This window comes from Heloderma suspectum, chromosome 3, assembly GCF_057233095.1.
Source record: "Heloderma suspectum isolate Gila_16-S chromosome 3, 16-S_ref, whole genome shotgun sequence".
NCBI lineage: Eukaryota > Metazoa > Chordata > Lepidosauria > Squamata > Helodermatidae > Heloderma > Heloderma suspectum.
In genome coordinates this window covers 112,202,157-112,704,055 of record NC_139460.1, presented here as the reverse complement: position 1 = coordinate 112,704,055, position 501,899 = coordinate 112,202,157, and the positions used below count along the sequence as shown (strand labels likewise).

Sequence of the window (501,899 nt, the reverse complement as noted above, 5' to 3'; positions counted from 1 at the left end):
AATTCCTAAGGAGACTGTAGGATGACTAATGGGGGGGGGGGGCTGCTGAGTCCACCTCCTTCTCGTGGAGCTGAAGTGGCAGCGGCGGCAAGGATTAGGAAAGGAAAGGTTAATCCAACCAGCACAGTGCATGCCCAGAAATGGCATTGTTTAGATACAGACTGTGCAATCAATTCCAAAGTTACTATCAAATTCATAAACTGCCAGTCCAGGCTCATTAAAAAGGGGAGAATTACGAACAGGTGAGGTTTGAGAAGCAAGACAACCAATTATGAAATCTGGCAGCATCACTAAGGCAAAGCAGGAGCTAGGAAATTCGTGCCTTCATTCCAACCCCATAAACACTCTTCACTGGGCTTTGTGGAATTTAACATCCTTGTGCCCCACTCCAACATTTCACCCTCTATTTTGTTTCCTTCCCTACCACCTTGTAATTTTTAAACTAAAGGCCAGAGGCCAGGAGTACAAGCTATCATGTGCAGGTCTCTATAACTGCAGTACACTGTTAGCTGTTAGTGTGCAGCATGCCACTGCAAAGATTGGATGGATGTCTGCAAATGGCCAACAAATGTAAAATTGGTGTCTACCATGGTGCATAGAAAATTGTCCAGTCCATATAGTTGCTGCACCTAAATATCTCACCACATGGTGACCGTTGAAACATGAAACAATGTAAAGTGTCTTCCATGTGATGTCTGTAGTATGTGTACCACTCCTAGAATTTTCTTCCATCTACTTTATTTAGGGTACAATCCTATACATGTTTAAACAGAAAAAGTTCTACAACTCCCAGCATTCCTGAGCCAGCATGGCTGGCTCGGGAATGCTGGGAGTTATAGGACTTTTTCCTGTCTAAACATACATAGAATTGTGCCCTTATTCATTTTTCTGAAGGAAGTAGTATGAGTTGGGGCGGATATATTGCTGGCTAGGATTTGAGAGAGATTGGTTCAAATCCTACCCTTACTATTCTGAGGCCTTAGGTAAGTTGTCATCCCTGGGCTTCAGTTATTCCTCTCTTCTGTATGAGAGAACAACAGTGGTCCTTGGTCAAAGAAACAAAATAGTGGTCGAAACCTAGGCAATGGGAAAGAACAGATGGAAGTGGTATGATGAAGGGAACTTTGGGGGGAGGGTGTTGAGGGGGCCCAGAGGTCAACCTTTCATTTTACTGCAGCATTAGCCCTTGAGTCAGGAGTTGCAAAATTCAATTCTGAACCAGTGACAGAGATATATTCTGACATGCAGTGACCTAAAAGATGCGTATGCATAGAGATGCGTATGAATCCAAGATTTCTCTCTTATGGCATTTGTTCCTCTCCCAAGTAGGCAGCAAGACATCAAATCTTGAGATTACCACATTATTACATACTGCACAGAAACATTATCTTTAGTACATTTTCATGGATGCTATAGTTAGTTATAACTTCCTCTTCCCCTTGGAGATATTAATATTTGGCTTTAATGGTGCAGAAGGAGCCAAGGTTGAGCTTCTGGAAAAAAAATACAAAAATCAATTTTTTGGCCAGCAAAAATACTGAACCAAGGAAACAATAGAAACGGAAGTTGATGCTTGACCAGGGAATGTATTATCTGCACAAACACATTACTCTGCATTAAAGAAGAGTCAGCTTAGATTAGATACAGAAAAGCTTCCTAATCAGAACAACTAGGCAGTGATGGAATACCATGCCAAAAGAAGCCACAGAGAGAGAGAGAGAGAGAGAGAGAGGAAGTGCTTAAAGATTAGATAGTATATTAAAAAACAAAACAAAACAGGACACTAGATAAACCTTTGTTTGGCTTCATGCATGCACACACCATCTTCCCAGTGTTTGTTCCACATTTTTAATTAAAAGAAGGACCCAGTCCCAAAACCACATACTTCACTCTGTCAGAAGTCTTTAGTCAGAAGATGCACTGAATTAACTTCTTCCTAACATCTATCACATATAATAAACACGTTCTCCAAAATGTGCTGGAATGCTTCTCAGATAATGTCATATTCAGATATTTTATTTCTGCCACATCTACCATCAAACCAGAATGTGGAAAGCCTTAACAAATTAGGTTGTGGACTTATTTGTTTATAGAAGAAAAATCCCAGTTCTTTCTATGAACTGGAGCAGAAAGAAGTCTGATTTCAGACATCCACAACGTGCATTTTTAACTATAGATATATAAATGGACTGCTCATTTGATTAAACAGTGGAACTAAAAAGAGTATTTTTGCAGACTGTACACATCCTCTTCATAATGAGTCCTTATAAAATAGGATGAATTATGAATAGGATGTCTATGGTATGGATTTCAGACATCCAGTAGATTCTCCAAATTCATCAATTTTTAAGGAAGCCCGTTCTAAAATATAGGCTTCTAGGCCCAGTTGTGCTCCTGATGATGTTAACAAAACCTGATCTAGAAGCCTTCCTAGACCCAGTGCCATTCCCAGCATGGTTGGTGACCTCTCTGACACACACTCAGTCTGGATGGAGAACTCAAAAACCTGCACATTTTTGCAGCATTTTGGTTGTTCCTAATAAAAGCATTGTACAACTGTGGATTTTCATCTTTGTACTAGCTACTGTACTGGAGATGTGGTGGGTATTGCAATATTTACATGGACAGCAAAATTCACCGTCACGGTCTTACTCCCCCCCACACACACAGACACACATATTTAGGGTGCAATCCTATGCAGATAGGCAGCCGCCTCCGAACTTGGAGGCGACCGCTTATCCAATGCAGGGCAGGAGAAGCACAGAAGGGATCGTTCCCTCCGCGCTCCTCCTGCCCTGCATTTTTGGCAGCTGCTTTTGGCTCCCTAGCCATGAGAGGGCAGAGTGAGGGAGGAGGCTGCTGGGGCGAACATAGGATGTGTCGTACAGGCATTTCTGTCCCCCCGCCCCAGAATGCCCCCCCCTGAACACCCTGTTTTGGACGCTCCACACTCCTCTTGCGAGCGTGAAGCATGCGGCTCCTCTGCGCTGCCTGTGAGGTTAGTTCCCGGAAAACAAGATATCCTAAGGCCATCTAGCCGCTGACTAGTAGCCATAGGATTGCTCCCTCCGTCTATGTGTTCAGAAGCACCTAGGTAAAGGGGTTAAAACATTAGAACAGTAACTGAATTGACAACCAAAATATTTTTTGTAGATGTTACAAAGCATGATGTGACTGTGTTTTATGAGTATGAAATAATTTATAAGAGTAAGGTGTTTTCACTTTGTCTTTAAGAAAGCCAGAAACATTGAATTTATGAGGAAAACCCATTATTGGCTGATTGGACAAGTCACCATCTGTCAGGCTAAGCCTGTGAGGATAAAACAGGGTGGCCATATATATTGCCAGTCAAAGGTTGCATGGACTGGGTCAAAATTGCTTGAAACAACAGCGCACAGTAAGGTAAAACTACATTACATACTGTGTGAAGAGCTGATGACAGTTAGGTGGGATATCTAGCCAAAGAACCAACTTGTTCATGGATAGACATAATTCCCATCAAAAGGCAATTACTAATGAAAGGTAACCAACTTTAAAATAACAGAGGTCTGGGTAAAATAAATCTGTATCTCAGGGAAGTTATTGTACCATTTTCAGGCTGTACGTTCTAATGATGCTCTGTGGTGTAGCTTGGGTTTCAGAGTTCTGCTAGTGATCAGATCTTGGGCAGGGCCAGTGGTCAGGTTTCTCAGGAACCAAGGTAGAAGAGATTAGCACCGTGGAAAGCATTGAGTGAGGCTGAAAGCTAGCAGGACAGCCTGTATGCTGCTCCAACAAGAAGCAGAGCAAAACTGAGACTTAAATGGAAATGTAGCAGGATTTAGGCTGGTTGGCCCCACCTCCATACTGACTGACACTTGATCTCTTAAAAGGGTCTGGCCCATTTTAGCAATCTCAGGCTGCAATAATGTTGGAGTGGTTGGAATATGCTAGTGCCCTCATGACCCAAGTCCTCAGAGTCTGAGGATGGTAATGTGATCTCTTCTGGACACAAGGGAGCTAACTCCCGGGGTCTTTCTGGTGAACTTGGTCCTGGAGAGGTGGAATCCTTGTGATGCCTTTCCATGGCTGAGTCATCTCCCTGAACCATTAACTCTGGAGCTTCTTCAGAGGACAAGTGGTCAGGACCCTCTCAGGATGAGGGTTTGGGGTCCTGATCCATGATCATTGTACATCAAAAGATTTATCTCTAGTAAAAGCCTGAGAATGAAAAGTGTGTTGACTGATATTTGATTCCCCACCCCTTTCATTATACTTTCACTTGAATTTTATCAACAGGATACAAAAGTAAAACCAATAGAGAAGAAAACAATAATCAACATAAATGAGCAAAGATCATGTCCAGTTTTGAGACAACTTTGGTCATATTGCATGTCCAAAGAAAACAAAGGTTATCATGTAAGCCTGACATTGTAAGGCAAAAAAGCACATAGAATATATTTAACTAAACATGTATTTCCAGAAATATTGCACTTTTTACTCTGTTCAAGACACTGCTACTAAAGAAAGGAAAGATCTGTGGATGGCAAAATAATCATAAGCTCTTAAGGCTTAGTCCATGCATCTCTGTTATGTGTGTATAAATAGTTTTAGATGATGCCAAAAGAGCAAAATGTCCTAAAATGATTCTTATTGTGATTTCATTAACATATATTTTATTGATTCTATTACATGCACAATATATTACACATATACATATGCACATAAAGGCTTTATAAATTTGTAGAACTAATTGTGAGACTGGATGTGCTTCCTTCATTTTATTTTTGAGAGTGACAATTTGAAATTCTTTGTGCTGTGCTGATAGGGTAGCTATAAGAAGGGAAAAAACAGGGTAGTCTAACTATAGACTTTAAAATTCCCATTTGCAAAAGAACTCTTCTATTCATGACACCAGCATTAGATCCCACATTTACTGTACTTTATAAATTCTGCTTATTGTGGTAAAGTTCATGAAATCAGACTGTGGTAAATAGTTACTAGTTGCAGGAGGGGCATCAGGCACCCAGAGGCAGTCTGGGAAGAACTGTGTTGTTAGATGTATATTGTTGCAAGATGGCTGACTGTAGTTAGAGACACTAGGCCTCAGTTGTGTTTTATTATTCAAAGAAATAGTTCCACTCATTCCTTAGAGCAGGAGTTCTCAATCTTTTTGGACCTGTGGGCACATTTGAGAATTTGAGAAACTGCTTTGGGCACCGCCACAAAATGGCTCCAACTGAGGATGTGGCTAGTCACATAAGGGCAGCCATTGGGGCCTGGCTTATCAAAAGTGAGCTAAAGAGGTGGTAGGGAGGACAAAAATAGTGAGGCTAGAAGCTGTAGTTTCTGCTAGAAGCAGGAGGGGAAAATAGCAAGGCAAAGGGGTAGATGGTAGAGAAAGAGCAAGACTAGAGGCTGGGAGGTGGGAGAAACAGCAAGGTAAAGAGGTGGGGGCCTGGCTAGTCAAGAGGTGGTGGAGGAGAAAAAAATAGCAAGGTTAGAAGTCGGGGGGGGGGTGGAAAGAGTTGCTCCTGGCCCACCCAATCGTCTTCTGTCCACAGAGACCTTTCCCCTTTGCTCTTTGCTCCCACTCCATTCCATTCCACTCCACTCCCAGCTTCTAGCCTCACTATTTCTGTTGCCCAGCCCCTTTCCTCACTATTTCTTGTCCTTCCCCATCCTTACCTTTCTTCTTTCTCTCCATTCCCAGCCTCTAGCCTCGCTCTTTTTGTCCCCTCTCCCCCTTTGCCTTGCTTTCTCTTCCTGCCTGCTGAACAGCTGATCAGCAGCAGGTTCAGGAACAGGAAGGAGAACCTGGCACCCTCACATTTTTCAATTTTTTATTCACTTTTTTAAGGGGGTAGGGAGTGAGGATTCCTGCCTTAGAGACTGTGTCTGTTATTGGAAGAGTCTCTATTACAACACTTATCTAAAATTAAAGTATCAGAAATATCAAAGCTGTCTAAGCAACCTCATTTTGGAAAAGCATTTAACTTTAGGGATGGAGGGAGCAATCCTGTAGCCACTAGACACTAGTGGAGGGCCATAGGAGTTTTTGGTTTCTGGGAACTGAGGTCAGAACCAGGGTTCTGAATGTGGTTCCCAGAAAGCATGCTCCCCTCCCCCTCCTCTCCCCCACTCCCTCATAGCTGACATGGTTCTGTCCATACCAGCTACGTCTTTGAACTCGGAAACAGAGCGCAAAGATGGGGAGGAGGGGGTGGTTCTGGGGATGGGGAGGGGAGGAGTCCGTGGAAGCCATGTTATGCAGCTTCCTGCACACCCTGCAGCCTCCTTCCCTCCCCCTCCCTGAAGCCGCAAGCTAGACCGCCAAAATCATCCATCTAGCCAAAAATGCAGGGCGGCCGGAGCACAGAGGCGAGGATCGCCTCCGTGCTATGGCCACCCTACACTGGATACTCAGCAGCCTCCAACTTCAGAGGCTGCTGACTATCTCACTAGGGTTGCGCCCTAAGGGCACAATCCTATGCATGTTTAGGTAGAAAAAAGTCCTACACCTCGCAGCATGGCTGGCTGGGGAATGCTGGGAGATACAGAAAAGTCCTACATCTAAACATGCATAGGATTGTGCCCTAAAGTATCTAGGATTGGTTTGTACCTGGTTTGTAAATCATACTTCACAATTTGTGTTGCGTGCTGGCCACCAGATGTGGATATTTTTAAGAGACATTTTCACTTGTGTTTTTAGCTGCTTGAATTCTTAGTGGTTGATTGAAGCAAATGACTATAATTGAGCTCACCAGTAAAAATAAATGCAGCACTACCAAGGGAAACTCAGTCCAAATTGTAGGCAATACTTCAGGCAGTCCTACCCATTCCTACATAAAAGCTTCCTTTCTAATCCTATTATAGTTAACACAACCTTATTTCATGCACGAAAAGTGAAGGATTAAATAAAATTACTTCCTTAAAAACAGGACTAGATTAAGCTTTGTGCCCTGAACAAGTTTATACTTGTATGCAAACATTTTAATAGCATCATATGCCCCAGGCTCTGAGAACAGACAAAGTTGATGGAAAGCTTGGTAAGACATCCTAAGACACTCTGAAGCAGGAATGAGAAGGCCGGGCCAGTGTGCTGCCTGAGTCAGAGCAGCAAATGGTCCCCCCCCCCCATTGAAGGTGCATAGTAACCAAGACTGTTCAAGAGAATCCCCACAACCATCTCTCCCTGGCTGTAGAACGACAGCAATCGTGCATTAAACAACGACCAATTTGCTGCCCGTTCATGACACCCCAGATCAGCTGCTTAAGTCGGCTGTCTCACTCTGGTTAATGGTAGGGCTATTCCTGTGCGGAGAGGAATGTTGGGTGGCATAATTGGCCTTAACAAGACCCATCCGTCTAGTAGGGTGGTCCCTTAGGCATTGCCCCAAAAGAGAGGACTTGCATAATTAAAAAAGAGTACACAGATAAATGCATAACTTTTTTACATGCTAGTTTTTATTTATACATGCAGATTTAGAAATAATTACTATAAGTTAAATAGAAAGACAATACTTCTGTCCATAGTGGAGAAGGCTGTGACCAGGTGACCTGTGTGCCTGCCTGTTCAATCTGATGTCCAGATCCTAACTGTTGATTGGCAACTTCAAGTCTCCTGTGCTGCCTCCCTTTTTATGGTTCTATATCTTGAAACAGGCTTCAGATAGAAGACTGCCTTTGGTAAAAGAGGACACATGGCCACCCTACCATCTAGAAGTGCACTCCTCTCTCTCTCTCTTTTCCACCTCTTCTGCTTGAACAGTAAATGACAATATTGTAACTGGGGAACCTTGATAGCAAGCGTATCTGTTTATAGTTAAACATTCTAAGGTCTGCAACAACTACTTATATGGGATTGGATTTGAGGAGGCCATGGAGGTCAGCCCTTCCATTCACCAAAGTGGATGGTCAGTAAGTCCCATAGTCACTTTCACTACTCTCTCTCTGCACACTTCTTTTCCTCCTGGGCTGGCAACTGGAAGGCCAGCTGGAGGTCTTAATTTTGCTCCTGGAGAGTTCCAGCTATTGGTTCCTATACTGCTCAGTATAAGGAGCCTTCACTGAAATTAGGTTATACCAAGAGTCATGACCTACAGGAATCTAACCCAAACTTATGTAAAGTGTGTTCATTCTTCAGAGCTTGAGCAACAGGTAAAGATTTCATATATTTTCAGCAGATTGTCCTGTATAAATAAAAGTGCGAGGAGGAGAAGAAATGCTGAAAGAATCAGCTATGGTTATATGTTTTTCAAATAGTTTATGGTTTGGCCCATTTGAGCTGAAAGAATTTTTTTTGGTTTTTGTGGAAAGTCCCTCCAATTCTGAAGAATCCTAGTCAAGATACATGTCAACTTGAGGCTTCTGTTTATTTCCAGAAAAGGAGAAGGTAATTACAACCTTTCAAGCACTGCATTCATATTTTCCATCAGAAGGGATGTTGGACAGATCTGTTAATATAGCAATAAAAGGAAAATAAGGAATAGTAGCCAATTATTAGCAAAAAGAAAAGAAAATGAATCTAACAATCTAGCATATTGAATGTGGTGAGTTTTACATTATGATAGGGCATGATCATGGATTGTGCTTGCAAACTTCAGCCTGATTATATACTTAGGTTTAGAAGGAATTTCCATCCTCATTTTAAATGCATATATGCGCATAAACACCTTGAACCACCCAGGTATATTTGGCCAAACTTATTATTTGTCTTCTGGCATAGTAAAGATGTGTCTCTCCTATCTTTGTTTTGTGGCTAGGCAGGCCAAACTGAACCTGAAACAATTATCACACCAAATGTTTATGGCCCAAAGCAGAATGAACCATGAACACATCAAACACATATTTTGGATCATTTTAAAAATCCATTTTGGGTTTACCCTGGCTTCACTATTCTGTCCACCTCAAGGGTGAGGAAGCAGCACAGATGGTTATAACAGGTAAAGAACCCCCATATGTTTCTGGTATAAAAGGCCAATTTTCCTTGGGGCAATGTGGATGATCCCCAAGCTTTGTTCCACTTTCCACATACTCCAGGCCTGCTGCAGTCTCTGTCTGTGGTCCAGATTAAAGACAAAACAAGTGAACCTGAATCCAGACAAAGTTGGAGCCAATAATGGTTGGCACGTAGACAAAATTTACTACCTTTTAAATTTACTATCTTTGATTTTTAAAAATAAAATATTTGAAACTCATCGTGCTTGCAAATGTGAATGTTTTCTGGAGTAGTTGCTTAAAGTAGGACAAAAAGTCACAACCGCTTGATCAAGGATCCCTCAAGACCAAGTATGCTTCAAAAAATCTGTCAGTAAAAGAAAGCTGATTTTCAGTGATGGACCAGACTGTCTATTTCTGTATCCCACAATTATAAAGCCAGAGTTCCACCCACCATATCCCTCTGTAGACACAGAATTGGTCTGTCTTCTCTAAAAGAATAAATGGACTGATTTCAAAAACCACTACTGGGTGGAGTAGATGTTATTGTCTACCCTTTGCCCAGGGACAGATTGCAGCTTCTTGGCCTGGAGTTTTCCCCAATATTCCATCTCAGTTTTCTGTGTGAAAGTCTCCTGATCCCCACTTGGCCCAGCTTTGTGCTTGCTTTGCCTTCTGTCAGTGTGTTAGTGCAGCACAGGTCAACAGAGCAATGGTTATGAATTAAACACTTTCCTGCCCCACAAGGCCCTCCCTCGCAGCTACGTTAATTCTGTATTGTCCTTAAAAATGGCTTCAGTGACTTTCTGTCTCTTATCAACTTCACTTGCCTGCCATCTCCTCCTGAACCACAATCCTAATTTGTACTGGCCCATTGGCCCTTAGTAAATAAGCTTGTCCTACCAGTTCAGCCTTTAAATAACCGAAAGAAAATATCTTGATGTTGGACTCTTTTGCTCTGTTTATTATTTCTGATGGATGCCATACCCTTCAATTCCCTTTATTGTCTGACTAGTGCCTACCACCAGTGAGCTATAGATAGTGTCCATAGCAGTCACAGGAGGAGCAACCTCTGGAATAAATAAGCTTAAGTAAAAGATAAGTAGCCATCAACACCCATTGCACAGAAGGGAAACTGATAAGACCCAGAGAGCTTCTCTACATAAGCGATTTATTGTACACTAGTGATTGGTCACTCATGGAAGTTTGGGGGTCCTTTACACAATGTCGTCTCCCACACTTCCCCCTTTTATCCTTCCTGTATCCCATTTTCAACAAGATTGGAAATAAGGTGTAATACAAGGAAGTGGCACAATAGCAGCAGTGTGTAAAGGTGGTGTAGCACTATAATTCAGCCACTAGATGGCGGTGTTTCATTGAACATATGGAGCATTGCCATTCACGTTTTCAATTCCAAAATCATGTGTTGCCATCTAAAGGAGCCCATTGTAAATCCAGAAAAGCTTCCAGAAGAAGAAAGCCCCGGTAAGGATGTGGGATTTTTGCTTAATGTAGAGAAGCCCAGAGATGAGTAACTTCATCAGGAAACTGAGTAAAGGCAGAGGAACAGTCCCAGCCCCAAATGCTGAATCACATATTTGCCCCCACAAAACACAATGAGATACCCATTTCACAAAAGGCAAAATGGTGATTTTCAGGGAAACGTACACAGGCAAAACACCCCCATCCCAAAACGCAAATCACATACACACATACCACATGCACAGCCCAGGCAAAACCCACACGCACACGGTACAAGTTCACTCACTGCTCCCTCTGCCACCCAGGAAACTCCCTACAACCCCAGCTGATCTGTTTTATTCTGGGTAGCTGTACATGCTGGGCTGCAGCCAACCACCATTTTTACTTTCTAAGAATGCCTGTAGGGCACAGAGGCATTCTTGGAAAGAAAGATGGGCCAGCACTTCATCTTGCAACATGCCTGCTCCTATTTTTTTAAAAAGACAATTTTAAAATGTTAAAAGCCAGTTTAAAACATTTTAAAATTAAAATATCTAAAAAATAAAACAACTGGAGGGGCAGGGAGGCTGGTGGGCACCAAAAGAGATGTCCATGGGTACCACGTTGCAGACCCCAGGGCTGTATGATCTTTTATGTTAGGACTCCATACATTGAGCATCTGGTGGAGAGCTCTTATTTTTGTACTGACCTTATTAATACCTTGAGATCATTAATTGCCTTGAAACAATGATACCTCAGGGCCATACTAAACAAGATAGCAAGAAATCCATGCTCACATCTACCACATTGGGTTTTTTGTTTTTTAACTTAAAAGCAGCCACAGACCCTCCCTTCTGTCCCATACCATTACCACCCGCCCTTGTCTACGCACGGCTAACCATGCACGAGTTTATATCTGAACAGACATGTGGTAGGGTCTTTAGTTAAAAGTCATGGTGTGCAGTGGCAGGAATTGGGGTATCTAGTCAGGGAAAAGCAATAGACCATCGGCCAAAGTTTGATCAAATTACAGTTATAAAAAGTAAGTACATGTGCAGCATTTAAATGAGGCCGAAACTCATTTGTTGAATTCTATACCGCAGTTTGGGGACAGAGAGCAAGGGCTGAGACAGACAGAGCAACATATGGGTGCTTTCAGATGAACAGAGCAGGGTTAATACCTAAGAAGTAGACGGGAGGGCTGTAGGAGCTAGACAGACATGTAGGAGCCTAAGTGAGCTTGAGAAAGAGATCAGAATGTAAATAGCTTGGCCATTGTCCTCTGGTTAGTTGGTTAAATATGCTAATAAGCTGAGAAACACACACACACACACACACACACACACAGAGTAAGATAATCTTTTTATTTCTACACTCTAACATTTATTGAGAGTAGAACATTAAATGATCTGGTCTGGGCAGGGCTGCCTTTGAATACTGCCCGGAAATCTCAGTTGCTCAGAACGTGTTGGCCAGCCTGTTGGTGTGTGAGAGAGAGCACATAACATTTGTGTTGAAAGATCTGTGTTGGCTCCTGATAAGTTTGTGGGCAGAAGTCAACGTGCTACCTGCATTTATTCTTTAAAAACCTAAAAAGCTTGGGTTTGGGGTATCCCTGCTGCTTTTGTATGAATCTCCCATGCACTGAGGTCATTGGACAGGTCTCTGATCTGAGCACCAGCATTGCCTAATGCTAGGTTGGCTGGAAGAGGTGGAACATTCATTATGGACTTCTGCTCCAACCTTGAAAGGGGGAGTCGGAGATGCAACCACCCTTCCCTGCCCACTTGCAGCCGGTATGGAAAGAACTGTGCTGGCTTCCCTCTAAGGCCAAAAAAGAGACCCCAGAGGAGGAGAAAACAGAGTGTTCCAGTGGGTGGGGAAGGGGCAGAGACTGGAGAGGCTAGGATATGAGATACCCTGAGCCTCCTCTAGCCTCCTTCCTGCCCCCTCATTAGATGGGCTGAAAAACCTGTCTAATGAAAATACATAAGAACATAAGAGCTATGCTGGATCAGACCAAGGGTCCATCTAGTCCAGCATTCTCTTCACACAAAACAGATGGCAGAACAGAACAGAACAAACAGAGATGGAGAAAGGGAGGCAAAGTTTGCCTTTGCTGCTCCCCTCCGCCACCGCCCTGCCGGCTTCAGCCTGGCAGAGCATAGGAATCTTGGAAGTCTCCAAATTCAGAGGCTTCTGAGCAGCAAAGGCTAAATTGATAGGATCGCACCCTAAGGCCATGTTGTTCCAGACTTCATTAGAATCTGCAGCTATGGACTTCCAGTTGTTATTTCCAATTTTCCCCCCCATTGTTAATCCATTGCATTGAACTGTATTCATTCATTCATTCATTCATTCATTCATTTGTGTCAGAAGCATCACAATTAAAAACATACTATAATGCATAACATTTAAAGTATAAAATGTAGAAGCTAAAATATGTAAAAATTAGATAACTCTTGCCCAGAAACTAGCAACATTCATTCCGTCGCGCTGTCATAAGGTCCTCGTGTGTGCATTGGTCAGGGCACAAAGGGCAAGTATACATATGTGTTGTTGTCTGCAAGTCTCCGCAGTCGCATAGGGCAGAGATCTCTGGATAGTCCCATTTATTCAGAGTATCTCTAGATCTTGTTGCGCCCGTGCACGGTCTATTCAATGATTTCCAAACTTCCCAGCTTTCATCGGAACCGGGTGCCGGCTCCTCTGCTGGTTCCCTCCTGTGTTGATTCTCTGTAGCTTTCCATAAATCCATTCTACTTTGGAATTCATCAAAGTCTTCCATCTGAGGAAGCTTTTCCTGGATTTTAATCTCTGAGGAGCTGGTTGTAGGCCGTAAAGAGGGTGTTGTTTGGATATGAAGATTTAAGCCTCTCTTTGTATGCTTCTGCTTCTCTACGAACAGCAGGCGGGGCAATGCCAGCTATATGATAGATCTTATCTAGAGAAGTAGGTTTTAGGCATCCGGTAATGATTCTGCTTGTTTCATTCAAAGCAACATCAGCTTGCCCAGCATGTGCTGATTTATACCAAACCGGGCAGGCATATTCGCCGACCGAGTGGCAGAGGGCTAATGCTGTAGTCTAAAGAACCCTTGGTTTAGCGCCCCAAGTAATGCTCATTAATTTCCTAATGATGTTATTTCTTCTACTGACCTTCAGTTTAGTGTTGATGTAATGCTGTTTATATGTTAAGGCCCTATCCAAAGTAACCCCTAAATATTTAGGGTTAGCACAATGCTCCAATAACACTCCTTTCCTTGTAATTTGCCGCTTGCTAGCAGCCTGCTTATTGCGTAGATAGAAGGCACATGCTTGAGTTTTTGCTAGATTTGGCCTTAGCTGGTTTTCACAGTAATATCAGTCTTCCAGAGCTTCGGTTAATCGTTGTTCTACCTCCTTGGATATTTTTCCTTGTGTGGCCATTGCCAGCTCATCAGCATATATATAATTATTAGTGCCTGCGGGAAGCGGTTCATCATTAGTATAGATGTTGAAGAGGGTTGGAGCTAATACACTTCCCTGTGGAAGACCATTCCTCTGGTTCCTCCACCTACTTCGTCTTCCCTGGAATTCCACAAAAAACCTACGGTTCTGAAGGAGATTCCTAATAATGTTTGTAAGTTTAAAGTCTTTAGTTATGTCATATACTTTCTGCTTCAGTCTCCTAAGGTTAATGGTATCATATGCAGCCGTTAGATCTATAAATACGGTTCCCGTTACGCTACCCTTTTGGAATCCATCTTTGATGTATTGAGTTAAATTAAGGATTTGTGTGGTACAGCTTCTTTCGGGGCGGAATCCACCCTGCTGCGGTATAAGCAGGGGTTCTACAGCTACAGTAAGGCGATTTTGTATCAGTCTTTCAAAGATTTTATAGGTATGGCACAGAAGAGAGATTGGTCGGTAGCTCTTAGGGTTATTAGCCTCTTTACCTGGTTTTAGAACTGCTATAACCTTAGCCTTTCGCCAAACACCAGGGTTCTCACATTGTTCCAAACAGGCATTAAACATTGCCTGTTTGGAACAATGATCCAATTGGCTCTAGAGAATTTGCCAATGTAACAGCAGACCAAATAGCTAGCCAGCTCCTTAAGAATGGTAATTTAGAACAAATGCCCTTAAACCGTAATACTAAAATTAATAGAAAAAAGGAGGATGAAACAACTAACCTATTGTCCCCTTTTACTATGGAAGAGTTGAGAGATGCTATAAGGAAATTATACTGTATTGATGAGACGTTATAGGTTTTATTTTTTGCAAGCTATTCTGAGGCTCATTTGAAGCATGTAGTGGGAGATTCATTGCTAAAATAAAATAAAACCTGAAACTTTTCTATTAAATAAAGAGCATTGACAAACAAACAAACAAATGGATATTTGGTGGATATACATAGGGATGGATGGACTCGCCCACACCTGGCTTTGTCCGGTGCTCAGCAAGCTGCTGCCACCTGCCCCTGCTCACAGCACTGCGTGAGCTTCTAGACAGCCTGATGAGTGTCTGTCGAAGCAGCAGGGCCACCCGCCCTTGTAGCGCGCCGCCATTGTGTGTAACAATGGTGGCTCCAGGACTTCCGTATATGTAATGTTGTGTAATTGGCGGCTGTAATAGGGCCATTTACGTAATGTTAAAAATACAGAAGTTCCTCAGCCTTGTCCCCTACCAACCCCTTGTTCTCCCCTTCTTAGGAGTGGAGAACATGCGCTTGGTGGGTGGGGACCAGAGCTCCTGCCCCTGCCGCCATCAAGCCTTGAGAGGTGGCAGAAGCAGGAGTCACCCACGTGCACTTGGCAGGTGGTGACAGGGACTCCTGTGGCCACCATTTTACACAAAATGGCAGCTCACTAAGGACCAGGTGGCTGCCAGACCCACTCACGGGGCATGGGGCTGCTCAGCAAGCAGGTCTGGGTGAGCACAAAGGCTTGGTGAGCAGGTCCAAGGTGCATGACCGGGGGGTGGGGGGTGGAATCTGCCAGCCTCCACCCCCTTCCTGGACTCTCATGACATCCCTAGATACACATTTTAAAATAACTGAATGATATTCTGTGAAAGAATGTAGTGAAACAACTCTTAAGCTGTGGTTCTTAATATATACATTTGCTCCTGAAGCATCTGAAAAGTGATTAGGAAATAATTAAAATAGGCCCTAGCATCTAACTTCATATAGATTGCTTCTGAATCTGCAGGCAGTCAAGACTAAGTATACTAATGCTCAATGTAGAACAATGTTCTTTGGATGCACCCTATGATGGAGCTGGAGGCTGATGGCAGATCAGCAAGAGAGGGCTTCAACCTTCTATATGCACCAACTCTCAGTTCCTTAAAAGTGTTCATTTTTGCAGATATTGTCCACACTGTTACTGTCACACTGAAAGCACCATTCAGTAGTTTCAATGCCTTTTTCTGATGGAACATCTGATTTCCTGAAGCCTCCTAGTCACCCTGCACTCCACCACCACCACCCTGCTCACCCCAGCCCTCCCAAGGTTGCCCCACAGACACCCAGCTTCCCTGCAGCCCTCTCTCAAGCTTACTGGGCAGTATACTCAGTATACTCAGGGACCCTTTGGGAGTGGAGGTGGTTTAGTTGCCAGCTGGGTGTGCTGCAAAGCCCAGCATATCTCCATTTCCTAAGAATGGCTTTGGGGCCCATGTCAGGCCCAGAGAGATTTGGGGAAAGGAAAGAAAGATGGTGGGCCATTCAGGCCAGATGCTTTGAATGTGCAGCATGTCCAGTTGCCCAAGGTCTACAATAAAAACCATTGGGAGGGGCAAGGGATATTGGCAGGCACAAAGGGAGTTGGCCATGGGTACCATGGTGCCTGCAGGCACCACACTGGGGATCTCAGGTTTAAACCAATAGTAGGATGGAGATCCATTGTTCTAAAATAGACAGCCAGTCTATTTGCCAGTACCAGAGGCAGTGAGCCTATGTACACCAGTTGCTGGGGAACATGGGTGGGAGGGTGCTGATGCGCTCGTATCCTGCTTGTGGGTTACTGATTGAAAGCTGGTTGGCCACTGTGTGAACAGAATGCTGGACTAGATGGACCCTTGGTCTGATCCAGCAGGGCTCTTCTTGTGTTCTTATGTTCATTGGTATATCCTGAGCCCATGCCATAAATTAGAGGTCATGGCTCTGTTCTACCACATGCAATAGTTACACTTCAGAATAGTTGAAAACCAACCAGCATGGACAGTAGAGTCTGCACATCTATAGTCCATAATCAGGACAACTAGAATTTGGGCTAGATCGCTTTGGTCTGAACCCTGGATCATCACATGGTGTCATCTCATAGTCTGAGCTTATGTGTTTTTGATTGGCTGAGAGAACTGTTCAGGCTGGTTCACAGAACTTGGAATGATCTTCCAATATCGGAGAAATGAATGCTGTCTATTTTAGAACAAAATATCCTTCCTTCCATCTGTCTACCAAACTAATGACAAAGGTCTGTGTAATGTTTATTCCTTTTTCTTTGCTAAAGTTTAAATAGCTTAAATTAGCAAGTGTTATCATTTTCAAAAAGGAATTTAGGGAAAGCATGTACCGTATCTTGTTTTAGCATCTGCCCTTCCCCCAACTCCATAGTTATTGTTGTTAATATTATGCATTCAATATGCATACATTTGAAATGATTATATATAATCTGATAAGCCAGGAAAATTACAGCCCATGCAACATTCCACATATAAGTTTATAAAAATCTGGCTAAATGGGGGGGAAATAAATAAAAGAATGCTGGCAGAGGATAATGGAATACATTTTAATTTCTGTGGTGTCTGTACCAGTGGATATAGACCTGTGTGAACTTTAGTTCTGCATAGTACATTTTTTAGTATTGAAAAATGTATATTCTGATTTCCTTCCTTGTTTTCCTCTTAAAAATAAACAGAGCACTTTTCCTTCCTCCATCTCTATTAAATTCCAGTTACTTACCTCAACTCAGAACAATGAATGTAGAATTAAACAAAAGCCTAAGTGAGAAGGGAAGCAGTAACAAAAGAAAGGCAGCCTTATAATACCAGGCAAGAGAAAGTCTCTGGTTTCTGCATTTGTTTTGAATGCGAGATTAATCACCTAAGGAATGAATGAATGTGTTTGATTAGGGAAATCACATTGCTGACAACCGCCACAGAAAGCCCAAATACTCCAACCCAGATTCTTTACAATGAACACCAGCATGGGGTGCTGACCTTAGTGGAGGTATGCAGATTTAGAGTTGGGGGTGTGGGGAGGGGGCAAACATCAGCAGTGTTTTAAGTCTTAGCAGTTATCGTTTATTGCAGAGTTGCAAAACTAAACAGCTAATCTGCTCTCTAATGGGACACGCCCCTATGGATTTAGGCACACAATGTATTCCTGACTTTTATAAGCACAGCCATGGCATTAGAGACAACTGCATTACATTCCTTACCCCACAATCCCTGATAGAAGAAAATGCATGTAGTGTTCCTAGCTAGTTATGCTTTCTGTGTCTTTGGGCATCTCTACATCAGCCTAAAATCCTGCATTTAAAACAGGGCTTTCTCCTTCTGTTTTAAATGCAGGATCACAACGACTCCCTTTTTCATGTGCTTCCTTCCCCTCCCCCTCCTTCTCCCCGTATCTGAGTCTTCCATTATCTTCCATTGATCTCGCTCCTCTTCTTGCTGCTTTAATTCTTTTCATGGAGGAAACTCAAGCAGAACATGACCAGGGTTATTTCATAGCTCATTATCTGTGATCTGTTTAAAAACGGAACAAAGGGCATTTAGTGCAGGAGATGCCTTGAATGATCACGGGGTCATGTAAAGAGCCCACAAACTTCCATGCAGGAGCCATCTCAATCGCAGGATAAAAGCTCCGGGTGAAGGAGCCCTTTATAATGGTTGTGTGGCAGTGGGAAGAACAGGAGTAGCTGTCATCACAGTGCTGGAGCTGCAGGAAAAACTGTGCTAGTTGTCTCTTTCTTACAGTGCAACTGTTAAAGGCACAGCAAAGGCAAAGAAACACTCCTCAGGCTGGTTCACACACACAAAAGTACTGCTTGTTATCTTTGCACGATCACATTCACATGAGCCCGTGACCATATGCTGGATCAAACTTTTATTTATTTATTTTTAAAAAAATTCAAGGAGAGGTTACCAAAAAAGAAAAAGAAAAAGCAAACAGCCAGCAGATAAAAGTGCAATTGAAAATCAGAGGGTCGGATACACCCCTAAATAAATAATTTGGCATTGGGGTGGCATCAGTGGCAGCCAATGATGAGTCCTAGGCTTGAAAGACTCTGCAGCATATCCTGCTGAAACCATTTTAATCTCTGTGGCAGGGTTGCAAAGCCAGTGCATACCTGGCTCCAGGAAGGTAGCACAACTTTATGCCTATTCAAGCATTTTTCAAACCAATTAAAAAGGCAGCGATATCAAATAGAGTTAGCTCTGCCCCTTTATGCTACCATGCCCCTGGCCAACATGTGATCAGTGTCAGTCTGAAGCGTGTCAGTCAGGGTTCCCATCCCTATGGAGGAAGCCCAACACGCATAGCCACAGCCCTCTTCAGACTGATGCTGATTATGAGTCAGGCAAGGGGCTTGGCCAGTGCACATCTCATTGTTGAGGGCGTGTGGCTAATGTGCATTCATGCTCCTCCGTGTGTTTGGTACCAAACAGCTGAATAGGGCTCTTGTGGACAATGCAAGCAATAGGGATTAAGGAGGCTGGAAATGACTACAGGTTTGAACTAGAATTACTTTTACTTCTAGTTCCTTGTGCTTCGCTTTGAAAAACACTTAGACCAAGCTGATGGGGGTATTCCATTCATGTTTGCCACAGGAGAAGTCTTGGCTTCCTGGCTGGAGACTTAATTTATGGCAAAGTTATTCCATACTTTGACAAATGATTTCAGGGCAAATTGTAAGTTCTTCTCATGCATTAGGAATTCTGTTGACAAAGCTACAACAAGGTTTACTATCCTAGATATATTCCATGAATGTAGCTTATTCCTAAAATTCATCCATCAACTGCAACACTAACTGAAAGGGTTGGGAGAAGAGTCATTGGCTCCTGTTTGTAGGTGGTAAATGTATCTCTTGTCCTCAGGTAACACTTGTCTCCACAGTTTCCACATACCACCGAACAGGATGAGAGTGGAAACAATGCGCAAATTCAAGAATGAATGCTGTGATGAATATCGAAATTAAAATCTGCATCCTCCGAGAACTTTCACTTTGCTCATTTTGTTAGACATCCTTGACGTTGTTTAATTAATTTCAACCGTGTAATCTGAAATATAAGCAGATAGTTCCTACCAACCCTATAATCCACTGTCATCCAAATACAACATAACAGCAAGTTCAAAGCTTGTAGGAGAACATGGCTATGAACACAGAACTGTAGAGGATTGGGGGAAGGTGGGAAATCTAATATTGACTATGCTCCAAGAAGTAAGTTTAGTCCATACAGGTTTTTTATTTTAAAATTTTATAAACTGCACCTTCATCCCAAAAAGGATTTCAGGGTGGTGTAAATAAAATTACCTAAAAATAATAATAAAAACGAAAATCTAAACAGCAAACAATGAAACGGAGAGGCGTAGAAGTATTTTAACCAGCTAAAAAGACGCTGTTTTGAACGGAAACATGTAAAATTTTCAAAATTTGTTTTACAATGCCTGTGCAATAAAATGTTTTTTTAACCTGGTACCATAAAGAGTACACTACTGGCACCAGGTAGACCTCCCATGGGAGAGCATTCCAAAGTCAGGGTGCCACCACAGAGAAGACAGTCTCTTTTGTAAATGAAAAATGTACTTCTTTTGTTGAAGGAGTACAGAGAAGGGCAATCTCAATGCATGAGCCGGTTGATATGGGCGAAGATGCTCCTTCAGATATCTGGGCCCAACTGTTTAGGGCTTTAACAGTTAAGTGGCAGCACCTTGAATTGAGCCCAGTAGCAAATAGGCAGCCAACAGAGCTCCTTCACAACTGAAGTAATACAGTTTCAGCAAGGCAAACTAACCAGCATTCTAGCAGCTGAATTCTGTACTAGTTGAAGCTTCTAGACTGTTTCCAAGGGCAGCCCCACATACAACAAATTACAATAATCCAACCCGGAGGTTACCAGAAAGTTATGCCTACTTTCTGGCAGTGAGGCTGGCAAGGATAAAGCTCATTTTGGTTACCAAATATAGGCGGCATTCCACTACTGGAAGCTATTTGTTTGGCAGGAGGTGTTAATTGGATGCAACCCCAATATCTGTAATCCAAATGAAGAATCTAATTGATTAATAATGGCTCTTTTCCCAGTTTTAATTCAAGAATACCCAGATTGGATAACCAGATAATATTGAGGTTCTTTTTATAAGACGATTTCAGGCAGCCTGAAACACCAGTCTACCGAGGTTTTCAAACCTCAGGTTTTCAAAGGTTTGGGTCAGATAATAGCACAGAGGAGAAAGTTCTGAAAAACTGCAAGCCCACTCCCATCCTCTCACCATAATAGCTGCCAAAGGTAGCTCCCTGGATTATGGGCCCTGTTTGTGAACAAGGAATGCTAGGGGTCACTTCATTGGATTGTTCTGATGATAAAATCACTTCTGCTTAGGGGAAGAAAGTACTCTGGGAGCGGGCGAGTGTGAAGAGAAACACTGATGCAAGTTTTCTTTTCAGACTCTTTAGGATTTGAGCCACATGTATCCGGTATGCCCGGAACAATATTTTGACTCTTCCCAATTAACCGAAACATATTCTCACATGGCAAGCTGACAAAGCAGGGGAGAAAGACAAATAACTCTTGAAAGGCTTAGGGAAAGCCTGGCATGAGCAGAAATGTCAATGGCTGGGGAGACTGTGTGTGTCACTCTGGAGATGTCCTTTGCCAAGGTGAAAACAACCCATTAAAAAGATATCACAGCTTTAAAACTGCCTCCAAGGAGAAATGCTGTATGCAATGACAGGAAATAGTGGGGAGGGGTGGGGAGCAAGGAGAATCATTTTCATACAGACTGGAAGGAAACAGTCTGTTTCTCGGTGACCTTGATATCAATCTCTTGCATTCACCAAAATCCTGTTGAAGCAGATGAAGGTACCGTTTGGTCCCTACTCAGATAAGGGTTCCCAGGAGGCTGATACTGCTAGGACAAAATAATGCTTAGCAATAAAACATCGTAGGAAGGATGACTTGTCATCTGTGTGGTCTGTTCAATAACAACAAAAATGTAGGGCATTCAAAGCCCCGGCTTTTAGAAACAAACTGTTAATAAAGTCTGAGTAGAGTCCAGAAAAGCCACATGTAAAAAATAAAAAATAAAGTGGAATAAAATTGGGGAAAGCATGAGAATACATCAAATGTGCCAAAATAGTGCTCACAGTAACCCAGCAGTGTCTCTTCAAAATTAATGTCCCTTCTGCATGATTTATTATATTGTCAAAGCTGCCAATTTACAAAAAAAAAGTGGGGGGGGGAGAAACAGCCAGGATTTCAATCCAAAGTGGATTATAAATGCTATTTTAATCCATGAAAAGACTGGACCTATCAATCTCATGCATATAAAGAACAAATTAAATTTTTCAGAGACCAGAGGATACTGCCTCGCAGTTTTGAAAACCGGGGAAATGTTGTAGCAAGAGCTACAATGCTTAACTATTAAATGCCTACAGATATTCTGTGAAATCACTCAAAATGTCTAAAGTTAAAGTAAAAATGCATACAAATAAATACCTGAAGGCAACCCACCCCCCAAAATAGCATTTATAAGCATACAATTGGAAGTTGATTTTAATATATGACTCTGGGCATGATCTTGATCAGGGCCTCTGACAGGGCCGATCTACATTGCGCCTGTCATCACAATGAATTTGGTGTCCCGTCGGGTTAAATGATCTTGCATTAAGACGTGATTATTCACACTCACCCATTTTCCCCGTTGCAGTGTGTCATCGAATGCGCAAGCTCGGTTCACTTCACACTCGAGCGCTGTGCTGTTTTCCTGCTGTTTTCCTGCGCGCGCTTGTCTGATCTCGGATGCTAAGCGGGGTCGGCCCCGGTCAGTAGTTGGATGGGCGACTGCCTGGGAATCAGGCTTCCTGCACTGAGCAGGGGGTTGTTGTATCCCCTCAAATGAGATTAAGTTTTACCCCCTCCTATCCCCCGCTCACAATGTTTTTTTAAAATTCAGGCATTATCCTTGCAGAATCGTGGCTTCTCCGCAATGTTTTTTTTTTCTAATTGAGGCATGATCTTCAAGCTTCGAAGTTGTGGAGCTTCACAACTTCGAAGCTTCGAAGATCATGCCTCAATTAGAAAAAAAAATCATGGAGAAGCCACGATTCTGCGAGGATAACGCCTGAATTAAAAAACAACAACATCCAGAGCGGAGGATAGGGGGTAAAACTTAATCTCATTTGAAGGGATACAACAACCCCCTGCTCAGTGCAGGAAGCCTGATTCCCAGGTGGTCTCCCATCCAAGCACTGACTGGGACTGTCCCTGCTTAGCTTCCGAGATCAGACAAGCATGTGCACATCCAGCCCTTTGCTTGTTGCTGAAGAAATGGGGGCTGCTGAAGAACCTATGTGATCGGTAGCCGGAAGAAGAGAAGAAGATATGCTGTGTAACTTCAAAGCTTCGAAGATTGTGCCTCAATTAGAAAAAAAAACATTGTGGAGAAGCCCCAATTCTGTGAGGATAACACCTGATTTTTTTTTTAAAAAAACATCCAGAGTGGGGGATAGGAGGAGGTAAAACTTAGTCTCTTTTGAGGGGATAAAACAACCCCCTGCTCAATGCAGGAAAAGCCTGATTCCCAGGTGGTCTCCCATCCAAGCACTGACCAGGACCAACCCTGGTTAGCTTCTGAGATCAGACAAGCATGTGCACATCCAGCCCTTTGCTTGTTGCTGAGGAAATGCGGGCTGCTGAGGAAGCTATGCGATTGGTAGCCGGAAGAAGACATGGGGCCATTGAGAGCTGTGACTGGACAGTAGGGAAATACAAACACCACCGCATATGGACAGGCGGTAGAGGGGACTATGACTGGATATGGTAGCAAAGGTGGAAAATCAGAGCACATTAAGGGGAAATACCGGGATATTAGGGTATTGAAAGCGGGAGTACGGAAGTGGGAAATTCCGGTTCTAATTCAAGGCGGCTACTGCGTAGTGTGAAAGGCGGGTGGTGAAACCTCATGGGAAGCGAAAAAAGGCAGTAAGTGTAGATCCAACCTGACTCTATGGGGAAATGCATGAAGGGTGTGATCCACAATGGAAGCTGCACAGTAGGTGGAGTGAATGCATAGTCATCAGGTGTCCAAAGGGGCCTCGTTCAATTCAAAGTCAGTTGTGGAGGGAGGGAAGCAATAATGTTTTAGAGGTCTAGCTGACATATTAATTCATCAGAAGGAAGGAAGGAAGGAAGGAAGGAAGGAAGGAAGGAGCCAGAGAAAGAACAAAGTAAACATGGGGTGGGGGAGAGAGAGAAGACAGAGGGAGGGATGGACGGACAGACAGACAGACAGACAGACAGACAGAAAAAAAGAAAGAAAAGGGTGGGGAAAGAGATGAGCCAGAGAGAAAGAAGGAAGGAAGGAGCCAGAGAAAGAAAGAAGTAAAAAGGAGGAACAGATGTGAGGGGGGGGGCAGGGAGAGAGAGAGAGAAGCCAGAGAGATGAAAGAAAGAAAGAAAGAAAGAAAGAAAGAGAGAGAGAAAGAGAGAGAGAGAGAAAGAAAGAAAGAAAGAAAGAAAGAAAGAAAGAAAGCCAGAGAGAGAGAGAGAGAACTAAAGAGGAGCAAGGGGGGAAGAGAGAACAGGAGAGAAGCCAGAGAAACAGAAGTGGGGGGGGGAGAAGAGACATAAAGAGAGAAGCCAGAGTGAGTAGCACACACTCAAGATGTGCATTTATGGAGACAAACACAGATAACAGGGGCGCTCCTAACATTTTTGTGATTGACCTTCCACCCCCATTCATCAGCTAATTTGTGATGGTGCCCAGTGCACTTTTTCAAAATGCCAAACGCGCCCACAGGCCCAAAACGGTTGGAGATGAGACCCCTGCTCTACATGCAGTGGAACTGGAACTGATCTTTCAGCTCACTTGATAAACATCCCTGGACAGAGCAACTGCAAGCTGGGGATGCCTGAGCGACAAATAGCTGCTGATCTTGACTGACAACTCAGTCTCCTGTTTTCTCATTACGGGACATGAACGTGCTTGAGAAAAAGTTAGGGTGCCCAGGGAAGCCACAATCTGGCAAAGGTCTTGACAGGCATTTCACAGCAGAATGAACAGAATAGTACAGCTGGCTATGTCTTCCTGTTACTTTTATTCAAGCTGTTCAAGTTTTTCGAAGCAGACAAAAATTATCAGTATCTTGTAAATCCACAAAATATGTAGGAGAAGGATATACTCAAATATGTCTTCTTCCAAGCATACAGTCAATATGTGGAGGGAAGCAGAGCCCAAATGACATCTATGGCAAACAACCTCTTTCAGCAGGTGAGCCCCTCCTGAACAGAGGTAGTCTCACCACAGTTACCTATGCTCTGGTAATCTATGGATTACATACTGTAATGTGTTGTACAGGGTGTTGCTTTGAAACATGGCTTGGAAACTTCAGATGTGTGTGTGTACTTTAATACACACACACATAGCAGCATCAAATTCTGATATTCTAATACAAATAAAAATAGAAATAAGCAATGCTTAAAACTATACAATGTGAAACATAGAATATAAAATGGCATCAATTAAAAACTTACCTCCCACGCAAAGACATTCCATAAGGATGGGGCCACCACAGACAAGGCTCTGTCTCTTGTTCCCACCAACGGGATAGATTTTACCAGCAGGCACATGAGCAGGGCTTCCATGGCTGCTCCTAGGGCCCCAGGCAGGTTCATACAGGTGTGGACAGTAATTTACCTGGTCCCAAGCCATTTCAAGTCAGAATATAGTTGCTGTGTTACTAACTGGGACTTGCCTCAACAGCTTCACTTTGGTCCATTTCTGAACATAGTTCAAAGTGCTGGTGCATAGAGTTTATGGTTTGGGAGCTGGTGACCTGAAAGGATGCCTACTCCCACGTAAGCCTGCCTTTGCAGGTGATCCTCCTTGAATTGCTCCCACTACGTGAGGTGAAGCAGGAGGGGACCTGCAGTGCCCTGCTCTGTGCTATGCTCTCCTACTCTTATGACTTTGCAGTGACAAGCAAGAGCCATTTATTTCCCCTGGCCTCTGAAACGTCTCTGATGGTTTTATGCTGCTCAGATATTTGCTGTTCTGCTTGGTAACAATTTTTGAAGGTATCAATTTATTATGATGTTGCTGTGTAAATAAATATTATGAAGGGCTGGTTCTAAATAAATAAAATAATAAGGTAAATTGTAACCCTGTAGAGTCTTAAAGATGTGCATATATTGGTGGAGCAGCCAGCCTGCTGCCCATGGACATTCTGCCCACATACTGCCCATGAACATCCTACTGCCCATGGACATTCATTTAATATATGTGGCCTGTCTTAAAGGGGTTTTGGTGAGTAGACCTCAGACAGTATGAATGTCCTGTTTGTAATGTGGCCACTTCTATGTGCAACGTGAAACTACAGAGCACCTAGTAAAGCCTAATGTAATCAACAGAGCGATCTTACCTGTGACAGGTGGGGAGCTCCATCATCGAAGGCGCCACAGAATCCCAAACCCTGCTGGTCTCATCCTGGCAGGGCAGAAGCGAGGAAGGAGAGCACGAGTGTGTGTGTGCATGCGTGCACACACACACAGAGTTGTTGTTGTTGTTTTTAATGAATTCCCTCCCATTGGTTCCCTTCAGGGCTGGTGCAGATCTGCAGCTGGTTTAGGGGCATGTCTGGGGGCTGGAGGCCCATAACCCACTCCTCTCTCTCTCTCTCTCTCTCTCACACACACACACACACAGAATGAGAGAGAGAGAGAGAGAGAGAGAGAGAGCATTCTCACTCTCTCCGATGTCAGAGTTCTGATGTTGGAGAAGAACTGGCCTTGGAAGTTTTTGTAGGGGGCTTCTGAGGTTGGATCTCTTGCTCTGAAGCCAGATTTCTCTTTCTGCCCTTGGAACAAGAGCCCCAGCAACTTACCCTATAGTCCCTGAGATGCCCTCCCACAGACCACTGGATTGCAGTGTAAGTTTGCCATCTCCTCCCACACTCCTCCTTAAGACTGTGCATAAATGCAGACTCTCTGGCTTCAGCATCTATCCACACCCCACGCCCTTGCTGCTTTACTTATCATCTAGCTTGATGAACAGTTCTGCAGAACTCAAAAGCTTGTTCCTTATTTTGTGACATTTTGATTGGTCTCAGTAAAGAGACCATGGATTTTGGATGTTCTATTTATTTGTTTGTTTATTGAGGAGCAACTTCCTTTGCTTTTTGCATAACTTTGATGGTTCAGTTCAGAAATGCAAGTCACCATTTGAAGCTACTGTAATCAAATCTGCTTGTGCAAACAAGTTATAGAACACTCAGGCAGTTTCATTCACATTAAACCTCCACCTGTCTCTCCTCTGGCTTTGTCTTCTTGGTTTATCTTCTGCCTAAAGCATGGATAGACAACCTCAGGAGGTCTAGAGGCCATTTTTGCACCTCAGATCCCCCACCAGCACCACGGGCTGTACCTACCCCCCTGCAGGTGCCAAGAATAATAATAATAAATAGCATCCAAAGCCCACAGAGCACCAAAAGGGTCAAAATTATCTTCCAAGCTAATTGTTTGCAAGCTAACCTGTGGGTGCTCAGTAGCCACTATGGTTGCTATTTTCCCTCCCCACGAAAATGTGTTTTTTTTACTGTCTTGGAGGGGTGCAGGGGCACCATGGGGAGTGGTGGGGGATGGATGCAGCCTGTGAGCTGCATATTTCCCACTACGGGTCTATTTTTGTTGTTCAGTCGTTTAGTCGTGTCTGACTGTTCGTGACCCCATGGACCGTAGCATGCCAGGCCTTCCTGTCCTGCGCTCTCTCCCGGACCATGCTCAAGTCCATATTCATTGCATCGGTGATGCTATCTAGCCATCTCATCCTCTGCCGTCCCCTTCTCCGTTTGCCTTCAGTCTTTCCCAGCATCAGGGTCTTTTCCAGGGAGTTTTCTCAACACCATGATAGAGCCTGGGTGGAACTCATTACTACCTCAGCCTTGACTGAGATAGAACCTTGAAGCTGTGGAAGCAGCTTTTCAAGATGCAAACGTTATATAAACAATTTACAGGTACATGTAAAACACAGAGCCATTCAACAGTACTGGAAGTCTGTAATTTTCTATAAACGCTTGAGTGCAGGTTTCTGATGTAAAGTTATTAGACCACAGTTTATTTTTTAGGACAGCTTCACTCTTCCATATTTAAATTTCATTTATTAAGGCCAGAGACTATGTTTGGTTTGCTGTTAACTAATTCATATACAGATACAAACATAGCAGGCTGAGGAAGCACGAATAAAAAAACTAACCATTCAAACAGCTTCAAAGAGAAAACCATGTAAGCACTGTACACATTTTAACATCATAGAAGCAGAATTGTATTGTACAGTATGATTCTCATTTTAGAAAAATTGCAGTCAGCCACTTCTTTGGAAAAAATGACACTCAATTGTAGCCATTAGGGGTTCACATCCCGCCTTTCAACCATGAAAATTAAAAAGCTACTTCCCAAAAAAGCGGGGGTCAAAGAAAGAAAACTAACATTTCAACATTCAAACCAGAACCTGAAAATTATAATTAAAAGGTCTTGGAGTGGGAACAGCCATGAACCATATAGTTTCCACTCTGAGCTATAGTGACTGATTAACATTTACCTTAAACATAATTCCCTCTAATACCAACTGTGGATGATCCCATCAGTTTGGAAGTGAAATGAGGTCACCCAAATCCAAAGTAGTGATTTTGCTGTACTCAGGGAACTATCTAGGCATGTAGAAGTATATTCATTTACAATTTAAAATAACAGTTTTAAAAACAGCTCCTCAAAACAGCCTGAAAAGGAGCTGTGAGTTTTCAAGACTATGGAATGGAACACAGAAGGCTGTCAAGCCACTGAATATTAAGAGTGTCAGTTGTTTAAAAAGGAAAATGGAGTGTGTCTGGGGGAGAAGGAATTTGCCTGCATAAGCCTCTAACAGCTTATAATAAGTAACCTGGAGATAGGGATGAGCAGCATAAGGTTTGAGGGGATGCACACTAAACTGAGGTTTAAACTCCCCTCCGTACATGATACAGGAAGGCTTTAGGATGGAAAAAGGATGCCTTTGATCTTCTCTACACAGGGCTTATATCATCTAATCAAGATTGGTTGCTCACAGAAGTTTGCAGGTCCTTCACATGACGTTGTCCACCTCCAGGGCCCCTCCCGTGGTTTATGACCTTTATCCTGCTTTTTAAATGATTGGAGATAATGCAATAAGGGACTTAATCCAATCTATTGGCTGTGTGTAATGATGGGGTTCTGCTATACTCACAGCACCATCTAGTGGCTATAAAATGAAACATATAGAAACATATAGAACTTCCCCAGAAAGGAAGTCCTCAATTCAAAGCACATGTCCACACGTGTAAAGGAGCCGATCTTAATCCCACAAAGAATCCAGGAGCAGGAAGCCCCAGTAAGGATGCAGGATTTCAGCCTCATGTGATGAACCCCTTTTCCTCTTCCCACCTTCCAGAATCCTCCCTGCAACATATAGCAGTGAAGTGCACAGGATCAGAACTGGTAGGCAGCCCCAAACCTGAGTCTTTAGCAATATATAGCATAGCTGGTAGGGGAAGGCCTGAGAAGGGTGTCCTTTTTTATCCTCCCTCCAGCTACAAACAATCCCAGGAGGCTCCTGTTAGGGACTGTGGATATGCAGCAACACTTTGTATCAAGTCTCTACTCCTATTGGTTATAACAAAAACCACTTTGTCCTTTCTTGTATCTTGTGTGCTCGAATGGCAACAAAGTATGTCTATCTAATGGTTTTCAACTTCTTATATTTTTCCTTCCTGAGGGCGCAATTTTATGCATGTTTAGACTGAAAAGAGTCCTACAACTCCTAGCTTTCCCCAGCCAGCCATGCTGGGAGTTGTAAGACTATTTTCTGTCCAAACATGCATAGGATTGTGCCCTAAATCTATTTACTGTTTTGTTCTACAGTTAGGAATGGCTCATTCAAACATTTCATTCAAATATTATTAGGTTGAATGTCTGTCTGTCAAGTGCAATCTCTTCCTTCCTCCTCCCAACTCCTGCCATTTATTGACATACTGTGAAGTCACGAAACATTCAGAGCTAATGACCTAATTACAGAGTGTTATATTACCAAGGAGTTCATCCTCAGCACCATTGGCATACTTCTAACATATTGACTCTGAAATATCTAATGTACTTGGGTAATGCATATCAGATAGAGGTTTGGATGCATGGGACACAAAAGCAGAAACCAATGGAAAGTCTTCTCTTGGTATCCACAGCAGATGGAGTTACTGCTCATCTGCAATAGTTATGAAAGCTCGAGAAATATGTAATGCATTTCTCTGTACCAGTGGTTCCCAAGCTTGGGTCCCCAGTTTTTGTTGGAGTACAACTCCCATCATCCTTGTCCATTGGCCATGCTGGCTGGGGATGGTGAGAGTTGTAGGCCCAAGGCTGGGAACCACTGCTCTATACCAAGTCCTTTTGCACACAGCCACCCAAGATTCACCCATCTGAATTGGTCAGACAGAGCGCTGGAGAATTAATGCACCATGCCAGAAAACATCATCTCAATCCCCATCCCCTAACAGTCATTAATATTAGCAAAGTGTAAGGGAACTTCACCCATGGTTTGCAGACAGAACAGTGTATCTCTAAAGTCAACCGGCAAAATCTTTAGCTATAGTTCTGTAGTATATGCATGTTTTTTATATACTCTGTTGTACACAACCACCATAAGTACGGTAAATGTTGTGCATTTTCTCAATGTCGCCTTAAGTGTTAGGAGGCCACCTAAATGAACATTTAAAGCCTGTTCCATATGTAGTAGAAGACCCCTTTGTTAAGAAACTTGTTTGGGGTCATTCCCTTGAGAATCTCTTCAATCTGGTTTCAATATAATATGTAAAGCACAGTGGAAGCTTTCCAAACCAAGGTGCTATATTAATATAGAGCTATTAATATTATTTTCTCTCTACACTCATAAAACTTGCATCTGTAGTTTCAATTTTGCAGGTGTCTAATATTGCCTATCAAAGCCTTTAAAACTGAAACAGCAATATAAATTAATTTTTCTGACCTTTCTTTTTCAAGTGAAAGTTGGAGAGGTGACATATGCAAAATAATTGCTATTGTTCATCAGAATACCAGGCAGTTTTGTTTTACTATTTGGATCTTCTGTTTTCAAGGGGTGAGAAAATGAGCTATATTGCTGAACATAAAACAATCAATCAATCAGTGGAACTGTATATAGCATAAGAGCCTGAATAGCCAAAATGCTTTGCAGATAGCATTGTCTGTGCTTTTCACTAGCTTCACATGAAAATAATTTGGTAAGGATAAGCAATATCTCCCAATCCACTCTTTACTGTTCTATTGTTTTATTCTGCTCTGTATCCCACACCCCCTGGATGCCAGCTTAACTAGGAAAAGGTCTAACATTTGGTCTGGAACAGCACGGCCATGTGTCATACTTTGCAGATGACAAAAACGCTCTGTTTGAAAGCCTCCTCCATTTGAAGGGCCCTCCAATCCAAAGTCTGGTTTAAAGATAAGAACCATAAGAAGGGAGAGCAGGCAATGACATTGAAGTGGACCATCAACAGTTAGCCCCGGGGAACAGACTGAGCAGGCAGGCACACAGATCACCTGGTTATAGGGCTTTTCTACATGAGGCTTTTAATCTGCACCTTTACTGGGGCTTCTGCTTCCAAATTCTTTGTGGAATTAAAATTGGCTCCTTTACACATTTTTTTTTTTGGCGGGGCGGTGGGAGGTGTCTTTCCCTGCTTTTCTAGATGTTCCATTACACAACTTCCAGTTGTCACTAGGGTATAGCAGAATTGCGCCATTACATGAGTGTTCTATATCGCAATTGAGAAAAATACTAGAGTTTCCCCTTTAGGAAAAAGCCTGCAATAATGGTTACAAAGCACAGGAGAGATTCTGGAGGATGGCGATGTCATGTACAGGACCCATAAGCTTGAGTGCACGATAAAAGCCTCATGCAGAAAGGCTCAAAGTCTTCCCCACTATGGCAAAATGTATTATATTTCTATTTAAGTTATAGTAATTATGTCCAAATTAGCATCTGCATACAGAATTTGTGTTCTCGTTTGTTTTCCTTTTGGTGATGTGTAAGGGGCCACCCTAATTGTGCATGTTCCAATTTCCTATGCACATTTAAGTTTCTTGATATTTACCCCATCCATCTGCATTACTGATGTGTGCAGTCATAGTTATTTAAAAAACTGTTCAAGAAGCATTAAGCAATTGTGTCGCAATCATAGATGTGATTGTATCAAGATTCTTTTTGTGTCGCCTTTGACAGATGCACACATATGCTCCTCCTGCACACTGGTAAAACAGCACACAAAAAGATGTGTGATACAGTCGAATGAATGATCACATTAAGATCGCTTTGGGGGAGGTCGTGTTGATCAATGCAACTGTGTGTATCAGTCATGTCAAAGGGAGAAGAGGCAAAGGAACTGAAAACTGTGGAAAACTGCATGTGCATAGTCCCCTGCATAACATTTGGAAAATAGAAAAAAAAAAAGGAACAATGGAGGATCCCCAATAGGGTGACTCTGCTTCAGAAATAGGGACAGGTAATTTGGAAATCCAAAATTCAAGGCAATTCAGAGAGGGGCAAGATCAGAAGCATCTTTGGAGGCAGCCATACAAGACCACTTCAGTTAGAAGCACATCAAAACTCAAGGTAACAGTTACTTTAACAAAGTCAAAGTCATTTCCCATGTCTAAAAATAATATTCCCGTATGGATGTGGATTTGTATTGATTCATTGCATCCTGACCAGAAGACAGAATAAAACAGCATTTAGGGGATGCCACACTGAATTTCCAGTGTGATATCTGTGAAGTCCACGAGAACCATCAAAGTGTTTCTGATGGCTGATCCTATTTCACACCATTTCTACACATTTGCTGACATCAAGGGCAGTTCAGCAAAACATCTTATCATGCTTGGCTACCTTTCTGTGAGGGAAGACTCAGACTGGTGATGTGTAATATCATGGCCGGCACACAAATTTTCAAACAATCTTTCACATGTATAAATAGCTCTTTCATATATTACAGCTAAATCCCAATTCAGTTTCTCTAATTTGTTTCTATGCTGCTTCTCTATGCTGCATTACATGAGGACAGGTTTAAATTAAGTCAAGGACTGATATTCCCATTCATCAGCAACATTCTACTCTCTCAACTCATTAAGGTAACATCAATGTTAAATTAAATATGAAGATAAGAGGCGTTGTATTGGATGCAGACTTAGTCATACTTAAGAGTAGACCCACTGAAACAATGGGACTTAAAGTTAGTCCCCTTGATTTCAGTGGGTCTACTCTAATTATGGCTAAGTCTGCATTCCACTTAATATTCCTAAATCTCTAAAATATAACTGTTTTCCTCTGAATGCTAAATGGTTTAGAAGTTCCTAGAGATTTTTCAAATACATCTTTGTTTCAGTTACCTATTAACCCCATCTTGCCATCAACCAAGAAGCCTCCCCTCTGAACATGAACAACACATTTCTACTACCAAAATAGGAGGGTTTATATCACAGACTTTGGCTTATTATTACTGAAAAATATTTGGTCAGTCATTTTTATAATATTTTACTTACAGAGTGGTGCTAGCAAATAACTACCTCATATGCCTGTTGCAATTAATGTAAAGCAGCTTCTGAATTTTGTTAAGTTCCAGAGGATGATTGGTTTCATTATAGATAAGAGTAAAACAAGAGGCAAATCTATTTATCCACAAACACACGCACACACACGCACACACACTTTTCTCTTACAAAATATAGAAAGGAAATCATGAGTCTTCTAGCAGACATTATTGGTAGTGATAGAAGGGTTGCTACAGTGCCTTTATCAACATGCTTACATTGAAGTGCAATTAAGCTACTTTTTAAATTTAAAAACAGAGAGTTTGTTTAAAAACATAGACACTGTGGGCTGTATCCTACAGGGTGCTTACACCCCATCCATTCGTTTCCACCCTGCTGATTCTGTTGCACAAGCGGTAGGTCCCACCAGCTGTGTTGCACTAGTGGGTCCCACCAGTTATACAAGGGAGAGTTAGCATTTCCTAGGGGAAGTGCCCAAACTAGCAGAGATGCTCATTTCTGGAAGGAGGGAGGTCAGCGGAACTCCCCAACCTGCCTCCTTCCAGAAATGACCATTTCCATTCATTTCAGGTTGCCCTAGAAGCAGTAAAGTGCTTCTAGGTGGCCACTTGTGCAACGCAATCATCACAGAAGAAGAGAATCGGCCGGGGTAGAAGTGCCCCATTGGATTCTGCCCCAAGGAACATTCCTAAAATTCTGCCCCAAGGAACATTCCTGGATTATCTTTAAAAACTGGTAGCAACACTTTCAGTATAAGAGGGGAGGAAGGACAATTATTTGCAACAGATTTTTTTTACCACTCTTGCCCATAGCCTCAGTAGCCTTGTGAAACAACCCATAAACCACCCATGGTTTGGGGTTTGCACATAACGACAACCCATAGTTAAAACAACCCAGAGTTCACAACCAAAGAACAAACCATGGGTTCTCTTCCAGGGTTGTTCACGGTTAACAACGCATAGTTAACCTATCATTCCGGATTTGCATGTAACAACTCAGGATTCAACAATCCATACTCAACCTATATTCTGGGTTGTCATTACATGCAAACCAGTTTTTCGGAACTACATGCAAATGAGGGGGGGGAGGAATGAACAAAACATAATGGATAATCAGTAGAGTCAGAGGCAAGGTTATTTGGTTCATTGTAGTAACTACTACAAAGTTAGCCGTAATCTTTGGCAATAGATGTCTTCTGTCTTTGGACCAGATGCTAGATATACAGTAATCACTTTTGGGGGGTATTTTAACTGCATGGTGGGTAAGTCATTTGGTAACCTTCTTTTGTCTGGAGAGCAGCTGCCACAGGGCAAACAGACAGAGGTATTTATTTTAATAGACAATGAACTGGTCATAGTAAAATGTGAATTATAGATATCCGTTTTCTAGATTATAAGGCACAACAGTTGCACCACAGAAAGAGGCTGTTTAAAACTTATCTCTTAAATTTTGGCTTAATTCATTAGCTCTTGGCAATAGGTCCAGGAAGAGTAATCCTTTTCGACAATTGGACCTAAAGAGGCCAACACACCCATCCATACTGTGTTGATGACAGTGAGTGCTTGGCATGAAACTATTCTGGTAAAGGCCAGAAATGGGCAACTCTGCACTATTTGCCAGGCGTACAATGCATTTTTTAGTTGAGATGGCACAAGATAGCATTTGCTTTAGAGGATCAGGCTACCTGCTGTGTTTATATAAAATCCAATCCTTTGAATATTGGCCAAAATATAATAAAAAATAACCCTTGAACAATAGAATGCACTAAAGAGATTTATTAAGAGTTTTGCCAACTTTTTCAGTTCATTGAGGGCATAACAACAGATGTGCTGAAGGACTGGCAGGGATCCATGGAATTAGAATAATAAACAGTAAACTAATTGCATACGCTACCATTGTCATCTCAGTCAATACAAAGAGCCTAAACAAAAAGAAATCTAGATATAAAACATAAGGGAGAGGAAGAAAGGGTTTTATCCAACATGGTACCATTCACAGAAGAACTTTTGAACTAGCAGAGGCCCCTGCTAATAGAAGAGGGAGGATGTGATTTTCACCAATTTTCCCTCCCTTGAAGCCCCTGCTCCACTTCTCACACTGGGGCGCATGGGAAAATGAGCAAAACCCGCCTGCTCCATTCCATTAATGGAGGTCTCTACTAGATCAAAAGCCCTTCTGCAAACAGAAAGATTCCTTCCATTCATGGAAAGGCAACACAGTACCCAACTGGGCAACCCAATACCTAATTTATGGCTTTTACTTTAAGGCAGACAAAGTTTTCAGACATCCTTAATTGTAATATTTCTTAAGGGAGCAATCCTATGGCCGCTAGTCAGTGGCTAGACGGCCAAAGGATCTGTGGTTTTCTGGGAACTGACCTCCGAACCCGCACTCCGCTCCCAGAGAACCGACCTTCCCCCCCTTCCACGCTGCCTTGCAGGCAGCGCAGAACAGCCCCATGCTCTGTGCTCACAAGAGGAGTGTGGAGCAGCCAAAACGGGGCATTCCAGGGGGCGTTCTGGGGCAGGGAAGGTGGAAACAGTGGTATGACACATCCTATGTGTCATCCGGCAGCCTCCTCCCTGGTTCCGCCTTCCACGGCTAGACTGTCAAAATTGGCTGTCCTGCTGCTAATGCAGGGCGGGATAAGCGCAGAGGGGATGATCCCCTCCGTGCTTCTCCTGCCCTGTATTGGATAGGTGGTCGCCTCCGGGTTTGGAGGCGGCCATCTATCTCCATAGGATTGCACCCTAAGTCACCAACATGCCTTTCTTCAGTTTTACACATGGCAGCATGACGTTTCCATTTTGAAACACAAGCCCCAATCCAGCAAGGGAAATCCACATGTAGAAGGAGGTTGTGCATATGCATCTTGTTGCCAGAGAGCTTCCATTTTATCTTCATATCTCCATCTTGCCTGTTTCTTGCTGCCAAACTGGCAAAAGCTAGCAGCTACTGGTGAGAGGGCTTGGCTGTCAAAGCCCTCCCCCCACACTGAGCACCTAAATACTCTGGACCATCAGACTCTAAGCCAGTCTTTCCTGCATCCAAATGCAGTCAAGACAACACCCAGGCACTCCTTAGTTGACCGCACCAAACCTACCCATGAAGTAGAATCATAGAATAGTAGGGTTGGAAGGGGTCTACAAGGCCATCGAGTCCAACCCCCTGATCAATGCAGGAATCCAAGTCAGAGCATCCCTGACAGATGGCTGTCCAGCCTCGTCTTGAACGCCTCCAGTGTGGGAGAGCCCACCACCTCCCCAGGTAATTGGTTCCATTGTCGTATTGCTCTAACAGTCAGGAAGTTTTTCCTGATGTTCAGCCGGAATCTGGCTTCCTGTAACTTGAGCCCATTATTCCGTGTCCTGCACTCTGGCCTGGGATGATTAAGAAGACATCCTGGCCTTCTTCTCTGTGACAACCTTTCAAGTACTTAAAGAGTGCTATCATATCTCCCCTCAGTCTTCTCTTCTCAAGGCTAAACATGCCCAGTTCTTTCAGTCTCTCTTCATAGGGCTTTGTTTCCAGTCCTCTGATCATCTTTGTTGCCCTCCTCTGAACCCTCTCCAGCTTGTCTGCATCCTTCTTAAAGTGTGGTGCCCAGAACTGGACACAGTACTCCATATGAGGCCTAACCAGTGCTGAGTAGAGGGGAACGAGTACTTCCCGGGATTTGGAAGCTATGCTTCTGTTAATGCAGCCCAAAATAGCATTTGCCTTTTTTGCAGCCACATCACATTTTTGGCTCATACTCAGCTTGTGATTCACAACAATTACAAGATCTTTCTCGCTTGTAGTGTTGTTGAGCCACGTATCCCCCATCTTGTAACTGTGCATTTGGTTTCTTTTTCCTAGGTGCAGAACTTGGCATTTATCCCTATTAAATGTCATTCTGTTGTTTTCTGCCCAGCGCTCCAGTCTATCCAGATCACTTTGAATTTTGTTTCTGTCTTCCAAAGTATTAGCTATCCCGCCCAATTTTGTGTCATCTGCAAATCTGATCAGCATTCCCTGCACCTCCTCCTCCAAGTCATTAATAAAAATGTTGAAGAGCACTGGGCCCAGGACTGAGCCCTGCAGTACCCCACTCATTACCTCTCCCCAGTTTGAGAAGGTCCCATTGATAAGCACTCTTTGAGTCCGATTCTATTGCCAACTGTGGATCCACCAGATCGTTGTTTCATCTAGCCCACTTTGAGCTAGTTTGCTCATCAGGATATCATGGGGCACTTTGTCGAAAGCTTTGCTGAAGTCGAGGTATATGATTTCTACAGCATTCCCACGGTCTACAAGGGAGGTTACTTGATCAAAAAATGAGATCAGATTTGTCTGGCAGGACTTGTTTTTGACAAATCCATGTTGGCTTCGAGTAATCATGGCATTGTTTTCAAGGTGCTTCCAGATGGATTGCTTTATCATCTGCTCCAGAATTTTCGCAGGGATTGATGTCAGACTGACTGGTCTGCAGTTCCCAGGTTCCTCCTTTTTACCCTTTTTGAAGATAGGGACAACATTAGCCCTCTTCCAGTCATCTGGCACTTCCCCCGTCCTCCATGATTTCTCAAAGAGAATAGACAGCGGTTCTGAGAGTTCTTCTGCCAGTTCCTTTATGACTCTAGGATGCAGTTCATCTGGCCTTGGAAATTTGAACTCATTCAAAGTAATTAGGTGTTCCTTGACCATATGCCTATCGATCTCAAGCTGCAAGCCTGCCCCTTCAGCCTGTACTTCGCCTTTGCCAGGGGGTCATAGACCCTCTTTTGGGAGAAGACTGAGCCAAAGTAGGAACTGAGCACCTCTGCCTTTTCTTTGTCATCTGCTATTGTTTTGCCATCCTTCTTTAATAGCTGAACAACCATTTCTTTCCTCTGCCTTTTACTATGCACATTGCTGAAGAAAGCCTTTTGTTGTTTTTAGCATCCCTCGCTAGCCTCAGCTCATTCTCAGCTTTAGCCTTCCTGACACCATCCCTGCAATTCTGTGCTACCTGCCTGTACTCTTCTTTTGTTACTTGGCCTTCTTTCCACTTCCTATACGTGTCCTTTTTTGTTTTCAGGTCATCCCTAAGCTTTTTGTGAAGCCACATTGGCTTCTTCTGTTGTCTTCCTCCTTTTCTTCTTGTTGGAATTGTTTGTGATTGTGCCTTGAGAATTTCCTTTTTTAAAAGCTCCCACCCATCTTGGACTCCTTTTCTTGTTAGAGTCATTTGCCATGGGACCTTACTGATCATTGTTCTGAGTTTATGAGAATCAGCTTTCCTAAAATCCAGGGTACACGTTTGACTACACTCGGCTTTTGCTTCCCTTAGAACCAAGAACTCAAATGCAACGTGGTCGCTTTCCCCCAGAGTTCCTGTAACTGCTACTTTATCCACTAAGTCATCTCTGTTGGTTCGGATCAAGTCAAGGATAGCCGATCCTTCCTCTAAAGTGTCATCCTTTGAAGTGAAAACCTACCCTTTTCAGAACATAGCCCTGGTGTATCCAACCCCTTTTCAGTAGACATCTTTGTTTTTGTTTTCTAAACAAATATAATTCTTTTGGAGTTCAGGACAGAGCAGTCCCACTGGCAGGCACCCTGTCTGACTGATCTTTGGAACTCCCAGTTGGGTTCCCATCCTTGTGCCCATCACTCCATGTTCCTGTCCATATTACAGCCTGTGAATGCCTCATCTCACTGCTTTTGGAGCTAATCCAGGGGTAAGCAACATGGTGCCCATGGGCAGCCATGCACTCCCAGACACCTTTCTCAGCACCTGGCAAGTTCCCTTACCCCTCCCACTTTTCTTCTTCTTCTTCTTCTTCTTCTTCTTCTTCTTCTTCTTCTTCTTCTTCTTCTTCTTCAAGTTGACACCTTTTCTTACCGGCAACTGGGATTGCTGTGAAATAGGTTTCTGTTGGTGCTGGAGGTTGACGACATCATGTAAAGGACCCGCAAACGTCCGTGAGTAACCAATCTCAAAAGCAGGATAAACGTTACCCTTGTGCTCTGTAGCTAACAGCGCTTGCAGACACGGGGCTCCTAGTATTAGCAGTCAAACAACATGGCATAGCTATTCTGCCATAGTCCCCTGAATGGATTTTCTGGAGTAAGAAAAAAATATGAGTCTATTCTAAGCAAGACTAAATCTGGATCCCACCCAATGTGTCCAATTGTCATAATACATGTACCAAGATATTTTGTAGCTCCTGAACTGATCCAGCAACAAGATAGAAATCCTAATTTGCCACAAGTCTATTACTTTCTAGCAAGTCAGCTGTGCGCCTGAGGAAGTGGCGTGGCAGAACCAGTACCCCTCAATCTGGTTTCCCTTAGCAGTTCACAAAGCAATGTAATCATCATTTGGAGTTTCAAATCTTACAATACCTACCTTATTAAAGTTCAGTTTCTTGTTACTCTCACATTTAAAGAAATAGAACTCTTTTAAACACTAAATCCTCTGTGGGTCTGTCACTACTCCGAAGTCTCCCTCTGCACAAATTCTGAAGCACACAATGGACTTTAAACCAGCTACATGAATTAGTTCCTTGTGATGCTGTTCTGCGGTGGGTGTTTTACAGGTCTAGTAAAACCACAATGAAACACACACACACACATGTATTAAAGCTCTATTATTGATTTTTAGGGCTTGTTTTCCAAGTGAAAAGCTGCAGCGGCTTGGATATCCCTGCAATCAGATCCCTCTCTGGCAGAAAACCAGTCAACTGCAAGGACATACACATCACCACATTTTCCCACACTCTTAAGAGACCCAGACCATGATGTGTACACATATAGTTGCCAGTCAATCATATTCCACCTCTCTAATTATTTCTTCAGTGAAATGAGGGCTGGGGGGTGTTTATAAAAAAAATGCAGACTTGACCAGATTGAAATCAGGAGGCTGTCAGACCCAGCTCCTGTTGAGTCAGTGGGGGTCAAATGGCCCTGGCAAGGGAAAGCAAGTCTGAAAGAGACAAAGCAAAGCCCCTGGCAAAGACAAGGTGAAGTGAATCTGTGTCACGGCGCAGAACACCCCGTTTTCTTTGTTCGTGAAGAAAAGAAACAGGTGTCTGGCCTGGATACTCTTCGGGAGAGCAAGGGGTAATCGGGCTTCATTCACATGGCCTGCATGGGCCTCTTAGGTGCTGTAGATAGCTTTTGTAGGTCTGACTAATCTCCTCCCCGCAGTTCTCGTCTTTGATCTGTGTTCAGTGCTGGTTCCTAGGCTGAGGCCCTGCTGTGGGCTTGACAGAGGTTGGCATCGGAGTACTGATATCTTTTAATTGAGCACATTGCCAGCAAGAAAATGTTTGAAACGCTGCAAAGACTAATTTAGATTCAGAGTTAAAACAAAACTAATTTGAAAAAGTGTGTGTGTTTATAAACATACACTATACACATCCTGTATTTATTTACCACTTACCATACCTAAAAATAGCTCTCAACAGTTCACTATAATATTATAGTAAAATATCATATTGTTATCTGCATCTGTGCCCCTCACGGTCATTTTTTATATTTTTTAAAATTTATTCACAAAATATTTATATCCCACCTTTCTGTTGCATACAGCAGCACCCAAGATGGCTTACAATACAAGATGGTTACAATTCATAGTATACTAAAACAATATGCGAGTGTGTGTGTGTATATATATGTATATACATATATATATATATATATATATATATATATATATATATACACACATACATACATACATATATATCCCAGCAGAAACTGTTTGGGAAATCACAATTCAAACATCAACCAAGCCAATGAGATCCTAGAAAGATAATAGCTTTAACCTGATAATGGAACACCATCAGGGAGGGGAGGGGTAGATGGATCTCCATGGGCAGGAAGTTCCAGAGCTGGACATCACTGTAAAGAAGACCCTCTCCTGCACAGTGTGTACCCACGAACAAAACTTCAGATGTTGGTGGAACACAGAAAAGACTGTCCTCCAATGACCTACTGGGAAAGCAAGATAATATGACAGGGATGGTTCTTCAGTATCCGGGTCATAAATCATTTAGCTTAGTTTTGACATGATCCCATCACACCATGGCTTTGCCTCAATAGAGTCCTAGTCTCATCTAGACTTACTTCCTTCCTTCCTTCCTTCCTTCCTTCCTTCCTTCCTTCCTTCATTCCCAGAAGGTCAGAGACAGAAAAACAGCTATTCCTGATCTCCTTCACACAAGTTCAGGTGGAGAAAAAAGAAAAGTTTTCAGATCTTCTCAACCCCATCTACTAGCTTCAATTTTTTCTTAAAAAAAAAATAAAATCCCCAGGCAGTGTGTGTGCGCTGGAATTTCAGGAAGCAGGAGGCTGAGGGAGAAAGGTTTAAACCTCTCCTGGCATGTGGTGGTCCCAATCTGGATCAGGCCACACACATTTACTTTAGAACAGAGGTAGTCAACCTGATGCCCTCCAGATGTTTTGGCCTACAACTCCCATAATCCTTGACCATTCTTGATGCTTGATGGGACTGATGAGAGCTGTAGTCCAAAGTATCTGGAAGGCACCAGGTTGCCTATTCTGCTCTAGAGTATGAAACATTGACAGGGGTCAGCTACATGCTATGTAATTCATGTGGCATGTAGTTTGACCCTCAGCAAGCCCAGTTAACACCAAGTGGAGACAGAAGATGGGCACATGTATGTAAAGGAAAATTTGAAATGTTAACAAACTTTTCCTTTGTTTGTTTGAAATGGAAACTGTCAAGCGTATTTAGAGAGAGGAAATTTACATATTTCTCAAGCAGGCACTTTCATAAGTCACCCAGTCCTGAGATCAGTGGAAGCCACCCAAGCACAGGATGAGGTCACCAATACATAAAGTTCTTAAATTGCTTTGGGGTTTTGTTACCTGGTAAGAAAGAGAAGAGAAAGATAGGGGTGGGGGAGTTTGATGTTGCTGTGATTGCAGTAGTCCTCTGATGAAATACAAGTGAAGATGATGAAATACAAGTGAAGAATTGTGTGACATCAGGCAGGGGGTGTGATTTGGTTTACATAGTTATTAAATGAAGAAAGTGAAAGAATGGATCTTGCCTCAGGTACTTAGGAAGGGGAGGGGAAGTCTTATAAAAATGTTCAAAATGCTTCAGACCAAACAATTGGTTCTATATCTAGTACGTTTGCTTGTGTACGCATTGCAATGTCTCTTTAAAGCACTGATAATATTGCATGCAATCTAAAGGCTCTTTAGTCTCTGTGATTTTTATCTCTCTCTGAGGGAGAGATATTTTCAGTTCAGTTTAACATTCTAGGGCACCCTGTCCATTGGATATACTTCATATTTTTAGACAAGCATCCATTTTAGGGTGCTTTTATCTCCTTGAAGCCTATACACATATCTTGGCAAGATTTCATTACTAGATTTTTTTGCAGACCTTCACTTTGCTAGTTTTTAAGAAATTGTATCCAATCACCAGTTTCTTGGAATGGCAAAATTCAAAATTATATATCACTTACACTTTGAGAACTTTTGTATTAAACCAGTTCATAGACAACCTTCAATGGATAATTTGTAGCTCTATGGCAAACTCACCAGACTTAGTGATATTATCTGTGAAAAGCTTCATTTTACCGTTGGCCATCCAATAAGTGGGCCTGTTTTCATTTGTTCTTAGATGCCCTTTTACTTAATGGTAATGGGATGATTCATTTCTGCTTCCACAGCCAAGTTGTCTTATTAATAAATATAAGCACATGTTAATTAAAATGAGGTCAAGAGTCTAATCTGAAGTGACAAATTCATGGAAATTTGAAGCTGTCTCATTCTTAGTTATTGAACAGGTGCTGGTGCAGAGTGTGCCAGAACCACTTAGCCTCTTGGTGTCTGTCCTGTTACTCATAGCTCTATGTGTGTGTGTGTGTGTGTGTGTGTGCGCGCGTGTGAGAGAGAGATCAGAAGAATATTGCCAGCATTAATTGAAATTATGTCTGTATAAATGTAAGGGCTGTAGTTATATCACTTTCAGGAAGAAAGAAAAAATATTGAAATATAATCCCTTACTCCAACATACCATGCTGTTTGGATGACAGGCCTTCTGATTTGGCAATAAGATCAAATCAGCCAGATATATCAGATTTTCCAAATCATAATCTTCATCTGATTACCCTTGTTGACAGTTGAAAGCTTCCAATGTGGGCTGACATGCTGCTTAGCAACATGTAATACTTCATGCTACAATTCACATATTTTAGCTGTACAACAGGGATTTACTGTCACCTTCTTTGCAATCTAAGTTCATAAGAATTGACACAACACATTTGTTGGCCTATATGCACATAGCTTACTCAGCAAGTAACTGCACATTCCCCCTGAGGATGGGTTCTGATAATTACTTCTTCTATCACATCACATTCTTTTTCCCTCCTTTTTTTAAAGCATCGCCTAGCCATGAGATTTCTCAGGAAATTAGATGACGTGAACAAGTTAAGACATGGTAATTTACCTGGTCTTCAAAATCTGGCAAATTTAAAGAAATCTTCCCTGGAAAAAAACACTCTGATGACCACAAAGTCAATTATGTGTTTAGTTAATTCACAGAAGCTAATTGAATTCAACAACGATTGTAAAAGAAGCAGATGGAAAAAGATGAACACATCACTTCTTCCCTCAAGTTGAATAAGTTGATGCTAACATGTAAATCCAGACTATGATCTATCTTTTCTCTAATTTGTTAAGGGTGCAATCCTATGCAGATATGCGGCCGCCTCCGAGCTCAGAGGCGACTGCCTATCCAATGCAGGGCAGGAGAAACACGGAAGGGATTGTTCCCTCCACACTTCTCCTGCCCTGCATTTTCAGCTAGACAGCCAACTGCAGCTGTCTAGCCACAGGAAGGCTGAGTGGGGGAGGAGGCTGCCGTACAACACATTGGATGTGTCGTACAGGCATTTCCACCCTCCCCGCCCTGGAACGCCCCCCAGGACCACCCCATTTTGGCCACTCCGCACTCCTCTTGTGAGCATGCAGCATGGGGCTTTTCCACACTGCCTGCAAGGCAGCGCAGAAGCGGGGGAAGGTTTTTTCTCCAGGAACCTACCTTGGAGCACGGGCTCCAAGGTCGGTTCCCAGAAAAATTATGGCCATCTAGCCGCTGACTAGTGGCCATAGGATTGCTCCCTAAAGAAATAAGGTTGGATCCAAAGGCGTCCTTCAAGATGTGGAAGTACTCTCCACTGACAAATGCACTGGGTTAAACGTCATGCTGCAGTATTGTGTGAAAAAAGCAAAGCCAAATCCGTTTATGTTTTTCTGTTTGCACAAGAGCTTATTAAATATTTTTCACCTCTTTGTTAAGGAGAAATATGACAGCTGCTGTAGCACTCTGAGAACTCTTCTGCAAGCTCTTGTATAGTGTTACAATATATTTTCCATCTGCTCAGAGTTATTTGCATCCACCTAACATTTACAGATGCTGAAAACTAGAGGACTTTCAAATTACTGTACTTCAGAGAAATGTTCTTTATATGTTTGCAGATAACACACACTAAGTAGCCCAGCTGTCTATAGCCTTGGCAAATCATTTGCCAGTACCTGACATCTTCCCTTAAAACAAAAACTCATGCAAAATATAAAAGTGCTCTCTGTGCTTGACATGTAAATGCATGAGGACGTGCAATTTACCCAATGTCTTGCTGAGTTCTGTGTGCACAGAGGGTGGGGACAACTCACTTCACAGTTTACCCAACGAGAGAGTTTAATTTTTACTAGGGCTGGATAGATCTCTCAGTCTTGGCCTTGCTGATATTGTCAGTATTTTGAGGTATAGAATGATCTGTTCCCACATGAACTTGCTGTTGTTGTTTTTAAAGGTAATCCATACTGAAATTCCTCTGCATTTTTTGAAAAATATACACATTTCTTGATTGATTTGTTTATTTGTTTTATTTAATACATTTGTATCCCGCCCTATATCATTAAGATCTCAGGGCAGTGTGCAGATAAAATAAATTCAGACAGTATAAAATAATGAATAATTTAAACAGCTAAAAGCATATTAAACAATTAAACAAGCTAATACCAATTAGAAAATCTAAAACAATAAAACAGTTAAAACAGTGTGCAACTTTAGGGAATTCAATTAGCCCTCAAAGGCTTTGCTGAAAAGCCATGTTTTAACTTGATGCTGAAATGAAATCAACTTCTGTGCCAGTTGGGCCTCCAAGGGGAGGGGATTCCACAGCTGGGGTGCCACAGCAGAGAAGGCCCTCTCCCATGTCCCACCATGTCTCGCACTGGTAGGATGCAGAGGAGAGCCCCACCATCAGATCTCAATCCTCAGGCAGGCATATATAGGGAGAGGTGCTCCCTCAAATATCGAGGTCCCACACTGCTTAGGGTTTTAAATGTCATCACCAGTACCTGGAATTCCAGCTGGAAGAATGTTGGAAGCTAGTACAATTCTTTTAAAACTGGTGCTATATGATCTTTATGTGATGTTCTGGTCAACAGTCTAGCTGCTGCATTTTGCAGTAGCTGCAACTTCCAAGTTGTCTTCAAGGGCAGCCCCACGTGAAGTGCATTACAGTAGTCTAATGGGGAAGTTACCAGTACATGCACTACTGTGGCTAGGTTACCCCTGTCCAGAAAAGGCCGTAGCTGGCAAATTAGCCAAAGCTGGCCCTAAGTATTCCAGGCCAAAGAGCGCACCTGGGCACCGGTGACAGGGATGGATCTAGGAATATTCCCAAGCTACATACCTGCTCCTTCAGAGGGAGTGCAATCTGAAACCTGACTGAAATAGATCCAGATAATCAGAACGACTGAAGGTGTCCAGCCACCACATGCTCAGCACCTTGCCCCCAAAGGGGATATTAGCAAGGGGGATTAGTTCTCACTATTGCTGTGCCGAAAATTTCTCCCATATTTTTTTCAACCATTCTCATTCAATTTGATAGAAAAGAAATTGATTTTGAAAAGAAATCCAAAGTAGAAGACATTTTGGAGAAATCCTCATGGGTTGGGTTCAGGGTTCTTTTGCTCACCTTACTTAGGAGGTGGCCAAGGAATGTGCACAAGTGTCCTGTCTTTCATTGTACAATCATCTCTGTGGCAGCCTGTAGCCTCCTCGGCTTCCCACACTTCAATTAAAGCCCAGGGGAAGACGTAATAAAATCATTCCTCCCGTAGAGCTTTTGCATATCAGGAAGCACAGGCAGCTTAGGAGGCTACGGAGCAACTGGGAGATGTGTAATACAAAGAAAACACATACATGCAGCACCCTTTACCACATCACAGTGATTAGGTAAGCTTAAAAACACCACCAAAAATAAATTATAAAATGCCCTGAGAATGATGCAGAAAAGTGGGAGTTTCAACACTTACAGTGGCAGCAGAAAAAAACAAAGACCCTTAGGGGAAAAAAAGAATGAACCTGTGCTATAACCCCTGCCAATTGTGAGTCCTATCTATGAGAAACTGTTGGAGAATTTCTCCTACCCTTGGAGAAATTCGGTGAAATTGTCCCCCCAATTTCTCTGCCCACAAATAGTCTGGAGAATTTTGAGAGGCCATTTGCGCACAGCTCTAGTTCTCACATACCGGGGTCACGGGCAGGGGGAGGTATGGCATTGGGGGATTAACAGGCCAGCTGAGGAGAAGAGGGGCTAGAAACCTTACAGCTGTCCCCTCTTCTGGTTCTTCCCCCAACCTGATGGTTCCTGGCAGCCTTACCAGTCTGCCCTCGGGTCTGGTTGTGCTGCTGCTGAATGCCAGGTCGGCCCAAACTAAAATCTCCCTCATCCATGATTTGATTGTGGATGAGGGGGCTGACCTGGCATGTATTACTGAGACCTGGGTGGGGGAACTGGGAGGGGTCACTCTCAGCTGTGCCCTCCTGGGTACTCGGTGCAGCACCAACACTGACTTGAGGGTCGGGGAGGGGGGGTTGCCGTGGTCTGTAGGAATTCAATCTCCCTCTCCAGGCTTCCTGCTCATTCGAGTGCAGAACTTGAGTGTTTGTACCTTGTCTTGGGTACTCAGGACAGATTAGGGATTCTGTTGGTGTGCCGCCCACCCCACTGCCCATCAGACTCCCTGCCTGAGCTGACGGAGGTGGTCTCGGACTTGGTGTTGAGGACCCCTAGGATGATGGTCCTGGGGGATCTCAACTTCCATGCCGAGGCTGCTGTATCCGGGGCGGCTCAGGACTTCACGGCTTCCATGCCATGGGGCTGTCCCAACATGTCATTGGCCCAATGCATATAAAAGGACACACGCTTGATCTGGTTTTCTCAACTGGGCAGGAGGATGGTGATCTGAAAGTGGAGGAATTAACATCTGTCCCTTTGTCATGGTCAGATCACTTCCTGCTGAGGTTTAGACTCCTGGCAGCCTTCCCCCTCTGCAAGGGTGGAGGACCTATTAAAATGGTCTGCCCCTGGAGATTAATGGATTCCGATGGATTCCAGAGGGCTCTGGGGGATTTTCCTGCTGGTATGGCTGGTGCTCCTGTCAAAGCCCAGGTCGTTCTGTGGAATGCAGAGATGACTCGGGCGGTTGACACAATCGCACCCAAGCGCCCGCTCCCTCTGAGCAGAGCCCAGCCAGCTCCTTGGTATACACCTGAGCTGAGGGCAATGAAGCAAGAGGGGAGATGGCTAGAATGCAGGTAGAGGAAAACTCGTGCTGAGTCTGACCGAACACAGGTAAGAGCCCACTATCGAGCCTACTCTGTGGCGGTGAGGGTGGCAAAGAGACAGTTCTTTTCCACCAGCATTGCATCTTCTCAGTGTCGTCCAGCGGAGCTTTTCCGAGTGGTTCACGGCCTGTTATATTCTGGGCCAGGGAGAGATGGTGGAACCCTCGGTGGCACTCTGTGATAAATTTGCAAGGCACTTTGAAGATAAAGTTGCTCAGATTTGTCATGAATTGGACACCACAATTAATGCAGCTCCATTGGTAGAGGCGTTCAGAGCACTGTCTGGTCCAGTTTTAATGGATGAGTTTCAGTTACTGAGGCCTGAGGATGCGGACAAGGTGCTTGGCCAAGTCCAATCGACCACTTCTGTGCTTGACCCTTGCCCTTCATGGCTTATTAAATCAAACAAGGAGGGGATGTCTGGCTGGGTCCAGGAGGTTGTAAATTCCTCCTTGAGGGAGTGGTGCCTGCTGCTTTAAAAGAGGCAGTAATGAGACCACTCCTGAAAAAGCCTAACCTGGACCCAGAGGATGTTAACAATAGGCCAGTGGCCAACATCCCCTTCCTGGGCAAGGTGCTTGAGCGGGTGGTTGTAGGACAGCTCTAGGCACTGTTGAATGAAACGGATTATCTAGATCCATTTCAATCGGGCTTCAGGCCTGGTTTTGGAACAGAAACTGCCTTAGTCACCCTGTGGGATGACCTCTGCCGGGAGAGGGACAGGGGGAGTGCGACCCTGTTGATTCTTCTGGACCTCTCAGTGGCTTTCGATACCATCGACCATGGTATCCTTCTGGATAGGTTGTCTGGGTTGGAAGTTGGAGGCACTGCACTGCAGTGGTTCTGCTCCTACTTGGATGGCCGATTCCAGAAGGTGGTGCTGGGGGATTATTGCTCTGTGCCATGGCAACTGTGCCATGGGGTTCCACAGGGCTCTATTTTATCCCCTATGCTGTTTAACATCTACATGAAACTGCTGGGGGAGGTTATCCGGAGGTGTGGGCTGAGGTGCCATCAATATGCGGATGACACCCAGCTCTACCTGTCTTTCTCATCAAAACCTGGTGAGGCAGTGGCTGTTCTGAATCAGTGCCTGGGCAAGGTAATGGACTGGATGAGGGCCAATAAACTGAAACTCAATCCAGAGAAGATGGAGGTACTGTTAGTGGGTGGTTCGTCTGCCCGGCTAGGTGATATTCAACCTGCTCTGGAGGGGGTTGCACTCCTCCTAAAGGATCAGGTTCGTAGTTTGGGGGTGCTCTTGGATACAGAACTGTCACTTGAGGCACAGGTGAACTCAGTGGCACGGAGCACTTTTTATCAGCTTAGGCTGGTATACCAACTACGCCCTTATCTGGACAGAGATAGCCTAGGTACAGTGATCCATGCTCTGATAACTTCTCGTCTGGATTACCGCAGTGCATTATACGTGGGGCTGCCTTTGAAAATGGTCCGGAAACTTCAGCTGGTCCAAAACAGGGCAGCAAGATTGTTAACAGGGACTGGCCTGCGAGCTCATATTACGCCAGTACTTTTCCAGCTGCACTGGCTGCCAGTCCATTTCCGGGCCCGATTCAAAGTGCTGGTATTAACATTTAAAGCCCTTAACGGCTTGGGGCCAGGTTACCTGAAGGATCGCCTCCTTCCATATGTGCCTGCCCGGACCTTAAGATCATTGTCAGCGGCCTTTCTCCGTGAGCCCCTGCCAAAGGAAGTGAGGCGGGCGGCTATTAGGAGGAGGGCTTTTTCTACTGTGGCACCCGGCTCTGGAATGAGATCCCTAGTGAAGTTCGCCTGGCACCTACATTGTATTCCTTTCGGCGCCAGGTGAAGACCTTTTTATTTTCCCAGGCATTTTAGCATTTTAGCTTTCTAGACTTTTAGCTTTGCTGTTTTAAATCTGCATTTTAAATTCCTGCACTGCTGCTAGGTTTTATTGTGGTTGTATTGTTATATTGTGGTTTTAATGTTCTATATATTTTAAATTGTTTTATTGTGTGCTGTTTGGTTTTAATTTTTGTGAACCGCCCAGAGAGCTTCGGCTATTGGGCGGTATAGAAATTAAATGAAACAAACAAACAAACAAATACCTCTGAATCCAGGGAGGGCCTCTTCAGGAGAGGGTGCACTACAGTCTCTTTCAGGGCAGCAGGCACCACCCCCTGACAGAGTGAGGCATTTACCACCCCCTGGACCCAACCAATCAATCCACCCCTGCTTGATCGTATTAGCCAAGATGGGCAAGGGTCAAGCTTACATGTGGTGGGGCGGATGGATTCAAGCATCTTGTCCCCATCATCAGGCTGTTATAAATGAAAGTTATCCCAGGAAACACAACCAGATGGAGCACTGGACACCTCCCCAGACTCTGCGGTAACTGTGGCGTCAAGTTCTGAGTGAGTATGAGGAACTTTTTCCTCGAAGTGCCTAGCAAATTCATTACAGCGAATGACTGAGGTTTCCAGTCCCAATTGTTCTGAGCCCAAACCAGATCCCAACAGGCTCTTCACCACTCAGAATAATTCTTCTGGGCAACATTTCAAGGATGAGATAACAGAGGTGTAATAAGATTTTTATTTTGGCCATCCTCACTGCCGCACAATAGGCACAATGAAGAGTCTTTGCTTATCTTCGATCGTACTTGCTCCGAGACCTATGCCACCTGGACTCTAGCTGTCATCCGGCCTATTTCATTGCTTGTAGATCTTCTGTTAACCAAGGTGAATTATGGGTTCCACAGCACCAGAGTGGGTGCTTGGGAGCGATTGTATTGATGGCCTTTCCCATCTCACCATTCCATAGTGAGACCAAGGCCTCGAGCGAATCACCAGTTCTATCAGCCGAAAAATCTCCCAGACCATTCAGGAATCCATCCGATTCCATAAGTCTCCGAAGGCAGACCATCTTAATTGGTCCCCCATTCCTGCAGGGAGAACCTGCTACTGCCAAATCAAACTTCACAAGGAAATGATCTGACCATGACAATGCGGTTGTTGACCCCCGCCCCCAGATCATCCCTCGTCTGCCCAACAGCAAAAAAACAGATCCAGGGTAGGTCCTGCCACATGTGTTGGGCCAGTGATGTACTGAGCAGCCCCCGCGGTTGTCATGAAGTCTCAAGAGGGCCCTGTCAGGATAGCCTCAGCATGGATGTTAAAAGTCCCCTAGAACCACAGTCCTAGGGTTCTCCAGCACCACCTCCAAGACCACCTCAGCCAGCTCAGGCAGGGAGACTGCTGGGCAGCAGGGTGGGCAGTACACCAGCAGCATACCTGTTCTGTCTCTTTGGCCCAACACAAGGTACAGACCCTCAAAAATTGGTGCTAGGCTGGATGGGTTTCCTTGTGAAGGAGATGGAATGCTTATGGATGATGGCAACTCCCCCCCCCCACTTCCAACCTTAGTTGGTGCTGCACTGAGTACCCAGGTGGACAAAGCTGAGACAGAACCACTCCGCCCAGCTCATCCCCCCAAGTCTCACTAATACACACCAGGTAAGCCCCTTCATCCACAATCAAGTCATGGATAGTAATTTATTTATTTTATTTATTTATTTACAATATTTATATACTGCTCCACATCAAAGATTTCAGAGCGGTGAACAACAAGATAAAAGAATGAAAGCCCATAATTAAAACAATTAAAACATTTTAAAAGAACAGATTCTGAACATAATAAACCGCGGCTGGTCACTCAGGGAATCCTCTCGAAATAACAATTTCTTCAGGAGGCACCGAAAGCAGTACATTGGTGCCTGCCTGACCTCCAAAGTCAGGGAATTCCACAGGAAGGGGGCCACTACACTGAAGGCTCTCTTCCTGGTGGACTCCAACCAGGCCATAGGCCCAGGTGGAACCACAAGGAGCAAGCCCTCTGATGACCTCAGTGACCAGGCTGGTTGGTAAAGAAGAAGGCACTCTCTCAGGTATCCTGGTCCGAAGTTGTTTAGGGCTTTGTACAGTAGTACTAATATCTTAAACCTGGCCCCGTAGTGAATCTATACACTCCCATAAGGCTGTCATCCAGGCTATGCCTAGCCTCTAACCCTAGCCAATTGCCCCCACCACTCACCTCTCACCTAAGGGATGGTTGGACTTTAGCCTCCCCAGCTATCCCACACTCTCACCCTACAATACATTTAGGCGTTAATGTACACATTTTGTGCGCATTTTTAAATCTACACACAACCATTGACTAAAGTGCACATTTTGGAAATGTTCAGAATTTTCCAAACATGTGTTCTTTGTTTTGCAGAACACATTGCAAGCTTGAAAATGTACAGGTCCTGGAGGTGTAAATTGTGTAAATCCATTTAAAAAAAAATGGATGGAGATGATTTCTCACAAATCTCTAATTTTTACAAATAACATTCAAAGACAGGAACACATATATGCAAGGGATGTATACAGATCTGGTTTTTTTCATTCATTTTTATCACCACAGCACACTCAGACTGTCAAATTACTTTTTCAATGGTTTGCAATTCAGGACACTGCTGTGAAGAAAACATTTCTAGCTATATATGTAGATCCTCTAGCAGTAATATTATAATCCACTACAATTGATTATTTAACAAGTTATAACAATTCCGTAAAAAAACAAACAGAAAAGATTTTGCTACACCAAATATCATGTTAGTATCAGCATTAAAAAAATACTACAGTTATTAAAATGACATCCATTCTTTCCACAAGGGATAGATGGTAACCTAAATAATCCGGAATAATATATAGTACAAAACATTTATTTGCACAACCCTTTCCTTCCCATGTTATGGAAATTTAGTAACTGATGGTAATGTATTATCTAGATCACATGGAAGGAATATACCTCGAGTCCAAGACAATATTCCATCCTATGCATTGGATTTAATGGTAGTCTAACTTAAGTCACATTCATTTCAATGGGTCTACTTGAAGAAGGGCTAATATTGGATACAACCCTATATTATCACATATTTTACAATAATGATCTAAGCTTCCACATCATGTATTCCACATACATATACAAAGTCATGAGGCTAGAATAATCTTTTTATATTGCTCCTCAAAATACCTGGATGGCACGATTTGCAGGCGAAGAGTCAAGGAGTCCTGGGAGAGAGTGGGAGAAAGAGAGATGGGGGTGGGGTGAGGGAGAAAGATAGAGAGGTAAGTTGTGCAAGTAACACTCAAAAATATCAGTAATTTTTATGGAGATAAAATGGGAAAGTACCTGAGGACTGGATCACCAACAGGTCCTTCTGCATTTAATGTTCATACAGCTTTTTCTGATATGTCTTCAAATTGAGAAACAATCTAAAATGTGTGGATCTGTGCAGAATTCCCATATCTAATTCCCACTGTGTTCTTACCTGCTCTAAAAGACATTTTTAGGAAACGTATTTCTTTCATAATGCTTCAGCAAGTTGTACATTGTGAATTCGATAACAATCCTCATTTCAAGAAGCAGACATCTTACTTCTGCTCCAGCATATTCTGTGGGAGTTCTTGGGGGGGAGTACTCCTGGCAAAGGCCTAAGATATTGAGCTTGGGGAGCTTCTGGGGGTATCATCAAGTACTTCAGTGCCAGCTCCAGGTTTTTGAGGACCCTTGAGCAAGACACCCTCAATAGGCCCTGTCCCTCAGTGAATCTACCTTCTCATGGCTATTGTCACTACCTGCTATTGCTTCTCATCCCCTTTCTCATCTTTGCTAGCACTTGCTTGCTTGAGAGGTAGAGATCCTGTGGGTGAGAAAGCAGTGGCATCTCCTGCTCTTTCTTCTCACCGTCACTGTTGTCTGAGCCAGAGCGAGAGGCAAGTGAACAAGCAGGCTGCAGTGGTGAAGAGGAGGAGCAACTCTGGGGACTCTTGTCAGTGGGCCCCTGCAGGTGCCCAACAGTGCCTACCTGTGATGCCAGTCTTGAGGTACTTTACCAGCCCTGAGGTACTTTACCAGCCCCTTTACTTGATGCCAGCCCTGAGGTACTTTGCCACGATCAGCAGTTGGTGAGGTGACTATCTAAGAAATCTTTAAGTGATGCCAAAATAGGTTTCTTCTTCTAGCAAATGAAACACTCAGAACACTCTAGCAAATGAAACACTCAGAACTTGGGCTGATCTAGTAGCTTTCAGGTTAGCTGCACCAAGATGGAACTTTCACTAGCATTTTTCTGAGAATAATCCTCTAGTATGTGTATCTCGGAATCGTGACCCACTGGATTTGAGGCTGTACATATAATTCCCCCTTCTGAAATAAAAACAAACAAACTTTGAGGACTTCAAAATGTGAATATGATCAGAAATTCTGTCCAACAAGCACATCAGAAGACTGCATATTTTTTAAAGGGTGGGGGGTGGGGAAGGGGAGACAGTCAGGATTTTTCAGTTAAGGTCATGACCTGTAATACTTTCTTTAAAACTGGAACAGGAAAAAAGTGGTCAGCTCAGTAGCAGTTTCATTAGATGGCTGAAACTGAGCCAGTGGAGCAAACAAACAAACAAACAAACACAAAACAAATACAGATCTAACTTAGTAACAGGATAAGGGATAACCCATCTAACACTAGTTTAGTTAGGTTCCCTCAGTTCCAGCCTCAAATCTCTGTGGGGAATTCAGAGTTAATTTTATGTAGAGTAACCTGGAATGATTTTAACAGGCCCCTGTGGAATGTTGTGAAGTAGGGCATCCAGTTGCCCCAAGGGTCCTGTATCCCGGGTACAGAGTTCATTTTTAATTTGATGCTCCATAATTAAGCCACTGTGATGAACACCCGTCTGAAACACAGGGTGCCTTTGTGTTTTCACATATTTGCAAACATAAAAAGTTTATTTTTAAGGCCAATGTTGTATAGAAGGCTCTTTATTTTCCTCTATCACACAAAATGCCAAAGCAATATGGTCACCCAAAACAAGCCAGGAGTTTGGGCTAGATCAGCAACAAAGAAAGTGAGCCATACCATGAAGTCTTTTAGGCCACCCATTAAATAAAGCTCCAAACTGCTCAAAATAATCTAGTAGCCAAAATAATCTAGTAGAACTCCTCTGAAATGAACAGAATTTGATCGCTAGGTATCCTAGAATTTTTAACTAAAATGTTGCCCAGTGCAAAGATACTCGGGGTGCTTCTAAATGAAGCTATTGTGATGCCAGTGCCCTGCCTCATTTGCAGAATTTTAGGAGTTTCCATCCATCCAGCTCTACCTCTCTTTCTCATCAAAACCAGGTGAGGCAGTGGCTGTTCTGAACCAGTGCCTGGGCACGGTAATGGACTGGATGAGTGCTAATAAACTGAAACTCAATCCAGACAAGACAGAGGTACTGTTAGTGGGTGGTTCGTCTGCCCGGCTAGGTGATATTCAACCTGTTCTGGAGGGGGTTGCACTCCCCCTAAAGGATCAGGTTCGTAGTTTGGCGGTGCTCTTGGATCCAGAACTGTCACTTGAGGCACAGTTGAACTCAGTGGCACGGAGCACTTTTTATCAGCTTAGGCTGGTATACCAACTACGCCCTTATCTGGACAGAGATAGCCTAGCTACAGTTATCCATGCTCTGATAATTTCTCATCTGGATTACTGCAATGCGTTATACGTGGGGCTGCCTTTGAAAACGGTCCGGAAACTTCAGCTGGTCCAAAATAGGGCAGCAAGATTGTTAACAGGGACTGGCCTGCAAGCTCATATTATGCCAGTACTTTTCCAGCTGCACTGGCTGCCAGTCCATTTCCGGGCCCGATTCAAAGTGCTGGTGTTAACATTCAAAGCCCTTAATGGCTTGGGGCCAGGTTACCTGAAGGATTGCCTCCTCCCATATGTGCCTGCCCGGACCTTAAGATCATCATCAGCGGCCCTTCTCCGTGAGCCCCTGCCAAAGGAAGTGAGGCGGGTGGCTACTAGGAGGAGGGCTTTTTCTGTTGTGGCACCCCGGCTCTGGAATGAGCTCCCTAGTGAGGTTCGCCTGGCACCTACATTGTACTCCTTTCGGCGCCAGGTGAAGACCTTTTTATTTTCCCAGGCATTTTAGCTTTCTAAATTTTTATCTTTGCTGTTTTAAATCTGTATTTTAAACTCCTGTACTGCTGCTAGGTTTTATTGTGGTTGTATTGTTATATTGTGGTTTTAATGTTCTATATATTTTAAATTGTTTTATTGTGTGTTGTTTGGTTTTAGTTTTTGTGAACCGCCCAGAGAGCTTCGGCTATTGGGCGGTATAGAAATGAAATAAATAAATAAATAAATAAATAAATCAATCCAGACAACTTCATCTTCACCTCATAACCCTCCTGTGTTTTCCCACCACTTACATAGAAAATCCATTAAAAAAGAAAAGACAGAATAGTTGTACAATGCCTGCTGATGATTAGCACTAGAAGACTTCCATATGGAAGCACCTCCATCTCCTCCTGAAGCCATCTGATGTGTTGTATTTTGTGTAATATGCTCTTATTAACTTCCAAGGGTGTTCTCATTCTTTAAAGCAAAAGTAGGGAACCTTTTTCCCACTGAGGACCATATTTCCTTTGGGGAAATTGGTGATGAGGCCTACCTACCAGTGATGGACAGGGTCAAAGCCAAAAGTGGGCAGGGCTACTCCATCGCTGTCTCATGCCACACCCTTCAATCTCTCACTTTTTCTTTCACACATGCACAACCCATTCACACACAGGATCCCTGGTGCTTCCCTGCTCTAAAGTATTCCTATCAGGCTTATAGACACCACCATTGATACATTGGATCCAGACATAATTAAAGAATCACTGAGGTAAATAAGTACACCATATGAATAGCTAACCACAACCTTGAATAAAAATTTATATTCAATTGTAACACTTGCCCTGCTCCAAATGTTTTTTATTTATTCATACTTGTCTCTCTTCTATATACCACATGATCACATATCAAGTTTTAGGTTCAATAATTTCACTTTGGATATATTCAGGAAATGTATTTTGCTAGTTATGGATATGAATATCAAATGAACTATGCGAAAAGAAAACAAACGCTGTGCCTTGAGTGCATAATTAACCCATCACCTGTTTATAAAATAAACCTGCTTGCGGCAGAATCAGGATGTATTTCTGTACTCTCTCACGTAGCACTATTACTACAATTTCTAGCAAACGTTATATTTTAAACTCTATCTCCCCTGGAGGCTTATTCCTTTTCTGAGGCTTCAGAGACAGGAAGGATTGACTCAAGCCAAATCCAACTGTATATTAATTTTTTCCCCAGTTACATCTGTTACAAACTTTTTCTTTTTAAAGATTTTTCCCCCAGTTCGGGCATTTTAAGAATACAGCCTCACTGAAGTTCTTAGAAAATATCTATTTTTTAAAAATCTGTATTTGTATTTAGAAGATGATTCTGAATGTACTCTTTACATTTATAGAGGGATGTATTCCTTACCTATGAAAAATCTATTAGTAAAATAAACTTTTTTCAAAAGATTTTGGAAGGGAGACTTTAAAGATACAATGTGGTGCAGCTAGAAAATGGTGATTATTCCCAACTAAGGGTGCAATCCTATGCATGTTTGGACAGAAAAAAAGCTACAATTCCCAGCATGCTGCAGCCAGCATGGCTAGCTGAAGGGATGCTGGGAATTGTAGGACATTTTCTGTCTAAACATGCATAGGACTGTGCCCTAAATGACCCATAGTTAGTTGGGGTCATGCTGGAGCAAGCCTGCTGCCTCCCACACGCTTGTTGCTTCTGCTTTGCATCCTGTTAGGAAAGCCCTGTTCCGGGCTGTTTGATGTCACAGCCAAACCCAGAACTCTGGATAGTTGAGGACAAACAACTCAAGAGTTTGAACCCATGATTCATTGTTGGATTAAAACTTTGGGTTGTTTCTCCCTCAACAACCCAGAGTTCCGGGTTTGTATATCATGACAAGCAACTGGAAAGTGGATGTAAAGCAAAAGTGGCAAGTGTGCGAGAGGCGACACGTTTGCTCAGGTGTGACCTCCAACTAACTATGGGTGCTTTAACATTCATTACATTTGAACCAGGACAATGTGTTTAGCATCAGGGTAGCAGAAGCAAATGCAATTTAATGTCTGTACTCATTATGGTGTTATGATTTAAGTGAGTTTAAAATGAAAAGCTGCACTTGGTCAGATATTACTTGGGCGGGGGGAATAGCTTTTTTTTGTCCTAATATATCAGAAATATAGAAGAAGTGTAAAGCAGAGAATGGTGGGCGGCGGTGGGGGAAAAAAGAAATGATTGATGAAATGAAATACAAATGAAATAATACTAGGGATGTACAAAACGACTTACCTGTTTCGTTTCGTGACATCCGCGGTGGGGGGGAGGCGCTCCATCCCTCCCCCCGAAATCCTTGCTGGCCAGCTCCGCTCCACGGCGACTCCATGGAGCCGCCGGCTGGGGCCGCACGGAGTGACATCCGGTCACTGCTGGGCTGCGCAGGGATGCAAATGGTGGCAGCCGTAGCCGCCGCCATTTGCGTTCCCTTTTTTTCCCCGTGATAGGCTACATAAATATTTACGTAGCCTATCACGTCCTCCGCAAGGACACAAATGGTGTCCCTGCATTAGCTGTGATAGGCTACGTATTTACATAGCCTATCACGGTGAAAAATTGTGAAGCGAATGGCGGCCGCAGATGTGGCCGCCATTCACAAAGCAGCGCGAACGGCACCAGGTTGGTGCTTTGCTTCGTGCACCTTTCGCGGGGTGGGGGGGTGGGGGGCTTCATTCTGCCACGGATTTCGGGGGAATCTCACTGAGATCCATGGCAGAATTCTCCGCCATCCCTAAATAATACACATGGCCATCTAAAGGTGGGCCCATTTCCCTGGAAAACCCATTTCACCGGCAAGCGCTATTATTAATGTTGTGCTAGAGGATGTTTACGCTAGCGCAATGTACTTCACGTTAGTGGAGGTGTCACATTGGATATTGTCCCCCTTGAAAAGTTATATGGCCAATGTGATTGTACTGATGTGGCCAAGTAAGAATACATATATCTCATGTAATTTGTCCGCTAGAAACCCCAACCAAAAACACCTAGGTATAAGCTCAAATATTTTCTATATTCACTTTTCTTTCTTTTAAGAAACTACTTTATTTGAATATTTCTCTATTACAAAAGAGCACTATTTAACCAAAATTTATTAACTACTCCTTTCAAACTGGGAGAATTGGCATATAAATGGCAAATGTGGTTCAATGTAAGTTGGTGTAAGGTGATGCACATTGGGGCAAAAAATCCCAACTTCCCAAGTATAACCTGATGGGATCTGAGCTACTGGTGACTGCCCAAGAAAGAGATCTGGGGGCTGTAGTGGACAGCTTGATGAAAATGTCAACCCAGTATGCAGCTGCTATAAAAAATGTAAAGTCCATATCATGCATAATTAGGAAAGGGATTGAGAATAAAACTGCCAATATCATACTGCCCTTACACAAATCTATGGTGCGACCACACTAAGAATATTGTGCACAGTATTGGTTATTACATCTAAAAAAAGATACTGTAGAGCTAGAAAAAATGCAGAAAAGGGCAACTGAAATGATGAAAGGGGTGGAGCAACTCCTCTATGAGGCAAGGTTACAACAGCTGGGATTGTTTAGCTTGGAAAAAAGGCAAGTAAGGGGAGATATGATAGAGATATACAAAATTCTGCATGGTGTGGAGAATGTGGATAGGGAGACATTTTTCTCCTCTCATAATACCAGAACCCAGGGTTGTCCCATGAAGATGATTGGTGGGAGATTCAGGAGTCAGGACAGATAAAAGGAAGTACTTTTTTTTACACAGCACATAGTTAAACTATGGAATTCACTAGCACAAGATGTGGTGATAGCCACCAGGTTGGATGGCTTCAAAAGGGAGGACAAATTCCTGGAGGAAAAGGCTATCAGTGGCTACTAGTCTTGATGGCTATGTGCTACCTCCACTTTCAAAGGCAGTATGCCTATGTACTCCAGTTACTAGAGTAAATGGATGGGAGGGTTCTGTTGCATTCCTGTACTGCTTGTGGGTTGACAGCTGGTTGGCCACTGTGTGAACAGAATGCTGGACCAGATGGACCCTTAGTCTGATGCAGCATGGCTCTTCTTATGTTCTTATGTAACTACTGTATTTCCTTTTCAGAGTTACTAGAGACAGAAATCAATGGAAGTATAATACACAATATATTACAAATTTGCATAACCTTCCCTATCTTTTAATATCAGTTCATAAAAAATAAATTGATAGCAATAATAGAGAATGCAATACCATTATTGATATTCTTGAATCATGAAGCATCAGCTATCTGTTTTTAAATACTGAGTCTGCTTTTTGACCTAAGTTGGGCAACTCCGAGGATGATCACTTATCAACCACTAGCTGTGACTTTGGGTTAACAATAAACTAATTTATTTGGAGCTTTATATGCATTTAACTGTGTTACAGAACATTTTGCCTGAGCAACTGAGCCATTTAAACCCATAGTTAGAATGGGGAAAATGCACTACACATTGCTTAGTTTATTCAAAACTATTCTGCGGCTTGCCTGCTAAGTATAGCTTAGGTGTAGGAAACATTTGCACATGAGCAAAAGCAACCTCAGCCTTGTGGCCATTTTTTGTTGCTTCTGTGATTGCCCATATCTTATAGATTGCCTTTTCTTGTTTAGTACTGGTACCTAGGGTGGCCATGTGGACATGCTGGTTGGGGCTGATGGGAGCCGAAATCCAAAATGTCTGAATTCACCAGGTTGGGGAGCATTGGTCTATGACAAATGCAAAGCAGTAGCAGGAGATGTTTATCATAACCTGTCCCGTGCCTTTTATTGGCAACAATGATTTATGTACAATACAGTGTTGACATAAACACAGGCATTATATTAATTCCTTTATGAAGCCTCTTCAAGGCTAAATCACCACAGCTGTAATTAAAAGGCCTCTGTCATGACCAAGTCTATAGTAAATATTTCTATTATCAAGAGAACCTTGTTACAGCTAGAGTTTAGCCCTTGCTACTCTGTAGGGCTAATAACACTAGTTCTTTCACCCTCTGTTGCTAATTGGCTGTGGACATGTTACTGCAAGGAGAAAAGCCAGATTCATTTTTTGTCTCTTATTTTTTAACGACCTCTGCAGCTTTTAAACAGAAAATTCTCTCTAACTATGCTTTGGTATTATCGGAAGCATTTACATCCCCATACAAGATCTATGGGGATGTAAAACAAAACAACCACAATGATAAAACCTATGAGCATTCCTCAACCTGTAGCCCTACAGATGGACTACAACTTCCATCATCTTCAATCATTAGCAATGCTGCCTTGGTTCAGATGGGAGCTGTAGTCCACAATACCTGGAAGACACTATGCTGGGGATTGCACCAATATGAAAAAACTGTTGGATGTGCTTCCTGGGAGGAGCCAGGAAGTAGTTGAGTGCAACACCCACTGAGGAGAGAGAGGTCACAGCCTGAGAGAGCTCTGTGGAAAAGTCTTTGCTTAAATAAAAACTTAGGTTTGTTTGGAAGGCAGAGTCTGTTTGAGCCTGTGGGTTGCAGTCCCCCAACCTTGAAACAGGGATGGCTGCTATAAACGCTCACACTCACCTCGACAGAAGGAACATTAAGAGCACTGAATCTATCATATCATGCAATACACTGGGAAGAGACAGGTTTTTATTTTATTTTTACTTTAAGTAATTAATTCCTCATAAGAAGTATAAGTAACTTGGCACAGCTGAATGTGTAGACTCAATATTGGTTTCCATTTTCATAAAAAAATCATTACATGTTTATGTAATATAGGAAAAACTTAAAATTTGATTATTTTCATGATATCGGTTACATGTGGCAAGCACTGCATAAGCCTGTGATTATGGGTATTAAATCATAGTTTAGTTACTTTAGTAGTCTGCTGCCAATGCAGCATATTATCCTAAAAGAAGAAAGACTATAAAAGAAAAAATTTAAAGCAGCGTGAAAGGGAGTTCTACATTTTTCACACTATGGCAGCGTTCCACAACTTGCTGTCATCAGAGTGCCCACACTTTAGAAGTTTTAACCCCTTTGATTTCAAGAAGGCTAACACTCTGGTTGAAAACAGTTGTATCTGCTGATTCTCCTTGCAACACCAATCTCATTCTGATCCCTGTAACTTCGGCCGAAACAAACATGGCTTTAAATCTGTGTCTCACAGATAGATAGATGATATAGATAGATAGATAGATAGATAGATAGATAGATAGATAGATAGATAGCTCTAAAGTAGGTACAGGGACTCTAGTTTGTGGGGAGGAAGTAGACAGGCTTTTAAGATCTGGATCAGGCCACCTGAATCTACTCTAGAGTAAAAATTAACAAAAGATGTAGCTGATAGAGCGAGATTTAAAGTAACTTCTGTTTTAGTCATTTAAACTGATCTGTTCCATCTTGACCCTTAAGACTTGGCCAGTCTAGGGAATGCTGGGAGTTAGGACTTAGTTCTGTCTAAACATGCATAAGATTATGCCCTAAGTGGTCTTGTTGTTGTTACAAGTACCAGGTGGGGGAAAAAAAATATCCCTGTGCATTTTCAGATTCATTCTGTACCCACTATTTCGAAATCACTAATGTGGTACGATAAAGCATAGGATCTATACACACATGCTATGCCTATGGGGCAAAAATGACAAGCATCATTGATCTACTTCAAAGGATATCTAATTACACTTTCCAAATGGGAACTTTACAGCAGAAGGAAAAATAGGTGTCATCTAAATCTGGAAGAAATGCCAAGAAATCCAATTTTGTTTTTAGATGGTTATGGTATTTTTGTTTCTGGGTTTAACCGTACTCCCACAGGAGTTAATGAGATTGAACTGCAATTGAATGACTATGTCTAGTTAAGGCACAAATCTGTTTTTGCTTTAACTAAGCAAATAAATAAAATGTGAACTTCTGTACTGCTTTTGCTGTTCCTTGGTTTACAAAAGCTACATGCAGTCTGAATGGAAGAACAGAAACCCATGTGAGGGCCTCCTCATACATTTGCGGGAGGTTGTGTACCTAAAAATGTAAAATGTGAATGCAGGGCCGGGGTCAAGGATAGGCATGGCCGGGCTCCTGCCCATACCCCAGTGGGGACACACTGAAAAAAGCCCTCTGGAATTGCTCCTCCTTGCCATTGTAACTGGCTTGATCGCCTGCCTCTCGCTCTGGCACAGACAACAGTGGTGGCGGTGAGGAGGAGGAGCAAGAGATACCACTGTCTGCTTGCATGTCAAGCAAGGAAGTGGTTCAGTGATGGGAAAGAGCATGAGTGTCAGGAGCAACAGGTGACCATGGTGGTGAGAAGGTAGACCCACTGAGGGAGGGGCCCATTAAGAGTGTCTTCCTCAAGGGACCCTAAAAACCTGCAGCTGGCACTGTGTGAACCTAACAAACATGTGAACACACATCTATCATGCAGGTGCACCAGTCAATGGGTTGGAATTGGCCATTAAATAAAAAAACAGTAAGTGTACGCTTATTGCGCAATGTGTGAAATGGCCACACAACTTGTATTTGTCATGCAACTGTGTTTGAGAAATGACATAAGATCTGTTTGCTAGATTCGACAAATTGCAAGGGAACTGAAATATCTGAAGGAGACTTCATCTGTTACATTAAGGGCTTTTCTACATGAGGCTTTTAACCTGCCACTTTACTGAGGCTTCTGCTTCCAGATTCTTTGTGGGATTAAGATCACCTCCTTTACACATTTTTTTTTCTGGGCGGGTTTTTTTTCTGCCTTTCTATATATTCCATTACACAACCACTAGGTAGTGCTGTGGTATAGAGGAATTGTGCAGATATACCAGGGTTGCATGCCACCATTCACAGAAATACCAGAATTTCCTCATTAGAAAAGAAACTTGCTATAATGTTTGCAAACAACAGGAGAGGCGCTGGAGGAGGATGACGTCATATAAAGCACCCACAAACTACTGTGAGTGAAGAATCACAAGCACACTAAATGCTTCATGTAGAAAGGGTCTAAATGCATAAAGAGAAGGGAGCAGGATTGTGCCTGCTGCCCCTGCCCAATAGTTCAGCAAAACCAGTGAAAAAGCCTTCATAGGTACAAAGTGTGTATGCATAGGTTCTATTTGCAAGACTGGGGACCCTTGAAAAGGCAGGATATCAGACCACACATCTCTTTCACAGATTATGCAGAATGTATGTAAGGGTTAGGAGTTGAGCCAGCACAGCAGACATGATTCTGCTGCCACTTCTACATTCATTCAAAATAAAATGTCCTTTAGTCTTCCATAATAAATGATCAGCACAAGATAAGATGTTTAGTTTTCCTTTACAATGGCTGTCATCATTTGTTTCCACCAGTGCTTTTCTTTGGCATTTGGAAAGTTACTTGCAAGTAACACCTGAACCCACCTGTCACTTACCGATCAGAAAGATGCCTTTGGCACTGCCTTTCATTTTCTGTACAGTACTACCCATCCCAAGATGCTTCAGTGTCACACACGTGGCAGCCCTGAAAGAAACAGATATGTCTGAATTAGGGATGTACGAAACTCACTTACCTTTTCGAAGGGTGACATTCATGGTGGGGGGGAGGCGCTCTGTCCCTCCCCCCGAAATTCTCTCTGGTCGGCTCCGCGGAAATTCCACAGAGCCACCGGCCAGGGCTGCCCACAGCCGGACATCCAGCCGCTCGACAGCCTGCAGGGACGCAAATGGTGGCTGCCATAGCTGCTGCCATTTGCGTCCCTGTATTTTGCCATGATAGGCTATGTAAATATTTACGTAGCCTATCACGGTAACACCCCCCCCAAAAAAAAACAGCAAACGCAAATGGCGGTGGCTATGGTGGCCACCATTTGCGTTCCCTTTTTTTCTGCTGTGGTAAGTTACGTAAATATTTACGTAGGCTATCACAGCAAAAAAAAAAAAGGGAACGCAAATGGCGGCCGCTGTAGCTGCCGCCATTTGCGTTCCCTTTTTTTTGCCGTGATAGCCTACGTAAATACTTATGCAGCCTATCACGGCTTCCGCAGGGATGAAAATGGCATCCCTGCATTAGCCATGATAGGCTACGTAAGTATTTACGTAGCCTATCACGGCTATATGGAAGAAGCGAATGGCGGCCGGAGACGCGGCCGCCATTTGCTTTGCAGCACGGACGGCAGCAGGTAGGTGCTCTGTTCCGGGCCCATTTCGCGGGGTGGGGGGGCGGAGGGCTTACTTTGTCAGTAAGGTTATATTGTTGCCATTTATAGAGATTTGGGGAAAATAAATATTGATATTTGCATCAGACTTGATTGGAAGTATAATACTGGCTAACTCAGTATCTGGAGTTGTAATTACTAATATCTGTTTTTCCCCGGATGTGCGAACTTTATATATTTCTGATCATCTGCTGCCTTGCTTTTCTTTTCATTTTCTATTTTTTGTTCAAATCTGAAAAATCTCAATAAAGCAATTTAAAAAAACAGGACCTCAGTTTGGAAAATGTCTATGGGGTTGTGTCAATGCTTTCAGACTATTTCTGAGTAAATGAGTATGCTACCAAACATTCTGTGAGCCTAAATCCACACAATTATAGCGAAATATGTATACCGATGGAAATTCAATAAAACCTCTGAAAACGTATGCAAAAATATGGTTATTTTACTAGTCTGTGGCATTACTCCATAGACTTAAGTGTTTAATTTTATGATCTGTGTATGTATATAAGCTATATATAACCATTCAGCCATGCTGAGTAGTCCTACTTCACAGTAAAAGAATATGCTAACTATAATTATATAAAGAGTTTAAGATGTCTAGCTGACACAGAGCAGACTGGGGCTAGTACTATTTGTATGAAGCATATATCCTTGCATTCTTTATTCAATATTCCAGTTGTAATCATAAAAAGTTACATGGAGGTGCCTTTCTCCTCAACCCTATACATTCTGAAATACACAAAGACAGCACAGAGGTTTTATAAGACACAGTAACTGTAAATGAAATGAGCAAAACTCAGCATCACCACCAGCACATGTTAATTTAATAAACTGACTTTAAAAGGGGCGGGGGGGGGGGATTCAGGACTGGACGTTGGCTGTATTTTTGTCACTACCCATAATCCAACACAGAGTGAAATGCTCTGAAGCCCATTACAGCAATAGATTTGAGCACACCTCATTTTTTGCTGAATTGTGGCCATCGGGTTGCGCTGCACCTTTCAGACAGCTGGATATAGATTGACCCAGGCTGCAGTGGCAGAAGGACACTGAGCAAATATTGTATTATATTAATCTCTCGTGTGAAATATCACTGCATCAGCAGTCAGAATACACACACAAAATTGGTAATAACATTCTATTTGCCTTATCTGCTCTAAGACCATGTCCTAATTAAATATAACCACAAGCTCTAACAAAAAAGTTTACCTTAAAAAAAACCATAGAGAAGTCATTTCTAATTTAGAGTAGTTCCCCTGCTAGCATTCTTCAGATGGATCAGCAGAAGCAAATACACAGACATACCTTACAGCGGAATGCAATAACTGCAGGTTTGGAACACCAATGAAGTAGCCAGGAGCAATCCAACAAAAGAAAGCACAAATCAAATTTCAAAGAATGATGAACCCAGTAGGCTAGTTTCTAGCACCGGAAGAAACGTATTGGTTTGGTTGCTATATTTGGCATTGGGGAACAACGTTAGGGTTTGCAAGGCTAATGACTCGGACTGGGACTGTAGCAGCCTTTCCCAGCTTGGTGCCCTCCAGGTGTTTTTGACTACAACACCCCTCATCCCCAGTCAGCCTGTGGTTTACTTACTCATATCTCACTTCCCCAGCATTTATGTTAGTGATCAGACTAGAGAAGAAACTGCTATCTGAGAAGCAAGTGCCCTCCCACTCTGAGTGGCCTCCATTATAGGCAAGCACAGCATGGCCTTTGAGAGAGCTTGCCTCACCCTGGGCCTACTATTGGGCCTAAACCCCACCTCTGACATCCCCTGACCTCTGTGCCAGCTCCACCTTCCCCCCAAAGAAAGCATTAGATAAGGGAAGGGGAAAAGGGGAGCAGATTGCAGATTCCTGGCTCCATCCCCTTTCCCCCAACCACCTATAGTCCAGTGGTTTCCAGGCTTTTGTGCAGTTTTTCCCCATTCTAAAAGGTTGAGATGCCTCTGCTAAGGCTTAGTTACTGGCGGTAGAAGCTTTAAGTTAAAATACTCTGGTATTTTTGACCCTACCCAGTTTCCCTTTGGCCCCAGCCGCCACTGGAACGCAAGCCCTGAAAGACATTCCAAAGTGGAATTCAGCCCTCAGGCTGAAAGAGCTTCTGCACCCTTATTCAGGGCTTCTCACAATTCCACAGTGGAGATGTGGATGATCAGACTTTAGTCAGGCTTCATGATTGCCAGTGGGAAGATGCCAGCTGCTGGAAAACGTGAATGGGAAAGTGCTATTGCTCTCACATCCTGCTTCCATAGGTATCTGGCAGGAGAAGGCTGGAACAGACAGGACTTCGGTCTGATCCAGCAGGGCTCTTCTATATTCTCAAAAACGTTCTACATGTCAGCATAAATGGGAATCCTCCAGTACTTATCTTTTGCCTTTTAAAGGCTGGGGGAGAGGGAGCTGGCCTGGGGAAGGGGAGCAATGACAAAAGTTAAACTTTGAGGGTATTGTTAGCAAACCAAGAGATCAATATGACCCCTTTAACATCCACTTTGTGATCAGGAGCTAGCTTGAACTATACAGAACCCCTGGACAGCACGCAGCAGGAGTCCTGTACGTTTCCCCATGAACAGCTCCCTAAGTACGTTCCCCCTTTCGTTAGGTTAACTAGTCTGGTTTGGCACTGGTTGAGATGAGGAATGCCTACATGCCCCAGACAGGGATGCCTACATGCCCCAAACAGGAATTGCTCCCCAATTTATTTGGTGCCAGAGAAATAAGGAAAGAGGAGGAGTAGGGGAGAATCTTGAGAAAAAGATGGGGACTTGAGGCATCAGTCTGCAGAGGCTGAAGCTTGCTGGGCCCACAGGTGGCAGAGCAGAGGCAGCTCTTCACAGAAATAAGAGAGCAGCAACAATAGAAAGAGATGAAGCTAAGGAACGCCATTGCCGAGTTGAGCCCACCTTGCAGGGGCACTTCTGTTTTGAACTCTGTACCTGGAACCGGAGAATATGGGCTCCTTCGCATGGAGCTTTTATCCTGCTATTGAGATTGCTCACTCATGGAAGTTAGCAGGCCCTTTTCATGATGTCGTTAACCTCCGGGGCACATCCAGAGGTATTTCCTGGTTATTTTGTCTCAAAAAGATCCAGAACTAATGAACCATCTTTTAAACTCAGAATGTTATGTGAAACATGAACTGTTTCATTGAGTTCCATGGAACCTTGAAAATTAAAAGCTTCCCTTCTCAGCAATCATGTGGTCGCTGTCTGGGAGCCTGTGATAAATGCAGAAAGGCTCCAGAACAGGAGGACTGCAGGGGTTTTCTTAAGTGTAAAGGCAGCCTATATATCTGCTCTGGGGCAATGTTAATTCACTAGAGACTGAAACTGAGCTTCTCTGCATCGGCAGTTTATTGCATGCTCATGAGTGGATACTCACAGAAGATTGCGGATCCATTATATAATGCTGTCGACATCCAGGGCCCCTCCCATGCCTTTTCAGGTATATCCTGTGGTGAAAAACACCAGACTAAATCAGGTATTTTTTTTAATGCACAGAATCAGTAGCATGTACTGCTGCCATAGAGCTATATTTCAGCCACTAGATGGAGCTGTCTATAGGAAAATGCCGAAATGGAAGGCTTCCATTCAACCCACACGGTTGCCCATGTCCGCCAGTGTAGTTTAGCCTATCGTAATCCTGCAAATAATCTGGAAGCAAAAAGCCCTGGTAAGGCAGCGGGATTTTCCGTTAATGTGGAGAAGCCCTGTATCTGTGGGTGAATAAACTTTACTTTGTTGCTTAGAATGTAAGTTAATTGTGGCATTGGTTTGGTCTACCTCAAGGAGCCATGGGAACTTACAGTGTAGAGCTACATCCTTGAAGCTCTGATGTGACAGTACCATCATAAGCTACTTATTTGGACTCAGTGCTCTGAACTTGCAGGCTAAAAAATGCTCGCCCCATGCATGTACACATTAGTAAATTCAGGGAAGCTTTTTAAGCACCTAAAATGGATGCCTCTTAGCTGAAAAAGGAAGAAATGATGTCATTCCAGGCTATAGGAGTCAAATGTGTCTAGAATCAGCAAGCTCCTGAGATAAGGTGAGCTTGGTTCTTTACTCAGGAATCACACCAATCACAGGTGAGAACAGAAGAAGAGCCCTGCTGGATCAGACTGAAGGCCTATCTAGTCCAGCATTCTGTCCTACAGTGGCCAACTAGATGCATTGGGGAAGCCCTAAATCTCTGTGTCAATATTTTTTAAATCATAATTTGGAGAGAGAAGTAGTACTGAGGAAAATATGGAGAACAAATATTATCTCTTGGTTTAAAAACAAAACTAATCATGTCCTGAATCTTTTCCAAAATCAATGCAAGTCACGTCATTTTCATGCCCTTCTCTCTGAATGTGCCTTAGAGAAGGCAAGTCTTAGGACAGTAAACTAAAATATGAAAGAAAAACAGAACTTTCCAAAGTAGCTAAGTTCAATCCAACAAGATTTGGTGGTTCTGCTAACCGGATGAAGGGCGTTCAACCTGTTCTGGATGGGTTGCACTCCCCCTGAAGGAGCAGATCCGTAGCTTGGGGGTCTCCTGGAACCATCTTTGACACTTTAGGTTCAGGTGGCCTCTGTGGCATGGAGTGCCTTCTACCAACTTCAGTTGGTGGCCCAGCTACGCCCCTATCTGGACAGGGATAACCTGGCTTCGGTTGTCTATGCTCTGGTAATCTCCAGGGTAGATTACTGCAATGCACTGTATGTGGGGCTGCCTTTTAAGATGGTCCAGAAGCTGCAGCTCATGCAAAATGCAGTGGCCAGATTGCTAACAGGGATCAGAAGGTCTGAACATATAAGACAGACTCTGGCCCGCTTGCACTGGCTGCCTATATGCTTCTGAGCTCAATTCAAGGTGCTGGTTTTAACCTATAAAGCCCTATACGGCTTGGGACCACAATACCTGATGGCACGCCTCTCCCAAAATGAACCTACCCATATACCACTTCAGCATCTAAGGCCCTCCTCCGAGTTGCTCCTCCAAGGGAAGCTCGGAAGGCACCAACGAGGGAGAGGGCCTTCTCAGTGGTTGCCCCCCATCTGTGGAACAAGTTCCTTGATGAGGCCTGCCAGGTTAAGACCTATCTCTTTTGCCAGGCATTTGGCAGCACATGATGAGTTCTAATCGGTCCTGGATGTGTCTTTAGTTATGACTGATAGTTCAATGTTGTTTTTAGTTATATGTTGTTTGTGTATATTGTCTGTGTGCTTTTATGTGCTTTTTTTGTAAAAGGCTTTAAAACTTTTTATACTGTATTTAATGTTTTAACTTCTGTAAACAGCCCAGAGAGCTTCGGCTATGGGGCGGTATAGAAATGCAATTAATTAATTAATTAATTAATTGTTTTTTAAACAATCCCACAACTTTAAATCCGAAAGAACTCTGATTCAATCACACAGCCATTTCAGCTTCCAGATCATATTGTTTCATTATGTTGAAATGTATAAGATGTTGTCTCCTTCATTACTTTGGCACTTCAGCAAGAACTGGGGGTTGGGTGGGGATTTCTGAACAGACAGCCACCCTATTAGGTAAATTGTATCTTTTCAAACTATTGGTGTGTGTGTGTGAGAGTTCAGCGACTGGGCAGGAAGGGGGAAAGAGGCTTCTCTAGTTGAGATTAAAATCCAGTCCAAAGCAGATTTATGAGGTAACTAGCTTGGTATCTGAGGTGAAAATTACACCCAAGCCTTACCTGGGGCTTGAATTTTGGAGTGAGGAAATAAGAGTCTCAGTGACATTTCTAGCTGCCACTGCTGGGTATGTGGAAATGCTCAGTATAATGTCTTCAGGACTCAAGGTAAGCTGAACCACACATTATGTGAGGGAAACGCATCAATTTGGCAGCAGTTCCGTGTTTTTAATAACATGTAGTTCTGCCCTGAGAGACATTATATATTGTTTCTGTTTATCATTCTGCACATACAGAAGCTTTGCATACTGGCTTAATGCATTCATAGGTACTTCCATGTAAACAAGGCTGGTAGGTTGGCCCGGTGTCCTACTTTACATAGGACAACCCTCTATTTTGGAGAGCTGGCAGAGGACAGTCCTCCATTTCAAGGTGTTCTCTATTTGACAGGCTGTCTGGTTTAAAGTTAAAGAACCATAAGGAGGGAGCGTAGGGGCCTTGAAGTTGCCCAGCCACAGTTTGCAGCTGGGCAGCAGACTGAGCAGGCACACAGGTCACCTGGACACAGTCTTCTCCATTATGGCGAGATGTATTTCTATTTAAATTATAGTTATTATTCCTTGGTTTGCACCTAACTGAACAGATGCAAATGTTATGCAAACCAGTGTCCTCTTTTGGCCTTTTTTTTTTTTTGTGATGCATTTCCTCTTTGATGGTAATGCTAAGATAATTTCTTTCTTTAAAAACACTTATAAGTAAAACCTTAAAAATCAAGCAAAAAAGCATGGGGAAAGAGTGGAATTCAGTGGCGGAGCCCCTGCTTTGCATGCACAAGGTCCCAGGTTCAATTCCAGGTGGGACTTGGAAAGATTCCCGTCTAAAACCCTGGAGAATCACTGCCAGTCAGTGTAGATAGTTCTGAGCTAGATCAATGGACCAACGGAGCGACTCATTATAAGGCAGCTTACTATGTTCCTATCAAGATAAATGATGTCAATTTGAACGCAGCATATTATTTCTATATTTTTTCAGTCAGAGAGAAGGATTATTCTGCCCCTGCAGATAATCTTTTTAGAGCTCTGTTAAACAACAGTAAGATCCAATGATAGTGCATCACTTTAACAAAATGTTTTACTTAAGGAATATAGTGACAAACAGCATGGACATCCAGAAACAAAATTGCCATGGCTTCATGTGACAATAGCATTCTCTTCATCTTAAGCAGGTCCACAACTAAACTAGAAAAAACATGTAAACTTATGTGCCAAAACATACTTTACTTCTAATTTTCAGAGATCCAATTATTTTGAGTTTATTATAAATCTGTCATTTATCCACTGTCGTTTAATAAGGAAAATCATAGTGTTATTAGCATTTCCTTGAGAATTTTAAGGAGTTTCTACCCTTTATCATGTGGGGGCAAATAGACTTGAATGTAACCTACATTTGGTACATATTAAGATGTACCAAAGACATTTTTAAAGAATATTTTTTGAGGACTTTGGCCTGCTCTTGGTCTACCAAACCTATTCAAAGCGGAGCAGACTATGAGCATATAGGGCCAACCAGTCTTGCCTCCATTTTTCCATAAATGCAGCCAAAACCAACAGAGGCTCCAGCCAGCCAGCCAGCCCACAGACTCCACAGCAGCAGACATATCTGGCCCATCTTCAAGCAAGGCCCTGCCTGAAGGAGGAACGGGTCATAGCTATATGTATTGTCAAGGATCAGACAGCATGTGGAGAAGGAAAATTTCCAACTTCCAAGTGCTTCAGTGTGGATTCCTGGCTAAAGACACCCCACCCCAAATCTTCATGTGTGAAGCTTATATTCTTTCTCCACTCTAAATCTAAAGCATTTACTGCTTGGCTGCTGTACCAAGATCAATTTCTTTGGTCCATCTAGCTCAGTATTGTCTATCCTGACCAGCAGTGGCTCCCCAGAGTTTCAGGCAGGGCTCTTTTCCAGCCCTACCTGGAAATGCCAGAAATTGAACCTGGTACCTTCTGCATGCAAAGCAGGTGCTCTACCACTGAGCTAGGCTCTTCTAACTCTTGATAGCTGCAAGCCTACCTCTATGTTATAGCTAAATGCCCATTACAGATCAGTAAGGACTACTAGGAGACCATCACACACTGTACCCATGATAAAGATATTGATCCAAATTAATGTCAGTTATGACTATGCATGTTCACTTGGGAGCAGGTCCTACAGAAATAAGCCCCACTCTGTTCAAAACAAACATGCATAGGATTTCTCAGCACAACGTATTTTAGTCAAAGAAGGCTATAGGTGGCTTGTTATTGCTGAGGAAGGTGCATCAACAAATAACAGTTTCTCAGGACACTAGGCTTACATCAAGGCTGCAAAAATAAATAAATCCTGAACATAAACAAAAAGGGAGGTTCTCTGGTTGCTGCTTGCTACTGTGGCAGAGAGAATGGTGGACTGAATGGATCTTTGGGGAAATCAAGGAACGTGATTCTTATGTTCTCAGATTAAGTATGTATAGGATTGTGGCCTAAGGTTCACATTTAGGTGGCATGGAAGCTCAGAAAGAAGTTTCAGATAAACAGAATTCAAAAGATAATGTCACTTTAAACAAGACGGAAGATATTGCAACATCAATATCCTCCTTTCTTAATGCTAAATGACTTGTTTCCCCTGCATTAGTGACGCATCAAAAACCCTTTCAATTATATTTAATTACTTTATGCATATCTAGCTTTTTATCATTTATACCCTTTTTGTTAAGTTTTGTATAGTTATTCCATGCAATTGTCCCTCTTGCTGAATATGGAACACTGTACAACTGTTGTATGGAAAAAGATGCTTAAAATAAAAAGAACAATAAAACACAGATATGCAACATACATGGTTTTACTTTTTTCACTGCTTACTGTATTCCACTCAGATTAAATGCAATTTTCCTGTTTGATTTCCTGCATCAATTACTGGTGAATAATTTACCGGGTCTGTTGATTGGCATACTGGCCTAGCATTTTACGGACTCTGCAGTCAGACATGTGAGCTGCTCTTTAAACACTGACAGCACCGACAAGAGATTTTACTGTGAAGTTAAACATAAAATGAAAACACCCAAGTCCTTTCAATCATCTCATTAAAAGGGTCAGAGAGCAAATGCCTTGGAAAATCCAAACCATGTCTAGCAGAAATTCCTTACATTTATGGCATTCCATTCACAATTACACAGTGCAGCCAAAGTAATGACAGGGGAAGAAAGGATGGTGCAGATTATAGGCAGCAGTTACCTGCACATCATTGTTGAGCACACATGTCCCTTAGATTCACATTTCTATTGGTGACACAGAGGACAAGTGAGGTCCTGCCAAATTAAAAAACAACAATACCCCACCGCCACACGGTCTGAAGCAAACTAGTCATTTTATGTAGCACTTTCTTTTAGTAGAATGTTGAGTTTGAAGGAATTTCATTCATCTGGTGTCATCTGAAACTTAGGGGGAGACGATTTAGCATTGGGGTTAGCACCCTTATTCTCACGTATTATTCAGAACTGTTAGATCCTTCAAACAAATATAGAAGCAGAAAAATCCATCCATCTTATCAAGAAAAATGCATAGAATGATGTGTGTGTGCGCGCGCGCACACATGCTTTCATTTTATCTTTAAAAATGCATTCCTAAATGACATTAGAAGGGATTTGGAAGTTGTTAGAGTGTGAGCACATGTAGGGCACTGCAACAAAATGCTGCAGTATATCCCTGGTGTGTGTGCATGAGCCTATGACTGAGGGGGGTTGAAAAAACAAAAGTTAGCATCAAAGGCAGGAGTTCCTGCTCTAACTTGGATGCAATATTCATTCATTAATTTCTGAACACGTAAAAGGGCAACCAGTCTGCACGCAACTCAATGAAGCATGAGGCTTCTGATTGTAACTGGATAGTCATAAGATGTCTGAGGGAAGCAATTTAAGTAAATTGACCTTTGCTGCAACCTGAGAAGGATTTGTGAATAGGAATCCAGACTAGTCTGAGCCCCACCTCTAATCTGCAATATTAACAGTGGACTATTTTGTAGGGCTGCCATAATCTATTCTTCTCTCCCAGCAGAGCCTCCCAGCCACCAACAAGGGTATAACTGCAATGTGGGGATAAAAGCAGGGTTGTCATAAGCATCTCAGGTTAAGCCACAGGGCACCATCCTGTCCCCAATGTTGTTTAACATCTATATGAAGCCGCTGGGAGTGGTCATTAGGGGATTTGGAGCTAGATGCCATCAGTATGCTGATGGCACGCAGCTCTATCTCCCTGTGACATCTGAATCAGGAGAGGCTGTGCAAGTCCTGAATCGGTGCCTAGACTCAGTAATGGGCTGGATGAGGGCCAATAAACTGAAGCAGAATCCTGGCAAGATGGAAGCCCTGTGGGTGAGTGGTTCCCGGGTTCGGGAGATAGGTTCATTGCCTGTTCTGGATGGGGTTGCACTCCCTCTGAAAGATCAGGTCCGTAGTCTGGGGGTACTCCTAGATCCATCATTGTTGCTGGAGGCCCAAGTGTCTGCTGCGGCTTGGAGTGCCTTTTACCAGCTTTGGCTGGTTCGCCACCTATGGCCTCTCCTGGACAGGGATAGCTTGGCCATGAGTATAGGCATTAGTAACCTCAAGACTGGATTCTGCAATGTGCTCTATATGGGGTTGCCCTTAAGGCTGGTCCAGAAGCTGGAGCTAGTGCAGAATGCAGCAGCTCGGCTGTTGTTGGGAGTGCCCCTTTTCAGTGTGTAACTCCTCTGCTGAGGGAACTGCACTGGCTGCCTATTCGCTACCAGGCCAGGTTTAAGGTATTAGTACTAGTGTAGAAAGCCCTAAACAACTTGGGACCAGGATACCTGAGAGAGCACCTCCTTCTTTTCCAACCTGCCCGGTCACTGACACTGAGGTCATCAGAGGGCATGTTCCTGGTGGTTCCACATGGACCTATGGCCCGGTTGGAGTCCACCAGGAAAAGAGCCTTCAGTGTGGTGGCCCCCTTCCTGTGGAATTCCCTGCCTTTAGAGGTCAGGCAGGCACCAACATTGTGTTCCTTCCAGCGCCTCCTGAAGACATTGTTATTTCAAGAGGCCTTCCTTGCATGACTAGCTGTGGTTTGTTAAATTCCACTTTATTGGGGTTTGTCTTTTAAAAAATGTTTTAACTCTTTTAACCTGCTGCTTTATTCTTTTACTGTGTTGTTCACCGCTCTAAAATATTCTGATGTGGAGCAGTATATAAATATTGTAAATAAATAAATAATAAATAAATCTCTTTCAGCTTCAGCTGAACCTTCAGTCTGCAACTGGGGCCTAATATCTCCAGCTAATATTTCAGGGTTGTTGTAAACAGAACCTGACTGGCTTATTCAGTGTGAAGTACACCAAACTGCAGGGCTGTAATATGCCCCTCTTGCCCAACCATCGCCCCTTCCAACTTGCAATGTGGAGACAATAAACCACATTTGCTTTGGAATTTGCATTAGCAGGTGTATTTTTCCATGTTTCACAGTAAATAAGAACTACATTAGAAAAAGCAGGAATTCTTCCCTTTCTTGCTACCATACCAGGGCAGGGCAGTAGGCTGAAGTGGATACACTGATAGTTCCCAAACCTGGCTACAAGAAAATCTTAGTTTCTCCATTGATTTCTATGGACAGCTCTCACTTCTGTCACTGAGGACATTTAAAAATAGCCTCTTGGCATAAGCCAGGACATTACCTTTCCAGAGAATGAGGTGGTTCTCCATACCCTTTTTATATCTATGTGTCCCTTTCTCTGTCCTCTTTTGCTTGTTTCTCTAGGAGGAAGAAAAAGGGAGAGCAAATGATAATGAAAGGAGACAGAAATATAACTGGCCACTTTCCACTCTTCTTCTTGCCTTCTCTCTCGGCTAGGCTCTCCTTCCTGGGCTGCCATGGCCACACCCTTCTCTTCACCAGTCACTGCCAGCCAGCCAAGCCAATTCCATTCCCACCTCTCATCACTTTCTATTCCAACTAACTCAATGCTCCATGGGTCCTGACTGTAGTCAGTCCTCATGGTTTTTGCTTAAAGATTGTTTATACTTCTTGGGTTCCCCCAAGCCTGCTGATACTTCCCTCCTGTGCATGGATGGTGCCATTTTGAATAATAATGATCAGCACTCACCCCTGAACATCACAAATAAAGTGAAAGATGCAAGACAACAGAAGAACAACATCCAATAAAATTCAGTAGAGGTTCAAGTGTGCAGTCTCAACTGAGCTATATTAAACTTGTTAATGCCACATTCAAACAAAACTACAAGACCTTATGGCAGCTCCTCCCTTTATAATAGGTGGAGCTGATCTTTTTATTCTTTTAACAACATATTGAAGTCACCACAGTCTGGTGAGTTTCCTTCTCAAAAGACGAAATAGATCAAGAGTAGGTAGTAATGGGCACTTTCAACTGTCACAAAACTTGACCAAGGAAGACTGAACAGTTATAATTTTGAGCATAGCAATTGCAATATCAGCATAATGCAAACTTTGTAACGAACAGCCTAATCATAACTCATGTATAAAGCAGCAAGAAATCACTGTCTAGTGCAGTCTTCCCCACCTTGGTGCCCTAATGGCAATGCTGGCTAGGGCTGATGGGAGTTGCAGTTCAACACATCTGTGGGGCACCAAGTTGGGTAAGGATGGTCTAGGGGATTCCATATGTCTGTAGAAAAAGACTAGAAAAAAGGAGGATAACAACAGATGAAAGAAAACAATACATAAAAGGCGGGGCTGCCAGAGGCTGCTAGGGAAGGAGCCTGGGGAAGGAGGACCAGCCAGCAGCTGCACCGGGTGATCCTGAGCCTGAGCCTGCTTCTGCCCCCGCCCACAGGTACTTAAGGCGGGGCTGCCAGAGGCTGCTTGGGAAGGAGCACTTAGCGTCGCACTTGGAGTCGCGTAGAACAGGACCTGAAGACCTACCCACCTGCCTCTCCAGAGACACCAGCAGCCACAATACCAGCAGCAAATAGCAGCAGCAGAGGGCAGAAGCTTTAAAGACAAGGGGAAAGGGGCAAACGTGGACTTTATCTGCTCCTTCTTAGCTGCTGTTCTCTTTTATCTCTTATATTCTTTTAAACTGTTGTGCTATTTATATCTTAACATTTTAATATGTGCCTGGGAGGACTTTTGGGCAACTCAGGGAGTCAGAGAGGTGCCACCATAACTGTGGTCACAGGCAGGGGGAGGTATGGCGTTGGGGGATTAACAGGCCAGATGAGGAGAAGAGGGGCTAGACACCTTACAGCTGTCCCCTCTTCTGGTTCTTCCCCCAACCTGATGGTTCCTGGCAGCCTTACCAGTCTGCCCTCGGGTCTGGTGCTGCTGCTGCTGAATGCCAGGTCAGTCCAAAATAAAATCTCCCTCATCCATGATTTGATTGTGGATGAGGGGGCTGACCTGGCATGTATTACTGAGACCTGGGTGGGGGAACTGGGAGGGGTCACTCTCTCCCAGCTGTGCCCTCCTGGGTACTCGGTGCAGTACCAACACCGACTTGAGGGTCGGGGAGGGGGGGTTGCCGTGGTCTATAGGAATTCAATCTCCCTCTCCAGGCTTCCTGCTCATTCGAGTGCAGATGTTGAGTGTTTGTACCTTGTGTTGGGTACCCGGGACAGATTGGAGATTCTGTTGGTGTACCGCCCACCCTGCTGCCCATCAGACTCCCTGCCTGAGCTGATGGAGGTGGTCTCGGACTTGGTGTTGAGGACCCCTAGGATGATGGTCCTGGGGGATCTCAACTTCCATGCCGAGGCTGCTGTATCCGGGGCGGCTCAGGACTTCACAGCTGCCATGACAACCATGGGGCTGTCCCAACATGTCATTGGCCCAACGCATACAAAAGGACACACGCTTGATCTGGTTTTCTTGACTGGGCAGGAGGATGGTGATCTGAAAGTGGAGGAAATAACATCTGTCCCTTTGTCATGGTCAGATCACTTCCTGCTGAGGTTTAGAATCCTGGCGGCCTTTCCCCTCTGCAAGGGTGGGGGACCTATTAAAATGGTCCGCCCCTGGAGATTAATGGATTCCGATGGATTCCAGAGGGCTCTGGGGGATTTTCCTGCTGGTATGGCTGGTGCTCCTGTCGAAGCCCAGGTCACTCTGTGGAATGCAGAGATGACTCGGGCGGTTGACACGATCGCGCCCAAGCGCCCTCTCCCTCTGAGCAGAGCCCGGCCAGCTCCTTGGTATACACCTGAGCTGAGGGCAATGAAGCAAGAGGGGAGACGGCTAGAACGCAGGTGGAGGAAAACTCATGCTGAGTCTGACCGAACACAGGTAAGAGCCGCCTACTCTGTGGCGGTGAGGGTGGCAAAGAGACAGTTCTTTTCCACCAGCATTGCATCTTCTCAGTGTCGTCCAGCGGAGCTTTTCTGAGTGGTTCGCGGCCTGTTACATTCTGGGCCAGGGAGAGAGACGGTGGAACCCTCGGTAGCACGCTGTGACGAGTTTGCATGGCACTTTGAGGATAAAGTCGCTCAGATTTGTCATGAATTGGACACCACCATTAATGCAGTTCCATTGGTAGAGGCGTTCAGAGCACTGTCTTATTTATTTATTTATTGCATTTATACCCCGCCTTTCTCCCTCTCGCAAGGAACTCAAGGTGGCTTACATTATCCTCCTCCTCACCATTGTATCCTCACAACAACAAGCCTGTGAGGTAGGTTGGGCTGAGAGTCTGTGACTGGCCCAAAGTCACCCAGTGAGCTTCCATGGCCAAGTGGGGACTAGAACCCAGATCTCCCGGCTCCCAGTCCGTCACTCTCACCACTACACTACACTGGCTCTCTGTCTGGTCCAGTTTTATTGGATGAGTTTCAGTTACTGAGGCCTGAGGATGCGGACAAGGTGCTTGGCCAAGTCCGATCGACCACTTGTGTGCTTGACCCTTGCCCTTCATGGCTTATTAAATCAAACAAGGAGGGGTTGTCCGGCTGGGTCCAGGAGGTTGTAAATTCCTCCTTGAGAGAGGAGTGGTGCCTGCCGCTTTAAAAGAGGCAGTAATTAGACCACTCCTGAAAAAGCCTAACCTGGACCCAGAGGATGTTAACAATAGGCCAGTGGCCAACATCCCCTTCCTGGGCAAGGTGCTTGAGCGGGTGGTTGTAGGACAGCTCCAGGCACTGTTGAATGAAATGGATTATCTAGATCCATTTCAATCGGGCTTCAGGCCTGGTTTTGGAATGGAAACTGCCTTGGTCGCCCTGTGGGATGACCTTTGTGAGGAGAGGGACAGGGGCAGTGCGACCTTGTCGATTCTCCTGGACCTCCCAGTGGCTTTCGATACCATCGACCATGGTATCCTTCTGGATAGGTTGTCTGGGTTGGGAGTAGGAGGCACTGCACTACAGTGGTTCCGCTCCTACTTGGATGGCCGATTCCAGAAGGTGGTGCTGGGGTATTACTGCTCTGTGCCAAGGCAATTTTGTCATGGGGTTCCACAGGTCTCTATTTTATCCGCCATGCTGTTTAACATCTACATGAAACCGCTGGGGGATTTTATCCAGAGGTGTGGGCTGAGGTGCCATCAATATGCAGATGACACCCAGCTCGGCCTCTCTTTTACATCAAAACCAGGTGAGGCAGTGACTGTTCTGAATCAGTGCCTGGGCACGATAATGGACTGGATGAGGGCTAATAAACTGAAACTCAATCCAGACAAGATGGAGGTACTGTTAGTGGGTGGTTCGTCTGCCCGGCTAGGTGATATTCAACCTGCTCTGGAGGGGGTTGCACTCCCCCTAAAGGATCAGGTTTGTAGTTTGGGGGTGCTCTTGGATACAGAACTGTCACTTGAGGCACAGGTGAACTCAGTGGCACGGAGCACTTTTTATCAGCTTAGGCTGGTATACCAACTACGCCCTTATCTGGACAGAGATAGCCTAGCTACAGTTATCCATGCTCTGATAACTTCTCGTCTGGATTACTGCAATGCGTTATACGTGGGGCTGCCTTTGAAAACAGTCCGGAAACTTCAGCTGGTCCAAAATAGGGCAGCAAGATTGTTAACAGGGACTGGCCTGCAAGCTCATATTACGCCAGTACTTTTCCAGCTGCACTGGCTGCCAGTCCATTTCTGGGCCCGATTCAAAGTGCTGGTGTTAACATTCAAAGCCCTTAATGGCTTGGGGCCAGGTTACCTGAAGGATCGCCTCCTCCCATATGTGCCTGCCCGGACCTTAAGATCATCATCAGCGGCCCTTCTCCGTGAGCCCCTGCCAAAGGAAGTGAGGCGGGTGGCTACTAGGAGGAGGGCTTTTTCTGCTGTGGCACCCCGGCTCTGGAATGAGCTCCCTAGTGACGTTCGCCTGGCGCCTACATTGTATTCCTTTCGGCGCACGGTGAAGACCTTTTTATTTTCCCAGGCATTTTAGCATTTTAGCTTTCTAAATTTTTATCTTTGCTGTTTTAAATCTGTATTTTAAACTTCTGCACTGCTGCTAAGTTTTATTGTGGTTGTATTGTTATATTGTGGTTTTAATGTTCTGTATATTTTAAATTGTTTTATTGTGTGTTGTTTGGATTTAATTTTTGTGAACCGCCCAGAGAGCTTCGGCTATTGGGCGGTATAGAAATAAATAAATAAATAAATAAAAATAAATAAATAAAAAGAGATTTGCTTCTGTCCCATGGGTTAAATGCTCTTACAGCATAGAAATAGTAGAAAGTCAAATACTATTAGTTGCTCTTGAAACTGCAGATATAATTCCCTGATAGTTTCTACTGTAGACGTAATTATAGAAATAATTAACATCTACTTCATTTTGCAATGACAAAACCATAATGTTTTACCAGCTGTTTATATTTTAACAGATATTAAAACAAGCAAAATAGGACAGAAGAGGGTAACAAGAGGCCAGCACTGATCTTGTTCTGTTGCTAGGGATGTACGAAAGTCACTTACCTGTTCCCAAAAGCTGATTCGCGGTGGGGAGGAGGCGCCCCGTCCCTCCCCCCCCAAATTCTGGCCAGGGGGGGAGGCGCCCCATCCCTCCCCCCCCGAAATTCTGGCCGGGCGGGAGGCGCCCTGTCCCTCCTGCTGCGAATCCCGGCCGGCCGGGAATGCAAATGGCGGCGGCCGTAGCCACTGCCGTTTGCGTCCCTGCAGTCAGCCGTGATAGGCTACGTAAATGTTTACGTAGCCTATCATGGCTGAGTTAAAAAAAAAAACCGCGCATACGCAAATGGCGGCGCCCATGGGCGCTGCCGTTTGCGTTCCTTATTTTGGCACGTGTAGTCTACGTTAACATTTACGTAGACTACGGCGAAAATAAGGGGAACTCAAATAGCGTAGCGTCTACGCTGTTTGTGTTCCCCTTATTTTTGCCGTAGTCTATGTAAATGTTTACGTAGTCTACACGTGCCAAAATAAGGAACGCAAATGGCGGCGCCCACGGGCGCTGCCATTTGCGTATGCGCGGTTTTTGTTTTTGTTTTTTACTCAGCCGTGATAGGCTACGTAAACATTTATGTAGCCTATCATGGTATTTTTAAAAAACCTAGCCTTGATAGGCTACGTAAATCTTTACGTAGCCTATCACGTTTTTTTGGTTGTTGTTGTTTTTTTACTGGAAATGGTGGCGGTGGCAGCCGGTCGGAAGACTGGCCGCCACCGCCGGAGCCGCCGCCGCCAGGGAGATTTGCCCGAGGTAAGTCCCATCCCAGGGGGGGCGGGGGGGTGGCAGACCATTTCGCCACCGATTTTGGGGGGCCGAATGCGCTGGCATTCGGCCTCCCCGAGATTCGTGGAGAAATTCTCTGACATCCCTATCTGTTGCCCAAGACAAATGTGATTCATCTCATTCACCTAAAACTTTTCAGTAAACAAATCCATAGATCCATTTTGATGATATCATCAGGTTCAGTGGGTGAATTTTGTGCAGTTGCTAGCACTAGGCTGTACAGCAAACAGGGGAATGCAAAGGAATAACTCTACACTTTGGGGAAAAAATTCAGCGTGCAAGAGAAAGCCATTGCTGCTACCTCCCCCCTCCCCCAAGCATAGCTTCTTGTGTGTGTGCAACTTTAGTCTCCATGTCACAATCCATTTCAACTAGATGGATTACATTGACTCGAATGGGAATAGCCCAGCATAAGTGCCAGTCTTGACTTGGTTTGTAAATGAAACCTATTTATAGCAGGAAAGAGATACTGTTGGGTTTTCTAATTATCCCTCTGTTTTTTTCTCATCTCTTTGAATTGAGAGACAAATTGCACAAGAAACTGGTTTCCTGCCAATGAATATGCCAGTTATATATCTAGATATTAGATAAAGCTACACCAACAAGCCACCTGCCTCAAAATGGGCCATATTTTGTACAGTGTAGTGTAGGCACCAAAAAGCTTTTCATTTCTGCACAGTTCAGTAACAAGAGCATTTGACCCCATACTGTAATGTATTAATAGTAGGGATTTAATTCAATTTTGTTTAAAGTTAAAGTAGCTATAGAATATTCTTAGCAAAAACTCAAGGTGGCCAAGGCAAGAAAATATAGGGCAGTATTCAACAGTGTCCTTCTGCAAACACAAACAGTGCTGGTGGAGCATCACTGAATCCATTGCGCAACTGGTTGCCCATTATGCTTGAGTAACTGGTCGTGCAACAACTAAAGTTACATTTGCATGAGCACACTTGTGCAAGCAGTTGTGCAACCCATCACACATCAGGTTGTACTTCGGGTTGTACAAGAGTTAGGCACAACGGGTTGCACAACCGCTTGCACAACCATGCTTGTGCAAATGTAACTTTAGTTGAATTTTTCTCTTGCCTGTAGTTCAGAACCTAGTTTCCGCTAGTGCAGCATCATTTGCACTAACAGAATTACACAGTTGGATACTGTCAGGATTCCTTTTGCCCCCACTGAACTTCAAACGCTGAATCAAACACAGACAGGAGGCTTCAGTCTACAGCTTTAATCTATTACTTCAAAGGGTCATAGAGGTGCAAATTCTCAGTGACTCTCAGTCTACAAAGGAAATGCCTTTCGGGGGTTCAAAAGATAGCTGCGAAAGTTGCCAACAGTTTGAAAGAAAGGCAGTGTCACTACCCTAACTTAACGGGTGGGGGGAGGTCTCTCTCTCCCTCGTGTGGCTTCTAAGAGCAGCTCTTCATGCCGGGCCAATCGGGTTGACCATCTATGTTCCACCCCAGCCATCTCTCTCTTGGCTCTGTGTCTGCGCCTGGCATCTATTAATTCAGACTCTCTAAACCCTGCCTATCCCTGTTTGCTGTCTCTCATGGGGGGGGGGGGGTTGAAGAGGGGCCCTCTCTGTCCAGCTGGACCTTTGAAACCTGAGGAGCCTGCCTAGCCATGTCTGGACAAGCCTGGGAAACTACCTCCCCCATGTCTGGCGGTTCTTGTTTAGAATCTGAACTACTCTCCCACTCTCTGCGCTCAGGGACACCCCTGACAGATACTGCCTGAAAGATAACTAGCAAATCCATTCAAGATCCCATTCATCTTCATTACACAAAACCTCATGCAAACTCATGTTCCATTGGTTAACATCTTGTTTGTTCTGCATTTCATTCATTAGCATTTCACCTGTCTTAGTACTCACATTCATCTTCAGGAGCAGTGGAGAAGACTGGAGGCCTCTCCTGACAGCGTCACCTGCCATTTTGTTTCCCCACAGAATGTATCAGAGCACAGGCATCAGGTTTCAGAGGGCTATAGGGAAAGCCTCAGTGGGGCCTCAGTAGCAGACCCCTCACATTGGTGAAACCAGACAGGACAGCTCAGCAATGGCACTGATAGAAGCACTAGGCCCATGTGGCTGGACTTGCTAGTCAATGTGCCATTTTAACTTCCTCAGAATGCACTGCTTGTAATTGCATTGCATTGTGGGCATTGCACTGTGGAGAAATGAAAACAGGAGCCATAAAATAAAAATAAAGTGGGGGCAGAGCCTAATGTAAGCAGTGCTGGGCCTACCCAGAGCACTGGCGTGTGCTCTAGGATGCTGTGTGCTTGCACCATGCCTGCTAGGGAAAGCTGGAAGTCACCCCTTCTCTCTCCCTCCCAGAATGCCCCAGAACTATGCAATGTCTCTAGGCATTCTGGGGAAAACAAAAGGACAGGCACCAGGAGCAGCTATGGCAACAGTCGGAGGAAATGAGCTCTCGCCACTGCCAAAGAATATACGCTTCATGTTCAAGCCAAATGGGTCCCCGCTGGATTACACTTTCTCTTTGAAATGAATGCCTACCCCTAGCAAGTATTCTTGACCTCAGACACCTAGTGGACATCTGTTCATATATTCCTGGCTGGATGAGAAATTGTGGGTGCAAATGGGTGATGAGAATATGGTTTGTGACTGATCCCGCTGCGAGAGCTCTGCAAATGTCTCCCATATGAGAAAAGTGGCTCAAGTGCCACACAGGTGTTCCGGAGGGGAACTGGATTTAGTCCCCACCACCTTCCCCCAAATATTTTATTCCTCTCCTCAAGGTGATTGGCTTGTGTGTTTGTCATCTCACTGAGTACTGTGAGTGATTGTAGCTGGATTGGTGCTTATAACGATGCCTCTATTTCCCACCCCACAATCTTACTCTGTTTTCCTGTGTCTTTTTCAGATTTAAGCCCATTGGTAAGAGCCTGTTATACACATTCTCTGTACAGTGCCATTTACATAGACTGCACTATATATTATCATAGCGGTGGTGGTGGTATATTAGTGTCATCATCGTACTTTCTTTGTTAGAGAGCTATATCCCAGCTGCAACAGTACATCCTAATTTTCCATATATATATATATATATATATATATGAATATGAAAGATAGAAAGACTAACAACAGAGTATTGAAAAAAATATTTACATGCATATATATATATACACTGGATGGCCAAATGAATCACACAGTTTGTAGTCCCCCAAGTATGGGCATTCGCCTGTCAATTCAGCATAATGAAATTGGGTTTAGCTAGGCATCATACAATCATGCATACTCAGAATTCTCAACAACAGCAAAATTCTCAAAAAAAGGAAAACAAATTCTCGGCTGTGGTCAACTTGTTTAAGCCTTAGGTGTCATCTTAAATAGGTTTTATTGGTTTTGCCTAGAGCAGCTGGATGCGTGCAAGCATTTATTTTGCCATCATCACAACAGAATAAAAGATGTCTTCAGGGACAAGCACTGACAGCTTCATTAGTTGCTTGCGATGAAGCAGCATGTCCCACACGAGGGAATATGGGTATTATATGGGGAATATGATTTTGACCAAAAGTGGTTGGGAAGTGAATGATTAATGCGTTCTACAACATAAAGGCCTCAGCTGTATTATATTTTCGAAGTATAAACAGTCACAGATAAAACAAAATATAATGTCAAGGTATCAAATGACTAATCTAGATGGATCTACTCTATATGTTCCTGGTTCTTCTCTTAACAATGTGTTCATAAAGGCTGCAGTCCTATGCACACTTACCTGGAAGTCCCATTGAACTCAGCAGGACTTTCTTCTCAGCAGCTGTGTGAGATTGCACTGCAAATCTTTTTCAGATAGACACTCGTGGCTGAACAGCAGATCCACATCATGGGGCTCCACATCATGAGGCACATCAAATTGTTCGTGAATTCTTAGAAGAATTTTAGAGTTGTGCCCATTTCAAGGCCAAGACACTCCGTCAGAAAACCAGAAGCAAGCTGTGAAAATGAAATAAATGGTTACTTAACCACAAAAAGTGGCACTGCCTAGGATTTAGAAAACAGGTTGAAAGGTCTTAAATTTTTAGACAGAAGGTATGTCCTACACATTTACGTATACATATAGCTTACCTCCCCTTCATGGACCACTGCCTTGTTGTGGCGAAGGGGCTTGCGTAACTCAGTGAAGCCATAAGATATGCCATGCAGGGCCACCCAAGATGGACAGGTCATGGCGGAGAGTTCTGACAAAATGTGGTCCACTGGAGAAGGAAATGGCAACCCACTCCAGTATTCTTGCCAAGAAAACCCCTTGGAACATATCACAAGGCTAAAAGAGATGACGCCGGAAGATGAGCCCCACAGGTCGGAAGGTGTCCAATATACTACTGGGGAAGAGCAGAGGGTATTTCCAAGTAGCGCCAGAAAGAGTGAAGCGGCTGGGCCAAAGCCGAAAGGACACTCAGCTGTGGATGTGTCTGGTCTGGTGGTGAAAAGAAAATCCAATGCTGTAAAGAACAATATTGTTTAGGAACCTGGAATGTAAGATCAATGAATCAAGGTAAGCTGGAGGTGGACAAACATGAGATGGCAAGATTGAACATTGACATCTTGGGAATCAGCGAACTAAAATGGACAAGCATGGGCAAATTTAATTCAGGTGACCATCATATCTACTACTGTGGGCAAGAATCCCTTAGAAGAAATGGAGTAGCACTCATAGTCAACAAAAGGGTGGGAAAAGCAGTACTGGGGTACAATCTCAAAAACAATAGAATGATTTCAGTATGAATCCAAGGCAAACCATTCAACATCACAGTAATTCAAGTCTATGCCCCAACCACTGAGGCGGAAGAAGCTGAGGTTGATCGGTTCTATGAAGACCTACAACACCTTCTAGAACTAACACCAAACAAAGATATCCTCTTCATCATCGGGGATTGGAATGCTAAAGTAGGAAGTCAAGAAATCACTGGGATAACAGGCAAGCATGGCCTTGTTGTACAAAATGAAGCAGGACAAAGGCTAATAGAGTTTTGCCAAGAGAACACGCTGATCATAGCAAACCATCTTTTCCAACAGCACAAGAGACGACTCTACACATGGACATCACCAGATGGTCAATATCGAAATCAGATTGATTATGTCCTTTGCAGCCAAAGATGGAGAAGCTCCATACAGTCACTAAAAACAAGACCTGGAGCTGACTGTGGTTCAGATCATGAGCTTCTTGTTGCAAAATTTCGGCTTAAATTGAAGAACGTAGGGAAAACCGCTAAACCATTCAGGTATGACCTAAATCATATCCCTTATGAATATACAGTGGAGGTGAGGAATAGATTTCAGGGATTAGACCTGATAGACAGAGTGCTTGAGGAACTATGGACGGAGGTCCGTAACACTGTTCAGGAGGCAGCAACGAAATCCATCCCAAAGAAAAAGAAATGCAAGAAAGCAAAGTGGCTGTCTGAAGAGGCTTTACAAGTAGCTGAAGAAAGAAGGGAAGTGAAAAGCAAGGGAGAAAGGGGAATATATCCAACTGAATGCAGAGTTCCAGAGAATAGCAAGGAGAGACAAGAAGGCCTTCTTAAATAAACAATGCAAAGAAATCGAGGAAAGCAACAGAATGGGAAAGACTAGAGATCTCTTCAAGAAAATCGGAGATCTCAAGGGAATATTTTGTGCAAAGACGGGCATGATAAAGGACAAAGAAGGCAGGGACCTAACAGGAGCAGATGAGATTAAGAAGAGGTGGAAAGAATACACAGAAGAACTATACAGGAAAGATCTTAATGCCCCTGATAGCCATGATAGTGCGCTCACTGAACTTGAGCTAGACATCCTAGAGAGTGAAGTCAAGTGGGCCTTAGGAAGCATTAGTAACAACAAAGCTAGCAGAGATGACAGTATTCCAGCTGAGCTATTTAAGATCCTAAAAGATGATGCTGTTAAAGTGCTGCACTCAATATGCCAACGCATTTGGAACACTCAACAGTGGCCACAAGACTGGAAAAGGTCAGTTTACATTCCAATTCCAAAGAAGGGCAATGCCAAAGAGTGTTCAAACTACCGTACAATTGTGCTCATTTCACATGCCAGCAAGGTGAAGCTCAAAATCCTACAAGCTAGGCTTCAGCAGTATGCAAACGAAGAACTACCAGAAGTACAAGCTGGGTTTCGAAGAGGCAGAGGAACTAGAGATCAAATCGCCAACATTCGCTGGATCATGGAGAAAGCAAGAAAATTCCAGAAAAACATCTATTTCTGCTTCATTGACTACGCTAAAGCCTTTGATTGTGTGGATCACAACAAACTCTGGCAAATTCTTAAAGTGATGGGAGTACCAGACCACCTTCCCTGTCTCCTGAGAAACCTGTATGAGGGTCAAGAAGCAACAGTAAGAACTGGACATGGAACAACCGATTGGTTCAAAATTGGGAAAGGAGTATGACAAGGCTGAATATTGTTGCCCTGCTTATTTAACTTATATGCAGAGTACTTCATGAGAAATGCTGGGTTGGATGAATCACAGGTCAGAATTAAGATTGCCGGGAGAATTATCAACAACCTCAGATACGCAGACGATACCACCCTAATGGCAGAAAGCGAAGAGGCTCTAAAGAGCCTCTTGTTGAGGGTGAAAGAGGAGAGTGCAAACGCTGGTTTGAAACTCAACATTAAAAAAACTCAGATCATGGCATCTGGCCCCATCACTTCCTGGCATATAGAAGGGGAAGAAATGGAAGCAGTGACAGATTTTACTTTCTTGGGCTCCAAGATCACCGCAGATGGTGACTGTAGCCATGAAATTAAAAGACGCTTGCTCCTTGGGAGGAAAGCTATGGCAAACCTAGACAGCATAGTAAGAAGCAGAGACATCACCTTGCCGATAAAGGTCCGTCTAATCAAAGCTATGGTTTTCCCAGTAGTAACGTATGGCTGTGAGAGGTGGACTATAAGGAAGGCTGAGCGCTGAAGAATTGATGCTTTCGAACTGTGGTGCTGGAGAAGACTCTTACGAGTCCCCTGGACTGCAAGGAGGTCAAATCAGTCAATCCTAAAGGAAATCAACCCTGACTGCTCAATAGAAGGACAGATACTGAAGCTGAAGCTCAAATATTTTGGCCAACTAATGCGAAGAGAAAACCCTCTGGAAAAGACCCTGATGCTGGGAAAGACTGAAGGCAAAGGAGAAGGGGATGGCAGAGGATGAGATGGCTAGATAGCATCACTGATGCAATGAATATGGACTTGAGCATGCTCCGGGAGAGAGCGCAGGACAGGAAGGCCTGGCGTGCTATGGTCCATGGGGTCACGAAGAGTCGGACACGACTGAACGACTGAACAACAACAACATAGCTTACCTGTTGTACAACACCTGTTGACGTATTGGGCTACAACTCCCACCCCAGCCAAGATGGCCAGTGGTGGGAGTGATGTCAGCTGGGATAATGGGAATTGTAATCCAATATAACTGGAGGGCATCAGATGGGGAAATCTGGTATACACAGTTAGAAGCAATTGTTTCAGTAAGGCTGAAGCCAAAGGCAAGTCTCTCTCTCTCACCCCTTCATGCCAGCTGCTTCTCTGCTTTAAATTGCTACCGCCTATGTAATCAGCACAACCACAATGTCACAAGATGGGTTGTGCCACTGTCACATCTTAGGAACCTATTGAGAGGACCTGATGACAAATTACGTGAAGGTGAGTTTGTTCGTTCTTTCTCCCCTTCACCAGAACAGCAGGAAATGCTTTAAATTACATGCATGCTTATTTATGTTATAGCATGAATGGTTTCAAAACCACCAAAAGCACCACCACCCCTCCATCTCCTACTGCTCTGCCCCTTCAGCTTCGCCTCCTGCTGCTCTGAATGGGTGAGCCCTTCTCTCATTTCAAAATCAAATACGGAAACTATTTTCTAGCAATCATTCAGAATGCCCTTGCTTTCAACTACTTTTTGTTTAGGGTTAGTGACTCCAGCCAAGTTTGAGAGAAGGTACACAAGCTGAAGAAAAATGTGTCTAGCTGTTTTCTTTTTTGCCAAAGAAAAATATTCCATCTACTAATGACACCTCTCTGGAAACGTGAAGGCCTTAGAGCTTTGTGTTCAGAATATGTAATGTTTACTTTAAAAAGATCATTCTAAAGAAGTTTTTGTATGCAAACATTATTTTCCTCGGCAACATCTGTGCTTCCACTCCCCCAAATTTGTGTCCTACTCCCAAATGCAGGCACGGCTCACTTTCCATGTCACAGCAATATATATATATATATATATATATATATATATATATATATATACACACACACACACACATTATACACACACACACACACACACACACGCACACACTGTATATGCATGCACATTATCAGGGCTGGCCCTCTCATGAGGCAGAGCGAATCCCACACCTCAGGTGGTGGATCAGGAAGGGATGTGGATTGGGAAGAGCTGCAGATCCCGTAGTCCCAATGCCAACACCCTCGCTGCTCTGTACTTCCCAAAGTGAGGCACAGGGCAGGCGGGTGCTGCGACAAACACCACAACAGGAAAGCAGCCACTGTAGCTGTGGAGCAGCGGCAGCAGCCCACCCACCAGCCGTATGCCTAACCCTGGGTAAGGCACCACTCTGCAGAGCCGTGCCACAGGCCACAGCAAGGAACTGGCCAGCACAGCTCTCCACAGACCCCACCCAGATCAAATGCCTCCCCCTGAGGGGTCCTTTTTCAGAGCGAGACCTTGGTGGGGAGGTGCCCCTAGAGATAGTATGTGTTGCTGTAGCACAGGCAGTCTGCAGGGCCACCTCCCCACCAATGCCTCGCTCTGAAAAAGGACCCCTCAGGGGGAGGTATTGAGGATGCAGGTGGCGGTCGCAGCTGGTAGGACAGCTTGTGTTTCCCCCCAGACAACAGTGTGCAGCAGTTCATGCTTCCCCACAGCTGCAGTGGCTCATGCTCCCCTTCTGGCAGCAATGCACAGCAGCAGCTCATGCGCTCCCACTCCTGGCACACAGTGGTTCATACTCCGTCAGTGGCACACAGCAGTGCTATGCGGCAGGAGCTCATGCTTCCCCTTCTCTGACAGCAGCAGCCGGGTGTCCTCCAACCTCAGGCTGCAGGAAATCTTGTGCTGGCCCTGCACATTTTGGTTTTGGTTGGTTGGTTTTGTACCTCTTTTTCTGGTACAAAGTAAGCCTGAAGAAAACAGCCTAGCTTTGGGCAGCTGGGCACCTGGTTCCTGTGGGCACCATGCCCATGCTGAGGGTTCCTCTTGGTGCCCACCAGGCTCCTTGATTTTTATTTTTTTTCTTAAGATTTTTTAAAATGTGAAACTATTTGAACTGGGAAGCCACTATGTTGCAAAGTGAAGTGCTGCCCTCCAGCACCATCGTTATTTGGATTCAAAAGCAGTGTTTCGGGGTCTCAGACCCCACCTCTGCTTTGTATTTATTTATTTATTTCCATTTGTTTTTATTTATAACATATGTATACTGCTCCACATCCAGACAAATTCCGGAGCGGTGAACAATACAGATAGGAGAAAAGAATAAAAACACCATGTTAAAAAAATTACTTCTTTTTTAAAAAAGAAAGCAGAGGTTCTTGTACAAGTTACTTTTCTTTTTGTCTCACCAGTTTACCTTCTGGGAAATGAGGATTTTGTGACCAGCCATGCCCATTGTAGCAGCCATCTTATGACTGGGCAATCCGCATGCCCATTTCAGCTCTTTTGTGCGGGCAGTCACAACATTCTGTCAAGGTTCCCAATGTGCCTGCCTGCCTGCCTACTGACCCAAAACGGTTGGAGACTCCTGGCTCTAGCTTGAAATATGTGCACATGGGATTTCTTTAAGCTTCGGATTGTTTTCTGTACCTATGGAACCACTTCTCTCCCTCACTGTGTGGGTGGTGTGCTTAACCTCCTGAAAACATCCCTTCCAACCAGGCTCTGAAACTGAAGTAAGTGTGGTTTGAGGATATGCAATTGGGGGGGGGGGGGGTTGAACACAGAGTCAAATGAGAACAACAACTTTGTGAATGAGCCAACGCAAATCAGACCACCATGAAGAACTTTGACATCATTTCACCTCAAACCAATGCTTTTTTGTGAGAGCCCGTTCAAAATTTTCATTGCACATGAAAATGTGAATGCAGCCCCACATGCACTGAGTTTTAAATGTATTTCACAGTCTTAGTATCATAGGGTTGGATCCAAAGGTCCAAACCAGTAGAAGCTTTTGTAAATGGAAGTGTAATGGAGGGAAGTGACTTTTGTCAATTCTCCCTTTGCTCTGGCTGGAAAGTTCCCCCGACTTATTCTGGAGTGTGCATGTGTTGGGAGTGGGGGTGGACACATATATAAGGGGGAAATTGGTGAAAATTGCTATGACTAGAGCTCCACTCATGGATTACTGGATCCAACCTATAGTGTATCTAATATCCTGAAATGACACCTAAAGACCACTGATCTTTCCCCAATGGAATACTCTTCACAAGATTATTGGGAAAAGGACCCAAAATAAGGAAGCAAAATTAAAAGGGTGAAAGAGGGCTGAAAAAGATGTCCTAAACATAAGCAGAAAGAATATTTCTTGATGTGATCACAACCACATTGATCACAGTAGAACTAATGGAGAAACAAAAAGAAGAAACCCTATATAAAAAGTTTTTCTTTTAATTTTAGTGTTTCCATTTGTTTGTGGATTTCTGATTTAATGTCTAGGCTTTTTTCCAGCCAATAAAAAAAAGTAAGGTCTGAGACCGCAGATGCCTCAATATATGGACACATTTTAAATTCCCAGTTGGTGTTTTTGCTGTTCTCATGCTAAGGTTTAAAGGTTACTGTTTAAGTTTCAATATAATATTTTCATGGTTCATATGAATCTGTATTACTTTACATTTTTGTTGGCAGCATTCATTATGCCCTTGTGAGTCTTAGAAGCCATCAGACTTTCCTGCTGTTGAGAGATATACTTTCCATAAAGTAACCTAATACAAAAATAATTGACTCTGATTTGCTTTGCTAATGTACAGAGAATATGTTAAAAAGAGGAAACCCATTTTTGTGTGGCTGTATCGCCTAATGGGAAATTAAGGAGTTGCACCAAGGGACTGAGACACAGGAGGTAGGTTATAGTGGGCTGTACCAACTCATAATGTTTCACATCCGACAGACGTCTGATTTAGTTAGAATGCCAAATTGAACCTAGGCTCCATGCCTAGAACTGTAAAGAGGGCGTGGTGGTTTTTTTTTTTTTTTTTAAAGTAGGTTTGGCTAGTACCACAGGTTTTGCTCCAGTGAATTTTGGCAGAAAGTGGAATGCATTCATTCAATTCTGCCAGAACTCTGAAGTGGATCACAGAATCCAGAATGGCTCCTGTAATTCACTCCACAGCCTGCATCTGAGAGACTGTGGTGGGTGGGTGTCTAGCACAGCCAGGGAGCTGTGACGGACCGCACACACATATCCGACACTCTCAGATGGAGGCAAGAGGATAGTTGCATTTTTCCCCTTTATAGCCTTTCTCACTGGAATATTTTCCTAGTGTTGCAGAGAAGCACTTTATTTAGGGAAGTTAAGCTCCCGCCCCTGCTGTCATCTCAGACTGTCAGACTGGAAGGGGGGATATAGCCAAGCCAGAATGGTGTTTGCAAAGTGGGTGCCAAGTGGAAAACTCTCTGTTTTATGGGGTGTGTGTGCTGACAAACATTGGAGGGCGCAGTAATATTTTATTTAAATCACGTGCAATCCTATGGCTGCTAGTCAGCAGCTAGACTGCCATAGAACAGGTCGGTTCCCGGAGAACCAACCCCCACCCCCTCCCGCACCGCCTCGTAGGCAGTGCGGATCAGCCCCGTGCTCCGTGCTTGTAAGAGCAGTGTGGAGTGGTGAAAATGAGGTATTCGGGGGGGGGGGGGTCGGAAATGCTGGTATGGCACACCCTATGTGTCGTCTGGCCGCCACTCCCCATGCTCCGAGGTCCCGTGGCTAGACAGCCGAAATTGGCTGTCTAGCCATGAAAGCAGGACAGGGGGAGCAAGGAGGAGATCCACTCCTTGCCACTTCTCCCGCCCTGCACTGGATAGGTGGTTGCCTCCAGGGTCGGAGGCAGCCATCAATGCAGATAGGATTGCTCCCAAAGTGTTATCAGAGTTCTCTTAGTTAGATCCAGAAAGTGTCATTTTCACAACACCTAAAAAAAAATTAAAACTGTGCGCACACATCCTGCATCTGAGAACCTGAGATGCAAATAGGGAGATGTTCTGCAGAGAAATAATCCCATGAGAAAGATTTTTTTTAAAAAAAACCATGCATGTTCCATGACCTCTAAGACAAGGAGATAGAAACCCTTTCTGTTTAGGCCATTTCCTCACTCGAAAGCAGTGAGTCCTGGATCCATTCTAGAAACCCTTCAACCCCCACCAGAAGCCATGATTGTACCAGGATTTCCACAGCTAGGGTGGAATTCTCTCCCACCTTAAAAAAAAAAAAAAATCAAAATAAGGGCTATTCATGCCTCAGTGGCATAGTGTGGAGAAAGCAGACAGGGAGAAAAACGTCTCCAGGTTCTAATATTATGAGAGGAAGAGAAAAGCTTCTCCCTCTCATATGATATTAGAACCTGGGGTAAACCAGTGAAGCTGAATGCTGGGAGATTCAGGACCAATCAAAGGAAGTGCATCTTCACACAGTGCATAGCCAAAATGTGGAATCTGCAACTACAAGGTATAGTGATGGCCAACAAACTTGGATGGCTTTTAAAAAAGAATTAGACCAATTCACGGAGGAGAAGGCTATTGATGTCTCCTAGTTACGACAGCTGTGTATTACCTCCAGAATCAGGAGCATTATGCCTCTCAATACCAGATGCTGGGCAACATGAGCAGGCGGGTGTTATTACACTCATGCCCTACTTCTGGGTTTCCCACAGGCATCTGGTTGGCCACTGTGGGAACAGAATGCTCCTACTAGATAGGCCTTTGGTCTGATCCAGCACGGGCAGCTATTCTTATGTTCAAGGATGCCGACAGAGTGTGAGTCTCTGTGTGTACTTGGAATAAGGTTCACAACTGATGCTACTGTGGCTGTACTGCCTTCACTGGCTCCAGCTCCCAGATATGGTTGCCAGCTTTAATGTAATAGGGCTCTAATGCCTTTAGCATCTATATGACAGGCAAACATTTAACAGATGCCACTTCCCTGTTAACTGCATCCATGCCAGATTGCTGCTTATAGGCCTAGGTCCTAGGAGCTGGAAACTGATGCAACACCATTCCGTGGATGTTTTGTAAACTCAGGATCTTGCTTCACTTGCAGACATGGCATAGCCTGCTTTAAGTGTCATGGCACCAAGTGGAGGTTAGCTCAAGAGTGGCTCAAGTGGATTTCTAGAATCTCACTGTCCATTACATATTCCTGGATTAGTGCCAAAAGAGGTGTAAAAGGCCTCTCCATCCACAAGAAAGTTAAAAAAAAAATTGCTAAACTAAGCAAGGGTATAAAGATTCATTATTACAAGTTAAATAAGTCAACTTGTTTTCCCCAAAGCAGCAGTTTCCCCAAAATTCATATATAATCCCAGTAATGTTCTCAGAATATGCCTTGTTTTTGTTGGCTATTTCAAATGAATATCACTTTTCAGATTTCCATTTGCAGAAACCTGATCTTGACATTGCATCTTTGCATACTTTCTGATATGGCATTTTCCCATAATGTTTTGATAAGTAAATGTTCCTTTGATATTGCTGATTTCCCTTCTAAGGTGTCCAAACATATCACACTGAAGCACTAATGAAAGCATACTTAACCAAAACAAAGAAAATCTGTGTGCAAGTTCACCCTTATCCAAACTTCTTCATAGTGGTCAATATAATGTTTGTTTTCTTAGGGAAAAAACATAGCTGGGACATGGAATCTATAAGACAGAATCTATATTGCATGCCAGTGGAAGACATTGCCTCATCACGTCAGACAAGGCAACAAGCATGATCCAAAGATTTCCAGTTTTAGACGGGTACATTGAATTTTCTGACCACAGTTAGCCTTTTATCTTCTATGAGTCAAGTAATATCTCCGTACTGTCTCTGCATATAGTTCCAATTTGTGTATGAAAGCATTCAATTGGCTGTGTATAAAACCGTGTTTCGTGTGAGTGTGTGTGTGTCAAAACTTATTATGATCATTGCCTTAAAGAATAAGTCCAATCCTATACACTTTGCACTGGCTAGTGTTATTACTTGTAAGTAAGCATCTTAGTATAGAACTATAACCTTAGGTAAGAACAGTCTCTTGGAAATAGCTAAACATTACCTTCACTTCCACTGAAATGGCCCCCTGAGTACCAATGGCCATATTTCTTTTTGCCAGTGTAGGCAGAATCCAGTATATATCAGGACATGCTGAAAAAGTTAGACTAATCACCTGACTTCACCATTATTTAGCCTATTATGCAAATCCCCAATGTGCCAAAGGGTATCAAGAAAGATTACTTCAGATAATATGCCCCCTTTTACATTTCAGAAAGAGTAAAATTACACCGTCAAATATTATAGCTTTTGGGTTTGAACCAGACTTGAGTCTCCAGTATAAATTCCCCCACAATCTAACATATCGATCTTTGTCAGGAAATTGGACAAGAACCGCCTTACACACACTTATGTACGTACGTGTGTCATATAGAATTATTTAAACAAGGGTGCCTAGGAAAACCTTTCACACCTGCATAATGCCAACTCTCTTACTTCTTCCTCAGAAGCCAACTTTTCAATGAAGGCTTTGGAGTAACCCCATAGTTCCTATACCCCAGGGGCGGAATTTAGTTTTGGAGAACCTCTTGGGGCCCACATTCCAGTGGTGGATGGGGATGAAGGCAAAAGGGGGGGTATTTTAGCTTAAAGTTCTTACTGCCAGTAGCTAAGGCCAGATCTACACCTTGTGTCATATCATTACAATTGCATCACGGTAATGCTGTATCTCTCTTGTGCATTTGTACCTCGGAGGACACACAACGACATTTGTTGTGGTATTTTGGATAATGTGGAATAAAAAGCAGGAATTAAGACTACAAAAGTGGAATATTGAATGTGTAATGTGCCCCAACAGTTATCAGTGCACTTCAATACTGCTGTAAAGATACCCAAACCTTAGGAGAGGCATTTCAACCTTGCAAAAGGTGGAGTGGGGGCGGGGGACCACACAAAAGCCAGGAAGCCATAAAATGATCGGTGGTCTGGGAAAGGGGCACATGAACATTTGGGGAACCCCAGAGGGTGGATTGGGATCCTATGCAAGCCAGATTTGGAGTATCTCTACACCAGCCTAAAATCCCACATTTAAAACAGGGCTTTCTGTTCCATTTTAAATGCAGGGTCACAAGGGACTCCCTTTACACGTTCTTCCTTCTCCCCCTCCTTTCCCCCCTCCTTCTCCCCCTTATTTGAGTCCTCCATGTGTTTAATTGATCTCACTCCTCTTCTTGCGGCTTTTTCTTTTTCACAGAAGGAACACAAGCGGAACACAAGCGGGGTAATTTGATAGCACATTATCTCGATCTACTTAAAAATAGAATAAAGGTCATTTAGTGCAGGAGACACCCTGGAGGTTCATGATGTCATCTAAAGGGCCCACAAACTTCCCTGAGTGAGCAATCTCAATAGCAGGATAACAGCTCCATGTGAAGGAACCTTTAGTCTGCAGGTTTGAGGCTCTATACCTCTGCTGTACTGGAGGTACCAAATCTAAGTACATGTCACTGGGGGAAAAATGTTATTTTGTTTACCCCTTGCCCTGTTGCTCTCCCTCTCCTTTACTTTCTTCTTCAGTCAGAATTTAGATTATAAGCTCCATGGGGCAGTGATCTGTCCTCCTGAACTCTGTCTGCAAAGTGCAATGCATACTGGTAGTGCTATATAAACAAGAAGAAATGGAGGAGTGGGAAACTATTAAACTACTTAGGGCGCAATCCTAACTAGATAGGTGACCGCCTCTGACCTCAGAGATGACGGCCTATCCAAAGCAAGGCAGGAGAGGCACAGGGGGGATCGTTCCCTCCGCACCTCTCCTGCCTTGCTATTTTTCGCTAGACAGCCATTTTTCACTGTCTAGCAGTGGGAGGGCCGACCAGGAGAGGAAGCTGCCATATGACATATTGGATGTGTCGTATGCACAGCTCTGCTCTCCCTGCCCTGAAACGCCCCCTGGAATGGCCTTTTTCGGTCGCTCCATGGTCCTCTTGTGAGTGTGGAGGACGGGGCTTCTCCATGCTGCCTCTGAGGCAGCATAGATGGGGGGCCAGTCAGTTTTCCGGGAACCGACCTTGGAGTGTGGGCTCCAAGGTCAGTTCCCGGAAATGAGCACATCCTATGGACCTCTAGACAGTGTCTGGTGGCCATAGGATTGCTCCGTTAATAACTGTTCATGGTATTCATAAAACAGAGAGGGGCCTATATATTTTAATTTGAATGCCCCAGGAATGCAACTGATGTCCAGCTTACTCATCCATAGGCAGGTTTTACACTAGATCTGCAAAAATCAAGTCACATAACTCTCTCCACTCAATTACATGAAGAAACTTGCAATTCCCTACCTTGTGTTCTGCGGTAATATCGAACATATGTGGAATTCCTCAAATCTTTAAAGTAGGTCTACCAAAAATCAAATCCCACCAGCTGTGTACTGCAGCCCTGCCAGCACTTTATAAAAGTTTATGGAGACTGGCATTAGCAGCAATTACGAAAGAGCAAGCATCAAAACTATCATTAATACTCACAAGCAGCCATTATGATTATAGTGACAATGAAGAAACGTAACCTCAAATATAGTATCTGAATCTAGTGAACTTTCAGGTAGAGCAGGGGCAGGGAATGTGTGGCTGATGGGAATTGCAGTCCAACAACAACTGGAGGACTACATGTTCCCCATTCCTGATGTATAGAAGTGCATTGCTTTTCTGGATTATTTCTAACAGCTGCTTGACAGAATTATTTTCCTACATAAATCTCACTTGAGTGGAGGAAAAGGCATATCCACGGTGATGCATGGAGGACACAGACTTCTGATTCACTGTTTGTACAGATTTGTTTGTCACACAAGGACATCATTTTCTTACATGGATATGATTTTTGTGCAAGAGAAAGCGTCATGTACAAGAATCACAACTAGCTGTTTGAATGTATATCGTCAAGGAGCTGGAAGAGATCTTAGAGATCAGTGCAGCCTCTGAAATGCAGGATTTAGCTACAGCATCCCTGAAAAATGGCCAAGAAGACATCTGAAGCAATACAGGAATGTACACGTGTAAAATGGATTGGAAACAGCACTTAAGACATATTTTCAAATGTATATTAATATATCTTTTCATAGTTTTCCTATTCATATATGTTTTCCTATTTATATTTTTTTTCTAATTTATATATGTTTATATCACTTATCATTTTGTAGATATTTTTAAAGGAGTCCATGTGAGTGCTATACGTGCAGCCAAAATGTCAGGTCAAAGGGATATTGAACTTACAATGGCTGGTTAGCACCTGGCATTAGGTTTCCACCACCAGTTGAGACAGGCCAGCTCTTCCTGCCAAGGAAACATTGCATATTCCTTTTCAATGGTGTTGGTGCCCTCAGTAAAGGAAGAAACATAAGGACACATCAAATAAAGGTGTGACCTATTAACCCAAATTCCCAGTATCCAACACACAGTGGGTTTTAGCCTATGGAAGCTCATAAAACAATGCATGGGATGGACTTTTAGCTGCTGCAGGATTTGAAGTGTCCAAGATGTGTGTCTGCACAGTTCTCATCTTCAATGAGAACAGTGGTCTTGCCTGCACCTAGATAGCTGAAACCAACTTGGTCCAGTTGCACAGTGGGTGTACAAGGAAAATACGCTGAACAGCAATAGCTTGCTTTTGGCTGGGAAAAAACAAATTGGAGAATCCAAGGTGATCCTAGATCTGGAGGGAGCCTTGTAGGCCATCAGATCCACCTTGCTTGATGTGGGAAATCCAGAACTAGAGCATCCCTAAGATGGTTGTTCAGCTTCTGCTTTGAGGTGGTGCTAGGTATCTAAAAGATTGGGGACTCAGGCCCAGGGCAGAGGATAGGTCACAGGAGATGGGGCCAAGGTGTCATGAGAAGTGGAAGCTGGTGGCCAATCTGATTGGTGGTGCTGAGGTTGGGCCACCAGAGGCAGAGCCAAGGGGTTCAGAGGTGGCGGAGCAGTCTTTAGATCCCCAACAGCCAGCAAGCTATACCACAGAAAGTGAAAACTGAGGCAAATGAACATGGAAAAGAGGGAGTGGGGAAATCACACAGCCACACAAAAGCACTCCGTTGGGCCCATGTTCTCCTGTTCCAACAACAACTCCATTCCACAGAGAATCAAATGACCTTAAGTCACATAAGTACACAAACTTATGATGCTGCCACTGGTAATGATATCCTATGATGATATCCTCAGAACCACACAAGCAGGGTCAGAGCAAGGCCTTGATGGGCTCCAGGGCTAGCTGTCTGTAGTGACCCACTGCTCTGTCCCCAATACTGAACTCACACACAGTCAAAAATGTACAATAATGATGCAAAAGCATTTTTCACTACGCATTTTAGTAGAAATCATCTTCCATGTTTTCCTGGAAACAAAAGACTAATATCTCTTCCATAGTAGAGAACTCAACACAAGCTTCCCATTTTATAACTTATGGGCTTCATCACACAAGGCTAAAAATCCTGCAATTTACAGGGGCTTCTGCTTCTGAAATCTTTGTGGGATCAGATCGGGTCCTTTCCACGAGGCTTTAAAAAAAACCCTAAACTTCTCAATGAGATCTGTGTGTTTCACTACACAGCCACTTGGTGGAGGTGTTGTTTTATTTGTAATAAAAGCGACATTAAACTGTAGACACTCATTTATGTCTACTCCATGGCAGGAGAAGGGAAAATGCCGGACTTTCCTTGTCATAGAAAACAACGCAATAGAGCTCACAAAGAGTGGGAGGTTCCCTGGATGAGGGCTGCATCGTGTACAGGACCTGCAAACTTCTGTGAGAAATCTCCATAGCAGGATAAAAGCCCGGTGTGAAGGAGCCCTATAGCACACAGACAAGAAACCTTAAACACATATCAAAGCACTCTCTCTCCCTCTCTCTGTCACGCACACGCACACACACACACACACACACACTCAAGAAAGAGGCACAGACTAACTCACTGACTCATTAAGAAGCAACAGCCAAAACAGGACACACACATGCACAACCAGTGCTGGCCCAGGACATTCTGCTGCATGAGGAGTACCAGCAAATGCCTCCCATTTCTCACTGGATGATCTAGGCCAGTCACTAACCTACTTCACAGGATTGTTGTATGAATAAAACAGAGGAGGATCATGTACACCAATTTGGGCTCCTTGTAGGGAAGGCAAGATATAAATGTAACAAATAAAAAACAAATTTCCCAGCTCAGGTGTGCATCGAGTTAATCCTAGATCCTGGACTTAATGGTCTAAATTGGTGGCCTTCACTACATCTTGTGGTAGCAAATTCCATAGTTTTCCACACTACATGAAGAAGTGTGAAGAAGTACTTCTTTTTATCTGTCTTGAATCTCCCACCAACCAGTTTCATGGGATGACCCCAGGTTCTAATATTTTGAGAAAGGGAGATATTTTTCTCTTGCTCTTATAATACTGGAGCCTGGAGAGATCTCAGGTGAATTCCCGGATGAGAAAGAAGATGCGGAGCAGTGGTGACAATGGCACTGAAGAGGTAGACTCAGTGAGGGGAAGGGGCCCACTGAAGGTGGCTTGTCCAAGGGCCCTCAAAAACCTGGAGCTAGCACTGATCAGGATTAATCTCTCCTCCAAAGAAAACTGTATAAGGGCTTTCCTGTCTTTCCACTTCTTAGAAAATATGGCCCTATTTAAAGAATATCAAAACAAATCTTAGTTACTTCAATGCCAGTGAAGTTCTCATTCAAAGGATCATGCTAATCCCTCAACCCCTCTGGGTCTAACTCTCAAAATGTTTCACCACAACCCCTTCATTCTACTGATGATTCATAATAGTCCTTCTAACGTGCAGAAATCATTTTCGTTGAGCAGCTTTACAGATCTTTAAGCAACAACACTAGAATTAAGACAGTTCAAACCACACAACTGATGTTTCTGGTGCAAATGTTAACTGTTAAAGACAGTATTCAGTTGTTTTACTGCCAGCTGAGGTCAGAAAGTATAGTCTAGTGGAGAAAGTCTAAAAGGCTAAAAGCAGTATTGTTGTAAAGGAATAGGTGGTGTTGGACTTCCCATTTAAATACACATTCTCCATGCTGCGCTTGCCATTTTATCAAGCAGTACAGATGCTTTAGAGAGTCTTTCTAGTCTGTCTTTTTGGGTCATTAAAAATATGCATATGTTCTGCCATATATCGTGTTAGATCAAAGCCCTGTTCACACACAAAGGTATCCACAGTCCTTGCAAAGGATTTCATATACTCTATGCTAGAAAAGTAAACATTCTGACAAGAAGCCCAGTTTCAGCACTGGCAAAAGTGGGACATGGTGCCTTGCAAGAATTATTCATACTGAAAGTACATGCATTTACATCATTTATTTCTTTGCTAGTCAACACAGGAGAGAGCAAAGTGCTAGTCAGGGAACACAGACTTTGCCCTCTGCCACAGGAGGTCCTGGTCAGCACACATGTGCGCACGCGCACAGCCATCATTCTGGCCATAGCCATTTCACCAGTCATTACTCGGGCAGTGTTTCCATGACAATAGAAGGAGCCAAAATGGAGGAGTACTGGATTTTTTTTTTAAGGGATCAGCTTTGCTTCACTTTGGCCCATGCAGGGCTCCACAAGTGAGTGCTCTGCACCAGTAAAAATAGCTTCACAGAACATCCTTCTTGGTGAGGTTTGGAGTGAACATCATCTGACTGGCAGGGGCTGCGCAACCAATAAGAGAGGGTTCCGCCCTGCTCCCCCCCCCATCTTTCTCCTTTCCCCTGAAGCTCCAGATGCATTTCAGGAGCAAGCCTCATTGAGCACAATGGGAGTTCTGAATACACACTAATTGGTTTGTGCAGGGATGGGAAATACCCCTTGACCAGGGTCACGGTGAAAGTCACACTCGGGCAGAGGTCACATACCCGAGGTAAACGCAGCGGTTGGGGGCACACAGCAACTATACCAGGGAGAACCTGACTTAAGGGGAAAAGATAGACTTTAAGCAGTCTCACAAAATTTAGGTTTTCCCCTGATAAGCTCTGGGGTGTCTGCTGGATGGCCATGATGTCATATATCCCTAATGACCTCCAAATGCAGTCAGCTCGGAGTAAATTGCTCATGGAGACACCCATACATGGCCTAATTTTGGGAAGGGCAAAGAGTAGACCTGGAGGGTAGACCACACATGACACCCTCTGCATGGCCTAATTTCGGGAAGGGCAGAAGGTAGAGCTGGATCTACTGGTAGCTCTCTGGATTATTTACAAGGATTACTCCCAACCATTTTAACAATAGCAGCAATAAAATGACAGCTTTCCTGCCCTAAATTATACTGCTGATAAAAAGAAAGCACATGTAGGGATGTCAGAGAATTTCGCCACGAATCTCGGGGAGGCCGAATGCCAGCGCATTCGGCCCCCCGAAATCAGTGGCGAAACAGTCTCCCCCCCCCCCACCCCGGGATGGGACTTACCTTGTGCGAATGTCCCTGGCGGTGGTGGCGGTTCGGTGGCCGGTCTTCCGACCGGCTGCCGCCGCCGCCATTTCCAAGTTAAAAAAAAAAAGAAAAAGTGATAGGCTACGTAAAGATTTACGTAGCCTATCACGGCTAGATTTTTAAAAAACACCGTGATAGGCTACGTAAATGTTTACGCAGCCTATCACGGCTGAGTGAAAGAAAGAAAAAACCCGCGGGTACGCAAATGGCGGCGCCCATGGGCACCGCCATTTGCGTACGCGTGGTTTGTTTGTTTTTCACTCAGCCGTGATAGGCTACGTAAACATTTACGTAGCCTATCACGGCTGACTGCAGGGACGCAAACGGCGGCGGCTATGGCCGCCGCCATTTGCGTCCCGGCCAGCCAGGATTCACGGCGGGAGGGCCGGGGTGCCTCCCCCCCAGCCAGAATTTCAGGGGGGAGGGACGGGGCACCTCCCTCCCAGCCAGAATTTCAGGGGGGAGGGACGGGGTGCCTCCCCGTGCCAGAATTTTGGGGGGAGGGACGGGGCGCCTCCCCCCCACCACGAATCAAGTTTCGGTTCAGGTAAGGGACTTTCGTACACCCCTAAGCACATGGCAACCAGGAGTTGGTTTTTGCATGAAAGGTCTGTGAGCCCTATTCAGTTTTGGTATTCTAAACACATTTTTTAATTCTCAGTATATGTCTTGCACCAGGTGCAGGTTGCTGGATCTCAAGGTTCTAGTTAAAAACACAATCTAGATCCCACAAGCCTGAATTCTTCCCACCCCTGAAATGTATCTGGGCATCTTGAGGATGTGTCCTAGCATTGTGTGATTTCCTCCCCACATCAATAAACTTTTAATTTTGAAATAATAAAATACGAAAGCTTTTTATTACTCTGAGTGATTGACTGAGGGAATTGAAAGGCAAAAAGGCAGTATTATTGACATTTGTATGGAAAATATAACCAGACAGAATGAGACATATACAATAGGCTGCACCAGAATTTTAAAGAAAAAAGAAACACAGACAACCCCTTTTGGATTGTCACAGCACGGCCTTCAAGCTATTTTTGTTGTTGTTATTAAAAACGACTAAAGTTCTATTTTGTGAACTTTTTTGAACATACTTGGAATTTACATTCTTGTCACTAACATTTAAAAAGATGTTTCTGTTACTTTGACTAAGATATAAGAATAAAGGCCTGTTCAGACAACACTCCTTAGAATGTTTGTGTGTGGCAACGTACGGAGTTGGTCTTAGTGTGCCTTGCTTCCATACCATCTCAACATGTAGCATGCATTGCCTGAAGTGGGAGATATCAGTTTTAAGCTGCAATCCTATCCCCAGTTCCCTGGGAGTAAGCCCCATTGAACTCAGTGGCATTTACTTCTGAATAGACATATACAGGATTGTACTGCTGGTTATTTAACCTTCAATTAAGAAATGAATATGTGTTTGGGGAGAAACTCAAGAACTTGTGCTCACTGCCCTTCTTTTTGTTTTCCTTCTTGAATATAGGCTAGAAAATATAATTGCATCTCTCAGTTCTATGCAACCATAGGCCATCACTTTCATATAGTATACATGCATACTGAATGTACCACCTCTTGGCAAAAGGAAAGATTTAGCATGTACTGGAAACTGCAACCTAAAAAGCTGTAGGATGCAGGAATTCCCATCTTTTTCCATAATAAGTTGCCTTATAACAGCTCACACTGTTTGTCCATCTAGTCCAATATTGTCTACTCTGACTAGAAGTAGCTCCCAGGGTCTCACAGGCTGGATCTCCTCTACTGCTTTATAGCGGTATTGAAGTGCACTGATAACTGTTGGGGTGCATAACACTACAATAGCGGTATATAGAAGGTGTAATTTCCTGCTTTTTCCCACATTATCCAAAATACCATAACAAATGCCATTGTGGGCTCCTTCACACTGGGCTCTTATCCTGCAATTGAGATAGCTCCTTCACGGAAGTTTGTGGGCTCATTACATGACGCAGTGATCATCCCAGGCATCTCCTGTACTAAATGCCCTTTGTTCTGTTTTTAAATAGATCACAGATAATGAGCTATCAAACGACCCCATTGTGTTCCACTTACAGTTCCCTCCATCAAAAGAGTTAAAGCGGCAAGAAGAGGAGTGAGATCAATGAAAGATAATGGAAGACTCAGATACGGGGAGAAGGGGTGGGGGGAAAGCAAGCATGTAAAAAAAAAGGAGTCATTGTGATCCTGCATTTAAAATGGAAGCAGAAAGCCCCGTTTTAAATGCAGGATTTTAGGCTGGTGTAGAGATGCCCACAGTGTCCTACGAGGTATAAATGTACAAGAGGGATATAGTGTTACCATGATGGGATGATATGACACAAGGTGTAGATCAGGCCTCAGACAGAGAGTCTGAGTCTTTCATATCACCTGCTACCTGGATCTTTTTAGCTGGAGATGCCAGGGATTGAACTGGCAACTGTTGGCTTACATAGCATGTGCCTTACCACTGATCCATAGTCCTTTCCTTCTGGGGATGCTCCCTTTCAAAAGAAATACTCACCACAGAAAAATGACAAGTTCATCATGCTTAAATCAACACTTCAAAAATGAATGGATGAGTTGCACCAAAGAAGCTGATTCTCTGATACACATGGTTATTGGCTTCCGATTAATGAGAATCCAACTGCGGTTATTACCAATATTCTGAAAAGTGGCATTAATTTTGTAGTCTCTTGTCAGACTACATTGGGGGCAGCTATCTTCTTTTTCTTTCCATACAATCCCTAGAAACAAAGTTGCATGCGCACGTAGCACCATTTCCAGGGACAATTCAGTCCCTGTTTTGAAAGCACATGGCAGGATCCATGCTTCCTGGTTTCTCTAAGAAAATATTAAAGAGTGCTTGGACCACCGCCATTACTATTTACTCCACACACACCCATGTAGACCATGTCAGGCAAGCACAGAAAATATCAATTAGCTCAGTCTGCATTACAAAAATGTTGGTTCTAAGTCAGAGCTCATTATATATTCAGGAATTATGCCAGATTCAACTTACAAATAGACTAATTTCAACTTTCAGCAGCATCACTAGTCATACTACTGGTGTCTCAGGAGTACATGTAAATGAATATTAGTTTCTGATTGGACTCGTATGAATGCCTGGTGTTCTGGAAAGGTGGTATTTCCCACAGAGCAGATGGCGATTCATTTTGTAGTATTTTATCAGTATATTGAAGAATGCTGTTGAAACCAGTTCACAATGGGAAGACTGTATACTGTGAGATTAACATTATTGAAGGCATGTGTTTGGACATGAAATAAACCTCAGATCTGACAAAATATAATTTATTTGTATTTGTATTCATTCTGAAGCCTTCAAGCCATGGCTAATTTTTAAAAGCGAATTTTCCATGGCCCAAATTATTTATTGGAAGAGGCACTGGAGCAAATCTAATATAGTTCAAAGATGCAAATATATTTGCCAAACGTAAATGTTTTTGTTTAAGAATAATCTAATGGGGATTCATATTGGCAACCATTTTTAATAAACTAATGCTTTCCATTCCTACATATAAAGGAAACAAATCAATCATTATTCCTTTGATGTTGATGGGAAATTAGTGAGCTTTGGAAACAGAGAACTTTATATAGTCTGATCTGACTGGAATTCTCATAATGGTCTGAATGACACACACACGCATGCACGCACATGCACGCACAGGGTATGATATGATCCAAAGTGATGGGAAAGGGAGTGAAGTTGGTAGTAAAGGATATGTGCAAGAAGTAGCAAGGAAGCAGACAACTCTGTCTTGAGCCAATTTCTCCACTGGGTACAACAACCTGGATTGCTTATTTATTTATTTATTTATTTAGGAAGAAGGACCTATTAGTTTGGTAATATTTAAATGGCAAAGAAAGGACGGATGAATGTATTCCTGTGGGAGAATGGAGTAGCTCACTGGGAAGTTAAAAGAGTAGAAACTGCCACACAAAGAGAGCTAAGGAAATATTCTAGAGCAGGCATTGGGAACTTCTAACCCAGATGTCTTGGCCTACAGTCCCCTTGATCCCTGGACATTGGCTATGCCAGCTGGGGCTGATGGAACTTGTAGGCCAAACTATCTGGAGGGCCACAAGTTGCCTACCACTATTCTGGAGCATCAGGGCATTTGAACACACATCCTATTAAACAGATGTTAAACAGAACAGAACTGTCAGTGGTATGTTTTATTGAAGGAAAATGCGACTACAGCCCTGGGCATAAAGACTGGCCCCTGGAAAGAATAAAGAGCACAAAGTCATATCAGCACTTAAAAATCAAAAGTCTTGATTTTCAAACTGGTCTGAGCGGGAGATGGCTCCGAGGTTTCCGTTGAACCTGGCACCAAGCCATTGCAGACTATTATGCCATTTCTGTTCTGGATGCCAAAAGCCAGCTGGTGAGAGGAAGACATGGGCAGCCCCTTGGGACTGTTATATGGGCTGATTTAGCCATGTTAGCCACCTATCATCCTATTGTGAACTTTACTGATGACAGGCAGTCACAGTAAGTTACTGGGCTGGCCCAAGGCCAACTTCCTGCCAAGGCTTATTTTAGCAAGAGAAAAATTACCTAAAGACAAAAAGATTACCTCAGGGTTTGAGTCCCACAGAATAGCTGGTTCTGTTCCAGCATTGCAGGAACAGCCCATCACCTCCACTACTTATAGTTAGGGGCAAGTCTGCCTCCCAAAGCTGATTCCCCTGCACCCGCAGCACTGGCACCAGCTTTTGGAATGCCCTTGGGCAAAACACCCGCAATTGCTGCCCTCCCTCAGTGAGTCTACCCCTCGCTGCCATTGTCACCACCTGTTATTGCTGCTCATCCTCGTTTTCATTATCGCTGCCACTTGCTTGCTTCATAGGCAGAGAGCCAGTGAGCGAGTAAGTAGTGGCGTCTGCTGCTGCCCCTTCGCACCACCACTGTTGTCTGGCCCAGAGCCAGAAGCAGGTGAACAAGCAGGTTGCCATGGTGAAGAGGAGCAGCAAGTCCAGGGGGGTCTTGTCAGTGGGCCCCTGCTATGATGTGAGCCCTTGGCAGGTGCCTGACTATGCCTACCCTGGATGCTGGCCCAGTTCCTCTCCCCCCACTCCCCCGCCACATACACAACTGGACCCTGAGATCACAAGAGAGCCTGGCTGGGAGAAAATAAGCTCTGGGGACAAATTGCAGGGAGCTAACTGCAGGTGGAGGAAGGTTCAGCACCCCACGGGGGTGCACATTTTTAACAAGCAAAACCCTCCAGCCAGTGCTGGCTCCAGGTTGGGGAGGGGGGCAGCTCAGGAAAAATGCCCTTGGTGGCTCCCTCCTTCCTAACTTTCTCCCTTCCACTGTCATCACTGCCCACATGCTTTCCCCCTCCCTCTGGGCCAAGCCATACCACTGCCCAGAGGGAGGGGAGGCAAGGGGCTGCTGGCTGCTCCTTGTACTCACTCCTATAATTGCTCACACATTCGGAGTCAGTGTGGCAACAGCAAGGAGGAGTAAAACCAGGAGGCTCCAGGAGTCAGCAGTGTAGGGTTCAGCAGATGTCTAACAATGCTATTCCCCGATGCTAATCCCCATCTCCAGCTCTTGCTTAATACAGAATTAGGGCAGAGCCAAACTTCTTTAAAATTATTTTTTTCATGTTTTTTCAATTTTTTTTCAAATACAAAGCAACACTGGAGTACTGTGGGGTGGTATGGACAGGTTGCTTATCTGTAACTGTGGTTCTTTGAGTGGTCATCTGTGAACACACACACACACACACACACACACACACACACACACACAGCTTATGCACCTGCACAGAACAGTCATTTGGAACATTCTAGAACTAAATAGAGTTTTAGGCAACAGCCCCAACCATGTCCTCTGTGCACACTCCGGGCATGGTTCCTGTCTGCCTCTCAGTTCCTTTTCATCTGCTGTAGCAGAGGAATAAAAAAGGTGAGGCATTGAAGCAGGGAGGAACGTGGGTTGTGTGAGTTCACAGATGTCCACTTGAAGAACTGCAGTTACACATAAGCAACCTTTGTGGTCTCTGCAACTCACACATATGGGTTATTGAAAAGCAGGAGACTTACTGCAGGAGGGAGATGTCATGCCAGAATCGAAGAATGGCCCACTCTGCCAAAAGCTGCTTCAGTGCGACCTCTGATATCCAGGCGGCAATGTTTGAAGAAGTCAACTGTGGTATATTCCATTGCAATTTGGATGGATCTCCCCTTGACATGTGATTTGAGTGCCCTCAGGGCTTGGGCAACAGCAAGACTCTTGAGTTGATTGATGTGTAGGATTTATTTATTTATTGCATTTATATTCCGCCTTTTTTCCTCTTGAAAGGAACCCAAGGTGGCTTACATTACCCTTCTCCTCCTCTCCATTTTATTCTCACAACAACCACCCTGTGAGGTAGGTTGGGCTGAGAGTCTGTGACTGGCCCAAAGTCACCCAGTGAGCTCCCATGTCCGAGTGGGGTCTAGAACCTGGATCTCTCGACTCCCAGTCCAACACTCTCACCACTACACCATGCTGGCTCTCCACAGATTTGAGTCTGTGGGTCTGTTTCTGGGTTGAAGATCCATAGGAACCATGACTGGAGCAGTCTCATGTGGAGGTGTGCTAATGGAGTTGCTGAGGTGGTAGAGACCATGAGCCCAATGCTGAATGCTTGGCATTGGAAGGTACCTTCAGTTCCTGTGCAAGGCATTGTAGGGTGTCTGCTCTGTCCACTGGTAGTAGGCACAGGCTTGAGTGAAGTCAAGAAGTGCCCTATGAACTGTCATGTTAGAGAATTTACCTGCAGGCTGAGAGATTCCAGAAGCAACAGGGCTATGTGGATGTTGGTGCTGAGGCAGTGGTGAGAGGGGGCTATGAAGAGCCAGTAATCTATGTATGGAAAGACAATGGTTCCTTGAAGTCTCAGATGTGCTGCTAGTAAGGCCGTTCACTTCATGAAGACTCTTGGGGCCATGGCTAGGCCAAAAAGGAAAATACTGAACTGGAAGAGTTTGCTGCCCAAGACAAATCCAAGAAAGGGGCGAAAAGCAGGGTGTATAGTGATGTGTCACAAGATCTATGGTAGTGAACAAATCTCCCCAGTGTAGGAGGGGAAGAATGGGGAGTGTAGTCATCCTGAATTTCTTCAGGAGAACGTAGTGATTGACATCCCAAAGGTCAAGTATAAATCAAAGACCACCAACCATTGTGGGGACTGTAAAGTATCTAGAGAAGTAACCAGTAATCCTTTAAGCAGGGGAGTTTTTCTACTGTGCCCTTGCTAAAGAAGGTAGTCATTTGTTTCTTCTCTTAGAACTTGAGTAGGGCAGGTAGAGCAGAAGATTTCCATAGCAGGGGGTATCTTCAAATTTAATGGAATAACCCTGGGCATTGAGAGAGAGAGAGAGAGAGAACCCACATTTTGGTGGTGATGGACTTCCAGGCAGAAAGAAAAGGTTTGAGCCTGTTCTGGTGAAGGGGAGGCAGAGATGAGTGTTTTGTGACCAGCCATGTCCACCATGGCACCCATTTTATGATTGGACAAGCTCCCTGCCATGGCAGCCATTTTGCACAACATTCTCTCAAAAATCCAAATGTGCCCACTGACCCCCAAAGCCTGGGGATCCTGGGCAGTTAGCCTCCATTTAAGCATGCATCACACCTCACATTTTCTGGTATCTTTGTGAGATTTGTATGTCAGAAGAAAACTATGTTCTTTGCAGCACCTAAGTAATGGTGGAAGCATCTTTTTCACTGTGCACACAGAAATCAAGAAAATTATATATGTAGCAGTTTCCCAATCAGTAAAAAGAAAAAGAAAAAAGGACCACCACATTTTAAAGTGCATGCTTTTTCTGACACAGATTAATCTCTGTGTGGAAATATGTTGAATGCTAAACATCACTTGGGTTTGTTAGTTCTTCTGTCCTATGTGGATCACCTCTCATTTCTCCCTGCTGAATTTCATTTGATTCTTGACAGCCTAACACTCCACTTTGCTGAGATCATTTTGTAAAAATTCTGTCTTCCAAATGGACTCAAATCATCTGTGATGCTGGCTTGTTTACAGGCAAATTACTTCCTGTTACCCTTCACAAAGTGACAGAGAAATGCCCTTGCACTAAATTAATTAGATAGGTTCACTCTGCACGACATCTGCACTTTAGAAGCACTTATCACATTACCTAATAGAGCTGATTATTGATGGACATGCTATTCAAGCATGGAATCAGCTTATATCTGTTGTAATTCGCTTGTAACTAATTACATTACCTGACAAAAAAATTCATCTGAGACGCACAACTAAAATTGGTTGGGATTTTCAGGTGTGTCACGAATGCTGCACTGTATTATGGGTGAAATCACCACAGTTATTCTAGACAGAACCTGAGGACAATGATGATGAATTGGGGTGGAGGATCAACTCCATTTTGATTAATATGTCTTCATTTGGAAAATAATTTCACTAGTGCTTTGGAGCCAACTGCAGAAGTATATGCACATGAGACAAAAACCATTAGAAGTGTATTAGTACAACCTCACTGAAGCAAGTACCTTACACTCAGTTCAGTGCATAGCTGCATAAGTCAGGGCTCTGTGTTAGATGGTGCAATTCTGCAGCAGCATAGAAAAAAACACAGAATGTGCTGTTGAGCATACCATTTAGCTTGCTGAGAATACCTGCAGTGGTATTTTACAAAAGCAACTTTCCAGTCCCTGTGGCTGAAAAGACATGTTTGTGGGCAGTTCCTCCTGAAAAATCTCTCAGAACAGAGTGACGATTCAGTAAAGATGCTAAGGGATTAGAACTTTGGGATCCTGGACAGTTACTTGTTCCTTCCATGGCTAGCAAAAGTAGAAGAAACAATGAAGAACCCTAACACACCTGCAGAATTATGGAAAATAATGCAAATGTACTCAATGTATACAGGTCACAGAATCTAGCTTTTCTCAATGCAGAAGTTAGATTGTCCTGGGACACAAATACAGTTTATTTGTTCATTTTAAGCATGGATCACACTCCAGCCTCTGTATAGGCTCCTGTTTTCTTTGCAATTCAGGTGTGCCCCGCCCCAAGCATCAGCTTGAACAAGGACAGTCACACAATCTTAATTTGAAGCTGCAACACTAAATGAATGTAATTGTCATTGTTATTGCTGGTTTTATTGTTGCCTTTTATTGTTTTTATTGCTATTTAGTGTGTTCCTGTTTTTATCACTTTTCATATTTTAACTGTTTATGTATTTTATTGCTGTAAGCCGCCTTGGGAAGGCTTCTGCCTTGAAACGCAGCCAAGAAATGTTTTAAATAAATAAAATAAAGAAGTGGCACCCATGGAATTTCCAAATTAAAAAGTGTAGGAGCTGCTCCTGTGTCCAGGCTAGTTCATCAACCCAAATGGAGGAGAGCTGTGGATTTAGCTGGGCACTTGCTGAGTCAGCTATGCAATTGCATCATCACACCCCTAAGACTAGGATCCAAATAGTACGTGCACACCAGTAACATTCCCTCTTTGAAAAGCTCTTGCATCTCACTGCCAAATGGTTTTCTTTTAATGCAGGAGTTCAAAAAGCAATTTGTGGTTTTGTAAGGCAGTTATGAAAAAACACAAGACATTCAGGAATGTGCACGTTCGGGAATGTGCACACTTCCGGATCCTGGCTCCAGTTCACAACTTATTGCACAGTTTTTATAGTGCCACCACATAATCGTCCTTTGGCATCTTTATTAGTCTAATCCAGCCTGTTCTTTCTGGAGATAGCTTAGAAAATAATTGAGAATTTCAAAAGCTACCGTCACGAGTTTTGTTTTTTTAAAGGATCTCTATCTTTCACATTTGATGTACTGGACTTTTGCTTAGTCTCTCGTTCCTTCCCCCGCAACACCCCTTCCTCAAGCTCTTCAGTGGGCGCATTCCATGGCATTTGCTTACCATCAAAATTGTCTGAAGTATGTAAGCTACGTATCATGGGCTTGGTGAGGTGCGGGCCACATATTTCACCTTAATTCCAAGATATTTGCAAAAGGAACTCTGCGTAAATATGAGAAAACTGAACATTGGACTGCATAATACATTCATCAAAGGCAAGATGTGTGGCTTTGTCGTGACAGGAAACTGGGACAGGCATGTTTTAGTACAGAAAATGAAGGAGAAATATAGACTTTGCTGAATTCCAAACACTTTGCTTTCCCACGATGGAGATGCATATCGTTAGGACAGGATGTTTTCAAAAGTCAGGATGTTCAATTTAATTGGTGGTTTATATAGGCCAATTGAAAATTATCCCTACATAACTAACTAATTAACTAAATCCATCCAGAGGAGTTGTTTTCTGAATTGTTATAAAGTTTGAGGGTGGGGAAAATAGAAAGAGGCAGAGGGGCTGAGGAACGGCAACACGATGTGGTGAGTCAGTGCCTTCAAAGCAAACAATTGCTTGAACTGTAATCCTTGTCACAAACAGAAAAGCCACATAATAGAGGAGTCAGTGCCTCTAAGCAATCGCTTAGTTGTAATCCTTGTGACAAATACAAAAGCCGCATGCCAGTAAGAACAGATCCTCACCACATTATTTCTCCATTTTGGTTCTGTGACAAGGTATCCAACAATATATAGACTGAAAAATCTACCAGATCAGAACTAACACAAAAGCTTTGAAATACACAGCGTTTCTGCCTGTGTGTGGGGTTCTTTCTTAACGCAATAACCTCAGTTCAGGAAATAATGCTGACCCCGTGATTCCTGATGTGCATTCGGCAGGACTCTCCTGTAGGGAGGGGCCATAGCTCAGTGTAATAGAGCCCATGCTTGGCAATGAGACGTCATTTGCGTCCGAAGACAGGTAGCAGCGGATGGTTGGCGGCAGGTAGGATCTGGCCGGCGCAGATTCCCCTGGGTGGCAGAGATGGGTCTTGCATTCTGCCGCGGACTCCAGGGGGGCAGATTCTTAGAATCTGGACTCACTGAAGTCCGTGGTGGAATTTTCTGCTATCCCTAGTGCAAAGGAGTGGGGGGAGTCTTGTTTCTGTAGCTTAACTTCTGCTGTACTGTTTTTTTGCAGCCCCTAGGAAGCCTCTGACTTACTTCAGAGTAGACATAAAACATAAGACTGTGTTGTAAGTCTGCAACCCTTGGCACACTTATGTGGGCGTAAGCCGCATTGAAAGCAATGGGACTTACTTCTGAGTAGACATAAGATCACCCTCTAAGTCTGCAACCCTCGGCACACTTACTTGGGAGTAAGCCCCACTGAACTTAATAGGGTGCTCTGAAATAACAGAGGATGTTGCTTCTGAGCTTGGTGGGATGGAGGATCAGATGTGTCTCCCTTCATTGTAGGGAGGCATATTACCCTCTTCTTCCTCCAATTCAGAAATGCAGAGGCGGGAGACGCAATTGGCAGGCGATTCTTGCCCTCACTAGGGATGTCAGACAATTTCTCCACAAATCTCAGGGAGGCCCCCTGAAATTGGTGGAGAAACGGTCTGCCCCCCCGCCCCCCCCGGGCCAGGACTTACCTTGTGCGAATGTCCCTGGTGGCAGTGGCTCCGGCGGTGGCTCCAGCGGCAGTGGCTGGTCTTCCGACCGGCTACCGCCACCATTTCCAAGTTTAAAAAAAAAAAAAGTGATAGGTTACGTAAAGATTTACGTAGCCTATCACGGCTAGATTTTTTAAAAACACTGTGATAGGCTACGTAAATGTTTATGTAGCCTATCATGGCTGAGTGAAAAAAAAAAGCCGCGTGTACACAAATGTCGGCGCCCATGGGCGCCGCCATTTGCATTCCTTATTTTGGCACGTGTAGTCTACATAAACATGTACGTAGACTACGGCGAAAATAAGGGCAACGCAAATAGCGTTCCCCTTATTTTCGCCGTAGTCTACATAAATGTTTACGTAGACCACACATGCCAAAATAAGGAACGCAAGTGGCAGCACCCATGGGCGCCGCCACTTGCGTACGTGTGATTTTTTTCCCCCCACTCAGCCGTGATAGGCTACGTAAACATTTACGTAGCCTATCATGGCTGACTGCAGGGATGCAAACGGCGGCGGCTACAGCCGCCGCCATTTGCATCCCGGCAGGACAGGATTCGCGGTGGGAGGGATGGGGCGCCTCCCCCCCCAGCCAGAATTTCAGGGGGGAGGGACGGGGCACCTCCCCCCATGGCCAGAATTTCAGGGGGGAGGACGGGGCGCCTCCCCCCCAGCCAGAATTTCAGGGGGGAGGGACAGGGCGCCTCCCCCCCACTGCAAATCAACTTTTGGGGTCAGGTAAGTGACTTTCGTACATCCCTAGCCCTCACTCCTGTCAAATCTCATCCTGACCATGCCCCCAACAACTGAAAACAAACTCCCACAACAGGCAGTCACAGCAGTTTCTCTTGCTATTGGAGAATTTCACAGGGAGGCCATGGTGTTCGTGTTCTGTGGGCTGGAAAAAATACTACATCTTTTGCATTTGAGGAAAACACGAGATAGGCTGGAGGAAGTGGTGGGAGACTCCCTGGAGGGTAACAGCATCATCTAAAGAGCCCAAGAGACAGCCATCTCAATAGCAGGATAAAAGCTCTATGTGAAAAACCCCTCAGTATAAGGCAGCTTCCTATGTACTGCTTTTGCTGCTTTAGGCTTTACCCTGAGAAAAATGTGGAGCAAATCTGTTTAGCAAATGCAGTAGGTGAGTAAAAGGTAAAAAAAAAAAAAAGCACAGTATTACCAATCCAGAAGAAAGGCACTCTAAAAGCAGGCTCCTATCAGGAGCCCAGGAGTCAGCAGCATGAGAGATCAGTCCATGGAGAAGCACAGTATCATGATACTGGGAGCTGAAATATAAGTGCTGCTCCCACAGCTAACAACTGTCAACCAAGCGCTTATAAGCCTGAGCTCCCAGAACCCCATGCAAGGCTCACCTGTAGGTCATCACAGGCACTTTGACAGAAGACTGATCATGAGGAGGCCCTTGCTCATGAGGAGGCCTTTACTTTTGAGGGAACAGGACACTTTAGATGGAGGTTTACAACTGGTCTTAGATGGGGTTGCACTCCCCCTGAAAGACCAAGTGCACAGTCTGGGAGTCCTCCTGGATCCTGAGCTAACAGGGGAAGCCAGGTGGCTATGGTGTCCAGGTGTGCTTTTAACCAGCTTAGGCTGGTATGCTAGCTGCAGCCCTATCTGGAGAGGACGGACCTTGCCTCAGTTATCCATGCACTAGTGACGTTCAGGCTGGACTACTGTAATGCTCTATACGTGGGGCTGCCTTTGAAGATGGTTCAGAAACTTCAGCTGGTGCAGAATGTGGCCACCTGAGTGCTGGTGGGGATGAGGTGATTCAATCACATAATGCCTATACTGCTCCAGCTGCACTGGTGTTTCTGAGCCCAATTTAAAGTTCTGGTTTTGACCTTTAAAGCCTTAAATGGTTTGGGACCAAATTACTTGAAGGATCACTTTCACCCATATCAGCCTGCCCATACTTTGAGATCAACAACAGAGGCCCTTCTCATCTGACCCCCTGTGACAGCAGTTAGGTGAGTGGCCTCATCTGAGAGGGCCTTCTCTGCAGTGGCCCCACACCTTTGGAACAAGTTGCCACTGGGGATCTGCCAGACTCCATCATTGCAGATTTTTAAGGAGGCCTTGAAAACATATTATTTTACCTTGGCCTTCTCCTAGTATGATTGAGGTTGTTGTTGCTGATTTTATTCTTGGTTTTTATTGCTGGGTTTATTCTTGGTTTTAATGGCTGGTTTTATTGTGTTTATGTATTTATCACTTTTAATATCTTAATGGTTCTATGTGTTTTATTGCTGTAAGCTGCCTTGGAAGGGCTTCTGCCCTGAAAGATGGCCAATAAATAACAATAACAATAGGCTGCTGACATTGGAACTAATCACGTTATCCAGGCAATCCATGTGCTTATGACCATAGAGTGGCCTGACTATGCATAAACTGTCATTGCATCCTCCAGAGTAAAGAGACAAGACACAAGTTCCTTGGGGATTTAAAGAGCAATACACATAAGGGATCTGCAATGGGCAAATGTCCTTAACATAAATAACTCCCTCCTCCAGTACAGTTACCTGTCACGTTTCCCTTTGCCCTGTTATAAAACTTCAAAAGCCAAATCAAAACACAGATGATACTTCAGTTCCAAGGCTTTTAATCTACTTAATTCAATGGGTCATTCAGATGCTAATTGTCAGTGACCTACGCTACGCAAAGGAAATACCTTCAGAGAGTTCAAAGGAAAACTATGAAAGTTGCCCACTGGCTGAGGAACAAGTGAGCTCGCGGTCCTAACATAAGGGGGGGGGGATCTACCTCTGTCTCTTGAGGACTCTAAACGCAGCTGTTCTCGCCGGGCCAATCGGGCAGATCGCCTAAGCTCTGCCCCTGCCATCACTCTCTTGTCTCTGTGTCTAGCGTCTAAGAATTCAGGCTCTACCAACCCCCCCCCCCGTTTGCTATTTTTCACAGGGATGGGAGAAGAGGGGCCCTCTCCATCCAGCTGTGCTTTGAAGCTTGAGGAGTAGGCCTATCCATCTCTGTCCAGGCCTGGGAAATTTCCTCCCCCACATTTTGCGATTCCTCTTCAAACTCTGAGCTACTCTGCCAAGCGCTGCACTCAGGGGCAACCCTGACATACCCAGTCCTAGCTCCAGGTTTTGGAAGGTCCTTGGGCAACACACCCTCCATGGGCCCCTCCCTTCTCACCACCCCTGTCACCAGCTGCCATGCTCCTCCTCTTTCTCATCACTGCTACCACTTGCTTGCTTGGCAGGCAGAGAGCCAGGGAGCAAGGAGGCAGGGGAATCTAATGCTCCTCCTTCTCACCACCGCTGTTGTCTGGGCCAGACCAAGAGGCTGGTGAATGAGCAGATTGCCATGGTGAAGAGGAGTAATTCTAGGGGGTTCTTGTCTGTGTGCCCCTGCTGGGATGTTGGCCCTTGGCAGATGCCTGACCATGCCTACCTTTGATGCCAGTTCTGGTCCTGAACTCTATCAGACTTCGATAGAGGCTTTCTCTTCCTTTTACCCCAGTCTTTCTGGACAAACTCCCCAGGTTCAGAACCAAAGGCTACCTTTACAAATACCCAAGGCTGCTCATGGCCCACATTTTAAGGTGCTTGCAGCTTTGTGTGGGTGAATCAGACAAAACCCCAAGTGGAGATTTTAGAAAGCCTTCTAGTCTCAAGGCCTTGAAATGAGCAGGTCTGAAGAACTGAGGAACCCACACTGCACTTGCTAACCTATTCTACAATGATGTCCACCCTGCAAGTATTCTCCTCAGCCCGATCCAGAGAACAGAACAAACCTAAGGCCCCACAGCCTTGGAACACCCTCTCTAGGGAGAAACAGATGGCGTCATCATGGCTGGCCTTTTAAAAACTTTGAAGGCACATTTATTCTAGTCTGCATTTGGTGCTTGAAAATCATTAGCTGCCGCTACTGCTCGTGCGTGTGTTTAATTGTATGTTTGTTTTTTTGGTAATATTGTAACCACCTTGTGAGGGCAGTGCATCCTGAAAGACGGTTACACATTTTCAAAATAAATAAATAAGGCATTTAGTTCAAAGTGGAGGCTGATATTACAGTATGCAACAGTTTGGGTTCTTCCAGATGGAAGGCTCCTCATGCTTCCAATCAAAAGACACTGTGCAGCTATTCCAGCTTTTGGCTTTTTTGCAGAAAGAAAAAAAGCAGCAGTGGGAAAGCACAGGAGGGTCGCCAGTGGAAGACATCACTGTATGGACCCCTCCCCCTAAATTTCCATGAATCAGACAAGGCAATTGCAGAATAAAAGCCTCATCTGGAAGCTCCCTGTGAAAGTCCCTGCTTCCTGTCAATACAAGGAACTGCTGCAAATTTCGGATTACTATGCAAACACGTGCAGATGCAAATGACTAATCCGTGAGCAACTTAATGCCTACTATACATATAACAGATGTCCACAGCAACAAGGGGCACATTACTCACATGTTTATATTAAAAAGGAGGAGGGAGTTCAGTATTTTACAATGGGGAGTTGTGGGAAAGATCTCAAATAGGCGATGGTGAGGTAGAAAATGATAAATATTTGCAAATGTTTATTCAGGTGCCTAGAAAAGTACATGGCTGAAAAAAGGGAAGGAAACAGCAGATGCAAATATGACTGGGATAAATTTCACCGATGCCTCTCAGCTGGGTGATGGCAGGACTGAGCCACACACGCGCCAGGACGGGGATATTTAAAGAGCAAGGCAGAATGTTGCACATAGTGTTCCTTTCCATCCTAAACTAGCTGCAGGGGGGGGGGGAGGTCTGTTGTCATGACAGGGATAATTGTCCAGGATAAACCAAGGAGAGGTGGGAAAGATGCCAGCATCAACAATATCCCCTCTCCTTTTTCATACCTTCTTTCTGAAGAAGGGCTCACTCCTCTCAAGCATTTTGTCTTTCAGCAATAAATTGGTAATCCTGCACATTTTAAAGAAGCCCATGCTCTGGAGTTCATTCCAGAAAGAGGGTGAAACCTAAACCTCATGGACCCAAATGAGCTGGACAACACAAGTTCAAGATGTGGACCAAGAGGAGGCAGAGCCCTAATATACTGCTGAATGTGAGCAGCCCTCACCACCCATGTTCAGAAGGCAGGGTGTGCAGAAACCACACTTCCATTTTTAATGTCCTTATTTTGATGGTTACTCTACCCGAAACTTTGTGTAAGATGGGAGGGACACAAGCCAGTGGCCACTCCTTTTATTACATATATGGAGTCTTAGTACTGACAGCATAGCTATGTTTCTGTCAAGTACAAAACAGAAGGAGGCTATTATTTTGCCTCCTTCACTGTAATTCTGCTGATGCGTCTCCATTATACTGGCTCAGTCTTATTGAGCATGGTTGGGCTGCTTTGGCTATAATGCAGGTGAGTGGAGGTTAATTTTTAGCACTAAAAGGAAAGGACCAGAGCAAAACCAACCCTTTCCCCCAGCCCTGCTGTTTTGCAGTGTTTTCTCTTTGCTGGCTCACATCTCTGGGATCAGAGCCAGACTGAGGAAAAGGCTTAAAGCAACAGAGAATGGGAAGGCAAGGTGGGAGGTGTGCAAGTATCCACACGAAGGGGCAAGGGAGCCATAATCTCTGGATTCCCAGCTTTCATTTTTTAAAAGTGAGTCTCTGGCCCTTGTAGAACCCAAGATATGAGGCAAAATGTGCAGCTACTGTTCCACCCATTTGTTTGGTGAGAAACTAGCCTGTCATTTTTTTTAGCCAATGAATGAAGTCATAGCAATGGTTAATACACCCACGATCTGGGTGTGTTAACCCTTGTGGGCATGTTAAAGCTTTTGGGGGTCTTCCCTGTTAGGAAGTAATTGCAGCCTCATAAAAAATACTTTAGAAATCCAGGAGTTCAGTGTATCTGAGTTTGGGCAGTAGTGTGTATACCAAAAAACAAAAGGTCGCAGCAAAGACAGTTCATTATATTTCTAACTCACATCTTGTTAATTTTTTTCTGAGTTTATAAATATTTTAAAAATTACCTTCACAATGTTAGCAGATACAGTTCATCATTATTATACCCATATTGCAGGAGGCAGGGCTGCGACTGAGAAAGCATGGGTTATACCAGTCCTGCAAAGTAACTCAGTGCTGTTGTTATTCCCATTTTGTGTGTGCATCTGTATGTGTGTGTGCGCGCGCATGTGTGTGTGTGTTAGAGTAGTGTAGCACAGCTCTGCAGTCCAGTGTTGTAATCCAGTGTCCTGGTGTGCTGGTGTTTTAGGGAAATGCTGGTGGAGCTGTATAGCTGATTGTGGCAGCGGTGCAATTTATTAAAAGCTAGAGGGGGTTGTTTGCTGTTTTTAGCTCTTGCTGTATGTCCAAGTGGAGCCTCTCCCCGTCTGTCTCTTACTTCAGGCCTGGGAGCTGAGACAGTGTGCACCTCTGCAGAAATTAGACAGTTCTGCACCTCTGCAGAAATTAGTGTTTTCTTATGTATTGTAGTAATAATCCTGTTGTGAGGGTTATTATGGGAATCTGAATCTATTGTGTGTTGCCTACAGAGCAGAGCCTAGGAATGGACTGCATGCTGAGCAGGTCAACCCTTCCCTCAGTATTAACCACACCCTTCCCCCTTGTAATGGCTGTTGGCCCTAGGGCCATTACAGGAGAGAAAGGAGTCAGGGAAAGAACTGAGGGTTTGAGGTGCCGGTGGAGACATTGTTGGGACACCAGGTCTACCCACTGAGAAACAAGAGAAGGATAAACCTGGTATACAAAGGTCTGGTCTACCTGTCTCGGTGGACTTGGTGCCCAAGTCTTGTCACTGCTCAGTCACCAGATCTACCAGAAATGCTGAATCCCTTCTCGGATGCTATCCAGGCTTTTTAAAAATGTGCAACCATACACACAATGTGCAGTTCCAGAAAAAAATATTCCATTCCTAAAGCACATTGCTGTGGTTCAAAATTCAAGCTGTGTAAAAGTTGTATTGCTAGCTGGTGTAAAAAGTGGCTGATAACAACGTGAAAAGTAAAGTGAGTAGTCCAGGCTCCCCTAGAACCCTAAATCCTGATCAGGCATACCCATTTCTCCTCCCACTGCTAAAGACCCTCCCTACAGACTCCACTGCTACTTCCTAGAGCCGCCTTCTCCAACCCAGTGCCCTCCAGGTATTTTGGACTTCAAATTCCATCAGCCCCAGCTAGCATGGCCAATGGTCAGGAATGCTGGGAGTTGTAGTCCAAAACATCTGGAGGACACCAGGTTGGGGAAGGCTGGGCTAGAGAGTGTACACCAATGTTTCCAAGATGAAGGAAATCATCCCAGCCAAGTCATATGAAGTTGTCAACGTCAAAACAGGGGCAGTGATGCCATAAAATATCCAATATGATATTCTTAAGAAAGCTGTACTGTGTGCATTTTCCCACTTGTTCCTGGGTGTATGGTTTTCTGTATCTCTCACTTGAAATAAAGTTTTGTTGAAATTCATGATGCTTCTTGGACATAAATTACAACCACAAACTGCTGCGCACTTAAGCTTTGCCCCACCACCCTGAAAAAATTCCTGCGGATGCCCATGAAAAAGTGCGATTCACTCCTATGCCCCACGTGGTTTTTTTTAGTGTTAAAAGTTAACCCACACCTCCACTTTACAGCAGGCATGTTTAATGAGGATACATGTGCCTGGTTTGACCCTTAATTTTTTTTTCCTGAGAGTTCAGTGAATATTGAAGAATTTGAGCCAATTTCTTTTTTTTTTTTTTACACCACATTAATATTGTTTATACCTTGTGTATTTTTTAATATATATAAAAACATTCCATAAATTTCATGTTATTTTAAAAAGGAAAGATTGTGGCCAGCACACTCAGAGGTAAGGATGCTGGAGAAATTTTCAACAGATTTAAATGAAATCTGAAATCTACAGCAGACCAACTCTCCCTGCTGGTGTTAGCACCAACAGGGAAAGCAGGATGGTTGTGCGCTGCTTGTGCTTTTTGTCTAAATTTTCCCCTTTTAAAATGGCAAGATACATAAACTGTGTAAGCAATTTGCATAGCATGGGCAAATTACCACCCTAATTAGCGTATTTTATGCAAACTGTGGCCATAAAGTACTTTGTTTATGGAGGTAATTAGCTGCTGCAATTATGGCCGCGATTAGCGTATTTTACGCAAATTGTGGTCGTAAAGTGTTTAGTTATGCGTCTGCATAACTAAGCACTTTATGACCACAATTTGTGATACAAACCAAATTCGACCGTAATTTGCCCAAGATACGCAAATTGCTTATGCAATTTACATATCTTGCTGTTTTTTTAAAGATAAACATTTAGACGAAATCTGCAAGCTGGGCCAGGGACTCTGGGGAAATCTGACAAGCCCCAAGAGAGCCGGATTTCCCTGCAATGGTCACTCCCGGGCCTGGACCCCAGTGGATTCACACATCCCTACTCAGAGGTTCAGCTGACATTTAGCCCCTAAAGACAGGGTTGCGAATCTGTGGGCACCCCAATGTGGTTGGACTCCCTGACCATTGGTCACGCTGGCTAGGCCTGGTGGACACTGGGGTCCAACGGCATCAAAAGGGCCACAGGTTCCCCACCCCTGCCTTAAGGAGTTTACTGTCACTACTACTCATCACGACTGTCTGATGTATTTGAGAAAGATTTAGCATTTGTCTGAAGTAAAGCTGCACTAACTCTTGGGAGATCGAGGGATTGCCCCAGCAACCAACCAACCAACCAACAAACAAACAACAACCCACCCTTCAAAAAATGCTCCCATTTATCACATTTGGACTTAGGCCCTCTGTTTCCACTCACCCGTCATAAAAGAACCAGGCAGGAGCAACAAAGTCACAGCAATTTCCTTGTTATTGTCTGGTGCTGCAAGAAGAATCTCTGCTCTGCAGGAGCAGCATGGCTGGGCAGTCAGGTGGCAGCAGGGACAAATGGATGGATTGGAGGCCTCTGGCCAGTGGCCAACTATAGCACCTGCTAGGACCAAAAGCGACTGCAGCCAGAGGGAGGCTTCTGACCCCATGGAGGCTTTAAGGCTTCCTGTGCCTTGTATCCTAACTTTCCTGCTGCGAATGGAGCAGAGTTCACCTTCACAGAATGGGGCTTCCTGCTTGCTCCTTCCCTCTAACCTGTAGTCCCCACCCCCAAATGTGTTCCTCTGGCTTGGGATATGGGTGGAATATGGTGCAGGGTGGCGGGGAGCTGAGGATGGAGGGGGAGTTGGCAGAAATCACCTCCTCTCTTACACAAATGGGTGAGCAAGTAAAGATTCAAGCCATTCATGTTATTGCAGTCACTTTCATAAGATGCTCAGACTCTTTGAGCATTTCTACACTAGGCTGTTAATCCCTTGTATCTACTTTTGATTTCTTCGCAGAATTGAGATTCAAGCCCTACATGAAGCGTGTTTCCTGTCCTATTTTTCCACTACATAACCTCTAGGCAGCACTGTGGTATAGCAGTATAGTGCAAATACACAAGTGGAAAAAGCACTTTTGCTTTCACTAATAATACCATATTTTTCCTGTTGTAAAAAAAAAACAACCCTCACCCAAAGTGCTGTTTAAAAACAGAAGTGAAACTGGAGGTTCACATCGTTGTCTAAAGAACCCATAAACAACTGTGAGTAGGGAATAATGAGCATACAATAAATGCCTTGGGTAGAAAGCTCACTGTTCACTGGTAGCTCCTCACCTTTGGAGCCAGGGAGGCTGGCTTGGTGTCTTTGTTACTATCAGTTAATTGCCAGGCAAAAGCATTTCTGTTTTCCTAGGTTTTTAAGAACTGCTAATTTTAGCTTTTTAACTCTAAGGGGTTTTGGTTTGTACTGGTTATTTGAATGGACTGTCACTATTTTTGTTTGTTGTATTATTAATTAATTAATTAAATTTCTTAATCTCCCATCTGGCCAGTCACCCAGCCACTCTGGGCGATGTACAACAGTACAATTTAAACAGTAAAATTATACATTAAACCTTATTAAAAATACCCAAACCCACCCCAAATGCCTGCCTAAATAACCAAGTTTCACTGCGTGATGGAAGCTCATTAAAGAGGGGGCATGGCGGAGTTCCCTAGGGAGGGAGTTCCATAGAGTAGAGGCCACCACAGAGAAGGCCCTCTCCCTCGTCCTCACCAGCCTAGCTGTCCTAGCTGATGGGACAGAGAGAAGGCCATCTGAGGCTGATCTTGTTAAGCAGCCTGTCTGGTGTTGCTGGACGCACTCCTTGAGATAGGCTGGGCCAGAGCTGTATAGGGTTTGAAAGGTCAAAATCAACACCTTGAATTTGGCTAGGAAAACAACTGGTAACCAGTGCAACTCCTTCAGCACTGGAGTGATGTGAAATCAGGCGAGCCGCTGCGTTCTGCACCAGCTGCAGCTTCCGAACCATCTTCAAGGGTAACCCCACATAGAGCACCTTACTAATGTCTTGACGAGAGGAGACCAGGGCATGTACTACCGATGGGAACAGATGGCCGGGAAGGAGGGGGCACAGCCGCCATATCAGATGGAGGTGGTACAACGCTGTCTGGCTCATGGCTGACACCTGAGCCTCCATGGACAGCTGGGAGTCTAAAATGACCCCCAGGCTGCGGACCTGGTCTTTCAAGGGTAGCTGTACCCCATTCAACACCAGGTCAACATCGCCCAACCTCCTCTTGTCTCCCACCAAAAGTACCTTGGTCTTGTCAGGGTTCAGCTTCAGCTTATTCCTCCGCATCCAGCCACTTACTGTCTCCATACATTTGGACAGGGATTCCACGGCCAACCCTGGTGAAGATTTGAATGAGAGGTAGAGCTGCGTGTCATCTGCATATTGATGACACCGCACCCCAAACCTCCTGATAGCCCCCAGCGGCTTCACATAGATGTTAAATAGCATCGGGGAGAGGAGGGAGCCCTGTGGCACCCCACACGTGAGCAGCCATGGGTCTGAAACCTTCTCTCTCAGTGCTACCCACTAGTACCTGCCGGAGAGGAAGGACTGGAACCACTGTAATACAATGTCTCTAATGCCCATCCCCTCCAGGCAGTCCAGGAGGATACCATGGTCAATGGTATCAAAAGCCGCTGAGAGGTCAAGGAGAACAAGGAAAGAGCATTCACCCCTATCCAAAGCCCTCCTCATATCATCCACCAAAGCGACCAAGGCCATTTCTGTCCCATGCCCAGGCCTGAAGCCCGATTGAAATGGATCTAGATAACTGGCTTCTTCCAAGCGTGCCTTCAACTGCATCGCCACCAGCCGCTCAATGATCTTGCCCCCAAATGGCAGATTTGAGACTGGGTGAAAGTTGTTCAAAACTTGGGGATCCAAGGAGGGCTTCTTTAAGAGCAGTCGTGACAGAGGCAGCATAGTATCCCTTTTTTGCTGCCTTCATCGCCATGTGATATGCTGAAGATACAGTTCTAGCCCATGTCCGATCGTCTTTGGTGCGAGACTTCCGCCACCGGCACTCTAGCCGTCTCACCTCCTGTTTCAGGGCTTGTAACTGTGGATTGAACCATGGTGCAGTTTGAACCCTGTTCAGGGGGAGAGGGCGTTTCGGAGCCACCCGATCTAATGCCCCAGTGATTGCAGCATTCCAGCCACCCACCAGGGTCTTGACCGAGTGGCCATTTGCATGCTCCAGAGAATCCCCAAGCGTGTTCAGGAATCCATTCGGACCCATAAGATGCCTGGGGCAGACCATTTTAATGGGTCCTCCACCCCTGTGGAGGGGTTGTGAAACAGAGAAGTCCAACGTCGTCAAATAGTGATCTGACCATGGCAAGAGGGTGGTGGATATACCCCCGACTTCCAGATCACTCCCTGCTTCTCCAGAAATAAACACAAGGTCTAGTACATGACTGGCTACATGGGTGGGCCCAGTTAGAATAGGGTACAGCTCCCAGGAAGCCGTGGTCTCCATGAAGTCCCAAGATGCCCCCGTGAGGATGGCCTCTGAATGTACATTGAAGTCCCCCAACACCAATAAGTTAGGAGACTGCACACGCACATCAGAGACCACCTCAAGGACTTCAGCCAGGGAGTCAGTCATGCAGTGGGGTGGGCGGTACACAAGCAGAATCCCCAGATTGCCCTTCGGGCCCAGCCTCCAGTACGTGCACTCAGCAACCTTGGTCTCCCGGAGAGGGGGTCTGGTGAAGACCCAGGACTCCCAGTAGATAACAGCCACTCCCCTTCCCCGATCCCCGGCCCTTGGCTGCTGTGCATACAAAAATCTGGCTAGGCACATGGCCGTCAGAGTTGGAGCAGCGGCCTCAGCCAGCCAGCTAATACATGCCAGGTCTGTACCCTCATCCAGGATCATGTCATGGATGAGAGATGTTTTCTGAGTAACAGACCTGGCATTGCAGAGCAGCAAACGAAGGCCAGAAGATGGAGTCACGCCTCCCCCAGCCATCCTTTGGCTCTGGACAGGCCCAGAACAGGGGACAGATATTACACATCTCTCCCTTGCTCCCTCACCTGGCATGGCCTGCCCCAGCGCTCTGCCAGCACCTGCCGCCCAGCCTCTGTATAGTGTAGCCCCCAACACTCCCCCCACTGCCTCCGCCAGGTGGACATATGTCCCCTTGCTCCCGCCTATCAGGCAGGCTACCCACCCCTAAAAACACAACAACAACCCCTCCAACCCACCCCTACCAACAGTTAAACAATAATCAAAACATCCCCTGTACCAGTACTGGCTCTCCCAGGCTACCCCAGCCAGCCAGCTGGTATGGTCCCTCCAGGAGGAACAGGTGGTGCCGGTCAGCAGCAGCTGGCTCCGCACCTGGGGCCTGTTCCTGCAGGGAGTGGCGGCCTGCCAGGCAGAAGCCCACAGGAAGAGCGGTGGTGGCGGCAGCGGCAGCAGCAGGCACTCCCTCTTCCTGGATGGTGGCTCTCCTACAGGTAGTGGCTCTATTAGTTTGCATGCCTTCTTTTTATAAATGTATGTCAAAGGTGCAGGATATAAATTACGTAAACAAATAAAATATGTGTAGGACATTTTTAAAAAGCGGCTGGTGTATCCAGGAAAAAAAAAAATCAATACTTCCACCTCTGGGAAGGAGATCTTAGTATCTAGCCATTTGTATGAGCAACTAATGTTACTATGAAAATTAGACTACATGCTGTAACAATACGAAACAGCATACTAGAAACCAGGCTATTACAGATCTTACAAAAATTAAAAACAGATAAAAATGAGACATTCCAGATCCTGAATCTAAACAATAGACAAATAGAGCCAAGAGCTCCACACCCATATGTGGGAAACTAATTAGTTAGTATTCAGCAAACTTCTTTGACTTGGAATCTAGCCCTATTATTTCCAAGGATGGTTTTATCAACACTGCCTTATAAGCAATGTGTCCTGGAATGGTGACACTTTCTTATTCTGGACTTATAATCAAGGTATTGCTTTACCGCACATGTAAATAATTACATAGAGGGAAGTTACCATTGGTTACAAAACTAAATCCTTGCTTACTTGTTCAGGAATGGTATGCCATCCTGCTGACATCCAACTTTCTCCAGCTATTTCAACACACACATCTATATCCCCTACCCCACAAACCAAATAATTACTTATAAAGAACAAGCTGTTTTTACACTAAAAAGCCTGAGTTGAAACTGGATTCTTATTTCACAGAAGTGCATTACTCAACATGATCTGTCTTGATACAACACTTTTGACATGGATTGGCTCATGTCCCATTAGAATTCTTTTGTGACTCCATCACTTTCGGAAGAATGAATGTCTGTACAGTGTAGAAGCCCGAAAATATACGCAAGTCCCACTTGCCTGACAGCCTCTTCATGTTGTTACTTGGTGATGACTTGGTGAAGGAGACGTCACTGTGCAGCTGCAAATGAGGGCATTCAAATCAGAGGAACAACTTTCTTTTTGCAACAGGCCTGAGGTCCCAAGAAAGAAACATCAACATTCCAAATGCTGTTACCCAAATCTGAGTTATTAAAAACAACAGATGGGATATGAATGAGGTTCATGAAATTGTGGACTGTGTCAAGACCAGCCTTCCCTAACTTGGTGCCCTCTGGATGTTTTGAACTAAAGCTCCTATCAGCCCCAGCCAACAATGGGCTTGTAGTCCAAAGCAGCTGGAGGCACCAGCTTGGGGAAGGCTGGTCAAGATGTCAGCCTCCCTCAAACACTAGAGCCGGGTTTACCCAGCAACATGGCCCAGCAGTGGAAGCAAAAAGAAGGACTTCCCTTTCCACAAAGCACATAATTAACAACTTCTGGAATTCAAGATGCAATGACAGCTGCTTGCTTACATGCCTTTGGGAAAGGGTTAGACATTTAGAGTGGGTAGGTCTTTCAGTGGCTATCGGTCATACCAGCTGCATGTACAGAAACAATGCACTTCAAAATATTAGATGCTGGGATCAAACAGGATATGGCAATTGCCATTAAACCCTGCTTTTCACTTCCCAGGAGACACATTTGGCTGGCCATTATTGAGAGATATACTAAACTAGATATACATTCAGTCACTTGGTATTTATAGCTTCTAGGGAAGGATTCTATAGCTATGGGATTACCCACTGCCCCTCTAGTACATCTCCTTTGATTTAAAGGATTTTATACCAGTGTACATAGTAGGGTTGCTTACCTTTTATTGTAATGACTGAAACACTGTACTGTTCCATAACAGGAAGAAATCGGCAGGTGAAGTTTTTTCCTGGATTGAATATGAAGCAATACAAAAAGATTTACCTGTTGATTTTCACCTATTATGCAGCTATTAAATGTGAAGATTCAGCAGAGGTTGGTGGCTCCAATTTCAGTGGGGCTGTGGGTCTGCTCTGGGTTTCAGCCAGAACTGTAAAGGAGCTATCCAAGGTGTGGAGCCAAATGCGTTCAGCACCTTGGATAGCTTCTTTACAGTTCTGGCTGGTTCTGACTGAAACTCAGAGCAAACTCACAGCCCCACTGAAATTGGAACCACCAGCCTCCACTGAACAGAGTATTTGCATGCCGCCCCCAGTGGCAACTGCTACAAATCAGTGATAGCACAGACGCCTAAAAACAGTTGAACTGACCATTTTTAGTTGCTACATTAGCTTACAAATACCAATTAAATTAAAACTTCATCAAACCAAGTTTTCTACAGTCAAGGCTATATTCAGCCTTTTAACATTCATGCTGATCCTTTGCCATTCATTGTTCTCTGTTGTGACACAGTTAATCAAGCATGATTTTTTCTTTCCTCCTTCCCATGGCATTTTGCCTGGTTGATGTCTGATAGCAGTTAATTATTCATGAGTGAACCTCAAGAGACTCTTAAAAAAAATTCTGATCAAATCTGGAGATGTGTTGTTAGGGCTAAGTGGCCTTCATATAGTGAAAACAGGTGCTGTTAAGGATTGTGGCTTACATTAAATCAAAGTGATGTGAAAATGTCCCAGTACCCGTTTCTCTAGTGTAGAATTTTGTCAAAATGCAATTTAAAACAGATTTTGATGCTTGTCTACTTTGAAGGAAGCATCACTCAGGGGCAGGACCATGCCGTGGTTTGGGATCATCCCCTTTTGCCTCTGGGTCACCCACCACTGAGATGTAATCCCCGAGAGCATGTGCAAAATTGATTTTGGCCCTCAAATGGCTACAAGAGGATTGATATGAATGCTCTCTGAGAGAAAATGGAAGGGGGAATAAGTGAACAAGAAGCCTTAACATAAAAACAAAGAGCATACTGTACATCAAATATGGAATAGTAAAAGTGTCAGATTTAGAGCTCAATCCTATGGCCCCTAGACAGTGTTTCAGGGACCACAGGATGCAGCAAGCTCCAACCTTGGAGGAAAAGATAAGAACATAAGAAGAGCCCTGCTGGATGAGATCAAGGGTCCATCTAGTCCAGCATTCTGTTCACACAGTGGCCAACCGGATGCCCACGGGAAACCCACAAGCAGGACTTGAGTGCAACAGCACACTCCCACCCATGTTCCCCAGCAACTGGTGTACATAGGCTCACTGCCTCTGGTATGGAAGGTGGCACATAGCCATCAGGACTAGTAGCCATTGATAGCCAGGAATTTGTCCAACCCCCTTTTAAAGCCATCCAAATTGGTGGCCATCACTACATCTTGTGGTAGCAAATTCCATTTTTAACTACATGCTGTAAGCTATGCATAGATCTGACTGTGGACCCCACCCAACCCCCCTCCCAGCCGCCATGGAAAAATCCAGGATAGCTCCCTCTCCTGAGGTCAGAACCTTGGGAAGGGAGGAAATGGGGGTGTCAGGAGCATGCCAGTGGGCAGGCAGGGGAGTGGTTGTGGATCTGCTGGATCCAATGGCCTCACAGTCCGTTCCCTGCCCCCAGCAGAGAGAGTGAATGAAACAGGGTCTGAGGCCCATCTAATGAAAAATGCTTTTAAGAAGGACAGAGAGGCAAAAAAGAAAAAAAGCCTCTGCCATCCCGCCTGCCCTGCCAGCAATAATCTGGCAACAACCTAGCAGAGCATAGGATGATTGGGTGCTTCCACCATTGGAGCACTCGATCCTTTGGGCTCATAGCCCATAGGATTGCTGTCTAAACCAATGTTCTTTCTGAAGTTCATGCATGTTTTGCTTTGAGCCTATCCCTCAATGCATGTTTCAAGAAAAAGTCATGGAGGGTGTTAGGAAGCAACTATTCCTTTCCAAATGATAATGAAAATGAAATATCCCCTTGTCTTTGTACTGCATCCAACCCTATCCAGCAAGCATTCTATAATAAGCCTCTGGCTGAAAGTATTTCAAGAGAACAGTTCTTCAATCACTCCTAAAGAATTTTCTTTTGCCTCTAGGCATGAATAGCTTCAGAGTGACAAGGTGACTGACAGACAAGGCAGCTAGAGAATTGTTCCTTCTTGGAGAAAGCATTCCGGAGACATTGGATCACAACGTGTTATTGTCACACCAAATTCTGTTTACCATTTCTGTTCTAATTTCCATAATCAATTTGTCTGCATGGCTAAATTGAGGATCCGCTTAGTTGTCGTGGTTCACAGCATCAAGGCTGTAATGCTTTGGGGGGAGGGACAAGAGAATCAAAGCCTTCCATGTGATTTCAGAGAGCAGTTTGATTGCTTTGCCCGTAGTAAGCTAAGGCCATCGAACCAACAAAAGCTATCCCCAAAGCAGAAAAGACATTTCTAAATTAAGTCTGTATTGTTGTGGATACTCTCCCAAAGTTGGGCCACAGTTCTGCCACTATGATGAACACAGCCTCCCCTCCTGATGCTTCAGCCACATCGTATCTATGAAACATGGTATTGCGACACCATAAGGCTCTTTGTTAAGGTGTCAAAAGGCTGTTGTTTTTACAGTTTTTACTGTAACAGGTGGGTCACTTCTGGAGGTCTGGGGACCATTTTTGCCCCCACTCATGGGCCACAGTCTCCTGAGTGACTTGAAAAATGAATTTAAAACATTTATTTTAAAAAGCCCAGCAGCTACAGAGCTCTAAAAGAGCTAATCTAGCTTGCAAACAATCTAGATTTGACCTTCTGGCACTCTGTAGCGCTCCAATGCCCCATATACAGTGTGTGTCCGTGTGTCTGTCCGTCTGTCCGTCCATCCATCCATCCATGTCATCTGCAGGAAATGCTATCTATGGCTTTACTATGAGGTATAAGAAGTAATAAACTAATAAATGAGGTATAGAAAGTAATAAACTTTAAGAGTAATAAATATTCTTTAAACTGTATTGCGTTTCAGCACCTCAGTCCTGAATATAGCTAAGAACAGGCCCTTTAACCTTGCTGCATTTCTGGCCCCTACCCACTGAAATAGTGCCCGTCCCTGCTTTTTTTTTTTTTTTTTTAGTAATTCAACATTATTGGTTAACGTTTATATTTTAAAAATAGCAAACTCTTTTGTGAGTTATAATGTTGTTTTTGTAATTTTAGTTTATGTCTATTTGATTTTAATCAGAAGTGTATTCTAAAGGGTTGAATTAAACTTACGTTCTGGTCAAAATGCTTTGGACTGGAGCCTTCAATCAAAGAGATCATCACACTCAAAATAGCCACCAGGGGCAGTCCTAAGTAAAGTAACATACCAGCACAACTTAAACAGATCTTCACTGTAGCCTGTGAGCAGAGCAAAGTGCCAAAGCCATTTCCCCGACACGTCTGATGTCCCTACTATAGTCCGCAACTTTTCCTCAAACAGCATTGCTAACAAGACTTATATTGCAGTGGATGGAGCATTACCTAATGCAGGTTGGGTCCACTGTTGTAAAGCACATCTTATTTAAGTGATAGAGGGAGCAATCCTATGTCCCCTAGACAGTGTCTAGGGGACATAGGATATTTTGGTTTCTGGGCTCCGAGGTCAGAAACAGGGCACCGACCTCAGAGCCAGGAAACCATACTCTCTGCCCCACCCCCTTGTAGCTGGCATGGAGAGAACTGCACTGGCTACTTCTCAATGCTCAGAAAATAAAGCATGGAGATGGGGGAAAGGGGGCATTCTTGGGGGTAGGGAGGGGAGGAGACTGGGGCAGCAGCCATATGACATAACCTATGGCTGCCCCAGCCTCCTCCCCTCCCCCTCCCCCAAGCCTCTGCTAGATGGGTGAAAATGCTTGTCTAGCTTGAATGTAGAACAGAAGGCGGAATGCGCCTCCCAGTTCAGAGACTTACGAGTACCCAGGGCGGATCACATAGCAGTGTGCTCTTAATTCAGCTAATTAACAGTGAAATCCTAACTCCATCGGGTGGCCATTGGGATGGGACAGAAGTGCCCCTCTATTGTCAGAGAGGAGCTCTACCAGCGGAGAAACTTTCACCTGGGAAGCCCCTGCTATGTCTGTGGAAAGCTCCACTTTGTTTCTGCTGATGGCAAGCCCCGAACAGGGCATGTTGGGGGCATGTCAAGGGTGGGCTTGCATCTGTGGGATCCAACACCCCCTCGCCCTCCATTTGATGGTAAATATGGCATTCACTGACTTGAGTGTGCGTAAAAACAGGGCAAGTTAGAGGAAAGGGGAAAGTAGAAGCTTTATGGCACAGCCTCATGGAATCACTAGGCTCCGTCCATTGCCGATTGCCATGTCACTGTAGTAGATGTGAGGGGAAGGACACCCTGTCTCCTGCCACTGGGTAGTTGATCCACTAACTCCATCCCAGCAAGACCACCAATGAGGGACACTCAGCCTGCCCCCAGCTAGGTACAAGTGTTGGCTTACAGTTCACCTTTGTGTTCTTGTATTGTCAAGACATTTGATCACATCCCTCCATCTCTCCTTCCTTGTACATTGTCAACTGTACATTACAAATTCCTTGTAAATTGTGAGTCTGAGGGCTGGTCCTGTGTCTCATTAAAATAAAGACGCTATCCTATTACTATTAAAATACTACTACTACTACTACTACTACTAAAATAATGAAGACTCTGACAGTTCTCCCCTTCCCAGACATCACAAGAATATCACTACTATCTATTTGCCAACCCAGTTCTGTTATCCTCACATAGCCCTGAACACCCACACAAAACACTTCCTGTTGTCTTTTCATGACCAGCCCCCGTATAGCCTCCCCCGACCCCATTCACTGCACATTTAATAACACCCCACCTGAAGTTACATATACAACATCACATCCTATTACTCTGAATTAATTATTCCAGAAGAACGTAATCATTAGACAATCTTGTGTATACATCCATAGCTTTAATCACACAGTGTGGTTCTGTGAGGCCATGTTGATTCACCCAATTGGGTAGTTTTCTGAAGATGTAATTATTTTTGTCTACATATTTATTTATTTCTTGGTGCAATATTACATTTCACCCTAATGTGTTAAAAAAAACTTACTCCTGGCCTTGAGGACGTAGAAAACTTGCTGGAATTTGGCATTTATAGTATTGCGAGGTTAGACAGCCTCCTAGTGGCCACATGACAAATCTTGAGCACTTTAGGTCCAATGGCACTGCCTTCCAGAAATGTTATTTCCCATTACAGCCAACCACAAGATATTCCGTAGATGAGATATCTTGGCTACATGACAAATATTCTGCGGACTCAACCATTTCTCATGCATGTACAGCATTTAAGAGCAGAGCAGAGCAGAGCAGAGAGATTACTCGCACATCACAATTGCATGCCATACACTTTGAAACCCGTAATATTTTGCATGCTGGTATCAGAACAAAAAGCACAGACACATAGGGTGAAGTTATGGCATCACCGTCATAGTTGGTCCCCATAAGGGGCAGAACAACACAGATTTCTTGAAGTTTTGGTTAAGCTGCAGATGTAACCTTTAGTCTGCTGAAAGTTGTCAAGGAAGGCCACGGAACTTCTCTGACCTGTGTGCAATCTTGCACAGTTCTTTACATGCATGCATAGCTTGCAGGGGAGGGGATGAATGGATGTAGCATTGAGCCTCAACAGTACATTGTTGGTCCGCCATATACAAACAGCAAACAGAACCTTGTTTATATCCTTCTATAAGGTACAGTTGAGTCCCACTGTGGAGCTAAAAAGACAAGTTGAAGACACTGCTTGTGTTTTGAGAGCCCACACTTGGTTGTTTAGTCCTGTTAATACAATCTCATATATTAGCATGCTTGATTTTTCATACAAAACACACAGATTTAATATATTTCAGCTGCAATCCTATGGAGCTTGGGAGGGTGTCCAAGGGAGCATAGGATGTTTCGGATCCGCTCCTTTTGAGGGTGGAGGGAGAGGTCCAATCTCAGAAGGGGTGCACCTGTCTGACCCTGCAAACCCTCTCCCAGCTGCCACAGAAACATCCATAGCCCTTCCACTCTTGATGGAACTCTGATATTGGTAGTGGCAAAAAATGGGTGTACTGTGGCCTTGGATCTACTGGATCTATACCCCCTCCAGTCCTCTGATTTGGATTCCCCCCTAGATTTGGGGAAAATGTGCATCACCTCTGGAGTCAAGCTGGCATACAGAATTTCCCACTGCAATCCATGTGAAGGAAATTGTAAAAATGAGAAGGAAAAAAATGGGGGGGGGGGGAGGAAAAGCATTCCTCTTCTCTACCGAGCTGGTACTGGTCTTTGGTAAATCAGTTCCTTTACCTTCAGATCTCCCCCAACACACTGGTAGGATTGCTCTGTTAAAAGCAGACTGTACAGCACTAGCACTGTTTTTAATAAACTAGAAGAATCCTCCTGTCAAATAATGGATATTTCGCAGTCATTACCTTCAGGAAGGGATTTTGTTATCTACTGGATCCAGACAGTCAGGCAGAGACTCATGACTAAAGATTTCTATTTTATCCGAAGTGTACAATAGTACTGATAGTGGATTTACCCAATTCCTTCACAGTACAGATCACCACAACTGTTTTCAGGCCTAATTCACTTACACAGATGATTCAGTCAAACCTCCTTATATCATGCAAGGTTGATTATGGGGGAGAGAAAATTACTGACTACTCCTGAATTAAATACTTTGGCAAGATCTACACTACTGCTTTATAGCGGTATTGAAGTGCGCTTATAATTCTTGGGGCACATTACAAATTTGATACACTATGCTTTTGTAGTGTTGTTTCATGCTTTTTATTCCACATTATCCAATATACTGCAACAAACGTCACTGTGTGTCCTATGAGGTATAAATGCACAAGAGGGATATAGCATTACGATGGGATCGTAATGATATGACACAAGCTGTAGATCTGACCTACATTATATTGTTTTCCACCATGAACTGCAGCATATGTGAACAGACCCTCCTGGTATTTATAGCAAAGCTTCTCAGAGGAGAGCCCCCTCCTTCTGGATCACAGGACCCCAAGGCCTAGGCAGCTGTCCTCTATTTGGGCCATGTGTGGCTCAACATTGCTGTATGTGACTCTTAAGCATAGCAGGGAGATTTTTTTCTTTTAAAGCAGAGGGTTTAAAAAAATCTGGCCCATTCTAAGCGGAACACTTTAAAAATGCACCCTCAGATCTTGACAATGCTAGATTAATTCCATCCTTGAAACAAAGGCATTTAAAAAAAAAAGTTAAATTGTTTCTGAAATAACTCTGTATCATAAAAAGCTTTACCTCAGTATTTAGTGAGTCATCAGAAACAACTTTGCCAACAGTATTTTGGTATACAGAAGGGAAGTCTGCAGGTTTTATTTATTTATTTGATTTATATCCTGCTCTTCCTCATAAAGAGTCTATATAAAATAAAGTACATCACATAAATATTAAAATCATGACTCTAAAATAACAAAATAAAAAAGTCATCAACACAATCAATCAATGAAAAAACAAAGAGAGCACTTGCCTATATCTGAAAGCCTGCACAAACAGGTCTTTAAGTGGTGCTTAAATGACAAGACGGTGTTGTTGTTCAGTCGTTCAGTCGTGTCCGACTCTTCGTGACCCCATGTACCATAGCATGCCAGGCCTTCCTATCCTGCGCTCTCTCCTGGAGCGTGCTCAAGTCCATATTCATTGCATCAGTGATGCTATCTAGCCATCTCATGCTCTGCCGCCCCCTTCTCCTTTTGCCTTCAGTCTTTCCCAGCAACAGGGACTTTTCCAGAGAGTTTTCTCTTCGCATTAAGTGGCCAAAATATTTGAGCTTCAGCTTCAGTATGTGTCCTTCCAATGAGCACTCAGGGTTGATTTCCTTTAGGATGGACTGATTTGACCTCCTTGCAGTCCAGGGGACTCGTAAGAGTCTTCTCCAGCACCACAGTTCGAAAGCATCAATTCTTCGGCACTCAGCCTTCCTTATAGTCCACCTCTCACAGCCATATGTTACTACTGGGAAAACCATAGCTTTGATTAGATGGACCTTTGTCGGCAAGGTGATGTCTCTGCTTCTTACTATGCTGTCTAGGTTTGCCATAGCTTTCCTCCCAAGGAGCAAGCATCTTTTAATTTAATGGCTACAGTCACCATCTGCGGTGATCTTGGAGCCCAAGAAAATAAAATCTGTCACTGCTTCCATTTCTTCCCCTTCTATATGCCAGGAAGTGATGGGGCCAGATGCCATGATCTTCGTTTTTTTAATGTTGAGTTTCAAGCCAGTTGTTGCACTCTCCACTTTCACCCTCAACAAGAAGCTCTTGAGATCCTCTTCGCTTTCTGCCATTAGGGTGGTATCGTCTGCATAACTGAGGTTGTTGATAATTCTCCCGGCAATCTTAATTCTGACCTGTGATTCATCCAACCCGGCATTTCTCATGATGTACTCTGCATATAAGTTAAATAAGCAGGGTGACAATATGCAGCCTTGTCGTACTCCTTTCCCAATTTTGAACCAATCGGTTGTTCCATGTCTGGTTCTGACTGTTGCTTCTTGACCCTCGTACAGGTTTCTCAGGAGACAGGTAAGGTGGTCTGGTACTCCCATCTCTTGAAGAATTTGCCACAGTTTGTTGTGATCCACGCAATCAAAGGCTTTAGCGTAGTCAATGAAGCAGAAATAGACGTTTTTCTGGAATTCTCTTGCTTTCTCCATGATCCAGCGAAAGTTGGCGATTTGATCTCTAGTTCCTCTGCCTCTTCAAAACCCAGCTTGTACTTCCGGTAGTTCTTGGTTCGCATACCGCTGAAGCCTAGCTTGTAGGATTTTGAGCATAACCTTGCTGGCATGTGAAATGAGAGCAATTGTACGGTAGTTTGAACACTCTTTGACGTTGCCCTTCTTTGGAATTGGAATGTAAACTGACCTTTTCCAGTCTTGCGGCCACTGTTCGGTGTTCCAAATGTGTTGGCATATTGAATGCAGCACTTTAACAGCATCATCTTTTAAGATTTTAAATAGCTCAGCTGGAATACTGTCATCTCCGCTAGCTTTGTTGTTAGTAATGCTTCCTAAGGCCCACTTGACGTCTCTCTCGAGGATGTCCGGCTCAAGTTCAGTGAGCGCACTATCATGGCTATCAGGGACATTCAGATCTTTCCTGTATAGTTCTTCTGTGTATTCTTTCCACCTCTTCTTAATCTCATCTGCTTCTGTTAGGTCCCTGCCTTCTTTGTCCTTTATCATGCCCGTCTTTGCACAAAACGTTCCCTTGAGATCTCCGATTTTCTTGAAGAGATCTCTAGTCTTTCCCATTCTGTTGTTTTCCTCGATTTCTTTGCATTGTTCATTTAAGAAGGCCTTCTTGTCTCTCCTTGCTATTCTCTGGAACTCTGCTAGTAATATCTTCCCCTTTCTCCCTTGCTTTTCGCTTCCCTTCTTTCCTCAGCTACTTGTCAGCTACTTCCTCATCAGACAGCCACTTTGCTTTCTTGCATTTCTTTTTCTTTGGGATGCATTGAGTTGCTGCCTCCTGAACAATGTTACAGACCTCCATCCATAGTTCCTCAGGCAGGAACTATCAGGTCTAATCCCTGAAATCTATTCCTCACCTCCACTGTATATTCATAAGGGATATGATTTAGGTCATACCTCAATGGTTTAGTGGTTTTCCCTACGTTCTTCAATTTAAGTTGAAATTTTGCAAGAAGCAGCTCATGATCTGAGCCACAGTCAGCTCCAGGTCTTGTTTTTAGTGACTGTACAGAGCTTCTCCATCTTTGGCTGCAAAGGACATAATCAATCTGATTTCGATATTGACCATCTGGTGATGTCCATGTGTAGAGTCGCCTCTTGTGCTGTTGGAAAACAGTGTTTGCTATGATCAGCGTGTTCTCTTGGCAAAACTCTATTAGCTTTTGTCCTGCTTCATTTTGTACACCAAGGCCATGCCTGCCTGTTATCCCGGTGATTTCTTGACTTCCTACTTTAGCATTCCAATCCCCTATGATGAAGAGGACATCTTTTTTTGGTGTTAGTTCTAGAAGGTGTTATAGGTCTTCATAGAACTGATCAACCTCAGCTTCTTCCGCCTCAGTGGTTGGGGCATAGACTTGAATTACTGTGATGTTGAATGGTTTGCCTTGGATTCGTACTGAGATCATTCTGTCGTTTTTTAAATTGTACCCCAGTACTGCTTTTCCCATCCTTTTGTTGACTATGAGTGATACTCCATTTCTTCTAAGGGATTCTTGCCCACAATAGTAGATATGATGGTCACCTGAATTAAATTTGCCCATGCTTGTCCATTTTAGTTCGCTGATTCCCAAGGTGTCGATGTTCAATCTTGCCATCTCATGTTTGACCACCTCCAGCTTACCTTGATTCATTGATCTTACATTCCAGGTTCCTAAACAATATTGTTCTTTACCGCATCGGATTTTCTTTTCACCACCAGACACATCCACAGCTGAGTGTCCTTTCGGCTTTGGCCCAGCCGCTTCACTCTTTCTGGTGCTACTTGGAAATACCCTCTGCTCTTCCCCAGTAGTATATTGGGAACTACTTCCCCAGTAGTATATTGACAAGAGGGTGGGGGACAGCCAAATCTCTACAGGAAGACAGTTCCACAGCCAGGGTGCCACCACTGAAAACGCCATGCCATGCTTGGTAGCTTCAAGGCACCACAAAGTCTTTTTCTATATTGGGTGTGAGTTTGGTTTGGGCATCTATAAATGTTTTCCAGGCCTAATCATTTCTGGTTGGTTTCTTAAATCTGAGGGAACTGACTGCTCCTATCTTCCCACATGAAACAAAACTTGGAAGGAGCCTGGGGAAGGAGGACCAGCCAGCAGCTGCACCAGGTGGATCCTGAGCCTGCTTCTGCCCCCGCCAACAGGTACTTAAGTTTTATTGGATGAGTTACTGAGGCCTGAGGATGTGGACAAGGTGCTTGGCCAAGTCTGATCGACCACTTGTGTGCTTGACCCTTGCCCTTCATGGCTTATTAAATCAAACAAGGAGGGGATGTCTGGCTGGGTCCAGGAGGTTGTAAATTCCTCCTTGAGAGAGGGAGTGGTTGCCACTTTAAAAGAGGTGGTAATCAGACCACTCCTGAAAAAGCCTAACCTGGATCCAGAGGATGTTAACAATTATAGGCCAGTGGCCAACATCCCCTTCCTGGGCAAGGTGCTTGAGCGGGTGGTTGTAGGACAGGTCCAGGCACTGTTGAATGAAACAGATTATCTAGATCTATTTCAATCAGGCTTCAGGCCTGGTTTTGGAACGGAAATTGCCTTGGTCGCCCTGTGGGATGACCTCTACCGGGAGAGGGACAGGGGGAGTGCGACCCTCCTGGACCTCTCAGTGGCTTTCGATACCATCGACCATGGTATCCTTCTGGATAGGTTGTCTGGGTTAGGAGTTGGAGGCACTGCACTACAGTGGTTCCGCTCCTACTTGGATGGCCGATTCCAGAAGGTGGTGCTGGGGGATTATTGCTCTGTGCCATGGCAATTGTGCCATGGGGTTCCACAGGGCTCTATTTTATCCGCCATGCTGTTTAACATCTACATGAAACTGCTGGGGGAGGTTATCCAGAGGTGTGGGCTGAGGTGCCATCAATATGCAGATGACACCCAGCTCTACCTCTCTTTCTCATCAAAACCAGGTGAGGCAGTGGCTGTTCTGAATCAGTGCCTGGGCACAGTAATGGACTGGATGAGGGCCAATAAACTGAAACTCAATCCAGAGAAGATGGAGGTACTGTTAGTGGGTGGTTCGTCTGCCCGGCTAGGTGATATTCAATCTGCTCTGGAGGGGGTTGCACTCCCCCTAAAGGATCAGGTTTGTAGTTTGGGGGTGCTCTTGGATCCAGAACTGTCACTTGAGGCACAGGTGAACTCAGTGGCACGGAGCACTTTTTATCAGCTTAGGCTGGTATACCAACTACGCCCTTATCTGGACAGAGATAGCCTAGCTACAGTTATCCATGCTCTGATAACTTCTCGTCTGGATTACTGCAGTGCATTATACGTGGGGCTGCCTTTGAAAACGGTCCGGAAACTTCAGCTGGTCCAAAATAGGGCAGCAAGATTGTTAACAGGAACTGGCCTGCGAGCTCATATTACACCAGTACTTTTCCAGCTGCACTGGCTGCCAGTCCATTTCCGGGCCCGATTCAAAGTGCTGGTGTTAAAATTCAAAGCCCTTAACGGCTTGGGACCAGGTTACCTGAAGGATTGCCTCCTCCCATATGTGCCTGCCTGGACCTTAAGATCATCATCAGCGGCCCTTCTCCATGAGCCCCTGCCAAAGGAAGTGAGACGGGTGGCTACTAGGAGGAGGGCTTTTTCTGTTGTGGCACCCCGGCTCTGGAATGAGTTCCCTAGTGAGGTTTGTCTGGCGTCTACATTGTATTCCTTTCGGCGCCAGGTGAAGACCTTTTTATTTTCCCAGGCATTTTAGCATTTTAGCTTTCTAAACTTTTAGTTTTGCTGTTTTAAATCTGTATTTTAAACTCCTGCACTGCTGCTAGGTTTTATTGTGGTTGTATTGTTATATTGTGGTTTTAATGTCCTATATATTTTAAATTGTTTTATTGTGTGTTGTTTGGTTTTAATTTTTGTGAACCGCCCAGAGAGCTTCGGCTATTGGCTGGTATATAAATAAATAAATAAATATACTGCTGTGTAGTTCCTTTCCACATCACTCTGGTAATATCCACCACAAACAATAAAAAGGTCTAAAAAAGAAGTCACGAGATAGTCTAAATGTTTCCCTATTCAGAGAGGTGAATTTTAGCAATTAGCTGTAGAAGCAAGCATCATGGGTGAAATCTAATGTCACATGAACAGACTTCAACTTGTGCAAAGGGACTTGCCCACCTCTCCTTCCTGCAACTCTCACATCCCCACAAATTTGCTTCAGAAAGTTGAAGGACCCTCCAGAACAGATTTTGTTCAGAGGGACAAAACAGAGGGTTCAGAGGAGGGCAACAAAGATGATCGGGGGACTGGAAACAAAGCCCTATGAAGAGAGACTGAAAGAACTGGGCATGTTTAGCCTTGAGAAGGGAAGACTGAGGGGAGATATGATAGTGCTCTTCAAGTACTTGAAAGGTCGTTACAGAGAGGAAGGCCAGGATCTCTTCTTGATCATCCCAGAGTGCAGGACACGGAATAATGGGCTCAAGTTACAGGAAGCCAGATTCCAGCTGAACATCAGGAAAAACTTCCTGACTGTAAGAGCAATATGACAATGGAACCAATTACCTGGGGAGGTGGTGGGCTCTCCCACACTGGAGGCGTTCAAGATGAGGCTGGACAGCCACCTGTCAGGGATGCTGTGACTTGGATTCCTGCATTGAGCAGGGGGTTGGACTCGATGGCCTTGTAGGCCCCTTCCAACCCTACTATTCTATGATTCTATGAAGGGGGAATCCCCCCTCCCCACTCTGCTGATGGAAGCCATTCCATCAGTAAGATGGACTAACTGGATACTTACCGCCCAATATCTATACCAAATTTTGATTTAAAAAAATTAAATGGAGGATTCTGAATACATCAAGTCTACTTTGGAAACAATACCAGATAATTCAGAATGTCAAAATCCAGAGAGAATTTAAAAAGCATTTGTTAATATAGCTTCCCTAGGTTTGGTCTCATACGGTAGCAGAGAGTAGTACATTTACAGATTTGTGTTGCATCAAGATATGCCATACGAACATAAGAAGGACCATGCTGGATCAGACCAAAGGCCTATCTAGTCCAGCCTTCTGTTCCTACTGTGAGGAACGAGATGCCCATGGGGAGCAGACAAGGAGGGCATAAGTACCACAGCTTGTGTTCTGCGAGAGCATCTGGTACTGAGAGGCATCATCATTTTGTCGAATCCCCTCCTAAAACTGATGGTGTTGGTGGCCATCGCTATATCTTCTAGTAGCGAAATCAGTTTAACGATGCTCTGTGTGAAGAAATATGTCCTTTTATCTGTCCTGGTGATCTCCCACCAATCACCTTTATGGGTTGACCCTGGCTGGCCCTACCATTAGGCAGAATGAGATGGTCACCTCAGGCAGCAGATACTGGGAGGTGGCAGCAAGGTGCTGGAGGAGAGAGCTGAGTGCCAAGTGGCTGCCCTATGCTGCCTAAGCTAACCTGCTATCTTCAGGTGCAGTGGAGGATGTCGTTCCATTGTCAGTGTTGAAGAAACAGTCCAGTCAGCTTTTGTACATGGAAAGGAGAGGTACCATCTTGTTCTTTTCTCAGGCAGCAAAACGTCTTGGGCCAGGCTTGGACCCTGACTCATCCTTACTTTCTTCACACCATGCCTAATTTTATACACCTCTATCATATTGTCATCCCCCCCACACACACACTTTTTTTAAAGCTAAAAAGGGCCCAGACATTGTTACCTTTCCTCACAGGAGAGTTGCTCCAGTTCCTTGGTAATTCTGATTTTCCTTTTCTGCATCTTTTCCAGTGCTACAGTAATTTTTTTTGAAGTGGGTTTATCAGCGCTGTACATAGTATTCCAAATGTGGTCAAACTATAGATTTCTATAAAGACACAAAGAATATTGGCAGTTCTATTACTTTCCTAATGATCCCCAGCATGGAATTTGCCTTTTTTTGTGGCCACACACTTAGTTGACCTTTTTATTGAGCAATCCACCACAACCTCAAGATCCCTTTCCTGGACAGTCACCACTAGTGAAGTTAAGATTTTTTTGCCCAATGTGCATCACTATACACTTGCTTACCCTGAACCGCATTTGCCATTTTGATGTCTATTCCCCCAGTATAGAGAGATTCTTTTGGAGATCTTTGCTCTTCATTTTTATTTTAATCACCCTAGATAATTTAGTGTCATCAGCAAACCTGGCCACCTCACTACTTACCTGCAAGTCCAGATAATTTATTAATAAGATAAAAACTACAAGTCTTAATAAAGATCCTTGGGGGACACCACTGTTTACATCCCTCCATTGTGAGAACTATCTATTTATTCCTACTCTGCTTTCTGTTCCTTAAGCGATCCATAAGAGGACCTCTCCTCTTATTCCGTGACTGCTAAGTTTGCTCAGGAATCTCTGGTAAGGGCCTTTGTCAAAAGCCAAGTAAACAAAGTTTAATGGATCACACACTATTCACATGGTTGTTGACACTCTAAAAGAACTCTAAAAGGTTAAAGAAACAGAACTCACCTTTGCAGAAGCCATGTTAATTCTTCTCCAGCAAGACTTGTCCTTCTATATCCGTGATAATAATGCTTTCCACCAATCTACCTGGAACAGATGTTAAGCTAGCCACCCTGTAATTTCCTGGATCATTTTTTAAGAATTGGTGTTATATTGCTACTTTTCAGTCCTCAGGTACAGGGGACAATCTTAGGGAGAAGTTACATATTTGAATTTTTGTTACATATTTCAATTTTTGTTAGAAATTCAGCAATTGCACATTTGAATTCTTTAAGAACTCTTTGATGGATACCATCAGGACCTGATAATTTGTTTTCAATTTGTCATGAAGTCTAGAACTTCATCTCTTATCACTATTGTCTGCCTCAGTTCCTCAGACTACCTTCCTGAAAATGTCAGTTTAGGCATGGTTATCTACCCTACATCTTCTTCAGTAAAGACACAAAGAATTCATTATCTGCAATCTCCTTATCCTCCTTTACTACACCTTTAACTCCCTTGTCATCCAATAGTCAACTATTGCATTAGTTTCCTGCTTTTGATGTATGTAACGATTTTCTTTTAATCCCTTTTTAAAGAACATTTGTTTTCTACTAACCTTTGTTTTGTACAAGTTTGTGTTCTTTTTGTTTTGTTCTTTTCATTTGAGCAACACTTCAATTTTCCAAAAGAAGCCTTTCTCCCCTAGAATCATAGAATAGTAGGGTTGGAAGGGGCCTACAAGGCCATCGAGTCCAACCCCCTACTCAATGCAGGAATCCAAGTCAGAGCATCCCTGACAGATGGCTGTCCAGCCTCGTCTTGAACGCCTCCAGTGTGGAAAAGCCCACTACCTCCCTAGGTAATTGGTTCCATTGTCATATTGCTCTAACAGTCAGGAAGTTTTTCCTGATGTTCAGCCGGAATCTGGCTTCCTGTAACTTGAGCCCATTATTCCGTGTCCTGCACTCTGGGATGATCAAGAAGAGATTCTGGCCTTCTTCTCTGTGACAACCTTTCAAGTACTTGAAGAGTAATATTATATCTCCCCTCAGTCTTCTCTTCTCAAGGCTAAACATGCCCAGTTCTTTCAGTCTCTCTTCATAGGGCTTTGTTTCCAGGCCTCTGATCATCTTTGTTGCCCTCCTCTGAACCCTCTCCAGTTTGTCTGCATCCTTCTTAAAGTGTGGTGCCCAGAACTGGACACAGTACTCCAGATGAGGCCTAACCAGTGCAGAGTAGAGGGGAACGAGTACTTCCTGGGATTTGGAAGCTATGCTTCTATTAATGCCGCCCAAAATAGCATTTGCCTTTTTTGCAGCCACATCACATTGTTGGCTCATATTGGGCTTGTGATCAACAACAATTCCAAGATCTTTCTCGCTTGTAGTGTTGTTGAGCCACGTATCCCCCACCTTGTAACTGTGCATTTGGTTTCTTTTTCCTACGTGCAGAACTTGGCATTTATCCCTATTAAATGTCATTCTGTTGTTTTCTGCCCAGCGCTCCAGTCTATCCAGATCACTTTGAATTTTGTTTCCGTCTTCCAAAGTATTAGCTATCCCGCCCAATTTTGTGTCATCTGCAAATTTGATCAGCATTCCCTGCACCTCCTCCTCCAAGTCATTAATAAAAATGTTGAAGAGTACTGGGCCCAGGACTGAGCCCTGCGGTACCCCACTCGTTACCTCTCCCCAGTTTGAGAAGGTCCCATTGATAAGCAAATCCTGTAATAGCTTTCTTGACACTGCTTGTTAAAACACAATGGTGACTTCTTGGATTTGGTGAAACTTTTCCTGACTTGCGGTATATATTGTAGTTGAGCTTCTATTGTGGTTTGAGTAATCCCCAAGCATTCTAGGAAGACTTTCTGGGGAGACCCTCTTGACTTCCCCTTTCAACTTCCCTTTTACCAACACGCCCACTTTTAGATGTTTCCTCTTATGTAGTCAAATGTGACCATGTTGGACTTCTTTGGCAATTTTCTACTTACAATATACATTAAATTTGATTTGATAGCTCAGTGGTCACAGTTTCCAATGAGTTCAACACTGCTCACATGTCATACTAGGTCCTGGGCGCCACTTAGAATTAAGTCCAGGGTCACCTCTCCTCTGGTCGATTCCATCACCAAATGTTCTAGGACATGCTCGTTTAGCGTATGTAGAAATTTTACTGGTCTTTGTCATGACAAGAGCACACTTTTCTCTAGTCTATGTGAGGGTAATTGTGTCACCCATTGCAACACTTTCTCCTTTGGATGCTCCTCATTCTTCATCTCAAGATCACCCTGGGTATTTTGGTCAGAGGGATTATAGCATGTCCGCAGTACTAAATTATGTTTGGGGCTTGGTATTGTTGCTCATAGCGATTCTTTTGAGGTTTCTAGTTTATTTGACAATATACCCTCTTTGAAATACAGAGTGACACTATACCCTCAGTACATACTTCCCTGGCCTTCCTATAGCATTTATATCCAGAGATGACTGTATCCCACTTATTGTCTCCACTCCATCAGGTTTCTGTTATGCCCGCTATATTTATATTCTCTGTGAAATCCAAGAACTCCAGTTCCCTCATCTTGGCTTGGAGGCTTCTAGCATTAGCACAGAAACATTTACACATGATGTCCTTCTCCAGCTGTGACTAGCATATGCATTTTCTCCTATGGCCCTTTGACCTCTTTGACCAGCTGTCATGTTTTACTGTATGCTCATGGCCAATTTAAAAATCAATAAGTGGAAACATATATATTTTTTTGGGTAGACTTTTATTCCATCATTGTGGCACATGATATAACTTAAAGACAGCACTGGATAAGTCTTTAACTTTATTAAAATTAAGACGAGCATATTTATAAGAATGTCTTAGGTAAGCCTTTTCCTTGTTAAATGAAAAAGCAACAACCCTTAAAATGGCAACATATTGCCACCTGCTGGCCCCAAATATTTTTGCAGCTTAGCTATGACTTGTACTGAACATCGACATTTAACAAGTACAACATTGCAGTTTTGGCACAATTTTTATGTGAAATCGTCATATTCACTTCAGAATCCATATGTGGGATCCTGTAAATACTTGTTGTTTAACGTATATCAGGGTTTTCCTAATATTGAAAGCTTTGTTGCTTAAAAAAAGGGGAATTACTTATTTTAGTTATTAATTTAGATTCCAGTTTGCTTTAAAAACATATATTTATAAATATATATTATGTACTGTGAATATAAAACTGCAATTGATCTGGAATGGGTGGAAGGATCTTTGGGTTCCCTTTGTATTTTGTAGGCATGGCCTTGCTTCTGAAGGATTAAATGAAATTAATAGAGTCTAAAAATATATATTTTACCATATTGCATCAAATCTTAAATTTTACTTGCAAGCAAATAATATGGCAGACACTCTTCCCCTCTAACTTGCTCACTATAAAATATATGGCTTTTAATGTTTTCATTCCACATTAGTGTTTTTTGTAGTCAGTGAAAATATCTTAAAAGCACAGAAACCTGCTTGTGCACCTCCAATAGAGCCTCAATGCATCTTGTGGTAATATTACTAAGTGCAGTGATTATTATTATTATTATTATTATTATTATTCAAAAAAAGCAGTCAAGGTTGTTTGTCTCCTCCTGCATATGAACACAATACTATCATACCAAAAAACAAAACAGTTTGCAGAATATACAATCATCTGAACTGCAGATACATAAATACATCTTAGCAACATCAAGGCTGTAGTTTTATCGTACATACAGCTTATATTTTACAGAGTGGTTAGGGCTGGAATTGTCATCTCATTTTTCCTTCTCATGATGAGTACAAAACCAGAAAAATTGTTCATAAATTTTACAGTGCTTTTAAAATTCTTTATAAAGTGAACATAGTTTTTTTAAAAAATTAAATGGCATTTGCTTGGTATAAAACAAAGCTGAAATCCAGTCCACCAGTACCATTCCTTCCCTAGCTAGGAAAAGCATGGACACTGCTGGTATCTCTCTACTCATACTAATGTTTCGGGGAGAGCATCTGGATTATCAGGTGATAAAATCTCCCAAATTTGCCATCGATCCCTTTGCCAGTCATGCCAGTCTGGTTCTGACAAATTTTTACTGTTCTGCTCTCCATCTGGAGCAGAGCACTTCCTCTGTGTGTTATCCTGCTGCTCCTCACACAGGGCAGGCTGTTCAGGCACTTGAGTCATTACTCTTGCTCCAATGGCCCCTGGACGGGATTCCAGCCTCCGAAGCCTCCACAACGAATGCTCAGCTGGCTGGAGTGGTGAGGTGGAACTTTGCCTCACTTTGTCAGGATAAGGCGGTGGTGGCCTCTCTTTCTGAATGACTTCGGCTTGCTTCAGGTACCACGGCTTCACTGTGCTGTGCAAACAAGTGGCATCTGGGTCATGCGCTACAAGGTGCTCTGTGTCACTCACAGACAAATGCTGCTCTGAATTGGACTGGTTGGAATTCCTTCTGCCAGCTACCGTTTGTGGGGTGCTGCAAACCCGGGAGAGGGGGGGATGAGGACGACACTCAGGAAGGGCAGCTGTAGTCTGACTCCTTCGGATGATTTGTTTTCCATTATCTAATTCTGTGTTGCTCCCCTGCCACTGAGGGGAAGGCAGCGATAAGTTCCCTTGAGAAAGAGAGCACTGCCCTGGCCGCAGTGAACTGCTCTCATAGATGTCTCCATATGACCCTACAGGACAGCATAGAAAGATCATCAATAAAGTATGTACAACTACAAAAATACAGGCACTAGGATCTTACATCATGCATAAATAATGGTATTAAGTCAGGACTTCTGCTGAGTAATACAGTTTACTTTAATACACATATTGTTCTTGTGTATGAACTAGTGCTGTGCCGAATCCTGCCTCCTATTTTTGGGAACTTTCTCTCTCCCTGTGAAAGACGCATTCTTTTTTCTGCCTCTTTCATGGAGAGGGGGAGAATTTTGGAGAATTTTCTCCTTGGGGAGGGGACAGGGTTTTGATGTACCTTTTTTAGGTGTAGGTGATTCTTGAGGAGTCTTCTTCCTATTTTTGATTATTTTAAAAACGCCCCTGCACTTGCAGGAACCCAGGACTCTTCTCCAGCTGGGAGTTCTTCCTGAATGCCTATTGGAGACGGTGAGGTCACAGGGTCTCCTGGGAGTTCAAAAAATAACTGCCAGGCGGGAGAACCCTGCCCCTCCCCAGGAGAAAATTCTCCAAAATTCTTACCTCTCCCAGCCTCTTCCACCAGAGTTTTCATCCCCCCCCCCATGCCAAAAATTGAAGAATTGAAACTGCTGGCTGGAGATGATGGGGGTTGTAGTACAGCACATCTGAAAGGACATCCAGTTGGGGAAGGCTGGCCTAGGGTTTCAAGCAGGCTCTCAATTTAAAATGCTGGAAACAAAAATGCTATATGGACACTCTCAAGTGCCAACTACCATTTTAAAGAAGCAAGCTAAATTATAATTGGTTTGCAAAGAATAGATGGAGAGAAATTTCTTTCTCACACTGATAATTTCAGAACTCGGGGTCACCTGATAAAACTGATTACCAGTAAGTTCAGAACATACAAAAGGTAGTAAGTTTTCCATGCAACACACACCTAACTTGTGGCTTCTCCATACCACAAAATGTGGCCGTGACCATTTGCTTGGGTGGCCTGGAAAATCTGCATGAGCAGTACCCAGTGCTGTCACAGTGCTAGGGTCAACCAATGCTAGCATAATGTCATTAGCACTTGCGGCAAAGGAAAGGGAAAAAGCAGTGATTTGCCACCTAGTTTCAGTGGCAAACTGCGCTGCTGAGAATTGGCCGCAAATCACTGCTTTTTCTCTTTGCTTAGTAAGCGCTAATGACGTAGTGCTAGCGTTGGCTTATGCTAGCACTGTGGCAGCGCTAGATACCGCCCCATGAGTTGACCTATCTGCTGTGAATCTGTCAATCAGTATCTATCAGCCATAATTGCTAAATAGAATCCTCCAATGGCTAAATAAACCTCCAACTGCCAGGAAACAAACAAGGGGCAATGCCTACCACTGACTGTAACCTTCAGAAGCATCTGGCTGGCTGACCTGAAGATTCTTTTATAACAACAACAACATCAACATCAACAACAACAACAACGCTTGTTTGATTTATAGGCTTGGATCCAGGATCTGCCTTCCGTTGGCGGAAGGGCGCCACCCATGGAAGGTGCCTCTGCCTGATTTTCAGGGAACCTTCCCCCACTACACATCATAACTCACTCCATTCAGTAGGCCCTCTGGGAAGCATTCTCAGGGACCTGAAGAGGATGCTGTAGTGAGAAGATATTGGGGAAGTCTGCTTCTGCCACACATATAGTTTCTTAAAGCTCTGACAGGGGGCAGCCCATAGGCTAAACTGGCTCTTGAACACTCTGGTCATGGGGTACTGCCAGAGCTGTGCCCGGTGCCAGCTGCCTCCTTACCTCCAGACTCATCCCCGGCAGCCAAAGACAGTAACCCTTCCGTGAGCCAACACCTGCTCACCTGATAACCCAACAGCTACATCAAGAATGGAAAGGAGGGGGTGGCATCAGCCAAAGTGCAAGGAGAGAACAAAAGGCCATCTAAACATGCTCTGTTTGCTTCACAGGGAGGAGCAGCAGATGGAGACTGCTGGGCAGCACAGACAGCCTTTAGCAGCCATCTAAACAAGGAAGCAGACCACTCCAGAAAGCCAGAGTCTGGGAACTCATGCATGCGTGAGCCTCCTTCTCTTGGAGAGAGGAGACAGAGAGAGAGAACACAAGACCCAGGCAGGAATATAAAGCAGGAGTGAATTAACTCCCGATCCTTTCCTTCCATTAGACTGGGCTTGTTTCTTTTTTTGTCTATGTGTGCCTTTTAGTGTGTCAGGATGGGAGTGCAGTAACTCCACACCCTCTTATAGGAAGGCTTCTTATTGTTTTAGAATATGCAATCCTTGCTATATCTGCCCTCTGCCCAGAAGAAACAGAAATCCCCCTTTGTTTTCCCTCTTATGTGTGTCATGAAAAGCCAGCCACCACCAGAAGCTTGAGGCTACAACAAAGGCTGTTCCCACTGGGAATTGAAAGCCCAGCAAGGACTCATATAGTTGGCCAACTTCTTAAGAACGGGTAGGTTCCTGTTTCTATGCTCTGACCCTTCCTGTGACTTGATCCCAGAGGAAACCAACTACTCTAACTTCTGAGTAAATCCACTAGAAAGAAATCTCACATATTCTGCAAAGGGCCGACCTGGCACCTCATGAGGTCATATTCCATAGCAAAACATGACTGGTGATCCTGTGAATAGTTTCAGTGTCATTTCCCAGTAATATGGCACATGACATCATAATAATATAGTACTCTAATGTGAATAGTCACATCATGCAACATGCACAAATATGCTTAAAGAGCAATGAAATTTATACCTGTCATTCCTAGATCTTTGGAACCACTTTTCAGCGTTGAATGCCAGGTTCCCCAGATGTCAAAATAGTCTTCTGAAACATCTACAGGATGAGGAGGAACATGAATGTAGATAATCCACCAAGAATTCTCCAATGGACACACAGAACAAAAACAATGGCTGGGATCCAAAGAACTTTTTAGCTTCCAATGGATTTTTTTTTCTTTTCTTTCAATAGTGGATCTCTCTATGTCTTCACAGTGAAACTCCTGTTTCAAAAGAAGCATGCCATGCAGCATAGATACCCTTTCTAAGTAAAACAAGCTCCCTTAAGCTCACAGAACTATTTCATCATTTTTTGGTTTCTGGCCCAAACCAATCTCACCAGAAAAGCATGAAATGTCTTTTTCAAGAATTCCAAATCAAGGCAAGACTCAAGATGAAAAGTAACAATTCTAATTTAAGGTCCCACTAAATGGGCTTTTGAACTTGTATAGAAAGGTTGTCCTTCTATACTGATGTCTTTGTGAAGATGTTTAGCATAATTCTTTATACTCAGGTTCAGTATATGCACACTGATATTCAGAATCAGAAAAGGGTCATGTACCATGACCTTCTCTCCATAGCTTGGGAATTTTTCTGCCTGGATGCAGATAGTGTTTTAGACTCCAGAGATGTGGGTTCAAATCTTAGCTTAGTCAAAGACAAACCACAGACCTAATGGCCTCTGTAGGCCACTCCCTACTCCCAAAGATGGGACAAACAGGAATCTTTTATAGGCAGTCTCCACTCTGCCCCATGGCATTTATGCTGTGGGGTTCCGCAAAGTTCCATCTTGTCTCCCATGCTGTTTAACATCAGCATGAAACTACAGGGGGAGGACATCCAGGGATTTGGACTGAAGAGTTACCAGTATGTTGATAACAAACCCTACTTTTCTCTTTTCATCGAGTCTAGGTGATGCAGTAGACGTTCTGAAAAGATGTATGTAAAGTCTGTAATGGGCTGGATGAAGGTCAATAAACTGAAACTCAACCAGATGATGCTATCTAGATAAGGTCAACCAGATATGGTTGGCCAGGGAATGGTGCGGGGGTGTCATCATATTCTGGATGGGTTACACTCCCTTTAAAGGATCATGTCTATTATATCTGGCCCTGCAGATGGAGAGGCAAGTGTCCTTCATAGCCTTTAGACAACTTTGGAAGGGTCAGCTGTGACCCTTCCTGAAAAAATGGTGCCTGGCTATCCAAGTTAGATTACTGTAATGCACACCATGTGGGGCTGTCTAGAAAGACTGCTCGGCAATTTCAACTGGTCCAGAATATGGCTGAAAGGCTTTTAATTAGTATGTTTAGAAATACACATATCTCACCAGTACTTAAAAGTTCCAATGATTACCAGGTCATTGCTGGGTACAATTCAAAGTGCTGGTTTTAATGCTTAAATCTCTGTAAGGAATGTTCCTTGTTGTGTAGGCTTTGACATTTTATTTTGTCCTCATTTGTATTGTATTTTTAATTCATTTTTATTGTATTTCCATTTTGTCTCTATGTCAGTCAGTTTGAGGTGCCTTTTTAGGGTTGAAAAGCAGACCTAAATAATTTTACAAATAAACAAAATACAATTAAAAAAACTACCTGGGGACCAAGGTATCTGAAAGACCGTCTACTCCTCTATAAGTCTTTTAAATTAATGTCATTATTGGAGGCTGGATTCTGGCTGCCCCCACCTGTTGATCTGAAGTGAGTAGCTTTAAGGCATAACGCAAGGCCTTTTTAGTGGTGACATCTCAGCAGTGGAGCTTCCTTGCTTGATCAGTCCACCTGACACCAAACTTGATCATTAGTCACCAGGTTAAAAATGACTGTGTTCTCCCGGGCTTTTAATAGTTTTTAAATGGACTTTTAATTGGCTGGAGGAATTTGCTGCTGAAAATGGCTGTTCTATTTGTTGACCTGTATTTGTTCAACAACAGAGTTCTGAATCCATTCAGATTCAGAATCTGAATGGATTCAGGAGAGCCAGTGTGGTATAGTGGCAAGAGTGTTGGACTGGGAGCTGGGAGATCCGGGTTCTAGTCCCCACTTGGCCATGGAAGCTCACTGGGTGACTTTGGGCCAGTCACACACTCTCAGCCCAACCTACCTCACAGGGTTGTTGTTGTGAGGATACAATGGAGAGGAGGAGGATAATGTAAGCTGCCTTGGGTTCCTTGCAAGAGGAAAAAAGGCGGGATATAAATGCAATAATAAAAAATAATAAATAAATCCATTCTCTGGGGGGAATTAGTTGAATAACTCAATTAGGACAAGGTTAGTTCTCAGAAAAAAGATGTCTCTTACCAACTGGAAGAAAATGCCCCATTAATTATGGCTGGCTTCCATAGAGGGGTGGTCAGAAACAACAACATGGAGAAGTACTAACAGATAACACTACACAGATAAATGCACAGTGAAATGAGTAACAGTGACATTTCACCTAGCTTGTGTGCTGATCATACCTTTCCCAAGCCACGATCCAAGGGAATTCTCTCTTGATTTTGGCTGAAAATTGCTGACCAACTTGCATTGTTCTGGTACTTTAAATAACTTCTCAGAACTTAGGGACATATCTTCTTGCATTGCCAAAAGAGACCGTTCAGAGAGCACTGGGGAATTGTTGTCGTAAGGCGAAATGTCACCACTCGAGGCTCTATTTGAGTCTATGGACGAATGTCTGCCTTCCATGGAGAACGAACCCTCTGACTGGAGCATTTCAGGGCTTCTGATAAAATTTGACACACGAACATGAATTAATGCAGTTCAGCCCATGTAAACATTTTAACAGCATATAGGCATTATGAGGGCACGGATGCTGGAATGAAAATGTGTTTATAACAATGATGAAATTGTTTTCTGTACTACATAAGTAAAAACACACTGCCACAAACTATACAAGACAATACATACAAACCAATAGATGTTGCAATAAAAACATTTTCAGAATATCTTAAGGGGAAATTATAATTGAAAGCAGAACTTGCTTCTTGTGTTACACTGATTGTTTTCCTCTACAATGAGATCATTTTTGTCAATAAGTAAAAACATTTCTCCAATTCAAAAGGGTATAATCCAGGTGCACATTTTGGTAATTTATTACATAGAAAATAAATATGTAATGAAGCAAGGTAACACGAGAAACATGGAGGGTCGAAAAGAAGGCACTCACTGAACTACTGCACAAACAAGCTTGCAAATACCTTACCTTGAACACGTTTTGTGATATTCTATTTCTTCTCAAAGGATAATCCCTGATAAGCACTTAAAAATGGCCACTGCTTTATGCAGGATTTCAAAAGGAAGCTTTCACCATAAGAGCTTTCATTTCAGATATGGTAGCTTAGTTTTATGTTAATATACCGTTGGAGAGTCAAAATTTCATCCTTGCAAATCCTGGCATATTAAAAGGGGGAAGGGTAATCCAGAAATAGATGGCCATCACAATAGCATTAGTGGCAAGCAGTGTTATATAATGGCAATACTGAACTTTTTCATTTTGACAGAGCTGTATTAAATCAAGCACACTTTGTTCTGTACTCCAATGAAGAGGAAAAGGAAAAATTGTGAGGCTATTAGATAAAAGTAGAGTCAAGAAAGCATTTGTAGCGACATCAAGAGAAAAGGCCAAATAGGCAGTCACTAAGCACATTTTACAAGTAGCTGTCTTTTAAAAGGACAATCATCATCAGCACGAAGTGTTGAAGTAGTTTTCACACATTTTGCTTTGGAATCAATTATTTCCACTGCTGGACTTGTGTTCACTTCTGGCTGAAGAATTTCAAAATTTTCCATGTCATTGGTCTAGATTTAAAATCCATAATCAAGTAGAGTCAGGGTAGTCCCAAGAGATGAGTGGTTATAGATTTTGATTGTTTATTCTGTTGATAACTACATGTGTATCTCACTTTTTATTTTCAGGTTCCAACTTTTCATTGGAAAAAAAATAACCCAGTTAATATGTAGCCATCTCTCCAGATTGTAATAGAAACAGGGCCATGTCTTATGAACATTCCTTTCCTTTCAGGCTGAACAATTGTCCCTCTAATCTTCTAGCCAAATTCTTTCCCATGACTTCATGGTTACAGCTGGAAACATGCTAGCATCAAAACATATGAAAAGTGATTCTTGGGGTGTCTCATTATTAATTAGTTGGCAGGTAAAGCAGCGAGTTTTACTGGAAGCAGAACAAGAGTTATGTGACAATTCCCCCATCATTCTTTAAACTTACCATTATTGAAATAGGCAGCACAGTCACTGGTGCCATCTATTGTGATTTACAACCATCTCATTCCACCCAGTTTCTTAGAAAAGTTAGGAAAGGTGTATTGCCTACTTGAGGCATGAATGGTGCTGAAAGAACAATTAAGTTTAAGGGAAGCACCAGCATATGTCGAACAAGACTGATGAACAAGTCTACATGGAAGTCAGTTGCAAGTTATTGGCTGATGGCACAAGTGATGCAGGTGTATATGTGAACTGCTGCAAAACTGAACTTTGTCTAAGAAACATTTAAGATTACAATATACTTGATTGTTGATAATCCTACTGAGATTTGAATATCAGCTTCATTGAAACCCCTTAGAAACAAACAATATGGACATGGCCCAAAGCTTTACATGTGCCCAATACAGCTCCTGTATGAGTTGGCTGCACTGCAATGAGGAAGCCAGTTCTACAGGCATCATTTTGTGTGCATAGTTCTGTCTATTCTGCTGAGCTAGATGAAAAAGATCTATGTATGCACTGGAATTTCCTTGACCTCAAGGAATAGCTGGATCATGGCTATATGATATAGAAAACATAGCACTAACCCATGGTTTATTTAACCCATGGTTAATCCATGGTTTGTTGCCCTATCCAGGGTAGAATGGTTGGGGTTTTTTACCGCTCTTGCCTGCCGCCTCTGTAGTCTGGTGAAACAACCCATGGTTCTGGGTTCCCATGTAATGACAACCCATGGTTTAAACAACCAAAGTTCACAACCCAACAACAAACCATGCTTTGTTATCATGGCCATGTTCACACATCACAACAACCCAGAATTAAATAACCCATATCATGGGGTTAGCAACAGGCCACTGTTAAAGATGCTCAACAACCACTGCTGTGTAACCGATGAAATTAATGTATTACAGTGCCCTGTCTATTCTGTGAGCATATGGACTGTTCTATAAAACATATATGCAAACAGCATTTATTGATGCTGAAGGTACTCAGGATGCAACCACTCACATAAGTTATAAAAGACACAGGCGATTTGACATCACAACTGTTCCTTTAAAATTTAAAGTTTAAATTAATGTAACTAGGGTTTCGAAACTAGAAACTAAAACAAACCCGCAATTAAAATAAAAGAAGAAAAAGGAAAACAAATTACTCACGATGACTGGGAAGCTTTCCTTCTCAGCAAATAGTCTACAACATCTGGGTCAGTCTCAAGCAGACTAATCAGAACTTCATTTTGAAGGTCAGCAGGGACCTATATATGAATGAAGCATCAGAGGTAAGTGCAGGATCATGCATGATTGTGTTGTTTAGTCAAAAGCTAATCATCATCAAAGAACAAAACAAAAACAGAGAACAGCAGATCATTGATTAGAAATTACTATTTGCATAGAATGAACACTGAAGAAGAGTTTGGTATAAGTAGCATTATGGAAAGAGCAATCCTATGGTCCCTGGAAGAGCATCCTAGGGACCATGAGGTTGATCAGAGTCCCCCTCCCGGTGCCATAGACACTGCCAAAACCTCGGGAAGGAGACTCTGAGTTCCGATCTCCCTCCCACACCCCCTTGGAAAGAACCATGCCAACTGTTTCCTGAGGTCGCAAATGCAGCCTTGGAGGGAAGGGGGTGTTCCAGTGGGCAGGGAGGGGAGAGAGGAGAGGCCAGGATATGAGAAATCCTATGGCGTCTCCAGCCCCCACCAGCAAACCAGCCTATAGGAAAAACATTTAAAAGGAGGACAGGGAGTTGAAAATGGATACTCTGAAAATGGGATACAGAAGCCTCTGAGATCAGAGGCTCCTCTCATTAACACTTCTTTCTTTCCTATCTTCCTCATTTCTTTTCTCTCCACTTTCCCCACTGTAAAGGCATAAGTGCAAAGGGCTGTGATGTCAATAAGATAAAATAGTGCTTATTATAAGCTGAACACAGTTTATAAGCTGAAATAATGCTTATTATAAAGCTTAACAGAGTTTGTGGTGAGAATGAGTTTACTGATTGTTCAGTAAGGCACTGATCAAGCATCTGGCAAGATATTTCACTTGGTCTATAATCACTCCTGATTATAATGAGTGATAACAGTTTAGGCCAAATGAAACATCTTGGTCTATGCACCATCTTGGGGTTGCTCAGTGATCCCCATGCCTCCTACCATGCTATTTGTTCTTCATTAGGCATTTATATATTATTAAAAACACAAACAGATTTTACACAACTCTTGACTTTCTAATGGTTGTACAACAACTGATACAAATCTGACATTTGCAACCCATACTGGGAGCGACGTTTCTTTGTATACTGTATATATATTTTTGCCCCTTTACACAACAACTGGAAATTCTGGGAGGCTTTTTTTGGTGGGGGATCAGGTGCGGGCAACTTGCGATCCTCCAGATGTTTTGGCCTACAACTTGGTTTACCATTGGCTATGCTGTCTAGGGCTGATGGGGGTTGTAGGCTGAAACATCTTGAGGGACACAAGTTGCCCACCCCTGCATTAGATGATAACTCTCTCAGAATGGTACTATGATTTCTAGAGCATTGTTTGGAAAACAACATGGCTATGTCCATATTTTGAAGTTCAGAATCTGATTGTGGATCCCTCACACTGATTCCATTAACAACAAGGAATGTCATGCTGGCATTTACAAGAATTTATACAGTCAGCTTTTTAAGCTATTTAACCCTGAAATGAATACCTTTGATTACATTTTCAGTTTGTGATTAGGTGTACTTTCCATTATTTGAATGAAAAATAAAAATGATAAGACCTATTTCATAACTGATGCAAGCGCACCCCTGCGTGGCCACTTAGTGCAAAGTCTCTTTAGCTGTCACATGGTCCAGACAACAGAAGCCTCTATATTGTATTACTGTGACAGGCATATCAGATGTTTCCAAGTTTTCAGAAGACTATATAAAGTATCTGGGAAAACGATCATGAAAAAGCACTTTAACATGTTGCAATCCTATGCACGCTTACATGGGAATGAGCCCTACTGAACACAGAGGCAGAATGCCTCTCAATGCTAGTTGCTGGGAAACAAAAGTGGGAGGATGCTGTTGCACGCGTACCCTGTTTGTAGCCTTTCCATGGGCATCTGGTTCGCCACTGTAGGCACGGAATGCTAGCCTAGGGTAGATCTTTGTTCTGATTCAGTGTGGTGCTTACAGTGGTGACAAAAAGTTTGTGAACCGTAACAATAATTACTGAAATTTCATAGTTTTACCATGACAGCCTGCATGAATCAAAACCAGTCCTTTTCTAAATATCCAGTAGGGTTTCTATTAACCAATTCTGTGTCTTGTAAAATAAAATGATGTATAAATCTGGAAGACAATGAGTACTTAAGAGTCAGGGTATAGTGCAAAAGTAAGTGAACCCCTCATTGCATCAGCTCAGTTAAAGTGATTAAATAGAATCAGGTGTTTTAAGTAATTATGTAGATCTTCAGGGGTGAGTTTGGGAGGCTCCACCCTGTAAAAGGATCAGAAACTTTGTCAATTTGGTCTTCACCATACGGTTGTGTGGAAACACATCATGCCACGATCAAAAGACATCTCTGAAGACCAGAGGACTCTAAGGTTTACAAAACCTTCTGAGGACTCTAAGGGTTACAAAACCATTTCTAAGGATTTGGGGCTTCACCAATGCATTGTCAGACAGGTAGTCTACAAATGGAAGAAGTTCAAGACCACAGTCACTCTACCCAGGAGTGGTCATCCTACCAAAATCCCTCCAAAAACAAACTGGCACATCATCCAGGAATTCAAAAAGAACCCCAGAGTAACTTCCAAGGATCTGCAAGCCACCCTCGCCTTGCGAGTGTTCATGACTCAATTATCAGAAAAAGACTACACAAGAATGGTGTTCATGGGAGGATAGCCAGAAGAAAACCACTGCTTTCTAAAAAGAACATTGCTGCCTGTCTGATGTTTGCTAAAGATCACAAAGATGATCCCTAAGACTTCTGGAACAATATTCTCTAACAGACAAGTCAAACGCAGAACTTTTCGGCCTCAATGAGAAACATTATGTTTGGCAAAAAAACAAACACTGAGTTCGAACAGAAGAACCTCATCCTAACCATCAAGCATGATGGTGGGAATGTGAGTGTTTAGTCCTGCTTTGCTGGCTCAGGACCTGGATGGCTTACCATCATTGACACAACCATGAATTCTGCAGTGTATCAGAAGATTTTAGAGGAGAATGTCAGGCCATCTGTCTGTGAGCTGAAGCTGCACTGAAAGTGTATGATGAAACAAGACAATGATCCTAAACATAGAAGCAGATCTACAAAAGAATGGCTGTGGAAGAAGACATTCCATATTTTAGAATGGCCTAGTCAAAGCCCGGACCTAAACCCCATTGAAGTGTTGTGGCAGGACCTGAAGCGAGTTGTTCATGCAAGGAAGCCCTCCAATATCACTGAGTTGAAGAAGCTCTTTAAGGAGAAATGGGCCAAAATTCCTCAAAAGTGATGTGAGAGGCTGACCAACAGGATATGCTTACTTGAAGTCCTTGCTGCTCAAGGGGGTGCCACCAGGTACTGAATCAAAAGGCTCACATACTTTTTCACACATGGATATTGAATGTTGAATCAGTCGTGGATAAATACATGTTGAAAAAGCACCATGTTTTATTTATTTATTTATTTATTAAATTTATTAATCGCCCATCTGACTGGTCACCCAGCCACTCTGGGCGATGTACAACCCACCATAAACAATTTAAAACAATAAAATTTTACCATAATTTTTTTTTAAAAAAAATACCCTAACCCACCCCAAATGCCTGCCTGAACAACCACGTTTTTAATGCATGACGGAAGCTCATTAAAGAGGGGGCATGACGGAGTTCCCTAGGGAGGGAGTTCCACAGAGTGGGGGCCACCACAGAAAAGGCCCTCTCCCTCGTCCCCACCAGTCTAGCTGTCCTGGCTGATGGGACAGAGAGAAGGCCATCCGAGGCTGATCTTGTTAAGCGGCCTGTCTGGTGTTGCTGGAGGCGCTCCTTAAGATAGGCTGGGCCGGAACCATATAGGGTTTTAAAGGTCAAAACCAACACCTTGAATTTGGCCCGGAAAACAACTGGTAACCAGTGCAACTCCTTCAGCACTGGAGTGATGTGATCTCGCCGGCGGCTGCCTTTAATCAGGCGAGCCGCCGCGTTCTGTACCAGCTGCAGTTTCCGAACCGTCTTCAAGGGTAACCCCACGTAGAGCACATTACAGTAGTCTAAACAAGAGGAGACCAGGGCATGTACTACCGATGGGAGCAGATGGTCGGGAAGGTAGGGGCGCAGCCGCTGTATCAGATGGAGTTGATACAGCGCTGTCCGGCTCACAGCTGACACCTGAGCCTCCATGGACAGCTGGGAGTCCAAAATGACCCCCAGGCTGCGGACCTGGTCTTTCAAGGGTAGCTGTACCCCATTCAACACCAGGTCAACATCCTCCAGCTTCCTCTTGTCTCCCACCAAAAGTACCTCGGTCTTGTCAGGGTTGAGCTTCAGCTTATTCCTCCCCATCCAGCCACTCACCGTCTCCAGACATTTGGACAGGGATTCTACGGCCAACCTTGGTGAAGATTTGAATGAGAGGTAGAGCTGAGTGTCATCCGCATATTGATGACACTGCACCCCAAACCTCCTGATGATAGCCCCCAGCGGCTTCACATAGATGTTAAATAGCATCGGGGAGAGGATGGAACCCTGTGGCACCCCACAAGTAAGTGGCCACGGGTCCGAAACCTCCTCTCCCAGTGCTACCCTCTGGTACCTGCCAGAGAGGAAGGACTGGAACCACCGCAATACAGTGTTTCCAATGCCCAACCCCTCCAGGCGGTCCAGGAGGATACCGTGGTCAACGGTATCAAAAGCCGCTGAGAGGTCGAGGAGAACAAGGAAGGAGCATTCACCCCTATCCAGAGCCCTCCTCATATCATCCACCAAGGCGACCAAGGCCGTTTCTGTCCCATGCCCAGGCCTGAAGCCCGACTGAAATGGGTCTAGATAATCAGTTTCTTCCAAGTGTGCCTTCAACTGCACCGCCACCACCCGCTCAATCACCTTGCCCAAAAATGGCAGATTTGAGACTGGGCGAAAGTTGTTCAGAACTTGAGGATCCAAGGAGGGCTTCTTTAAGAGTGGTCTTATCACTGCCTCCTTGAGGGCTGATGGCATCACTCCCTCCTCAAGGGAGGCATTCACCACCGCCTTGATCCCCTCACCCAGTCTCTCTCTGCAGCTCATAATGAGCCAAGATGGGCAAGGATCAAGTAAGCAGGTGGTTGGCCTTACAGATGAAAGCACCTTGTCCACTTCATCAGGAGGAAGAAGCTGGAACCGATCCCACAAAACCGGTTTGCCACAGGCCGCCTCTTGCTCACTAACTGTATCCACAGTGTGCAGAGTAACACACCTAATCTGATCAATTTTGTGTGTCATTTGTTTAATCAGGTTATCTATTGTCCTTTATTTAGGATTATGGGGTTAGTTTAAGAACTAATAACATTTCAGGTTGGAAATTTGTGACATTCCTAAGGGGTTCACAAACTTTTTCTTGCCCCTGTATGTTCTTAAGACTTGTGTCTTAGTAAACATACTTTAATGGAAGTAGATATTCCAATATAAATTCTCCTTAAGCTTTTTCGCGAAGGCATATTTTCTTGTCCACTTTCTCTGGTCTACTTATTCCGTTGCCAATATACCTGACTTGGCCATCACACCAGGGCTGGCCTTCTCATGAGGCAGGGTGAAACTTTCCACCACTACCAGGAGGGCCTCCCAGCAGGTGCTCTGGAGAGCCATGCCAGCTGCTCTCCCTCTATGGCATTTTCCTCAGTGGAAGAGTGGCTGACAGTGCTCTCTGGCCAGCCACCCTCTGAAGAGCCACATTGACCTAGGAAAGCAGTGAGCACAGCTCTTGAGAAAGTTGGCCAAGCCAAAATGCTTGGCTCTGAGGATGGTCCTTGATCAAAGCCAGGAAGTGTGGGAGGGATGTCCCAGGAGACCCCCTTCCATGCCTGGCTTTGAGGAAGGATCCCCTCAGAGCCAGGTATTTTGGCTTGGCTGGCTCTCTGAAGAGCCATGATGGCTGCTTCCTCTGGCCATGCAGCTCATGGTGATAAAGGTAAGGTGGGGAATATGATGCAGGAAGGGCAAGTGGGTGAGGGCATGATGTGGTAAAGGGAAGAGGGAGTGACATGGGAAGGGGATAGGGGGTGTGACACAGTGGTACATGTGCTCTTGCCTCAGGTGGCAGGAGAGTTTGGGGCTTCATCACATACAGCACCATTTTGATCCCCCCCTCTCAAGTTTATCACTGTATGTCCCACTAATTCAAGGCTTCTAAAAAGAATCTCAATACAGCTCTATCTACTTGCATCTTAGAATCTACTTGTGGAGAATACTTTTCCATGTTGCTTTGTTGCAGCTTTTTACAAAACTATATGTGAAACTGATATCTGAATATTTACTATTGTGTTAAATCACTAGCAGATTATTGGTGCTAATCCATTTAAGAAATGCAAACAATCCCTCGTAAAATTATGTATTCCTCCTGACAAGCAGAACCATCCTGACCTGACAATAAACCCATGCAGTAGGCCAAATATCACATTCTGTTCCACTGGATTTTATTTCGCAGATCTTGCTCCAGTTTCAGTGCTGAAGCCGTTCACAGCTGGAAGAACGAGAAAAAACTTGGCAGTGTCACATTTAAGTTGTACACTGTGGATCCATGCTCTCGTCCAAATATTTCTCTATTTGAAACTAGTACAAATGTCAAAGTCTTAACTATAAACAGCAGCCCTGGCTTCTTCCCACTCTTTAAAGGTTTGAAAAACAATTTGCTGCTGCTTGATGGGTAACTATCAGAGTCAGTTACAACAAAATCAACAGGCCTATTCCTATGCATCTACCACTCTAGTAAAGAATGTGTAGTGTGAATTTGGAGAATTTAGAGCGTGCAATTCTCCTACACAGAATGTTAAGAGCAAAATGAAAACATCACCTTGCAAAGATCCTTTTGTAAACAAAGAAATACGCACAAACAGTTTGATATAAATATGTTCAAAGGGCTAACTCAGGACGGAGCGTGATCCACTGAAGCAGTCTGATCAGTAAAACACTGGCACAAACAGTTAGAGTCTCTCCAGAGATGCTTTTCCACTGTACATATCTGATGTCAAACTGACATACATCCACGGTGCTCTCTAATTATAAACACGTCATTTGAAATGGTATATTGTTCCCTTGCATCCAGCAAGCCACTTAGCTTGGCCTTCAGAACTTCAAGGTATTTATCAGCAAAATCGTTCCAAGAAAGAAATGAAATAATTCCACAATACTCATTTTAAGCTTCAGTTCAAAATGAAGTGAGAAAGAGCAAAATAAAGCTATAAGAACTGAAATGGTCCATAGGCAGACCAGTTAGTCTTTTTAGCCCCCATGCTTACTTATTTATTACATTTATACCCTGCCCTATACTAACATAATTCAAATACTCTCATAAGTCCAGGTCTGAAAGATCCATAACTTCTGATTCCAACCTTCTATTTTCTGTTTCATGGACTTAAGAAAATGGGAGGTTGGTATTGATGGAGACATGCTTCTGAACTCCTTAATATATGAGTTTGTTCATTGAGAGGGCATTATTTCTAAGTAATCAAATTATGAAAAATATCCATGAAACTCATGCAGCCACATTCCACACAGCAGTACATGTGTTTTACTGGAGAAATGTATTGCTAGGTATAGAATACTGGTAAGTATGAATACTGGGGGAAAATTACATAGCAGAAGGACAATCTTGAGGAAAGATGTGGACTGCGTGCATGTCATATTTACCGCACAGAAAACTTACAGCATAGGAACGCCCCCAACTGACTTGCTGAGTTGGTAGGGGCCAAACTAAACATTCAGAACTTTCCCTACTCTCCTGTAAGCATGTATGGCCCAACTCAGATTGGAATGACAATGCTCCAGGAGAGGGAGTGGGTTAAACCTCCTCCTGACCATTTTTCCCCACAAAATCCCACCCCACTGCAGGTTTTTTGTGTGCGTTTTTTAAATAAGCCGCTATTGACTCAAATTGAATTTCTTTCTTATCCACCCTGCTCCCTGCACATTTCTGTGGGGGATGAATTTTGCAGAAAAAAATGGATGAGGGAAGGTTTTTTTTAAAAAAACAAAAACCTCTCAGAGCACTGTGGGGCTGCATGTGTTTGCAGGACAGTAGTAAAAGCTCCTTTTTTAAAAGGTTTAGTTTGGCCCTAAGGGTAGTGGTGAATGCTTTGTGGGGGCGGGGGGAGATGTGATTCTGTCTTGCCTAAAAGAGGCAGTGTTAAGACTTTTGTTTAAAAAAAACCCCTCTCCCTGTACGCCACAGTACTGGATAATTTCCAGCTGTTCTCCAATATTCCATTGTTGGGCAAGGTACTGGAGCAAGTGGTAGCTTCCCAATTCCAGGGGTTTCCCTGCTCCAGAGGTTAATTATCTAGATTCATTTCAATCTGACTTCAGGCCTGGTTATGGGACAGAGCCTGTTTTAGTCACCTTAGTGGATGATCTATTCGGGGAACTGGACAGGGGGAGTGTGTCCCTGTTCGTTAAGCCTATCAGGGACTTTCATTACCATTAATCATGGTATCTTTCTAAGGCATCTGTCTGAGAAGGGACTGGGAGGAAGTGTTATACAATGGCTCCAGTCCTTCTTGGAGGGGCGATCTCAGAAGGTGATACTGGGGGATTCCTGTTCAATGCCATGGCTGTTGGCCTGTAGTGTCCCACAGGGTTCCATCTTATCCTCCATGCTATTTATCATGTACATAAGATCACTTGGAGAGATTGTCCAGAGTTTATGGGTTTGGTACAACCAGGATGCTGATGACACCCAATTGTATCTCTCCTTTCCATCTAAATCCAAGGAAGCTGTTCTGGTTCTAAATCGGTGTCTGATGTCAGTAATAGAATGGATCATGGAGAACAAACTGGAACTTAATCCAGACAAGACAGAGGTGCTCCTGTTTAGTCGAAAGACAAGTCAGGGAACAGGGATTTAACCAGTGCTGGATGGGGTTACCCTCCCCTTGACTCAGGTTCACAGTTTGAGTGTACTCCTGGATTCAGGCCTGAACCCGGATGCCCATGTTTCGGTGGTGGCCAGGAGTGTTTGTGCAACTCAGGCGAGTGTGCCAACTGCTCCCATTCTTTTTTTTTCCTTTTGAGGTAAGAAAACTCTAATTCTTCTGGAGCCACATCCTTCCACAGGATGAAACCACTGCATAGTAGTAGACCAGGGACTGAATTTATTAACAACTGAAAGATCTGTCACATTACCACTATTTTACCCCAGCAACCTGGAGTTTCCTTACCTCATGGAGGTGTGTGTGTGTGTGTGTGTGTATTTATTCACCTTACAGTGACTATCCTCTCTTCAGGCAATATTTGCGTAAGTTAAATAGCCAATGTAATGTATAAATATATAGTATATAGATATGCAGTGCTATGTACTTAAAAACAAACAGAAAAAATTACATACACAATGCATTTGAGACCTATATGAATGCAAAATAAGAAAGTTTTCCCCTACCATGAAAAGTGTTTCATAGTTTTCTATCATCTTTTGTACAATAGCAATAATGGCCGTACTCTCCTCAGCACGTGCTGTGCTTTGAACTGTGAATTCTTTGTCTGTTGTCTTCTGCTTGTGCAAGAGATTAGGTCCAAATATAGTGGCCAGGTTGAGTGATGTCATTTTGTTGCCAGGGATCTAAGGAGGAAAAAAAGAGAGTAAGTTTGGGCATTTAATTTTGAAATCGGCTACCCAGTACTTTGTGTAGGCTACATTTCTTTGCCTAACCAGATTAGGACCCTGGCTTGTCTGAGACATAAAAAATGAACATTCCAAATTTGTTCTCAGTATGCCAACACAGCTTTAGCTTCTCACTCTAAACTTGTTATCAGTGTAGCCATACCCATTAAACAAGGACGCCTGAAGATCAGCAACTCAACTCACCCTGGTATTCAAACCATTTAAAGAGTGATCTATCTGTTACAATTATTATGAAAAAGTTGCTAGAAACAGCCTCCTTATGGCTGCTTTTCAAACTATGTGGTACAAACGACAGGCAACGTGGTGAGTTTCTACTCTTGCACCAGTGATTAGTGTTAACTTACAGCGTCAAAGTGGAGAACTCCCAAGCATGATACTCAGCAGAAGAGACTATATGGTCTTGTTGAAGCAGGAAGGGTGGTCGGTAACTACCTTAATGACTAACCTGATCAGAAGAACATTAAAATAATACTGAATTTTGTACAATACTGCCCATGTTCAGATGTAACAATAAGCAAGGAATCCTGGCTTAATAAACCACAGTGTGAATGAGCTGTGTGTTGGCGCATACAAGCTGTTTGCTCTTCCCTTCGCACAGGCAGGCAAATAAACCAGGAAGTGGATAGTTGATGATATCCACACCCAGGATTATAGTTAAAGGTGCCCAAACAAACCAGGATTAGTAAACCAGCAGTAAATCCTGGTGTAAAGCTGATTTATGATCCTAGTTCATTTGTGTGCACTTAACCATAATCCCAGGTTTCGATGTCACACAAACCTACCCCCTTTCTGATTTGTTTACCCACTTGTGTGAAGGGAGGACCAAAGCAAGAATGAATGGGTTGCATGCACCAGTACACAGCTTAAGCACTTCATAGTTTATTAAGCCAGAATTCCTGGTTTATCATTAAGCATGAATGCTCTATATCTCAAAGTGGTTAACAAACTGACTTTACATGAGGGGGAAGCACAATACAGTGAACTATGCAGAGCTAATTTCACAGTCAAAATCAATGACTGATTTTGAAACACTCTGTATTTTTGGTTGACTTGAATCATCAAAGTTATAACAATAACTGGATATGTCTTTAGTTATGGATGTGTCTTTAGCTATGACGGTTAGTTCAAAGCTGTTTTTAATTATATGTTTTTGGTGTATATTGTCTGTGTGCTTTTATGTAAATGGCTTTTAAACTTTGTATATTGTATTTTAATGTTTTAACTTCTGTAAAATGCCCAGAGAACTTCAGCTATGGGGCGGTACAGAAATGTAATCATCATCATCAAAGAGGGCATCCATCCAATATTCCTGTTGAAATGTAATGAGGCACTGGCAAGTTTGAAAATTTTTGAATATTCAGATTAGAAGCATCCCAAAAGAACATATAACTGGCACTGAAATACTCCCAAAGAAATCTTGTATTCTTTATTGCATATCATTTAAAAGTAAATGCTTAACAAAGCTTCCAAAAATACTGAAAAAATGAAACAAGAATTGACAGCTAATTTTATAATTACTGCAATTAAATTTACTTGGATAATATGAATTCAGGTAAGAGGGAGGAGTTAAAACATTTTGTTTATATGTAGAATTTATTTATATCATATTGGAATATTAAATTAAATCAAGACGTACATGTTGGAATTTCTTTTCCTTTTTTGTTCACTGGGCAACAAATATTAATGATAGTTTTGGGTTGTAACCTCATCTACTATTTTACTGAATATGAAAAATAAATACAAATAAAAACACAAGACTTCATACTGTAAAACAAAGGGTGAGGAAGAAGTTAGTTCTCCAATCTTCAAAACATCCTAATTCATTCAAGGAGAAGTGACAGAAAAAATGTTCTGAACTTACCTCTTGGCTCTCTTGGTCTATCCTGTCTTCTGCGTGGCTAGCTACAGTGGCAAGGAACTGGAGGAGTCGGTGTAAGGTGTCACAGTTGCAGGGAGGTAGAAGATAAATAAGAAGTTGCAGGGTGCTTAGTTGTTCATGGGACTCTAATACTAAGAGAGAAAAGTATTCTAAGGCATGTGTTCACAGTAATGTACACAATCACATACATGTCACACCACTCTCAACTAACAGAGTGATACAGACATTTTAATATGTTCAGGGATTTGAGTGACCAGACACTGCTGGGCAATATTAACAGGCTGAAATTGCATAGGTACATAACAAATGCTGGTCTGGAGTAAAAGGGTTCATATGATCCTGAAAAATCATGTGAAATCTTAGAATTTCATCCTCCATTACCATGAGATTAACATTTGCTGTCATTATTACAGCTTTTGGCGAGAAAATTCTACTATAGATCTTTACAGCTACTCTGAATCAGTGGGGGTTGCATATAATATGTCCAGGTTTCTGTATGGCAGTTCAATGACTGGACAAGAGAGACAAAATCAGATCTTTGATGCCTTGCAGAATCAAACTTCACTTCTTGTTTTACTTCCGGGATAGACAATATGTTCGGCATTACAATGGCCATCTTGGAAATGCAACACTGCTGTCAGTTCGCACATACATATGGTTAGCATAATGTATGCACAAAGTACATAAAAATGACAGATGCAGGACAAGTTTCCATTTTCAAATAGCTACATTTTGCCTGACCCAAGAACTGTAGTCCTATGGCAGCTTTTCCCAAACGGGTGCCCTCCAAATGTTTTGGACTCCATTAGCCCCAGCCAGAAATGGTTAGGAATGTTGGGTGTTGTAGGTCACCCCACCTGAAGGGCACCAGGTTGGGGAAGGCTAAACCATAGTTTTGGGCAGACTTAGGCATCCCATTGCCTCCCAGATGCATTGGACTACAACTGCCATAATCACAGACCATTGACCATGTGGCTGTGGCTGATGGGAATTTGAGTCCAACATCATAAGGAGGGCCACAGGTTCCCCACCCTTGAATTAGATCATTACAAGCCTCGTTTTACAAATGGGAAACTGATGATTAGGGTCAATGGCTTTAACCAGGACTTTACCCCAAACTGAAGTTCTGCACTCTGTCCATTGAGCTGCAATGGGTGCTTCAAGCAGGCAGCTGTCCAAACAGGCGGCTGTTTTTTCCTCCATTACAAAACTCAAGAAAACTCCTAGTAAGCGTTTAGAAGATCCCACAGATATTTAAAATAGATAAAATCAGAAATGAAAAGTGCAGTTGGGGGAGGGGGGTGTAAAGAATCAGTAAAAGAGAAGTTGCCATGCTTACGGAGAGTGTTGATAAAAGGAGTATAAAGCTCCCTAGTCAAGAGTGGGTCAGGCATGTCACGAAGAAATTCCTTTAATAAAGCAGCTACATCATGAATGCTGTGCTCTTCATCCAACATTACATCCACACCACGGTCAAACTCCTCACGTAACTAGGAAAATCAAGGCAAGAGAAAAAAGGTCACACCAGAACATTTACATTATTATATGATATCTTAAGAAAAGGATGACACATGACATTACAGGTTTGGCCTCTACCTGGAAACTGCCACATCCTACTTTTGCTACTAGAGAAAAGTAGAAACTAAGGAAATTGACATATTGGCTGATAGAGTTTGATGGACAAATTTAATTTCATTTATTATATTTCTATACTGCCCCATAGCTGAAGCTGTCTTGGTAGCTTAAAAAAATGAAAACCATTAAAATACATTATATAAAGTATAAAAAGGACATGTAAGGACATAAAATAGATAGCATACACAAGAACAACACACACACACAATTTAAAACAATCAGCCAGGGACAATCCAGGCCCTGATCAAAAAGCCTTGTTAAATGCTGCCAAATGCCTGAGAGAAGAGGGCAATTTTAACTGGGCACTGGAAAGATGACAATGTTGGTGCCAGGCAAACTTCGTTGGGGAGATCATTCCACCAAGAAGGCCCTCTCCCTTGTTGCCACCCTCTGAGCCTCCCTCAGACTTCTTTCTTTGGAGCACACACCTGAGAGATCTGCAATCCCTCTTTGTGGAAGGCATCATATTAAAAGGAATCTAATCACATGCTTCACAGAAACAGGGAGTAGAAAGATCCAGGCTTGCTGAAACAGACACTCAGAGGCTACTTGAAAAGAGGATGACCTCAGAAAAAAGTGAAATAAGACATCGTAGCTGAAACGATATGGACACAAGCTTGAGTGTGCTAGTGCTGGAAAGAAAGCCCCCAACGCCTTTCATTTCTAACACTGAATACCACTGATAATGACCACCAGGTGTTTTATGTGATTAACGGTATCTGGAATTAGCAATTGCCAGCTGGGAACTGGAGAGCAACTTCAGAAAGCAATGCTAATTTTTACTATGAAAACTACTGAAAAAGGAGGATGAAAGAAGGAATATATATCACTGATGACCATACTTCTGGGATATATGCATATTTTTTAAAACCTTTATTTCAACCTAATGAAATACGTCTTGAAAGGTTAGGCAGGTATTACTGTCCTCCTAGACCCATTATCAGGTGACCAGATACTGTAAAATTATATTTAAATAAGGACCACACACTGATAGCTTCTTGACAATGAAGCTTCTTAGTATGCAATAAACAAAAGAACAAAAAATAGTATAGTTCGTAAGGTATGATATAGGCTCACCTGTCTTACTCTCTTTTTTGAGCTCCCAACTCGAAATATGCCCACTGTTTGGAGACCTGAAAATACAGCAAATCACTTGCTTCTTTACATAAACCTTCAATGAACCATGCATACATCTATTGTTAATATCATTATTACAGCCTGGTATTTTAACATATTTGTTTTTTCAGCCAGACATCTTGTGCGATGTTTGATATCATATATCCTATCATCTTTGCCCCTCCCCAGAGCATATTTACCTTGTCAGTGTAAATTTGTCTACAATTCGGAAAATGGGTTAGTTGGTACTTCTGTCAGTAAAGCTTATTGGTATGCATCCATGATAGTTTTTCAGCAACTCTGTGGCAGCTGTTTAAGGGTGACACTAGAGGGAAGTCTAAGATCAGTCTTGGCCATAACATGCACATCTCATTTATATAAAGATGCTTGAGGCTCTGCTCACTGATTGGGCATAAAAATGGTTAAGGCACCTTCAGGATTGAAACAGGACACAGAGAAAGATCCTGGGTAGAGGTGAGCATAGTATTGCACCAGCTCATGTGTTACTTTCCCCCTGGGAAGGGGAGGAGGGAGGAGAGGGTGAATCTGGGTGCAAACAGCTTGTATCAGAATTCATGAACACTCATTTTGAACAGGATCCCATACCACACTTATTGCTTCCATGACGCTCCAGAGTTACGACAACTCAATTCCAGCAGACAAAGGGTGAAATTAGGTGCAATGCCACAAGATGTGTGATTGGTCTCCTGATAGCGTTTACCCCACCCATCCAGAATATAGCTGTTCAATACAATTTCACTATTGTATTATTTTTAGATTATTTTTATATTGTTTATCCTTATTCATATTATTGTGCTGATTATGGTTTATATTATTGATTTTCTTTTCTCTGTTAGACTGATTATGGATTTCTGTATTTGTGTGTGGATAAGTCACTTCAAGACTGCTTTTTGTGACACATAAATTTAACAACAACAGTGGGAAATTGCAAATCTACTGGAATGTTGGTGGTACTTAACCCTTTTGCCTAAGACTGTGGCTGGGTTCACACAAGACAACAACCCAGACTCAAGGTTGAGTATGAGTTGAGTGTGGATTGTGGTTGAACTGTGGGTTGTTGTTGAAACATGGGTTGTTGTGTTGTGTGAACCCAGCCACGCTAACAAACCATGGTTTGTTAACCACAAACATCCCAAAAAGAGAACCCATGGTTTGTTATTGGGTTGTAAGAAGGAATCTATGGATTATGTAAAATCCATTCCATCTGTATTTCACCCACTGTCAGGCACCTTTCATTCCATCATCTGCTGCATTTGCACAATTTCATGCGGGTGAAAACAGGAAATTTCCACAAATGTGCATTTTCACGCATTTTTCAGGGGAACAGGAAAGTATTAGAGGTGGGAGAGGCTGATTTTCAGTGGAACAATGGTCTGAGACCATTTTAAGGTTAAGCATTTATCACAGCTCTGATCAGGTTCACAGCCCAGTGGCTGCATTTTAGCGGGGGGACCTACAATATAAATGAGAATACCCACAGTCTGAGTATGAATCCATACAAGATATGTCTACATATCTTAAAGTCTGCCATCTATTTTATGCTGCCAAAGTGAAACACACCCTTACCATGTTTTTCTAAATGCTGGCAGCAGCTGTCTACAAGCCGAGGAACCTGCCTGTAAATAGGATTGAGGCTTAGCTTCTTATCCCTGGACTTTTCTTTCTTGCTCTGAGCTTCAGCAGGCAATGATAGCTGTAGAGCTTCTAGCAGTCGAGACTGGCTGTCGTCAAGATCAGTAATGGAGTCTACAGACATTGCACCCTGCAACATACACAAAGACACATACAACTGGTATAGATGGAGGGAATTTTCCTCCATAGTTCCATTTAGGTTCTGAACCCTTAGCAGAGGTGCCCATAAATAAAAGTGGTTCTCCAAAAACACAAGGTATAGACAAGGGGTGGGGAACCTCTGGACTGCGACCCAAATGCAGACCACTAGGCCTCTAAGTCAAGATCACAAGACTCTCTGCAGGCCACACCTCTTCTACTCAGGCCACAGCCTCCTTGGCAGCCATTCCAATTTTGGGCTGTGAAGAGGCAATGTGGCTAGCCAGCAGGATATCTACAACCATGGTGAGGATGGTGGCTAAGGTGGGAGCCTCCTGGGTGTTGTGGGGTGTTGCCAATGTGATATGGTCCTGAGGCTGGGAGCTGGTCAGCCTGCTCCCATTGCTTAAGCCACTCGCTTTGTTCCCAGTCCAGGGCAAAGCTGGGAAGCAAGTGCAAGAGGGAGGGACTAGCATGAAGCATCACCTTCACTTCGCCCTAGTCCGTGTGTGTGTGTGCGCACGCGTGCACTACAACCCCTCCTTTTCTTCTTCAGGCTCTGCAGTGATGCAGAAGGACTGAGCTGCTACTGCCCCCTCCTCTCTCTGCTCACAAGCTCCTGCCAAGCCTCTGTTGCTCAGGCTGGGAGGTTTCACTGAAATGTGCCTTTGCCATGGTGCATTACTTTGATACCATCTGCCATTCCTTCTCATCCATTGCTCTCCTTTCAGACTGCCCACCCCGCCATTACAGCTGGTGCAACCACCATCCACACACTTCACCCCACTCCACAAACAGCAGATGTTACCTTGGGGCTGGGGGACAGCAGGCTGCATGTGCTCCGCAGCAGGGAGACAGAGCAGGAGCAGCTCCACAAACCGAAATCCACTTTTTTACACAACTCCGCCAGGAAGCAGGTATCACCCTGGTGTATGGAAGGGTATATAGCACTTCCTCTTGTCCCACCACAGCAGAAATCCCTTTGCAAGTAAGCCCCATTGGGTTCAATGTTAGGGTTGGACCAGTCTTATGCATGTCTACTCCCAAGAAAGAGTGTGTGTCTGTCAGTCTGTCCAATGGGACTTACCCACAGGTTAGTGTGTGTAGGATTGCAGCTCTATGGTGGGGACTATGGGAGCAATCCTATGCATGTTTAGAGAAAAAAAAAAAGTCCTACAACTTCCAGCATGGCTGGCTGGGGAATGCTGGGAGCTGTAGGACCTTTTTCAGTCTAAACATGCATATGATTGTGATCTAAGGCTGCTAACGTATGCACACTTACCTGGTTTAAGTCTCACTGCGTGTGCTTGTACATGCATGCACATCTGCATGTATGAGTGCAGCTCTGTGTCCCCCCCCAACACACACACATGCACTTGCAACACTACATGCTAGAATGTAGCCCCAGACAGTTTTCAACAGAGGTAATGTGGACCTCAACGGGGAAGGATTGAAAGGTTAATCAGGTTAATCAGGACAAGACTGATACAAACTTGAAGGGAAGAAATCTATGCTGACAATTAGCATATACACTCATTACCAGAGAAATAACATTTCTTGAGTATTCTCAACAAGACTGATTGGATTAAGTAATCTTTTTTTTTTTTTTAAGAGCTGACTTAATTTTTGAAGATTCATTTTTACAGTTAATCTTTCAATCTAGTACTTCAGCTGTGTCTTGGTGCTGTCAAGGAGAGGGTTTTTTTTTTTTTTTACATTCCCATTCTGAAGCACCAGAGATTATTATAGCTGAAGATCTCCTACAGGGTGGGGAAGATTTGTGAATGAGGTTTAACCATATCTTCCTTCTGGGAAGATGCCAGGGTTATGTTGCACTTCTCACACTTAAGAGTCTACCTCATCCAGAGTGACAGATTTGAAGCTGAACATTTCTGTTTTTATTTAGTCTGGGGCCTCTCTCTCTCTCTCTCTCTCTCTCTCGTTAGTGTTTATACCCTCCCGAATTTTGTTTAAACTTGGGGGATATTTTATACCAGCCAGAGAGATGACAAAAAATAAGAAAATAAAAGGAGAAAGGGGTTAAAGAAAATTATACCTCTTGAAAGAAAACTCTCATCCACACGTGGAAAGTATCTTGCATGTGAACTAAGTCATCTTTTTCTAAAAGGCAGAAATCCAGGTAGGCCCAGATGCTGGGCCTGTTAAGGTCAGCCTTCGGCTTAATATTTTAAGCCAAAGCTTTTTGGAGTAATGGTTCTCAAATTGGCCTTTATGATAGATGGATACAGGTGTGCCCCCATTCATCAGTGGTTCTCCTGATTGCAGATCCTTCCCTCTTTCTTCATATAAGTCAATGAAGAGACTACTGGAGAAAAGTGAGCGATTTGGGGTCAAAGAAACCACTTTGTGTATTTCAAACCACTTAAGAAAGAGGAAGTTGTACTCTGGTGGCAGTGGTGGATGCTCAAGCTAAGTTCACAAGGATAAAATATTCTGGCTGAGCAACCTATTTATTTTTTAATAAACAGACTTAATAGCCCAAACCTTTAGGGCAGGGGTCTTGAATCTCTTTCAGCTCAAGAGCCGAATTTCATTTCAGAGAGGCTCTCAGGGGTAACATTCCAGTGGTGGGCAGGGTGAGAGGTAAAAGAGGTGCCCCCGCCCCAATATCAGCACAGTTTAGCCTAAAGCTTTTATTGCCAGTAACTAAGCCTTAGTGAAGGCACTTCAATTTTTTAGGATGGAGAAAAAACTGCACTGAACCCAGGAACCCCCCAATAATCGGTGGTTGGGGGAAGGGGCCAAGGGTGTAGAGCCAGAGGAAGGTGGTTTGGCCTTCTGAGAAACCTTGGAGGGCCAGACATGGCCTCCAGTCCTGAGGCTCTGCACTCCTGTTTTAGGGTATCTACCCTCACAGGATGGCTTACAATAACCAATTATAACATCAGCTATAACCATCAAATCTAAAATTTATAACCATTTAACATATAGCACCAGCAGATAAAGTTTATAAAATGACCAGAATACGAAAGTATTTAGAGTTCTCTTAAACACCAACACAAGGGGGCCATGCAAATATCCCTGGAAAGAGTTCCGAAGTGATGAAGCCACCACACAAAAGCCTTCCTTGTGGTACTCAGCAGCCTAACAGCTCTTGCTGAAGGACGAGAGAGCAGGGCTTCAGAAGCCAATGACAAGGCTTGGATGGGTTAATGTGAGTGCAAGTGGTCCTCTATATAGTCTGATCCCAAACTGTTTAGGGCTTTAAAGGCTGAAGCCCCTACCTTAAATTGAGCGTAGAAATGAATATGCAGCCAATGTAGTTGACACAAAATGGGTATAATATGATCAGAACAGTTGGCTCCTACTAGGGTTCTTGCTACTGCATTCTGCATCACTTGAAGCTTTTGGATAATCTTTAAGGGCAGCCCTATGTACCATGTATTACAGTAATCTAGCCTGGAAGCCACCAGGCCATGTGTGTCAGACGCAAGATCTACTTTCTCTAGATAACACTGCAGCTGGCAAACCAGACAGCTGGTAAAAGCACTCCTGGCTAATGCCCTATGTTTCCATAGAAAGCACTCGATCCAGGAGCACTCCCAAGATGCATACTCAGCTTTTCAGGAGAAGTGCAACTGCATCCTGAACCAATTGTATACTTCCATCCAAATCAAATACTGCTGAAAAGCCCATGCATTAAAAGTGAAATGGAATTCTTCTGAATAGCATCTAACCTAAATTTTCAAATTCAACAAGTCAGATTATAATGACAAAATTTCACATCAAACGTGCTTCCAGATGAGCCATTTATCCGGCAATTGCACTGCATCGTTCATGGAATTTTATGAGGGCAGGTGGAGATTTCCAGACAACAACTTCTTCAATTTGTAGCCTTTCCATCCTTTATCTTTTTTCTTAGCAGAAAAATATCTACTAAGGAGGAAAAGACAGAATAGCTAAACAATGCCTTTTGATTGTTTGCTCCGGGATCAAACAATCCTATTTGGAAGTATCTCCCCAATTCCATCCATTTGTTCAATGAATTGTTAATGGAGAAGTTACTACATTTCATTTTAAGTCACCTGTCGGATATTGTCAACTCTGTAATCTTCAGTTGTCAAATGTTGAAGCTGAAAATATCTTCCAAATAGTACACAAAAACTTGGAAATGCAAATAATATTTTAGAGCAAATTAGTTCAGCCTTTAACTTGTACTCTGCTGGACATATGTTGAACTGTATTTGTAGAAGAGAAGAAGCGTAGTCTTCTATACCAGTAGAAGGGAAAACACAACTGGTGTATTTTTCTGACATCTGAATAGGAACATTAGCTGTTACCGGACACAACCAGTCCTATAAAAATAATCTGTGTAACAATGGAGGGCATCTTCTACCCTATGGCACATGAGGAAAGTGGTGCTGGTGGCGTTCGGTGACTGCATCAGCTGGGGAAATGGACCTGATTCTGGCAGCCATGGAAGCCAGTTACGGCTGTCTGTGTCACTTAGAGGAGCAGTTCCTTTCCTGAGCATCTTCTGCCCCATCTGCTGCCTCCGTGGATGCCTCCTGCCCCTGTAGTGATGCCGCACACCTCCACGACCATGCCTCCAGCCCTGGTTGTGTGTGTGTGTGTGTGTGTGTGTGTGTGTGTGTGATTCAGAGAGAGAGAGAGAGAGAGAAGGTTCAATCTCCTCCCATGTTTTGGGACAATGAATCGGGCGATAATAGGCCAATCAGTGGGAGGTGATGCTTCACATGTTGCAGGATTTGGGTGGTTGCTTGGGTTGGCTGGAGCAGAGGGCACCAACAAGCCCACCTGGGCTGGTGCAGCCAGAGGAGATTCGCCAGCATACTTCATCTCACCCTTCATTTAGGGTTTTGTTAGGGCATCCCTCAGTGGTTCCAGATGGGGTTGCCCCTATTTCTACGGGATGGCAGTGGCTCCTGGGTTTTCCTCTTTGCTGGTGTGGACTCTGCTAAGGTCTGCTTCAGTTGCAAGTGCTATGGCTGGAGCATCAGCCTTAGGTGCTTCAGCAGGGGCTCGCCACCCTTCCTTGCCAGTCTTCTCACCTAGTATGGGGAGTGGGGGACAGGATGGTGGTGGGTCAGTGGCATGGGGGCTCCAAAAAGCACTGGGGAGGGTACCATGTAGGTCTTGACTCCTCCAAACCTACGAGGGAGTGTGTATGTGTGTGATTTTCCCAGTATAACCCGCATGCAGCCATGTCCACACAGTTGGGTGTCATTTGCTACCTGCTGCCAAAGAAAAATGTGTGGATTCTTTTACTGTTGTCTTTCATGACCCCAAGCCAAAACAGCTCATGAAGGATGGTGTCCTTACCACCCTATCTCTGCTGTCTCTGTATATCAGTCTAGTTTACATTAAATGGGGAAAAAATGCTGCTTCAGACATGGTAACAACCAGAATGGGTTGGGGTGCTGTCTCTGCATAGCAGTTTAGTCTACATTAACTGAGGAGGCCTTTTCCGGGCACTGTGCAACGAGGGAAGGAGCTGGGTGTTGTTTTATACAGGTCCACATTTATTCACAGTGTCTTAGCTAGGCACTGGGTAACGAGGTAGTGGGCGGGCATTGTACTTTCATTGTGGAAGGCCTTCAGGGTCTCATCAGACTCAACTCTGATCCTTAGGCTGGGTTTGCATGAACAGCAGGGGAAACTATGCAGTATTTACGCATGCCCGGCATTTCTTTAATTATCCATGCCACATCACAGGTTGCCATGTCATCCGAACCTGGTGTGCAGTGTGGTGGGGGGTATTCTAACCCACTCCACAATCCCCATTACAAGCCATGGGTTGTGGGGTGGATTAGAAGTCACCCCTGCTGCACGGTTCACCACGTTCAAGTGCTACAGCAACCCGCAACACAGCGTGGGTAATTAAGCAAATGGCGGGCATGTGCGGGGATATACTGCGTAGTTTCTCCCACTGACTGTGCAAACCTGGCCTTAGATTCTGTCCAAGACTTCACCCACATCAGGTATCCAGGACCATGTGCACATTTTCTCCCAAAACACCTGCCCCAGCAGAACGTTTTTTGGCCCTGCTGAGAGAAAATTTCCAGATACACCTCTGGAGTGATGAACACGGGTTGTACTCTAAAAACAAAGGAAACTGTTTTGGTCTATAAGAAAAATGCCAAACTCTATAGTTAGCAAATACTTTTATTAGTACCACATAAAAAGCTCACAAAATACCAAGCAGAACTCATCAGCAGGCTGGGATGTTAAGAAAAGCAGGGATGAGGGTGGGAGAGAAAACAGTTCTGTGGCTTCAGCATCAAGCCAGAGTTCTGGAAAACTCAAAAGCTTGCTCTCTGTTTTGTGACATTTGCTTAGTCCTAATGGAAGCATGGCTCAATTATAGATATTGAAAGTTTTACTATATTTATTTTCATAAAGCTTAATAGTTTCATTTCATTTTTTTAACCTATACAAGCAAAATATATTCAGATGATATTTTTAAAAATCAGAACACTACCCAGAGAAGAATTACGCAAGGTTTTTTTAAAAATTGTATTTTGAGGATGGAATGAATAACTGGGTGAACATTCAGTCTCATAAGTGGGACTATAAACAGCTTTGTAAAGTAGAGAGACACACAGAGAGAAAAAGAGAAAAATGAGTTTGTTCCTTAATAATTTGAAAGACCAACCAGAATCTGACTGGGGAAAAGGAAAGTTTCCAAAGAATCCTTGTGTCCCCTGAGGTGTTGGCAAGAGACTTGTGTCCATCTCGTTCTCTCCCACGAACAGCTGGGAAAGAGAGATGACTGTTACAATGGCAACTTCTATCATTTCAATCAGGGCTGACTTTAATTTAACTATGGATGAACAGACCCGGGATTCCAACTTCTGTAAACAAGACAGTGCCTGGGGAAGTCCCACAATGCCTTCAGTAAACATAAATCAATTAACAGAAAACTTACTCTCCTCCTTGCCCGTGGAGCTGCCTCGGGTGTATTAGGCGTAGTAGATTCATTTGGCGTTTCCGAGGTGGAACTAAGAGATGAGTTACTACTTGAGAGTTCTTTGTTCTGTCTTTTACTCCCAAATGGTAAAAGGGAAGCCACAAATTCTGAAACATCCCTCTGTTCTTCCTTCTGAGTATCCTGCTTCAGTTTGTAGGCCCGGTCATTAGCTATTACTTGTGATAAGGGCATTCCAAAAGCCTGGGGTACAAATTCTGGAAAAGAAAAATGGACTTTTATATTCCAGTTGCTTAAATGAAACAACCTCTTGAGCATTCTTTTTGATCCTTTACAACCCTTAGATCAGCTTGCCCCGACCTGGTGCCCTCCAGATGTTTTGGACTAAAATTCCCTGCATTTTTGTCCATTGGCTATGCTACCTAGTGCTGATGGAAACTGAGGTCCAAAATATCTGGAGGACTCCCGGTTGGAGAAGTCTGCCTTAGATTGTAACACACACCTCATTAAAATGGATTCAATAAATCCCAAGTAACAGATTTCATTGTATGATGTACCGAGCTATCATTTTTAAGTCTGTTTGTTGAGCCTCCCCAAGGTGCCCCAGAAGCAGGTTCCTGGGGAGGTGTTGGTACAGATGGAGAAGCGGGGGGGGGGGGGGGGAGAGGAGGGAAAAAGAAAAGGAAGACAGAGAACAGAGAGCTTGAAGGTCCAAGTATTAAGAAGAGTCTTCCTTTACTAATCCCAAATCCTATGTGATTTGTCAAATAATGGGTTTTAAAATGTGGACATTATATTTTTACGTTGCAGGTGTTATGTTTGGAGAAAAGGAAGCCACGTGAAATCATGGGTTAACATCAACAACAAAATTGCCACTACTGTTAATGAGATAAAGATTTCAATTCAGAGTTCACAGCAAGCAACCTGGGCACAAATTATTTCTCCCCATGATCCGCCAAATTTTAATATCCTGCTTTTTAAAAAATGGGGGGGGAGGGGCGGCTTAATGAAATTGTGAATGTATATTTTTAGACCATGGTTTAAATTTCTTTTGGCTGATGCTACAGTAATGCAGTCACAAGGTTATTATAGAAGGGGCCATTTTCTTATTGAACATAAGAGAAAGATATATAAAATTTAAAGAGCAGCCAAATATGAAATGAAAAATGATTGAAACAATATCATTTCTCAGAAATAAAGAGCATGCTATTTTATATTCACTATGAGACTCTCTCTGTTTTGGATAGGCAATTGCATGCACGCTAACATCACTGGTGGAAATTATTGTTGGAACAAGTCAAACATAAACACTAAGAAACACTTTATATTAACACTGAATGTCTTGAAAGTAAACATGGAAGAAGAACACATCTATTTTCTAGCTATAATAAATGAGAAAAATCAAATATTTATTCACAGCAGTGCATCTTTTCCTGGAAATAACCAGCAGTGGAATGAGGTAAGGAACTCTAGCGCTTTACCAGGTACAGTAAAGCAGCAATTCCATATAACCAGATTGGATAGTTCTTAGTTGCTGGAATGCTAATCAAGGGTTCTGTCTGCATTGTCCTTTCAGAGCAGAGAAAAATAATTATAATGCAACAAGACTCTTCTGCCTTCAATTAACTTTTTAAAATTCCAATTTTGTCATACCACATATGCTTCTCTATGTTTTTATTGTGCACTGGTAGAGATCAAAGTTAATACTCCACTGCATTGTTTTTCAGGGAGTATGGGTATTGCTTACAATCACCTCATGGATAAAATACTTTTTGTACAACCTTTCTATGAGCTATTGCTGTTTCTGATTTGAGTGCATACAAGACAGAATAGTAAAATAAAAAATCTATCTGTGTCCAGGGGACATGAAGTAGTGTTTACCTGAGACTGTCAGCAGATTACTAATTTATTTTAGAGGACCTGGAACTTCTCTGCCAACTGATTAGACATCCCAAGAATCACTTGTTCATATAAATACTGGAACTGTTTCTTCCCCAAACTCCTAATCCTTTACTCAGTTACAAAAAGGGAGGATTAAATGTTGCACATAAACATGCATTAATTGTATAGAAGAGAAGGGAGAATGACATAATATGGGGCTGGTATACCAACTATGCCCTTATCTGGACAGAGATAGCCTAGCTACAGTTATCCATGCTCTGATAACTTCTCGTCTGGATTACTGCAATGCGTTATACGTGGGGCTGCCTTTGAAAACGGTCCGGGAACTTCAGCTGGTCCAAAATAGGGCAGCAAGATTGTTCACAGGGACTGGCCTGCGAACTGACCTACTTTTTCAGCTGCACTGGCTGCCAGTCCATTTCTGAGCCCGATTCAAAGTGCTGGCATTAACATTCAAAGCCCTTAACGGCTTGGGGCCAGGTTACCTGAAGGATCGCCTCCTCCCATATGTGCCTGCCCGGACCTTAAGATCATCGTCAGCGGCCCTTCTCCGTGAGCCCCTGCCAAAGGAAGTCAGGCAGGTGGCTACTAGGAGGAGGGCTTTTTCTGCTGTGGCACCCCGGCTCTGGAATGAGATCCCTAGTGAGGTTCGCCTGGCACCTGCATTGTATTCCTTTCGGCGCCAGGTGAAGACCTTTTTATTTTCCCATGCATTTTAGCATTTTAGCTTTCTAAACTTTTAGCTTTGCTGTTTTAAATCTGTATTTTAAACTCTTGCACTACTGCTAGGTTTTATTGTTATATTGTGGTTTTAATGTTCTATATATTTTAAATTGTTTTATTGTGTGCTGTTTGGTTTTAATTTTTGTGAACCGCCCAGAGAGCTTCGGCTACTGGGCAGTATAGAAATGAAATAAATAAATAAATAAATAAATAAATAAATAAATAAAAATAATAGAATTTGATCAAATCCCAGTTGCAGTAGTTGGCCTTTGAATTTGTAGGTATTCCCACAGCAAATGAGATTTGTTTATTCTCCTGAAATGAGTCATGCAAAAACATTAAATAAAAAGGATATTTAGATTTTAGATCTCGCTCCTTTCAATTAAGCAGTACACACTGTCATCAAAAATGTCAAAACAAGGTTAGTATTAATGGCTTTCAACAGCAGCTTTCTTATATTGTTTTGTAATGACCTTTAAAAATGCCAGCATTTCTTTAGCTACTGAAACTATTTCACTGACAAAATGAAGCAAAGATGTATGTCACTTGGCTTTGAGGGAATGGAAGCACCATACATTTCAGTTCAGCCCTGAAGTATTAGTGAACACTAGCAGTATGTCCATCAGGTGGTGGGAAAGGGCACTGAACTGTGGCCACAAGGGCAGCTTATAGTTGAGTTGGCGGCAAGGGGCTGTCTCATTCCAGCTTACTTTGCATCACCCTCTCTTTTCATACTCATAGCCATTCCTGACCTTATTCTCCATGTCTGGTATACATGGTAATCATTACTCTCTGCCCGTGGCCCCTCCAAGCGGATTTGTTCATTTACATGTTTCATTCCTCCTGATCTCTCGCAGCATGCTAGTTTGAGTGCCCCAAACCAGGCAGTGCCACTGGGGAGAGTAGATCCATTTAAATAGCCTGGTTTACTAACCCAGAGACTATGAACCTCAGAAAGCTCTTCTCAATTGTCTCTTCTTTCACAGCACATGTTAAATAGTCCTGCGTTGATTGCTACAGTTGCTTCACTGTACAGCACTCTAATGCTTGTCATCTCACAAACTGCAACGGAATGGAATTATGTTAGCATATGTGAAAAGAGGGATGTGTTGGCTGGTCATGTCATAAAAGCTCCTCTTTGAAACTAAAGTTGTTTTAATCTAGGAGGAATGCATGGGGATGGCAGGGTTTTTAATCAGAGGAGTATTCATAGATTCCCTAAACACACTCCAGTAGTGTGCCCTCCTAAGCGCTCTAACAGTTTGCATCCTGTCCACACTGGCAAAGGATTCCGAAGGATTGCCCACACTGGCAAAGGATTCCGATTAGCAGACAGACACACCCACTTGCTTGTTCAGATGTAAGACATTATAGGAGGCTACTAGAGCCATCTTATAGCAAAGGCATAGTGGAAAAGACAGTCAAGAAGTTGACACAGGATGGAATTCATTTTGCCTCCATAAAAAGGTAAGGCCACTCTGCATACAGTAACCTTTCTTGAAGAACAAACCACTGGTTGTCAGGGTGGAAACTGAGCCCATAGAACCCCAGAGCAGTTCTGATTCTGAGGAGGAACAGCAATCTGTGGGAGAGGAGCCCACTCATCCCTCACAGGCACAGCAACTGGCAGAGATTCCTCCTGCCAGCATTCCTGAGATAGTGACCCTGGCAGTGAGAGAGTGCGGGAGGGGGGGCTTGCTAGACACTCGACGCAGACACAGGGAGCGACGAGTGATGGAGGGCGCGGAAAGGAGGCGTAGCGCCCATTTGGCGCGCAAGCAACAGTTGCACCCCGTGGACACAAGGGAAAGAGGGAGGATCTCTCCCTAGCCCATAAGTTCAGGGTCTGCAAGTGATTCTCCTTCAAACGGGGACCACCTGCCTATCCCGGAGCATAGGCTACTCTGCTGTTCATTGCTTAGTCGCTGGTGATTAGCATCTGAAAGAGTCATTAAGTTGTGAAAGGATTAAAGCCTTGAAAAGAATCCTTTTGTCTGTGTCTTGAGCTGGCTATTGGAGTAGACTGAAAGAGGCCGCTAGGGCGCTCCTGACAGCTTGGTCCCCGTTCCTCTTCTTTTTTCTCTCTCTTTTCTCCTGCTGCCGATGGAGGTTGCCAGGGACCTGGCGGTGCAAGCTCTGGCACAAGAGAACCAGGCTCTCCGTGATCAAGTGGCTCAACTGATGACTGCCGTACAGAATCTGCAAGCTGCGGTTCAACCCCCCCCACCTCCGATTCCCCCCTGCCGCAAGTGCCCGGTGGCTCTGCCAGAGAAGTGCCCGGTGAGAAAGGACTTTTTCAGATTTTCCGGGCCCAATTGGAGCTGTACATGCGCCTACGACCTGAGGATTTCCTAACAGAACAGGTTCGTGTGGGCTTCATCATTAACCTACTTTCAGACATGGCAGCTAAATGGGCTTCGGGACTTCTCGCTAATTACCCCCTGCTCGGGGACTATCAAGGTTTCATTACAGCGATGGCCCGTTTTTTTGGTGACCCCCTGCGCACGCAGACAGCTTCTCGGGAGATTCGCTGCCTCAGGCAGGGCAAGGACTCAGTTTCTAGCTACGCGACACCTTTTTGCTTGCTGATGCAGGATTTACAGTGGAATGATGCCGCGATGGTGGCTCAGTTTTTGGATGGTTTGAACGACGAGATCTTTGATGAGTTGGCGCGCACACCTAGCCCGCCTACTTTGGAGGACCTCATCCAGACCTGCCTCCACATAGATAGTCGGCTGGAAGGGCACCGGCAGACCCGGTGGGGTGCCGGGGGTCAAGATCTCCCTCCTCCCATTCCCCCACCCCTTGCCCCTGTGGTGGAGGCAGAGGAGACCCCGATGCAGCTGGGAGCTACCTGAGCCCCGCTGCTGCCGGAGGAACTAGAGCAGCGGCGAGCGGAGCGCCAATGCTTTCAGTGTGGAAAGCTGGGACATTTTGCCAAAACTTGCTGTGCTAGATCTGCAGCCCCACTGCCTCCCCCTCCTCTCCTTCCTCCTCCTCCTCCTCATCCCCGGGCCTGACTAGGCTGCCCCCCAAGCCTGTTGGGGGTCTCCAGTGTGGGGGTCGGTTCCACACCAGGTGGGTGCCTTCCGCAACCCCCCCACCCTCCCATCTGCTATTGCATGTTCACCTCCGCTCCTCCTAGTGGGGTGGGGTGGAGGCCCTAGCATTAGTGGACTCTGGGGCTACAACTAGTTTCATGGATGATACATTCGCTCTCTTCCACAAGATTCCTACCCTGCCCCTTCCTGCCCCCGTGGCAGTGGAGACCATCAATGGGTGTCCTCTTTCTTCGGGCGCGGTGACCCGGATTACAGTTCCACTCACTCTGTGTGCCCAGTCCCACGTTGAGCAGATCCAGTTTCACTTGGCCAGGGTTCCCCAATACCCAATTGTGCTGGGTGTTTCCTGGCTCTCTAAGCATAATCCTCAGATTTCTTGGGAGTTTCAGGAAGTAGAGTTTGCGTCTCCCTACTGCTGGGAGCATTGCCGCCCAACCGAGGCGCCAGTACCAGCCCAGGCCTTAACCCTTTCCTCCCCCTCCTTGTCTGCTTCTGGCAGTTCTTCAGCTACCGTAATCCTCCCAGAGAAGTATGCGGCTTTTCGGGATGTTTTTGACAAGAAGGAGGCTGACTAGCTTCCCCCCCACTGCCCTTTTGACTGTGCCATTAACCTCATTCCTTGGGCAACCATCCCTGCTGGCTGGCTGTATTCGATGTCGGAGCTGGAACTTCGAGCTCTGTGGGAGTTTTTGGACACAAACCTCAGACGTGGTTTCATTCGCCCCTCCTTCTCCCCCACCTGCGCCCCTACCATGTTTGTGACCAAAAAATTGGGAGAACTCTCCCCGGTGCACGATTACAGAGCATTGAATTTGGTCTCGATCCCCAACAAGTACCCCATCCCCCTCATACCCGAGATGCTGGAGCGCCTGGAGCAACCCAAGATTTTCACAAAGTTGGACCTGCGTGATGCCTACAATCTGATTCACATCCGGGAGGGGGATGAGTGGAAGACCTGTTTCAGCACCCAGTATGGAGCGTATGAATACCTAGTGATGCCGTTTGGCCTCACCTGCGCCCCCCCCCACGTTTTCGCGTTTTCTGAATGCCATCTTTTGGGACTATTTGGACACTTTCCTCATTGTGTATCTTGAAGATTTACTTATATTTTCTGAGGACCCCCATGCCAATCAGCATCATGTCTCCGCCGTCCTCCAGCACCTCTGTGAGCACCATCTGTATGCCAAGCTGGAGAAACGTGCGTTTGACCTAACCTCTTTGGACTATCTCGGCTACATTATCTCAGCTGACAGTATCAGGATGGATCCTGCAAAGGTCCAGGCTGTCCTCTCCTGGCAGACTCCATCCACCAAGAAGGACTTGCAACATTTTCTGGGGTTTGCTAATTTTTACAGAAAGTTTCTACCCAGCTTTGCTCGACTGACATCTCCTCTCACAGACCTCCTTAAGGGCAGGAAATCTCCTTTTCATTGGATGGCATCTGCCCAACAGACTTTTGAGGAACTTAAGAAGCTTTTTAGTTCTGAGCTGATCCTGTTACATCCCGACCCAAGGAAGCCTTTTGTAGTGCAAACTGATGCCTCTGACTTTGCAGTGGGGGCTGTACTTTTTCAGCCAGATCAGGCGGGCAGCGGGTTGCAACCCTGCGCTTACCACTCCAGGAAACTGACCATGTCTGAGAGGAATTATACCATCTGGGAGAAGGAACTGTTGGCCATCAAGTCCGCTTTGGAGACCTGGCGTCATCTCCTGGAGGGGGCGCAGCACCCAGTCGAAGTTAGAACTGACCATCGCAACCTCGAACATCTTCAGACAGCCCGTGCCTTAAACCAGCGGCAGATTAGGTGGTCGCTTTTTTCCCCCCGGTTCCACCTTAAGATTTGCCATGTGAAGGCCTCCGACAACCTACAAGCAGATGCTCTTTCTCGTAAGCCGGACCTCCAGCCAGGGGGTGAGGGAAATTCCCCCCCTCCGATTCTTCCCCCCCGAGCCTGGCGGCAGCTGTGGTACCTCGCTCTTGGGAGGAGCTCCTTCACTCGGCACAAGCTCAGGATGCTTTTGTCCGCACAACAGTGGAGGAATTGGGGCTAGCCTCTGCCCCCCCACTCTACCCCTTTCTCTTTGCGAGGTGGCCTACTTTACCATTCCGGCCGGGTCTATGTGCCTTCTAGACCCCTCCGCGAGAAGGTCCTCCATCAGTGCCATGACTCCTCCACCGCTGGGCATTTTGGCATCGCCAAGACCCTGCACGGAGTGACACGGGATTTGTGGTGGCCTCGTGTGTGTCGGGATGTCAAGACCTATGTCGCCTCCTGCCCAACCTGCCAGCGGGCGAAAGCCCCCTCAGGCAAACCCACAGGCTTGCTTCACCCCCTGCCTACCCCCTCAGGACCTTGGAAACCGGTCTCCCTTGATTTCATCACTGACTTGCCTCCCTCACACAGTAAGACCACCATTCTGGTGGTGGTGGATTTGTTTTCTAAGATGGCCCACTTCATCCCTGCTCCAGGTTGCCCACAGCCAGGGAGACGGCAGAGCTTTTTTTGGCGCATGTTTTCCAGCTCAGCGGATGGCCTGAGGGTCTCATTTTGGATAGGGGGGCTCAATTCACTGCCCATTTCTGGAGGGAGCTACTTGGGCTTCTCCATGTGACGCTCCGTCTTTCCTCCGCCCACCATCCACAGACGGACAGTCAGACCGAGTGCACCAGTGCGACTCTGGAGCAATATTTGTGCTGTTATGTCAATTACCAGCAAGATGACTGGTTTTCCTTGCTGCCTCTTGCAAAATTTGCTTATAACAATGCCTGCCATGCTTCCACCCTCCAAACTCCATTTTTTGCCAATTTTGGTTACCACCCCAAGGCTTTCCCGTCCACCCTAGCTCCCTCTTCAGTGCCAGCAACCCATGAGTTTTTAGAGGAGTTGCGAGCAGTACACCACCTCTTACGGGACTCTCTCGAGCAAGCCAAGACAGCCTACAAGGCCTCTGCGGACCAGCATCGCCAGCCGGGTCCGTCTCTGCAACTGGGGGACTGGGTTTGGTTGTCCACCTAATGCCTCCCCTCTCACTCGCCCGCAAGGAAGCTCGCGCCTCGCCGCACTGGGCCTTTCCAGATTACGGCCCAGATTAACCCTGTTGCTTTTCGCCTGGCTCTACCCCCTTCCATAAAGATCTATCCTGTTTTTCATTGGTCCTTGCTGTCCCCCCTGGTTTCTGGCAACCCTCATTGCTCGGTCAGCTCCCCCCCGCCAGGGCGCTCCTGACACTGCTGAATGTCTGTAAGCATCTGAAATGACATGAAAGAGGACTACCTATACAATCATTTAAGTTGGGATAGATCTCACTTTAACCTCCAATTTGTTCACCTGGTCTAAGCATGTCAGAAGCATGAAGAGTCAAGAACTCCTAGGAGAAAGAGAGACTCTCAGTTCACTTTTCATTCATCCTGGAGGGTGGGGGGAGAAGTGGCCAGATAAACAGTAGCAAGGTGTTCATCTCTGACATCCAAAGGGAGTGAAGGCTCATGTTCCCAACAAGAACACAGTGTGACCTATGTATGGCCCACGATGGTCAGCACGTGTGTGTGCTCAAATACCTTGCTATTCCTAGTCTGTATAAAAACACAGACAACCCTAAACTAGCAACAGCATCAATTACTAGTTGGGTAAGGAAACCCTTTGCTTAACAAAGGAGAACAGTTTATGAGCTTCTGATTGTTCATCTGCATACAATGAAGTAATAGTAGGGCTTATGAAACATGATCTAGAAATCCCGCAGTCTCCTCCTCCCTTATGTCATTTTTTACCTCCTTTCTGGCCCTCCAGAAATAAACCCAAGGCTTAGCTTATAAAGCAAGACAGCTGCAAATCAGTGCTTGCAAGCAAGCAGAATTAGGAGAAAGCCACTGTGAATGAGAACACTCAAGACACATCTGTGCGAGGACGCCTACATGTGCTGTGGCGTACAGAGCAGAATGTTTGTTTTGGACAAGTTGCCTGGCAATGGAAGGCATTCACTTTATAAAATAAACTTCTGAAATGCTTGTTAAAAAACAATTGTGTGAGCACTGAAGAGAACATTTTTCAACTGACTGTCAAGCATAAAGGGAAAGGGTGGGGGGCTTGAGGGTTGGCTATGAACATTGTTTGGGACAGCGTGGGTTGACCGTGAATCAAGTCACCAGAGTGTGTATTCACATCCTCATAGAGAGGAATAATACTGAGAGGCTTATTTAAGTGGCTGGGCATAACAAGTCGTTCACAAAGGAGAAACCCCACAAAGAAAAATGAAGGCATAATCGGCTTGGAAGGCAATCAGTTTTTCAAGTTTCTTCATGTTTAGCACACACACAAGGCATATACCAGCAGTTCACTGACAGCACATTTTCTCCAGTAACCATTCCAAGACAGCCTACCAAAGCCAAAGGGTATTGTCCAAGAGATGTTTCAGCAAGTGGTGCATTTTAACGGTTCCCAAGGGACAGATCTATGGAAAGTATGAACAGATAGTTGTCTCTGTGTGACAGGCACTCCATGTCAAGGTAGTTTTCAATATGTCATGGCTGTTGGTGTTTGTTCATGCAGATGGGGGGAGAGATAAAAATAGTTATCTCAGTGGTCACCTTACTCTGGCTGATTGTATCTCGCTACTATTCTATCTTGCTACAAGATACAGTAGTATCTTGCTACTGTTGTTTTAGCCTAGCTTGCTGATCGTCTTATTATTTTTAATTTTATAATGTTATCTTAGTGATTTTGTTGTTGCAACCTTAACGTTGTTGTGTTTATTGTTTTATTGTTAATAGCCTTAGGAGCCTTTTGGAAGGCTAAACAGAAATATACAAATATATATTTAAAAGTGGCACACACAGAAATAACTTGGATCAACCAATACTTGCACAAGTGAGTCATCATTAGGCACCACGGAGCATTCCATTCATATACCCTCCACACATTGGTCTGTTCTCATATGGTAAAATAGGTCAGTGTGTCTGTAGGAAAGAAAGACACTCCTGCTGCTATCAAGGGCCTGGCTAGTTCCAACTGCCTTACCCCACCCCTCTGGCGCCCAGAAGGTTACAAGAAGAAGCTGCTGGAAGGAACTGCAGAGGGGAACACAGAATCTGGCTAGCATAAAACAGATGAGGGTACCATCCCAGTTAGTGCTGGGAAGGGAGGGAGGAACTGGTTAACACTCTGAAAATGCCAGGGAGGGCTTCTTAGGTGTGAGGTAGAATGCCAGACAGTCTGGCGGGTGTGCGGGTGTGTGAAAATTCCAGTGGACAGTTACCAAATGCAAATGTAATACTCAGAACCACCTCCAGGCCTTTTATCTGCTTGATCGGTCATGGGGTACTCAGGAAACAGGCCACACCTGGCCATGCACCTGGTTGTCAGCCATTCTTTCCATTACTTATGAGCCAGCAACGATGAGGGGGATATGCCACTGTCTGTCCTTCCTGAATGGTTAGTGCCCCACTTTTTTCACACCCCTTGCATTACAGCTGAAAGTCCTGACTTCGCTCCCATCTGGGTGTGTTTCCTTTCAACTTCAATGTGGTGGTGTACAGAGGCCAACTGCCAAAACAGTTATCCTTGTTCCAATATTTCTGGCCCTGACTGTAGTTTTACAGCAGAAAGTGGGATGCCATCAAGATAGAACTAGCAACTGCATTCAACCCTTTATAATTCTGGCTTAACAAGGTGGTAGGAACAAGCAGTCATACGAAGGGTTGGTAAGCATGTTCCTACCCACAAACCAAACTGAGCTAAAAATAAGAAGTGCTGCAAAATACATCCTGAGGGTGATGTACTGTAATTAGTAACAATGTAGTAGCACTTTATAGAGTTTTTATTTATTATGTATTATTTATTTACAACATTTGTAAACCACTCCATATCTAAACCGATTCCACAGCGGTGAACAACAAGAGATAAAATGAACGAAAGATGAAAAGAAGAACATGATATTAAGATTATTCTTTAAGAAAAAGAGAGAGTGCCAATAAAACTGAGGCTGGTTAACCAAGGAAGGCTTCCTGTTTTCACGAGGTGTCAAAAACAATCCAGTGTTGGTGTCTGCCTGACCTCCAGAGGCAGGGAGTTCCATAGTACGGGAGCCACCACACTAAAGGCTCTTCTCTCGGTGGACTCCAACTGGGCCAAAGGTCCATGTGGAAACACCAGGAGCATGTCCTCTGATGATCTCAATAATTGAGTAGGTTGGTGAGGGAGAAGGAGCTCTCTCAGGTATCATGGTCCCAAGTTGCTTAGGGCTTTGTATGGTAGTACCAAAACCTTAAACATGACCCACTAGCGAATAAGCAGCTGGTGCAGTTCCCTCAGCAAAGGAGTTGCATGCTGAACAGGGGCAGCTCCCAATAATGGCCGAGCTGCACTAATTCCAGCTTCTGGAGCAGCTTTAAGGGCAGCCCTGCATACAGCACATTGCAGTAATCCAGTATTGAGGTTACTAGCACCTGTAACACTATGAGTTTTTGATATCCCTCCCTCAAAGTAGTGGAGAGGTACTTGGCCTCAAGACCACCAAGGGCAGATTTAGAAGCATGAACCTATCTAGGTGCTTGTCTCTGACTATCTATCCCACTATCTATTCAACAGCTGAAACAAATATTACAAAGAATTCATCTTTACTTGTAAAGCTGGCAACACTGACCCTTATGGCCAGTGTTGTGTTAATGTTCATTGTTGTTGGCGTTCATTCACAGACAATTTACAGCATCAGTATCCCTTCAATACATGGTGTGCAGGTGAGTGATTGTGATCAGATCCATGCATGCAAATTTATCATCTTATACAATAGGCATAAAACAAGCATGAATATGATGCATCAAAGTGCTAGTAAAATGAGGTATTCAGAACAAATGGAGGGGGCACTGCAGATGGCCCTCACCTGGGTCCCTGTTTGGTCCCTGAAGGACACCCTCTATTTTGATGCCCCGTCTTTTCAACTTAGACTACTATTGCTCTCAAGTTCACATTAAACACCCAACCGTACTGATGGTTTCAGACAACTGTGACTAAACAGTCCAAAGTTAATTGTGCTAGATTCATACTGAAACCAGTAGAACTTCAGCAATCCATTAAGAACTCATTTCAATATGACTCAGGCTTGCTTCATTTGCTCAGGACTGAGCTCTTCTCCTTAGCTACATTGAAAGTATGACATTTTGTATATCTCCAAGTAGAATGCCAGAGAATGAACAGCAGGTGACAATTAGATAAAAACATATATTCATCTTCTCAATTTGCTGGAAGGAGCCTGGCTGGTGTTCAGAATATGTAAGCAACCATTACTGAGAGCTTTTTAGAAAGCAAGATAGCAGCAGGGATGTAAATATTTGCACGATCATATTTCTTTGGTCTGTGGATTTTTCCGATAGACCACTGCTGTTTTGATCAAATTTTACCAGCTACACATGTAAAGACCAATAAGTCATTTCAAACTCCCCTTGCTTAAAAAAAAATTAGTGTAAGTACTGGAGAGGGAACAGTGATGTTAAGGTTTACAGTTCAAGCTCCTTCATACATGGTAAATTTATCCTATAATTCAGCCTTCCTCAGATGTTTTAGATTAAATCAGCTCCCAACAGCCCCAACCAGTATATCAATGGTGATGGGTGTTGCAGCCCAAAACGTCTGAAGCGCAGCACCTCATGGATGATTGCCATGATTTTTAAAAATGTAATGCATCCTTTTTTTAACAATTCTTTATCTGAAAATAAATATCTGGGTAATAAGTAATTAAATAACTCTTGTACACTGTATGTATTTTAACTATGATTGTATTTTGTAACATACCATGAATTCAGTTTATATAGACACATACGTTTTACTGTACCTTTATCTCTGTTTTTTTCCTTTCCAAGGGAATCCAGTTTCTTTCGTAATGATTTCTTCCTCTTTTGACCATCTACAAATAAAAACAATTATTATATTTTTAATGAGAGAGAAAGAGAGAGACAAAAGGTGTGTCATAATTGATAGTGGAACAGAAGAACTTACTCCCCGTGAAAATGTAGAGGCAAAAAAATATACTAGAGGGTGTGTGGGTGTAAGTGCTGTATGTGTATATAGATAGATTATATTCAATCTGCCAAATGAGGGTATCACTTCATGCATCTAGTGAAGTGGGAACTAGTCCACAAAACTTTATGTCCCAATATATTTGCTCTCTGCTTGCAACAGCTCATTCTGCACTGTTTAAAAGCCATGAGGTTCTTTACTCTTTAGGTTAAAGATGAAGTAGAAAAAACACAACACAATTTGTTATCAACAATTCAAAATGAGCTTCACCGGCATGTGAAATAACAAGCTGTGCTCTACATGGCAACTTAATGGTCGTGCTTCTGCATTAAAGAAAGTTGCATCCAGTCCTCCCACTCAGCCATTTAACTCCTAGAATTAACTGTCTCCTGGGAAGTGAGTTAAACACTAAAGAATAACTACTGTAGCAACTTACAGGAATGAAATTTCAATAAAACACTCCAAAAAGGAAGGACTGTGTGGTTGTCAGGAATTGACAACCACTGCCCCATGTGGTGAGCTGTGTCAGTGCAGCTTCTCAGTGAAGAACCTTACAGACTGACTCTGCCCACACTGGCCATTGGCTCCTCCTGGGCGGGAAGACGAATACGAGACTTCCTGTCTCAGCAGAACTTTGCTTGTGCAATAAGGTCTGTCTGAGCTGTGGTGTGGCTTGTATTTCTGGTCCTGCTCTTCAGTCCTGACTCCTGTTTTGTTTTCTGGTGCTGCCTTCTGGTTTGCTCTCTGGCCCAGATAACTCTTTGGAGTCTGGGTTCCTGGCTCATTCCATATGCTACCCTTGGCCCAGTGAACAGTGATTTACGAAGGACAGGTAGCAGAACGACTGTGACTGTCTTTGGTACATAGGAACAGTTACAGTATAAACTATGCATTATATCTGTATACCAAGAGCCAGTGTGAACTTTTATCTCTTGCAGAGTAGACATTTCAGTGTTGTGGAAGGACAGACAACCTATGCCACTTTTCCCATGAAATCTTTGGGCTGGCTTCTCCACAGTGGCAGAAGCAACCCAATACCCAATCGAGTTCTGCACTATTTCCTGGAGAAGTGTGTAAGTCAGCTGTGTAACTCCTCTGAGGGCATGATCTTGTCCCTTTTCACACCCAGTCCTACTCTGATCACATCGGGCCAGGAATAAGCTGTGTTCTGCTATACTGTATAATGTTGCACAGCAATATAATGGGGTACAAAAACGCCCTCCCTGCCTGCAAATGGCTCAAGAGGTGCTCCAAACCAAACGTGGCACATGGTGGAAGGCCATGCCAAAGACTGCACAGCACACGAGCAGGGTAAAGTATTCTACCCCTCTTGTCTATGGTTGGCCCAGAGCAACACTTTGGACCAAGCACTGCCAGGAGACTGCATCTGCCAGGCTGTATTGCCAGTCCATCTGTGAAATGGACTCGAAGGGGCGGGGGGGGGGGGTAGAGAAATGTACTAAAAACATGGAAAGTATCCATGTTTATAATACTAATAAACAACATGTTAAGGGAAGTGCATACAACTTTATGCCTAGTCACAATGGAATAAATCCGAATGCACTCCCAAGTAAACACATTTGTTCTAAGATGTGCTGCTGCTTCACAATAAAAGTTTCCATAGGTTTCTTTGAGATATTGGGCACTGAAGCTTTATAGCAGGACAGACAGGTTTCTTCTTGCTTCAACTGAACGCAGCCGTGGGCTGCTGTCACTTCCTGCATCATTTTATTTAGTAAATGGCTGCCACAAAAAGGTATTTTAGTTGCAATGCATGCATTAACACAATTAATTCATTTAAACTAGGTACCTGCTTTAACAAGTCACTTAGTTTCTAAAGTATAATAGACCTACACCTTGTATCATATACCACATTTTGTAAGTGATTAATCAGGTTTATTCTTGTTCTGCTGTTATTGTATAATACAATAGTAAAGTTGGCTAACGGCTTTTCATTCAAATGGGAGTGAGGATATCTAATTGTTTGCCTCAACTTGCCCTTTTGGAACTAGCTGCCCATGAAGTGGTAGGCTTGTATCTGGGCTGTACCACCTTTATAGACTGCAGATGGGAACTTACATATTTAAGTGCTCCTCCATACAAAAACAAATAATCTGAACATCAAGAACACAATGTCCATCACATTATTTTTAAGAACACACCTCAGAAGGTCAAGAACAGAAGAGTAGCCATGCCAGGGTGTTAGACCAACTGTTCATCGAGCCTAGCATTATGTGGAAAGTTCACAAGTAGGGAATGGCGGTGAAAGTCATCCCTTTGGTTTGCCCTCAGCATCAAGTAATTGAAACCTCAGCACAGGGAGGTTTCCTGTCTATGGGTAGAACTGGACTGTGATGGCAAAATCCATGTTTATCTCTAATATTCAAAGCAGGGGAAAAGCAGAGAGCTTCGACTAATGGGCAGTATAGAAATATAATAAGTAAGTAAGTAAGTGGCAGGAGCTACTTGCCACCTTTGCATTGCAACCTCCCTCTTCGCCCATGCCGGCCCAGCTGCTTTCAGGCATTTGAACAGAAAATTTAGTCTATGAGACAAACTAGAGAAAGGTGCTGTCAAAGAAAAGGGGCAGATGGTGGAAAAGTTAAGCAGCTTCTCCTACCTACCCCTTCTCAATTGCAAATCCTCTTATAGCCACTTTGATTGACTTAACTCACATGGCCAAATAGCCATTGATGGACTTACTGGATTTCTCCCCCTTTTTTTTAGTATTTGTGATATAGACATTATGATTAAATTAACTTATTATATATGTGCTAGGCTAAAAATCAGCTCTATGAGAATAGATTTGTTGAAAACTGGATGGTATTGTTCAGATTTTGGAATGATGAATCTCAGGAGAAAATATGCCCTAATTATTTTAAAATTTTTTAAAAATACTGTGTATGGTTATGTTATTTAAGAGTGTGTGTGTGTGTGTGTGTGTGTGTGTATATATATATATATATATATATATATATATATAATGGATTTATTATGTTATATTTATTTCTTTATAAGTAAGGATAAGTAATTTTGAAGAGCTTCTTCTAATGTTTTTACAGCCTATTTCTTGCAGAGTATAGTACTAATTTTTATACAGTTGTTGAATTCTGGGTTGTCACGATGTGTAAATGCATCTGTGCTAACCAACGATGGTTTGTTAACCACAAACCACCCAGAAAAAGAACTAATGGTTTGTTTTTGGGTTGTGAACTCTGGATTGTTTAAATCATGGGTTGTTGTTAAAGGTGAACCCAGAATTGTGGGTTATTCATGGGTTGTTTTACCAGGTTACAGAGGAGGCGATCAAGAGCAGTCAAACAACCCAGCTGCTCTACATGGCACATTTGAGATACCAGGAGGAAGTAGATGAAAGAGAAGGAAAACAAACAATGCAGGGATTGAGAAAACATGTTTGTCTGTCAGACAAACTCTGGGTAGGGCAACAAGGAAAAGGGAAAGGAAAGGTTCCTCCTGTGCAAGTACCGGGTCATTACTGACCCCTAGAGGGACTCCGCTTACACTGGCGTTTTCATGGCAGACTATAGTGGGGTGGTTTGCCATTGCCTTCCCTAGTCATGACTACCTTTCCCCCAGCAAGCTGGGTACTCACTTTACCGACCTCGGAAGGATGGAAGGCTGAGTCGACCTGAGCTGGCTACCTGAGACCCAGCTTCCGCTGGGATCAAACTCAGGTTGTGGGGAGAGTTTCAGCTGCAATACTGCCGCCAGCACTCTGCGCCACATGAGGCTCATAGGGCAAAACCCCCTGTACTAAATAAAACATGGGTTAGCATTATGTGTGAACTAGGCCTTAACATTCTTCCATCAGTAATAGGCACAAACACCAATGCAACATTCCCCAACCCCAGTGCCTTCCAGATGTACTGAATTACAACCCCCTTCAGCTCCAGCCAGCATGGCCAATAGTTGGGGAAGGCTGATCTACAGGTACTATTTTCTGTAACTCCTGCAAAAAATAGAACATACAAAACTAACTAGTCTTGCAGTACCTTAAAGACTGACAAATTTATTATTGCATAAGCATTTGTGGCCTAGAGTCTACTTCATAGTAACATACACAGAAAAGAAGAACTTAGGCTAATTACATTCCCAAGGCTGCTCCAACCATGCCTTTCAATGACTCAGTTGCCTGCCTATGCCCTCTGGAGTTATATTCATTAGCCACCCAATGCATTTGTAAGGGAGAGGTCTTGACTAACTATCCAGTGATTAAATCTAATCAGCTACATGAAGATTAACGGAAGTTCATGATTAAAAAGTCTTCTAAGAAGTAATTGTTTTTATACCCTAACATTCTTGTAGTTTAGGGTGGGAAACATCTGTTCGTAAGTTTGCTTTTAACACTGCTCATACCTTCTGCCACTGAAAACTGCAGTTAAACTTTTTAAAAGCTAAACGAGTTTTCTGCTTGTTGTAGTTTCAGAAACTCCAGATATGCTAAGGAAAATTTTAATTGGTTCCAACAGAATCAACACCATGGGTGTTGGAGGCAAATATTAGAATTCATATAAATTCAGAATTTCTTCACTTTGATCTCTCTGTGTTGACTGGATTGATTTTATCTGATGGAAAATTGGTACAAATATTCTAGACTATTTCATATTCTGATAGCAAAATATAGGTTGATGGGAGATGCCATAGTTCTTAGTTTCAGTTTCCATAAGCTTAAATTGGTGCTTTACAGCATGCAAGAGTTAAATAGGCTTGTTCCTAAGCTGTTTAGTACCACCACTAGGAAGAAATGGCAATGAAAAACTAGTTTGCAGATATTAACACACAATGTTGATGAAGTCCATATACCTTTCCCATGGCTGTATTGTATATTTGGCAAAAGAGACTAGAAAAACTGTCTTGTACCCAAAAGATATGCTCCCCCTCACTTCTCTCTCTCTCTCTCTCTCTCTCTCTCTCTCTCACACACACACACACTGTAATGAATGCTTCTATTGTATACTGAAATAGTTCTTTAAGTGAACCACTCTTTCCAATATTTTTATTTATTTGTGGATTCTCAGAATTTCTATCCTGCATCTTCAACATAAACGTATAGTTCCAGGTCAGCTTACAATAAAAACACAATGTGAAAATATAGAAAATACTAAAATTAAGCATATATTGTCTTATTTTAAACTAAAATAGTAACTGTCCATTCATATAGACAGCAAAATCAAAACCGCTCTAAGTTAAAAATGCTAGTATCTGCAGTTCTTAAAAGACTAGGAAAGCAGAAATGTTTTTGCCGGGCACCTAAATGATAGTAACAAGCGTGTCAGATGGGCCTCCCTGGGGAGAGCATTCCAAAGGTGAGGAGCCACCACTGAAAGGGCTATCTCTCCATTTGCCACCCACTGCACATCAGATGGGTGGGGCACCCAGAGAATGGCCTCAAATGATAATCTCAACAGATGCGCAGATTGATATAGGAGAAGAAACCAGTCCAACAGGTATTTGGGTCTCAAGCCATGTAGAGCTGTAAAGGTTAATGCCAGCACTTTGAATTGAGCTTGGAAACTTACTGGGAGCGAGTGCTGTTGTTTCAGTGCAGTTAATATAGGATATATACTTTCTCCTGGTCCCTGTTAACAGTCTAGCCATAGTGTTCTGGACTTGTTACCATTTAGGTCCTGGAAGGGTCACAGTCTGTCTTTCAACTTCAACTGATACAAGATCTTTCATGCCACTGAGGCTACATGAGCCTCAAATGATAAAGATCATCTGATTCTTTAGGGAAAATGTGACCCACTCCAGAGCTAGTTGAAGAGTACTTCCTTGGGCAGACAAACCACCCACCAAAAACACTCCGAAGTAGCAGGACCGAGTTACATTTTACTGACCCTCATCCAGTCCATTACCGTTTCCAAACACCAGAGCAGCAGTTCTTCTGCCTCACCTGATTCCACCTGATTCAGGTGGAAAAGACAGATGGTCCTGGGTGTCAGCAACATATTGCTGACACCCTACCTCAAATCCTCTGATGACCCCATTCTGTGGCTTCATATAAATGTTGAACAACATGGGGGACAGAAGGGATTGATGAGTGACCCCACAAGATAAATGCTATGGGGCTGAACTAAAATCCTCTACCTCCTTCTGGATCTGGCCTAGGTACAAGCAGAAAAAATGGTGCCTCTGATACCCAACTCAGACAGCCTTTCCAGAATTATACTATGATTGATAATATCAAATACCAATCCAGTAGATTCAACCACGTTGCACGACCATGATGTTCATTACTGAAGATTGGCTGTTTAATACAGGTGCTGATTGTCAATCTTTTGTTTCCACCGCAGAGGTTTGTCTTCTTCCTGATTGGTTCTGGCTCAGTTTATAAGTGGTATTGTAGCATACTCTTATTGAGAGTGAAGCTGCTGTTTCATGCCAAAACTATTCACATTTTAAAATCTGTTCATAATTTTTTTCAAAAGGTATAAATTTATAAACTGAATGTGCTACTGTTGTTTGTTTGTTTTATTTTGTTCCATTCTCCCATCTCTCTCCCATTTTTGGTCATCCATCGGGGTGATCAAGGCAATTCAGTTCCAAATCAAGTCCAAAACCCAGACTGAAATGGATCTAGATAATCAGTTTCACCCAACAGTGCTTGGAGCTGGTCAGCAACCACTCACTCTAACATCTTGCCCAAGTAAAGGATATTTACACTGCACAGTATTACAATACTATCTTCTATTGTTCAGCATTACAATAATGTAAGCAGCTTTACAATACTATAAACAGAGGTATCACTATTAATTTGCATATTCCTAGTTACAAATTAATCACCACCTCTGTCGCGTCTTCAAGATAATAGTTGTGAAGCTAGTGAACATGCTACACTTCTTCTGTAGTACGTTTTAGAAGTAGCCATTCTTAGGAGGTTTAGGATGTGATGACGTATCAGTTCATTGCAAAATCATTTAATGCTAATTTCCAGCATGGCATAATGTCCAAAGTATTCTTTACAAACATCAAGCTCCAGAATTGTTATCTTAAAAACAAAGTAAAAACTCTCAGGATTATGGGCTGCTTAATATGAGCTTGCAGAGATGCAGCAGCCCTTGCATGGTACACTGACTGTTCATAGAATATTCCATGTAACAGTGTCAGAATCAGTCCCAAATGTAAATGCATCAACAGACAAAAGACAACAGGAAATTCCAAGAGTTTCAGCCAATAAATTCCACTGCGTTTTCCCAGTTTTTTTTTAAAAGCACTTCAGTTGAACTAATGGGAATCTTGACTGCACAAGAAACCCATGAATTCACCACTTCTCACCCAAAAGGTAAGTTCTTTTCTTGCTTGGAACTCCTCTTTCTCTATTTTAGAAAACTGGGAGTTATATACGAAGAAATGTGCCACTGAAATAGTAAAGCAACATGCTCTTTAAATTAAAATATCTATTCACACTTGTTAGAATCAGTGGAGAAACGTTCCTTCAAAACAGTTAAGGAGCCCAAACATACTTTTCGGCCTGCCCTGAGTTCCGGTTTCAACGTTCAGATTAGAACTTTCCCATAATGACAACCAATTGGAGAAAGTGATGTTACTTTATTTTCCAAGTCATACATTATTTATTTTGAGCATATTATATTCTGCAGAACTACACTGTGTGGCTCTAATATTACCTGGTATCTGAAAGGTAACACCACTTTAAATACTAGCAACAGAACATGCCATACAGAAAGCTGCAGTTTTGCTCAACTGCACATGCAAAATCTTTCACACACACTTAAAGAAGTGCTTCACTTTCAAAACTAGCACCTTGAAAATTGTCTACTATCATATTCAGCAGACGCTAAGTACCTACATTGCTAATCTTTATTTTTCTCCTTAAATAGGAGGAAACATTCCTCTTATTCTGGAAAAGTGACATGGCGGGAGCAAACCCAGCCCATGAGAATTTCTCCGAAATGTCTTCTCCTTTGAATTTCTTTTCAAAAGCAATTTCTTTTCTATCAAATTGAACGTGAATGGTCGAAAAAATGTGGGAGGACTAGTATCCCTTGGCACAGGACTAATAAATATGACAACTGGATCAGATGAAGGATGTAAACACATTTTTTAAAAAATTACATTCATGTCATTTTTCCATTTTCCAAGGATGTTGGAAATCATATCCATTTCCAGGTATATCACACAGACTAAATAGCTGATCCTCATTGTAAGATAGTTTTTCTTCATTGTAGGAATAAAAATAAAACAAATTATCCTACCAGGTTTAAAGAGCCTTTATTTGTCACCAGCAATGAAACTGAGGCTTATATGGGAAGTAATGAGGCTGAAGGATAGCATGGTCACAAGAAATTTCTCCTTCTTATAGCAAACTCAGGTGTGCCAATAGGATTGTTGCCCAAACAAGGGCATTGAGAAATGGGGTAGCGACACAGGTATCAGCATGACCAGGGGAACTGTGAGGTTTGCAGAAATAAAAAAAATCCAATTGAAATCCACAAAGCAGCCCAAAAAGAACTTAGCATGCTCAGATGCCACAGAATGTAAAGTGACAGTTGGAAAAGAAAAACAGAACTGGGATGATGGGAAGAGCAGAATGCCCTGCTTGTGGGGAATGGCTGGCTGGAACCCTGAATGGTAGCTCTCATTTTAGGGAGCAAAATGCCCTGCAACATTTTGTTACAGATTGCATTTGTATAGACTGATTATTAAAGCTTAGGCTAGACTGTGAGTGCTGTTTGACTGCCTGCCACTTATTTTCAGAAGTGTGTACAGAGCCAAAATAGGGCTTCATCTTCCAGCTCATTCTGTGATAGGGTAATGAGGCTGTTTGTGTGTATATCATGGTTGTTATTCTTCAGTGGCTTCTGGGAGAACTGTATGGCTGTATCTGGCCAGTTTCCTGATCTACTCTGTAGGATGAAAGAGCACCTGAAAAAGAATGGCACTGCCTCGCTCCACAGCAGGAGATGGCTGAGAAGTTAGGACATACAGCCAGCTGCCTATACATAGGCTTTTTTCACACTGAGCGAGTGAGATTGCTCCTTCATGGAAGTTTGCAGGCTCTTTACATGACACCGTAATCATTCAAGGCGTCTCCTGCACTAAACGCCCTTTGTTCCATTTTTAAATAGATCGCAGATAATGAACTATCAAATTACCCCCTTGGGTTCAGTTTCCTCTGTGAAAAGAGCAAAAGCGGCAAGAAGAGGATCAAGATCAAAGAAAGATAATGGAAGACTCAGATATGGGGAGAAGGAGGGGGAAAGTGGAGGTGGGAAAGGGAGCATGTGAAAAAGGGAGTCGTTGTGGTCCTGCATTTAAAACGGAAGCAGAAAGCCCCGTTTTAAATGCAGGATTTTAGGCTGGTGTAGAGATGCCCACATACTGATGGGGAAACAACATGGGAGCATCCTTTGGGAGAAAGATGTTGGGTTGGTTACCATACTTCTGTCTGGTAACCCTATGTTGTTATTACCACAGCTGAGGATGTGTAAGCAAAGTAGACTCCTGAAACCATTTAAGTATTTGCTTAAGCTAGGTACAGTAAAGGTAATGAGTACTGTAGAACAACTTTTTTTTTTCCATAAGAAAGAATGTACAAACTATGGCCACAGATATAGGAAGGCTTTTCTCTGTCTCTCCTGTTGCAACTCCAATTAGGGTTTTTTAGGCATTTTGGTTTTATTTAAAGAAAAAGAATCTTAAGGTTGAAATTTTCTCTGGTTTGCATATTTCTCAATGTTCCCAAATAAACAAACAAAAACTTTTTTGGGGAAAAGTATCCATTCCATAGGAAGGTTACAAAAGTTTAAGAAGTGCATTCTAAAAGATCTGAAGCCTGTTTTGCTTACAAATAAATCATAACCAGATGAGGGTATTTAACATCAAACAAGGAGAGTTTACTTTGCTACACTTGAGGTAAAGTAAAAATAATAACAGCAGAAAAAATAAATCCACCTCTAAGTCTGCTGCTATCCACTACTCTTATTAATATCTGTAATAGTTATAGCCTTCAGAAGACTTCCATTGTAATATTTCCCTTTTGAATTTATTTATACTATCCAGAACACATGCAAAACAACACACTGTTATTGTTGTTTGTTTGCCTGAACGGCTCCCCCACTCCATGCCACCACCTGGTAACTGTAGCAATGCGCAAATGTCCACTTGAAATTCTCCACCTTATTTGGGGGTGGAGAAATTAGTGGTGGTGGTGGTGGTGGTGGTTGGGGAACGATGGCTATTTTCACTGAATTTCCTCAAGGGGAGAAATCCTCTCTGAGAGGGGCACTGTGGAGGATAACCATTGGCAGTGGTTGGAGCACAACTTCTTTCTTCCTTAAAGGTGTGTTGTTGTTTTTGCATTGCCACCATTTTGGCAGTGTTCTTGAGCTTAACTTATCATTGCGAGGTGACTGAAGGTGCAGCACATGTTCTTTCTCTCTTTACACATCTTCCCATCACTCTTCAGCACCCCCGGCTGCCCACACTTCCTGACCTGAAAAAGCCCCATGAGAGTTACCTCATGAAGTCTTCCCCCGGGCTTTCATTGAAGTGCAGGAAGCCTGGGAGGCTGCTGGAGAGACACCTGTACAACAAAAGACAGGACACTCACACACACTCCTCAGCCACCTCATAAGTAAGGTAAAGAACCCCAAACCCCATGAGAACTTCTCTGAAGCTTTCTTCTCCTTTGAACATTTTTTCAGAACAAGTTACTTCTCTATCCAATTGAATAAGAACGGTAAAACAAAAATGTGGAAGACATTTTCAGACATCACTGCTGGCAATTACCACTTTATCTATCTTGACGCTGATTTTGTGCCCAGGAAACGCTCAAGCTGGGCAAGTGCTGTTTGGCATTTAGCCATTTGTCAAGGAGCAATGATGACTTGTTCCAGGTGCGGAGCCAAAATGATGTAATCACAAACAACCAAAAATGTCTGAATGCCATCTGTTCTCATGAGCTCCCTTAACCTCCTTCTAGTCAAGCTGCTGTGTTTCTGCCCTCAGTTCAGCTGGAGAGGGTGGCACTTGTTCACTCTTAGGGCAAAACCAAACATACTGTTCAATGCGTCTTTGTGAAGGTTTAAAAAATGCAAATAGTGTCAGCTTTGTGTTTGTGTGCGTGTGCCCGTGGGGAACCTGATAATTATTGGGATAACGGAAGAGGAATGTAACCCTTTCCTCCCCTGTGGCGGTCTTGACAAAAACCCCTCCACTGAAGTTGGCATCTGTTTTAGGGGTAATCCCTCACTGGTACTTATTTCAGAACCTGGCTAGTGTTAATGAAGGTGAAGCTCTGTGCTGATGCAAATGTTAACCATAATTAGAACCCAATGGGTGAAAATTGCAGGGCAACAGGTTTCAGCTAAACATTAGGAGAAATTTCCTAATGTTTTGAACAATTCAGCAGTGGAACAGGCTGGTTTGAGAGGTGGTGGGCTTTCCTTCACTGGAGGGATTTAAACAGAGATTGGACAGCAATCTCCCAGGGATGTTGTAGTTGTATGACAGATCCTATTTTGGGCAGGGGGTTAGACTAGATGACCTCCTAGGTACCTTCCAATTCCATGATTCTACGATGAGATGGGGACATTTCTGCTGGCGAGTGAAGAAGCTGCGGAGAAGGTACATGTGTGATTCTGCATCCTATTCCTTCTTGCTGAACTGTCTGCATCTGGCACTAATTGTAATGGATGAAATGTAATAAGAAGAAACTGTGACTCTGGGAACAATTATCTGATTCACAAGCCAAAGCTGTTCAATCTGTCATGAGGTTATATGTGTAAATAAGATTTATACTGGGAGCATGCAAGATCACCATCTTAACTGAGAGGCTCAAATATGGCCCACTCTAAAAACAGAATTTCTACAAAAACCAAATACAAAATTCAAAGTTGTCATTAAGAAACTGAAGTCAATTCACTGACTAAGACATATGATGAAAAATTGATCAATTCCATGTGAATAAGTTTCATATGGTTAAGAGAAATAGCTCCGAAGCCATCAGCATTTGCTTTGTTTTTAGACAATACATGTGTGTATCACAGCAGGAACCATCCTAAAATAGACATTCCCTATTTTTCCTCACATATGAGGGATGGTTGCATGCCAAATGCCCAGTTTATTAGGGGTGCCTTTTAATTAATTAGAAGTTTTTTAAAAATCTAATTGAATTATTGATTAAACATTATAGCCCTATGCCATCAGCCTTCTCCAACCAGGCGCAACAGCCTGATGGTTTTGGTCTACAACTCCCATCATACTCAGCAAGCAAGGTCAATGGGCAGGGATGATGGGAGTTGTAGTGCAAAACATCTGGAGGGCAGCAGATTGGGAAAGGCTGCCCTACTTGTTTGCATTGTGGTGGGAAATCAATTGGTTCCAAACAGTGAAAATCCCCTTAGAGTAGATCTTCTCCAGCCATCTAGTTCCTTTGATGTCTGGACATTTTCTAAACCAAGAGAAAACTTGGAGGATTAAGGCCTGGGGAGTGAAATTGTTTGGCTTCTCTTCCTAATCCCACTTCTCTCCAAGGTAGCAAGCAGGGAATGTTAATTAATATAGAAGAATAAACAAATATTTATGAACCTTCTCCATTCAACTTAAAGGGAGATTCAAATGGCAAGCAGCCAAACAGTAGCTTATTTTTTATTTTATTTTTAAAAAGACTTCATGGATTGCTTTCTGGAAGCAACTGTGTGTAGTAGTCTGGCCTGTGGAATTTACTAAGGTCTGTGCAAACCACCCCTTCCTCACAATCTTTACCATATGAATGTAAAAACTAGTGCTGTGCTTAAAATGTCTCCCACATTTTTTTACCATTCTCATTCAATTTGATAGAAAAGAAAATGCTTTCATAAAGAAATTCAAAAGAGAATAACATTTCAGAGAAATTCTGATGGGTTAGGTTCTTGTGCTTACCTTACTTAGGAGGTGGCTGAGGAGTGTGGAAGACATCATGAGATAATTCTTCTCATAGGGTTTTGGTTTTTTTTTCAGATCAGGAAGAGTAGGCAGCCTGATTGGCTGCAGAGCAATGGAGAGATGTGAAATAGAAAGAAAACACACACACAGTAATGAGGCAGAAAAATGGAAGGGAAGAAAATGTTCAGGAAACTGGAAGACAGATTTTGTCACAACACTAGCTCCACCTCTTTCCTGGAGCTAGACACAACACTGCCTCCCTCACACCTGCTACAGGGCTTCCCGGAAAATAGCCATATTAAGCATCTGCATTAGAGGTAAGATGTATCCACAATCACTCAGAAGTTTAATGTTTGGAAAACCCTGGGGAAGGAGCTGAACTCTGAAGAATGATAACTAGAACAAAGATCTAAACAACTTTTGACCAGGATATCTGAGAGAGTGCCTTCTTCTTTATCAACCTGCCTGGTCACTGAGGTCATCGGAGGGCTTGCTCCTGGTGGTTCCACATGGACCTATGGACCAGCTAAAGTCCACCAGGAAAAGAGCCTTCAATGTGGTGGCCCCTTCCTGTGGAATTCCCTGCCTTTGGAGGTCAGGCAGAGGCCAACATTATGTTGCTTTCGGCACCTCCTGAAGACACTGTTATTTTGAGAAGCCTTCTCCGAGTGACCAGCTGTGGTTTATTAAGTTCAGAATCTGTTCTTTTAAAATGTTTTAATTATGGGGTTTTATTCTTTTATCTTGTTCACTGCTCTGAAATCTTTGATGCGGAGTGGTATATAAATGCTGTAAACAAACAAACAAACAAACAAAGCTAAGCTAATTTTTCTCTGAAGACAACTTTCTTGGAAAGTTTTTTTCTGTTCTTATCCCCATAGAAATAAAAGGTCACTTTGAAGAATTTTCCCTAAATTTTATTCACCCTTTTTGGGGTGGTGGCTGCATTCCCTCTCCTCCCCACAATGTCCCAGAACAATGCTAGGTATGGGGCATTGTGGAGGATGCAAAAGCTGCCAATACAATTAATGTTGTTGCCAATTGCAGTGGCAGTACAAAAAGCCTCCAAAAACCCTTAGAAAAAGAAAGAAGCAGTGCTACAAACCCTACCAATCGAGAGCCACGTCTGTGAGAAACTGTCAGAGAATTTCTTCTCTCCCTGGCAGGGTGGAATTTTTCTGCCAACAAATAGGATGGAGCATTTGGCAGAGCATTTGTGCACAGCTCTAGTTGTGGATAGCATTAGCTTAGTCACTAGGTGGTATCGGACCTAGATGTTAAGAGTTTTCTGCTGCTGTTCTGTTCTTGGTAGAGAAAGACAATAAAGGCTGGCTGGGGGATGCTGGGAGTTGCAGGCCTTATTCTAAACATGCCTAGGATTGTGCCCTAAAGTTCTTTTCTAGCCTCCTAACTGGCAAGTCCTCTAAGTCCTCCATGACAACTGACATATGTGCACATGTCTATTTTGCCTTGCGTATTTGCAAGTTGGGGCACCATATGCTAAAAGCTGGAAACTATCTGCTGAGATTTACTCTGATTTTTTCCATTTTTGGAGGAAAAATGCAAATACATTAACACCATATTAAGTGACTAAATGCAAAGGACTAATACTAAGCAATTACAAAAAAACAAGTAGATTTAAAAAAAAAAACCCACATGGTCACCCTCAATGTAGAAGACAAATGGATAATTAAATACAACACATAGCAATGTAAACAAAGCTCCAGAAATCCATTCTGTGCCAAAACAAACACAAGGCAGAAAAGCACATTCCCGTTTTTATTCATAGCTGCACAGAAACATCCTGGGCACAAAACCAAACATAGCATAATAAAGGTTCTGAATGTTAAATTGCTTTCTGCTCCGTTTGGACACAGCTTGCTCTAAGATTATCCTTTTTATATACTAAAGTTTCAGTATTGGTCAGTCAATCAAAATTAGTCAACTGGCTAGTCAAATACAGTCAATGCATGCATTAAGATCTTGAGTATTTCATAGCAGGTTCAGAACCAAAAACAAAAAGTAAAAATTGAACACAATATCCCTTCTTGTTGCCAGAGTTTTTGTATTTTGTATTTTCAGTTAGCATGGAGATTATGAACAGGAGTAAATGGAAGCAATCCATGCAAAGTAGCTCATTAGTAAGTAACACAGAGTAGATGACAGAAGTATCAGATACCTTGTATACAATTTTCTACAAACTTTCTGATAACAGTAAGTAATATTTGCTGATAATAAATATGTCTCAGTAAAGCTACAGAAATTGGTAATCCCTTTAAAACTTCAGAAATGGTCATTTTATATGCCTCAGGTTTGAACACATATTTGTAGTAATTAACATTATTAACACTCGCATTGTAATTTTTTTTAAAGCACATTGTTTTTAGATTCCAAACAGTGATTTATCTGCTAAACACTATCAGAGTCCATTATAAATGGCTTAAATCAGTACCTTCCCAAAGTTCTCAGTGCAATACATACTGGGAATATAAATTTTGCTTGATAGAAAAGAGAGTGGAATTATACAAACCTAGAAGCATACTGGGATCATATTGTTTTGTTTGTTGGGGCATCAAAATTATGGCTTGTTTATTAGTGGGAAGTTAACTCAGTATGAAACCTCTTCTCCTTCCTAGGTGGTGATTTTTCAGATTAATTTACTCTATGCATGGCAGTGTTAAAGCAGAAGAGGGCCACAAAATCTACTGAAATCTTTTAATGAGGCATATAAATGGCTCTGACTCATAACACACGTATGTGCTGACCTTTAGAAGATCACTAAAACAACATTAGTAGATGTTGTTTTCCCAAATAAAACTTACTTTGTGTTAGCTTGCATGTTGCATCTGAATTGTTCTAGATTTTCCCAGCCAAAAAGCCTTATTCTCAAACAATGTTGCAGTTCATGAAGTTTAGACAAGAGGGAAGCAATAAGCTGTAATTTTTCCTAAATTAAGTCTGAACTGTATGCATGGATCAGCATCTCAACATTAGCAGAGCCCTGCTAAATTGCACAGAGGATCCAGCTAGTGCAGTATCCTATATCCCACAGTGGCCAGCCGGAAGCTTCCAGAAAACCCACAAGCAAACCACTGAAGTGATAGCCCTGCCCCAGTGTTGCCCCAGGAAAAATCCTGTGTGGATACCCAGGATCTTCAACTGCTGGGTAAAAAGACGAAAAAAGTTTGACTGGTGGCAAGTACCCAGCTTAGGCCCCAGCATGGCCTGTAGCAGGGTAGGCAACCTTTTGGGGCTTATGGGCACATTTGACAATTTGATAAACTGTCTTGGGCACCACCACAAAATGGCTGCCATGGGAGATGTGGCTAGTTACATAGGGCAAGGAATCAGCCTCAAAGACTGAGTTTAAGGCAAAGATAGAGGCTGAGCCCCAACACACTAATCGACCCCTTTGAACCCACAGTTTCCAGCAGCAATAGAAACCTATTTCACAAAAGGCAAATACTTTTTTTTTCCCCTCACCAGCCACCAACTCATGCCCCTATCTCTTTTTCTCTCTCACCACCCATAGATGCATGTGCACGAGCTTTCTCTCTCACACACACATTCCACACCCCATCCATCCATTTCACTTTGAAGTGATCCTAGCTTCCACTAAGAAAATGTGTTAAAAATTTTTTTTTAAGTGGGAGGAGTAGGGTTCCAAGACAATTGTCCAGGAATGCATTGATGCCCATGGGCACCGTGTTGCCTACCCCCTGGCCTAAAGAAAGCAACTCTTTTGTCCTCCTGATGGTGATGGTTCTCTTATCCAAATACACTATGCATACAAGTAGCCTTGGAAAGGAGTTTGCTTTTGACATCTTCCTAATAAGTCAGACCTGAATACTAAATAAACCCTTTCAAATTTGTCACTTATAGACTTTTATGCACCAGTCAGCAAAGCCATTTTAACGACTACTCAGGAGTAGCATGGAATCGTTGGATATCTATTCTTTCCCCAACCTGACCTGTAATCAGGGCCATTCGTAACGACTTACCCTTGGGAGAGATGAGCAACCTTTTTTATCCCTGCATCATACCAAGTGCAATATGATATCCTGTCCCGATATTACATAAAATGTTAACTGTTTCGGGAACAAAATCCCAGAGGAGAGAACATTGATGATGGATATACTGGGACTGCATTATTCCAGCCACTGTAGAAAATGAATTGTTTGTGATATACCATTCAGGATGTACCATTTCATCACTATCCCTAAGAACAGGGGTTTTCAGCCCTCTCAAGGACCCAGTTCAGAGGCGTGAAAATCATTGAGACCCACCAATCACAAAATGGCAGCTGGTGCAGGTGGAGCCAGCCGCAAAATGGCAGTGGGTGCAGGCGGAGCCAGAACTCAGAACAATGGCCAATGAAAGCAACATTAAGGATGATTAGGAAAAACCTGGGCATATTAAATATAGCCTTGAAAATAATATTAAGAACTTAATCATTATTTTAAAATGCATTAATTTCTTACTTACAGTCAGTAAGTCTTTGGACTTTATACAACTAAAACTTCTCCTGTCTACCCTACCAATCCAAACTGTACATCTGTTTGCCAGCCCTGGCTGAGTGGGTAAAGGGAGTGGTTAATGCCTCCCTTAGGCAAGGCGGAGTTCCAGCCTGCCTGAAGGAGGCGGTGGTGAGACCTCTGTTAAAAAAGCCCTCCCTGAACCCCACCATATTGGATAATTATCGGCCAGTCTCCAGTATTCCATTTCTGGGCAAGATATTGGAGCGTGTGATGGCCTCCCAACTCCAGGGATTCCTGTATGAGACTGAGTATCTAGATCCATTTAAATCTGGCTTTAGACCTGGTTATGGGACAGAAACAGCTTTGGTCGCCTTGGTGGATGACCTACACTGGGAACTAGACAGGGGGAGTGTGTCCCTGTTGGTTCTGCTGGACCTCTCAGCGGCTTTCGATACCATCGATCATGGTATCTTTCTGGGCCGCCTTGCTGAGATGGGACATGGAGGCACTGTTTTACAGTGGCTCCATTCCTTCTTGGAGGGGCGGACCCAGAAGGTGGTGCTGGGGGAATTCTGTTCGACTCCCTGGCCACTGGCTTGTGGAGTTCCTCAGGGTTCTGTTTTGTCCCCCATGCTATTTAATATATACATGAAACCACTGGGAAAGGTTGTCCAGAATTTTGGGGTTCGATGTCACCAGTACGCTAATGACACCCAACTCTACTTTTCCTTTCCATCTAATTCACACATCAGACAGAGAAGGAACAGCTGCAGGGAGGGAGCTTGTTTTGCCCTTTCCTGCCTAAAAAGAAAACCTATTAAGAACTTTGAAATTAAGAACTGGTGCTTGAGCTTTGCTTTTTCCCTCCTCCCTACCAATCTCTTTCCCTTTTGTGTCATGCCTTTTAGACTGTAAGCCTGAGGGCAAGGACTGTTTGTCTTATTGTTAATCTATTTAAGCTACTCTGGGAGCCTTTTTTTGGCTGAAGAACAGGGTAAAAATGCTGTAAATAAATAAATAACAACAAAAAGGCAAACACAGAGCAGCCCCCCAAAAGCAATAAAAAATACAATTCATTCACAGATATCATGTCAAACCAGCTAGCCTCCCCACCCACCTCAATAATTTTGGCTATCTGGACTGCATCAAACCCAGAGAAAAAAAATATTACAGTTTACACATGACACAGAATACAGTTCGCCCACTTACATACCACATCAAACATTCAAGTTGCCAAGTTTTCTTTTAAGGCAGAATAAATGTAAAAGCATTACAAGTCCCAAACAAGCATTTTAATTTCCATCCAGAATAGATTCTAAGGCTGAAATCTTATACCTACCTACCTGGGAGTAAGCCCCATTGAACTCTATGAGGCTTACTTCAGAGTAAATGTGTAAAATGGTGCTAATAAATTAATATCTTTCTTTGGGGGGGCTACAATCTGTGGTGAGCTGTGGTGGTAAAAAAGGTAAAGGTGTCCCCAACCAGTCGTGTCTGACCCTAGGGTGTGGTGCTCATCTCCATTTCTAAGCCGAAGAGCCAGCACTGTCTGAAGACGCTTCCGTGGTCATGTGGCCGGCATGACTGAACACCGAGGTGCACGGAATGCTGTTACCTTTCCCACCAAAGTGGTACCTATTTATCTACTTGCAATTTCTTGCTTTCAAACTGCTAGGTTGGCAGAAGCTGGGACTGAAGACGGGAGCTCACTCCATCACGCAGCACTCGGGTCTCCAACTGCTGTCCTACCGACCTTCTAGTCTGCAATTCAGCGTCTTAACCACTAAGCCACCGCAGCTCCGAGCTGTGGTGGTACCACAGCACAATACATCACACACACACAGACCTGGCTTGCACAATCGCAGGGTGGTTAATAAGGCATCATAGCTTCTTAACCATCCTGTGTGTGCTGGTCACGTGCCGGAGGTATTTGCGTGATTACCCAGCGCTGTTTCCCATGTCGTGCAAACCCGGCCAGGGTGGCTTGTTGCCATGGTTAACAAGCTACCCCAGAACCCTAGAACAGCCCATGGGTTCTGGGTGGCTTCTTAACTATGGCAACAAGCCACCCTGGTTGTGTTCGCATAACATGGGAAACCACACTGCAGAGGGGAATTAGGCTAATCTCACTGCAGTGAGGGAAATAAGCCATCATGATCATGCGACCAGGCCCACCTCTGTCTCTGTCTCTCTCTCTCTCTCTCTCACACACACACACACAATTTTATTAATAAACTAAGAAGATAGGTGACCACGATATACTCCTCTCTGCTCAACTCTCTCTCTGGCTTTCCAGTTCAACTACGCATACCTGCTCAGGATTTTAAAAGAAAAATAAACCTTGACTGAATCCAGTGTGGCCTGTTCTGGTGCTCACACACCTCCTCTTGCACTCCACTGTTAAAGCCTGTGTGTGCAGGGGGGGGGGGATTTCTTTCTAAATATGGTATCCGCGACTTCCATAATATTAGAGCCCCGCTGGGTGTCATTATTAGGAATGGCGGAGAATTCTGCCACAGACTCCAGTGGGGCTGGATTCTTTAGAACTAAGACCATTACGGCTGCAAATGGCATCCTGGATGTCATTTGCATCTGTGCTTTTCATTCACGCGATAGGCTATGCAAATATTTGCGTAGCTTATCATGTAAAACAGGGACGCAAATGGCGTCCAGGACGCCATTTGTGGCTGTAAAGGTCTTAGTTTAAGCTAAATGCAGCCATTTACGGCCTTTATGTAGGCCTTTATGGCAGCAAATGGTGTCTTGGATGCCATTTGCATCCGCAGTCAAGTCCCCTTCAGCCAGCGATACGGCATGGTGGCCGTATCGTTGGTGCTTTGGAGTTAGCTGGCGGCTCTGCGGAATCGCTGCGGAGCGGAGCTGGCTGAAGAAGATTCCGGGGGGAGGAATGGGTTGCCTTCCCCCTGCGGGCGGATTCCCCACGGACCAGAAGGTAGGGAATCTGCCCATCCCTAGTTATTCCCCTGTCAGACTGTCTCTGAAAAGGAGGAGACTGGCAGCGCCTCCCCTCCTTTGCGCATGCCTGAAAAGTGATTAGATTGCAGATAAGCAGTGGGAGCTGGATGCTGGGGGGGTCAACAAAGTTTTCTTTTAAGACTTAAAGAGCCAGGGGCAGGCAGCAGAACAAAAAATAAAGCTTACTTTTAACTCTTAAAGAGCCAGCGGGTGGGGGGGGGGATAAGTAGGTCTGACCCAGCTGGAACAGCCCTGCAACCCAGTTTATTTATTTACACTATTTATATACCATTCCACATCAAAAGATTTCTGAACGGTGAACAGCAAGATAAAAGAATAAAACAGTTAAAACAGTTGTGGATTGTGACCCACAGTTTGAAAAAAACGCTGCCTTAGAAGACTTGAGGTTCACTGTTACCTTTAGGAATAGTTATCTGACATCCCAGGTCGCAGTCCTGCTGCAACTGATAGAAGGCCACTTCCTGCAGCCGGGCACGCTCCAATTCCGAAAGGCTTTGAACAGGAACGGACTTCAGCCGAACACTGCGCCCTGACATGCTGTTCCAAGTGAAGTCACCCTGCAGGAAATCAAGAGCGAAAGTATGAAGCGTCATCTGAATATCAATGTGAATGCCATTCTCTTACCCCCACAACTAAAAATATAACATGTTCTTTATTAAAACACACGTGCGCACACCTCCACATTTTGGCCATCATGACATTCTAACTTTGTTTTAACATAATCAGCCTTAAAAGGAACACTTATCTGGTTTACCTGATTATTCCTACAAAGCCTTTAGAGCAGGGGTGGGCAGAAGATAAATCTCTAGATGTTTTGGACTTCAACTCCCAGAAGCTCCTTCCAGCAGGACTAATGATCAGGAATGCTGGGAAATGAACTTCAAAACATCTGGAGATCTACTTTCTGCCTGTTTAGAGGGCTCTTTTTAGAATCTTCATATAAATGTCACTATCATTCCCAACCTAATTCCACATGGAAGGATAAGGAAGTGGCCACATTTCTTCATTGCCCATGTACATGGCAGTACCATGTCTCGATTTATCCGAGCTGAGGGATAAGTAGGCAAATCTTGTCCATGTATTTCTGATTTATTGTATAACAGAATATGTAAACAAATACGTATTCTGAAATGTGAGGTGTATTACCTGAAACAGGGTCATCCAGATAGTTCAGGAAACATTAGTTTATTCAACTAGACTATGAGATAAGATGAGAGACATAGTTGGATGCACCATAGGACAGCCAGATGTTGTATGTGCTTTCACTGCATATGAATGGACATTTGTGGTATAATGATACCAAGGTCACAAGTCAAAGCACCTTAACAGGCTGAGACAGAACATTCATAAGACAGAGGCAAAAGTCTATACCATCTGATAAATGAATTCGACTGAACAGATAGGGAAGTTTTTAATAGAAGGCAAGATTCAGAAAGGACCAACAGCCTGCCTCTGAGTACATTCGAAGTTAAACGGAAAAAGTAGAATGCTTTATAATAACATGATTATTTACTTTATATCCCAGAATAATTCTTTCAGTGTTATCAACACAGTCACCTTTTTAAAACCAAAGGATCCATGGCTTTGGCATGCACACAAAGTAATAGGAGAAGGGGAGGGGACGGAGGGGTGAACAACATAATACAACAGCAATCGTAAAACCAAGTCCCATAGTGAAGGCAAACACAATGAGAATGTTTGGGGCTCGGAGATATGAACAAGTTAAAATCGCATATTTTAAAATGTTGCAAAGCACCTTAGGGACCGGATGGACAAAAAACCCAGAGTACAGTAACTAAATGCCTAGCACACTTATAATAGTCACTGGTAGCCATGTGCAGGCATCCTATTAAACCATATTTTAATGCTACATCAATGAGCCTTGGACTCATGCACTCCCCCCTCCCCCCACTGCCGCTTTTCTGGAAAGGCACTAAGATTGCAAGCATCTGCTTTGATTTTCCACTAACCAGAGTTTGTTGTCTTTTTCTAAAGTAAGAGAATCTGTTTTTAGTTTGAACTGTGGTTTCTTATCCTGACTTGTTCAGACAAACCATAGTTAAAACTTTCCACAGTTTGGCCCATTTTTGCTTGGACTAAAAGTCAAACTTTGTTTAGTTGAAAACAGAAGCAGATGCTTTTAAAACTTTCTTCACTGCACTGAAGGAGCAGGAAGGGAGAACAGGCTTGTCTATGTAAGGCTGTTTCTGTGTTTTGCCTAGCTGGTTGTTTTTTCTGTGTGGATGGGTATTTGGCCTGTCTGTGTATGTGTGTGTTTCTCTGAGCATCACCAGTCTGCCATCTGGGAAATGGATTGTGCTTTGTGGGGACAAACAGGCAAACTGGTATTTAGGGTGCAGACCTCGGGCCAATCTACACTGTGCCTGCCATCGCACCGAAGTCGGGGTCCTGTCGGGTTACACGCACTCACATTAAAACGTGATTATCCACACTCGCCCATTTTTCCTGTTGCGGTTCTTGATCGAATGCGCGAGCTCAGTTCACACTCGAGAGCTGTGCTGCTTTCTTGCTCTTAAAGACAGCGGCTCTCATTGGAGGAGCAGAAACACTTCCTGTTTCTGCTGATTCCCTGCCCACCGCCCCTCTCTTCCTCTATCCCTGTGTGTGTGTGTGTGTGTGTGTGCGCGCGCGCGCGTGTCTAGGGATGGCGTGAACATCCTGTTGGGGCTCAAAGACAGGTGAGAGCTTGTCCCTTGTTGCTGCTGCTGTAGCAGGTGGGGGTGGAGGTACCTATCCTCTTCTCCCCCCCCCCCGCTGGAGACCAGGGCGAGAGGCTGGGGGGTGTCTGCCTATGCTCTTTTCTCTGTGCCAGCCCTTTGCAGCCAGTGCGAGGAAGAGGGGCAGCAGCGACAGCACCCAGTGCTGAGGTTTGGGGGGGGCTGCTAGCATCTTCGAAGCTTCAAAGCTGTGCAGCTTCAAAGACCGTGAGATGACATTGCATAGGTTCCTCAGCACTCAAAGCTTTTTCACCAGCAAGGGAACAGCTGGAGGCGCATGCTCTTGTCCAATCTTGGAAGCTCAGGAGGGTCGGCTCTGGTGAGAATTTTGGATGGGCTAGCGCTTGGGAATCAGGCTTCCTGCACTGAGCAGTGGGCTGTTCTCTCCCTTCAAATGACACTAACTTTTACCTCCTCCTAACCCCTGCTTTGCCTTTTTTTTTAAGGATCACAACTGAGTGCCTTTACACACACTGCCTTCCCCCACCCTTCCCCCCCATTCTCCCGGTAGCTTAACTGGTGCTGTAATGTTTTCTCACGGCCCCAATCCTGGGCACTCACGTACTCAGAAGTAAACCACATTGAACTCAATGGAACTTTCTACTGAGTAGACTTAAGATCACCCTGTAAGTGATCTTTAAAAAAAAATATTAAGGCATTATCATAAAATCTTCAGATCTTCAAATCTTCGAAGAATAGTGGCTTCTCTATTCGAGCAGTGAAACCTTATTGGAAGCAGGAAAAAAAATGTAAGTGTAGATTGGCACCTCATCTCTCCTTTGTACTCAGTTTCTTCACCAGGTTACTCATCTCGAAGTCTCATCAGTTTGCCTTTCGTGAAATTGGTGTTGCAGTTGAAAGCTGTAGGTTCACGGAGTCGTTTTGTGCTTTGGGGCTCAGACCCCCACCTCTGCCTTCTACTTAGGATCTCAGGCAAATTACCTTTCTTTTAACCTCACCAGTTTACCTTCTGGGAAATGTGTGGACCATGCCCACCATGGCAGCCATTTTGTAAATGGGCAAGCCCCCATCCCCCATAGCAGCCATTTTTGAGAGTGCCCATGACACACACTCAAAATTCAAAATGTGTCCACCAGCCCAAAAGATCTGGGGACCCCTGGTTTAGCATTACATCCAAGTCAGGTCAGTGAATCAATTCAATATAATGTCAAATCATGTTCTGTATAGTTTAGAACTCAAACCATGGTTTGAGCTTCCAAAAATATATAGGTGAAGCATAGTTTAGAAGTGGTTGTCTGCCTTAACTTTTCATCAGGTCATTCCAGTCTCCATAGCCTTGGTACACTGTAACACCACACAGCCTGAAACATTCAGTCAGCACCAAAGACCGGTGCGGCTCCACTTAAAGCAGGACAATTGCAGCATTAATGTTGGCATTTTGTGCAGAACAAAATGAGTATATGAAGTAGCAGAGGAAGATTAAGATTACTAAGAGGACGAATTTGGGCAGGCAAGATAAATTACTGCTCTTTTTCATTTAAAAGGGCCTTTAGAAATGTTAATAATAACGATGGCCAAGGACTTAATTTGTCATCTGGAAGGTAGCTTAATAAGTTCTCTTCGAAGTCTGGGCTACTTGATGATACTATTTCCAGGTCCAATTCATTATGACTGACAAGCAGATAGATAAGCACAAAACTCTACCACTAGACGAAAGACTAGAAAAGAAAAAAAATTCCACAAAGAAAAAATGTGTTGTACTTCTCCAGCCACGCCCTCCTGTCCTACAAAGCAACCAAGCATGTGTTAACCTTCCTGTAGTTCTTTCCTAGGTCACTTCAACATTACTGTGATGATGTTAGTGGAGACTTTATCTGTCAAAATATTTTTGGAAAATGCTACGTTATGAACACTGGAATTTCCTAATCTACTTGAGATGACCAAGAAATATTTACTTTTAGCTGTCAGATTTATTTAGAAACTACAATCCATATGTATTAAAACAGACCAAAGCAACATAAAACTGTACACCGTTCAAGAAGAGGGGCAAGAGCTAGTACAATAAGCTAAGCTAAAAGCAACTGCATTTGTTATCTACTCTACAAGTTCTTTTCAAGCAGCTTCAGCTTTACTGAGCAGTGTTTGATTCTTGGAAAAAGGAAAAGGAAAATTGTCATTTGTAAATCTTCCCACCTTCATGGAACACAAGCTTTCCTTCTGATGAAGAAAAAAAAAATGGAGATGAGAAAAAACAGGAAGCTGACAGCCCCACAGAACAAACAGATAATGGAAGAGGAATCTAACAAGGATACAACCACATCAGATGCAAGCTTAGCCGCCCCCACCTATTTAGTACTGGCTTACTTCCTATTCGCAAAGCGAACAATGGGACAGTTTAAGACATGCTCTATGATAGAGAGTGTGTGCTTTGCAGACATCCCTGGTATCTTCATTTAGAGAAGAATCTGAGATGTACGGTTGTGACAAATGCCTGATTGAAATCTTGAAGAGCCACTGCTAGTCAGTGTAGAATATGGGTGGGGCCCCTTTTTCAACCTAAGGGCCACATTCACTTGTGTATAAACTTCTAGCTGCCAGATGCCAGTGGATGACATGGGCAAAACCTAATTGGACATGACCACAGCCAAAGGTATACAACATTCTTTACTCACTCTTCTCTCTCCCCCCACTCCCCTTCTCTTGGGGCATTTCTACACCAGCCTAATCCTGCATTTAAAATGGGGCTTTCTGCTTCCGTTTTAAATGCAGGATCACAACTGACTCCCTTTACACGTGCTCCCTTTCCCTGCTCCCCTTCCCCCCTCCTTCTCCCTTTTCCCATTATCTTTCATTGATCTCGCTCCTCTTCTTGCCGCTTTAACTATTTTCACAGAGGAAACTGAAATGGAACACAAGGGGGTAGTTTGATAGCTCATTATTTGTGATCTATTTAAAAACAGAACAAAGGGCATTTTGTGCAGGAGACGCCCTGGAGGGTCATGGCAGGGTGACGGTGCCATGTAAAGAGCCCGCAAACTTCCGTGATGGACCAGTCTCAATCGCAGGATAAAAGCTCTGTGTGAAGGAGCCCTTGCTCTCTCTCTTGCTTTTTCTCCCCACTCCTCTCTCTATTTCAGAGATCTGGTTCACACAACATGCCACAGCTCACCATGGGTTATTTAAGCCACGATGAGCTGCGCCACCCATGGACACCGTTTTGCATATGCAAAACCCTTGCATAACCCTGGTTGGGTTCAGACCACACGGCAATCCCCTAGTTGAGGGTTACATATTCAAACTGGTGGCTGGCGTGCACCATGGCTCCTTGAGGGTGAATTAACTGACAATGGGCTGTCATGTTGTGCGAACTGTCCTTGTCTCTTTATCTCCCCTTCTCTCCCCACCCCCAATGTGCAGCAATTAGCCTTTGCAAAAAGGTCCCATTTATACAAATCAAACATTTTTTCTAAGATTAACTGCAGAGAGAGAGGGAGAAGGTAGGGCCAGATCCAAAGACTCTGTAGGCTAGAGGTTCCCCACCCCTTATATAGATGTCATTTGGCTAGACAGGCTAACACTTGACTCATATGTTTTATATTACATAACGTAAGGACGTTATTTTGAAAAATATACTTCTGAACACAACACATAGCCTAATTATGTAATGTGACTTCATCTATAAGAGGAGTGCAGATCCTCCAGCCTTCCTCCGAGGCCTCCCCCTTTCTCTGTGGAATCCCTGCAAACCATGATCAGAAATAACAGCAGGGATTCCCAGACTGGGACTGAGCTGGTGCTTGGAGGAGTGACTCCTACAAGTGCCAGCCAAGTCTTTTTGCACGTTGGCAGTTGCCATTCCAAACAGGATGGTGGGTGGGTGCACGAAGGGACTTGGTCAATGCTTTGAGGAGCCATTCGGACAAGCGTGGCCAAGTCCCTTCATGTGCCACTCGCCATCCTGATCAGGGCAACAAGCCGAATGTAAAGCTAGAGACACAGTTAGCGCTTGGAGCAGCTGATCCTCCAAGCATCAGCCGAGTCCTTTTCTTTGTGCAAATGGAGGCACAGACTACTGTGCCTCTTTCTGTTTGGAGAAAAACAAAATGGAAGTGGATGATGTCAGGGAGTGGGCAGGGTTTGGAGGTGGGGCCGCACCTCAGGATTTCATCGTGCCCAAAGGATTGGTCTGGTGGGGGAGGAACCCTGACCCCAACCCCAAAACGTTCTGCACACCTGACCCATTAGCACATAAAAGACACAATTCTCCCTTTTTTGCCATATATGTCTATAAAGATAAAACACAGGTACAGTTTGCTATCCCCTTCATGGATCACTGCCTTGTTGCATAACTCAGTGAAGCCATAAGCTATGCTGTGCAGGGCCACCCAAGACGGACAGGTCATGGCGGAGAGTTCTGACATAATGTGGTCCACTGGAGAAGGAAATGGCAACCCACTCCAGTATTCTTGCCAAGAAAACCCCATGGAACGTATCACAAGGCTAAAAGAGATGACGCCGGAAGATGAGCCCCTCAGGTCAGAAGGTGTCCAATATACTACTGGGGAAGAGCAGAGGGTATTTCCAAGTAGCGCCAGAAAGAGTGAAGCGGCTGGGCCAAAGCCAAAAGGACACTCAGCTGTGGATGTGTCTGGTGGTGAAAAGAAAATCCGATGCGGTAAAGAACAATATTGTTTAGGAACCTGGAATGTAAGATCAATGAATCAAGGTAAGCTGGAGGTGGTCAAACATGAGATGGCAAGACTGAACATCGACATCTTGGGAATCAGTGAACTAAAATGGACAGGCATGGGCAAATTTAATTCAGGTGACCATCATATCTACTACTGTGGGCAAGAATCCCTTAGAAGAAATGGAGTAGCACTCATAGTCAACAAAAGGGTGGGAAAAGTAGTACTGGGGTACAATCTCAAAAACGACAGAATGATCTCAGAATGAATCCAAGGCAAACCATTCAACATCACAGTAATTCAAGTCTATGCCCCAACCACTGATGCCGAAGAAGGTGAAGTTGATCGGTTCTATGAAGACCTACAACACCTTCTAGAACTAACACCAAACAAAGATGTCCTCTTCATCATAGGGGATTGGAATGCTAAAGTAGGAAGTCAAGAAATCACCGGGATAACAGGCAAGCATGGCCTTGGTGTACAAAATGAAGCAGGACAAAAGCTAATAGAGTTTTGCCAAGAGAACATGCTGATCATAGCAAACACTCTTTTCCAACAGCACAAGAGGCGACTCTACACATGGACAATATCGAAATCAGATTGATTATGTCCTTTGCAGCCAAAGATGGAGAAGCTCTATACAGTCAGTCAAAACAAGACCTGGAGCTGACTGTGGTTCAGATCATGACCTTCTTCTTGCAAAATTTCGGCTTAAATTGAAGAACGTAGGGAAAACTACTAAACCATTCAGGTATGAACTAAATCATATCCTTTATGAATATACAGTGGAGGTGAGGAATAGATTTCAGGGATTAGACCTGATAGACAGACTGCCTGAGGAACTATGAATGGAGGTCCGTAACATTGTTCAGGAGGCACAACTCAATCCATCCCAAAGAAAAAGAAATGCAAGAAAGCCAAGTGGCTGTCTGAGGAGGCTTTACAAGTAGCTGAGGAAAGAAGGGAAGCGAAAAGCAAGGGAGAAAGGGGAAGATGTACCCAACTGAACGCAGAGTTCCAGAGAATAGCAAGGAGAGACAAGAAGGCCTTTTTAAATGAACAATGCCAAGAAATCGAGGAAAACAACAGAATGGGAAAGACTAGAGATCTCTTCAAGAAAATTGGAGAGCTCAAGGGAACGTTTTGTGCAAAGACGGGCATGATAAAGGACAAAGAAGGCAGGGACCTAACAGAAGCAGATGAGATTAAGAAGAGGTGGCAAGAATACACAGAAGAACTATACAGGAAAGAGCTGAATGTCTCTGATAGCCATGATAGTGCGGCCACTGAACTTGAGCCAGACATCCTCGAGAGTGAAGTCAAGTGGGTCTTAGGAAGCATTAGTAACAACAAAGCTAGCGGAGATGACAGTATTCCAGCTGAGCTATTTAAAATCCTAAAAGATGATGCTGTTAACGTGCTGTACTCAATATGCCAACACATTTGGAACACTCAACAGTGGCCGCAAGACTGGAAAAGGTCAGTTTACATTCCAATTCCAAAGAAGGGCAGTGCCAAAGAGGGTTCAAACTACCGCACGATTGTGCTCATTTCACATGCCAGCAAGGTGATGCTCAAAATCCTACAAGCTAGGCTTCAGCAGTATGTGAACCGAGAACTACCGGAAGTACAAGCTGGGTTTCGAAGAGGCAGAGGAACTAGAGATCAAATCGCCAACGTTCGCTGGATCATGGAGAAGCAAGAGAATTCCAGAAAAACATCTATTTCTGCTTCATTGACTGTGCTAAAGCCTTTGATTGTGTGGATCACAACAAACTGTGGCAAATTCTTAAAGTGATGGGAATACCAGACCACTTTACCTGTCTCCTGAGAAACAACGAAGCAACAGTAAGAACCAGACATGGAACAACCGATTGGTTCCAAATTGGGAAAGGAGTACGAAAAGGCTGCATATTGTCACCCTGCTTATTTAACTTATATATAGAGTACATCATGAGAAACGCCGGGTTGGATGAATCACAGGTCGGAATTAAGATTGCCGGGAGAATTATCAACAACCTCCGATATGCAGATGATACCACCCTAATGGCAGAAAGCGAAGAGGATCTAAAGAGCCTCTTGTTGAGGGTGAAAGAGGAGAGTGCAAAAGCTGGTTTGAAACTCAACATTAAAAAAACGAAGATCATGGCATCTGGCCCCATCACTTCCTAGCGTATAGAAGGGGAAGAAATGGAAGCTGTGACAGATTTTATTTTCTTGGGCTCCAAGATCACCGCAGACGGTGACTGTAGCCATGAAATTAAAAGATGCTTGCTCCTTGGGAGGAAAGCTATGGCAAACCTAGACAGCATATTAAGAAGCAGAGACATCACCTTGGCGACAAAGGTCCGTCTAATCAAAGCTATGGTTTTCCCAGTAGTAATGTATGGTTGTGAGAGCTGGACAATAAGGAAGGCCGAGCGCCGAAGAATTGATGCTTTCGAACTGTGGTGCTGGAGAAGACTCTTACGAGTCCCCTGGACTGCAAGGAGGTCCAGTCAGTCAATCCTAAAGGAAATCAACCCTGAGTGCTCATTGGAAGGACAGATACTGAAGCTGAAGCTCAAATATTTGGCCACCTAATGCGAAGAGAAAACTCTCTGGAAAAGACCCTGATGCTGGGAAAGACTGAAGGCAAAAGGAGAAGGGGACGGCAGAGGATGAGATGGCTAGATAGCATCACCGATGCAATGAATATGAACTTGAGCACGCTCCGGGAGAGAGCGCAGGACAGGAAGGCCTGGCATGCTATGGTCCATGAGGTCACGAAGAGTCGGACACGACTGAACGACTGAACAACAACAACAGTTTGCTATAAATGTTGAATAGAATACTAGAGCTACTGTTTATATCAAACTGTATTTAAACCGGATAGAGTTTGCAAAAATGGTGTAAGAGTTGTGTACTAAACGATGAAAAGAACTGAATAACTGTGCTATTTTTGGCTGTGCACTGAATACGTCTGTCACTTTTCAACTAAATGTATGGCTTTTATCAAAGAATGATAGACTTGATGCACACTGACTCAGATTCCACCCTGTAGCACATGCTTAATATGGACACCTTGCTTAGCTTTAATGCCTTTCAATTAAACATCTGTTAAATCAAATGGAATGTGTTTAATAGTACTCATATAACCAAGTTTTCTATCCATTTCTGAATGCAAGTCCACCTCCTAAATCTGTTGGAACAGCTGCACTTTTCTCCCCCCCCCCCGTGTAGGTCGGTGATACATTTTTTAAAGATTGTAATCAAACCGAAAGGTGCGTACTTCTTTAACTCTACACTTTTAAACCCTTGCCTAGTATTGTAATTGAATGAGATGTCTCTTTGTAAACACATTTTAGCGTATGCATAAATTACAGCTTGACTTTAATCACAGTATACAGACACATTACATTAATAGATGTCTAAAACAAATGGATGGATTTAATTAATTTGGAACATACCTATTAAAAATAAAACTACTACCAACAATCCAATTATAGCTGTTTGATTTACTTTTCCTTAAAGTACATCTACTTGCTAAATACAGTATTAAAAGCCCTCACTGCAGCAGACAAACACTTTGAGAACAATATGGCATCACAACAGACAATATTACAGTTTTATCTTTCTTTAGTAATTTAGGGCGCAATCCTATACATGTTTAGACAGAAAAAAGTCCTACAGAACCCAGCATTCCCCAGTCAGCTTGGCTGGCTGGGGAATGCTAGGATTTGTAGGAACTTTTTTTCTGTATAAACATGCATAGGATTGTGCCTTAAATTCCATAAACTTTGGAAACAAAAAAATGTTCCATATCTGTGTAAGATGTTCACCTAAAACTCCTTCCAGATATCTATACCAAACACCTCTAGGTTTTGACAGTTATCCTATTCATCTTTCATGCCTGTACTCTAATCTCTCTTGGTTTTACTCCCTCATTTTTGTCAATAGATAATTCATTAAGGCAAGCTATTAGATGTAGTAAATATTCCCACTGGTTATAAAATCAGTGAATAAAATGAGAACACTAAAATTTGGAAAATAAGAGCAAGAATTTATAGCAGGGGTGGGCAAGCAGTGGCCCTCCAGATGCTTTGGCCTACAACTCCCATCAGCCCTAGCCAACATAGGGCCAAACTAGACATGATGCTAAATGTATCACTTGCTGTTGTGTTGTTTTAAAACACATACTCACCAACAGACCAGGGGAGAGGAACTATTTGATCATGGCACGCAAGAACACTCAGGAAGGGAAGCTGCATTATAGCCATTAAATTAGGCTGCTAGAAAAACCTGGGATAGATTTTGGGAGACTTCTCTAGATTTGAATGGTGTCAGGTTTGTTCTCTTTCCCCTTCTTTTCCAGGAATACTGCAGATCTGATTGTTGGGGGTGAGGGGGGGAGTCAGCTGCACAGTTTTCAATACCTCTCTGGTGCTGCTTAATGTATTCTCTCCTTCTCCATGTGCAAAGCTGCTAACCCCATGGAGTCTCTCTGGCTCCCCCCCCCCACACACTTTCCACTTTTACAGTCCCAGAGAATATATGGGAATTCTTGCCAAATAACTTCTTATTCTTTACAAATAACTTCCAGTTAACAAGCTCTTGCTACTTCATTCCAATTGCAGGTAGATTTTAAGAACAACTTTTAAGGAAGATTTGCTTTGTAAACTTTTGTAGACTGTTTTGAAAAGGCAGACAGCAATTTCAGATCTCCCCTTTACATCTCTCCTTTACTTCCCTCACTGTCTCAGCCTCTCTCTATTCCTCAGCCCATCTTGGAACTCTCATTTCCCCTTTCTATATCAGCAAAAAGGGTGATTAAATAAGACATAAACAACAACAACAACAACAACAACAAAAGCCTGGATTGTGAAGGGGAGCTGCTACAGTGAAGGAAGTAAAATCTGGATTTCTTTGAGGGATAGGGAAAGATTGTGTCTCCTAGCCTTTCAAAAAGATGTTTGCTATACTCTGCTTGGGCCTCCCAGGGGTGTGACAGTAATGTTTAATTTTCAGAAAGAAACTGCAGGGAACTCAGTGCCATTTACACTATTGACCCTTCTTAATTTTAGGGAAGGGCCATGCTGCCACTTGCTGGGTAGAATGGCACTCTGTATGTGTTCAGAGGAACTTCTACTATGTTCTTGCTGGCTAAGTCAAAATAGTTTTTGGCTACTAAACTCAGACATAATTTGGGGTTTAAACCTGCTGCGGTCCCTTTGAAAATCACCCCCTCATCTGTGACTATCGGCCCTGGGAGAGACGCTCTACTTAGTGCCAATGGGTAGCTTTCAGCAAAGTGCTGTCATTCTTTTCTCTCATATCAGAGGGCTGTCACAAGGCTAAATGCAATACACATATTCTATAACACATTGTGAGTTCTTAGATATGTTGAGAAGAAAAATCAAAATGCTCAACAATATTGACTGATGTAAATGCTCTATAATGGCTTGTTTCAATAGGCATTTTTATCAAGTTTTCCTAACTCTGCAAAATAGTAAAGAATATAAACAGTAATGATTCTAGGACTTCCCATGTTCTCTGGAGTTTCAGATTGTTTATCTAGTGTTTTCGTATTCCAAAATACACTTTGCTAAGTTCTGCATACCACTGTAACATGCAGGAGTCAACTGGAATGGTGACATCTATCCAGTGGGGAGACTAAATGTACATGCACGAGAGAAATAGATCACACAGTAACTTAAGTATCTCAACACAAATTTAGTGTATGTCTGGATTAGATGTAAACAAGAGTAGCAGAATCCTTCCAAAAGCTTAGATTGTAGTCAAGGTGGAGATGTATATAACACCAACCACATTCCAAGAGTGTGAAGGAAGTGTGAAAGCACCTTGATAATAACAGTAGCTACACAACCTCACAGTTATGCTTCATGTATTATTTGCTATGAAATTCCTACTAGCCACAATCTTGCTGCAGAGCAGAAGACATCTTACAAGCTGCTATAAGCCAAACTTAGAATTTCATACTAAATTAAAATGTAGAATTTATTAACTTTATTAACTTTTAAATGTTTAACTTTTTATATGAAGATTGCCTATACATCTGCGGCATGAACAAAGATTAGGAAATATGACAATGGGCAATATGTAACATAGAAAATGAAATGACCCAACAGCATCCTGGCTTCTGAGATGTGATTCAACTATAGCAGACCTCCATGAATACAAAATGGCCTCAACTCCACCGTTTTGGCACTGGTACCTTCATGGTACTACACTGTCGAAGGGAGCAATCCTGTGGCCCTTAGACACAGTCTGGAGGGCCGCAGGATAATTTGGATTGCTGGATCCAAGGTTGGAGACAGCATTCTGACCGTGGATCCAGGAATTTGTGCTGCCATCCCCTTCTCCCACACAGCTGGCACAGACAGGAATGCACCAGTTGCCTCTCTGAGGTTGCAAATATGACCTTGGAGGGCGGTTAAAGAGGGTGTGCTGGTGGGTGTGTGGGGAGGGGACTGGGGAAGCTGGGATATGACCCCGAGGCCACCCCAGCCTCCTTCCCTTCTGCTCTGATGCACCCCAGCTAGATGGCGAAAAAGCCTGTCTAGCCAAAATGCAGAGCTGGAAGAGTGCGGAGGCAAACATTGCCTCTGCCACTCCTTCCACTCTACATAGAATGCCAGTAAGCCTCTGAGTTCAGGGGCTTATGGGCATTGCCACAGGATTGCATGCTAAATCCAACTGACAACATCCTTCAAAGCCCCTGGAACAGACCGACCTCTGTGGAGTATGTCTGGTATTATGGAAGACGCCATTTATAACATTTGCACTTGATGGCTATTCCTCAAACGTTGTTATTTTATCTGCTCTTTTTTATCCACGGGACCTTCATTTTTGTGTCTTTATTATGTTTACAAATGCCACACAAGCAAACCCACCCCACCTTCAATGGAATTTAATTAAGAAAATGTGTTTCCAGAATTGCAACAGGTAATTAAAGCAAGCATTCTGCGGTATTTCTGTTCTAGTATTCTCAGGTAAGGGTGCTTCCAGAGTTCCTCGCACTAATGGTCAAAAGGCATTGTGCAACTATTCTCTCTCTTTTTGTTGATATTTTTCTTGGTAAGAAAAAAGATGGAAGGAAATGTGGGTAAACATGGCAGGGCAACAAACTGAAGACGTTATCTGAACTCCACCTTAACATTCTATGAACAGGGCAGTGCAATTGCACAACAAAACCCTCATCTGAAAGCCTCCTAAAACATGATCCTAAATAGCAGCAGCAATGGCCTAAATATGAACTATGTCAACAACTTCCACACTGAAGATTCATCTAAGCAGATAAATGCAAGGGCTCCCTCAGCAGACAGGCATCTTTACCATCAGTGAGCTCAAGTCCACTTGCAGCTGTTCCCCACCTTCCACCCCCAGCTAAAGAGCCTGGAAAGGAGACTAAGAGTGCAATCCTATGCATGTTTGGACAGAAGAAACTCCTACAACTCCCTGCGGAATGCTGGAAATGCTGGGAGTTGCAGGAGTTTTTCCTGTCTAAACATGCATAGGATTGCACCTTAAGTCAACAAATATCATGAGACAGAAGAGACGCACCTCAGTACATTTGTGTTGGATTTTATTTATTGCATACATTTTGGGAAGCAAATCTTGGCTAAATATAATCAAGGGTAATTGTTACAAGGATAATAATTTAGTAATCAATACTTTCCATCCTACTTTTACACTTAACTGCATAATATAAGAGTGTACATACACAAATCTGTTTTCTTCTGTTTCCTCAAGATACACTTTAGCCTTATTCTCACCTTCTTTTCCACACGTCGACTGAATGCATGGAGGGGGAGCAGGATCACCACACCCATCTCAACTCCCCATCTCCATCTTTGTGAGTTCAGCTGAAGGTGAAAGGGGGCTTCTATGTGCATACAGCTGTATGATTGTAGACCCTTCCATGCGATTAGGATTCCTGACAATCAAGGATTCTGATTGCAGTAACTACATACATTCACATAGAAGCCCTATTTTCACCCTTTGCTTAATGGGCTGAGGGCAGAAGCGGGGCATGGGAACATGTCCCACTGCTGCCCCCCCCCAATCAATGTGTAGAATGGAAGGTACAAATAGTGCTATAGTTTTCCTTGGAAGTAAAACATGTATACACTTACATCTACTTTTAGACTTATCAGTCGCTTGCCAGATCACTCCTATAATTTCAGAACTTACATGTTTCGTTTTGCAGAGTCATTAACACAACTTGAAGGCCTTACTCTCAAGGCCTGTTTTTCATTCCATTTCCCATGCCAGAGCCCTGACCTTCTTGAGGAAGTGGCACATTGCTGATCAGGACAGATCAAGAGGAAACCCGTTGCCATCTTTCATCTTTGGTACTCCAAAATTCAAACAGTTCAGATGTTGCCCTTTAGTTTCATTCTTTGTTTTAAGCAGCACATTTATTTTGGACAGGGAGAAGGAAAAAAAAACAGCCCATAAAATTTCCCACTGTTATGAAAAACAGAAACAATTGCTAGAGTTACGAGATACTGTTGAGACTGAGCCAGGAGATGACCAGCTTTTGTTTGGGATTACTATACTTTGCAACAAGTTGTAAATGTGAAGATTTAGCTTGGGAATGACCATGTGGGGGCACATTCGAATTCCCAGCCTGGGGACTAGAAAGTAGCAGCTGCCATCAAGGAGCAACAAGGGCTTTTCAGTTCTAGAGAGAGCAAACAGGCGTCCACACGCGCACGCACACACACACACACGTACACGCACAAGCAGCCTGGCCCATTGTATACAAAATCCAAAAAAGATTTCAAATTAAATTGTGCAACATTTCTATTTCTGACAACATGCAAACATGTTTCTTCTTTATGAGTGAAAGTTGTGGACAAACCAGTGGGCACACTTTGATTAAAAATAGGTAAGGCTGCTAGGGGACAGAAAATTGCTTCAGGCATCATCATATCTGGCCTGCAGGTCACTTAACTGACCACCCCTAGTTAGTCTGCTTTGTAAAATGGGGGGTGGGGGGACTGAATACAGTTACTGCATCCAGTGCATTTATGCTTTTATTAAGTATTCTACGCAACATGCCCCACCTTTCAGCTATCAATGACTAGGGTTACAGAGGCTGCAAGTTCACTTATAAAGATAAAAACTTGACAGACACTAAGGACTTTCCACTAAATGAACTTGGTCTAGTCATATAATTGACTTTAATTACACAACAGTACTGCTGATTAAGGGGTTTTTGCCCCTCTCAGACTTGTTAGCAACACATGCAAAATCATGGAAACAGACAAAATAAAAGATCTTTGAGAACGTGCTGCTTGTTGATTTCTTAGCCTGCTAAGTGGCAGGTAGAACTGTTTCTCTTACCAAGCAAGAAATATGTTGTGAATGGGGAAAGGGTGTTTGGGTGGGGTGTGGGCCATTTTTCTTTTGCCCAGTTAGCTACAGCAAGTAAAAATTAAAACAGATTAAGTTAGTCTTCTCAAGTACTACGATAAAACAACCACAGCTGTGCTTCAGACTTACACAACTGTTTTCTTACCCATTAACCAATATCTGCTTTTCCACCGATGTTCTTTGTTAACTTGATGAAACCAGTTGAAGAAGATTAATCCAGCGTAAAACTCTTAGAAGAAGGCAGACATAAATTTTCTTGGAGCCATGTAATATCAGATATCTTAGAAACAGATCAGACTGTAACTCCTAAAATCCTTTTAGTTGCCACAGACTTTTACCATCATAAATCTTAGTCAAAAAGAACTGAAGATGAATCTTTTAAAAGGACTCCCAAGTAAGCTCAACAGGTTCAGTATTGCCAAATGCTGTGTAAGTATGCATGTGAGTAAAGGTAGACACAATCTGTAACTGCTGCTTATCCCAAGGAGATTGTTTTGAAGCAGTGCAAGGAGTGGTTATCTCTCCCCTCCTTCCAAAGAAAATCCTCTTCCACATGGTTATACAAATGCAGAACTGCCCTGTAATCGTGCAAACTTTCCTTATTAGGAACACTCCAAAGAATGCTGCACACATCTGGTAAAATCCCTTTGAGTATGGTGAAGACATCTGATTTTCTCTCTCATCCAAGACTATCAGGCCTTTACTTTTCAGCAATTTTTCTGGCCCTAACAAACAAGAAGTTACAGCACCAAGTGCAGTATACTTAAAAACAAAATCCCCACAGATGCTATATAATTTTACTTGTTTTTAAAAAGTGCTTATTTTGAAAACAACAATTTCTTAATGCAGGACTACTAAAATGTGTTGAGAGGAAAATACTTTGATCCAATTTGTCCCCAACGAATGTTGGACAGTGATCTGGATTTTTAAGACTAAAATAGTGTTTTCCTGCGTCCATATCATGAATGCAAACCCTGCCCTGGCTAGATATGTACATTCATCTTGTTAATGTGGGATATAAAATAAAGAGGCATTTTCACATGTTCATACAGTACGAAGTAGGCTCAAAGGGCATTTCAGTGGTAGGTGTGAGAATGATGTTGATGGCTCATTTATTATGCTGTTTTTCCACTCTTCCTTTTCCCAGTACAGCTAATTTTAAGACACTATAGAAAGGACTTGCTTGACATACGCTTTAAACTAATACAACACAACTATTTTATGAATTAAAACTAGAAAACACTTTATAAACTGCTTAATCACAACCTGGTTATATTAAAGAAATGCATTATTCAAGTGGCTTGAAAGTCTTCAATTAGTCCAAAATATGGCTGCTCTGTTATTAACAGGGACTTGTAGATCTTACCATATTTTGCTAGTGCTTAAATATCTGTTCTGGCTACCAGCTGTTTTGGGGCACAATTCAAGATTCTGTTTTTGGCCTAGAAAGCCCTGAGCAGTTGGGATGACGGCTTCTTAAGGCCTGCCAACTTCTATATGAACTTGCCTATATATTAAGCTGTCCTGTTATTGGGGCTTCCTATGCTTCACATGCCTCCACTTTTGGAGATAAGGTGTGCAGCCACAAAGAACAGGGCCTTTTCTGCAGTTACAGCCAGACTTTTGAATGGCCTTTCTGACTTCATTCACCAGGAACCAACATTAAGCACCAGTTAAATACTTTACTATTTGCTCTGAATTTGGGGATATTTGATTGGATACCTGGCCCCTTTGTCCTCTCTATATACTGGTAGTTTGTTCTTATTTTATTTGCAAAAACACGCCCCATACAAACAATAACAATGTTTAAATTTTTTTCCCATACAAATCATGTATTCAGCACAAGGATATTCCAAGCAGGGCATAGGAATCTTCTGAGATTCCTATGCCCTGCTAGGCTGAAGCCGGCAGGATAGGAGGAGCGGTGGAGGCAATCTTTGCCTCCCCATCCTCCAATCTTCGCTTTTCAGCCCATTTAGCAAAGGCAGTTTGGACGTGGAGGGAAAGAAACTGGGGGAGGCTCAGGATAAATCGTATCCTGGCCTCTCTGGTCTTTTCCCCTCCCTGCCCATTGGACTGCCCCCCTTTCCCCTCTCCGAGGTTGATTTTCCAAACTCATAGAGGCAGCTGGCTCAGTTCTCTCCATGCTAGCTACATGGAGGTGGGGGAAGGGGATGGATCTCCGACTCCCCCTTCCATAGGCGGAGCACTGTCTCTGACCTTGGAGGGAGGAATCAGAGCCATCCTATAGTCCCTCGGATGCTTGCTCAGGGACCATAGGATTGCTCTCCCCATGTATTTTTAGAATTTGACTCTAAAAAGCATAATCTATGGATGACAACATATTATCATCAGTCATCGCTCCCCACGAGTTGCTATTCCAATTTGTATGTGCATCTGCTTGTGTGTGTATGTATGTATATCTTCCTTCCGATTAGAAGCAGACAAAATGGTCCCGACACTGAGAGACAGCAGCACTAGTTGTAGTGTCAACAGCTTCCAGAGGCCGTGTCCCATCCCCTTACCTCTACAGGACAGGATTTGTGCCTCTCTCAGTCAGAGCCAGAGTCTTAATCCAACTCTTCTTCCCTTAAGAGGCACCAGGTGCGTGATTCACAACCATAACTGATTTTACAGTCTAACTGAAGTGAACTACAAGAACTGAAGTTGATCCCTTGTGGATAAAGAGGTGTGGATTAAGAAATCAGGTTCACAATGGCAACAGCTCTGGGAAGGGCTACAGTTCAGTGGTGGAGCACCTCCTTTGCACACAGAAAGTTCCTCCAGGTAGGGCTGAGACAGACTCCTGAAACTCTGGAGAGCCTCTGCCAGTCAGAGGTGGGAAACCTGTGGCTCTCCAGATGTTTTGGCATACAACTCCCATCAGTCCTAGCCAGCATAGCCAATGATGAGGGATATGGGAGTTGTATGGCAGAACACCTGGAAGGCTACAAGTTGACCTCCCCTGGTGTAGGCAATATTGAGCTAGATGGTCTGACTTGGTATACGGCAGCTTCCTAAGACATTTTTTAATTTTTAAAGACCAAAATTTTTAAAGACCAAAATAAAATAACTTTTGCTGCTACATATCTAATTTGTAAGAGAAATAATGAGAGATGAGATAAGCAACACCCAGACTCATGGAAAAATACTGCACATTTAATGGTTTCTTCACATTATCGTATACCACAGCTTCCCCTGTGGTTCAACTGCTCATTTTCTGTAATATCTGAGCAGCCTTCTTATGTCTCAAATCACACAGTAAACACCTACCCAGGAATACTGATCAGTCATGGGCACCTGGCCATGCTTTCAGATAAGTGATTGCCCTTCAAACATTGCAGTGAAGACACTATCTGTGGAGGAAATGTGGGGACATGTCTTCTTTCTTACATGAGAAGGGGTTCCACAGGGATCTGGTGCCTCCTAGCAGGACATAACTACCTTCCCAGCCACTCCTATCACACCTTTGCGTGGTTTTATCCAAGTAAAGCTGCTATTACCTGCTCCACTCCAGCCCCACCTATAAACACCTCTTCTAGAAGCCATGATAGCTAAGTGGCCCCACTGTGTTCAAAGCCATATCTCTGCATGCCAGATACCAAGGACAAGCAACTGTTGATATGGATTTACTAAGATCCTCAAATATGGAACAAGATGAAATGCTGTTAGCCTTAGCCTCATATAAGCTTTGCAGAGGCACTTGGATTGCCACTGTAGGAAAGAGAGTGCTGGATTAAATGGAGACAAGCAACTTATGGGGACAAGTAGAAGTCTAAGGTTGGATCAGAGCTCCAACCAACTCTCTGACCCACACAATGATTTCCACTTCCAAAAATTTTGCCTACTGACCCAACATTTGTTGCAATGTTATGGTATGCCATGCTCCGAGCTGCTTCTCTTCTCTCTCTCCCTGACCCCTGCCCACTTCCCATTCTGCAGAGATAAAAGGAAAAACAACACCAGGCAGCAATACGAAGTTTCTACTTTTCATGATGCATCGACAACTTAGGGAATTAATTGTTGGAAGGTATGACAACAATGACCACTGGCTTAGATGGAGAGAGAGAGAGAGAGAAAAAATGAATATTAGACATTCATGGACAAGATGTCTTTAAACAGATATTATGCATGAGAGCCAAATGGAACCTCTGTATTCCGAGAAAATGTGATTCTTAGTATGAGTCTTACATACTGTAGGGACAAACAGCAGGGAGAGAATCAATTTCACACTGTTCTTTTATTTATTTACAACAGGTATATCCCACTCTCCCACTGCATTTGCAGTGCTGAGGGAAGCTTGCAGCAGCTTAAAAATAAAATAAAATCCAACAGAAGTTAATTAACAAAAATAAACAGAAGTAAAAACAGGTGCAGCAAATAAAACCAGAGGGGCAGTCATAAAAGCATCCTTAACCTGGCAGACTAAATGCTTGACAGAACAACAACCAGCACCACCACCTTAGCCAGGTGGTGAAAAGAAAGGGGGGGGGCAAGCAGACTTCCACAGGTGGAGAGTTCCAAAATCTAGGCCTGGTCACAGAAAATGCCCTCTCCCATATCCCAATTAGTGGTGCCGCAGCCACCGCTGGGACATGAAGAAGAGCCTCCCCAGCAGGTCTCAGGGAATGGGCAAGCTGATATCCTGGGCCCAAGCCATTTAGGGCTTTAAAGGTAATCACCAACATTTTAAATTATGCCTGGAAACGAATAGGCGACCAGGGCAGCTGTTTTAAGTTAAGTTTAATATGCTCCAATTGGTAATCACCCACTAATATCCTTGTTCCCACATTCTGGACCAACTGAAGTTTCTGGATACTCTTCAAAAACTAACCCTGCGCTGAGCACATGGCATTTTGAACTTTCAGAGGCATTTGGCTGGTCCAGATTCTCCCCTGCCCTTCATTTCCCTCTAGAACTCCTACCAAAAGAAAGAAAAATGGCTGCATCTGTTAGATACCACTAGCAATGTCTCCTCCAATCTTCTTTAACCTATGCAGCCCAATCCCTAATTTCCCCCACTAATCAGAATTAGTGTCAGAAAGAGCTTTGTCCTTCATTCTTCTACTATACACGATTCACAATCTGAATTCCTCCACCATTCTTTCAGTTCTGCTTCCAGGTGGAAGGGAAAAGGTGCCAAATTTGAAATGGGAACTTGCTGCTTATTCAGCAGGTAGCTACCACTCCCCAGTCACCCTCCCTCTTCCACTGTAGCTTAACACAGGCATCTGTACAATGTTTAACACTAATCTATAGGGACGGACAATGGGCAAAGTCCTTTCGAAGCTCTTCTACTGCGGCTTGGATCTTCAGTTTTAAAAGATAAAATAAATTGCGCTTGTCTTGATCATTTGTCTATGGATTATTATCATTTTTTGCTCATTTCAAAAATGGCAAGTTTGATACCTTTGTGTATTGAGCGGCTCTAAGTAAAACAATAGATAAATGCTGCAGTTGTTGATATTCTCATGTATCTTCAGTATGTTTATTTCATACTTTTTACCCATCATTCACCTCTGGTATGCTACTTCACTCATATACTTGCTAGATTCACACAGTTTTTTCTCTCCACCCAGGGTGGAAATAAGAGCTGCCAATAGAAAACAATGGAGAAATTCAACATTTTAGTTTAGATTAGGTAGCAGCACGTTCAACCAGAAACAAAAGAAGCAAGGAGCTCATGCCCTTTCTAAAAGACTTACTTTTTTTAAAAAAAGTATTTTTAACATTTAAAAGTATGAATGTTCGTGCAAGTCTGAAGGTGCACAAGACTTCTGCATGAAACTGATTTGGACTTCCCTGCACCTGAGTGATGTTTTCCATGGGGGATTTTGCCTCGAAATCTAAAGCAACCTCAGCCCCACCTCTAACCTGTAATTAATAATGGACTTCTTTGCAGAACTGCCATAAACCATTGTCTCTCAGCACATTCTTTGCCCTCAATCTGCAATGCACGGAGAATGGACTGTATTTGCATTAGCGTGACTGTTTTATTGCCGCAGTTTAAAAACTAAACTATTTAAAAGAAGTTTAAAAATGCACTTCTTACATGAAATAAGATCTGAATTGAGCACAAACTCCTCTTTGATACCTTTTATTTCTCTGTGCAGACATGCTGTTGCCCAATCACAGCTATGCTAGAATCCTTAATTTCTCTCTTGCTTTCTATGGGTTGATTTCACTTCCAGCCTGGGACAGGGAAGATTAAAAAGGTTATAAAGGAAATCCAAGTTTCATTGCCAGACAATTGAGTGAGTTCCTCTTAATTCTTTCTTATCTCTAAGATTTCACTATGGGCAAGACATTACAAAGTGATCCATTACTGCAAATCACAGAAACAAAAGTTACAGGCAAAAACAAAAACAGAAAATGCTTGACAGAAGGATTCAAATCTTTTGTCACAAGTTCTGAAAGCATTTGCATATAAAACTTTCATATCCTTGTTCTACAACTTTAAGATATTCTTACATTTTATCCACAATCTAGTACATCATTAAGGCTACAATCCTATAGCCCCTGGGACAATGTCTCAGGGGTCATAGGAGAGACTGGATCGCCACCTCCAAGGTTGGACACAGAGCTCCAGCCTCAGAGGAGGAGTTCCAATCTTGGATCCCCTCTCCCAGTCCTCACAGATCTTTCTGGGACCATTCCTGCTCTGATGGGGAAGGAATGGGGCAGGTACTCTATCCAAAGGATCTAGAGCTCTCCTGGTCCATCACTATGGCCCCAACTCAGGGAAAGATTTAGAGAAGGGCTAGTCTAAATTATTTCCATAGTTTAAAAAACAGGAAAACTCCCAAAGGGAAAGCAGCAAATGCTGCTCTTTCCTCACTCCCACCCTGCCAGCTAGAGCTGGGCAGGGCTTAGGAAACATTGGGGTGGTCCGACACAATAGGATCACGCTGCCCGTGACCCTTCAACACACTTACATTAAACACACTTCAGCATGCTTTAGGTTGTGGCCTTTACATATCTTTAGCTGCAACATGGATAAGAAACACATATAGTATTCTAGCACAGGGATAAAAATCATGGTTGAATATTTTTGCTTTCCAATGTGCAAACATTTTTAAGACTCAGGGTATGTTTACTGTTCAATTAAATCCTGCAATTGGGTGCCATGTACGATTATATATTATAAATCCTTATCTATTGAAACCACCCATTTAGGAAAATTCCATTCCATAGAAATAATCACCGGTGCACAAATAGTTGAAGAAGATTATGTTCAAGCCAGTAAACTCAGCTCAATGGAATGTGTGTATATGTGTGTGTGTGTGTGTGTGTGCATGCTATGTTGCTCACAAAGATATTCTGCTTTTGCAGTCAATACAGACCTACACCTGTTCTGTTTGAGAACAAGTTAGAGGAAAAAGTGACAGACTGCTTTGTGCTCCAGCATACATAGAAAAACATATCGCTATTTTAATTTGCTAAAATCATTTCTGTATACGTAAAACAGGCTATTTAAAAAATCTACCTTCTCAGTTTTGCTTTTTTTCTTGCTTAAAATTATCAAATGAGCAGAGTTTGCCATACAGTAAACAATGACGTTGGTGGGGATGTATGGTTTATAAGGAACTATCGGGGGGCGAGGGGTTGTGTGTTTTTTAAACAAATACTTTGTATGATAAAGCCCAAGGAATGGCACATTAACAGTCACATCATTATAATGAAAAATAAGTGTCATAGCATATACTCATCAGCTTAACCGAGATGTAAAGTGTACTACTGCGTTCACTAAAACGGAATGCAAGTGTTCCAAGTCTCCTGGTTTGCCCAGAACATGGCCCAATCTTCTCTTCAGTCTCCTGGATAATTCGCTGCCTTGGGAAAGTCCCAATCTTGTTAAAGAGTAAGCTGACAAGAAGCCACTTTGAGCAGCTTTCTCTGCACAACCTGATCTTCAAGTGCTACTGCACGTCTCCCTGAACTGCTTCTCTTCCCAAGCCTGCTATTTCTCCTAAGGGTCACTGAGCCAGTGCTCTGCTTGGTCTCCACCACTCTTGTTGTTGCAGCACTTCTCTTCCTTTTCCCAAACTGGAACATGGTGCTGAACCGCCCTCCTTCAATAAACTTTGTCCTTCCTTGCTGATTTCTATTGTTTTCTTTCCTCTTCATCCCTGATTCCTTCTGCTCATTGCAAATCCCCTCCCCTTCCCACTGCATCTCTTTATGGTCCCGATTTCATTTGAGTTTCTCTTTTATTCCTGCCTTGCTGGTTTACATAAAACAAACACCTACCCCCCAAGTGTGTAGTTACACAAGGCTGATCCATGCAAGAGTTTTGGAGCCTGAAAGGCTACATCTTCCCTTAAATGAGATAAATTTGTAAACTTAAGGATAACCTCAACTCAGTGAAACTTGGTCCTAAACATGTATGCTAGGGGCAGGTCGCAAAGTCCACAAGAGCTGAGCAAATACAAGGGTTCAGAAAAATGGGAAGAAGGGGTGGGGTGGGGATTCTCCACAGCTCCCTTTCAGCTCTTTCACTTCTGGATTTCTACAGGGAACTAGATTTTTCAACCCTTCATCTGCAAGCTCTCTTGGAGTTTGAAGGAAGATGGGACTAAGCAGTTTTTAAATCTTTGTTCACTTCCATATTGGGTAGGAGACTAATAGATAAGGAAGATGGAGCTCATACTCCAAGTTCTTCCCAACCTGGTTACTTCCAGATGTTTTGGACTGCAACTCCCAATTGTCACAAATGCTGGGAGTTGTAGTCCAAAACATCTGGAAGGAACCAGGTCAGAGAAGGTTTCCATGCAGCCATAGTTCTGGATACAATATTTTTTCCCAACACTGGACAGAGATAAGAAAAAACTGCTAATTTTTAATGAAGTAGCAATTTGTAATTTATTTCAAGAAGACTTTAAAAATAGCTGAAAACAAGTAAGCAACATCAAGGCTGTAATGGAAGTAGGCCCTCAGTGAGATTTGCTTCTGAGCGAACATGGATTGAACTGGGCTGCTTATTGCTTTGCTGTTTATGGATTGACCAGTGCTTACTAATTGTTAACTAACTAATGTTGCTGGCCTGTTAACCTCACTTAGGCTATACTAGTATCATTAATTTTCTTTAATTGTTCTTTTAATTTTTTTAATTGTTCTTTGTTAAAAAAAATTGTGATTGGTGTGTGGTGAAAGTATGGTTGGGAAGGATTAGTTGCTAGAGGCTTCAAAAACCTGCAGACAAGACAGCTTGCACCTGTTACAAAATTGGAGACCTTTCCCATTGTAAATGGCTGTATGAAAATGTTTACCACCACACCGTTGTTCATGAAACTAATTAATCCAGAATAATGACACACCCCAATCTCCACATTTGCAATCACAAAACTAGATTAGTGCATAAGAATACACTGAAAGAACATCAAACTACACTTTTTACCACCCCATGAGAGTATGATAGTAGAGAATGTTAATATAGTAAGAGTGCAATCTTATGCATGTTTAGATAGAAAAATGTCCTACAAGTCCCAGCATTCCCCTCCCAGCCATGCTGGCTAGGGAATGCTAGAAGTTATAGGACCTTTTTCTGTCTAAACATGCATAGGATTTTGCCCTGACTAATCAATGTTAAGTGATCCCAGCCATGCACATTTGTAGCTGTCAGGAAGACCTCTTTCCTCCCCATGTATGTTTCATGCTATAACTCACTCCGCAAATAGCCTTTAACTTTGGCCTTGTCCCAGTCCTCTCTTCTCCACCCCTACCCTGAATATGGGGTCCATACCTGTAAGGCTGAGTGCCGAAGAATTGATGCTTTCGAACTGTGGTGCTGGAGAAGACGCTTACGAGTCCCCTGGACTGCAAGGAGGTCAAATCAGTCCATCCTAAAGGAAATCAACCCTGAGTGCTCATTGGAAGAACAGTTACTGAAGCTGAAGCTTAAATATTTTGGCCACCTAATGCGAAGAGAAAACTCTCTGGAAAAGACCCTGATGCTGGGAAAGACTGAAGGCAAAAGGAGAAGGGGAAAGCAGAGGATGAGATGGCTAGATAGCATCACTGATGCAATGAATATGGACTTGAGCATGCTCCGGGAGAGAGCGCAGGACAGGAAGGCCTGGCATGCTATGGTCCATGGGGTCACGAACAGTCGGACACGACTGAACAACTGAACAACAACAACCTGTAAATCTATTGCTATAACACAGTCTTCTGCAGTGGATTCAGAATCTGACCTTTTGCAAGTCACTTTCTCTGATTCTCAAGATTTCAATTTGTAAGCTGATTTTGTAAGCTGATACAATGGAGCATCAGCCTGGAAAATGATGAATGGAGGATTTTGTTGATTCTTCTCATTAATTCCTGTGTTATCAATAAATTGACTAGTCTTTGAGCTCTCACACTCACGTTCTTTATCTTTAAAATAGGATTAATAGGGCTGAACTAAAAGCGGGCAGTTTGGGCTCAAGAACTTGTTGCATGAACTCACTGGCTAGCCTTGGATTATACAGTTCTCTGAGCATCAGTGCTTCCCAACTGTAAAATTGGGCAAATATCTTCTAGAACAAAGGTAGGCAACCTATTGGACCTATGGGCACATCTGGTAATTTTAGAAACTGTACTGGGCACAACCATAAAATGGCTGCTATGTGTGGGCATGGCTAGTCACAGAGGACAAGTAACCTGCCCAGAGGCATTCATGGGAAATAAAGATGGCAGCAGCCCCAAGGCTCCCACTTTCCCTTGAACCAATCCTAGTTCAAGGTAATCAGGTAAGAAAACATACCTGAACCCATACTATACCTGAAGCAATGCAATGTATTAAGTAGATAACTGAGTTGTGTCTTCAGTCATCATAAACAAGTATAAATGGCAATTTTAATGACAACTATTGCAAATTTTATTACCTTTAAGAACCAAAGGATTTCCCACTAAATATTTGTATTTTCCAGGGTAGCCCATAAGACACTTTTAAGAAATCCCTTATGAGAGGGTTTTTTGCTGATCGTGTAGACAGTTAATATGGACAAGCAATTTTCACTCCGTTTTTATCATAAGTAATCACCTCCCACCCTAAATGCTATTCATGTACATAATTCTCGCTTAGTCAAGGAAGTTTCCCCGACATCTAATTACCAAATTCTTTCAACTGCTTGAAATTACAAGCTTAACAGGTAATATGACTGGTGTTGCTTGCTTTATTGGTACTTTTTTAAATGGGGAAAAAGCAAGCACTGGCACATAGCTTTCAACATTATGTCTGCATAAAAGCAACCCAAATGTATATTTCTGTATTTCATTGTAAACAAGTAAGCATATTTATCTGATTTACATCAGTCAGAAAATTTACATTGTTATGTGTAAATCACAGACCTTGAATATGGTAATAAATGTCAACATGTCTACATATAATGAACAAATGCAAAAAGAGTGTGCCCTTAAAAGGCTGGGACCTAGGCATTTAAAAATATTACTCAAGGTGGTTTTTGAGGCAACTGTAGTCAACTGCAAAACTTTCCGAGATTTCATGTGGAGAGCATCCTCATCATCAAAACTAACCACCAGAGTTGAACAATGGCTACTCAGCTTGTAGCATTCTTTTCTCTTAAACATATGAATATTTATTTATTTGGATGTATGCTTCATTGATATCAATGGAACTTCAGGAAGCATGCTCAGGATGGCAGATCCAGATGTCTTTGGACATCAACACAACCCTACAGTGCTTTGTTCACAACCCGTTTTCTAATTCCTGTGAAAATCATATTTATGTTATGCAAGGACTGTTGACCAAATGTAAAGTTATTTGGAGTTAGACATGTGTAATGCAGTGCATGGTCTCCCCACTCGATATATAGTTTAAATCAGATCACAAGATAAGGCCTACTAGCAGACTGCAGCCCCTCCCTGTTTTCAGTAATGGAGGAGTTCCAAATATACACCATTTTAGGTCTTTGCCCACCTCTTTATGCAGAGAGCTAAGGCCCACCCAACCCCACCCCATCAAAAGTGAGGGTGGTTACGTGCCTATATCATTGCATGCCCATCTCCCAGCCTATTACAGCAAGCCACACCACATGGCTCACCTGCACCATAGACTCCCATAGTCCATTCTTTGCTGGGAAGGTGAGAACCTGCTGTGCTTCTTCTGTCACACTCAACGAGGAGAAGTGATATGGGGACAGGACAGAAAAGTTAAAAAAAGGAGGCCATAATTTTCCACTGCCATATATCAAGAGTGTTAAAACCACTATACCACAAAAATCAGTTAAAAGATTAGTTTTCATTTCTTGGAGACGAATGGTTTAACAGTTTAAACAGAAGTGTTTGGCTTCTAAAAGTCAAAATAATAGCACAGTGTAGACTTGTTCTGTAGCAACTGACCTCTCTCACCTCCTAAATATGCAACACAAATGGTAACAGAAGTGCCAATGTTACATCACAGAAATAAAAATATGTGAAAATATTTCCAAACTGAAAGATGACGGTTCAGAAAGATCTTTGATGGTAAACAGAGAGAGAAGAGTGTGTGTTATGGGGTGCAGAAGGAACAGGCAGGGGTAAGGGACTTGTATCTTAGGAAAGAAGGAAGGGGAAGGTAATGGATGGGTTGCAGAAAGAAAGAAGTGTTCTTGTGATGGAGTCTAGAGAAAAAGGAGGATTAATAGTGAAAGAGGAAGATTAAGATGTGAATGCTGAGTTAAAATTGCTTTTCTATAATTAACGGAGCAATGTGACCCTCCTGAATTCACAAACATGCAAAAATAACCCTCACAACTATCTGAGTTGTGCAGTGATTTGAATTGTGTTGCTTTAAAATTTAAATAATCCCATGTATATATCCCTTACAACTAAACGTTTTCCAATATAATAGCGATTTTTAACATATAATACAAGATGAAAAGGTCCACTCACTGCTTCAACGTAGCCTTCCCAAGGCATAAAGATAACTAAATATCCACTTGACCAAACCTCATATAACTATATAAAACAGATATGAGAATTGTGACAAGGCTAATACTATTGACTTGTTAACAAATTTCCCTTCTTTTTAGGCAGCCTTCCCAACCTGGTGCCCTCCAGATATTGTGGGCTACATATTCCATAATTCCTTATCACCTTCCATACTTGCTGGGGCTGATGGGAGCCCAAAACATCAGGACAGAGCCAGGTTTGGAAAGGCTGTTTTAAAGGGTCAGACCTTCATAAATTGTTCACTCCCCCACCCCCAAATTAATACATCACATCATAATCATACTAGATTCAGCTAAAAAATACTTATGCCTTTATCATTTGATTAGGAAAGCCAGTGGAAGTCAGAGTAAGACAATGATGTGGCTTGATTTTTATTTTATTTTAAAAGAAATATATGGCAATTTGAAGAGAAGGATCAAATTACCACTAAAGTTAAGCAAGATGAACTGAATCTATCACCAACTCTCACAAGCATCACAGGCAATTTGGAGGTGGAAAATAATATGTCTTCTCAAGCCATACATGCATAATGAAAGACTGCATACCCTAATCACAATATTCATTCCCACCCAGGTGTGATTTGGTGTCTGAAAAAGTATGATGCAACAGGATTTTTTTTTTAAATATTTTATTCTGATTGGCTGTTGTATGTGTGAAAACTGTTTAAATACGAGCCAAAGAAAGAAAAGCCCTTAAACTACCAAGGTTACTGGAGCAAAACGCATATCAAGAATCCAAGAGAACTTCCAAAAGGTAAACTTGTTCATTTTTCAATTGCCTATTAATTTTTTTCATTAACTACTGATATTTCCTAAACAAATGATGCAGACTAAAAGGCTCAATCACAACAAAGTACATATTGTTTACACGTAACTCATGCTTTTCTTTTCAAATGACAGAGAATATCTGGACTGGACTGAGCATACATGTCCTAATTTTTTTTTCAGGGTCCTTATACTTCCAAACTTTAAAATACTCTTTAATATAAAGCTTTTAAGATTTTCCAAAGACTGTCCATGAACATAATTTCTAGCTCACTTGTAATACCACTATACCTCCTTAGTATTTAATTAAAAGTTGCTTTGCTTCAGCCTTTTTCTCAGATATTTATTTTTTTTCATGATCATATAGGCTTCAAATCAAACTGGTTTTTTAAAATTCACTTTCTGGGTAGTTTTTTTTTTTTTTTAATAAACCAGTCAACTGACTGGCTGATTAAACAGTTTATAGAAAATGCCTTTTTGAGGATCCTGAATTAGGAGGAAACTCTCTTAAGTGCAAGATAATTTACAATTTAGACTGAAATCCTATTGTCTCTGGGGGCCATGGTGGTGGGAGAGGTCTACATTTGGATGGGAAGATCCCAGCTCAGATGGCCCTTCTCAGCCCCCAAACACCACTCCTCTCTACATTCTACTCTGCTGCTATAAGCCCAGTAGGGCTTTGCATGATGTGGTTCCTTCCCCTCCATCTCTCCCTGCCCCCCAAACCCCTGCAACTGGTAGGATTGCTCTGTGAATCAGTTAACATTTCACTCATATTGAAGGAAAAGCCATCTTCAGCTCACCATTCATTGAACTTGGGGAATATGGAATATTGCCTCAATTTCAAGGTTTACTGGCACTCAGGTGTGATAAATAAATCAATTTTGATTTAAATGAAGCTCCTCAGATTTAGCCGCCTGTGATAAGCTAGAAAAGCTATCTTCTAGCTTTGGGCGGCTGGGGAGCCTAGATGAAAACATCAATGTTGGGTTTCCTTTGCACACAATCTGGGACAGGAGGAGGAAATGTTTGCTTTTTGCCATCTCCATTGATTAAATGAAGGATAAGTTTTAGTCTGCAATTAAACTTTTAGTTAATTAATAACATCAACTGATGAAAGCTTTCAGCCTACTATAATATTATCGCCCCCACCCTCCTCAATAAACTGGATAATTTTTAAAAACATAGTTTTGCTGCTCTGAGAACAGGCACCAACAAATGAACCATGTAAATCACTACACTAGTCCAATATCAAGCAGCGATGTCAAACCAAGACAAGGTGGACAAAACTGCAGGCAAGTAATGCTGTGCAAATTTTTGGATGAGCAGGACAGTAATTTAATTTATGATCTTCACTAGAGCTTATGGTCAATGTGCACTCTCTCCCCACACCACAAAATGAAGCACTTTAAGGTTCATCGTTAGTTTCAGCAGAGAGAACTGTTATGCCTGACTTTCCCTCTGAGGTAAAGTAAAGGGGACACTGACTGGATTGTATCCAAAGCCATTAACATTCAACGGAGATAGAGCAGCCTGGCTTACATTTTAAAAGTTGGTTTAACAAAGAACAGATGAGACATACCAATATTAATTATGTATGGTGTATGCTTTGACTTGACCTATCAAGGGGAAAAGGAATTCTCTTTTTATCATTACAGGACCTGCAATGGGAAAGATGGAAAGCTGGACTTTGGTTATGTGCCTCTTAAGTACCACATTTGCTCTTCCAGTAAGTGCTAGTGACTAATTTCAAATAACTGAATTGAAACAATTAGTTAAGAATTAACAGTTAATGACAAGTGAAGATTTATAGCATCCCTACAGTGAAAACTAAGGTGTATATTTAAAGTATCTTGGATGTACACTTAAAAACGATTGGCTGTGGTGTTTCAAACACCAAACTATGAAACTTGCAACCATCTCAACCTACCCATCCATCCAAAGTTAATATATTTAAGGGAGGTGGATGATGAATGCAAACATGTGATTTTTCCCCCCCTTACAGTTGCCACAACATCCTGGATATATCAATTTCAGTTATGAGGTAAGCTTTTAAATGTTGTGTTCCACTCATGTTTTTCACATGCAATTTAAAGCAGAATAGAGTCCATCTTGATTCAAAGCTTGCATCACTAAAGGCACAATCCTATGGGATCCACCCTAGGTACTCACGTAAGCCTCCAAACTCAGAGGCTTATGGGTATCCTATGCAGAGTGGGAGGTGCGTCATGCCTTCCAATCTGTATTTAAGCTAGATGGGCATTTTCGCCCATCTAGCCAAGGGTTTGGAGAGCAGGTAGGAAGGAGGCTGGGGCAGCCACAGGATTTGTCATACGACTGCCGTCCCAGTCTCATCCCCTCACCTCCTCCAGGAACATCCCCTTTCACTCTCTACAAACTTGCATTTGCAGGCTCATAGCAGCAGCCAGCACAGTTCTCTCTGTGCTGGCTGTGAGGGGGCGGGGAGCGTGGTTTCCTGGCTCTGAGCTCCGAGCCCTATCTCTTAGCTTGGATTCAGGAAATCGATATATCCTACGTCCCCCACACGCTGTCTAGGGGACACAGGATTGCTCCCTAAATCTGTCAGTTTGTGTAAAATGTCACCACTATTAATCAGCAGTTGTACTGGGAATTAGGTAGCCAATGTTTTCCAGTGATACGAATATAAAATGTGCTAGAAAGCTATACTGCATATGCTGGAAGTGAGGAAGGCTATATTAGTATACTAGAAGGGAAATTAAATGTGGTGGAGAAATGGATTTCCAACTATCCAGCAGTTTTTATAGATGTGTATATTACTAAACAAAATAACCAATAAAACTAAATGCTTAGCCACATGCACTATAAATATTGCTTGAATTCAACAGAAAGCAAAAGAGACCTAAACCAATACAGTAAAATCCAACCTACCACTTCCTTGGAAAGGAAAATCTACTCAAACCAGATAGGAACTAGTTGGAATTAGGAATATACATCTGGGAATACTGATTTTGCATAATACACTGGAAATTTAATGTGCAGCGTGTTTTATGGCATGTAACTTCAGTTATTTATTAAAGCTATAGGAAGACTGGAATGCTTGTAAATGACCTTAAGAATGACCAATGCATTTTCGATCAAGGCATGTCATTCTGAAAACTAACACATTTTACACAAAATAAGCTATTTGAAATGCTTGTTATATGAGACTCAGAAATATCTGTGTGTTTGTTTTGTATTCTCTAAGGTAATGACACCTTTAAAATGGTACCAGAGCCTAATTGGGCATCAGGTATGTCCTCTTTGACATTGTCACTCACAAGAAACTGCATTTAGAATCCCTACCAATGCCAAATATGTTCACCAATGCTCACTTATTTGCTACAATTCTACACAACTCTAGTTGCTTAAAATGCCCTAAACTCAGGTGATTTCCCAGGTCAAGATTTCAAAAGTCAAGTGTGTACAGTTCATTTGAAGCAGGTTTAAGAAGTATTGAGTGCAATGCATAAATAGGATGCACTTACAAGCTCTATGGTACAAACATCTTGTTTAAAATACATATGTACATGGGGCTACAGGAACATGTAGGAAAGATTTATTGAAGTAAAGAAAAAGAACTAGTACAAAACAAAAGCCATCTGCTATTATCTGGAAAGGAGATGTTTGATGACTGTTTTAAGTGCATGTCATGGTTTGAGGCCAGGATATTTGAAAGAACACCTTCTCTCATATGAACCTGCCCCACCACTAAGAGAGGCTAGGTTGGTGGGAACATGGGATGGGGCCTTTTCTGTGACAGCACCACAACTTTGGAACTCCCTTCCTAAGGAGGTCAGATTGGCCCATTTTTGCTTAGCTTCAGGCAGGCTGTAAAGATTTTGTTTAGGTTGGAGTTTGATGGTTTTTAAATTGTTTCATTCTGCTCTCTGGTTGGTTTAAAGGTGATTGTTCTGTTATTAATTTGATTATCTTGATATGAGATTCTATTTATTGTATTGAGGGAAGCAAGGTGATTCATATATTTTATGAATATTTATGATTCATAAATATTTTAATAAATAAAATGAATGTAAAACAAATTTAAAGTGCATGCAGGGCAAGCAGAATTCTATTAAGCATGCCAGAAATATAGCTATATATAACATATTGCCACAAAAATAATTTCAGGATTAGGAAAAAAATCCAGGGGGGAGACTGAGATATCCTTTCCAGTTCACCAAACCCTGCCTTCCCTCAAGAACAAAACCCAGGTGCCACAATGGTTTATGGTTCCAACTGATCCAGCTCCAGTCTCCATTCTGAATACCTGGGCTTGCCCCTTAAACAGATCCAGAGGCTCTGATGTGAGACCTGAGCTGGCTCAATTTAGAATTATATTCTCTTGCCCTTCCTCCACATTTGTATCTCCCTGAAGCTGTGCCAGTATACTTAATGGTTGTGATAATGCATCTGTCACAATGTGTATTAGTATGGCAAAGCACAACAATGACACAGCAGAAGGAGACATAGGCAGGAAACTTGGGGCTGGTGCAATTAACACCGGATCAAACAATAACTCTCTCAATATGCAGATCTAGTAGAAAGATGTAGCATAGCCCACAGTCACTGTACTTTAAATGGCTGAGTAAATATGTCTTAATACTCAGGGTCCCAACGTGGTGTTTCTAGAATATCATAATATACAGATACTTGTTCAACAATAGCTTAAACTAGCTGCCTCTTTGGCATGTTCACTGATTTTTAGTCATCACTATATAAATCCCCCTAACCAATCTTAATTCCTTTCCTCTTATTAGTATCCACGTTATGGCTATGAGCCCATGGGAGGATGGATGCACCACAGTGCAGGGCCAGTGATGCACCAAACTCACTTTCAAGGGCTCCATCCCATGCACCCACCTCTCCATCAAATGCAGCCACAGCAGCCACCTCTGAATCCACACATGCAGCAGCCTGGGCATAACTCATTTGGGCCAATGACTGGACAAAATACATTAATGCCACACTATCAACCAGCTCACGCAGGACCAGTCCAACATCCACCTCCACCACATGCGGGAGAGTACCCAATGCACCCCCATCAACCAGGGAACCCAAATCAGCCAATGCACCCTCAGCAACCAGGGAATCCTAACCAGCCAATGTATCCAATTCAGCCACTGCCTCCACTGATCCCAGATACACCTCTTGAATCATGGCCACCGGCTGACAAGACCAAGCAAGAGGAAGTGGTAAGGACGCATTACTGTAGTATTACACTATTGTTCTATGGTATACTACTTACATGTGATATGCAAAGTTTACTGTGTCCAAAATGTTAATTTAAAAACAGATCATTTGAGAATATTTAGCTGTCCCTCTATTCTTACCTTAGCTATAGAAGAGCTTCGAAAAATCAGAGTCCATTTATTACCCACATGTGTCAAATGACACCCTCACTCTGAGATACATCCCAGAAAAATAACCATGATTGTCTGTGGCAAAACAACAAGAATGGTTTGTCCCCTTGAAAACCAGCAGGGGTTTCCAGGGGCATCCTGAAGGTTGCATATGCTTTTACCCACTGGAACTGGCCAAACAAAAGTTATCTTATTGACCAGATCCATGGAAGGACAACATGGCTATCCTGTATCTTTCAAATTAAGCACAGGTGAAAGGGTGCCTCCAAAATCTATTCCCAACTAACTTCCAAACCTTTAAATTAATCTAATTTGAATCATTAAAACTTCTGTGTGAAAACTAATTCCAGTATTAGCCGTACCAGTTCAAACAGTCTTTTCCACTAACAAGGGATATATCACTTTATGTTTCAGATGAAAATAAATCTACCTCCAAACACAATTTGACACCCATCTTTGAAATAGCACAAAACTGCAGCAAGTTTCCAAGGGCCTGCCTCTATATAAACATGGAAACAGCAAACCCAACAGAAAGATTTAACAACATGCTGCTTGTGGCAGCAGAGACCCTGGCTTATACCTTTAACCTAAAAATGGAATATTAAAATGCATTTATTTGGGCATTACAGTGATTTGCATTTCACTGGATTAAATAAGCAACACTAGCAATCATGATAAGGTTTCTGTAAGAATCTGGTTTTAATTTAGTCTTTTCTTCCCTCCCCCACCCTTCTCTCTCTCAGGATTAAAGGAACCAGAATAAAGGAAAGAATAATGTAAGCATTGTCACTTGCTTTCAAGAACTCATCCTTCTACTGCAGTCAGTGATACATGTTTCCATTAAACCAAGTTCTTAGAGAAAGCTGTAGCTAGAAAGCAAACAAATACGATGTAGCAAACAATAAAATCTGTTTTAAGTGATATTTTGGGAATTTTGACTTCTTTTAAAGTATATTTTAACTGATAAAACCCTACACTAGCCCCAGCAGAGAGCAAGGTTGTCTCTTCTGTCAAAGAGAAAAAATACCACTGTTCATTTGTATGACTTTAATTAAAATATGAATACAACCTATCCTTTCCTATAATTCAGGCTCAACTACTCCATGTGATATTTCTACTAAGGGACAAAACAGACATAACTTTAAAGATGTAGCTTCAATTTTTACTCTAGAGTTGGCACAGGGAGCCCAATCCAGATTGGCACCCTAGCATAGGGGTTAGGGGGGGCTTTGACCCTCCCCCCCCACTATGTGCCTGAGCCAGGTCTGGGGACCTGTGCCTGCAATTTCTATCCCAAAATAGTGACACTAGGGTCTCAATCTGGATTGCCCCACCCCATGTCTACTCTAGAGTGAAAGAAAGTGAGCAGCTTTTGTCTTTAAAATAATGTCTGTTTTGCCCTGAGTCTGTCTTCAGTTTCAAAAGATAAATTGGAAGTTCCAAAATCAGGCAGTAACATAATCTACTATTTCAAGAACTAAATAGTTACAATAAAAGCATAATTACATTGCAGTCAAAGACAGAATATACTTCTAACATGACTAAATGCTGCAAACAAAGGAGAACCCAAAAGGAAAACAAAATCAAAACAAAAACTATAGGAACCAAGATGCATAAGCAACATGACTAAGCTGGAATGCAGTTAAATCAACACACACACAGGCATGTTGAACAACAGTAAAATGCCAAGAAAATTACAGCATATAAAATTTTAGAAGTTCTATTTGCTAATGTTCAAATTCAACAACAAATGGAATTCAAAAAATATGAGAAAAGGCTTACCGATACTTGCAAGGGAAAACACTCCAATACCCATTTTTAAAGAGCAACAACACTGGTCTGCTTTACTGAACAGTGTTTATATGATGCTCTGTAAGTATAGATAGAAACCTTTGGGTCCCTGTGGCTAAGCACCTGGGCTGAAGAGTCTCCTTATAGCCACATCGCTGCCTGAGCTTCAGGCGAGGAGTGATTCTGTGCCACTGTCTATACTCTAACTTTCTGGCAGCATATCATTTTTCCTCTAAAAAAGGAAGTTGCTCATGGCTACATACCTCGGTTTTACCTGCTTTGCAATGGCAGGCAAGAACAAGTGAGGGCATCACATATGTTTTGGAACCTGCAAATAAACATTCTATATATTCCTATTTACTATCATAGTGTTGGGTTAATTTGTTTTTTAAAATTACACCTCAACTGTAATCACAGAACTTATGACCACTGATTAAGCAATATTACTTCTAGTAACCACTGAAGAAAGCAGTAAATAGACTTGCAAAGCCTTAATTACTACTAATAAAACATTATTTAAATTAAAATATTACTTCTAAAAATGCACAGGTAGTTCATGTGCATTATTGCAAAGATTCAATTTATCATCGTTGGATCAGAATTAAACTTTGAGCCACATTATATCTGAGAACAGGAAGGGAAAAAAGAATATGATTAATCAGGAAGTGGCAGTTGATTTCAAGCCAGGAATCCTCTTTTTGCCAGTGGAAAAAAGCAGATTCTGCTTCCAAAAAGTTTAAAATATGACATGGTTCCCAGAACTTAACCAAGTCAACACCACATATTACTGGGAAGGATTTCCAAGCCAAAGCCAGCATACTGGGATCAATCCAGGCTTAGAGTAGATCCACTGTAATTAATGGGATTTAAGTTAGTCATGACTAACCTAAGTCCCATTGATTTCAATGGGTCTATTTCAAGCATAACTAAGTCTGGATCCAAACTATTATATATTTCTCACATTCAATCAACTTGATAATTTTAGCTAGATATCTTCATCTATCTTCCACCCATCTCCCTCAGAAGAAAGCAACACTAGTGTTACTTGTGCAACCCACCTAGATGGTATGAAATGCAGTTCTGGGTCATGATCCATCAGGTGCTAGAGCAATCATACATTTACATGAAAGTATTTCTACCCAATCCTTCATTTTATATAATCTCATAGCACATAAAGCTAATTTGTGTGCTTTACAGGGCAATTTCTTTACTATTAAAAGCTATTCTAGTTTATTAAAAAATCAGTTGGCTTGAACAAAACAGTTGTGGGATGCTGTTAAGTAGTCAACCTTCTCAAATTACTATACAATTTCTTGTGCTTGTGTGAAGATTCCCAAAGAGAAACATCCAACCCATACAAGAAAGAGTATTACATATTTCTTGTCCTTCCATAGGAAAGAGATGGATGAAACATTTTGGTCAGTCCCACCCGCCGCCCCCGGCCATATCTGAGTGTTAGCTTCAAAACTCTATATTTAAAACCCACACTTAAAAACAGTCAGGAACTTTTGAGTTTCAGCTGTCCATGTGTCTGGCCTTCCCATCTTAACTAGAATAGGATCCCATGCAACATCAGTTCAGAAAAGAAACTAGCTTTGCCCAACCTGGTACCCTCCAGATGTTTTAGACTACAACTCCCAGCATTCCTGACCATGGGCCATGCTGACTGGGGCTGATGGGAGTTGAAATCTTTAGCATCTGAACTTGGGGAAGGCTGCATTAGACCCAGGTGTTTAAACATACTACTGCCCTGTCTCCATTATGTCCTTAGATATCTATCTAAATGTGTGAGGGTAGCCTGACTCCATTTGCTTCTGGGGTGGCACCACTTATCTGTCTGGCTTTAAGCTAGGTTTTGTGTAAGAGGGCCTTGATCTCTCTAGCTGACTACCTACAGCAAGAGACTGACAGGGTGAGGAGCAACCCTGTTCTGATTCTCTCAGTGGCTTTCAATACTACCAACAATTGTCTCATTTTGGATTGGGTCAGGAATGGGGCAGTAGTGACTTTGGTGAAAGTGAATAAACTGGAATTTAAGCCACTTAAGACTAATATATTGATGGTGGGAGGTGCTTCTGAATTGTGTGTGTGTGTTGTGTGGGGTATCTGTTCTGGATGGTGAGTTGACTCTTCCCTTAAAGTTCAGGTATACAGACAGAAGTTGTTTTGGATGCTCTCTGGATCCCCCTGCTGTCAGGAGTATTTAATCATCAGTTTACCTGTTACACCCTGTCCTAGAAAATGCAAATCTTCTTGTCACTGCCACATTCCTTTGTAATGTACAGATTAGATTACTGTAATGTGCTCTGTGAGGGCTGCCCTTGAAGACTGCTTTCCAAGTACAATTGATAAAGAAAACAGCTTTGTTACTGGCTGCATGAAACATCTGCCCTTTGGTGATTTCAATCACTCCCAATAGTTTCTGGAGAGAGTTCTTTCTCCCCAGGAGGTCCATCTTAGGGGTATCATGAGCATTTGACCAGGATCAAGATGAGCACAGCACCACTCACAAAGCCAAGCTTATTATGTATTTAAAATATTTCTTGGCCGCCTTTCAGGGCAGAAAGGTGGCTTACAACAATAAAATACATAAAAACAATTAAAATATTAAAAGTGATAAAAATATAAAAAAATAAAACCAACAATAAAACCAACAGCAATGTTAACAGCAGCAACAGCAACAATAGAAACATTATGTGAGCTATTGTCTCCCCTTCCCCCAAAGCATAATAAACTTACCTTGTAACATGAGAAGGAGCAAATGGAGAGGAGCATCCAGGTGTCATTTCTCCTGGGGAGAGGTGGTTCTCAGAGTGGTAGTGTCCTAGGGAAAGCCTGCCACCTCTGCACTCTTCTCCTGACCATCCCAAAGTATTTAGGGCCTTGGGGATGGGAAAGGAGGCTAAGGGTGCTTTGCAAGTACACTTTTTGTGTTCACACAAACATCTCAGGCCTTTGGGACCATATGACTGGAACACTTTCAAGGGCCTGACCCTTTTGGGGAAAGGAGCAGGATGCTCATGCTTCAGTTGTCTACTGGATCCCCTCCCTCCTCTCCCTCACGAAATGGTTAAAATATTCCTGATCCAGAAAGCTTTTGATGGGGAAGGGATGATTTTATATGGTTTTCTCTTGCTGCTGCTATGTTATGATTTTGTTGATTTATCCTGGACTGGATTTAGCTGATTTTTTTTTAAATTTAGTATTTTATTGTTAGCCACCTTGGGCATCCTTTTAAACTGGAAGGGTAGAGTATCAAGGTGTAAAATAAGCTAATTAATTAAAATATACACCTTAATATTTTGAACCTAAAAAAGACATACCGTACCTAGCCATTTAGAGCTTTATGGGATATAAGGGAAGGAGATAGGCAACCAGTCTTGTTTGAGCTGTTAGAAAGGTAAAGTCTTAATAGACTGAGGCAGAGCAGTCAGACTCATTTTCTTGCATCTGTGAATGCAGTGAAACACAGGGTACATTTTAAGATGCAGACTATGCATATTATAAGAAAATAAAGCAAATACACCTAGCATTATTGTAACTATTCAACCAGAAGACTGAGTGATCCCACAGCCACTGAGCTGGAACAAATTAAGAAGGCTGTTAACTCAGCCCCCGGCTGCTATTGCAATCCATCACATTTGAATTTGTCACATCTGGATTTTGTATGTCCATCTCTCTCCATAGTCCACCAAAACATTACCAGTGATCATCATGCTTAAGATATTCAGGAAAAAGTCCTTTAAAATATGAAATACCTACACAAGATGGATCTGTATGAAACGTGCAAAAGATAAAAAGCCATAATTAACTGGCATTAGCCTGATTAACAGTCATCCCAGAAAACGCCAGGTGGTGACAAGTATGATCCCAAACACCCTGACCACTCTCTAACCTTTCTAATAATGTATTTATAGCCAAGAAGCTTTTCAGCAATTTAAAACAGACCACAGAACTTCAACACACCACAGAAAGTTGCTATGAAGCTTGAAGCTTAAACATACTAACAAACTTTGCAAAGTGACGGGAAACTATGACTCTCTTCATTTCAATATAGATAAACTCATTTGGAAATTGGCCTCCAAATATATACTTTGTCACATGCCCTATTAGGGCTTGCTCCCTAATTTACTCATACTATCTGCAGGAAACACACTGCATTAGAAAGCAATAAAGAAAGAAATATGTACAATATAAACATTTCGTTCCCTAAAATAGCCAGTATCAGGCAAAGAATATTACGTTTTGCTGAAGTATCATGTGGGCTTCAATACTTTGTAGTTAGATCCTGCACACAATCCTGGGGACCTACCACGATCAGACAGCTAAATGCTTTTGAGGAACAAAGTCAGGACAAAAACAACATAGTTAAGGTGTCAGAATTTCACCTATAATCTCTCTCTCTCTTACACACACACAGACACACACACACACACATACCCCTCATGGGTTATTTGCAGGTTATTTAACCTTCAAACAACCCTTGTTGCTCAGGTTCGGATGATGCAACAAACCATGGCAAGCCTCCGCTGGGGGTTGAATATTCAAAAAGGCCACGGGCATATGCCGCAACCCACCATGCTTTAAATGAGCTACGCTGGGTTGCGGTGATCATCAGACATGGTCAGAGAGTTACAAGGAAGATGGAAGAGGAGCAGTCAACTTCATTGCTCTCTCTCCACCCAGAATTCCCCCAGGCATGCCCCTTTCTGGCTGCTCCATGCTCCTCTTGTGAGCGTGGAGGACAGGGCTGTTCTGCACTTCCCCCAAGGCAGCATGGAAGTGTGGGGAGGTCAGTTCTCTGGGAACCAACCTCAGAGCGTGGGCTCCAAGGTCGGTTCCCGGAAAACGCCATATTCTATGGCCATCTAGCTGCTGTCTAGCAGCCATAGGATTGCTCCCTTAGCTTTCTATCCATTGTGTATGTCAAATTGCATTAAATTTTGTAGTATACCAAATTACATGGTCAGCGATATAAATACATACAAATCATAAGGCGACTTCAACTGATGAAGACAGATCTACCTCAAGTAAAACCTTTCTGAAGGTCTGTTTTTTTCTACTCCATCAACGTCATTAGCAATCGCTTTCTATATATGCCAAATATAAAGAACATATAATATAGCATAAGAAATGAAAGCAAATGTTGACTTGAAAATTGTATTACAATTTTCCAAAAGGAAGTCATTCGTGACTATGAATTGACCATAGCTGCAAACTATAATTGACTTTAAGCATCACTCCTCCTTGCTCTGACTATAACCCCAAAAGAAATAAAGTTGCACACAAGGAACTCACAAATGCACTTGCTAGCACACCACTGGCAAGTACAGCCTTTGCTCAGGCAAAAGTGTTGAAGCAGGGAGAGGGCTTGCCTTACTTCCACGCACAAAGAAACCAAGGACTTTCTGTGATGCTAAGCTGACTTTAGATCTATGGGAGAAATGAGATCCAACTGTAAAGAGTATAATCAAGCTACAATAATAGAATGGAAATACACTGTTAATGGATATTTTTAAAAAAGGGGAAAAAGTAACATAAAACAAAACAAAACCCAAGACAACAGTGAATTAAAAAAAAAATTGATTTTCTCTTCTCTGTTCATTAATGGGGAAGGCTTTTCATAGTCTTCCTTCCAAAAAAAATCCCCCCCCCAAAGTCAGCCGTGATAGGCTACGTAAACATTTACGTAGCCTATCACGGTGTTTTTTGAAAATCTAGCCGTGATAGGCTACGTAAATCTTTTACTTGGAAATGGTGGCGGTGGCAGCCGGTCAGAAGACCGGCCGCCGCCGCCGCTGAACCACCGCCGGGAGCCGCCGCCACCAGGGACATTCGACAAAGGTAAGTCCCATCCCGGGGGGGGGGGGCGGGGGGCGGACCATTTCTCCACCAATTTCAGGAGGCCGAATGCGTAAGCATTCAGCCTCCCAGAGATTCATGGAGAAATTCTCCGACATCCCTATAACTACTTGGCAAGAATGGCAAAAAAAGCCCATGCCACTCTTTGTGATCTCTCCAGTGCTGCCTTCAGCCTCCAGCCTCTCTTGCCAGTGACTGCCCCTCCACTGAGGCCCATGTGGCACTTTGGAGGGACCATTACCACATTAAAAAAATACTGGGGGTGTTTTTGGGAGTATGCAAAGGTGTTCAGAATTTAAAAATTCTGACTATTGGACAACTCAGGGGGTGGGGGAGGTGCCACCATAACTGTGGTCACGGGCAGGGGGAGGTATGGCGTTGGGGGATTAACAGGCCAGCTGAGGAGAAGAGGGGCTAGACACCTTACAGCTGTCCCCTCTTCTGGTTCTTCCCCCAACCTGATGGTTCCTGGCAGCCTTACCAGTCTGCCCTCGGGTCTGGTGGTGCTGCTGCTGAATGCCAGGTCGGCCCAAAATAAGACCTCCCTCATCCATGATTTGATTGTGGATGAAGGGGCTGACCTGGCATGTATTACTGAGACCTGGGTGGGGGAACTGGGAGGGGTCACTCTCTCCCAGCTGTGCCCTCCTGGGTACTCAGTGCAGCACCAACACCGACTTGATGGTCGGGGAGGGGGGGTTGCCGTGGTCTATAGGAATTCAATCTCCCTCTCCAGGCTTCCTGCTCATTCGAGTGCAGATCTTGAGTGTCTGTACCTTGTGTTGGGTACCCGGGACAGATTAGGGATTCTGTTGGTGTACCGCCCACCCCGCTGCCCATCAGACTCCCTGCCTGAGCTGACGGAGGTGGTCTCGGACTTGGTGTTGAGGACCCCCAGGATGATGGTCCTGGGGGATCTCAACTTCCATGCCGAGGCCGCTGTATCCGGGGCGGCTCAGGACTTCATGGCCGCCATGACGACCATGGGGCTGTCCCAACATGTCATCGGCCCAACGCATATAAAAGGACACATGCTTGATCTGGTTTTCTCAACTGGGCAGGAGGATGGTGATCTGAAAGTGGAGGAATTAACATCTGTCCCTTTGTCATGGTCAGATCACTTCCTGCTGAGGTTTAGACTCCTGGCAGCCTTCCCCCTCTGCAAGGGTGGGGGACCTATTAAAATGGTCCGCCCCCGGAGATTAATGGATTCCGATGGATTCCAGAGGGCTCTGGGGGATTTTCCTGCTGGTATGGCTGGTGCTCCTGTCGAAGCCCAGGTTGCTCTGTGGAATGCAGAGATGACTCGGGCGGTTGACACGATCGCGCCCAAGCGCCCTCTCCCTCTGAGCAGAGCCCGGCCAGCTCCTTGGTATACACCTGAGCTGAGGGCAATGAAGCAAGAGGGGAGACGGCTAGAACGCAGGTGGAGGAAAACTTGTGCTGAGTCTGACCAAACACAGGTAAGAGCCCACTATCGAGCCTACTCTGTGGCGGTGAGGGTGGCAAAGAGACAGTTCTTTTCCACCAGCATTGCATCTTCTCAGTGTCGCCCGGCGGAGCTTTTCCGAGTGGTTCGTGGCCTGTTACATTCTGGGCCAGGGAGAGAGATGGTGGAACCCTCGGTGGCACGCTGTGATGAGTTTGCGCGGCACTTTGAGGATAAAGTCGCTCAGATTCGTCATGAATTGGACACCACGATTAATACAGTTCCATTGGTAGAGGCGTTCAGAGCACCGTCTGGTCCAGTTTTATTGGATGAGTTTCAGTTACTGAGGCCTGAGGATGCAGACAAGGTGCTTGGCCAAGTCCGATCGACCACTTGTGTGCTTGACCCTTGCCCTTCATGGCTTATTAAATCAAACAAGGAGGGGTTGTCCGGCTGGGTCCAGGAGGTTGTAAATTCCTCCTTGAGAGAGGGAGTGGTGCCTGCCGCTTTAAAAGAGGCAGTAATTAGACCACTCCTGAAAAAGCCTAACCTGGACCCAGAGGATGTTAACAATTATAGGCCAGTGGCCAACATCCCCTTCCTGGGCAAGGTGCTTGAGCGGGTGGTTGTAGGACAGCTCCAGGCACTCTTGAATGAAACGGATTATCTAGATCCATTTCAATCGGGCTTCAGGCCTGGTTTTGGAATGGAAACTGCCTTGGTCGCCTTGTGGGATGACCTCTGCCGGGAGAGGGACAGGGGGAGTGCGACCCTGTTGATTCTCCTGGACCTCTCAGCGGCTTTCGATACCATCGACCATGGTATCCTTCTGGATAGGTTGTCTGGGTTGGGAGTTGGAGGCACTGCACTACAGTGGTTCCGCTCCTACTTGGATGGCCGATTCCAGAAGGTGGTGCTGGGGGATTATTGCTCTGTGCCATGGCAATTGTGCCATGGGGTTCCACAGGGCTCTATTCTATCCCCCATGCTGTTTAACATCTACATGAAACCGCTGGGGGAGGTTATCCGGAGGTGTGGGCTGAGGTGCCATCAATATGCGGATGACACCCAGCTCTACCTCTCTTTCTCATCAAACCCAGGTGAGGCAGTGGCTGTTCTGAACCAGTGCCTGGGCATGGTAATGGACTGGATGAGGGCTAATAAACTGAAACTCAATCCAGACAAGACGGAGGTACTGTTAGTGGGTGGTTCATCTGCCCGGCTAGGTGATATTCAACCTGTTCTGGAGGGGGTTGCACTCCCCCTAAAGGATCAGGTTCGTAGTTTGGGGGTGCTCTTGGATCCAGAACTGTCACTTGAGGCACAGGTGAACTCAGTGGCACGGAGCACTTTTTATCAGCTTAGGCTGGTATACCAACTACGCCCTTATCTGGACAGAGATAGCCTAGCTACAGTTATCCATGCTCTGATAACTTGTCGTCTGGATTACTGCAATGCGTTATACGTGGGGCTGCCTTTGAAAACGGTCCGGAAACTTCAGCTGGTCCAAAATAGGGCAGCAAGATTGTTAACAGGGACTGGCCTGCGAGCTCATATTACGCCAGTACTTTTCCAGCTGCACTGGCTGCCAGTCCATTTCCGGGCCCGATTCAAAGTGCTGGTGTTAACATTCAAAGCCCTTAACGGCTTGGGGCCAGGTTACCTGAAGGATCGCCTCCTCCCATATGTGCCTGCCCGGACCTTAAGATCATCATCAGCGGCCCTTCTCCGTGAGCCCCTGCCAAAGGAAGTGAGGCGGGTGGCTACTAGGAGGTGGGCTTTTTCTGTTGTGGCACCCCGGCTCTGGAATGAGCTCCCTAGTGAGGTTCGCCTGGCGCCTACATTGTACTCTTTTCGGCGCCAGGTGAAGACCTTTTTATTTTCCCAGGCATTTTAGCTTTCTAAATTTTTATCTTTGCTGTTTTAAATCTGTATTTTAAACTCCTGTACTGCTGCTAGGTTTTATTGTGGTTGTATTGTTATATTGTGGTTTTAATGTTCTATATATTTTAAATTATTTTATTGTGTGTTGTTTGGTTTTAGTTTTTGTGAACCGCCCAGACAGCTTCGGCTATTGGGCGGTATAGAAATTAAATAAAAAAAAAAAATAACCCCCCTTTGTAATATGGGTAGTCTTGCTTAGTCAATTTCCTTGTATATTTCAGCTGTCAAAGGGAGCCCCAAAGCTGAGTAGGTTACATACAAGGAAATTGACAAGCTGAGGCTGCATCCAGGCTAATTTGTGCATGGTTGTGAGGACCAGGGGAGAAATAATAAGATAAAGGAGGGACCCAGTAGCACAATTCAGAAGCACTGAAAATGGGGGGAGGGAGGTGAACAAAGTGAACCAAGGGGGGGGGACAATATCTCCCCCTTGGCAATGCAATCCTCTCACTTTTAAGTGTTGAAATGACCCTTTGCAGTGTCCTCCACCTTTTCAACACTTCCCTGAGTCTCTAGCTAGTCCAGAAAGGGGAGTTATTAACTCCCCCCTTTGTTGTGGCTTCTAGCAGTTTTTATTATTTATTAATTAAATTTATAGCCCACTTTTCCACTAAAATTAGTACTCAAGGCAACTAACAATACAGATAAAACAAAAACTCAGCATTTAAACACACATCCAATAAAAAAAATCAATAAAAAAGAAATAACAGCACCCATCAGATTAAAAATCCATTTCAACAGCAAATCAGAATGTTTACAGGTTAAGGTATAAACTACTAATAATGCTTCCAGATACTTTTTTCAGCAATTTGTAGTACTTTTTGCAGATAACTGTAGATTACTGTAATGTGTTTTATGTGGGGCTATGGAGCTGGGAGTGGCAGCTGGTGCAGAATGTGGCAGCCAGGATGCTGCTGGGATACCAGTATTACATCGGTGTTGACACATCTGTACTGGGTGCATATGAGCCAAGTTCAAATTTTTCTTCATGCCATATAAAGCCCTGAACAACTTGGGACCAGGTTATCTGACATGTGGCCAGTGGAACGTTAGCCACAGAGGAATGCAACTATTGGCTGAAAAGGGTTCTCTATCCCTAACCTGACCTACAAAGTTCTTTCAGTCTTGTTTGTTAGAGGAAGGAAGAGGGGGGAAAAGCCCTGGGAAAAGCTAGAATGCAAAGTTATGCTTCAGAGTAGCCATTACTTCGGGCACACAAGATATAGAATTGAGAATTCATGGCAAGTAAACAGTAATGTGTTTATTGTTGTTGTTGTTGTTCAGTCGTTCAGTCGTGTCCGACTCTTCGTGACCCCATGGACCATAGCACGCCAGGCCTTCCTGTTCTGTGCTCTCTCCCAGAGCATGCTCAAGTTCATATTCATTGCATCCGTGATGCTATCTAGCCATCTCATCCTCTGCTGTCCCCTTCTCCTTTTGCCTTCAGTCTTTCCCAGCATCAGGGTCTTTTCCAGGGAGTTTTCTCTTCGCATTAGGTGGCCAAAATATTGGAGCTTCAGCTTCATTATCTGTCCTTCCAATGAGCACTCAGGGTTGATTTCCTTTAGGATGGACTGATTTGACCTCCTTGCAGTCCAGGGGACTCGTAAGAGTCTTCTCCAGCACCACAGTTCGAAAGCATCAATTCTTCGGCGCTCAGCCTTCCTTATAGTCCAGCTCTCACAGCCATACATTACTACTGGGAAAACCATAGCTTTGATTAGACGGACCTTTGTCGGCAAGGTGATGTCTCTGCTTCTTACTATGCTGTCTAGGTTGGCCATAGCTTTCCTCCCAAGGAGCAAGCGTCTTTTAATTTCATGGCTACAGTCACCGTCTGCAGTGATCTTGGAGCCCAAGAAAGTAAAATCTGTCACTGCTTCCATTTCTTCCCCTTCTATATGCCAGGAAGTGATGGGGCCAGATGCCATGATCTTCGTTTTTTTAATGTTGAGTTTCAAACCAGCTTTTGCACTCTCCTCTTTCACCCTCAACAAGAGGCTCTTGAGATCCTCTTCGCTTTCTGCCATTAGGGTGGTATCGTCTGCATATCGGAGGTTGTTGATAATTCTCCCAGCAATCTTAATTCCGACCTCTGATTCATCCAACCCAGCATTTCTCATGATGTACTCTGCATATAAGTTAAATAAGCAGGGTGACAATATGCAGCCTTGTCGTACTCCTTTCCCAATTTTGAACCAATCGGTTGTTCCATGTCTGGTTCTTACTGTTGCTTCTTGACCCTCGTACAGGTTTCTCAGGAGACAGGTAAGGTGGTCTGGTACTCCCATCACTTTAAGAATTTGCCACAGTTTGTTGTGATCCACACAATCAAAGGCTTTAGCGTAGTCAATGAAGCAGAAATAGACGTTTTTCCGGAATTCTCTTGCTTTCTCCATGATGCAGCGAATGTTGGCGATTTGATCTCTAGTTCCTCTGCCTCTTCTAAATCCAGCTTGTACTTCCGGTACTTCTCGGTTCGCATACTGCTGAAGCCTAGCTTGTAGGATTTTGAGCATCACCTTGCTGGCATGTGAAATGAGCGCAATTGTGCGGTAGTTTGAACACTCTTTGGCGTTGCCCTTCTTTGGAATTGGAATGTAAACTGACCTTTTCCAGTCTTGTGGCCACTGTTGAGTGTTCCAGATTTGTTGGCATATTGAATGCAGCACTTTAACAGCATCATCTTTTAGGATTTTAAATAGCTCGGCTGGAAGACTGTCATCTCCGCTAGCTTTGTTGTTACTAATGCTTCCTAAGGCCCACTTGACTTCACTCTCGAGGATGTCCGGCTCAAGTTCAGTGAGCGCACTATCATGGCTATCAGGGACATTCAGATCTTTCCTGTATAGTTCTTCTGTGTATTCTTGCCACCTCTTCTTAATCTCATCTGCTTCTGTTAGGTCCCTGCCTTCTTTGTCCTTTATCATGCCCGTCTTTGCACAAAACGTTCCCTTGAGATCTCCCAATTTTCTTGAAGAGATCTCTAGTCTTTCCCATTCTGTTGTTTTCCTCGATTTCTTGGCATTGTTCATTTAAGAAGGCCTTCTTGTCTCTCCTTGCTATTCTCTGGAACTCTGCATTCAGTTGGGTATATCTTCCCCTTTCTCCCTTGCTTTTCGCTTCCCTTCTTTCGTGAGCTACTTGTAAAGCCTCATCAGACAGCCACTTGGCTTTCTTGCATTTCTTTTTCTTTGGGATGGATTTCGTTGCTGCCTCCTGAACAATGTTACGGACCTCCGTCCATAGTTCCTCAGGCACTCTGTCTATCAGGTCTAATCCCTGAAATCTATTCCTCACCTCCACTGTATATTCATCAGGGATATGATTTAGGTCATACCTGAACGGTTTAGTGGTTTTCCCGACGTTCTTCAATTTAAGCCGAAATTTTGCAAGAAGCAGCTCATGATCTGAGCCACAGTCAGCTCCAGGTCTTGTTTTTACTGACTGTATGGAGCTTCTCCATCTTTGGCTGCAAAGGACATAATCAATCTGATTTCGATATTGACCATCTGGTGACGTCCATGTGTAGAGTCGCCTCTTGTGCTGTTGGAAAAGAGTGTTTGCTATGATCAGCATGTTCTCTTGGCAAAACTCTATTAGCTTTTGTCCTGCTTCATTTTGTACACCAAGGCCATGCCTGCCTGTTATCCCGGTGATTTCTTGACTTCCTACTTTAGCATTCCAATCCCCTATGATGAAGAGGACATCTTTTTTTGGTGTTAGTTCTAGAAGGTGTTGTAGGTCTTCATAGAACCTATCAACCTCAGTTTCTTCGGCCTCAGTGGTTGGGGCATAGACTTGAATTACTGTGATGTTGAATGGTTTGCCTTGGATTCGTACTGAGATCATTCTATCATTTTTAAGATTGTACCCCAGTACTGCTTTTCCCAGCCTTTTGTTGACTATGAGTGCTACTCCATTTCTTCTAAGGGATTCTTGCCCACAATAGTAGATATGATGGTCACCTGAATTACATTCACCCAGGCCTGTCCATTTTAGTTCGCTGATTCCCAAGATGTCGATGTTCAATCTTGCCATCTCATGTTTGACCACCTCCAGCTTACCTTGATTCATTGATCTTACATTCCAGGTTCCTAAACAATATTGTTCTTTACCGCATCGGACTTTCTTTTCACCACCAGACACATCCACAGCTGAGTGTCCTTTCGGCTTTGGCCCAGCCGCTTCACTCTTTCTGGCGCTACTTGGAAATACCCTCTGCTCTTCCCCAGTAGCATATTGGACACCTTCCGACCTGAGGGGCTCATCTTCCGGCGTCATCTCTTTTAGCCTTGTGATACGTTCCATGGGGTTTTCTTGGCAAGAATACTGGAGTGGGTTGCCATTTCCTTCTCCAGTGGACCACATTTTGTCAGAACTCTCTGCCATGACCTGTCCGTCTTGGGTGGCCCTGCACGGCATAGCTTATGGCTTCACTGAGTTACGCAAGCCCCTTCGCCACAACAAGGCAGTGATCCATGAAGGGGAATGTGTTTATTACATGAGATAAACACATTCCTGAAGATGTTAGCCACACGGCATTGGTTTTGGTCTAATGTGTTTATTACATGAGACCAAAACCAATGCCGTGTGGCTAACATCTTCAGGGTTCCCTGCTGCAGTAAATTGGGACTGATAATTTAGGATAACAAATCTGAAATGGCAATCTCTCCAACAAAGAAGTATACACAACACTGAAAAATCAAGCTTTCGTGATGCTTTCAGGTCGTTTATATTCACATGTTGGCAGGATAACACAGGGGTGTGTTTCCACCAGCGATTTTCTCTGAGCTGGCTACATGTTGAGGTCATTAGGGATAGATGATGTCATGGCCATCCAGCAGCCACTTCAGAACTTATCAGGGAAGAAACAGATTTCCTGAGACTGATTACATTCCAATTATTTTCCTCAAGTTGGGTTCTTCCTGGTATAGTTACTGTGTCCCCAACCCCTGCATTGACCTCAGGTATGCTAGCCCTGCTCAGGGGTGTGCCTTACACCGTGACCCCAGTCAAGGTGTATTTCCTCCCATTGTGCTAAATAAGGCTTACCCTATTAATGCCCGCAGAACTTAGAGAACCCCCTCAATTGACAAGGCATAGAGCGATCTCAAGGCTACGATTCTCCTTTGTTTGGTTTATTGCCTTAGGAAGAAACTTTGACCCTTCATTATAGAGATCCTGCAGGTTAAAATGGGGGCTGGTTTCTGTCTTTGTGTTTACTGTTCTCTTTCCCACAACAAACCCATTACTGTCTCCTCAGAAGTAACTCCCACTGTGGTCAATGAGGTCCTTTGAGTTAAAATGGGGGCTGGTTTCCCTCTTTGTGTTCTCCCCCCCTTTCCCAGCACAAGCATATGTGTGTCTACTCAGAAGTAACTCCCACTGTGCGCAATGAGGCTTGCTCCTGAAATGCAGGTGCATCTTAACTTTCAGGGGAAAGGAGAAAGGGGTGAGGGAGAGGGGAGAAGCCTCTCTTATTGGTTGAGCAGCCCCTGCCACTCAGATGACGTTCATTCCACCCCCCACCAGGAATTATGTTCTGTGAAGCGATTTTTACTGCTCTGGAGAACCTGCTCATGGAGCCCTGATCTCAGCGAAGTTGATTCCTTTTTAAAAATCCGACACTCCTCTATTAGCTTCCTCCATTGTCATGGAAACAGGACCCAGGAGTCTATTGTCTCCTGTTCTTACTAGAAACAACTATTCTGATAGCCACACAATCAGAGAAATAAGCATATTCTTAAAACAGTAGATTAAAACAGGCAGTTTTAATAGATGAACCCTAGATAAAATCTTCCTGGTTAGGGAACATTTAAAGAAAGCATTTTAAAAACATACAGGCAGTTTTGTTATTTAATTGTTTTATTGTAAAATGCCCTGATTATTTTCACTGAAAGGTAGTACAGAAATCCATTAAATAAAACACATAAATAAGAACTATAGAGTGCTTAACAAGTAGTTCAAAAACAAGGTATTTGGGGTTCAGAAAGCTGAAGTAAAAGTAGCCTCTGTAAAACCAAGTAAAGGATTCAACTAAAGCCAGTCTTGTGACGATACTTTCCTGTATTCACTTCTATGCCAGAGAAAATCTTTACAGGGTCGTAAGGAGCAAGGTAGTAGGACTGGGCGAAAACTTGGGCAGGCACTTGGAATGTCACTAATCACATATATGTTTCTGGTATTTTGCACCATATTTTCACATGTAAGTGTCACTTTGATTTCAGGGGTCAAATGACTAGAATAGAAGGAGGCAGAGGAGAAGTACTTCAACAGAACAATGAGGACGCGGCAATTTGTTTTGTACCCGCCAAGTGCATAAAGATGGCTCCTATAAGTTATTCCAGGGTCATAATCATGTTACTGATACTGTTATTGTATGACAGGGCATAATAGTCACCAATGATTAAAGATGCTTGAAAGTACAGAATCTGTACATCACTTTAGTGATGACTGTTAAGAAGTACACTGTGAAGACAATCCTTGAAAGTACAGCTTTGCAGCCCAGCCAGACCAATGAAGAGGATGGTGGCCCATACAGCCTGCCTGACCTATCTATCTACTCTTCCCCCTGGTCTACAACCTAGCTGAACCACCTCTCCATCACTCATAAATGACAGCATACGCCTTCCCTCCCTGAAATGCACCGCTTCCTCATCATCGTTCCACTCCCATTCACTATTCCCTTTTTAAGCCCAGACATTTGGTAGGCTCCCACAGAAGCTGAACACATCATGACTACTAGTAAAACAGAGGAACCTAACCAAAAGCAAGCAAATCAAAGATGGCTATTATTTATTTTTGAGCCATGCATAATTGTGCTATGTGCACCTCACTAGGCAGCTTTTCAGAAGTTTTAACAATGTCTCACATCACAGTTCATGTTTATAAGCTGATCTAAGACATATTACTGGTGATTCTTCAACTTTGTTGCATTATGTACCAAAATGACATACACAAAATTAAAAGTCCATTCTTACTCTGACGTGACTGTACTGAATGTATGGTGTGAAAGAATGGAAATAACTGCTAGGTTGGTGCATGCTCTGTGACTATGACTGGCTGCATTTTGATACAATAATAAACTGTGATTTATCACTACACAAACAAACCACAGCAAGCCCTAGGCTTGCACACTTCCCTTCTCTTCTTCTGGCACAGCTGCAAGGAGATTGGAAGCTTTCACTTCTGTTTTTTTATTAACGGCAGCTAATAAGAACAGTTATGAATCTGGCTTGTTTCAACAATTAACAGTAAGATTAACCCTAGTTTAGGGTTCAGGTGTAACACTAAACTGCAATTAAAAAAATGGAAGTAAAAACTTCTGGTCACCTCAGCACTGCATTGTAGGAGACGAGAGTGTACAAACTCAAAGTTTGTCCCTGTAATGGTAAAACATCGTATGTCATTAAATCCGAACACAGCCACTGAGCATGCTCTAAGTTGTAGGATCTTGGCGGAAAACCGTCAATGATATGGAGCATGCAAAAACCTAATAATGCTCTCTCTTGCTTTCCTCGGTTATTTCTGTTGTAGTTTTGCAAGTCACATTCTGCACTGCAGAATACCAGTAAGCCATGGGTCACTCTTTAAGAATCACTGAAGAACAAAAGCCGTTATTAGTCAACCTACAACTTCCCTCCATTGATCAGAAAACTAGTATTGAAGCCAAAACAACAACAACAAAATGCTATAAAAGTCCTGAAGAAAAATATTCAATATTCCTCTTGTGCAACAACACAAACTAAACTAAAATTTCTTCTTTTGGCAGGAGAGGAAATGGTTTTTGAGCCATTCTTGCAGAATATTGCTTTGCTCTGGAGATCAAAATAGAAAAGGAGAATGGAAACTTAACGACTTAAAACCATTTAAAAAGCATTTTGAATTTGGTACATGAAGTAAAGCACAATATATAAAATGCAATTCATTTGCATACCATCTTAGAAATATTTAAGTATTGTTATTTTTCATGAAACAATGTGTAAACTGGGCTTCTTTCATTTCTGCTTCACATTACATAGAGAGTGTACAAGCCAATGGGATAGTCTATGTTTACATGTAGTAAAATGCCTCTGTTTACAATGCTAGGAAAAAGCGCGGGCTTTTTTATTGGTTCTGCAAAACAGTGGCATTAGTGCAAATACAGACAAGATACATACACCACACATTTATGCTTCAGCATTTGCGTTCCTCACTATGCAGCTATTTAAAAAATCACAAAGCACACATCCAGTGTTGTCTGCATGATTTGCAAGAAGACAATGAACTGATTTATCTATAAAAGATGCATGTTCTGAGAAAGCATGGTGTAAAACAGATCCTTCTATAAAACCACAAAACAGAGTTGTTAGCCATAGAAGACCAGGTCAGGAAAACCACACCACCACAACTCCTGGGGTTTTATAAGTAAACACAACCTAGAAATAACAATTTCCCCCTCACATGCAGTCACTACTGATTAACTAGAACCGTTTAAGTACTCAAAGCTTGACTGTTCACCCAACCACTAACTGCTACAGAATGGAGTAAATGAAACAGAAACTTTGTGCTGGAATACATTTTTTAAAAGCTACCAATGATTTCTGTATTTGAAGTATGGAGAATAAAATTATGCTTTCAGAATAGAGGACCAAGACTTACAGTTTATGTTCATGTTCTGAAGAATTCCTGAAGGCTTATCATAGACCTTTCAGTTAAAAGACCAGTAATGGAAACAAGTTCTCTGAAAGTCCACTTGTAAATCACTACCAATCTTCCCCTGCAATGTGCAGCACATGGGAATGTTGCATATGTTCTGCACCCTTCCAAGCTGGACTCTTCATCACACTTGTCAACATCCTCAGTAACTGAAACTCATCCAATAAAACCTGACTCAACAGTGCTTTGGATGCATTCACAGGCAGTGCAACCAAGGCTGAATCTAAGTCGGTCATAATCTGTTTGACCTCCATGATGTTGCCATATGATTTATTCCAGGGGGCTACCTAGCATCAGGTTATTGTCACACTGGCTGTATGATCCCTGATTAAATAGCTTCACATGAATTAATAGCAGCTTTTAAAAAACTGGTGCCAAGGCAGCTGCTGAGAGGGGCAGCTACCAGCACTGAATGAAACTCCTAAAAATCTATCCATATTTGTAAACCTACATCAAAATGTTACCTCACAGCCAGGTTAAGTATACCCTGCACCTTGACTCATGGAATCTCCATTTTGTCCAGAAAGGTGAATCAAGCAGAGGCCTGGTAAACCAGGACAAGAAAGCAATGTTGCATTGTATACTGGCTATCCCTACTTAGCCTACACAACAGAAGTGACTTTCCCTTGATATGCAAAGAGGCATGAGACCCCAGGAATATGCAGACTTTTACTCTCTGCCAGATTGCTAACCCATGAGGCATCCATTTTAATTTGCCATCTCGGAGTTCTGGGGCTTATTTACACCAGGCTTTTACTCTGGTTCTGCTCTGCCCCCAAGTCGATCATGTCAGATGACGCACGTAGCTAATGCAGTGTTTCTTGCCCTGAATCCTTTAAAAAAAAAAAACAACAACCTCTATTTGTGGCAGGTTTTCCAGACACAGCGGCTTCAGTACAGTTTGGGAGTCGATCTGACCTCAGCTGGCTTCAGCGCAGGCTAGGGGAGGTGCTGCTGATTTGCAGAAGGAAAGAGTTGCAAGGGGCTTATGTCTACCCAGAAGTAACGCATTGCCTTGGGAATGGGAGTCAGCCCTGTTGCTTTGAAAGGACACTGTTTTGACCCTGCGCTCCATCACTGCCTGCCCCTTTAAATATTCTCTGAGTGGGGAGGGGAGCATAATGAGGCTGTTATGTATGGAAGTGCAAAGGTGTGCAGAGCCTTGCTGATTTTAAGAGCTTCGCTGACCTCGCTTCCCCACACCTACCCTTTTGATGAAGTTCAGTTCTACTTGTTTTCCCCATGCAAACGGATTTTTTAAAATGTATACACCACATTATTGGATACTGCTTGGCCCAGGAGGAGCTAACTGAATTTCATGAAAATCTGTATTTAAGTGGAACTGCCCCCAAAGCCGTTCCCCTGTAGATCAGCTCCAGGTGAGGGAAAGCTCCATGCCTTTCTCACCAGCAGTGAATACAATAGGCTAGATCCAGACTTAGTCATGGTCAGAACAGACCCACTGAAATCAATGGGGCAAATCAGTCATGACTAACTTGTCCCATTTATTTCAATGGATCTGCTCTAAATGGATCTAACCCATTAACACCCATTAGCAACCATCAAGGTTAGAGACCTACACCCAGAATGTACAGAGACCCCTTTTTGCGCACCTCACACCTTTGTGCACATCACCCGTGGCAGGGATCCCAATAGTAGTTTAGATGTCCTTCTCTTCTTAGATCCAGGGAAACTGCTTCCTCAAGTAACCAAACCTATAAGAGATATCCTCTGCTATGACTCAGTGTTCAGTCCTTGCCCCATGAACCTGTCTTGTTCATTCCTGGACACCTTGATCCTGAACTGTGTGTCCTGTTCCATCCAAGTTGTTTCACTGCTAAGTTAGCTTCATTCACCCTCCTACCCTCTTCCCTGTTTTCCTTCCCATGTTAGTGTTTGTTGTTTGGTTTCTGGTTCACTCATGGTTCTAAGGGAACACACAGCCTCATCCCTGCTGCCCCCCAACAAGCTTTTCACCAAAAGGACTCATAATGTAGAAGGCTAAAGGAACCTCCATTGCCCCTAATTAGCCATTTCAGATTCATAGAACCACCACCCTGTGATCTGGTACAAGATGAGAAATTCCCAGCCCACAGCACTCAACATCCTCCCTAGACAAGAAGTCATTTTCCTTTCTGCCTTGGAATAGGTAGTATCTGTGGTACACATTTCCTCCTCCTCCCTCTGCCTCTGTCCCTTCCCAACCTCTTTAATCACCTCTCAACCATGTCAGCCATGCTTCCTCCAGCAAAGTCTTGTTGACAGTCTGATTTTTTTATCCATCTAACTTAATTGGGGTTTCCATAGGTCCATCTGGTGTCTCTCACCCTCCCATCTCCTTATTGGGCATTATGTTCCTTCCCCACTCTTCCCCATAGCATTAACCATGTACCTTCCTGTCCTATCCAAATATTATGTAATTATCTGATATTTCTCTAATAAAACATGTATTCAGTTATTCTCATCTCTGACTCTTGCCTTGTTGCTAATTCTCCATCTTAAGGGAGTTTCAGACTATTGCTTCTCTGCACCTGGGCATTCTGACTCCCACTTTAGCCTAGAGTCATGGTGTGTGGAAGGCCCAAACATGTGTCAGGTCGTAGTTATACACATCCATGCAAGGACGAGTGGTAATAAGATGAAAAGCAAAAGAAACTTTTTGAAGCAATATTCTGTGGGGGAAAGAAAACCCATTATGTTGCTTTGCAAGGAGATTATAAAGGACATGTGTTATATGGCAGGTTATTTTAGATAGGTTATTAGGTTGCCCTAACTAACAGGTGACCTAACAGAAATATATAGCATATAGCTTAATAGTGCTGAACAAAGCAAAGAGGAAAACAAATCAAGTAAATCAAAGTGCTCTATATGAGCCTATTCATACATTTACAGAACTTGGTAACCTCTCACCAGCTCTGCACATTTGATGTGATAAGTAAATAGCGCCTACATAGGTGTACCTTCTAAAAATTTACAATCCTTGCTTCTAAAATATGGGGAAGACAGCAGGCATCAGACATACATGCAATTTAGATCAGTGGTGGAAGACTTCAGGCTTGTCAGATCTACACTGATGGGATTTGCATGATCATTGCAGCCTACCATGGCTTATTTAAGCCCTGATGGGTTGCAGCCTGTCCTGGGCAGCTTTTGAATATTCAGGCCTCAACTGTGGCTTGTCGGGTCATCCAAACCCGGTGAGGGTGGGTTGTTGGCATGGTTAACAAACCACCCAGAACTCACTTAGGCTTGTGAGTGTTTTTTTTAACCACTCCAACAACCCACCCTTGCCAGATTCGGATGACGCAATTAGTTGCAGTCACAGCATGAATATTCAAAATGGCCACCCACACATGTTGCAGCCCACCATGGTTAAAAAAATGCCACAGTGGGCTACTTGATCATGCAAACCAGCCCAGGGGCAACATACATTTCTAATTAAAGAGTGTGGGTATCTCTGAGCACGTGCTCAGCCAAGGAATTTTTTTCGGTATCAGAACTGAGCTTACAGACCTGGCACATAAAATTCTACTCCTGGTTTTCACCCAAAGCTTCCTTCCATCTCAGCAGCCTAATTTAGAAAGCGTGGGTGGGTGGGTGGGTGGGTGGGTGGGGTTGAGGAACCTTTTTGTTATTACTGTAAAATAAATGAGAGACAGAAAGGTGTTTTGTGATCTGTTGCAAATCACCCATAGATCTACCAAAAAATCCCAATCTACAAACTCTGATTTAGGTGCAACATCAAATAAATAGAGACATGCCCAGGGCAGGCAAGCATGAAGTAGATGTGGTTCCATTGCCCGATAGCACCCTGAGCTTATCCATTTCTATGAATGTGTGTACAGACCTGCTAACTGAAACTTCCACATACAAAAATGAAGTAATGGATCTTACTATTAATACTGTATCGAGACAGCACCAATGATAGTTGCATTAAATAAAAAATGTGGGAGGATGGGGAGCGGGTGAAGGTACCTCAAAATAAGAGAAATCGAGTAATGTGGAAGACTTACACTACAGTGTGTGCCTGACACTTGTGAAACCCTTGGTCTGCAGGAAACCTTTGAAGATAACCATTTCGTGTTATGATGCCCATGCCCATGATTGTCAATTAAAACTGCTAACAAAGTCCTGCACAGAACTGGAACAGCATAATGATAAAATGGTGCAGTTTTCCTCATTCTAGATTCCTAAATTCTAAACTTTCTAAGAATGTTTGTTTAAACGGGGTACCCACTACCACCTGAGCCAGGCAGGCACGAAGACTAAATATCCCTAAACAAGTGCATCTTAAAATTCCTAGTAAAAAATATTACACCATTGTTTACAATGGCTGGGCCACGGCTTACGTTTTGCTATTGATGAGTTTTCTTCCTTTAAAAAAAAAAAAGCAGCTCAGAGAAGCCAACCAAAAATAACTGTTTGTACTATAATCAACCTTGGAGATTATTATCTATTACCAGAGGAGCTGAAAATAGTGCTTATGAATTGGAGAAAAAGCGCAGGTTAAAAGAATCAAACAGCAACAAAAAACAGTTATAACAGAAAAACCTCTTCCAACAAGTCTAATTGTTCAATACTTCACAGGAATAATAGTATAAACTTCATTTAACATCAGGTCTTACAAAAATTAAAGCTACGTAGGGCTGACCTACTAGCCATGAAACAGAAACAAAATGTAAACAATGTAAACAGAATGCCAGGATCCTGAAAAGATTTTTAATGCATACAAGGATCAAGAGGCTTGACTGCTCATATAACATCTGGTATACATAAAGAGATGTAAACTGGATGTGAGTACCATTTTCCAAAATCTTAAAGAACACTCTTCTGCATAGGAACAAACATAACTCACAAGGAGCACACTCCATGCTACCTTCAGCTGCCTGAGAACTTTTGGCCACACTTAGATGACATATTAAACCAAGGGTGGGGAACCTTTCTGAGCCTGAGGACCAAATTCAATTTTGGAGAAGCTCTCAGAGGCCACAATCCAGTGGTGGGTGGGACCAAAGGCAAAGGGGATGGGGCATTTTTTTTTAAAACCCAGCATATTCTAGCTTATAGATCTTACTGCCATTAACTAAGCCTTAGAAGAGGCATTTCAACCTTTCACAATGGGGAAAAACTGCAGAAAAACTGGGAAACCACCAAATGACTTGATAGTTGGGGAAAGGGGCGGAGCCTTCTAGGGGCCTCTGGAAGGCCAGATTAGGCCCCCGAGCCTGAGGCTACTCAATCATGCATTAAACCATACATTAGTATTACAGGAACAAGCTGCAATGAGTCTCAAGCTCATGTACTCCCCACCCTGCTCCTCTGGTGCAGCTGCAAGTTTGGAAACTTCCACTTATATGTTTGCTTAACCTCAGCTTTTGCTTAACTGTTAATATTAAATTAACTGTGGTTTGTTTGAAACCAGTTGACTTCAAGCTACAGTTTGAAGTTGGCTCAAACAAACCATGGTTAACTTAATATTAACCATAGTTTGTTAGTTTGGTCAACACAAGCTACAATTAAGCAAAAATGGAAGCAAAAGCTTCAAAACTTTCTGGCAGCTATGCCAGAGACGGAGAGGGGAACATGTGGGACTAAGGAGTATCATTGTGACTCATTCTTGTCATGCTAAACCAGCCTTTCCCAACCTGGTTTCGATGTCATGATTAACCATAGTTTAGCACAGCCTTCCCCAACCTGATGCCCTCCAGATGTTTTAGATGAAGAGTAAGGAATCATGGGAGTTGTAGTCTAAAACATCTGGAGGGCACCAAGCTAAATTATGGGTCATAGTTGGTCTCCATCTGTAGACAAAGAATAGCAAAAGAATAGGCAAGCCCCAATTTTAATCTGTCCACATTTAATCTGTTCAACTACATTTCTAATCAGTTTTTCAGCAATTAAGTCTTTCCCATTAGAATTAGGTATTATTCATCTTATCTGAAACACTAAAAGCACTTTGGAAGATAATTTTAGTTCTAACTGCTGCTTTGAACCGAGACATGCAGCATTTGTGAGACCTTATACAGCTTTTTCCAAGAAAACTGTGACTACTCTAGAGGAAAGGAACATGATAAAATGTCTGGCAGTTACTGCTACTAGCATATGGTTTGTATATACAGAACTTCTCCTTGTGTATATAATTTCTATCTATAGAATTTTCTTAGAACTGTTTGTACAATGAGGTTTATTTGAAAGGAATTAATTTTAAAAAGGCTGGAACCTAGCAGCAAAGTTAACTTTCTTTGTTATGCTCACTGTAAATTAAGGGTCTTTACTTCAATATGGTATATGCAGAGAACTTTTTCCATATGTTTATTTACATAATTAACAAATGGAGATAGCAATGGCTTTCACATAACTCTGACTTGAAAACATTTTCCCACCAATTTAATAAAAGGAGGCAGGATCTGATGGGTCTCCATCCCTGAAGCCAGACTTTCCTGATGCTAAGGCTGTGTTGATGACCTCTGGGGTCTTGTCTTGCCTCTTCCTTCATTCCTGTTGGCAGCTTACTTAAATCAACACTGAAACAGCACTGCACTCTTGGAAGGATGGATGGATACAGGCAACCATTTTAATAGGGCTAGATTGCATTTGCTCATTTTCAAGGCAAAATGGAAAGGCTTGATGTGTCACAGGCCATTCTTATTTTACATGCCATTTACGGTGCAATCCTATGCACGTTTAGACACAAAAAAGGCCTACAAAGAAGTTATAGGCTTTTTTTCTGTATAAACACATATAAGATTACGCCTTAACTGCCTTTTAGAAACTGCTGCTTCCTTCCGTCTACAGCTTCTGTGGTTTTTTTTTTTTTTTTAATGAACAGGGCTATTTCCTGTTTTAGCCAATCATATTGGTGGTGTGATGGCATCACTCCTGTTATGTATCCTAGGTGGGGTACTTTGGGTTAGTTAACTGTTTTTGAACCTTGGCAGCTCCTGTGGAGTTGGGAGTAGCAACTGTCAACAGTGGGTAGAGCTTCTGCTAAGTTCTCACTTCTGTATGTGCTGAATAAAGAGCAGTTGTGTCTCAGACTTGAGGCCTGTTGATTCTTGCAGTCATTCCTACTACCTATACAACAACTTCTTCACAAAGCTACTCAGATTTGGCTAGGTGATGTGGGACTCTCATCTATGTTGTATTAGTGTTTGGGTCAAGGTCTGTTCATCTTGCAATGGAACTGCAGCAATGGACACATCAGTAGTGTTTCAACCCTGTGCTGGTCATACGCTCAGGACGTAGTTGCGTTAAAGGTATGAAGGGGCCCCAGTAATATCTCAGAAGAACTTCTCGTACCCCAATTAAATCCCTTCAGACCTAAAAACAATATTAAGTTTCTGTTGCTGAGCAAGTTATGAATCATTTTGATTTTACCTTTAAAGATTTGCTACTTGTGTAGAAGCCAAGTACAATTTTTGTGGCAGGAAAGTATACTTTAATTTGTATTTTTAAGCCAAGTTAGTTACATAATTAAGCAATTGGCACATATATATTTGGCTTTCAAAGCTTTATGCAAACATTACATAATAAACTTTGTATGACATCTTTATAATACATTTGATCATCAATCTTCTGTTTACAGGTAAAGAGGTCAATTTGGCTCCTAAGATGAATTTCAGGATCCCATTTCAGAAATGAGGTAGAAGGAAGGATTAAGAAGCTCAAAATTTGGAATGTATTCAGTACTTATATTCAATTCTTCTTTCCTTCCTTTGATTTCTGATATTTTTAGAAGATTAAATACAGCATACCTGCAATAAAGTGAGCAGAAACATTATCTGAAATTAGAGAAACTTAATAATCCCTTGGTCATCAGTAGTTCAAGATGTAACCCATTTAAGTTTTCTTCTAAATAAATAGGCTGTATCCAGTGTTGGTCCTACTTAGAGAAGATGCATTGAAATGTTAAGACTAATCTTAGATGCAACCCAGTGACTGCTATTTTATGATGTTGACTGAACCTTGTTTTTAAGAGATTAGGCTGATTACTGTTAGGATTTTTAAACAATTTTGTTCTCTAAGTTGCACAAAGCTTCCCGTAACAACAAAAAGGTAGCTTATGCAGATACCTCTGGCACCTTATTTATTTATTTCATTTCTATACTGCCCAATAGCCGAAGCTCACTGGGCGGTTCACAAAAATGAACCTGCATTGCTTGCTGAAGGAGGAGTATGCCATTGTGCTCAAACTTTCACGACAAAATAAAATGACAAATTTTCACTGATAAAGGCACCAGCACCCCCACCCCCTTTTCAGCTCATGGGAAAAGGATTGTCAAACTCATTTGTTATGATGCAAACCTGGAATTTTGCACAGTAATGCTCAACCCACATTGGGATGGTTTATAATGCAGGAAAATTTTCTGATTCTATATTCATGGCTAACAAGAGAACCATTTGTATTTGTTACATGGAGTGAAACAGCGTAGGCAGTTGAAATGAAGCAGCTGCTGCACTGGGTGTGGCCATGTGCAGGGCCTTCATCTCTAAGGCACCTCTGATCCTTATAAGTCTGTGTGGCATCTTCTTTTCATGGTCTGTTAGCATATTTTTATAAATATAAAAATTTATTAAAATATACTATTTTCAGTGTTCTTTTTATTATTTTAACTTGTTGTACACCACCTTAAGAACATCAAAACATAAGGCGAGCCATGCTAGATCAGACCAAGGGTCCATTGAGTCCAGCATTTTGTTCACACAGTGACCAATCAGCTGTCAACCAGGACCCACAAACAGGACATGAGCGCAAAAGCACACTCACACCCATGTTCCCCAGCAACTGGTGTACACAGGCTCACTGCCTCTGGTACTGGAGGTAGCACATAGCCTTCAGGACTGGTAGCCAGTGATATCCTTTTCCTCCAGGAATTTGTCCAACCCCCTTTTAAAGCCATCCAAATGGGTGGCCATCACTACATCCTGAAGTAGTGAGTTCCATAGTTTAACTATGTGCTGTGTAAAGACATTCTTCCTTTTATCTGTCCTGAACCTCCCACCAATCAGTTTCATAGGATGACCACAGGTTCTAGTATTTTGAGAGAGGGAGAAAATGTCTCCCTCGCTATCCACATTCTCCACACCATGCATAATTCTGTACACCTCTATCATATCTCCCTTTACCCTTCTTTTTTCCAGGCTAAACAATCCCAGCTGTTGTAACCTTCTCTCATAGGGGAGATGCTCCAGCCCCTTGATCATTTTAGTTGCCCTTTTCTGAACTTTTTCCAGCTCTACAATATCTTTTTTTTAGGTGTGGTGACCTCCATGGTTTTTTAGCAGATAGGCAGCATATAAATGTAAATAATATACCTAGTACTTTAATGAAGCACTTAAGATCTCTTATTTATGCTACTTGGTTAAGGCTGCACTCCTAAATGAATAGGGCTTACTTCTGAATAAATGCACAGAGGATTGGGGGATATTACAACTTCAATTTTGTCTGTGCTAAGCTGGAGTGGTGTCAACTGAGAGAGTTTGATAACTGTTCATGATTAAGTGGGAAATACATGTGAAGGCTGTTTCTAGAAATAAGGGAACACGGTATACAAAACTCCATATGGCTAAGGAAACTAGTCCAGAATCAGGCACAGGCAAGCAACACTGAATACCAAAACGTGCAACTGATTTCTACTGAAATCAATACTATAACTCTTTAAGTACCTGCTTTTTAAAAATTTAAATTGCATGGCAAGTTCAAAAGCAAAATAATTTCCATTATTGCAGCAGTGACAGAATTCATCTGGTACATTAATCTTAACATTCCTTACAAGTGACTCAGAGATGTAGAAGAAAACATTCCCACTATCTGATCAGAGGCACGTCATGTTTCCCACATAGAAATGGCTGACAAAATCCACTGGATAATTGCACAACTGCACCATTTTTATGTTTGCTTTGTTAAGACAACCTCCAGCTGTTTAGAGTTGCAATGTTAAGACCACTGGTACTTGCTCTTTTTACCCAAAAATAATAATTACTTTTCAGACAAATAATTAGTGTAAACCTAACATATACTTTTAATTAATTTATAATCACAGGCGGCATAACGAAGCATATATGTGTGTGGGGGGGTGCGTGCGCGCATAGAAAATAAATACTGTTAACGCGTTTAGTACAGAAGAGTGCTGTGGGTAAGCAGGAACAAATAGAAATGAATACATGCAAAAACATTTTTTCCTACATTTTTATCCCACCTCTCTACCAAAGAGCTCACAACAGGATACAGAAAGTCTCTCTTCCAGGTCCTAGCAAGGGCAAGACCTAGTTAAATTGAAGAGACAGTCACTGTGGGCTCCAATAAACCCCATCTCTCCCATTCTACCTCACTGCAGTTCCTTCAAAAAGAAAGCTTAGGAGGAAGGTGGCTGAAGAGCTAAAGCAGCCTCCCCCAACTGGGTGCCCTCCAGATGTTTTCGATGACAACTCCCATCAGTTCCAGCAAGCATGTCCAATAGTAAGGGACAGTGGGAGTTGTAGTCCAGCAGAATCAGCAGAGGTGGCATCGCTCCCTTAATTCTCAGCAAAGTGCCCTCATGCCAAAAACAGAAAGCGGAGGGGAAGGGAAGGGAAGGGAAGGGAAGGGAAGGGAGGAGAGGGGCAATGGAGTGGCTTGCTTAAACACCTTACAAGCAGCCTTCCCCAACCTGGTGGCCTCCAGATGTGCTTGACTACAACTCTCAAAATCCCCAGCCAGCAAGGCTGGCAGGCACCTTTCAGGCACAGCCAAGTTAGGAGGGGAGGATACACTGTAACAATGTAGACCCAAATACCCACTTGTAGAGGGATACCCTCACAAGTACACTGGTATTTCTTGCTTGCACAGTTCCGTATATCTAGTTTTGCTGGGAGAGGGCATCACTTTAATGCGACTTAAAGCTTTTTTTCATAGGAGTTTATCTAAAAAGGAGGCTTAATTGTTTCTCAAGCCAGACATGAGAGGATGCTATCAATGGACAATGTATTTTATGACCTATTTACACCCAACAGGGATTTAAAGAATTAACAGAACAATTCTATTCAGCATAGGGATTGTTTGCTCAACATCCTAATGCCTATAACAAAAGGAAAGGTGATAGCTTTGAGATTTTATTTTTTTAACCGGATTTTGTTCTTTTAGCTTAGTAACCAGGAGTAATCATACGTATTCTCTTGATCAGCTTTCCCCAACTTGGTACCTCCAGATGTTTTGGACTTCAACTCCTATCAGCCCCAGCCAGCATGGCTCATGGTCAGTAATAGGTTATGAAGAATAGGTTTGCCAAATTTTCTACGGTGGGGTGGGGCACCTTAATCCCAGGGGCCAAATCCAGCCTTCCTGGTGGTCCAATCTGGCCAGATGGCCACGCCTCCCAGCAGACTCAGCCAGTGCCTCAAGGAGTTGGCTGAGTCCTGAGCCAGCTCTGCTTCCCCTTTCTTCTTTGGAGAAGGGGCTGGGGTAGCAAAGCTGGCTCCAGACTCAGCCAGTTTCTTGACGTGCTGGCTGAGTGCACAGCTGGACCTGCTGCTCCCTCACCTTCCTGAATCAGGGAAGGTTAAAGAGGAGGAAAGCAGACTGAGCCATGATCTCAAGGAGCACTCCTTGAGGCTGCAGCACAGTTTGCTGCCCCCTGCCTTCCTTCTTGGAAGGGATACAGCAGTTAGTTGGGTCAAAGGTTCCCCATCCTGTATTAGAATGTACTTTTTATTTCCAACTGAAAAGAATTTTATAACTCAACAATGTTCTGAAAAACAAACAGCTTTTTAGTTACTACCATGAATGGCCAGTTAGAACAGAAGAATGTAGCACCTCAAGATTAACAACTTTATTCTGGTACAAGCTTTCCTGCACACTATTCACCTTTAAGATGCCACAAGACCATTTGCTGTTTTTGCTGCAAAAGACTAACAGTTACCCCTCTGGAAACTCTTAGATTCTTTAGAGGAAGACGAAGACTAATTGTCAGTTTGGTGCTACAATGGTTAAATTTAGCTTGTTTGAAAACTAAATTTAACAATTTGGTGAGCTGTAACAGCTACAGAATGCCCAATGGCCAATGTTGGCTCTCAAACAAGTTAAATTTGGCCCTTTCAGCGCTCTGTAGCTGCAATGGATGCCATTTTTCCATTAAAAAATAACTGGGGGAGCAATGGGGTACAGCAGAGGGTGGGTTGATGGGAGCTGTAATCGAGGGCAGCAGGGGCTGCATGCAGCCCATGAGCCATGTATTGCCCACCCCTATGTTAGAAGAAGCAACAGCATTCTACTCGTCCAAACTGCCCCAGCAGGCCTTTTCCTCCAGTACACCCTAATCCAAAAAGGAGCAGACTAAGAGGGGCCAGTTACAAAATGCTTTTGGGAAGGGAGATCATAGCTCAGTGGTGGAGCACCTGCTTCCATCCAGACACCCCAAGTTCACTCCCCAGCATCTCTAATTAAAAAGGAGCAAATAACAAGCGATGGGAAAGGATGCTGGCTGAGATCTTGGAGAAGTGCTGCAGTCAAAGTAGATCAGGGGTCCTCAACCTTTTCCGACCTGTGGCACAGTTGGGAGTTTGAGACCACAAAACGCCTAATCAGTGGGTTGCCACTTCGGCATCTACCTTTCATGTCTATGGATCTTAGGCTGTATTTTATTCAGCAAAACACATTTGTTTCGTGTCTGTTGGACACCGCAACATCTCTTTAATAAGGGACTGTGTAATTTGGCTAATTGCTGGTGGTGCAATACAACTAATACTTTTAAATGTGTGTTTTGGCAATGTCCAGTAGTTGCTTCGTTTGCGGAGGAGGTTATTACACAGATAATTTTTGTATTGGAACAGTCTTTTAGTATTTACTGATGTACATGCTCTTTTAAATTAACAAATGAGCAGCTTAAATAGATTCTCTGCACCCTTTTGACAGCTAAAAGGGTGCCATTACACCATTGGAAGGATAAACTCTCACCTCCTATAATGTAATGAACTGAGGACCTTACAGCACTTTCAATATTTGAACAGGTGGCATACAGACGCCACCTTCAAATTGATACTTATTTGAATATTTGATCCACTTTTGTGGAGCCCATGTATAACTGCTAGAAAGTTGTATGCATTTCATATGAATCCATGTATATGTATAATTTAAAAATTGATTTTTTTTTTTTTTTTAATCAGGTGCCTGTAGGCACCATGTTGGGGACCCATTCGCAGGCGCCACTGGAAGTGCCTGTGAGCTGCATGGCACCCACAGGCACCGTGTTGGGACCCATGAAGTAGATGATGCTCGGATAAATGGACCAATAATCTGACTCAGTATACTAAACAGCTTCATAAGTTCATATGCTTGAAGGATTGGAAGGCATACTTGGATAATGAACCATTCTTTTGTGCAACGTTTACCAGTACTGTTTATATGGGTAACCTACGGCTGTCCTTACTATGAAGCAATGTGGATAACTGCCCAGGATTGAGGGTGGGGGGGATAAGACTACACTTTGATCTGATTCAATCTGGGCCAGTGAATTACACTTCAGATAATGTTCCTTTATTGTTTTTTCCTGCAATGGTACCGATTGTGCATATCATCCAAACTATCATCAGGAGTCAAAACTAGGCATGGAAAGTGGGAGACAGAAAAATATTCCCTACTTTAGGACATTTTTCATGCCATTTTTGGCCAACTTTTAGTACTGTGCTGTGAACAACAAAAAGATGTTAAAAAACCTTAAGCTACTTTTAACCCAAATGGTAAAGAGCCATAGCCCCACAGCAATAAATGCCCTATGAACTCACTATTGGGAACACTTAAAGAAAACAACCTCATCATCCATTCAAAACAACACCATGTTCTTTTCATTAAGGACAATTGCATCACAAGGGAAGTGTGCTGATGATTTAGCACACTTACGCCACATCTGGAATAGCCCAGTAAAATGCAATGCTAATGTTTTTGAAGACATCGACATGAAACAAAGACACAAAAATTAAATTAAGTGACAGAAAAATACAGCCTTTGCTTAAAGCAAGCCATGCTCAGATCTTCAACTAAACCTATAGCATAAAAATTGCAAATCATACTTTAGAACAGCTTTGCTCAACCTAATGCTGCCTGAGGATTATGGGAGTTGTAGTCCAACACATCTGGAGACCACCAGGTTGGTAAAAGCTGCATTAGAATGGGTTCTTTAAGAAATAGGTCATATAAACTACTGATGCATACTGTGGACATAAAATCCCTAAAGGCCTTATGATGGGACAGGGGTAGGGAGATGCTACCCTCCAATTTCTGGTAGTTAGAGATTTAACTGGTACTTCAAAAATTCAGGCTTGTTCAGTGACCTGGTTCAAACTGACTTTATTCTGAGACAATGTTCGAATGATAAACATTAATAGCTGGATTGTCCAAATGATTTTCATACCTAGTGAAGATGTAACACTGGCTCCTAGCCAATGATGGATCAGACATTGGTAGCCAGCTTTGTGAAAGAATGCTTCATCTGTCCTCCTTGCAGAGCAATTAACACAAACTATTGCTCCGTCATAAGCCATAGATTGTAACCTTGGTTTTCAATGGCATTGTACGCAAATGTTACAAGAGAATCTGGTTTGTTACAAGAGAGTCTTTTGTTTAAGTATGGCTGCAGATGTATGCAACATTGAATTCAGTGGATCTTCTATCCGAGTAAGCATAGGCTCAAGATATATATGTTCTGCATATTTCCGCTATATATTTTTCTTGACTCTGTGCTGTATTTTTTGAGAAACTGAACTATACTAACTGAACTACAGAAATCTAAGTATTTTAAATAACACATACGGAACATTCTTATATGCAGTAACACATAATTTGGTCTTAACCATGACTTCCCATTTTGAAAGGCAAGTTACAAAATACCTTAGTCCTTCTGGTAACTTTCAGTGGTGCCTTTTGTTCTAATTTTCAGTTCTTTTCTATCATTTGTGCATTATTTCATTCAATGATTTATAAAGCACCTATAGCCTCAGCAATTAGTTGTACTTCTGATATAGCCTTAAAAGGTATTGTTTACATTTGTGTTTCTGTGATGGGTATGTTAAGGTTGTAGGGATACAATGATCTCTTCTCACACATCTATCCCTTTTTTCAAACAAGAAATTCAAACAAAACAAAAGCTTTTCTGTATTAAATTCTGATTTAATAAGCTGTAACAAAACCTCTACATTTATTTATATGCAATATGAGAATAATTTGTTAACTAACTTTAAAAGTGGTGAAAGTTTGCTGGCTTCTTACAAACTTGACATATTCCGCACACACATATACACACACAAAAATTTAAACAATTCCTTTTAAGGCTTCATAGCTTCTGTCTAAAAAAAATTCCTTCATGAAGTGCTTGAACTGGGATGCTGGTTTCTGCAATACTCCATTGTCCCCTTAAAAGAGTCCAGCTGTGTTCAAAGCATACACATACATGGACATATTTTCATATATTATTCCCTAATAAAAGGTGGGATAGACGGCTTCTAGCTGTTGGGCAGTTTAGGAAAGATATCTCAGACTCCTCTAGTAGAGGCTAAAATGGGGTAAAACTCTTTGAGAAGTGGTTCAGTCCAACACACAGAAGGCAGCACCCATATCACAAGCTCAGAGCACTTTTCCAGTCATTTACTCTCGGCAAAGTTCAAGTGTGTGTGTGTCATGGCAATCTTGAAGGGAGTCAAGATGTGAGAAGTATCTCTCTGGCCTCACGTGCTACTTACTGTTTACATATATTTCCACTTGAGCTGGCCTCAACTCTGTGACCACGCACGCACACTGCAGACAAAAGCAACTGCAGCAGTGAAAGCCACGGCCCCTGCCTGTACAGTCATGTGTATAGAGCCCTTCACATGCTTTGCTCAGAGGAAGGGCAGTGTGCTGCAGTGGCTAGAGTGGTAGGTGTGACTGTGGGAAAACTAGGTTAGCCATAAAGGTCCCTTGGTGATCTTGTGCAAATCATTAATCTTGGTCTGACCAAATCTGTTTTAACCATATTTTTCAAGCTATCTGCTTATGGCTACATTAAATGTAATGGGGGACAAGCATGGACAGAGCTTCCCACTGTTCTTTTGTTTGTTTTAAGTTAAAAAGCAGCTGTGGGGGGATAAATCAGTTCTTGGCTACCGTGCTGGGATGGGGTGGGGTAGGGATGGAATACATCAAACCCCTTTCTCCAACACAGTTTTCCTGATTTTAAATTGCACCCTTTTTACCCTGTGGAAGAAAAGATAAAGGAATTGTAGTTTTCCCTCCGAACGGAAAATATTATCTTTGGGGTGGAGGTGCAATTTAAGATTAGGAACACAGTGCTAGGGAAAGGATTAGACTACTACTGTGACTCCAATCATGTCCCCGCCCCCTAGGGGTGCTTTTTCATATGAATACACACACACATCCAATACGTAGATTCTATCCACAGATCTGCCAGGTCATATTTAGTGCGGCTCTAATATGCCAAGCCTTGTGAAGCTGTCATGAAACCTGTTATCTGTTTTACTGCCTTTTTGTCAGTGGAGCTAATTGGACCCCTGTTAATCTGCAAAGGAAATTAAGGCACGTCTCCTGGTTTGCGCAACATGCCGAAGCTCACTTTGGGCTATTTAACCCATGATGAGCCGCAGCACCTGCAAGTGCCATTTTATACATGCAACTTTGATTAGGGCTGTCTTGTCATCTAAATCTGACCAATGGGAGTTATGTCCTCCAGAAAGAACCATTTTCCAGAATTCTTCTGCTCCCTCCCCTCCCCAAGCCTTCCCATCTCTACTGCTGCCTGAAACTCTGGAGAGCTGTTGCCAATCACTGAAGACAATACTGAGCTAAATTGACCAGTGGTCTCTGACTTGGTATAAAGGCAGCTTCATGCATTCCTATGTTTCTAGCTATACACAAGGGGATTCTCTATAAACCATAGCTACTCTCTCAAAGAGAAGGAAAGTCCTCCAAAGTTTCACATACGCAGTGCCAAGGTCACTGCACTGTTCTGTATGCTTTTAGGAGCAACCACTAAATGGAGGACCATTCCCTCAGTGAAATCTTCAAACTTTATTGACTAAATTCAAGTAAGGTCAATTTCGGTTCTGCTACAACTTTCAGACTGTGCATCAGGTCCCAATATTTGTATTTAAACCAGGGATGTTGTATTTGTTGCAGGTTGCATGTGATAGTGAAAAACTGATCCAAAACAGGTTGGCAGATATTTCTTTTGTCATGCTGCAGTAGCCCAAATGCCTTCAAAATAATTCTATTGTGAATTGAAAGGACTTGATTATAGAGACCACAGCTAGAGTAAGTCACAGCCATGACAAGGTAAGCAGGTAAAGCATTACCAGTATCAAACATCATCACTAGATGATGGATACTAAATGACAGGAATGGCTTTGTTTGAGTGAGCTCTGAGCACTCCTGCACAATATTTATTGTAGCTAGAATTCAATAGTTGGATTATACAGATGGCCTTGGCCAGGAAACTGAATGCCTTCCAACAAAAAGAATAAATGTGTTTCTTCCAACTACTTGCCTCCCAAAGGACCAATCAGAACAATCTTATATGTGGCAGTTATGGAAATGACATTTGTTTTAAAAACCCATATAAATAATAGTAATTCTGTGGGTAACACAAAATAACATTTTCATGGAGGCACCAAAGACAGAACACAGCACAAGCTAGAGATCAGAACACATACATTCATGTAAGCTAGACACTGTAATCTCTATATAAGGAGAAACAGAAGAGCACTAACAGATTATAAAAATCTTTTCCTAAGCCAGACTTCAGCTTCTTCGCAAGGGCCTATTTAGAATCAAGAAGGCAGTTTAGTTGGCACCCTTTTTTGGCTCATCTCAAATATTAGCCCCCCGCCCCCTGCCCAATGTTATATGTAGCCCCTTAGGAGTGCTTCATACCAGGATATTACAATGAAGCCATAAGGAATTTCCACTGGGTGAGAAATAAAGTTCCTACTTTGCTCCATTAGTATTAGTGCTTTTATATCTTCTTGTGAGATTTATTTCATCCTGCAATAACAAAAGTATGGTAAAAGGGGTGAGGCAAGACGCTTATAGTATCTTAACATGGGAGAAGAGGTGGCTACAATGGCCATATTTTGGAGAGGTATCTGAAGTTATTCTTACTCCAATGACCTTTGGTGCTGATAATTACTATCATGCATCTTTTTATTACTTCAAGAATGCTGTAAATGAACTGCCAAATAGTCCTAGTGATTTTTTTTGTTTGACAGTATGGTAAGCATGCATGAAAATCTGAACGTCTTTAGAGTGGAAAACCACTTTCCACTCTAAAGAAATGAAGCTTGATAAGCAATACAATTAAGATGTCACAAGCTACATTGGACTTTAAATCTTGTATCATGACCTAGTTTCCTAAGTTATGGTTGCATACCATAAACAACATTCAAATTTTAACCAATAGTACATTACAAGCAGTTACAGAGTTAAAAATCTTTGCTGCACATATTAATTCAGTTGTTTATAATGGTGACCTGACCCCATCCCTCTCCAGAGACAAGTAAAAAGAAGTCCCAAAACACTGCGCTGTTGACCTCCAGCAATTTCTAAGTCAATATATGAAGGTTTATATTTAAGCATAGACTCAAGCTTCTCATGTTTGATGCAATACAACTTGCAATGAAAAACAACACAGAAATACACACACCTACTAATAATAGTTTGATCTCTGCCATGGCCATAAAGACATACAGATTATCATTAAAGCACCAGGCTAAATAGCAGTGACTCTTGCTCATTCTATATTACTTTGGTGTAGACTTGCCATAGTCAAGTTGCTCATCCACATATTAATTAAGTTTTTTGCTTCATAGAGGCACAGCATACTAAGAGGCCTCATCTATGAGAAAATTGTAATTCAATACATGGAAGAGATTAGTCATACTACTTTTCCTGTGAACAGGGCTTACAATAGATTAGCTTAAAGTAAAGAGAGCTCAAATAACGATGGAAACCAAAAGAACACTCCAGCCATCATAGTATGGAAGTATTTCCCAGTGTCATTTTGAGTACTCGTGAACATAACTAGCTTAAGGACAATTCTGAGATCCTACTCAAACAGCACACTAGCTAAATGTCAAATGTGCATTGAACAGACATAGAATACCATAGAATAAGAACTGGGCATGTTTAGCCTTGAGAAGAGAAGACTGAGGGGAGATATGATAGCGCTCTTCAAGTACTTGAAAGACTGTCACAGAGAGGAAGGCCAGGATCTCTTCTTGATCATCCCAGAGTGCAGGACACGGAATAATGGGCTCAAGTTACAGGAAGCCAGATTCTGGCTGAACATCAGGAAAAACTTCCTGACTGTTAGAGCAATATGACAATGGAACCAATTACCTAGGGAGGTAGTGGGCTCTCCCACACTGAAGGCATTCAAGACGAGGCTGGACAGCCATCCATCACGGATGCTCTGACTTGGATTCCTGCACTGAGCAGGGGGTTGGACTCGATGGCCTTGTAGGCCCCTTCCAACCCTACTATTCTATGATTCTGTGACCTGCAGTACATTTGCATGATGGTGCACTCTTTGAGGGATGGTTTCTCTGACACGCAGAGGATATTGCATGACTGGCATATGATTGGCTTTTCAATGTCTGCATTAGAAAATGGGAACACTGTTTCTCAAGGAAATCCTTCTCACATACTGTTTCAGAACTAACACTCTACACCAAGCATGCAAAAGCAACTCACTTGTATGCCTGGAAGCCACTCTGTACTCAAAATCAATTAGCACTTGAAAATTATGAAAATGGCTGTTCCATTTTCTCTCTTCTCAGGTTAAAGTAGCATTAGGTTGATTAATAATTAAATTGGGCTTACGTTTATGAGTTACGAGAATTATGCCAGTGTGGTGTAGTGGCAAGAGTGTTGGACTAGGAGCTGGGAGATCCGGGTTCTAGTCCCCACTCGGCCATGGAAGCTCACTGGGTGACTTTGGGCCAGTCACAGACTCTCAGCCCAACCCACCTCACAGGGTTGTTGTTGTGAGGATAAAATGGAGAGGAGGAGGATAATGTAAGCTGCCTTGGGTTCCTTGCAAGAGGAAAAAAGGCGGGGTATAAATGCAATAAATAAAATAATAATAAATAAATTATGCAGTACTGATTTTAATCTTTGATGTTTAACAGAAGGTACTTATGGTCTCTGCTAAAAACCATTCCTTCATTCCCAAAGAGGCTCCATAGTACCAGCAGTTTATTTTCCTGATCAGAGCCTCTTTTGGGTGGAAAAGTATATTTGTACAGGTTAGAGTCATTTTAGGAGCAACGTATTTTAAGCATAGGTAAAATTAGATATCTTCCTCTGACAAAAAGGAAACCTTGATATGAAGAGTTCAATTCACTGTCCTATTCGTTCATTCAAATCTAGCCTGGAAAATGAATGATCACAACAGGGTGCTGTTAACCTACTTTTAGCTGCAGATGATGTGTTTCATCAACACATTTGACCAAATAAACCCAAGGTTTATCTTGGATAAGGAGAACAAAAGGATGACAAAAAATGTTGCTAGAAAATATTGGCTCCTGTAGCTACAGTATTTTATGTCACTAACTGGAAAATACTCAGTGTAATGGCACCCGAGTGTGGAGTAAGTTCTACTTACTTGGGAGTGCTCCTTGATCCTATGCTATCCCTAGAATTTCAAGTGGTGGCAATGGCAAGGAGTGCATTTGCACAACTGTGCTTGGTACACCAGCTGTGACCCTTCGTGAGTCGGTCTTACTTGGTAACAGCTATCTATGCCTTGGTTATATCATGTTTAGACTATTGCAATGCGCTGTACATGGGGCTACTCCTGAAGACTGTCCAGACGCAACAACTGGTGCAAAATGTGGCAGCTAGGGTATTGGGACCATATCACATCAGTCTTCAAAGACCTGCACTGGTTGCCAATTGCTTTCTGGGCTCAATTCACGGTGTTGGTTTTAATCTTTAAAGCCCTTAACAGCTTAGGACCTGGCAACCTAAGGAACCATCTATCCCATTATGAACCTGCCTGGATATTAAGATTTGCAGAACAGGCCCCTTTCAATCTAGCCTTTTAAATTATGAAGTTGTTTTAACGTTCCAGTGTTTTACTGTTCTCAGAGTGCAATCCCTTAGACAGGAAAAAGTCTTGCCCAGCATGGCTAGCTGGGGAACGCTGAGAGTTGTAGAACATTTTTCTGTCTAAATATGCAATGTAAGGGCACAATCCTATGCACGTTTAGACAGAAAAAGGCTTATAACTCCCAGCATGCCCCAGCCATTGTGCTCTTAATGTTGTTGTTTTTATTTTAAGGTTTTATTGTTTTAAATTGCTGGGCAACACCTTGATGGCTTTTTAGCAAATAAGGTGGTATATAAATATTATTATTATCATCACCATCATCATTATCATCATCGCCACCACAGACATTACAGATGAGAAGCTCTATTTTCCGCAGCAGCTGCATGTTGATGTTGTAAATCTACCTTTTAAAAACAACTACTTCTATTTCAAATCAGGCCGTAAGTAGATAAAAGCAATTTTAGCTCTCCCCTCATGTATTTGTTTTTTGTACCCACTCATGAAATTTGGGACCCATTGAGGTCTAAATGCTTGGATTAGCTTTACTGGATTTAGCACACAATAAATGCAGGAAATCTTTTCAGTTGTACTTCAGAACTTTATCAACAATGTACAATATACTTAACTACAGAACTGTCATACTCTTCTTTTTTTTTAAGCACCAATGAATCTAGATAAGCCTTAGCCACCTCCCAAGGAATCTTTAGGCACTGACTCTCCCATAAGGCTGATCAACACAAAACACCATGTTTATCAGCCAGGATTTATTAGATTTATTATGTGAAATTTTAAGTTTCTTTGCGAGAGAAATAACAGTAGTGCCTGGTCAGCAACTAGTTTTGTCAGGAGAAACTTTGAGAAGGGATGGAATAGGGATAGCCTAGCTACAGTTATCCATGCTCTGATGACCTCTCATCTGGGTTGTTGCAATGCATTATACATGGAAAATGGTCTGGAACGTTTGAAAACGGTCCGGAAACTTCAGCTAGTCCAAAATAGGGCAGCAAGATTGTTAACAGGGACTGACCAACGAGATCACATTATGCCAGTACTTTTCCAGTTGCACTGGCTGCCAGTCTATTTCTGGGCCCAATTCAAAGTGCTGGTATTAACCTTCAGAGCCCTAAACCACTTGGGGCCAGGTTATCTGAAAGACCACTTCCCCTCGTATGTGCCTGCCTAAACCCTAAGAACATCAGTTCTCAGCAGTCCTTCTTCGTGAGCCCCTGCCAAAGGAAGTGAGGCAGGTGGCTCCTAGGAACAGGGCCTTTTCTGCTATGGCACCCTGGCTGTGGAATGAGCCCCCTAGAAAGGTTCGCCTGGCACCTATGTTGTACTGCTTCCGCACCAGGTGTTCATTCTCCCAGTATTTTAGCTTCCTAGTCTTTTAGTTTTGGTCTTTAAATCTGTATTTTAAATATCTGCATTGCTGCTAGGTTTTATTCTGGTTGTACTGTTATATTGTGGTTTTAAGCTTTCATATTTTATATTGTTTTATCCTGTGCTTTGTGGTTTTAATTCTGTGAACCACCCAGAGAGCTTCAGCTATTGAGCATACAGAAATAAAATAAATACATAGATAAATAGGCCAAGGACCCAAACCCAACATGCCAAAGTGATTTTGCTGGAGTAAGCTAATTTACTGGTTGTTCCACATTCCACCTTAAACTCTGTGTTGACATTTGGTGAGCAAGAAAGCTGTCAGGAATGAATCTGAGTGTGTGGAGATGTCTGGCAGCTCAGATTTAGAATCAGAATGAGAACAGCCAGAACAGAGGGAGGCAACTTCCCCAGTGAGCTCAGATATGGCAATACCTTCTTCCCAGGACCTTGACACACAGATGGCACAGACTGAACGCTCCCCAATTCCTCCACCATGACAATGCAAGTTTCAGAGAAAGGGGGGGCAAGGGTGCGACTTGAGGGACGTGAGACTCCGTCACAGAGCGAAGCAGGAACAGTTAGGGGCAGAGCTAAGATGCTCTGCCAGGTTGGCCACTTGTGATAGCCAACGTAGGAGGGAGCCACCCTAAGGGAGGGGCATCCTTGCAAAGCTAGTCTTGCCCAGAGTGCTGGGAACTTTCCTATCTTCCACTTCGTCTCCTCTATTGATATTCATAGATGTGTGGATTAGCTGGTTCATTGCAGTCTGAGAGGTTCCTGGAATTTGCATTTGTAATGAAGCTAGTCATTAACCAATAAAGTAGTGTTAGCCTGGAGCTTTGTTTCCTGTGTTGATTGCAAAGGAAGAGAATGGAGGACCATGACAAAAGCATCATTTAGAGCAGGGGGAGTCAACCTGTGGCTCTCCAGATCTTTTAGCTATAACTCCCATGATCCCTCACCATTGCTTATGCTGGCTAGAGCTGATAGGAGTTGTAGGCTAAAAGATCTGAAGGGACACAAGTTGTCCACTCCTGCTTTAGGGGCTATACTTAACCTCCAGAGTGCCAGTCACTTATCTTTACAACAGCAAAGAGAAGACTACCCTTTATTTTTATTTATTATATTTCTATATTGCACTCTGCCCGAGGGCACCCATAGTGATATGCCACTACATGATACAGACCTTAAGGTGGGGGTAGGCAACATGGTGCCCATGGACACTGGTGTGCTCTCAGACACCATTCTTGGTGCCCCCCAAGTACCCTACCTCTTCCACTTTCCTTTTTCTAAAACAAGGGATTTTCTCACTGGCAGCCAGGACCACTTCACATCAAAGTGAGGGCCTGCAGCCACTGCCATCTTCATTTCCCATGAATGCCTCTGGGCCACACATGGGGCTCAGTGACATTCTTAGGAAATGAAGATGGCGGGTGGCTGCAGGCTAATACTTTCCTCTGCAACACAGCCAGCCACCAAGAAAAATTAAAATGGAAGGGGTGGAGACTAAAGAGAATAGCAGGGAGGGCTACGAAGGGCAATGGTAGGCCAGATTGGGGCGGGGGGAGCAATGGAGCCATCAGGAATCCAGTGGGGTGGGCGGGGGGGGGGGAGCTGCAGGAAGCCAGTGGAGGCTGGGGAAGCCAGCCGGGTGCAAATTGTCAGGGGTTAGGGGAAGTTATGTTTGTATGCCTGAATGGATGGGGGGATGCATGTATGTGAGAAAGGGAGATGGAGAGATCTTCGGCTATTAGCAGTATAGAAATATAACAAATGAATGAAAGAAAAAGGGTTTTTGGAGGGATCCTGAAAAAGACTGAGTGTGGTTTTCCATTTGCTTGCAGTGAGGAGGAGAAGGGAGGGACATGTGTATGCATGTGTGTATGTACATATGAATACCGTGTGCGTGTGTGTGTGTGAGAGAGAGAGGGGGGGATGGATGTGTGCATGCGTGTGTGCGCATGTGTGTGTGCGCGCACACCAGATATAGCATATCTATAGATAGTGAGCCAGCGAGAGAGACAGAGAATGAGTTGTGAACTAGAGTGAGAGAGAAAAATGGGGGAATTAGTTGGTTGGCAGAAGGGGGCAGAGAAAAGTTTGCCTTCCATAAAATAAGATCCTACTAGCACTGAAAACTGTAGGTTCTGCTACGCCTCTGCTTTGTAGTCAGTCATTTGGGCAGGTTACTTGTCCTTTGTGACTAGCCAGGCCTCCTATAGCAGCCATTTTGCTGTAGTGCTCAGATTAGTTTATCAAATTTCCAAATGTACCCAACTGCCCCAAAAAAGATTGCCTATCCTTGAAACAAAAATTACAAAATGCAAATTCATCCATTTCAATGAAATCAATAGTGATAGTAGCATTATAAAAACATAGCACTCCAGGATAATAAACTCAGTCGCTAACAATCACTGTTTTCAGACCTGGGACCTGCATCATGGAACCCACTTTAACGTTTTTGCTGCATATGCCTACATCTTCCTCTGTCTCCTCGTCATCTTGCCAGCTCTTCCTATAACTGCAGGCTTATGTTTATCTCTGCTGAGCTAAATATATATCTAAGCGTACTGACAGGTCCATCCCACTGATAAGCTTTTATAAGCTTTTCTGAAAAGGACTAAGGACCACATTACATGAGAGACCTGTGAATGGACCTTCCAATGTTCTCTCACTTAAAAGCAGCTACAGGGCTCAAACTCAATCAATGCAATGGTGCTGGGAAAAGGTGTGTTTAATCTTCCCTCACCATTTTTCTTCCCCTCAGCTGCTGTTAACACCACAGTCAAAACATTACATATAGACACTCTTCCACACCACTATTGCTCCAATTCAAGTTGGGATCCCCTGCTTTTAAGTGAAGATCAGCACATCAGAAGATTGAAACACAGAGTTTGGCTTTTAATATATAGATGAAATGTTAGTCCATCAAACACAATGTTGCAAGTTAAGAAAAAACTGCTCCAGTATGTATAACTTTATACTTAGAAAATCTAAACTAGAGTGTATCTTATAAGGGGGAAAAGAAGTAAACGCATTACCCTAAATGAAGAATGTTGAAGGTTTCTATCAAGAAATAGTAAGTGAATTCCAACTTTCAGCATCATAAATCTATGCAACAGATAGGCATCTAGTGCATTGAAAGCCCCTTAGTATATTTAACACATTGTATCTTGGATAACTGTCAAGATACCAGACAAAACCAATATAATAAATTAATCTCATCAGAACAGTGTCTCACTCAACAGTCAGCCATACTTATCCACAAATTTGAAACTCACATTTTCTTTGCATAAACATTTCCTTTGAAGTTGGGGGTAAGGGGGAAAGACAACTACTTAAGCTGTTAGTATCTTGTAATAGTGTTGCAACAGATGCCTCAAAGGGGAAATTATCATGTAAGAAGAGAGCATTACGCTTTTGATAGCACTATTTTCCAAGAACAAGTTGGACACAGTGATACAATGCCACATCAGAACATAAATGTAAACTCTCAGTTCATTTAGGTAAATTGTGCTTAGTTTGCTCAGCCAATGCAACTGAATACATTCTTTGCTGTGGCAAAAGAGCCTCCAGTGATCAGAAAGGTCATAGCTGTGAGCGTAAACAAAGTTGATTTCAAATGTTTAACATTATTAATAAAGTACAGATCTAGAATGCTCTACAAAATAAAAATGTTGATCACAATCCAACAGAAATTTAGGGTCACATAAGTGAACTAATTTCACTGGGATTGTGATAACTATGTGCAGATTTGTGGCTATTATATGTTAAACTTATTCCCTACCTTTCAATCCATTACATGACAGCTAACTTATACAAATTGCAACAGGATGTACCTGTAGTGTCACACAGAACTGCATTTCTTTAATTTATGTGTAGCTCTAAACTCAAGGAACCAACATGATTTCAATAGCAAGAATAAAAGCAGCTTTGAGGTAAAAATGTTAATCTGTATAGACCCAAATTCTATGGAGAGCTATATGGATCAAATTTAGCTTCAAAACAAGCGAAATTTGGCCTATTTAGTGCTCCATAGCACTGCGGCTATGTCTTCTGTAAAAAAGAAAAAAAAAAGTTTGCCATGGCAGGAGCTGCATGCAGCCCACAGCCATGGGTTGCCCACCCTTGCTCTAGGTCCTAGATGAAGAAAGTATCCTACATTATGCAAACTCCTGGAAAGGAAATCCTGATCTTGATCCAGCATTCTGTACCCAGCTTTTGATAACATTTATGGTGCACAAGATGGAATTTGTGCTGGAAATCCAAAGAACCTGGGCCCAGCACACAGCTGGAATGTGTACCAGATTTTTTGCAAGCCAGTTGTCCTGTGGATAGAGTCATTTGTTTTATTTGTCCTATTCAAGGTGCTGGTTTGGGTCTTTAAAGCCCTAAATGGTTTGGGACCACATTATCTGAAAGACTATCTACATCTGTATGGGTCTGCTCAAGCATTAAGATCAGTGTCCTAGTCTCTGGCCCACCAGCAAGAGCCATTAGGCTGATGGTACGAGGGATAGGGCTTTCCTCAATGGTGGCCTCATATTTTTGGAACTCTCAGGGATGAGTCCAAGTGCTTTGAGATGTCTGACAGCTCCAATTCTGAATCAAGAGTTGGAGCAGCTAGATCAGGGGCCAGAGGAGGGACTCTCCATAGTGAGCCAAGATGCTGGGGAAGATTCCTCCAAAGACCTTGACAAACAGATGGCCCAGGCTAAGTCCCTACCCCCTTTCTCCACTGTGAGAACTCAAGTTTCCAAGAAGGAGGAGGAGGAAAAGGGGTATGAATTGAAAGATGCTAGGGCACATTGCAAACTAAAGCAGGAAAAGTTAGGGGCAGGGCTCAGACGGTCAGCCAAGATAGCCATTCTTGGAAACCAACGTAGGAAGGAGCCACCCTAAGGGAGGGGCATCACTGCAAAGCAAGTCTGGCAGTGAGGCTCATGCCCAAACTGTTGGCAAAGCAATTTCACTACTCTCCACTTTGTCTTCTCTGATTAGGGATCGCATATTAGTTGTTTAGGGGCCTGAGGCAGTCTGAGAGTTTCCTGGAATCTGCATTTGTAAAGAGGCTAGTTTCTAGCAAAATAAAGTAGTTATTAGCTTAAAGCTTCATCTCCTTATGATGTTGATTGAGAAGGAGGACTGATGATCTGATTCTGGCACGAACTCCCTTCCCAGGGAGATACTTATGGCCTTATCACTGCTGGCTTTTTAAAAAAAACCTCAAGACACATTTATATCAATCTGTAATCGGTGCTTTAAAATTGTTAGCTACTGCTTGTGTTTCATTGTAATTTGTATGTTCATGTTTTTTAAGTCATTAACTGCTGCTGCATGTATATATTGAATTGTAATTTGTATATTCATATTTTTGTAATACTGTAAGCTGCCTTGTGAGGGCAGTGAGCCCTGAAAGGTGGATTTAAAAGTTTGAAATAAATAGTTGTACTGTTGTTGTTGTTCAGTCATTAAGTCGTGTCCGACTCTTCGTGACCCCATGGTAGGGATGTACGAAAGTCACTTACCTTTTCACAGAATCTTTCGTGGTGGGGGGGGGGAGGCGCTCCATCCCTCCCCCCGAAATCCTCGATGGGGGGGAGGCGATCCGGTCCTCCCCCCCAGAATCCTTGACGGCCGGCTCTGGGCTATCTGCAGCCAGATTTCTGGCCGTGGTCAGGCTGCTGCGGACGCAAATGGCGGCCGCCGTAGCGGCCATCATTTGCGTCCAGCCAGGCAGCCATGATAGGCTACATAAGAATTTACGTAGCCTATCACAGCTAACCCCCCCTCAAAAAACCGAGCGTACGCAAATGGCAGCGGCTATGGCAGCCGCCATTTGCGTTCCCTATTTTTCGCCAATTTATCTTACGTAAATATTTACGTAAGATAAATTGGTGAAAAATAGGGAACGCAAATGGCGGCCGCCATAGCCGCTGCCATTTGCATACGCTCGGTTTTGGGGGGGGGTTAGCCGTGATAGGCTACGTAAATTCTTACGTAGCCTATCACAGCTGCAAGGACGGCAATGGCGGTGGCAGCAGCCCAGCCGCGGCCGGCCAGGAGACCAGACGCCGCCGCACCCGCCGCCGCTGCATCTGCCCCAGGTAAGTGCCATCCCGGGGGATTCCACGGGGGGGGGCAGGAGGCCATTCCGCCACAGATTCCAAGGGGCCGGATTCTACAGAATCTGGCCTCACTGAAATCCGTGGCGGAATTCTCTGCCATCCCTACCCCATGGACCATAGCACGCCAGGTCTTTCTGTCCTCCACTCTTTCCTGGCGTGTGCTCAAATTCATATTCATTGCATCGGTGTTGCTATCTAGCCATCTCATGCTCTGCCGTCCCCTTCTCCTTTTGCCTTCAATCTTTCCCAGCATCAGGGTCTTTTCCAGGGAGTTTTCTCTTTGCATTAGGTGGCCAAAATATTTCAGCTTCAGTATCTGTCATTCCAATGAGCACTCAGGGCTGATTTCCTTTAGGATTGATTGATTTGACCTCCTTGCAGTCCAGGGGGCTTGTAAGAGTCTTCTCCAGCACCACAGTTCGAAAGCATCGATTCTTCAGCGCTCACCCTTCCTTATAGTCCAGCTCTCACAGCCATACGTTGCTACTGGGAAAACCATAGAATTGCTTATACGAATCTTTGTCAGCAAGGTGATGTCTCTGCTTCTTACTATGCTGTCTAGGTTTGCCATAGCTTTCCTCCCAAGGAGCAAGCATCTTTTAATTTCATGGCTACAGTCACCGTCTGCGGTGATCTTGGAGCACAAGAAAATAAAATCTGTCACTGCTTCCATTTCTTCCCCTTCTATATGCCAGGAAGTGATGAGGCCAGATGCCATGATCTTAGTTTTTTTAATGTTGAGTTTCAAACCAGCTTTTGCACTCTCCACTTTCACCCTCAACAAGTGGCTCTTTAGATCCTCTTCGCTTTCTGCCATTAGGGTGGTATCGTCTGCGTATCTGAGGTTGTTGATAATTCTCCCGGCAATCTTAATTCCGACCTGTGATTCATCCAACCCGGCGTTTCTCATGATGTACTCTGCATATAAATTAAATAAGCAGGGAGACAATATACAGCCTTGTCGTACTCCTTTCCCAATGTTGAACCAATCGGTTGTTCCATGTCCGGTTCTTACAGTTGCTTCTTGTCCCTTGAGTTGTACTGTATGTGCTTGCAATTGCTTTTACCCTGATAATGTAAATTGCCCTGAGAATTGTACTGAAAGGTGGCATATAAATTTTTGGCATTAAATGTTGGCATTTGTGCACTGGTGCCATCCTCTAGTACTCTCCAGCTCCCTCAGGACAGATTAGTAGGACACTATCCTCTTCCAGTTATCCAGACCCTTCACAACAGGTACCAAGATGTTTTCACTGGTACGTGCAATATGTTTCAAACTGTCTTATATGGGATCCCATTTGTGCATCCCATATCCCCTCAGCTTATCATTTATCTTGTCATTTCCAGAGTCAAATAGCCTACTAGTAATACTGTGCCTCCACACACACATACTGGCTTTAATCCTTGACCAATAGATACAAGTTGTAAGGAACACCAGTAAGGATAAGCTTATCACATTACATGGAGAAAGGTGGACGGGGATGCATACTTGGGAGAAAACAAAACTATGTGACTGAAAGAAAAATGTCAACTAAGATGCTCTCCTCAGAAAACACTTACACTCCAACAGGGAAGAATAAGGTCCTATTAAGCATGTGTTTTGCTATAAGGACCAAACAGGAAATTAAGACTTATAGCTGATCAGTTTTCTGTGTTATGCTCACAGATCAAACCAGTCCGTAATATTGACTAGGTTCACACGATCATCGCAGTCCACTGTGGCTTGTGCCAGTGGCCATTTTGAATATTCAACCAGTGGGGGGTTGGGTTGCCATGCTTTCTCATATCGTCCAAAACCCGGGCATCAGGGGTTGTTGGAGGGTTAAACAACCTTCAAATAACCCATTGGTCTGTTGTAGGGTTATTTGAGGCTTGTTTAACCTCAGTCAACCCCTGCTGCCTGGGTCTGGATGATATGGCAAACTATGGCAACCCCCACCATGGTGCAAATATTCAAAATGGCTGCCAACACACACTTGCAACCCACCACAGCTTAAACTATGGTGGCCTGAGGTGATCGTGTGAACTGGCCCAATGTAAAGATACCATTTTGTGGTATTCCCCCTTCCTAAGCCAGCCTTCCCAAACCTCAGCCCTTTAGAGGTTGTTGTACTACAAATCCTATAATCTCTGACCACTGCCATGCTGGCTGAGGCTGATTGAGTTGGAGTTCAAAACATTAAGAGTGCACCAGGTTGGGCAAGACCATTCTAAGCAATTAAGGGAGAATTCTATGGCTGCTGCTCAGCGGCTAGACAGCCAGAGGATATGTCAGTTTCCGGGAACCAACATTGGAGCCCACTCTCCGAGGATGGTTCCTGGAGAACTGACCTTCCCCCTTCCCGCACTGCCTCGTAGGCAGCTTGGAACCACCTCGCACTCCGAAGAGGAGCACGGAGCAGCCACAACAGGGCGTTCCATGGCAGGGAAGGTAGAAATGCCGGTATGACGCATCTTATGTGTTGTCCAGCAGCCTCCTCCCCCGCTCCACCTTCCTGCAGCTAGACAGCCAAACTTGTCTGTCTAGCTGCAAATGCAGGGTGGCTGAAGGATGGAGACGATCCCCTCCGCGCTTCTCCTGCCCTGCATTGGATAGGTGGTCACCTCTGAGTTTGGAGGTGGCTGCCTATCCCCATAGGATTGTGCCCCATATTGCTTTATTTATTGTTTCACCTATTCATATATGCACCAAAGACAATACAATAATTTTTATATATATCAGACTTAGTGCAAATTTTTCCCATAGGTTGTTTTTCTTTTTTATTTCCCTTGAATAAACAGTTCTTCCTCCCACCACACCCCATGCAAAGCTCCTAAACATACACACATAATTTAAATGAGCTATTTTCAAGCTAATGTTAACAGCTATTCTGTATCAGATTCTGTTAGGGGACATCAGGCTAATTATGAAACATTTTTAAGCTTTTCTGTCAGAAAGTATATTTACAGCCATTCATTAGAACTCATTCTGCAAGCCATTTTATGGCCTTTCTTGTTTAAAGCATTACCACCATGCTGCTACATAAGCCAATTTCACCTTTGGGTACCCACCCCCAATTTAAAAAAATATTTTCCATTATGATTAAGAAAATATTAAAAAGGTCCCTCTGCATATGAAGATGTTGCCAACTATTTCCTTGGGTAAGTGTCATTTTTCTTCATAAAACAGCCATGCTGGATCAGACCAAAGTCTGTCTAGTCCAGCATTCTGTTTCCACAACCAAATGCCTCTGAGAAGCCTACAAGCAGGACAAGAGTAAAATAGCACCCTCCTCCTTGTGTACACCAGCAACTGGTATTGAGATACATACTGCCTCTGAGAAGCGTAACTCATGTTGTGGATTGCCTTGCACCTCCAAAATATAAAGCTGTCATCAGATACTGTGAACTACCAATGCCTACCAGTCCTGATGGCTATATGCTTCCCCCAGTACCAGAGACAGAATGGCTACATAGCCCAGTTGCTGGGAAACATGGGCAGGAGGGTGCTCTTGCACTCATATTCTGCTGGTGGGTTTCCGTGGGTAGCTGGTTGGCCACTGTGTGAACAGAATGCTGGACTAGATGGACCCTTGGTCTGATCCAGCATGGCTCTTCTTATGTTCTTAACTATCCTTTTTTTTTAATTAGCTGTTGAGACAAAGGAATAACTTGAGACCAAAAAGATGAACATGGTAATAAACAGGAATGAAACAAGCTTCCAAACTTCTGTGCATGTCAGAAAACTACTGTAAGCCCACATACCTGCTGGGCTTCAACTATGTAACATCTTACTTTCATGTATAACATATGTCAGTTTACAACTCTTGTTTTTATTGTTTTAAATTGTTGTACAGTGCCTTGATGGCTTTTTAGCAGGTAAGACATTATATAATATCAATAAATAAATAAATAAACAAACCCCAACTCACCCACCCTGCGCAATTGAATTCTACATATGCACACAAAACGTATAAAGAAGCCATGGATTTTTAAAAAGTCTTTGCTAAAGTGAATTTTTACCCTCTCATCTCAAACTCTAATCCCTGCCATGTATCTCTGTCTGAAGTAAAACCTAAAATGGTCATATGGAATATCACATACCAGGTAAATGGCAACTATTATTCCAGCCTTCTTATAATTGTTACTGATACATAATAATGTCAAATGTATGGTTTGAACCCAATACATGGAAGCAAATACTTCTGAAATAAAATTTCATTTATTAGCAGCTGCTTTTCCACTTAAAAGTATCAAAAGCCTAAACAAGTATTAGATATTCTTATCAGAAATGTAGTTTCTAAAAGCTATACTAAACATATGAAAATATTTTCCAAGAATGAACTGAGAGAATTCTTTGTCTGCCATCACCAAAGTTGTATTTAGCTTTATACCTTTCAGTATTTGATAATAAAACTTTTGATCTAAGCTTTACACACTCTCTCTCCACAGAAAGAAACCTTTCGAATAATACATATAAAAGAAAATGTTCCATTGGAATGTAACACCCATGTGGATTTTGCATTCTAGCCAGATTTCTTGTGTTCGTTCTTCTAAGGCTATTTTATGGAGGAAAAAACCCACATCTGAATCTGACTACATGTGAATGTGGAGCACATTGCAACATCTGTCTTCCAAACAGAGTTCAAATTAAAAAGTCATCCACCTATCAAGCCTAAATTCCAATACCGATTAAACAAAACAGGACTGATTATATTCACTTTTTTCTTCAAGTGACATTTTGCATAATTATATCAACCGAGATAGCAGCAGCAAGTCTTACATGCTATTAAATTGCTTTAATATTTACATATGGCTGCAGGGAACAAACTACCCAGAGATAAGGCAGTTGGCTTTTTAAAAACCTCAGCTACAAATATGGTGCAGGCTAGCAGGAAGGAAATGGTTTCTCAACTGCCCAACTTCCCAAGACACAAATACAATGCAGTCTTATCATATTAAAAAGCTTTAGAAATTAAAAAGGAGCTCCTTATTGACAATACCTTCAAGTACCAGTGATTCATCTTTCAATTCAGCAAGATGAAAAAAGAACAAAGTCTCAATGCAACCCTGATTGAAGTCTCATCGTTATCTTTAAAACACATTATGGTAGCCACATCTTAGCTCCAGTAAACGGGAGTCAGTTAGAAATTAAGGCTGCTTGCTGTGCTGCATCTGGAACACTGAAAGCTTAAAATAATAAATGTTTTAAAATGCTACACAGAAAACAATGTGTTTATTATACAACTCCAATATTCCATTGATTTATACTGGACCACTCACCATAATTTCTAGATTATTTTAATGTATGTGATACTTTTGTGTTTTTATTATTATGTAGCACTTTCAACGAGCCTAGTGCTCTGCCATTTGTCCTGTGGGGCAGAGCGCTATATTGCCTTTTTGAACAAGAAAAATCAAAGGAATCCCCCCCCAACGGATGCACATTGGGAAGGGGGTTGCCCCAGGCCTACCTACTCACAATACAATTCACAAGATCACAGTGGCTCTCACGCTTATGTATAACTAATGAAAGCATTGCAGTGTAAAGCCTTAAGTATTATTTCCTTGCACCTTAATTATTGTTGGATAAATGTCAAAACAGCAGACATAAGATCCATTCAGGTTACACAGTCACAGAGCACCTAGTTGCCTCAGACAACAAACATTAAGCCTTGAGATATAGCGAGACTGAGATTATGCCTTGAGATAGTGCTCACCTACAATGAACATCCAAAACCAACTACTTTAGCTATACACATGTAAAACTAAAAACCCAAATTATTAGTAGTGAGCATTATTTGAGGAATGGGCAACTTGTGGCCCTCCAGATGTTTTGGCCTACAACTCTCACCATTGGCTATGTTGGCTTGGGGTGATGGGAATTGTAGGCCAAAACATCTGGAGGGCCACATATCCCCCTCCCTCGGCCACCATTTTATTCTAATAAAAGTCTCAGATTAAATTAAGTTCAATTTCTCCTGTACCTTCCAGAGGGAGAAAGGGAGAGAAAGAGAGAGAGAGGGGGGGGGGGATGCGAGTGAGCTGGGAGAGGCTTCTTTCTATCTAGGCAATGCCAATAAGACCAATCCTCATCAAACCCCATCCAGACAGAGAAAGAGATGAGCGAGAGACAGCAGCAGCTGCTTTTGCAAGGAGCAGCTGCTGCCTTCTCTGCTTTGCATGCTTGCTTTCTCTGGGCAGCACAGAGAGAGATGGTGAGCAAACGGTGGAAGGAACCTTCCTCCTTCTCTTGTTCAGTTGCTCACTGGCAGACTTGTCCTGGGCAATGCAGCAGACCTATGCAGCTGCTTCTTGGGACTACCGCTCAGTTACCCACTTTTATGAGCGTGCAAGTAGCAGGTGCCCTGCGGCACTAGCCCTCAGAAACTTGGTGGGAGAATATGGTATTAGTGTTACTGGGAAGGGCACAGAGCAGCCTCCCACTGACCCACTCACCCAATGGGGCCCAAACCAGTTGCTGCATCTCAGCAGCAGCTCGTCAAGTACAGGTGGACCCACCTGAGGTGCCAGGGCTCAGCAGCTGCCCCACAGTGTGCAGGGACACTGACATTCTTGCAAGTACTCAGCAACAAGCCATGGACTCATTCCTCTCTCCAACTGCCCGACAACATGTTCCAGAGCAAAAACACCCTGAACGGGGAAAACAGTTGTGTGTCTGTGGCTGGGAGGATGGCCTGAACCATTTGGTCATCCACAATTCTACAGACTCTAGATTAGGACCATTCGCAGTGGTGCACAAAATAAGTTTCCATTCGTAACACACCAACCAAAGCCTTTCACCTAAGCCTCAAACAACCGTGGTGGAGAAATAAATCAGGGGGCTCCATACAGGATAGTCTTGTAAAATTTACTTTCAACACACACACATGCACGCACAGAGAGGGGGAAAGAAGAGAACCGACAAGGCAAACCAAAAACGTAACACAGTTTGAAAAGTGGAGCTGCCTCACAAATTGGAGATGTTTGACTTTGCCCCCCCCCCTGCATTTTCCTATCCCAGAGCTAAGATCTTGCAGGGTTTCAAAAATGAAAGGCTGGGGCTTCCTCCAAGCCACCTGGAGTTAGAATGTTGGACTGGGACTCGGGAGATCTGGGTCCTAGTCCGCACTTGCCCATGGAACACACTGGGTGACGTTGGGCCAGTCACTGAGTCTCAGTCTAATACACCTCACAGGGTTGTTGTGGGGATAAAAGGGAGAGGAGAAGGACCATGTAAGCAGCCCAGCTCCTTGCAAGAGGAAAAAGGCAGGATATAAGTGTAATAAGTAATTAAAAATCAAACTGCTGTGTGGGGACTGCTGAGAAGGACGTGCTCTCTGGGGAACCACGTCCACTCCAGCCAGCATGCAGGTGTGCGCATGGAAGGGCGGGGGGGGGGGCGCGGAAGAGAGTCCCAGCAGACCCGATTGCAAGTAGCGACGCCATAGAAAGGCAAAGCTGTAGGAAATATGTTCGCGGGAGGGCGGGGGAGCGCTGTCCCTGGCCCAAATTAAGCCCCGGGATCCTGCCAGGCTGAAAGACTCACGCCACGGCGCCCTTCCCAGTCCGCGTGCAGCCGGAGCAACTCGGAACGAACGCAAGCGGCTTCGCTGCAGGAGGTGAAGCGACGCCCTTCCCGTCCGCGCATCCGCCCCCCCCCCCCGCCCAGCCGCCCCTCGGAGGCGCAAGCCCTCCCCGCGCCCCGCGCCAGAACGGGCTCCTCAGGCGCCTCGCGACCCCTCGGCAAGGAGGGCGCGCTCACCGCGTAGTAGAGCGAGGGCTTGGCGTTCAGCGTGACCGGGTCTCCCAGCGCTGGCGGGCAGCCGCCCAGATCCCCCCGGCGCTGCAGCATGGCTGGCAGCGGCGCTCTCCCTCGCGCCCGCGTCGGCTCTCGCTCTCAGGCCGTCCCAGAGAGAGCAGCGAAAGGCTGCGGCTCCGCCGCTTCCCCCCGCAGCAGCAGCAGCAGCAGCATCGCCCGGCGTCGCCACCTCCGAAACTACTTTCCCTGCCGATTCAGTCGCGCGAAGCCGGGATGGGGATTGGAGTAGAGGAGCCGCCCGCCGCTGCTGTGCTGCCTCGGTGCAGCCCGCGGGCGGGGAGATTTCGCAGCCCTCCCTCTCAGCTCCCAGTTGCTACCATTCGGCTCAGGAAGGAGGGGGCGCGGCTTGCTCTCCTCTCCTCTCCTCAGCAACAGCTGGAGGCGGGAGCGTCGGTCGTGGGTTGCGTGTCCGGAGGCGCCGGTTGCTCCCCCGAGGGCGGCGGATTTGGCTGTGTGTCTCTGCCTAATACGACGACGAAGAGCGAAGGAGGGCGCGTGTTCCTTGTCATCCCACCGGCGGCACCGGCCTCCCCCTGCGTATCATGGCTTGAAAACAACACGCACTCGCGCCTACGAGTCCTGGCAGCGCGGCGCCCGGGGTTAACAACGCGGATGCTTTGGAGGAAGACGGTGGGATCCCGTCGCCACTTTTGGCTTTCACGACTGGGAGCAGAAATTCTGCCTCCGCACAAGAGGCAGAATTTCAACAGATGCGGCTTCCTCTAAGAAGGAAGATGTGACTGAAAACGCAGAAGTCTTTAAATTTCCACACCCAGTGGGGCTGTTAGAATTTTAGATTCTGGGCTTAATGACCTTACTGGTGGGGCAGGCAGGAAAGCTCTATTGATGGTAATGTACATTACTTCACTCCAAAACGTGGTAAGCCAACCTGGTTGTTTAGGGTCCCCCTACTCATGGTCTTACACCCAGCCCCCAGCCCGCCTTGTTTAAATGGCAATACACTGCAAAATGTAAGCCAAATCCGCTGTGTGTGGAGACCTTCCTGCTAGTTCTACTGTGTAGGGCCCCAGATATTTGCCTCAAAGTCCTGATGGCACCACTGTCCATGCCTCATGTGCCCATTAAAAGGACAGGAGCTCCACCAAGAAAAAGATATACAAAGTAGTGGTATGCTGAAAATTTCTCCCACATTTTTTTTTTTTACCATTCTCATTCAATTCGATAGGGAAAAAAAAATGCTTTCAAAAAGAAATTCAGAGGAGGAGAAATATGGGAGAAATTCTCATGGGTTTGGGTTTCTTGGGCTTACCTGACTTAAGAGGTGGCTGAGGAGTGTGCATGAGTGTCCTGTCTGTCATTGTACAATAATCTGCATGGCAGCTTGTAGCCTCCTTGGCTTCCTGCACTTCAGTTAAAGCCATCATGAGGAAGACATCATGAGGCAATTCTGCCCATGGGGCTTTTCCCATTCAGGAAGTGCAGGTGGCCTGGGAGGCTGCAGAGTGCTGGAAAGATGTGTAACAGAGAGAGAAAACACACATGGCACCCTTGGCCACCTTGCAGTGACTAGGTAAGCTCAAAAATACCACCAAAAGAAATTCAAAATCCTGCCTCAGAAAAGTGGAAGCCTCAACACAGTCAATGCTGTTGCCACCTACAGAAACAGTGCAATAAACCAAAAACCCTTAGGAAAAAAGTAGCTGTGCTACAACCCCTGCCAATAGTGTGCCCTATCGATGAGAAACTGTTGGAGAATTTTTCCTCCGTTAGAGAAATTCAGTGAAATTGTTTCCCCAATTTCTCTGCCCACAAATAGGCTGGAGATTTTTGAGAGGCCACTGTATGTGCACAGCTCTTATACAAAGCCTCTGTTGTATATGAAGTGATCGCTAAGGAAAAAGGCAAAGCACTGAGTTCCATTCCAAGTGTAAGCTGATGAAGATGCAGCCCACAGAAAAAGAGCTGTCTTAATAACCTTTGGGTGCTTGTCTTGTTTCGCCTTCCCCAAAGTAGGTCTTATTATCACTGGCAAACTGGAAGTATGAACAGACACCTGGAGTGTCTGAAACCAACAGGAGGAGCAAGCCAGCCAAGTAGCACAAGGGGCAACAGCAGGGCTGTTCGCATGAAATGTCATGTATGGCCGCCATTAAATAACCCTGACGAGCTGCAGCATGACATCCAAACCCAGTCAGGAGGTTAGTTGGCCAACTTTAATCTTGAAATGTTTGTTTCCAGACATGGGATTGGTGTTAGGAATGATTCTGAGCATGTGGAGATAGTTAGCAGCTCAGACTCAGAATGGGAACAGCCAGAACCAGGGGAGACTCCTTCCCTAGTGAGCTCAGATATGGAAAGGCATTCTTGTCAGGACCTTGGCACACAGTTGGCTCGACCCGAAAGCCCCCCCCCACCTTTCCTTCTCCATGAGAACTCAGGTCTTGGGGGAGGAGGAAAGTGCAGGGCCTGACTTGAAGGATGCTAGAGTCCAGTGCAGAGTGAAGCAGGAAAAGTTAGAGGTGGAGCTCAGACGTTCCACTTAGTTGGCTATCTGTGATAGCCTATGTAGGAAGGCACAACTGTAAGGGAGGGTATCCCCTCCCTAAGTTATTCTGGCTGGCAAATTCTTGTTTCAAACTGCCGGCAAGGTCTCTAACTCCCACTTGGCTCCTCTATTGATATTCGTAATTGTGTGGAGTAGCTGTTTTCCTTTGTAGCCTGAGAGTCTCGGAGGATTTGCATTTGTAAAGAACCTGGTCATTAACTAATAAAGTAGTGAACCTGAAGCCTGGTATCTTGGAGTGTGTGATTGCGAAGGGAGAGGACCAAGGGATTCTGACAGCTGGATCAGATAGTGTTGTTCTGCCAGCAATTCCCTTGTCTCCTGCATCCCTTCTCATGACCTCCCCCCAAATCAGAGGGTTGGGGAACCCTCTGGAGCTGATCTGAGAAATGCACTGGGGGATTTCAAGAAGGAGGACAGAATGGGGAAGTCTCATTGCACAAGCAAACTTCTACTCATGCAGCATTGGATCCAGGAGTAAGCACTTTGTCCTGAATGTATTAATCAAGAGCAACGAAGCAAGGAGCAACCCTGATGGATGGATCCAGGCCAAAGATCCACAGAGTCTAGCATATGATGTCCAACCAGGGGTGTTGCTAGGCCTGGGCCCATGGGGCCATAGCCTTGAATCTTTTTCCTTTGGGATGACAATGGCAGATTGCTTTCATAGATTAAGTGTTGTACAGGGGGCAATCTTAAAAGGGGATTACAGCTGGGGAGGGAAGGGTTAACCATCCCCTCCCCACGTGTGACAAAGGACAGTGAGAGACTACAAATTAATTGTAAATTAATTATAACTGAAAAACTCCTACTGATTTGGAATGACCTGGAGTGGGTTGCAAATTAATTGAAGAGTTCATTTTATTCAAGGTGATTTGTATGATAAATTAATTGGCTGGCTTTCCTTATGAGAAATTTAAATCCTAGTAATTGTTTCTAAATTTGCATTTATAGATGTAAAATACCATATGCAAATTTTATGAAGATTTGTGTCCTGTGGGTCCGGGCCCCAAATTTGTGTCCTGTGGGTCCGGGCCCCAGATTTGTGTCCTGTGGGTCCGGGCCCCAAATTTTAAGTGCTTAGCAATGCCCTTGTGTCCAACCAGGCTGTCTGATCATGCAAATGTGCTTGTTCGCACAATCAGACAGCCCATCGTGGCTTATTTAAACCATGGTGGGTTGCAGTGGATGCTGGTGGCCATTTTGAATATTCAAGCCACAACCATGACTCCTCGTGTTGTCTGAACCTGGGGGCCATGGGTTACATGAGGGTTAAACAACCCTCACATAAATCTAAAGCAGGCCATGGGTTCTGTGAGAGTTGTTTAACCCTCACACAACCCACAGTCTCCTGTTTTGGAGAACACGTCGACAAGTCAAGGAGGGTATGTCCGGCTAGGTCCAGGAGGTTGTAAATTCCTCCTTGAGAGAGGGAGTGGTGCCTGCTGCTTTAAAAGAGGCAGTAATTAGACCACTCCTGAAAAAGCCTAACCTGGACCTGGAGGATGTTAACAATTATAGGCCAGTACCCAACATCCCCTTCCTGGGCAAGGTGCTTGAGCGGGTGGTTGTAGGACAGCTCCAGGCACTGTTGAATGAAACGGATTATCTAGATCCATTTCAATCGGGCTTCAGGCCTGGTTTTGGAACGGAAACTGCCTTGGTCACCCTGTGGGATGACCCCTGCCAGGAGAGGGACAGGGGGAGTGCGACCCTGTTGATTGTCCTGGATCTCTCAGCAGCTTTCAATGCCATCAACCATGGTATCCTTCTGGATAGGTGGTCTGGGTTGGGAGTTGGAGGCACTGCATTGCAGTGGTTCCATGCCTACTAGGATGGCCGATTCCAGAAGGTGGTGCTGGGGGATTATTGCTCTGTGCCATTGCAATTGTGCCATGGGGTTCCACAGGGCTCTATTTTATCCCCTATGCTATACATGAAACTGCTGGGGAAGGTTATCTGGAGGTGTGGGCTGACGTGCCATCAAAATGTGGATGACACCCAGCTCTACCTCTCTTTCTCATCAAACTCAGGTGAGGCAGTGGCTGTTCTGAATCCGTGCCTGGGCACAGTAATGGACTGGATGAGGGCCAATAAACTGAAACTCAATCCAGACAAGATGGAGGTACTGTTAGTGGGTGGTTCGTCTGCCCGGCTAGGTGATATTCTGGATAGGTTGTCTGGGTTGGGAGTTGGAGGCACTGCACTACAGTGGTTCCGCTCCTACTTGGATGGCCGATTCCAGAAGGTGGTGCTGGGGGATTATTGCTCTGTGCCATGGCAATTGTGCCATGGGGTTCCACAGGGCTCTATTCTATCCCCCATGCTGTTTAACATCTACATGAAACCGCTGGGGGAGGTTATCCGGAGGTGTGGGCTGAGGTGCCATCAATATGCGGATGACACCCAGCTCTACCTCTCTTTCTCATCAAACCCAGGTGAGGCAGTGGCTGTTCTGAACCAGTGCCTGGGCATGGTAATGGACTGGATGAGGGCTAATAAACTGAAACTCAATCCAGACAAGACGGAGGTACTGTTAGTGGGTGGTTCATCTGCCCGGCTAGGTGATATTCAACCTGTTCTGGAGGGGGTTGCACTCCCCCTAAAGGATCATGTTCGTAGTTTGGGGGTGCTCTTGGATCTAGAACTAGGGATGTCATAGAATTTCGCCATGAATCTTGGGGAGGCTGAATGCCAGCGCATTCGGCGCCCCGAAATTGGTGGCGAAACGGTCTGCCCCCCCCCCCCCCCGGGATGGGACTTACCTTGTGTGAATGTCCCTGGCGGCGGTGGCGGTGGCGGCTGGTCTTCCAACCGGCCGCCGCCGCCGCCATTTCCAAGTAAAAAAACAAAAAACAAAAAACATGATAGGCTATGTAAAGATTTACGTAGCCTATCACGGCTAGATTTTTTAAAAACACCGTGATAGGCTACGTAAATCTTTATGTAGCCTATCACGGCTGAGTGAAAAAGAAAAAAACCTACGCATACACAAATGGCAGCGCCCATGGGCGCCGCCATTTGCGTTCCTTATTTTGGCACATGTAGTCTACGTAAACATTTACGTAGACTACGGCGAAAATAAGGGGAATGCAAATAGCAAATAGCGTTCCCGTTATTTTTGCCGTAGTCTACGTAAATGTTTACGTAGACTACACGTGCCAAAATAAGGAACGCAAATGGAGGTGCCCATGGGCGCCGCCATTTGCGTACGCACGGTTTTTTTTTTTCACTCAGCCGTGATAGGCTACGTAAACATTTACATAGCCTATCACGGCTGACTGCCGGGACACAAACGGCGGTGGCTACAGCCGCCGCCGTTTGCGTCCTGGCTGGCCGGGATTCGCGGTGGGAGGGACAGGGCGCCTCCCCCCCGGCAAGAATTTCGGGGGGGAGGGACGGGGCGCCTCCCCCCAGGCCAGAATTTTGGGGTGAGGGACAGAGCGCCTCCCCCCCACCGCGAATCAACTTTCGGGTTCAGGTAAGGGACTTTCGTACATCCCTATCCAGAACTTAGGGATGTATGAAAGTCACTTACCTTTTACGAAATTTGATTCGCGGTGGGGGGGAGGTGCTCCATCCCTCCCTCCTGAAATTCTGGCTGTGGGGGAGGCGCCCCATCCCTCCTGCTGTGAATCCTGGCCGGCCGGGTCTGCAAATGGTGGCAGCCGTAGCCGCCGTTTGCGTCCCTGCAGTCAGCCGTGATAGGCTACGTAAATGTTTACGTAGCCTATCACGGCTGAGTTAAAAAAACAACAACAACTGCGCGTACGCAAATGGCGGCACCCATGGGCGCCATTTGCGTATGCGTGGTTTTTTTTTTTTAACTCAGCCGTGATAGGCTACGTAAACATTTACGTAGCCTATCACGGTATTTTTAAAAAATCTAGCCGTGATAGGCTACATAAATCTTTACGTAGCCTATCACGTTTTTGTTTTTTTAAAACTTGGAAATGTCGGCGGCGGCAGCCGGTTGGAAGACCGGCTGCTGTAGCTGCCGCTGCTGAACCGCCACCAGAGCCAACGCCGCCAGGGAGATTCACCCAAGGTAAGTCCCGTCCCAGGGGGGTGGGGGGGCAGACCATTTCGCCACCGATTTCGGGCGGCCAAATGTGCTGGCATGCGGCCTCCCCAAGATTCGTGGCGAAATTCTCTGACATCCCTACCAGAACTGTCACTTGAGGCACGGGTGAACTCAGTGGCACGGAGCACTTTTTATTAGCTTAGGCTGGTATACCAACTACGCCCTTATTTGAACAGAGATAGCCTAGCTACGGTTATCCATGCTCTGATAACTTCTCATCTGGATTACTGCAATGCCATCGAAACTGGTCCGGAAACCTCAGCTGGTCCAAAATAGGGCAGCAAGATTGTTAACAGGGACTGGCCAGCGAGTTCATATTATACCAGTACTTTTTCAGCTGCACTGGCTGCCAGTCCATTCCCGGGCCCGATTCGAAGTACTGGTATTAACGTTTAAAGCCCTTAACGGCTTGGGGCCAGGTTATCTGAAGGATCGCTTCCTCCCATATGCGCCTGCCCGGACCTTAAGATCATCCTCAGCGGCCCTTTTCCATGAGCCCCTGCCGAAGGAAGTGAGGCGGGTGGTTACTAAGAGGAAGGCTTTTTCTGCTGTGGCACCCCGGCTCTGGAATGAGCTCCCTAGTGAGGTTCGCCTGGCACCTACACTGTATTCCTTTCTGCTCCAGGTGTAGACCTTTTTATTTTCCCAGGCATTTTAGCATTTTAGCTTTCTAGACTTTTTTAGCTTTTCTGTTTTAAATCTGTATTTTAAATAGGGATGTCAGAGAATTTCGCCACGAATCTTGGGGAGGCCGAATGCCAGCGCATTCGGCCCCCCGAAATCGGTGGCGAAACGGTCTGCCCCCACCCCCCACCCCCCGGGACGGGACTTACCTTGGGCAAATCTTCCTGGCGGCGGCGGCGGCCGGTCTTCCGACCGCCTGCCGCCGCCGCCATTTCCAGTAAAAAACACACACACACACAAAACCGTGATAGGCTACGTAAAGATTTACGTAGCCTATCATGGCTAGATTTTTTTTTAAAAAAGTGATAGGCTACGTAAATGTTTATGTAGCCTATCACGGCTGATTTAAAAGAAAAAAGAAAAACTGCGCGTACGCAAATGGCGGCCCATGGGCGCCGCCATTTGCGTTCCTTATTTTGATATGTCTTAGTCTATGTAAACATTTACATAGACTAAGACAGCGAAAATAAGGGGAACGCAAATAGCATAGACGCTACGCTATTTGCGTTCCCCTTATTTTAGCCGTAGTCTACGTAAATGTTTATGTAGACTAAGACGTGTCAAAATAAGGAACGCAAATGGCGGCGCCCATGGGCCGCCATTTGCGTACGCGCGTTTTTTTTCTTCTTCTTTTAAATCAGCCGTGATAGGCTATGTAAACATTTACATAGCCTATCACGGCTGACTGCAGGGACGCAAACGGCGGCGGCTACGGCCGCCATTTGCAGACCTGGCCAGCCAGAATTTCGGGAGGGAGGGACGGGGCGCCTCCCCTCCGACCAGAATTTCGGGGGGAGGGACGGCGCGCCTCCTCCCACCGCAAATCAATTTCGTAAGAAGGTGAGTGACTTTCGTACATCCCTAATTTTAAATTCCTGCACTGCTGCTAGGTTTTATTGTTGCTGTATTGTTATATCGTGGTTTTAATGTTCTATATATTTTAAATTGTTTTATTGTGTGCTGTTTGGTTTTAATTTTTGTAAACTGCCCAGAGAGCTTTGGCTATTGGACGGTATAGAAATGAAATAAATAATAATAATAATAAAAAAATCTGATGTTATCTAGATACAAGATTGTTTAATATAAATGAAAGATAAATGCAAGATATTAGGCTGTTCTCATATACCTGTCAACGTGTCTTATGTCTGTATCTCTTAATTGTATTTTCTCCATCTTAACCAGTACTTTCTTATGATAAATGTATGCATATAGCAGTTAAAAAATCTATCCATACTACAAACTGGTTCGTTTAACAGTCACACATCTTTCCATAACTTTTTAATTCTCAGAAGGAGGTTAAGAATTTATGATCAAGTTCCCAGCACCTTCCAAAAGCAAGATTCCCAGGATTCGGGGGGGAGGGGAGGCAGCAGGACAGTTAAAGAAAACTGACATTAAGTTTCCGCAAGGGGAAACTGAAACTGATATTCCTGTTTGGGTGGGTGGTGGGTGGGATCACTTGATCAAGTTTCTTGCATAATAGAAAGCTATAAGTAAAAATATTTTGGATTTAGAGTACATATTGTGCTATATTTAACATTCTCTCATACACGATGTTTCTGTTTTATCATTCCGTAGGTTTTCATGATCTATGCCAACTCAGTTATTTAGATTTCAGTGAAATTTTCCTAAGCTACTTCAGCTATACACATCACTGTGTTTGGAGGTCTCTGATATGGGACCGTGTATATAAATAGCATCTCTCTAAAATCCAGGTCTCTGACTTTTTGAAGTGGCAGGTTTGTGTTTATATTTTCCACTGGAAGGTTTTCAAAATCAATTTGGAACAAACGTTCACTTTTATTGCAAAACTATGCTGGAACATTTTCTGCCCTACTTGATTTTCATTTTTATATTTAGCAAAAACAATTTCTTGCTTCTGTATTATTCTTAATCAACTAAAACCATTTCCAGTTATAACTAACTAGAAGCACAAGAGCAAATGAATAACTTTCACCTGTCCCACCCATCATTTTACAGTGAGTAACAAAAGAGCAGGGTTTATTAAACCTGTTAGGGATTAGGCAGTTTAGGAAGCAATCCTATGGCAGCTAGTCAGTGGCTAGACGGCCATAGGATGCATCGGTTTCCAAGAAGTGACCTCAGAGCCCATGCTCCGAGGCTGGTTCCCAGAGAACCGACCTTCGCCCCCTCCCGCGCTGCCTCATGCTCTGTGCTCGGAAAAGGAGCGCAGAGCGGTGAAAATGGGGCTTCCTGGGGGTGTTCTGGGCTGGGGAAGGTGGAAATGCCAGTATGACACATCCTATGTGTCGTCTGGTGGCAGCCGCCTCCCCTGCTCTGCCTTCTCATGGCTAGACAGGCAAAATTGGCTGTCTAGCCACAAATGCAGGGTGGCTGAAGTGCGGAGGGGACGATCCCCTCTGCGCTTCTCCTGCCCTGCATTGGATAGGCGGTCGCCTCCAAGTTCGGAGGCGGCCTCCTATCCTGATAGGCTTGCTCCCGAAGGGCGCAATCCTATGTCCCCTAGACAACATCTCTGAATCTCCATAGGATTGCGCCCTTAAATGTCTAACTGCATTTTCAGGGAGATTAGTTACATTTTCTAACCAGCACAAGGTTAGAAAGCAGGGCCGAATCTACATGGAAACAGTTTCAGAAGCATTTTTTGGTTGTATTTGGATTCTCATTAAATTGCTTTGGTCTGTCAGCGGCACACAAAGCAAGAAAAGTGGAGTATACACTACTTAAGAGGTCAAACAGCACTTGAAGCCACCATACTTCGGGGTTGGGTGGGAGGAGTCCAGCGAGTAGAACTGAATGCCATCAACCATGTAGGTGCAGCTCAGCGAATGAGAGAGGCTTGCTTCCCACCCCTTTCAATGCTCCCCTGCTCAGGGAAGTTTAATGGAAGAGATGAATTACATCCTGTAGTTTATCCCGCACCTCTCCCCTCACATCCACCAGGACTCTGAAGCAGTAATATTGTCGCTGTCAGGTTTCCCGATCCCCCCAGCACACACGCTCAGGCAATTTGACACTGGACACCCAAATCAGTGAGATTTCTTTATTGCAGGGAATCCCACAGCAAAAGCTTCATGGTTACACTCTTCAGAAATCATATAGCTGATGGGTCGGTAGCTATAGGATCTATGTAATTCCAAAACAGTCAAAAGCTAAACACTACTACTGTGACAGAGATCTTCAACATGGTTTCTCTGTTGCCATCTCCATGGTTCTGAACACAAGGGATGGGACTCTGGATTTCTGGGTACCTAACCCAGACAATCTTTTCACAGGGCTCCAACCCTGGACATGGAAAGGGAATGATTCTTGGAATGAACCCATCAGGCAATTAGGGGATAACTTCTTGAAAGGCCTAAACAACCCACACCCATAGAGAGTCTAGCTCTGAATCTTTTGTTGATAACTCTAGGCTACATGGTTTCATCAAGATCAAGGGAAGGGCGTACCCACACTTGCAAAGAGTTCCAAGCCACTGCTTTCGCACTGGCAGCTCCATGCTGCATGAATTCTGGCAGAGGGAAGTCCAAAAGTCGTAGATCAAACCCAGCCTGCCGTACACGGAGCTGACTACAAACACAGACACCCAGTCCACAGGAACAAGAGTTCAAGTCTGTGACTATCAAGTCACAGTACTTTTCATGGCAAGTCCTTAACAATCCAAAGTTCCAGTCCATGTGCAGAGTGCCTCCAAAAGCCCAGACGATGATGAATCCAAACAGAGAAGGATTCAGGCAATGAAGATGAGATGTTCCTAGCAAAGGCTCTTTGCCTTTGCATCAGCTTAAAAGGGAAGGTGTGACTGTAGGACACCCCCTCTAGATCTCTTGACAGACAAGGGCCTTTAGCCTTACAGCAAGGCCCCTGTCTAAACAGGGCATAACTGCTCAGCCCTCCAGCAGTGATGCTTCAACCTGGGCAACCCTTCTGCAAACCCCACCCCACCTCTGTCAGGTTCTCATGGACAGCTTCCAGTCTCCCTGCCTGCCAAGGCCAGACCAGCAGGTGGACATGCAGTTGGGTGACTCCCCCTGGCTCTGCTCTGAGAACACTGACAGAGATAAGCTCACACAGACTCTGGCATTCCAGAAACTGAATAGGCCCAAACCCTTCCAGGCTACTTCTAATCAAATATTAGCTATAACCTACAAGGCCCACTGCAGTACTGAAGCTGGGCCCTGACAGAAGCCTTCCTCCCCGCATTAGTTACTATAGTATGCTGATGCAACATTGCACAATCGTGTGATTACAGGACTGTGATTCAACAGTACTGAAGCCCTGCTTCCCGCCTGAGTTACTACTCCAGTACAATTCAATTCTGACTATCGTGCTAATGTGATATTGCACAATTGCGTGATTACAGGATTGTGAAGTACCAATGTTGTAGTGCAAAGTAAAAATAAACGGGGAAGGCCAGCAGCCAAATAGCGCTACTATGTAATAGTGCTAAGTGGGAAGAGAAGCCTATGTCCAAAGCGGCTACTGCCAATGGGGGGCGAAAAGGAATGGGGAAAAGGGACAGCCCCACCCCTTGACCAGGTCACAGACACACCCTCAGGTATGCCCAGTAGGATTTAATCTGGGGAAACTGGGCACACTGCAGTGGAACCACGTGGGAGCTGCGTTTAGGGAAAAAAGACTTTGTGAAAATGTGTCTTTTTGAGAGGGAAACTGCGTGGTTGCTGCAAGGTGGCAACAATGCCATCTGTCGCGAATGACCCTGATGTGCTCTTGCTCTGTACTAAATCACCTGTGTAGATCGGGCCCAGGGCTTTCTTTTTAAAGAGAAGTGGGGAAATTTACACAGTTACAATCTACATACAGCTGGGAAATTTAAAAAAGATTGAGCACTTCCGGTGCCATGAGCTCTCCTTGCTCAGTTCTGTTCATTCTGACTTAAGTCAGTAATTTTGGCAGGACAAAGTTGTTAAACCCACCTACTGGTTTCTGATGCAAAAGATAATATGACTAATGATTTTCCAAACCAGGGCTATGCTGTAAAATGTTACTGTGCTATTTTAGGGAAATCATTAACCTTTATACCTTTTTCATCAATGAAGCACAGAATTACACATTTACTGTTCTCTGCTTTTCTTCAATTTAGCACTGTACTTCATGGATTATAGTGTTTAATACTATTTTATAATAAAATTAAGCACAGTACAATATAACAAATCAAAATAAGGTAGGGAGCCTCACCCATAGATGGAGATGTAAAATTTCCAGAAATTTTGAGGCCATGGAAAAATGGTTTTTTCCAGGGTTTTTTTTCAGAAAAATTGGAAATTTGAGAAAAATGGAAAAATAAGCAATACTTTTTTTTTTTAGTGCTCTTTACAGATATAAAGTCACTTTGCTGCTTTAAGACAGCTTTCCCCAACCTGATGTCCTCCAGATATTTTGCATTCAGCTCCCATCAACCTCAGGCAGCATGGCCAATGGTCAGGAATGCTGGGGACTGTAGTCCAAAACTTCCAGAGGGCACAAGGCTGGGGAGGGCTGCTTTAGGAACATAAAGCCTTTCTGTTCCTAAAGTTATTTTATGTATGACTTAGTTTGCTCATAAAATTATCATTATATTTTAAAACTTTTAAAAGTAAACTCAGTACATTTGTAATTATTGTCTGAATAGATTAGAACTACATTAAACTACAGCATCAGAAACACAGGACTCTATAGAACAAAAGCTGTCAAGAACGCACATTTACTGTCAAGACTGCACAATGGTGACTCTACTCAGATGTTGGAAAACTGAGCATAAATGTCTATCAGTAAAATATACTTTGGATCAATACTTTTAATAAACAATGAAAGAACTAACTATGCTGGTAATCTTACAGAGAAGACTAAAACATATTTTCCCCCATGGCTTCATTATTTCCAGACATTTTACATTTCTAGTCTTTCTATAAAAGTGTTCTTATTACATAGATTTTGGAAATCATTTTGGGGGAAATAAAGGCTGGCTAACAATATATAAATAATTTGTTTTACATTCTAAAAGAAAATATTTCATAATCCAAAACTATTCAATTTTTCAGAAAAAAACAAAAACGGTCTTCAGAAAAAATGGGAAAAATGTTTTTTCCCCAAATGTTTCCATTTTTTTCCAGGCCTTTACATCTCTACCCATAGACTTATTAACTAAAACAGAAAGACATACGAGGGAAATGAGAAGGCAACATAATCCAACAATCTATATTTACAAGGAATTAATAAGAATACGGTGTACACATATTATTTCAACATTTAACTGTGAATTCCTTACTCAGAACTAAGTCTGAATATTCAGTGAGCCTAGTCGTAGATAACTGTGCATAGGATTGCAGCCTTGTGTGTGTGTGTGTGGGGGGGGGTAATGTGAAAAAAGAACACTTACTGCATGAAGGGTTTGCGTTCTTTTTTAAAAGACACCAATGAAACAAATACAAGCAATAGTGTTTCAACACTGTGAAATAAAATGATCATCTACCATCTATATCCCATAAAGCATTAAAATAAGCCAAGAAAATTAAACAATATTTTGATAAATATTAGTACACTAAATAAAGAAGGGTTGTTGTTGTTGTTGACATTAACACAATTTATTTTTTAAGTAGTACAATTTGGGGGCAAAACATGCTATTACTGAAACATTGCTTTGTAGATTTGCAACCTATTCAGGGGACAAACTACAAATGTAGAATCATGAAGGGATCCTAACATGCTGATAAATATCATAGCCTATTCATAGACTTGACTAATATGTGAAATGAAGGGGAGAGGAATGGGTATCATATATATTAACAAAAACCCTGTGTATGGTAGCTGGTGTGATGAAGCCACCACAGGCTGACTTTCTTGGCATGAAGACCAGCCATGCCAATACCCAGCTGCGGATTATTAAATTTGGTCTTATTGGAATTTGTCTTTTTAAAATGTTTTACTGTTGTAAACTGGTTCTTTATTCTTCTATCTTGCTGTTCACCGCTCCAAAATCTTTTGATGTGGGGCATTATATAAATATTGTAAGTAAGTAAGTAAGTAAGTAAGTAAGTAAATAGATACCCTGACATACTTCATATTAATATCAAGATGGTGGCTTACTATTTACTCAGAATGAATCATGTGGTAAGCCTCCATCTTGATATTAAACATGAAGCGTGTCACTCAACTTAACTACTAGATGAAGGGTTTGGGTTTGAGGGTGATGAGAGGGAGAGCATGATCATTCCACTGGCCCTGATGAAAACCTCCCTCATGAAAGCTCCGCATTCCTCAACTCTATCACTAACACCCATCCCAGCAGACTGAGCTGATGGAGATGAGACGTAGAGTAGGGCCATTCCACCAGCCCTGCTGAAGACCTCCCTCATAAAGGCTCTGCTGTACCACCCCTGCTGAAAGAATTACACTTTTCCCCTCTTCCCTCCCTATTTCTTTTTTCTTGTGTGTCATGAATTTTTAGAGTGTAAGCTTACAGGTAGGGACTGTCTTGTTTAATTGATTATATGTAAGTCACTCTGGGAGCCTTTTTGGCTGAAGAGCAGCATAAAAATGCTTCAAATAAATAAATAATACTTCAGCTCCTCCCTCAAAATGACCACACAAATTCAACCACTATACAACTGTGGAAGAATCAGATAACCTCTGTCAAATGCAACGAGAACAGGGTATAAGCCTAGAGTGCCTACCTGCTCTACCTGACTCTAATTCTGTGAGCATTGCTCAGAGCCATAAGAATCAACAACTTCACTGACACAAACTTGAAAGCTGTCCCTAAATTAACAATATATATTACCATTTGCTGTTTTAATATTTTTCACTGCCATAACAAGACAAATATCACCAATACATTTTAAATATTTATATAAACCACCAGTGTCAAGCAATGAAATGTTATACCAGCTTCAGAATTTAACTTATCTATAATTATTCAGACATAGGATTGTTGGAGGATGTTTTGTACTTTGTTTGCACATTGGTACATTTTTTGTCAGTTGTCAGCATTTTCAGATACTCTATGTCATGTATAATAGATGGTTCAGATATTTCTCTTTCTAGATGCTTTTTTAAATTAAGGGGTCAATGATATTTCATAAATTACATACTCCATTCTAAACAACCTAAAGTGATCACAGTTTAATATAGTAAGTTTTTGTTTTTTTAAAAAAAACACAGGACGTTTAGATTTTTTTTGATCATGTATCTTAAGAGCAAGAGTGAAATGTTACCTTTAAAAATACCTGATGACTAAATGTGGAAAATGCCTCTGACAGGGTTGAATGGCCTTGTTTGCATGAACTTGAAATAAATTTATGTAATGGACCCATACCTTTCAAAGTAACACCAAAGCTATAATCTGATAATGGTCTTTCTCAGAGAAATTATCAAGAGGTAATAGGACAAGGGTGCCTCATGTCAGATGTATCTTTCATTTTATGTATAGCTATATAGTCTCTGGAGACCGCGGTGGCTTAGTGGTTAAGACGCTGAACTGCAGACTGGAAGGTCGGCAGGTCAGCAGCTCGAGACCCGAGTGCTGCGTGACGGAGTGAGCTCCCGTCTTCGGTCCCAGCTTCTGCCAACCTAGCAGTTCGAAAGCAAGAAATTGCAAGTAGATAAATAGGTACCGCCTCGGCGGGAAAGGTAACAGCGTTCCGTGCACCTCGGTGTTCAGTCATGCCGGCCACATGACCACGGAAGCGTCTTCGGACAGCGCTGGCTCTTCGGCTTAGAAACGGGGATGAGCACCGCACCCTAGAGTCGGACACGACTGGTTGGGGACACCTTTACCTTTATATAGTCTATAGAGAACCTTGCTATAAAGGGAGTAAAAATGGGACCTCAGATTTTTTCTCTCATATATATCTTGGATGATATAGTCTGAATATTCACTTACAATAAATATTCATTCCTACTTTTATTTAAGAAATGTGGACTTCTATAAGATCAATTTTAGAAAATCAGCATAGTTGGTTACAGATCGCATTACAACAGATTTAGCTGGAATATGCAATATTTCATGAAACCATACTTTTTAAATTGAAATTTTAACTTTTTGTAAACTGCCCCAGGAAACTGCTAAAAGGGAATCAACCTTTAAAATAAATAAATACCTTCTAAAGAGAGATATGTGGATTTGGTCGACAATTCAAAGAAAACCAGAAACAAGTTACAACTATGACTCACTTTTGAAATTCAGCTGGCTGGGGAATTTCTATTATTAAAATGTATGTTCTGCCTGAAATCTATTGAATCTTATCTGCTGTCAACAGTTCTGTTTGTAAAGACTTGGCATATTTTATGTTTACATTTTATATGGGAGAAATATTCTAGAGTTATATAAGCCACTGTTATCAGGCAGTTTTGGGTTTTCTCACTTAAGAACATAAGACCGTAAGATGAGCCATGCTGGATCAGACCAAGGGTCCATCTAGTCCAGCATTTTGTTCAAACAGTGGCCTACCAGCTGTTGACTGGGAACCTGCAAGCAGGACACAAGCGCAACAACACTCTCCTGCCCATGTGCCCCAGCAACAGGTGTACACAGCTCTGATACTGGAGGTAGGACATAGCTAACAGGACTAGTAGCCATTAATAGCCTTCTCCTCCAGGAATTTATCTAAAGCCCTTTTAAAGCCATCCAAATTGGTGGCCATCACTACATTCTGTGATAGTGAAACCCATAGTTTAACTATGCCCTGTGTGAAGAAGTACTTCCTTTTATCTGTTCTGAATCTCCCACCAATTAGCTTCATGGGATGGCCCCAGGTCTAGTATTATGAGAGAGGGAGAAAAATGTCTCCCTATCTACATTCTCCACACCATGCATAATTTTGTACACCTCTATCATACCCTCCATTTTTCCAAGCTAAACAATCTCAGCTGTTGTAACCTTCCTTCATAGGGGAGATGCTCCAGCCCCTTGATCATTTTAATTGCCTTTTTCCAGCTGTACAATATCCTTGTGGCGTGGTGACCAGAACTGTACACAGTATTCTAAGTGTGGTTGCACTATAGATTTGTATAATGGCAGTATGATATTGGCAATTTTATTCTCAGTTCCTTTTCTGATTATGCCTAACATGGACTTTGCCTTTTTTACAGCAGCCGCACACTGGGTTGACATTTTATTGAGATGTCTACAATAATCCCAAGATCTCTTTCCTGGTCAGTCACCACTAGTTCAGATCCCATCAGGCTAAACTTGAAATTGGGATTTTTTGCCCCAACATGCATCACTTTACACTTGCTTACATTGAACCTCATTTGCCATTTGGATGCCCATTCTCCTAGTTTGGAGAGATCCTTCTGGAGCTCCTCACAATCTATTTTTGTTTTGCTCATCCTAAATAATTTTTAACAAGTTTAACAAGTTTTAACAGTTTTAACAAGTTTTCAAAAACTTCTTGATCAGTTACAAGCCAGGGAAAACTTGTGTAAACAAATATGTTTTCAGATTATATTATGAAATGCAGGTTGTCTACTCTTAGACATTGTATAAGTCCCACAGGATTGGAACAATAACAACAAGGTGACGGTATTATTTCTCTTAAACATATTATATAGTATTAAACCAGTTAAGGGTGCAATACTATGGGATACGACCTGGCTACTCATAAGACTCTGAACTCTGAAGTTCAGAGTGCCTCCTGCTCTGCATTTTAGCTAGATGGGCAATTTCACCCATCTAGCGGAGGCTTTGGGGAGGGGGAGTGAAGGAGGGTCGGGACAGCTGGAGATACTTCATAGCCACACATTCCCAGTCTCTTCCCCTTCCTGCCCCTGGGAATGCCTCCATCTCCCCATCTCCGCGCTTGTTTTCTACGCACAGAGAGGTAGCCAGCCCAGTTCTCTCCATGCTGGCTGGGAGGTGGAGGTGGCAGGGGGTACAGTTGCCTGGCTCCAATCCCTGTCTACGAGCAATCTAATGTCTCCCAGAGGCTGTCTGAGGAGCATAGGATTGCTCCCTTAGACTTTAAAAATCTGAACAATCATCCTTGTGCCAACTGCCAAGATTGTTTTTCAGATATGCAAGAATATAGTATCAAGGTATGCCCAGGAGTTTCCACACGTATTACCAAAAACTGTTGCAGGAAAGTGTTATGCAACATTTTTGTCATAGTAAATAATAAGTTGTGACTGTGATTTCTGTGGTTTTTCTAAATAAAAAGTACCCTAGAATATACTTTTAGACATTTACAGAAGGATGCACACACTAAATTGCCAAGAAGCCAGGAACTGATTGGGGCAACCTCCATATATACAGACATTTAGAAAACACACACACTTGTCTTCTGTCATATGTTAAACAATCTTAAATTATGTTAACGATCTCTTAACAAAGAAATACCCTTTCTTGCATGCCATAGTAAATTCTCTGCCTTTTCAAATATTTTCATACTATTTTATAACTGCTCAAATAGCTGTCAGGTCTTGAGAGCTAGTGTGGGCCAGGAGATGTAGCATTAGAGGGATCTGGTTGAGTGTAACTTCAGCCAAGGTTTCACTGTGTTATCCTGAGCAAGTTGTTATCTACCCTGGCTCAGTTCTTCATCTGTTAAATGGGAATAATGGTGACCTGCCTCACATCATTTTTTTAAGAACAAGACATAAAGGTTTTGTGCACTTGTAAACTAAGTGTGCTCTATAAGTAAAAACAGTAATAGTTGTGAAACATACTAAATCAGCTCTGCTATTTTCCCAGTCACCCATGAACTCTCTGTTCGTTAAATAACAAAAGCTGCTTCCCGCTACAGGAATGTATAAACAAAACTAATTTCCCAGGAAATAAAGTATTGAATAAATACAGCAGATAGCTACACTCACAATTGAGAATGACATAGCAATCTTTCTGAGTTGTATAGCATATGTAAAAAAATCCACCCTATCTTGTTGGACGCAAATAATCCATGCATTTTGGTGGCCAGGAGTAAGTACTGAGAGGCTTGCCAATAGCGAAGAAGGCATACAAGTGACACATTCAGATGGGTTTTCATACAACTTCCTGAACAACAGAATCACTCAATAAGAGGTAGAACTAAATTAGCATCGTAAAGATGAACACATTTATTGAGGAGCCTACATGGTTTGTTTGTGTTTTTAGAGGGAAGAGCCTACTTCAGTTGCATGAAGTGCACAGAGATGGTGGACATTGTGCATACACACGGGTCAGGGAAAACTTACGCAAGGTGAGATTAAAAGATAAAAATAATGTATTCTGAGAGCAGAGATAAAATACATAAACTAAACAAGATTCAAATCAACAGGGCCATAGATATATCTATGGTCCAGTCTTTGGACTAGTACCTGGATGTATTCTGAAGGGCAAAAGGCTTTAATCTTTTTAAAGGTAGTCTTCTGTAACAAAGATATACCATCCAAAGTCAAGTTTATTCTAAAACAGCAAGATCCACAGTAACAACACAACCACTATCTTTGAATTTCAGGAAGTGTCAACCTCACCTGTTGTTCTTTTACACTTAAGAATAATTAAGTAGGGACCAAGGATAGTTATTTCTATTCTCATTTCTTAAATATGATCTCACTGTTTAATGAACAACATAATTCTGAAGTCTGTGTGGTGGTCTTCACATTATCTTAATGTTCTTCACATTATCTTTGTTCATGTAAAACACATGAGTCCACTACAACATCATTTGTAGAAGCTAAATTTAGAATAATTCTGGGAGCAATCCTATGTCCCCTAGGCAGTGTCTGGGGGACATAGGATTTTTTGGTTTCTGGACTCCAAGGTTGGAACCAGGGCTCTGACTTTGGAACCCAGAAACCACGCTCCGCTCCTGGTCCATGCTCGGAAACGGAGCAAGAAGATGGGGAAAGGGGGATGGTCCCGGGGGAGGGGAGGAGACCATGGAAGCCACTTTATGCAGCTTCCTGTGCGCTGCACGGCCTCCCCGCCCCCACTCTGATGCTTCCTGGTTAGACAGGCAAAATCGCCTGTCTCACCAAAACTGCAGGGTGCTGGAGCACGGAGGCAAGGATTGTCCCCATGCTCTGGCCACCCTGTATTGGATAGTCGCAAGCCTCCAAGTTTGGAGGCTGATGACTACCACCACAGGACTGCAATCTTAATGAGTTAATTGAATTGTTTAATGGTGTCAGCTGGCAAATTTCTTAAGTGAGTGATTATTTCTGAAATGACTGTTAAAAGCCATTAACTATTTTACAGTGGGAAAATTCAGCTTTAGAAGAATCATCATGGCAAAGGGGTTCAAAGAACTAAATATAAACGCCAAGACTAAAAAAAAAAAATATCTTGACATGCTCGCCACAGATAAACATATGAGGAAGAATGTAGCTCCCGCTGGCTTCAATTCCTTCATTTTCCCTGCCCCCTACTTCTGAACAATAAGCCCAAGGGAAAGTTTTGGGAATAATTTGAGTACTCAAGCAAAGCCAGAATGCAGACAGATTGCCAGACTGAATTCTAAGACCGGTGTTGTTGTTTTTAATAAATGAAGCTTACATTCACTCAGTGAAGCTTTATAAAACTGTTGTGCTTTGTACAACAGCTATAAGATATTTGGGGAGAGGGAGAAAATTCTCTTTCTAATCCTTCTAGTGGTGTTAAAATAATTACTAATGTAGAAAATTAAACACTAAAAACATCTTCTTGGTGAGGAAAAGGAAACTGGTAGTATTTTCAGTTTCGTGCTTCAAGCATTTACTTATACTGCCTTTGAAAAACAAGCTTTACAATTTACATGGGCATCATGCAGTGACAGAGTTAAATTAAAATCCAAGCAGCATTCCAAGGATAGCAGTACAGAATGAGAGTAACCTCAGTATTGTTTTCTTAAGATCTCAAGTTGCCAACAAGGCAAAATGAAGTAATGCACTCTGTCAACATATAGCATGCTCCACAAGCAGGGTCACTTAGCCATGCAATTAGCAAAGCATTTCAAAAGAAACTATTTCACCAACCATAGGGAAAGTGCAGGACAGGCACCATAATCACGTAAGAATTTTTTAAAAACAACTTTTTAAATCCCAGATGCTTTAGGACAGATAACAGCCATCCTAAAGCTACAGCTCAGTTGAACACATTTCATATTGTTTCTTCTTTATGTAAGCCACTTTGGACTAGGATGGATTTCAGTGCTGATGAATTTCAAAATGAATGAGCTAGCTCTAAATACTAAGAAAATAAATCACTTTCTATGCCACTTCTTTCCATCCTGGAAAAAAATGCTTTTCTTTTTTACAGACCAAGATGGCAGGATAACCCTAGCAAAGAACACATTGATGTTGCCACACATCTGCAGACCTCTTCGTACTTGAAGTTTGCTGATCCAGACATCTTGGAGTTTATGGAGCCACACCAGTCATATAAGTTATTTCCACAAACCTCAGGTAAATACACACAGTATCTATTTCATTCCAGCAAGCTCTTTTCCTTTTCAAACGAATATTAAGTCAGTTTTAAACCAAAATCTAAAGTGCATTCAGTACATTTATGTTAGTTTGTTTTTCCTTCATATGGGGAAATGGTTTCATTGTACTCAGCAGTACTCTCCCCTAAAGATGCATTGATAGAGAAGTTTTGCCATAGTTAAAGATTAACTGTCCACCAATGTGGAATACGTGCTTTGTCTGGAGGCTGGGTTAGAATTCTTAGGAGGGGGCAGTAAATAGCATCAGGTCATCTTCGTGAAACATTTCCATAGCTTTCGGCAAAGGCTTCATTTACTAACGCCTGATTCACTTATCTCATGTGATTTAGTCTGGGACCTCATGATTTTACCACCTTATATTCAATGTGAGAAGCTATTTGTGTGAAATGGCACCCATATGGAAAACTGAAATGGTTCTGCAAATGAAAGAAAAGTGTTAAATAAATCATAAAGTACAGGCTTTCCTTTTTTCTCAAAATTAAATTTGTGAATTACAACACTACTGTACAAGCCAAGGGTACAGTGCTTTGCTAAACCTCTTCCTGCCGTTGTTGTGTAGATTCTACAGCGGTATACACATGATCACTTAATGTAATATCAACTGCATGGCAGTTGTACTTTAAATGGGTAGTGAGACAGAATTCCACTCTTTGACAAGCAACTACATAGAAAAATTGAGGGACAGAAGCCAGTGACAGAACAGAGCTCTTCACCTACATGACAACAAACTGGTTGCTCACTCACAACTTAAGACTGCAGCTAGGTAAAGATGTTCATTAAATTAACCCCATCCAAATTGCTTCCAAGATTTTGGGATCCAAATGAACAGGTATTTTCAGAAGTAGAATACTTTTTACTATCTGCCATTCTTCTGTTTTGTTTTGTTTCTCTGTGCATGTACAGGTTGATGCAGCTTTTTGTTCCTTCCAAACTTTTTGTCCCCTCCAGGTTTCCAATATACAGCCATATTACCGATCAGGAGGGAAAAGTGAGATGGCGTGTACTTTTCTATGAAAAAGTGGGGATGCTGTCTCGGGGAGGTGTGGACTGTAAGGAGAAACCCCCCAGGGCCAGGGCCACCCTTAATATCCTGGGCATCCCCTTGTAAAGTTGGTAATGTGAAGCGCTTTCCCCTTATTTTTTTAAAAAAATTCTTCATGGTGCTATAATGCTATTTTGATGGAGTGACTGACAGCTGCCAGGGATATCTCATTCCTGTTTGATTCCCCCCACGTTGTACTGCTTGTAGGTGATGTTTTCACTATTTTCTCCATTCTGTCAATGTCTTGGTCAGTGTCATCTCCACTCTGGTTGGCTGCTTTCCCCCCTCTTTTTTTAGAGCTAGTGCTATGGCACTATTCCACTATAGCACTATTGCAAAAGACCGACAAAAAAAATACAGAGGAACCTGTATACACTGGTAGACTGGTTTAGAAAAAGGACAAGAATGAACAGAAGTAAAGCTGCACCAAAAAATTTAACAAGACAATTTCAGAATTAATCTTAGGCATTCTCCATATGAATCATAGGAAAGGGAGTGTGGAGTAAATGCAAGGAGCCCAAAGAATAATAATGGAACAGGACAAGGGAAGTCCATTCTTCCCTACAGTTGGGCATGGTGTAGCCGTGGAGTATGTGCTCAGTTAATTTTCCTATCAAACACAAGTGACATAAAATGAGCGTCTGCGATATGGTTGCTTGAGATTAGAAGGTAAGTTAGGGCGCAATTCTATGGCTGCAAGACAGTGTCTAGATGGCCATAGGATTTTTTGGTTTATGGGAACTGAGTTCTGAGCTGGCGCTCCAAGCTCAGTTCCCAGAATCTGACTCCCCTCCCACTCCCCTGCCACCTCGGAGGAGGCACAGTTTGTACCCAGCTCTGCACTCAGAAGAGCAGTGCAGAGCACCTGAAAAGGGGACGTTCCTGGGGGCAGGGAGGGGACTGCGGAAGCACCAGTACAATGCTTCCTGTGCATCATTCGGCCTCCCTCGCCACTCCGAGGAGGCCCAGCTAGACAGCTGAAATCAACTGTCAAGCCGCAAATGCAGGGCAGCCGGAGCACAGAAGAGAAGATCCCGTCCACACTTCTCCCACCCTGCATTCGGCCACCCCCAAGTTCAGAGGTGGACGACTATCCCCATAGGATTGTGCACTCCATAGAATTTCAAGGTTTAGAATTACAGAACAGAATTTTCATAATCTAACCGAATCACTGATTTTTAAAATTTAGTGCTAGGGAGTAACTCATGAGGTTTGCTTTATAGCTGAAGGTAGAACCTATTGTTGGTGTATTAGAATCAAGTGGCATGTCAGGGCAGAAACTGAGTGCCAGAAAGGCAAGCCAGTTCAAGACTTGAGTACAAGGAATTAGTCAATAGCACACAAGTTAACATTACAGCACAAAACTGCAGTAATGTTATACAGAATGTCTAGGGTAGGAGGTCCATGAAACACAAATTATTAGAAGACCAAGTGATAGTGGAGCACTTGCTAAGTTAATATTTTTTGTAGAAAATTAACACAAATTAAAGAATAATATTGAAAAGTAACTAGTAATTGCTCTTAAGTCTACTGTGCTTTGTGTCACTTTTTCAGGTCTAGTTTATATAGTCCAAACACACCAAAAATGTGAAGGATTGCTTTGACGGGCAGGCTTGTGAGCTTTGTCACAGAACTAAACCTCCATGAAACAGTTCTGTGTTTTCCAGTTAGAAAAGTGCTCAGTTAGAAGGCAGGCCTGCCCCTTAGTGAGAATTCCTGCTTCAGGTAGGGAACTTCATAGGTAATTTAAGTTGTATTCAGTTATGCAAACACTTATATAAACACATTCTGCCATATATGAAGATATAAACGGAGCTGCCTTATACAGAATCAGACTGTATGGCCAAATAAAGTTCTCCGAGGTGTTTCACACTGTGATGTTGGAGATACTTTAGGATGGAGAAGACCAATGTAACCCTGTGCTGCGTGGCCTCCTGTGGGATACTGGAGCACAGCCCTTTATGGACTTTAGGAGCTGCCATAGGGGATAGAAGGTTTTTCTCTGCGGAGATGCTGAAAGGCTGTTATTAGAGGAGAGTTGGTTGAAAAGATGCAAAACTGAAGATTTGAAAGAAAGTGAGACTGAGGAGACAATAAAATAAACCATCTTGATAAGACCGTGAAGGGGAGAACCTTCTGACCTCAAAGAATTCATCCAGCAGCAGCTGTACAGCCAGACGGTGGCAGAGGCCAGGGTCTCCAGTGGCATCTCAGCCCAGGACTCTGTAGTCAGAGACAGCTGTGAGAGACTAATTGCTCACCTGTGGATAACTAATTTATTGGACTGCATCCCCTAATGTTTGTTTTTTGTGTTGTTCAGAGGCTAACCTAAATCATATACATGTCTGAGTTGCTCCTCTTGCTTCCTCACCCAATTCCCCCCTCCTTGTTGAACATATCCTAGCTGTTGTTTTCCCATTCTGCTAAGTTGTCCACTGTTTCTTCCACATCCTTTCAGGAAACATGGGGGCTGATGGCACCACACACTATTTTGGATCCTTGGTATTCTTCCCCTTCTTTCAGACCACTACAGTTTGAACTCAGATTCTATAATTTCCTCCACAAGGGGTTGCTGGTGGAGAAAGTGGTGTTACAGAACTTTGACGCTACATATAAAGGCATGTGTTATACTACTGGCCTACTCTCATGTAAGGAGCAGGAATGACCAGAAAACTAAGTTGTTTCTTCCAGCTGGGACATGTTTTGTTCCTATATCCAAGAAGCTACCACAACCAAGATCATAATTATTACACATTTAAATTTCTAATTTTGGCCAGTCGCTCCAAAGTTAAAGAAACTCTACCTTTGATTGCTTAAGACAAACATCAGGTTACAGAGAAAAAAACTTTTATAAGCTTTTACTCATAGAATGATCTTATGCAAATTTACAAGCAGTTTTGGTAAAAATAAACTGAAGAGAAAATAACAAACAGATCCAACCATGCTTAGCCATCTACTGAAAAAGAGCATGGTGATTACAAAAAGATGATGTCATTCGCTAGAATGTCTTTGGCATGTTTCATGTTTCGTGTTTCATATGAACGAAACGCTCATTGAGAAGAATAATCATGGTAATGATGCCACATGCATCTGACTGGTATGAGAACACACATCTAAAAGAAAGATAGCAGCCACCACTACAAGACAGATTATATGTAATAGTGGCCATCAACAAAAAAAGGTATTTAAAACATTCTAGTTGCAAGCAAAAATATAACTGGAAAATAGAATATACTAACATAATGGTCACAGGGCATGGTCTGAAGACAACATTATGCAGCAACCTTGCTGAAGCTTAAAAGATCTGGGTGTGGTCAATACTGGATGGGGAAATTGCCTGAGAGTATCACACCTAGATTTCCATGAATGAAAGGCAGGATATAGATGCCCCCCCTCCGCCCGTGCCCAGCAGCCTAATAAACGTTTTTGAAGGATAGTAATTCTTGTGGGCTTATTTACAAATCTGATATAGATATATACGTGTGTGCGCGCGCGCATGATGTTCCTTCGTCCTTCCCCTTTGCAATCAACACATTCCAGGAGACCAGGCTTCAGGCTCACTACTTTATTAGCTAATGACTCGCTTCCTTACAAATGCAAATTCTAGGAAACTCTCAGACTACAATGAAAACAGCTACTCCATACAATTACAAATATCGCAGAGGAGCAGAAGTGGAAGTTAGAGAAGTTGCCAGCAGTCTGTGAACAGGAACTTCTTGGCTAGACTAGCTTAGGAGGGAAGCCCGTCCCTTACGGTGGCTCCCTCCTACATAGGCTTTCATGCATAGCCAACCTGGTGGAGGGTCTGAGCTCCACCTCTAACTTCTCCCACTTCACTCTGTGACGGACCCTAGCATCCCTCAAGTCATGCCCCTCACTCTCCTCCCCCAAAAAAACTTGGGTTTTCATGAAGAAGGAAAGGAGGGCTGTTCAGTCTGAGCCATCTGAGTCAAGGTCTTGGGAAGAAGCCCTTGCCATATCTGAGCTCACTAGGGAGGGAGCCTCCCCCTGTTCTCACTGTTCCCATTCTGAATCTGAGCTACTAAACATCTCCACATGCTCAGATTCATTCCTCTCTCTCTCTTTCTCTCTCTCTCTCTCTCTATATATATATATATGTGTGTGTGTGTGTGTGTGTGTGTATCCTTTTACATCCTCCTCTCCACTCCTCCCCCTCCCCCATGTCCCAAACAGTTCCTCTTCTTGTGTCATGATGATTTTTGAAATCTATTTTTCATCTCAGGTTTATCAACTTCACCAGCTTTCTCAAGAGGTGTTTCACAACTGTTTTATTTTCCCCCCTTGTTCTTTGACATTGTACCTTAAATCTCAGCTATCATACTGATCCAATTTAAAAAGTTAAGATAACTTGTAAATAGGTTAGATAAAGCATTGTCCTGTAGACAAATGAAATGTATCAACCAATCACTGATGACTAATTATGGAGAGAGACAAGTCTACTTTGAATGTTACTTTGCTTTTCAAGAAAAAGTATAGTTTAAAATATTTTCCTGGGATGTTCTGACTTTTGACATCCTAGGGGTCCTTTTAAGAGCACAAAAAATGTTCTAACACAAATGAGGTCGCATGATAATTTCAAAATAATTTCCAGTTCACCCGGACTGCAATATGTGTTGGCAGTATGGGCTCTGCCATACACCACGTCTGCACATTTGAATCTATCTTCTGAAAGAACAAAATGCAACGGCTGGCCAAGTGAATTATATAGCCTTTATATTATGGTTAGACCTGATTCAAATGGGCTGAAACAATGGCCAGGTCCAGATATTCAAGTACAGATTAATAAACCATGGTTTATGACGCCATCAGTGAATACCATGACCATGCACTCCTCACCGCCGTTGACAATGCAGAGATCCTGGCTTGCATTAAACCAAAGTTCCCCATTACATCAACTGGGGAATTCTGGTTTAATGTCAATTAACAAGTCAGGAGAATAAGCCAGACTTGTTTCTTTTCTGGTTTAATGTCAGTTAATAAACCAGAATAATAAGCCAGACTTGCTTCTTTGAAAGCAGCCACACATAAAAGTGTTCCTTACATACAGAAAAACAGTATATCAAAGAGAATAGGTGACTAGGACCACTTGCAAAAATTGGATTCCCTGTGTGCGTGCTGTGGTGGTACAGTCCCTTGAAGACAGTGCCACATGTCCTCATAACCAAAGTGATATTTATTGTATTTTATTGTTGTTAGCTACCATGAGTGCCATTTCCAGGTAGAAAGGCAGGGTATAAATAAAATAAGATAAAATAAATAAACTGGCTCTCAGTACCTTATGCTAGAGAGAGAGAGAGAGAGAGAGAGAGAGAGAGAGAGTTAACAATTTATTATAGTAGTTCAGTTTTCCATAAGGCATATATGGTGCCTACATTTCATATGTCTTACTTATGTCAAGAAAAACTGACAATTCAATTCCAGAGTTACCAATCTTTATTGACATTTATGTTGTTTATTTGAGTTTCATCCTGCTTTGTCCCTTGGTCCTTTGTTTGTTTGTTTTTGAAATCTTTTTTATTTACAACAACAAAGCATTAAAAAAAGAGAAAAATGCATATTATAAAACGTATATATGGAAGTGTTAAATCCCCACCACACACACACACACACACACACACACGCTCTTTGCATCCCTTGGCCTTTTGTGTCTCAGCTGAACAGAAGCATGGAGAAACTTAGCACTCAAAATGGGAATTTAACCCCTCACACAATAATAAGCCGATACAGATCCAAACACAAATTTTGTTTTTGCAGCATCTCAGATATGAATAGCATGGGGTTCCCAGGCTATAAGACTGTGTGTGGAAATCCACAGTGCACAAAGGAAAGTGTCCAGTCTTTGGGAGAGGCCCTGAAAACAGACTCCTAAGACCAATATTGCTGTTGGCTTTAAACAGACTTGGTCCCACACCCTACTGGCAAGAAGATACTACAGTGGCTGCCAGAAGGCAGACAAAAGGTGAAAGGAAGGTGAGAGGCCAAAAGGTTCTTTAAGGAAAAGAAAGTCTTCTAAACAACTTAAATTAAATTAAGAAATAGGAATGTTAAATTAACATTTAAGATGATTTTTAAGGTGTATGCTTTTATACTATTAAAGCAGAATTTGTATTCAAATCATTCCATTTTCTGTTTCCTTTTTTGTGGCGCCATTTTCTTCAAAATGTCTCAGATTTCAAAGTTCATTCAAATATTTCCTGGTGTATCTATGTTTAGTTAAAATGTTAACTAGCCCAAAATGTCCTCAGTATTTTGTGAATAAGAAATGAGACAAGAGATGCAAAACACAGGCATGATATTCTGGCATTCCAGAATCTACTCAGCTTATTCCTTTCGGTGACGGCCCTATAATCACTACCACTGCACATCATAGGAGAGATCAATGTGCTTCCCCTCTTTCCAATGCGGTTCACATGTCCGTTGGCAGATGTGGTGTCCCTATGCATGTGCCACTCTTCACTCTTTATTAGAACTCCTGATTCTGTTTGTTATGTAATGGAAAAACAAGTATCAGTGCAATGTATAAGCTTACACTTTGATTTTATTGTTAGAGATTTACAGTGCAATCCTATATATATCTGCTCAGGTCAATGGGGTTTACTCCAAGATATTTCAAAATCAATAAAATAAACCAGTAGTGTGAAATAGTCCATTATACTCGCACTAGCAAGCCCCGGCTGAAACCCAGCTAGGTTCATTCTGCTCCTCTTAACTCTGAACGATACTCTAGCCACATAAAATTGGCTGGATGATAAGTATACATAATAAGGCTGGATGTATACCTCTTTGTGGCAAGCCAGTAACAGACAGTCAGTGAAAGCTCCCCCCCCCCCTTTTTAACAGCCTACTTTCTCTGGAACTAATTTACTTGAATTAGTTGGTAGTTAACATAGGATGCAAAATATATTTTTTATTGTCTTTTTCTTTTGCCCATCTTAGAAATTATCTATTCTTTTTCTGCAGGAAAAGGAGAACTGGAAATGTAAAATAAGGTGTCTCAAATTCAATCATGCCAGTAGCCAGAGCTTTTCATTCCATTAAGTGGTTGGGTCAGTTTCAAACTGACTCAAGGTGATACTGTACATACAAATTAATCATCAAAATTAGATGGAACTACAGATGGTGGTAAACATATTACATTGTGCTGGTTCGCTAGGGATGGCGGAGAATTTCTCCCCGAAACTTTGGGGGGCTGAGCGCCAACGTGTTTGGCCCCCCGAACAAGTTTCGGGGAGAAATCCTCCGGACCCCCCCGCCCCCGCCCAGGACGGGACTTACCTTCGCCGAATGTCCCTACCGGCGGCGGGTCCGGCCGGCGGTTCGGCGGGTGTTCGAGCGGGGTGGGAGCGGCAGCCGGTCGAAAGACCGGCTGCCGCCCCCGCCATTCCAATAAAAGAAAAAAAAACCGCCCCCGTGATAGGCTACGTGACGATTAACGTAGCCTATCACGGCTAGATTTGCAAAGTCAGCCGTGATAGGCTACGTTAATCGTCACGTAGCCTATCACGGGTGACTTTAAAAAAAAAAAAAAAGCACGTACGGATAATGGCGGCCCCCATAGGGAGCCGCCATTCCCGTTCCTTATTTGGTCGCTGTAGTCTACGTAAAGATTTACGTAGACTACAGCGACTAAATAAGGGACGCGAATGGCGGCTCCCTATGGGGGCCGCCATTAGCGTATGCGCTTTTTTTTTTTAAAGTCACCCGTGATAGGCTACGTGATGATTAACGTAGCCTATCACGGCTGACTTTGCAGATCTAGCCGTGATAGGCTACGTTAATCGTCACGTAGCCTATCACGGGGGCGTTTTTTTTTTTTTTTTAAACAATGGCGTTTGCAGCCGGGCGAGGCGGGAAGCCTCCTCCCCAGCCTGAATTTCGGCCAGGCGAGGCGGGAAGCCTCCCCCCCGGCCTGAATTTCGGCCAGGGCGAGGCGGGAAGCCTCCCCCCCTGGCCTGAACTTCGCGGGTGGAGCCGCGAAGCACCTCCCCCCCACCGCGAACAAGCTTCGATGAAAGGTAAGTGCCTTTCGTCAACCCCTATGGTTCGCATAATCACTGCAGCCCTTAAGCCATAGTAGGATACAGTGCATGTCAGCAGCCATTTTGAATATTCAACTGCCTTCGGGGGCCGCCATGGTTTGTTGTGCCGCCTGAACCCAGGCAGCAGGGGTTGTTTGGGGGTTAAACATCCTTCACATAACCCTATAGCAGGCCATGGGTTATTTGAGGGTTAACCCTCAAACAACCCCACCGCCCAGGTTTGGATGACATGAGTTTTCCACCAATATTGTTCTAGTCAACATCCCACTTGTTTCATTGCTGCAGCACCCTGGAAAACCAGGGGCTCATTTGGGTCCACTCCATGGGAGAGGATGCTCCGGAGCGATTGTGTCAACTGCCATTTCTCCACTCCAGTTATTGACCAAGGCTTTGACAGAATCACCTGCTAAGGTGACAGAAAAATCCCCAAGAGCCATTTGATAACCATCCGGATCCATCAGTCTCCTGGGGCACATCATCTTAATCAGTCCCTCCACCTCTGCAGAGGCTCCGAGTCCCAGCAAACCCCACCAGGTAGTGATCTGCCCATGACAACAGAAGTATAGAAAGCTCCTCCACCCACAGATCACCATCATCCCATCCTACACATAAAACTAGATCCAAAGTGTGCCCTGCTAAATGAATGGGGCCAGATACTAAATTGGACAGATCCATAGTTGCCACCAACCTGGCAGCTAATATAAGGGAGAGAGCAGATAGCCTCTTGCCTTGTACTGCTCAGAAGGCAAGAATTCGACATCCTGCCTCCTGGTAATTTCTCTCACTGCCCCATACTTTAAGGCACCATTGCACTATGGAAATGGGGGGGGGGATGTGGCATTATGGGGGTGGCTGTTATTTATTGAGTGAATACTGTACCTTGACAACACGCTCAAGGATAAGTTCTCTTGCTTGTGGGAAGTTTTTGTTAGGAGTTCTCTGTAGTCTAATGCCAGTAGAAATTAAGTCCTTGTGAATAAACTGAGAAAATGTGAGAAGTGGAAGCAGGGAGATATAGTTCAAACATAATGCTGCTTTTCTTATTACTCCCACACTTCAAACTGCAGTATTCTGTCACTGTACAAAATTTGATTTTGGGGCGACAAATTTGTACCTGCCACTCTGTCATTCTTTTGTTCTTGTCTGTAACAAAAAGGTTCAAGATTGCAGGGTAAAAGTATGTGAGGGTGACCGTAACCTTCATGGAAAAGAAAGAGACAGCAGTGCGGCTGTGAAGCCTTTCTTTTCTGCATTTACAAAAAAAGGTTCTTTTTAAATGGAATATTTTTCTGGTGCTTACAGGTAAGCTAGATTTGTGAAAGCTGTAGGTTTAGTTGCCAACAGTAATAAAACACTTTCTAGGTGATTATAGTGGGTTTTTTTCAGCTGCAATCTCAATGCCAAATGTCACTTTCTTCTTATTTTTTTGCTGGGGGGAGGCTTTCCTCCAATGTATAACTCTACTATGGCTCAATACCTACCCTCCCCAAATTCACATGGAAAAGGATAGTTTGCCCTCTACTATGCTTAGTTACCCCTTCATGGATCACTGCCTTGTTGTGGCGAAGGGGCTTGCGTAACTCAGTGAAGCCATAAGGTATGCCATGCAGGGCCACCCAAGACGGACAGGTCATGGTGGAGAATTCTGACAAAATGTGGTCCACTGGAGAAGGAAATGGCAACCCACTCCAGTATTCTTGCCAAGAAAACCCCATGGAACGTATCACAAGGCTAAAAGAGATGACGCCGGAAGATGAGCCCCTCAGGTCAGAAGGTGTCCAATATACTACTGGGGAAGAGCAGAGGGTATTTCCAGGTAGCGCCAGAAAGAGTGAAGCGGCTGGGCCAAAGCCGAAAGAACACTCAGCTGTGGATGTGCCTGGTCTGGTGGTGAAAAGAAAATCCGATGCTGTAAAGCACAATATTGTTTAGGAATCTGGAATGTCAGATCAATGAATCAAGGTAAGCTGCAGGTGGTCAAACATGAGGTGAGTGGCTGGATGGGGAGGAATAAGCTGAAGCTCAACCCTGACAAGACCGAGGTACTTTTGGTGGGAGACAAGAGGAGGCTGGGGGATGTTGACCTGGTGTTGAATGGGGTACAGCTACCCTTGAAAGACCAGGTCCACAGCCTGGGGATCATTTTGGACTCCCAGCTGTCCATGGAGGCTCAGGTGTCAGCTGTGAGCCAGACAGCACTGTATCAACTCCATCTGATACGGCGGCTGCGCCCTTTCCTTCCCGACCATCTGCTCCCATCGGTAGTACATGCCCTGGTCTCCTCTTGTTTAGACTACTGTAATGCGCTCTACGTGAGGTTACCCTTGAAGACGGTTCGGAAACTGCAGCTGGTACAGAACGCGGCGGCTCGCCTGATTAAAGGCAGCCGCCGGCGAGATCACATCACTCCAGTGCTGAAGGAGTTGCACTGGTTACCAGTTGTTTTCTGGGCCAAATTCAAGGTGTTGGTTTTGACCTTTAAAACCCTATATGGTTCTGGCCCAGCCTATCTTAAGGAGCGCCTCCAGCAACACCAGACAGGCCGCTTAACAAGATCAGCCTCGGATGGCCTTCCTTCTGTCCCATCAGCCAGGACAGCTAGACTGGTGGGGACGAGGGAGAGGGCCTTCTCTGTGGTGGCCCCCACTCTGTGGAACTCCCTCCCTAGGGAACTCCGACATGCCCCCTCTTTAATGAGCTTCCGTCGTGCATTAAAAACGTGGTTGTTCAGGCAGGCATTTGGGGTGGGTTAGGGTATTTAAAAAAAAAAAATGGTAAAATTTTATTGTTTTAAATTGTTTTATGGTGGGTTGTACATCGCCCAGAGTGGCTGGGTGACCAGTCAGATGGGCGATTAATAAATTTAATAAATAAATAAATAAATAAAATGAGATGGCAAGATTGAACATCGACATCTTGGGAATCAGCGAACTCAAATGGACAGGCATGGGTGAATTTAATTCAGGTGACCATCATATCTACTATTGTGGGCAAGAATCCCTTAGAAGAAATGGAGTAGCACTCATAGTCAACAAAAGGGTGGGAAAAGCAGTACTGGGGTACAATCTTAAAAATGATAGAATGATCTCAGTACGAATCCAAGGCAAACCATTCAACATCACAGTAATTCAAGTCTATGCCCCAACCACTGATGCCGAAGAAGCTGAGGTTGATCGGTTCTATGAAGACCTACAACACCTTCTAGAACTAACACCAAAAAAAGATGTCCTCTTCATCATAGGGGATTGGAATGCTAAAGTAGGAAGTCAAGAAATCACTGGGATAACAGGCAGGCATGGCCTTGGTGTACAAAATGAAGCAGGACAAAGGCTAATAGAGTTTTGCCAAGAGAACACGCTGATCATAGCAAACACTCTTTTCCAACAGCACAAGAGACGACTCTACACATGGACATCACCAGATGGTCAATATCGAAATCAGATTGATTATGTACTTTGCAGCCAAAGATGGAGAAGCTCTATACAGTCAGTAAAAACAAGACCTGGAGCTGACTGCGGCTCAGATCATGAGCTGCTTCTTGCAAAATTTCAGCTTAAATTGAAGAACGTAGGGAAAACTACTAAACCATTCAGATATGACCTAAATCATATTCCTTATGAATATACAGTGGAGGTGAGGAATAGATTTCAGGGATTAGACCTGATAGACAGAGTGCCTGAGGAACTATGGACAGAGGTCCGTAACATTGTTCAGGAGGCAGCAACGAAATCCATCCCAAAGAAAAAGAAATGCAAGAAAGCCAAGTGGCTGTCTGATGAGGCTTTACAAGTAGCTGAGGAAAGAAGGGAAGCGAAAAGAAAGGGAGAAAGGGGAAGATATATCCAACTGAATGCAAAGTTCCAGAGAATAGCAAGGAGAGACAAGAAGGCCTTCTTAAATGAACAATGCAAAGAAATCGAGGAAAACAACAGAATGGGAAAGACTAGAGATCTCTTCAAGAAAATCGGAGATCTCAAGGGAACGTTTTGTGCAAAGACGGGCATGATAAAGGACAAAGAAGGCAGGGACCTAACAGAAGCAGAGGAGATTAAGAACAGGTGGAAAGAATACACAGAAGAACTATACAGGAAAGATCTGAATGTCCTTGATAGCCATGATAGTGCGGTCACTGAACTTGAGCCGGACATCCTTGAGAGTGAAGTCAAGTGGGCCTTAGGAAGCATTAGTAACAACAAAGCTAGCGGAGATGACAGTATTCCAACTGAGCTATTTAAAATCCTAAAAGATGATGCTGTTAAAGTGCTGCATTCAATATGCCAACAAATTTGGAACACTCAACAATGGCCGCAAGACTGGAAAAGGTCAGTTTGCATTCCAATTCCAAAGAAGGGCAACGCCAAAGAGTGTTCAAACTACCGTACAATTGCGCTCATTTCACATGCCAGCAAGGTGATGCTCAAAATCCTACAAGCTAGGCTTCAGCAGTATGCGAATCGAGAACTACCGGAAGTACAAGCTGGGTTTCGAAGAGGCAGAAGAACTAGAGATCAAATCATCAACATTCGCTGCATCATGGAGAAAGCAAGAGAATTCCAGAAAAATGTCTATTTCTGCTTCATTGACTATGCTAAAGCCTTTGATTGTGTGGATCACAACAAACTGTGGCAAATTCTTAAAGTGATGGGAGTACCAGACCACCTTACCTGTCTCCTGAGAAACCTGTACGAGGGTCAAGAAGCAACAGTAAGAACCACACATGGAACAACCGATTGGTTCAAAATTGGGAAAGGAGTACGACAAGGCTGCATATTGTCACCCTGCTTATTTAACTTATATGCAGAGTACATCATGAGAAATGCTGGGTTGGATGAATCAGAGATTGGAATTAAGATTGCTGGGAGAATTATCAACAACCTCCGATATGCAGACTATACCACCCTAATGGCAGAAAGCGAAGAGGATCTCAAGAGCTTCTTGTTGAGGGTGAAAGAGGAGAGTGCAAAAGCTGGTTTGAAACTCAACATTAAAAACGAAGATCATGGCATCTGGCCCTATCACTTCCTGGCATATAGAAGGGGAAGAAATGGAAGCAGTGACAGATTTTACTTTCTTGGGCTCCAAGATCACCGCAGACGGTGACTGTAGCCATGAAATTAAAAGACGCTTGCTCCTTGGGAGGAAAGCTATGGCAAACCTAGACAGCCTAGTAAGAAACAGAGACATCACATTGCCAACAAAGGTCTGTCTAATCAAAGCTATGGTTTTCCCAGTAGTAATGTATGGCTGTGAGAGCTGGACTATAAGGAAGGCTGAGCGCCGAAGAATTGATGCTTTCGAACTGTGGTGCTGGAGAAGACTCTTACGAGTCCCCTGAACTGCAAGGAGGTCAAATCAGTCAATCCTAAAGGAAATCAACCCTGAGTGCTCATTGGAAGGACAGATACTGAAGCTGAAGGTCAAATATTTTGGCCACCTAATGCGAAGAGAAAACTCTCTGGAAAAGACCCTGATGCTGGGAAAGACTGAAGGCAAAAGGAGAAGGGGGTGGCAGAGGATGAGATGGCTAGATAGCATCACCGATGCAATGAATATGAACTTGAGCACGCTCCGGGAGAGAGCGCAGGACAGGAAGACCTGGCGTGCTATGGTCCATGGGGTCACGAAGAGTCGGACACGACTGAACAACAACAATGCTTAGTTAATGGTTGGCTGGCTATGTGTTCTAAGGCACTAGTTTTGCAGCGCATATGCACAAACAAGATGCTGTCTGGAAGGATAAGACAGACAGCAGCAGGGACGTTAGCCTTACCTTTAATTGTATTAATGATAAGATTGAAATGTGTTTGTTACATTTCAATGTATCTATCCTTTCCTTTCTTTCAGGGACTCACAAGTCTCATATTAGCAGCACAATAGTGTTGTGAAGGAAGTTTGGTTGCGAGAGTAAATGATGCCCACAGCTACCTAGAGGACTTCACTGCTGTATAGGACTGGGACCTGAGTTCTCTAAGCCCAACTTGTGTGAATATATTTTCCCTTTCCATTGCTCTGACAATTTTATTTTATTTTTGTTTTGTTGGCCCTCTGACCAATGACAATAGCTGCTTTCAGAAGTCATTTACAAACAAGGGGTGCACAACCTTTTTGGCTCCGAAGACCACATGGGATGCTGGCTCAAGAGTTGGGGGCCGTATATACACATACACACACATCCCAGCGATCCTGATAAAGATCGCTCTTTTGTCGCTGCTAGTAACTGCAGAGAAAGAGATCTGTCTGAGGATCTCTAGGAAGGGAGTGGAGAGTACAGGTGGGAGGAATTTGACAACAGCAGTAGGGTCAGGACACCCATGGGGTGCCACAGTAAAGGCTTATGGGGGTGCACTGTTGGGAATATTGCAACCTTGTCTGCAAGTTACAGGAAGGGGGCAGTTTGGCATTTAGCTAATTAATGCATGGGCATAGCTAGATTTAGGAACTCTACAGCCTATAGTGGTTTCCTGCTTTTTCCTTCCTGCTTCTCCCTCCCTCCCCTGCCCCGTCTCTCTGCCTTCCTCCATTGCTGAGAGCACATGGTGTGGTTGCTCTCTCTCCTGCCTGAACACAAAGAAATGGACTGAACAAACTCTTGTTTGAAACTGTAAGCTGTGCCTGCATTATGTGCAAGAATGTGTGTAAAGCTGTTTTCTTTCTTAATTAAAGAAGTGCAGTATATTTTTTTTACTAAGATAGCCCATGTGCTTGTGGGACAGGTAAACACTCATTCTGTTTTGCCTTTCTCTCTGCTAAATTGCCTTTCTAATAAGAGGCAATAGCACCATATAAAACCCAACATGCACATTGTGTACCATTGTGATAAATAATGGTTTAGCATGATGGGAACAAACCTAACCTCCCTCCAGGCTCACACTCTCCCTCCCCTCTCCTCCTCTAGTGCTACCACAAAAAGGGAATCATAAACAATGTAAATTAACTACAGTTTAGTATTATATTCAAACCCCAAACTGTGATTAATTTGTTTGTTGAAACAAGCCAGCTACATAACTCATGGTTTTAAGTGATCTTGCTTCAAACAAACCAAAGTTAAGATTAACCCCGGTTTGTCTGGTTTGGGTAACAGGTCAGGCTACGATTAATAGAAGGAAAGGTTTCCACTCATTCTTGTGGCCATGCCAAAGGAAGATGGAGGAGGCTAGGCTCATTCCCCCCTGAAGACAGTTCATTGTCTGCACAGTACAATAATGACATGACATCTGTAATGATTCTCTAAACCAGGTCTCTGGGATCAAAGAGGAGCTTTACCATGATTACATCTACCAGGAAGAGCTCCACCTGCTGAACCTTTGCATATCATCATGCAGTAGTTAAGAGCACAAGGTCTCTGTCAAATGTGTTGAATCATATACAAGCTTCATGCCCTTTTGCTGGTTCCTTATAGCCACAATAGGAAGCACCAACATATCTGGGCTTAGGGGTGCTAACCAAGCTCAAAGAATTCCAGGGGAATGCCACAAGAGGAGAAGGTTTAGTCCTGGATGTAGAATCTCTGAGCATACACAAAGTACATTTCCATCTGTGAATAACAGCACCATCACACACACAAAAATCTGGAATTAGGAACATGGGCAAACCATCTATGTGCCAAGAAGCAAAACACACAAGCTTAGTAATATCTGGGGCTTTCCCCGATTGTTTCTTCTTCTTCTGCAAAAATTGAAATGAGATGCAAATCCTAAGGAATTCCAATAGGACAGAATTTTCAGTAGAATTTCTCTACTTCTGAAGATGGAAAAGGAACTAGCACTGAAAGTTCTCATGCTGATTGTACGTACCCATTAACATACTCAATGGAACTCATCACCTTGAGCAATCATTGAGTGGAGGGGCGATTCAAAAATATTCCAAATAAATAAAGTAAACCAACTTTTACATTCAGGTTATGCTAATCATGTTATGCCAAGCTCGGATGAAGCATATCTCACTGCAGGAGGAAGATGGGAAGACTAACAAAAGCCAGCCTTGCCTGCAGGCATTTACAATTTAAAAATGTTCATGACAACTAGATAGTATCAAGCACATCTTGCTTTTGCGTGTCATAGTTTAGTGTAATTCAAGGCAGCACCGTGAGAATGAAGTAGGGCTAGCTACACTCATAGCTTTTTCATTGTTTAGATGGGAAAAAAAACCCAAAGGCAAACAACACAAATATCACTAAAGAGGTAAAGGTAAAGGTGTCCCCAACCAGTCGTGTCCGACTCTAGGGTGCGGTGCTCATCCCCGTTTCTAAGCCGAAGAGCCAGCACTGTCTGAAGACGCTTCCGTGGTCATGTGGCCGGCATGACTGAACACCGAGGTGCACGGAATGCTGTTACCTTTCCTGCCGAGGCGGTACCTATTTATCTACTTGCAATTTCTTGCTTTCGAACTGCTAGGTTGGCAGAAGCTGGGACTGAAGACGGGAGCTCACTCCGTCACGCAGCACTCGGGTCTCAAACTGCCGACCTTCCAGTCTGCAGTTCAGCGTCTTAACCACTAAGCCACCACGGCCCCAGAGAAGTCAGCAATAAAGCCAATCAAATGAATGGAAAGTTCTGCAAGTTTCCCAAATACTATGACAAAATGGCTGCTCTACCTATCCTCATCATTTTCCAGGCTAAGAAACAAAGTGTAGGGAGAGGGGAAAAGAAGACATCCTGAATAGGGCATGTTATGGGCATGTAAAAGGGACACATATAAGCACAATTTAATGCTAATTCTACCAGGGATGGAAAACAGGCCATGCAAGAATAATGCAAGACACCCATGCACCCACCCACCTGCATTCATTTGCATTCTTTTTTTTAATGATTTAACTCTAGTTTCATTTATTACATTTCTATACTGCCCAATAGCCAATGCTCTCTGGGAGATTTACAAAGATTTAAAAACGTTAAAATATAATATTGTAACATAATTAAAAAAAACATTTACATACAAATATATAAATATACACACATAATTATCATATAGTTTGATATATAATTAATTCATATAATTAAAGCAAATCCAGAGGTTTCAGAGACCCGATATGTCATTGCTGCTGCATTTACTTCAGGAAGGCTCTTTGATGATGGTGATCAAGGCTTCCAATTAATTTGCCCAAGCAGTAGCTGCTAGGACTGTCAGCCCAGGTAGACTTAACAAAATGCAGAATTGTCAAGTTCAGCTTGCGGCAATGCCCAATTTGCCAAGAGCTGGGAGTCACCACAGGCTAGATTCACACACAGCCCCCATGAACCTATTTTAATTACTCTATGATATAGTATATGCTATATTAAAATAAAAAGGAGAGTATAATTCAGTATTTATGGTGAATGTTATACTAGATTTCCATGCTCTACTGTATTTTAGCAGTTTAGGAAACATTTCAGCACTTTCATATTTTACAATAACAGTCTTTAGGAGAATCCACTTTCATTAGAACATCAGACTGAATTATCAATTACTTATACCCAAAATTCTGTGCCAAGACTTTTTAGTGCTTTACTTATATTACCAATAATGAAAGTTCTTCACCAGTACCACTCGATACAACATCACTATACAGAAATAAGTTTATAGTTTATTTGTTTTTTTCAAGAACTCACCTATTACTTCTTTTGATATCCACATTATTTTTATTATATGTCAACAAGCTTCTATAATGCAGTCAGTTACTGCCATTTTAAGAATACCTCCAATGACAAACAGTTTTAAAGGCATGTTCTGTTTGATGACAAGATGGGCTCACAAGAGAGAAGGGTTTTCCCCTACTATTGATGTGCTGGTCAAGTCATGATTGTGAAAAATAGAGAGCTGGATTCATTATTGATTTAAAGCATCTTGTATTCACTCCAACTTCCAGGAATCTTAACAGATGACTACTGCTCATTACCTAAGAGGAAATGGCTTAACCCTTCTCAGCAACACTAATCCTGATAAACTTGTCTTAGTTCAACTAGGCAGAAGTGTCTTTGCGTAAGGGATATTTTAGTCATGGCATATGTTACTGGAGTCTTAACACACCTTGCTCAGACAAAACACAATTCTCTATTCTGATTTTAACCAATCGGGAGCTATTGCCCCTGGTGTAACAGACAATATAGGAAATCACCACCCCAGTCAATGACTATTTATCCACCTACACCGTCACTCAAAACCCTGCCCTTCCTGAATGCATACAAAACCACACGTAAAGCATTCCAACTGTCCCTTTCAGTGGTTTGAAGGGTCTCAACTGAGACATAAAATATTCTTCTGTCAACGTTCTCCTATCCGAAATATTTCAACATGACCAATTTAAGCATGGGCATATGGTAATTCACTCCCACTTGCAACCTTGCCCCAGAAGGATATTTTGGGGGGAGGGGTAGAAAGATATTTTTGAGACAGAAGGGTAGATTGATTTAAATTATTTAAATCACCATGGAAAAAAAGCCAGTTTAGGCTCTACATGAAGAAGACTCCAGGAATCATTCACTTGTAGAAGTACCAATTCTCATATTGGTAGTGGCATTTTTAGATATAGTACAGTTAGTGAAGTATTGTTGACCTTTTATTTACTAAGAATTGTTACATAAAGGCATTGCAGATGGATAGGAGGGACTTGGGCGGTGCTAGGGCTGAGATTTGGGCACTACCACTTTGGCCAGCATTAGTTGTTACTGGTTCCTATAGAAAATGCAACAACAAAGAGTTTTGTGGCACCTTAGAGACTAACAGATTTATTTTGGCATAAGCTTTTGTGGACATTCCCCACTTCATTAGATGCATGATGTGTTAATCTCAAATTGGCAGATTTATATACACATGCTTGGTGGGGGGATTTACATCCCCCCCAGCCAGCATGTGTATATAAATGTGTATATAAATCTGCCAATTTGAGGTTAACACTTCATGCATCTGATGAAGTGGACAGTGTCCAGGAAATCTTATGCCAAAATAAATCTGTTGGTCTCTAAGGTGCCACAAGACCCTTTTTGTTTTGTTGCAACAGACTAACATGGCTACCCCTCTGGAAATAATTTCTATAGAGTTTCTATTATTTTATGGATTCCAATGTTGGATTAGGAGAATACGTCAGGAAAAGCCGATACTTAAAGCTAGATTTCCTTGGGAATCACCACAGTCAGTGTAGAACATTGACAGACTAAAAAAATGTCACCATGCTCAGCATTTTAATTTACAATAAATGTTTGATGATAAAAATAAAAATTACATGAAATAGTTTTATTTTTATTTATTGCATTTATATCCCTCCTTTTTTCCTCTTGCAAGGAACCCAAGGCGGCTTACATTATTCTCCTCCTCTCTATTTTATCCTCACAACAACCACCCTGTGAGGTGGGTTGGGCTGAGAGTCTGTGACTGGCCCAAAGTCACCCAGTGAGCTTCCATGACTGAGTGGGGACTAGCACCTGGATCCCCGATTCCCAGTCCAACACACTAGCCCCTTCTAACAGCAAACTCAAGTGGGAAGTGCCAACAGGAGTGTACCAAAAGAGGACCATGGCTCAGGGAAACCCAGAGGTTTGCATATATACAAAATAGTCAAAATAAATCTAAGGAGGACCCCCCCCCCCTGAACAGCCCAATGAGGACTGAACATGCTCAGTATCCACAGAACATAAAGTAACAGTTGGGAAAGAAAAACAGAACAGGGGATGGGGAAATTGGAATGCCCATCTTGGAGGGAATGCTGGCTGGAACGGGGCCGGGGGGGGGGGTTCTCCACAACAACAGAAGGAGAAGCGAGTGGGAATTATCTGGATTTTCCTAAGAATCGGCTTTGGTGTGCTTTGGTCTGCACAGGGCTCCACGAGTGAGTGCACCGCACCAGCATAAATTGCTTCACAGAACATACTTTTGGATGGGGGGTGGGGTTTGGAGTGAATGTCATCTGACTGGCAGGGGCCACTCAACCAGTAAGAGAGGCCCCCCCCCATCCAGGCCCTTTCCACTTTTCTTCTTCTATAAAATCCTGGGAGGTTTTCTCCTGTGATAAAAGCACTCTCCTCTCCCCCGCATTAATTACTTCCTTATAGCATGACACATTACAGTAACTCAACTGTAGATCCTTCTCCCTCCCTTAAAGCTCCGGATGCTGCGATCGGGTGACGCTCCACATTAACTACTCCCTTACAGCTGGTGAAGTGCTTCAGAGCCTTTAGGAGACTTAACTCTGTCAATACTTGAAGCACCCTGGCTCCAAGAGCCCCCTTTCTAATCCCCTTTCTCCTCTACCCTGAAGCTCCCAATGCTGCAAAGGATCGAAGCTGTGAACTAATTACTTCCAAAAAGAAAGGAATTAAACATCAAAGACAAGCCTCATTGAACACAATGGGAGTTACTTTTGAGCAGACATACATATATTTGTGGTGGGAAAGACAGGGATGGGAAAGCAGCCCCCTTTCTAACCCAATGCTGTGCATGATCAAAGGTGCATATTAGTTACTTCCGAATGGCAATAAACCAAACAGAGAACAGCAGCTTCAAGACAGCACTTTACAGTATTTAGGGAATTAGTGCTTTAAAATGTGCTATTTCGATTGAGGGGATCTCTGTAAATTCTGAAGTGCACATTCAGGGGACCAGCCTCATTGACCACAATGGGAGCTACTTCTGAGTAGACACTAATTGGTTTGTGCTGCAAAACACGGGATGGGAAATACAGGGGCAGGAAACACCCCTTGACCGGGGTCATGGTGAAAGGCACACCCCTGGACAGGGCGAGCATACCTGAAGTAAATGTAGGGGTTGGGGCACACAACAACTATACCACAGAGAACTTAAGGACTTAAAGGAAAAGAACCCAATTTAAGGAAAAGAACCAGACTTAAAGTAGTCTGAGGAAATCTGGTTTTTCCACAAAAAGCTCCAGGGTGGCTGCAGGATGGCCACGACATCATGTGCCCCAAATGACCTTGAAATGGAGCCAGCTCACAGAAAATCCACTGTGGAGACACCCCCAGGAACATTTTTTTTTAGGAGGGAGGATACATTACAACATTTTGTTGCATGACCAGTTGTAGCTTCTCATGCCATACTTAGTGATGTGGTGCTTATCGTTCCGGCAGAAAGATGGGTCCATCCACTGAAAAGGCAGGTATTTTTGCACAATCAGGGTTCCTCAGTATGCTAGCTTGTAAATTAAGGAAAAGAAACAGCCCCCCAAAGGACCCAATTAAGAAAAAGAAACAACCCCCCACAGGACCCAACAACCACTGTCCTACGCTCTATGAATGTCATGACTTATAGAATGCTGAAGGTGCCAGTGGGAACGGGGAAGATTGATCAGCCTGAACACCTTATTCTATCCTGGAGATGGGTATTCTGATTGGCACGTGTGCACTTTCAAGCTTAATAACTCCCCTCCTTGCACCATGCAGGGAGGTTTCAGGGAAGAGGAAAAGCCAAGTGAGCACTCCAAAACCTCTCTCACCCGTTAGATGGAAGTACATAGGCAGCTGCCTTATACTAAGCCAGACCGCCCTACCCTGCACACCATAATTCCGGTTCCATCCTATATGAGCAGCTTCCAACTCACCTACCCCAAACCTCAGCAGTTGGTTTCATAGGACAATTTCATTACACTACAAAACTGCTGATGTTCAGGACTAGGTGAGCAGGATGCTGCCCCAGACATCAGCTTATGCTGGGCAGGGGAGGTTTATTATTTCTTTCTCACACAATTCCTCATAGAACATGTATATATTACATATCAGTTTGTACAGGCTTTTCTTCTTGACTCAGTTCTGTGCTAGCCTCACACAGCTGACATTCCATGAAATCCAGCCACTTTAAGAACTATAAACAGGAAGAAAGTGTGGGGACTAATATATAATAAAACACCATTAAAGACAGACAACTGGCTTTACTTAGGTCAGCACAGATAATTTAGCAAGCTTCTAATTTGTTGTACAAATCAATGCATACAAGATAGAAGAGAGTTTCTGCTATACTGAAACACAGCTCAGTGATGTCATTTAGGGTCAAGATTTTCCCATAGCAATGAAGCTTCAAAGTGTTGAGTTCTTTGGTCTTGAGTTAGGGCCTCTGTAAGAGGGAAAATCTGATAGTATCCTCTGCTAATAAGCTCAAGTCCCATAAAGCTGCATACAAAACAGACAGCAAAAATGAAGCCCAAGTCTAAAGAAACAGACGATCAGGCCCTTGGAACTGCATACCAAAAGATAAATATTTTCTTTTATGCTCTTGCCAAGCATTGTAGAAGGAAGTTAGAAAAAAAAGCTACCCTGGGGATTGAAGTTGGACATTTTTGTTTAAAACATACGGTCACAAAACCATGATTTATAGAAGACTCAGCCGTGGCTTAAATATAACTGAACCAACATTTTGAATATTTCATATATGTTTTCATTCAACATATTCAAATCTCATTTTCACAGGCTCTTTATCATAGGTGCCTTCAAACCTTACGGAAGTCCATATGCTACCATCTTTGAAATAGCTCTAGAATGCTTTCCCAGCTATATTTTTAAGCATTAAAATATTTGTGAAAAACCACTTAAATAAAAAAGTGTTTTTTCACAAATATTTTAATGCTTAAAAAAATAGCTGGGAAAGCATTCTAGAGCTATTTCAAAGATGGTATCATATGGACGCCTGTAAGGTATAAGTGAATGAAGCTTGGAAATTCTACACTAAACACCTATTGTGGAAGAACCCATAGTAGCGCCTCCAAAGTACAAGAGGAAAGGTCAGAAGAGGAAGGGAAACAGCAATTCACAAGCAAGACCATTGTCTCCACATGACCTTCTAGGGGGTGTCTCTACTAGCTATTTACTCTGAACTGGCTGAATTTGGAGGTCATTAGGGATACATGACATCATGGCCATAGAGCAGCCACCCTGGAGCTTATCATGGAAAAACCAGATTTCCTGAGACTGTTTGAAGTCCAATTCTTTTCCTTAAGTCGGGTTCTCCACGGTATAGTTGTTGTGTGCCCCAACCCCCACATTTACTTTGGGTATACTAGCCCTGTCCAGGGGTGTGCCTTTCACCATGACCCCAATCAAGAGTGTTTCCTGTCCCTGTGTTTCCCAGTACAAACCAATCAGTGTCTACTCAGAAGTAACTCCCATTGTGGTCAATGAGGCTTGTTCCCTGAATGTGCATACCAGCATTTACGGAGATCCCCCCCAAATTAAAATGGCACATTTTAAAGCACTAATTCCCTAAAGGCTGTAAAGTGCTTTCCCAAAGCTGTGATTCTCCATTGTTTGGTTTATTGCCTTTGGACGTAACTAATTTATACCTTTTTTCCTGCGCAGCATCAGGTTAGAAAGGGGGCTGGTTCCTTATCCCTTTGTTTCCCCTCCCTGTCTTTCCCAGCACAAACATATGTGTGTCTACCCAGAACTAACTCCCATTGTGGTCAATGAGGCTTGTTCCCAAAATGCATACTCCTGAAGTTACTGAGATCCCATGAATCGAAATAAAGCATTTAAGACCCTTAATGTCAAAGCTTCAAAGCTCTGATTGATCGCAACACAGCAGGGAGAACACTGTGTTCCTATGTTCTTTGTTACCTTAAGGAAGGAAACGAGTAAGTAATGGTGTGTAGGGGGGAGAGAAGGAGATTGCTCGCAGCTTCAGCAGGTTCAAGGCAGAGAGAACACTGTGTTCCTTCCTGTAATGATTGCTGCTTTAAGGGAGTAAGTAATGTGAAGGGGGAGGGAAGGAGAGTGATTTTACTGAAGGAGAAAGGGGGGAGAGCATGGATGGGGGGGAAGCCTCTCTTATTGGTTGAGCAGCCTCTGCCAGTCAGATGATGTTCACTCCAACCCCCCACCCCACCCAGAAGTATGTTTTGTGAAGCGACTTATACTGGTACGGTGCACTTGCTCGTGGAACCCTGCATGAACCAAAGTGGTCTCCTTGAAAAATCCGGGTAAGCCACCATTCACTTCTCCTTCCATTGTCATGGAGAACACACACATCCACCCCCCACCCCCTGTGAAAATGCAAATTGCCATTTTCATTTACAATTACTTGGACTTTCCTACTCATGTGAAATATCAATTCTGAGGAAACTTAAGATTGATTAGATCACCAAAACTTTTGGGGGAATGGGCAGAATTATGTCTAATGTTGATGCTGTAATGAAGGTCAAGTGTCAGATATATGATATACATCTATGTCTTTATATGTCCAATGTGTTGGTCTAGTGGATATGCCAGTGGAGCCCACTTGTGAAAGGGAGAGGCACAGGTTCCTAGAAACCACAAATACTGGCTGCCTGTCACCATTTGTGGCATGTTGCCTACAGTCATTTAATGTTATATACTGCTTAGAAAGTATTTGGAAGGACTAAAGGATGGGGATAGTTGCACTTAAAAATATTAGTTTAAGAAGTTTCTCACTGAACTATCAGTACAATTTTAAAGCTTTTTATATTATATTGTTAGACATACAATACAGCATTATTAGACATACAATCCAGAGTCATTACACATACAATCTAGTATAAGGAAAAAAATTATTTTTTTCCTGCATTTTCCAGGTTTTTCCATATCTGACCTCAGAAACACTATTCCCTACACTACCTGAAGGGTTTCTATTCCCTGCCCCCAAAGTAGGATCTTCATATCTTTACTGCTAGCAGGAAAAAGGCCTTTTTTTTTTGCATTTAAGAAGCAGTTTCCAATATGAATGTGCATATTTGATCTTCCAGGCCTTCCCCAACCTGGTGCCTTCCAACTTCCAGCATCCCCCCCCAGGCCAGCATAGCTGACACATCTGGAGGGTACCAGGTTAAAGAACGCTGTTACAGGTGTAGCCCTTAGAGGAGAGATCCCCAACATGATGTCAGGGTTGTATCTGAGCCCATAGAGTCCCAAGGCAGCTCTGATTCTGAGGAGGAGATGCCATTCGTGGGAAAAGAACTCTCTCAGACTTCAGAGGCACAGCTGGAGGGGGAGCCCTCCCCCGCTCACATCTCTGGGAGAGACAGTGACCCAGGCATGGAAAGGGAGGGACAACTTGAGCTTTTAGATGCGAGGCACAGGCGCAGGCACAAGTGACAGATTGCAGGAGCAGAGCTTAGGTGCTCAGCCCGATTGGCTCGACATCAACAGCTGCGCCCCAAGGCCCCATGGGAGAGGGGGAGATCTTTCCCTCCCACCCCTTAAGTTCAGAGAGTTGCCGCATTTTTCCCAAATTGAGATCAACTGACATCCTAATTCTTAGAAACCTCTAGATGGCTGTTCCTCTGTCGTTCCTCTGAGTCTCAGGCAATTAGCATCTGTATGCCTCATTAGGATGAATGGAATTAAAGCCTTGGAAAGTAGCCCTTTTGTCTGAGTGTTGATTCTGGCTATTGGAGGATTCAGAAGGCAACAGGGGCACCCTGACACGCGGCACCCATGGGTACCTCCAAGGATGCCCACAAAGTTCTTCACTCCCTGCCCCTTCAAAAAAAATGTTTTAAATAAAAACCTTGGAAAACGTTAGGGCAGTCTTCTTTCTCACCTCACTATTTCTCTCCCCACCCACCCCCACCATGGTTAGCTCACTTTCCCCCCCCTCTTAGCCTCTAGACTTGGTCTTTCTCTACCCCTTTGCCTTCCTGTTTCCCTCTCCTTCCCAGCTTCTAGCTTTGCTATTTCTCTCCCCACCCCTTTACCTTGTTGTTTCTCCCTCTTCCCAACCTCTAAGCCTTGCTCTTTCTCTCCCCTCTACCCCTTTGCTTTGCTATTTCTTCCTCCCTCCCAGCATCTACTCTCACCTTCTCTCTCACCACCACCACCTCTTCAGCTCACTTTTGACTAGCCGGACCCCCATTATTACAGCAACAATTATGTGATTAGCCACATCCCCCATGGGAGCCATTTTGTGGTGGTGCCCACAGCAGTTTCTTAAATTCCTAAATGTGTCCACAGGTTCAAAAAGGTTGCGGACCCCTGCCTTAAGAGTCTATCGGACAATATCCTGATAGTGTATCATATCCAGGAATCCTGATATCCTGATATTGTACCAATATCCAGGAAAATGCCTTGCTGTTGTTAGGGACAAAAGGTCACTCACCTTATAGCCCTTTTACATTCTGACAACTCCAACCTGTTACTCTTTTTGTAAAATCAGAACAGCTTTGCATAACACAAAGCTGCTCTTTGAAGTGCTAGGCTTTGGTCACAGGGAAGTCAACTTGGGCAGATCTTCCCAGAGGGCTAGCAACAGCTACAATACCCATTACAAGACTTGACACCATTCAAACACTGCTGTGGTATTCTATCTGCACAGCTATAAAGGAGCAAATTACTCCTGGACAATTGGGCAAGTAGAATTAGGCCCACCCTTTTATCTACATAACAGTGATCTTTGGACATGGAATAAACAAGCAACTTGAGAGATTCCTGAAGCACATCAAAGGGAAGCTTCTTCTTTTTTTCATTACAGAGTCACAAAGGAATTCAGGATGTGTATTTAAAAAACAGTGAGCTCTCAAAAGGATACAGAACAGCTAGCACATGAACAGGGAAAGTATTTCAAGATACAAAATTAGGAACTCTGTGCACACCTTCCTCAGATGAACAACACTATTATTATTATTATTATTATTATTATTATTATTATTATTATATTTATATCCCGCCTTTTCCCCAATACTGGGACTCAAGGCGGCCATACAATGTTAAAACTGCTACAATTAAAACCTTTAAATACAACTCTATAAAAGTTAAAAATATAATTAAATCATCAATATTAAAATTGTAAAGATATTAAAACATTAAAAGACAACCAGAACAACAAAAATGGTATCCATACGTCGCATTTTCCCAGGTCCAGACTAATTATCCCCAAAGGCCTGCTGGAACAAAAAAGTTTTTGCATGCCTGCAAAACACTACTTTATTATTTTATTATGCAAGTTATACTCTGCTGCCCCTTTTATTTGATCTCTACAGTACACAAGATGACAATTTTACCAGTTAATATTTTTACCTCTTTTCTGCTGCCTTTGATATCTTTGATCCTTTAAGCCCTTGCTCTACAGTTGCATTCTACATGGGTGCTATCTTGATGATTTGACTTAAAGCTTCAACAGGTGCAAGACTGTAGCTCTCTTCTCATGCTCTGGTCCATACATTCCATTCAATCAACACATGGAGGGAAGCAGGACTGTGGTTGCTGACGGCATCCCCAACCAATATTTGCAAACATATATAATCTGTTCTCTCATATTCGGCCCAACACATGGTGAACAGGGCCAGCAGGCACGGGTGTTACCAGGTGATTAAAAGATTCAGGATTTAACCCACTACCAGCAGCCACTACTTGGCCAGGCACTCCATGGCTGGCATCTAGCTGGACAGGCCAGCAACTGAACCACCCAACACTTGCAGCAGTGGCCCACGGACTAAGGCCAGGCCACCTGGGGAGAGGCCTTTATATGTCCCCCCCATGTCTTGTGAGACTTCAGGGGGCCTCCTCTCCCCACATGGTGAGGCTTCAGTCTGCCAGAAGCCATGGCCCAAACAGCTGTTGGCTATGTAGTGCCTGGCTGCATATCACTGGGTTGCAAGACCCAAGGTATGTAGTGCACACTAATACATGTAACGCTAGATCAATGGACCATTTTGAACTGGAAAAATCTACTTCTGGTGGGCGCAAGTAGAAATGGGCCCTTGATCATTTTCAAATGATCTCCAAATCCCTTCTAGCAGGTTTCCAACCCCCATCTGGGATTTAAAATGTGTATCCAAAGTCACCAAACTCAGTACATTCCCAACTGTAAAATAGTTTACTCCTTTTTAAGACAGCGCCCCTTAAGTTATTGACACAAGTCATTTCTTTCCCTAGCTTCTGAAAACATTCAGAGATAAACAGAAGCCTACCACCAAAGTCAAAACTGATACACATACACAAAACCCTATACCTATTACACACATCCCATTCCTCAATACAACAACTGCTTATGGCAGAATGTGTTAGATATTTAGGGCAATGTGTCATTCCATTCCAAACTGGAAACCAAGTCCACTCTATAGCATACAATGTTTTCCTTCCCAACCCTCCCCCACTGTTTCTTACTATCAACATTTAATTGCAAACCATTTAATTTGTTCTCCATCCTGTGCTATCAGATCTCTACATGCTCCTTTTAAAAAGTTGTGTGCCTTCAAAACCACAAGTCACAAGTTGCTTTTCTCACCATTGCATCATAGGCAATGGTGCAGTGAGAGTAGATGAAAGACACTTGGTGCAGCTTAGGGATGTCTGCAGAGGAGTTTCACAAATACCCCCTAAGTGCTTTGGTAGGAAGAACAGATGGTATGGGGAACAACATCCAAGAGATGTCAAAAGAAGAGAGATAGTGAAAACCAAGCAAGCATGCTCCTCAGTTAAGCGTGCAACTGGTATTTCTGAAAGGAAGAGCTCTCATTTAAAACACCTTTCCAAAAAGCACAGGCATTGTGCGTACTAGAGCTTAATGACAAAATCAGATTCAAAGCTTCTGAGTCGATAGAGTTCATAACTCAAAGCTTACTGCCGGCTGAGTTCATAGAGGCAGGCAATACTTGGCACACACACCCCCTCTCTGAGATGGTATCATGCCCCCTCCCCTGGCCCGGTGACAGGCCACATGCTTTGAGAACCAGTGCCCTAGTAGCTTCTGGCTAGACCGCAATAACCCAGCAGCTTTACTACCAAAGCACAGTTCAGAGCATTGGCTATAAAACCCTTCATTGTTTGAGCCCTAAAAATTTAGAGACAACTTCCCTTAACCTGTATGATTCGTGATAATCTCTAAAATGAACAGAAAGCATCTTTCTTAGCTGTACCACTTGGGCATCAAGTTCAAACAGAAAAAAGTAAATACAGGAAATGTCTCAGTGGCTGCCCTACAGCTGTTGATCTCTCTCATCCTAAAGGTTAGTTAGAGCCCAAAGTTTTTCCAGAAGTACTAGAAGACTTTGCTTTTACAGGAGTTAAGCAGATGGGGGGAAATTGGTATATTATCTTTTTTACTGATTGTACTATGTTGCTTGCTACCCACCGAAGGTCTAGAAATAAATACTCATGAGGCCAGTAGGACAGGGAAAACAGCTTATTATAAAGAACATTTATATAGAAGAACCTAACTGCTTTAAAGTACACATATATGGCTGCTTTTTCTTCATGGTGGCTCTTGAACGAGCAACAATATTGTAGGAGGCCAGTTGATAAAAGAAGCCAGCTCAAACATAAATGTGCATTTGAGTCCAAGAACTTCAAGAGTGTTTTAGTGAATAAACATCATCTTAAATCAACAGAAACAACTGTTAGAATCTACAGCTGCATCAACATTATTATCTGCTAAAACAGAGTTAACTTCAGTCTTATGTGAACTCAAAGATATTTGGAGCTTTGATTTTGTTATTATCATGCCTCTGTGTGTCAGATAAGGAGACCATATTTTATTTTAAAAAAGCAGTAACTCATGCACATTCTAGAAGGGATGTAAGAGTGAATGAGGCCCAATAAACAGCCTAGATTTGGGTTAAAATTCAGCCTTAGACATAAATTAAATGGGTGTACTTGGATAATTTATTTTATTCTAGTTCTCCAATGGTACAATGGCAACAACTGGGACATTCTGCCCCATGAATTATTGAAAGCCAATGACTAAAAAGCAATTTGTACATTAAGCACACAATATAAAACTGCGAGTAGTAAGAGCATTTTTGTTACAAGATCTTTTGCTGATGCTTTTCAGTACCCAGACATGTTTAGGTGGGGAGCGGGGAGAGAGACAAATGCCCCTTTTTAAAAAAAGAAAAGAGCAAACACACACTTAAAAACCTGTGGTTAGCCCAACTAAGTAGGCTCTTGAAACTGGCTTTGAACTATCCCTTTGTCTATGGATTAACTGTAAAACCTCTGGAAGTCATGAAGAAAGAACTCAAGGGTATGCATGACTAATGGAAATCTACATAACAGGAACTCCCATTTTCTGAAAACTAATGGTGGTAACCAGCACTATTATTATATATAATAAATATAATAATAATAATTATTATATTTATTTATATCCCACCTTTTCCCCAATACTGAGAGATAGCTTTACAACATTAAAACTTGTACAGTTAAAACCTATAAATAGATGTATACAAAAGTTAAAAATATAATTAAATCATCAATAACATTAAAATTGTATAAAATATCAAAATGTTAAAAATGTTATAAAACAAGAAACATAACCATAGTATCCATCTGTCATATTCTCACAGGTCCAGACTAGCTATCCCCGAAGGCCAGCCAGAACAAAAAAGGTTTTACATGCCTACAAAAGCATATCAAGGAGGGTGTCACTCTTGCCTCCCTGGGAAGGGAGTTCCAGAGCCTTGGGGCAGTCACTGAGAAGGCCCTCTCCCGCATTCTCACCAGATGTGCCTGTGATGGTGGTGGGACCACGAGAAGGGCCTCCCCTGAAGATCTCGGCACGAGTAGGCTCATAGGAGAGAATACGGTCTTCCAGATAACCTGGACCCTAAAACCCTTGTTATAGCCCTGGACCATATTATGTTTGTAGGCAAATGTTATATACCCTGCCTGTTACACTAATGTAAATACAGATTTAAAAATGTAGATTGAAGCATAATAAATAAAATCACCGAGTTATAAATATGGAAGATTCCACTACCCTACTCTTGATGTGAAGCCCACAATTCCCCTTTCAAATCTGTGTATCTTCTAAATCAGGCCTGCACAACTGCTGACACATCAATATTAATAAACTCAGCACATCAACCATAAATGGTGGCCCATCATGGGCTCAATAAACTTCCATGTTCTGCCGCCTAACTGGGAAGAGAGGTACCTGGCAGGGCACAATATGTGGCTGGTGGGTTGTGCTAGGCTTCGACATAAGTTGTCCATGTCTGTTATAAATCTGAGGTGTAGTACATGGAAAAGAATGGAAGGGAGGGGGCAGGGTGGGGTGGGGTGGGGGAAACAGCCAACAAGACACGAAGTATATTGCAGATGCCATTATTACAACTGCTCATTGCTGCAACTAAATAAAAGCAATGGAGGGAGCAATCTTATGGCTGCTAGAAAGCAGCTACACAGCCATAAGATATCTGGTTTTCCATGAGCGGCCGACAGGGGGCGTTCTGGGGGGCATTCCGGGGCGGGGAGGGCAGAAATGCCTGTATGACACATACAGCTGCCTTCTTCCCTACTCTGCCCTCCCGTGGCTAGACAGCCGCAATCGGCTGTCTAGCCGAAAATGCAAGGCAGGAGGAGGACGGAGAGAACGATCCCCTCTGTTAGGTCTGGGCGGATTACTTAGCCCATTCCGGGTGGGGGCATCCGCCGGGGGAGGTGATCCGGCCCTCTCCCTGGAATCCTCCCTGGCTGGCTCCGCTCCACGGCAAGTCCGTGAAGCCGCCGGCCAGGCCCACCCGCAGCCGGACTTCCGTCCGCTGCTGGGCTGTGGCCACAAATGGCGTCCGGCGTAGTGGGCGCCATTTGCATCCCTGCGTTAGCTGTGATAGGCTATGCATATATTTACGTAGCCTATCACGGCAAAGAGCAGGGACGCAAATGGCACCCGCTACGCCATTTGCGTCCCTGCTCTTTTCGTGATAGGCTACGTATATATTTATGTAGCCTATCACGGCAAACAGAAGCGATGCAAATGGCGCAGCGGACACCATTTGCGTCCCTGCTCTTTGCCATGATAAGCAACGCAAATACTTATGTAGCCTATCACAGCTAACGCAGGGAGGCAAATGGTGGCCGCAGACCGGGGCAGCGGACCGACCAGACCGGCCAACGCCAGGTAGGGTCCATCCCAGGAAAATTTCATGGGGTGGTGGGGGGAGCTATCAATAGGGTCTCTATATATGTGGAATTAACCTTTGACGGAAAACCAAAAACACACACAAAACAATCCATGCCTGGCTAGCTTAAATTAGAGGCAATTACCTAACTGTTTCAGGCCGAAACTAAATAACAAAAACTGAAACATAAATTTATAGCACTAATAAAGAACTTGCAGAGCAATTCTGAAGTTAGGAGTGAGCCATAAGGTGGCCAGGTTTGCAGATGACACCAAACTATTTAGGGGGGTTAAAAAAAAAGTGACAGTGAAGAGCTCCAAAAGGATCTCTCCAAAATGGGAGAGCGGGCATTAAAATGCCAAATACAGTTCAATGTAAGCAAGTGTAAAGTGATGCACATTGCAGCAAAAAATCTTAACCACATGGCAGCTATTTCCATGACATGACAGCCCACCATTCTTTAACCCACGGTGAGGCACATGTGGGGTCTGTGCAAGCCAGCTTTTGAATATGCAACCCACATTCAGGGGTCCTGTCATGTAGGGATGGCGGAGAATTCTGCCACAGACTCCAATGAGGTCGGATTCTTAGAATCCGCCCCCCCCCCGTAGTCTGTGGCGGAACGGACCAACTGTTTTCCCTGTTTTCCCGCCTCCCAGCTGAGCAGAGCAGAGCAGAGCAAGCTGCTCCAGCTGGTCCAGGGACTACAGAAGCAGGCAAGCTCCCACAGAGCGAGCGAACAGAGCAAGCGAACAGGGGGAGCAAACAGGAGTTGGCCAGGGGAGTTGCAGTGGTTGAAGAGGCAAAGGAGACAAAGGAGACAGAGGCTAAGAGTGGGACTCTGCTTTTAACCTCTACTGAGTAGAGGAGCAGGCACAGGCTAGTCTAGAACAATCACAAAGCTAGACACAAAAAGGGAAAAGGGGCTATGGAAGGACAAGACTCTCCAGTGGTGGTGACCTGCAAGGTATGTGCAATGTTTGTTTTCTTGCCTGAGAACAACATGGCCTACACCTGCAACAAGTGCAAGTTGATCACGCTGCTGGAGGAAAAAGTAAGTGGACTGGAGCGGCGACTGTCAACCCTCCGGGGAATAAGAGAACACGAAGAGTTCTTGGACAGAATGGGGGAACTACAGCAGCAAAGGGCAGACCAGAAGCTTGAAGAGCAACAGCAAGATGAGGCAGTGGGAAATGCTGAGGTGAAGAAAAATGGAGTAGAGGATACTCCTTGGAAAACGGTGACAGTTAGGAGAAGAAGAACTAGACGCCACTCTGCACCAGTGGAAGCGGTGGAGCTGTGGAACCGATTCCAGGTACTTGCGGATGAGACTGGAGGACAGCCTGCAGAGGAAGAATCACAGGGGAACCTGCATGAGAGTGAGCAAAAGGCTAAAGGTCAGTCAAACAGAGGCGATGAAACCCAGGCCTACAAGAAGAAGAAGAGAAGAGTGGTAGTAGTGGGAGACTCCTTGCTGCATGGGATCGAGACCCAAGTATGTCGCGAAGACCCGTGGACTCGCCAGATATGTTATCTTCCAGGAGGACAGATTAGAGACGTGACTGAAAGGTTGCCTGTGCTCATAAAGCCCACTGACAGGTATCCCTTTCTTCTCATCCATGTGGGAACAAATGATACTGCCAAGCGGAGCTACGAAGAAATCACGTCAGACTTTGAAGCTTTGGGAAGGAAACTCAAGAACTTTGGGGCCCAGATAGTTTTCTCATCCATCCTTCCAGTAGTTAGAAGAGGGATAGAAAGGGAACGAAAAATACTCCGGGTGAATGACTGACTACGAAGGTGGTGCCGACGAGAGAGATTTGGATTCTGGGACCACGGGCTATACTTCCTGGAAGATGGGCTGTTGGCTAGGGATGGGTTGCACCTCACAAAGGATGGGAAGAATGTGTTTGGCCACAGCATGAAGAACTTCATCAGGAGGGCTTTAAACTGAATCCCACGGGGAAGGGAGATGTAATGTTGGGGGTAACAATGGACATAGGCGCATGCACTGCAATGGAGAGAACAGCTCTGATAGCGCCCAATAATAGTCTTCAGACACATGTAGGAAGAAAGCCAGACTATGAAGCACATGGTCTTCGATGTCTATATACTAATGCCCAGAGTATGGGAAACAAACAGAACGAACTTGAACTCTTAATACAAGAGGGAAATTATGACCTGATAGGTATAACTGAGACTTGGTGGGATGACTCTCATGACTGGAATACAGCAGTTGAAGGATATAACTTGTTCAAAAAGAACAGGAGGAACAGAAAGGGAGGTGGGGTTGCACTGTATGTGAAAAATACATATCTCTGCACAGAAATACAGGAGGAGGAGCTTGGTAGCCCCATCGAGAGCATCTGGGTTGAAATAAATGGAGCAAAGAATAAAAGGAACCTGGTGGTCGGAGTCTACTACCGGCCACCCAATCAAGAAGAAGACAAGGATGAAACTTTTGAAAAGCAAATAGCCAATGTTTTAAGGAAGCATGATGTAGTAGTAATGGGGGACTTCAATTTCCCCGATATTTGTTGGGAGACAAATTCTGCAAAACATGGCCCCTCCAGGAAATTCCTGACTTGTGTGGCGGATAACTTCCTCCTACAGAAAGCAGAGGAAGGAACTAGAGGATCGGCTATCCTTGACTTGATCCTAACCAACAGAGATGACTTAGTGGATAAAGTAGCAGTTACAGGAACTCTGGGGGAAAGTGACCATGTTGTACTTGAGTTCTTGGTTCTAAGGGAAGCAAAAGCCGAGTGTGGTCAAACGTGTACCCTGGATTTTAGGAAAGCTGATTTTCATAAACTCAGAACAATGATCAGTAAGGTCCCATGGCAAGCGATGCTAGCGAGAAAAGGAGTCCAAGATGGGTGGGAGCTTTTAAAAAAGGAAATTCTCAAGGCACAATCACAAGCAATTCCAACAAGAAGAAAAGGTGGAAGACAACAGAAGAAGCCAATGTGGCTTCACAAAAAGCTTAGAGATGACCTGAAAACAAAAAAGGACACATATAGGAAGTGGAAAGAAGGCCAAGTAACAAAGGAAGAGTACAGGCAGATAGCAAAGAATTGCAGGGATGGCGTCAGGAAGGCTAAAGCTGAGAATGAGATGAGGTTAGCAAGGGATGTTAAAAACAACAAAAAGGCTTTCTTCAGCTACGTGCATAGTAAAAGGCAGAGGAAAGAAATGGTGGTTCAGCTATTAAATAAGGATGGCAAAACAATAACAGATGACAAAGAATAGGCAGAGGTGCTCAATTCCTACTTTGGCTCAGTCTTCTCCCAAAAGAAGGTCTATGACCCCCCTGGCAAAGGCGAAGTACAGGCTGAAGGGGCAGGATTGCAGCTTGAGATCGACAGGCATATGGTCAAGGAACACCTCATTACTTTGAATGAGTTCAAATCTCCAGGGCCAGATGAACTGCATCCTAGAGTCATAAAGGAACTGGCAGAAGAACTCTCAGAACCGCTGTCTATTCTCTTTGAGAAATCATGGAGGACGGGGGAAGTGCCAGATGACTGGAGGAGGGCTAACGTTGTCCCTATCTTCAAAAAGGGTAAAAAGGAGGAACCTGGGATCTACAGACCAGTCAGTCTGACATCAGTCCCTGGGAAAATTCTGGAGCAGATCATAAAGCAATCCATCTGGAAGCACCTTGACAACAATGCCGTGATTACTCGAAGCCAACATGGATTTGTCAAAAACAAGTCCTGCCAGACAAATCTGATCTCATTTTTTGATCAAGTAACCTCCCTTGTAGACCGTGGGAATGCTGTAGACATCATATACCTCGACTTCAGCAAAGCTTTCGACAAAGTGCCCCATGATATCCTGATGAGCAAACTAGCTCAAAGTGGGCTAGATGAAACAACGATCCGGTGGATCCACAGTTGGCTACAGAATCGGACTCAAAGAGTGCTTATCAATGGGACCTTCTCAAACTGGGGAGAGGTAACGAGTGGGGTACCGCAGGGCTCAGTCCTGGGCCCAGTGCTCTTCAACATTTTTATTAATGACTTGGAGGAGGAGGTGCAGGGAATGCTGATCAAATTTGCAGATGACACAAAATTGGGAGGGATAGCTAATACTTTGGAAGACAGAAACAAAATTCAAAGTGATCTGGATAGACTGGAGCGCTGGGCAGAAAACAACAGAATGACATTTAATAGGGACAAATGCCAAGTTCTGCACCTAGGAAAAAGAAACCAAATGCACAGTTACAAGATGGGGGATACGTGGCTCAACCACACTACAAGCGAGAAGGATCTTGGAATTGTTGTCAATCACAAGCTGAATATGAGCCAACAATGTGATGTGGCTGCAAAAAAGGCAAATGCTATTTTGGGCTGCATTCATAGAAGCATCGCTTCCAAATCCAGGGAAGTACTAGTTCCACTCTACTCAGCACTGGTTAGGCCTCATCTGGAGTACTGTGTCCAGTTCTGGGCACCACACTTTAAGAAGGATGCAGACAAACTGGAGAGGGTTCAAAGGAGGGCAACAAAGATGATCAGGGGACTGGAAAGAAAGCCCTATGAAGAGAGACTGAAAGAACTGGGCATGTTTAGCCTTGAGAAGAGAAGACTGAGGGGAGATATGACAGCACTCTTCAAGTACTTGAAAGGTTGTCACAGAGAAGAAGGCCAGGATCTCTTCTTGATCATCCCAGAGTGCAGGACACGGAATAATGGGCTCAAGTTACAGGAAGCCAGATTCCGGCTGAACATCAGGAAAAACTTCCTGACTGTAAGAGCAATACGACAATGGAACCAATTACCTAGGGAGGTGGTGGGCTCTCCCACACTGGAGGCCTTTAAGATGAGGCTGGACAGCCATTTGTCAGGGATGCTCTGACTTGGATTCCTGCATTGAGCAGGGGGTTGGACTCGATGGCCTTGTGGGCCCCTTCCAGCCCTACTATTCTATGATACCCCACCACCCCGCGAAGTCCGACCCGGAAGGCCCGGAAGGCTACCACTGCTGGCTCCAGCTCCGGCCGGGTCCGTCCGCTGTCCTGTGCAGATGCAAAATGGCATCCGGTGTAGTGGATGCCATTTATGTCCTTCCCTTTTTGCCGTGATAGGCTATGTAAAGATTTACGTAGCCTATCACGGCAAAAAGGGAAGGACGCAAATGAAGTCCGCTATGCCAGACGCCATTTGCGTCCGTAGACCAGCTGCGGCCAGAAGTCCGGCAGCAGCCTGGGAGGATTCCAGGGTGGAGGACCAGATTGCCTACCCTCCCCGCGGACCCCCAGCAGACCCAGGTAGGTGGGGTCAGTACACCCCTAGTGTCACGCGAACCTAGCAAACATGGGTTATTGGAGGGTTAAACAGCCCTCCCATAATCCATGGTCTGTTTTAGGGTTATGAGAGGATTGTTTAACCCTCACATAACTCACACTTGCCATGTTCACATGACATGACAACCCACAAGCTGGGGTTGGATATGTAACCTGCTGTCCATGGGCACCACAGCTCATCATGGGTAAAATAACCCATGATGAACTGCAGCATGTCCGAACCTGGTCAAAGTCTCTGATGGGGTCTGAGCTGGCAGTGATTGACCAGGAAAGAGATCTTGTAGTTGCGCTGGATAGCTCAGTGAGAATGTTGACCCAGTGAGCAGCCACTGTGAAAAAGGCAAATTCCATGTTAGGGATCATTAGGAAAAGAATCAATTAAAAAATCTGCCAATACTGTAATGCCTCTATACAATCTATGGTGTGATCACTCTTGGTATACTGTGTATGGTTCCGGTCACTGCACCTCCAAAAAGATACTGTGGTACTGGAAAAGGTGCAAAAAGGGCAACCAAAATGATCAGATGACTAGAGCAACTCCCTTATGAAGAAAGGTTGCAACTTTGGGGGCTTTTAGCTTAGGAAAAAGGTGACAAGGGGGGACATAATAGAGGCATCTAAAATTATGCATTGTGTAGAAATGGGAAAAAGTGGATAGGCCTCTCCTAGAATGCTAAAACTAGGGGTACTCCAATGAAGCTGAATGGTGAGAGATTCAAGACAGATAAAATGAAGTACTTCTTCACATAGTACATAGTCAAACTATGGAATTTGCTACCACAAGATGGAGTGATGGCTGCCAACTTGGACAGCTTTATGACAAATTCATGGAGGATAAGGCTATGAATGCCTACTAGTTATGATTAGGGATGGCTGTCGCAGGGAAATCCTGTTTGCTTTTGACTCGACAGATCCTTACGGCACCCTCAACTTAGCATGCATTTGTGAAGCCAATGGCAGGTCAGATCCTGAAATTCAGGAACTTTGCTGCTTTTTAAAATATGTGCGAGTCGTGATTTGCGCAAAATCATGGGTATAACTATTTACAGAAATCACAATTTGTGCAAAATCACGGCCATAAATAGCACAGATTGAGAAAAATTGCAGGCATAGACTGTCTAATTAGATAATTTACACCTGCATTTTTTTTGCAAATTGCACTATTTACAGCTGTGATTTTGCGCAACTTGCAATTTCTGTAAATAGTTATACCCACGGTTTTGCGCAAATTGCAATTTGTGCATATTCTTTAAAAGGCAGAAAACTGTAAGATGGCCTGAATCATTGCATGACAAGTTGGGCAAGGTCAGGGATGCAGAAACCAGAGTCCGGGGGGCCGAGCTGGTGAAAAACCTCCAAGCTCTACCCCACAAATGGATTCCTCTGACATCCTTAGTCATGATGGCTATATATTACCTCCAGTATCAGGCCAGTATGCCTCTGCATGCCAGTTACTGGGGAACAAAATGGGAGAAGTGTACTGTGCTCACATCCTGCTTCGGAGCTTCTTACAGGCATCTAGTTGGCCACTGTGGGAACAGAATGCTGGAGTAGACAGGCTTTTGGTCTGATCCATCATGGCTCTTCTTACGTTCTTAATTCTTATTCCTGCCAAAGGGTGGCTGAGGGGAGTTAGGATGGTGCAGAAGAACCCCTCCACTAGCAGGTAGGAGCTCCACTGGTGGGGTGGCCTGTCTACCCATCTGTGGAAGGCTCTGTGAGACAGTTGGTGGTGATCTGGGAACAGCCTTGGATCCACTGGATCCAAAGTCCCCTTACTCCTGAGAGGTGCCTGGATTAGGCCTTCTGCTGGCATAAGAAATGTACTCCACATTAGTTTTGATGGGAATGAAGTTTATTTATGAGAAATAAACAAAGCTCCATCGGAAAAAAGAAAAAAAATGCTCCCCCACCTCCTGCCCTTGAACCCATGTCCAAAGACTGAAAGTGGTGTTCACAAAGCTTAGTTGATGTGCAGAAAGCTTATGGAAATGCTTATTGTGAAATTACTGTGGTTGCAATCCACAGATGACTCTCTGGTGGAAACGAAGAATGTTACAGTGAAATAACTGTAGAACAAGGAAGGGGTTTGTGGAGCAAAGGGAGCTGGAAAGTTGTACAACTTAAAACATACAGAACTTAATACAAAAATGTTTACTAAATATTTTAAAGCATGCCAAAATACTTGATAGTGATAGAATTGCACACTGGAAAATCTTTGCAGTGCCAATAAAGTGTCCAAGAATAACTCAATATTCTTTAGTGCCACCTACTGGCAAGATTTGGTATTCTGAAAATCATATATATTATTCTTCATATATGATCCCGTGGTTATTTTTTTAGAAAAAGGAACAACATGCTAATTCTTGTGTACTTACATTATTTTGTATCTCTTCTAAGCACTACTACAATATATTTAGTAACAGATCGACTCTAACTGCTTTAGTTTTGCATTTAATATCTAATAATCCTGTTGAGAAATGTATTCAGCATGTTCCCAGTAAAACTCTGAGGTTTTTCTGGATCTACATGAAGCCAAACAAATTGACTCAAAACGAAGCTTCAGCATTGGGAGCAATGTGTAGTCCACAGCCTACACTGATCCTGCTCAGTCACATCTCTCTTGCAGATGAATAAAGATACAACACACAACATGGTTTGGAGGCACTGGCATGGACAGACTACAGGAGAAGCGTATCCATCAGGTTTTGACTCTTTGCTACTATCTGGACAGATCCCTCATATTCATATTGAATTTCCCACACTTAAAAAAAGAAAAGAAAAAAGGTCAGCCGTATCAGTGGTATGCCGTCTTGACATTAAAAACCTTCAGTAATGGGGAAAAGTCTAAACTTATTTCAGCTCCAACTAAAAACTTATTTTAGCTCCAATACATCCTAAATTAAATGACACAGTCAGAGCCATCCTGAAAAATACTGAGAGAACTAAAAACTTTGAAGCCCTCATGATAAAACACTCTAAATAAGGAATGAAAACATATTATGTTTCCTAGCAGATCTTTATAAGTACACAAATACTGCTGCCATCAGTGCACTATCACAAGAGGGATGCTGTCCAAGATGTCAAAAAATACCATTTTAAATTAGCTATGTATAAATCTTCTAGGAAACAGAGCCTTCTAAGATACTTTAGAAGTAAACAGAGAACACATCTGACTCAATAAAGTAGGATTATAGTGTTTTTAAAGGGGAGATTATGTGTGTGTGTGCGCGTGCGTGCGTGCGTGAGAATGCACGTACGCACGTGCACGCACCCAACATAAGAGCCAGTTTGCAATGTCAAAAGCATCTTCATGGTAAGCTACCTGTTCCCAGGATCACATCCACCTGAAAAACATAACATACAATCTAGTTTCCCCACCTGTACAGAAATAGCTACCTGGAAACAATTCCTGTGATCATGGCAGTTCATTAAGTATGCTACTGCCATTTCAGAAATCACCACCAGGAAGCTATGGTTTTATCTTGGAGGACCCAAGACAAATGATACACACTCTGAAATGAACACATCCCCTGGGACACCTGATGGCACATTTCACGGAAGGAGACACTGACCTGGTTTGCACATGATGACAATTCCTGAATTGCTTCACCCAGGAATTGTTGGGGCTCAGTGACAGCAAGTGAGCATGCTGCCTCCGACATGCTCATCATTTCCACTTTCAATCAACAATCCAGGAATTCCCCATTCCTGGGTTGTTATTGTGACAACTGAACCTGGAACAACCGAACTCTTAAACAAACCAGAGTTAACCCAACAATTACCCATGGTTTCTTGTTGATTGAATGTGGAAGCAACAAGCGCACAGGAGGCAGCATGCTCACTTGCAGCAGCGCAGTCACAGCTAACTATAAACAAACCATAGTTACCCATTATGTGCAGACCGGGCCAACTAGCTTGAGGGTCCTTACATATCAATTCCCATTGGAAAAAAGAGACAGTCTCAGGATGCTGAAAAAATATGTAGTCAGCAGGAGAATTTATAGGACCAAACAAAACTGGAGAACGTGCAAAATACCCAATGGAATAAAGAGACAAAGGGCTTCTCCACACAGGGCTTTTATCCTGAAATTGAGACTGGTTACTCATGGAAGTTTGTGGGTCCTTTACATGACGTTGTCACTGTCCAGGGCTTCTCCCATGCTTTATGACCTTTCCACAGCTTTATTTGCAATGGGGATAATGAGCTATTAAAAAATGGCGGTTTGGATTGATTTGAATCTAAGCATGTAAGGATGGAGTTGCATTATAACAGCAGTGCCATCTAGTGGCTTTATAATGAAACATACAGAACTTGCAGATAAAGGCAATCTTGTGTGGGGGGGAGTGTGTATGAAGGAGCCGATTTTAATCCCACAAAGAATCTGGAAGCAGAAGCCCCAGTCAAGTTGCAGGATAAAAAGCCTGGTGTGGAGAAGCCCAAAGTCTCAGGATGTTGAAAAAAAAATGTAGTTTTATTCTGAGGAGTAGCCCTATGCCTAAAGAGATCTCTTAAAAAGATAGTCTCCAAGATGAATCCTGCGTCTTTGGATGTTCTCCAGTTTTGTTTGATCCTATCAATTCTCATGCCATAGATCAGCCAAACCTGGTGACCTCCAGATATGTTGGAATATAACTCCCATCATCCTAGGGGTGGGGTTGATGGACATTGGACCCTAATGTATTTGGCAGTCACCAGGTTGGGGAAGACTGCCATTGATTACATTTTCTCTTGGCCGACACAGGGCTTTTCTTCTTCTAACTCAGAGAACATAAGCACCTCCCAGAACACAGCATCTACAAAATTCAACTTATAATGTCCAGTATTGTAAGAAGGGTATGTGTAACTTTAGTGTATTCTTTATACCAGCACACCACATCAACAAGCCAATTAATACACATTTTCCCCAAAGCCTTGATATTATAAATCCTCAATAACTAACAAACTTCACTTATTTTCTAAAGTAATCCATCCCTTACTGAGGTGAAGCAGAGTACCTTCTTAAACAGTTGCCATCCTTTAAATTCTGGGTTTTATTTTGTGGAGTTTGCAACAGAAATTACAGCTTTTATTGCTATCAGTGCTTACAAGACAAACTGTAGGATAAAACTTTTCAATATTTGGGGCATAATCCTATGCATGTTTAGACAGAGAAAAGTCCTACAACTCTGAGTATCCCCCATCCAGCATGGCTGGCTAGAGGATACTGGGAGTTGTAGGACTACTTTCTGTCTAAACATGCATAGGATTGCATGTTTAAGCTTAATGGTTGCTTAATTGATGGGGTTTTTTTTCATATAGAGGGTTTTTTTTGGTCATTCCATGGTATGGAGACTATAGTTGTTTACACTGCATGGCTTTCAAAACAGAGATGGGCTGGGGAAGAAGGATTTAGCATTAATAATATGGACTTCATGCACCTTGCATCAAGCATGGGACTCAGCAGGATTCTCAGTATAGAAACTCAGAATACTGCATGCTCTGAATCTCTCTTGTCTGCTGCCACATGTGCTAAAAAATGCATGTGTTAAAAAATGGCAGGCTCTGCAAAATGGAAGAGAGCCAGCGGAGGGGGTGTGTGCTGAACACAAACTGACACCACAGCACTCACTACTAACATTTTGAATGCCAAGTTAAGCTGCTGTGAACTTCAAGTAAGGTCAAGTCTTGCTTTGCTCAAAAAGATAACCATAGTACCTAACATGATTCTGCTATATTTCTTTATTAGAGTTAATTATGATTATAAATCATTGTATATTTAAATGCAGAGAGCTAAGGACTTCAGCCCTTAAAATTGTAATTTAATTACACCAATCACATCAAATTGAAGGGATGGGGAGGGGAAGAGATGCCAACAAAAAGGAAGACCCATCTGGACAATCTGTTCCAGGCCTTTTACAATAAGAACAGCCAGCACCAGGGCATGTACTCCAAAATTAGAGCAAAATGCCTTTTTGGGGAGACAATATAGAAAAAGAGAACACATGACTCCAGTTGGAACAAGACAAGTATCCAAAGTATCAAATTTAAAGTCTGGTTCAGATGCAATGCTAAGCCATACCCAGTTCACACAACACGGCAGGTTATCATGGGTTAATTAACCCACAACTACCCATAGTGCATGTGGCTGCCATTTTGAATATACAGCATCTGATTGAGGCCATTGGGGGTTGCAGCATGTCATGCAAACTTGGCCATCATTGGTTAATTCAGGGTTAAAAAAAACCCCACACTTAACCCTCGATTAGTAGCTGGGTTAACTGTGGCCTGTTTAACCCTCAATTAACCCACAATGGCTGGAATTGCACCACACACCACAATCCCCAATTGCCCCAATCAGAGGTTGCCTATTCAAAATGACAGCTGCATGTGCCCCACATGTGCCAGGGCTAATCGTGGGTTAATTAATCCATGCTAAGCTGCTGTGTTATGCAAACCAGCCCATAGTTTAGCATTGCATAAAAAAGCCTGTTCTAGTGCTACTACCTTCCCACCGCTGCTCTGGTATATGCAAAGGAGATATAAAGCAATTCCTTCCAGGTTTAAACTAACTGCGGTTTGTTGTTACATTCAACAAGGACAAATCATAGTTAGTTTAAACTATGGTTTACTGAAATAGGCCAAGATCAAACTGTGGTTTCTAATCCTGGTTTGTTTCAATAAAGCCATAGCTTAAACTGCAGTTCCTAGTTGTGTGTAATGATCAACCATGCATAGTTTAAAATAAGAAACAGATATTTCCAGTCCCCTTCTTGGGTGTGCACCAGAGGAAAACCAAGGAGACAGTGCTTGAACCCAAGGCTGAACAGCTTCATTCCCCATAACACAAAATGATGGCTTGGCATTATTTCCAAACTGGGGAAATGGTAATTGACAAGGCCAACATATTCTTAAATGGCTTTTACTTTTCCAAAATCTTCAGTATGTGCAAGATGTATTTATGCAGCCATTAAAAGTTTGCTTTGGAACCCTTCCCTCTTGAACACTCAACAACCTACATATTTTACTCTGACCTGGTTTACCTTATCAAAGTATTTCAAATATGCACTCCCCAAATAGAAAAACAAAGAAGTGCTGGAAAGTGTAAATTTCAGTCATAAATTTGTTCCTTTGTTATCAAGTTGAAACAAATATGGATTTAAATACTGCAGGAAAAACATTCCAAATGTTTTTATAGACTGCTTTAATGTCTAGTTTCTTACCCCTAAGCAAGGCACAGCACTCCTTTGTGCATGGGAGGGAGAGACGAGAAAGAGTTGTTGGGGCTATCTGTTCAGCAACCTTCAGGGCGCCAACACCAGAATCACCCCATCATCTGGATTGACTAGATAAACCCCGACCGGCCAGCAGTGAGGGCAGCCAGAACAGAATGGAGATTTCTTCTTCAAGGTCCATGCCTGGGGAATAAATCAAAATGTGTCCAGTCCACAAAGGCCAGTGTGCATTTTTCCTTCTCTTCCATCTTCTTTACAACTGTGTCTTACTTAGGGTGTGTATGTTCCTTTCTTGTAGTCACCAGTGGACTGGGAAGGCATTTCGCCAAGTTTCCTGACAGACAGACAAGAGCTCAAGGTTTTGCCTCTTTCATAGTAAATGACTTCTCTTCTGGTACATTGTAGTTGATTGTGGAGTTTGTTCTCAGATTGGGAGGCACCATAGCTCAATGGTGCTTCTTAATGGTGCGTCCCACATGCTTTGCATGCAGGAAATCCCAGGTTCAATCTCTGGCATCTTCAACTGAAACCATGTTAAGTTGCAGAGCTGTTCTCCTGACAACCTGGAGAACTGTTGCTAGTCAAGAGAACACAAAACTGGTCTAGATGGTCAGTATACTAACCAACAGTGGTCAGTATAAAGCAGCACCAGTAAGTTCACAATACATTCAAATTACCATCATTACAATTGGCACTTTGGCACTGGAGAGGATCTTTACCAGCACCAGAAACAGGGGAGAGCTCCCTGAATCCCTCCCCCACTAGGAGGCGATCAGGATTGGGCTCACAGGCCCATCTGCTGTGCCATAGGGACCAGCAGCCAGGCAGTTGTGGCCTGTGGGCCAGCTGAGCAGCTCATGCTCTTTGCTGTCTTAAGCCATCCTACTGCCAGGAAGTGATATGCCTCTGGCTCTGCCCCTGCTCTGATATCCACCCTGAAGCAGATTTTGGGTATGGGTGTGGGTGGGAGTGGGGTTAAGAATGGGCAAACCTGCCTATAATGTACACAGTCATTTCATTTCATTTATTATATTTATATACTGCCCCATAGCCGAAGCTGTCTGGGCAGTTTACAAAACCTAAAAACCATTAAAATACATTATATAAAGTATAAAAACCATTCACGTAAGGACATAAAACAGACAGGATATCTGTTTTATGCTATCAACAACAACGACAACAACAACAGCATATATCTAAAACCATTTAAAACCATCAGCCAGAGACAATCCAGAACCTAATCAAAAAGACTCATTATATGCTCCCAAATACCTGAGAAGAGAGAAGCTTTAACCTGGCACCCAAAAGATGACAATATTGGCAACAGGCGGGCCATGTCAAGGAGATCATTCCACAAATGGGGAGCTATCAGTGAGAAGGCCCTCTCCCTTGTTGCTGCCCCCCAAGCCTCCCTTGGAGGAAACACCTGAAGGAGGGCCTTGGATGCAGAGCGTAGTGTACGGGTCGGTTCATGCTGGGAGAGGCGTTCCATCAGGCACTGCGGTCCCGAGCCATGTAAGGCTTTATAAGTCAAAATCAGCAGCTTGAATTGGGCTTAGAAACATACAGGCAGTCAACGCAAGTGGGCCAGAATCGGTGTTATATGGTCAGACTGTCTTGTCCTGTTATCAGTCTGGCTGCTGCATTTTGCACAAGCTACAGCTTCTGAACCATCTTCGAAGGCAACCCCACAGAGTTAATTGCAGTAATCTAACTTAGAGGTTCCCAGAGCATAGACAACTGAAGCCAGGTTATCCCTGTCCAGACTAGGGGTGTATGAACCCCACCTACCTGGCTCCGCTAGGGGTCAGCGGGGGGGGGGAAGCGATCTGGTCCTCCCCCCCAGAATCCTCCCTGGCAGGCTCCGCTCTGCAGTGAATCCGCAGAACCGCCGGCCGGGGCCAGCCGCTGCCAGACTTCCGGCCACGGCCAGTCTTCAGACACAAATGGCATCTGGCGTGGCGGATGCCATTTGCGTCCCTTTGCCTTACCATGATAGGCTACATAAATATTTATCTCTATCATGGTAAAGAGCAGGGACACAAATGGCATCCGCTACGCCATTTGCGTCCCTTCCCCTTACCGTGATAGGTTACGTAGTCCGGACCCGGACATGCCAGGTAGGATCTGGCTGGGTCAGACTTCGCGGGGTGGGGTGGTCCGTTCCACCATGGACTCCGGGGGAGGGGAATTCTAAGAATTCCCCCCCCCCAGAGTCTGTGGCGGAATTCTCCGCCATCCCTAGTCCAGACAGGGGCATAGCTGGGCCACCAACTGAAGATGGTAGAAGGCAGTCTGTGCTACTAAGGCTACTTGAGCCTCTAGTGACAAAGATCGTTCCAGGAGGACCCCCAGGCTAAAAACCTGCTCCTTCAGTGCAACCCCAACCAGAACAAGTTGAACACACTCTGGCCTGTCAGGAGAACCACCCACTAATAGCGACTCAGTCTTGTCTGGACTGAGTTTCAGTTTATTAGCCCTCATTCAGTCCATTGTCACAGCCAGGCACTGATTTAGCACATCCATTGCCTTACCTGAAGGGGATGAAAAGGAGTACTAGAACTGCATGTCATCAGCATACTGATGACAGCGCACTCCAAAACTCCAGATGACGGCACTCAACGGTTTCATGTAGATGTTGAATAACATGGGGGACAAAACCGACCCCTGTGGAACCCCATACTGGAGAATCTGTGGGGCCAAGCAATATCCCCAAAGTACCACCTTCTGGAGCTGACCATCCAAGTAGGAGCGAAACTACCTGTTACATGCAGTATTTAAACAAACAACAAGGCTCTGAAGTTGACTATCCTTCAAATACTATTCTTCTATTTGCTATGAAATGTAGCCACTTAAAAACTTCCAGAGGAATAATTTAAGTTATTTGGAGGAAGAACATTTTATATTCATAACCTGCAGTTTTCTGTAACTGCCCCATATAAAAATCATTAAGAATATAAGAAGAGCCATCCTGGATCAGACCAAGGGTCCCTCTAGTCCAGCATTCTGTTCACACAGTGGCCGAGCAGCTGTCGCCCGAAACCCCACAAGCAGGACACAAGTGTAACAGCACGTGTACACAGACATACTGCCTCTGATACTGGAGGGTAGCCCATAGTCATCAGGACTAGTAGCCATTGATATAGCATACTACTAAGTATTTAGTCTGGTTCATTTACCTTAGTCAGATTTCTCTGCAAGTAGAATCCTACTTTTTATAGCACAGTCATCTTGCCCTCTAGTGTTTTCACTGTTAGCACTAATCTATTGTGTTTTAAAGGAATTAGGACTATCAACAGACACTGGATTGTTACTTTATATTTTACGCTTAACCTAGCCTGTTTTCTTTTCCTTTGCAGACTATTGTAACCCATTTAGTGCACCCCTAGTAAATTTAGGTTCATCTATAAAAGAATAGTGGCACACACTTCATTAAATATTGTGTAAACGGCTGACAAGCTAGCTCCCAAATAATGTCATATGAACAAGTCTTATCAAGGGGGAAACACACTGGCCTCTGCTATCAGCCAAGAAATCAAGGGCCATTGGAAGGCTACATCCCATGCTTCCAGGAAGAACTTTGTGGCAAGGGAGGGACCAACCTGGCCTCATCCACTGGTGAATGTAGGAACACTTGCTCCAGTACTTGCTTTCGTCTTCCATTCTCGTTCCTTTTGTATCATATCTACAAAATATTAGGTGCTTTCCAAGTGAACAACAGTAGTAGTATATTCTCAATGAACCCATCAACACTGCATTTTTACAGAACCATACAATTCATGGTTCACGGAGATAATAAAAAATAGGCTCATATAATAGGATACACAGAGAGTCAGCCAGAATGTTGCAGGAAGGAAAGAAGGAACAAATTCTTGGTAGTTAGAAAATATGTTTTATGTTTGTGCATACCATATTTTCAATTTACTCCAGTTGCAACATCACCACAATATACCACATTCCTAGACTAGCCCAAGCCACACAAGAAACTGTCTCGAACATTCATGCTTGACTTCCACTTTAAATGTTGAGATGTTAGACTGAGTTGACCCATATGTGATCCTGCAATATTTACTGATAAATTACACAAAAAGTAATTAGAATACTTTAATTAGAAAAGTAATTAGAAGTAATGTCTTGCACTTAACTACTGAGGTTTATTTGCTGCTTTAAAAAAAATCAGTGATAGTTCTTAAGAGGTCTCACCTGCCTGGTTGCAGGTGGGCACAGCAATAGATTGAAGCTGTCATAAACCCATTGGTCAAAGTGATTCATTATTCCCCCAGCTATATTATTAGAAGCTTCACAGGAGAGTCAAAGATCACACTTCCTACATTCTGTTTGGAAAATGAGGGAAGAATATGGTGAATGTACTACCTGTGAGTAGCAGTCCTGGAGATCACCTGTATGTAAGAGTAATATGTTCATGCATTTCACACTTGGCCATATGAACAAAATATGGCACAGAAGTCCACCAAAGCAGATATGGACAAGTGTCAAGGGCTCCTTGGAGGCCTCTCACAATCTAATCCAGTAGCCAAGTCCAGACACAGACAAAGGGATTCCTTTCAAAGCTTTATTCTTCTTTTACAACTTAACAACTCTACAGGTAGCAACTAGATCTGAGCAGCAGAGTACCTATGCCCTAAGTTGGAACAGTTGGTCCCCGTTTGAAAGGCAATTACTGGCAGACCCCTGAACTTAAGGACTAGGGAGAGTCCCTCCCCTTTTCCCTTGGATCCTCTGGGCGCAGCCGTTGTTTGCGCGCCAACCGGGCACTACGCCTCCTTTCTGCACCCTCCATTTGGCGCCGCTCTCTGCGTCGGCGTCGCGCGACCACCAAGTCTACTTCCCGCGCTCGGTCACTCCCTGGACTGCTATCTAATCTAGGAATGCTGGTGGGAGGAATCTCCGTCAGCTGTGGGCCCTGGGAAAGAGGAGCGCGCTCCTCTCCCAGGAGCGACTGCTCTTCCTCAGAATCAGAACTACTCTGGGATTCTATGGGCTCAGTGTCCACCCTGACAACAAGCATAAATACTTACAGCATTCTAGTCTATTTGCTATGCTAACTGGGGCTGAAAGGAGTTGTAGTCCAAAACATCTGGTGAGCACCAAGTTGCCAACCCCTGAATGAACTTTTCCAGTATGAGAATATAGCATTCCATTCTTCAACAGCAGAGATCTCATTCATCAAACAGTAACTGAATACACATACACACGTGTACACACACACTCAAAGACAAACAGCTGCATTACAAAACACTTTGAAAATCTCTGCTAACCTAATTTCACACAGAACAAAGTTATGGAAATATTAAATGTGTTTTCTACACCCCACCCCAAATGCTTTAATCTACACAAATTCTACCTAGCTCATACTTCAGACACTTTTTCAGTACTATATTAAACCATTATTGCAACACAAACCAATCTCTGTCATCTTAACAGGATTTTTAAGAATCTGCATTAACTAACAGACTTGCAAAAAATTATCTCTAAGTTGTTTAAAGTTGAACCACTGGCAAAGGATAATTGTGAAGTAGCAGCAGTAATAATATGTAATTTATCTTTTCAATTATGCACTAGAGCTTTGTAAAAAAAACAGTATTATAGGACAGCTGATGGCCTTTACGTTGGCATTAAAAAAAAGACAGACTGAGGAAGGTGAAGAACAAGTACATTCTTTCAAAACTCATTGTATGTGATTCAGTACTGCTTTTTAAATGGGCAGTCAATGGACGTGTTGAATTAGTTTTAATTGTTTAACATTCAGAACCAGAAGTGCTTGAAGAATTGTGGACTATGCAGAAGGGAGCTCCACTGCCTCTCCCATTTTGGAAACAAGCATTTCCACTCATTTCCAGGATTGCTTTAAGAAGCGCTAGCAGTGCCATTAGCAATACAGAAACAGCGGGAGTACAGTGGCCATATTGGATACTGCCCCACATTCAATGTCTGAAGAGGAAAAGATACATTATAGTGTAACGATCTGCATATTTTTTACTTATTTAAGATGTATACCTTTGCCCTCCCCTTCATGGATAACTGCCTTGGGGTGGCGAAGGGGCTTGCGTAACTCAGTGAAGCCATAAGCTATGCCGTGCAGGGCCACCCAAGACGGACAGATCATGGTGGAGAGTTCTGACAAAATGTGGTCAACTGGAGAAGGAAATGGCAACCCACTCCAGTATTCTTGCCAAGAAAACCCCATGGAATGCATCACAAGGCTAAAAGATATGACGCCAGAAGATGAGCCCCTCGGGTTGGAAGGTGTCCAATATACTACTGGGGAAGAGCAGAGGGTATTTCCAAGTAGCGCCAGAAAGAGTGAAGCGGCTGGGCCAAAGCCGAAAGGACACTCAGCTGTGGATGTGTCTGGTGGTGAAAAGAAAGTCCGATGCTGTAAAGAACAATATTATTAAGGAACCTGGAATGTAAGATCAATGAATCAAGGGAAGCTGGAGGTGGTCAAACATAAGATGGCAAGACTGAACATCAACATCTTGGGAATCAATGAACTAAAATGGACAAGCATAGGCGAATTTAATTCAGGTGACCATTATATCTACTACTGTGGGCAAGAATCCCTTAGAAGAAATGGAGTAGCACTCATAGTCAACAAAAGGGTGGGAAAAGCAGTACTGGGGTACAATCTCAAAAACAACAGAATGATCTCAGTACGAATCCAAGGCAAACCATTCAACATCACAGTAATTCAAGTCTCTGCCCCAACCACTGAGGCCGAAGAAGCTGAGGTTGATCGGTTCTATGAAGGCCTACAACACCTTCTAGAACTAACACCAAAAAAAGATGTCCACTTCATCATAGGGGATTGGGATGCTAAAGTAGGAAGTCCAGAAATAACCAGGATAACAGACAAGCATGGCCTTGGTGTACAAAATGAAGCAGGACAAAGGCTAATAGAGTTTTGCCAAGAGAACATGCTGATCATAGCAAACACTCTTTTCCAACAGAACAAGAGGCGACTCTACACATGGACATAACCAGATGGTCAATATCGAAATCAGATTGATTATCTCCTTTGCAGCCAAAGATGGAGAAGCTCTATACAGTCAGTAAAAACAAGACCTGGAGCTGACTGCGGCTCAGATCATGAGCTGCTTCTTGCAAAATTTCAGCTTAAATTGAAGAATTTAGGGAAAACCACTAAACCATTCAGGTATGACCTAAATCATATCCTTTATGAATATACAGTGGAGGTGAGGAATAGATTTCAGGGATTAGACCTGATAGACAGAGTGCCTGAGGAACTATGGACGGAGGGCCATAACATTGTTCAGGAGGCAGCAACGAAATCCATCCCAAAGAAAAAGAAATGTAAGAAAGCAAAGTGGCTGTCTGAGGAGGTTTTACAAGTAGCTGAGGAAAGAAGGGAAGCGAAAAGCAAGGGAGAAAGGGGGAGATAGATCCAACTGAACGCAGAGTTCCAGAGAATAGCAAGGAGAGACAAGAAGGCCTTCTTAAATGAACAATGCAAAGAAATCGAGGAAAACAACAGAATGGGCAAGACTAGAGATCTCTTCAAGAAAATTGGAGATCTCAAGGGAACGTTTTGTGCAAAGACGGGCATGATAAAGGACAAAGAAGGCAGGGACCTAACAGAAGCAGATGAGATTAAGAGGAGGTGGAAAGAATATACAGAAGAACTATACAGGAAAGAGCTGAATGTCCCTGATAGCCATGATAGTGCAGTCACTGAACTTGAGCCGGACATCCTCGAGAGTGAAGTCAAGTGGGCCTTAGGAAGCATTACTAACAACAAAGCTAGCGGAGATGACAGTATTCCAGCTGAGCTATTTAAGATCCTAAAAGATGATGCTGTTGAAGTGTTGCACTCAATATGCCAACACATTTGGAACACTCAACAGGAGCCACAAGACTGGAAAAGGTCAGTTTACATTTCAATCCCAAAGAAGGGCAATGCCAAAGAGTGTTCAAACTACCATACAATAGTGCTCGTTTCACATGCCAGCAAGGTTACGCTCAAAATCCTACAAGCTAGGCGTCAGCAGCATGTGAACCGAGAACTATCAGAAGTACAAGCTGGGTTCCGAAGAGGCAGAGGAACTAGAGATCAAATCGCCAACATTTGCTGGATCATGGAGAAAGCAAGAGAATTCCAGGAAAACGTCTATTTCTGCTTCATTGACTATGCTAAAGCCTTTGATTGTGTGGATCACAACAAACTCTGGCAAATTCTTCAAGGGATGGGAGTACCAGACCACCTTCCCTGTCTCCTGAGGGACAAGAAGCAACAGTAAGAACCGGACATGGAACAACCGAGTGGTTCAAAATTGGGAAAGGAGTACGACAAGGCTGTATATTGTCACCCTGCTTATTTAATTTATATGCAGAGTGCATCATGAGAAACGCCGGGTTGGATGACTCACAGGTCGGAATTCAGATTGCCGGGAGAATTATCAACAACCTCAGACACGCAGACGATACCACCCTAACGGCAGAAAGTGAAGAGGATCTAAAGAGCCTCTTGTTGAGGGTGAAAGTGGAGACTGCAAAAGCTGGTTTGAAACTCAACATTAAAAAAAACTAAGATCATGGCATCTGGCCCCATCACTTCCTGGCATATAGAAGGGGAAGAAATGGAAGCAGTGACAGATTTTATTTTCTTGGGTTCCAAGATCACCGCAGACGGTGACTGTAGCCATGAAATTAAAAGACGCTTGCTCCTTGGGAGGAAAGCTATGGCAAACCTAGTAAGAACCAGAGACATCACCTTGCCAACAAAGGTTCGTATAATCAAAGCTATGGTTTTCCCAGTAGCAACGTATGGCTGTGAGAGCTGTACTATAAGGAAGGCTGAGCACCGAAGAATTGATGCCTTTGAACTGTGGTGCCGGAGAAGATTCTTACGAGTCCCCTGAACTGCAAGGAGGTCAAATCAGTCCATCCTAAAGGAAATCAACCCTGAGTGCTCATTGGAAGGACAGATACTGAAGCTGAAGCTCAAATATTTTGGCCACCAAATGCGAAGAGAAAACTCCCTGGAAAAGACCCTGATGCTGGGAAAGATTGAAGGCAAAAGGAGTAGGGGACGGCAGAGGATGAGATGGCTAGATAGCATCACCGATGCAATGAATATGAACTTGAGCACGCTCCGGGAGAGAGCGCAGGACAGGAAGACCTGGCGTGCTATGGTCCATGGGGTCATGAAGAGTCAGACACAACTTAACGACTGAACAACAACATCTTTGCCCTTCCACTGTGATCATATTGCTCAGGAAAGATTCCAGAAAACGAAAAACAAATTCCAAAGTAAGTCATAAAGATGAACAGTATAATGAAGCAGTAAATACAGAAGTTAGCATAGCAGTTAAGAATGACTCAAGGTGAGGATCAGTCCAGAAGCAAGACGCAAAACACTTTTACAATGCAAGACCCATTTCGAGAAGCAAGTTTTTAAAAACTGCAGTACTGGGTACATAACAGGATTACTAAGGACAAACTAGAGTGAGCAGTGAACACTTCTTTTGATTTGACACTTGTTTACAATTTCATGTGATAGTGAGAACATTTGGAGAAACATTTCATGATCAGCCTTAAGCAATATACTTCTAATTTCCACTTGGTGGCATCTGAGAACTGCACTAGTTGATGTTGAAAAAGTAAAATGAAAGTCAGATGAACTGCACTCTGCCCACAATTATTAACTGCCAGATATTCAGGCAACATGGCAGGTGTGCATTTGCCCTTCGCCTCAGTTCAGCCCAGTGGCTTTTGGTTCAGGAAACCATACAACATCTCCATAGTTCTCAGTCTTCATTAGGACTATCCATTGTTGTTATACCTAAGGTATTAGGTTGGATACTGACTATGTTAGTCACATTTTAAGCTCACTGATTTCATTGGAATTCAAGTGTGACAAAATGTACAGTGCAATCCTATACAGGTCTGCTGAGAAATAAGTCCTACTGTACTAAATGGGACTTACTCCCACATAAGTATATACAGGATTATAGTCTCAGCATGGATCCAGCCCACTGTTTTCAGTAGTTTGTATCAGAAATGATACAAGTGTTCTTAAAACTGCATCTTAAAAGCCTCACAATTCAAATCACCACCATCACTGTTGATCATTCACCAGTATCTCAGAAGCTTAAATTGTTCTACTCTCTATCAGTCTGACTAAATGTATGTATGTATTTATTTATTTATTTATGGTGCAATCCTATGCATGTTTAGACAGAAAAAAGTCCTACAACTCCCAGCATTGCCCCCAGCCAGACCTTTTTTCCTGTCTAAATATGCATAGTATTATGCTCTTAGAAACTTTATACACCCCCCCTTCAGTGGATGTTCCAATGGGAGGGATGATTTGCTGCAAGAAGGTACTCTAGGCTTGGGCCAAGGTGGGGCTGAGACAGCCAGATGTTATATCAATAGCGGCATAATATCCTCCTTCGTAACTTCAAACATTAGATCCTAATTCTTCTAACATACTAGAAGAACATTCTTCAGGTTCAGAATAATTGTGAACATGCCAGAGAAATGTCCTATAGTGGTATGGTGGTCGTCTGGTATGTTTAAAATCAGTGTAAACATCTTTAACATCACTTGCACAGAGCGTGTAACCATGTGACTTGCATCCCCAGTGGCAACTATTTATTAATTAATTAAGCAATATTTATGAATCATTTCTATTTTTAAAAATTCTACGTGATCTACAGAGGACAAGATTAGCTTCCTGCAAATGCCTGTTGGAAAAGGTATGTTTTTAGTAGGTGCCAAAAACCAAGGAGGGTTGCTGCCTGCCTGATTTGTACTGGTAGGGAGCTCCAGAGAGTGGGCACTACAACACTAAAGCTCCTATTCCAAGCCATGATGGAACAAAAATCTTGGGTGCCACCAGAAGGGTATCTTCTGTTGAGTGCAGCAACCAAGCAGGCCAGTAGGGGATCAGGCAATCTCTTACGTGTCCTGGTCCTGAGTTATTTATGGCTTTGCAAACAAGTACCAAAACCTTAAACCTGGCCCGGCAGCATATAAGCAGCCAGTGCAGTTTCCTCAGCATAGGTGCAACATGTTGGCAATAACCCTCTCCTGTTACCAATCTGGCTGTGGCATTCTGCACCAACTAAAGTTACCAAACCAACCTGAAGGGCAGCCCCACATAAAGTGCATTGCAGTAATCCAGTTTTGAGGTTACCAATGCATGGATCATAGAGGTTAAGCTGTCCAGGAATGGCCATAATTTTCTTACCTGCTGAAGCTGGTAAAAGGTACCCTTAACCATTGAAGATACCCGTGCCTCCAGTGGCAGTACTGGATTAGTGAGCATCTCACCACCAGTTTTTCCAGGAGAGCATAACAGAGCAGGCAACTAACCCAGTTCCTGGACATGGGAGCCACTGACCCACAGAGCCTCTGTCTTGACAGGACTCAGATTCAGCTTACTGTCCTTCATCTAGTCCACCGCTACATCCAGGCACCAGTGATTAAGATGTTACAGAGAAATAGCGCTGGGTATAATCAGCATACTGATGGCACCTCACTCCAAATTCCCTAATTACTACTCCTAAAGGCTTCATATAGATGTTCAGTAGCATTTAGGACAAAATAGTGCCCTATGGCTCCCCACAGCCTAAATGCCAGAGGGCCAATGAGCACTCCCCAAAAACTACTCTCTGAGACCAACCCTGCAGATAGGACCAAAGCCACAATGGTGCCTCTGATACCCATCTCACAAAGTTGGTCCAGGAGGATACCATGGTCAATGGTATCAAAAGCTGGTAAAAAATCCAGTAAGAGCAACAGGATAGCACTCCTCACATCCCTCTCCCAGTAAAGGCCATCCATCAGGGCGACCAAGGCCGATTCAGTCCCAAAACCAAGCCTGAACCCAGACTGGAATATGTCAAGTTTATCAATATCCTCCAAGAATGTCTGCAATTGCCCCACCAAAACTCTGTTGAGAACCTTTCCCAAAAGGGCCATGCAAGAGGCAAATTTGCAGCATTTTACATGAAGATCTAAATATAAGTAGTACTCAAACTTTTTTTTTAAGCTTTTTTTTTAACTGTCACTAGAATGGCACACCTTCCATTGCAATTTGTTATTTCAGGAATATGAATACAAACACTCATTTTCCCCCCCTACTAAAGCTTTTCCTGACACCAGTAAGACTTCTAGAGCCTGCAAAGATATTTTTGGAACTTAGCCCCTTCAGATTGTTTTTAGAATTCTACTGAAGTTGTAGTCTTGCCCATTTGCCTGGGCCTCTTACTCTGTCAGCTTCTCAAGACAGAGACTTCATTCAACTTCAAATCTTTAAAAAAAGGTCTCTGTCATGTGTAATTTGAGCCATAAGAGACAAAATGAGACCAAAATGGTGTTGTGGTATTGCAAGCTATGCATTCTTTTGACGTTTCTTTTTGTAACATAGGATATTAAATATAATTTCAGACTTTTTATTCATGTTAGGAATAAATTGTGCAGGTGGCCTCGTAAAATAAATGTCACTTTCATGTTTTATGCTTTTACTCCCAAAGCAAATGCACAAATGGAGCTCTTAAAACCACCATTGATTAGACAAAATATCTCTTTTCAGTGCCTGAAAATACTGTACTTAAACAAACATCTTGAAACCTGAACAAGCATGTTCATGTACATGCATGTCAAGGGTTTTTTTTTTCTGTAGACTAAACATATTCCAATACCATTTCTTAGTTAAAGAGATCCCAGTGTGATCTGTAAGCATCCTTTAATGCATGCAGTCAGATACTGCTATAAAAATCAAACAGGCTTTAGAAACCATAACTGACGGGTCATTTTGGAAGTAGCTCTGTAACTTTAGTATTTTTCAGGGTGGGTAAGAATCAATGATTTAATAAATAAATTGAATGTAATTCCAATCAAAATGGGGGATTTCTTCCTAGTGCAAATATTAGCTCCGGAGCAGAAATTTTCCTCAGGACCATTGCATGGGAACAAGGAGTTCAATGCCTGCTATGATCCCCTTACTTATCAGACCCCTTCAGCTGATCCAATTTCATTTAAATAATTCTGCACATAAGATGTGAAGAAGCATTCATATTAATTCATGTCTAGTTTGGTCCTGTGTCTCCAAGCAAATTATCTTGCTCAAGTGTCCTTGCAAGTGTTTTGTTTTTGCTGTTGTTGTTCAGTCATGTCCGACTCTTCGTGACCCCATGGACCATAGCACGCCAGGCCTTCCTGTCCTGCGCTCTCTCCCGGAGTGTGCTCAAGTTCATATTCATTGCATCCGTGATGCTATCTAGCCATCTCATCCTCTGCCGTCCCCTTCTCCTTTTGCCTTCAATCTTTCCCAGCATCAGGGTCTTTTCCAGTGAGGTTTCTCTTCGCATTTGGTGGCCAAAATATTTGAGCTTCAGCTTCAGTATCTGTCCTTCCAATGAGCACTCAGGGTTGATTTCCTTTAGGACTGACTGCTTTGATCTCCTTGCAGTTCAGGGGACTCGTAAGAGTCTTCTCCAGCACCACAGTTTGAAAGCATCAATTCTTCGGTGCTCAGCCTTCCTTATAGTCCAGCTCTCACAACCATACGTTACTACTGGGGAAAACCATAGCTTTGGTTATATGGACTTTTGTCAGCAAAGTGATGTCTCTGCTTCTTACTATGCTGTCTAGGTTTGCCATAGCTTTCCTCCCAAGGAGCAAGCGTCTTTTAATTTCATGGCTACAGTCACCGTCTGCAGTGATCTTGGAACCCAAGAAAATAAAATCTGTCACTGCTTCCATTTCTTCCCCTTCTATATGCCAGAAAATGATGGGGCCAGATGCCATGATCTTCGTTTTTTTAATGTTGAGTTTCAAACCAGCTTTTGCACTCTCCACTTTCACCCTCAACAAGAGGCTCTTTAGATCCTCTTCGCTTTCTGCCATTAGGGTGGTATCATCTGCGTATCTGAGGTTGTTGATAATTCTCCTGGCAATCTGAATTCCGACCTGTGAGTCATCCAACCCAGCGTTTCTCATGATGTACTCTGCATATAAGTTAAATAAGCAGGGTGACAATATGCAGCCTTGTCGTACTCCTTTCCCAATTTGGAACCAATCCGTTGTTCCATGTCGGGTTCTTACTGTTGCTTCTTGACCCTCGTACAGGTTTCTCAGGAGACAGAGAAGGTGGTCTGGTACCCCCATCTCTTTCAGAATTTGCCAGAGTTTGTTGTGATCCACACAATCAAAGGCTTTAGCATAGTCAATGAAGCAGAAATAGACGTTTTTCTGGAATTCTCTTGCTTTCTCCATGATCCAACGAATGTTAGAGATTTGATCTCTAGTTCCTCTGCCTCTTCAAAACCCAGCTTGTACTTCCCATAGTTCTTGGTTCACATACTGCTGAAGCCTAACTTGTAGGATTTTGAGCATAACCTTGCTGGCATGTGAAATGAGCGTATTGTACAGTAGTTTGAACACTCTTTGGCATTGTCCTTCTTTGGAATTGGAATGTAAACTGACCTTTTCCAGTCTTGTGGCCACTGTTGAGAGTTCCAAATGCATTGGCATATTGAGTGCAGCACTTTAAGAGCATCATCTTTTAGGATTTTAAATAGCTCAGCTGGAATACTGTCATCTCCGCTAGCTTTGTTGTTAGTAATGCTTCCTAAGGCCCACTTGACTTCACTCTCGAGGATGTCTGGCTCAAGTTCAGTGAGTGCACTACCATGGCTATCAGGGACATTCAGCTCTTTCCTGTATAGTTCTTCTGTGTATTCTTTCCACCTCCTCTTAATTTCATCTGCTTCTGTTAGGTCCCTGCCTTCTTTGTCCTTTATCATGCCTGTCTTTGCACAAAACGTTCCCTTGAGATCTCCGATTTTCTTGAAGAGATCTCTAGTCTTGCCCATTCTGTTGTTTTCCTCGATTTCTTTGCATTGTTCATTTAAGAAGGCCTTCTTGTCTCTCCTTGCTCTTCTCTGGAACTCTGCATTCTGTTGGATATATCTTCCCCTTTCTCCCTTGCTTTTCGCTTCCCTTCTTTCCTCAGCTACTCGTAAAGCCTCATCAGACAGCCACTTGGCTTTCTTGCATTTCTTTTTCGTTGGGATGGATTGAGTTGCTGCCTCCTGAACAATGTTATGGCCCTCCGTCCATAGTTCCTCAGGTATTCTGTCTATCAGGTCTAATCCCTTAAATCGATTCCTCACCTCCACTGTATATTCATAAGGGATATGATTTAAGTCATACCTGAATGGTTTAGTGGTTTTCTCTACGTTCTTCAATTTAAGCTGAAATATTGCAATAATGCTGAACACAGTTCACCGACTTGAGCATTTTGCCATTCTTGGTGTCTTTGTATGCCCAATGTGCCCATGAACACTCTCATCAGCATGAGCCTTTGAGGTTACTGAAGTTTTCTGTTGCATACCTGACTGTGATTTATGCATTTTAGTTGTTAAATGTTTTGCCCATTTTATTTTATGTTGCAATGTGTACTATGGATCTTGTTGATATTTTACTAGCTATCCTACATATATTGATTGAAAGGCAAGACAGAAATATTTTAATAAAATAATCCCAGCCTCATACCTGGACCCAGAGAGGGCTGCCTGGTGCCTACTTTGTTATCTTTTCGGCACCAGGAAAAGACCTTCCTACTTTCTCAGGCCTTTTAATCTTCTATATTTCTACTGCTATGCTGTGTTTTTAAGTAGTTTTATCTTTGATATGTTTAGTCCTTCTAATGTCTGTTTTAGCCTCTGCTCCTTTTAACTGATTGTTTTATTATGCCGTTGCTGTTTTTATGTAGATTTGGGTTTTATTAATTGGGTACATCACCATAAGAGCTTTGAGCTACAGAGTGACTAATACATTTTAGAAATAAATAAGTCATTATAGATGCTCTAGCTGCTGCACATCAGGGAATGCAGATGTTGATTTTAACAGTAATCAGTGTGTTCCATTCCATGCTGTATGTTCTTTAATAGTGACTGCTTCGAGATAAGGCATTTATTATGGTATCACCATGGCTAGTTCACTCACATTTTATAGGAGATCCACATGACATTAATTATCCATGTTTTCTCAGTGCTGCTTTCTTCTTTTTTGCTGGAGAAAGTCCTTTTGTTTTTTGCAAAGGTCAGAAAAGCAATGCCATCTCCATGGATGAAGATGCCCTTAGTGTTACTCTTCCATCTTTTTAAGGAGCATGGTTTTGACCTATTGGACAGGTGAACCACTCACAACTCAGCACACGTTCAGTGTAACCTTTGCTGTGACTGCCATTTTTATCACCTATTTAATTATTTTTTTAATCAGTCAAGGTGGAAGAGAGGCACTTAAGGGCACTGATGTGGATGGAACATTGTGGAATGTACATAAAGATGCATGATGATACAGAATATCCCCAGATAGTGTGGAAAGTCAACTACAATATCAGTTGTAGCTTAAAACAAAAGAACCGTAACTTCTTAGTGCTTCTGTGTGAAAACATCCAATCTTAAAGGGAGAAGTTCAAGTTCACCATACATATTCTATCAGTCTAAAAAAAAGTAAAACACACATTTGACTAAAAATAATATGTCATACTATTTTTGCTTCTCAGCTGCATACTTAAGAAGATAGATACTCTAGAGATAAATTTCAACACCCACTGAAATTTAGCATTCAAATAATTTTATTAAGATGCAATTTAATGTACTAAGATTAGCACAACTTTAAAGTCCTCTTTATCACAATGAAAGTTACAGATGGATCCCCCACAGGTTCTCAAAACCTGCTCTTGCATTCCCAGGACTCCTCTATCCCACTACAGTTCTATGGCCATCTTTCCCCTATCCAGCACTCACAGCCAACTTTATTTTCCCAATGAACCAGCATCTCTGGCTCTGGCTTTATACTCAACCTCCTCGATTTTGGCAACAGCTTAGCCATTCATGCCCCACAACAAAGCCAGAAAAGTTACCCACATCTCAGTTTATTTCAAAGGAAACCAGCATTGTAAAGAGATTAGAAATACTGTATGCCAATACAATGATATGAACATAGCTGTGTTTCCACCAGCAATTTACTCTAATCTGGCTGCACAGTGAGGTCTCTGTGTTTCCATGACGTCATGGCCACTCAGCACCAACCCCTCATTTTTTTGTGGAAAAACTGCTTCTTCTGAGACTGGTTATAGTCTGACTTTTCCAGCTTACTTCAGCTCCATTACTGACCTGTTTCCACAACGGCACTGGGTTTGGTAACATAGTCCTACCCATAGCCTGTAGCCTGGCCCTTGTGGGTGTGTCACTCACCTGCCTGTGACCTCAGTGACCCAACCCCTCACCTCTCTTTTTCGTGGAATTTCCACTGCCATTTTGGAGCTGGATAACCATACGAGGTTCCCAGCTATGGTGTTGGCAGGGAAATCACGAGTGCCGCAAAGATGGCTTCACAGAGAGTCATTAAGATGCAATTTCACTCTACAGTTGACTTTGTCTATGAGCTCCTCTTCACTGAAGCGAAGTTGCACTTTAAGTCCCTCATTTTAGCAAAATCACCAAGGGTTTAAAAGGGCGGAAATGCTGCATACAGGACGATGCTCTGCTTAAGCAGGGGGAAAGGACTTAAAAGGGGTGGGATGCTTTTCCGTTCCTTCGTTAAAGTGAAATTGCACTTTAAGTTCCCCTTTTTAGCAGAATAACCAAGGGTTTAAAAGGGGGAGAATGCTGCTCCGCTGAAGGGGAATAAAGGGGATTTCAGTCCTTCGTTAAAGCGAAATTGCGCTTTAAAGCTCACTTTAAGGGGGGGGGAAGGCTCTGAAGGCAGGGAGGAAACTGGCCAGAGCGGGAAACTGGAGCGGAGCAGAGGAGGGGGGGAGGGGGGAATCTGCAAGAGGAGGAGGCAGGAACACTGATGAAGGTCAGACTCAACACAGACACCACCCAGCCATCAAGAAAATAATTTGATTAGAACTCTGTGGAAACAGTGCAGAGCCCCAGGCTACAGTGATTAGCTGGGTCTTTAAGGGCTGTGCAAACAGGAAAAGGAGAAGATGCGATTGGGGAAACATCGCAACAATGTTGCACACAAAGTGAAGCCGAAAGCATGGAAATACATCCCATGCCTCTGAATACCTGTGCTCAACCTAGCCAATAGAGGAAATGTCATCACACACAGTGATCATATGCAGAAGCAGAGCATTTTATTGGAAAGGGCCTGTGCCTTTTGGACAACAAATATTTCAGTTAACTACTGCTTATTTAATTCCTTCTGTGTTGTTATTTCAGGTCCACTGACAGAGAGCTGTCAGAAGCGGTATATTTAGAGCTTGTACAGCAGTGAAAATTATCACATAGGATTAGACCCTGACTTGAAGAGAGAATTTATTGCATGACAAATGAAATTTATTCACATTGTGTATAGCAGGAAGATACAATGAGCTACAAATCATTTCAAAAGAAGTACAAAAGAAAAATTAATTATCATGCAAAACAGAAGAAAATGTTGTAGAGGGGAATAAATTGTACCACATGCCAGAATTTTGAGTCCAGTATATTATTCCTAATGACAATTCTTTGCAAACTTAAAAAAAAAAATTAAGTAGTTTAGCTTCTCCACGGACAATTTCCACTGAAGAGGTGAAACATATATACCCAGATGAGCAAAAGCTTAAGCGGGAAATAAAATGAAATGGTCAACAAAACTGAGAGTGAAGATGGCCAGAAATACTTGTAGGATCATGCAAGAGCCTTATCCATTGAAATGCGTGTATCTGCGTATGTATATATTGATATATTAAAACATGCATGCACACAAACACACACACATGCACGCACACACACTTCATTCCTAGCCCTAAATCAGGAGTGGGCAACCTGTAGCCTGGGGCCCAATTTCATGTAACCCTCAGCCTATTTCAAAAGAGAGCTTCAGCTATTGGGCAGTATAGAAATGTAATAAATAAATAAATGCCTTCTGAAAGCAATCTGTTCAGACCTCTGATAAGAGCAATCACTCCCTTCCCAGGCAGCCTGCTGGGCAGAAAGGAAGAAGCAGAGAGAGAGAGAGAGGGAGAGGTGACCAACCCACTTTTGGCTCTGCCCTTGCTCACTTCTGGCTTCAGCCCCACTCACCATCCACATACTGACAGAAGCTCACAGAGATCTTCGGCTATTGCGCTGTATAGAAATGAAATGAAATGAAATGAAAGAAAGAAAGAATAAATACTGTCCCTAACAAACTACCCACAAGGGAATGTGGCCAGGGATAGAAAAAAGATTGCCTACCCCTGGCCTTAAATCAACTGTGCCTTCCCCCCCTTCCCTTGTAATGTTCATATACTCTCTCATACATGTTCTGCAAGGGTTATCCTTTCAGTGAGATTATTTACCTCAAAATTTAGGGGATCGCAGATGGAAGTACTAGACCAGTTACTAAAAAATTGACCCCCTTTTGTTCAATTTACCTTCCCTGCAAAAGGAAAGGCAAGAAATACTCCACAGTTACTTGGGCACAGAGGAGTAATGCATGCATGCTTCAGATCTGACTCAAGAAGCATGAGGAAGCACCAGTTAACATTTGGGAGCAAGTTATTACAAGGGGAACATCTAAGATACTTTCAAGTCTTTTGAAATCTTTTAAAAGAATGAGGAACCAGCTATTACCAGCAATAAATAACTATTTCAATATAGAAAAGTTTTAGGGCCTGTCTTCACCACCACCACTGCCATTTAAGTTCCCAGAATGACTTCAACTAGATTTCTTTTTTGTATACTTTACAGTGCCAGAGGGAGAAACTATAGGGAAAATTTGCATGAATGAACATACGGAAGTGCTCAAAGTTAATCAGCTCTCTGCAAAACATCATTTCTATCCATTCAGGACATGATTTGATGCACTCAGGTTTGCCACAGGAATGGGGAAGCCATTCTGGAATCTGAAAATCCACACACAGCACAAAGTGACATTTCAGAGGCATACAGCAGATGCTGAAGCAATTGCTTTAATTAGAAAGGAATGTGCTTTGTCCCAGTTCAGATAGTAGCTGAACCCTTGGCCACATTTCAGGACCACCCAGGAGTAGGGTGCCTGCTATTCCTTCTAAACCAACCTGCTCTTTGCCTAGCATGATTAGTGCTAACATTTTCCAACTACATGGACAAAAGCAGCTAAGACTGAAAGGGGATGGTATATCATTGGAGGTTTGGCACAGAAGGTGCCTTTCTAAAGCTCAGAATGATAGTTTTACTTCCCTTTGAAATATTTATATACTACTGTGCTAAATCATAAATATTATGCTTAATAATAAAACTGATACTGACAACCCACTAAAAACTTGGCTGTCGTAAAGTTCCAAGCCCTCGTGCCACAGCTCTATTTTACCTGGCGTCAGACAGTCGGACGTGAGTCTGAGTCAGACATTTCCGAAACCAATCTAAGGTGCAGGTGGTGTAGCAGCTCAGAGGGAAACAGACTACCTTTATGAGTTACACTTGCTTTCTACTGAAGATGACAGTTATTACTGTTGGAAGTTGCAGCTAGTGCAAAATGCAACAGCTAGACTGCTGACCGGAACACCTCATTAAAATCATATAACACCAGTTTTAAAGGAATTGCACTGGTTGCCAATACATTTCTGGTTGGAATTCAAGGTTTTGGTGATGACATTTAAAGCCCTAAGAGGCTTGGGGCCTTGATATTTGAGGGAGCGCCTCTCCCTATATATGCCTGCCTGAGAACTGAGATCTGTTGGAGGGGCCCTCCTCTGTGTCCTACCAGTACGAGACACACACTATGGTGGGATGTGGGAGAGGGCCTTTCTGCTGTGGCACCCCAGCTGTGGCATGCCCTCCCCTTAGACGTACGATTGGTGCAGACATTGGTCTCGTTTCAGTGCCAAGTAAAAATGGCTTTTTACCAAAGCCTTTGAGGGCTAAATGCATTCCCTAGCACATTGTTTTAACTGTTTTAACTGTTTTATTGTTTTAGATTTTAACTGGTTTTAGCTTGTTTAATAGTTAAATATGTTTTTAGGTGTTTAAATTATTTACTGTTTTATACTGTTTAAATTGATTTTAGCTGTATGCCACCCTGAGATCTTAATGATATAGGGTGGGATAGAAATGTTTTAAATAAATAAATAGCTCTGCAGTAAGTACATTAAAAGGGCACAGTAAGAAGTTAGGCCATTAAGGCTTTGGACAGCAGTGGGGTGTGGGTGTGTTCAATGTTACAAAAATGTTAAGCCTCAAAAGGGATCATTTTTGCTCTCTAAACCTGTTTTAGTCAGGGACAATTTAGACACGGGGGGACTCCAATAGAGCCCTTGCAGACTTCCTGAGATCTGGGATGACGAAAACTATCATCAGCACCTGTGGGAACAGAGAAGCAAAAAGAGTGCTAGCAGGTGGGGCTGTCCAAATCCCCAGCTGGGTTTATTTGGCGTGAAGGCCATACAGGGACTGTACATCTGTAAGCAGCCTTACAAACTGCCAGATTATTCATTGCTTTTTCTCTATCCCTTTACATGCACATCCTAGTCAGGTCTTATGTGGATGCCCCTCTTCAGATGGATTGCCAACTGAAAGAGCCTATGCCAGCTAAAAATGTACCTGTGTGACTTCCCAAAACTTTATACACTGAAATCTATCACTTTATTTAAGAAAACACGCAAAGCGCTACATGCACTCACACTTCACCACCTGGAAGAGCAGCAGGAACTTTTCTTCTGGATAATTTATTATTATTATTATTATTATTATTATTATTAATTGCATTTATGTCCTGCCTTTTTCCCTCTTTCAAGAGGAATGCAAAACCCTCATTTTTTTGTCACAAAATCTGTCGTCCAGTCAAAGTTTAAATTTATGTTTTAGATTCCAAGTCAACAGTCTAACTGGGGAACTTTGAACCAAGTAGTTTCCAGAAAATCTTCAGAAAGCTAGCCCCACATATAACACATTGCTGTAGTGCAGCCTTGCCCAACATGGTTCCCTCCAGATGTCTTGGACTACAACTCCCAGCATTCCTGACCATTGGCCATGCTGGCTGGGGTAGATGGGAGTTGGTCTAAAACATTTGTAGGGCACTAGGTTGGGATGGGGAAAGAGGGAACAAAGAATACAACTTTCTCTACCCTCCCCCAAAAGGGGGGGATGATTGTGGAATACCAAAGTACCAAGTCTAGACATTCAGAATAATTACCTGAGAAAGGCACTGTGAGGGCCAAACTAGATGTAACAGTAATCTTAACTGAAGATTTGACTTAAGTCATGACTTTTAAAAAATTGGTAATAGCTGCTATGGGGGTGGGGGTCATTAGGACTGTGGAACTGAAGAGAGAGGGACCATTTCCTCCCCTGCTGCAATCCTGGCTAATATCCCAGCACTCGCCACCCCACCCCACCCTCCACCCCACTGTGGGGTCTGTTAATCATTTTAAAAACAAAACAGAACACTTCAAGTGACGTCCTTAGTGTCACATCTCGTTTGACCCCTCAGATTACAGATGGAGGATTGTATGTTAAAAGGTCTATGTACATAGACAAATAGCACACCAGGGATAATGCTAAACTAGAACAATTATTTTAGGTAGAAGAGCTTTCAGATATGCAATCTTCTACTTGCAGTGTCAACTGGTATGCAGTTCTAACAGGGCTGTACCATATGAATATTCTGAATGTGCTGGTGCTCTTAAGAGACTGAATAGCCTGTGCTCTGAACTAAATTAACTGTTTAGCCACCTTAACTGAACATTTATTCTCCTGAAAGCAAGCTGCTGGTGCCAAGTATTTAACAATTTTTTAGGCCAACTAAGGTGCCATGATGCTTAAAGCCAGGCATGAATGTAGCCATTTTGGTAGCGCATAAAAAGTTTGATGTACTAACTTTTGTGAACAGGATACCACCTATCCACACCTATCACTCCTCAAGTTAGTTGGATTAGTCAGTCTTCCATCTTTACGGCAGACTGTCACCTTCTTTACCATTTTCCCCAAGTGAAGTGTGAAATAGATTCCAATAATGTGTACTTAAAACAAATGACAAGCTCCATAAAACTGCTATCTTGCCTACTTTGTATCCCAAGTTCAATGGCAATAGTACCATACATTCCAAAACTAAAGGTTAAGTTATTCAGAATGCAACTATTCCAGAATGAGTCCCTTCATAAATGTGTTATAAAGGGTAACACACACACTGCATAAATTCCGTGTAACCTCTTGAATGTTCTGTGCCACTATTTCTGTATCCTTTTACAGTACCGTTCAGATAAAATGCTGCTTTAAAATGGAAACTTATTTGTTCTGTATAATGTCACACATACCTAGAATGTTATACAAATGTGTAACTTAAGAAACAACCTCACACTACACCCACCCCTTTGAAAAACATATTTCTAAGAAACAATAACTTTCTTGGAACAAGATTTACTTCAATCTGTGAAACTCAAGGCAGTGATCCTATAGTCCCTTAAGCATCACTATTAATAGATACCAACAGACTAAACAATGCTTCTTTTGTGAAGAGTGACATGATGACTGTGTCAGGTTTATTATTCTATAATAATTGAACTCATAGTTTATAGAGACTTAGATGAAGATGGTCTTGCAAAATCATTACCATTTTAGCTGATGTTAACTTGTATATGTGCAAACAAGGGTGATCTTAAAAATGGCATATAACCGATGTAAAGTAGTAACCTTTTAATTTGAAGCTTCCATAGGTCTGTTTCTAAATCAATGTGTACATCTTTACAATGAACACTATAAAATGGATTAATTATGGGGTAGACTTAAGGAATTTGACTATTACAAATTCTTCTTTTTTATATTTGGGTTTCTTCTAAATTCAGATTTCATGTTTATTCATAAATGCACAAAACATATTACATTGCATTATCAGTTATGTTACACCATCTAGGTTTATTATTTGCATTGCATTCTAAGAACTACAATGCAACATCAAAAAAGAAGCAAAAGGATAGGAGACAAATATATTAGTTCTGTATGCTTGTGTTCAGAATATAAAATAAATGGAGAACCATGTTGTCAAAATTGGTTCAAGAAGACAGGAGAAATTAATGAAATTCAACCATAGGAATGGAAAGCTACCACTAATGACTGATTGTGACCATCTTCCATAGGAACAAGCAAGTTTGTGTCAAGTTTTTCAGCATCTCTAGAAAATTGCTTCCAAGACAGTTCAACAAAATCACTAAAGGTTTACTAAAGGTAAACATCTTATACATGTTTAAACAGAAAAAATCCTACAATTCCCAGCACACCCCAGCCAGTCAGGCTGTCTGGAGAATGCTGGGAATTGTAGGATTTTTTTCAGTCTAAACATGCACAGGATTGTACTCGAAGGAATCCTATAGACCACAGTATTAACATTTCCTCCATTATATTTATCACTTGTTTTAACCAAAAACTTTAATGACTGGTCAAGTCCACCACATATAGAGAAAAATTCTGAATACAAATATTTATAATATGCAAATGAATGCACTTTCCTATCTATGGTTAATTGTCACAGGTACTATTGAATTACTGAGTCTCCCATTCGTATTTCGTAACCATTTTTATTACTGGCATGCAAAGTGCTGTAATGACTCATTTTCAACCATTTTGGCACTGCAGCAGATATCAAACTACACTCATACTTTGCATGCCTTTCAAATTTAAGAAGGGGTACTTGACTTTTTCCTTCTCCTTCCAGCATATCACATCTGAGCCATTTGACAGCAACAGCATAATTAAGAGCATTAAAGTCTAAACAAGAGAAAGATGGCCCAGACACTCACCCACCACATCCCTGGCTGTCACCAATCAATAAAATCCTGGCTTTGTGCACTGGTACACAGCCCCTTTGTTTCTGCTTCGCTCCTCCTTCATGAGAGCAAGCCAACCATGAAGCTGCAGTTAACCACAGCTTCCCATTACATCTAAACCAAAACCTATGGTTAATGGTTTCAAATCAAGCCAGGATGCAGAAACCAGCTTTAAACCACAACTTCTGGATCCTGGCTTGTTTGGAAATCATTAACCATAGTTTCCCAGTCCCCACTCAGCCATGGAAGCTCACTGGGTGACTTTGGGCCACTCACAGACTCTCAGCCCAATCTACCTCACAGGGTTGTTGTTGTGAGGCTAAAATGGAGAGGAGGAGGATTACGTACGCCACCTTGGGTTCTTCAAAGAGGAAAAAAGGTGGGATATAAATGTAATGAATAATAATGAATAATAATAATTCCCAGTTTGGATGCAACAGGAAGCTATGGTTAACTTCTTGGCTTCTTTTCCCTCTCTTGTGAAATGGGAACTAAGGGGCTGCATGCAGGTAGAATCATAGAATCATAGAATAGTAGGGTTGGAAGGGGCCTATAAGACCATCGAGTCCAGCCCCCTGCTCAATGCAGGAATCTAAGTCAAAGCATCTCTGACAGATGGCTGTCCAGCTTCATCTTGAATGCCTCCAGTGTGGGAGAGCCCACCACCTCCCTAGGTAATTGGTTCCATTGTTGTATTGCTCTAACAGTCAAGACGTTTTTCCTGATGTTCAGCCGGAATCTGCCTTCCTGTAACTTGAGCCCATTATTCCGTGTCCTGCACTCTGGGATGATCGGGAAGAGATCCTGGCCCTACTCTCTGTGACAACCATTCAAGTACCTGAAGAACGCTATCATATCTCCCATCAGTTCTCTCTTCTCAAGGCTAAACATGCCGACTTCCTTCAGTCTCTCCTCATAGGCCTTTGTTTCCAGTCCTCTGATCATCTTCGTTGCCCTCCTCTGAACCCTCTCAAGCTTGTCTGCATCCTTCTTCAAGTGTGGTGCCCAGAACTGGACACAGTACTCCAGATGAGGCCTAACCAGTCCTGAGTAGAGGGGACCTAGTACTTCACATGATTTGGAAGCTATACTTCTATTAATGCAGCCCAAAATAGCATTTGACATTGTTGGCTCATATTCAGATTGTGATCGACAACAATTCCAAGATCCGTCTCACTTGTAGTGTTGTTGAGCCACGTATCCCCCATCTTGTAACTGTGCATTTGGTTTCTTTTTCCTAGGTGCAGAACTTGGCATTTATCCCTATTAAATGTCATTTTGTTGTTTTCTGCCCAGTGCTCCAGTCTATCAAGATCACTTTGAATTTTGTTTCTGTCTTCCAAGGTATTAACTATCCCGGCCAATTTTGTGTCATCTGCAAAACTGATAAGCATTCCCTGCACCTCCTCCTCCAAGTCATTAATAAAAATGTTGAAGAGCACTGGGCCCAGGACTGAGCTCTGCGGTACCCTGCTTGTTACCTCTCCCCAGTTTGAGAAGGTCCCATTGATAAGCCCCCTTTGAGTCTGATTCTGTAGCCAACTGTGGACCCACCTGATAGTTGTACATGGAGCTCATGCATATCCTGGCTTTTTAAACTCATATTTCATCATTTGAATGTGGACATAAAATACATGTGCCCTGAAAACATCTCTGGAGCAAAGATTTCGGACTGTTACTAACACATTGTATTTGTGGTGGCCAAAGAATGTTTCTCCCTTAATAAAAGGATTATAGCTGGCAGAAGTAGAGACAATTTAAGGCCAGATTTACAAAATTCTGAATCACAGCCAAAATAAATATTATGATTAAAAATCCAGCTTCCATTCAGTGCCCCTTAATTACATTTTATTTTATTCTTTTAAATAGATCAGATTAATCTATTATACATTTCTATAAATGTTTCTGAGCTCATTTGTATGTCCGTAATGGAGAATTTACATTAGAAGTGTCCATCATCATTTTTTCCCATAAGAATGTGATTTTAAGAGAGACCAATTCTTTACAACCTAACTAGAGGACAATGGGAAATAGGATTATTCCCTTGCAGTGAATTCTACATACAGGATGGTTTCTGAGCTTTCATTCATAATATTAACAAACTGTATAGCAGTTTGGCCACTGTCCTTCCTTCGATGTTTTCCTATAGCAATCATGTCTCAGGTTTGTAATGAGGGTATAGTTCTCTCAGAGGCAGTGGTAAACCAATTTCTCATTCTCTGCATATAGACATTTAGCACAGAGAGAGCAATCTGAAGTGGTATGGGCTCAAAATCTCATCTGCTGTTTGAGAGAACTGAGGTCCAAGTAACAGTGTTGTCAAATGGGTCTTCCAGCATAAGTCCACTCAGAGCAGTGGGACTCAGTGAAGCAGGTAGAAGATGAAGCTGTCTGTCACATACATAAGATAACAACTCATGTTTAACAACACTGAGGAGTAGCCCAACTTGCCTGAATACACCTAATATTAGCTGCATCTACAACTGAAGATCTCGCAGACATTGTATAGGGTCTCTGTCTTTTTAAAAAGTGCTACACTTTTAGAAATGTAATAAACAAACGAACAACATTTCTGGAGAGAGACACAGCTTTCTGGTTCCTTCAATGACTCACAGAAGCAACTATCCTTTATCTTAGGCAAGGCTCTAGGTAGATGCCTTTTCTTACACCATGCAACAGTTTGCCATCCAAGCTAGTTCTCATATTAAAAGCTATTTGACGAGTGCTCTGGCATTCAAGATATCACAAGGCTAATTAATACATATGGGAGCAGTGGAATCCCATTGAAGTTCAACAGACTGAGAACTAAACAGGACTTTGGAAACTGTAGTCAAACACCCTATCCCAAAGCTGAACAGATACCAGTAAAGCATTTCCCTGGAACCTCCAAGTAAGGAAATCTCTAGGCCCCTTCGGTATTTTGATCTGACAGCAGATCTGCCTACACTATGATTTAACATCTACCAGCATTCAATTGAGTGTGATGTATGAACACACTGACCTACTTCATCTATACTGAAGACACCTGGGCAACAGTTACTTTTAGTATCCAAAGAGGTATGTTTGTACACTTTGATTTTCACCATTTTGCATAGTGGAACAACATCCCAATTAAAATGTACAAACATAAAAATGCATGTACACATATCCTGAGATAATGCTGGTAGAGAGAAATTGTGTGCTTGCTAAATAGGACTTGTCCAGATCCCATGCCACCCCTTACAAGCAAACAACTATAAATTTATATAGCAGAAGAAATCTACTCATCTCCAGAAGACAGCCCCATTTTTTGATGCAGTATAACCCAGTGCTGTGTAAATAGAACAGCTCAAGAACGCTGGCTTACTATCTATCATAAAACAGGAATCCCTGCAGTAGTTCTGAGAGAAACACTAGTTTTTCATATTTCTAAAAGGATCTGCTTTGTTGGAAAGGTAGTGGCATCTATTAGATTTTTTGCTGAGGTACCCTCTACAGTTAACAAAGATTATGCCAAAATATGTGAAGGTGGTAATTAAAGCTCTGATATGGACTAACTTTAGCATTAGGGCATCAGTTCAATCTATCTGAAAAATTTACTTTGTTATAGTGTTTTTATTTGCTCAAAGAGATTTTAAAAATTCATAATTTCAGTTTCCAGAATTTAATCTGTTTGCAATCCCTCTCTCTCTCTCTCTCTCTCTCTCTCTCTCACACACACACACACACACACACACACACACGGAAGACTTGGCTATAACCCTCCCCCCTGACATGCTAGCTTTCCATTAGCAGGGAGTTTTTGGCACAGCAGAGAATGCAAAAATGCAGTATCAAAACTGCATTCAGTAGTTGTACAGTCAAGGAAAGCCTACCATCAGGTTTTTCTGAACATCTAGCTCAGGGTTTAGCCACACATTTCAGCTATTTTTCCCAACATGGAAATTATTTTGATGGTTACAAGAGCCATTGAAGAAAATGTGATCTGTGAACAACCACCAAAGAGAGACAAAAAGAATTCATGGGATTGATTATAGCTTCTTTAAAAAAAAAAAAAAAAGCAGCAGCAGTGAGGCTTTAGGGATGTGTCCGAGCATTTCTTTTCAATGCAGAATATGAAAATATTTAAGACTTTTCCATAAGTACATACAAATCCCCACATGTATTTGTCCTGTTGGCTTCGTATGCATTTTAAGATGCCATGTTTACAGTAGACAGAATTGTTTATTTTTGAGTACGTAAATCCTCAATAAAGAACATGACAAACTGTTATTGCTCATACTCCACACATCATACACCCTCTTTTCAAGTACAGAATACTTGGTTCCACTTCCAACACAAAAAGCATCTGCCTATGCAAGACACGTAGTCTAAACATTCTGAAGCCCACTATAATACTGTTTACATGCAAGCTGCTGTTTCTATCAGGTATTGATGTCTAGAACACTCACCGAGTGATCCTGAACTGCTGGATTGTTCAGGATCAGTTTTCCAGTTGCAAAAGAAAACAGTCTCCATGAACAATACATTACACTTTCCTCCAGCTAGCAAAACTACATGGGCTTTGCTAGCGTATTATGGAGGACAGAGGGGAGGAAGGGAGGAATATTCTATACATTGACCTGTAAGAACTGACTATAGGTGTGGGTGCAGCAAAAGTTTATGGTCCCCCTTTTTTTGTTCTACAGGCTCTTCTATTCTTCCTAGTCCCACCTCACCCAAGCTTTTGTACCCTTCTCCTTCACCTTCACTCTCCCCTTCTTCAATTGTCTAGTTTCCCACCCCCTCTTCTGTATTTGGCTGCTCTTGGTTCACATTGTGGAGATGGAATATGGTAGAAGAGCCAAGGGGTGAAAAGCAAAGGAAAAGAGCCTTCACGCTATCATCATCATCATCATCCTCTCTCTCTCTCCCTTCTTCCATTACATGTCATTATCTCTGCACTATGGAGGAGGGGCAAGCTCAATAGGCCTGGCTTCATCCATCATTGATGGCAACAGCAGCTCGGTTGAAGAGCCAAGGGGCCTCCCCCGCTGTCAACTGTTCCACTGTGACGTAAAGATGATGCTGGTACAATAAGCCTGAAATGGTGACCACACTAAAGGACTGTGTCAGATTTCTTCCATGAACACCAGTTTCAGTAGTTCATCCAGCTGTAAGGCAGCAGACTGTAGCTGGTATCTACAGGCTTTATGAACAGGAGTCTTTTGGTGTGAATAAAAAAAACAACCGAAGAGGATTTCAGCATTCAGGCAATTGTCTGCTCTTGTCCTTGAAAGAATTGAAATTGGGTTTATGGGGGAAGAATTTATTCTGATGAAGATTTATGAAATGAGTATATTATCAGATGCCTGTCCTATGGGCAAGTTTAGTGTACCAAGTTTAAAAAGTAATAAACATTAAACCAATGAATAAAGGAGAAAATCAATTATACACAGTCTGAATAACAATGCACAATAAGCCTAGGACAAAAGAGGAAATTCAGTTATACAGTCTAAACATCAATACACAATAATTAAATTTCCTGCTTTGTTCTGGGCTTATTGTGCATTGTTATTCAGACTGTGTATAATTGATTTTCACCTTTGTTCATGGGCTTAATGTTTACTACTTTCTAAACTTGGTACACTGAATTCTACTTGATATAAAACCCATGTGATCATGCTTTTGTCTGTATATGCAAGGCACAGAATTCATTCCTTGCATAATTAAATGCGCGTATGATTTTGGGGTATAATATATATACAGTTGTGTGCTCCTGACTCCTGAACCAGACAGCTAACTGCTAATGCAGCTTTGCCAAACAAGGAAGTCTGCAAAAATTTCTAGCCTACAAAAATGTAAATCAGTCTAGCTGGTCGCTCATCTATGTCAGTCATTTGTGGCACATAAGACTGATGGGAGAGGTGACCAAGTCTCCGACTTAAAAATACTACCCTGCTGGGTTGCTTGGAGATTCTTTCCACATGCAACATGCAAAGCTATTCTCAAGACTGTCCTTATGTATTCTAGGTAACATAGATGGATCTCTTCCTTTTCAGCCCAAAAAGACAGTTTCCTCTCTCATAGTTCAATAAATTCTGATTAGTTTTATATCCAGACCCAAACCCAAATTGAAAAATTGCATTCGTCAATCCTATAAAAGTAGAAACATGAACTGTTGGGGAAGCACCGCATGATCCACAGCCAAAACAGCCTTGATTTCATCCTGTTCTATCATTTGAGCTGATCATTTTTCAAAAACATCATAAAATATAAAAATAAATTTAAAGACACTTATGTGCCCCTTTCAGTTTAAGAACTCCCAGGGTTCAGAACAATGGATTGTATCCAATGTAGCATAAGGACATGTGTGCAAAGGAAATTCCTGGGCCTTCTTTCCCTGTAACCCCCTTCAATCCTGAAAAATCCCTCCGCGGATCAGGGGACCTTTAGGAAAGGCCTGGGATATATACTCTATGGCAAGACAGTAGAATCTAGAAAAATGGGCAGAGGCCACTTGGGTGAGCTTTAAAAGTTCATTCAGGGTTTTAAAAAGGCACTTTGAATTGTGAAACAAATCAGCAGCTAGTGTATAAAAATGAATAAGATATGCTCCCTGTGTAGCTGGTCTCAGCTAGTTTTTAAGAAGTCTCCAAAGGCAGCCTCACATACAACAGGCTGCAGTAGTCTAATCTGGAGATACCCAGGATGTGAATAATTGCAGCCAGGCTCACAGTCCCGGGGGGTATTATAGCTGACATACCAGACTTAGCTGGTGGAAAGTGGAATATGCATGGATGCAACTTAGGGTTGAAGTGACAGTGCTGGATCTACCAGCACTCACAGACTGCAAAACTGACTCTTTACAGGGAGCGCAAACCCTCTAGAACAGTTTGAAGACCTGGCCTGACCTCCGACTAGACCAACCATGAATCTGGAATTCCCCTGTTCAAATCTCACCTCTACAATGAGCTCACTATGTAGCCTTAGGCAAGCCAATGACCCAATCTGAACAAACAAACAACCCATGGTTCACAAACTATAATCTGCATGTGAGCACGAATGAGTGTGCTGGTTCCCACCTGGTCACCCGCTTCCATTTTTTGAAACAACCAAGGAATCCCCCATACCTTGGTTGTGGTCATGACAAGTGAACCTTGCACTCCAGGTTGTTTAGGGTTAAACAACTGACAGTTTTAACCCATGGTTTAAAGTGCCTGGGTTCACACATCACATCATCAAGCCAGGAATGAAAGCAAGTGGAAGTGGCACACGTATGGGAGGCAGCACACTTGCCTGCGGCCATGTAGCTACAACTAACTATGAGTTAAACAACCCATAGTTAGCTGTAGGTACAAACAAGGTCACTTTCCAAGCTTCAGTCCCCACATCTGCAATATGGGTGGATAATAATACTGACTTTCCTTACAGGGTTGTTGCAGGAATTGCAACTAGATAACACACATGAAGCACTTTGAATACCCGAAAGCACTATACAAATGTTAATTATTATTAAAACTTCTTTCTTGTAAGGACTGAGCTTCTAGCAGTCCATTTCTTAACCATGATCATGACACCAATTCAGTGCTTCAGTGTGTAGGAGAAAAGGATTGGAGCTGAAAGACTAAGAGAAAATACGGCTGCATGGAGCCCAAGTTGAAAACAAACACAATATGTAAGACTGTAGGATATGTTTATTGCTTACACAGTGTAGATGTTAAGGACAGATGTCTTTTGATGCTTGAATAAATGTGTAAACACCTTAAATCTTCTCACATGATCCCTCTGTCTGTCTGTCTGTCTGTCTATCTATCAATCACATTTCCATACCACCCAATAGCCAAAGCTCTATGAGTAGTTCACAAAAATTAGAACCCTAACATACAACATGATAAAACATAATATAAAAATTTAAATGTTTTAAACAGTATAAAACCAGAGTAAAAAAAAAATTAGTGTAGACACGGGGGGAGAAAATAGTGAGTAAGGTCTTTCATTGAATCAAATTGGTAGAAATGTCAAATACAAAAACAGGTTTTGAGACTCACATAAGCACATGTATCAGAGCCACATTACACCAACAATTCTCTAGATACAGGTGGTTTAAAGCTGCCTGAGGAAAATACTGTAGGAAATAGCTCATAAAATGTTTATTGACCTTCATCACACAAGGCAAGGACACTTGCATTGAATGGGAGGCATCGTGGCTTATTTAAGTACTTCTATCTGCTGATCCAATCAAAACATATCTACAGAAGGAAGAACTAGTAGTTCTCCTGTAACTGCTTTTATACCCCTGAGACAGTCCATTCACATTTTAAGAACCCTCACAGGTGAGATTTTGCCCACCTAACCTGTCATTTCCCCATATATTGCCTGCCAGTTGATGAACTATTCCACCCATGGACAAAGACCTAACTTCATCCACCAGTCTTTAAATGGTCTTCTGCTCCACTTCACACTGGGCGTTCCATAACAATCATGTAGCCCCCATGTACATCAATGAAAAGAGACTTTGATGGACATGAGTATAATCAGACAGAGTATAAGCCACATCTTCCCTGTTTTGAGACAGGGAAATATTGACTTTACATTGTTGTAGCACAACCCCATCAAAGAGGAATGAACCAAGTCTGACAATACCTTTAGCATAAGACTTAGGATGCAGATTGCCATCTCTTGTAAATGTGCAACTAATTTTGTTGTAAAGACTGGTCTACAACATATTTTATTTGTTTGTTACATTTCTATACTGCCCCATAGCCAAAGCTCTCTGTGTGGTTTACAAAGATATGTGTCAAGCAGCCATTTTATTTGACAGCAGAAAAAGTTTCTCTCAGAGAACAATGTTTTTATGGCTTGTGAAATCTACTTGAACTTATCTGTAAGAAAACAAGCTATAATTTCTGAGAAGGATGACTTCATCATGCACTTAAACTACTTACTGGAAAATATGCTTGGTGAATAAATATGGATTCAAATTTTTGTTCTGAATTTCTTCACAATAAAACAAGTATTGAATAATTCCAAGTGGCCTGTTAATATGGATATGTTTGCAAGCTAGTAGGAGACATGCCTGAGGGGTCATATTTTGCATTTCCATGGAGACAGCAGAATAACTTTACACCTCAGGTCACACCACTGCTGGGCTGCCTGTACACAAACCTTAACTGATGTTGCACCTTGTTTAAAAGCTCATTAAGCATTGCTTCTACAAATAAAACAAATTCAGTATGAATGTCAGAGCATAGGAAGCGGCTATAACAAGCTATACTAAAACTGAAATTCTGAAAAGCAAATAACCTGCTGCCATTAAGCTCTTTTTTGTGTCCAATGAGTATTTTTCTTTGTATCAGGCGTGTGTGTGTGTGTGTGTGCGCGCGCGCGCGCATGCGTGCATACAGAAGTACACACCCTACCTGGAAGTTGATATTTGAGCCCCCTCCACCCTCCCAAAAAATTGAACAATTTTAAATTATGAAATACTTTTATTTTAGAATGACAAATAATATATTTAAAACAAGATTTTGCTCATATATTGCAACCTGGTCTTTACTCCCCCAAAACAATATCTATGTAATAGGAAGGCTTTTATGTAATACTAGAGATGTACAATTTCTGGAAATTTTGAAAACATCAGCATTTTTGTTTAATCTCTTTAAGATTCCCAGCATCGTTATCAAGGAAGATTTAAAAAAACAAAACTATTTTTCCCAGTGGTTTCAAAATTTCCAGAAAATTTACATCTCTAGTCTTCCTATAAAAGTATTCTTATCAAGGAGTAGGCAATGTGGCACCCACGGGAACCAATATGCCTGTGGACACCTTTCTTGGTGCCTAACAAGGTGTCCTATCCCTACCCCCTTTTAAAAAAAATTAACACATTTTTCATTAGCAGACAGAGCTGCTAGATGAACCGATACAAGCCTGTTGCTGTCATAACTGTTCTGCCCTTTAAATAACCAGAGGGAGAAATCCTATGTCCCCTAGAGAGCATCTGAGTGACATAGGATCTTTTGGTTGAAGACAGGGGCTCTGAGCCAGAAACAGCTGGTGCGGAGAGAACCCCTGTGGCTGCCTCTCTGCGCTCAGAGATGAGGAAAAGGGGGCATTCCTGGGGGCGGGAAGGGGAAGAGGCTGGGGCGGCTGACTTACACCTTTTCCTGTCACTGTCCTAGCCTCCTCCCCTCCCCTCTCGAAAGCCTCTGCTAGATAGGTGAAATTACCTGTCTAGCTAAAATGCAGAGAGGCAAACACGAAGCGCCCCCTTCTCTGCCTAGGATACTCGTAAGCCTCCAAATTCAGGGTCTTACAGTTACCCAGGGCACGACCCATAGGATTGCATTCTTAGTGATGGAAATATGTACCTAGTATTGCAATACGTATGTTTCCTTTGGTTTGAGAGTCTGTTCTGTATGTTGATTCCTTGCTTTCCTTCCATAAATCTTGTCCTTTCAACTTATGGATAAAGCAAGCCCATTATTTAAAGAAACCCCTGCTGTGCCTCCAATTGGGGATAAGAGATGGGAGAACCAGGGATCTTTGCATTTGCCAAGATTCTCCAAACACCACTTCATAAATCAGTTCATCTTGCTCCTGTTCTCATTTCTGACCTTTTTTTCTTTTTGTTCAAATGGAGGGTGATAATTCTCTATAAAGGTTTAGTGACATAGTAACTCGCTGAAGCACAGATAAAATGAGTATACTAAAGTGTGAAAATTAGCAGACAGATTAAAAAAAACAACCCAGCCCATTATTTTCAGTCTCTGAATTGTGACTCAAATGCAATCAGAACACCTTCAAAAATCTCTTCTCTCTGATTTTCCAAGAATATTTCAAAAGAACCATTTGCATCTAATAATTGCATACACACTCATCAAGCCATAAAATGGATGACACTGTCTCTGGCTGCAGTAACTGTATTGTTCTTACTAACTCCCTATCCCTTGCCAAGTTCAGACATGTGTTTGTGCACAAGCTCTTCTAACACAAGAAGAAAATGTGGTGCTGTCAAGCAAGATTGAAAACAGCTGAAGTAAAACTACACCTTGGGAAGAGTGTGCAAAAGGTCTTTTCAGAGTCAGTCCCTATTAAAACACACAGTGAGACTAAAATAAAAAAGCAAGCTATTTTGCTTTAGGTTTGGGTTTGTTAAAGCTTTGTAAGTGTAGGGGTTGCAAAAAAAGAGCAACATCAGTGCTTCACTTTCAGTTCTCTAGTTTGTACTAATACAAAACAATTGTATTAATCTTGTGGCAAATTGTCAATACAAACCTGGACAACTATCTCTGTGACCTGTATGGCCTCTAGGTTAAAGGATAGTGAAAGGAAGAAATTATAAACCAGCCATTTTCCAATCCCCCTTTATTTCTCCAAATAAGAGTTCCACATTTTTGCTTGCTATTCTCATGATGGTGGGTGCACCAGCATGCTTTGGCAAGCATGATGGGCCACAGAGGTCCTCCCAACCTTGGAGCTGGGCTTCCTTGGCTGCTGCATAGCAGAAATGCCTGAAGTGCTTTACCTGCACAGGCCCAAGGAATCAGGAAAATGTGGTGGGGGCTTCCTTAGTAACTGCATTGTCAAGGTGCCCATAGGGCACCTATAACACAGGGCTATAACAGGCCCTTGCCACCCATTTGAGTACCAACCTACTTACACCAGCCAAGGACTGTGGACTCCTGCTCCCAATCCTTCATCTTGGATGAAGCACTCAATAACTCTTGAGTGCTCAAAACAGCTGATTTTTTATCCAGGACTCAAATATATAAGAGTTAATATAAGGTTTAGACCCTTATTATCTTTCCCCACATCTTTCAGAAAGTGAGCAACAGTGTTTTGCATCAGCTGAAGCTTCAGAGATGGGTTCAAGGGTGTCCCTGCAAAGGGTGTGTTTCACTTGTATTCCAAGAGGTTGCAAAGGCATGGAGGGTGAGGGGTGTAGCTCATGCAAGGCAATAAATGCAACTCAAAGTAGCTGTCTTGGTCACAGCTGTCCACCTGTATCTTTGCGTGCAGCATCAGGTCCCAGAACATCCATAGGCTACAAATGTGCTCCAATAGACCAAGGGTGGGCAACTTCTGGTACTCCAGATGTTTTGGCCTACAACTCCCATCATCCCTCACCACTGGCTATGCTGGCTAAGGTTGATGGGAGTTTTAGGCCAAAATATCTGAGGTCTACAAGGTGCTCACCCCTGCATTTGGCAAACAGCGGTCCCATAAGTCACAGGTAAAATTGTCCATCTTAGAGTGCCCAGCATCTGCACCACTGCTGCTCCCTTGTTTGGATGCAGTGCCAGCCTCTTCAGCCCCATCATTTTGACAACAACATCTCAAAATACAAAAGTTAATGAAATATATAGCTGGGTATCGCTGGCATATCAGCACGCAAATCCAAATGCTCCAAACAATCTCATCCAGCAGCTTCACACAGATGTTAAACATAGATGATGATATCAACTCCAGTGAACTTCATGATTACCCATGAGGGGCTGAGGTCACTTCACCAGCTACAACTCTGATGGCATCCTTCAAAACAAGACTTCATATGTGCAAGAACAAGTCCAGTAACCCCGCCCAGGCATTCAACTGATCAGAAGTATTAGCAAGTAGGAAATCTAACAGTATTTGGTGCCTGTAAGAACCAGATATCCACCAGGGCTACCAAAGCTCTCTCAGTGTCATCCCCATGTTAGATGCCTAACTGAAAAGGTCAGGGAATGATCCCTACATCACCTTTGGGGAAAGTTTATTGCATTCATAGTGGCAGAGTAAATCTGTAAGAATGCAAGAAGAGCTGTGTTGTATCAGACTAAAGTCCTATCTAGTGTGGAATTCTGTTCTCACAGAGGTCAACTAGACAAGTGAAGGGCTGGAAAAAAAAACTGGAAAAATTAAGAAAAAAAGCATTTTTTCCTCAAGGAAAAAAAATGGGAGAAATTGAACAGTTTTGGATTATGAAATATTTCCTTTTAGAATTTAAGACAAGGTGTTTATATATTGTTATCAATCCTTTACTTCCTCCCTCCCCATGATTTCTAAGAACTATGTACTAAGAACACTTTTACAGAAAGACTAGAGATGTAAAATGTCTGGAAATAATGAAGCCATGGGGAAAAATCTTTTTTTAATCCTCCTTAAGATTCTCAGCATAGTTATTGCTTCCATTTTTTATTAAGATTGAGCCAATGCATCTTTTACTGGTAGACATTTTGGGATGCTCCAAGTCATGCTCAGTTTCCCAACTAATAGAGTCACCATATCATAATATGGAAGAATATGTGCATTCTGGGTTTTGTTCTACACAGTCCTGCATTTCTGAACTTGTCTTCCACTGCCTCCAGTACTTCCTGCTTCTTCTGGCTTCCAGGAGGATTCAGATGTTTCAGGGATTACTTGCTGAAGTTCCCTTTGCTCCAACATAAATTAGGAACCTAAAATATATTAGGTATAAATTGGTTTGCTCATAAATTATTGTATTTGGTATATTACATATTAAAACTATAGTTCATTCAGACAATAATTACAAATTTTCTGAGTTCACTTTATAAAGTTTTTATATATAATGATAGTTTTATGAGCGAACTAAGTTATACATAATATAATTTTAGGAATATAAAGGATGCTTTATGTCGCTAAAGCAGCCCTCCCCAACCTGGTGCCCTCCAAATGTTTTGGATTACAGTGCCCAGCATTCCTGACCATTGGCCATGCTGCCTGAGGCTGATGGGAGCTGAAGTCAGTGTGGTGTAGTGGCTAGAGTGTTGGACTGGGAGCCTGGAGATCTGGGTTCTAGTCCCCACTCAGCCTTGGAAGCTCACTGGGTGACTTTGGGCCAGTCACAGACTCTCAGCCCAACCTACCTCACAGGGTTGTTGTTAGGATAAAATGGAGAGGAGGAGGATAATATAAACCACCTTGGGTTCCTTGCAAAAGGAAAAAAGGCGAGATATAAATGCAATAAATAAAAAAATAAGTCCAAAATATCTGGAGGGCACCAGGTTGGGGAAGGCTATCTTAAAGCAATGAAGGGCACAATGCTATGCATGTGTAGACAGAAAAAATGTCCTACAATTCCCAGCATTCCCCAGCCAGCCATGTGGATTGCATCCAAAGAGACTTTAGTTCTATAAAGAGTGCTTAAAAAAAGAAGTATTGCTTATGTTTCCATTTCCCCCCAAATTTCCATTCCCCTCCCAACCCCCCCCCCCCATTTTTACATGGCTTCAAAACTTCCAGAAATTTTACACCTCTATGGCCAGCCAGATGCCTGCGGGAAGCTGTGTGCAGGTCCTACAGAAGGGGTACATTAAACCCACCCACTTCCATAATTACAAGAGTCCACCAGTAAGTGCAGGCACCTTTTATTTGTAAGTCTTTGCCTCTAGTTACAGCACTGCGGCAAAGCAAGCATATAAACTTACAACTTAGGGTAAGGAATTACACCTCTCTCCCTTCCTGGCTTTACATTACAAAAGTGTCCAACTCTCCCCTTTTGAAATACTGGCCTTTCAGGTGGCATCCATTCACAGTTTTCCTTCACTAGTGGCTCTCCATTCCTAGGGAAGCAGCTCTCCAGAGCAAACAACAGGTGGGGCTCTTCAGGTCCTCAAAGAAAGATGTTGGATATGCCTAAGGTCTTCCTGTGGCTGCCAACTAGGAATTTCCACGTCTCCCACAAAGTAAGTCTTGGATAGTGGTCGCAGAAGAAGTACTCCTCCAGCATCTGCCTGGGCAGAGAGAGAGAGAGAGAGAGAGAGAGAGAGAGAGAGAGACTGTCTGTCTCTCTGTGTGTCTGTCTGTGTGTCTCTCTGTCTGTCTCTCTGTCTGTCTCTCTGTGTGTCTGTCTGTCTGTCTGTCTGTCTGTCTCTCTGTGTGTGTGTGCGTGTCTGTGTGTCTGTCCTCTTACCAGCAACTCTCACTGTCCTGTCTTCCCTTATTTTGCGCTTCCCGCCCCCTTCTTCTTCCTGCACCTTCCCAGAGCTTTGTAGTAGCATCTTGATGAGGCCTAGCTGTTGCTGCCAAGGCTTCACTGTCCCACAGCTGTGCTGGGCTACTCTTATCAGCTCTAGCAGTCCCAAAGCAGTGCTGTCTTTTAACTTTATACTGAGACCCAGCTGCCTCTCTGCCGGGGTGTTTTCAGCAAAAGAAGGAGGATGACTTGGTCTGATAAGTCCTAGCAGGCTGTTACAAAAGCCCACAAGCAGGACATGACTGTAATAGCATCCTCCTGCTCATGTTCCCCAGCAACCGGTATTGAGAAGTATACTGCTGGTAATATATAGCCATCATGATTAGTAGCTATTGATAGCCCTATCCTCCACAAATTTGTCTAGTCTCCTTTGAAGTTGTCTAACTTGGTGGCTATATATCTTTGTATAAGATATATTAAGGTCTTCATTTAACCTAGGGTACTGAACTATACAGCCATGAGGATTCATTCTTTCTTCTCTTTCATGGAGGACACTATCTTTCTGTGACACTCTCAATTAGCTTCCAAAAACAAATCCCCTATACTGGTGTGTGTGTGTTATTCTAACCAGTATTTAACCAATAGATCCTTGGCTACTGAGTTTCCCTATGCATATTATATTAGAGAATCAACTGTGACTGAATTGTAAACATGATTTTTTTACTAGTGCTTATGACACAATATGTTGAAACTGAAACTCAAAGGGATTACAAAACCGGACACCATAGATAGAAAACTAGTAAGATAAACCTTATCTCAGTCTAAACTTTTTGATGCAGAGCAACTTTCATAAAAGTAACTGGCTGTATTAGAGACGCCATTACAACCAACTAATGAGTTCTATCATCTTAACAGTTCTCTCTTCTATACTGAAGCTCAGAAAGTGAAATACAGCAATTGAGTTGTCATAGTTACAACATGATATTTCAAAAAACAGATATTGTTTGGAATATGTTTGGAACATAGAAGTTCTCAGACGTAATGTTCCAATCTGAAGTGTTTCGACAATATTTAATAAACAGAAAACCCAGCAATGTTTCAAATCATATTAAACAGACATTTGATGATGTATTAATTTGTGTTGGTCCATTCTACTAATCTGCTATTCCATGGCAGTTAGCAGTTTTTACAGAGCAAAGGATCACAAAGAAGTATGATGAACTCTCACAAGAAAAGACGATCTCTTTTTAGCATGCAGATTGTTTGTAAATTGAGTTCCCTGCTTACGGGGGGGTGGCAGCCATTGTGAGCACGTGCAGGTCCTGTGGCAGGAAAGAAAGGGAGCTGGCAGGAGCCTGTGCAGCAGTGGCGGTGGCTCCTTCCTGCAGCCCAATACTGCCAAGCCAAGGCTGATTGGCTCAGCTGGGGTGTGGCCATGAGGAGACAAGCTAATCAGGAACAACAGCAGGGAGTTCCTCTCTGGCCTACCTGGCTCATAAAACAGCGGGGCCTCCTGTGTTGGCTGGCGCCATTGCCGGCTTCCCCACCAACCCACTGATCATAGTAGATCTTGCAGTGGACAGAAGTCAGTCACCAGTTAATGGAGCTGGAAGGAATTTTACTTGCCTTCTAATTGGCAAGAAGGAGTGGGTTCGCCTTCCTCGTTGCAAGAGTAGTCCGTGTTTAAATACGTTGAACTATTTATGTGCTCTCTTGATAGAATTGTACTGTTTATGTCACAACTTTGGGGGGCCTGATAGGCACTGGGCTGGATCAATTTGGGATGGAGAGAGGGATTGGGCCCCCTGCTTCCCTGCGGTGGGATCCCCTTAACGGTTCTGGGTGTGTGTGGCACCAAGACCAGGCCAGTGTGGCGGCTGCAAGTGTGCCACATCCAGGGTGCAGGGAAAGGGTTCCTGTTAGTGGTATGTGCCGTGGTGGGCCTCTGACCCTTCCATCCACCACCAATGCTCCTGGCAGGCAGGCCAGAAGGAAAATCAGACAGCAGCCTCCGCCAATTCTATTCAAAATGAATAAACTTGTGGCAAATATAATAACCCATTTAAGCTAGTGTCTCTGCTTTGCTCCTTTCATCTGCCACATGGACACAATTAGATGCTGCGCCACATAGTAAGTTCACAGAAGATGCAGGAGAAATGATATATTTAAATATATCAGAAGCAGAAAACCAACTAGGGAGGCAGTTGGACCATTGGATGACAATGGAGTTAAACGAGTTCTGAAGAGGACAAGTAGACTGCAGAGAAGGTGAATGAACTCTTCTCATCCATCTTCACTGCAGAAGATATAGGACAGATACATGTGGCTGAACTGATGTTTTCAGGGAGTCTGTGGAACTGAGACAAATAGCGGCGACAAAAGATGAAGGTCTCAACCTTATTGACAAATTGAAAGCAAACAAATCACTGGGCCCAGATGGGATCCATCCTAGAGTTCTCAAAGAACTCAAATATGTAATTGTTGATCTTCTAACCAAAATATGTAACATGTCCCTAAGATCAGCCTCTATACTAGAGGACTGGAAGATGGCCAATGTCACACCAATTTTCAAAAAATGATCCAGGGGGGATCTGGGAACTTACAGGCCCGTTAGTTTAATGTCCGTTTTGGGTAAATTGGTTGAAGGCATTATTAAAGATAAAATTACTAAGTATATAGAAGGGCAAACTGCTGAAAATGAATCAACACGTTTTCCGCAAAGGTAAGTCCTGTCTCGCTAACCTTTTAGAGTTCTTTGAGAGTGTCAATAAACATGTAGACAGGGGTGAACTGGTAGACATTGTTTACTTGCACTTCCAAAAGGCTTTTGACAAAGTCCCTCACCAAAGGCTCCAGAGCAAACTTTGCAGTCATGGAATAAGACGACAGAATCATAGAATAGTAGGGCTGGAAGGGGCCTACAAGGCCATCGAGTCCAACCCCCTGCTCAATGCAGGAATCTAAGTCAAGGCATCCCTGACAGATGGCTGTCCAGCCTCATCTTGAACGCCTCCAGTGTGGGAGAGCCCACCACCTCCTTAGGTAATTGGTTCCATTGTCGTATTGCTCTAACAGTCAGGACATTTTTCCTGATGTTCAGCCGGAATCTTGGCTTCCTGTAACTTGAGCCCATTATTCCATGTCCTGCACTCTGGGATGATCGAGAAGAGATCCTGGCCTTCCTCTCTGTGATAACCTTTCAAGTACTTGAAGAGTGCTATTATATCTCCCCTCAGTCTTCTCTTCTCAAGGCTAAACATGCCCAGTTCTTTCAGTCTCTCTGTATAGGCCTTTGTTTCCAGTCCTCTGATCATCTTTGTTGCCCTCCTCTGGACCCTCCCCAGTTTGACTGCATCCTTCATAAAATGTGGTGCCCAGAAATGGACACAGTACTCCAGATGAGGCCTAACCAGTGCTGAGTAGAGGGGAACGAGTACTTCCTGGAATTTGGAAGCTATGCTTCTATTAATGCTGCCCAAAATAGCATTGGCCTTTTTTGCAGCCACATCACATTGTTGGCTCATATTCAGCTTATGATTGACAACAATTCCAAGATCCTTCTCACTTGTAGTGTTGTTGAGCCATGTATCCCCCATCTTGTAACTGTGCATTTGGTTTCTTTTTCCTAGGTGCAGAACTTGGCATTTATCCCTATTAAATTTCATTCTGTTGTTTTCTGCCCAGTGCTCCAGTCTATCCAGATCACTTTGAATTTTGTTTCTGTCTTCCAAAATATTAGCTATCCCACCCAATTTTGTGTCATCTGCAACTTTGATCAGCATTCCCTGCACCTCCTCCTCCAAGTCATTAATAAAAATGTTGAAGAGCATTAGGCCCAGGACTGAGCCCTGCGGTACCCCACTCGTTACCTCTCCCCAGTTTGAGAAGATCCCATTGATAAGCACTCTTTGAGTCCGATTCTGTAGCCGACTGTGGATCCACCAGATCGTTGTTTCATCTAGCCCACTTTGAGCTAGTTTGCTCATCAGGATATCATTGGGCACTTTGTCGAAAGCTTTGCTGAAGTTGAGGTATATTATGTCTACAGCATTCCCACAGTCCACAAGGGAGGTTACTTGATCAAAACATGAGATCAGATTCATCTGGCAGGATTTGTTCTTGACAAATCCATGATGGCTTCAAGTAATCACTGTATTGTTTTCAAGGTGCTTACAGATGGATTGCTTTATAATCTGCTCCAGAATTTTCCCAGGGATTTATGTCAGACTGACTGGTCTGTAGTTCCCAGGTTCCTCCTTTTTACCATTACTCAGTTTTCCTCTTATGGCTCAGTAATTGGTTAAAAAACAGAAAGCAGAGAGTAGGAATACATGGTAAATTCTCCCAATGGAGGGAAGTAAATAGTGGGGTCCCGCAGGGATCTGTACTAGGACAATGCTTTTCAACCTGTTCATAAATGGTCTGGAATTAGGAGTGAGCGGTAAAGTGGCCAAGTTTGCCAATGACACCAAATTATTTAGGGTGGTTAAAATAAAAAGGGATTGTGAAGAGCTCCAAAAGAATCTCTCCAAACTGGGAGAATGGGCATCTAAATGGCAAATGCAGTTCAATGAAAGCAAGTGTGAAGTGATGCATGTTGGGGCAAAAAATCCCAATTTCAAGTATAACTTGATGGGATCTGAGCTAGCAGTGACCGACCAGGAAAGAGATCTTGGTGTCGTGGTGGACAGCTCAGTGAAGATGTCAACCCAGTATGAGGCTGCTGTAAAAAAGGCAAACTCCATGTTAGGCATAATTAGAAAAGGAATTGAGAATAAAACTGCCAATATCATACTGCCCTTATACAAATCTATGGTGTGACCACACTTGGAATACTGTGTACAGTTCTGGTCACCACACCACAAGCATATTGTAGAGCTGGAAAAGGTGCAGAAAAGGGCAACTAAAATGATCAAGGGGCTGGAGCATCTCCCCTATCAGAGAAGGTTACAACAGCTAGGATTGTTGAGGTTGGGAAAAAAGGAGGGTAAGGGGAGACATGGCAGAGGTGTACAAAATTATGCATGGTGTGGAGAATGTGAATAGGGAGACATTTTTCTCCTTCTCTCAAAATACTAGAACCCGAGGTCATCCCATGAAGCTGATTGGTGGGAGATTCAGAACAGATAAAAGGAAGTACTTCTTCACAGAGCACATAGTTAAACTATGGAATTCACTACCACAAGATATAGCGATGGCCACCAATTTGAATGGCTTTAAAAGGAGGTTGGACAAATTCCTGGAGGAAAATGCTATCAATGGCTACTAGTCCTGATGGCTATGTGCTACCTCCAGTACCAGTGGCAGTGAGCTTGGGAACATGGGTTTAAGGGTGCTGTTGCACTCATGCCCTGCTTGTGCACTGACAACCAGTCATTTGCAAAACAATGAACCAGGCCATACAGCTAAAACATACTTAATTAAAATACAGCCACTGGTTACCTCCAGAAATTCAACAACCCTTAAAATTTAATATTTAAAACCTACTACCAAACCATTTTGGCTTGTCTTAGCTTGAACTAAGCAAAATTTGGGGGTTTGAATTCAAAGCCACTTGTCTCACTTTCAGAGCAGAATTAATATATTTTGCTGTTCTAAAAGCAACATAATAATCCGATCCATTTAATAACATAAGCACCTTATCCCTTGATGTTTCCAACCTTTTCCTTTAGGAGTGGAAAAATATATTTGAATCTCAAATTATCATATTTAGCACACTCTAGCAGAAAGTGAATTAAGGCCCAACCCGTCAGAGCCGCTTCAGCATGGGTTGTTTAAAATGGTGAGAAAGCCAGTTGGTAAGAGCTGCAAAAAACCCTGTCAGCCACTCCTCGCGATGTTGCTAATGATATCCCCTTCTATTACATCTTGAAATGACACTAGTCAATCTACTCCTCCACTTTGTCATTTCCCTAGATGACAGCTCCCCCCCACACACACTTTCAGCAAGATTTGCATAAATTTAATGTTATTTCCGCCCCCCTTCAGGGAGATTTGCACAAATTTAATGTCATTTTTCCTGCCTTTGGGGAGATTTGCATAAATTTAACTTTATTTCTTTCTACCATCAGGGAGATTGGTGCAAGTTTAACATTTATTTGAACTTCTGGAGAGACTTGCCTTGAACTTTACATATGTTTACCCACTCAGTCAGCAACAGAGACCAGTGGAGGGAGGCAACAACATGAAGGCAGAGGGGGGAACTGAAAGCAGCTGGTGGCTTTAGGGTAAGGTGTTATTACTTCAGCAGAACATGAAGCAGCCTGTTTTTAAAAAAGGTGTTGCCTAGCAAAGGAAGCCAGAAAATGGAGGATGAAACTGACAATGACATTGACAAGAGGAGGATATTGGTATGCTTTCCTAAAGAGCGCACAGGCGGTCTTGTGCAAGACCCTGTAAAAAAACGCAAACATGTTTCCGCATTTATTTATTTATTAAATTTTATTTATTAAATTTATTAATCGCCCATCTGACTGGTCACCCAGCCACTCTGGGCGATGTACAACCCACCATAAACAATTTAAAACAATAAAATTTTACCATAATTTTTTTTTAAAAAAAATACCCTAACCCACCCCAAATGCCTGCCTGAACAACCACGTTTTTAATGCACGATGGAAGCTCATTAAAGAGGGGGCATGACGGAGTTCCCTAGGGAGGGAGTTCCACAGAGTGGGGGCCACCACAGAGAAGGCCCTCTCCCTCGTCCCCACCAGTCTAGCTGTCCTGGCTGATGGGACATAGAGAAGGCCATCCGAGGCTGATCTTGTTAAGCGGCCTGTCTGGTGTTGCTGGAGGTGCTCCTTAAGATAGGCTGGGCCGGAACCATATAGGGTTTTAAAGGTCAAAACCAACACCTTGAATTTGGCCCGGAAAACAACTGGTAACCAGTGCAACTCCTTCAGCACTGGAGTGATGTGATCTCGCCGGCGGCTGCCTTTAATCAGGCGAGCCACCGCGTTCTGTACCAGCTGCAGCTTCCGAACCGTCTTCAAGGGTAACCCCACGTAGAGCGCATTACAGTAGTCTAAACGAGAGGAGACCAGGGCATGTACTACCGATGGGAGCAGATGGTCGGGAAGGAAGGGGCGCAGCCGCCGTATCAGATGGAGTTGATACAGCGCTGTCCGGCTCACAGCTGACACCTGAGCCTCCATGGACAGCTGGGAGTCCAAAATGACCCCCAGGCTGCGGACCTGGTCTTTCAAGGGTAGCTGTACCCCATTCAACACCAGGTCAACATCCCCCAGCCTCCTCTTCTCTCCCACCAAAAGTACCTCGGTCTTGTCAGGGTTGAGCTTCAGCTTATTCCTCCCCATCCAGCCACTCACCGTCTCCAGACATTTGGACAGGGATTCTACGGCCAACCTTGGTGAAGATTTGAATGAGAGGTAGAGCTGCGTGTCATCCGCATATTGATGACACTGCACCCCAAACCTCCTGATGATAGCCCCCAGTGGCTTCACATAGATGTTAAATAGCATCGGGGAGAGGATGGAACCCTGTGGCACCCCACAAGTAAGTGGCCACGGGTCCGAAACCTCCTCTCCCAGTGCTACCCTCTGGTACCTGCCGGAGAGGAAGGACCGGAACCACCGCAATACAGTGTTTCCAATGCCCAACCCCTCCAGGCGGTCCAGGAGGATACCGTGGTCAACGGTATCAAAAGCCGCTGAGAGGTCGAGGAGAACAAGGAAGGAGCATTCATCCCTATCCAGAGTCCTCCTCATATCATCCACCAAGGCGACCAAGGCCGTTTCTGTCCCATGCCCAGGCCTGAAGCCCGACTGAAATGGGTCTAGATAATCAGTTTCTTCCAAGTGTGCCTTCAACTGCACCGCCACCACCCGCTCAATCACCTTGCCCATGCAAGGTGATTCATAAGGGCTCAGAAAATTATTTCCTTTTTGCGATCTGATGTGGGGAGGGGGCAATTTTGCTCTGAAAGCGCAAAAGTGACAAGCACATTGACAAGAGGGGGATATGGCTATGCTGGGCTCAACAGCAGACAGGTTATCTTGCAGTCCTGTGTACTCACGCAAGACACCTAATTTTTTAAAAAATGTTTGTGAATGTGTTCCTGCCTTCATAAGGGCTCAGAAACTTAAATCCTTTGGCAATCAGATGTAGAAGCTGGGGGGAGGTTCCCTCATGAGCCAGCAACCCCAGCAGACCAATTACAGAAAGTGTGCTGATGTAGGGAATGAGGGAACAAGGATTTCTGTCACACAGGCCCCTGGGCTACATGCTGGCAGTAGATGGGGGGACTGAGGGAGAAATAAGCCACTGCAAGCCACTGATTGGGCAATCATCTGTAGGGAGCAACAGACAAGCCATCCACCCACTGTAGCTTATTCTCAGGCTTAGTGTGACGTGAGAACTTGCCCATTAGCTAATGCCATGTCTGTTAAAATGCAATGAATATGAACTTGAGCACGCTCCGGGAGAGAGCGCAGGACAGGAAGGCCTGGCGTGCTATGGTCCATGGGGTCATGAAGAGTCGGACACGACTGAACGACTGAACAACAACAACAATGGCATTACCCTTAGACTGACCAACCAAGCACTCCACCAAGCACAACCACACACAGGTTGCTATTTGAAAGAGACCTAACATTATTTGAATGTTGGTTGCTGTTTGAACTCCAAAACACTTTCAATACCATAATTCTGAATTACTAGTACATGTAATATATATATTACACAGTTAGCATTACAAAAGGAAGTACAAGGGTAAGTCTTGGAGACCTCTTTTGTCAGTCCACTTTGACATGTAGGTTTGAAAAGTCAGAACATTTCAATTAAATATTACTCTCCACTTAAGGTGCATTTCCATTTGAGATAAAATTTTACTTCTGAAAATTGAAAAATCCTATCCATCACTCATCTAGGGTTGGAATTCCAAAAATCACAAAAATGTGCAAGCTTTTGAGATCTCTAGATGTTACGAAAAAGGCGGGGGGGGGGGATCAGAGAAAAAAATACTAACTTGATGGTAAAGTCATTGTGCCTGCATGTTGGAATGATAATCAAACTGACTGGTGAGATGTTGAGTCAGGCACTACAATTCCACAACAAAAGGAGACATGAATTCTGTTACTGCAATTAACATGCTTTTGTTATTGCTTTTATAATAGCAGCCATGGGAAAGACTGAGCAGCCTCAGGACTGTGTGAAGGATGAATACACACACACTGCCATTATAACTATTGCCCCTCCAACGCTACTATTTGCATTTCAAGGGAAGCATCCACTGGCACAATGATATACCTGCTTCCCAGGGGATCCAAAGGCAATTCCAGCATACCCTTAATGGATAGTGACTCAGTTTAAATTGCAGTTATGAACAGTTTGATATTAGTATCCATGTGAGAACATCGAACATAACATTGTTCATGCTTGCTTCGTCTAATGTAGCTGTCAAATCCTGCTGATGAGCAATCAGCTGAAAAGATTTTAAGATAGGTTGTTTGCATTTTGATGCACATCCTTTTAAACTGTTAAAAAGGTACACTGCAAGATTGTTAAATCTTTCCAAAATATGCATGATAAGACTGATATTGCTTTCAAAAGCATAGGATGGGAACCAGAAAATGGGTATTACACAATACCCATAGGACAGAGAGAATTTAAAAAGATGAAGTATCTCCACAGGTTGCTCAGGAAAGCTAATCAAAAAGGGAATACCTTGGTTTTGCAGCAATATTAACAATAAGAGCAGTAGGGGACATTCTATCATGCACAGGGATCATCTAGGTCCTGTCAGTGACAGAGGCAAGCCAGAAACCAAGCTGGAAGGGACTTCTGGAGGCACAAGGCAAGACTGCCGCCCCCCACATAAAATTCCCAATACCTTGCTGTATGAGCTCTAGCCCATGCAGCTATTTCCAGGGGATGGAGGATATCCCATAAATCCATCACAGGCGATGGGTCTCCATCAGTGGAGACAACCCTGAAGGCACAACAAAGGGAGTCTCCCCTTTGGTGGCTGCAGGGATTACAGTGAGATCTAGGCACTACCTCCTTACATATCTTGTAGATATGAGGCGATTATGAGCACAATCCTATGCATGTTTAGGCAGAAAAAAGCATGCTGGCGGGGCAATGCTAGGAATTGTAGGACTTTTTTCTGTGTAAACATGCATAGGATTGTGCCCTAAGTGATTAAGTAAAACTAAGAACTTCTCTGGTGAAAGGAGGAGAGGAGATTTAGATAGAAAGCCCCATGGCAGCAGCAATGACTAGCAAAAAGCTACGGTTAGCCATAAGACAAATACTATCCGTATTAGTGTTATATGTGTATTGTTGTTGTTGTTCAGTCGTTCAGTCGTGTCCGACTCTTCGTGACCCCATGGACCATAGCACGCCAGGCCTTCCTGTCCTGCGCTCTCTCCCGGAGCGTGCTCAAGTTCGTATTCATTGCATCCGTGATGCTATCTAGCCATCTCATCCTCTGCCGTCCCCTTCTCCTTTTGCCTTCAGTCTTTCCCAGCATCAGGGTCTTTTCCAGGGAGTTTTCTCTTTGCATTAGGTGGCCAAAATATTGGAGCTTCAGCTTCATTATCTGTCCTTCCAATGAGCACTCAGGGTTGATTTCCTTTAGGATGGACTGATTTGACCTCCTTGCAGTCCAGGGCACTCGTAAGAGTCTTCTCCAGCACCACAGTTCGAAAGCATCAATTCTTCGGCGCTCAGCCTTCCTTATAGTCCAGCTCTCACAGCCATACATTACTACTGGGAAAACCATAGCTTTGATTAGACGGACCTTTGTTGGCAAGGTGATGTCTCTGCTTCTTACTATGCTGTCTAGGTTGGCCATAGCTTTCCTCCCCAGGAGCAAGCGTCTTTTAATTTCATGGCTACAGTCACCGTCTGCGGTGATCTTGGAGCCCAAGAAAGTAAAATCTGTCACTGCTTCCATTTCTTCCCCTTCTATATGCCAGGAAGTGATGGGGCCAGATGCCATGATCTGAGTTTTTTTAATGTTGAGTTTCAAACCAGCTTTTGCACTCTCCTCTTTCACCCTCAACAACAGGCTCTTTAGATCCTCTTCGCTTTCTGCCATTAGGGTGGTATCGTCTGCATATCGGAGGTTGTTGATAATTCTCCCAGCAATCTTAATTCCGACCTCTGATTCATCCAACCCAGCATTTCTCATGATGTACTCTGTATATAAGTTAAATAAGCAGGGTGACAATATGCAGCCTTGTCGTACTCCTTTCCCAATTTTGAACCAATCGGTTGTTCCATGTCTGGTTCTTACTGTTGCTTCTTGACCCTCGTACAGGTTTCTCAGGAGACAGGTAAGGTGGTCTGGTACTCCCATCACTTTAAGAATTTGCCACAGTTTGTTGTGATCCACACAATCAAAGGCTTTAGCGTAGTCAATGAAGCAGAAATAGATGTTTTTCTGGAATTCTCTTGCTTTCTCCATGATGCAGCGAATGTTGGCGATTTGATCTCTAGTTCCTCTGCCTCTTCGAAACCCAGCTTGTACTTCTGGTAGTTCTCGGTTCGCATACTGCTGAAGCCTAGCTTGTAGGATTTTGAGCATCACCTTGCTGGCATGTGAAATGAGCGCAATTGTGCGGTAGTTTGAACACTCTTTGGCGTTGCCCTTCTTTGGAATTGGAATGTAAACTGACCTTTTCCAGTCTTGTGGCCACTGTTGAGTGTTCCAGATTTGTTGACATATTGAATGCAGCACTTTAACAGCATCATCTTTTAGGATTTTAAATAGTTCGGCTGGAATACTGTCATCTCCGCTAGCTTTGTTGTTACTAATGCTTCCTAAGGCCCACTTGACTTCACTCTCTAGGATGTCCGGCTCAAGTTCAGTGACCGCACTATCATGGCTATCAGGGACATTCAGATCTTTCCTGTATAGTTCTTCTGTGTATTCTTGCCACCTCTTCTTAATCTCATCTGCTTCTGTTAGGTCCCTGCCTTCTTTGTCCTTTATCATGCCCGTCTTTGCACAAAACGTTCCCTTGAGATCTCCAATTTTCTTGAAGAGATCTCTAGTCTTTCCCATTCTGTTGTTTTCCTCGATTTCTTTGCATTGTTCATTTAAGAAGGCCTTCTTGTCTTTCCTTGCTATTCTCTGGAACTCTGCGTTCAGTTGGGTATATCTTCCCCTTTCTCCCTTGCTTTTCGCTTCCCTTCTTTCGTGAACTACTTGTAAAGCCTCATCAGACAGCCACTTGGCTTTCTTGCATTTCTTTTTCTTTGGGATGGATTTCGTTGCTGCCTCCTGAACAATGTTACGGACCTCCGTCCATAGTTCCTCAGGCGCTCTGTCTATCAGGTCTAATCCCTGAAATCTATTCCTCACCTCCACTGTATATTCATCAGGGATATGATTTAGGTCATACCTGAACGGTTTAGTGGTTTTCCCTATGTTCTTCAATTTAAGCTGAAATTTTGCAAGAAGCAGCTCATGATCTGAGCCACAGTCAGCTCCAGGTCTTGTTTTTACTGACTGTATGGAGCTTCTCCATCTTTGGCTGCAAAGGACATAATCAATCTGATTTCGATATTGACCATCTGGTGACGTCCATGTGTAGAGTCGCCTCTTGTGCTGTTGGAAAAGAGTGTTTGCTATGATCAGCATGTTCTCTTGGCAAAACTCTATTAGCTTTTGTCCTGCTTCATTTTGTACACCAAGGCCATGCCTGCCTGTTATCCCGGTGATTTCTTGATTTCCTACTTTAGCATTCCAATCCCCTATGATGAAGAGGACATCTTTTTTTGGTGTTAGTTCTAGAAGGTGTTGTAGGTCTTCATAGAACCGATCAACCTCAGCTTCTTCCGCCTCAGTGGTTGGGGCATAGACTTGAATTACTGTGATGTTGAATGGTTTGCCTTGGATTCGTACTGAGATCATTCTATTATTTTTAAGATTGTACCCCAGTACTGCTTTTCCCAGCCTTTTGTTGACTATGAGTGCTACTCCATTTCTTCTAAGGGATTCTTGCCCACAATAGTAGATATGATGGTCACCTGAATTAAATCCGCCCATGCCTGTCCATTTTAGTTCGCTGATTCCCAAGATGTCGATGTTCAATCTTGCCATCTCATGTTTGACCACCTCCAGCTTACCTTGATTCATTGATCTGACATTCCAGGTTCCTAAACAATATTGTTCTTTACAGCATCGGATTTTCTTTTCACCTCCAGACACATCCACAGCTGAGTGTCCTTTCCTCTTTGGCCCAGCCGCTTCACTCTTTCTGGCGCTACTTGGAAATACCCTCTGCTCTTCCCCAGTAGCATATTGGACACCTTCCGACCTGAGGGGCTCATCTTCCGGCGTCATATCTTTTAGCCTTGTGATACGTTCCATGGGGTTTTCTTGGCAAGAATACTGGAGTGGGTTGCCATTTCCTTCTCCAGTGGACCACATTTTGTCAGAACTCTCTGCCATGACCTGTCCGTCTTGGGTGGCCCTGCACGGCATAGCTTATGGCTTCACTGAGTTACGCAAGCCCCTTCGCCACAACAAGGCAGTGATCCATGAAGGGGTATATGTGTATTAGGCCAACCCAAAGATCACAAAAAACATACAAGCTTTCAAAATCTCCAGATCTCTTCATCAGGCAAGATGTTACAAGAAGCGGGGGGGAGGATAGGGGAGAGGGAAACTGACTTGGTGAAGTCACAGTGTCTGCATGTTCAGAATCTGAAGATGAAGCACGAGAGGATGAGTCTGTGAACATTCAAATAAGGCTCTAGCAGGTGATGTGGTTTCAGGTTTCACCTGGAGATACCCCTGTGGCTGCTAGAAGCAAGGGCAGAAAAGTTTAAGGGTGCCCCCACCCAGGGACAGTTCGGTTGACTTTGGATGAGAGGCAGAATCACTAGCTAGGGGTGGATTGTTGTTTTTGGAACTCCCTTCAGGAAATTGTAGACAACACTTCTCTATATTGTTTGTTCTTTTATTTATATACCATTTATTTATTATTATTTAATAGATGTATATGCTGCTGACCATGTTTCATAATATGGTTTTTCTCTAGGATTTTTCTTGACTTTTGCTACTTCCCTTATTTGTGCTTTGCCTACTGTTATTTATATACCTGTGTTGAAGCTGCATCCTCTATTCATTGGTTCATTTGCTTGTGAAGGTTTGAGGCCTACAGAAGCAAGGAGAAAGGTAAGGCCTAGAGGCCTGGAGTTTGTTGTTGTTGTTGTTGTTGGCAGGGGGTATCCCTGAGAGGAGTAGTTTCATTTCCCCAGTTAGGTTTCAGTTTCATTTCCCCAGTTAAGTTTCGTTTCTTCAGGTTTGAAACAATACTTTCAGTTTTGAGGGAGGAGGGTATATAAAGACAGTGAGAGAGCCAGTAAGAGCAGAGTTGGGGAGACCAGAGCCTGAAAAGGGAGCAGGAAGAAGCAGCCTGGAGAAGTCTAAGTACAGCTAGGGTAAAGGAACTTGTGTTTTGCAAGTTTTATTTTCTCTTAATGCCTTTTGTATCACTCAGCTCTGTTGTATAAATACCTTAAGTTGTGATTTGCTTCCTTTAGTTTACCAGTAAACCATTGTGGCTAAACCCTACATCTAGAGGGTCAATCACCCCATGCTTACAGCCGAAACCCCATGTTATTGATAAGGGGAAGGTAAAAGAAGGAAGGTGGGACTCTTAAGGAGGCAAGAGATCCTAAGGAGTTGCTCAGGGGGTCCAGGTCATAAGGGGTCCAGGTCATAAGGGGTACCCTGACATTGCTGACTTCATTGCTTATTGTTTTGTATGAACTACTGTGGTCTTTTTATGCTTAATAATTGAATTCGTAGTGGTACTGAAAGATTGGGATTTGTTTTGCAATGGTTTTGTATGTTTTTGGATTATTACTATTATTAATCAAGATTAAGTTATTATCAACTGGAATTGTTATTGATTTCTTATGGATTTAACAGATTTGGGGGTACAATCCTATACCCACTATGTGATAGTAAGCCCCGCTGAACTCAATGGGACTTACCTCTGAAAGCATATGTATAAGCTTACACTATCATTGTCTTGTTGCTACTATTGACAGAAATTTTGTTTCTGACTTGCTTTATATTTTGATTTCTTGCTATGTTTGTTATATTTATCACCATTCTGATATTTTGTATAAATTGTTTTTTCTGTGCTTGTTGCTAGCCCTCTTCAAGAAGGAAGAAGAGATTATAAGCAAGAAATTGTTTTTTTCATGTCTGTTTCCTTGTACTAGACTATATTTTTCATGCAAATCATCATAAAACTATTTCACATGTACTTTTTTGACATACGAGTTGAAGCATGGAAATTTCACAGAGCTTAAGGTGAGCCAAAGGAAAATGGCATCCAAAAGGATAAGAGGTTCCAGGTCTAAGTTGACATGGAAAATTAACAGTTCAACAGCACCAGAACTACTGCTGTGAATAAAGCATATTGATACTGGTAGCTGCATTGGAAATATTTTTAGGGCTTGACAGCATCTTGACTACAATATAGATAAGTAAGCTAACAACCAAAGAAACTAGTAGCAGTTCACTCAGTCTATATATTTTCTCCTGAGCAGATTCAGGGAGTGGTGATTGCCTCTTTGTATGATGGAGTGGTGCACACCACCTTGAAGGAAACAGTGATGCATCCACTCCTGAAAAAGCCCACCCTGGATCTGAAGGTTTGTACTAATTACTACCCAGCCTACCCTTTTGGGGGCAAGTTGCTTGAGAGGGTAGTGGCTGGGCAATTGCAGATGTTCTTGGAGAATACTGATTATCTCAACCCATTTCATTCTGGGTTCAAGCCTGGTTTGGGGACAGAATCAGCTTTGGTCGCCCTGATGGATCACCTTTTTTTGGGGGGGAGTATGACGATGTTGATCCTGCTTGATCTCTCAGTGGCTTTTGATACCACTGACCACAGTATTCTTTTGAATCATCTACGTGAGCTAGGAACCAGAGGCACTGTGTTGGTTCTGCTCCTACTTATGGGGATAGTTCCAGAAAGTTGCATTGGGGGGCTGTGCCACAGCTCCCTGCAATTATGCTGTGAGTTCCGCAGGGTACAGCATACTGATGACACCTTGCCCTGAAATTCCTAATGACCACCCCAGCAGCTTCACATAGATGTTAGATAGCTGACGACACCCAGCTCTATTCTCTGTAACATCTGAATCAGGAGAGGCCATGCATGTTCCGAACTGGTGCCTGGATGCAGTGATGGGTTCAATGAGGGCCAAGAAACTGAGACTGAATCCTAACAAGATGGGTTAGACTCTATGGATGGGTGGTTCCCAGGTATGAGAACAGGGGAGTTTGCCTGTTCTAGATGGGATTGCACCTGTCAGAAAAAACAGGTATGTAGTCTGTGAGTGCTCTAATTGTCATTAGAGGCCAATGCGGATTCTATGGTGAGGAGCACCTATTACCAACTCAGGTTAGTGTGTCTGCTACACATGGCGAGATAATTGGCAAGATGGCTTTCACACAGATACACACACACACAGAACAGAAAGTTCAACTTCATAATTTTTAACATCAAAGTTCTTTAGGAATACCGATCTAAACTACTGAAGATCAGACTAAAGGAAAATATGAAGAAAACCCAATTTCCTAGCTTTCGTGTATTACAGAGATAATATTTATATGATTAAACAAGGATATATTCTGCTGAAAAATTCCAAAGTATTTTGAATGAATTATACATGATTCCAGAAATATATTCGTAATTTACAGTTCATTTAGGTTACAAGTTACTTTGGTCTATTTATTTCGCAACTCTCAACCATTGCAAATTCTGCATCCACAAAAGGGTACTTTAAAGATGAAGTGCTGCAGATAAGTAATATTCCAAATCACATTTTGCATTGCTTATGCAACTGCACCCAGAAGTGAAATATGCAACCCAAGTATATCAAGCCACCATGCTGAACAACAGGATAGGTAAATTGCAGTTGCAATAGAACATTTGTTGAGAATAGCATGCCACACACACACCACTTACCCTACTAGAAAAATCTTCCTGAGTGTGAACCAAGAATTCTCTATCGCACAATTAGGAGTGATCTTTATTCTAAGACTCATAACAGCCTTCAGTTCTTGCCTAATTTTAAATTCCCTTATGTTTTAAAAAGACTGTAACTGATGGTTGAAGGTGTTTTTGTTCCTTGCTACCCTTGACATCATTCATGTTTAGTTTGATGTTAAATATTGTAGCCTATATCTGCACTCCCTCTAGTGGCTGGCAGGACTGCAAGCCAAGTATTGTGAAAGTCGTGGAAGAAAGTCAAACTCTGCCTCATCGTTATCTACAAGACCATTTCTCTTCTACTAGTTTTCATTTCTGGCATATTTCCACAGTTTCTTCAGAGTAGCCTACTTTGACATGCAACTAATTTGCAGATCTTGACCCCTCAAGTTAATACGAAACAGCTGATTTATAATTAAAATTATATGTATCTGTCCATATTTGAGGAAGAAAAAGTTAAATTATAGCAATTCTATCCTATCTTTTAATTTAGCAGGATTAGCAAGGTGACTTAAATATGAGATAAAACAATAAGGGCAATAAATATATCACAAGACATAAAATACAGCTTAAAGCAGTGAAAAAAAACAGCAATTAAAAGTAGCATATGGCAGTGTAACAGTCATTAGTGCATGTTCATTAAAATCTTGGACAAATAGAAACATTTTAACCTGGCACCCAAATCTCTTCAAAAAATCATTGCAAGACAAGCATGCTTTGGGAGAGTATTTCAAAGGTAGGCCCTCCTTCTAGTCAACACCTTACCTCTGAAACCAGTGGTACCTGGAAAAGGGCCCCTAAAGAAGACCTCAGGGAACTGACAGGTTAATTTGGGAACAGATACTGTATAGGCTTTTGTAGGTTAACATCAGCACTTTGAATTGTGCCCAGAAATGCACCATGAGCCAGTAAAGCCATATTAAGACTGGACTGATCCCAGTCTGCAGTCTAGCTACAGCATTTTGAACCAAATAAAATTTCCAAAAAGACTTCAGAAAGCTAGCCCCAAATATGACATATAGCTGTAGCGCAGCCTTCCTCAACCTTGTGCCCTCCAGATGTGTTCGACTACACTTCCCAGCATCCCCCAACCAGCATAGTTGTAACATTCGGGAGTTGCATTCCAACACAGCTGGAGGGCACCAAGTTGGGAAAGGCTGCTGTAGTCTGATTTAGACGTTACCACACTACGACGTTACCACACTACCACACTGTTCCTGTCCAGGAGAGGTCACAGCTGCCACACCAATTTTAACTAGTAAAAGGTACTTCTGGATATCTAAAGCAAGGGATGTATCTATCACACCCCCAAGCTGCAAATCTGATTCTTAATGGATGGTGCAACCCCATCAGGAATGGTTTGAACACTATCCCTAGCAGAAACTCTATGTTGTGTGGCTTGATCTTCAGTTTCTTAGCCTTCTTTCAGCCCATTACTGCACTGCCATTGCCTCTCCTGAATCTGATGAACAGGAGAAACAAAGCTGGGAACCAGTCATTTATTTAACACACATTTATATCCTGCATTTCTGGTTCAATACGAGACACTCAAGGAAACTCACTACATCAACAAAACAAAGTTAAAGCTCAGTGACACCCAATTCCAAATCTTCACATGACCTCACTCAGCAAATTCATGTAGATGTTAAAAAACATGGAAAATGAAAGGGAACCATAAACGATATGGGGCAGAGAAGGGCCCTTCTAGAGCAAACCCACCTGGCAGAAATAGAACCACCAATGTGCATTGCCTCAATTCCCATGCTAGAACAGGCAGTTCAGAAGGATACCAAGGTCAACAGAATAAAAAGCCACTGAAGAATTCTCCACGGGGAGAATTAGCAGGATCACATCCCCCCTTTCTTTCACCTGGTGTAGATCATCCATCAGATTGACAAAGGTGATTTCAATATTGAACACGTGGAACAGTGACTTAACCAAATATTTGTGAAATTGATCCAGTAATTTAAGGAAAACCTTTTGTAAAATGGCCTTTCCCTCAACTTCATTTCTCTGAATCATTTTGTGGAGTCTTTAGCACATTTACTTGGAGTAAGTCCTATGGAATTCTATGGGGCTTACTTGTGAGTGCATTGGGATTAATTAATTTTGGATTCTTCCCACCCACTAAAACCCTCAGTATGGGAAGCCTTTTAAACTTCTGAATTTAAGCCATCACTGGGCTTTTGCAAGGCATTCTTTTTAAAAAAGAAAAAAGAAAAAAGAAAAAGAAAAATGCAAATGTAAAAGAATGTTTTTCCTATTAGTTCATGTTTAAAAATAGGGCTGCATGGCACAACGCACTGCTACGATTTTTCACAAACCTGCTTCAGTCACTGCCCTCTCTTTAGAGGGGTATTTAACACTGTATGTCTGAAATGAAATGAGCTGCTGGAGAAACAATTTGCCCACTCCATAAGAGTGTGTGTTGAACTGCTATCCACTCTGATGGCAACTCCCAGTGAGCAGCAAAGGAGGCAGCCATTTTGTGCTTCCCAAAATTACAGAGCATCTCAGAACAGCTTCCTGAGAAAAACAAAATGGTCATCACATTAATTCTCATCCCCCACCCCAATTTTTTTTTGTCTCACCCATGAAATATAGTAAAACCAAACAGTTGACTGAGGTAGGAGAAACAGCTGAGAGATGGTAAGAAATGACTTATGAACCTGATACAGCTCTAGACTGGTATATTTAGTAAACAGTGTCTAGCAAGTTGTATAGCCAGCACTTACTTAAACAGCATGTTTAAAAAGAGAAGATGACCAACTGAGCAGCAGTTGAAGCAATCCTCAAGATTGAAAGAAAGGTTTCTTTAGGTCTAACCACATGACTGCCCCCCTTCAAGACACCTGGAGTCCTGGTTGGCATGACAGGGGACGTAGACTGCAACATAGGTATCACTGGCTGTTCTGGGTCACATCAGGCAGAAAGGAGTCACATCCAGTAAAGTGGAATCACATCAAGTAAAAGCGGAATCAATGCAGGTCAGGATCATGACAGGCAAGGCAGGAGCTGTCAGGACCTTGGAGAGCACACAGCAGGAGGCACTCACAAGGAAAGTCCCAGGCCTTTAAAAAGGCTGACAGAGCCTGCTCTTCCAGTGGCTCCACCCTGGCTGGATGCTGACTGCAGTTCTTAAAGGGCCAGTGTCAAATTTCTGCAGCATCATGCTCTTACATGGCTGAGGGATAGGAGAAGCTTCCAGTGAGTCTTCCTCAGAATCAGATGTTGATGGGAGAGCTATGTCCCCAGTCTAGCAAAGAATAGGAGGAGGTGCTGGGGGCTCTCCCTGAAGCAGGACGACCTATGACCTGTCTGAATCAGAGACCTCCCCCGAGTAATGTGGAACCTCAGAACCAGGCAACAGGACATCTGGTACAGCTCTCTTTTGTAATTAAGTATTAACCATCTCATAGACCCAGCTGGCTGTCTCCAGCTTGCAAGACATTAAAAGCCAAGATCATCAAACTATACCTCTGCAAACACAACATCCTCAGGTGTGCAGGAACTGAAATTTATCAAAGCAAAGATGACTTGGTGGGACCCTACACACATTACATAACACACCTGCTGACAAATTTGCATCCATATAAAGATGGCTGAGCTATTTGCAAGTAAGTCATAGTAAATTAATGGGTTCCCCAAGATCACTGTGAGACCTGAATAAAGAAAATATTTGTCAAAATAGCTCCACTCGATAGCACAATGCAGATGCAATGGTGGAAAAAAGGTATTTATTATTTGCCATCATCACTGTCACATAGTCTCCAAGATGAGCTCTAACCTGGGTTCAGTCCAGCTAGCCTGAAGTTTCACCCCAATTCTACTCTTACTGTTATACCAGCTGTTTCATTGCCTAGGTATACCAAGGAATCAACTGTGCTCTGTTCTGTGGGAGAAGGTGCTTAGAACTGGCAGACTAAGATTTGTGCTTGCCCTACAAACCAGGATCAAACCAGGTTTACATTTGATACAGAAATAAAACATGTTAACTAGGTTGTTGTTTATTTGCTCAGTCGCTTCCGACTCTTCGTGACTTCATGGACCAGCCCACACCAGAGCTTCCTGTTGGCCGTCACCACCCCCAGCTCCCCCAAGGTCGATTCCATCACCTCCAGAATATCATCCATCCATCTTGCCCTTGGTGAGCTCCTCCTCCTTTTGCCTTCCACTTTCCCTAGCATCAGCATCTACTCATGACGTGGCCAAAGTACTTCAGTTTTGCCTTTAATATCATTTCCTCAAGTGAGCAGTCTGGCTTTATTTCTTGGAGGATGGACTGGTTTGATCTTCTTGCAGTTCAAGGCACTCTCAGATTTTCCTCCAACACCACAGTTCAAAAGCATCTATCTTCCTTCGCTCAGCCTTCCTTATGGTCCAGCTCTCGCAGCCATAGGTTACTATAGGGAATACCATTGCTTTAACTATGCGGACCTTTGTTGTCAGTGTGATGTCTCTGCTCTTAACGATTTTATCAAGATTTGCCATTGCTCTCCTCCCAAGAAGTAAATGTCTTCTGATTTCCTGGCTGCAGTAAGCATCTGCAGTAATCTTTGTGCCTAGAAAGACAAAGTCTGTCACTGCCTCCACGTTTTCTCCCTCTATTTGCCAGTTATCAATCAAGGTGGTTGCCATCATCTTGGGTTTTTTGAGGTTTAACTGCAACCCAGCTTTTGCACTTTCTTCTTTCACCTTCGTCATAAGGTTCCTCAGCTCCTCCTCACTTCCAGCCATCAAAAGTGGTATCATCTGCATATCTGAGACTGTTAATGTTTCTTCCAGCGATTTTAACTCCAGCCTTGGCTTCATCAAGCCCAGCACATCGCATGATGTTTTCTGCATACAGGTTGAATAGGTAGGGTGAGAGTATACAACCCTGCCGTACTCCTTTCCAATCTTAAACCAGTCCGTTGTTCCGTGGTCTGTTCTTACCATTGCTACTTGGTCATTATACAGATTCCTCAGGAGGTAGACAAGATGACTTGGTATCCCCATACCACCAAGAACTTGCTACAAATTGTTATGATCCACACAGTCAAAGGCTTTAGAATAGTCAATAAAACAGAAATAGATGTTTTTCTGAAACTCCCTGGCTTTCTCCATTATCCAGCAGATATTGGCAATTTGGTCTCTAGTTCTAACTAAATGGATCAGTCCAACCAGAGATATGTTAACTAGGAAGAGTCAGTTAAGCTTAATTTTGAGAAAAATGCAAGACATTTGGCAAGGTTAGGGTAGTCAAAGGTGTGTTTGAGCATTGTGTGGAACTATACAGTTAGGTTCTCTGATTCTTCCATTTCTGAATTCTGTGTTATTTAGACTTTATATAAAAATCATTCCTCATTTACAATCTTGGTTCACAGGCAAGTTCAGGTCTCAAATCATGCATACGGTATTGTTTGTGAACCAGCTGAATAGCTCCATTCAGACATAATGCCAAACCATGATTAAAGGAAGCTTACCTATGATTTTGTGCCATAGCAGATCACAAACATAGTTTGCCATGTCAGTCAGCAAACTAGGAACAGAAATTATGGTTCGAAATGAGTTTGCAGACCATTACATGTTTTTGAAGTAAATAGCAAACACAGTGGAGAATTACAAGCAGATTGAAACAATAAAGTTAACTTTATCCATCATTCTGCACCATAGAAAGGTTTGGTATGAACATCTAACAGTCTTTAGATATAAAAGTTGACAATTTGTGAATTGAATGTCAGGGTGGAAACTGAGCCGACAGAACCCCAGAGCAGTTCTGATTCTGAGGAGGATCAGCAATCCATGGGAGTGGAGCCAGCTCATTCCTCACAGCCACAGCAGCTGGCAGAGATTTCTCCTGCCAGCATTCCTGAGATAGATAGTGACCCGGGCAGCGACAGAGTGCGGGAAGGGGACTTGCTAGATGCTCGACGCAGGGAGCGACGAGCGATGGAGGGCATGGAAAGGAGGCGTAGCACCTGTTTGGTGTGCAAGCAACGGCTGCGTCCCGTGGACTCAAGGGAAAGAGGGAGGATCTCTCTCTAGCCCGTAAGTTCAGGGTCTTCAAGTGATTCTCCTTCAAACGGGGACCAACTGCCTACCCGGAGCATAGGCTACTCCGCTGTTCATTGCTTAGTCGCTAGTGATTAGCATCTGAAAGAGTCATTAAGTTGTAAAAGGATTAAAGCCTTAAAAAAGAATCCTTTCATCTGTGTCTTGAGTTGGCTATTGGAGCGTACTGAAAAAGGCTGCTAGGGCGCTCCTGACAACTAAGTCACAAAGGCAGACATTTTAGAGGAGTATGAAGAAAGGAACACCATTATGAAGCCAAAACCATTACTGATTTGCATGTAACTACATAGGAAACTGCCTAAAACCAAATCAGGCCAAAGGCCTATCTAGCCCACTGTTATCAACACTGACGGGCAGTGGCAGCCCTCCAGAGTTATAGACTAGCTCCTCTAAATGGCAAGTCATCTATTTATCACATTTATATCCTGTCCTTCCAACAAGGAGCTCAGAGCAATCACATACAGTATTTTATTTTTTTATTTATTAATCACCCATCTGGCTAGTCACCCAGCCACTCTGGGCGATGTACAACAAAACAGTTAAAACAATAAAATTCTACATTAAAAACATCATTAAAAAATACCCTAACCCACCCTGAATGCCTGCCTGAACAACCACGTTTTTAATGCACGGCGGAAGCTCATTAAAGAGGGGGCATGTCGGAGTTCCCTAGGGAGGGAGTTCCACAGAGTGGGGGCCACCACAGAGAAGGCCCTCTCCCTCGTCCTCACCAGCCTAGCTGTCCTGGCTGATGGGACAGAGAGAAGGCCATCCAAGGCTGATCTTGTTAAGTGGCCTGTCTGGTGTTGCTGGAGGTGCTCCTTAAGATAGGCTGGGCCGGAACCATATAGCGTCTTAAAGGTCAAAACCAACACCTTGAATTTGGCACGGAAAACAACTGGTAACCAGTGCAACTCCTTCAGCACTGGAGTAATGTGATCTTGCCAGCGGCTGCCTGTAATCAGGCGAGCTGCAGCATTCTGTACCAGCTGCAGCTTCCGAACTGTCTTCAAGGGTAACCCCACGTAGAGCGCATTACAGTAGTCTAAATGAGAGGAGACCAGGGCATGATGGGAGCAGATGGTCAGGAAGGTAGGGGCGCAGCCGCTGTATGTGTGAAATTCAGTTATAGTGATGCAAATATAGAACTAGGTTTTGTTTTTTTATTTTCACCATCTGAAAAGTGACAAATCAGATTTGCAAGCTGCTATACACACATCCTTGGTTGCATGCACGCACCTCTCTGCAACTACATTTTAAACAGCCACCCCACCACTGCTTGCACAGACTGGACCTTAGTTGCAGAGATAAAACAGATCCTAGCTGCAAGTTTCAAGATTATTCTGACCTCATGCCAATGGTGATGTAATTTTTTAACTAAAAACAAAAGCTAAAAATAGCTGGAGTATAATTTACAGAACAGTATTTTCCAATGTTTGAAGGCTTTGAATGTCTACATGCAGAATTCAATTATTGGCTGCTAGTATAGACCAAATATAACACTGGACTAAATAATATTTTAGTAATTAATGCCAGCTTAAGGGGAATGGGGGAGGTTGGGACTCCATAGACCTGCTGATTTCCAACAAAGTTAACTTTGTTAAACAAAGTTTAACAGGACACATATATTAGTTACCAGTCAAAAGCTTAGTTTCCATAAAGTGAAAGATGCCTCCGACAAGAAAACCACACTTTCTGTGGTCCAAAGAGCCTTTATTGGCTGTCCTCTATAGATGGAATTCCAACACCATTTCTCACAGACTTCAACTGGAGCTGAATTGAATCAATACTGATGTCTTAGCAACATAAGCCATCTGCCATCCACAATGTTCCCTATTATTGTATATTTATTTTCATCCTGTCTTCCTGCAAGCAACTCAGGGCAGCGTACACTTGGGTTTTTGTTCATCTAGCTTATTAATTAGATTTGCATACCGCCCAAGTGGGAAATGCCCTTATGGCAGTTTATAATCATAAAACCAAAAAATAAAATAACCAGAAATAAATAAATAAAACAAAATAACAAAGCAGTACAAGTATCACAATAATAATTCAACATTTTTTGATATGTTAAAAACATTGAGGAACCAGCAGTAAAACTGATAAAGTAAACGATTAAATGTTAAACACCTGCTAGAAGAGGACGGTCTTAACCTGTCATCTAAATATATATAGTGAAGAAGCCAGGCCGTTGTCCCTGGGAAGATCAATTCATAGACCTTTCATAGAAGACTTTCTCCAAAGAAACTCTGAAGAAGAGCCTCCAAAGAGGATCTTAGCAATCGGTTAGAAACATATGGGAAAATGCACTCCTTCAGGTAGACTGGGCCTAAACCGTATATGGCTGCAAAGGACAGCAGCAACACTTTGAACTGGGCCTGGAAACTGACTGGCAACCAGTGCAGTTGACACAGCAATGGAGTAATAGGTTCAAAATGGCCAGCACCAGTAAGCAATCTTGCTGCTCTATTCTGCACTAACTGAAGTTTCTGGACCTTCTTCAGAAGTAGCCCCATGTATAACACATTGCAATAATCCAGGTGGGAGGTTACTAGTGCATGGATAACTGCAGTCAGGCTATCTCTATGCAGGAAGGCTTACTGCTGGTATATCAGCTGAAGCTGATAAAAGGCACTTCATGCTACTGAAGCCACTTGGGCCTCAAGTGACAGAGCTGGATCCGTAAGCACCTCCAGACTATGAATGTGCTCCTTCTAGGGAACTGCAGCCCCATTTAGAGCGGGATGAATCCACTAAACTGGACAGATGAACCACCTACTAACAAGAACCTCCATTTCTTGCCAGCGTGGTGTAGTGGCTAGAGTGTTGGACTGGGAGCTGGGAGACCGGGTTCTAGTCCCCAGTCGGCCATGGAAGCTCACTGGGTGACTTTGGGCCAGTCACAGACTCTCAGCCCAACCTACCTCACAGGGTTGTTGTTGTGAGGATAAAATGGAGAGGAGGAGGAGGAGAATGTAAGCTGCCTTGGGTTCCTTGCAAGAGGAAAAAAGGCGGGATATAAATGCAATAAATGAATAATAATAAATTTTGTCTGGATTGAATGTCAGTTAATCGGCCCACATCCAACCTATTACAGAGTCCAAGCACTGGTTCAGGACAGTCACTGCCTTGCCTGAATTTGATGAAAAGGAGAGGTAGAGTTGGATGTAATCTGCACAGGTGTGTGTGCACGTGTGCACAGGAATTTGATGAACTTTAGGGATGTACACTGGAGAGGATTCAGCTCCCCTTATCCAGTCATCTCTTTTGAAGTTCAAATTAGACCTCTCGCTGCTTTATATTTATATGGAGAGAAACATGAACATAGTCTCTGCACCCCAACTAGTCTGGCCCTAAAACAAAGATTCATCCATTTTGCTTAGAAATAAATAATAACCAGGCATGATTTAAGACTTTATTAAGAAACATGACTCATAACATGGCTGTCATTGAGCCGTGCTTAATACACAGTCAGAGTTAAATAAACAAAGTTTGATCATGACTTTAAGCAGCAGTGTTCAGCTGAATTCAGTTACTGCATGCATGAAGGTCTAGTTGGATGAATATTCAAACAATGCTTTCAGCCTCATGACCGCTGGACTCTACTAAAGGAAATTCCTTTAGACCTCAGTGGTTCAGTTCTCCATGACCTCCCTGCAAGGAACGTTTGAGAATAAAAATATCAAAAACTAATTTTAAAAAGTGTGGGGAGAGATAGTTGAGCCAGACCAATGCTGTGTAGCGATCAAAGCCATCCTGATAATGGCAATGCAGAAACTTCACAGAGCTCTGAAAAAGTTGTTCACAGTGGGCAAGACCTGGCAAGAGCAGCTGCACTGGCATAGACCGGCGTGGGGTGAGGGTAGCCGTCCAGACCATGAGGCCTTCCTGGATCCCTCCAGGGGGCAGGGTTTGGCCTCCAAGTTGCAGGTGCCCTGGCCTCCAAGCCCTGCTCCCTGGAGGAATCCCTGCTGTTATTTCCAATAACTGATCAGAGATAACAATAGGCATTCCTCTGAGCATGGGTAAGTCACTGCACAAGCAAAGCTGCTGTGACTGAGCTGACTGCTGGAGGCTTCCCCAAACCACTGCGTGGATGAAGCATATGGGAGTATGCCAGTGTGCAACGGGAAAAGATTCAGGCCACACAAGGTGGCTTAACTGTGCACAGACTTTCTTCAATGTGAGAAGGCCCACAAACACTGAAGCTGGTTCCTGGCAGATCCTACTCCTGATGCACTTGCATCAGGTATGGCCATGCCCTTTGACATCAGGGTGTATGCCCACACCACAATTTTGGTTGTCCACCCCTGAAGTAGATCATAATGCATATGCCAAGATATAAATTACTCTTCTCTCAGCAGTTGGCTTTTGTTGGTAGCTTGCACCTAAATTCCCTGGATTAATGAATGGAATAGGGGACTGGAATGCTCTCCACAGCCTAATCAGAGGAAATTTGCCCTAGCTTCCATAGGTACTATTTCTGTAGATTTAAAATTGATGTTTCAAGAACAAAATTCAACAAAAATGGATGTTTCACATATACTGGACACCAGAGGCTTGTTAAGAAGAAGCTGGCTAGCTCTCTAAGATGGTGGTGGGTGATGCATTGTATAATGCAGACAATTGGTCATTGAGGCATATGATGTGACGACATCTTTTTGGTTGGAAAACTTTGCTCGTATAAATTTTGTTCTGGAAAAATTTATGAAAATTGTGCACGTTCATGCACTTTTAAATTATATTCCTGTGATGTGGGTATTAGCAGACGGACAGCAAAAACTAGACTTTGAGAGCCCTTACAATTGCAAGAAGACTCATACTCCAAGCCTGGAAGGATAAACAGGCACCACATATCATACAATGGTCTGAAGTTCTTACTGCTCTCACTTCACTTGAACATATATCCCACAGTCGTCAATTCCATATGGATGCTTATCTAGATAATTGCTTTCATTTAATCTGGTCATTATATAAATGTTGTAACTTTGAGAACTGATGCCTGAATTTCCATTCCATCCCTTTTTCCTTTGGTGTAATCTGTGGGCATGGCCTATCTTGTGTGTGTGTTTTTTGAATTCCTGAACAGCACCTAGAAAATTGTAGGCACTTTATAAATATTAATAGCATGAAGTCCCCAGTGTCCCTTGGTACCTGCAGAACATCAAGTGTTCCTCTCCCCCCATAACCCACCCCCAATTCACACTGAATTGTAAGAAAAGACGTAGGAGAAAAAGAAGCATAATTCAAAGATTTATGAAACCACTTGGGAAAACACCATAATCCACAGGCATATCCAGAAGACTATTTTAGAAGAAGAGTGCCTTCAGTGTTGCACATTCACATTTGCAACAAATTCACATACAGTTATTGAAATACAAGGAAGTCCCAATTGTTTGCATGGGACTTGGTTCCTATTAACTACGCTCGAATTTTCAGCCTTAAAACTTTTACATTTTGGACATATGCCGGGTTCTTCAGCCGTCAGCTCTCAATAAAAATGCATAAGGTGTCACTGGCAATGTGCAGACTTCCAAGGACATTATCTACAGTCTTTATTAATTGTCCCATAATCAGAGCACAGATTTGCATCTCAAAATATTTATTAATATTGTATTCCTGTAATAAAGTTTTGCCAGTGCAGGGACAGCTTTGTAAATGGCATGAAATCACAGAACAACTACTGCATGTGAAACAATATTTGCAACAGCGACTCGCTATGTCATTGCCAAGGCACCATATAACCATGTAATCTACTAGTCATCTTTCATCCCACGGCATCCTGGCTTCAACATGCATCTATTACGAGATTTCAGATGTAAATAAATATGATTCAACTGTCATTGAAAACAGCAAGTATACTATTCAACCCCCAAAAGTGAATGTTATCAAATAGGATTATGAAGTAGCAGCACAGTCGCATGGACAGGATCTTTCTTTGGTTCAGAGGAATGCTACACAAATTCAAAACAATCAAATATATCCCTCTTCCAAACACGATGTTCTAATAAAAATGTAAGTCTCTACAAACATACAGACAAAAGAAGTTCCACTAATGAGAATGAGGTTGAAAGCTTGGCAAAAAAGAGTCCTTTTAAAAACAGGAGAAAATACTTTATTCATAGTTTTAAAAATAAATGCCTTCAAAGTGAAATTTAAGAAGTCATTTGGGTTTTTTAACTCTGCAGGCAAACCATGTATGGGTGATATTTCGTCTTGGCCTTCAATCTATCATATTTCATGTAGGCTCGAATCTTCTAATGCCTACAGTCACTTGAACATTGATTACATTTCTTCTGAATACAGGATAACATATTGGATAATATACCCAAAATTCTATAGTGCCTAAGTTCCTATGGGAACACAACCCAAACATTTATTCAATAAATTAGAAATAATACCTCCTATGGGAAGCAAATGACATAACAGAATGAAAAACATTTCCTGTTGGAGGAATATTTTTAGATTGTTCAGAGAGCCAGGAGAACAAAAAGAAATATGAGCTGGGTAACTGTTCACAGACATTACTCCTGGTAGGTTGTAACTAATGGAAGTATTTCAAGTGTAGAATTTTGTTTTGTTTTAAGAAAAGGCATGATATAAGCTATTTTTAAAAATGTTATTAAAACTAGAACTAAGGCGTCAAATGATCCCTTCATACAGATAGAAACTCAGTCACCAATATTACACTATACTAATATGTTGTAACAAAAAACAACAGATATATAACTTTGGAGGCAGTCAGAGATGCATCAGCTTTTTCAGAAGACTCAATACTAAACTTAAGAAGCAAAACTTAAAAGGCTGTTCTTCCTTGTTGAAAATATGGCCTAAGGAACAATGTCTCTCTCCAAATAGAAATCACAAGAACGCTTATTCCATTAGGATTAACAGGACCTCAACATCAAGAATCACAAACCGAAGGAACATCTAGGGAAACTGTAGGCCAACCTAGTGCTTCTGAAACAGGTCTGTATGGAGCATCAGCAGGGAAGGAGGAATAAAAACTGAACAGGCTTAGGGTTTTCCACTATATGGGTCACAAGTTCACTGTAGTCACTAAAAGGAGTTGAAGCTGCTGCTGATGGACTGCTGCAGATCCAAGTAACTCAAGCTAAAGATTAAGTGTTTTGAAGAAGTCGGCTGTGAAGGAGCCAGAAAAAAGGGGTGGGACAGAAAATGGTAAGATCAACAGGTATAACCAGCACAACTTTTTTATGTTGGAGGAAAGGGTGTGGAACACTTAGTAACTTTAAAGAGGGGAGCATTTAAAAAAAAAGTTTAAGGGTGCAATCCTATGGTCCTTTGATGGACCACTGGATTTTGCAGATCTACCTCTCCATAGGTGGAAAGGGAAGTCTGCCCTGAGAAGCCTCCTCCCAGTGGAAAGATCGACTGCCATTACTCTTCTGCCTGTGCTGATGCCAAATAGGGCAAACGCAAGGTGTTCCAAGGCTGTGCTAGGAGAGGCTGTGGATCTGCAGGATCCAAAGCACTCCCATTTTCCCGGCACCCCCCCCCCCAGAACAGATGCAAAACTGTGCTGGCCCTGGAGCTGGCATAGCATGCTTCTTTCCCACTGACAGCAATGGGAGGGGAAAATTTAAAAAGAAACAAATTACTGAAAAAGGCCTAAAAGAAAAGGGGAATGAAGCCCCCACACCTTCTGCCCTGCTGGTATAAGCCCAACAGTGCATAGCAAGTGATAGTTTATCCACCACTTCTTCTTTCTCTCCCTCCCCCCCCCCCGCCCCACAATTGGGTTGCTTTATAAGATTCTGCTTCTATGTAATTGCTTCCTACACCACTTTGGTAAAATCAGGTAATGCGGAGATCATCAGGTAAGAGTTACAACATGGCTACTTTCCATACCAATCAATGTCACTGGGTCCAGTGTAGTGGTTAGAGCTACAACACAAATGCAGGCAGCTGTGTTGATCCATATCCACAAACCAAATCTAGAAGGTTTTATCTCTACCAGAATCAAGTCTTTTATAAAGCCAATGGGTCTATTCAGGATCAAGCCACCTCAAAACATTTTGCATTACAACAGGGAATAGTATATTTTTGTTGGGAAAATTCATTTTCCCTCAAGCTACTGTGAAAATTATAGCCAGGGCTTCTTCACACCGGGCTTTTATCCTGTGATTGAGATTGCTCCTTCACAGACGTTTGCAGCCTCTTTACGTTATGCAATGACCCTGCTGTGACCCTCCTTTGTTCCATTTTTAAATAGATTGCAGATAATGAGCTATCAAATTACCCCGTTGTGTTCCACTTCAGTTTCCTCCGTGAAAAGAGTAAATGTGGCTAGAAGAGGAGTGAGATCAATGAAAGATAATGGAAGACTCAGATACAGGGAGAAGGAGCGGGGAGGGGAGGGGGGAAAGGAAGTGTGTGTAAAGGGAGTCAGTTGTGATCCTGCATTTAAAACAGAAGCAGAAAGCCCCATTTTAAATGTAGGATTTTAGGCTGGTGTAGAAATGCCCCTAAGCTCAGAGAGGACAGGGAAGTCTGAGGTGGGTGGCAGAGGATGTCAGAGTCTCTGCTAATAAAAAAGTGCTGGTGCTGCATCCCTGTGAGCCCTGGCTCCACATCACTGGGTAGTTGAAACAGGCCTAGGTCTAAGTTCTATTGGCAGAGTTAGAGTAAAATTAATTGTATATGAGAGATAAGAAGTCTAGCTACTTTGCCCTTTAAGGTAAGGAAGAACTGGGTTGTTTTTATTCCAACTTATCCCACTACGCTATATTCTGTTTTTCTAAAATATTGCCTCCAAATCAGAATTGTAGCCAAAAGAGGCTTCAGTCAATGGATCACCTAATGTGAAATAAGAGTTAACACAAGGTTTCTAACTGTTCCTGAATCAAATATTTAGTATACTTAAGAAATCCAAAGTTGCTTGCCAGATGACAGATTTAACAGCTTTGAATTTAATGAGCTAAACAGCAATTCGCTATCTTTATTTCAACACTCAATCATGTTCATGGTTAATACTGTAATTCCCCTCACAACATGTAAAACAAAAGCATACATGTTATATCTGCAAGACAAGGACGAGAACGTATCTTATTGTTGCTTCTTTTAAACACCCATGAATAGAAAAATCCATTAAGAGAACCATACCAAATGAAAGTAATGATTCATGCAGATGAACAGTTGCTGTCTTTTAGCATTTAGAGGACAGAACAAGTACCCATTGTCTTTGGACAACGGCACAATATCCAGGCCCACGTAATATAGGGATGTAGCCTTGCAGCAAGGGTGGTAGTCATACGTGTGTTCCCTGCCATCCCCCCACCTTTTAAAGCTTCTTTATATACACTCCAACACATTTGAAAAACAGCCTGCAAAAAGCAGACTCAACAGGAAGTCTGGAAAATGGGGAAGGGAGTGGAGAGACAAGGAAAGAGTGGAACTGACAATAAGCTTCTTCTTCAGTTTTCCTTGACACTACTTAGTTTTACTTCCTGTGCAAGGAGCCTCAGTGCCAGCCGAGCACCCATGTTAAAATGTAGCTCAGTGGTAGAGCACATGCCTTGCATGCAGAAGGTCCTATATTCAATCCCTAGCATCTCTAGGATGGTGGGAAAGACTGTTCTCTGAAACTCTGGACACCCACTGCCAGTCAGTGTAGGACTAGGAAAGATTCCCACCTAAAACCCTGGAGAGCTGCTGCAGGCAGTACTTAGCTAGGTGGACCAATGGTCTGACTTGGCATAAGGCAGCTTCCTATGTTCCTGTAGAAAGTTGAGTGGTACTGCTCGTGTTTTGAGCATTAGCCCATAGGCCAGTGACACAAAACTATATTTCAAACAGGCTTCCAAATAACTGTGACACAGCTACCTATGGAAAATAAATTTTTCCCCAAATGTTCCCATTTAGAGCTAGGAAAAGGAGATATATATCTGGAACACAAGCTGTGCCTTGGAGGGAGGCATCTAGATTCCATTTAGCAGGACTCCATTTAGCACATTTGTTGTGTCAATCACTTGCATTGGACCCACACAATGTAATGTGTTCACTACTAATTTTCTGTGACTGAAATATTCAATTTTCATAGAAGTCTCTATTCCCTTCATCATACACAGTGCAATTCCAGAGTTGTCCTTTAAAAATAAAACCTTCTGTATGGTTGACTATTTATTGCATTAAAAATAGTTATGCACACTGCATAAGGTATCCTTGTTTTTTTTCTGAAAAAGCTACTTTAGAAGGAATGTTACAGTAATCTAGGCTACAGTCTGGCATTCAGTTATACCCCTGCAATGGCAAACTTGACAATTCTGTACTTATCAGTAGGGTAGTCAAACACCATGGCTAAGGTGTTCTGCTTACTTGGGGTACTCCCAAGGTAAGCAGAAAAATACTAGTTTGTAAAATTAAAAAGAACAAGAACAAAACCAACACTTCTGAGGATTGAACATGTTCATTGTCCTCTGTGAGCCACAGAACTTTAAAGGCACTTGAGTGTTCAAGAAATAAAAATGCAAGGAGGTCTGCTTGAGTCCCCAACAGTGTTATAAGGGATGGTTAGGGTTGCATGAGAATGCATGTTATGGTCACCCCCTGAATAACAGCCCTATCCCTACTGCTGTAGGTTTAAGTCTAAAACATCAAGAGGTCTGACTCCTCAAAGGAGTGCCCATTGAATGTCCATATTTAGATGGTAGAAAAAGCACTTTCTCTTTTCATAATTACTCCCCCCCCCCGCCGCCCAAGACTCTTTCAGCTGCAGAGCCTCTAATAGTCTAACGTTGTTATTGGGGATATGCACCATGAGACGTTCACCCTACGAACCCAATTTAGGAAAGCTATAAAATAAATACCCCTTTCCCCACATTGTACTACTCAAGTTCAGGGCTACAGTGGCAGCTTCCTGATCATTTAGCCTAAATATCGGTAGTCAAGTCAGTCTAATATGCCACTTGTGATAGTCTTAAGACTGCTGCGGTTCAAGGATAGCTTCAAGGAAACCAAAAGCTATTCATCGAAACTTCCACTTAACCGTCTCACATTGGAAAGATTTCCAATGGTTTTTCCACCTCTCACCCCACCCCACACTGATGATCCCTCACAGGACCCTAACCACAACTACCTTCAACTACCCTCCACACTTTTTTACATTACCATAACTTCATAAAAACATGTCCAGATAGTGAATCAATTTTATTTTTTGACCATAACTTTTAATCTCAAAAACCCAGACATTTTATTAATATACAACACTATAATCTGCTTGCATCATGTTAGCAACTACTACATAAAACTAAAGAAATACTATCCCACTTTTAGGATTTAACCAGCTCAAGAAGGACCATGCATTAATTTACAACATATATTTACAGTTGATTGTGTAAGCCTCAATGCAATCCCTTTTCAGGTTAGGGAGCAATCCTATGCTCCCCAACAGCATCTGGGGGACATAGGATATTTCAAATTCCTGGATCTGAAGCTGGAGGCAGAACTTCAACCACAGAGCCAGAAAACAGACCTCCCTGCCCCCTCACAGCCGATATGAAGAGAACCATGCCAGCTGCTTCTACGAGCTCACAATGTGAGCTCATAGAGGGGTGAAAGGGGAGTGTCAGTCAACAGGGAGGGGAGGAGACTGGGGAAGTGGGGATCCGAGCTATCCTCAACTGTCCTGAGTCTCTTTCCTTCCCCCTCTCCAAAGTCTCTGCTAAACAGGTGAAAATGCCTGTCAGGATGCACCCTAGCTGCCTCTTACAGTCTACTCCAATAGCCAACTCAAGACACAGACGAAAGGATTCTTTTCAAGGCTTTAATCCTTTTACAACTTAATAACTCTTTCAGATGCTAATCACCAGTGACTAAGCAAGAAACAGCACTGGGGAAAGATAGCAGAGTAGCCTATGCTCCAGGTTAGGCAGTTGGTCCCCATTTGAAGGAGAATCACGGGAAGACCCTGAACTTATGGGCTAGGGAGAGATCCTCCCTCTTTCCCTTGGGTCCTCAGGACGTGACCATTGCTTGCACGCCAAACGAGTGCTACAGCTCGCCCTCCATCTGTCGTCGCTCCCTGCGTCGGCGTCAAGCGTCCAGCAAGCCCCACTCCAGCACTCTCTCGCTGCCAGGGTCACTATCTATCCCAGGAATGCTGGCAGGAGGAATCTCTGCCAGCTGCTGTGCCTGTGAGAGATGAGCAAGCTCCTCTCCCACAGATTGCTGTTCCTCCTCAGAATCAGAACTGCTCTGGGGTTCTATCGGCTCAGTTTCCACCCTGACATCGCCCATCTTGCTTAAATGCAGAGTGGGAGGTGCAACCTGGGCAGATCCAGAGCAGATCCAATTTTCCTTAGCCAATCAATCCCATACTTTAGAGCCATTTTTGTAGCAGGTTCAATTTGCTTCCTGGGTTCCTCATAGATGTTGCAAATCAACTCATAATGCCTAATATTTCAACACTCCTGGCTCCACAAATGCAAAGACACTGCTCTGTAATATTACCCTTCCAACTATTGTGGGGTCACTGTTTTGAAATCTGAGGGCCAAGAAAGCTGTGTGTGTAGCTACAGATGGCAAGTCATAAAAATAACTTCCCAATGCAATCTGAATATAAAACAGGTAAAGGAAGAATAATGAGATCTAAAAGCTGGCCATATTTTGGAACATGAATTTTCCCTCAACATGTTTTTTACAAATTTATGACAAATTTATGAACCCACTCCAGACACCACTCTCTCATTATTTGAAAGGTTGTATGAAAAGTCTTCATTATAGTTTTACAGCGTTGTGCCTGCTGATCTGGTTGCTATTCAGCAATTGTCCCCCCCCCCCCGTAAATGTTTTTATTAAGTCTGCCTTCATCTCGTCCATGCAATTTAATGAAGTGCAAAAATACTTCTGTGAGAATGCACATCTTGACAGGCATAAAACAAATGTATGCTCTTTAAAAACAGCAGAGGTTCCTGATAGGACACCTACCAAATACTATTAAAATGGATTTTGATGGATTTTCTAGCTGGTTGTATCAGATTATCCCCAGACATCCATAAGATAACTACATGGGAGCATGGTTCTGGTAAATACCTCAAGAGACAAGGAGATCAGATTCCTCTCTTGAGATCTAACAAATCCAAATATTGCTTGTGAAGATCTTAAGGCTCACCTTAACTGCAAATCAGTCCCAAAGTACCCTTTTTTCCTGAAAAACAGTCTCAAGAAAATCTAGCTGGCTCCACCTCCTTCCATCTAATGACCATTTAGAGAGCATGAGACGGCATCTTGGTTTTGGAGTATTAATACTCAACTGCTCTGACAAACAATTCTATAGTTTCTATCCATCATCTCAGGCCCACTTGTGCTGAAGAGAGCAACAACGTTCACCGGTCCTAAAATTAGAATTTGCCATGTAGATAATGTCAGCCTAACTGAAATGATGGCACAATACCACCAGCTTAAAGGTTGGTTTGGAAGACCAGAGGGTTCCAAAGGACAGAAACGTGCTCATATCCTACATCCATCTGCAGACACGAGTCTGGAACTAATGGTGAAACCTGAAAGCTGTTCCTACATGCTCTTTCAATATATACAAGAAGTCTTGACAGTCATCGAACACACTCTCACATAGACAAGTACAATGTCTGAATTGGGCAATCACGGATATAGTCCACAGTAATTTCTTTGACTTCAGAGGCTGAAACTGAAAAATCCTCCTTTGGTCAGATGAATCGCTGCTGACTATCCATGATTGTCCAGGTCACACTATGTAAGGATTGAGCCCAGCACCCTACTGAGAGAGCATGAGAACTGACTCAGAGCCCAACGAGGAAGAGGGTGAAGCAGCAGGGAAGTTACCAAGATTTCTGGAGATAGAGCAGGGAGACAGGGGACCAGAGGAATCTGTCCAGATGCCAATTAATCCATTGGTGCAAAGCCAAACAGAAACTTCCCCATCTGTGGGAATAAAAGATCTTATAGGGAGGGGTTGCTGGGAGTGACAGATGCCAGAATCAGATGTCAGGTCAAGCAAGAGGGGCAACTTTGGAAAGTAAGGCAAAGTTGGACCATCAAAAGAGGACCCTAGAACCTCCCCGAGGGCAGGACTAGAAAAGCCGCTCAGGTTTTGTACTGCAGGCTGGCACCAGTTTTGCTGCAACTATCATAGCAATAGTGCATCTTTCATAGCAAAGTTTCACACTGATTGGGTTCGCACAACACACTAACTCACACTCAGTGGTCGAGTGGGTTTTTGTTGAACTGTGGGTTGTTTGTTGAACCATGGGTTAGCATGTTGTCTGAACCTAGGATATGTTCTGCAGGATGGCTTGTTAACAGTGCAATGTGGCTTATTTTTTTTCGAACGAGCCACCTCGAGAACCCATAGTTTGTTGCTGGGTTGTTCATGGTAGTTAACAAGCCATACTACATGGTTAACAAGCCATCTTGCGGAAAATGTCTTGGGTTCAGACAACGCGGTTCAACAAACAACCCACGGTTCAACAAACAAGCCACACTCAACCACTGTGTGAACAGCCCCATTATGATCAAACTCAGGGGGCTGTGGTTTGTTCTAACCAAAGTTAGTTAACAAACCAAGACTCAAAGCCATGGTTTAATCAGGGTTTGTTAACAACTAATTTTATTTAGAACAAATCATAGTTCCCCTGGGTTTGAACATAACATGGAACTGTGGCTTGTCTTGAAGCAAAAGCAGAAGCTTTGACCCTCTTCCTCTTGCAAGAGAATGGGAAGTGTGCAAGCCCAAGGCTTGCCACAGCTCATTCCCAATTACTTAAACTATGATTGTGGTGATCCTCTGAACCAGGCCATTATTTTTGTCCGTGTTAACCACTGTACAGGTACAATCAGGAAAGAAAAGAGTGATCATGCATAGAGCTCTTTCATCTCTGGTGATTATTGATTAAAACTCTGTCTAAATCATTTGTCAAACAGGTCCATTTAAAGTAGCTAGCTGCTTTCAATTGTGAATTAATTTATGTATTTATTTTCATGCTATCCCATCAACATGAGAACTATAGCAAACTATAAAAAACTATAGCAAAAACAGGTTTTCTATTTCCTTAGTATTTGTGCTTCCATTTGGGGTTCTCAGGGTATTGTTTCCCATTGCTCCGTAGCTTGTAGGGCATGGTAAACAGTCTTCTAATATTTAGACTATGATCCTGCAAGACATCCATCTAGACCTATCCAGAAGCTACATACAACTACAGTTAGCCACAAGTAGTCTACATAGGAGGATATATATCTGCCTCTCGGAAGCTAGATGGCAGCAAGACATGGTATGCTTAAATTGCATCTGCTCTACCATTTTGTCATGTTTGTACAACCAAGCCTTACTATATTTCTCCATTGCTGCTTGAAGGCCCATCATCAAGTAGTTTGCATCCACTGTGGAAAGAAACAGGATAAAGGACTGTAGATGACACACCTCCAACTAGATTTAGAATCAATTTATAAATCCTCTTAAAACATCTTATTGATCGCTCTGAACTGTAAAGCTGTGCAGTGCATAAATGCATGCAGGATGACGACCTCTGTAGTTATTCTAGGTCAAGACAGAAAAACAATCAATCTCACATTTAAAATCCAGATTCCTTTGCCAATTTCTCATTGTGTGTTCTTGCTACTGAAACTGCAGCTCCTATAAATTATTTGATGGCTGCATAATAAAAACACAAACACGTAGATTAGAGAAGACAAACATCCACCAATTCCTCAACGCATGAATAAAAATTTCAGCACCCTTTTGTACTGCCTACAAACTTGTGATAGTATTCAATTTGGTTTTAAGGTATCGGGGAGAACAATCCTATGGTCCCTGGAGAGCATCCCAGGGACCATAGGATTCTTCAGAGTCCCAGCTCCAAGGCCATAAACACTGCTATGACCTCAGAAGGGGGACTCCAAATCTGATACCTCCCCCCGGCCCCTCTCCCAGCCACCGTGGAAAGAATCGCAGTACCTGTACTACAAGGTCATAAAAGCAGCCTCGAGAGGTTTGAAAAGGGTCGTTGCAGTGGGGAGGGAGGAGAGGCCAAGATATAAGAAATCCTATGGCCTCTCCAGCCCCAAACCCGCCCAGAGGCCTGACTACAGGCAGGGGGCAGGGAAGAAAGGAGGACGGAGAGGCAAAAATCCCTCTGGCAGGAGCCCAGCAGGGCACTGGATACTTGGAAGTGTCCAAGAGCAGAAGCTTCCATCCAACAAGGACGCAACCTCTAGGATTGCACCCTAAATCTCATCCTCTCAGTGTCCGTTCCAACAATCAACCAGCTTCTTGTGCATGCACTCAAAATAAAGAGAAAAACCTGCTACTCAACTAAACAGTATAATGTATATCTGAGCTACCCCTTCATATGTGTGGAGTGAAAGGAAGACACTGCAGTCTCACATGAATTTACAGGTCCAACATCACATGAGCAGTTCTTTGCACACAAAAATTCTGAAAGCTGATTGCCTGTTGAGACTTGGTTGTTAAATATTCCTGGTCAAGGCTCTAAAACTAAATCTATTTTGCAAAGATTCTTCTATTACCAGAAAATGCTATGTTCCTATGAACACTTGACAATGCTACTTCAGTGATGACAGCACCAAAACCCAATTCAGGGTTAGTTCAGCACATGGTTGCAACTTGAACACAATTTCAACACCATCATAGTATGCTTCAACATGATCATAATATGGCTGGAAGTTAGCATGATCTGACAAAAGACCACAGCTGCTACAGGCTGAGGGTGTAGTGTGAACACATCCCAAGCCTCTCTAATTTTAAAAAGCATTTATATCCATGTAATACTAGTAACTATACTGCATGCAAAGGGAGACATTTCCCTAGAGAACACTAGATCTGTAGAGCTATGTATATTTGTAAATGCTACATCAGAGTTTGTGCCCTACGACTTTAATTTCTGAATAAGATACAGTGATTTGTCAATATTCTTGTGTTTGACTAGTTGTCCCTGTTATCATTAGAGCTATTTTTCCCCTTTATCTCTCTAAACATTTAGGTTTATGAATGTTTAGCTGAGTTGGGATTGTGTCTGGGGTGTGTGTGTCTGGTTATAATACACTTTACCCCCTTTTCAGTTCAACAATTTAAAACAAGAGGCATGTAAGCATATATGCATCCATGGATTCTATTAAACCTTTACATATTCGCCAGCATGACGGGCTATAACACCAAAGTTTCATTATTATATAATACTACTGTACTATTATTTCATTTTCAAAAACAAATCAGCCTACCAAAATCAAGAATGCTTATAGTTAAACATTTGCAATAGCTAGGAGAATTGTATATGCGCATTACAACTATAAATGAAACGAATGGAGCATGTAGAAGCTGACCCTACAAAGAAAGAGCATACTTTTTAATGAGAGTTCTACTTTTGGAACATAAAAGTGTACACATATGAATAAAGTAAATAACTCACAACAATTTTCTCTCATATGCTTTTAGAGATATTCTTTCAGAGAAGTTGTTTAATCAAATAATAAAAATTACCACATATGATGAACATATTTTTTGGACTTTAAACGGTCACTAGGTTTTTATAAACATCCTCCCATCCAGCAGATATGCAGTTTAAAAAGAAAAGAAACAATTAACAGTCTTATAAGCACTTCTTGGTGAAGCTACCCAAGGTGGCTTCTATAGCCCCTCTAAAATTATCTCCAGCTTTATTAATAAAAGCACTGTCTAGTTTCTATCTGCTTCTGTTTTCCACCTACCAAGGAATGTGTGTGTTCTTCCTAAGAATGGCAACAGAGCTGGGTAGCAGCTGATATCCCACCTCCCAATGTAGAATCAACAATTGTTTGTTTCTTCACCTCACCAGTCCTAGGTGCAGCCAGAAACCATCACAGCTTAATTTGATTGTCTGTAACCTCTTCCCACATTACATCTTAAACACTCTGACTAAATGCACACTCCATGGCTCCAACATCAGCCAGCTTCTCCCCCACCTTTTGCTTTGTTTACCATCTAGCCCAGCCTTCCCCAACTTGATGCCTTCCAGATGTTTTGAGCTATAGTTCCCAGGGTTTATGACCATTGGCCATGCTGGCTGGGGATGGTGACAGCTGAAGTCCCAAAAATCTGGGGGATCTACCAGGTTGGAGTTTTGGTGCTTGCACAGTATATCTGATCTTTAGTTTGGCCTAATTAGGTATTGGCCAAACATGGATTTTGAATTTTTTCTTATGGTCAACATGGTTTCCTTTGTTTTTTTATATAAAAATAGAATGAATTATTTCTTAGCCCAAATGCCATTACACAGAAGTGATTTTACACATCCATATTGCTCCAAAAATACAATGTACTTTAATACAATCTGAGTTCATACATTTTGAAAGTTTAATTTTTCTACTTAAGCCCCCAAAATGTACCGTCTAGCCAGATTATGCATATGGCATTGGCGAGAGGTACTAGGGTAAAAAAAGACCCATATTAAATGTCCTGCTTTTGTCCAGATGTTTTACAAAGATAACAGGCATCATACATCTGCCAGAATTGGTCAGATATATGTTACAATTCCCAACAGATATAGGACTCGTTTGGACAATCAAATCCTGGCTTAATAAACCAGGATGTTCATGAACTTCATGAATCCACACACAGCCCTTTTGCTGCCATTTCACTCGTTCCTTTATGCAAATAACAAAACAAACCACCAAGGAGCAGTTAAGCACAGCTTCAAGTTACATCCTAATTGGAACTATGGCTAATTGCTTCCAAATTAGCCAAGATTCAGAAGGCATCTTTAAAGTTGGTTTTCCTGCTGAGATGAAGGGAGGAACAAAGTGGCAGCAAAGGTGCTGCACGTGGGTGCACAAAGTTTGTGCATATCTGGCTTATTAAGCAAAGATTTGATCATCCAAACGCAGCCAGTGATTGAACTTCAGCCAGCAACTACTGCCTAGCGCATGAAAGCAGGTTTATAACACCTGGAAAGTTGCCACAGCCCACCTCCATAGGGAGTTAAGGACATCTTCACGGGTTTCTCCTTCCCTGCTGGCAGTTTTCTATTTCTCCAAATTTTTTGCGAGTTACATCAAGTGCCAGTATATCCTCATTAATGGAAGTCCACAATAACTCACACAACTAATATGCGATTCTTACAGTACTGTCTTTGATCACAACAGACAGCAACCAAACAGGATAGCAATAACTGGGTAAGGAATCATGAGTCCCAAGTGCTCCACTATTTCAGAGGTGGGCCACTTGCGGCCCTTCAGATGTTTTGGCCTACACCTTTCATCATCCCTCTCCATTGGTTATGATGGCTATGGCTGATAGCAATTGCAGGTCAAAACATCTAGAGGGCCACAAGTTGCCCACCCTTGTGCTACTTGAATTGCTGTGTTCACGTGAGCAAATTCTGCAAGGACTCTGCACATTTTATGCACAGCACAGGGTCACATTGCCCATTTTTCCTCACAAGAACATTAGTGAATTCACTGAAAAACCCCTCCAAAGTCTGTTTTCTCTGTCTTCAGAGAAGTTAAGGGCAGCACACTGTAGCCTCATCCATCAGTCAGAGGAGCAAAGGCCAGTGGGAGTCTGTCTTTCCCAGGAAGAACAGCATGACGGGGGAGACCAACTTGACCATGCATCGGTCAGAGAAGGAACAGCTGCAGGGAGCTTCCTTCCCCCTTCCCTGCCAGAAAGAACACCCATAAGATCTTTGCAGCTAAGAACTGGTGCCCAAGTTTGCTTTTTCCTTCTCCCTCCCAATCCCTTTTCCTTTTGTGTCATGTCCTTTAGATTGTAACCCTGAGGGTAGGGAATGTCTTATTATTAATCTTTGTACACTTCTCTGGGAGCCTTTTTTTTGCTGAAGAATGGGGTAAAATGCTTTAAATGGATTTTAGAAATATTCTTTTAATGAGAACGTGAGTTAAGAAGCCATGTATTCAGTGTCCTATGCCAGGATCTATGGGCAGACCTAGGCACTGTGCGCACTGTACTTCCCTCCTCTCTCCCTGCACTACGTTATAACAGGGGTGAGCAGAAAATAAAGTTGGGAGACCTTTGGGCTATTTAAAGTAGATCAGCAATCAGATTTCTTAACAGTAGCAACAACAAAATGACTCCTTCACTGTCCTAGATTCCACAAGCCTGAAGTCTGCCAACCCCTTGTTGTATCTTTTGTTGTATCTTTTGTAGTTGTATCTTTTAGGGTAGGTGTGATGGGGTGCAGGTTATTTTTCATGACTCAAGACTCTATTATCTTTTTTTTTTTAAATGTTCAAATGGTAGAGAATTTACTAACACTATTGAGTATGTCACTGAACAGAATGGTGATTTCTCTGCAGCCTAATGATAGGAGAGACTAGCCAAACGAAGATAAAAGTCATGGCAAGTGTTAGCCCTGAATACCTCAATGAGCAGCAAGAAGCAAAGCATATATTCTAGGGCCATTCGAGAGAGTGATTATTATTTTTGATATTATTATTGCTAGTATTAGTAAAAATAACAAGATTTTATAGAACACTTTCCAGAACTCAAAGCACTTCATACACATTTTCATGTAATTCTTACAACAACCCTGTAAGGTAGCCTCCCCTCTTGCAGATAGTTGGGTGAAGCTAAGATTGAGTGGTTGCCTAGAGGATTCATGACAGAGAAAAGATTCGAATCAGAGACTTCCTCGTTTATAGCCATCAACTATGAATCACAGAAACATCAGGTCTCTGCCATCACTGCTCCACACTAATAAACACAGAGGTCCTGAGGTTCAGGTCTGCCCAGACACCTTGTGGTTAAACTCAGTGGTGGGGAAAGGCACTCTGCGCGTGGTCAGAGGGCATGTGGTCAGGCCCCTAGCTAAGCTCGCGCAACGGATGCAGCACGTACAGTTCTCTCGGCCGAGGCCCTACCCTACCTCGGATTTCCACACGACGTAGGCGCAGGCGTGGCTGGCGGGCAGCTGCGGGCCCTTCCTTTGCTGGAGCCACTTTCTGGGCGAAAAAAAGATGCTGTTGGCGCCGCCGCCGCCGGAGGCGCTGCTGAGAGCGGAGGCGGAAGGCGCGCGCGCCAGGAAAGGCAGCTCCCACGCCGTGTGCCGCTTCCCTCGAGGGCTCTCGTAGTCGAAGTGGAAGCTGCCCGAGGGCGACTTGTCCAGCGGCGTGCTGGGCGTGGAGAGCGAGAAGGCGCCCTGTTGCTGCGGCGTCCCTGCGCCGGCGGGGCGCAGCAGGGCGCGCGACGAAAAGGCCGCCAAGCATTCCGCCGAAGGGCTGCCCACCGCCCTGGCCCGGGGAGCGCGGGCTGAGCTCTCCGCCGCCACTTCTTCCCCGCCGGAACGGCCAATCACGGCTGGGTCCAAGCTGCGGGTCTGGCGGAGCCTCCGCTTGGACAGGCTCTTGGAGGAGGGCGCGGCGCTGGCCGCCGGCGAAGAAGAGCACGAGAAGACGCTGTTGAGCAGGCTGTGCGCGGACATCCCGGCGGCGGCGCAACCCCGGCTCAGCGCCTGCCGCCTTCGCCTCCCCTCAGCCGGCGGCGGCGGCGGCTCTTCCAGCTGTTGCCTCCGACGCTCCGCGCGGACCGCCGCTGCGAGAGGCCGCTCATGACATGCTCGTGGAGAAGAGTTGGACGGCCAACAGCGAGGGAGGAAGGAAGACGCCGCGTTCGCTTCTTATTCCAGCGCCGCCGCGAAGCCTGTGTCAGAGTCCAGCCCCCCGCGGGCACCTCGCTCGCCTTCGCTGCTCTGGCCGCGCCTGCACCGGAGCCTCCCCTCTTGCAACAGGCGTCCGCTCCCTCAGGAGCTCGCGCGCCGCTCCCGCCAATGGGCTTGGTTGGCCGCGCGCGTGTCCTCCGCTGGCCGGGATCCTGCTGCCGCGAGTTACCTCAGGGCTCAAGCCTAATTTGGCAGGAGGGCGCGGGCCGCTTCTCCCCCAGCTGGACCGTTCTTGGGCCCCCACCTGAAGCGGGGGCTTGGCGCGCGCGCTGTCTGCACAGGCTCAAGGAGAAGCGCCCTCGGAGTGGCCCGCCCCGCGCGCCCGCGTGGCTCTTAAGTCGCGCAAAGGGTGCTGCTTTGAATCTTTCGTGTCAGGTTGGTGTCCCACAGCTATTGGATTTCAGAAAATGATGCTTGTATATTTCGCAACAGGATTTGATCCAAAGAAGGATTTCGGGGTGTGTGTGTGTGTGTGTGTGTGATTTCCTACTTTCCATCCTCTTCCTTTGGCTCATCCACGTTTCCTTTTTGAAGTATTTGTTGAAAGGAAAATTGGGACGATTATCATTTCCTGAGTTTATGAATGATGCTTTATAAGAATTGGGGAGGTGCAACAGTTACTCTAATATGGGACCAACTGTTATTCAAAAGCCCTCTTTCTCATCCCTCTGCTGTTCCTTTGGAAAGTAGCAGTTTCCAGGGTATGGGTAGAAAATCCAGTGACATGCCTTTTCTTGCTTTTTCAGCAATGCCTACTTTCTAAAGTGAGGGATACCAGGTAGGCTTATACTTCCCCTGAAGTCAATCCAAGCTCACATGTACTTTCACCCAATTCTACAAGTGTAGGGATGTTCTTCATTGGTGAAAAATACCCTGCACATGCTTGGAGACAACAATCTCTATTTTTTTCTTCAGATGTTCCAAAGGTAAACTCTGGCACTGAAAACAGGCCCATGGGCCTGGTGAGTTGTAGTTCAAAATGAATAGCTGTCTTTCTTCTCAGGTACAACTGAAAAATACTGTCTAAATTCACTTACTGCAATAATCTGCAAGTTAAAATAGATTTTTAAATACCTTGTTTGAGTGTTCTTTGTACTTTGCCCGTGGCTTATGTTTAAATGTATTTGCTCCCTACATGTCACGTTTTTGGTAAAACTTTATGGGACTGGGCATACTGTTTCAGAAACATGGTTGGCTATATTCACTCCAGCATATGATACATATCAAATCCCTTGACACATTCCCTTCCTATTATGGGCTGTTTATAAATACTGTGGCAAGCATTCTTCTATGTCGACTGTGTTGGATACTTTTGTTCACTTGCTTACAACTACTGTATATATTTATTTAACCAATATGAGGAGCTTCTGAACTAAGTCCAGAACCCTTATTCTTCCTTTCCCAACCTGTTGAAATCAGTGTAATCCTTGCGCGAGGGGGCCCTTAATCACTATTCTAAAAGGTGAATTACACATTTTAAAAATATAATATAAACATGTTCACAGTAAGGGGTTTCTCTTGAAATTTGTCTGAAGAACTTCTCAGTATTTCTCACTGCAGGGACAATCCCATTTGTCTCTTCCTTCCTTCATTGGCTTTGTGAGGTGATCACAGTGATTTTGGCATGTTGTCTGTAGAGGCATGCAGTGTGTCTTAACACTGCTGAGCACAGAGTGATAAGGAAGTCCAACTGGAGAGGCAGAGAAACCCAGTTTGCCCCATTTGATACCAAGAGTTGTGCAGAGGTATTTCAGCCTTATCAATAAGGCCACAGTTTATTAGCTTGCAGAAATTATTACTAGCTTCCTGGGGGCTGGCAGAGGACAGATGAAGAGCTGCATTTCTATGCTAGGCACAGAGGTGGGAGTTTCTATGCTGGCTTCAGAAGATGGATGGAGTGCTCCATCTCTACTCTGCCATGCTGCTCACATGCCTGCATAGACTCCCTGGTGGAATTTCTGGTCGCCTATGACTATCACACTAGTGCTTCAGTACAATCTTTAGTGGGCCGCAGGGGCACAAACCCCCTTCATGGATCACTGCCTTGTGGCGAAGGGGCTTGCGTAACTCATTGAAGCCATAAGCTATGCCGTGCAGGGCCACCCAAGACAGACAGGTCATGGCGGAGAGTTCTGACAAAATGTGGTCCACTGGAGAAGGAAATGGCAACCCACCCTAGTATCCTTGCAAAGAAAACCCCATGGAATGTATCACAAGGCAAAAAGATAGGATGGTGGAAGATGAGCCCCTCAGGTAGGGATGGTGGAGAATTTCTCCCCGAAACTTCGGGGGGCCGAGCGCCAACGTGTTCGGCCCCCCGAACAAGCTTCGGGGAGAAATTCTCCGCACCCTGCACCCCCCCCCCCGGACGGGACTTACCTTCGCTGAATGTCCCTCCTGGCGGCAGGTCCGGCCGGCGGTTTGGCGGGTGTTCGAGCAGGGTGGGAGCGGCAGCCGGTCTTTCGACCGGCTGCCGCCGCCGCCATTTCAATGAAAGAGAAAAAAAAAACGCCCCCGTGATAGGCTACGTGACGATTAACGTAGCCTATCACGGCTAGATTTGCAAAGTCAGCCGTGATAGGCTACGTAAATCGTCACGTAGCCTATCACGGGTGACTTAAAAAAAAAAAAAAGCACGTACGGATAATGGCGGCCCCCATAGGGAGCCGCCATTCGCGTTCCTTATGTGGTCACTGTAGTCTACGTAAAGATTTACGTAGACTACAGCGACCAAATAAGGAACGCGAATGGCTGCTCCCTATGGGGGCCGCCATTAGCGTACGCGCTTTTTTTTTTTTTAAAGTCACCCGTGATAGGCTACGTGACGATTAACGTAGCCTATCACGGCTGACTTTGCAGATCTAGCCGTGATAGGCTACGTTAATCGTCACGTAGCCTATCAACGGGGCGTTTTGTTTTTGTTTTTTAAACTTTCGAGTTCGCGGCCGGGCGAGGCAGGAAGCCTCTTCCCTGGCCTGAATTTTGGCCGGGGCGAGGCGGGAAGCCTCCCCCCCCCCGGCCTGAACTTCGCGGGGGGAGCAGCGAAGCGCCTCCCCCCCACCGCGAACAACCTTCGACGAAAGGTAAGTGACTTTCGTCCACCCCTACCCTCAGGTTGGAAGGTGTCCAATATACTACTGGGGAAGAGCAGAGGGAATTTCCAAGTCGCACCAGAAAGAGTGACGTGGCTGGGCCAAAACCGAAAGGACACTCAGCTGTGGATGTGTCTGGTCTGGTGGTGAAAAGAAAGTCCGATGCTGTATTGAACAATATTGTTTAGGAACCTGGAATGTAAGATCAATGAATCAAGGTAAGCTGGAGGTGGTCAAACATGAGATGGCAAGATTGAACATCGACATCTTGGGAATCAGCGAACTAAAATGGACAAGCATAGGCAAATTTAATTCAGGTGACCATTATATCTACTACTGTGGGCAAGAATCCCTTAGAAGAAATGGAGTAACATTCATAGTCAACAAAAGGGTGGGAAAAGCAGTACTGGGGTACAATCTCAAAAACAATAGAATGATCTCAGTACGAATCCAAGGCAAACCATTCAACATCACAGTAATTCAGGTCTGTGCCCCAACCACTGAGGCCGAAGAAGCTGAGGTTGATCAGTTCTATGAAGATCTACAACACCTTCTAGAACTAACACCAAAAAAAGATGTCCTCTTCATCACAGGGGATTGGAATGCTAAAGTAGGAAGTCAAGAAATAACCGGGATAACAGGCAAGCATGGCCTTGGTTTACAAAATGAAGCAGGACAAAGGCTAATAGAGTTTTGCCAAGAGAACACGCTGATAGCAAACATGCTTTTCCAACAGCACAAGAGGCGACTCTACACATGGACATCGCCAGATGGTCAATATCGAAATCAGATTGATTATGTATTTTGCAGTCAAAGATGGACAAGCTCTATACAGTCAGTCAAAACAAGACCTGGAGCTGACTGTGGCTCAGATCATGAGCTGCTTCTTGCAAAATTTCGGCTTAAATTGAAGAACATAGGGAAAACCACTAAACCATTCAGGCATGACCTAAATCATATCCCTTATGAATATACAGTGGAGGTGAGGAATAGATTTCAGGGATTAGACCTGATAGACATAGTGCCTGAGGAACTATGGACAGAGGTCCGTCACATTGTTCAGGTGGCAGCAACTCAATCCATCCCAAAGAAAAAGAAATGCAAGAAAGCGAAGTGACTGTCTGATGAGGCTTTACAAGTAGCTGAGGAAAGAAGGGAAGCGAAAAGCAAGGGAGAAAGGGGAAGATATATCCAACTGAATGCAAAGTTCCAGAGAATAGCAAGGAGAGACAAGAAGGCCTTAAATGAACAATGCCAAGAAATCGAGGAAAACAATAGAATGGGAAAAACTAGAGATCTTTTCAAGAAAATCGGAGATCTCAAGGGAACATTTTGTGCAAAGATGGGCATGATAAAGGACAAAGAAGGCAGGGACCTAACAGAAGCAGATGAGATTAAGAAGAGGTGGAAAGAATACACAGAAGAACTATACAGGAAAGATCTGAATGTCCCTGATAGCCATGGTAGTGCGGTCACTGAACTTGAGCCAGACATCCTAGAGAGGGAAGTCAAGTGGGCCTTAGGAAGCATTACCAACAACAAAGTTAGCGGAGATGACAGTATTCCAGCTGAGCTATTTAAAATCCTAAAAGATGATGCTGTTAAAGTGCTGCACTCAATATGCCAATGCATTTGGAACACTCAACAGTGGCCACAAGACTGGAAAAGGTCAGTTTACATTCCAATTCCAAAGAAGGGCAATGCCAAAGAGTGTTCAAACTACTGCACAATTGCGCTCATGTCACATGCCAGCAAGGTGATGCTCAAAATCCTACAAGCTAGGCTTCAGCAGTATGTGAACCGAGAACTACCAGAAGTACAAGCTGGGTTTCAAAGAGGCAGAGGAACTAGAGAACAAATCGCCAACATTCACTGGATCATGGAGAAAGCAAGAAAATTCCAGAAAAGCATCTATTTCTGCTTCATTGACTACGCTAAAGCCTTTGGTTGTGTGGATCACAACAAACTCTGGCAAATTCTTAAAGAGATGGGTACCAGACCACCTTACTTGTCTCCTGAGAAACCTGTACGAGGGTCAAGAAGCAACAGTAAGAACCGGACATGGAACAACCGATTGGTTCAAAATTGGGAAAGGAGTATGACAAGGCTGTATATTGTCGCCCTGCTTATTTAACTTATATGCAGAGTACATCATGAGAAATGCCAGGTTGGATGAATCACAGGTCGGAATTAAGATTGCCAGGAGAATTATCAACAACCTCAGACACGCAGATGATACCACCCTAATGGCAGAAAGCAAAGAGGATCTAAAGAGCCTCTTGTTGTGGATGAAAGTGGAGAGTGCAAAAGCTGGTTTGAAACTCAACATTAAAAAAACGAAGATCATGGCATCTGGCCCCATCACTTCCTGGCATATAGAAGGGGAAGAAATGGAAGCAGTGACAGATTTTTTTTTCTTGGGCTCCAAGATCACCGCAGTCGGTGACTGTAGCCATGAAATTAAAAGACGCTTGCTCCTTGGGAGGAAAGCTATGGCAAACCTAGACAGCATAGTAAGAAGCAGAGACATCACCTTGCCGACAAAGGTCCGTCTAATCAAAGCTATGGTTTTCCCAGTAGTAATGTATGGCTGTGAGAGCTGGACTATAAGGAAGGCTGAGCGCCAAATAATTGATGCTTTCAAACTGTGGTGCTGGAGAAGACTCTTACGAGTCCCCTGGACTGCAAGGAGGTCAAATCAGTCCATCCTAAAGGAAATCAACCCTGAGTGCTCATTGGAAGGACAGATACTGAAGCTGAAGCTCAAATATTTTGGCCACCAAATGCGAAGAGAAAACTCCCTGAAAAAGACCCTGATGCTGGGAAAGACTGAAGGCAAAAGGAGAAGGGGACGGCAGAGGATGAGATGGCTAGATAGCATCACCGATCCAATGAATATGAACTTGAGCACACTACGGGAGAGAGCGGAGGACAGGAAGGCCTAGCGTGCTATGGTCCATGGGGTCACAAAGAGTCGGACACGACTGAACAACAACAACGAGGGGCACAAACATAACTATAGTTATGCAGACCACTAGATACTTATGTGCTGGTACAGAGTTCAAATCCAGCATACTTGTTAATTTGATGAGGCTTCCTTGCTTTGATTGGCAGTGGAGAGGTATATTACAAACTCCAGTAGAAAAATGCCTCAAGGAGCACAGAATTTCACCCATTTGTATGTTAGAAGACAGGTTTAACCTCTGATAACTAAAGGGAAGGCCCTGCTCTGAGTGCCCTTACTAAATGAAGCAAGGGGGTTAACCACTAGGGATGGGGCCTTTTCGATAGTGGCCTGGCTATAGAACAGCCTAGAGAGAGGTTTGCCTGGCTCTACCCTTGTGGTCTTTTTGGCACCTTTCTGTTCACCCAGGACTTTTAAGTGTAGTCTGGGCCTCTCTGTTTTTTATGTATTTATTTTTATTATTTTTATAGCTCCCAATAGCAAAAACTCTGGGCAGTTCTGTGTTTTAATTCTGCGATTGCTGTGGGTTTTGTTTCTAATTGTATCTGTGTTGCATTTAATTTTTGGTCTCATGTTTTACTTTGAATTTAAGCTGTCTTTATGTTTATTGTAAGACACCCAGAGAACTTTGTAATGGGGTGGCATACAAATGTAGCATATTAAATAATGGGCTAAATCCAGTGGACTTCTGCTTGTGCAACAGGACCTTCCCTTCCTCTCCTCCCCTACAGCCCCCCACATGCCCCCAAATCTGCTACGGAAGGTCTTCAACCCTATGAAGCAAATTTGGGGGGTGCACTTGGGTGGATCAAAACCTTTGGCTACAGCCCAGTAAATATGTGATGAAAGGGGATGGAGAACATTTAGCTCAGTATAGATAGCTGAATTATAGGGGCAGGATGTGAGTCATCCCATAAGGCTGGAATGGACAACTTGTGCCCCTCCAAATGTTTTGGCCTACAGCTTCCATCATCCCTCACCATTGGCTATGCTACCTTGGCCTGATGGGAGTTGTAGGCCAAAACATCTGGAGGGCCATGTTTACACACACACACTTGCCATAAGGACTTTGATTCACAAAGGTGTTTGAAGAGGCTCATCTGACAGGGATCACAATCCAAGAAGACATTTAGCTTTATTTTTCTGCTAGGCTGAAAGGCATCCAGCCAGCAGTAGGGCCAACATCCATCAGCACAGCAAGAGGAAGAGGCCCAACACCAGGAGCCAAGGGCAGACAGAACTGTAGTGAGTATTCCACCAAGTGTTCCTCTTCAGGTTCATTTTCTTCCTTGCCCCTCTAATTCGCCATCGAGACTGAAAAAGTGTCGGATCCAGACTTAGTCTTGCTTAGAGTAGAACCATTGAAATCAATGGGACAAGTTAGTCATGGCTAGCATGTCCCACTGTTTTTAACAGGGCTACTCTAAGGGTGCCTACGTCTGGATCCAGTGCTTAGTCTCACTGTTGTGCTGTCATTTCCAGCCTGTATCACATTCCCAGAAAGAGTGCAAAAGACACATAACTGTCTCCCATTCCCAGTTTTTTTTTTTAAGTCAGCCTCTTAGGGAAAAAACATGTTAAGATAAATATGCTTTTAAAAAAGCATACTTGTCCATTTTTATTTTGAAGAAAAAGCAACCTTGGAACTCTAATTAGGACCCTGGGCTGGTTTGCTGCTGAAAATTGCTCCTCCTGACTGATTTACCCCAGAAGTGCTGTTTGCAGCATCTTCAGGGGCAAATAGTGCATGGGTGTCTGCCTTTGGCAGGAAACTGATGGGAATTTTGGCAGGGAACCAATTCAAGACCCAGATTGGGAGTAGTTCTTTATAGAATGAAAAGGGTCTTAGGGGGAACTACTTAAAAGAATGACACTGAATGGCTGTAGAATTGCTTGTGATTCCTTCCAAGTTCCCCTCCAAGAAGATAGGAGTAGCAAGGTGATAGCAGAAGATATGACATCCAAGACCCCAAGGGGGGGGGTGTAGAATTGTACCAGGGAAGGAGAGGTACCCAGATAAGAGCAAAACAACGCATGCATGTCAGAAGAGGGGGAAGGTATTAGCTGAAAAAATATCTGTAATAGATACCAAGAGGTGTTTCTCTACTTAATAGCAAGGAACAGGTAGAGTCAAGCAAGAGCTGCCTGGCACAGTTTCTGACCAAACTCTACATCTGGATAGAAGAACTGAAAGTATATTCCTACATACTCAGAATGCCAGAATCTCACTGGCAGAGGCTGGGCAACTTGAAACATTTCCTGCAGGCACAAAATACCTAGGAAATAATCATTTAGTTCCTGAAGATCACTCATTACCTTTGCTAGAACTCCCCAAGGCGGGTACCTGATGTCTCACCTCTCCAAATAAATCCGCACAAAAATATCTTAAGGATTCAGGCAGCCTTACAACCTCTTGAGGAAGTTGCTGGGGCCAGCTCCAGGTATCAGTGGGCTGTCTAGCAGGAGCAGCAGTGACACTTCAAGCCTGCAGGAAATGGACCTCTGAGCCTGGAAGTTGCAGTGTCCTTAAGGTTTCCCAGCATCACTATTTCTCTACCATACCCTGGAAAACAGAATAGAAAGCATTCTAGATTTGGAGATCTTCAACATGTCCACCATCTTTGCTATCTTCACAAACTTATATGTATGTTTCCCTCTCCCTGGCTTCCAGTGCCTTGCATAGAATTCCAGCTGGGGTGCAATCTAGATAAAAGTGCTTTGTTTAGATAGTCAACTTCCTGCAGAACAGCTTGGGAAAAGGTTTAACACTAAAGAAACAGGCAGGTGCTGTCCAGTATTGTTAGCCTGAGCAAGGGCCTTATCCTATCCAGGATCCTATATGTTTGGGCTGATGTAGGATAAGAGGGACTGCCTTTCCATTTCTAGCACAGAACATGATGACTAATTTCCTGTTTAGCAATTGAGGAGTTGGACTTTTAAAGGTGTAGAACCCCTATTTGGGTTCCAACCTGTCAGTCCTATCTATGAGTACAGCTTGGAGAGCAGATTATGTGCTGATGTTGCCAATTTAAATGACTTTAGGATATCAGGACTAAGTTATCCACAGCCCCATTGCTTCATCTTCATCTAGTTTTGTGTTGCATAACACCAAGGTTGGCCATTGCCTAATCCATGCTGCAGCATTGTGAGTGGGACCATTTGCTTTTCTAGCAGGACACCATAGGTCATCATGTGTTTTGTGACAGTTCTTTCACCCCATCCTGAATGCTTGTTTGTTAGGAAGAGTAGCTTGTACGATTGACTTTCAGGCTGTTTTCTTTGTAAATTTATTTGCATTGACTCAAAAGCCAACAGCACATATACACTGTAGACAGCCATGTTGATCCATTTGAGAGAGAAAAAAGGCATGAAATGGTTGATCCTAACAAAGGTCACATCAGTCTGTGGCCTTTAAAAGCGCATAGACTTCTCCTTGCTCAAGAATAGGGCTGCAGACTAGGGATAGCTCTGGAGTAACTTCACCATGCTGAGTTCCAATACAGTAATAAAGATAAGTGGCATGAAATCACAGTGGAGATGCATAAGGGTCTGCAAAATGAGTTTAACGCCCAGTGTCTACTACTGCTGATGCTAAGTACACTTGTAAATCCCATTAATTTCAGTGGGACTTCACGGTAAGCTTTTTTAAAATTGATTTCAATGCACTAGGAAGTTTATACATATTTTAAAACACAATCCCCAAACTACTTACTTGCATTTAAGAGAATATAGTTCCACTTACTTGAGTGGACTTGTCTTGTAATGCATGTACTTTAGCTTTTGGACTTTGTAGACAGACCTCTTATAACAGAGTATCTTCTCTTCCAGTGATTACACAATGGTTAAATGTTTGAAACAGTGCAGTATGATTTGGAAGCAGACCATTTTCCTGGGGCTTGCAAGCATTCAGTTTCTTGTTCATATATAAGCATCTTTTTGAACTATATCAAAACTATTCAATTTAAACAAAAACTTTCAACAGTGAAACTAGGGCTGTACAACTGATACCTCTTGTACCAAAGCATATCCTAATACAGCTGTCATAGCAGTTCTTATGCATTTGTTTGAGAAACTGTTTAACATCCCAGTCCTATGCATAGTTAGGTGGGGCAGACATAAATCCATTGTAATTAATGGCTTTAGATATGTCTGATTCTGCATAGGATTGGGCTGTACATCTGCAATTGTATGCACACTTGCCAGGGAGTAAATACAATTGAAATAAGCGGGTTGCTTCTGAGTAAACATACATAGGCTCTTAATGCACATTAACTTGAGAGCAAGTCTCACTGAACTCTGTGGGAATTCTGAAGGGGAAAAAAACATGCAAAGACTGCAAGTAATAAAACTTACGAGTAAGCATGCTGGCTTATATTGTATCGACCCTGTAGCAAAACCAGGGCACAACCCAACAGGAAGTTCTCTTGCAAAAGCCCTGTCCAAAGGAATGAGAGCTGCAGAGGAACCTAGTAGTAGCTTATTCAGGAGACATTTCCAGTGGATTAAGCCCAAATCAATTTATTAAAGTAGCACTTTGTAGCAAGATGCAACATCTTCTAAATGACTACATTTGTACTAAGGGAGCACATGCTGAATTCTGAACAAGATCGGACAGATGAGCATATAAGGACTAATGCACTGAGAGCAATCTGGAAATTAAGTAAACAAGTATGTCAAACTGCAGTTACTTAGCCCCACTTAGTGGTTTAAAATTAGTTGCAAGGCAGAAGAGCCCTGTGTCCGATTATGCTGGGGGGTGGGGCAGGGGTGAAATGCCACTGCAGACATGCCCTCAGTGTCCCTCAAAACTCCGCCAGTGCTCACCAGTCAGGAACTGTGCTGGTAACACACACAATTTATAATGATGAGATATTCCCCCAAGCACACCCCTGAATCACTACACATTCAGCACACAAGAAGTACCCGTAATCCATCAACTCCAGTGGCACAGCCAGCAACTAGCCTGCTACCGCCAGTCAACAGGTATCCCTATACTAGCAGGTTGGGGAGCCTCTTTCAGCCCAGGGGCTGAATTCAATTTCAGAGAAGCTCTTGGGGACAGCATTCCAGTGGTAGACAGGGCCAAAAGCAAAAGGGTGGCGCCAAAATACCCCAAATACCAGCATATTTTAGCTTAAAGCTCTTCTTTCCGGTAATTAAGCCTTCAGAGAGGCATTTAAATTTTGGGGGGGGGGAGACTGCATGAAAGCCAAAACACCAAATAATCAAAGGTTGGGGAAAGGGGGTGAAGCCAGGGGAAGGGGTATGGCCATCTGGGGAACACAGATTGGGGCTCCTGGCAGGCCAGATTTGGCCTCCTGGCCTGAGGTTTCTCATCCCAGCCCTATAGGCAAGAGTTCATATCGTCTTGTGCTGCTGATAACCACTGTTTTGGAGCACAACACACACTAGTGTTGGACTAGTGCCCAGGTTTGTTTTGGGGGCATTGGGGGGGGCCCTGAAATCTCAGGACTGTCAGACAGGGAAGGGGATTGGCTGATGACAGCAGCCATCTTCTTTCCAAATAATTCCCCTGAGAATGAAGCTACCTCATGACGTAGCATTGTTCCCATGAGTCATTCTGTCCCAAATTAGAAGGGAATGCCAGCAGGCTACTCAGGGCAGCTAGCCACCTACTGAAGCAACAGGATTTTTTTCCGGATTAAAAAAACAAAAATCCTTTTCAATCTATTTTTTACATCAGGGATGGGGGACCTGAGCTCTCCAGATGATGCTGGACTCCAATTCCCATCAGCCCCAGGTAGCCTGACCATTGCTGATAGATGATGGGAGCTGTAGCTCAACAATGTCTGGAGGGCCAGAGTTTCCCTACCCCACCTTGCCACCTGAAAGTTCAGAGCATTTGCCTAATCCCCAAAAGTCACCAATATGCCCCTTTCTCCCTTTGTAGGGGAATGAATGGCTGGGTGGGGAGGGGCAGAATTTGTCCCAGCTTTAATATACACAGAGGAAAGGAAAGAGAGCCCCATGACACAGCATCAACAGAGCTCCATTAGACAAGGACTCAAGAAGATCCACCAAGGGAGGAAACTACTTTTGCCAAACAGCCCAGGGGAGGGGCTGGGACACAAACAAAGGCAGATACCCACTGACAGTGGCAATCTCCAGCAGCTCACCACAGAGGACATGAGGTTGGGAAGCAGGTGACACCACACCAGTCCAAGCCCCATCAGGAAGAAAGGGACAACATACCCCGCTCTTGGATTTTGCATGCCTAAAAGAAAAGTCATGTCAGCAAGAAGATGGAATTCTCAGGGCACAAACGTAAATATTTACGTAGGCTAAAAGAGCGAATCAAAAAGGGAAGCAAATAGTGCCCGCTATGCTATTTGCGTTCCCCTTTATTTTTGCTGTAATAGTCTACGCAAATATTTACGTAGACTAAGATGGCGAAAAATAAGGAATGCAAATGGCATTGGTTGTAGCCACTGCCATTTGTGTACACAGTTGTTGTTTTTTTACCCAGAGCCCTCCGCGGCCAGAAATCTGGCTGCAGACAGCTCTGGCCTGGGCTGGGCCTGGCCAGCTGCTCCGCAGAGCCACAGCGGAGCACAGCCGGCCATCAAGGATTCCAGGGGAGGGGGAGGAACAGATCACCTCCCCCCCCATCGAGGATTCCGGGGGGAGGGATGGAACGCCTCCCCCCCCCACACCACAAACATAATCCGCGGAAAGGTAAATGACTTTCGTACATCCCTACCTGTCACAGACTACAGGAGCCCTAGTTGGGTGGAGCAGCTCATGTTTTACATTCAGGGCATCCCAAATTTGAGTCAAAGGCACAACTCACAGTAGGAAAGTGGGGGGAGGGGGCCTCCCCAGGCACACATGAGCCAATCAGGAGGAGTGCTGCATGAACCAATAGCCTGGCTCCTGCATGTGCCCAATATCCCTTCCCGCCCAACCCCTCCTCCTGTCAACCCATGTGACCATCCACACATTCCCACACATGTTTTGCCAAATAGGCCATCCCTGCTGGGTAGCATCCTAGGTGGGGTTAATTTCAGGGTAGGTTCAGTGAGTTTTCCAGGGTAGGCCTGGGTCTACCTACCACTTTTGTCAGCACTGCCCACGCCCATTAGGAAATGAAAAGAAAAATATATTACTAATACTAATATCAGAAACCACCATTTGTCTCCTTTTCCTCTTTCTATTTCCTACTTCTTCTTGTGCTGTTCTTCACTGCTTCAGACTAGGGATGTTAGAGAATTCCACCATGGATCCCAGGGGGCTGAATTCCAGTGAATTCGGCCCCCCCAGAATCCATGGCGGAAAGGAGCCCCCCGCCCCTCCACCCTGCGAAAGCCCCATGAAACGGAGCCTACCTGGGTCCAGCGGTGGTGGCTCCGGCCACTGCTGGGCTGTTGCGGCCGCAAATGGCGGCCGTCATAGCGGCCGCCATTTGCATCCCTACGCCAGCCCGTGATAGGCCGTGATAGGATTCCGGGGGGAGGAACAGATCGCCTCCCCCCACCTGCGGAACCCAGCAGAGCCAGGTAAGCGGGGTTTCGTACACCCCTACTTCAGACAGCTTCAACCCCATCCTGCACTTTTCAGATCTCTCTCATTTTGTGTGTGCCCTCACCCCTTATTTTTTCCATTCCACCCCATTCTTCAGGCATTGTAGAGCCTCCTCTGCTTTGGAAGCAGGTTTCGGACATCAAGAGGGAGATTGGAGTTTTGGCATCCTGGTGTATGCAGCTGTTTGTTTGCTTGCAATGTTTATTATTTACAAATATTTTTAGGCTGCCTTTAAGGGTGGAACCCTCCCAAGCAGTATACATAATAAAAGGAACAATACAACAATAAAACAATAGAAAATCAATAAAAATAATAAATGCCAAGAATAAAACTATTTTTAATTTAACATTATTTTAAGTAGGCAAATTTATTAAAGTTAATTTTGAAAAATTCCGAAATAACACATCTTTACACATACATTTTATTGGGAACTGTTTACAGTTTGGGCCAAACTTAGCTTTAAACGTCGTGTGTGTGTGTGTGTGTGTGTAATTAGTAAGGCCCAATGTGGAAAATGATCTGCTGATTATTTGTTAAAGTATGCATCTGATAGTACACCCCTGCCAATGCATGTTTTTAATAAGCATAAAAAGAGCTTTTACATTTCAATTTCATGTTGCAAACTGTCACTCTTCCTATGCTGTGAGATGCAAAAACAGATCCAGCTATAGCATAACTGTTTCCCATAGCCGGGAGACTGGTAGCACCACCACCCCACCCCAAGAAACCTGACACCATTACATACTATCCACCGGTTGACCTACCAAAGGAATCCCAGTGATTGTAACCCCTGCATCCCATTACGCCCCACTCCCCTCCCACACATCATCCCTCCATCTCTCCTCCACTCCCAGTTGACTGCCTCATACACCCTGACCGGTGGTGTAGTAGCAGATTTTGAAGTGCAGGCACTCATCATGATAGTCCGTATAGCCATGCCCCTGCTCCCAAGGAGAGTCCAAAAATTTAGATAGTTCCATTGATCTATATCAACAACCATTGCCAGAAGTTTTCATCTCCACCAGGAGCAGGCCTTTTGTAAAAGCAATGGATCTTAATTGCCATTTCAAAACTGGTAATTTACAGCACAAGGAACAAGTCATTTTTGCTGGGAAAATCTATTTTGCTCCAGCTACTCTGAGGATAGCAGCTAAGCTCAGAGGGGACAGGGAATTCTGAGGGGGGTGGCAGATGATGTCAGCATACATGTTAATAAAAAAGTACCAGTGCTGTGTCTCTTTGAGCCCTGCTCCACTACGTATATCATTGAAAAGCACCCATCCCACCCTGAGAGGAGTGCTGGCAAGCAGTACAATTCAGACAAGACAGAAAAGTATCCAGTGATACTTGGAGAATCCTCTAATGCAAGTTAACGCTATTGGTGTTGTGCTAGAGGTCTTTTACACTAGCACAATGTAATTTGCATTAGTTCAATGACAGTAATCATGTATAGCAAACAGGGTGGGGACATGGAAGACAGCCACAGCAGTTATACTTCATAGCATGGTTGTCCCCTCCCTTGCTTTCTTGTGTGAGGTGCTCTGCCCTGGCACCGCCAGTTGTTGGAATAGAGTGCTATTGGGTGTTTGTGTCTGGAGCCCAGAGGAAGAGGACCTGCAAGGATTCAAAGAAGAGAAGTGTTAGCAATGTGCTCAACATAACATGTGCATTCTGCAGAAAAGATAGCTTGTGCAAAGTACCCTTTCCCCCATAGTTCCCTATCACCAAAGTTCCCCCTTGTGAGCTCCAAGTGTGTGCGACTTGAGGCCAGGAAAATTTGGCCCCATATTATCGGAGTAATGGTTTCCTGTGTGGAATTTATGTACTTGTCTTGGTGTGTTGTGATTGGATGCTGAGGTAAACTATATCTTATACTCTGTCAATGAGAGGGAAATTTCTTGCACCAGATGCTGGTATAAAATTGCACCTTTGATGGAAGTGTGGCCATGGTCTGGAGAAGTACAGGAGATGGCTTAAGTGTTCTCCTCTTGTCAGGGTGGAAACTGAGCCCATAGAGCCCCAGAGCAGTTCTGATTCTGAGGAAGAGCAACAACCTGTGGGAGAGGAGCTTGCTCATCGCTCACAGGCACAGCGGCAGGGAGAGATTCCTCCTGCCTGCATTCCTGGGAGAGATAATGACCTTGGCAGCGAGAGAACAGGGGAGGGGGCCTTGCTGGACGCTCGGCGCAGACACAGCGAGCGGCGTCAGATGGAGGGTGCTGAGAGGAGGCGCTCTGCCCGCTTGGCGTTAAAACAACAGTCATGGGTAAGATGGAGGACCTCTCCATAGCCCATAAGTTCAGAGGTTTCTCACTCTTCTCCTTCAAACGGGGACCAACTGCCTTACCTGGAGCTTAGGCTACTCTGCTAACTACCCCACTGCAGTTCCTTGCTTAGTCGCTGGTGATTAGCATCTGAAAGAGTCATTAAGTTGTAAAGGAATAAAGCCTTGGAAAGAATCCTCTTTGTCTGTATCTTGAGTTGGCTATTGGAGGGGTCTATAAGAGGCAGCTAGGGTGTTCCTTACACCTCTTTACCCTGCACGTCCCTCTCATGCCACCACCCCATTTTAGCCATTCAGCTGGCAGAATGTTCCACCAGTATATCTATGGTATCCCGCTGGTGCATCTGTCATGGTGGTGGCATATCTCAGATTTCACCACCAGGGTGGATTGATGTAAATCATGATTTAAATCAAAAAGAAAAACTTTGAAAGTTTTTCCATATATTTCCTGAACAATGGTGCAAATCTGACCACTAAGCCATACTAATATACAACTAAGTAGAGTATTATTTACACTGTTTCATTCTTACAAGCAGACTTTGCATTTCTTTGTCTCACTGCATATATATTGCATACTTTCCTTTTTTTTACCTATAGAGGAAATGTCTTTAAAATATCCCCATATAGACCAAGTTTGTACATAACATGTTCAAACTTGGACATGATAGGTTAATCGTGGATTAAACAACCCACAGTTAACCTACAATTTGTAGTTAGGTTAACTGTGGATTGTTTAACCCAGGATTAACCTATAGCATCCAGTTCGGATGTCACATAGCACCCTCCAATCAGCCCAATGAGAGGTTGAATATGCAAAAATGGCCATGGAACATGCCCAGAACACACCGTGGCAAATAGTGGCTTAATTAACAGTCCTAGGGGTAACCCACAATTTGCCACTGTTAATTGAGAATGGGCCCATAGGGTCTTTCTTATGACCAACACCCATGACAATTTGAGATTAACAGCACAAACATAAAGATGTCTCCCAGAAATAATTTTAATTGAGGTCTGTGGGGCTTACTCCCACATAAGTGGGTATAGGATTACAGCCTTAGTATGAGAATAGAGGAAGATGCACACTGGACAATGTTGTCTTCTCTCTTTCAAGTGCTGTTTCTTTCTGCTTCAATCTGTCTTTTCTGCTTCAATCTGTCTTGTCCTCACAAAAGCCTCAATAGCAAACAAAAACACAATGCCCATGACTGATAGGTCAAAGCAGGTTTGATAGTTACTGGGCTGAAAAAGTCCCATTAACATCCACGTTTTTAAAAAAGTTTTTAAAGCATCGATTTTTATCCACACTGCTATATTGTGACTTAACTAAGTCCTTTGCCTTGCTTGGCCCAACTCTGCCATCACATAAGCACAGAACAACAATCCTACTTGAAGTGGAAAAATACCACCTGCATCGTTAGCATGGGAATGTGTTGCTGAGGTGCTGAGAGTCATGTAGGCAAAAGGACATAGTGATTGAATTAGTGCTAGTGGATGGTGGCTGATTAACTTACTGTGCATGAGTCACAATGCCTAGCAGGGCCCTTGTCCCTGGAAACCAGAAAACTTCCTCTGAAGGAAGTTTGTAGCCCCTTGACTCAGCACTGCACCAAATACTGACTGAAGCTTACATCATGTGCCTTGTTTACTTGTTTGTATAAATACCAAAGTCACCTATTGCTCTTGGTCCAGTCCTGAGGGGCCACATTGACAACTCTTGATTGCATCACACCTTGGTGTTCTGGTAATAAACATCTGCTCAGACAAAAGTTGGTGTCTGTTCTCTGGCCAAGCCCAGCAGAAGGGTAAAATTCTGCAATGCTATCTAGCCTGTGTCTTTGCACATGTGACTTTAGTCAGAGAAAATGAAAGCCCAGAACCTTCAAGAAGCAGGAGCTGGTGGCTAGGCTGGACAGAGCCATTTTTATTAGATGAAAAACTTAAATTAATGCCCATGTTTGATTCATAGATAATTTCATTTTTATGAGACTGTAAGTGCAGGTTTAGCATGTTTTTGATGAGATTTAATTGTAACCGTGTTATTTTTTTTAAAGTTAGACATGTAGTATTTTATGTTTTTTTAATCCAAAAAATCAATTTAAATTTTATTTCAATTAAATTGAATTTAATCCAATTCAATTTAAAATAAATCCTTAAAAAAAATCATCAAGTTTTATCCACCCTATTCACCACTGTAGCAGGTCTTCTGCCAAATCCTATAGTCCCTCAGCTTCCAGTGTATCTTCAGTATAGGATTGTGCCTTTAATCTCTTTTATGATCTCTAGAAAATGCTTCCTAGCCCATTGCACTGCCTTGCGCATGCTTTTCTGATGACAGATTATCATTACTATGAGGACTTTAAAACCTAACATAGCCAGCTGACACTGTCTCATTCTATCCTCTCTTGCAACAAAGTTGATTATCTGACTCAGAACGTTTAGCATTGTCCATTTACAATTTCATCTAATTCCATAGAATTTGCCTCTGAAAATATTCTTTTGAAACATTTCTGCCCAACATGTGGGGATCAGAACCACACTGGAGCAATGGGATTCCAAAATAATTGACAAGACCCCAGGGCTATATTCTACTTGGGAGAATTCCAGATATGTCTATTATTACTGATCTTCTAGCAAGATAGAGATTTGTTTTCACAGATGTACTTTTCAGCATCCCAGTTTGACATTCGTTGTTGTTGGAAAGAGAAAATTAAAAACACTGAAAATAGAAAAACTGCCAGATATAACATGACTTGGAGAACGACAACCCCTGTGTCGAACCTCTTTGGCACCATGTAACAGATGAGGTTATGGTTAGTTAAAAGGATTTTTTTTAAGTGTGTGTTTGCTTTGAGCTAGCTGACACTGAAAACTCTTATCTAAAAAATAAAGCTGTCCCAGTGGGACATAGAGCATCTCTACACCAGCCTAAAATCCTGCATTTAAAATGGGGCTTTCTGATTCCGTTTTAAATGCAGGATCACAACAGACTCCCTTTACATGTGCTTCCTTTCCCCCCTCCTTCTCCCCTTTATCTGAGACTTCCATATGTTTCATTGATCTAGCTCCTCTTCTTGCAGTTTTTCCATTTTCATGGAGGGAACTCAAGCGGAATACAAATGGGGTAACTTGATACCTCATTATCTCCAATCTATTTAAAAATGGAATAAAGGTCATTTAGTGCGGGAGAGACCCTGGAGGTTAATGACATCATCTAGAGCAGGAGTCCCCAACCCCCAGGCTGTGGACCAGTACCGGTCCATGGCCTGTTAGGGACCAGGCCACAGTAGAGGTGTGGGAACCCCCCTTACCTTGGGTCCGCAGGGGGAGGGGAGGCGATCCGTCCCTCCCCCCCCGCCCCAGAATCCTCGCTGGCCCTGGCTGGCTCTGCTCCGCGGCAAGTCCGTGGAGCTGCCGGCTGGCTCCGGCCCTGTTCTTTGCAGTAATAGCCTATTATTGCAAAGAACAGGGACGTAAATGGCGTCCGCTATGTGGACGCGATTTGCGTCCCAGCGGCTGGAAGTCCTCCCCTGGCCGGAGCCAGCCCACAGCTCCGCAGCGAGTCCAGGGCTGATGAGGATTCGGGGGGGGGACGGATCACCCCCCCCGCAGACCCAAGGTAAGGGGGGTTCCCACACCCCTACTGCGGCCCGGTCCCATCCCCCCACCCCGGTCTGTGGAAAAATTGTCTTCCACGGACCGGTCCCTGGTCCCAAAAAGTTTGGGGACCACTGATCTAGAGCATCTCTACACCAGCCTAGATGGGGCTTCCTGATTCTGTTTTAAATGCAGGATCAGGATGGACACCTTCTACACGCACTTCCTCCCCGCTACCTCTTCCCTCTCTCCTTTTCCTCCTTATCTGAGTCTTCCATATGTTTCATTGGTCTAGCTCCTCTTATTGCAGCTTTTCCTTTTTCATGGAGGGAACTGAAGTGGAATTCAAGCATGGTAATTTAATAGCTCATTATCTTCAATCTTTTTAACAATGGAATAAAGGCCATTTAGTGCAGGAGAGGCCCTGGAGGTTGACAATGTCATCTAAAGGGCCTGTAAACTTCCATGAGTGAGCAATCTCAATAGGAGGATAAAAGCTCTGTGTGAAGAAGCCCATAGTGACCTTGACTGAACCTCTCTAACTAGGGAAGCCTGAGTTTTTATTTTTATATGTAAACTTTTGTCAATGCATGTCTTACATTTACCAATATGTTCCCAGGCATTGCTCCTGATGGTAAATTCCTGCACAGAAACAGATATTCCTTGGGTTGTCCAGAACTCTTAAGGTGTTGTTAATAGTTTCTTTTGTTGGGTCTTGAGAAGAAGATCTTGTAATAAAAGCACAACATTTCTGGGAAGGAAAGCTGAATCCATTTGACTCTCATAGCCAATTTGTTAAAAACAACATCTGTTTGTACTGGGGGGAAAAACGTGCCAAATCCACAAGGAAGTGGCCAGAGCCATAGTTTTAGTACTGCAATGTGCACACCGATTTATGCAGGGTCAAACATATCTCACAAGTTCTGCATTTTTATATAAAGACCAGTGACCTTCAGATGACCCAAACTATAGACAGTGCCCACTCATGCAGGTCACTCTGTCTGGCAACCCTTTCACATGCAACACACTGTGTAGGTGCAGTTTCACTACCCCAGAGAAAAATGGAACTGGGAAAGAAGAAGAAAGAAAAATGAATGATCCAGTGAATTTTAAGACACACCAATGTCCATGGAAGAGGTTTAAATAGATGCTTAATTTCCTCATTAAAATAAATGAAATTAAAAAGTATTTCACTTTGTATTGTCTGGAATATGGTCAACAAAGGTGAAAATCACTGGATTGGTGCAGAAACCTGATGCAGATGAATGGTTTGCCATGACAGCCAATGTCCATGTAGTCCCACTTTATGGGGCTACCATATTACTCTTTGTGTGAATTGGATGACTGCCAAAGTTCAAGGAAAGGTGGTGTCACATGGTGGCTAAGAACATGAGTTGAAAACCAGGATGTGTTTGATTATCTCTGCGACATGGAAGCCAGTTCAGTGCTACTCCTTCCTGGACCACTAGGTTATGAGAAAAATCCCAGATTACATGAGTCCACAGTGCAGCTCCTCCTTCCACCAGCATCAGTCCTCCACAAATTGGATTACATATTACATGGAAAAAGCTGCAGCATGGTTCTTCCATATGGTCTCATGTTTCCCAGCAGTAAAGGAAGAGCCATGCTGCTGTGACTCCCATTGGGGAAATGTAAGTACTAGGCCTAAGATAATGTATGTGAAGCAATGAGAACATTAACAATGGATTCTAGTTCAAAGGCTAAGACATGAATATAAACCTACCTTCACAAAGTCGGCTTTCTTTCATTCTTGTATGGTTTTGGTAGATTTGTGTCATGTATCAGAAAAATGTGAGACAATGAAATAAAATCTGTTGAATTTTTTCAGAGAGAGGCTCATTAGTCAAGAATAGAGTAGTGGCTGCCATTTGTTTGCATTCCTTAGAATGACAGTTCATAATAATTATTGATAACTATTAAAGTTACTCAGTTCCCATATTTTTCCTGTTTGCATACCACACTGATGACTCACTTCTTCCTGTGGATCAAGAGAATGCAATGGCAGTGGATTTCCTGCACCACAGGAGGGATACTGATCCAACCCACTCCCCAAATGCTCAATCCAGAATCTGATAAAAATCACGTTACAAAGCTGTAAGGCAATAGGATCAAAATGAGATAAGTCCAAGTGCTTTAGATTAACTACATCGTGGATTTGCGGGGGGGGGGGGGATGGGATAGTTTCACTCTGGATTTAAAAACAAACAACCCTCACAGATATCTTGCTGTACTGCTTTCCTGAAGGATTAATCAAACATGTAAGTATTAACCACATGGTGGTGAGATTTTATGTTCTCCCAGGTGTTTGTAATAGTTAGGGTGGCTATCTTCTTGTTTTAAGCAGGATTTTCCTACTGAGTCGTATTAAAGGCTTCTCCTGGCAGAAGCAAAATTAATCCCACTGAAGAAAAAGGCTGTAAAACCAACATTTATAATCTATATTCCTTTTGGTTGGAAATAAACAATTAGAATATTCTTACTGAATTTCTGTGACTAGTTTACACATGCAAGTTTTTCACCTGAGGATTGCAACATCAGGTGGTGAATGAAATCAAGTGATGTAAATGCATGTATGAACTGGCCCTTGTACAGATCAGAAAGGGGCTACACTGTTAGCTGTCCCAAGTTCAATAAGGATGGTAAGACTTTCATGTAGGAAAACAACTTTGTTGTTTCTGGCTAAACTTCATATAGTCATAAGCAGTAGTGTAGTGGCAAATTCAGAAGTGCAGGGTCCCTTCGTGACAGCCACAGCCACACCCCCTTCTAAGATTGTACAACCTTGTAAGATATACAGCCTTCAACTGGGATCCAAAAACAGTGCAGCCGAAAGTTAGGCAGGGGTATTTCAATTGGACGTCTGAGAAAAAATGGAGGGGTGTTAATCTTTTTCACTCACTCACAAACATTTTAGGTTTTCAAAATATGATGCTCTATGGAAGCTTCAGCCTCTCAACTCAGCCCTCATAAACAGATCCCTTCTCATTTAAACAGCCCCCTTGCACACTCCCTTAGCGCCCCAACATTACCCATTAGCCTGCCCTAAGCTCCTTCATTATATCTCTCCCATCCCGCATCAGAAATGTCCACATGCCCAGCTGGATTGGACCACACATGCACATACACCCCCCCACCTTCTTTCTCCTCTCTCCCCCCCCAACTGATTTTTTTATGTTTCCCTTCCCTCCACCAGGGTTTGTCTGCCCAGATACATGCCAACTTTGTACCAAAAAGTGTAGCTGACAGAGCAGGTTGCATTTGGCAGTTCTGCTTACTGTAGAAATTAATGTTCAAGAATTAACAGTGCAATCTGATGGGTGTTTATTTCAAACTGAAATGCAATTGAACACAGTGGGACTGACTTCTGAGTAAACATGCATAGGATTGTGTGATAAATCCTAAAAACTGGCACCAACCAGCCACCTGCCCTGCCCCATAAGTAAATAATAGTGGCAGCGCCCCCTGCCTCCTGCTGCCGTGGCCAGCAGCAGCAGCCCTGAACAGGTAGCCAGTGTTTCAGGCGGTGAGGGCAGCACTGGGCATGCAGGCACGGAGCAGGGACGGGCGGAGAAGCCAAGAGCTGAGGAGGAGAGGGTGTGTGTGCAAGAGGAGGCTGCAGATCTCCCTCAGTCTCCCTCTCTCATTCGCTCCCTTTGTCTGGCCAGCTCTGCACAGCCAAGAAGCAGCCTCCCCCACTCCCTCTGCTCCCTCCTCCTTCCCTAGCAGACTGCGACCCGGCTGGGGGCTGGCTTCAAAAAAAGTGCCGGAGCGACGCCCCAGCACGACCTGCCACCACTACACCGCTGGTCATAAGAACAATTAGATCTTACAAACAACAATTTCCTGTTACTTTTTAATAAAAATATATCTTACAATCTTTGAGTTAGAGCTGCTTACTCAGGTTTTACATAGGTGCAGAATGCTAATGATCCATAATGGAATTGTGCAATTATAAGGTTGGCCAAAACCCTTTTTGTTGTTCTCATGGGGCCATTTGTGCAGATTTATATCATTTAATATTTCAACTGTGTGCCTCTTCAAATGCCAATGGAAGCTAATGTGACTAAACAAAGATCCCTTTAAATAAATAATGAATTCAATCAAAGCTCATGCGTAATTAAAACCTGGAGGTAAAGAACATTCAGCAATAATGGACTACTTTTTATCTACCATTGTCTTCATATATCTCATATATTTGACTATGAGATATATTTCATATATCTCATAGTCAAATAATGCATGAATAATCATGGCCTCTAAAAATCAACTGTATACAGTGATAAATATTATTTTGTTTGAATCCTTTGGTATCACTTCTTGGATGTTTGAAAAAAGATTTTGAGAAACTGAATATGTAGACAGTTCTAAATTTATTAATAGCTTCAAGAACTGAAGTGGCAAAGATCTAGAATCTCCGAATTTATCATTACTACATGACTGTGAGGCATTGATAGATGTCTGAAATGTATTTTTTAAAAATGGAATACTATGCATGTCTCCTCAGAGGCTACAATCCTATTCCCACTTAACTGAAAGTAAGCGTAATTGAAAGTGGAGCTTTCTTCTGAGAAGACATGCATAGGATTGCACTGTAAATTAACACATGGAGGGAGCAATCCTATGGCCACTAGACAGCAGCTAGATGGCCATACGATAATGTGTTATCCGGGAACCAAACCTTGGAGCCTGCGCTTCCTGGAGAACCAACCTCCCCCCACTTCCACGCTGCCTCTGAGCCATCCTCCGCGCTTGCAAGAGGAGTGCAGAGCGGCCAAAAACAGGTGTGGCTGGGGTTGTTCCGGGGCGGGGAGGGCAGAAATGCCTGTACAATACATCCAATGTGTCGTTCAGCAGCCTCCTCCCCCACTCCATCCTCCCGCGGCTAGACAGCCACAATTGGCTGTCTAGCCAAAAATGCAGGGCAGGAGAAGCGTGGAGGGAACGATCCCCTCCGAGCTTCTCCTGCCCTCCTTTGGATAGACGGTTGCCTCTAAGTTTGGAGGCGGCCGCCTATCTGGATAGGATTGCACCCTTATACAAATAAAAAAGATAGACCAATAATTTAACCTTAGATGGAGTAAATTTATCTAACTCTGGAGTACTTTTTATTGACAAAATGATAATATGAATTCCCCATTGTCATAATATATACAGACTAAAATTGGGTTGGACAACAGGGCCCTAAAAAAAGTGAAATATTGATATTTATTTATTTACAATATTTATATACTGCTCCACATCAAAGATTTTGGAGCTGTGAACAGCAAGATAATAGAATAAAACCCCATAATTAAAATGATTAAAACATTTTAAAAGAACAGATTCTGAACACAATTAACCGCAGCTGGTCACTCACAGAAGGCCTCTCAAAACAACAATTTCTTCAGGAGGTGCTGAAAGCAATACATTGGTGCCTGCCTGACCTCCAAAGGCAGGGAATTCCATAAGAAGGGGGCCACTATGCTGAAGGCTCTCTTCCTGGTGGACTCCAACTGGGCCATAGGTCCATGTGGAGCCACCAGGAGCAAGCCCTCCAATGACCTCAGTGACAGGGCAGGTTGGTAAAGAAGGAGGCGCTCTCTCAGGTATCCTGGTCCTAAGTTGTTTAGGGCTTCGTACACTAGTACTAATACCTTAAACCTGGCCCCGTAGCGAATAGGCAGCCAGTGCAGTTCCCTCGGCAAAGGAGTTACATGCTGAAAAGAGGCAGCTCCTGACAACAGCTGAGCTGCTGCATTCTGCACTAGCTCCAGTTTCCAGACCAGCCTCGAGGGCAGCCCCACATAAAGCGCATTGCTATAATCCAGTCTTGAGGTTACTAATGCCTGTACTGTAGCAGCCATATCGGGGGTCAGACTAAGTAGCCTCATGCAGTCTCATGCTTCATGTTCTTGCTGAGCTCTTTCTCCCTTGAATATATTGTTGTAAGCTGATGAGACACAGGAATTCCTTATCTTGTCAAAGGGCATACAATCGTATATCTTGTTCTCTTCTGTTCTTTCCTTATCATGGCCACCCTATAACCCAGTTCTTGTATTATAAACAATGGTGCTAGGAAGAGAAATGTTGAGGACTGCAACCCCACACGGGAGGGGGAGGAGGAGCCGTTTCATATGTGTCACAATGTCTATAAAAACAATGTGCTGATGTATTTTGGGGCTTCTGGCTCTTTGGAAATGATTCCAGCCTTAAGCCCACGCGTTAAATAAAGAATCTCTTTTTCCTTCACTCCTTGGTCTCTCTGACTCTGGGTTCTGCAACATAAATGGTGCCGTGACTCGGATGTGGCAGGCTCTGAGCCAGACAGGTGGCAGTTGCCTGCTCTTGATCGCCGCACCAGGAAAACGAGCTCGGCGCATGCCTCCCTTTCTTGGCGCCACCAACCTTTTTGTTGAGTGAATGGGAGAAAGCCTGCACCGCTGCCAAACGGCAGCAAGCAGCAAGAGAACCTTGAGAAGCAGAGGAAGGAACTTGAGCCCTGCCTGTATCGCAGCTGCAGTTGAGTTGAAACCCACATTGGAAGCCTTCAGGAGAAAGGCAAGTATAGGGGAAAAAGAGGGACCCGCCTTATGAAGAAGGTCAGTGTTGGTGGTATACGTATACAAAAGAACCTACTCCTTGCGGGTAGAAGGGGGGCCTGATCACACCCCCGAGTGGGCGCCAGTACCCAGCACGCCAGTACTCAGTAGGAAGCTGGGGAAGCCGCTTTGCTCTGGTAAAAAGTGGGAAAAGTGGGTGGCAGGGACATATGGATGCAGTGGAGAGATTGATGAATGTGTGAGTGGCTACTGCGGTTTCTGACGCATACCGTTGACCGTCCGGGTGCCCAGGCCAGTAGCAAAGTGCGTGGTGTGTAAAATCCTCTTGTGTCGGCCAGTGAGACCCCTTACTCACTGACCAATTCCCGTTCCCTAATTGTGTCTGTCTTCAATTTAGGAGGGAGGTTATGGGTGGTGGGGGAAGCAAACCTTGCACCCCCTTGGGATGTATGCTAGCAAATTTTAAGAAAGGTTTTAGTGGAGATTATGGGGACCCCCCCCCATGAATCCTCAACGGTTGCAGACTTTGTGTGAAATAGAGTGGCCGTCTTTTGGTGTAGGATGGCCTACTAAAGGCTCTTTAGAGCCCAGCAAAATCAGCCGTGTATATGCCATTGTGGTTGGGAGACCTGGGCACCCCGACCAATTTCCCTACATAAACTCGTGAGATTCCATAGTCCGCGCTTCTCCTCCATGGCTAAAGAAATGCCTAGAATCCCAGGCAAAAGTTTTGGTGCTCAGAAAAGAAAAATTGGCCAAAAAGAAATTACAACCAGTGTTAGAAGCCCCGTGTGAAGATCTGGCAGAGCTAACGGCGTTTCCACCTGCTTATGCCCTGCTTCCACCACGGGCCCATGTTACTGTAAGACCGCCCCGTCGAGATCCAGATCCTGTGGCTCCTGAGCCCCTGCCATCCCCCCTACAGAGGCATTGCCCCTCGCTTTGACTTAGAACTGTCACCATCAGTTTCAAGCCCCACTGGCAGTAATTCGCCGATTTCAGCTACAGTCCTCAACTCCTAGATATTGTCCGCCGAGACTTTCATCTCTATGGGATCGAGAGGTTCCCCTCTTACACCTCAATCAGCATTAATGAAAGAAACTAAAGAATTGAAGTGTTGGGCAGAAGATTCAATAAAATCGGCAGTGACCCTTAAAAAGATGTGTTCTCACACAAAAAAAGGAGGCGAGCTCGTCTACTGCTCAAGACTTGCACCCCCTTGAGATGTATGTCAAACAAAGAAGGAAAAAGGTTTTTTTTAAAAAAGATTCAGAATAGAGAGAGAAAACAGCAAAAAGCTCAAGGTCGAGCTGAGAGGAAAAAAAGAACAAGATCTGAGGCTGTTAATTAGAAAAATGTTGCAGGACAGTCTGGCTTTTAACAAAGTGTGGGAGCGTGAGAGTGTAAGGCCGAAGAAGTAGCTGTTAGCCTAGCGTGCCGAGAGAGGGGGGGCAGGAAAATTGCCCACAATGTTCTGAGTTGTGCAACATCATCACCTCGCCTAATTGAGATGAAACCCCTAAGAAATGGAAACTGAAAATGAAGACCCAGAAGATGAAGGCAAAATAGAAAATAAAGGTGAAGAATCAGCCCCCAGAGCACAGGCTAGACCCCTCTTCGAGTGAAAAGTGTGCCATAAGACTGTCCCAAAGCAGAATGAAGCGGAAAGACCATGATGAAGATCTCTGTCAAGGTAACCGTGTTTAGCTTTGAACTGTGTTAGAATTGCATAGAGCCTGTAGCTACTGACCATCGGCTATATGATTTCTGAAGAGCGTAACCATTAAGCTTTTGCCGTGGGATTCCCTGCAATGAAGAAATCTCACTGATTTAAGTGTCCAGTGTTACACTGCCTAAGTATGTGTGCTGAAGAGACCGAGAAACCAGACAGCATGTTCCTGGCCAAGCCAAAATCACGCTACTACCATGCTCCTGAAAGCTGCAATAAACTGTGTAAGCTGGGAGACCCAACCTGATTGAGAAGAAAAGAAGATATTGGAGCAACTGTCTTAAAAAAACAATGAGATCTGTGTAGTTGGCTGGCTGACGCTGTCAGTGATGTTACAACTTTACATTAAGACTGTTTTCCTGTTTGAGACCCCAGCGAAGAAAGCTGACCCGAGTTATTTGTTGCCCGTGCCAAAGCAAAGATTTAGCTGCCCTGTACCTCATCATGTCCTGTTTTGAGCTTGAGATTTACAAATACAAACAAACTGAGAAGCTTGCCTTTAAAGTCCTGCAAATCACCCCACCGCCTCCCCGAAGATTAATGGCTGCCTGAAAAATGCAAGTATAAGGCGGTGCCCATCACCCCCCAGCGTCCTGAGTTTCGGCACTCAGTGTTTCAGTGCTTTCGTGTTAGAAGAGAAAAAAAAAAAGAGTACGTTTTTAAAATGTCTGTGAGAACCTGACAGAAGTAAAATAAAATTTACAGAGGAGTTGCCCAGGTTAAAGCGTCACAGCTAGAGAGCTGAGCTGTGCCGCTCTGTTTAGACAGAGGCCTTGCTAAAAAGTTAAAGGCCCTTGTCTGTCAGAAGGGGTGTAGGGCCACACTTGCCCTTTTTTAAACTGATGCAAAAGTGGAGAGCCTTTGCTGGAAACATCGCATCTTCATTGCCCAGAGCCTTCTCTGTTTGCCTCCATCATCATCTGGGCTTTTTAGAGACACTCTGCACATGGACTAAAATGTTAAATTGTCAAAGGCTTGCCATGGACAGTGCTGTGAAGCTTTTGATAAACTTGAACTCTCATCGCTGTGGACCGTGTGTCTGTGTTTGTAGTCAGCTCAGTGTACAGCAGGCTGAGTTTGATCTATGACTTTTAGATTTCCTTCTGCCAGAACTCATGCAGCATAGAGTTGCCGATGCAAAAATGGTGACCTGGAACTCTTTGCGTGTGTGGGTATGCCCGTCCCTTGATTTTAATGGGCCCTGAGCTTTCAGCCAGAAGAGCAGTATAATTGCTGAATCTGCTCCATCATGCCTTACCGTGCTAAAAGTGCTTTCCATTCATTGTGTTAAATTGCAGAAAGTTTGTTGTGTATATTTTATGATTTCTTAGATATCATAAAATATATGTAATATTTGCAGATTAGTGTTAGTTGCAACTCCAAATGATACTAAATGTGGTTCCCAATGGATGACAAGGAGAAAAGACAAACGCAAGTAGAAAAGAAGGAATAGAGAAAGTAGCAGACAGATAGAGAAGGGAGAAAAAAAGAAGAAAAAAAAAGGCAAGAGGCAAAGAAAAAACATTTGTAGAAAAAAAGCCATAGTGGCCATAGTTGCCCCCAGGGTAAATTAAAAAGAGCTGATTGTGCCTGGAGCTTATTACCTGGGTTAAGTAGCCACAATAATGTAATAGTTCTTTAAGATGAAGAAAATGTAACTAGAAGGAGAAGAAGAGCCTATCCCAAATGTGTGTCATTGGGACTACTGTAAGGCAGAAAGGTTTAAGTGAGTTTAACTTGAAAAAGACAAATAAAGAGACAAGGCTGGTGCATGGAGCAGAAAGTTTTATGTAAAAAGTTTGAAACATGATCTGCAATACAGGCAGATCAGCAAAGAAAAAGAAAGCAAGATAAAAAAATTGTCTTCCCATACTAATGAATAAAAGTGTTATCAAGCACTTTGGGAAGCGAAGTTGTTTACAGGAAGCTGTGCCTGAGAACCAAACACTTCTAGCCTATGCTAAAAATGCTTGCTAGTGTTGTGCTGCCTCATGGGTAACATGTATGGTATAAACCCCATTTAGCCCAATAGCTCGTGGTTCAGAGAAGCTGTCTGATCCAACCATTAAGTACTCCTGTGTGCTGTAAGTTACCCAATAAAGTCTCCTTGTAAGTAACCCCCCCCCCCTCTGGAATCCCAAAACACAAGTTGGGCTAGAGCGCCTCACCCAGTATCAAACCCTGCTGTTAGAAGCCATGAAAGCAGGTATGAAGAAGTCAATTAATATGACCAAAGTGTCTAAAGTGCTGCAAGGTGCCACCGAGGCCCCAGAGCGTACTTGGAGCGTCTTTTAGATGCCTATCGCCAGTACACCCCCCTCGACCCAGAGGCCCAAGAAGACGTGGACAAAAGAAAAAGACCCAGCAGAGGCAGAAGATTCTTAAAAAAGAACCAGTGTGCCCAGTGTGGACAAGATGGACATTAGTGGCATGAATGCCCAAATAAAATAAATCAAATACACAAAGGAGAAAACCAAAGGGGCCAGAATGGGCGAAGAGGGAGACAGCTTGAGAGGGGCCGTGACATTGACTGTGAGGGGCTGTGACATTGCCTTCATGATTGACACTGGAGTGGCATCAAGAGTAAGCAAACGTTAGCCTTAAACAAGAAGTCCAAACACTGAGCAAAGTTCTTCAAGCCCAGCGTCGCTTTGTCTTAGAAAATAAGCCATTCCCATCACAGAAGTTCATCCTTTCCAACCAAGAGTTAAAGTATGAGTTAAAGAGGGAAAAATAACCCTTTGACTCCCAGATGGAGAGGACTGAGAACTGTCATACTTTCCACCCCCGCAGCTATGAAAGCAGCTGGAGTTAAACCCTGGATACATTGGACACGAGTCAAGAAAGCGAGAGGGGGAGAGTAGACTGTAAACAGAAATCCTGAAAATTCTTTAAAAATCATTCTGAAAAAGCAGTAAGAAGACTCAGGCTAGACCTTACTGTGGACACACCAGGAGACTGTCCCCCTGCGTACGGTCAGACCTGCAACTGGAGAATTGAAAAAGGGGACTAGACCCTACTGCAGCTTGCCAGGTGAATAGCTGCCCGGCGTACGGTCAGATCCCAAGGAAGATCAAACATGCGTGTTGTAGTGTTAGTAATGTTGCATTGTGTTTCCTTAATAAGGTGCAAAAAGGGGGGTCTGCCCCTGGAAGGAGAAGTTTGCCCCAGTGATTTGCTGATAATTACTGGCTTCACCTGGCTAACATCACGAGAGTAAAACATTTTTGTTTGCCAGGAGGTATACCTGCCAACAGGCTTATTAGCTCTTGCCTAATACCTGTCTGTAGACATCCTAGGAAAATTCAAAAAGATACCATGTTAAGAGTTTATGGTGTAAGTTTAACTTATTCCCAAAATGCTAATTGGGGCGTGGTTGCAAAGATCCTACCCCCTACAGAGTTCACTCTACGCACCCCCATCGTTGCTGAAACAAATGCTACATGTGCACGAATGCTTAATTGTCAACAATTTTCCAGAAAATATAAAGCTATCCCTGGCCCCCTTCCACTGTAATAAAATTCAAAACATATCTTTTAATGATGCCCAAATACTTTTGCCTCATAGATGGTTTTAGACATGTAGTTCCCGCACTTGGTCATTCATTCCTGCCAACTTGTCTAATAACCACCCATGTTGCCTCAGCCGCCTGGTGCCAATTCTTCCCCTGTAGCCCGAGAAAATCCGTCGACAGCAGCCTCGAGCACTCCAACTAACTAAAAATTGTAATAGTCATGTGCAGTTATATTCTGACTCAGAAAAATTGGCCTTAGCAATGTCACTGGTTGGGGTTCCAGGTTTAGCCTTGGCTGATGGTCTGGAGATCTACCGGTTAGCTTGCAGCTTAGCCAAAAGCATAAATGCCACCTCACGAGCATTGTCATTGTTAAATAAAGAGTTGCGTGATCTAAGAGGTGGTTCTAAAAAATAGAGCTGGTATAGATTACCTCTTCCTTCTTCATCATTTAAGTTGTGAGACACACCAAAAGCTCTGTTGTTTTAACTTAACTGATAATGGCAATGCTGTAGATAAACAGATCAACAAGCTGCACAATATAGTAGCTAACAAAACAATAAGACAAAACAATTAGCTAAATTAGTTGACCCCTTGGCTTCCAGATCTTAGCTGGCTTGAAGCATTCATTGTTCATCCTAATTCTACCAGTGTTGTTCATAAAAGTTCTGTTATGTCTCTGCGTTCCTTGTCTTATGCGCTGTTTAACCAATCTGTTTTATGTCTCAGCTAGTAAAACTGCTGCCCTCTACGCTCTAATAGCCCAACAAGAGGCTAAGTAATATGTATGTCACAAAAAGCTTTGTATAGTTATCAGAAATGCTATAATTGTAATGAAATTATGCATTTAAGGGGGGAATGTAGCAGCCATATCGGGGGTCAGACTAAGTAGCCTCATGCAGTCTCATGCTTCATGTTCTTGCTGAGCTCTTTCTCCCTTGAATATATTGTTGTAAGCTGATGAGACACAGGAATTCCTTATCTTGTCAAAGGGCATACAATCGTATATCTTGTTCTCTGCTGTTCTCTTCTGTTCTCTCCTTATCATGGCTACCCTATAACCCAGTTCTTGTATTATAAACAATGGTGCTAGGAAGAGAAATGTTGAGGACTGCAACCCCACACGGGAGGGGGAGGAGGAGCCGTTTCATATGTGTCACAATGTCTATAAAAACAATGTGCTGATGTATTTCAGGGCTTCTGGCTCTTTGGAAATGATTCCAGCCTTAAGCCAGCGCGTTAAATAAAGAATCTCTTTTTCCTTCACTCCGTGGTCTCTCTGACTCTGGGTTCTGCAACCGTACCACTACGGCCAAGCTATCCCTGTTCAGGAGAGGCTGAAGTTGGTAAAAGGCACTCCAAGCCGCGGCAGCCACTTGGGTCTCCAGTGACAATGATGGATCTAGGAATACCCCCAGACTACGAATCTGATCTTTCAGAGGGAGTGCAACCCCATCCAGAACAGGCAATGAGCCTAACTCCCAGACTCGGGAACCACTCACCCACAGTGCTTCCCTATGTCATAGGGAGATAGAGCTGCATGTCATCAGCATACTAGTCATAGAACAGAATCATAGGGTTGGAAAGGGCCTACAAGACCATCAAGTCCAACCCCCTGCTAAACGCAGGAAGCCTGATTCCCAGTTGGTCTCCCATCCAAGTACTAACCAGGGCTGACCCTGCTTAGCTTCTGAGATCAGATGAGATCGGGTGCATCCAGCCTTACTGATGGCATTTGGCTCCAAATGACCGCTCCCAGCGGTTTCATATAGATGTTAAACAACATTGGGGACAAGATGGTGCCCTGCGGCACCCCATAGCTCAATTGCTAAGGGGCCGAGGAATAGTCACCCAATGTTACTCTCTGAAATTGGCCCTGTAGGTAGAACCGGAACCACTTTAACACAGTGCCTCTGATACCCATCCCACAGAGTCGATCCAGGAGGATACCATGGTCGATGGTATCAAAAGCCAATGAGAGATTGAGCAGAATTAACAGGGGTGCACTTCCCCTCTTCTTTCGATAGAGGTAGGGATGGCGGAGAATTTCTCCCCGAAACTTCGGGGGGCCGAGCGCCAACGTGTTCAGCCCCCCGAACAAGTTTCGGGGAGAAATTCTCCGCACCCTGCACCCCCCCCCCCCGGGACGGGACTTACCTTTGCCGAATGTCCCTCCCGGCGGCGGGTCCGGCCGGCGGTTCAGCGGGTGTTCGTGCGGGGCGGGAGCAGCAGCCGGTCTTTCGACCGGCTGCCGCCGCCGCCGCCATTCCAATCAAAGAAAAAAAACAACACGCCCCCGTGATAGGCTACGTGACGATTAACGTAGCCTATCACGGCTGACTTTGCAGAACTAGCCGTGATAGGCTTCGTTAATCATCATGTAGCCTATCACGGGGGCGTTTAAAAAACAAAACAAAAAACTTTTGAGTTCGCGGCCGGGCGAGGCGCCTCCTCCCCGGCCTGAATTTTGGCCGGGCGAGGCAGGAAGCCTCCCCCCCAGCCTGAATTTCGGCCAGGTGAGGCGGGAAGCCTCCCCCCCCCGGCCTGAACTTCGCGGGGGGAGCAGCGAAGCGCCTCCCCCCCACCGTGAACAAGATTCGAGGACAGGTAAGTGATTTTCATCCACCCCTAGATAGAGGTCATCCATCAGGGCGACCAAGGCTGATTCAGTCCCATAACTAGATCAAAACCCAGACTGGAGTAGGTCGAGATAATCAGTATCCTCCAAGAGGGCCTGCAGTTGCTCCGCCACAACCCTCTCAAGTACCTTCCCTAGGAAAGGGATATTTGCAACTGGGCGGTAGTTGTCTAATACCATTGGGTCCAGAGTGGGCTTCTTCAGGAGTGGCCGCACAACTGCCTCCTTAAGGACAGGGAAGCATTTATCACTCCCTAAACCTAAGTCATACCTCTTTGGCTAGCTTTTATTAGCCAAGAAGGGCAGGAATTGAGAGGGCACGTGGTTGGTCACATTGCTGCAAGCACCTTGTCCACATCACCAGGCCACAGGAACTGAAACTGATCCCACAAAAATAGGCAGATGGTGGCATCAGACACTTCAACTGGAACTGTGATAACAACATATGATATCTATATGTCCATAATGAGTTCTGATATAGTTAACATATATCTTTTGAGTTAAACATATGACAAAAGCACCTTGAATGTGGCAATAGGTATTAGAAAAAAAACACACTGTGATTTTAAATCAGACATGGAAATTGAGACAATAAGCTGAAGTGCCCCTTTAGATGCATACAGATTGCTGTAGGCTCCCCCACACACACAACAGCAATTGTTAGTGCTGCATTAGAAAGCATTGCTGAAGCTGTTGTATGGTGTATCACTCTTTCTATTGGACTCAAAATGTTATGACTTAGGTTGCATACAAAATGTACAGTTCCATAGAAGAGCAACAATGTAGCATTTGTAATTGCTTCTTTCCTGCCAAGTAAGCCTGAAAACTATTTTTAGCATTCAAAATAATATTTTTATTATGCCCTACTCTATAAATAAATAACTTGTCAGTGTGTAATGACAGAGATATAAAGTGCTCTGAATAAAATTACAAGATGACCAATAATAAAACTAAGATTTTATACTTACACCACAGTCCTACTCAGAAGTCTCACTGAGTTCAGTCTCATTTACTCCCAGGTGTGTATAGTGTATGCAATATATATCTACTTAGAAGTAAACTCCATTGAGGAAGGTGTGTATAGGATTACAGTCTAACAGTGCATCCTATACATGTCTACTCAGAAGTCCCATTGAGTTCAGTGGGGCTTACTCCTAAGTAAGTGTGGGTAGGATTGAAGCCTGTATGTATCTCTACACACACTTATTTACCTGAGAGTAAGGTGCACTGAACTCAGTGGGGCTTACTTCTGAGTAGAGATGCATAGGATTGTACTCTAAAATTAAAATTAATTCCCTTTCTCTTTTTTACTTCTGCATTTCCTTCAACATTGTTGGGATAAATCTAAGAACAGAAACTAATTTGGCTCTATTCTTAGTACTATCTTTAGCATCTCTTTTGGTGGTCCAACTTGGACCGGATTTCATGTTTCAAGCTTTTTTGGCTTAATACAAAATAGTTGTGTTATTCCCCACGTACTTTCAAACTCTCCCTATGAGCTTACATTTATAATTTAACCAATGCATGTGCAACTTTAAAAAAATTCTTGCAAAAAAGCTTTGCAAACAAGAAAACAGCTGAATTATGAGTACTGGATAGCACACCTCTAAGACTCTTCTTATGGTACATACTTACCTTTCAGTTTTATAATTCTTAATATAAATTATTAAACTGTCAGATTTTAATTTCAGCCACGACAACTCTGAAATGGCTCAGCTGTAGAATAGGCAATCATGCCAGAAATGGCCCAAGACATTTTGGTGCCTGAAGCAGAAAATCCAAATAGTGTTTTAACTGATCGTTTTTAAAAAGCCAGCGTGATACAGTGTTTAGAATGCTGGACTAGGATCAGGGAGATCTGCGTTCAAATCCCCACACAGCAATAAAGCTCACCGGGCGCATGGGTGATCTTGAGGCAATCTGTCTCTCAGACTACCGTATCTTACATAAAATATTGTACTGATTTTATTTTAAACCACCCTGGGAACCATTTGAGCTGCAGGGCAGTATAGAAATGATACTGCCTCTCAAGATCTTAAGAGCAGTTTAGGCCCATGAAAAGGACTTGTGCTACCCCAGTGGACTTTTTGGCTTCTTTTCACCACCCCTTTAAACAGGAGAACCATATCACAAACTGCTTTTGAAACTCTGTTAATAAACCAAAGCAATTTGCCATGTGACATAGGTTGCCGCTTGAGAAAAACTAAGTCTAAGGCCTTCTTGGGCTCACAGAACTAGTCCCAACATTCTTTGTTCCATACTGTAATTAAGGAAATAGATGATTTGCTTCCCTGTAGTGACACACCAAAATTTCCACCAGAGGTAAGGTAATGTGTAATGGTTGGGCCATCCTCAGTGACAGCACTGTCTCTGAACATTTGCACATTACCTTCCCCCTCCAAACAGTTCACTCTACACATCTAGGATTCAGAGCAGGGCTAGGAGGGCCATGTGTCATCTTTTACAGAGGATAGTTCTCTACTTGAAGCTCTGCCAGAGGACTGTCCTCTACCTGAAAGGCTGCCCTGTCTGATTCCAAATTAAAGGTAAAGAACCATAAAGACTGCTGCCCATCATCAGTACCTGGATTGCAGACTGAACACGCAGGCACACAGCTCACCTGGTCACAGTCTTCAGCACTATGTTGAGATTTACTATATTTATTTATTACTTTTATATCCCACCTTTCCACCAAAAATGGCACTCATTTTTAGTATTTACATTTTAATTATAATTATTTCTAAATTTGCATCTGTACACATATAAATTACATATGCAAATGTGTGTCCCCTTTTTTGGGTGATGCATTTCCTCTCTTTTGGCAATTCTTAAGTGGCCATCCTAACTGAGATGGTGTCATTTCTAGGAAAGCTTGACTTCTGATGTATCTGAATACTATGGGCTTGGAGCTTCGTGGGTTGTTCTGTCTTATACTCCAAGGTCATGCAAACTGATCTCTCTATTTGGAAATGGGAAGGAATTTTAGCTTAGGACATAGAATCATAGAATAGTAGGGTTGGAAGGGGCCTACTAGGCCATCGAGTCCAACCCCCTGCTCAATGCAGGAATCCAAAATCCATGACATGTGACATATAGGTTTGTGGTTAGGTATTTTTACTTTGCCCTGAGACGTGTATTTCTAATCTTCAACCTGTTGCTCTGATTATTAACTTTACTGCTGGCTATATTTGTTCATGTTTTAATATTTTGTTTTCATTGTTATATTTATTGTTTGGGGCTTTTTTATTGTTAACCAACCCCATAAGCATCTGCCAGTTGGGTGATATATAAATTAAATAAATATTCCTACTACTACTAGAAATGGCTCTCACTTCTTGTATTTCTCTACATCATGGATAGGTGACATGGTGCCCGTGGACACAAGTGTGCACCTGGACACCTTTCTTGGCAACTGGCAGGTGCTCCACTTCTCCCACTTTTTATTTTCTTAAAAACAAAAAACACATTTTCTTACCTGCGGTGGGGGGGATTGCTTCAATGAAAAGTGAGGGCCTCCAGCTTTTGCTATCTTCATTTCCTGTGAATGCTTCTGGGCCACATGTGGGTGTCAAGAGTGTTTTTAGGATGGCAGATGCAGGCCACTGTTTTCCTCTGTAGCATGCCCAGCCACCAAGAAAAAGAAGGGAAAAGCAGAAAAGTCACTTCTGTCTGGTAAGATGGGCAGGGGCTAGAGAACAGTGTAGAGCGAGAAAGGCTAGTGGTAAGCCAAGTGGGGGGCCAGGGAAGCCAGCAGGAAGGGGGGTAGGGAGAGCAGCAAAAAGCCAGCAGGGACTGGGGGAGCTAGCTGGGTGCAACCTGTTGGGGTTGGGGAGGGCTATGTGCTTGTATGCCTGAACTGATGGGGGCTGTGTGTATGAGAGAGAGAGATGGAGAAAGTATTTAGGGGATTTTGGAAGGATCTTGAAAAAGAGTGTGGTTTCTTCTGAGCTTGCAGTGAGGAGAAGGGGGGGACATGTATGTGAGAAAGATAAATAGTAAGAGTGCATGTCTATGGGTAATGAGCCAGGTAGAGTGAGAGAGAAAGGGATGAGGGGAATGAATTGGCTGGTGGGGTCCAGGGGAAAATTTGCCTTCCGTGAAATAGTTTTCTTGTTGGTGCTGAAAACTGTGGATTCAAAAGAGTTGTTTCATGTGTTGGGGCCCAGATACCACCTCTCCCTTATACTCAGTCTTTTGGGCAGGTTACTTGTCCTTTGTGTCTAGCCATGCCTCTCATTGCAGCCATTTTGCAGTGGTGCCCAGGACAGTTCTTCAAATCTCCAAATGTGTCCACAGGCCTCCAAAAGTTCCCACAAAAGATCATGTGGGTAGCGTATTTTACTAATCTTGTTATTTGCCATACAAAGAGCTTTCTGGTAGTTTTTGGATCACACATAAATGGCTTACACATTCTTTTCCATACATGCATGTGTCTTGTCCACTGAAGTAAATGGAGCAGCCTCACAGGGGAAAAGCAGAGTACATTGGGAACTGGATCTCATGTGAACATAGAAAACTGTCTTATACAGACAGCCCCTTGGTCCATCTAGCTCAGTAGGGAATCTTCCATCATGCAAAATCCTGCCATACTATTAATTGTAACGATGGATGATGAGGGGAGTCTGCCTCTTTCCTGTCATGTTACAACCTGAAGTTCCCCTAATACCCACACTGTCTTTTCTAAAATTCATTCATAAGATGAGCTTGGATAAAATAATCATTTGTTCACTGTGAAGAAAACAACAGAGATAAAGAACACAATAGAGCTAGAGAAGTGAGGGTTACAGGCCTGGATTTAGTGCAATAATAACAGCACTCATAAAGATCGGTATGAGGAATGTGCTGCATATGGAAGGACATGGGAAGCCAGAGCAGGGACTGGAGTAGAGACATCACATGGTTTGAACAGTAGAAGAGGTGAATGATTTGGTCAGCAGACTTTTGAATAGAGGCAAGGAGGATGGAGGTGCAATAAGGAAAAAAAATGAGTTACATTAGACATGGAAGAAGTGTAAACACACAAAAACCAGATTTGTCTTCAGATCTGTTTTCAAGGTAGACATAATAGGTGTTTAAATGAGAAATGGAGTACTCCATTAAATATCTAGCAGTGGTGGGTGTAGGATTGCCACCTGAGCAGTGTGTGTGTGTGTGTGTGTGTGTGTGTGTATGGGGGGGACGGAACAACAACAGGCTAGACTGCTATTTTGCCTCTAAATAGGAGCATGATGTGAAGAAATCAGCAAGTGAAGCTATTTACAACATGGATATAAACTTCTATTGGCTGGTGGCATCTGCATTATTAGGCTGCCGTTAAAGTTAGAGACTGATTGAAAAGCTGGCACATTTATATGGATGTTGCATTTGCTCTAACCTTCATTGGTTCTTGATTACAACATCTTATGACACTGGAGTAGATGCCTGGCGAACTGATGTTCTATGGCTTCAACTTTATTATTGCTACCGCATATGTCTCGTAAGCCACTTAAAATTGTAATGTTAATGGAAAAATTGGGTCATATTCAGTTCTTAAGAGCTTGGATCTTTTAATTATTCTTTTGCTACACATTGTGTTTGTATTCTTGAAAATGTTCTCATTTCAAAAGAACACATGTATTGACTCTCACAACTAGAAACATATTTCCATTGTTATCTGAGGCCTGGTATCAGTTTCATGTTCCTAGCTAAATTCTACTTAACCTGATTTTCAATCAGAAATTCAGTTGAATAACAATACTGTCTCACATTTACTGTTATAAAATTTTCCAGTACGCAATTGGACAAATTCTGTTTCATGCTGAAAAAAATTTGCAGAGAATTTTTGTTGTTGTTTATTCGGCCAGTCACTTCCGACTCTTCGTGACTTCATGGACCAGCCCACACCAGAGCTTCCTGTCTGCTGTCGCCACCCCCAGCTCCCCCAAGGTCGAGTCTGTCACCTCCAGAATATCATCCATCCATCTTGCCCTTGGTCGGCCCCTCTTCCTTTTGCCTTCCACTTTCCCTAGCATCAGCATCTTCTCCTGTCTTCTCATGATGTGGCCAAAGTACTTCAGTTTTGCCTTTAATATCATTCCCTCAAGTGAGCAGCCTGGCTTTATTTCCTGAAGGATGGACTGGTTTGATCTTCTTGCAGTACAAGGCACTCTCAGAATTTTCCTCCAGCACCACAGTTCAAAAGCATCTATCTTCCTTCGCTCAGCCTTCCTTATGGTCCAGCTCTCGCAGCCATAGGTTACTACAGGGAATACCATTGCTTTAACTATGCGGACCTTTGTTGTCAGTGTGATGTCTCTGCTCTTAACTATTTTATCAAGGTTTGCCATTGCTCTCCTCCCAAGAAGTAAACGTCTTCTGATTTCCTGGCTGCAGTCAGCATCTGCAGTAATCTTTGCGCCTAGAAAGACAAAGTCTGTCACTGCCTCCACGTTTTCTCCCTCTATTTGCCAGTTATCAATCAAGCTGGTTGCCATCATCTTGGTTTTTTTGAGGTTTAACTGCAACCCAGCTTTTACACTTTCTTCTTTCACCTTCGTCATGAGGTTCCTCAGCTCCTCCTCGCTTTCAGCCATCAAAGTGGTATCATCTGCATATCTGAGATGGTTAATGTTTCTTCCAGCGATTTTAACTCTAGCCTTGGCTTCATCAAGCCCAGCACGTCGCATGATGTGTTCTGCATACAGGTTGAATAGGTAGGGTGAAAGTATAAAACCCTGCCATACTCCTTTCCCAATCTTAAACCAGTCCGTTGTTCCATGGTCTGTTCTTACCATTGCTACTTGGTCATTATACAGATTCCTCAGGAGGCAGACAAGATGACTTGGTATCCCCATACCACCAAGAACTTGCCACAACTTGTGATGATCCACACAGTCAAAGGCTTTAGAATAGTCAATAAAACAGAAATAGATGTTTTTCTGAAACTCCCTGGTTTTCTCCATTATCCAGCGGATATTGGCAATTTGGTCTCTAGTTCCTCTGCCTTTTCGAAACCCAGCTTGTACATCTGGCAATTCTCACTCCATGAATTGCTGGAGTCTTGCAAGATCTTGAGCATTACCTTACTGGCATGTGAAATAAGTGCCACTGTTCGAGAGTTTGAAGATTCTTTGGTGCTTCCCTTTTTTGGTATGGGGATATGGGGATATATCCCCATATAATTTTAATTTTACATGCAATAAAATAATTTTACATGCAATAAAAACATGTTAAAATACATTATCATTTTGAACACACTGTAGTTAACTATTATAGTTCACACATATTTTAAAGAGGAGAAACTAGTCTAGGAATAAACATATTCCCTAGGAATAAGACAGGAAGATGGAAACAAAAGAGAAATGAAATAGTGAATTTTCTGATGCCAATAGTGGGAATGAGGATGCAATCATTGACCTCAGTCTGCAGAGATGCAGTTGTTACTGAAAGACAAACACACATGCCAGAGTTAGAAATCTCAGATCTGGTCAGTGAGTACGTGTGTTCTAGATGTTATTCACATTAACTGCCATATTTCAGTTTACAACAAATGCTATTATAAAATAAATCAGTCCATTAAAGATAGAGTTGTAATGCTTTTATATTGGGATATCAGCCACTCTTATTATATTTATTGTACTGCTGCTCTCTTTTTGTTGTATTGTTTTACTGATGATGGCTCGCTTTAAATTCCTTATTTGCAACTTTGGTCTCTTGAATGAATGAAAAGATTTTTAAAAGTTAGAATAAATAAATGATATTACACATTCTGCTTCCATGTTGTTTCTTCTTCATTTAAATCTTACTGTGGCTATAGTATTACACTGGTAGAAATAATAATCTGATGGTGCCCTAATGTTAAATATTCTGCATAATTTCCTCCCTCCTGCTTGCTGCTGCAGCAACAGGAGAGTAAGCAGGTTGGTGGGAAGGAGGTGGTTTAGGCTTTAACTGGCTGGGGACAAGGCCATTGGTGGGTTGATCTCCCCCACATTTGTGTTTTTCCCAAGGTTTCTTAGGGGGTGGGATGATTTCTCCCCCAAGGATTTTCTGAGAAAGCTCTGAAAAATTGAACACTTTCAGAAGTAAGTTGGGAGGATCTTGACCCCATCACGGTTACTTGAAATCCTGATACTAGAAGCTGAACCAGGACTTTACACAATGGAAACATATGTTGTACCACAAGGGGCTGGGAGTGGGCTGATAGTTGCATAGTTCTCTGCCCTAATTAATTTCTGTTTTGAATAAATCAGATATTCGTCAGGTATTGATAAAATAATAAAATAAAATAATTAATGAGTTGAATACGTGGGTGTGTTTTCCACTACCTGTTCAATGAACAGTAGTTTATTTCCAATGACTTCAGTAGCAAAAAACTTCATTTCTGCACTGTTCAAATAGCTACTTCAGCGGGGACTACATTGATGTTTTTTCTCTTTGGTTTGCTCCCATGCTGACTATCCCACATTCCAACACATAAGTGGAAATGTTCACACATAGTGCTAACTTATTTAATACATGGGTTATTGAATTCTGGGTTGTTACGATACGTGAACACAGTAGTGCTAACAAACCATGGTTTGTTAATCATGAATAACCTAGAAAGAGAACCCATGGTTTGTTGAGTTGTGAACTCTAGGTTGTTTAAATCATGGGGTTTTGTTACATGCAAACCCAGAACTGTGGGTTCTTTCACCAGGCCACAGAGGCAGCAGGCAAGAATGGTTAAAAAAAACCCAGCTGCTCTACATTCCAGTACATGCCAGTATTACAGTGCCACAAACACATATGGGATATCGAGAAGGAATAGGTGAAAGAGGAGGGAAATAAACAACCCAGGAATTGAAAAAACTAATCACAGTTTGAATGGCCCTGTTCACCCATAACTGTAAGCCACCATGGTTAGCGTTGTAAGTGAACCATGGTGGCTTAGCACGTCATGTGGGTAGAGAAAATCCTGACAACGATGGTTAGTAAACCACCCCAAGTATCCACCTCCTGCAGCAGGGTTAAGAGGCCCTGGTGTGGCTTACTGTTACGTGTGGTGGGCTCTCTGGTGATTAAAACAGGCTTTGCGTGGTTTCTAGGCCGCAACCATAGAGACAGCTACCTTGAGTGTCCTGCATTTTCTGGCGATGCTCTAGGCATCACGGCTGGACTCTATAGTTGCTGTCACATAGTGACAGATGGAGCAGCCAGTTCGTGCATTTTCCTGGAATGACGG

At 43.2% G+C, this 501,899-nt stretch overlaps 2 protein-coding genes across 5 annotated transcripts; one reads left to right on the top strand and one right to left on the bottom strand.

Moving 5' to 3' along the window:
* Window positions 1–148,244: 148,244 nt before the first annotated feature.
* Window positions 148,245–459,851, bottom strand: ARHGAP6 (Rho GTPase activating protein 6). Of its 4 annotated transcripts, none has more exons than XM_084844207.1 (13): window positions 457,988–459,851; window positions 215,785–215,944; window positions 194,810–194,893; window positions 181,311–181,567; window positions 174,197–174,392; window positions 172,571–172,626; window positions 171,198–171,348; window positions 169,841–169,989; window positions 167,737–167,916; window positions 158,296–158,393; window positions 155,377–155,639; window positions 152,896–152,976; window positions 148,245–150,179 (listed from the first exon to the last, which is right to left on the bottom strand). In XM_084844207.1, the coding sequence occupies exons 1-13, from the start codon at window positions 458,540–458,542 to the stop codon at window positions 149,482–149,484; spliced, it is 2,928 nt and encodes a 975-aa protein (XP_084700333.1). In that variant the 5' UTR covers window positions 458,543–459,851; the 3' UTR covers window positions 148,245–149,481. The 4 variants fall into 4 exon arrangements, with proteins under 4 accessions (XP_084700333.1, XP_084700334.1, XP_084700335.1 ...); XM_084844208.1 differs by having other exon boundaries at window positions 194,822–194,893; XM_084844209.1 differs by lacking the exon at window positions 457,988–459,851 and adding an exon at window positions 307,286–307,669.
* AMELX (amelogenin X-linked) lies at window positions 211,029–252,152 on the top strand. Its single transcript, XM_084844211.1, has 7 exons — window positions 211,029–211,147; window positions 245,662–245,841; window positions 247,511–247,581; window positions 247,858–247,896; window positions 249,079–249,123; window positions 250,631–251,065; window positions 251,977–252,152. Exons 3-7 carry the CDS (start codon window positions 247,519–247,521, stop codon window positions 251,980–251,982), a joined length of 588 nt encoding a protein of 195 aa, XP_084700337.1. The 5' UTR covers window positions 211,029–211,147; window positions 245,662–245,841; window positions 247,511–247,518; the 3' UTR covers window positions 251,983–252,152.
* Window positions 459,852–501,899: the final 42,048 nt, after the last annotated feature.

Coding starts and splice junctions, on each gene's coding strand:
- AMELX (XM_084844211.1), top strand. CDS start 247,519: ATGGGAAAGATGGAAAGCTGGACTTTGGTTATGTGCCTCTTAAGTACC. Junction 247,582..247,857: donor GTACCACATTTGCTCTTCCA/GTAAGTGCTAGT, acceptor CCCCCCTTACAG/TTGCCACAACATCCTGGATA. Junction 249,124..250,630: donor AGAGCCTAATTGGGCATCAG/GTATGTCCTCTT, acceptor TCCTCTTATTAG/TATCCACGTTATGGCTATGA.
- ARHGAP6 (XM_084844207.1), bottom strand. CDS start 458,542: ATGTCCGCGCACAGCCTGCTCAACAGCGTCTTCTCGTGCTCTTCTTCG. Junction 167,917..169,840: donor TAGACCAAGAGAGCCAAGAG/GTAAGTTCAGAA, acceptor TTTCCTCCTTAG/ATCCCTGGCAACAAAATGAC. Junction 155,640..158,295: donor AGGAAAGCTTCCCAGTCATC/GTGAGTAATTTG, acceptor AAATTTTATCAG/AAGCCCTGAAATGCTCCAGT.